The sequence below is a fragment of the Anarhichas minor genome, unplaced genomic scaffold, assembly GCF_050575085.1.
Source record: "Anarhichas minor isolate MPS153535 unplaced genomic scaffold, ASM5057508v1 ptg000040l, whole genome shotgun sequence".
Lineage (NCBI taxonomy): Eukaryota > Metazoa > Chordata > Actinopteri > Perciformes > Anarhichadidae > Anarhichas > Anarhichas minor.
Window position 1 is genome coordinate 17,502,308 of NW_027466486.1, and position 537,059 is coordinate 18,039,366.

Here is a 537,059-nt window from a genome sequence, read left to right on the forward strand (position 1 = left end):
GTAGCCCTTCGTACTACTCGGTACCCATGAAGTAGCTCTCAGTTTCAAAAAGGTTGGTGACCCCTGCCCTACAGCCACAACCTGCCTGCACGTGGCTACGTATTAACTCCCCTTCATGCACGAGGCATATTTTCCAGCTGTTGTACAGTACTCGTCAACAACGGCGTGCATTACATTAGAAATGTTGCATTAGAGAGCTGCTGGGGCTCACAGGGGAAAATTGACATCCATAATCCTGGCTGTGGTTTAGAGAGGAGGCAATTTGTTGCTTTATTGGTGATACCTCATTTGCCTTTCATCAAATGAGGAGGCTGTCTGCAGGATTAGCCAGGATAGAGCCCTGGTTTATTATGAGGGGTATTCTTTAATTTCACTGACTGAATCTTAATCTTAAATGTGTTGTTACTATATCTAATTATATATCTGTGAGTAAGGGAAGGTTATTTGGTGTGGATGCAAAAGAGTCCCAACGGACCCCCCTCTCCCCCTACTCTGGGCTTTGATGTGGCTCGTCCTGTGATTGTGTGAAGCTAACATTAGCCCAAGCCGCTACACCGTTAGACATGTCGGCAGCATCGGCCGCCAGTTAGATACCGAAACACTCAGACGAGTATTTAGTCATAATTAACATGAATGCTCAACTATGCAGCTGTTATCAATAAGTGTTATGCTACTTTTCAACGTCATGATTATATTTCATGTCAAGTAAATGTTCAGCGGTATAGTATGGTATCTAACTGTTACATTCAGAGTTTGGTGTTTTCCTTCATTGCCTTCTAAAATGTCTTCTCGCAGGGAAGTGGCTAATGCCTCATTAACGCATTAATTTAATCTCTAAATGGCCACTTCCTCCCAATGACTTTAATATGTAATCCAATCTAAAAGTGTAATCTGACATTCAATATGAAATTTAAAGAGTGCCAGAACCCTATTGAGTAGCTTATTTGCTTGGTGGGACAGTTTCCATTTCTTTCTCTGTCTGTTATGTGTGATAAGAAAGCGTTGTGATATGGCACTTGATGTGTGTACAGGGGACATACTGTAATAGCCTTCACACAATGGACGCGCTTTGGGATAAATGTCCTTCATAAGGCTCTTCTATCTTACAGCATCCATAAAATGTGGTTCCATTCATTTCATTTTATTTATTTGACATTTAAGATGCCGTATGCGAGCGTGTGGTTAAAGAAAGAAAGAAGAAACCAAGAAACCATTTTTATTGTCATATACACAAAATGTGCCTTCTGCATTTGACCCATCCCTGTATATAGGGAGCAGTGGGCTGCCAATGATAGGCGCCCGGGGGTTCAGTGTCTTGCTCAGGGACACTACGACACGTGACACGTCCCAGTCGAGGATCGAACCATTGACCCTGTGGTTACAGACAACCCTCTTAACCCAGTGAGCCACGGTTATCCCCAGTTCTCAGTTCTGCTACACTTCCACTAAATGTCCTTACAGGCAGCTTGAAAATATGTTTCTCTTAACTTGTTCCAAACATCTTTGCCCAAGCAAACTTTCTTGTAGATACAACTACAGCTGATATTAATCCAATATTCAGCTCTGCATAAAGAAAATATCATTTCCATTACAACTTTTCTTCTAGTATTTTGTATAATGTCTCTGTTATTGTGAGGAGCCTCTTCATCTGAACTATGAACAGATTACAAATCATTTTGAACGCTTTAGAGAGCAGATGGTCTCACTGAGCCAGACAGCAGCCTGCCACACAACCCAAGAGCCACAGACTCTGAGCAGCAACCTGATCAAGTCTCATTCTCATCTTATTTGCAAACATGAACACACGTCTTGTCCTGCACCTTGGCTGGTTGAACCGGCACCAAGCAAACATTCAGCTGGGGAAAAGTTCACCGCTAATGTCAGTTTGCAGCCTAGAAAGCTAATAAGCTGCTCAGATGCAGCACATCAGTGTGAGTGCCAATTCGGTCCGATTAGATGCTGGTGTGGTCCTTACTCTTTTGAACCTCTAACAGCACGCCGTGTAATGCTCTGGTTTCTTTGTCTCTCCTTCTCTAAGGTGTGAGGGCGCGGATACACATGTGCAAAATTTGCATCGTGTGGACTTAGTTGCAGCCTCGACCAATAGCACGACAAGTGTGTGCGGTCAAGCGTTTGTAGTTCTACCTATGAAATAATTAAAGCGCTATAAATCAATTTGTAGGTTATCCACGAAGTCATGAAGCAAGAAGTATAAAGACCGCAAAAACTCACCCAATGTGGGCAGGAGGGGTGGTGGATGGCTGAAACAAAAAAACGGTCTTTCAACTAGAAGATCATTGCTTTTGTTGCCTAAACAACTTAAGTATTTAACAATCTTTTCTTAAACCTTACTAAGCATTTCATGATCTTTTCCTAAACCTAAATAAGTATTTCACAATCTTTTCCTACACCTAAGTATTTCTTGATCTATTTCTAATACTAATCAAAGTATTTCACGAACTATTCCTAAACCTAACTAAGTACTTAACGATGCTTTCGAGTATCTTTCTCGTAAGATATCATTTGAGGATATGTCGGTGGGGTTGACCCGGGGACGTACTGGGACCGGGACTCTAGGACCGGGACTCTGAGATGGAGAGGCCTTTTAAAGAGATCGCTTGGAAAGAGTGATACAACATTTTTTGGGCTTTATCAATAATACATTTGTTTGTGGTATAAAGAGAATCTGCTGATGCTGGAGACCTTCAAGACACGTCAGGATGTCTTGCTTCTCAGTTACCTGCCTCCTCAGTTTGTATAAGCAGCACGTCACCACGGCACTGAATTAGAACAAGACCGGCCAGGCAAGCATGGTGAACAGGAACTCATATCACGGTTTGTCAAGTTCACGATGAAAAGGACTGAACCAGTCTGATTTCAACAAAAACGAGGACCAGACCAATTGGGAGTGGTCGCTGGTATCCCCCCTCATTATTGAAATTATTAGATTAGTCCAGTCTGAGGCCCATTCCCCCACAGTTTATAAATAGTAATATACAGTAACTACTGACATTAATAATTTAAAAAGAAAAGCTCTATGACCACGGGCCATTCCAGAGTCATACCAACCTTCCTAATGACCAATCCTCCCCTGGGTTGACCCCACTTGGCACCACCCGTATTCAGCACTAATACTGCCGCATATGTGCACGTGTGAGCGTGCCCTAACACAGCCTGCCAGCTGCTGTCAATCAAACAGGGACATGCAGGTTGAGAGGAAAAGGAGCACTTCTGAAACCAAACACCTTTTATTCTACCTTTTATGAAAAAGAAAACTATAAGCACCGCATTTACACCACTGACTTCCAGTACAACTCAGGGTCATGCCATCTGCAGAAGTTCTCTGATGACTCTGCAGTGGTCGGCTGTATAAGGGACGGACGGGAGGAGGAGTAGAGGGCAGTAGTGGATGACTTTGTGGAGTGGGCCGGTAGAAATCACCTGCGTCTGAACGTGGCCAAGACCAGAGAGATGGTGGTCGACTTCAGGAGGAAGATGACGTCTCCACAACCACTGAGAGTTCTGGGAGAGGATGTGGACATGGTGGAGGAGTACAAGTACCTGGGTGTCTCCATCGACAACAGACTGAACTGGAAGACCAACATCAACGCTGTGTACAAGAAGGAGATGAGTCGACTCTTTTTCTTGAGGAAACTTCGATCCTTCAACGTGTGCAGCAAGATGTTGGAGATGTTCTACCAGTCTGTTGTGGTCAGAGCAATGTTCTTCACCGTAGTCTGCTGGAGGAGCAGCATTGGAGCCGGAGACACCAACAGACTTAACACACTGGTTAAGAAGGCCGGCTCCATCATTGGCTGCAAACTGGACACTCTGGAAAAGGTGGTGGAGAGGAGGACACTGAAGAAACTATTATCCATATTGGATAACCCGGACAGAACTGGAGAGGGTCTCCACCACCTACTGCAGGGACAGAGGAGCACTTTCTCCAACAGACTCATCCAGCTCCGCTGTCACAAGGACAGATACAGGAGAACATTCCTGCCCTCTGCAATCTACAACAAATCATCCTTCAATTGACTACACACCGCTACACTGTTGTTTGCTGTTGGTGATCCTTGCACTACTGTTTTTTTACCTAGTTAGTTAATTTAATACCATCCTATTTTATTGTATATTCTGTGCATTTTTCTTATTATTATATTTTCTTTAAATGTATTTTATTCTGCTCTGTTATTTTATTGTATTGTATATATTGAGCATCTTTCATACTTAATATTTTTATGTTTACTCTGTAACTTCGTTTGCTGCTGCTACAAACAAATTTCCCCCTGGGGATGAATAAAGTATATATCTATCCATCTATATTTAAATGCACGTCGACACAATTTATAACTACAAAAAGGGATGACTAAATGTGATTTTATGTGGACTTTAAATTGGAAATGTGCATCATCACTGACTTCTCTCTACTGGGCATCAGGGGGCGGCGACTCTGGTTGCAGAAAGAAGTCAGATTGTATAGAAGATATAATGACTCTACTTGATTTATTACCTCAGTAAACATTGTAAACATGAGTTTATGGTCTCAATCTCTAGTTTCAAGTCTTCTTCAATACAGCATGATGTTCATTTAGTAAATGATGGTCCATTTAGAGTCAAATAGACCATAAAGCAGAATATGTTTTAGGGCGAGGGTACCTTCTGATTGACATGGTTGCTACCGCAGTCTCTACGTCACTCCTCCGCAGTCCAAATATGGTCACTTCCCTTCACCGGTTGCAAAAAGCCAAGACGGCAACAACCGCAATCCAAGATGGCGACCACAAACCAATGTTGGATGTCACTATGACTTCATCCACTTCTTATATATAGTCTATGATTGAAAATCAAAAGTCACAAACAAAGAACCCAAGTACTGTATATAGCTAGTTAGCATGCACTGCATGGGATTTTGGTTATCTCAAAAAAATGTTTTTAACTGAATTGATATTACTTTACTATTTTACTCAGGTACAGGAATAAATAATCATGTCAGTCAACTAATCAACCAATAAAGTGCGAGACTTACTGTATTTTCCTGGCTACAGAGTAATATAATATAAAAGGTTTTTCGACCCTTGAACCTTTGAGCACTGTTGCATTTACACTGAGCACAGCTGATATCACTTAGTGAGCTAAGGAGAGGCTGTACTCTCCATCCTATTATTACAGCAGGACAGCGTGCCACTTGGGGGAAGTCTACACTGATTTGAAGGAGAAAAAAGGAGGAGCTTCGGGATCCATTTACACCATCATAAAAAAAGGAATCGTGGACAGAATGCCACTCTCCAGCTGTGTGGGACGACTGAAGTGCAGATTAAGATGGACCAGCAGCTACATTTAATCAGCTTCAATTTACTCTAAAACTGCCTCCTGGAAGCACATTCCCTGAAAATAAACCTGTCCTATTAAAATGAGCTTGTGTTTACTGATTACACTGCTTTGTGGAACAGCCCTCTGGTCTCAGGTTTATCACTTTCACTGTTGACAGGCCATTTTTTTCCCCCCTTTAGTTTATCCCAGCTAAAAACACAACCGTGATTATTCTGCTCTAGTCACTCATGAAAATCCCTTGACTTTCTTAAGCGGGAGAAGGGTGTGGTTAGGAGTTTACGAGGACATTAACCAATAGTATTAGTAAGAGCACAACAACGCCACCTTAGGAATTTCACCTAAAGAATAAGTTTTGCCCACACAGCATCAAGAATTCAGGAGCCACTCAGGTTCATTATACTGATGAGCAGGAGACGTGGTTCCATGACAAATAATTAATCTTTATTATAACAATCAATATTCAAAACAGTGTTTCAGACATCATTTTAGACACAACTACTAATAGGGGGGTAGGCCAGCAAAGGTGAGGATCATAAAGAGAGGAAGCACCCCGATCACATGTGGGCACAAAAACACACACACCCTTAGACTTAGCAGCTCCTGGACGGGGAACACAATTAACCAGGCTTTAAAAGGAAAATAAGAAAAGACAAAACCAAACAACCAAAAATAACACTGGGTCAAAAAATACACACAGTAAAATGGCTCACGCTAAAAGGAGTTTTTCTCCATTATAACCACAGTGTGACACTGACAGCACGAAGCAGGGACGCAGTGCTGTCAAGAGCAGCGTCAGACACTGTAGACCAACGCAACAGGTACATCGAAGCCCAGCAGGCGAAGCAGCGCGGTAGGGCAAAAGCAGCAGGTGAGCAGGGTCAGCTGTAGCCACTTTCTGTCAAAGCTCTGCTCCAACCCGCCAAAAGTGCCCTGTGATACAGGACAACATCAAATTAATACAATAATAATAATTAACACCAAAGTCTATAAACTAGCAAAATAAAATCACATACTGATCAAGCAACGTTTGTCTGCTCCAGAAGGGGGGAGGAGGGCATGTAGCGTTGCTACCAGCAGCTATGTATACATGAGACGCAATTACGATCGTGACACCATAATATAATAAAATCAGGAGTAATCGAGACGTACCGACACTGATCCGCAGGTGAGTCGCCTGTGCAGGATGAGGGGAGGCCAAGAGGTTGTCTACGAAATCACAGAAAGTCAATACAACAACCGAGAAGCACGACTGACAGAAACAATACGGCAGCATTCTTGCATACCTGCAACAGCGTTGGAAGTCAGGCCGACCGGAAGCGGGACACGCGTTTGACATCAGGGGGGAGCTAAGGGAATCCCCGCCACAATTATATGATGCACGCCCACTGTGATTGGCTAGTGAAAGGGATGACACCGAGGCCCAGAGAGGGATAAAAGCTCCCTTCTACTACACTTGTTAATGGGGATCAGTCACAGCGTCCATCATGTTTCCAGAGTCAGGAAACAGAAAAGAGTCAGTCTGCTCTGAAGAACAAGACAAAGTTAGTGAAAAATTCTGACAGTGTAAAGTTTGAGACGTGTGACTTCGTCTGTTTCTTCATCCTAGTGGTTTCCTTGTTATGTTTCTCACTTCCTTGCTGATTTCTCGCAGCAGCAATTCTTTCCAACAATGAGTCGGCAGCTATTAATACAAACATTTCACCCTCTGTTTGTGTGTGTGTGATGGCTCGGCTCTCAAGCTTTACATTATTTTCCAACCAGCGAGCAACTGACAGATTATTACTGGAGGCCTCCACTAAAAGGAGGATTTTTCACAATGTTCTACAGAACGGCTAAAACAAATTGTGTTGACTCACGTGATCACATTACCCTCCATAATCAGGCCCCCTTCTACCTCACCGACCTGCTCCACCACACTCCATCCCATCGGCTCCGCTCCTCTGATGCCAACCTCCTCTCTCTCCCAGTCAGGACCAAGTACCAGACATGGGGCGACAGAGCCTTCTCCATAGCTCCCCCCTCCCTCTGGAACTCTCTCCCCAAACACATGCGAGACGGCACCGATCTTTCCATGTTCAAATCACAAATCAAAACCCACCTTTTCAGAACTGCTTTTAATGTGTGATGGATGTTGTGTGTTCTATGATTTTAGTGTATCGTTTTTTATGATGATTTTAATGTTTGTAAAGTGTCTGAGTATTTTGAAAATCGCTCTATAAATAAAATGTATTATTATTAATATTATTAAAAGTACGTAAAAAGAAATATAGAAGAAAATATAGAAAATGCAATTCACTTGTGCAAAAACCTGGATTTTAGATAACTGCATATAGAGACAGAAGTTGCTGTTTGAATAGGCAGTGAGTCTTCCATTCACTGGTTGCAAAAAAACAAGATGGCGACGGCCAAAATAACGAACTTGAGGCTTCAAAACACAAGGGTTAACTGTTTCATTCTTTTTCTTTTTTTATACTTTTCTTTTCCGGTGTATCATTTGTGAAAGAAAGAATCAAACAACTGGGATAGTTGAAGCATGAACTGTCACAGTTACTTTACAGCATACCTATTCATGTGCATTACATTTTAGGAGACAGGCCTGGGTTAAATCTTTTGACCTCTTTTGAACTCCATCTCTACTAGGCGGAAGTGCTTCCTCTCCTAAATGAACCAGCGTTGTGCAGAAACAATAATCCTTCAGCAGCCTGCAGAAAAGTGGACTATCAACCATCGAGGCCCATCAGGCGATTTGAATTCCTTCAGAGAGTCATCGAACCCATCCAATTACACCAGTAATGAAATCAATTTGGCGATTAAGATGGAAGGAGCAGGTGGCGGCCACCACACCCGGCTGAAAACCTCAAAGACCCTTGCCTGAAGGTAACGAGTCACAGGAGGAGGCATGGTCTATGTTTTGTGTGTTTTCCAATTTAACTGGATGGATTATAAATAATACATAGAAATACATAAATAAATGTTCTCTCATTTCAAGTAAAATAATGGCTCCATCTAAAAATAAAAGGGTTAGGCTTAACCCTAAGCATTTTTGTAGTTAAACTGTTGAAGTAAAAGTTTGTTCTTAAAGCAATAGTTTGACTTTGTTAAGTACCGTCTTTGCTCTGTACTGTATTTTGTCTCTATACATAATTGCTGTGTTGTGTTGTAAGATTGACAATAAAACAATGAATTCCATTTGGTCATTGATGAAAAGGTTAGGATGCTTGAAATAAGAAATTGTGACTTTGACAGCAGTTTTGTACTTGTCAGTGGTGATCAAACAGCCTTAAAATGATGGCAATTCTACACTGTAAAATCTAATTAGTTAACCTTACTTAAAAAAAGCATGCAAACCGATTGCCTTGAAAAAAGCAAGTAAAGGTACTCGTTTCATTCAAGTATTGTTGAATAGGTATTGTATGTTGTACTAACAAATGTTTTTTTTAGTGTAGTACACTTACACTTGAGTTTAAGTAACAAATAAAATGAGTGAAGAGTACTTGAAACTTTACTTAAGATGTACTCTTGACTTGGTAAAGCCTACTCAGAATTACTATTTCAAACAACTAAATAATTTCAAGTGAAATATACTTTGTGTGTATTGCAAGCAACACATTTATGTAAGTTGGGCTAACTAATGTGACATTTCCTGCAACTTAACATTTCTCAGTTGTATTTACTTGAACACTAAAATCATTTACTTGGTAAAACCATGCAAACCGATTGCCTTAAAACAGGGGTGTCCAAACTTTTTTCAAAGAGGGCCAGATTTGATAATGTGAAAATGCCCAAGGGCCAACAGTCCCTGCTGACATTATTTTAAACAATACAAGTAGCCTATACATACATTGTTATTTAATAATTTATTTTCAATGTAACCAAATGTGAGCATTCAGGTGTGAACAAATCTCAACAATATATGCTGCCTTTCTTTCACATCTTGAAAGTCAGATAACATAAAGAACAAGCCATCTAAACGCTAATTACATAGAAACTGATCAATGTTCTCACCTCAAGACAATCTTAAATATGACTTAGTGAGGGTAATGAAAAGTTGTCTAACATTTAAGTTCAACACACATGAAACAGGTTAACGAAAAAAATTCAAGTTGTCTCTTAATATCTGATGATAGCTCTTCAGTGTTACGAGCCAGGCAAACATTAGCAAACTCTGTCTTCTTCTCGGGGCAATTATGTTTTCTGCTATTTTCATAACACAGTCTTTGATAAACTCACCTTCCGTAAAAGGTTTGTCGTGTTTAGCAATTAACACAGCCTAGCACAGCGTAGCTTGCTTTGGTGATGTGTTCATGTGACTCTGCTGTGTGGCCAAGTTATCTTAGAGTTGCTTCACTTTTCTAGCTCGGTTGCTCTCTGATAGCTTGTTGTAGCATTAGCATGTTTGGTCTCGTAGTGTCTCTTTACATTATATTCCTTAAACAAGGCAACAGTCTCATGACAAATTAGGCAAATTTTCGGTGAAAACATATTGCGATCTCCTCATCTCCTGAAAGCAGCGGCCCTCATTATCGACTTTGCTTTTTTTACCTGCCGTAGCCATGACAGTTCAAGGGTCAGAGCCACTTTCAAACAGCCAGACAGTTACAGAGTGGTGCTGCCACCATGAGGTAAAAAGAGGAATTGCATGTTGAATTTGTATGATTTATTCATTCCGTTTTGACTGTGCTGGCGGGCCATAAATAATGCATTTTAAGATAGAAGGCGCGGGTCGTATAAAATCTGGCCGGACTTTGGACATGCCTGCCTTAAAACAACCAAGTTCATGTTACTCGTCTAACTTAAGTATGTCAAACATCCTTCAGAGGTCTTCAACAGGGGGTCCGCGGCCCCTAGGGGGTCCGCGGAGGTACTGCAGGGGGTCCACGACATTTTTGGTTGATTAGACAATATAAAAAAATAAAAATAATAATAATTTTTTTTTCTCTAAACATGAATCTGTCCATTATTTTAATAGTTCAATATTGTATGCAAGATAACAGGTATCTTTATGCATGGCAGTGGCACTAATAGGCCATCAATCATTTTCGTTTAAAATGAAAACATCAATTTGAATAGCTTGTATGCATGATTATCATGCAATTGACAGACAATGTTGATATTGGCATTGGTATCAGCTGACAAGGTATGTTTATAAATGGCAGCACGGCCTCCCTACTCATTGTACCTTGCTCATGTTTAAAATAAAGACATGAATATATGAACCTGTGTATTATTTGAATAGCTTAGTATTGAATGCACAATAAAGAGGTATACACGGTACTAGGCCCATTTAATATAAAACACAATTGTATACAATATATATAGTCGGGGGTCCCTGCTCCATCTCTCTATCAGTTTGGGGGTCCTTGGCCTGAAAAACGTTGAAGACCCCTGATAGCAATCAACTGGTGAAAACCTTTCTTATTCACCCTCAAATGTTCCATAACACAGGCCCGACACAATGCGCACTTGCAGACACGATCGCATGCCGTTTACCTGTTTTTCTATTTAAAGCCAGAAGAGAAACTCCCGAGCAGCTATACCCTTCACCTCGTCAGCACCTCCACCGCCGCAGCATGCTTATCAGCACCGCAGAGCCCTGAGTCACCCATGTGTGAGCAGCTGCGACCATGGCGGACTGCTGGGGCCAATGGAGGAGGGTGGTGAGGGGGGGTGTAGAGCACAATGACCCCCAAGCGGATAATCATCGGTGTGTGAACGGCGACGGAGCCGCACCAGCTGTGGCTGCGGTCCCCGAAGAGAGCGAGGGGCCTGTCTCGTGCCGGGCGGCGACCTCAGGGTGGTCAGTAACCAATGCCTGGGTTTTTTTCACGGTATTTGTCCACGTTTGAAGATACAGCACACACACACCAGCGCACACCGCTGCATTACCTTCCACAATACACCACGTGTGACTAACCCCCCATGCCTCTAGTTCAGCAGACAGCTCTGTTGTAGCAGCTGTGCAAGACAACTTAAAAGGGAACTGGTGTGGAGAGTCAGTATCAGGCTAAATTTGTCTGAACCTCAAGAGGATTTCCAGCTATTTCCAGCTATTTCCGGCAAACTATCTTTGCTTTTGAAATGCTTTTCCTACCTGTTTATATCCAGATGGGTGATGGTTGTGTGATGACCCCTGTGTCCTGTGTGAGCCACACATGAGCCTGGTGGGAGTTCCAGCTGTCAAGACTCAGCACCTGAACAGGGAGCTCCGCTCTTTTTTTGGCTGACATGATTGCATTTTTGTTTGTTTCAAACATTTTCACACATCCACACATGCTGACATTACTGACTCTCCCTGTTTGCTAAGTTTAGTTCATGTATTCTTTAAATAAATGTCTGGGTGAAATTAAAAGTAATAAATATAATCATGTTGCGGCCTTTAAGTCGGGTTGTAACAGTTGACAGCTGATAAAATCCACACACACACACACACACACACACAGTTTGCCCCCTTCCTGATTTCTTATTTTTTTGCATGTTTGTCACACTTAAATGTTTCAGATCATCAAACAAATTTAAATATTAGACAAAGATAACACAAGTAAACACAAAATGCAGTTTTTAAATGAAGGTTTTTATTATTAAGGGGGGAAAAAAATCCAAACCTACATGGCCCTGTGTGAAAAAGTGATTGCCCCCTAAACCTAATAACTGGTTGGGCCACCCTTAGCAGCAACAACTGCAATCAAGCGTTTGCGATAACTGGCAATGAGTCTTTTACAGCGCTGTAGAGGAATTTTGGCCCACTCATCTTTGCAGAATTGTTGTAATTCAGCCACATTGGAGGGTTTTCGAGCATGAACCGCCTTTATAAGGTCATGCCACAGCATCTCAATCGGATTCAGGTCGGGACTTTGACTAGGCCACTCCAAAGTCTTCATTTTGTTTTTCTTAAGCCATTCAGAGGTGGACTTGCTGGTGTGTTTTGGATCATTGTCCTGCTGCAGAACCCAAGTGCGCTTCAGCTTGAGGTCACGAACAGATGGCCGGACATTCTCCTTCAGGATTTTTTGGTAGACAGCAGAATTCATGGTTCCATTTACCACAGCAAGTCTTCCAGGTCCTGAAGCAGCAAAATAGCCCCAGACCATCACACTACCACCACCATATTTTACTGTTGCTATGATGTTCCTTTTCTGAAATGCCGTGTTACTTTTACGCCAGATGTAATGGGACATACACCTTCCAAAAAGTTCAACTTTTGTCTCGTCAGTCCACAGAGTATTTTCCCAAAAGTCTTGGGGATTATCAAGATGTTTTCTGGCAAAACTGAGACGAGCCTTTATGTTCTTTTTGCTCAGCAGTGGTTTTCGTCTTGGAACTCTGCCATGCAGGCCATTTTTTCCCAGTCTCTTTCTTATGGTGGAGTCATGAACACTGACCTTAATTGAGGCAAGTGAGGCCTGCAGTTCTTTGGATGTTGTTCTGGGGTCTTTTGTGACCTCTTGGATGAGTCGTCGCTGCGCTCTTGGGGTAATTTTGGTTGGCCGGCCACTCCTGGGAAGGTTCACCACTGTTCCATATTTTCGCCATTTGTGGATAATGGCTCTCACTGTGGTTCACTGGAGTCCCAAAGCTTTAGAAATGGCTTTGTAACCTTTTCCAGACTGATAGATCTCAATTACTTTGTTTCTCATTTGTTCCTGAATTTCTTTGGATCGCAGCATGATGTCTAGCTTTTGAGCATCTTTTGGTCTACCTCACTTTGTCAGGCAGGTCCTATTTAAGTGATTTCTTGATTGAGAACAGGTGTGGCAGTAATCAGGCCTGGGTGTGGCTAGATAAATTGAACTCGGCTTTCCAAAGATGTGATAAACCACAGTTAATTTATGTTTTAACAGGGGGGAGCAATCACTTTTTCACACAGGGCCATGTAGGTTTGGATTTTTTTTCCCCCTTAATAATAAAAACCTTCATTTAAAAACTGCATTTTGTGTTTACTTGTGTTATCTTTGTCTAATATTTAAATTTGTTTGATGATCTGAAACATTTAAGTGTGACAAACATGCAAAAAAATAAGAAATCAGGAAGGGGGCAAACACTTTTTCACACAACTGTATATATATGTATATATATATATATATGTATGTATACATATATATATGTATATATATATATGTATATATATATATACATGTATATATATGTATATATATATATATATACATGTATATATATGTATATATATATGTATGTATATATATGTATATATATATATGTATATATATATACACATGTATATATATATACACATGTATGTATATATACATATATATATATATATGTGTATATATATATATATAGGGAGACTTGTTGTTTTATAAAGTTCACTCAGCTCCTGTACGCCCCCCCCTTCCCCTCACCTATATAGTCTGAGGATGGACGGAGAATGGAGAATACAGCTGCCTCTAACAAGTACTTTCTATATCAAGATGTTGAAATAAAAGGTCCTGAAAAAGTTAACTCTGTCTCCGAGACAGAAAGATGCAAAAACTTTACAGTATTTCACTGTGAAATTCTGCCAATGAAACCAAGGAGGTAAAGGCTGTGGTTTGATGCTTGAAAATTACCAAAGACGGACTCGCAGCTGCTGCTATGTGCAACGCCTTTGTTATCGGTAGACGCCAGTGAAGAGAGCTCTCCCTCCTGTAAGACATGTCTCAGACTGACTTTCATGCCAAGTTCAGCTGCTACTGCACCGTCCGTTTATCACAGCTCCCGTCACTGAAGGCGCGGGCAGAAAGGAACAGGATGGAAGCGGGGAGCTCCTGGGAGACTCTTGAGAACAGTGTGGACTAAGTGAAAATGCTGTAGCACTTGGGCTGACGTTTTAAATGCGTGTCGCACTCCTAAAAACAAATAAATAAATAAATGAATGACGCGGAGGGGGTTCAGGCCAGGTCGGCGCCTTTCGTCTGCAGAGCACGCACTTCTCTCTCTCTTTAGAAAAGCAAATCTCAGCTTGCTATAGCTGCTAAATGATGGAGCGACACAGCTTTGGGGAGGAGAAACAGTTCTGCCCAATGCATTGGAACTCTGGAAGCCCTCATTCAGCATCTTTTTCTACATTTGTAAAACAGAACGCAGGCTGTAATGATGGCCTCGAGGACGGGCCTCTCGCTCGCCAAAGCAGAGGATGTCAGGAGTCTGCTTGATGCCGCTCGGTAGCTAACGATTCTGTTAAACTCTGAGATAAAGGGAAGCGAAAGATGCTGAGCTGAATTGTGAAAACAGAATGAAAACGAAAAGCTGCATTTTCTGGGAGGTGTAAATATGGAGATTTGTGCCACCGGAGATTGTATTTCAAATACACGCATTCCTATCCAATATGCAACTCAAGCACACTGGAGAGTGTACTGGCACTATTACTAGTTTTTATTTCCAGGTTTTGGATACATCTTCATTATTCATGCCAACTGGATATACGGCCTTATTGAGCTGCAAAAGAAAATCAATATTTTTACATCAGCAATGGATCAAATGTCGATTTAAAATGTGAAAGGGGTTGTTTTTTATGGCAAGCCAACAGACTATTATCACCAACTCTGGCATTCCTCTCAGCTTTACAAAGGCTTTTAGCCTTGAGCTCATTGTTTTCGCTTTTCCAGCCTGCACATACCGCTCTCATCTACCTCAATTCCAGACACGTGCTCTGATAAACCCGCTGTTCACTTCCTGCCCAGCACCAAGCAGCTTATAGACAAAGTTAGCATCTAGCTGGTGAATACAGGTGGGCATTCAGCAGCTGTAGAGACAAAAAAGGGGAGCGACTATCAGACTAACATTCAGGAATACAACTCCAAATAAATGTTAAATGGGCAAATTGTTTGCTGACATGTTACAACTTTATATAGGTATGTCCATATTGTGTTTCACTGCCCCAAAGTGGCCAATAAACAAATATAATGCAGCAGTAAGATAATGTAGAGACCATCTTGTGATGGTATCATTCAAGCTGACACGACAAATCAGGCCAAGGTCCTCCAAAACCAACCTGCTGGAACGTGCCAGGTTTTGAATGGATGCCGCCTAATGCACACTTCATCCTGCTGTGGCCTGTCTGTGTCAGGCCCCTCAGTACACCGAGGGGCGTGACCAAGGGGCGGTGTTTGAGCCGGGAATGAGAACGGGCTTCACACTCTGCTTATTGGCTGGGAGTCACCCCCCGAAATGCTCTTTGCCGACGCCCAGAAAAGAGCAAACACAGCAAAATAAGAAGATAAGAGAAAATACAGGCAGAGGTCAGCGTCTCTGTAGACGCAGACACATATTTCCAGTGGGTGATAAGTGATGATTGAGAAGGAGTACTTTTGTAACAGTGTATAGACATATTATACCTTTAAAGTACAAAAGTAAATATTAATAATAATGTAGTGGCCTAGTTTTATCTTTCTTTTTCAGATACAGGTTTGGGTAAAATGTAATTGAAATGAATTTAATATATTGATATCTCTGCTGGCTGGCACTAAAATTGTTCTACAGACAAGTGGTAAATTACATATAAATTATGTTTGTGACTCATTAATCATTTCTAGTTTTCTCAAGCAGTGGAAGTGAATGTTGTTTTCCAGAAGCCTCAGCACTGAACTGAGTGTGCATGCTTTGTTGGCTGCTTCAGTCGCTCAGACGTTCAATGTCAGGCTGTCTGAGCCAAAAGAGGATGATAAAGCATTTGCAGAGCGATTTCTCCCCCAGCAGATCCAAGAGGGGAGTTAAGATTCACATTTCCAAATGCCAAGATGCAAGTATTTTCATTGCAAATGTCAGGAGGAGAAAACGCAGCCTGCAATTTTGCACAGTTTGATGCATCAGGGTTTCTAAATAGTTTTCCCACCTTGAACGAGATAAATATTTAATGTGAATGTAAATATGAATGCGTATGCTGAGCAGTGATCTTTTCCAGCGTGAATTAGAGTACATACATTTCAATTTTAGAGCAGAAAATGAGCACGTGATTATATGTAGGTCTCTTGTAGATTAGACTTTTTTTCAAGTTTTTTATTGCTGCATTAACAAAAAACTTTGTCGTGTCTGTTTCTACACAATCACTATGTCCGTTCAGGGTTTTACGCATTGCTCGTCAATGTGGATATGCTTGAAAATGACAAGTTCCACTGGAAGACGCTATCGAGTTGCATCATGGGAAAAGTAGGATTTGGTCTCCTTGTAGCTTGACCAATAGAGCTCAATAGTGAGGTTTCAGAAGTGAAAATTCCATTCATATACGGAATCGAGGCATAACGGCGGGAACATATTTTGAGTAGGGGGTACGGGGGTTCTGACTGAAACAAACCTACATTTTTTTGTTGTTCTTGTATTACTACATATATATATAAATATATATATATATATATATATAAATATATATATATAAATATATATATATATATATATAAATATATATATATAAATATATATATATATAAATATAAATATATATATATAAATATATATATATATATAAATATATAAATATATATATATATATATATATAAATATATATATATATATATATATATATATATATATATATTTATATAATGCACAAACGTGCACTAAAATGAAGGGGATGGCCAGCCCAGCTATGCCAACAAAGTAAAGAGAAGGTCTGATTACAACACACACAGGAGAGTGACTTTATTCTCTACTCAGGTAGACATTACTCCTCTATACCTTTACATAGCAAATGGTTGTTTTCTCCTAAAAATAATGTTCAGAATGCAGCCAGTGACAGGATTTTTATCAATCTGATGATGCTAACTTTAACGCTAAATCTGCTAACAACCGTCGTCAAAATTAAAAGTCGCCGGCTACAAATCGAGGATACAAAACTGGGGATTCCCCTAGACGTGCCACGATGAGTTTCATCAGCAGCTCTCTTCTCGTCTCTGCTAAAAGTGCGAGTTTTGCCCTGAAAGGTTTTGCCGTATGCTCTTGAGCAACATATGCTGAGGCCAGCGCAACAAGCTGATTGGCGTGTGAGTGAATCACACTATGGTGAAACACCCGCCCTGCTCGGTTCCCAGAGAGAGAGAGCTGTGTATAGGACGAGAACTATTACAGATGTAATTGCCATTTACATTGGCATATAGCCAAGGTGGAACTAACTTAAGTGAAGCTCCTCCTAACGCACACTTTTAATACATTTTTTTATTTTATGCATAGCACAAGAGACGCTTTCCAGTTTTATAGCCTATCGTGATCTGTTGCCTTCAGGGAAAGTCTTTGTTCAGTCTTTGTCACCTTTTTCAGCCCTGATGAGTTTGCATTCCTGGTTATTAAATTTCAGCTGACTTTATTAAAAAATGTCTCGTATCACTTCACCTTGCTTGCCTTGTTTTCCCACCAGCTCTCTCTCATTGTCAGTGCTCCTGCTTGTTATATATTGGTAGATATTAGGTAAGCAGCAGTTTGCTCACTTTCCCCTGGGTATCTAATGTGATACAGCCCGCTCCTCTCTTCCACCTTATATGTGTGTGTTTTTCCCCTCCCCGCCATCCACCATCCAGCAGATGATTCGACGCACAGGATCAGCATTTATTTTTGGCTCCCAGTTCTTTTCCACCCCACTTGTGCATCCCAGGCACATCCCTTCCTCTTAAAGACAGCAAGCAGGGGAGAAAGTGAAGGAGAGCGATGGTGCCCTGTAGGAGGGAGGAGCGTTGACTGATGATCCGTCCCTGCTTCACAGTTGGTTGTGAGCGTAAAAATGGCCTCAGCTTCACATCCATACAATCTCAACTATAGCGAGCAGGCGGGGAGCTCGCTCCAACTCTTAATGCCGTGCAGTTGCGTGCGTATGGTTTCGGCGGAATCCAAGTGACAGATGCCGACAGAGAGTGTGATGTATGTTCCCCATCGCCTCCACTGGATGACATTAAGCCTATATTACATTCCCCATTCCCTGTTTTGATGTAACTATGGCTTTGATTATCCAGCGTTACCCATAACGCAGTCGGTACCAACAACTTTCCAAAATGTATTCTTTTAAAGGCTTTGGCGAGAATTTATTGTTCCATTTCCAGTGTGCACTTGACTTGCGTTGGCCGCAATAGAATCAAGGCTTGTGCAACTGAGGATTTGTTTTCGTGTTTGAAGGAAAATGCAAATTTTCATTTATGAAAAAAAAAGGGAAATTGCATGCACCTGGAATCGCCCCTGACTCCACACATATCCCAATGTCTCTATGGGCATCAACGTCTCCAGGTGTGGCAGAATTTCTGACATTCAGTTATGTTGGCGACGTCGCCACTGTGCATGCCCCATTTATTGATGTTGGATCCTCCTTGAGTGCTTGACAACGGATAAGCAGATTTGAAAGACAGTTTTGTCATGGGAGACCATGGGGGGGGGGGGGGGGGGGGGAGGCTTTTAGAGTAAACCCAAATGGGGTTAAAAAAAGAAAAAAAAGATGAAGTGGGGGGTCATTGGGCTCATTATAGCTACATAAATTGTCCAGGCTTAAAATAATGAATGCATGTGACAGCTCAGAATCCAAGGAAAGCATGTGCAATTACAACAGCTTATGGTACAAGGACAGAGTCCTGAGGAAGCGTAATATGCGAGAGTCTGACAGACAGGGAAAGAGCACATCTGCATGTATAATCCTGAAACCTCACTGTGTGTTGCTGAGCATTTAAACGTGCAAAAATCTTTTCCTGTCCGCTCATCATATGCAAATGCGTAAAATTTACTTCTGCATCAACCTCTGCTGATGTTTTCCTCCACTTTTCTCCCCGGTAGATGTTTGTTCAATTTCTTATTTTTTTAATAATCAATAATCAAAGGGAACGCATACAGTACAGATGTCATTGGGTCCTTACACCCACTCTGGATTACCCACAGTGACTGCTGTCTTGTCTGTCTGTCACTTCCCAAGTCCTGCCAGATCAGCCTCTCCTGCATCGGCGGCATCTAGAATGAAGGATCTCGATTCTGGGGGAGAAATGCTGTAGGGGTGGTTGCCATAGCAACTGCTCATCCCCCTGTCTGTGCAATCTGATCTTGTTTATCGAGTTCTTCTTCTCGTCGGTGCAGCTGCATGGAAACAACCCCTGATGTACAAAGGAACAGCGTCAGATCGGAATAGGAATTGATCACAAAGGCAATAAAAAATGCGGCCTCTAAGGATCCCTGAGAAAGTCCAGCCGGAGTGTTAATCAGCCCATTCATTTGTGGAGTCCAAATCTATTGTGAAAGTCCTCATGCTTAAAGTATAACAGTTTTTTCTCTGTCTTTCAGTGCAGACAGGGTAATTATGTTGCCAAGAAACATTAACTCACCTGGCACGAGCCACCTCCTCTCCCTTTACCTCAGGCTACGTACTCTGAAGTCAAACCCTTTTGCCCACAGGTCTGAGATCAATTGAAATAATATAATAATGAGTGCAATTACAATATCCATGTCAAAGCAGGCACCATTAATAATATATGTATGTGTGTCTGTATGCATTATATGGAATAATACAGCCTGCATGACCAAAAGTATCAAATAAAATAAACATAAACAAGTAGGAGCACGTTTGAGCATTAACACCGATAGGCGGTTGCTGAACATGTTGTTCCAAAGCTACCTACATGACTGCGCTACAGTGCAACAGCCTCCACTTTTCCAGGGCAGCTTTCTACACGGAACCCGACCATGGCATCCTCACTGCCAATTCGTCCAATACCGACGCTTGGTCTGATGCCAACGCACTGAGGCACCCTTTAGCGCCTGTATGAAACGCACCGGGCTTTCAATCTCCAGCGACAAAGTCTACATAGGTAGGGTGGCATGGGCGGATGGACAGGTCAAACAAACACAGGACTTTCACCCGGAAGACCACTGTTAGCGTAGACTGCGAGTTGCGTAATTAACGCCCAACCAAGTACTTTTGTTGCCTAAACCTATCCAAGTACTTTTGTTGTGGTGAGTAAACCTAAAAGCCAAGTAAACTTACCAAGTAAGTTTCTTTTGAAAAGAGACTATGCATGTCAGGAGCGGAAACTGACGCCCTCCCTGAGTCCAAAACTGAGAGGGTTACCTAGAGCCTCACAGTTTGAAGCGTAGGGCTTCTTACCAAGCGACAGTATTTGACGGATTGGGAGTGAGAATGTGTTGACCCACCAGTGGGGATCTGCTCCCATTAAGCCACATGTGAGGTCAAGCAATAACGTTGGGCGATAAGGCCTGGCTGGCAGTCGGCGTTCCAGCTTGTCGCAAATGTGTTGGATGGGGTTAAAATCAAGGTGTTGTGCAGGCCGTGTCTTTATTCTTTGATTTGAGGGTTGCTGGAAATGAATAATACCTGACTGACAGTCAATTAAGATATTTTACTAAGTAAAAACTCTGAACTGAATTTGTACCTTCAAATGGCACATTTTTTTTAATTTTTAAGGTGCTATAAAAATGTTTTTCTCAAAAATTACACACAATGACTAATGCATAAGTTCAGGACAAAAATGGATAATATCACAATATTTCAGGTGCTACAAAAATATCTTTCTCAATAATTCCATACAATGACTGATGTATATGTAATCAAGGCATCATTGACTTAATAATTGTTAATAGTTGTTTAAAAAAATGTAATAATAACAATAAATAACAACAAAGAAATAAGAATAAAATTGAATATGATTGTCTGATTTATGTTTGTTTTTTGTTCAAAAAATCTAAGAAAACACTTTGAATCTGTAGACTACTGCCTAATAGTCTTATTATTGCCATTTGATGACAATTGCTCATATACTGTAAGCCAAAATAAGTATATTTATTATTTTGAACAAAGGTTAAATGTTATTTCACAAGTTTCAAAAAGTGCCCCCAATGTTTTGAAAATGCCCCTGAATTTCAGTCAGTGGGGGCAAAAATTGCCCCCAATAAAATATGTAAATTTCCTACCTTGAGGCTGTAGCAGAAAGAATTTCTCTTAATTGGAATAAATTTGGCTGTATACTGTCAAATACAGTAATATTGTATTACCTCTTACCCAGTGCATGCTGGGATTGGCTCAGTCCCTCGACACCCTGCCTAGGAAAAGCTCCAGAAAATACAGGGATTGGTGGCATCATGTGATCCGGATGGAATAATAATTCACCCATTGCGGCCATCTAAATTCATTGGAACAAATTGTTGAGTGTTAAAAACAGAGAGAGTTGAGAGAATGCTCCAGAGGGATTCAATGATTGGCCAGTTGGGAATGTAAATTTACAGAATATACTCGAATGCACTCAGATAATTTAATTCAAAGGTCCGATTCCAGTATCATTCCACTGTCATTGATTATTACTGTAATGAATCATACACCATAATGACAAACATTGAATGCATTATGTATTTTCTATACCAATCTCATGAATAGGTCACTTTCTAGGTTTGTTTATCCTTCTGAAAAAAAAAAAGAAATCCAATTTGGTAGTAACTGCCATGTCATTGGTATGATTGGTGTAAAAACCTCTATTCTAATAGGTCTTTCACGGCATTCAGTGGCGCACTGTCAGCAGGTCTCTCATTTGAGTATTCACCTGAACACAAACAAAAATTAGTTTGTGCAAATGCTGGGACTCTTCTCTTGTACAAGGACTGAATTCGTTATAGGAAAGATAGGCTTTTAATAGAAAATCATAATACAAGAGTCAGGGGCACAGGCAGTTAGCCGAGGTTAATTTCATTCCTTCCTCGCTCTCTGGCAGCAAAACGCTATCTCTCTGCTCGCACATTTAAAAGGAGGAGTAATTGAATCATTTGTGTAGCAAAGGCATTTGAAGGCCGCAAATTTCAAAACCAAAGAGCAGAAAGTAGGAACTTCTTCGCGACACAGGGTTCCAATAAGCTTCATTTTAAGGGATGTCAGGAGTAACGATGACTTTTTTCTTTTGTTTTTTTGTTTTGTTTTTAAGAGCATGCAGGTTTGCATGCAGCATACAAGCAACGTCTGAATTGACAGTTGGTCATGATGAAAGCGGTTATAGGTCACAGAATCACAACATCATGTCGCTTATTCATCTGAATCTGACTGAGTTACCATGACAACACCAGGAATATTCCTGATGATGACAAGAGAAAGTCTCTCTGGGACCTTTAGCAGTCTGGACCAACCCGAGTGGCACCCCAGCAAAGATCAAAACTGATCGTTCGAGTCTTGCTGCTCATCAACGTTTTTGAGAGACCCTGAATAACGGTTAACGGTTAAAAGGTAACAACTAGTTAACTAATGGAAATGGACGTCAACTTGTATGGCACTTTTCTGGTCTTCCGACCACTCAAAGCGCTTTAACACTACATGTCATCATTCACCAGCCAATCCTCTGATTGAAGGGCGACCCTGCTCTACCTCTAAGCCCAGCTTCTTTTCTCTGAGAAAATGACCTATAACTGTCAAATAAATGTTGTGGAGTAACAGGAACAATATTTGCCACAATGTAGTGGGGAAGAAGAATAAGGTAGCACTGAATGTAAATACTCACATTAGGTACAAATAGAAATTGCACTTAAGTACAGTACTTGAGTAAATGTACTTAGTTACATTCCACCACAGGTCATATTGTATGTATTTTCTTGGAATGAAATCAAATTATTTTACGAGCTATTTCCTGAAGTGCTGTAACTGATTACAGCACTTCAGTTTTATGAACACAGACCCCCCCCCCCCCCCCCCCCCCCCCACACACACACACACACTATTTCACTGCTTGACGATAGTGCAGCAAAAAAGACGAAGCAGACAATAAAAATTCAGTACGCTTTTTTTCCTTTTTCTTTCCTAAAGAGCACTTGTCCTGACAGTGAACAAGTTTGTACCAATGTCGGCAATATGAGGCAACAGCGAAACAAGTGAAACTGCTGGAGTGCGATTCATCTGTAACAGGAGGGAAAAGACAGCGAGGTTAAGGAGACAGACTGCGGACCATTTGTTGCAGTTTATTTTTGTCAAGAAACAGTCCACCAAAAATCTGTGAGATCAGAGGAAAAGCTCAAGTTCTGAGAGTGAAAACAAAGAGGACACTGCATAAGATAATGATCATTACAAAAATAAGAGTTCGGCTTCAACTTAACTACAAAACACAAAACAGGCATGTTAAATACTATCTCATTCATTCGGTCATTACACCTATCAAAGAGGAAATAGGGGCGGCCTCTCAGTGTGGGGTTGCTTGATTCCTCCTTCCATGTGTGTGTGTGTGTGTGTGATAATAATTGGCATTGAATAATGAAAGAAAACATGTCAGAAAGTGTGAAAAGTAGTGATGAGAAAAAACAAAAACATGTGTTCCAAAGAATCTGTGAAGTTGGATTGGAATTTATAGCTTCCGAATATGAAAAGTAATTTCATGACTAAGTTTGAGTGGGAGAGGAATAATGAGTCGCAGGAGTATATGATGAGGAGTGTCGCAGGTGCACTGTTAAGTTGTATTAATCATCTGCATTTTTAAAAAAAAGAAAAAATCGACAGTATCTGGGGTTGTGCTGGCTTTTTGCCTTTTTGATCGGAAGCAAACCTGAGTGCTTACCTCAAACTGCACTCTAAGGGGATTCTACAGAAAGGTTAGGACCCATTTCATCCCCTCTTCAACATCACCTCGAGCAAGTAAACAAACCCACATCTCTGCCTGGCGTTCCTCTGCACATCTAAATTCGGCGGCTTTGCAGGGAAAGCTGACGAACATCCGTCACGATTGAATGGTGTTACTTGTGTATCAAAAGAGCCGGCGCCTCCATTCCGAGCCGCGGCATCTTCCCGTCAGCCGGCGCCGCTCGCTTTGCTTTTTTTTCTCTGCACAATCTCCAAAGTGTTTTGACAGTTCCGGAGAATGTGCCGACTGACAGCAGACGGTGACAGGATGGTGTCACGCACTCAACGAGCCGACACTGAGGACTCATCAAAGGGTCATAGCTTCACTTGCGCGGTGTAACAAACCCGACGCGGGCTCGTGACAGTGTGTCAGACGTTTACGAAGCCGCTCTTCAAGAACGGGCCACGAGGCGGAAGGTGGCGCGACCCGGCGACCCCTTTTTTAAAAATATCTGGGACAGTTTTCCGGACGATTGTGGTTTGAGGGTACGGAGCATTTTATTGCATCCTGTGCAGTTGTGCTAATGGCTAGTTTCATGTCCAGGCCCGAGGGTTTTTGAAAGCATGCTGCATGCTTCCTTGGGGGGTGGTATGGGGGAGCCATGAGGCTCAGCTACTGAGTGAAAGTGAAATGGTCATGTGCACACCAGTGTCATGGAGGTCATCACGATGTTTCAAAATCATTAAAGCGCCTGATGGCCGCAATTTGTGTTGAAAATTGTATTCCTTCTCTCAATCACACATCTGAACCTACAGACATATTTTTTTAGATTCAGTGATGTACACCTACGAGGTTATAGCACCTGCAGTCTCAGTCGTGAAAGAAATGTAAAAACATAAATCTGCTTACAAATCACACAAACAAATTGTGTTTCCTAGAACGCCAGACCTAACTTGAGAATCATGACTTTTTTGAGCTTTAAGCTTCCAGTGAAACATCCAGTGAAACATCCATGGGCACATCACAAACTGCTAATAGCTCATTTGGCACATTTATAATGGTTCCAATTTTCCAAAATGTAAACAAATAACGGCTGGAAACAAACAGGAATCAAGAAAAAAATAAAACGTCCTCTCTTTGCATATGAAAAAGCCAAACAGCATTACTATAGCCCCGTTACCCGTGCAAAGGCGTTTTCCAGCCAGGTTTGAATTCGAGCGAGCTTAATGAATACGAGCAGTAGATAGTGCGATCTTTGTGATATCGACACCATCATCTAAAGTGCTCTCGGGCGCCCAATGTGAATACATTACCCCGTAGACATTTCAATTGTGGTGGAATGGAATGAGAAAATGGTTGGGGTTTTTGTGTGCATTGCTGCCAGCTATGTGCATGCAAGCTCCCCTTAATTGGTTACCCTGGCCCGCAAAAGGCAGATGTGAGAAAGCACTGAACTCAACAAACTTGCTGCCGCAGACTGACAAGCAATTAGGCATTCGAAAACCAGATTCTTTTTTTTAAGGTGCACTTTTCAGTGAAAAGAAATGCACATTAAAATCAAAAACTGACTTCACAGTGGGGTAAGAAATCCTAAAAAGTGACAAGCCTGCAGAAATGTATATTTTTTCTATCGTGATGAGGATCAAATCCAACTGTTCACTGGTGCTCATTGGTTCTGCTGTGACATCACACGCTTGGTTTGTTAGATACATCCAAATCCAGACATTCAGGGGAACATGCGGTTGTCTTGCGTGGCAAGCTAATTACCGCCTTGTGTTGAGGAAACGTAATCATTTAGTGATGTCTCGACACCGCTCTGCAACATTATGATGCCTTAAAAATACATTGCTCACTGGGAAGGCTTGGGAGTGCCCGGGTCTCGGGTGGTAACTGGGAGGATGCTAAATCCTGCATTTGAAGGAGGAGGCCACATTCTGGCTACAGTTTGTGAGCGGCACGGGACTGCCCTCCGATGGAGGGTTGGTGAACTGCTGCTAGTATGCATCAGACAACCCCTTCAAAAGGCCAATATTGTTTCCAGTAAAATACATTTAGTGGCTGCATTTTCCAGAGTCACCATCATTTTTTAAAAGATGAAAGCTATCTTATGAAAGCACATTACAAAGGGCTACTCATACTCAAGTAAAAGTACTGTTACCTTCAATAATTACCAAGTATCAAAGGAAATCGCGTTTATTTGTCACATACACAATACAACGTGTAGTGAAATTCTTTTGTGATTATCTCTAGAATGCAACTGACAAATAAAAAGAATAGAATAGAACACTATAGAATAAAATATTTATAAATAGTAACAATAAAACAATGTTTCAGAGAAATGTAACGATGACATGATGGTACAGTTGTACAAAGGTGTATTCAGATAAAAGTAGTTCAGTTAAAATGTACTCTGAGTTTACACTGAAATGCATTAATGTCCAGATACACTAGTGGAACAACATCACACCACGGAGCCCTATGTATAACCAACAATAAGTTCATTTTCTGTAGACTGCACTTGCAGCATACAACGTATTATTAATTATAAATATACAACTGCCTTTTACAGTCAGTGTAGCCTCACTAGAAAAAAAACACAACTCAGATAATCAAACAATAAAGGACAGACAGTAAATAAAAACAAGCGACAAGCATTATTAAGAAATGAAATAGCCACAGACTTCTTATGGACTCAACAGCAGAATGAAATATCACAAAGGCAGAGAACACAGAAGTGAATGTAATAACAATATAAATGCCACAGTGGCTGCAGCCACAATCACACATATCCAAGCAAAGAAGAGACTGCACAGTTTTAACACAATGCTTGGCATGCACACACACAACGTGGTTGCTATTCTCATCTGTGGAGCATTCAATAAGTTAGTTATACTCGCCTGCCTGAACGTCATCCTGAGTCTTGTGCACCGGAAAGTCGTCCACCATCTGCTCCAGGTTCAGCTTCTCTGCTTGTTCTCAAAAAATGTAATATGACTAGATCACTCAGCCTTTCTATCCGACACGTTCTCACTCGCAACTCGTCACGTACGTCAGGACCCCTCGGCGTCACTTTTTAAACACATCGGGTGACGAGTTGGGAGTGAAAACACGCTGCACTGTCCCACTGTACAGCTCAAAGTTTGTTAACTCTTAACGAGGTCACGTCAAGGATTATTGCCGCAAAGGGTCACCAAACAGCAAAGAGACACAAAACAACTTCAAAGAGACACAAAAACAACCGCAGAGAGACAGAAAACAACAAAGATACACAAAAAACAACCGCAGAGAGACACAAAACCACTTCAAAGAGACACGAAACAAACACAGAGAGAGACAAAATAGCCACGGAGAGACACAAAACCACTTCATAGAGACACAAAACAGCCACGGAAGGTACAAGTTTCTCAGTGATCGCAGACGTCACTGCTGGAGGATCCACCATGAGCATTTTAGCATGTTAGCTTAATCTGCTCATGTGATCAGTAATTAATCAAATCAGATGCACCCTTTTTTTTTTTTTTTTTACTATGCGGAGGTACAATAATACTAAGCATAGCTAAACCCCATAATAACAACATCCTCATTTCATTGCATCATTGTGCTTTCTTTTGGTACTGTTCACTCACTGCTTGTCGCGGCCTGGGATGCTGTTCCCCCTCGCAGCCCTTACGCTCGGCCAGTAAACATTTACAAACATGTATGTTTTCCAGGAGTGTGAGCTGTGTGCAGAGTGTCCCCGCTCTGTTGCTCTACCCTCCTGCAGCCTCGCAACACACCTGCAGCTTCTTCTCTGCACGGTGCAGCCGCTGATGTCTTTTGTTCCATTCTCACGCCGCTTATCTGGACTTTTTCATGTTTTTTTACTCTGTTACGAATGTAGCTTCAAATGTAGCGAAGTGCAATACTTAAGATAAAGTACTCAAAGGTGATGTCAGAGAAATTAAGATAATATCTATTGCCTCTCAACGGCTCTCGACACTGGGCAGGTTCTCCTGTGAAAGGTTCGATCAACGGCTCCTCCAGTCAGCATGTCACCAACTGTCCTTGGGCAAGATACTGAAACCCAAGTTGCTCTTGAAAGCTGTGTGAGTGTGTGACAATTTAGAACCGCATATTAGAACCTGTTGGGCAAGTGGCAGCCTCAGCCATCAGTGTATGTTTGTGTCAGTGGGTGAATGTTGAGATGTAGTGTTTCCCAAAAATAGAAATTGAACTGGATGATGGATTAATTCCACCTGGAAGAGACTGCATCAATTCCTGCTTCGTTTGACAGTTTCAGTCACATCATCACCCGGGAGAAAATATATCCATTGATTGATTCAGACTGAGACACCGAAGCTGTGTGCAACCAATTCTCTCATCTCTGTGGTGCAATGACATGGCTGTAGCAGTGGCAGGTGGAGAACGGGACCTTTTCATCCGTCACATCCCATTTGTCTGCCAATTCATCTTTTTTTGTTGATACAATCGTCCCGTCTCGTAATTCATTATTTGTCTCCACGGTATCTCTGACGTGATTACAATAAATAGGATTCTGATAAAACCCTATGAGGACATTACTTTTGAATGAGTGTCTCGTTTCCACCTTTTGCGTGATTTACTCAAAAGCGGACAAATGAGCGCCCTGAAGGACAATCCGAGCTCGTCACGCACACTGAAGTCTTCCTCATTCCGCTCGCTAACTCAAAACTCGGCTGGAGAAATTAAATTTCACGTGGAAAAGGTAATTAATCATTTGTGGGGTCCTTTCTCTGGCCCCTCTCGGAGACCTCCCGCTCAAAAAACTAACAAAAAAAACACTTTGACATTTTTGTAATTACACCTTTTCTCCCCAGCGCAACGCACTCAGCAGCTGTAGATAAACTGAGGGGTCACATTGCCGCAGCACAGATATAACACGGCTGTATGTTAACCCATTCAACCCATTCGATTTACTTTCTAAGTGTTTGAGCAGTGTCACCTGTTAGTCACATGACCACAGCTGTTGATTTATTATTTTGAATAAAAAAATATTCCCTGGAGAATAAAGAAAGATTGTCGCAAGTAGTGGAAAGTAACTTTTATATTATTTACAGTGTTGTTCTTAAGCACAATTTTGAACTTTGTACTTGTGTTTCTGTTCTGGTTTCTCTATACTTCTACTTTATTACAATTCAGAAGGGAATTTTGTATTCTTTACTACATTTCTTTGACAGCTATGAAAACCAGTTATATACCAGTTAAAACTTAACTTAACCAGTTAAGTTTGGGCACCCCATTAGAAAATACTTGTACAAATAATTTACAAAGGAAACAACAAAATAACCGTAATATTTGTTTTGGTGGAAGACTTGTCAATATTACACAAACCTCTACACAATCCGTGTAAAACACAATGTGGAGCCGTGCTAGCTTGGCTATGGGAGTCTGCACTGAGGGACAGCAGTGCTAACATTAAAATGCAAATATGTTCATACTGACAATGCTAATATGGTAATGTTTAGCAGGTGTGATGTTCACCATCTTCGTTTAGCGCGTTAGAACGCTGCTATTTGCTAATTGGCACCAAACAATGTCTGAGGCTGATGGAAGTGTCATCCTCTGGGGACCGTAAATGTCGGTACAAACTTTTATGCCAATTCAGCTGTTAGATGTTGAGTTTGGACCAAAGTGGTGGACCGACCGAGTATTGACATCCATGGAGCCGCACATTTAATGTGGCTAAAAATGGTCATTTCAATGGTTCATTTTTTATTTAAAAAGGCATTTGAAACCAAGATTGTGATCTGTTTTTATATTATATATACACACACATAAATCCTTCTGCCAAGGAGTATAACTCATGTATGTAAAAGTCTGATATTTAAATGATTATGTGTGAATATTTTTGTTTCTATAAAAGGCACTGATTTAGTTTTGTGAGGTCGGTGACTGCAGTTTGGAAGTGATGAAGTCATTATTGATGTCGCCTTTTTACTGCAACTGTGGTGTTTGTGGCAACATGTGGCAGAATGTCAGAGCAGAAAATAATTCAGGACTCCTATTGGATCCAAGTAGCATTGCTCAGTTATTAGCATCAACAGGTTTGACCAAGAAGTCTGGATTACTGATCTTGTTTTTCCAGCTGTTCCACATCCCACAGCACCTCAAATCATTTTTTTTGAAGGTGCAGCGCAAAAAACACTAAATCAACTATCAATGCTGCTTATTGAATGTCAATACGTGACCCCCCCCCCCTCCCCCCCCAATCCGCACTCTCCCCTAGGCACAGACAATTACCTGCCTGATTGTGAACACAGAGGCGGCGCCTACACAAAGGAGAAATCACATGTATTCAAACGGGGCCTGCTCGTTCAGCATGCAGAATTACGCGTCCCGTAATTAATTTGCCATTAAGACCGGATTGATGTCGTCGTCACGATGCAGACAACCAAGCCATAATTGCCTCTGGCGTTGCGTTTCGCAGCTTTGCCTCATTACTGAAACAGATGCTAATTTAGCAGAGCGGCTTCAGGTTGACAGGTGTGTGAAGTAGTTGTGTGTGTGTGTGCGTGTGTGGATCGTTCCGCCGTGTTGGGCTACATGTACAGTAAAGTGTACCGCAGAAAGGGAATACATCATAATATACAACGGCATCTTCATGAGGGGGATGTTGTCCTTTGGTGGAGCATCTTGTAATCCTAATGAATGGCACAGGCAGTAATTGGTATGTGAGGAGAAAAGGACTCAATAGCTCTACGAAAACAAACCCATTCTGCTGAATTATTAAGCTGTTTGACAAAATGATTTGCTTTTGGACCACTTAGTTTTTCCTGTTCTCCAATTCATTAGGGCTAATTGTCACCTCCTACATTTTCTGAAAAGCACTTCATAAAACTCAAACAGACAAAACTGATACTCTGAAAGATGTTTATTCTTTTAACAATAAACCCCATTATGAATTCAATGTCTTCGAGAGAAACTATACAAACTAAAAAAACGACCCCCCCCCCCCCCCCCATCAGTTCAGGTCATTCAAGACATTTACGTCATTTTATGGAGTGGCCGTTAATATCAACAGCTGCACAGCTGGTGTGATTCAACGCCAGATTTTGTCTGCTGCTGGTGAGTTCAGAGTCCACTTCTCAGGGCTCCTGCCGTCCACCAATATGTCCTCACATCTTCCTCGCCCGTTTTTTGGGCCTTTGGTTGAAGACGGGCGAGGTGGCCATCAAGGAGTCTGGCGAATGCGACGCGTAGCTGGCGTCTGACGCCGCACCCCCGGGAGAGGGTGCCATGGCTCCTCCCGACTCGCTCAAGGTGGACATGGGCCCGCCCTCCTCGAACACATCTCCGCCCAAGACGGCGTGGTGGTGATGGTGGTGGTGGCCAGCGCCCTGGCCCTCCTCGACATCCTGCGGCTCCATTTTTACCTGTGGCCACAGTGGGGAGTTGTTGGTCCCACCCCCACCTTATCAGAGAGGAGCACCAATTTAGCAAAAAAATAAATAATCCAGTGCATTTAAAAAGAGTAGTTAGTCAATTAATCAAATGTTAATCGGGCTCATAGAAAACTCCCCCGCACATCAAATCAAGCACAAGCATTCTATCATTGACTTTAACTTCAAGGTGTTGACCTGGCAATTTTTGGGGATGAGGTGGCATTTTTTCAAAATTCCCAGTAGAATACCTCACTGCACCAGTTACACTCATACAGTGAGCGGTCTGAATTGTTTTTTTCGACTATAAATCCAGCTTCAGACTACGGTTGGTAAATTAGCCAACTGCAGAATATCTGCATCTATAAAAACGATATAGGTACTGTTTAATCAGGACCATGTACACTCTACACATTTTTGTGAAATCAGCCTCATAATGTAAGCAGCCTTATTACAAGCAGTGCAAGAGAGCTCATTAGGAAGCTGCCAAGTGGTATGAAGAAGGCTGGGGGCTCCTCCTCATCAGTGCCAATCAGTACCTCCGGGGCCTGAGAAATGAAGCCACCATGAAAGTGCCAAAATACTGCAGTACCTGGAATGGCCACTTGAAGCTGGTTTCAAAAGTGAGTCAATCCCTATAGACCCCCTTGTCAAAACGTTTACAGCCTGGTGCAACAAAAAAACTTTTTGATCTCTAAAGTTAATATACCCGTTCATGACAACTGTATGGCGGAGGTGAATCTTTATACGAGTCACCCGTTGAAATTATATTACGGCTTAAAGTTATGCATGATTAAAGATGTGGCCCCTTTGAGGGACAGGTTTGCAGTATGCACATTTTGATTTTATACCTTTTTTTTGTTTGCCAAACATAATATCCCATTAAACTACAGCTGCACCTTGCCAACCAATGTAGCTAGCTAGCGCTAGCTGGTCGCTTAGCATTTGTTACTTGGCCTGCTGGGCCTCGCTCTTCCACGACAACACACTCTTGTCCAAATACGGTCACTCCTGGCTCCGAAAACCAAGATGGCGATGGCCAAAATGTCAATCTCGAGGCTTCGAAGCGGCAGTTTTCAAACCGACCGGTGACGTTTGTAAAGAAAGTCTATGGTCTCACCTGAGGCGCGAGGAGAATGGTCACCATCCAGACCCGAAGCCAGCCTCTCACCGTGGGCCCCGAGGACCCCCATGGGCAGAGCTTGGTCCCCAGAGGCCAAGTCAGCCTCAGGCTCCTCGCTAACGGGGAAGGAGATGTCACTCATGGGCTCCTCCTTGATCCTTGGGGGCTTGGAATCCTCCAGAGCCTTCTCTGGGTTCACCAGTCGTTCATATTCCTCCGACAGATCTTTGCTCACCTGGAGGAGGAAAATCTTATATTCGTCCAATTTCACTGGTGAAAGCTCGTAGATAAAAGACATGTAAGAGCTGAGCCTACATCATCTAGTATTTGAATTCATCAATATTAAACATGATCCAACACGTTGTGAAAACTGTATTCGGTGATTTGCCAAAAGTTAATAGACACAAAGAATCAGCTCTACTTTCTGCTCTCAGAGCTCATCGGTTGTAAGTCTTTAGAAGTCACGTTGGCACCGGAGACAGTGAATCTCTCAGTTTGTATTCTGTCTCACTTCCAAAGCAGCTTGCACACAAGTTGCCGTACGGCCCATTGTTCTTACTCGTACAAAGTTCTTTATGCTTTCTGAGATGACTCAGCATTGTTGTGGCGAAGGCCTGGCAGCTTACACCACCTTTACAAACATCTTTTCAGCACTGTGCCAAACAGAATTATTTTCAATATCATTTCATCTGCGGACTGTTTCTCCAATTAATTGTTTAGTCTACAAAATGTCCATAGTTTTCCACAGCCTATAATGACATGTCCTAGTGTTTTCCCCGAGGACGTTGGTTAGTGGCGGTGATCTATACTTCAGCTGAGGCGGGACATCCCCACTATGAAATGCTGCCAAGAACCCTTTCTTCAAATGTCTTGTATGTGCATCCCAAAGTCCCAAATCCCCCAAATATTCAATTTACAATCAAAATAAGTGAGAAAAGTAGCAAATCCTCACATTGAAGAAGCTGGAACAAGAAAATGTTTTTTGCATGATAACAATTAATTGTTAAACTTGCTGAGGATTCATTTTCTGTAAATGGAATATTTGTACACTGCATAGTAATATGCTTTGTGATGCATTGCAACTTTCAGATAATTGCAAAAGGAAATACCATAAATAAATGTGTGGGCACATAAAATCCTTTGTCGTGGTATATGTCATTTTATATCTTATATCTATATTTACTGACATATGACACATTTTCTGGAAGATCAAATGACATAAATTGGCAGGAATATCTGGTTTTAGCCAATCCACCTGACACCTCGTCACATTTATGCATAAAGAACAGTGCTGCTCATTGGTTTGCAACATTGGCCACAATGACATAATACAACCACACATATTAAAAAAGATTAGCACTGTATAAAAAGTGAGCCAAGATCATGGATGGTTAATGTATTCATATCGTCTTACAGGGTAGATTGTCAAATGGCACAATCCCATTAACGGTTATGACCCATTCCCAACCTCACCTGCAGCATGTAGCTGTGATAGTCCTTGATCCGCACTTGCCAGAAGCGCTGCAGGGCCAGCACGCTGCCAATGCCCACCTCGTGGAACACTTGCTCCACCACGTCTGGGAAGGAACTCGCTCCTAGCCGAGCCTCGCGGTCCACCGCCACGCGCAGCATGCGGGAGAGGCGCAGGTAATGCTCATTAACGAGGTCGGTCAGGGTCTCCAGCACGCTCTCCTGGGCCGACTCGAAGCCAGCGTGGGCCAAGATGGTGGCCACAGACTGGTAGAGGAGCGGCCTGCAGGAGGGCCAACTCAGCTCCGTGACGGGCTCGCCTTTACCCCTTATGATGGAAAGAGCCAGAAGAGATGAATGATGACTGGTTGATAAATTGTCTGAGATCTTATGTGTGAAATGCAATATTTATCTTGGCTCAGCCACACAGTCGGTCAGATTAACTCACTTATAGAAGTCACTCTCAGGGTCACTGTGGCGGAGCAGGAAGGGCTGCCGCGGGGCTTTGCTGTCCACGGGTAGCAAGTCATCTGGCATAACAGGTGGGGTGGGAGGACGCAGGGGCAGGTTGGCATCAGCCCCCTCCAGCTTGCTGCCACCCTCAGAGGACGCCGAGCTCTGACCCTGAGCCGCCGACAGGAGACCACGGAGGCGACGGGCATGCTGACACAGCTGCACTGTGTGGATGGTGAGGCTGCAGGGCTCCGAGGGGATGTCCAACATGGTGGTGGGCCGCGGGCGCTGGGCCGAGGGCTGGTGCAGGGGAGGGTCCTGCATTTCCACCGAGCGGAACTCGCGCTGGAGCAAGTCAAAGGAGCTGCGACTGGGAGGAGCCCCCGCCGGCCCAGGGATCTCGCCCCAGTAACGCATCATGGTGGGTGATCAAAGCCGGAAAGACACGGGCCGGATTCAAACTCGGATTCAATCTGGGATTTGGAAAGGTGGAGAGGAAGTAGGAGTGACCATCACAATCAAGGATGAAGTTGGTAAAAACAACATCACATTATTAATAAGAACAAAATGGAAAACTATAAATTTGACACCACCTTCAATCAACTTAAAATAAGATTACATCTCTGTTTGGCTTTTCAAAATAGCTTAAATGTTGACGTTTTTGCTGATTCAGAGTGGCAACTAAGTTAAACTTTAACTGCCATGGGACGATCACGCTAAATATAACTCAAAAGCTGCGGAATGAATAACTGATTGTATGGAGGCAAACGTGCACAACTCTGTTTTAAGTCCGGTTACAACAATGTACTTATCTTCTGATTATATCGACACATCTGACCAATCACAAAAAATAAAAAAAGCAATTATAGCCATGCCTTTATGATAAAAAAGACACTATGAATAGCAGGTAACGGTGATGTAATGTTAACGTTAATGCTGAAAAAAAGGTATCGGAAAACGCAATTAAGTGGACTTAATGTATGCCGAATACAAAAGTAAATTGCATTGATTAACTGAAGCTCTGAAGTTGAGGTTTAACACGTATGTTTGTTTGCCGAAAAGCAAGACAACAACTTATGGCAGGTGTCTGCCTGGAGTTTGGCACAGCATGAGCATCCAAGAGAGAAAACAACAAACAACAAACAACTCATTCATGGAGGAGCAACGACGAAGCTACGAAACAGCTATTAGCTAAGTACGTAACATATTTGTTTAGCTAGTTAAATTATATAAAAACTTAAAACGCAACAACAACTACTCACATTGCACAGGGATTGATAAAGCGTCTGCTAACATATGAAACCAATATCCCTTGTATGTTTGAAGGAAGTTGCACCGGAACTAAGCATTTTCGTCCGTCTTGCAAATAAACTCGGCTGAACACTATACAAGGTATTTAGTTCCGCAACAAACCATTTATTTTGACTTGTATAAAATACGAATTTCATCAAAATGCCGCTTACCCGTGTTTTAAAATTATTTTTCGACTCCAATTTTTAGGGGAATTAATTCTCAATTGGCGGATTTATAGAGGCTTAGAAAACCCGGGCAAAATTCACAGTCGCACCAAATAAACATGGACGCCTCCCCGCCGTCAGACCTGTGTGTGAATAATTCGGATGGAAAAATGAACTCTGCAATGGAAAAGGACGAGCGCTCGGCCACAGAGAACGAAGGCGAACACAAAACGAGAGCCGACCAAGAAACGAAGGACACTTTTAAAAAACCGGCCCCTTTCGCGGCGCCTTCCCTCGCCAGCAAACGCAGTAACGTCGCTGCTCCGTCCAAATCAACAGCGGCCGAGGCAAAACGTGTGAAGGAAAGTAACAAAGCCGAGGCTGTAGACGCCATTAGTGAGGGTTCTTCGGGTCTTGTAACTGAAAACAGAACCACGGAAACGGGCCAAGAAGAGGACGAGAACGGTGGTAATGTGAAAGACAAGACTGTGGCTCCTGTCAAAACCAAGCCCGAAGCTAAACCCATAGTGCTTCCTGCTAAAGGGCCCCCAGTTGGTACGTTCCCCCCTATCCCATACACAGAGCCGTCCTGGGGCGGCAATGCTCCGGATGTCCCCTATGCTCTGGAAATCCTTAAAAACGGCACCATAGTGGACACGGTACCCCTCACGCTGAAAAGCTACTTCGTGGTTGGACGTTTACCGGTGTGTGACGTCTCTCTGGAGCATCCCTCCATCTCCAGGTACCATGCCATAGTTCAGTACCGCCGACAGGCCGGAGAGGGAGAGTCCGTCGGGGAGGAGAGAGGGTTTTACCTCCACGACCTGGGCAGCACGCACGGCACTGTGGTGAACAAGAACAAGGTTCCCCCAAAAACCTACATCCGGCTCCGCGTGGGACATGTCTTAAAGTTCGGTGGGAGCACGAGGCTTTTTATCCTGCAGGTAAATCCTGACGGATTATACACCTCCACTTATACACTGACATGAATAGACAACATAGACAGCTTTGGGATGGGTCACTTTAGTCTCCACTCCAGTCAAGGGCCGGTTATCCAATTCTCTAACCCTGGAGCTCATATAATAACATTCACTAGTTCTATTTAGGACTGTGATCCATCATTTTATTTTTTATTATTTTACTACATACACAAACGGGGAAAAAAAATTAATAAACATACCAAAATAAGGGAATACAAAAAACCTCAGATCAAATATCTTTATTATGCAGCCCAGACTATTCTCATAATTGATTCTATTAACCCTAAACTAAACCTGCCGTAGCTTCTTACGGGTCTCAAACAAGCGTTCAAGCCTTCAAAAAACATGCTGAATATATTTTTCATCAAGTAAGCTCACAGACAAATCGGAGAGATCCTGCATCTGCGACAGAAGCAGAAAGATTAGTTCAAACGCTGATGTCAACAGACAGAAAATCACTCCTCAACAAAACAATCATTTATCAAGCAAATGCTAAACATTTTTATACTTCCAGCTTCCCAACAATGGCTAACTGCTGATTGGCTCTCTCTTTATGTTTTAAACTGGATGTCTTTAGATTCGTACAAAATGAGCCATTGGAGGATATATATGTTAGTGTAGATCTGTGAATCTTGTGCCAAGCAGAAATTCAGCAACCACAAGTTTATTCAACAGCAAAAGAATATATTTGAGAACTATTTTGATCATCCTTTTTTATTAAGTAGAAATGACAGTCAATTGCTGGTTCCAGTTTTGTATCATTGTTGATTGAAAGTATTTCATTTTGGACAAGAAATCTGTAGATGCTGCATTGTGGGCATTTCTGGCTTATGTATTTAATAGACTGCACCAGTGTTTGTTGTTTTTAAATGGGTAGGTAGCCCCCCCTTGTGGAGCACCGAGCCATTGCACAAGAAGGTGGAGTGAAACTAAAGTTGAAGAGACCTTTTTTGTAATGAATAACATTAATCATTAGCCACTACTAGCATAACACATTCAAATCCCACTGGACTCTCAGTGGTGCGTTGCATTGTGGGTAATGTAGGCAGCAGATTTTTGACAAGGAAGCTGTGTTTTCCTCCTCCCACAGGGTCCAGAGTTTGATGAAGAAGAGGAGTCTGAGCTAACAGTGACGGAGCTGAGGGAGAAAACCCGAAAACAGAAGGCAGAGCTGGAGAAGAGGATGATGGGAGACGGTTCTGATGATGATGATGACGACGGCGATGATTGTGGGGAGAAGGAGGGAGACAGGCAAGGCGAGAGCAGCAAGGACCAGAGCAAACTGTCAACCGAAGACTCCGGCTGCTCGTGGGGAATGGGTGAGCTTTTCCCGCCTGTCGTTGGATCATGCCACTGTATGCCACTCTCGGCGAGTAACTAAAGTAGCACGGTAATCCCTTTTTCTCCTTTCCTTTTTAATTCCACCTGTCTCCGTTTACTGTTTACCAACCCCGCAGACCAGGAGGCCATTCCGGAGGAGGATGAGAACGAGGAAAACCCTTTTTCAACAGAGTTCCAGGAGGACCAGGAAGCCGCCTACCTGAAAGACCCAAAGAAGGCTTTGCAGGGCTTCTACGACAGGGAAGGTGAGATGACGTCCTGTTAATTCACAGACGTGCGCTTTCCGCTTGTTTTTTTATAGTTCTTGTGTTTCTTGAATTTCTCGACTTCGGCATCCTGTCATTTTAGGGGAGGAGCTTGAGTTTGAGTATGAAGACCAAAGCCACGGCACCTGGCTGTGCAGGATAAAGTGAGTGACGTGAAAAACCCCCAAATCTACGATTGTGCAGTTTAAAAAGCGTTGCCGTCAGAATGCTTGTAAAGTGGGTGTAGTATCACACAGTTCACGTTTCTGTCAGGCTTCCGGTGGACGATGCCGTGGGCCGGCAGCTGGTCGCCGAGGCAACCCACACAGGGAAGAAGAAAGACGCAGCCATCCAGTGCTGCCTGGAGGCATGTCGAATGCTGGAAGCCAGAGGGCTTCTCCGCCAGGAAGCAGGTGCGAAGCAGAAGTATGGACCACCATCTGGAGAGGTTCTGGCTTGTACTTATCCCTGTTTAACTTACTACGCCTAGTGTCCCGTAAGCGCAAGAAGAAGAACTGGGAAGACGAGGACTACTACGACAGCGATGACGACACCTTCCTGGATCGAACCGGCACCGTGGAGAAGAAGAGGCAGGAGAGAATGAAGAAGGCGGGAAAGGTCGATGAGCGGCCCGAGACCTATGAGTCGCTGGTAAAAACAAATATGACTCGGGAATATTACAATATTCTGCTGCATGTCGCATGCTCACACTGACATGCTGATGTGGAGCAGGTGTAATGTTTCACCATCGTAATTTAGCATGTTAGCAATGCTAACATTTGCAAATTGGCATGCAACACAATATGCCAAAAACTGATGATAGAAATGTAAGATGTTCTTACATTTCTATGATAGATTTTCTATAATGTAAGGTGTAAACTGCACGACTACTGCAATGCTCAGCACGTTGTTTGTTTCCGTGGTAACACTCATGCATTTGATCTTCATGTAGGTGGCCAAACTATCAGAGGTGGAGACGGAGCTGGCAGAGGCTCAGAAGAAACTCAGCGGCGGTAGGGGAGGTGAGTCATGATGGGCTGGGTCCACTGTTCACTGTGGACGGATGCTACGATACCAACAGCTGCGCGTTGTTTTAATCTTGTGTTCTCATCTCCTCCTCTCAAGACTCCTCCGGCTCCTCGGCCGATGACCCGCTGGATGTCTTCATGACCGCAGTGCAAAGCGAGGCGGCGATGGACGCCGTGGAGCGCAGGAAGCTTCACGTGCACGTGGCCAACATGCGCAAGGACGCGCAGAGGCTGCGCAAGCTGGTGGAGCTCACGCGGCCCGCCCGGATGCCTTCGCTGCTGCCGAGGTCAGACACACTCTCATACTGCTGAGAATATAATAGCAAATACAAGCACATTTTTTCCTTTCAGATTAAGTTAAGGACAAGCACTGGAATGTGTTTTACAGAGACGAAGCACAACTCTCCATACTCTGTAAACCACGCCCACCGGAGGGGGAGAACAACCCACGGGTTGAAACGCTAACAACATGCCTGTAGCTAGCTAAAAGCATCAGATGTCAGCATTGTTGGAGATTATTTCAGCACGCTACGTCTACCGGGGGGGGGGGACTAAAAACAATGACGGAACAAGTTAGCTGTTAGCAAGCTACTGTAGTTAACAAACATAACACTGCGTCGCTCTCCGAACACAAGTTGCACACTGTCAAAATGCTCTAGATTAACTTCCAGAAATATAGAGTGTCAGTTCTCCCATTCTTCCTGCTGATGCCTCGCATCTTATCGCCTGTGTCCTTAGTCTTCGAGGTTGGTCAGCTTATTAAAACCTAGTTGTTTTTAGCCTGTTGGTTATGCATCCCACCTTCTCACAACACAGTCAATGGAGAGCCACATATTGTTTTTCCCCTCCACTGTGGGTGGGACTTAATTGAGCTCTGTCTCTGTTGCTTCTTTTAAGCATTCTCTGGAGTGTGAGAAGTTCATGAAAAAGTATTTGATTCCAATCTATACCAGGCAGCATTGAAATACTTGAAAGCTTTTTTGATGTGTGTTGGTGTGACAGTGGTAGCTCAGAGGCAGAGAAGCCCAAAAAGACCTTACCGCTGTTTGGAGCCATGAAGGGGGGAAGCAAATTCAAACTGAAGACTGGTACCATCGGGGTAGGTGGTGTTCTTCATGTTTCATAACCCGGTCTAATCATCTGCCTCTCTTTTTCCTTCTTTTGCTCAGCCTATTTCCTCCATTGATGTTTTTCCTCTCTCTTGTAGAAGTTGCCTCTGAAGCGGCCCAACTTGCCCGCAGAGCTCTTCAACATGAAAGAACTTCCACCCAGTGGAGAAGAGGAGGAGGAGGAGGAGGCAGCAGAGGAAGATGAGGATGACGATAAAGAGTGTGCAACTATTCCTGAGACGGACTCTGAGGAGTCCGGTGCATCGATGTCTCTAGAGAGCACTCGGTCAGGGCAGCAGAGACGGCAACCAGCACGGTCACAAGAGCTAAAAGGTATAAAAGTGATAAATAAGAATTGAAAAGATAAGTTTTACAATGCGTCTCTTCTGCCACTGGGTGGCAGTAGATCTGTAATATATACACAAAAGCGTACCGTTTATTTCTCATCATATTTAGGCAGTTATATAAAGAAAAGTGATCAAATATCCAGAAATGTTTAACCCATGCAACCTTATGAATGGAATGTTGTAGATTAATACATATCCTAATAATTACACTTTATTTTTGTTTGTTTGTGTGACTTCAAATCAGAGCAAAGCCACAAACGGAGGGCAGGCGAGGAGTCTGCTGAAGCAGCGGAGCAAGACGTGGCCTCGTCGAGTCCAGGTGGCTACTGCGCTTTTACCGTTTCCATTTTAATCTGTGCCAACTCCAGTGTTGGTTGCCGTGCGTCAGCATGGTATCCACGCACCATCTGTAATGAGATATATACCCCTACGTCTCCACAGAGTCCAAAGCAGGAGGAGACGGAGGGTCAGCAGCACAGCCCAGCCCCAGAAAGAATGTGAAGAAGAAAGTGATGGGCCCCAGCAGGGTGGGCTCTCGCTCTCTCTCTCTCTCACACACACACACACACACACACACACACACACTTATTTCTTTCGTGCAGAAAAGCGTGCCGTCAATTGAATTCTGCTCATGATTGGTCTCCACAGCCACCACGGCAGCCGTCGGGAGAGTATCCAGAGGACGACCCTGACTATTGCGTCTGGGTGCCTCCTACAGGTAAAACCATCTGAGTGATCCGACTGTTTGCACGAGACTTGTTGACCAATCGATCGGGTCCCTAGGTCAGTCAATCGGCGTGACCGTAACCTCATTGCTCTTTGTCCCGACAAGAGCGACGCAAGTTCACCAAACCTGGTGAATAAGAATTCAAGATATGCAGACACAGGCTTCTAGGTCTGTAACTTGACAAAACACTTGTTGACACTCACACGCTTGTGTTCCTCATCCACTGTGGACTGGGATTGGGAATGAAGGACACGGTGAGAGGAAGTAGGACAGGCTTTCATGGTCCACTCGTGCAGCTGAAATTGCAGCGACGGTTTTCATTGATTGCTGAGGAATGCAGATCAAAGTCACTTAAATAATGATAAGATCAGCTAGAAGGAAAATAAACTTTGAAACGGCTGCCAAACTGAGCTTTGATTCAAGGTTCAGAGCTAATCGCGCTACGCAGTTATATTTTTAGGATTTGTGATGAGTTTTGGTGATTGCATACGAGTCAGTGGTAACTTTACTGTGTGAATTTGCTCTTGTGGGACCATGTACCATGAATAGATGTGTAAATGTGAATCCTTTTGGATTTTCAACTCTTATCTTTGTCATTCACTCACAGATCAGACTGGAGATGGACGCACACACCTGAACGACAAGTACGGCTACTGAGAGAAAACAGAGAGAGAGAGAGCTCGTGTCTCCACTCCACCAGCTTTTATACCACGGATAACACCTGCATCACAACGCCTCCTTAGCTCTGACCATTAAGCCTCTCTGCCCATCCCAGTCCCTATGTGTGGTTCAGCTTTGAAAAAAGCCTGCAACACAGACCACATATAATAGCGCTGCACCTTTCATTATCGTTTCTTTCGGGGGTGTACTTGCCTTCTCAGACTGCGATAAACAAAAAGAACAGCGTTCTAATTCACATTAAACTGGCAAGCTCGGGGAGCAGACACTGGGCAGTCAGCCCGCTGGCACTTTCCAACCATGACAACAGCAATAGAGATGGGCTGCACTTGAATTATTTGTCCTAAAAATACATCTTTTTTTAAAAAATTCTATATTATCCAAGCCGAAAATGGGAAAGGGACAGAGCAGGAGAGGTAACTGATCTGAATTCAGCTTTCTGCTCTCTGGCTGCTCCTCCTGCAGTTACATCCGTATCCCTCCCCTTGTTTGTGTGTGTGTGTAGCAGGGAGGGAGAGAGAGGGGGAGAGAGAGAGAGAGAGCGCGTTGAAGCAGCTTTTCTGACCATCTGGACACTTGGATGGCTTACTGGATGAAACGCAAGCTGATAATGACTCAAGCTAAGTGGAGTGTGTGTGTCTACACACACACACACACACACACGTAGCCCAACCTTCTCAAAGTTATCTTTTTAACAAGATTGTCTTCATGAGTGAGTCAGCTATTGGGGCGTTTGCCTAGAGCAGGATTCCTCGCTCTGTGAAATCCCACTCAGTGCCGTTTCTGTTTGGTTTACCGCCACACTCTCCACCCTCTCTCCTGTCAGGAAGGTGAAGAAACTGTATTTTGTTATATAAGTGTAAAATAAAGAAATTGTCTGTACAAAACCTGTGAGTTACACTTTTGTGTATTCGCTCTCCACTACATTTGCCAGCCAGCCTTCCTCTCTTGGGGTTCCAGTTTTGACGTCAGACTTTTCGCACACACAAACAAACACACCTACCTCAGGGTATGATCCTGCTGCGTTGGCTGCAGATCTTTGCCGTGATGTTCCAAACAAACGAGAGGTGTCCTCTGTCGGATCCTTCTCACACGCACTGAAGATGCTAATTCAGAGTCGAGTGTTGATAAGTCTGCGGCTCAGTGTGTCCAGTCACTTTGATAAAAGGCTATTGACATACATACATGGTAAACTTAGCTTCAAGGTAAGTATTTTGAAAAAACAAAAAAATAGAAACTGTCTTTGTGGGGTCAACCACGCCATTGGCAAAGACAGGTATTTTGATGACGGTGGTGGAGAGTGCCATTTAAACATGTCTGTCCCTTCGCCATAATATGTATTGTATATTCATCGGAATCAAAAATCTCCTAAACAAGAGGCCACAGGGCATTTATTGATTCATTTTGTGCAACAATGGACCACAACATGTCACAATGTTACATTCACTTCGGCGGAATCTTAGTTACAGTGGTGACATAGACCCGCTTTACACCGTGCGTTGAAATGTGTTTTGTATCTAGGTATGATTTCACTTTGACACCGGCTAGTAACACGTGTCTGAAAGGGGCTGAGAGGATCCGCGTGTTGCATAAGGGATGGGAGGATGTCTGGCCTTCCAGGGCACCGAGCACTATCCCACTGCAATCGGATCGGGCCAAAACGCATTTTTCAAACAAGGCGTAAAGGGGGTCGTTGCGTTTATCGTACTGGTCGGCTCATTTCAGGAGCCAAGAACTCAAGTTTCATTCGATACAACAGGAATGTGATTTCAAGGCATTAAGGGATCTTTAGAAAAACACTGGGATGTCTTGGATACACCAGTGTGGTCCTCTTCTACCTAGAATAGTAATGAGGTACAATATTGGACAATAAATGGCACACTACAAATAGGCTATGCGTAACAAAGCACTGGTTACACTTGCCAAATGTGCGGCGAACTATTCTTGTGCGTCCTCGCCTCCGCATACTTTCTCTTTCTGCACAAACAGTGGAATTAATGCAAGGAGAAGAGGATACAAGCACGTAACTCTGACCTGGACTAAAAGTGACAAGTTCATTTAGAAAGCGTACATCGTCAACAAGGTCAAAGGTCGGCTACACACGTCATAAGTGTTTCATCGTAGCTCGTTGCGACCTGCATATTCAATAACACAAGTAAGAAGCATTTTCAGACGTACGAATGTGACCACTGTCTATGTTTGTCTCAACAATAACAAGATATCCGACGACTCACGTCGCCATGTTTAGTACATGAAGTTACTAAGAACCTTACAAGATGTCCAGTAATCACATCAAAGAGGAAACCTCGGAACCGGTTGATTGTCTTGCATGCATTATTTCCCTCGAATGTTGATTAACCCAGAACCAATTTCAGGTTTCAAAAGGCTTCACCTCGTCCCTTCGTACCGCCTTTTGACCCGCAGTCCATGTTTGTTTCTGGATCGTCCGATCATAAGATCTTTTTCAGAGACATTCGCAATACCTGAAGCATCCTTAGAAATGTTGTGTTTAGGCCCATTCTTATTCTCCGAATGTTCCCATTGATTTCACGGGGGAGAACGATGATCAAAAGTGACAGCTTTGTTTTACAGGGGGGATTACCTGAGTGTGCAATAGTTTGACCGTCGAAAAAAAGTCTTTTCTGGAGGTCGGTTTCATAAACAGTCGCTCCTCGGCCTCGCCGCAGAAGCCACCAAAAAAAAAAAGCAGCTGTCTGGGAATGGAGAGAGAAGGGGAGGGGAGAGGATCATCTGGTGGTGGGTGAACTTCCTTACGAGCAGGGAGGATCCTCAGATGGGGGCACCGCGCTCAAGGAGCGGAAGGCGAAGATGGAGGGGTCGTAGGTGTACCTGGGTGGAGGACGACTGCCTGTCAGACTCTGTGGACAGAGAGAGAGAGACAAGTGATCAAGGTAAGTAACAGACCAGTCAGGTGTTTGGAAATGGTGTGGATGACCTGCTGTCCTTCAGGTATGATATTGTTAGTCTGTTACAGTCAGTTCATGTCAACAGTAGTGATGTGTACGGATTCCCCCTATCGATTGGGCACGAATGTGAACCCCAGATTACCGATACAGTTTAACGTTAACCATCACAGTGTGAAATAAAGTTTGACTGATGATCATTATCCGCCAATGTTCAGTGAAATATGTGATCAGGACATCATTCGTTCTTTTCTAGTCTCTGATAATGTTACTTTGTAAACAACCAATCTGTGTTTACAAGAGCTGGTAACGTTAGCAGCACCGCTAACAGCCAACGAAGGTTCTTTTCAGTTACATTAAGATGCGTTCAGGCTCTGCTCAGTGAAAATGAGTATTGGGCGAAGGTAAATTATAACATCATGTGTTCACATGTGATCTTGTAAAATGTAGTGTTGGTGAGAAACCTGAATAAATCCAGTTGTTTGAAGGAGATGTTTTCACGGCAACATAGATAGATATTAGAGATGAATTATGACCTGTTTACACTATCTCTAAACAGATTATAATACATCATAAAAACTACTAATGACAAGATTTGTTTTAATCAATACAATTGCAATCTTTAATTTCCTAATCATTTGAATTGTGTGTTTTTATGAAAAAAAAAGACAAAACTTTAACTTTCAACTTAGTAAAAGGATAACATTTTGATTTGTTGATGGTTCACACTGACTTCAGAGTGGTTGAAAGGATGTTTGGGACGGTGGCAAAAAAGCCTGTATCCTTGTAGACCAGCTGCTATAATCAAACAACAAAGAGATCTGTATCTGCCAATATGGATCATCAATGATCACCAATTACTTTCGACGGCAAAAAAAAACATGATCAGGGATCTCTAAAAGTTGTGTTTGCTCCCTTTTTTCTTTGTGCTGATCCAATCCGTGACTCTGATCCAAACAGGGACTTTTATTAGAGATCCGCTCCCGTGATCACATCACCCCTGTTCTCCAGAATCTCCACTGGCTCCCCGTCCCACAACGGATCCAATACAAAGTCCTTCTCCTCACTCATAAAGCCCTCCATAATCAGGCCCCCTCCTACCTCACCGACCTGCTTCACCACCACACTCCATCCCGTCGGCTACTCTGATACCAACCTTCTGTCTCTTCCACTCGGGACCAGACATGGGGCGACAGAGCCTTCTCCATAGCTGCCCCCTCCCTCTGGAACTCTCTCCCCAAACACATCCCAGACTGCACCGATCTTTCCATGTTCAAATCACAAATCAAAACTCACCTTTTCAGAACTGCTTTCATAAAATCATAAAAAACTATACACTAAAATCATAGAACACACAACATCGTGTGTTCTATGATTTTAGTGTATAGTTTTTTATGATTATTTTAATGTTTGTAAAGTGTCTTTAACAATTTTGAAAATCGCTCTATAAATAAAACGTATTATTATTATTTTATGATCCGTTGCACCACTAGTCAACATTCATTCATTTTTCTTTTTTGCAGCAGAAACGTGTGGCCGTGTCACGAGACCATGAGAAAAGGGAAAACCAAACATGAACATTTTCATGCCAACTTGTTTTTTTACATCCGCCCCGCGAATAACATAAAGCGCTTTTCCACTCACAGAGCCAGCCCCCCTCCTCTGAGCAGAACCTCGCTTCTCGTGGCTCTACAAGTCCTCTGTCTAAAATTAGCCCCGGTCAGTTGTCTTTTTTTCCCTCCAGGAAACGGCAGGAAATGACTTTGTTGGATTTGGCAGTGAGGCAGCACTTTCTCCAGTGGGGGGACTGACGTTTGTGAGAAGGTGGACTAAGGAGGATTGGGAACTTGGGACATATTTACTTTAATTAGGATATCATTGGGGGGGGGGGGGGGGGGGGGGGGTATATTATCTCATTGTCAAACATTACCAAAGACCTCTCTGAGAAGTGAGACATCCCTGGAGCTGACTGATTCTGTTCTGATGTCGAGTGAGTGCCCACTGCTAGTGAAAAAGTACTCCTCAGCATATGAAATGAGGCCCCGTGAGCGAGCGGTGCATGCGAGGATACAGGTGTTGCTATGACTTCAGCCGACATCTTGAGGGATTCAGCACTGACAACTGAGCAGCAGTAACACGGCAACAATTCCCAATACCACTTAGTGCTCTTTTATCCACCAATTTTAGTATAAACCTGCAAAAAGGGAGATGAGGAAAAAACTAATCGTGGCCCAAGAACGAGGTTACAGTAAACTTGATAGATGTGACTATTCGTCCTGTGGTCACATGTGCAGTATGACAGACATTTAAGGCCCAGAGGGGTCAAGCAAAGTACGGGTCCCGAAAGTACAAGGCCATCCTTCTGTACAGGCATCAGAAGCAGCAGTTAGAAAGTTCAGGAAACACACCAGCATTATCTCATTTGCCTGGTTTCACAAAAGTGCCTTTTTGGGATGTTGTGTTGTCATCATTTATGTCCTGTTGGTCATTGATTAAGGCCCCAATCTGCACATTTGAACAGTTTCCACACTGCGTTACCAGCCCTCTGTTAAAGGAACAGTTCAGTTGGATTACTGCATGGGCACTGGCCCAGGGGGGGGGGGGGCCCAAGGGGTCAGGGAAGGGGGCTCGGAACAAGAGCTTCGGTGTGAAGTGCCTGGTATAAACATTTCCTGCTGGAAGGTCAAAGGGCTCAGTCAAAAGAAGGGGTGTCCTGATCATCCTGATCACGCTTGTTGCTCCTGATCCCAGTGAGAGTCCTTTAAAAAGGTGCTGTATTAGATAATAAGAGCATTAATATAGCAGCAAGCAACTATTGTCTTTGTCAAGATATAGTGGAGTGATGTATACCTGAGCAGAGAATGAAGTCGCTCTCTCTCCCTGTGTGTGTTGTACTACATAGCCAGGCCGGGCGATCACCCAAAATGTCAGACTATTCAACATGTGTTTGTTAAGCTAAGGCCCAAAAAATGCCTTTACATCACATCCAAGCCAAGTGGTTTACTTTAATCAAAAGCGTATGCGGCACATTTTCCTTCAATTTAGTTTCCCCCTCCGCTCTCCCCACCATTTCCCTCACCTCAATCAATCCTCTCCTTCTCCTCCGCCCAGTCTTTACGGTGGCTGAAATCAGATGCCATCACTCTTGCCTGTTGCAGCATGGGAAGCTCTCATCACCCCACTCTGCCATTCACCTCCAACCCCTAGAGAGGGGGGGTGGAAGGCCTCGGCAGCAGCAGCAGTGGCGGCCAAAGCTGTGTTTTCCTACTGCTTCCCCGTAAAACACACACACAACCACGACCATCGACCTCCTCAGCGCCTGTAACAACTCCCATGCTTGAGCGCCTTGAAGCCAGGGCCCCATCCAGATCCAGTGTCTCTTCTGGATCCTGGCCAGGAAACCCGGGGTCGACAGATAAAAGAAGGGAAGAGCGAGAGGGAGGTATGGGGGAGAAGGCAGCGGAGGAAGAGATAGAGGGATGGGGTGGAATCACTGTGTGCTCGGTGGCACCAAGTGCAGAGTGTCAACAACACCAGCCTCCAAATGGTTCATTGATCCAAAAAACTTGCTGTGTACTCACTTCAAGAAAAATAAAAAAATAAAATCTAGGAACTGGAACATACCCAGTGCCCACAGACGTCACTGACAGGGAAAACAACACTACCGACTGCACCGAGCGAGAACGGGAGGATAATGAGCAATATCTCCATGTATCAGCGGAGCTAAACAGATAGCAGCCGGCCAGGCTATAAATGGAAAATGACTTCATCCCTGGAAATACACCACACAGGGAACCAACCACACTCCACCTCCTCCTCAGCTCCGTCTCTCAACGACACTCTCACAAAAGATCAGTTTTTACAATTTTTGTACCGCTCATCCGTACTCGACGTGGAGGATTAGAGCAACCTAGATGCTTGCTACACATTGGTGTATGTGTGTGTGTACATAAACAAGTGTGTGACAAGGCTCCATTGACACTAACCCACGCAACGTGATAATAACGTCACTTTTCTCACCACACTGCGCATCCTTCTGGAGTACCCAGCTCTGTGCCAAGATGCCCAGGCTTGTCCCTGTCGACTCCTCCAACATGCCTCCCTAAAACCCTCTACAAACAAAATCAACCCAGTTACGGTTGCAGTGGAGGTTGTGTTTGGGGGGGCAAAAAATATATAATTACGGGAAGATCAGTCGGGACACAATCTTGGGTAAATACCCAGCTATTTAGGCGGGTAAATGTGCACTTCTCAGACCACTAATGGGAGAAGTGGAAAGATCTGCTATTTAAAGGGCCGTTGAGATAAAGATATCAAACGAACCTGAAAGAGAAAAAAAACGCACATTTTTCTTCTTGTTTCTTTGCCCTAGGTATCACTGCGGTAAACAGTGTTTAGCCCGGCACTGTTTGCAAAAAAGGAATCTGACGGTGCTATCAGAGGTTTTTTCCAGACATCTCAGGTTGTCGCTAGCGGGGCATGGGAACAAACGCTGTCGCCAGATGCCGTCCCAGTATGCTGTTGGATGGACATCAAGGTGCTGGCGACGAGACAGGCCGGGCTGTTCATGGGGGCCGGGCAAACCTTGCAACCTTATGACTGCTGTAGGGACACCCTGATCTGGACTGCCTGTTATGGGTCTGCATAGAAGGGAAAAGGCTGTGTGTGTGTAGATTCATATTAATACCACTTGTATGAACAACTTTATGACAGCCATCAACCAACAACAGGGTTTTGAAAGATAAAATGACTTGCCCGAATTCATCACGCTAAAATACTACAAGAGGGTTACTTTTTTTTTTACTGTGGGAAACTCTGTTAAATAGAAACTCACCCGAATCTTTATAGTCCGCGTTTTCCCTCCACAGTTCTTTTTCAGCAGCATTTTCTGTGGAGGACAAGAATGCACAATGACAGCCATGTAAGAAGCATACAACAACAAAACTTCTGCAGCAGCTTTTATGTACATCCACGACAATCCCAAAACTGTGTAAAACCTGCACACATGTGAACCCAAAGAAGGCACAACATGAGCACAACCGTCTGGATAAAGTTATGATATGTGAATGCTGTTTCTAACCAAGCTTATTACTGAAATTCAACCATTTCACAACAGTAATTTGAAGAGAAATCTTTACATTAAAACAGCAAGATCTGAGGCAAAACAAAACTGTGCATCGGCAGTCAATTAACATTAAATCGGGATGACGGAGGATGTGAGGCAAGTCCAGCTGTCTCACTAAACTAAACAGTCAGTCATTGCCGCTTATGTAATATCCTGTCTCCCACTCCCCTCCGTGTCCACGCAGCTCCACTATTCTCAAAAAAAAGAAAACAGACAGTGGGGGTGGAGGGACCACACAATCATTTGAATTGTCTGGAGTCAGGGAGGTAGCTTCTAAAGGGGGAAGGGAGCACGGGAAAGAATGGAAACACAAGATGATGTGATGTGGGAATGAGCTGGTGTGCACTTGCCCTCATGCTCACCTCCTGTCACCTCTTATCTTTTTATGTATCAATGACACAACAGTCTGCGCAAGCTAGTTGAACAAGAATTAAAAAAGGAAATATGTACTTTGTATTTAATTCACCCTCTCAAAAAAGGTGTTACAGATCTATTTTTTTTTATCACTGTATGTGATTAAGTTTGTTTGAGAAATAAAGCAAAAGTTCCAAAAACTGCAGTTCCTCAAATGGCCACTTGAGGCTGGCTCCAAAAGGGAGTCAATCCCCATAGACCGCCATGTTTAAGATGTCCAGCTCTGGAGCCAATAAGCATGTTTAGAGCCTGGTACAGAATAACGGTTTTGGTCTCTAGAGTCGATATCCTCGTTCATGACAACCATACACGTTATCATGAACGAGGAGATATGAAGACCGGTGGATGGGTCCAACAACCGGCGATCTGTCAGCCAGGAGACTGCTGTTGGTTCCCCGTGTGAAACGAGAAGTCAATGTAGATTTATTTGTCACCTAACTTGCGTGACGTAGTTAAATACGGCACTTCCGTGGATATTTTAACTCAAACGACAATATTTTCCTAAACCTAACTCGGTGTGTGTTGCTGGACTTTCGTAGGGAAACGCACGAAAGATGAGTGACTTTTAGTAATATATCATATGGACCGTTGTCTGAGGATACGTTGCTTTAAAAAGGTGGGGAATTTTTATACAACTCATCCGTTTAAATCATATTAGGATTCAAATTAGACTAAATTAAGGGCGTGGCCATTTTGATTGGGTGCCGTAGCAGGTCGCTAACCTGCTAGCTGTCTGTTCTGCTGCGTCACCAGGGCCCGCCTCAGCACCACCTCCTTGCCCATGTGGGTTGTGTCCTAACTGCCGAGATGGCGACGGCTGGAGCCCCCCACTCTGAGCTTTTAAGGAAACTACGGGTGACGTCACGGAGTCTAAGTCCATATCTTACGCAGTCTATGGTTTTGTTCAATCATTAAAAAAAAAAAATTATAATCACTTTTAAAAAAAGGAATATACATTTGTATTTAAGTGTTTTAGCTGATTTACTACAAACAATGAAACATTGTTACAATATTTCACCCAATATCAAAATGATCATGTTATAATGTTGTCCTCGCTTTTCATCCTACATGTCCCCCACTCTGACGGCAGCACAATCATTCTGTCCACCCCCACCCCTCACCACCCTCCTCTTAAACGGTGCGCACGCACGCACGCACGCGCGCACGCACACGCACACACACACACACACGGCCAACAGGTCGTGACTTGCCAAGTAGCAACTCTTTTTGGGTGGGTGTTGTGGTAATTCATCAAAAATACAAAGAGTAACTTATCTTTGTCAGTTTGAGGGGGGTTGATTTAATATATTTTGTCTCAGTGAGGGATGATCATGTTATTTCAAGGATTTATTTAAAGAATTTAAATTGCCTTATTGTGTATGAATCCTGCTTCACATATAAAGCGTTGGCTTACTTTATCTGGGCTCATCCCTGGTGAGAGCTATATAGCATAACCACTGTTTATGTTTCATATGTTGAAGCTTATCACTTTGCTTTGTTTTTTTAATCTACGCTTCTAATTGCGTTGCTACACAACCGTTATCTTAATCTAAAAACATGAAATGCTAAAAAAAAAAAAACACTCAGCATGATGTTCAATATGAGAGACAACCCACTGCTAGAAAGTTCGAAGTGTCAGTCTGTTGATTCTCATGAACTGAACTGAAATGAACAGAAACACATTTTTAGTAGGTATTTAAGAATGTACGTACTGGCTGGAAGTAAGGTAAACTAGGTAAAAACTCTGCTATGGTCCCTTGAGCAACAGGTGTGTATTTTTATTATATTTTGTAGAGTTGCACCATTTGTGTGCAGAGGCTAACAAACAATGGCACTGCCACTTCTGAGCAGTTGGACGTGGATTAGCATGGGTGAGGGATTATCAGAGACCAAGAGGAAACAAGCAGCTGACCGTTTAACCCTGCTTTTAATAGAATGATTAGATAAATAAATGTATGACTAAAGGCTGATTTATAGTTGTTGGAAGGAGTTTCTTTGCTCTGCAATTACACCTCCAAAAGGCAATGTGGCGGTGGGGTTTCTATGCCACTGTGTTGCTATTAAGCGGACCCATCACAGTTGCTGCAGTCTACATTTCTAGGGAGGTGCACGTCTGTCTCAGGCGAACGGTACGCTGATTCAACGCAGCAATATAAAGCGGCCTTGAGGCTCAAGCTAATGTTGGTCACACCGAGGACTGGTAGGCTTTCAATCACTGGCCTTAGATCGTCCTGGATCAGCACTGTGGGACAAAATCGCAGAATGGAATCAGCGGTAAAACGCGGCATACCATGGAATTTGCCAAAATGTGGGGAGCAATTTCTGCAAGTAAGCCGAATGAACAGACAAAAAATGTATGTTGCTATGTTTTGGTTTCATAGAAGGGCACGCTGCTGCTCTCCTCTGCGTCGATGCGTCAGGCGAAATATCTGACCTGTCGGGGAGCTTACAGCCAATGAGAGCGCAAGATACGTGTTGAGGGGACACTTGGGGGGGGGGGGGGGTCTCCTGGTAGTCGTCCAAAAAACAGAGGAATTCGATACTAACAGGTACATTTAGAGCACAATAGTTTAGAAAAGGATAGAATGTTATGTTTTATTATTGTACTGCAGCACTTCCTCTGATTACAAAACTATTGCAATGTTGTGTCAAAGTCTATTTTTATAATTGAATTCATCCACCACACGATTACACACTTTTTATGCTGACAGAATCTGCTTCAATTGTAAAATGCAGAATTCGGAAAAAGTTATATGAAAAAAAATGGAATTTGGGAAATATATAATGGATTTCATAGGGCCCTAAGTAGGACGGTTTGTCACGGTCATTTGGCTAAAATGGCGATTGTTGTTGGTTGTTATGGTGACAACACACATCAGTGGGGTCTTAAAATGTGTTGCTAGTCACAGAACCGAATCAACGCCGCCATGGCAGGACTACACAGACGCACACACTTGACGCTGCTGTTTTACACGTCACGCTGGCATGAGTGAGTCCTCGACTTGTTGCAAGTGTTTACACGGAAGTTAGCCGACTAACAACGGTTGCAGTGGCAACTGTACACATAAAAATGTCTATTGCTGTGGTTTAAACATTCTCCCAACAATATGGGGAACAGTTTAATCTAAAAAATGATTTCTCGCCTCATATGAGGTTCCAATAGGACATCATTTAACTAATGGAAGTCTGTGGTCTAAACAGATTTTTTTTTATCCTAGATAATTGTGCACTCCTCCTCTATGTTCCATATAACACAGAATTCCCCTGGTTTTGACACCGTCACACTCCCCCCCCCCCCCCCCAAGGAACCAGCTCAGTCAGCTCTGATTCTCAGGTTTTAAACTCCAGAACAGCATAAGTGAAAGAAATGACGTGGTCATCGTGTCCAAGTTGAGGCAGACTTCGTGGCTGGAAGTTGTCCAGCTAAAGGGTTAATGGGAGACTGGAGCTGAGTCTGCTAGCTACCTCTGTAGGCCCCCTATTGTATTCCCTGCAGCACCTCCCATTCCACTTGACTGAGTGAGTACAGACACACTCGCACTGTGGCAACACACACACACACACACACTGATACAGCAACAAACTCTCAGTAGGATCCACACAAGCAGACACAAAAAGACAGGATGATAGACGCTTACCCCAGCCTTTCTCTCTCTCTCTCACACACACACACACACACACACACACACACTTCCTCTTTTTTTTTTTTCTCAGCACCCCTCTCATTGCTGCCCGCTGTCTCTCATCATCTGTTCTTTCCCTCTAAAAACCCCATGGACATATGGACCCCTGAAACCTGCAGTTTCTCTCTGCAAACACACACACACCCTTTCCCACCCATTGGTGTGGGCCAACAAGTCTATTGGATTTGAATGATTAGTGGACCAGCTTCTCCATGACTCATTAGTGGCCGTCGTTTTTCTGTTGTGTATTTAATCCTCTCCTTCTGCCTCCACCCCTTCATCGTTTCCCCTTGCTTGCCAGCCTTTGTGAGAAACGAGGGCGGACATCTGCCGTCCGTGCCTCCCTCTCCTTCATCCCTCTCCAGCCAGACCACCGTGGCAGCGCGCGTCCAGCTATCGAAAGGGAAGACTTTGTTCTTGCGTGCACGTTTTTGTGTGTGCGTGTGTGTGTGAGTAGCCGGTTAGTAGTAGTATTAGTAGTGCATCATTGTATTGTTGGGCCCAATCCTTGGCCCGACATTAACTGTTTGAGTTAGTGGGGGGATAGACATCTTGCTGCAGTGGCAAGTTAAATATCAAATCACATGTAACAATTGGATTAATATTGTTAATAAATATACTTAAAATATTAGTGAAATAGTTGGTTTTTTTGAGAAATGAAAGGGCATCCTGGGCATGCTTTCAAGTATTTGTGGGCAGAAAATGATTTTGGCTAAAATGAGGACATCACCATACCACCGTGTCGGGTGGCGTATCATAACGCGTAACAGACGAAAATACAAATTGAGCAACGCAACTTTATTTTGTAGCCTGGTTATGGAGAATTAAGGTGATCTCCCAGCTAAACCCCCCCTGAGGAAGAGAAGTGAGCGACAAATAGACTATTAGTCTATATGTTAATATTATATATATTATGTAGTGCTGGGCAACGATTAAAATATTTAACCGCGATTAATCGCATGGATTTTTTGCGATTAATTGCGATTAATCGCATTGTTATGCGCAAAGTTCAATAATGAATTCAAAAGTAGTGTATTGCGCACTTTTATCTTGAAAGTACTGCTATATGAACAAAAGTGCAACAACATTTGATTTGCAAACACTTTAAACAAATCAGGTTCTTTTTAACAGCAGTATTCCCTTTACACAGTAGCAGTTATACAGTTATAATGATTCTGATAATAGATATTCAGCCGGTGTTCAAAACTTTATCTTCATGTGTGTAAGAGATGCAATTTAAATATACACCTTGAAAACTGCAAACATATCTACTTCTTTTTTTAATGTTTGTTAAATTCTCAGTAGCGATAACTAAATGATGCTTATTATATATATTACAAACAAAAACACTTTAAAAACTCGACAATATGTATTTTAATATTGTCACTGTTGTAAATTGTTTGATTGCATGATTTACTTTTATTGTGAAGAGCATGAAAACGGAAGTGCTTTTACTTTGAAGAGACAGGAAGTAGAATGGTACTTGTTCTTGACGCTAACAATGTTGATACGTAGAAAACCACATGTCGGGTGCAAGAGCGTGTTCTGTTCACTGTAACACTGCAGTTCAGACAGTAAAGTGTTCCGTTCAAACAAGACGTGTCTTGGTCCTCTCTAGAAGCTCCACTTCACAACAGTCACGTTTGATCCTGTAATGAGACGCTCGCGTGTGTGTGTGTGTGTGTGTTTGTGAGACAAGAGTGAACTACGGTGACGGAGTGTAGGAGGGGTTCTGGACCCGGGGGGGAGAAGGAAGTGACGCCACACGAACACAGCTGTTCACTGCTTGCTGCCTGGTTCTTGTGTTAAAAATGTCGCTTAATAATAAATAAATAAAAAACTGCGTTAACGCGCGATAATATAATTGTCGGCGTTAATTAATTAATGCGTTAACGCGATAATAACGCGTTAACTTGCCCAGCACTAATATTATGTTAATGTTTTGTAATAATTTGACTGCAGACTAAATGTCTTAAGCCAAGCTAGCGGCCCTGAAGAGTTCGATGGAACAAACAACTTAGTGACTATTTGCTTGGAGCCTTCACAATAGTGCAGACAATCATTTCAAAAAAATGGTGCAGAGAATAATAAAGTCAGCAAAAGTCATGGAAATCTGCAGATTACATTGTAAGAAGGTTGAATGGAGGTTGGTGGTAATAAATAATTGAATAAAAGTCCTGAGGTATCTAACCACAGCTTGGACTACTAACCTGTTGCATTTTCTCCAGATCCAGACTGGGCCTCCCCGGCTCCCCGCCGTAACTGTGCCGATACTTCCTGTAAGGTGCTGACTGGTCAAAGTGGGTCAAAATGATGGGCCGAGCCTGCAGCTGAAAGCGCATGGGGGGTGGCTTGAGGCTACGCGGTGGACTGGAGCTGAAGAGTACGGGGCTCGGGGAGGCGGCCAGGCAGGCGCCCGGCTCCACTAGTGGCCTGGCGGAGGCGGCGGGTGACCCGCAGCCGCAGAGGTCCCGCACCTCCTCGTCGCTGGAGGCGCTGCTGTGGTGGTCCCCGTGGCGCTGGGGAAGCGCCGACACCCACTTCCTGTTGTCGCCGCGGCTGATCCGCTCGAGCTCCTCCTCTGAGGAGTGGCGATCCAGATTGGCATCTAAGAGGAGGCGGAGGCGTCGTAACCGGGCTGGAGAGAGGGGGCCCTGGTTGTGCTGCTGGCTGGTTGCCAAGGGTGTGAGGGCACAGTTTCTCCGTCTCTCTGGAGGAGTTGACGAACAGGAAAATGTCAAAAGAGAAGGTGGAGACGTGGTTGCAAAAAATGCAAATGCCATATTATCTGTTGACTTGAAACATCTGATTATAATGTGTAAGAATCAATAAGCGATGGGGAGGGTCATCGGCTCTTTACAACGAAAATGATTTGGTTGGCGCCTACCTCTGTCAATCTGTGCAAGCTCCTGGTTCTCCCCCTCTGAGTCGTCACTCTCCCCTCCCTCTCCACAGCCATGGTAAGAAATCTGAAATAAATAAAGGATTGAGCTCATTCTGTAGGTCAAATATGCCATATGGTAACGCCTCAAAGATGGAACCCTTGTGGTGAGAGTTCATTCGGAAAAAATCTTTTCTCTTCAGTTCAAATTTGCGCTGATCAACTGTGAAGGATTTTGAATTTCAGCATCTAACAAACAACGTCAAAATAGTTAAAGAGTAAAACCTTAACCACTGCAACGATTTAATACAAAATAAGGCAAACCAAATCCTAATTCGGAGTTCTGTATCATTTTGCAATTTCCCACTAACCAGCAACACAGACATAACCTATGATGGGCTTCTATATGACAACATTGTCTGCATTGTGGTCAGATCTTTTCTCAAACCAGTTGTTGCGTGGTACTTGCTCTACAGTTGTACTACACACTGTATGGTTGAGTTGCGGTTCTGTCTCAGTCCAGGCTACTTTCTTTCCCCCACAACATGAGCCAGCGTGTCTCTTTAAAATCAAGTTCTATACCAGAAGCAACAATACAGATATCCTGCAGACCGCAGCGCTAAGTAATTACCACTCCGAGGCCTCGCTGAGCAGCTGCCATCTGTGCTTGTGCACGTGTGTGTGTGCTTACACACATGCATCCACACAAACATAGTGTCATCCCTTCTACTCTCTGACTGACACACACACACACACACACACACACACACACACACACACACACACACACACACACACACACACACACACACACACACACACACACACACACACACACACACACACACACACGCTCACTTCCTTTCTTCCTGAAAGAGGGAAAAGGGAGAAAAAGAGCCAGGGCCATAGAGCCCAATAAGGGAAGACTGTGTTCATGTTAAGTGTGACTTTCAGTGTATAATTTCACAGATCAAAAGGCTACATCACATAAAATACATTACTGTGTATTAAAAATGGAAAAACATTTCCTGTCACCACAAACTCCACTTTACTCAGATATGTAGTTTCCTAAAATTCCTACAAAATGGATGCATTTTTCCCATCATAAATATGTTGTTTAATGTAGATAGCTAGCATAGAATGTAGGATTTATGATATGTAAATAGACATGACTTCTCCCATCAGAATAGATACCAAAGAAGGTTAAGCAAAAGTAAAACACTCCAAAAGGTCCCAGTTCCCATACAGTCTTGTGGTCCAGTACACATAGTACTGTTTTATAAATGTTTAAGGTATCAAATAGCACAGTAAGTATATACATGTAGCCTAAATCTTCAGGGTAAGATGTTGAAGATATTTGGATAAGGCCTGAGTGGAGCCTTCTTGCTTTTTGAGGGTACAAGAGCTGTGGGACAGATTCTCAATGAACAGTTCCAGAGCCAGCGTTCAAGTCACACACGCAAAACAAACGTTGGCTCTCGAGGAGTCTCGAGCTAGCGTCACTTCATGAAATCCGTCGGAAAATTACACCGAGGAATAACTGTGGGAAGGAAATGTATTTTGGCAAGCGGCTGGCTCGGGGCTTCAGCTACACCGTGCACTCCAGTGAATCACCGTTGGGCAGCATCCATGGAGCGGCTGAAATCCTGTTCAAAGTTATTGCTGCGGGACACTAAGAATGAAGTGATGGTGGTGGTTCAAAAATCTCATGTCCCGTTCACGAGTTTAGTCTGAGACATTTTCCCTCCATGTTTTACCTTTTAAATGCTAGAATAAGCAGCTTTGATTTCTGTGCTTCGTTTGACCTGTGGAGTCTGAAGTCTCTCCACAGAGCAATCATTGTCTGTGCAACTGGAGGCAGACATAAGCTGACAGTAACGAGTGGGCCTTCCTCTCCCCTTAGGGACCGTCTCAGTGGTTGTTGATGGATCAGAGAACAGAAATGTAGCACCCGTGTCCCTCACTTGTACGGGACTTTTATTGAGTTTCAAGCTCCGTCACAATATGACCTAATCACCGTGTGTCAGTTATAGGCCTGCACATTGAACCGCGACACACAACTTGCAGTGGCTTCCTTACTACACCGGCACACAGATACACTATTATCACTGTGACACTAACCACCACTTGGATAGCTACTATACAATCTGACAAATGGCTGCTTACGCAAAGCAGGTCGGTGTCAAGTAACGGAACAAAAAACATTAAACCATGCAAATCTCACGTGGGAGTGGACCGCAAAGACTGGGCACATGAACAAGTATTTGACCATCTCTCACTCGCAACCATAGACTGTATATAAGAAGTGGACATAGTCGTTGTGTCGCCACTCATTGGTTTGTGGACTGCCGTTTTGAAGCCTCGCAGTCTTGGATTATAGTCGTCGCCATCTTGGATTTTTGCAACCAGTGAACGGAGGAGACTATAATTGGAATGCGGAGGAGTGACGTAGAGACGCTGTATACGGCTCTGGTAGCGGTAATCATTAGGTAGCCTATTTGACTCTAAATGGACCATAATTTACGAAATGAACATCATGCTGTATTGAAGAAGACTTGAAACTAGAGATTGAGAATATAAACTCATGTTTACAATGTTTACTGAGGTAATAAATCAAGAGAGAGGTTTTCTCATAGACTTCTACACAATCAAACTTATTTTTGCAACCAGAGGAGTCGCCCTCTGATGGCCATTTGAAAGAATACAAATTCAAGACACTTCCACATTGGCTTCACTCTTCAGAACCGGAGGTTGCCGCCTGCTCCCAATACTGTTTAAGACTCTTTGGAATTATTTTCACAGTGAAAACTTGGGTAGGGTCCTAACATTTGATTTCTCATCATCTGATTTCAGAATGTGAGGAATTGTTCTTACGAATAGCATCTTTAGTGCAATGTGAAAAACTCTGCATGCGTTTACTGAACTCTGAGTTTATTGTTAGACAGTGCGCTACCAAAAGAAAAGGAATGTCACCATTACATTAGCTACTGTATCACCATCATTCTAGCACCAAAATATGGTGTAAAGGGATGTTTCAAAATACATAAAATACACTATTATTGAAAAGTCAATACAACCTAGACCTGCACCTAGCAGCTACACTGACTCACAAGTCAAACAAGTTTAGCAGCTGGATGTAAAATAGCTTTATGTATTTGATGACAATGTACATATATAACTTCTTAATAGGACAAAGATTTGTTAATTAGGTTTCTTGTCACCTCCAGTTGTTCATTTTTACAGCTCCAACCTGGATAGGCTGCCTCACACTATAATCCCCGCTGCTAAGCATCGATACCGCCTTTCCAGAAGTTTTCCCACAGCACTCACTGTTGTAAGCTGGCTCCTCACCCGACTGACGGCACTTCTGCAAAAAGCACAACAGACCCACGCGATGAGGAAGCGCATACGAAGGAGGGAGCACGCGACTTAAAGCGCACAAACTTATCGCGATTGAACATCAAAACCAAGGCTCAATCGGGACCAATCACAGTCGCACCCTTCCCCACACGCTTATTAGTCATTAACGTCACATTCACAATGTCAACAAACCGTGGAGCCGGTTCAGTAAAGCTGAACACAAGTGGGAAAATTACATGTGAAAAGCTAAATGAGCCTCTCTGCTGCTTCCACATTAGTGTACTAGAAAACTTTGCATGACAAATATTCAATGTGTGTACAAGGTGATGATTTGGACCGCTACCATCCATGAGAGCAACATGGGCCTGAGCGACAAAAAGAAACGCACCTAAAAAAACAAAAATATTTTCTGAGAAAAATGCACAACCAAATAATCAGATCGTCAAAAATCGAATTTAGATGCACATTTTGTGATCCATAGCCTACTAGAGTCCTACACCAGTGTCTATTAAGGCGTTAATTACAGACTGCTATCATTCACAGAGCTGAGGCACATGAGGTGAAGTGAGACTGCTTTTGTGCATGCATGGCAAGGCAGACAAAGAGTTTGTGTGTCAAGAACATCTGAATGAAATCCTTGTCAGTCCCTTGCATCGCTGAGCTGCTTGCTAAGCTGGATCAAAGGCAATGTCACAGTGTACGCACACATATCAGCTTTGCACTGTCCTTCCACACCGTCATGGACACTGTCACACTCCAGTCCCCACCGTCTCATGAAAACATGCCACACAGGGTCCGACGTGGTTCATTTGCCATTTCCCTCACACTCCAAGGGGATCTTCCTCATAGTAGAGTATAAGTAGTCTTGATTAGCATAAGCTCCAAGGATAGGTACTGTAACAGGGCCTATGGGACGTTTTAGCCTCTGTTCAACTATCCCAAAATGGTCATTAAGCCCTCAATCACCCGGTGTGCACTGCAGCAGACTTCAAAATCGCCACGGTACGGTGCTCGCAGCCACATGCAGAATACGCGCAATGTAGATTAATGCACGCAAATGAGGAAATCAAAAGTTCTGCCAGGAAACTATTAGCCATGCGTGTTAGCAACATTTACTGAGGTTAGCGGAACAAGACGGCAGGTGTGCAAGTCAGTCGCACTAAAGCAAGCGCCAATGAAACGGCAGAGCCGGCCGACGACCCGGTCACCTACAGCAGCGGTGGAGAGAGAGAGCTGTGTAGAAGACAAGGATGCTGTGTGTCGGCGTCGCTCCATCGCTGCAGGGCATGTGAACGGAAAAACATTGAGCATGCTAACGCATCACGCAGATGTGCTGATCTCTGGAAAGAGGAAAAGGTAGAGCGTTTATTTTCAAGTTCATAGCGTAAAAAAGGCGCTTTTCAGTTTTACAGAGTATTGTGACCTTTTGGGAAAGTGTTTGCTTCGTGACTCCTAAACCCGAGCATGTGAGCTCTGTGTACCGTTACACCCCTATAGTAACATGCATAAAAAGATGCCAGTATAGAAATAGATTTTGCTACTTCTTTGCTAAAAATCCTCAAACTACATCCACCAGGAGTAGAGTTCTGCTTCACGAAAACGTGGAGTGAAACAGGGTTCTCACCTGGACCATCAATGTGTTCTGAGGGCAGACACCAACCCAACCTTAGTTCACTGACGCTAACAAGCAGAGCAAACCTGCAAATAATCAAGCAGATGACAAACTACACCTTTCATTTGAGTCTTTTAACCAGATAACAACGCTGGTGGTTTATTTTAAAAAGGGACACGCTACAAACTCCTTTACCCGTCATGAGGAGTATTATTCAGCCACTAAAAACAGTTGCAAAATGACTAGGGATAGTGCAACGGATCCCTAAACTCACTGTTTGGATCGTTTCATGGTTTCAAGTTATGAAACTGATCAGCATAAACAAAAAGGGAGCACAAATTATTTTTCCGCTGATACAGATTGTCAATGAGCCACATTTGCCGATGCAGATCGTTTTGTTATAGCAGCTAGTACACAAGCCTCCAGAAAATATGTTTTCGCCAACGTAGTTGGTTCAAATAACTGGATTTATTAAAGTTTCTATCATGATGACTTTGATCCTTTAAGTTTCCTTCGCTCAAAGGTGAGGTGCTGGTTGGTGCTGGCTGACTCAATCCATTAGACTGTGTAAATGCAGCTTCAGGAGCCTCCCAACCCAGTTTTCTTTTAAAGCGGGCACAGTGGCTACTCACAAAGAAGGTCAACTAGCAAAAAAATTCATACATCACAATCATTGCTGTTTCCAGAGGTAATTCCTTATAAATAGTCCGAGTATCAGTCTCAGAGTAACGAGGATCCACTTGAAGAAATCGTATGCACTAGACTGTAAGCAACAGGGCCAAGTCACTACTCACAATCCACTCTCCCCCTCTCACTAACCACTTTCAGCAGACAGAACCTTTTCACTGAGCAGAGCAGCACACAAACAAAAGCAGACAACGGGGATGGCACACTTTCCCCCGTATCCTCCAGCCGAGGCCTTTGAACCGGTGCACTTTTGCACAAAATGGCTGCCATGCGACTATACAGTCGGTTGACACACACACACACACACACACACACACACACACACGCACGACATTGTTCCAGACGGAGCAAGTTGGTGACCCATGCGGGATACAATTCAACCCCTCTACTCACCAAAAAGAGGCATTATGCAAATCGAGTGGGCAATAACAATTGCGGCGCACTTACACGGATTCTGTTGTAGGGAAATTGGAGGGTAAAGAAGTAGACAATTATAGCCCTCGACAATGAGGTTTTTTACTGACATTTTTCTAGTCTTTGCAGGCCTACTCATCTAAATAAGCTTACCTTGCTACCTGCTTGCCCACCACACACACAGAGCTATTTCCAGCTTTCTCTTTGTAGATGAGGAACCTGGACTAGTTTCCCAGGTATCCTCTCTCTCGCACGCACACGAGAAGTCTGGAAAATGAGTGTGGCGTGATTTACTCCCTGCAGATGACACTACAGTGTCAATGTCAGAGTCAATGAGTCAATGATCTGTGAGTGGGATAGCTTGTTTGACACGCCGCATGTTTGCTGGCGTGTTTGGTAGCAGTGTGGATCTCCAGGTGTTGGTTTTTCTTTTCCTCAAGTAAAACATCTGGCTTGGTCCTGTAAGCCGTTCCCTCTAACATGGTAATGAATGGGTCGAGGTGCTTGGAAGCAGGAAAAAAAACTCCAAACAACACATACTTTAAATATCAGGACACAGGCTGGCTATTTCCAACAGAGAAGCTGTACAGTCTGTTTTCTGTCTCATGGTGTGTGTGCATGGTGTGTGTGTGTGTGTGTATATGTGTGTGTGAAATAGAAAGGGAAACAGTGGCAATGAACTCACTATAACCCCCCGTTCGGGCAAGGGTTGCCCAAGCTGTGAGCTCATTTAAGCTGCGTAGTAAAGTGGCCCACAAGTGAACAGAGTCACAAGACAAAAAGTAGAGCCACGCTGTTCACAAACAAGCTCGTTTCTGTTATTGCAGCTGTACTACTGTCTAGGCCCCGCTGTGTAACTCACTGACAGCGACAGACTATGCGTTTAATAAAGGACGCCACACTACAGTAGACAGTATTCCAATAGTAAGTGACTCAAGTCAAACTTACCTTCAGTTGGAAAGGATGTATCTCGTTGAGCGAGTGTCTTCTTAGCTTCTTCGTCAGCGTCTTTAGCATTTTTTTCTTCCTCTGAGTAGCTTATGGCTTATCCCCTACAATTACGTGTTATTACTGTTACCGTGACGGCTACTACGACTTCATTAACATGAACGACGTGACACGTTTAAAAAAGAAGGCACACGGGACTATTACTTGACTGCAAACTGCCAACCTAAAAAAAACAACAACAAAAAAAAACAACGGCACGAGCAACACTCTAGCTCCAAGTTAGCTAGTGTCGAAAGAATGATACGCCGAAATTAGTTACACTGCGTGGATGTGGCTTGTTTTCAAAGGCTGCGCGAAGCAAACTTGTTATTTTCGAGTTCATTAGAGTCGCCGTTGTTGTGGAAAGTCTTTTTTTTTCGCCCGTTCCTCGGGCGGCTCTGAAAGATGCCTCACTCACCGTAGCCCCGGCTTACTTCCGGAGCTTAATTCAAAGATGCTTGGGGACAAATAAAAAAATAAAAATAATATTAACTTGTTGGCATTCAGACACGCACGCACGCACACTCTCACACACATTCACACAACCAATGGCACGCCACCTGCACGAACAACACGGAGCTGCTCCTCCAGCTTGAGCGAGCCGCCCGCTGATTGGCTGCGCTGCCGAGTGACGACACATTTCTCCCCGGAGGAGGAGGGCTGAGAGTTAAAGCCACATTATCTTGTCTGTTTGCTTCATCTTTTCGTATCGGGATAATAATAAAAAATGCAATTAAAGCATGTCCGTCTTCAGCAGACAAAAATGTGTGTGATTTGATAAACCAGCCCCTGCTTTTGATCAAGTGAATTGGCAGCCATTATAACTTTACTTTAACGAATGATAGCATCTGGATCATTGCTGTGTTGCGTTATCCCTGCTTGTATTGAAGTTCATTTTAACCCATATAAAAGGCCAATCAACTTACTTTTTTTTTTTTTTACAACAGTCAACAGATGTAATGAATACCATTATATAGGCTATATTAATAACTGTATTATTATTATTGTTGTGTTTCCATTAGGTGGTATTGCTTTCCAATACTTTCCATAATTCCATACCTGGACACTTTAATGGAATGGAGCCATTGTTAATTAGTTTATTAGTTACACCTGTGCCTTTTCTCGAAGTCAAAAGACTTTCCACAGCATGAACTATTAGACTATATGCAATAAAAGCACACCGTCTATTGGTACTGTCTTTCTTTAGAAGGAATTACTTGTCAGACCATGCTTTTGACAAGGTGAAATGAGGTCATGTTATTCTATCTATTTACTTCCTCCTGGGATAAAGATATCAAACTATAATTTGTCCAGCGGTGGAAAAGTATTCAGATCCACACGACAGAAAATATCCAATCACAGGAAAAAAATCCTGCATTGAAAATATAATAGCATGTATTATTGATAAATGCACTTAAAGTAACAAAAATAACAGTGCTCGCACATACGTACATACAAGTGTATGTGTGAAATAAGCATTTTACTTTTAGATTTGGTTGAGGTGGGGAAAATGTTTTCATCAACGCATCACATTTTATCAACTCACATTTTATTAACTCCTAATTGTTAACTGTAGCTGTCAATTTAACCGTGGAGTCAAAAGTAAAATATTCCCTAAATTACAGTACAAGTATCAATTTGCATGGAATAGAAATACTCAAGTAAAGTACAATTACTTTATATTTACACATGGTTACTTTCCACAGCTTCTATCCATCATGACAAGCTTGTAAACTGAACATTAAAAAAATTGTAAGTCCAAATAATTGGACTGATCTTGCAGACTGATCAGAAGGACTTTTCTTATTCAAAACAAATTGTGTTGATTGACACTATTGTCTGACATGATTTATATCAGAGACACATTTTCCTTTTCAAGCTAACTCTCGTTCTCTTGCAGTTCCTTAAGTCTTTGAAGTGTATCGTCACCATAATGTAGTTCAAAGTTATTACACCAGTAAACGAATACATAAAGATTATTATTATACCTCAATGTTTCATTCTTTTTTTTATTGATAAGAATGAATATATTGGGGGGGAGGGTCATTATCACGTGTACATTTTAGGACCATCATGTCCATTCATCCTGGCCATTCCGGTGGCCAGCAACAACCAGACCCTCTCATGAAACGAGAGAGACACAGAGAGAGAGATAGAGAGACAGAGGGAGATGTGAAGAAGGAGAGCATGTCAGGTATAATTGGTGTAAGTGGGGCATCTAGTTTCAATGATGTCATTCTTTGCAGCCACTGTCTGGCTACTCTAAGATGTTGTATGCATGTCCTGCGCTGTAGGTGCATTTGGTTGTCTCGGTTTTGATTTGGTTAAAAAAAATAACAATGCATGTCCAATAACTAAATTCTGCATTTCAGAATCAGAATAAGAACTTGTTTATTGCGTTACACAAATATAAATTTGGCTTAGTGATTTGGTGCGTAACGGTGAAACACAGTTTAGTGAAACACAGAATAGTATGACATAATTTAAAATAGAAAATATGAAAAATTACAATAAAATATGGTAAACAAACAAATAAAAGTACAATAAAACAAGTATATTGTTAAAGTGTCATTTGTATATTAAAAGAGAAAAGATGTGCAAAAGCAAGACATTTCATCACACATACAACAACAACTTCAACAACAATAATATTTCTTAATGGTTCAACTTATTGCTGTCGAATACGCAAGCCGGAATGCTATGCCTTTAAGAAGGTTCTGGCTCACTAGTTTGTGTGTGAGAAGCTTTCTCACTTAACACCTTTGGTCAATGACCTTTCCAGGGAACCTGTGGCTTGACTCCAGGTCGAGCTCAATGCAAATCCAATTTGTAGCTGAATATAGCAAAAATACAAACAACAAGTGTATTCTAATACCGTTCAAAATAACCACAAAAGACAAAGTGCATCATGGTTATGATCATGTGTGGTCCTTGACAAATTATAAAAGAGACTTTAGGCTCCTTGACTAATTCTGTGGGTTCTTGTCTTGATATATTTTCCCACAAGAGGGCAGCATTTGTTTTGTTCTTGTAGAGGGGAGGAATAAATGGATTACATTGGATGAAAAGATCCTAGACCTATTGAGTCACACATGAACAGCATTGTGTGGGTATTGTGGAAGTGGGTGGTTTAGTTGGAGTTCCTGTCACTATTATGGACCCATGGACTTTGAGTGATGGTCATGCTGAAGTAAACACGTTTAAGCATTAGAGTTTATTCTTTTAGAAATACTCCATGATTCAGAAAAATAAAATAACGTTTTTATTAATACACTCCTGTTAGGGTCAAATTTGACCCTTTTTGACATTTGACAGCAGTAAGAATACCCTAAACGTCATTCTTTTAGCCTGAAATTTGATGACTTTTCCTAAAGTGACGCAAAATACACAAACATGTTATACTTTTGTACAGGTGCTACAAGTTTTTGTACACTGAGGCTGTTTCGGGTCAAATTTGACCCGTATCTATTGAGATGGATTTTAGATCTACCAGTGTGGGTCAAATCAAGGAAAATGGTGGTTTTAGAGAATCATAACATTATAAAGGTGCCTGAGCTGCCATTTCAGTGACTGACATCATGGCAGCAAGATTTAGTGTGCAACAGGCCCTTGATCTGTTCTTCCAAGATGAGGAGGGTGATAGTGATTTGGAGGATGTGTCGGAGCAGGAAGACAACGTGGAAGAAAGCTCTGATTACTGACTGATTGACTAGTTTATAATAAGCATTTTATTATGTAATGTTTTGTGTTCTAAGTGGTAAATGTTGAATTAATATTGATAATTATGATTTCTTATGATATAGCAGTGAGGACAGCGTTGAATGGTTGCAATGATTAAATATGGTTATATTATAAATTCCAACAGTTCCAGAATGTTCATGACATTTTCAAATTCAATACAATATATTTAAGACATTATGGCTTTTATGTTTTTATGTCTTATGTAAAACAGGACATGATAATGTGTTATAAAGTTAATAACGTTTGGTATAGACACTTAGTATGAGGGAATTGTTGGTCTGGGTCAATGGTGAAGGTATTAAATATAAACAATATGTAAGGTTTACGCTTGTCACACTCTCAACAACTGCATGCTGTTCGTTAATTTCACATTGTGTAATTATTTGCCTAACAACTATTTCATTTAGAAATATGCAGCATTTTTTTGCGTAATATCTCCTGATACATTTCAGGCAGTAAAACCTGATCTTGAGATAGAGCCTTAAGTTTAGACATCCGGGGGCCTTTTATATTCTAGCTCATATCGGGCTGTAATGGTATGCAAGCCAAAACACACAACACATCACTGCAAATAGCAACAATGTATTGGGATCTGATGAGTGACTGACTGAAGGTAAATGTTAATAGTCCGTTTTCAAACAGCGATTGTTCTGTCGATTTTTCACTGGACATTTCTTCATGTTTCCCACTGCCTGCCACAGCAAACACAGCTACAGCGCAAGCAGCAGTCTGGTTTGCTCTCTGCTGGCAAGTCCCCGATACTGCACAGCCCATGTGGAGTGTAGGTTTGAGCAGGTCCTACGTGTTAAGAAGCGTTTGTAGAGAGGAGGGGCGTGATAGGTTCATTTTTCTGTGACATTTGAAAGAAAAAAACAAGAAAAAAACGTGTTAAACACTGGCACTGCATTACAGGGTGCTACGATCATCAAAGGTCATAGGTCAGAAATGTTTCTCTCATCCCCTCGAGGTTCAGTCATTTACCTTTTTGCCAAAGTTATTCCAAGTTATTCCATTGTGTATAAGAGGGGTAAGAGTTCATCACAAAAGTTCATCATCGGCTCATCAGGGTTACTCATAATCTAATTATGAGGTTTGAATGGACAGTGTGTTATGACTCAGAGGGGAACAGTTCCACATTCACAGGTCAGACAGACCAGAGGAGAGAAGAGCTTGGGTGACACACTCTGATCAGCAGCAGGGACCAGACACCACCTAAAGGTGATGCTGTGAGACAAGCATCCAGCCACTAGACCCAGTATATTGTCCTGCTTACCAAACATGGCCCAACCTTAAATCCGGGAAACAGCGTTGGAGTCCTCTTGCCTTGATGATTGCACAATCGGAAGAATGCGGGGGCAAGAAAGTGATGTGAGCATGCACCAGTGATGTCAACACTTCTGCCTCTCCCTCGTCAGCCGTTGTTAACAATGCCGAAATAGCTGATGACAAATCAGCCGGCTGACCTCTGAGCGTCATTGCGTCTGTTTTTAGCAGTGCGCGCTGCAAAAACCGCGGCCCACTTGGCCTTGGAAGTCCTTGTCTTTCTCTTTCCTGCTGCCCGCGTCGCCCACACTCTCCCCTGGATAGCGGCATACGGCCACATGCCTCTCCTCTCGCCTCCACTCCCCTCCACTTTTCCCTCACCCACTGACCCACTGGCGGAAAGCGTGGGGGCCATCTGTGGTGGAGAGGTTACTTTTAGTCTCCCAGGCTGCTATTTTCTCCTCTCAGATTTATTTATTTATTGTTAAAACACAAAGCACAGGCTTACTTACTCTCTCTCTCTCTCTCTCTCTCTCTCTCTCTCTCTCTCTCTCTCTCTCTCTCTCTCTCTCTCTCTCTCTCTCTCTCTCTCTCTCTCACTCTCTCGCTATCTGGTTCTCTCTTTTATTGCTTCACAGGTCTTGTTTACACAACAGCGCACTTGGCCTGTTACAACACGCCTTTACAGAAAAGAATGGCAAATGTCAAATTTGGACATGGGATGAAAACAAATTACAGTCTCTCCACTGCAGATTTATATTTATATTCATATTTGGTGTATAGCTGCTCATATCAAGAAATGAAATCAATCAAATGAGCAACTCAAGTTTATACATGCCACATGTAAAACAGTATGTTTCCCACTGCATTTATAGCATAAATGTTCTCTAAATGTTGGACATTGTATGTGCAACAATACAAAACTAGTGGATGTCAACTTTAAGCCTTAAGGCACATGATGTTCAGAACGGTGTAGAAATTCAGTCTTTGCGATGTTGACCATTATCTGAACCCTGACCCCCGCTGCTACTTCACTACCGTGGAGCCCACAGTGTCACTAACTGCACTTGCTGAAGAAATATGATCACATTTTTGGGAAAATGAAAAAGCAATTTTGGAGAAAAGCAGACAGCAGGGTCTTCAATATTTGTTTGAAGAATATATCCAGGATGTCAACCTGATTCAGCAGCGAAAACAGGTTAAAGAAGCCCAGAACAGACAAACCATACACTGGCTCTATAGGACCGTTCGCATTTTCACGTTTTCGTGTCGGCCACTGTAGTTTTTATACACGTCTGACTAACGGGAGAAGTTTCAGTTGGTTGCAATCAGCAATCTCACCACTAGATGCCGCCAAATCCTACAAACTGGCCCTGTAAGGTAAATGCTAATGCTGGCATGCTAACATGATGATGTTTAGCAGGTATAATGTTTGGCATCTTCACCATCTTATCTTAACAAGTTAGCATGCTAATATTCACCAATTAGCACAGGCAAAGTACAACTAAGCCTGATGGGAATGTCATTAGTCATTATGGTCTTCTGCAAATTACATTTAAATATTTTAATCAAAATATCTTTTTTGATGATGGCGCTAGATGAACAGTACAGATGAAAAGGCACCATGGATGTCTTTGCCAACTTCATAGAAATCCATTAAAAAAACAAAAATTTCAACCTTATGGTGACACTAGTCAAGGGATCATCAAAACTAGTGAGATTCATCTTCTGGGCCTCAAATGTGTTTTCTAAATTGTATAGCAATCCATCTCCCAGATGCTAAAATATTTCATTCTGGATTAAAGTGGTGGAACAAGCGACAGACCAACCGTCAGGTTATCCCGAGAGAAACATTTGAAGAATCTTAGTGGGAAAATACAGCACAGTTTTCCATCAATTTACACAATACAACATAGAGTATAATCTAGGTCAGGGAATGCACATAAATGCCCTCAAGATATTTGAAAGAGACACTATGACATTTTCAACAACAAATACATAGTGTACTGTTAAAAGGTTAATATATGGACTTAGCCACTCTGTATGTGAATGAGAAATACTGCTCTGTAAACTGAAGCTTTTAAAGGGTCGCTTTACAGACTAAAGCATACACATTTATGTAGACAGCTTCCAGTCTATGATAGCGTTATGCATGTGCTCATTTAACTCTCCGCAAGAAACCGAATGAGCATATTTTCAAAATATGTCGAGCCACTCAATTCAGATATTTTAAACAGCATATGATAATGACTAACTACTGATAATACATTAAAACACAACATATGTCATATCAAGAAGCAACACCATGTGTTGACCCAAAACAGACTCACAGATGTCATAATAGCAACAATAAAAAATGCTGTATAACATCCCATGTCAGAGATGAGAAAATGCATAAATGTATCATGGGAGAATATGATGTAATACTTTTAGGCACTGAATGGCTCAAGATTTTTGATGACTACAGAGGGGGAAAAAGAGAAATGATCTAAGTTGCAGAAGTTAAACAGCTGATACAGACAGAGTTGCTAAAGATACCTTCTTGGTCTTGTGCCCTAAACCACAGATGAGGAACTAAATATTTTAATTTTTTCCTTACCTATCTGAACAGTAACATTTTACACACTCCAATCTGTTACGTCAGTTTATTTGACTCTGTTTTAACTCAAGAAGTTAATGTTTACATACAGTGACACCTCGCTAGAAATCTCTCTCCAGGGGTGATAATTTAAATACACATGTGCAACCTTTTCCATAAGATGTTAGCCACACCATGCTGGCCTTTGAAAGCACATTTTCCTCCGCAGCATGTTTCTATTTGAGTATTATTCCGGTCATGTTCATTCTTGTGGAACAGTGGGGACACTCTCAATGGAAGTTACAGCATCTCTCTCAGCCTTGATTTATGTCCTACACTCTGTTTGAAGTCAAATGAATGTGAAATTGCTGTCTGACTGCGTCAACACAGTGGATGATTGTGTGTGTGTGTCTATGTATCAGCCACCAGATCATGATGACCTGAAAGAGTGCCAACTGATTTTTGATTGTTGGTAGAAGCCTTGTTTTGTCAAAAAGCCCCTGGATGTCAAATGATATCGTAGGTTACAAAGTCTTTATTTTAAAGTTAAAGATTATTATCTCTATGATAACGATGTGTTGTAAACACATTAGTAAGAAGATTTTCGATGAACTGTTTGCAATGGGCAAAAGGGAAAATTTGCAAAAAAATATATAAAGACGATGAAAGACAAAACAACTACATTGAATTTAGTGCAACATATTAAAAAAATCTCGACTACAAAACTATGGCTTCCATAGAATGAAAACAAAACCACTTTTTATTTCATTCAACGGCAGTAAGTAGCTTTAAGGTTTTTAATACATAAAGTTGATGCAAATATTTTACTTTTCTGATGCTAATTTGAAATGTGCAGATTATAAAATATGTTACCTGAAAACACACAACTTTTTAGAATATGATGGACAGTATGTGACATTTGAATGCCTAAATAACAATTTTCCAATAATATTGTAAATTAACACAAAGAGGAGCCATTCTTTTACATAATGGGTTGTTTAAAATGAAGATTATTATTAATAATAAAACTTTTCAGTTCAACAACTCAGTTATTCATTATTGAACCGTAAAGAACAACAGAGGGCAGCAGAGTGTTTTGGTGCAATCACTGAGTCCCTCATAGACTCCTCACCAGACAAATGCATCTCTAAAACACAGGAAAGAGAGTTGATTTAATGAGAGCAGTAGGAAACGCAGCATGCTACAGCATGCCCTCGTCACTGGCTTGGTATGGAAGCACTGCACTTATAGATGAGGGATGAAGCCTGAGCGACCGCGGCCAAGATTAATGGAGGCAGGGGGCCTCGAGGTGCAACTTCCTCCATTCCCTCTCTTGGCAGTGGCATAATTGCTGAGGTTGCCTAGCGACAGGAAGCATGGAAACAGAAGGTGTCACTTGTTACCTCAGAGCTGGATTTAGCCAAATTGTAAAAGAGCCACCGATGGACCACGAGGGGGATCGAGTTACTAAACATAAGCAGCAGAGGGGGGATCTGGAAATAGACGGAGGTCACTATGAGGGCCACTCATTCATGATTATATATTGTTTTACAGGACACTTTGACATTATAGCATGAAAAAGGCAACTGTAGATTGCAAAACAATCAGATTAAGAAAACAACTTAATTACTTAATTTCATATATAAAATAGTACATGGCTTACATAGCATATGGCTTTGCTCATCTTTCAAGAATGTTCGTGAACAAACCAGTGGTATGTGGCACTAGACACTGATGAATCGACTTGCCACAGTTAGAAACTACGCTGGTGAAGATAGTGCAGCGTCGAGCTAAATAGCTGATATTTTCTTTGGGGATGGATACCAAAACAGAGTTGAGAGGATTGTTGTGTTTACAGCTACAAATAACAATAATGATTCAGATTTGATTACTTAAAGGGATTGTTTAGGTGGATTTTATTTTACTTCCTCTTACCTGGAAAGGATCTTACTGACCTTTTAATTTTTCCGTTTGTTACATTTTAGCAGATGCTCATAGCTTTGAAGGTAAACAGTAGGTCCAAAGTGAGATTTTATTTACACTTTTGTTTGCTTGAATCGGTGAACACTTTATTAACAATTGTTCAAGTTTGGCTAGCAAGCAGAAATAAATAAAGTCTCGAATTTGGAGACTGTATTTTTCTACATTTTACCAAAGCTAATATCCTATCTAGAGATAAGCTAAGTTAACCTGTACACTCACTGCTCAGGGGTACAGTCATTTAAATAAACCTGCCTATCCTTTCAAATGAAAACCGTAGCAGACCGTAGTTAATCTATTTTATTATGGTTACTTCAGGAAAATAATATTGCCGATACCCACGGGTCACATATGAACCAGATAATTAACTTAAATCAAGTGCTTTTTTTATGGCCAGCAATTTATCTCAAAGGGATTTATGCTAAGAGGCTTGAAATGAGGACTGGATGAGAGAAAAGGTTTTAATTCAACTAATCATGTAATGAATTCTGAATTACACTGTTTTGAGTACTGGCAACATTTGCATTGTGTTGTGATGTGCAATTTAATGATACCATTGACTGGACACCCCAGCCTTAGCACCAATTTGAAATGCATTTGTTCTCAGAATCATCATTCTGGTTCCTGATATTTTTTTTATTTTCGACCAGTCCTTTCCTGTCTGTCTTCCGCTTGCTTCCGCTCTTCTATCCTTATCTCCCCATTATTAGCCTCTCATCCCCTCATCTCCGCCTCCCCACCCCACCTCTTCTCTTTCTCTCTGCAGTTCCTCACTCCTCCACATCTCCCTCCAATAAACCCATCTGACAATCTGTACTATCACTCACTCTCTCCTTTCCTGTTCCCCATTCATCCCTATTATTTACTTTGTTGTATCAATTATTATCACCTCTGAGGCTTCCACACAGTGTTGTTCAAATTTCTCCCTATCCATCTCTGCCTCCATCTCTGGTGCGCACAGAGCGGATGGCGGCGGCCCACTCAGTCCTCTCAGGGAGCAGCAGGTTTGTCCACTCCCACTCAGGCTTTGCGTCATGGAACACAGAGAAATAGAGACAGAGGAGAGAGAACAGATGGGAGGAGGACACACTGGCTGCCTGTTTTATAACATTACTCCTAACAACGCTGTGGTCATCAGTATGACTATGTAAAGAAGCAGGCTATTGTAGACTCATCAAGCTATTTATAGGACTGAGCTCAATATAGAGGAGTAGGAGCTTACAGTTTTGGTGTGAACAAAACATTTTGTCCCACACTTTTGGAACAGGTTTGAAGGTTTACGCAATGTTCTGAAATGATACAATCAAGGTGGTATGGTGCTTTTTTTTTAGAATTCTAACCCTGTGGCTTATTTCATACACATTGTGATTTTAACAGTTAAGTTAATTAAGTTCTTTCTTTCTTATTGACTGGATACAGATTCTCAGACCACAAGCTTACCCCCACAGACCCGTTTCCTGTGGAAATCCAATCTGACGGCTTCACTATCACAACATTGGTGTAACCTAGCAACCTGATGCACATCATGACATCGTTCCCATTTACGCAAGTGGAGAGACAATTAAAATTCAGACCATCCTGCTATTATTGTTTTTGTCTGGTCCATCTCCTACCTATGACTTCAAACAAGCATTGCATAAGATTCTGGTTGCCAATGGTAATAAAAAACATCTTATAAACGGAACTGAGGATACTGGTATCAAAGCATGTTCAAATGCAAATGCTGTTCACTGGATTTACACAAGAAAAAAAACAAAATTTGATTCGTGGCGCCGTGTAAACAAGAGATTAGATCTCCTCATTACAAGCTGAACATCAACAGTCAAATCTGGGTCACGCTGAAAGCAAAAATCAACCCTGGAGAGAATTCCAAAAGATCTTGGACAGCTGGATTACAGTAAAATATACAGACACATGTTGCTTTAAAAGCTCAGGAAAAAGCAGATACTCGTGTGTGATGTGATCAAGGAGCATTTTCTGGAACAGCCTCACTGATAATGAATTACAGACAGAATGTGAGGACTCGCTGACAGTACCCACGGTGGTTTTATCAGCACTGCAATGTAAGTAAAGAAGTGGGTGTAAAAGCATCATGAAACATTCTGAAAGTCCTAAAATCAACCACCAACTGGTAAATATCTACAGTTTAGCTTAATTTGAGCAACAATGATCAGAAAATCAGAAGTTTAATTCTGCAACAAATTAAGTGAAAACAAAATAGATTGTTTTCACTTAATTTAGAGCGTGGTGCTAGTACTGCACGGCAATGGGTTGAATCCCCATACTGGCCAGCGATAATAATTCAACTAATTAATATGTCTACAGCTGCAGTTGATGTTTCATTTCATGATACAGTGCAACATTTGAGATAATATAAGGCAGGGATTCCGAAAGTGCGAGCTGCCTCTAGGGGGTGCGCGAGAGGAAAAATGTAATGGTGGTCTAATGGTGCAGTCCTGTCTCCTAAGAATTATGTTCCCCCAAAACTAAAATGCATTCTCAATTACGTTTGACCATAAACATATTTTCTCCCTGATTACGTTTGTGTTTGACGTATTACAAATACGTTTCTCATCAACATATCTTTGCCATACTCTAGTCTTTATTATTTTTCTGTGATCTGCCTCGCCTCTACCCCCGCCACCCACAAGTTGTTGCCCCGCGGCCTGTTCCGAGTGCTGACAGACCTGACGATGGGGTGCCTCACGGCGGGGGCGGCTGGAGACCTCGCAGCTGGAGACCTCGCGTCCTGCGCAAGTAAAGTAAAGCTGATGGGGTTTCACACCCGATTGACCATTAAATAAATGCTTGCATTTTGCACGTTCTGTCCTGCTATAATTTTGGAAGTAATGGAGTTGAATTAACAAGTGAAAAAGGGCCTGTTAGCTATGGGAGGGAGCTATCCTTTGTCCAAAGACATACTGCAAAGCTGGCTTAAATGGTACACTGCTGACTTCACATGTGAAAGTCATTGGGATTAGTGCCCACCTCATCCAACAAAATCCTCCGGCAGAGAAAAACACTTTCTATTTCAAATTTACAATTACAGCTTGAAACTTAAACAATTGTAGAAATATAGATTATTTACACTGTGCAGCAAACAGGCTTCCACAAAGTGTCTTTGAATGAGGCTAGAGCTTTTAACCTTGAAGGGATTCAAAACCAGCTCTCTTTTTCCATGATATTTATCTGTATCAATACTGTATCATAAGTTGAACGGCAATTGTAGAGACATTCTTTTGTTAAATAACCATTACTGGCCAGTACGGGGATTGAACCCATGACCTTGGCATTATTAGCACCACGCTCTGACCATCTGAGCTAACCGGCCCTTTTTCACTTGTTAATTCAACTCCATTACTTCCAAAATTATAGCAGGACAGAACGTGCAAAATGCAAGCATTTATTTAATGGTCAATCGGGTGTGAAACCCCATCAGCTTTACTTGCGTAGTTAGGTTAAAGGGAAGACCGCTGACATCTCATATGAATGGAATGACCTCAATTTTAAAGTAACATTGCTTACACGATATTTCTTATAATGAGCCTTGAGCTATCAACCACGAAGGGACTCGAACCCTCAATCTTCTGATCCGAAGTCAGACGCCTTGTCCATTAGGCCACATGGTCGCTAAATGCAGGATTGTTGCACTTCACAAGTGCAATGGTTTAGATGCTGAGGAGGGAGCTATCCTTTGTCCAAAGACATACTGCAAAGCTGGCTTAAATGGTACACTGCTGACTTCACATGTGAAAGTCATTGGGATTAGTGCCCACCTCATCCAACAAAATCCTCCGGCAGAGAAAAACACTTTCTATTTCAAATTTACAATTACAGCTTGAAACTTAAACAATTGTAGAAATATAGATTATTTACACTGTGCAGCAAACGGGCTTCCACAAAGTGTCTTTGAATGAGGTTAGAGCTTTTAACCTTGAAGGGATTCAAAACCAGTTCTCTTTTTCCATGATATTTATCTGTATCAATACTGTATCATAAGTTGAACGGCAATTGTAGAGACATTCTTTTGTTAAATAACCATTACTGGCCAGTATGGGGATTGAACCCATGACCTTGGCGTTATTAGCACCACGCTCTGACCATCTGAGCTAACCGGCCCTTTTTCACTTGTTAATTCATCTCCATTACTTCCAGAATTATAGCAGGACAGAACGTGCAAAATGCAAGCATTTATTTAATGGTCAATCGGGTGTGAAACCCCATCAGCTTTACTTGCGTAGTTAGGTTAAAGGGAAGACCGCTGACATCTCATATGAATGGAATGACCTCAATTTTAAAGTAACATTGCTTACACCATATTTCTTATAATGAGCCTTGAGCTATCAACCACGAAGGGACTCGAACCCTCAATCTTCTGATCCGAAGTCAGACGCCTTGTCCATTAGGCCACATGGTCGCTAAATGCAGGATTGTTGCACTTCACAAGTGCAATGGTTTAGATGCTGAGGAGGGAGCTATCCTTTGTCCAAAGACATACTGCAAAGCTGGCTTAAATGGTACACTGCTGACTTCACATGTGAAAGTCATTGGGATTAGTGCCCACCTCATCCAACAAAATCCTCCGGCAGAGAAAAACACTTTCTATTTCAAATTTACAATTACAGCTTGAAACTTAAACAATTGTAGAAATATAGATTATTTACACTGTGCAGCAAACGGGCTTCCACAAAGTGTCTTTGAATGAGGCTAGAGCTTTTAACCTTGAAGGGATTCAAAACCAGCTCTCTTTTTCCATGATATTTATCTGTATCAATACTGTATCATAAGTTGAACGGCAATTGTAGAGACATTCTTTTGTTAAATAACCATTACTGGCCAGTATGGGGATTGAACCCATGACCTTGGCGTTATTAGCACCACACTCTGACCATCTGAGCTAACCGGCCCTTTTTCACTTGTTAATTCAAGTCCATTACTTCCAAAATTATAGCAGGACAGAACGTGCAAAATGCAAGCATTTATTTAATGGTCAATCGGGTGTGAAACCCCATCAGCTTTACTTGCGTAGTTAGGTTAAAGGGAAGACCGCTGACATCTCATATGAATGGAATGACCTCAATTTTAAAGTAACATTGCTTACACCATATTTCTTATAATGAGCCTTGAGCTATCAACCACGAAGGGACTCGAACTCTCAATCTTCTGATCCGAAGTCAGACGCCTTGTCCATTAGGCCACATGGTCGCTAAATGCAGGATTGTTGCACTTCACAAGTGCAATGGTTTAGATGCTGAGGAGGGAGCTATCCTTTGTCCAAAGACATACTGCAAAACTGGCTTAAATGGTACACTGCTGACTTCACATGTGAAAGTCATTGGGATTAGTGCCCACCTCATCCAACAAAATCCTCCGGCAGAGAAAAACACTTTCTATTTCAAACTTACAATTACAGCTTGAAACTTAAACAATTGTAGAAATATAGATTATTTACACTGTGCAGCAAACGGGCTTCCACAAAGTGTCTTTGAATGAGGTTAGAGCTTTTAACCTTGAAGGGATTCAAAACCAGTTCTCTTTTTCCATGATATTTATCTGTATCAATACTGTATCATAAGTTGAACGGCAATTGTAGAGACATTCTTTTGTTAAATAACCATTACTGGCCAGTACGGTGATTGAACCCATGACCCTGGCGTTATTAGCACCACGCTCTGACCATCTGAGCTAACCGGCCCTTTTTCACTTGTTAATTCAACTCCATTACTTCCAGAATTATAGCAGGACAGAACGTGCAAAATGCAAGCATTTATTTAATGGTCAATCGGGTGTGAAACCCCATCAGCTTTACTTGCGTAGTTAGGTTAAAGGGAAGACCGCTGACATCTCATATGAATGGAATGACCTCAATTTTAAAGTAACATTGCTTACACCATATTTCTTATAATGAGCCTTGAGCTATCAACCACGAAGGGACTCGAACTCTCAATCTTCTGATCCGAAGTCAGACGCCTTGTCCATTAGGCCACATGGTCGCTAAATGCAGGATTGTTGCACTTCACAAGTGCAATGGTTTAGATGCTGAGGAGGGAGCTATCCTTTGTCCAAAGACATACTGCAAAGCTGGCTTAAATGGTACACTGCTGACTTCACATGTGAAAGTCATTGGGATTAGTGCCCACCTCATCCAACAAAATCCTCCGGCAGAGAAAAACACTTTCTATTTCAAATTTACAATTACAGCTTGAAACTTAAACAATTGTAGAAATATAGATTATTTACACTGTGCAGCAAACGGGCTTCCACAAAGTGTCTTTGAATGAGGCTAGAGCTTTTAACCTTGAAGGGATTCAAAACCAGCTCTCTTTTTCCATGATATTTATCTGTATCAATACTGTATCATAAGTTGAACGGCAATTGTAGAGACATTCTTTTGTTAAATAACCATTACTGGCCAGTATGGGGATTGAACCCATGACCTTGGCGTTATTAGCACCACACTCTGACCATCTGAGCTAACCGGCCCTTTTTCACTTGTTAATTCAAGTCCATTACTTCCAAAATTATAGCAGGACAGAACGTGCAAAATGCAAGCATTTATTTAATGGTCAATCGGGTGTGAAACCCCATCAGCTTTACTTGCGTAGTTAGGTTAAAGGGAAGACCGCTGACATCTCATATGAATGGAATGACCTCAATTTTAAAGTAACATTGCTTAAACCATATTTCTTATAATGAGCCTTGAGCTATCAACCACGAAGGGACTCGAACCCTCAATCTTCTGATCCGAAGTCAGACGCCTTGTCCATTAGGCCACATGGTCGCTAAATGCAGGATTGTTGCACTTCACAAGTGCAATGGTTTAGATGCTGAGGAGGGAGCTATCCTTTGTCCAAAGACATACTGCAAAGCTGGCTTAAATGGTACACTGCTGACTTCACATGTGAAAGTCATTGGGATTAGTGCCCACCTCATCCAACAAAATCCTCCGGCAGAGAAAAACACTTTCTATTTCAAACTTACAATTACAGCTTGAAACTTAAACAATTGTAGAAATATAGATTATTTACACTGTGCAGCAAACGGGCTTCCACAAAGTGTCTTTGAATGAGGTTAGAGCTTTTAACCTTGAAGGGATTCAAAACCAGTTCTCTTTTTCCATGATATTTATCTGTATCAATACTGTATCATAAGTTGAACGGCAATTGTAGAGACATTCTTTTGTTAAATAACCATTACTGGCCAGTACGGGGATTGAACCCATGACCTTGGCGTTATTAGCACCACGCTCTGACCATCTGAGCTAACCGGCCCTTTTTCACTTGTTAATTCAACTCCATTACTTCCAGAATTATAGCAGGACAGAACGTGCAAAATGCAAGCATTTATTTAATGGTCAATCGGGTGTGAAACCCCATCAGCTTTACTTGCATAGTTAGGTTAAAGGGAAGACCGCTGACATCTCATATGAATGGAATGACCTCAATTTTAAAGTAACATTGCTTACACCATATTTCTTATAATGAGCCTTGAGCTATCAACCACGAAGGGACTCGAACCCTCAATCTTCTGATCCGAAGTCAGACGCCTTGTCCATTAGGCCACATGGTCGCTAAATGCAGGATTGTTGCACTTCACAAGTGCAATGGTTTAGATGCTGAGGAGGGAGCTATCCTTTGTCCAAAGACATACTGCAAAGCTGGCTTAAATGGTACACTGCTGACTTCACATGTGAAAGTCATTGGGATTAGTGCCCACCTCATCCAACAAAATCCTCCGGCAGAGAAAAACACTTTCTATTTCAAATTTACAATTACAGCTTGAAACTTAAACAATTGTAGAAATATAGATTATTTACACTGTGCAGCAAACGGGCTTCCACAAAGTGTCTTTGAATGAGGCTAGAGCTTTTAACCTTGAAGGGATTCAAAACCAGCTCTCTTTTTCCATGATATTTATCTGTATCAATACTGTATCATAAGTTGAACGGCAATTGTAGAGACATTCTTTTGTTAAATAACCATTACTGGCCAGTATGGGGATTGAACCCATGACCTTGGCATTATTAGCACCACGCTCTGACCATCTGAGCTAACCGGCCCTTTTTCACTTGTTAATTCATCTCCATTACTTCCAGAATTATAGCAGGACAGAACGTGCAAAATGCAAGCATTTATTTAATGGTCAATCGGGTGTGAAACCCCATCAGCTTTACTTGCGTAGTTAGGTTAAAGGGAAGACCGCTGACATCTCATATGAATGGAATGACCTCAATTTTAAAGTAACATTGCTTACACCATATTTCTTATAATGAGCCTTGAGATATCAACCACGAAGGGACTCGAACCCCCAATCTTCTGATCCGAAGTCAGACGCCTTGTCCATTAGGCCACATGGTCGCTAAATGCAGGATTGTTGCACTTCACAAGTGCAATGGTTTAGATGCTGAGGAGGGAGCTATCCTTTGTCCAAAGACATACTGCAAAGCTGGCTTAAATGGTACACTGCTGACTTCACATGTGAAAGTCATTGGGATTAGTGCCCACCTCATCCAACAAAATCCTCCGGCAGAGAAAAACACTTTCTATTTCAAATTTACAATTACAGCTTGAAACTTAAACAATTGTAGAAATATAGATTATTTACACTGTGCAGCAAACGGGCTTCCACAAAGTGTCTTTGAATGAGGCTAGAGCTTTTAACCTTGAAGGGATTCAAAACCAGCTCTCTTTTTCCATGATATTTATCTGTATCAATACTGTATCATAAGTTGAACGGCAATTGTAGAGACATTCTTTTGTTAAATAACCATTACTGGCCAGTATGGGGATTGAACCCATGACCTTGGCATTATTAGCACCACGCTCTGACCATCTGAGCTAACCGGCCCTTTTTCACTTGTTAATTCATCTCCATTACTTCCAGAATTATAGCAGGACAGAACGTGCAAAATGCAAGCATTTATTTAATGGTCAATCGGGTGTGAAACCCCATCAGCTTTACTTGCGTAGTTAGGTTAAAGGGAAGACCGCTGACATCTCATATGAATGGAATGACCTCAATTTTAAAGTAACATTGCTTACACCATATTTCTTATAATGAGCCTTGAGATATCAACCACGAAGGGACTCGAACCCCCAATCTTCTGATCCGAAGTCAGACGCCTTGTCCATTAGGCCACATGGTCGCTAAATGCAGGATTGTTGCACTTCACAAGTGCAATGGTTTAGATGCTGAGGAGGGAGCTATCCTTTGTCCAAAGACATACTGCAAAGCTGGCTTAAATGGTACACTGCTGACTTCACATGTGAAAGTCATTGGGATTAGTGCCCACCTCATCCAACAAAATCCTCCGGCAGAGAAAAACACTTTCTATTTCAAACTTACAATTACAGCTTGAAACTTAAACAATTGTAGAAATATAGATTATTTACACTGTGCAGCAAACGGGCTTCCACAAAGTGTCTTTGAATGAGGCTAGAGCTTTTAACCTTGAAGGGATTCAAAACCAGCTCTCTTTTTCCATGATATTTATCTGTATCAATACTGTATCATAAGTTGAACGGCAATTGTAGAGACATTCTTTTGTTAAATAACCATTACTGGCCAGTATGGGGATTGAACCCATGACCTTGGCGTTATTAGCACCACGCTCTGACCATCTGAGCTAACCGGCCCTTTTTCACTTGTTAATTCAACTCCATTACTTCCAGAATTATAGCAGGACAGAACGTGCAAAATGCAAGCATTTATTTAATGGTCAATCGGGTGTGAAACCCCATCAGCTTTACTTGCGTAGTTAGGTTAAAGGGAAGACCGCTGACATCTCATATGAATGGAATGACCTCAATTTTAAAGTAACATTGCTTACACCATATTTCTTATAATGAGCCTTGAGCTATCAACCACGAAGGGACTCGAACCCTCAATCTTCTGATCCGAAGTCAGACGCCTTGTCCATTAGGCCACATGGTCGCTAAATGCAGGATTGTTGCACTTCACAAGTGCAATGGTTTAGATGCTGAGGAGGGAGCTATCCTTTGTCCAAAGACATACTGCAAAGCTGGCTTAAATGGTACACTGCTGACTTCACATGTGAAAGTCATTGGGATTAGTGCCCACCTCATCCAACAAAATCCTCCGGCAGAGAAAAACACTTTCTATTTCAAATTTACAATTACAGCTTGAAACTTAAACAATTGTAGAAATATAGATTATTTACACTGTGCAGCAAACGGGCTTCCACAAAGTGTCTTTGAATGAGGCTAGAGCTTTTAACCTTGAAGGGATTCAAAACCAGCTCTCTTTTTCCATGATATTTATCTGTATCAATACTGTATCATAAGTTGAACGGCAATTGTAGAGACATTCTTTTGTTAAATAACCATTACTGGCCAGTATGGGGATTGAACCCATGACCTTGGCATTATTAGCACCACGCTCTGACCATCTGAGCTAACCGGTCCTTTTTCACTTGTTAATTCATCTCCATTACTTCCAGAATTATAGCAGGACAGAACGTGCAAAATGCAAGCATTTATTTAATGGTCAATCGGGTGTGAAACCCCATCAGCTTTACTTGCGTAGTTAGGTTAAAGGGAAGACCGCTGACATCTCATATGAATGGAATGACCTCAATTTTAAAGTAACATTGCTTACACCATATTTCTTATAATGAGCCTTGAGCTATCAACCACGAAGGGACTCGAACCCTCAATCTTCTGATCCGAAGTCAGACGCCTTGTCCATTAGGCCACATGGTCGCTAAATGCAGGATTGTTGCACTTCACAAGTGCAATGGTTTAGATGCTGAGGAGGGAGCTATCCTTTGTCCAAAGACATACTGCAAAGCTGGCTTAAATGGTACACTGCTGACTTCACATGTGAAAGTCATTGGGATTAGTGCCCACCTCATCCAACAAAATCCTCCGGCAGAGAAAAACACTTTCTATTTCAAATTTACAATTACAGCTTGAAACTTAAACAATTGTAGAAATATAGATTATTTACACTGTGCAGCAAACGGGCTTCCACAAAGTGTCTTTGAATGAGGCTAGAGCTTTTAACCTTGAAGGGATTCAAAACCAGCTCTCTTTTTCCATGATATTTATCTGTATCAATACTGTATCATAAGTTGAACGGCAATTGTAGAGACATTCTTTTGTTAAATAACCATTACTGGCCAGTATGGGGATTGAACCCATGACCTTGGCATTATTAGCACCACGCTCTGACCATCTGAGCTAACCGGTCCTTTTTCACTTGTTAATTCATCTCCATTACTTCCAGAATTATAGCAGGACAGAACGTGCAAAATGCAAGCATTTATTTAATGGTCAATCGGGTGTGAAACCCCATCAGCTTTACTTGCGTAGTTAGGTTAAAGGGAAGACCGCTGACATCTCATATGAATGGAATGACCTCAATTTTAAAGTAACATTGCTTACACCATATTTCTTATAATGAGCCTTGAGATATCAACCACGAAGGGACTCGAACCCCCAATCTTCTGATCCGAAGTCAGACGCCTTGTCCATTAGGCCACATGGTCGCTAAATGCAGGATTGTTGCACTTCACAAGTGCAATGGTTTAGATGCTGAGGAGGGAGCTATCCTTTGTCCAAAGACATACTGCAAAGCTGGCTTAAATGGTACACTGCTGACTTCACATGTGAAAGTCATTGGGATTAGTGCCCACCTCATCCAACAAAATCCTCCGGCAGAGAAAAACACTTTCTATTTCAAACTTACAATTACAGCTTGAAACTTAAACAATTGTAGAAATATAGATTATTTACACTGTGCAGCAAACGGGCTTCCACAAAGTGTCTTTGAATGAGGCTAGAGCTTTTAACCTTGAAGGGATTCAAAACCAGCTCTCTTTTTCCATGATATTTATCTGTATCAATACTGTATCATAAGTTGAACGGCAATTGTAGAGACATTCTTTTGTTAAATAACCATTACTGGCCAGTATGGGGATTGAACCCATGACCTTGGCGTTATTAGCACCACACTCTGACCATCTGAGCTAACCGGCCCTTTTTCACTTGTTAATTCAACTCCATTACTTCCAGAATTATAGCAGGACAGAACGTGCAAAATGCAAGCATTTATTTAATGGTCAATCGGGTGTGAAACCCCATCAGCTTTACTTGCGTAGTTAGGTTAAAGGGAAGACCGCTGACATCTCATATGAATGGAATGACCTCAATTTTAAAGTAACATTGCTTACACCATATTTCTTATAATGAGCCTTGAGATATCAACCACGAAGGGACTCGAACCCCCAATCTTCTGATCCGAAGTCAGACGCCTTGTCCATTAGGCCACATGGTCGCTAAATGCAGGATTGTTGCACTTCACAAGTGCAATGGTTTAGATGCTGAGGAGGGAGCTATCCTTTGTCCAAAGACATACTGCAAAGCTGGCTTAAATGGTACACTGCTGACTTCACATGTGAAAGTCATTGGGATTAGTGCCCACCTCATCCAACAAAATCCTCCGGCAGAGAAAAACACTTTCTATTTCAAACTTACAATTACAGCTTGAAACTTAAACAATTGTAGAAATATAGATTATTTACACTGTGCAGCAAACGGGCTTCCACAAAGTGTCTTTGAATGAGGCTAGAGCTTTTAACCTTGAAGGGATTCAAAACCAGCTCTCTTTTTCCATGATATTTATCTGTATCAATACTGTATCATAAGTTGAACGGCAATTGTAGAGACATTCTTTTGTTAAATAACCATTACTGGCCAGTATGGGGATTGAACCCATGACCTTGGCGTTATTAGCACCACACTCTGACCATCTGAGCTAACCGGCCCTTTTTCACTTGTTAATTCAACTCCATTACTTCCAGAATTATAGCAGGACAGAACGTGCAAAATGCAAGCATTTATTTAATGGTCAATCGGGTGTGAAACCCCATCAGCTTTACTTGCATAGTTAGGTTAAAGGGAAGACCGCTGACATCTCATATGAATGGAATGACCTCAATTTTAAAGTAACATTGCTTACACCATATTTCTTATAATGAGCCTTGAGCTATCAACCACGAAGGGACTCGAACCCTCAATCTTCTGATCCGAAGTCAGACGCCTTGTCCATTAGGCCACATGGTCGCTAAATGCAGGATTGTTGCACTTCACAAGTGCAATGGTTTAGATGCTGAGGAGGGAGCTATCCTTTGTCCAAAGACATACTGCAAAGCTGGCTTAAATGGTACACTGCTGACTTCACATGTGAAAGTCATTGGGATTAGTGCCCACCTCATCCAACAAAATCCTCCGGCAGAGAAAAACACTTTCTATTTCAAATTTACAATTACAGCTTGAAACTTAAACAATTGTAGAAATATAGATTATTTACACTGTGCAGCAAACGGGCTTCCACAAAGTGTTTTTGAATGAGGCTAGAGCTTTTAACCTTGAAGGGATTCAAAACCAGCTCTCTTTTTCCATGATATTTATCTGTATCAATACTGTATCATAAGTTGAACGGCAATTGTAGAGACATTCTTTTGTTAAATAACCATTACTGGCCAGTATGGGGATTGAACCCATGACCTTGGGATTATTAGCACCACGCTCTGACCATCTGAGCTAACCGGTCCTTTTTCACTTGTTAATTCATCTCCATTACTTCCAGAATTATAGCAGGACAGAACGTGCAAAATGCAAGCATTTATTTAATGGTCAATCGGGTGTGAAACCCCATCAGCTTTACTTGCGTAGTTAGGTTAAAGGGAAGACCGCTGACATCTCATATGAATGGAATGACCTCAATTTTAAAGTAACATTGCTTACACCATATTTCTTATAATGAGCCTTGAGCTATCAACCACGAAGGGACTCGAACCCTCAATCTTCTGATCCGAAGTCAGACGCCTTGTCCATTAGGCCACATGGTCGCTAAATGCAGTATTGTTGCACTTCACAAGTGCAATGGTTTAGATGCTGAGGAGGGAGCTATCCTTTGTCCAAAGACATACTGCAAAGCTGGCTTAAATGGTACACTGCTGACTTCACATGTGAAAGTCATTGGGATTAGTGCCCACCTCATCCAACAAAATCCTCCGGCAGAGAAAAACACTTTCTATTTCAAATTTACAATTACAGCTTGAAACTTAAACAATTGTAGAAATATAGATTATTTACACTGTGCAGCAAACGGGCTTCCACAAAGTGTCTTTGAATGAGGCTAGAGCTTTTAACCTTGAAGGGATTCAAAACCAGCTCTCTTTTTCCATGATATTTATCTGTATCAATACTGTATCATAAGTTGAACGGCAATTGTAGAGACATTCTTTTGTTAAATAACCATTACTGGCCAGTATGGGGATTGAACCCATGACCTTGGCGTTATTAGCACCACACTCTGACCATCTGAGCTAACCGGCCCTTTTTCACTTGTTAATTCAAGTCCATTACTTCCAAAATTATAGCAGGACAGAACGTGCAAAATGCAAGCATTTATTTAATGGTCAATCGGGTGTGAAACCCCATCAGCTTTACTTGCGTAGTTAGGTTAAAGGGAAGACCGCTGACATCTCATATGAATGGAATGACCTCAATTTTAAAGTAACATTGCTTACACCATATTTCTTATAATGAGCCTTGAGCTATCAACCACGAAGGGACTCGAACTCTCAATCTTCTGATCCGAAGTCAGACGCCTTGTCCATTAGGCCACATGGTCGCTAAATGCAGGATTGTTGCACTTCACAAGTGCAATGGTTTAGATGCTGAGGAGGGAGCTATCCTTTGTCCAAAGACATACTGCAAAACTGGCTTAAATGGTACACTGCTGACTTCACATGTGAAAGTCATTGGGATTAGTGCCCACCTCATCCAACAAAATCCTCCGGCAGAGAAAAACACTTTCTATTTCAAACTTACAATTACAGCTTGAAACTTAAACAATTGTAGAAATATAGATTATTTACACTGTGCAGCAAACGGGCTTCCACAAAGTGTCTTTGAATGAGGTTAGAGCTTTTAACCTTGAAGGGATTCAAAACCAGTTCTCTTTTTCCATGATATTTATCTGTATCAATACTGTATCATAAGTTGAACGGCAATTGTAGAGACATTCTTTTGTTAAATAACCATTACTGGCCAGTACGGTGATTGAACCCATGACCCTGGCGTTATTAGCACCACGCTCTGACCATCTGAGCTAACCGGCCCTTTTTCACTTGTTAATTCAACTCCATTACTTCCAGAATTATAGCAGGACAGAACGTGCAAAATGCAAGCATTTATTTAATGGTCAATCGGGTGTGAAACCCCATCAGCTTTACTTGCGTAGTTAGGTTAAAGGGAAGACCGCTGACATCTCATATGAATGGAATGACCTCAATTTTAAAGTAACATTGCTTACACCATATTTCTTATAATGAGCCTTGAGCTATCAACCACGAAGGGACTCGAACCCTCAATCTTCTGATCCGAAGTCAGACGCCTTGTCCATTAGGCCACATGGTCGCTAAATGCAGGATTGTTGCACTTCACAAGTGCAATGGTTTAGATGCTGAGGAGGGAGCTATCCTTTGTCCAAAGACATACTGCAAAGCTGGCTTAAATGGTACACTGCTGACTTCACATGTGAAAGTCATTGGGATTAGTGCCCACCTCATCCAACAAAATCCTCCGGCAGAGAAAAACACTTTCTATTTCAAATTTACAATTACAGCTTGAAACTTAAACAATTGTAGAAATATAGATTATTTACACTGTGCAGCAAACGGGCTTCCACAAAGTGTCTTTGAATGAGGCTAGAGCTTTTAACCTTGAAGGGATTCAAAACCAGCTCTCTTTTTCCATGATATTTATCTGTATCAATACTGTATCATAAGTTGAACGGCAATTGTAGAGACATTCTTTTGTTAAATAACCATTACTGGCCAGTATGGGGATTGAACCCATGACCTTGGCGTTATTAGCACCACGCTCTGACCATCTGAGCTAACCGGCCCTTTTTCACTTGTTAATTCATCTCCATTACTTCCAGAATTATAGCAGGACAGAACGTGCAAAATGCAAGCATTCATTTAATGGTCAATCGGGTGTGAAACCCCATCAGCTTTACTTGCGTAGTTAGGTTAAAGGGAAGACCGCTGACATCTCATATGAATGGAATGACCTCAATTTTAAAGTAACATTGCTTACACCATATTTCTTATAATGAGCCTTGAGCTATCAACCACGAAGGGACTCGAACCCCCAATCTTCTGATCCGAAGTCAGACGCCTTGTCCATTAGGCCACATGGTCGCTAAATGCAGGATTGTTGCACTTCACAAGTGCAATGGTTTAGATGCTGAGGAGGGAGCTATCCTTTGTCCAAAGACATACTGCAAAGCTGGCTTAAATGGTACACTGCTGACTTCACATGTGAAAGTCATTGGGATTAGTGCCCACCTCATCCAACAAAATCCTCCGGCAGAGAAAAACACTTTCTATTTCAAACTTACAATTACAGCTGGAAAATTAAACAATTGTAGAAATATAGATTATTTACACTGTGCAGCAAACGGGCTTCCACAAAGTGTCTTTGAATGAGGCTAGAGCTTTTAACCTTGAAGGGATTCAAAACCAGCTCTCTTTTTCCATGATATTTATCTGTATCAATACTGTATCATAAGTTGAACGGCAATTGTAGAGACATTCTTTTGTTAAATAACCATTACTGGCCAGTATGGGGATTGAACCCATGACCTTGGCGTTATTAGCACCACGCTCTGACCATCTGAGCTAACCGGCCCTTTTTCACTTGTTAATTCAACTCCATTACTTCCAGAATTATAGCAGGACAGAACGTGCAAAATGCAAGCATTTATTTAATGGTCAATCGGGTGTGAAACCCCATCAGCTTTACTTGCGTAGTTAGGTTAAAGGGAAGACCGCTGACATCTCATATGAATGGAATGACCTCAATTTTAAAGTAACATTGCTTACACCATATTTCTTATAATGAGCCTTGAGCTATCAACCACGAAGGGACTCGAACTCTCAATCTTCTGATCCGAAGTCAGACGCCTTGTCCATTAGGCCACATGGTCGCTAAATGCAGGATTGTTGCACTTCACAAGTGCAATGGTTTAGATGCTGAGGAGGGAGCTATCCTTTGTCCAAAGACATACTGCAAAGCTGGCTTAAATGGTACACTGCTGACTTCACATGTGAAAGTCATTGGGATTAGTGCCCACCTCATCCAACAAAATCCTCCGGCAGAGAAAAACACTTTCTATTTCAAATTTACAATTACAGCTTGAAACTTAAACAATTGTAGAAATATAGATTATTTACACTGTGCAGCAAACGGGCTTCCACAAAGTGTCTTTGAATGAGGCTAGAGCTTTTAACCTTGAAGGGATTCAAAACCAGCTCTCTTTTTCCATGATATTTATCTGTATCAATACTGTATCATAAGTTGAACGGCAATTGTAGAGACATTCTTTTGTTAAATAACCATTACTGGCCAGTATGGGGATTGAACCCATGACCTTGGCATTATTAGCACCACACTCTGACCATCTGAGCTAACCGGCCCTTTTTCACTTGTTAATTCAAGTCCATTACTTCCAAAATTATAGCAGGACAGAACGTGCAAAATGCAAGCATTTATTTAATGGTCAATCGGGTGTGAAACCCCATCAGCTTTACTTGCGTAGTTAGGTTAAAGGGAAGACCGCTGACATCTCATATGAATGGAATGACCTCAATTTTAAAGTAACATTGCTTAAACCATATTTCTTATAATGAGCCTTGAGCTATCAACCACGAAGGGACTCGAACCCTCAATCTTCTGATCCGAAGTCAGACGCCTTGTCCATTAGGCCACATGGTCGCTAAATGCAGGATTGTTGCACTTCACAAGTGCAATGGTTTAGATGCTGAGGAGGGAGCTATCCTTTGTCCAAAGACATACTGCAAAGCTGGCTTAAATGGTACACTGCTGACTTCACATGTGAAAGTCATTGGGATTAGTGCCCACCTCATCCAACAAAATCCTCCGGCAGAGAAAAACACTTTCTATTTCAAACTTACAATTACAGCTTGAAACTTAAACAATTGTAGAAATATAGATTATTTACACTGTGCAGCAAACGGGCTTCCACAAAGTGTCTTTGAATGAGGCTAGAGCTTTTAACCTTGAAGGGATTCAAAACCAGCTCTCTTTTTCCATGATATTTATCTGTATCAATACTGTATCATAAGTTGAACGGCAATTGTAGAGACATTCTTTTGTTAAATAACCATTACTGGCCAGTATGGGGATTGAACCCATGACCTTGGTGTTATTAGCACCACGCTCTGACCATCTGAGCTAACCGGCCCTTTTTCACTTGTTAATTCAACTCCATTACTTCCAGAATTATAGCAGGACAGAACGTGCAAAATGCAAGCATTTATTTAATGGTCAATCGGGTGTGAAACCCCATCAGCTTTACTTGCGTAGTTAGGTTAAAGGGAAGACCGCTGACATCTCATATGAATGGAATGACCTCAATTTTAAAGTAACATTGCTTACACCATATTTCTTATAATGAGCCTTGAGCTATCAACCACGAAGGGACTCGAACTCTCAATCTTCTGATCCGAAGTCAGACGCCTTGTCCATTAGGCCACATGGTCGCTAAATGCAGGATTGTTGCACTTCACAAGTGCAATGGTTTAGATGCTGAGGAGGGAGCTATCCTTTGTCCAAAGACATACTGCAAAGCTGGCTTAAATGGTACACTGCTGACTTCACATGTGAAAGTCATTGGGATTAGTGCCCACCTCATCCAACAAAATCCTCCGGCAGAGAAAAACACTTTCTATTTCAAATTTACAATTACAGCTTGAAACTTAAACAATTGTAGAAATATAGATTATTTACACTGTGCAGCAAACGGGCTTCCACAAAGTGTCTTTGAATGAGGCTAGAGCTTTTAACCTTGAAGGGATTCAAAACCAGCTCTCTTTTTCCATGATATTTATCTGTATCAATACTGTATCATAAGTTGAACGGCAATTGTAGAGACATTCTTTTGTTAAATAACCATTACTGGCCAGTATGGGGATTGAACCCATGACCTTGGCGTTATTAGCACCACACTCTGACCATCTGAGCTAACCGGCCCTTTTTCACTTGTTAATTCAAGTCCATTACTTCCAAAATTATAGCAGGACAGAACGTGCAAAATGCAAGCATTTATTTAATGGTCAATCGGGTGTGAAACCCCATCAGCTTTACTTGCGTAGTTAGGTTAAAGGGAAGACCGCTGACATCTCATATGAATGGAATGACCTCAATTTTAAAGTAACATTGCTTAAACCATATTTCTTATAATGAGCCTTGAGCTATCAACCACGAAGGGACTCGAACCCTCAATCTTCTGATCCGAAGTCAGACGCCTTGTCCATTAGGCCACATGGTCGCTAAATGCAGGATTGTTGCACTTCACAAGTGCAATGGTTTAGATGCTGAGGAGGGAGCTATCCTTTGTCCAAAGACATACTGCAAAGCTGGCTTAAATGGTACACTGCTGACTTCACATGTGAAAGTCATTGGGATTAGTGCCCACCTCATCCAACAAAATCCTCCGGCAGAGAAAAACACTTTCTATTTCAAACTTACAATTACAGCTTGAAACTTAAACAATTGTAGAAATATAGATTATTTACACTGTGCAGCAAACGGGCTTCCACAAAGTGTCTTTGAATGAGGCTAGAGCTTTTAACCTTGAAGGGATTCAAAACCAGCTCTCTTTTTCCATGATATTTATCTGTATCAATACTGTATCATAAGTTGAACGGCAATTGTAGAGACATTCTTTTGTTAAATAACCATTACTGGCCAGTATGGGGATTGAACCCATGACCTTGGTGTTATTAGCACCACGCTCTGACCATCTGAGCTAACCGGCCCTTTTTCACTTGTTAATTCAACTCCATTACTTCCAGAATTATAGCAGGACAGAACGTGCAAAATGCAAGCATTTATTTAATGGTCAATCGGGTGTGAAACCCCATCAGCTTTACTTGCGTAGTTAGGTTAAAGGGAAGACCGCTGACATCTCATATGAATGGAATGACCTCAATTTTAAAGTAACATTGCTTACACCATATTTCTTATAATGAGCCTTGAGCTATCAACCACGAAGGGACTCGAACTCTCAATCTTCTGATCCGAAGTCAGACGCCTTGTCCATTAGGCCACATGGTCGCTAAATGCAGGATTGTTGCACTTCACAAGTGCAATGGTTTAGATGCTGAGGAGGGAGCTATCCTTTGTCCAAAGACATACTGCAAAGCTGGCTTAAATGGTACACTGCTGACTTCACATGTGAAAGTCATTGGGATTAGTGCCCACCTCATCCAACAAAATCCTCCGGCAGAGAAAAACACTTTCTATTTCAAATTTACAATTACAGCTTGAAACTTAAACAATTGTAGAAATATAGATTATTTACACTGTGCAGCAAACGGGCTTCCACAAAGTGTCTTTGAATGAGGCTAGAGCTTTTAACCTTGAAGGGATTCAAAACCAGCTCTCTTTTTCCATGATATTTATCTGTATCAATACTGTATCATAAGTTGAACGGCAATTGTAGAGACATTCTTTTGTTAAATAACCATTACTGGCCAGTATGGGGATTGAACCCATGACCTTGGCGTTATTAGCACCACACTCTGACCATCTGAGCTAACCGGCCCTTTTTCACTTGTTAATTCAAGTCCATTACTTCCAAAATTATAGCAGGACAGAACGTGCAAAATGCAAGCATTTATTTAATGGTCAATCGGGTGTGAAACCCCATCAGCTTTACTTGCGTAGTTAGGTTAAAGGGAAGACCGCTGACATCTCATATGAATGGAATGACCTCAATTTTAAAGTAACATTGCTTAAACCATATTTCTTATAATGAGCCTTGAGCTATCAACCACGAAGGGACTCGAACCCTCAATCTTCTGATCCGAAGTCAGACGCCTTGTCCATTAGGCCACATGGTCGCTAAATGCAGGATTGTTGCACTTCACAAGTGCAATGGTTTAGATGCTGAGGAGGGAGCTATCCTTTGTCCAAAGACATACTGCAAAGCTGGCTTAAATGGTACACTGCTGACTTCACATGTGAAAGTCATTGGGATTAGTGCCCACCTCATCCAACAAAATCCTCCGGCAGAGAAAAACACTTTCTATTTCAAACTTACAATTACAGCTTGAAACTTAAACAATTGTAGAAATATAGATTATTTACACTGTGCAGCAAACGGGCTTCCACAAAGTGTCTTTGAATGAGGCTAGAGCTTTTAACCTTGAAGGGATTCAAAACCAGCTCTCTTTTTCCATGATATTTATCTGTATCAATACTGTATCATAAGTTGAACGGCAATTGTAGAGACATTCTTTTGTTAAATAACCATTACTGGCCAGTATGGGGATTGAACCCATGACCTTGGCGTTATTAGCACCACGCTCTGACCATCTGAGCTAACCGGCCCTTTTTCACTTGTTAATTCAACTCCATTACTTCCAGAATTATAGCAGGACAGAACGTGCAAAATGCAAGCATTTATTTAATGGTCAATCGGGTGTGAAACCCCATCAGCTTTACTTGCGTAGTTAGGTTAAAGGGAAGACCGCTGACATCTCATATCAATGGCATCTCCAAAAGCATATTGATGGCCAGTATGGGGATTGAACCCATGACCTTGGCGTTATTAGCACCACGCTCTGACCATCTGAGCTAACCGGCCCTTTTTCACTTGTTAATTCAACTCCATTACTTCCAAAATTATAGCAGGACAGAACGTGCAAAATGCAAGCATTTATTTAATGGTCAATCGGGTGTGAAACCCCATCAGCTTTACTTGCGTAGTTAGGTTAAAGGGAAGACCGCTGACATCTCATATGAATGGAATGACCTCAATTTTAAAGTAACATTGCTTACACCATATTTCTTATAATGAGCCTTGAGCTATCAACCACGAAGGGACTCGAACCCTCAATCTTCTGATCCGAAGTCAGACGCCTTGTCCATTAGGCCACATGGTCGCTAAATGCAGGATTGTTGCACTTCACAAGTGCAATGGTTTAGATGCTGAGGAGGGAGCTATCCTTTGTCCAAAGACATACTGCAAAGCTGGCTTAAATGGTACACTGCTGACTTCACATGTGAAAGTCATTGGGATTAGTGCCCACCTCATCCAACAAAATCCTCCGGCAGAGAAAAACACTTTCTATTTCAAATTTACAATTACAGCTTGAAACTTAAACAATTGTAGAAATATAGATTATTTACACTGTGCAGCAAACGGGCTTCCACAAAGTGTCTTTGAATGAGGCTAGAGCTTTTAACCTTGAAGGGATTCAAAACCAGCTCTCTTTTTCCATGATATTTATCTGTATCAATACTGTATCATAAGTTGAACGGCAATTGTAGAGACATTCTTTTGTTAAATAACCATTACTGGCCAGTATGGGGATTGAACCCATGACCTTGGCGTTATTAGCACCACACTCTGACCATCTGAGCTAACCGGCCCTTTTTCACTTGTTAATTCAAGTCCATTACTTCCAAAATTATAGCAGGACAGAACGTGCAAAATGCAAGCATTTATTTAATGGTCAATCGGGTGTGAAACCCCATCAGCTTTACTTGCGTAGTTAGGTTAAAGGGAAGACCGCTGACATCTCATATGAATGGAATGACCTCAATTTTAAAGTAACATTGCTTACACCATATTTCTTATAATGAGCCTTGAGCTATCAACCACGAAGGGACTCGAACCCTCAATCTTCTGATTCGAAGTCAGACGCCTTGTCCATTAGGCCACATGGTCGCTAAATGCAGGATTGTTGCACTTCACAAGTGCAATGGTTTAGATGCTGAGGAGGGAGCTATCCTTTGTCCAAAGACATACTGCAAAGCTGGCTTAAATGGTACACTGCTGACTTCACATGTGAAAGTCATTGGGATTAGTGCCCACCTCATCCAACAAAATCCTCCGGCAGAGAAAAACACTTTCTATTTCAAACTTACAATTACAGCTTGAAACTTAAACAATTGTAGAAATATAGATTATTTACACTGTGCAGCAAACGGGCTTCCACAAAGTGTCTTTGAATGAGGTTAGAGCTTTTAACCTTGAAGGGATTCAAAACCAGTTCTCTTTTTCCATGATATTTATCTGTATCAATACTGTATCATAAGTTGAACGGCAATTGTAGAGACATTCTTTTGTTAAATAACCATTACTGGCCAGTACGGGGATTGAACCCATGACCTTGGCGTTATTAGCACCACGCTCTGACCATCTGAGCTAACCGGCCCTTTTTCACTTGTTAATTCAACTCCATTACTTCCAGAATTATAGCAGGACAGAACGTGCAAAATGCAAGCATTTATTTAATGGTCAATCGGGTGTGAAACCCCATCAGCTTTACTTGCGTAGTTAGGTTAAAGGGAAGACCGCTGACATCTCATATGAATGGAATGACCTCAATTTTAAAGTAACATTGCTTACACCATATTTCTTATAATGAGCCTTGAGCTATCAACCACGAAGGGACTCGAACCCTCAATCTTCTGATCCGAAGTCAGACGCCTTGTCCATTAGGCCACATGGTCGCTAAATGCAGGATTGTTGCACTTCACAAGTGCAATGGTTTAGATGCTGAGGAGGGAGCTATCCTTTGTCCAAAGACATACTGCAAAGCTGGCTTAAATGGTACACTGCTGACTTCACATGTGAAAGTCATTGGGATTAGTGCCCACCTCATCCAACAAAATCCTCCGGCAGAGAAAAACACTTTCTATTTCAAATTTACAATTACAGCTTGAAACTTAAACAATTGTAGAAATATAGATTATTTACACTGTGCAGCAAACGGGCTTCCACAAAGTGTCTTTGAATGAGGCTAGAGCTTTTAACCTTGAAGGGATTCAAAACCAGCTCTCTTTTTCCATGATATTTATCTGTATCAATACTGTATCATAAGTTGAACGGCAATTGTAGAGACATTCTTTTGTTAAATAACCATTACTGGCCAGTATGGGGATTGAACCCATGACCTTGGCATTATTAGCACCACGCTCTGACCATCTGAGCTAACCGGCCCTTTTTCACTTGTTAATTCATCTCCATTACTTCCAGAATTATAGCAGGACAGAACGTGCAAAATGCAAGCATTTATTTAATGGTCAATCGGGTGTGAAACCCCATCAGCTTTACTTGCGTAGTTAGGTTAAAGGGAAGACCGCTGACATCTCATATGAATGGAATGACCTCAATTTTAAAGTAACATTGCTTACACCATATTTCTTATAATGAGCCTTGAGATATCAACCACGAAGGGACTCGAACCCCCAATCTTCTGATCCGAAGTCAGACGCCTTGTCCATTAGGCCACATGGTCGCTAAATGCAGGATTGTTGCACTTCACAAGTGCAATGGTTTAGATGCTGAGGAGGGAGCTATCCTTTGTCCAAAGACATACTGCAAAGCTGGCTTAAATGGTACACTGCTGACTTCACATGTGAAAGTCATTGGGATTAGTGCCCACCTCATCCAACAAAATCCTCCGGCAGAGAAAAACACTTTCTATTTCAAACTTACAATTACAGCTTGAAACTTAAACAATTGTAGAAATATAGATTATTTACACTGTGCAGCAAACGGGCTTCCACAAAGTGTCTTTGAATGAGGCTAGAGCTTTTAACCTTGAAGGGATTCAAAACCAGCTCTCTTTTTCCATGATATTTATCTGTATCAATACTGTATCATAAGTTGAACGGCAATTGTAGAGACATTCTTTTGTTAAATAACCATTACTGGCCAGTATGGGGATTGAACCCATGACCTTGGCGTTATTAGCACCACGCTCTGACCATCTGAGCTAACCGGCCCTTTTTCACTTGTTAATTCAACTCCATTACTTCCAGAATTATAGCAGGACAGAACGTGCAAAATGCAAGCATTTATTTAATGGTCAATCGGGTGTGAAACCCCATCAGCTTTACTTGCGTAGTTAGGTTAAAGGGAAGACCGCTGACATCTCATATGAATGGAATGACCTCAATTTTAAAGTAACATTGCTTACACCATATTTCTTATAATGAGCCTTGAGCTATCAACCACGAAGGGACTCGAACCCTCAATCTTCTGATCCGAAGTCAGACGCCTTGTCCATTAGGCCACATGGTCGCTAAATGCAGGATTGTTGCACTTCACAAGTGCAATGGTTTAGATGCTGAGGAGGGAGCTATCCTTTGTCCAAAGACATACTGCAAAGCTGGCTTAAATGGTACACTGCTGACTTCACATGTGAAAGTCATTGGGATTAGTGCCCACCTCATCCAACAAAATCCTCCGGCAGAGAAAAACACTTTCTATTTCAAACTTACAATTACAGCTTGAAACTTAAACAATTGTAGAAATATAGATTATTTACACTGTGCAGCAAACGGGCTTCCACAAAGTGTCTTTGAATGAGGCTAGAGCTTTTAACCTTGAAGGGATTCAAAACCAGCTCTCTTTTTCCATGATATTTATCTGTATCAATACTGTATCATAAGTTGAACAGCAATTGTAGAGACATTCTTTTGTTAAATAACCATTACTGGCCAGTATGGGGATTGAACCCATGACCTTGGCGTTATTAGCACCACACTCTGACCATCTGAGCTAACCGGCCCTTTTTCACTTGTTAATTCAACTCCATTACTTCCAGAATTATAGCAGGACAGAACGTGCAAAATGCAAGCATTTATTTAATGGTCAATCGGGTGTGAAACCCCATCAGCTTTACTTGCGTAGTTAGGTTAAAGGGAAGACCGCTGACATCTCATATGAATGGAATGACCTCAATTTTAAAGTAACATTGCTTACACCATATTTCTTATAATGAGCCTTGAGCTATCAACCACGAAGGGACTCGAACCCTCAATCTTCTGATCCGAAGTCAGACGCCTTGTCCATTAGGCCACATGGTCGCTAAATGCAGGATTGTTGCACTTCACAAGTGCAATGGTTTAGATGCTGAGGAGGGAGCTATCCTTTGTCCAAAGACATACTGCAAAGCTGGCTTAAATGGTACACTGCTGACTTCACATGTGAAAGTCATTGGGATTAGTGCCCACCTCATCCAACAAAATCCTCCGGCAGAGAAAAACACTTTCTATTTCAAACTTACAATTACAGCTTGAAACTTAAACAATTGTAGAAATATAGATTATTTACACTGTGCAGCAAACGGGCTTCCACAAAGTGTCTTTGAATGAGGCTAGAGCTTTTAACCTTGAAGGGATTCAAAACCAGCTCTCTTTTTCCATGATATTTATCTGTATCAATACTGTATCATAAGTTGAACGGCAATTGTAGAGACATTCTTTTGTTAAATAACCATTACTGGCCAGTATGGGGATTGAACCCATGACCTTGGCGTTATTAGCACCACACTCTGACCATCTGAGCTAACCGGCCCTTTTTCACTTGTTAATTCAACTCCATTACTTCCAGAATTATAGCAGGACAGAACGTGCAAAATGCAAGCATTTATTTAATGGTCAATCGGGTGTGAAACCCCATCAGCTTTACTTGCGTAGTTAGGTTAAAGGGAAGACCGCTGACATCTCATATCAATGGCATCTCCAAAAGCATATTGATGGCCAGTATGAGGATTGAACCCATGACCTTGGCCTTATTAGCACCACGCTCTGACCATCTGAGCTAACCGGCCCTTTTTCACTTGTTAATTCAAGTCCATTACTTCCAAAATTATAGCAGGACACAACGTGCAAAATGCAAGAATTTATTTAATGGTCAGTCGGGTGTGAAACCCCATCAGCTTTACTTGCGTAGTTAGGTTAAAGGGAAGACCGCTGACATCTCATATAAATGGAATGACCTCAATTTTAAAGGAACATTGCTTACACCATATTTCTTATAATGAGCCTTGAGCTATCAACCACGAAGGGACTCGAACCCTCAATCTTCTGATCCGAAGTCAGACGCCTTGTCCATTAGGCTACATGGTCGCTAAATGCAGGATTGTTGCACTTCACAAGTGCAATGGTTTAGATGCTGAGGAGGGAGCTATCCTTTGTCCAAAGACATACTGCAAAGCTGGCTTAAATGGTACACTGCTGACTTCACATGTGAAAGTCATTGGGATTAGTGCCCACCTCATCCAACAAAATCCTCCGGCAGAGAAAAACACTTTCTATTTCAAACTTACAATTACAGCTTGAAACTTAAACAATTGTAGAAATATAGATTATTTACACTGTGCAGCAAACGGGCTTCCACAAAGTGTCTTTGAATGAGGCTAGAGCTTTTAACCTTGAAGGGATTCAAAACCAGCTCTCTTTTTCCATGATATTTATCTGTATCAATACTGTATCATAAGTTGAACGGCAATTGTAGAGACATTCTTTTGTTAAATAACCATTACTGGCCAGTATGGGGATTGAACCCATGACCTTGGCGTTATTAGCACCACACTCTGACCATCTGAGCTAACCGGCCCTTTTTCACTTGTTAATTCAAGTCCATTACTTCCAGAATTATAGCAGGACAGAACGTGCAAAATGCAAGCATTTATTTAATGGTCAATCGGGTGTGAAACCCCATCAGCTTTACTTGCGTAGTTAGGTTAAAGGGAAGACCGCTGACATCTCATATGAATGGAATGACCTCAATTTTAAAGGAACATTGCTTACACCATATTTCTTATAATGAGCCTTGAGCTATCAACCACGAAGGGACTCGAACCCTCAATCTTCTGATCCGAAGTCAGACGCCTTGTCCATTAGGCCACATGGTCGCTAAATGCAGGATTGTTGCACTTCACAAGTGCAATGGTTTAGATGCTGAGGAGGGAGCTATCCTTTGTCCAAAGACATACTGCAAAGATGGCTTAAATGGTACACTGCTGACTTCACATGTGAAAGTCATTGGGATTAGTGCCCACCTCATCCAACAAAATCCTCCGGCAGAGAAAAACACTTTCTATTTCAAACTTACAATTACAGCTTGAAACTTAAACAATTGTAGAAATATAGATTATTTACACTGTGCAGCAAACGGGCTTCCACAAAGTGTCTTTGAATGAGGCTAGAGCTTTTAACCTTGAAGGGATTCAAAACCAGCTATCTTTTTCCATGATATTTATCTGTATCAATACTGTATCATAAGTTGAACGGCAATTGTAGAGACATTCTTTTGTTAAATAACCATTACTGGCCAGTATGGGGATTGAACCCATGACCTTGGCGTTATTAGCACCACGCTCTGACCATCTGAGCTAACCGGCCCTTTTTCACTTGTTAATTCAAGTCCATTACTTCCAAAATTATAGCAGGACAGAACGTGCAAAATGCAAGCATTTATTTAATGGTCAGTCGGGTGTGAAACCCCATCAGCTTTACTTGCGTAGTTAGGTTAAAGGGAAGACCGCTGACATCTCATATGAATGGAATGACCTCAATTTTAAAGTAACATTGCTTACACTATATTTCTTATAATGAGCCTTGAGCTATCAACCACAAAGGGACTCGAACCCTCAATCTTCTGATCCGAAGTCAGACGCCTTGTCCATTAGGCCACATGGTCGCTAAATGCAGGATTGTTGCACTTCACAAGTGCAATGGTTTAGATGCTGAGGAGGGAGCTATCCTTTGTCCAAAGACATACTGCAAAGCTGGCTTAAATGGTACACTGCTGACTTCACATGTGAAAGTCATTGGGATTAGTGCCCACCTCATCCAACAAAATCCTCCGGCAGAGAAAAACACTTTCTATTTCAAACTTACAATTACAGCTTGAAACTTAAACAATTGTAGAAATATAGATTATTTACACTGTGCAGCAAACGGCCTTCCACAAAGTGTCTTTGAATGAGGCTAGAGCTTTTAACCTTGAAGGGATTCAAAACCAGCTCTCTTTTTCCATGATATTTATCTGTATCAATACTGTATCATAAGTTGAACGGCAATTGTAGAGACATTCTTTTGTTAAATAACCATTACTGGCCAGTATGGGGATTGAACCCATGACCTTGGCATTATTAGCACCACGCTCTGACCATCTGAGCTAACCGGCCCTTTTTCACTTGTTAATTCAAGTCCATTACTTCCAAAATTATAGCAGGACAGAACGTGCAAAATGCAAGAATTTATTTAATGGTCAGTCGGGTGTGAAACCCCATCAGCTTTACTTGCGTAGTTAGGTTAAAGGGAAGACCGCTGACATCTCATATGAATGGAATGACCTCAATTTTAAAGTAACATTGCTTACACCATATTTCTTATAATGAGCCTTGAGCTATCAACCACGAAGGGACTCGAACCCTCAATCTTCTGATCCGAAGTCAGACGCCTTGTCCATTAGGCCACGTGGTCGCTAAATGCAGGATTGTTGCACTTCACAAGTGCAATGGTTTAGATGCTGAGGAGGGAGCTATCCTTTGTCCAAAGACATACTGCAAAGCTGGCTTAAATGGTACACTGCTGACTTCACATGTGAAAGTCATTGGGATTAGTGCCCACCTCATCCAACAAAATCCTCCGGCAGAGAAAAACACTTTCTATTTCAATATTACAATTACAGCTTGAAACTTAAACAATTGTAGAAATATAGATTATTTACACTGTGCAGCAAACAGGCTTCCACAAAGTGTCTTTGAATGAGGCTAGAGCTTTTAACCTTGAAGGGATTCAAAACCAGCTCTCTTTTTCCATGATATTTATCTGTATCAATACTGTATCATAAGTTGAACGGCAATTGTAGAGACATTCTTTTGTTAAATAACCATTACTGGCCAGTATGGGGATTGAACCCATGACCTTGGCATTATTAGCACCACGCTCTGACCATCTGAGCTAACCGGCCCTTTTTCACTTGTTAATTCAAGTCCATTACTTCCAAAATTATAGCAGGACAGAACGTGCAAAATGCAAGAATTTATTTAATGGTCAGTCGGGTGTGAAACCCCATCAGCTTTACTTGCGTAGTTAGGTTAAAGGGAAGACCGCTGACATCTCATATGAATGGAATGACCTCAATTTTAAAGTAACATTGCTTACACCATATTTCTTATAATGAGCCTTGAGCTATCAACCACGAAGGGACTCGAACCCTCAATCTTCTGATCCGAAGTCAGACGCCTTGTCCATTAGGCCACGTGGTCGCTAAATGCAGGATTGTTGCACTTCACAAGTGCAATGGTTTAGATGCTGAGGAGGGAGCTATCCTTTGTCCAAAGACATACTGCAAAGCTGGCTTAAATGGTACACTGCTGACTTCACATGTGAAAGTCATTGGGATTAGTGCCCACCTCATCCAACAAAATCCTCCGGCAGAGAAAAACACTTTCTATTTCAAACTTACAATTACAGCTTGAAACTTAAACAATTGTAGAAATATAGATTATTTACACTGTGCAGCAAACAGGCTTCCACAAAGTGTCTTTGAATGAGGCTAGAGCTTTTAACCTTGAAGGGATTCAAAACCAGCTCTCTTTTTCCATGATATTTATCTGTATCAATACTGTATCATAAGTTGAACGGCAATTGTAGAGACATTCTTTTGTTAAATAACCATTACTGGCCAGTATGGTGATTGAACCCATGACCTTGGCGTTATTAGCACCACGCTCTGACCATCTGAGCTAACCGGCCCTTTTTCACTTGTTAATTCAAGTCCATTACTTCCAAAATTATAGCAGGACAGAACGTGCAAAATGCAAGAATTTATTTAATGGTCAGTCGGGTGTGAAACCCCATCAGCTTTACTTGCGTAGTTAGGTTAAAGGGAAGACCGCTGACATCTCATATGAATGACCTCAATTTTAAAGTAACATTGCTTACACCATATTTCTTATAATGAGCCTTGAGCTATCAACCACGAAGGGACTCGAACCCTCAATCTTCTGATCCGAAGTCAGACGCCTTGTCCATTAGGCCACATGGTCGCTAAATGCAGGATTGTTGCACTTCACAAGTGCAATGGTTTAGATGCTGAGGAGGGAGCTATCCTTTGTCCAAAGACATACTGCAAAGCTGGCTTAAATGGTACACTGCTGACTTCACATGTGAAAGTCATTGGGATTAGTGCCCACCTCATCCAACAAAATCCCCCGGCAGAGAAAAACACTTTCTATTTCAAACTTACAATTACAGCTTGAAACTTAAACAATTGTAGAAATATAGATTATTTACACTGTGCAGCAAACGGGCTTCCACAAAGTGTCTTTGAATGAGGCTAGAGCTTTTAACCTTGAAGGGATTCAAAACCAGCTCTCTTTTTCCATGATATTTATCTGTATCAATACTGTATCATAAGTTGAACGGCAATTGTAGAGACATTCTTTTGTTAAATAACCATTACTGGCCAGTATGGGGATTGAACCCATGACCTTGGCGTTATTAGCACCACGCTCTGACCATCTGAGCTAACCGGCCCTTTTTCACTTGTTAATTCAAGTCCATTACTTCCAAAATTATAGCAGGACAGAACGTGCAAAATGCAAGAATTTATTTAATGGTCAGTCGGGTGTGAAACCCCATCAGCTTTACTTGCGTAGTTAGGTTAAAGGGAAGACCGCTGACATCTCATATGAATGGAATGACCTCAATTTTAAAGTAACATTGCTTACACCATATTTCTTATAATGAGCCTTGAGCTATCAACCACGAAGGGACTCGAACCCTCAATCTTCTGATCCGAAGTCAGACGCCTTGTCCATTAGGCCACATGGTCGCTAAATGCAGGATTGTTGCACTTCACAAGTGCAATGGTTTAGATGCTGAGGAGGGAGCTATCCTTTGTCCAAAGACATACTGCAAAGCTGGCTTAAATGGTACACTGCTGACTTCACATGTGAAAGTCATTGGGATTAGTGCCCACCTCATCCAACAAAATCCCCCGGCAGAGAAAAACACTTTCTATTTCAAACTTACAATTACAGCTTGAAACTTAAACAATTGTAGAAATATAGATTATTTACACTGTGCAGCAAACGGGCTTCCACAAAGTATCTTTGAATGAGGCTAGAGCTTTTAACCTTGAAGGGATTCAAAACCAGCTCTCTTTTTCCATGATATTTATCTGTATCAATACTGTATCATAAGTTGAACGGCAATTGTAGAGACATTCTTTTGTTAAATAACCATTACTGGCCAGTATGGGGATTGAACCCATGACCTTGGCGTTATTAGCACCACACTCTGACCATCTGAGCTAACCGGCCCTTTTTCACTTGTTAATTCAAGTCCATTACTTCCAAAATTATAGCAGGACAGAACGTGCAAAATGCAAACATTTATTTAATGGTCAATCGGGTGTGAAACCCCATCAGCTTTACTTGCGTAGTTAGGTTAAAGGGAAGACCGCTGACATCTCATATGAATGGAATGACCTCAATTTTAAAGTAACATTGCTTACACCATATTTCTTATAATGAGCCTTGAGCTATCAACCACGAAGTGACTCGAACCCTCAATCTTCTGATCCAAAGTCAGACGCCTTGTCCATTAGGCCACATGGTCGCTAAATGCAGGATTGTTGCACTTCACAAGTGCAATGGTTTAGATGCTGAGGAGGGAGCTATCCTTTGTCCAAAGACATACTGCAAAGCTGGCTTAAATGGTACACTGCTGACTTCACATGTGAAAGTCATTGGGATTAGTGCCCACCTCATCCAACAAAATCCTCCGGCAGAGAAGAACACTTTCTATTTCAAATTTACAATTACAGCTTGAAACTTAAACAATTGTAGAAATATAGATTATTTACACTGTGCAGCAAACGGGCTTCCACAAAGTGTCTTTGAAAGAGGCTAGAGCTTTTAACCTTGAAGGGATTCAAAACCAGCTCTCTTTTTCCATGATATTTATCTGTATCAATACTGTATCATAAGTTGAACGGCAATTGTAGAGACATTCTTTTGTTAAATAACCATTACTGGCCAGTATGGGGATTGAACCCATGACCTTGGCGTTATTAGCACCACGCTCTGACCATCTGAGCTAACCGGCCCTTTTTCACTTGTTAATTCAAGTCCATTACTTCCAAAATTATAGCAGGACAGAACGTGCAAAATGCAAGAATTTATTTAATGGTCAGTCGGGTGTGAAACCCCATCAGCTTTACTTGCGTAGTTAGGTTAAAGGGAAGACCGCTGACATCTCATATGAATGGAATGACCTCAATTTTAAAGTAACATTGCTTACACCATATTTCTTATAATGAGCCTTGAGCTATCAACCACGAAGGGACTCGAACCCTCAATCTTCTGATCCGAAGTCAGACGCCTTGTCCATTAGGCCACATGGTCGCTAAATGCAGGATTGTTGCACTTCACAAGTGCAATGGTTTAGATGCTGAGGAGGGAGCTATCCTTTGTCCAAAGACATACTGCAAAGCTGGCTTAAATGGTACACTGCTGACTTCACATGTGAAAGTCATTGGGATTAGTGCCCACCTCATCCAACAAAATCCTCCGGCAGAGAAAAACACTTTCTATTTCAAACTTACAATTACAGCTTGAAACTTAAACAATTGTAGAAATATAGATTATTTACACTGTGCAGCAAACGGGCTTCCACAAAGTGTCTTTGAATGAGGCTAGAGCTTTTAACCTTGAAGGGATTCAAAACCAGCTCTCTTTTTCCATGATATTTATCTGTATCAATACTGTATCATAAGTTGAACGGCAATTGTAGAGACATTCTTTTGTTAAATAACCATTACTGGCCAGTATGGGGATTGAACCCATGACCTTGGCGTTATTAGCACCACGCTCTGACCATCTGAGCTAACCGGCCCTTTTTCACTTGTTAATTCAAGTCCATTACTTCCAAAATTATAGCAGGACAGAACGTGCAAAATTCAAGAATTTATTTAATGGTCAGTCGGGTGTGAAACCCCATCAGCTTTACTTGCGTAGTTAGGTTAAAGGGAAGACCGCTGACATCTCATATGAATGGAATGTCCTCAATTTTAAAGTAACATTGCTTACACCATATTTCTTATAATGAGCCTTGAGCTATCAACCACGAAGGGACTCGAACCCTCAATCTTCTGATCCGAAGTCAGACGCCTTGTCCATTAGGCCACATGGTCGCTAAATGCAGGATTGTTGCACTTCACAAGTGCAATGGTTTAGATGCTGAGGAGGGAGCTATCCTTTGTCCAAAGACATACTGCAAAGCTGGCTTAAATGGTACACTGCTGACTTCACATGTGAAAGTCATTGGGATTAGTGCCCACCTCATCCAACAAAATCCTCCGGCAGAGAAAAACACTTTCTATTTCAAACTTACAATTACAGCTTGAAACTTAAACAATTGTAGAAATATAGATTATTTACACTGTGCAGCAAACGGGCTTCCACAAAGTGTCTTTGAATGAGGCTAGAGCTTTTAACCTTGAAGGGATTCAAAACCAGCTCTCTTTTTCCATGATATTTATCTGTATCAATACTGTATCATAAGTTGAACGGCAATTGTAGAGACATTCTTTTGTTAAATAACCATTACTGGCCAGTATGGGGATTGAACCCATGACCTTGGCGTTATTAGCACCACACTCTGACCATCTGAGCTAACCGGCCCTTTTTCACTTGTTAATTCAAGTCCATTACTTCCAAAATTATAGCAGGACAGAACGTGCAAAATGCAAACATTTATTTAATGGTCAATCGGGTGTGAAACCCCATCAGCTTTACTTGCGTAGTTAGGTTAAAGGGAAGACCGCTGACATCTCATATGAATGGAATGACCTCAATTTTAAAGTAACATTGCTTACACCATATTTCTTATAATGAGCCTTGAGCTATCAACCACGAAGTGACTCGAACCCTCAATCTTCTGATCCGAAGTCAGACGCCTTGTCCATTAGGCCACATGGTCGCTAAATGCAGGATTGTTGCACTTCACAAGTGCAATGGTTTAGATGCTGAGGAGGGAGCTATCCTTTGTCCAAAGACATACTGCAAAGCTGGCTTAAATGGTACACTGCTGACTTCACATGTGAAAGTCATTGGGATTAGTGCCCACCTCATCCAACAAAATCCTCCGGCAGAGAAAAACACTTTCTATTTCAAATTTACAATTACAGCTTGAAACTTAAACAATTGTAGAAATATAGATTATTTACACTGTGCAGCAAACGGGCTTCCACAAAGTGTCTTTGAAAGAGGCTAGAGCTTTTAACCTTGAAGGGATTCAAAACCAGCTCTCTTTTTCCATGATATTTATCTGTATCAATACTGTATCATAAGTTGAACGGCAATTGTAGAGACATTCTTTTGTTAAATAACCATTACTGGCCAGTATGGGGATTGAACCCATGACCTTGGCGTTATTAGCACCACGCTCTGACCATCTGAGCTAACCGGCCCTTTTTCACTTGTTAATTCAACTCCATTACTTCCAGAATTATAGCAGGACAGAACGTGCAAAATGCAAGCATTTATTTAATGGTCAATCGGGTGTGAAACCCCATCAGCTTTACTTGCGTAGTTTGGTTAAAGGGAAGACCGCTGACATCTCATATCAATGGCATCTCCAAAAGCATATTGATGGCCAGTATGGGGATTGAACCCATGACCTTGGCGTTTTTGCACCACGCTCTGACAATCTGAGCTAACCGGCCCTTTTTCACTTGTTAATTCAAGTCCATTACTTCCAAAATTATAGCAGGACAGAACATGCAAAATGTAAGAATTTATTTAATGGTCAGTCGGGTGTGAAACCCCATCAGCTTTACTTGCGTAGTTAGGTTAAAGGGAAGACCGCTGACATCTCATATGAATGGAATGACCTCAATTTTAAAGTAACATTGCTTACACCATATTTCTTATAATGAGCCTTGAGCTATCAACCACGAAGGGACTCGAAACCTAAATCTTCTGATCCGAAGTCAGACGCTTTGTCCATTAGGCCACATGGTCGCTAAATGCAGGATTGTTGCACTTCACAAGTGCAATGGTTTAGATGCTGAGGAGGGAGCTATCCTTTGTCCAAAGACATACTACAAAGCTGGCTTAAATGGTACACTGCTGACTTCACATGTGAAAGTCATTGGGATTAGTGCCCACCTCATCCAACAAAATCCTCCGGCAGAGAAAAACACTTTCTATTTCAAACTTACAATTACAGCTTGAAACTTAAACAATTGTAGAAATATAGATTATTTACACTGTGCAGCAAACGGGCTTCCACAAAGTGTCTTTGAATGAGGCTAGAGCATTTAACCTTGAAGGGATTCAAAACCAGCTCTCTTTTTCCATGATATTTATCTGTATCAATACTGTATCATAAGTTGAACGGCAATTGTAGAGACATTCTTTTGTTAAATAACCATTACTGGCCAGTATGGGGATTGAACCCATGACCTTGGCGTTATTAGCACCACGCTCTGACCATCTGAGCTAACCGGCCCTTTTTCACTTGTTAATTCAACTCCATTACTTCCAGAATTATAGCAGGACAGAACGTGCAAAATGCAAGCATTTATTTAATGGTCAATCGGGTGTGAAACCCCATCAGCTTTACTTGCGTAGTTAGGTTAAAGGGAAGACCGCTGACATCTCATATCAATGGCATCTCCAAAAGCATATTGATGGCCAGTATGGGGATTGAACCCATGACCTTGGCGTTATTAGCACCACGCTCTGACCATCTGAGCTAACCGGCCCTTTTTCACTTGTTAATTCAAGTCCATTACTTCCAAAATTATAGCAGGACAGAACGTGCAAAATGCAAGAATTTATTTAATGGTCAGTCGGGTGTGAAACCCCATCAGCTTTACTTGCGTAGTTAGGTTAAAGGGAAGACCGCTGACATCTCATATGAATGGAATGACCTCAATTTTAAAGTAACATTGCTTACACCATATTTCTTATAATGAGCCTTGAGCTATCAACCACGAAGGGACTCGAACCCTCAATCTTCTGATCCGAAGTCAGACGCCTTGTCCATTAGGCCACGTGGTCGCTAAATGCAGGATTGTTGCACTTCACAAGTGCAATGGTTTAGATGCTGAGGAGGGAGCTATCCTTTGTCCAAAGACATACTGCAAAGCTGGCTTAAATGGTACACTGCTGACTTCACATGTGAAAGTCATTGGGATTAGTGCCCACCTCATCCAACAAAGTCCTCCGGCAGAGAAAAACACTTTATATTTCAAACTTACAATTACAGCTTGAAACTTAAACAATTGTAGAAATATAGATTATTTACACTGTGCAGCAAACGGGCTTCCACAAAGCATCTTTGAATGAGGCTAGAGCTTTTAACCTTGAAGGGATTCAAAACCAGCTCTCTTTTTCCATGATATTTATCTGTATCAATACTGTATCATAAGTTGAACGGCAATTGTAGAGACATTCTTTTGTTAAATAACCATTACTGGCCAGTATGGGGATTGAACCCATGACCTTGGCGTTATTAGCACCACGCTCTGACCATCTGAGCTAACCGGCCCTTTTTCACTTGTTAATTCAACTCCATTACTTCCAGAATTATAGCAGGACAGAACGTGCAAAATGCAAGCATTTATTTAATGGTCAATCGGGTGTGAAACCCCATCAGCTTTACTTGCGTAGTTAGGTTAAAGGGAAGACCGCTGATATCTCATATCAATGGCATCTCCAAAAGCATATTGATGGCCAGTATGGGGATTGAACCCATGACCTTGGCGTTATTAGCACCACGCTCTGACCATCTGAGCTAACCGGCCCTTTTTCACTTGTTAATTCAAGTCCATTACTTCCAAAATTATAGCAGGACAGAACGTGCAAAATGCAAGAATTTATTTAATGGTCAGTCGGGTGTGAAACCCCATCAGCTTTACTTGCGTAGTTAGGTTAAAGGGAAGACCGCTGACATCTCATATGAATGGAATGACCTCAATTTTAAAGTAACATTGCTTACACCATATTTCTTATAATGAGCCTTGAGCTATCAACCACGAAGGGAATCGAACCCTCAATCTTCTGATCCGAATTCAGACGCCTTGTCCATTAGGCCACGTGGTCGCTAAATGCAGGATTGTTGCACTTCACAAGTGCAATGGTTTAGATGCTGAGGAGGGAGCTATCCTTTGTCCAAAGACATACTGCAAAGCTGGCTTAAATGGTACACTGCTGACTTCACATGTGAAAGTCATTGGGATTAGTGCCCACCTCATCCAACAAAGTCCTCCGGCAGAGAAAAACACTTTATATTTCAAACTTACAATTACAGCTTGAAACTTAAACAATTGTAGAAATATAGATTATTTACACTGTGCAGCAAACGGGCTTCCACAAAGCGTCTTTGAATGAGGCTAGAGCTTTTAACCTTGAAGGGATTCAAAACCAGCTCTCTTTTTCCATGATATTTATCTGTATCAATACTGTATCATAAGTTGAACGGCAATTGTAGAGACATTCTTTTGTTAAATAACCATTACTGGCCAGTATGGGTATTGAACCCATGACCTTGGCGTTATTAGCACCACGCTCTGACCATCTGAGCTAACCGGCCCTTTTTCACTTGTTAATTCAAGTCCATTACTTCCAAAATTATAGCAGGACACAACGTGCAAAATGCAAGAATTTATTTAATGGTCAGTCGGGTGTGAAACCCCATCAGCTTTACTTGCGTAGTTAGGTTAAAGGGAAGACCGCTGACATCTCATATGAATGGAATGACCTCAATTTTAAAGTAACAATGCTTACACCATATTTCTTATAATGAGCCTTGAGCTATCAACCACGAAGGGACTCGAACCCTCAATCTTCTGATCCGAAGTCAGACGCCTTGTCCATTAGGCCACATGGTCGCTAAATGCAGGATTGTTGCACTTCACAAGTGCAATGGTTTAGATGCTGAGGAGGGAGCTATCCTTTGTCCAAAGACATACTGCAAAGCTGGCTTAAATGGTACACTGCTGACTTCACATGTGAAAGTCATTGGGATTAGTGCCCACCTCATCCAACAAAATCCTCCGGCAGAGAAAAACACTTTCTATTTCAAACTTACAATTACAGCTTGGAACTTAAACAATTGTAGAAATATAGATTATTTACACTGTGCAGCAAACGGCCTTCCACAAAGTGTCTTTGAATGAGGCTAGAGCTTTTAACCTTGAAGGGATTCAAAACCAGCTCTCTTTTTCCATGATATTTATCTGTATCAATACTGTATCATAAGTTGAACGGCAATTGTAGAGACATTCTTTTGTTAAATAACCATTACTGGCCAGTATGGGGATTGAACCCATGACCTTGGCGTTATTAGCACCACGCTCTGACCATCTGAGCTAACCGGCCCTTTTTCACTTGTTAATTCAACTCCATTACTTCCAGAATTATAGCAGGACAGAACGTGCAAAATGCAAGCATTTATTTAATGGTCAATCGGGTGTGAAACCCCATCAGCTTTACTTGCGTAGTTAGGTTAAAGGGAAGACCGCTGACATCTCATATCAATGGCATCTCCAAAAGCATATTGATGGCCAGTATGGGGATTGAACCCATGACCTTGGCGTTATTAGCACCACGCTCTGATCATCTGAGCTAACCGGCCCTTTTTCACTTGTTAATTCAAGTCCATTACTTCCAAAATTATAGCAGGACAGAACGTGCAAAATGCAAGAATTTATTTAATGGTCAGTCGGGTGTGAAACCCCATCAGCTTTACTTGCGTAGTTAGGTTAAAGGGAAGACCGCTGACATCTCATATGAATGGAATGACCTCAATTTTAAAGTAACAATGCTTACACCATATTTCTTATAATGAGCCTTGAGCTATCAACCACGAAGGGACTCGAACCCTCAATCTTCTGATCCGAAGTCAGACGCCTTGTCCATTAGGCCACATGGTCGCTAAATGCAGGATTGTTGCACTTCACAAGTGCAATGGTTTAGATGCTGAGGAGGGAGCTATCCTTTGTCCAAAGACATACTGCAAAGCTGGCTTAAATGGTACACTGCTGACTTCACATGTGAAAGTCATTGGGATTAGTGCCCACCTCATCCAACAAAATCCTCCGGCAGAGAAAAACACTTTCTATTTCAAACTTACAATTACAGCTTGAAACTTAAACAATTGTAGAAATATAGATTATTTACACTGTGCAGCAAACGGCCTTCCACAAAGTGTCTTTGAATGAGGCTAGAGCTTTTAACCTTGAAGGGATTCAAAACCAGCTCTCTTTTTCCATGATATTTATCTGTATCAATACTGTATCATAAGTTGAACGGCAATTGTAGAGACATTCTTTTGTTAAATAACCATTACTGGCCAGTATGGGGATTGAACCCATGACCTTGGCGTTATTAGCACCACGCTCTGACCATCTGAGCTAACCGGCCCTTTTTCACTTGTTAATTCAAGTCCATTACTTCCAAAATTATAGCAGGACAGAACGTGCAAAATGAAAGAATTTATTTAATGGTCAGTCGGGTGTGAAACCCCATCAGCTTTACTTGCGTAGTTAGGTTAAAGGGAAGACCGCTGACATCTCATATGAATGGAATGACCTCAATTTTAAAGTAACATTGCTTACACCATATTTCTTATAATGAGCCTTGAGCTATCAACCACGAAGGGACTCGAACCCTCAATCTTCTGATCCGAAGTCAGACGCCTTGTCCATTAGGCCACATGGTCGCTAAATGCAGGATTGTTGCACTTCACAAGTGCAATGGTTTAGATGCTGAGGAGGGAGCTATCCTTTGTCCAAAGACATACTGCAAAGCTGGCTTAAATGGTACACTGCTGACTTCACATGTGAAAGTCATTGGGATTAGTGCCCACCTCATCCAACAAAATCCTCCGGCAGAGAAAAAGACTTTCTATTTCAAACTTACAATTACAGCTTGAAACTTAAACAATTGTAGAAATATAGATTATTTACACTGTGCAGCAAACGGGCTTCCACAAAGTGTCTTTGAATGAGGCTAGAGCATTTAACCTTGAAGGGATTCAAAACCAGCTCTCTTTTTCCATGATATTTATCTGTATCAATACTGTATCATAAGTTGAACGGCAATTGTAGAGACATTCTTTTGTTAAATAACCATTACTGGCCAGTATGGGGATTGAACCCATGACCTTGGCGTTATTAGCACCATGCTCTGACCATCTGAGCTAACCGGCCCTTTTTCACTTGTTAATTCAACTACATTACTTCCAGAATTATAGCAGGACAGAACGTGCAAAATGCAAGCATTTATTTAATGGTCAATCGGGTGTGAAACCCCATCAGCTTTACTTGCGTAGTTAGGTTAAAGGGAAGACCGCTGACATCTCATATCAATGGCATCTCCAAAAGCATATTGATGGCCAGTATGGGGATTGAACCCATGACCTTGGCGTTATTAGCACCACGCTCTGACCATCTGAGCTAACCGGCCCTTTTTCACTTGTTAATTCAAGTCCATTACTTCCAAAATTATAGCAGGACAGAACGTGCAAAATGCAAGAATTTATTTAATGGTCAGTCGGGTGTGAAACCCCATCAGCTTTACTTGCGTAGTTAGGTTAAAGGGAAGACCGCTGACATCTCATATGAATGGAATGACCTCGATTTTAAAGTAACAATGCTTACACCATATTTCTTATAATGAGCCTTGAGCTATCAACCACGAAGGGACTCGAACCCTCAATCTTCTGATCCGAAGTCAGACGCCTTGTCCATTAGGCCACATGGTCGCTAAATGCAGGATTGTTGCACTTCACAAGTGCAATGGTTTAGATGCTGAGGAGGGAGCTATCCTTTGTCCAAAGACATACTGCAAAGCTGGCTTAAATGGTACACTGCTGACTTCACATGTGAAAGTCATTGGGATTAGTGCCCACCTCATCCAACAAAATCCTCCGGCAGAGAAAAACACTTTCTATTTCAAACTTACAATTACAGCTTGAAACTTAAACAATTGTAGAAATATAGATTATTTACACTGTGCAGCAAACGGCCTTCCACAAAGTGTCTTTGAATGAGGCTTGAGCTTTTAACCTTGAAGGGATTCAAAACCAGCTCTCTTTTTCCATGATATTTATCTGTATCAATACTGTATCATAAGTTGAACGGCAATTGTAGAGACATTCTTTTGTTAAATAACCATTACTGGCCAGTACGGGGATTGAACCCATGACCTTGGCGTTATTAGCACCACGCTCTGACCATCTGAGCTAACCGGCCCTTTTTCACTTGTTAATTCAACTCCATTACTTCCAGAATTATAGCAGGACAGAACGTGCAAAATGCAAGCATTTATTTAATGGTCAATCGGGTGTGAAACCCCATCAGCTTTACTTGCGTAGTTAGGTTAAAGGGAAGACCGCTGACATCTCATATGAATGGAATGACCTCAATTTTAAAGTAACATTGCTTACACCATATTTCTTATAATGAGCCTTGAGCTATCAACCACGAAGGGACTCGAACCCTCAATCTTCTGATCCGAAGTCAGACGCCTTGTCCATTAGGCCACATGGTCGCTAAATGCAGGATTGTTGCACTTCACAAGTGCAATGGTTTAGATGCTGAGGAGGGAGCTATCCTTTGTCCAAAGACATACTGCAAAGCTGGCTTAAATGGTACACTGCTGACTTCACATGTGAAAGTCATTGGGATTAGTGCCCACCTCATCCAACAAAATCCTCCGGCAGAGAAAAACACTTTCTATTTCAAATTTACAATTACAGCTTGAAACTTAAACAATTGTAGAAATATAGATTATTTACACTGTGCAGCAAACGGGCTTCCACAAAGTGTCTTTGAATGAGGCTAGAGCTTTTAACCTTGAAGGGATTCAAAACAAGCTCTCTTTTTCCATGATATTTATCTGTATCAATACTGTATCATAAGTTGAACGGCAATTGTAGAGACATTCTTTTGTTAAATAACCATTACTGGCCAGTATGGGGATTGAACCCATGACCTTGGCATTATTAGCACCACGCTCTGACCATCTGAGCTAACCGGCCCTTTTTCACTTGTTAATTCATCTCCATTACTTCCAGAATTATAGCAGGACAGAACGTGCAAAATGCAAGCATTTATTTAATGGTCAATCGGGTGTGAAACCCCATCAGCTTTACTTGCGTAGTTAGGTTAAAGGGAAGACCGCTGACATCTCATATCAATGGCATCTCCAAAAGCATATTGATGGCCAGTATGAGGATTGAACCCATGACCTTGGCCTTATTAGCACCACGCTCTGACCATCTGAGCTAACCGGCCCTTTTTCACTTGTTAATTCAAGTCCATTACTTCCAAAATTATAGCAGGACACAACGTGCAAAATGCAAGAATTTATTTAATGGTCAGTCGGGTGTGAAACCCCATCAGCTTTACTTGCGTAGTTAGGTTAAAGGGAAGACCGCTGACATCTCATATAAATGGAATGACCTCAATTTTAAAGGAACATTGCTTACACCATATTTCTTATAATGAGCCTTGAGCTATCAACCACGAAGGGACTCGAACCCTCAATCTTCTGATCCGAAGTCAGACGCCTTGTCCATTAGGCCACATGGTCGCTAAATGCAGGATTGTTGCACTTCACAAGTGCAATGGTTTAGATGCTGAGGAGGGAGCTATCCTTTGTCCAAAGACATACTGCAAAGCTGGCTTAAATGGTACACTGCTGACTTCACATGTGAAAGTCATTGGGATTAGTGCCCACCTCATCCAACAAAATCCTCCGGCAGAGAAAAACACTTTCTATTTCAAACTTACAATTACAGCTTGAAACTTAAACAATTGTAGAAATATAGATTATTTACACTGTGCAGCAAACGGGCTTCCACAAAGTGTCTTTGAATGAGGCTAGAGCTTTTAACCTTGAAGGGATTCAAAACCAGCTCTCTTTTTCCATGATATTTATCTGTATCAATACTGTATCATAAGTTGAACGGCAATTGTAGAGACATTCTTTTGTTAAATAACCATTACTGGCCAGTATGGGGATTGAACCCATGACCTTGGCGTTATTAGCACCACACTCTGACCATCTGAGCTAACCGGCCCTTTTTCACTGGTTAATTCAAGTCCATTACCTCCAAAATTATAGCAGGACAGAACGTGCAAAATGCAAGCATTTAGTTAATGGTCAATCGGGTGTGAAACCCCATCAGCTTTACTTGCGTAGTTAGGTTAAAGGGAAGACCGCTGACATCTCATATGAATGGAATGACCTCAATTTTAAAGGAACATTGCTTACACCATATTTCTTATAATGAGCCTTGAGCTATCAACCACGAAGGGACTTGAACCCTCAATCTTCTGATCCGAAGTCAGACGCCTTGTCCATTAGGCCACATGGTCGCTAAATGCAGGATTGTTGCACTTCACAAGTGCAATGGTTTAGATGCTGAGGAGGGAGCTATCCTTTGTCCAAAGACATACTGCAAAGCTGGCTTAAATGGTACACTGCTGACTTCACATGTGAAAGTCATTGGGATTAGTGCCCACCTCATCCGACAAAATCCTCCGGCAGAGAAAAACACTTTCTATTTCAAACTTACAATTACAGCTTGAAACTTAAACAATTGTAGAAATATAGATTATTTACACTGTGCAGCAAACGGCCTTCCACAAAGTGTCTTTGAATGAGGCTAGAGCTTTTAACCTTGAAGGGATTCAAAACCAGCTCTCTTTTTCCATGATATTTATCTGTATCAATACTGTATCATAAGTTGAACGGCAATTGTAGAGACATTCTTTTGTTAAATAACCATTACTGGCCAGTATGGGGATTGAACCCATGACCTCGGCGTTATTAGCACCATGCTCTGACCATCTGAGCTAACCGGCCCTTTTTCACTTGTTAATTCAAGTCCATTACTTCCAAAATTATAGCAGGACAGAACGTGCAAAATGCAAGAATTTATTTAATGGTCAGTCGGGTGTGAAACCCCATCAGCTTTACTTGCGTAGTTAGGTTAAAGGGAAGACCGCTGACATCTCATATGAATGGAATGACCTCAATTTTAAAGTAACATTGCTTACACCATATTTCTTATAATGAGCCTTGAGCTATCAACCACGAAGGGACTCGAACCCTCAATCTTCTGATCCGAAGTCAGACGCCTTGTCCATTAGGCCACATGGTCGCTAAATGCAGGATTGTTGCACTTCACAAGTGCAATGGTTTAGATGCTGAGGAGGGAGCTATCCTTTGTCCAAAGACATACTGCAAAGCTGGCTTAAATGGTACACTGCTGACTTCACATGTGAAAGTCATTGGGATTAGTGCCCACCTCATCCAACAAAATCCTCCGGCAGAGAAAAACACTTTCTATTTCAAACTTACAATTACAGCTTGAAACTTAAACAATTGTAGAAATATAGATTATTTACACTGTGCAGCAAACGGGCTTCCACAAAGTGTCTTTGAATGAGGCTAGAGCTTTTAACCTTGAAGGGATTCAAAACCAGCTCTCTTTTTCCATGATATTTATCTGTATCAATACTGTATCATAAGTTGAACGGCAATTGTAGAGACATTCTTTTGTTAAATAACCATTACTGGCCAGTATGGGGATTGAACCCATGACCTTGGCATTATTAGCACCATGCTCTGACCATCTGAGCTAACCGGCCCTTTTTCACGTGTTAATTCAAGTCCATTACTTCCAAAATTATAGCAGGACAGAACGTGCAAAATGCAAGCATTTATTTAATGGTCAGTCGGGTGTGAAACCCCATCAGCTTTACTTGCGTAGTTAGGTTAAAGGGAAGACCGCTGACATCTCATATGAATGGAATGACCTCAATTTTAAAGTAACATTGCTTACACCATATTTCTTATAATGAGCCTTGAGCTATCAACCACGAAGGGACTCGAACCCTCAATCTTCTGATCCGAAGTCAGACGCCTTGTCCATTAGGCCACATGGTCGCTAAATGCAGGATTGTTGCACTTCACAAGTGCAATGGTTTAGATGCTGAGGAGGGAGCTATCCTTTGTCCAAAGACATACTGCAAAGCTGGCTTAAATGGTACACTGCTGACTTCACATGTGAAAGTCATTGGGATTAGTGCCCACCTCATCCAACAAAATCCTCCGGCAGAGAAAAACACTTTCTATTTCAAACTTACAATTACAGCTTGAAACTTAAACAATTGTAGAAATATAGATTATTTACACTGTGCAGCAAACGGGCTTCCACAAAGTGTCTTTGAATGAGGCTAGAGCTTTTAACCTTGAAGGGATTCAAAACCAGCTCTCTTTTTCCATGATATTTATCTGTATCAATACTGTATCATAAGTTGAACGGCAATTGTAGAGACATTCTTTTGTTAAATAACCATTACTGGCCAGTATGGGGATTGAACCCATGACCTTGGCGTTATTAGCACCACGCTCTGACCATCTGAGCTAACCGGCCCTTTTTCACTTGTTAATTCAAGTCCATTACTTCCAAAATTATAGCAGGACAGAACGTGCAAAATGCAAGAATTTATTTAATGGTCAGTCGGGTGTGAAACCCCATCAGCTTTACTTGCGTAGTTAGGTTAAAGGGAAGACCGCTGACATCTCATATGAATGGAATGACCTCAATTTTAAAGTAACATTGCTTACACCATATTTCTTATAATGAGCCTTGAGCTATCAACCACGAAGGGACTCGAACCCTCAATCTTCTGATCCGAAGTCAGACGCCTTGTCCATTAGGCCACATGGTCGCTAAATGCAGGATTGTTGCACTTCACAAGTGCAATGGTTTAGATGCTGAGGAGGGAGCTATCCTTTGTCCAAAGACATACTGCAAAGCTGGCTTAAATGGTACACTGCTGACTTCACATGTGAAAGTCATTGGGATTAGTGCCCACCTCATCCAACAAAATCCTCCGGCAGAGAAAAACACTTTCTATTTCAAACTTACAATTACAGCTTGAAACTTAAACAATTGTAGAAATATAGATTATTTACACTGTGCAGCAAACGGGCTTCCACAAAGTGTCTTTGAATGAGGCTAGAGCTTTTAACCTTGAAGGGATTCAAAACCAGCTATCTTTTTCCATGATATTTATCTGTATCAATACTGTATCATAAGTTGAACGGCAATTGTAGAGACATTCTTTTGTTAAATAACCATTACTGGCCAGTATGGGGATTGAACCCATGACCTTGGCGTTATTAGCACCACGCTCTGACCATCTGAGCTAACCGGCCCTTTTTCACTTGTTAATTCAAGTCCATTACTTCCAAAATTATAGCAGGACAGAACGTGCAAAATGCAAGCATTTATTTAATGGTCAGTCGGGTGTGAAACCCCATCAGCTTTACTTGCGTAGTTAGGTTAAAGGGAAGACCGCTGACATCTCATATGAATGGAATGACCTCAATTTTAAAGTAACATTGCTTACACCATATTTCTTATAATGAGCCTTGAGCTATCAACCACGAAGGGACTCGAACCCTCAATCTTCTGATCCGAAGTCAGACGCCTTGTCCATTAGGCCACATGGTCGCTAAATGCAGGATTGTTGCACTTCACAAGTGCAATGGTTTAGATGCTGAGGAGGGAGCTATCCTTTGTCCAAAGACATACTGCAAAGCTGGCTTAAATGGTACACTGCTGACTTCACATGTGAAAGTCATTGGGATTAGTGCCCACCTCATCCAACAAAATCCTCCGGCAGAGAAAAACACTTTCTATTTCAAACTTACAATTACAGCTTGAAACTTAAACAATTGTAGAAATATAGATTATTTACACTGTGCAGCAAACGGGCTTCCACAAAGTGTCTTTGAATGAGGCTATAGCTTTTAACCTTGAAGGGATTCAAAACCAGCTCTCTTTTTCCATGATATTTATCTGTATCAATACTGTATCATAAGTTGAACGGCAATTGTAGAGACATTCTTTTGTTAAATAACCATTACTGGCCAGTATGGGGATTGAACCCATGACCTTGGCGTTATTAGCACCACGCTCTGACCATCTGAGCTAACCGGCCCTTTTTCACTTGATAATTCAACTCCATTACTTCCAAAATTATAGCAGGACAGAACGTGCAAAATGCAAGAATTTATTTAATGGTCAGTCGGGTGTGAAACCCCATCAGCTTTACTTGCGTAGTTAGGTTAAAGGGAAGACCGCTGACATCTCATATGAATGGAATGACCTCAATTTTAAAGTAACAATGCTTACACCATATTTCTTATAATGAGCCTTGAGCTATCAACCACGAAGGGACTCGAACCCTCAATCTTCTGATCCGAAGTCAGACGCCTTGTCCATTAGGCCACATGGTCGCTAAATGCAGGATTGTTGCACTTCACAAGTGCAATGGTTTAGATGCTGAGGAGGGAGCTATCCTTTGTCCAAAGACATACTGCAAAGCTGGCTTAAATGGTACACTGCTGACTTCACATGTGAAAGTCATTGGGATTAGTGCCCACCTCATCCAACAAAATCCTCCGGCAGAGAAAAACACTTTCTATTTCAAACTTACAATTACAGCTTGAAACTTAAACAATTGTAGAAATATAGATTATTTACACTGTGCAGCAAACGGCCTTCCACAAAGTGTCTTTGAATGAGGCTAGAGCTTTTAACCTTGAAGGGATTCAAAACCAGCTCTCTTTTTCCATGATATTTATCTGTATCAATACTGTATCATAAGTTGAACGGCAATTGTAGAGACATTCTTTTGTTAAATAACCATTACTGGCCAGTATGGGGATTGAACCCATGACCTTGGCGTTATTAGCACCACGCTCTGACCATCTGAGCTAACCGGCCCTTTTTCACTTGTTAATTCAACTCCATTACTTCCAGAATTATAGCAGGACAGAACGTGCAAAATGCAAGCATTTATTTAATGGTCAATCGGGTGTGAAACCCCATCAGCTTTACTTGCGTAGTTAGGTTAAAGGGAAGACCGCTGACATCTCATATCAATGGCATCTCCAAAAGCATATTGATGGCCAGTATGGGGATTGAACCCATGACCTTGGCGTTATTAGCACCACGCTCTGACCATCTGAGCTAACCGGCCCTTTTTCACTTGTTAATTCAAGTCCATTACTTCCAAAATTATAGCAGGACAGAAAGTGCAAAATGCAAGAATTTATTTAATGGTCAGTCGGGTGTGAAACCCCATCAGCTTTACTTGCGTAGTTAGGTTAAAGGGAAGACCGCTGACATCTCATATGAATGGAATGACCTCAATTTTAAAGTAACATTGCTTACACCATATTTCTTATAATGAGCCTTGAGCTATCAACCACGAAGGGACTCGAACCCTCAATCTTCTGATCCGAAGTCAGACGCCTTGTCCATTAGGCCACATGGTCGCTAAATGCAGGATTGTTGCACTTCACAAGTGCAATGGTTTAGATGCTGAGGAGGGAGCTATCCTTTGTCCAAAGACATACTGCAAAGCTGGCTTAAATGGTACACTGCTGACTTCACATGTGAAAGTCATTGGGATTAGTGCCCACCTCATCCAACAAAATCCTCCGGCAGAGAAAAACACTTTCTATTTCAAACTTACAATTACAGCTTGAAACTTAAACAATTGTAGAAATATAGATTATTTACACTGTGCAGCAAACGGGCTTCCACAAAGTGTCTTTGAATGAGCCTAGAGCATTTAACGTTGAAGGAATTCAAAACCAGCTCTCTTTTTCCACAATATTTATCTGTATCAATAGTTGAACGTCAATTGTAGAGACATTCTTTTGTTAAATAACCATTACTGGCCAGTATGGGGATTGAACCCATGACCTTGGTGTTATTAGCACCACGCTCTGACCATCTGAGCTAACCGGCCCTTTTTCACTTGTTAATTCAAGTCCATTACTTCCAGAATTATAGCAGGACAGAACGTGCAAAATGCAAGCATTTATTTAATGGTCAATCGGGTGTGAAACCCCATCAGCTTTACTTGCGTAGTTAGGTTAAAGGGAAGACAGCTGACATCTCATATGAATGGAATGACCTCAATTTTAAAGTAACATTGCTTACACCATATTTCTTATAATGAGCCTAGAGCTATCAACCACGAAGGGACTCGAACCCTCAATCTTCTGATCCGAAGTCAGAAGCCTTGTCCATTAGGCCACATGGTCGCTAAATGCAGGATTGTTGCACTTCACAAGTGCAATGGTTTAGATGCTGAGGAGGGAGCTATCCTTTGTCCAAAGACATACTGCAAAGCTGGCTTAAATGGTACACTGCTGACTTCACATGTGAAAGTCATTGGGATTAGTGCCCACCTCATCCAACAAAATCCTCCGGCAGAGAAAAACACTTTCTATTTCAAACTTACAATTACAGCTTGAAACTTAAACAATTGTAGAAATATAGATTATTTACACTGTGCAGCAAACGGGCTTCCACAAAGTGTCTTTGAATGAGGCTAGAGCATTTAACCTTGAAGGAATTCAAAACCAGCTCTCTTTTTCCACGATATTTATCTGTATCAATAGTTGAACGGCAATTGTAGAGACATTCTTTTGTTAAATAACCATTACTGGCCAGTATGGGGATTGAACCCATGACCTTGGTGTTATTAGCACCACGCTCTGACCATCTGAGCTAACCGGCCCTTTTTCACTTGTTAATTCAAGTCCATTACTTCCAGAATTATAGCAGGACAGAACGTGCAAAATGCAAGCATTTATTTAATGGTCAATCGGGTGTGAAACCCCATCAGCTTTACTTGCGTAGTTAGGTTAAAGGGAAGACCGCTGACATCTCATATCAATGGCATCTCCAAAAGCATATTGATGGCCAGTATGGGGATTGAACCCATGACCTTGGCATTATTAGCACCACGCTCTGACCATCTGAGCTGACCGGCCCTTTTTCACTTGTTAATTCTAGTCCATTACTTCCAAAATTATAGCAGGACAGAACGTGCAAAATGCAAGAATTTATTTAATGGTCAGTCGGGTGTGAAACCCCATCAGCTTTACTTGCGTAGTTAGGTTAAAGGGAAGACCGCTGACATCTCATATGAATGGAATGACCTCAATTTTAAAGTAACATTGCTTACACCATATTTCTTATAATGAGCCATCAACCACGAAGGGACTCGAACCCTCAATCTTCTGATCCGAAGTCAGACGCCTTGTCCATTAGGCCACATGGTCGCTAAATGCAGGATTGTTGCACTTCACAAGTGCAATGGTTTAGATGCTGAGGAGGGAGCTATCCTTTGTCCAAAGACATACTGCAAAGCTGGCTTAAATGGTACACTGCTGACTTCACATGTGAAAGTCATTGGGATTAGTGCCCACCTCATCCAACAAAATCCTCCGGCAGAGAAAAACACTTTCTATTTCAAACTTACAATTACAGCTTGAAACTTAAACAATTGTAGAAATATAGATTATTTACACTGTGCAGCAAACGGGCTTCCACAAAGTGTCTTTGAATGAGGCTAGAGCATTTAACCTTGAAGGGATTCAAAACCAGCTCTCTTTTTCCATGATATTTATCTGTATCAATACTGTATCATAAGTTGAACGGCAATTGTAGAGACATTCTTTTGTTAAATAACCATTACTGGCCAGTATGGGGATTGAACCCATGACCTTGGCGTTATTAGCACCACGCTCTGACCATCTGAGCTAACCGGCCCTTTTTCACTTGTTAATTCAACTCCATTACTTCCAGAATTATAGCAGGACAGAACGTGCAAAATGCAAGCATTTATTTAATGGTCAATCGGGTGTGAAACCCCATCAGCTTTACTTGCGTAGTTAGGTTAAAGGGAAGACCGCTGACATCTCATATCAATGGCATCTCCAAAAGCATATTGATGGCCAGTATGGGGATTGAACCCATGACCTTGGCGTTATTAGCACCACGCTCTGACCATCTGAGCTAACCAGCCCTTTTTCACTTGTTAATTCAAGTCCATTACTTCCAAAATTATAGCAGGACACAACGTGCAAAATGCAAGAATTTATTTAATGGTCAGTCGGGTGTGAAACCCCATCAGCTTTACTTGCGTAGTTAGGTTAAAGGGAAGACAGCTGACATCTCATATGAATGGAATGACCTCAATTTTAAAGTAACATTGCTTACACCATATTTCTTATAATGAGCCTTGAGCTATCAACCACAAAGGGACTCGAACCCTCAATCTTCTGATCCGAAGTCAGACGCCTTGTCCATTAGGCCACATGGTCGCTAAATGCAGGATTGTTGCACTTCACAAGTGCAATGGTTTAGATGCTGAGGAGGGAGCTATCCTTTGTCCAAAGACATACTGCAAAGCTGGCTTAAATGGTACACTGCTGACTTCACATGTGAAAGTCATTGGGATTAGTGCCCACCTCATCTAACAAAATCCTCCGGCAGAGAAAAACACTTTCTATTTCAAACTTACAATTACAGCTTGAAACTTAAACAATTGTAGAAATATAGATTATTTACACTGTGCAGCAAACGGGCTTCCACAAAGTGTCTTAGAATGAGGCTAGAGCTTTTAACATTGAAGGGATTCAAAACCAGCTCTCTTTTTCCATGATATTTATCTGTATCAATACTGTATCATAAGTTGAACGGCAATTGTAGAGACATTCTTTTGTTAAATAACCATTACTGGCCAGTATGGGGATTGAACCCATGACCTTGGCGTTATTAGCACCACGCTCTGACCATCTGAGCTAACCGGCCCTTTTTCACTTGTTAATTCAAGTCCATTACTTCCAAAATTATAGCAGGACACAACGTGCAAAATGCAAGAATTTATTTAATGGTCAGTCGGGTGTGAAACCCCATCAGCTTTACTTGCGTAGTTAGGTTAAAGGGAAGACTGCTGACATCTCATATGAATGGAATGACCTCAATTTTAAAGTAACATTGCTTACACCATATTTCTTATAATGAGCCTTGAGCTATCAACCACGAAGGGACTCGAACCCTCAATCTTCTGATCCGAAGTCAGACGCCTTGTCCATTAGGCCACATGGTCGCTAAATGCAGGATTGTTGCACTTCACAAGTGCAATGGTTTAGATGCTGAGGAGGGAGCTATCCTTTGTCCAAAGACATACTGCAAAGCTGGCTTAAATGGTACACTGCTGACTTCACATGTGAAAGTCATTGGGATTAGTGCCCACCTCATCCAACAAAATCCTCCGGCAGAGAAAAACACTTTCTATTTCAAACTTACAATTACAGCTTGAAACTTAAACAATTGTAGAAATATAGATTATTTACACTGTGCAGCAAACGGGCTTCTACAAAGTGTCTTTCAATGAGGCTAGAGCATTTAACGTTGAAGGGATTCAAAACCAGCTCTCTTTTTCCACGATATTTATCTGTATCAATACTGTATCATAAGTTGAACGGCAATTGTAGAGACATTCTTTTGTTAAATAACCATTACTGGCCAGTATGGGGATTGAACCCATGACCTTGGCGTTATTAGCACCACGCTCTGACCATCTGAGCTAACCGGCCCTTTTTCACTTGTTAATTCAAGTCCATTACTTCCAGAATTATAGCAGGACAGAACGTGCAAAATGCAAGCATTTATTTAATGGTCAATCGGGTGTGAAACCCCATCAGCTTTACTTGCGTAGTTAGGTTAAAGGGAAGACCGCTGACATCTCATATGAATAGAATGACCTCAATTTTAAAGTAACATTGCTTACACCATATTTCTTATAATGAGCCATCAACCACGAAGGGACTCGAACCCTCAATCTTCTGATCCGAAGTCAGACGCCTTGTCCATTAGGCCACATGGTCGCTAAATGCAGGATTGTTGCACTTCACAAGTGCAATGGTTTAGATGCTGAGGAGGGAGCTATCCTTTGTCCAAAGACATACTGCAAAGCTGGCTTAAATGGTACACTGCTGACTTCACATGTGAAAGTCATTGGGATTAGTGCCCACCTCATCCAACAAAATCCTCCGGCAGAGAAAAACACTTTCTATTTCAAACTTACAATTACAGCTTGAAACTTAAACAATTGTAGAAATATAGATTATTTACACTGTGCAGCAAACAGGCTTCCACAAAGTGTCTTTGAATGAGGCTAGAGCTTTTAACCTTGAAGGGATTCAAAACCAGCTCTCTTTTTCCATGATATTTATCTGTATCAATACTGTATCATAAGTTGAACAGCAATTGTAGAGACATTCTTTTGTTAAATAACCATTACTGGCCAGTATGGGGATTGAACCCATGACCTTGGCGTTATTAGCACCACTCTCTGACCATCTGAGCTAACCGGCCCTTTTTCAGTTGTTAATTCAACTCCATTACTTCCAGAATTATAGCAGGACAGAACGTGCAAAATGCAAGCATTTATTTAATGGTCAATCGGGTGTGAAACCCCATCAGCTTTACTTACGTAGTTAGGTTAAAGGGAAGACCGCTGACATCTCATATCAATGGCATCTCCAAAAGCATATTGATGGCCAGTATGGGGATTGAACCCATGACCTTGGCATTATTAGCACCACGCTCTGACCATCTGAGCTAACCGGCCCTTTTTCACTTGTTAATTCAAGTCCATTACTTCCAAAATTATAGCAGGACAGAACGTGCAAAATGCAAGAATTTATTTAATGGTCAGTCGGGTGTGAAACCCCATCAGCTTTACTTGCGTAGTTAGATTAAAGGGAAGACCGCTGACATCTCATATGAATGGAATGACCTCAATTTTAAAGTAACATTGCTTACACCATATTTCTTATAATGAGCCATCAACCACGAAGGGACTCGAACCCTCAATCTTCTGATCCGAAGTCAGACGCCTTGTCCATTAGGCCACATGGTCGCTAAATGCAGGATTGTTGCACTTCACAAGTGCAATGGTTTAGATGCTGAGGAGGGAGCTATCCTTTGTCCAAAGACATACTGCAAAGCTGGCTTAAATGGTACACTGCTGACTTCACATGTGAAAGTCATTGGGATTAGTGCCCACCTCATCCAACAAAATCCTCCGGCAGAGAAAAACACTTTCTATTTCAAACTTACAATTACAGCTTGAAACTTAAACAATTGTAGAAATATAGATTATTTACACTGTGCAGCAAACGGGCTTCCACAAAGTGTCTTTGAATGAGGCTAGAGCATTTAACCTTGAAGGGATTCAAAACCAGCTCTCTTTTTCCATGATATTTATCTGTATCAATACTGTATCATAAGTTGAACGGCAATTGTAGAGACATTATTTTGTTAAATAACCATTACTGGCCAGTATGGGGATTGAACCCATGACCTTGGCGTTATTAGCACCACGCTCTGACCATCTGAGCTAACCGGCCCTTTTTCACTTGTTAATTCAACTCCATTACTTCCAGAATTATACCAGGACAGAATGTGCAAAATGTAGGCGTTTTTTAATGTCCATTCGGGTGTGAGGCCCTATCAGCTTTCCTTGCTTGGTTACGTTAAAGGGAAGACCGCTGACTTCTCATATCAATGGCATCTCCAAAAGCATATTGATGGCCAGTATGGGGATTGAACCCATGACCTTGGCGTTATTAGCACCACGCTCTGACCATCTGAGCTAACCGGCCCTTTTTCACTTGTTAATTCAACTCCATTACTTCCAGAATTATAGCAGGACAGAACGTGCAAAATGCAAGCAGTTATTTAATGGTCAATCGGGTGTGAAACCCCATCAGCTTTACTTGCGTAGTTAGGTTAAAGGGAAGACCGCTGACATCTCATATCAATGGCATCTCCAAAAGCATATTGATGGCCAGTATGGGGATTGAACCCATGACCTTGGCGTTATTAGCACCACACTCTGACCATCTGAGCTAACCTGCCCTTTTCACTTGTTAATTCAAGTCCATTACTTCCAAAATTATAGCAGGACAGAACGTGCAAAATGCAAGAATTTATTTAATGATCAGTCGGGTGTGAAACCCCATCAGCTTTACTTGCGTAGTTAGGTTAAAGGGAAGACCGCTGACATCTCATATGAATGGAATGACCTAAATTTTAAAGTAACATTGCTTACACCATATTTCTTATAATGAGCCTTGAGCTATCAACCACGAAGGGACTCGAACCCTCAATCTTCTGACCCGAAGTCAGACGCCTTGTCCATTAGGCCACATGGTCGCTAAATGCAGGATTGTTGCACTTCACAAGTGCAATGGTTTAGATGCTGAGGAGGGAGCTATCCTTTGTCCAAAGACATACTGCAAAGCTGGCTTAAATGGTACACTGCTGACTTCAGATGTGAAAGTCATTGGGATTAGTGCCCACCTCATCCAACAAAATCCTCCGGCAGAGAAAAACACTTTCTATTTCAAACTTACAATTACAGCTTGAAACTTAAACAATTGTAGAAATATAGATTATTTACACTGTGCAGCAAACGGGCTTCCACAAAGTGTCTTTGAATGAGGTTAGAGCTTTTAACCTTGAAGGGATTCAAAACCAGCTCTCTTTTTCCATGATATTTATCTGTATCAATACTGTATCATAAGTTGAACGGCAATTGTAGAGACATTCTTTTGTTAAATAACCATTACTGGCCAGTATGGGGATTGAACCCATGACCTTGGCGTTATTAGCACCACGCTCTGACCATCTGAGCTAACCGGCCCTTTTTCACTTGTTAATTCAACTCCATTACTTCCAGAATTATAGCAGGACAGAACATGCAAAATGTAAGAATTTATTTAATGGTCAGTCGGGTGTGAAACCCCATCAGCTTTACTTGCGTAGTTAGGTTAAAGGGAAGACCGCTGACATCTCATATGAATGGAATGACCTCAATTTTAAAGTAACATTGCTTACACCATATTTCTTATAATGAGCCATCAACCACGAAGGGACTCGAACCCTCAATCTTCTGATCCGAAGTCAGACGCCTTGTCCATTAGGCCACATGGTTGCTAAATGCAGGATTGTTGCACTTCACAAGTGCAATGGTTTAGATGCTGAGGAGGGAGCTATCCTTTGTCCAAAGACATACTGCAAAGCTGGCTTAAATGGTACACTGCTGACTTCACATGTGAAAGTCATTGGGATTAGTGCCCACCTCATCCAACAAAATCCTCCGGCAGAGAAAAACACTTTCTATTTCAAACTTACAATTACAGCTTGAAACTTAAACAATTGTAGAAATATAGATTATTTACACTGTGCAGCAAACGGGCTTCTACAAAGTGTCTTTGAATGAGGCTAGAGCATTTAACGTTGAAGGGATTCAAAACCAGCTCTCTTTTTCCATGATATTTATCTGTATCAATACTGTATCATAAGTTGAACGGCAATTGTAGAGACATTCTTTTGTTAAATAACCATTACTGGCCAGTATGGGGATTGAACCCATGACCTTGGCGTTATTAGCACCACGCTCTGACCATCTGAGCTAACCGGCCCTTTTTCACTTGTTAATTCAACTCCATTACTTCCAGAATTATAGCAGGACAGAACGTGCAAAATGCAAGCATTTATTTAATGGTCAATCGGGTGTGAAACCCCATCAGCTTTACTTGCGTAGTTAGGTTAAAGGGAAGACCGCTGACATCTCATATCAATGGCATCTCCAAAAGCATATTGATGGCCAGTATGGGGATTGAACCCATGACCTTGGCGTTATTAGCACCACGCTCTGACCATCTGAGCTAACCGGCCCTTTTTCACTTGTTAATTCAACTCCATTACTTCCAGAATTATAGCAGGACAGAACGTGCAAAATGCAAGCATTTATTTAATGGTCAATCGGGTGTGAAACCCCATCAGCTTTACTTGCGTAGTTAGGTTAAAGGGAAGACCGCTGACATCTCATATGAATGGAATGACCTCAATTTTAAAGTAACATTGCTTACACCATATTTCTTATAATGAGCCATCAACCACGAAGGGACTCGAACCCTCAATCTTCTGATCCGAAGTCAGACGCCTTGTCCATTAGGCCACATGGTTGCTAAATGCAGGATTGTTGCACTTCACAAGTGCAATGGTTTAGATGCTGAGGAGGGAGCTATCCTTTGTCCAAAGACATACTGCAAAGCTGGCTTAAATGGTACACTGCTGACTTCACATGTGAAAGTCATTGGGATTAGTGCCCACCTCATCCAACAAAATCCTCCGGCAGAGAAAAACACTTTCTATTTCAAACTTACAATTACAGCTTGAAACTTAAACAATTGTAGAAATATAGATTATTTACACTGTGCAGCAAACGGGCTTCTACAAAGTGTCTTTGAATGAGGCTAGAGCATTTAACGTTGAAGGGATTCAAAACCAGCTCTCTTTTTCCATGATATTTATCTGTATCAATACTGTATCATAAGTTGAACGGCAATTGTAGAGACATTCTTTTGTTAAATAACCATTACTGGCCAGTATGGGGATTGAACCCATGACCTTGGCGTTATTAGCACCACGCTCTGACCATCTGAGCTAACCGGCCCTTTTTCACTTGTTAATTCAACTCCATTACTTCCAGAATTATAGCAGGACAGAACGTGCAAAATGCAAGCATTTATTTAATGGTCAATCGGGTGTGAAACCCCATCAGCTTTACTTGCGTAGTTAGGTTAAAGGGAAGACCGCTGACATCTCATATCAATGGCATCTCCAAAAGCATATTGATGGCCAGTATGGGGATTGAACCCATGACCTTGGCGTTATTAGCACCACACTCTGACCATCTGAGCTAACCGGCCCTTTTTCACTTGTTAATTCAACTCCATTACTTCCAGAATTATAGCAGGACAGAACGTGCAAAATGCAAGCATTTATTTAATGGTCAATCGGGTGTGAAACCCCATCAGCTTTACTTGCGTAGTTAGGTTAAAGGGAAGACCGCTGACATCTCATATGAATGGAATGACCTCAATTTTAAAGTAACATTGCTTACACCATATTTCTTATAATGAGCCATCAACCACGAAGGGACTCGAACCCTCAATCTTCTGATCCGAAGTCAGACGCCTTGTCCATTAGGCCACATGGTCGCTAAATGCAGGATTGTTGCACTTCACAAGTGCAATGGTTTAGATGCTGAGGAGGGAGCTATCCTTTGTCCAAAGACATACTGCAAAGCTGGCTTAAATGGTACACTGCTGACTTCACATGTGAAAGTCATTGGGATTAGTGCCCACCTCATCCAACAAAATCCTCCGGCAGAGAAAAACACTTTCTATTTCAAACTTACAATTACAGCTTGAAACTTAAACAATTGTAGAAATATAGATTATTTACACTGTGCAGCAAACAGGCTTCCACAAAGTGTCTTTGAATGAGGCTAGAGCATTTAACCTTGAAGGGATTCAAAACCAGCTCTCTTTTTCCATGATATTTATCTGTATCAATACTGTATCATAAGTTGAACGGCAATTGTAGAGACATTATTTTGTTAAATAACCATTACTGGCCAGTATGGGGATTGAACCCATGACCTTGGCGTTATTAGCACCACGCTCTGACCATCTGAGCTAACCGGCCCTTTTTCACTTGTTAATTCAACTCCATTACTTCCAGAATTATACCAGGACAGAATGTGCAAAATGTAGGCGTTTTTTAATGTCCATTCGGGTGTGAGGCCCTATCAGCTTTCCTTGCTTGGTTACGTTAAAGGGAAGACCGCTGACTTGTCATATCAATGGCATCTCCAAAAGCATATTGATGGCCAGTATGGGGATTGAACCCATGACCTTGGCGTTATTAGCACCACGCTCTGACCATCTGAGCTAACCGGCCCTTTTTCACTTGTTAATTCAACTCCATTACTTCCAGAATTATAGCAGGACAGAACGTGCAAAATGCAAGCAGTTATTTAATGGTCAATCGGGTGTGAAACCCCATCAGCTTTACTTGCGTAGTTAGGTTAAAGGGAAGACCGCTGACATCTCATATCAATGGCATCTCCAAAAGCATATTGATGGCCAGTATGGGGATTGAACCCATGACCTTGGCTTTATTAGCACCACACTCTGACCATCTGAGCTAACCGGCCCTTTTTCACTTGTTAATTCAAGTCCATTACTTCCAAAATTATAGCAGGACAGAACGTGCAAAATGCAAGAATTTATTTAATGGTCAGTCGGGTGTGAAACCCCATCAGCTTTACTTGCGTAGTTAGGTTAAAGGGAAGACCGCTGACATCTCATATGAATGGAATGACCTCAATTTTAAAGTAACATTGCTTACACCATATTTCTTATAATGAGCCTTGAGCTATCAACCACGAAGGGACTCGAACCCTCAATCTTCTGACCCGAAGTCAGACGCCTTGTCCATTAGGCCACATGGTCGCTAAATGCAGGATTGTTGCACTTCACAAGTGCAATGGTTTAGATGCTGAGGAGGGAGCTATCCTTTGTCCAAAGACATACTGCAAAGCTGGCTTAAATGGTACACTGCTGACTTCACATGTGAAAGTCATTGGGATTAGTGCCCACCTCATCCAACAAAATCCTCCGGCAGAGAAAAACACTTTCTATTTCAAACTTACAATTACAGCTTGAAACTTAAACAATTGTAGAAATATAGATTATTTACACTGTGCAGCAAACGGGCTTCTACAAAGTGTCTTTGAATGAGGCTAGAGCATTTAACGTTGAAGGGACTCAAAACCAGCTCTCTTTTTCCACGATATTTATCTGTATCAATACTGTATCATAAGTTGAACGGCAATTGTAGAGACATTCTTTTGTTAAATAACCATTACTGGCCAGTATGGGGATTGAACCCATGACCTTGGCGTTATTAGCACCACGCTCTGACCATCTGAGCTAACCGGCCCTTTTTCACTTGTTAATTCAACTCCATTACTTCCAGAATTATAGCAGGACAGAACGTGCAAAATGCAAGCATTTATTTAATGGTCAATCGGGTGTGAAACCCCATCAGCTTTACTTGCGTAGTTAGGTTAAAGGGAAGACCGCTGACATCTCATATGAATGGAATGACCTCAATTTTAAAGTAACATTGCTTACACCATATTTCTTATAATGAGCCTTGAGCTATCAACCACGAAGGGACTCGAACCCTCAATCTTCTGATCCGAAGTCAGACGCCTTGTCCATTAGGCCACATGGTCGCTAAATGCAGGATTGTTGCACTTCACAAGTGCAATGGTTTAGATGCTGAGGAGGGAGCTATCCTTTGTCCAAAGACATACTGCAAAGCTGGCTTAAATGGTACACTGCTGACTTCACATGTGAAAGTCATTGGGATTAGTGCCCACCTCATCCAACAAAATCCTCCGGCAGAGAAAAACACTTTCTATTTCAAACTTACAATTACAGCTTGAAACTTAAACAATTGTAGAAATATAGATTATTTACACTGTGCAGCAAACGGGCTTCTACAAAGTGTCTTTGAATGAGGCTAGAGCATTTAACGTTGAAGGGACTCAAAACCAGCTCTCTTTTTCCACAATATTTATCTGTATCAATACTGTATCATAAGTTGAACGGCAATTGTAGAGACATTCTTTTGTTAAATAACCATTACTGGCCAGTATGGGGATTGAACCCATGACCTTGGCGTTATTAGCACCACGCTCTGACCATCTGAGCTAACCGGCCCTTTTTCACTTGTTAATTCAACTCCATTACTTCCAGAATTATAGCAGGACAGAACGTGCAAAATGCAAGCATTTATTTAATGGTCAATCGGGTGTGAAACCCCATCAGCTTTACTTGCGTAGTTAGGTTAAAGGGAAGACCGCTGACATCTCATATGAATGGAATGACCTCAATTTTAAAGTAACATTGCTTACACCATATTTCTTATAATGAGCCTTGAGCTATCAACCACGAAGGGACTCGAACCCTCAATCTTCTGATCCGAAGTCAGACGCCTTGTCCATTAGGCCACATGGTCGCTAAATGCAGGATTGTTGCACTTCACAAGTGCAATGGTTTAGATGCTGAGGAGGGAGCTATCCTTTGTCCAAAGACATACTGCAAAGCTGGCTTAAATGGTACACTGCTGACTTCACATGTGAAAGTCATTGGGATTAGTGCCCACCTCATCCAACAAAATCCTCCGGCAGAGAAAAACACTTTCTATTTCAAATTTACAATTACATCTTGAAACTTAAACAATTGTAGAAATATAGATTATTTACACTGTGCAGCAAACGGGCTTCCACAAAGTGTCTTTGAAAGAGGCTAGAGCTTTTAACCTTGAAGGGATTCAAAACCAGCTCTCTTTTTCCATGATATTTATCTGTATCAATACTGTATCATAAGTTGAACGGCAATTGTAGAGACATTCTTTTGTTAAATAACCATTACTGGCCAGTATGGGGATTGAACCCATGACCTTGGCGTTATTAGCACCACGCTCTGACCATCTGAGCTAACCGGCCCTTTTTCACTTGTTAATTCAACTCCATTACTTCCAGAATTATAGCAGGACAGAACGTGCAAAATGCAAGCATTTATTTAATGGTCAATCGGGTGTGAAACCCCATCAGCTTTACTTGCGTAGTTTGGTTAAAGGGAAGACCGCTGACATCTCATATCAATGGCATCTCCAAAAGCATATTGATGGCCAGTATGGGGATTGAACCCATGACCTTGGCGTTATTAGCACCACGCTCTGACAATCTGAGCTAACCGGCCCTTTTTCACTTGTTAATTCAAGTCCATTACTTCCAAAATTATAGCAGGACAGAACATGCAAAATGTAAGAATTTATTTAATGGTCAGTCGGGTGTGAAACCCCATCAGCTTTACTTGCGTAGTTAGGTTAAAGGGAAGACCGCTGACATCTCATATGAATGGAATGACCTCAATTTTAAAGTAACATTGCTTACACCATATTTCTTATAATGAGCCTTGAGCTATCAACCACGAAGGGACTCGAAACCTCAATCTTCTGATCCGAAGTCAGACGCTTTGTCCATTAGGCCACATGGTCGCTAAATGCAGGATTGTTGCACTTCACAAGTGCAATGGTTTAGATGCTGAGGAGGGAGCTATCCTTTGTCCAAAGACATACTACAAAGCTGGCTTAAATGGTACACTGCTGACTTCACATGTGAAAGTCATTGGGATTAGTGCCCACCTCATCCAACAAAATCCTCCGGCAGAGAAAAACACTTTCTATTTCAAACTTACAATTACAGCTTGAAACTTAAACAATTGTAGAAATATAGATTATTTACACTGTGCAGCAAACGGGCTTCCACAAAGTGTCTTTGAATGAGGCTAGAGCATTTAACCTTGAAGGGATTCAAAACCAGCTCTCTTTTTCCATGATATTTATCTGTATCAATACTGTATCATAAGTTGAACGGCAATTGTAGAGACATTCTTTTGTTAAATAACCATTACTGGCCAGTATGGGGATTGAACCCATGACCTTGGCGTTATTAGCACCACGCTCTGACCATCTGAGCTAACCGGCCCTTTTTCACTTGTTAATTCAACTCCATTACTTCCAGAATTATAGCAGGACAGAACGTGCAAAATGCAAGCATTTATTTAATGGTCAATCGGGTGTGAAACCCCATCAGCTTTACTTGCGTAGTTAGGTTAAAGGGAAGACCGCTGACATCTCATATCAATGGCATCTCCAAAAGCATATTGATGGCCAGTATGGGGATTGAACCCATGACCTTGGCGTTATTAGCACCACGCTCTGACCATCTGAGCTAACCGGCCCTTTTTCACTTGGTAATTCAAGTCCATTACTTCCAAAATTATAGCAGGACAGAACGTGCAAAATGCAAGAATTTATTTAATGGTCAGTCGGGTGTGAAACCCCATCAGCTTTACTTGCGTAGTTAGGTTAAAGGGAAGACCGCTGACATCTCATATGAATGGAATGACCTCAATTTTAAAGTAACATTGCTTACACCATATTTCTTATAATGAGCCTTGAGCTATCAACCACGAAGGGACTCGAACCCTCAATCTTCTGATCCGAAGTCAGACGCCTTGTCCATTAGGCCACGTGGTCGCTAAATGCAGGATTGTTGCACTTCACAAGTGCAATGGTTTAGATGCTGAGGAGGGAGCTATCCTTTGTCCAAAGACATACTGCAAAGCTGGCTTAAATGGTACACTGCTGACTTCACATGTGAAAGTCATTGGGATTAGTGCCCACCTCATCCAACAAAGTCCTCCGGCAGAGAAAAACACTTTATATTTCAAACTTACAATTACAGCTTGAAACTTAAACAATTGTAGAAATATAGATTATTTACACTGTGCAGCAAACGGGCTTCCACAAAGCGTCTTTGAATGAGGCTAGAGCTTTTAACCTTGAAGGGATTCAAAACCAGCTCTCTTTTTCCATGATATTTATCTGTATCAATACTGTATCATAAGTTGAACGGCAATTGTAGAGACATTCTTTTGTTAAATAACCATTACTGGCCAGTATGGGGATTGAACCCATGACCTTGGCGTTATTAGCACCACGCTCTGACCATCTGAGCTAACCGGCCCTTTTTCACTTGTTAATTCAACTCCATTACTTCCAGAATTATAGCAGGACAGAACGTGCAAAATGCAAGCATTTATTTAATGGTCAATCGGGTGTGAAACCCCATCAGCTTTACTTGCGTAGTTAGGTTAAAGGGAAGACCGCTGACATCTCATATCAATGGCATCTCCAAAAGCATATTGATGGCCAGTATGGGGATTGAACCCATGACCTTGGCGTTATTAGCACCACGCTCTGACCATCTGAGCTAACCGGCCCTTTTTCACTTGTTAATTCAAGTCCATTACTTCCAAAATTATAGCAGGACAGAACGTGCAAAATGCAAGAATTTATTTAATGGTCAGTCGGGTGTGAAACCCCATCAGCTTTACTTGCGTAGTTAGGTTAAAGGGAAGACCGCTGACATCTCATATGAATGGAATGACCTCAATTTTAAAGTAACATTGCTTACACCATATTTCTTATAATGAGCCTTGAGCTATCAACCACGAAGGGACTCGAACCCTCAATCTTCTGATCCGAAGTCAGACGCCTTGTCCATTAGGCCACGTGGTCGCTAAATGCAGGATTGTTGCACTTCACAAGTGCAATGGTTTAGATGCTGAGGAGGGAGCTATCCTTTGTCCAAAGACATACTGCAAAGCTGGCTTAAATGGTACACTGCTGACTTCACATGTGAAAGTCATTGGGATTAGTGCCCACCTCATCCAACAAAGTCCTCCGGCAGAGAAAAACACTTTATATTTCAAACTTACAATTACAGCTTGAAACTTAAACAATTGTAGAAATATAGATTATTTACACTGAGCAGCAAACGGGCTTCCACAAAGCGTCTTTGAATGAGGCTAGAGCTTTTAACCTTGAAGGGATTCAAAACCAGCTCTCTTTTTCCATGATATTTATCTGTATCAATACTGTATCATAAGTTGAACGGCAATTGTAGAGACATTCTTTTGTTAAATAACCATTACTGGCCAGTATGGGGATTGAACCCATGACCTTGGCGTTATTATCACCACGCTCTGACCATCTGAGCTAACCGGCCCTTTTTCACTTGTTAATTCAAGTCCATTACTTCCAAAATTATAGCAGGACACAACGTGCAAAATGCAAGAATTTATTTAATGGTCAGTCGGGTGTGAAACCCCATCAGCTTTACTTGCGTAGTTAGGTTAAAGGGAAGACCGCTGACATCTCATATGAATGGAATGACCTCAATTTTAAAGTAACATTGCTTACACCATATTTCTTATAATGAGCCTTGAGCTATCAACCACGAAGGGACTCGAACCCTCAATCTTCTGATCCGAAGTCAGACGCCTTGTCCATTAGGCCACGTGGTCGCTAAATGCAGGATTGTTGCACTTCACAAGTGCAATGGTTTAGATGCTGAGGAGGGAGCTATCCTTTGTCCAAAGACATACTGCAAAGCTGGCTTAAATGGTACACTGCTGACTTCACATGTGAAAGTCATTGGGATTAGTGCCCACCTCATCCAACAAAGTCCTCCGGCAGAGAAAAACACTTTATATTTCAAACTTACAATTACAGCTTGAAACTTAAACAATTGTAGAAATATAGATTATTTACACTGTGCAGCAAACGGGCTTCCACAAAGCGTCTTTGAATGAGGCTAGAGCTTTTAACCTTGAAGGGATTCAAAACCAGCTCTCTTTTTCCATGATATTTATCTGTATCAATACTGTATCATAAGTTGAACGGCAATTGTAGAGACATTCTTTTGTTAAATAACCATTACTGGCCAGTATGGGGATTGAACCCATGACCTTGGCGTTATTAGCACCACGCTCTGACCATCTGAGCTAACCGGCCCTTTTTCACTTGTTAATTCAACTCCATTACTTCCAGAATTATAGCAGGACAGAACGTGCAAAATGCAAGCATTTATTTAATGGTCAATCGGGTGTGAAACCCCATCAGCTTTACTTGCGTAGTTAGGTTAAAGGGAAGACCGCTGACATCTCATATCAATGGCATCTCCAAAAGCATATTGATGGCCAGTATGGGGATTGAACCCATGACCTTGGCGTTATTAGCACCACGCTCTGACCATCTGAGCTAACCGGCCCTTTTTCACTTGTTAATTCAAGTCCATTACTTCCAAAATTATAGCAGGACAGAACGTGCAAAATGCAAGAATTTATTTAATGGTCAGTCGGGTGTGAAACCCCATCAGCTTTACTTGCGTAGTTAGGTTAAAGGGAAGACCGCTGACATCTCATATGAATGGAATGACCTCAATTTTAAAGTAACATTGCTTACACCATATTTCTTATAATGAGCCTTGAGCTATCAACCACGAAGGGACTCGAACCCTCAATCTTCTGATCCGAAGTCAGACGCCTTGTCCATTAGGCCACGTGGTCGCTAAATGCAGGATTGTTGCACTTCACAAGTGCAATGGTTTAGATGCTGAGGAGGGAGCTATCCTTTGTCCAAAGACATACTGCAAAGCTGGCTTAAATGGTACACTGCTGACTTCACATGTGAAAGTCATTGGGATTAGTGCCCACCTCATCCAACAAAGTCCTCCGGCAGAGAAAAACACTTTATATTTCAAACTTACAATTACAGCTTGAAACTTAAACAATTGTAGAAATATAGATTATTTACACTGAGCAGCAAACGGGCTTCCACAAAGCGTCTTTGAATGAGGCTAGAGCTTTTAACCTTGAAGGGATTCAAAACCAGCTCTCTTTTTCCATGATATTTATCTGTATCAATACTGTATCATAAGTTGAACGGCAATTGTAGAGACATTCTTTTGTTAAATAACCATTACTGGCCAGTATGGGGATTGAACCCATGACCTTGGCGTTATTATCACCACGCTCTGACCATCTGAGCTAACCGGCCCTTTTTCACTTGTTAATTCAAGTCCATTACTTCCAAAATTATAGCAGGACACAACGTGCAAAATGCAAGAATTTATTTAATGGTCAGTCGGGTGTGAAACCCCATCAGCTTTACTTGCGTAGTTAGGTTAAAGGGAAGACCGCTGACATCTCATATGAATGGAATGACCTCAATTTTAAAGTAACATTGCTTACACCATATTTCTTATAATGAGCCTTGAGCTATCAACCACGAAGGGACTCGAACCCTCAATCTTCTGATCCGAAGTCAGACGCCTTGTCCATTAGGCCACATGGTCGCTAAATGCAGGATTGTTGCACTTCACAAGTGCAATGGTTTAGATGCTGAGGAGGGAGCTATCCTTTGTCCAAAGACATACTGCAAAGCTGGCTTAAATGGTACACTGCTGACTTCACATGTGAAAGTCATTGGGATTAGTGCCCACCTCATCCAACAAAATCCTCCGGCAGAGAAAAACACTTTCTATTTCAAACTTACAATTACAGCTTGAAACTTAAACAATTGTAGAAATATAGATTATTTACACTGTGCAGCAAACGGGCTTCCACAAAGTGTCTTTGAATGAGGCTAGAGCATTTAACCTTGAAGGGATTCAAAACCAGCTCTCTTTTTCCATGATATTTATCTGTATCAATACTGTATCATAAGTTGAACGGCAATTGTAGAGACATTCTTTTGTTAAATAACCATTACTGGCCAGTATGGGGATTGAACCCATGACCTTGGCGTTATTAGCACCACGCTCTGACCATCTGAGCTAACCGGCCCTTTTCCACTTGTTAATTCAACTCCATTACTTCCAGAATTATACCAGGACAGAATGTGCAAAATGTAGGCGTTTTTTAATGTCCATTCGGGTGTGAGGCCCTATCAGCTTTCCTTGCTTGGTTACGTTAAAGGGAAGACCGCTGACTTCTCATATCAATGGCATCTCCAAAAGCATATTGATGGCCAGTATGGGGATTGAACCCATGACCTTGGCGTTATTAGCACCACGCTCTGACCATCTGAGCTAACCGGCCCTTTTTCACTTGTTAATTCAACTCCATTACTTCCAGAATTATAGCAGGACAGAACGTGCAAAATGCAAGCAGTTATTTAATGGTCAATCGGGTGTGAAACCCCATCAGCTTTACTTGCGTAGTTAGGTTAAAGGGAAGACCGCTGACATCTCATATCAATGGCATCTCCAAAAGCATATTGATGGCCAGTATGGGGATTGAACCCATGACCTTGGCTTTATTAGCACCACACTCTGACCATCTGAGCTAACCGGCCCTTTTTCACTTGTTAATTCAAGTCCATTACTTCCAAAATTATAGCAGGACAGAACGTGCAAAATGCAAGAATTTATTTAATGGTCAGTCGGGTGTGAAACCCCATCAGCTTTACTTGCGTAGTTAGGTTAAAGGGAAGACCGCTGACATCTCATATGAATGGAATGACCTCAATTTTAAAGTAACATTGCTTACACCATATTTCTTATAATGAGCCATCAACCACGAAGGGACTCGAACCCTCAATCTTCTGATCCGAAGTCAGACGCCTTGTCCATTAGGCCACATGGTCGCTAAATGCAGGATTGTTGCACTTCACAAGTGCAATGGTTTAGATGCTGAGGAGGGAGCTATCCTTTGTCCAAAGACATACTGCAAAGCTGGCTTAAATGGTACACTGCTGACTTCACATGTGAAAGTCATTGGGATTAGTGCCCACCTCATCCAACAAAATCCTCCGGCAGAGAAAAACACTTTCTATTTCAAACTTACAATTACAGCTTGAAACTTAAACAATTGTAGAAATATAGATTATTTACACTGTGCAGCAAACGGGCTTCCACAAAGTGTCTTTGAATGAGGCTAGAGCATTTAACCTTGAAGGGATTCAAAACCAGCTCTCTTTTTCCATGATATTTATCTGTATCAATACTGTATCATAAGTTGAACGGCAATTGTAGAGACATTATTTTGTTAAATAACCATTACTGGCCAGTATGGGGATTGAACCCATGACCTTGGCGTTATTAGCACCACGCTCTGACCATCTGAGCTAACCGGCCCTTTTTCACTTGTTAATTCAACTCCATTACTTCCAGAATTATACCAGGACAGAATGTGCAAAATGTAGGCGTTTTTTAATGTCCATTCGGGTGTGAGGCCCTATCAGCTTTCCTTGCTTGGTTACGTTAAAGGGAAGACCGCTGACTTCTCATATCAATGGCATCTCCAAAAGCATATTGATGGCCAGTATGGGGATTGAACCCATGACCTTGGCGTTATTAGCACCACGCTCTGACCATCTGAGCTAACCGGCCCTTTTTCACTTGTTAATTCAACTCCATTACTTCCAGAATTATAGCAGGACAGAACGTGCAAAATGCAAGCAGTTATTTAATGGTCAATCGGGTGTGAAACCCCATCAGCTTTACTTGCGTAGTTAGGTTAAAGGGAAGACCGCTGACATCTCATATCAATGGCATCTCCAAAAGCATATTGATGGCCAGTATGGGGATTGAACCCATGACCTTGGCGTTATTAGCACCACACTCTGACCATCTGAGCTAACCGGCCCTTTTTCACTTGTTAATTCAAGTCCATTACTTCCAAAATTATAGCAGGACAGAACGTGCAAAATGCAAGAATTTATTTAATGGTCAGTCGGGTGTGAAACCCCATCAGCTTTACTTGCGTAGTTAGGTTAAAGGGAAGACCGCTGACATCTCATATGAATGGAATGACCTCAATTTTAAAGTAACATTGCTTACACCATATTTCTTATAATGAGCCTTGAGCTATCAACCACGAAGGGACTCGAACCCTCAATCTTCTGACCCGAAGTCAGACGCCTTGTCCATTAGGCCACATGGTCGCTAAATGCAGGATTGTTGCACTTCACAAGTGCAATGGTTTAGATGCTGAGGAGGGAGCTATCCTTTGTCCAAAGACATACTGCAAAGCTGGCTTAAATGGTACACTGCTGACTTCAGATGTGAAAGTCATTGGGATTAGTGCCCACCTCATCCAACAAAATCCTCCGGCAGAGAAAAACACTTTCTATTTCAAACTTACAATTACAGCTTGAAACTTAAACAATTGTAGAAATATAGATTATTTACACTGTGCAGCAAACGGGCTTCCACAAAGTGTCTTTGAATGAGGTTAGAGCTTTTAACCTTGAAGGGATTCAAAACCAGCTCTCTTTTTCCATGATATTTATCTGTATCAATACTGTATCATAAGTTGAACGGCAATTGTAGAGACATTCTTTTGTTAAATAACCATTACTGGCCAGTATGGGGATTGAACCCATGACCTTGGCGTTATTAGCACCACGCTCTGACCATCTGAGCTAACCGGCCCTTTTTCACTTGTTAATTCAACTCCATTACTTCCAGAATTATAGCAGGACAGAACGTGCAAAATGCAAGCATTTATTTAATGGTCAATCGGGTGTGAAACCCCATCAGCTTTACTTGCGTAGTTAGGTTAAAGGGAAGACCGCTGACATCTCATATGAATGGAATGACCTCAATTTTAAAGTAACATTGCTTACACCATATTTCTTATAATGAGCCATCAACCACGAAGGGACTCGAACCCTCAATCTTCTGATCCGAAGTCAGACGCCTTGTCCATTAGGCCACATGGTCGCTAAATGCAGGATTGTTGCACTTCACAAGTGCAATGGTTTAGATGCTGAGGAGGGAGCTATCCTTTGTCCAAAGACATACTGCAAAGCTGGCTTAAATGGTACACTGCTGACTTCACATGTGAAAGTCATTGGGATTAGTGCCCACCTCATCCAACAAAATCCTCCGGCAGAGAAAAACACTTTCTATTTCAAACTTACAATTACAGCTTGAAACTTAAACAATTGTAGAAATATAGATTATTTACACTGTGCAGCAAACGGGCTTCTACAAAGTGTCTTTGAATGAGGCTAGAGCATTTAACGTTGAAGGGATTCAAAACCAGCTCTCTTTTTCCATGATATTTATCTGTATCAATACTGTATCATAAGTTGAACGGCAATTGTAGAGACATTCTTTTGTTAAATAACCATTACTGGCCAGTATGGGGATTGAACCCATGACCTTGGCGTTATTAGCACCACGCTCTGACCGTCTGAGCTAACCGGCCCTTTTTCACTTGTTAATTCAACTCCATTACTTCCAGAATTATAGCAGGACAGAACGTGCAAAATGCAAGCAGTTATTTAATGGTCAATCGGGTGTGAAACCCCATCAGCTTTACTTGCGTAGTTAGGTTAAAGGGAAGACCGCTGACATCTCATATCAATGGCATCTCCAAAAGCATATTGATGGCCAGTATGGGGATTGAACCCATGACCTTGGCGTTATTAGCACCACACTCTGACCATCTGAGCTAACCGGCCCTTTTTCACTTGTTAATTCAAGTCCATTACTTCCAAAATTATAGCAGGACAGAACGTGCAAAATGCAAGAATTTATTTAATGGTCAGTCGGGTGTGAAACCCCATCAGCTTTACTTGCGTAGTTAGGTTAAAGGGAAGACAGCTGACATCTCATATGAATGGAATGACCTCAATATTAAAGTAACATTGCTTACACCATATTTCTTATAATGAGCCTTGAGCTATCAACCACGAAGGGACTCGAACCCTCAATCTTCTGACCCGAAGTCAGACGCCTTGTCCATTAGGCCACATGGTCGCTAAATGCAGGATTGTTGCACTTCACAAGTGCAATGGTTTAGATGCTGAGGAGGGAGCTATCCTTTGTCCAAAGACATACTGCAAAGCTGGCTTAAATGGTACACTGCTGACTTCAGATGTGAAAGTCATTGGGATTAGTGCCCACCTCATCCAACAAAATCCTCCGGCAGAGAAAAACACTTTCTATTTCAAACTTACAATTACAGCTTGAAACTTAAACAATTGTAGAAATATAGATTATTTACACTGTGCAGCAAACGGGCTTCCACAAAGTGTCTTTGAATGAGGTTAGAGCTTTTAACCTTGAAGGGATTCAAAACCAGCTCTCTTTTTCCATGATATTTATCTGTATCAATACTGTATCATAAGTTGAACGGCAATTGTAGAGACATTCTTTTGTTAAATAACCATTACTGGCCAGTATGGGGATTGAACCCATGACCTTGGCGTTATTAGCACCACGCTCTGACCATCTGAGCTAACCGGCCCTTTTTCACTTGTTAATTCAACTCCATTACTTCCAGAATTATAGCAGGACAGAACGTGCAAAATGCAAGCATTTATTTAATGGTCAATCGGGTGTGAAACCCCATCAGCTTTACTTGCGTAGTTAGATTAAAGGGAAGACCGCTGACATCTCATATGAATGGAATGACCTCAATTTTAAAGTAACATTGCTTACACCATATTTCTTATAATGAGCCATCAACCACGAAGGGACTCGAACCCTCAATCTTCTGACCCGAAGTCAGACGCCTTGTCCATTAGGCCACATGGTTGCTAAATACAGGATTGTTGCACTTCACAAGTGCAATGGTTTAGATGCTGAGGAGGGAGCTATCCTTTGTCCAAAGACATACTGCAAAGCTGGCTTAAATGGTACACTGCTGACTTCACATGTGAAAGTCATTGGGATTAGTGCCCACCTCATCCAACAAAATCCTCCGGCAGAGAAAAACACTTTCTATTTCAAACTTACAATTACAGCTTGAAACTTAAACAATTGTAGAAATATAGATTATTTACACTGTGCAGCAAACGGGCTTCTACAAAGTGTCTTTGAATGAGGCTAGAGCATTTAACGTTGAAGGGATTCAAAACCAGCTCTCTTTTTCCATGATATTTATCTGTATCAATACTGTATCATAAGTTGAACAGCAATTGTAGAGACATTCTTTTGTTAAATAACCATTACTGGCCAGTATGGGGATTGAACCCATGACCTTGGCGTTATTAGCACCACGCTCTGACCATCTGAGCTAACCGGCCCTTTTTTACTTGTTAATTCAACTCCATTACTTCCAGAATTATAGCAGGACAGAACGTGCAAAATGCAAGCATTTATTTAATGGTCAATCGGGTGTGAAACCCCATCAGCTTTACTTGCGTAGTTAGGTTAAAGGGAAGACCGCTGACATCTCATATCAATGGCATCTCCAAAAGCATATTGATGGCCAGTATGGGGATTGAACCCATGACCTTGGTGTTATTAGCACCACGCTCTGACCGTCTGAGCTAACCGGCCCTTTTTCACTTGTTAATTCAACTCCATTACTTCCAGAATTATAGCAGGACAGAACGTGCAAAATGCAAGCATTTATTTAATGGTCAATCGGGTGTGAAACCCCATCAGCTTTACTTGCGTAGTTAGGTTAAAGGGAAGACCGCTGACATCTCATATGAATGGAATGACCTCAATTTTAAAGTAACATTGCTTACACCATATTTCTTATAATGAGCCATCAACCACGAAGGGACTCGAACCCTCAATCTTCTGATCCGAAGTCAGACGCCTTGTCCATTAGGCCACATGGTCGCTAAATGCAGGATTGTTGCACTTCACAAGTGCAATGGTTTAGATGCTGAGGAGGGAGCTATCCTTTGTCCAAAGACATACTGCAAAGCTGGCTTAAATGGTACACTGCTGACTTCACATGTGAAAGTCATTGGGATTAGTGCCCACCTCATCCAACAAAATCCTCCGGCAGAGAAAAACACTTTCTATTTCAAACTTACAATTACAGCTTGAAACTTAAACAATTGTAGAAATATAGATTATTTACACTGTGCAGCAAACGGGCTTCCACAAAGTGTCTTTGAATGAGGCTAGAGCATTTAACCTTGAAGGGATTCAAAACAAGCTCTCTTTTTCCATGATATTTATCTGTATCAATACTGTATCATAAGTTGAACGGCAATTGTAGAGACATTCTTTTGTTAAATAACCATTACTGGCCAGTATGGGGATTGAACCCATGACCTTGGCGTTATTAGCACCACGCTCTGACCATCTGAGCTAACCGGCCCTTTTTCACTTGTTAATTCAACTCCATTACTTCCAGAATTATAGCAGGACAGAACGTGCAAAATGCAAGCATTTATTTAATGGTCAATCGGGTGTGAAACCCCATCAGCTTTACTTGCGTAGTTAGGTTAAAGGGAAGACCGCTGACATCTCATATGAATGGAATGACCTCAATTTTAAAGTAACATTGCTTACACCATATTTCTTATAATGAGCCTTGAGCTATCAACCACGAAGGGACTCGAACCCTCAATCTTCTGATCCGAAGTCAGACGCCTTGTCCATTAGGCCACATGGTCGCTAAATGCAGGATTGTTGCACTTCACAAGTGCAATGGTTTAGATGCTGAGGAGGGAGCTATCCTTTGTCCAAAGACATACTGCAAAGCTGGCTTAAATGGTACACTGCTGACTTCACATGTGAAAGTCATTGGGATTAGTGCCCACCTCATCCAACAAAATCCTCCGGCAGAGAAAAACACTTTCTATTTCAAACTTACAATTACAGCTTGAAACTTAAACAATTGTAGAAATATAGATTATTTACACTGTGCAGCAAACGGGCTTCTACAAAGTGTCTTTGAATGAGGCTAGAGCATTTAACGTTGAAGGGACTCAAAACCAGCTCTCTTTTTCCACAATATTTATCTGTATCAATACTGTATCATAAGTTGAACGGCAATTGTAGAGACATTCTTTTGTTAAATAACCATTACTGGCCAGTATGGGGATTGAACCCATGACCTTGGCGTTATTAGCACCACGCTCTGACCATCTGAGCTAACCGGCCCTTTTTCACTTGTTAATTCAACTCCATTACTTCCAGAATTATAGCAGGACAGAACGTGCAAAATGCAAGCATTTATTTAATGGTCAATCGGGTGTGAAACCCCATCAGCTTTACTTGCGTAGTTAGGTTAAAGGGAAGACCGCTGACATCTCATATCAATGGCATCTCCAAAAGCATATTGATGGCCAGTATGGGGATTGAACCCATGACCTTGGCGTTATTAGCACCATGCTCTGACCATCTGAGCTAACCGGCCCTTTTTCAATTGTTAATTCAAGTCCATTACTTCCAAAATTATAGCAGGACAGAACGTGCAAAATGCAAGAATTTATTTAATGGTCAGTCGGGTGTGAAACCCCATCAGCTTTACTTGCGTAGTTAGGTTAAAGGGAAGACCGCTGACATCTCATATGAATGGAATGACCTCAATTTTAAAGTAACATTGCTTACACCATATTTCTTATAATGAGCCTTGAGCTATCAACCACGAAGGGACTCGAACCCTCAATCTTCTGATCCGAAGTCAGACGCCTTGTCCATTAGGCCACATGGTCGCTAAATGCAGCATTGTTGCACTTCACAAGTGCAATGGTTTAGATGCTGAGGAGGGAGCTATCCTTTGTCCAAAGACATACTGCAAAGCTGGCTTAAATGGTACACTGCTGACTTCACATGTGAAAGTCATTGGGATTAGTGCCCACCTCATCCAACAAAATCCTCCGGCAGAGAAAAACACTTTCTATTTCAAACTTACAATTACAGCTTGAAACTTAAACAATTGTAGAAATATAGATTATTTACACTGTGCAGGAAACGGGCTTCCACAAAGTGTCTTTGAATGAGGCTAGAGCATTTAACCTTGAAGGGATTCAAAACCAGCTCTCTTTTTCCATGATATTTATCTGTATCAATACTGTATCATAAGTTGAACGGCAATTGTAGAGACATTCTTTTCTTAAATAACCATTACTGGCCAGTATGGGGATTGAACCCATGACCTTGGCGTTATTAGCACCACTCTCTGACCATCTGAGCTAACCGGCCCTTTTTCACTTGTTAATTCAACTCCATTACTTCCAGAATTATACCAGGACAGAATGTGCAAAATGTAGGCGTTTTTTAATGTCCATTCGGGTGTGAGGCCCTATCAGCTTTCCTTGCTTGGTTACGTTAAAGGGAAGACCGCTGACTTCTCATATCAATGGCATCTCCAAAAGCATATTGATGGCCAGTATGGGGATTGAACCCATGACCTTGGCGTTATTAGCACCACGCTCTGACCATCTGAGCTAACCGGCCCTTTTTCACTTGTTAATTCAAGTCCATTACTTCCAAAATTATAGCAGGACAGAACGTGCAAAATGCAAGAATTTATTTAATGGTCAGTCGGGTGTGAAACCCCATCAGCTTTACTTGCGTAGTTAGGTTAAAGGGAAGACCGCTGACATCTCATATGAATGGAATGACCTCAATTTTAAAGTAACATTGCTTACACCATATTTCTTATAATGAGCCTTGAGCTATCAACCACGAAGGGACTCGAACCCTCAATCTTCTGATCCGAAGTCAGACGCCTTGTCCATTAGGCCACATGGTCGCTAAATGCAGGATTGTTGCACTTCACAAGTGCAATGGTTTAGATGCTGAGGAGGGAGCTATCCTTTGTCCAAAGACATACTGCAAAGCTGGCTTAAATGGTACACTGCTGACTTCACATGTGAAAGTCATTGGGATTAGTGCCCACCTCATCCAACAAAATCCTCCGGCAGAGAAAAACACTTTCTATTTCAAACTTACAATTACAGCTTGAAACTTAAACAATTGTAGAAATATAGATTATTTACACTGTGCAGCAAACGGGCTTCCACAAAGTGTCTTTGAATGAGGTTAGAGCTTTTAACCTTGAAGGGATTCAAAACCAGTTCTCTTTTTCCATGATATTTATCTCTATCAATACTGTATCATAAGTTGAACGGCAATTGTAGAGACATTTTTTTGTTAAATAACCATTACTGGCCAGTACGGGGATTGAACCCATGACCTTAGCCTTATTAGCACCACGCTCTGAGCATCTGAGCTAACCGGCCCTTTTTCACTTGTTAATTCAACTCCATTACTTCCAGAATTATAGCAGGACAGAACGTGCAAAATGCAAGCATTTATTTAATGGTCAATCGGGTGTGAAACCCCATCAGCTTTACTTGCGTAGTTAGGTTAAAGGGAAGACCGCTGACATCTCATATGAATGGAATGACCTCAATTTTAAAGTAACATTGCTTAAACCATATTTCTTATAATGAGCTATCAACCACGAAGGGACTCGAACCCTCAATCTTCTGATCCGAAGTCAGACGCCTTGTCCATTAGGCCACATGGTCGCTAAATGCAGGATTGTTGCACTTCACAAGTGCAATGGTTTAGTTGCTGAGGAGGGAGCTATCCTTTGTCCAAAGACATACTGCAAAGCTGGCTTAAATGGTACACTGCTGACTTCACATGTGAAAGTCATTGGGATTAGTGCCCACCTCATCCAACAAAATCCTCCGGCAGAGAAAAACACTTTCTATTTCAAATTTACAATTACAGCTTGAAACTTAAACAATTGTAGAAATATAGATTATTTACACTGTGCAGCAAACGGGCTTCCACAAAGTGTCTTTGAATGAGGCTAGAGCTTTTAACCTTGAAGGGATTCAAAACCAGCTCTCTTTTTCCATGATATTTATCTGTATCAATACTGTATCATAAGTTGAACAGCAATTGTAGAGACATTCTTTTGTTAAATAACCATTACTGGCCAGTATGGGGATTGAACCCATGACCTTGGCGTTATTAGCACCACACTCTGACCATCTGAGCTAACCGGCCCTTTTTCACTTGTTAATTCAAGTCCATTACTTCCAAAATTATAGCAGGACAGAACGTGCAAAATGCAAGCATTTATTTAATGGTCAATCGGGTGTGAAACCCCATCAGCTTTACTTGCGTAGTTAGGTTAAAGGGAAGACCGCTGACATCTCATATGAATGGAATGACCTCAATTTTAAAGTAACATTGCTTACACCATATTTCTTATAATGAGCCTTGAGCTATCAACCACGAAGGGACTCGAACTCTCAATCTTCTGATCCGAAGTCAGACGCCTTGTCCATTAGGCCACATGGTCGCTAAATGCAGGATTGTTGCACTTCACAAGTGCAATGGTTTAGATGCTGAGGAGGGAGCTATCCTTTGTCCAAAGACATACTGCAAAGCTGGCTTAAATGGTACACTGCTGACTTCACATGTGAAAGTCATTGGGATTAGTGCCCACCTCATCCAACAAAATCCTCCGGCAGAGAAAAACACTTTCTATTTCAAATTTACAATTACAGCTTGAAACTTAAACAATTGTAGAAATATAGATTATTTACACTGTGCAGCAAACGGGCTTCCACAAAGTGTCTTTGAATGAGGCTAGAGCTTTTAACCTTGAAGGGATTCAAAACCAGCTCTCTTTTTCCATGATATTTATCTGTATCAATACTGTATCATAAGTTGAACGGCAATTGTAGAGACATTCTTTTGTTAAATAACCATTACTGGCCAGTATGGGGATTGAACCCATGACCTTGGCGTTATTAGCACCACACTCTGACCATCTGAGCTAACCGGCCCTTTTTCACGTGTTAATTCAAGTCCATTACTTCCAAAATTATAGCAGGACAGAACGTGCAAAATGCAAGCATTTATTTAATGGTCAATCGGGTGTGAAACCCCATCAGCTTTACTTGCGTAGTTAGGTTAAAGGGAAGACCGCTGACATCTCATATGAATGGAATGACCTCAATTTTAAAGTAACATTGCTTAAACCATATTTCTTATAATGAGCCTTGAGCTATCAACCACGAAGGGACTCGAACCCTCAATCTTCTGATCCGAAGTCAGACGCCTTGTCCATTAGGCCACATGGTCGCTAAATGCAGGATTGTTGCACTTCACAAGTGCAATGGTTTAGATGCTGAGGAGGGAGCTATCCTTTGTCCAAAGACATACTGCAAAGCTGGCTTAAATGGTACACTGCTGACTTCACATGTGAAAGTCATTGGGATTAGTGCCCACCTCATCCAACAAAATCCTCCGGCAGAGAAAAACACTTTCTATTTCAAATTTACAATTACAGCTTGAAACTTAAACAATTGTAGAAATATAGATTATTTACACTGTGCAGCAAACGGGCTTCCACAAAGTGTCTTTGAATGAGGCTAGAGCTTTTAACCTTGAAGGGATTCAAAACCAGCTCTCTTTTTCCATGATATTTATCTGTATCAATACTGTATCATAAGTTGAACGGCAATTGTAGAGACATTCTTTTGTTAAATAACCATTACTGGCCAGTATGGGGATTGAACCCATGACCTTGGGGTTATTAGCACCACACTCTGACCATCTGAGCTAACCGGCCCTTTTTCACTTGTTAATTCAAGTCCATTACTTCCAAAATTATAGCAGGACAGAACGTGCAAAATGCAAGCATTTATTTAATGGTCAATCGGGTGTGAAACCCCATCAGCTTTACTTGCGTAGTTAGGTTAAAGGGAAGACCGCTGACATCTCATATGAATGGAATGACCTCAATTTTAAAGTAACATTGCTTACACCATATTTCTTATAATGAGCCTTGAGCTATCAACCACGAAGGGACTCGAACCCTCAATCTTCTGATCCGAAGTCAGACGCCTTGTCCATTAGGCCACATGGTCGCTAAATGCAGGATTGTTGCACTTCACAAGTGCAATGGTTTAGATGCTGAGGAGGGAGCTATCCTTTGTCCAAAGACATACTGCAAAGCTGGCTTAAATGGTACACTGCTGACTTCACATGTGAAAGTCATTGGGATTAGTGCCCACCTCATCCAACAAAATCCTCCGGCAGAGAAAAACACTTTCTATTTCAAATTTACAATTACAGCTTGAAACTTAAACAATTGTAGAAATATAGATTATTTACACTGTGCAGCAAACGGGCTTCCACAAAGTGTCTTTGAATGAGGCTAGAGCTTTTAACCTTGAAGGGATTCAAAACCAGCTCTCTTTTTCCATGATATTTATCTGTATCAATACTGTATCATAAGTTGAACGGCAATTGTAGAGACATTCTTTTGTTAAATAACCATTACTTGCCAGTATGGGGATTGAACCCATGACCTTGGCGTTATTAGCACCACGCTCTGACCATCTGAGCTAACCGGCCCTTTTTCACTTGTTAATTCAACTCCATTACTTCCAGAATTATAGCAGGACAGAACGTGCAAAATGCAAGCATTTATTTAATGGTCAATCGGGTGTGAAACCCCATCAGCTTTACTTGCGTAGTTAGGTTAAAGGGAAGACCGCTGACATCTCATATCAATGGCATCTCCAAAAGCATATTGATGGCCAGTATGGGGATTGAACCCATGACCTTGGCGTTATTAGCACCACGCTCTGACCATCTGAGCTAACCGGCCCTTTTTCACTTGTTAATTCAACTCCATTACTTCCAGAATTATAGCAGGACAGAACGTGCAAAATGCAAGCATTTATTTAATGGTCAATCGGGTGTGAAACCCCATCAGCTTTACTTGCGTAGTTAGGTTAAAGGGAAGACCGCTGACATCTCATATGAATGGAATGACCTCAATTTTAAAGTAACATTGCTTACACCATATTTCTTATAATGAGCCTTGAGCTATCAACCACGAAGGGACTCGAACCCTCAATCTTCTGATCCGAAGTCAGACGCCTTGTCCATTAGGCCACATGGTCGCTAAATGCAGGATTGTTGCACTTCACAAGTGCAATGGTTTAGATGCTGAGGAGGGAGCTATCCTTTGTCCAAAGACATACTGCAAAGCTGGCTTAAATGGTACACTGCTGACTTCACATGTGAAAGTCATTGGGATTAGTGCCCACCTCATCCAACAAAGTCCTCCGGCAGAGAAAAACACTTTCTATTTCAAACTTACAATTACAGCTTGAAACTTAAACAATTGTAGAAATATAGATTATTTACACTGTGCAGCAAACGGGCTTCCACAAAGTGTCTTTGAATGAGGCTAGAGCTTTTAACCTTGAAGGGATTCAAAACCAGCTCTCTTTTTCCATGATATTTATCTGTATCAATACTGTATCATAAGTTGAACGGCAATTGTAGAGACATTCTTTTGTTAAATAACCATTACTGGCCAGTATGGGGATTGAACCCATGACCTTGGCGTTATTAGCACCACGCTCTGACCATCTGAGCTAACCGGCCCTTTTTCACTTGTTAATTCAAGTCCATTACTTCCAAAATTATAGCAGGACACAACGTGCAAAATGCAAGAATTTATTTAATGGTCAGTCGGGTGTGAAACCCCATCAGCTTTACTTGCGTAGTTAGGTTAAAGGGAAGACCGCTGACATCTCATATGAATGGAATGACCTCAATTTTAAAGTAACATTGCTTACACCATATTTCTTATAATGAGCCTTGAGCTATCAACCACGAAGGGACTCGAACCCTCAATCTTCTGATCCGAAGTCAGACGCCTTGTCCATTAGGCCACATGGTCGCTAAATGCAGGATTGTTGCACTTCACAAGTGCAATGGTTTAGATGCTGAGGAGGGAGCTATCCTTTGTCCAAAGACATACTGCAAAGCTGGCTTAAATGGTACACTGCTGACTTCACATGTGAAAGTCATTGGGATTAGTGCCCACCTCATCCAACAAAATCCTCCGGCAGAGAAAAACACTTTCTATTTCAAACTTACAATTACAGCTTGAAACTTAAACAATTGTAGAAATATAGATTATTTACACTGTGCAGCAAACGGGCTTCCACAAAGTGTCTTTGAATGAGGCTAGAGCTTTTAACCTTGAAGGGATTCAAAACCAGCTCTCTTTTTCCATGATATTTATCTGTATCAATACTGTATCATAAGTTGAACGGCAATTGTAGAGACATTCTTTTGTTAAATAACCATTACTGGCCAGTATGGGGATTGAACCCATGACCTTGGCGTTATTAGCACCACGCTCTGACCATCTGAGCTAACCGGCCCTTTTTCACTTGTTAATTCAACTCCATTACTTCCAGAATTATAGCAGGACAGAACGTGCAAAATGCAAGCATTTATTTAATGGTCAATCGGGTGTGAAACCCCATCAGCTTTACTTGCGTAGTTAGGTTAAAGGGAAGACCGCTGACATCTCATATGAATGGAATGACCTCAATTTTAAAGTAACATTGCTTACACCATATTTCTTATAATGAGCCTTGAGCTATCAACCACGAAGGGACTCGAACCCTCAATCTTCTGATCCGAAGTCAGACGCCTTGTCCATTAGGCCACATGGTCGCTAAATGCAGGATTGTTGCACTTCACAAGTGCAATGGTTTAGATGCTGAGGAGGGAGCTATCCTTTGTCCAAAGACATACTGCAAAGCTGGCTTAAATGGTACACTGCTGACTTCACATGTGAAAGTCATTGGGATTAGTGCCCACCTCATCCAACAAAGTCCTCCGGCAGAGAAAAACACTTTCTATTTCAAACTTACAATTACAGCTTGAAACTTAAACAATTGTAGAAATATAGATTATTTACACTGTGCAGCAAACGGGCTTCCACAAAGTGTCTTTGAATGAGGCTAGAGCTTTTAACCTTGAAGGGATTCAAAACCAGCTCTCTTTTTCCATGATATTTATCTGTATCAATACTGTATCATAAGTTGAACGGCAATTGTAGAGACATTCTTTTGTTAAATAACCATTACTGGCCAGTATGGGGATTGAACCCATGACCTTGGCGTTATTAGCACCACGCTCTGACCATCTGAGCTAACCAGCCCTTTTTCACTTGTTAATTCAAGTCCATTACTTCCAAAATTATAGCAGGACACAACGTGCAAAATGCAAGAATTTATTTAATGGTCAGTCGGGTGTGAAACCCCATCAGCTTTACTTGCGTAGTTAGGTTAAAGGGAAGACCGCTGACATCTCATATGAATGGAATGACCTCAATTTTAAAGTAACATTGCTTACACCATATTTCTTATAATGAGCCTTGAGCTATCAACCACGAAGGGACTCGAACTCTCAATCTTCTGATCCGAAGTCAGACGCCTTGTCCATTAGGCCACATGGTCGCTAAATGCAGGATTGTTGCACTTCACAAGTGCAATGGTTTAGATGCTGAGGAGGGAGCTATCCTTTGTCCAAAGACATACTGCAAAGCTGGCTTAAATGGTACACTGCTGACTTCACATGTGAAAGTCATTGGGATTAGTGCCCACCTCATCCAACAAAATCCTCCGGCAGAGAAAAACACTTTCTATTTCAAATTTACAATTACAGCTTGAAACTTAAACAATTGTAGAAATATAGATTATTTACACTGTGCAGCAAACGGGCTTCCACAAAGTGTCTTTGAATGAGGCTAGAGCTTTTAACCTTGAAGGGATTCAAAACCAGCTCTCTTTTTCCATGATATTTATCTGTATCAATACTGTATCATAAGTTGAACGGCAATTGTAGAGACATTCTTTTGTTAAATAACCATTACTGGCCAGTATGGGGATTGAACCCATGACCTTGGGGTTATTAGCACCACACTCTGACCATCTGAGCTAACCGGCCCTTTTTCACTTGTTAATTCAAGTCCATTACTTCCAAAATTATAGCAGGACAGAACGTGCAAAATGCAAGCATTTATTTAATGGTCAATCGGGTGTGAAACCCCATCAGCTTTACTTGCGTAGTTAGGTTAAAGGGAAGACCGCTGACATCTCATATGAATGGAATGACCTCAATTTTAAAGTAACATTGCTTACACCATACTTCTTATAATGAGCCTTGAGCTATCAACCACGAAGGGACTCGAACCCTCAATCTTCTGATCCGAAGTCAGACGCCTTGTCCATTAGGCCACATGGTCGCTAAATGCAGGATTGTTGCACTTCACAAGTGCAATGGTTTAGATGCTGAGGAGGGAGCTATCCTTTGTCCAAAGACATACTGCAAAGCTGGCTTAAATGGTACACTGCTGACTTCACATGTGAAAGTCATTGGGATTAGTGCCCACCTCATCCAACAAAATCCTCCGGCAGAGAAAAACACTTTCTATTTCAAATTTACAATTACAGCTTGAAACTTAAACAATTGTAGAAATATAGATTATTTACACTGTGCAGCAAACGGGCTTCCACAAAGTGTCTTTGAATGAGGCTAGAGCTTTTAACCTTGAAGGGATTCAAAACCAGCTCTCTTTTTCCATGATATTTATCTGTATCAATACTGTATCATAAGTTGAACGGCAATTGTAGAGACATTCTTTTGTTAAATAACCATTACTTGCCAGTATGGGGATTGAACCCATGACCTTGGCGTTATTAGCACCACGCTCTGACCATCTGAGCTAACCGGCCCTTTTTCACTTGTTAATTCAACTCCATTACTTCCAGAATTATAGCAGGACAGAACGTGCAAAATGCAAGCATTTATTTAATGGTCAATCGGGTGTGAAACCCCATCAGCTTTACTTGCGTAGTTAGGTTAAAGGGAAGACCGCTGACATCTCATATGAATGGAATGACCTCAATTTTAAAGTAACATTGCTTACACCATATTTCTTATAATGAGCCTTGAGCTATCAACCACGAAGGGACTCGAACCCTCAATCTTCTGATCCGAAGTCAGACGCCTTGTCCATTAGGCCACATGGTCGCTAAATGCAGGATTGTTGCACTTCACAAGTGCAATGGTTTAGATGCTGAGGAGGGAGCTATCCTTTGTCCAAAGACATACTGCAAAGCTGGCTTAAATGGTACACTGCTGACTTCACATGTGAAAGTCATTGGGATTAGTGCCCACCTCATCCAACAAAGTCCTCCGGCAGAGAAAAACACTTTCTATTTCAAACTTACAATTACAGCTTGAAACTTAAACAATTGTAGAAATATAGATTATTTACACTGTGCAGCAAACGGGCTTCCACAAAGTGTCTTTGAATGAGGCTAGAGCTTTTAACCTTGAAGGGATTCAAAACCAGCTCTCTTTTTCCATGATATTTATCTGTATCAATACTGTATCATAAGTTGAACGGCAATTGTAGAGACATTCTTTTGTTAAATAACCATTACTGGCCAGTATGGGGATTGAACCCATGACCTTGGCGTTATTAGCACCACGCTCTGACCATCTGAGCTAACCAGCCCTTTTTCACTTGTTAATTCAAGTCCATTACTTCCAAAATTATAGCAGGACACAACGTGCAAAATGCAAGAATTTATTTAATGGTCAGTCGGGTGTGAAACCCCATCAGCTTTACTTGCGTAGTTAGGTTAAAGGGAAGACCGCTGACATCTCATATGAATGGAATGACCTCAATTTTAAAGTAACATTGCTTACACCATATTTCTTATAATGAGCCTTGAGCTATCAACCACGAAGGGACTCGAACCCTCAATCTTCTGATCCGAAGTCAGACGCCTTGTCCATTAGGCCACATGGTCGCTAAATGCAGGATTGTTGCACTTCACAAGTGCAATGGTTTAGATGCTGAGGAGGGAGCTATCCTTTGTCCAAAGACATACTGCAAAGCTGGCTTAAATGGTACACTGCTGACTTCACATGTGAAAGTCATTGGGATTAGTGCCCACCTCATCCAACAAAGTCCTCCGGCAGAGAAAAACACTTTCTATTTCAAACTTACAATTACAGCTTGAAACTTAAACAATTGTAGAAATATAGATTATTTACACTGTGCAGCAAACGGGCTTCCACAAAGTGTCTTTGAATGAGGCTAGAGCTTTTAACCTTGAAGGGATTCAAAACCAGCTCTCTTTTTCCATGATATTTATCTGTATCAATACTGTATCATAAGTTGAACGGCAATTGTAGAGACATTCTTTTGTTAAATAACCATTACTGGCCAGTATGGGGATTGAACCCATGACCTTGGCGTTATTAGCACCACGCTCTGACCATCTGAGCTAACCGGCCCTTTTTCACTTGTTAATTCAAGTCCATTACTTCCAGAATTATAGCAGGACAGAACGTGCAAAATGCAATAATTTATTTAATGGTCAATCGGGTGTGAAACCCCATCAGCTTTACTTGCGTAGTTAGGCTAAAGGGAAGACCGCTGACATCTCATATGAATGGAATGACCTCAATTTTATAGTAACATTGCTTACACCATATTTCTTATAATGAGCCTTGAGCTATCAACCACGAAGGGACTCGAACCCTCAATCTTCTGATCCGAAGTCAGACGCCTTGTCCATTAGGCCACATGGTCGCTAAATGCAGGATTGTTGCACTTCACAAGTGCAATGGTTTAGATGCTGAGGAGGGAGCTATCCTTTGTCCAAAGACATACTGCAAAGCTGGCTTAAATGGTACACTGCTGACTTCACATGTGAAAGTCATTGGGATTAGTGCCCACCTCATCCAACAAAGTCCTCCGGCAGAGAAAAACACTTTCTATTTCAAACTTACAATTACAGCTTGAAACTTAAACAATTGTAGAAATATAGATTATTTACACTGTGCAGCAAACGGGCTTCCACAAAGTGTCTTTGAATGAGGCTAGAGCTTTTAACCTTGAAGGGATTCAAAACCAGCTCTCTTTTTCCATGATATTTATCTGTATCAATACTGTATCATAAGTTGAACGGCAATTGTAGAGACATTCTTTTGTTAAATAACCATTACTGGCCAGTATGGGGATTGAACCCATGACCTTGGCGTTATTAGCACCACGCTCTGACCATCTGAGCTAACCGGCCCTTTTTCACTTGTTAATTCAAGTCCATTACTTCCAGAATTATAGCAGGACAGAACGTGCAAAATGCAATAATTTATTTAATGGTCAATCGGGTGTGAAACCCCATCAGCTTTACTTGCGTAGTTAGGCTAAAGGGAAGACCGCTGACATCTCATATGAATGGAATGACCTCAATTTTATAGTAACATTGCTTACACCATATTTCTTATAATGAGCCTTGAGCTATCAACCACGAAGGGACTCGAACCCTCAATCTTCTGATCCGAAGTCAGACGCCTTGTCCATTAGGCCACATGGTCGCTAAATGCAGGATTGTTGCACTTCACAAGTGCAATGGTTTAGATGCTGAGGAGGGAGCTATCCTTTGTCCAAAGACATACTGCAAAGCTGGCTTAAATGGTACACTGCTGACTTCACATGTGAAAGTCATTGGGATTAGTGCCCACCTCATCCAACAAAATCCTCCGGCAGAGAAAAACACTTTCTATTTCAAATTTACAATTACAGCTTGAAACTTAAACAATTGTAGAAATATAGTTTATTTACACTGTGCAGCAAACGGGCTTCCACAAAGTGTCTTTGAATGAGGCTAGAGCTTTTAACCTTGAAGGGATTCAAAACCAGCTCTCTTTTTCCATGATATTTATCTGTATCAATACTGTATCATAAGTTGAACAGCAATTGTAGAGACATTCTTTTGTTAAATAACCATTACTGGCCAGTATGGGGATTGAACCCATGACCTTGGCGTTATTAGCACCACGCTCTGACCATCTGAGCTAACCGGCCCTTTTTCACTTGTTAATTCAAGTCCATTACTTCCAGAATTATAGCAGGACAGAACGTGCAAAATGCAATAATTTATTTAATGGTCAATCGGGTGTGAAACCCCATCAGCTTTACTTGCGTAGTTAGGCTAAAGGGAAGACCGCTGACATCTCATATGAATGGAATGACCTCAATTTTATAGTAACATTGCTTACACCATATTTCTTATAATGAGCCTTGAGCTATCAACCACGAAGGGACTCGAACCCTCAATCTTCTGATCCGAAGTCAGACGCCTTGTCCATTAGGCCACATGGTCGCTAAATGCAGGATTGTTGCACTTCACAAGTGCAATGGTTTAGATGCTGAGGAGGGAGCTATCCTTTGTCCAAAGACATACTGCAAAGCTGGCTTAAATGGTACACTGCTGACTTCACATGTAAAAGTCATTGGGATTAGTGCCCACCTCATCCAACAAAATCCTCTGGCAGAGAAAAACACTTTCTATTTCAAACTTACAATTACAGCTTGAAACTTAAACAATTGTAGAAATATAGTTTATTTACACTGTGCAGCAAACGGACTTCCACAAAGTGTCTTCGAATGAGGCTAGAGCTTTTAACCTTGAAGGGATTCAAAACCAGCTCTCTTTTTCCATGATATTTATCTGTATCAATACTGTATCATAAGTTGAACGGCAATTGTAGAGACATTCTTTTGTTAAATAACCATTACTGGCCAGTATGGGGATTGAACCCATGACCTTGGCGTTATTAGCAACACGCTCTGACCATCTGAGCTAACCGGCCCTTTTTCACTTGTTAATTCAACTCCATTACTTCCAGAATTATAGCAGGACAGAACGTGCAAAATGCAAGAATTTATTTAATGGTCAATCGGGTGTGAAACCCCATCAGCTTTACTTGCGTAGTTAGGTTAAAGGGAAGACCGCTGACATCTCATATGAATGGAATGACCTCAATTTTAAAGTAACATTGCTTACGCCATATTTCTTATAATGAGCCTTGAGCTATCAACCACGAAGGGAATCGAACCCTCAATCTTCTGATCCGAAGTCAGACGCCTTGTCCATTAGGCCACATGGTAGCTAAACGCAGGATTGTTGCACTTCACAAGTGCAATGGTTTAGATGCTGAGGAGGGAGCTATCCTTTGTCCAAAGACATACTGCAAAGCTGGCTTAAATGGTACACTGCTGACTTCACATGTTAAAGTCATTGTGATTAGTGCCCACCTCATCCAACAAAATCCTCCGGCAGAGAAAAACACTTTCTATTTCAAACTTACAATTACAGCTTGAAACTTAAACAATTGTAGAAATATAGTTTATTTACACTGTGCAGCAAACGGGCTTCCACAAAGTGTCTTTGAATGAGGCTAGAGCTTTTAACCTTGAAGGGATTCAAAACCAGCTCTCTTTTTCCACGATATTTATCTGTATCAATACTGTATCATAAGTTGAACGGCAATTGTAGAGACATTCTTTTGTTAAATAACCATTACTGGCCAGTATGGGGATTGAACCCATGACCTTGGCATTATTAGCACCACGCTCTGACCATCTGAGCTAACCGGCCCTTTTTCACTTGTTAATTCAACTCCATTACTTCCAGAATTATAGCAGGACAGAACGTGCAAAATGCAAGCATTTATTTAATGGTCAATCGGGTGTGAAACCCCATCAGCTTTACTTGCGTAGTTAGGGTAAAGGGAAGACCGCTGACATCTCATATCAATGGCATCTCCAAAAGCATATTGATGGCCAGTATGGAGATTGAACCCATGACCTTGGTGTTATTAGCACAACGCTCTGACCATCTGAGCTAACCGGCCCTTTTTCACTTGTTAATTCAAGTCCATTACTTCCAGAATTATAGCAGGACAGAACGTGCAAAATGCAATAATTTATTTAATGGTCAATCGGGTGTGAAACCCCATCAGCTTTACTTGCGTAGTTAGGCTAAAGTGAAGACCGCTGACATCTCATATGAATGGAATGACCTCAATTTTATAGTAACATTGCTTACACCATATTTCTTATAATGAGCCTTGAGCTATCAACCACGAAGGGACTCGAACCCTCAATCTTCTGATCCGAAGTCAGACGCCTTGTCCATTAGGCCACATGGTCGCTAAATGCAGGATTGTTGCACTTCACAAGTGCAATGGTTTAGATGCTGAGGAGGGAGCTATCCTTTGTCCAAAGACATACTGCAAAGCTGGCTTAAATGGTACACTGCTGACTTCACATGTGAAAGTCATTGGGATTAGTGCCCACCTCATCCAACAAAATCCTCCGGCAGAGAAAAACACTTTCTATTTCAAACTTACAATTACAGCTTGAAACTTAAACAATTGTAGAAATATAGTTTATTTACACTGTGCAGCAAACGGGCTTCCACAAAGTGTCTTTGAATGAGGCTAGAGCTTTTAACCTTGAAGGGATTCAAAACCAGCTCTCTTTTTCCATGATATTTATCTGTATCAATACTGTATCATAAGTTGAAAGGCAATTGTAGAGACATTCTTTTGTTAAATAACCATTACTGGCCAGTATGGGGATTGAACCCATGACCTTGGCGTTATTAGCACCACGCTCTGACCATCTGAGCTAACCGGCCCTTTTTCACTTGTTAATTCAACTCCATTACTTCCAGAATTATAGCAGGACAGAACGTGCAAAATGCAAGCATTTATTTAATGGTCAATCGGGTGTGAAACCCCATCAGCTTTACTTGCGTAGTTAGATTAAAGGGAAGACCGCTGACATCTCATATCAATGGCATCTCCAAAAGCATATTGATGGCCAGTATGGGGATTGAACCCATGACCTTGGCGTTATTAGCACCACGCTCTGACCATCTGAGCTAACCCGGCCCTTTTTCACTTGTTAATTCAAGTCCATTACTTCCAAAATTATAGCAGGACAGAACGTGCAAAATGCAAGAATTTATTTAATGGTCAGTCGGGTGTGAAACCCCATCAGCTTTACTTGCGTAGTTAGGTTAAAGGGAAGACCGCTGACATCTCATATGAATGGAATGACCTCAATTTTATAGTAACATTGCTTACACCATATTTCTTATAATGAGTCTTGAGTTATCAACCACGAAGGGACTCGAACCCTCAATCTTCTGATCCGAAGTCAGACGCCTTGTCCATTAGGCCACATGGTCGCTAAATGCAGGATTGTTGCACTTCACAAGTGCAATGGTTTAGATGCTGAGGAGGGAGCTATCCTTTGTCCAAAGACATACTGCAAAGCTGGCTTAAATGGTACACTGCTGACTTCACATGTGAAAGTCATTGGGATTAGTGCCCACCTCATCCAACAAAATCCTCCGGCAGAGAAAAACACTTTCTATTTCAAACTTACAATTACAGCTTGAAACTTAAACAATTGTAGAAATATAGTTTATTTACACTGTGCAGCAAACGGGCTTCCACAAAGTGTCTTTGAATGAGGCTAGAGCTTTTAACCTTGAAGGGATTCAAAACCAGCTCTCTTTTTCCATGATATTTATCTGTATCAATACTGTATCATAAGTTGAACGGCAATTGTAGAGACATTCTTTTGTTAAATAATCATTACTGGCCAGTATGGGGATTGAACCCATGACCTTGGCGTTATTAGCACCACGCTCTGACCATCTGAGCTAACCGGCCCTTTTTCACTTGTTAATTCAAGTCCATTACTTCCAGAATTATAGCAGGACAGAACGTGCAAAATGCAAGCATTTATTTAATGGTCAATCGGGTGTGAAACCCCATCAGCTTTACTTGCGTAGTTAGGGTAAAGGGAAGACCGCTGACATCTCATATCAATGGCATCTCCAAAAGCATATTGATGGCCAGTATGGGGATTGAACCCATGACCTTGGTGTTATTAGCACCACGCTCTGACCATCTGAGCTAACCGGCCCTTTTTCACTTGTTAATTCAAGTCCATTACTTCCAGAATTATAGCAGGACAGAACGTGCAAAATGCAATAATTTATTTAATGGTCAATCGGGTGTGAAACCCCATCAGCTTTACTTGCGTAGTTAGGCTAAAGGGAAGACCGCTGACATCTCATATGAATGGAATGACCTCAATTTTATAGTAACATTGCTTACACCATATTTCTTATAATGAGCCTTGAGCTATCAACCACGAAGGGACTCGAACCCTCAATCTTCTGATCCGAAGTCAGACGCCTTGTCCATTAGGCCACATGGTCGCTAAATGCAGGATTGTTGCACTTCACAAGTGCAATGGTTTAGATGCTGAGGAGGGAGCTATCCTTTGTCCAAAGACATACTGCAAAGCTGGCTTAAATGGTACACTGCTGACTTCACATGTGAAAGTCATTGGGATTAGTGCCCACCTCATCCAACAAAATCCTCCGGCAGAGAAAAACACTTTCTATTTCAAACTTACAATTACAGCTTGAAACTTAAACAATTGTAGAAATATAGTTTATTTACACTGTGCAGCAAACGGGCTTCCACAAAGTGTCTTTGAATGAGGCTAGAGCTTTTAACCTTGAAGGGACTCAAAACCAGCTCTCTTTTTCCACAATATTTATCTGTATCAATACTGTATCATAAGTTGAACGGCAATTGTAGAGACATTCTTTTGTTAAATAACCATTACTGGCCAGTATGGGGATTGAACCCATGACCTTGGCGTTATTAGCACCACGCTCTGACCATCTGAGCTAACCGGCCCTTTTTCACTTGTTAATTCAACTCCATTACTTCCAGAATTATAGCAGGACAGAACGTGCAAAATGCAAGCATTTATTTAATGGTCAATCGGGTGTGAAACCCCATCAGCTTTACTTGCGTAGTTAGGTTAAAGGGAAGACCGCTGACATCTCATATGAATGGAATGACCTCAATTTTAAAGTAACATTGCTTACACCATATTTCTTATAATGAGCCTTGAGCTATCAACCACGAAGGGACTCGAACCCTCAATCTTCTGATCCGAAGTCAGACGCCTTGTCCATTAGGCCACATGGTCGCTAAATGCAGGATTGTTGCACTTCACAAGTGCAATGGTTTAGATGCTGAGGAGGGAGCTATCCTTTGTCCAAAGACATACTGCAAAGCTGGCTTAAATGGTACACTGCTGACTTCACATGTGAAAGTCATTGGGATTAGTGCCCACCTCATCCAACAAAATCCTCCGGCAGAGAAAAACACTTTCTATTTCAAACTTACAATTACAGCTTGAAACTTAAACAATTGTAGAAATATAGATTATTTACACTGTGCAGCAAACGGGCTTCTACAAAGTGTCTTTGAATGAGGCTAGAGCATTTAACGTTGAAGGGATTCAAAACCAGCTCTCTTTTTCCACGATATTTATCTGTATCAATACTGTATCATAAGTTGAACGGCAATTGTAGAGACATTCTTTTGGTAAATAACCATTACTGGCAAGTATGGGGATTGAACCCATGACCTTGGCGTTATTAGCACCACGCTCTGACCATCTGAGCTAACCGGCCCTTTTTCACTTGTTAATTCAACTCCATTACTTCCAGAATTATAGCAGGACAGAACGTGCAAAATGCAAGCATTTATTTAATGGTCAATCGGGTGTGAAACCCCATCAGCTTTACTTGCGTAGTTAGGTTAAAGGGAAGACCGCTGACATCTCATATCAATGGCATCTCCAAAAGCATATTGATGGCCAGTATGGGGATTGAACCCATGACCTTGGCGTTATTAGCACCACGCTCTGACCATCTGAGCTAACCGGCCCTTTTTCACTTGTTAATTCAAGTCCATTACTTCCAAAATTATAGCAGGACAGAACGTGCAAAATGCAAGCATTTATTTAATGGTCAATCGGGTGTGAAACCCCATCAGCTTTACTTGCGTAGTTAGGTTAAAGGGAAGACCGCTGACATCTCATATGAATGGAATGACCTCAATTTTAAAGTAACATTGCTTACACCATATTTCTTATAATGAGCCATCAACCACGAAGGGACTCGAACCCTCAATCTTCTGATCCGAAGTCAGACGCCTTGTCCATTAGGCCACATGGTCGCTAAATGCAGGATTGTTGCACTTCACAAGTGCAATGGTTTAGATGCTGAGGAGGGAGCTATCCTTTGTCCAAAGACATACTGCAAAGCTGGCTTAAATGGTACACTGCTGACTTCACATGTGAAAGTCATTGGGATTAGTGCCCACCTCATCCAACAAAATCCTCCGGCAGAGAAAAACACTTTCTATTTCAAACTTACAATTACAGCTTGAAACTTAAACAATTGTAGAAATATAGATTATTTACACTGTGCAGCAAACGGGCTTCCACAAAGTGTCTTTGAATGAGGCTAGAGCATTTAACCTTGAAGGGATTCAAAACCAGCTCTCTTTTTCCATGATATTTATCTGTATCAATACTGTATCATAAGTTGAACGGCAATTGTAGAGACATTCTTTTGTTAAATAACCATTACTGGCCAGTATGGGGATTGAACCCATGACCTTGGCGTTATTAGCACCACGCTCTGACCATCTGAGCTAACCGGCCCTTTTTCACTTGTTAATTCAACTCCATTACTTCCAGAATTATACCAGGACAGAATGTGCAAAATGTAGGCGTTTTTTAATGTCCATTCGGGTGTGAGGCCCTATCAGCTTTCCTTGCTTGGTTACGTTAAAGGGAAGACCGCTGACTTCTCATATCAATGGCATCTCCAAAAGCATATTGATGGCCAGTATGGGGATTGAACCCATGACCTTGGCGTTATTAGCACCACGCTCTGACCATCTGAGCTAACCGGCCCTTTTTCACTTGTTAATTCAACTCCATTACTTCCAGAATTATAGCAGGACAGAACGTGCAAAATGCAAGAATTTATTTAATGGTCAGTCGGGTGTGAAACCCCATCAGCTTTACTTGCGTAGTTAGGTTAAATGGAAGACCGCTGACATCTCATATGAATGGAATGACCTCAATTTTAAAGTAACATTGCTTACACCATATTGCTCATAATGAGCATTGACCTATCAACCACGAAGGGACTCAAACCCTCAATCTTCTGATCCGAAGTCAGACGCCTTGTCCATTAGGCCACATGGTCGCTAAATGCAGGATTGTTGCACTTCACAAGTGCAATGGTTTAGATGCTGAGGAGGGAGCTATCCTTTGTCCAAAGACATACTGCAAAGCTGGCTTAAATGGTACACTGCTGACTTCACATGTGAAAGTCATTGGGATTAGTGCCCACCTCATCCAACAAAATCCTCCGGCAGAGAAAAACACTTTCTATTTCAAACTTACAATTACAGCTTGAAACTTAAACAATTGTAGAAATATAGATTATTTACACTGTGCAGCAAACGGGCTTCCACAAAGTGTCTTTCAATGAGGCTAGAGCTTTTAACCTTGAAGGGATTCAAAACCAGCTCTCTTTTTCCATGATATTTATCTGTATCAATACTGTATCATAAGTTGAACTGCAATTGTAGAGACATTCTTTTGTTAAATAACCATTACTGGCTAGTATGGGGATTGAACCCATGACCTTGGCGTTATTAGCACCACGCTCTGACCATCTGAGCTAACCGGCCCTTTTTCACTTGTTAATTCAAGTCCATTACTTCCAAAATTATAGCAGGACAGAACGTGCAAAATGCAAGAATTTATTTAATGGTCAGTCGGGTGTGAAACCCCATCAGCTTTACTTGCGTAGTTAGGTTAAAGGGAAGACCGCTGACATCTCATATCAATGGCATCTCCAAAAGCATATTGATGGCCAGTATGGGGATTGAACCCATGACCTTGGCTTTATTAGCACCATGCTCTGACCATCTGAGCTAACCGGCCCTTTTTCAATTGTTAATTCAAGTCCATTACTTCCAAAATTATAGCAGGACAGAACGTGCAAAATGCAAGAATTTATTTAATGGTCAGTCGGGTGTGAAACCCCATCAGCTTTACTTGCGTAGTTAGGTTAAAGGGAAGACCGCTGACATCTCATATGAATGGAATGACCTCAATTTTAAAGTAACATTGCTTACACCATATTTCTTATAATGAGCCTTGAGCTATCAACCACGAAGGGACTCGAACCCTCAATCTTCTGATCCGAAGTCAGACGCCTTGTCCATTAGGCCACATGGTCGCTAAATGCAGCATTGTTGCACTTCACAAGTGCAATGGTTTAGATGCTGAGGAGGGAGCTATCCTTTGTCCAAAGACATACTGCAAAGCTGGCTTAAATGGTACACTGCTGACTTCACATGTGAAAGTCATTGGGATTAGTGCCCACCTCATCCAACAAAATCCTCCGGCAGAGAAAAACACTTTCTATTTCAAACTTACAATTACAGCTTGAAACTTAAACAATTGTAGAAATATAGATTATTTACACTGTGCAGGAAACGGGCTTCCACAAAGTGTCTTTGAATGAGGCTAGAGCATTTAACCTTGAAGGGATTCAAAACCAGCTCTCTTTTTCCATGATATTTATCTGTATCAATACTGTATCATAAGTTGAACGGCAATTGTAGAGACATTCTTTTCTTAAATAACCATTACTGGCCAGTATGGGGATTGAACCCATGACCTTGGCGTTATTAGCACCACGCTCTGACCATCTGAGCTAACCGGCCCTTTTTCACTTGTTAATTCAACTCCATTACTTCCAGAATTATACCAGGACAGAATGTGCAAAATGTAGGCGTTTTTTAATGTCCATTCGGGTGTGAGGCCCTATCAGCTTTCCTTGCTTGGTTACGTTAAAGGGAAGACCGCTGACTTCTCATATCAATGGCATCTCCAAAAGCATATTGATGGCCAGTATGGGGATTGAACCCATGACCTTGGCGTTATTAGCACCACGCTCTGACCATCTGAGCTAACCGGCCCTTTTTCACTTGTTAATTCAACTCCATTACTTCCAGAATTATAGCAGGACAGAACGTGCAAAATGCAAGCAGTTATTTAATGGTCAATCGGGTGTGAAACCCCATCAGCTTTACTTGCGTAGTTAGGTTAAAGGGAAGACCGCTGACATCTCATATCAATGGCATCTCCAAAAGCATATTGATGGCCAGTATGGGGATTGAACCCATGACCTTGGCGTTATTAGCACCATGCTCTGACCATCTGAGCTAACCGGCCCTTTTTCACTTGTTAATTCAAGTCCATTACTTCCAAAATTATAGCAGGACAGAACGTGCAAAATGCAAGAATTTATTTAATGGTCAGTCGGGTGTGAAACCCCATCAGCTTTACTTGCGTAGTTAGGTTAAAGGGAAGACCGCTGACATCTCATATGAATGGAATGACCTCAATTTTAAAGTAACATTGCTTACACCATATTTCTTATAATGAGCCTTGAGCTATCAACCACGAAGGGACTCGAACCCTCAATCTTCTGATCCGAAGTCAGACGCCTTGTCCATTAGGCCACATGGTCGCTAAATGCAGGATTGTTGCACTTCACAAGTGCAATGGTTTAGATGCTGAGGAGGGAGCTATCCTTTGTCCAAAGACATACTGCAAAGCTGGCTTAAATGGTACACTGCTGACTTCACATGTGAAAGTCATTGGGATTAGTGCCCACCTCATCCAACAAAATCCTCCGGCAGAGAAAAACACTTTCTATTTCAAACTTACAATTACAGCTTGAAACTTAAACAATTGTAGAAATATAGATTATTTACACTGTGCAGCAAACGGGCTTCCACAAAGTGTCTTTGAATGAGGTTAGAGCTTTTAACCTTGAAGGGATTCAAAACCAGTTCTCTTTTTCCATGATATTTATCTGTATCAATACTGTATCATAAGTTGAACGGCAATTGTAGAGACATTCTTTTGTTAAATAACCATTACTGGCCAGTACGGGGATTGAACCCATGACCTTGGCGTTATTAGCACCACACTCTGAACATCTGAGCTAACCGGCCCTTTTTCACTTGTTAATTCAAGTCCATTACTTCCAAAATTATAGCAGGACAGAACGTGCAAAATGCAAGCATTTATTTAATGGTCAATCGGGTGTGAAACCCCATCAGCTTTACTTGCGTAGTTAGGTTAAAGGGAAGACCGCTGACATCTCATATGAATGGAATGACCTCAATTTTAAAGTAACATTGCTTAAACCATATTTCTTATAATGAGCCTTGAGCTATCAACCACGAAGGGACTCGAACCCTCAATCTTCTGATCCGAAGTCAGACGCCTTGTCCATTAGGCCACATGGTCGCTAAATGCAGGATTGTTGCACTTCACAAGTGCAATGGTTTAGATGCTGAGGAGGGAGCTATCCTTTGTCCAAAGACATACTGCAAAGCTGGCTTAAATGGTACACTGCTGACTTCACATGTGAAAGTCATTGGGATTAGTGCCCACCTCATCCAACAAAATCCTCCGGCAGAGAAAAACACTTTCTATTTCAAACTTACAATTACAGCTTGAAACTTAAACAATTGTAGAAATATAGATTATTTACACTGTGCAGCAAACGGGCTTCCACAAAGTGTCTTTGAATGAGGCTAGAGCATTTAACCTTGAAGGGATTCAAAACCAGCTCTCTTTTTCCATGATATTTATCTGTATCAATACTGTATCATAACTTGAACGGCAATTGTAGAGACATTCTTTTGTTAAATAACCATTACTGGCCAGTATGGGGATTGAACCCATGACCTTGGCGTTATTAGCACCACGCTCTGACCATCTGAGCTAACCGGCCCTTTTTCACTTGTTAATTCAACTCCATTACTTCCAGAATTATAGCAGGACAGAACGTGCAAAATGCAAGCAGTTATTTAATGGTCAATCGGGTGTGAAACCCCATCAGCTTTACTTGCGTAGTTAGGTTAAAGGGAAGACCGCTGACATCTCATATCAATGGCATCTCCAAAAGCATATTGATGGCCAGTATGGGGATTGAACCCATGACCTTGGCGTTATTAGCACCATGCTCTGACCATCTGAGCTAACCGGCCCTTTTTCACTTGTTAATTCAAGTCCATTACTTCCAAAATTATAGCAGGACAGAACGTGCAAAATGCAAGAATTTATTTAATGGTCAGTCGGGTGTGAAACCCCATCAGCTTTACTTGCGTAGTTAGGTTAAAGGGAAGACCGCTGACATCTCATATGAATGGAATGACCTCAATTTTAAAGTAACATTGCTTACACCATATTTCTTATAATGAGCCTTGAGCTATCAACCACGAAGGGACTCGAACCCTCAATCTTCTGATCCGAAGTCAGACGCCTTGTCCATTAGGCCACATGGTCGCTAAATGCAGGATTGTTGCACTTCACAAGTGCAATGGTTTAGATGCTGAGGAGGGAGCTATCCTTTGTCCAAAGACATACTGCAAAGCTGGCTTAAATGGTACACTGCTGACTTCACATGTGAAAGTCATTGGGATTAGTGCCCACCTCATCCAACAAAATCCTCCGGCAGAGAAAAACACTTTCTATTTCAAACTTACAATTACAGCTTGAAACTTAAACAATTGTAGAAATATAGATTATTTACACTGTGCAGCAAACGGGCTTCCACAAAGTGTCTTTGAATGAGGCTAGAGCATTTAACCTTGAAGGGATTCAAAACCAGCTCTCTTTTTCCATGATATTTATCTGTATCAATACTGTATCATAACTTGAACGGCAATTGTAGAGACATTCTTTTGTTAAATAACCATTACTGGCCAGTATGGGGATTGAACCCATGACCTTGGCGTTATTAGCACCACGCTCTGACCATCTGAGCTAACCGGCCCTTTTCCACTTGTTAATTCAACTCCATTACTTCCAGAATTATACCAGGACAGAATGTGCAAAATGTAGGCGTTTTTTAATGTCCATTCGGGTGTGAGGCCCTATCAGCTTTCCTTGCTTGGTTACGTTAAAGGGAAGACCGCTGACTTCTCATATCAATGGCATCTCCAAAAGCATATTGATGGCCAGTATGGGGATTGAACCCATGACCTTGGCGTTATTAGCACCACGCTCTGACCATCTGAGCTAACCGGCCCTTTTTCACTTGTTAATTCAACTCCATTACTTCCAGAATTATAGCAGGACAGAACGTGCAAAATGCAAGCAGTTATTTAATGGTCAATCGGGTGTGAAACCCCATCAGCTTTACTTGCGTAGTTAGGTTAAAGGGAAGACCGCTGACATCTCATATCAATGGCATCTCCAAAAGCATATTGATGGCCAGTATGGGGATTGAACCCATGACCTTGGCGTTATTAGCACCACGCTCTGACCATCTGAGCTAACCGGCCCTTTTTCACTTGTTAATTCAAGTCCATTACTTCCAAAATTATAGCAGGACAGAACGTGCAAAATGCAAGAATTTATTTAATGGTCAGTCGGGTGTGAAACCCCATCAGCTTTACTTGCGTAGTTAGGTTAAAGGGAAGACCGCTGACATCTCATATGAATGGAATGACCTCAATTTTAAAGTAACATTGCTTACACCATATTTCTTATAATGAGCCTTGAGCTATCAACCACGAAGGGACTCGAACCCTCAATCTTCTGATCCGAAGTCAGACGCCTTGTCCATTAGGCCACATGGTCGCTAAATGCAGGATTGTTGCACTTCACAAGTGCAATGGTTTAGATGCTGAGGAGGGAGCTATCCTTTGTCCAAAGACATACTGCAAAGCTGGCTTAAATGGTACACTGCTGACTTCACATGTGAAAGTCATTGGGATTAGTGCCCACCTCATCCAACAAAATCCTCCGGCAGAGAAAAACACTTTCTATTTCAAACTTACAATTACAGCTTGAAACTTAAACAATTGTAGAAATATAGATTATTTACACTGTGCAGCAAACGGGCTTCCACAAAGTGTCTTTGAATGAGGTTAGAGCTTTTAACCTTGAAGGGATTCAAAACCAGTTCTCTTTTTCCATGATATTTATCTGTATCAATACTGTATCATAAGTTGAACGGCAATTGTAGAGACATTCTTTTGTTAAATAACCATTACTGGCCAGTACGGGGATTGAACCCATGACCTTGGCGTTATTAGCACCACACTCTGAACATCTGAGCTAACCGGCCCTTTTTCACTTGTTAATTCAAGTCCATTACTTCCAAAATTATAGCAGGACAGAACGTGCAAAATGCAAGCATTTATTTAATGGTCAATCGGGTGTGAAACCCCATCAGCTTTACTTGCGTAGTTAGGTTAAAGGGAAGACCGCTGACATCTCATATGAATGGAATGACCTCAATTTTAAAGTAACATTGCTTAAACCATATTTCTTATAATGAGCCTTGAGCTATCAACCACGAAGGGACTCGAACCCTCAATCTTCTGATCCGAAGTCAGACGCCTTGTCCATTAGGCCACATGGTCGCTAAATGCAGGATTGTTGCACTTCACAAGTGCAATGGTTTAGATGCTGAGGAGGGAGCTATCCTTTGTCCAAAGACATACTGCAAAGCTGGCTTAAATGGTACACTGCTGACTTCACATGTGAAAGTCATTGGGATTAGTGCCCACCTCATCCAACAAAATCCTCCGGCAGAGAAAAACACTTTCTATTTCAAACTTACAATTACAGCTTGAAACTTAAACAATTGTAGAAATATAGATTATTTACACTGTGCAGCAAACGGGCTTCCACAAAGTGTCTTTGAATGAGGCTAGAGCATTTAACCTTGAAGGGATTCAAAACCAGCTCTCTTTTTCCATGATATTTATCTGTATCAATACTGTATCATAACTTGAACGGCAATTGTAGAGACATTCTTTTGTTAAATAACCATTACTGGCCAGTATGGGGATTGAACCCATGACCTTGGCGTTATTAGCACCACGCTCTGACCATCTGAGCTAACCGGCCCTTTTTCACTTGTTAATTCAACTCCATTACTTCCAGAATTATAGCAGGACAGAACGTGCAAAATGCAAGCAGTTATTTAATGGTCAATCGGGTGTGAAACCCCATCAGCTTTACTTGCGTAGTTAGGTTAAAGGGAAGACCGCTGACATCTCATATCAATGGCATCTCCAAAAGCATATTGATGGCCAGTATGGGGATTGAACCCATGACCTTGGCGTTATTAGCACCACGCTCTGACCATCTGAGCTAACCGGCCCTTTTTCACTTGTTAATTCAAGTCCATTACTTCCAAAATTATAGCAGGACAGAACGTGCAAAATGCAAGAATTTATTTAATGGTCAGTCGGGTGTGAAACCCCATCAGCTTTACTTGCGTAGTTAGGTTAAAGGGAAGACCGCTGACATCTCATATGAATGGAATGACCTCAATTTTAAAGTAACATTGCTTACACCATATTTCTTATAATGAGCCTTGAGCTATCAACCACGAAGGGACTCGAACCCTCAATCTTCTGATCCGAAGTCAGACGCCTTGTCCATTAGGCCACATGGTCGCTAAATGCAGGATTGTTGCACTTCACAAGTGCAATGGTTTAGATGCTGAGGAGGGAGCTATCCTTTGTCCAAAGACATACTGCAAAGCTGGCTTAAATGGTACACTGCTGACTTCACATGTGAAAGTCATTGGGATTAGTGCCCACCTCATCCAACAAAATCCTCCGGCAGAGAAAAACACTTTCTATTTCAAACTTACAATTACAGCTTGAAACTTAAACAATTGTAGAAATATAGATTATTTACACTGTGCAGCAAACGGGCTTCCACAAAGTGTCTTTGAATGAGGTTAGAGCTTTTAACCTTGAAGGGATTCAAAACCAGTTCTCTTTTTCCATGATATTTATCTCTATCAATACTGTATCATAAGTTGAACGGCAATTGTAGAGACATTTTTTTGTTAAATAACCATTACTGGCCAGTACGGGGATTGAACCCATGACCTTAGCCTTATTAGCACCACGCTCTGAGCATCTGAGCTAACCGGCCCTTTTTCACTTGTTAATTCAACTCCATTACTTCCAGAATTATAGCAGGACAGAACGTGCAAAATGCAAGCATTTATTTAATGGTCAATCGGGTGTGAAACCCCATCAGCTTTACTTGCGTAGTTAGGTTAAAGGGAAGACCGCTGACATCTCATATGAATGGAATGACCTCAATTTTAAAGTAACATTGCTTACACCATATTTCTTATAATGAGCCTTGAGCTATCAACCACGAAGGGACTCGAACTCTCAATCTTCTGATCCGAAGTCAGACGCCTTGTCCATTAGGCCACATGGTCGCTAAATGCAGGATTGTTGCACTTCACAAGTGCAATGGTTTAGATGCTGAGGAGGGAGCTATCCTTTGTCCAAAGACATACTGCAAAGCTGGCTTAAATGGTACACTGCTGACTTCACATGTGAAAGTCATTGGGATTAGTGCCCACCTCATCCAACAAAATCCTCCGGCAGAGAAAAACACTTTCTATTTCAAATTTACAATTACAGCTTGAAACTTAAACAATTGTAGAAATATAGATTATTTACACTGTGCAGCAAACGGGCTTCCACAAAGTGTCTTTGAATGAGGCTAGAGCTTTTAACCTTGAAGGGATTCAAAACCAGCCCTCTTTTTCCATGATATTTATCTGTATCAATACTGTATCATAAGTTGAACGGCAATTGTAGAGACATTCTTTTGTTAAATAACCATTACTGGCCAGTATGGGGATTGAACCCATGACCTTGGCGTTATTAGCACCACACTCTGACCATCTGAGCTAACCGGCCCTTTTTCACGTGTTAATTCAAGTCCATTACTTCCAAAATTATAGCAGGACAGAACGTGCAAAATGCAAGCATTTATTTAATGGTCAATCGGGTGTGAAACCCCATCAGCTTTACTTGCGTAGTTAGGTTAAAGGGAAGACCGCTGACATCTCATATGAATGGAATGACCTCAATTTTAAAGTAACATTGCTTAAACCATATTTCTTATAATGAGCCTTGAGCTATCAACCACGAAGGGACTCGAACCCTCAATCTTCTGATCCGAAGTCAGACGCCTTGTCCATTAGGCCACATGGTCGCTAAATGCAGGATTGTTGCACTTCACAAGTGCAATGGTTTAGATGCTGAGGAGGGAGCTATCCTTTGTCCAAAGACATACTGCAAAGCTGGCTTAAATGGTACACTGCTGACTTCACATGTGAAAGTCATTGGGATTAGTGCCCACCTCATCCAACAAAATCCTCCGGCAGAGAAAAACACTTTCTATTTCAAATTTACAATTACAGCTTGAAACTTAAACAATTGTAGAAATATAGATTATTTACACTGTGCAGCAAACGGGCTTCCACAAAGTGTCTTTGAATGAGGCTAGAGCTTTTAACCTTGAAGGGATTCAAAACCAGCTCTCTTTTTCCATGATATTTATCTGTATCAATACTGTATCATAAGTTGAACGGCAATTGTAGAGACATTCTTTTGTTAAATAACCATTACTGGCCAGTATGGGGATTGAACCCATGACCTTGGGGTTATTAGCACCACACTCTGACCATCTGAGCTAACCGGCCCTTTTTCACTTGTTAATTCAAGTCCATTACTTCCAAAATTATAGCAGGACAGAACGTGCAAAATGCAAGCATTTATTTAATGGTCAATCGGGTGTGAAACCCCATCAGCTTTACTTGCGTAGTTAGGTTAAAGGGAAGACCGCTGACATCTCATATGAATGGAATGACCTCAATTTTAAAGTAACATTGCTTACACCATATTTCTTATAATGAGCCTTGAGCTATCAACCACGAAGGGACTCGAACCCTCAATCTTCTGATCCGAAGTCAGACGCCTTGTCCATTAGGCCACATGGTCGCTAAATGCAGGATTGTTGCACTTCACAAGTGCAATGGTTTAGATGCTGAGGAGGGAGCTATCCTTTGTCCAAAGACATACTGCAAAGCTGGCTTAAATGGTACACTGCTGACTTCACATGTGAAAGTCATTGGGATTAGTGCCCACCTCATCCAACAAAATCCTCCGGCAGAGAAAAACACTTTCTATTTCAAATTTACAATTACAGCTTGAAACTTAAACAATTGTAGAAATATAGATTATTTACACTGTGCAGCAAACGGGCTTCCACAAAGTGTCTTTGAATGAGGCTAGAGCTTTTAACCTTGAAGGGATTCAAAACCAGCTCTCTTTTTCCATGATATTTATCTGTATCAATACTGTATCATAAGTTGAACGGCAATTGTAGAGACATTCTTTTGTTAAATAACCATTACTTGCCAGTATGGGGATTGAACCCATGACCTTGGCGTTATTAGCACCACGCTCTGACCATCTGAGCTAACCGGCCCTTTTTCACTTGTTAATTCAACTCCATTACTTCCAGAATTATAGCAGGACAGAACGTGCAAAATGCAAGCATTTATTTAATGGTCAATCGGGTGTGAAACCCCATCAGCTTTACTTGCGTAGTTAGGTTAAAGGGAAGACCGCTGACATCTCATATCAATGGCATCTCCAAAAGCATATTGATGGCCAGTATGGGGATTGAACCCATGACCTTGGCGTTATTAGCACCACGCTCTGACCATCTGAGCTAACCGGCCCTTTTTCACTTGTTAATTCAACTCCATTACTTCCAGAATTATAGCAGGACAGAACGTGCAAAATGCAAGCATTTATTTAATGGTCAATCGGGTGTGAAACCCCATCAGCTTTACTTGCGTAGTTAGGTTAAAGGGAAGACCGCTGACATCTCATATGAATGGAATGACCTCAATTTTAAAGTAACATTGCTTACACCATATTTCTTATAATGAGCCTTGAGCTATCAACCACGAAGGGACTCGAACCCTCAATCTTCTGATCCGAAGTCAGACGCCTTGTCCATTAGGCCACATGGTCGCTAAATGCAGGATTGTTGCACTTCACAAGTGCAATGGTTTAGATGCTGAGGAGGGAGCTATCCTTTGTCCAAAGACATACTGCAAAGCTGGCTTAAATGGTACACTGCTGACTTCACATGTGAAAGTCATTGGGATTAGTGCCCACCTCATCCAACAAAGTCCTCCGGCAGAGAAAAACACTTTCTATTTCAAACTTACAATTACAGCTTGAAACTTAAACAATTGTAGAAATATAGATTATTTACACTGTGCAGCAAACGGGCTTCCACAAAGTGTCTTTGAATGAGGCTAGAGCTTTTAACCTTGAAGGGATTCAAAACCAGCTCTCTTTTTCCATGATATTTATCTGTATCAATACTGTATCATAAGTTGAACGGCAATTGTAGAGACATTCTTTTGTTAAATAACCATTACTGGCCAGTATGGTGATTGAACCCATGACCTTGGCGTTATTAGCACCACGCTCTGACCATCTGAGCTAACCGGCCCTTTTTAACTTGTTAATTCAAGTCCATTACTTCCAAAATTATAGCAGGACACAACGTGCAAAATGCAAGAATTTATTTAATGGTCAGTCGGGTGTGAAACCCCATCAGCTTTACTTGCGTAGTTAGGTTAAAGGGAAGACCGCTGACATCTCATATGAATGGAATGACCTCAATTTTAAAGTAACATTGCTTACACCATATTTCTTATAATGAGCCTTGAGCTATCAACCACGAAGGGACTCGAACCCTCAATCTTCTGATCCGAAGTCAGACGCCTTGTCCATTAGGCCACATGGTCGCTAAATGCAGGATTGTTGCACTTCACAAGTGCAATGGTTTAGATGCTGAGGAGGGAGCTATCCTTTGTCCAAAGACATACTGCAAAGCTGGCTAAAATGGTACACTGCTGACTTCACATGTGAAAGTCATTGGGATTAGTGCCCACCTCATCCAACAAAGTCCTCCGGCAGAGAAAAACACTTTCTATTTCAAACTTACAATTACAGCTTGAAACTTAAACAATTGTAGAAATATAGATTATTTACACTGTGCAGCAAACGGGCTTCCACAAAGTGTCTTTGAATGAGGCTAGAGCTTTTAACCTTGAAGGGATTCAAAACCAGCTCTCTTTTTCCATGATATTTATCTGTATCAATACTGTATCATAAGTTGAACGGCAATTGTAGAGACATTCTTTTGTTAAATAACCATTACTGGCCAGTATGGGGATTGAACCCATGACCTTGGCGTTATTAGCACCACGCTCTGACCATCTGAGCTAACCGGCCCTTTTTCACTTGTTAATTCAAGTCCATTACTTCCAAAATTATAGCAGGACACAACGTGCAAAATGCAAGAATTTATTTAATGGTCAGTCGGGTGTGAAACCCCATCAGCTTTACTTGCGTAGTTAGGTTAAAGGGAAGACCGCTGACATCTCATATGAATGGAATGACCTCAATTTTAAAGTAACATTGCTTACACCATATTTCTTATAATGAGCCTTGAGCTATCAACCACGAAGGGACTCGAACCCTCAATCTTCTGATCCGAAGTCAGACGCCTTGTCCATTAGGCCACATGGTCGCTAAATGCAGGATTGTTGCACTTCACAAGTGCAATGGTTTAGATGCTGAGGAGGGAGCTATCCTTTGTCCAAAGACATACTGCAAAGCTGGCTTAAATGGTACACTGCTGACTTCACATGTGAAAGTCATTGGGATTAGTGCCCACCTCATCCAACAAAATCCTCCGGCAGAGAAAAACACTTTCTATTTCAAACTTACAATTACAGCTTGAAACTTAAACAATTGTAGAAATATAGATTATTTACACTGTGCAGCAAACGGGCTTCCACAAAGTGTCTTTGAATGAGGCTAGAGCTTTTAACCTTGAAGGGATTCAAAACCAGCTCTCTTTTTCCATGATATTTATCTGTATCAATACTGTATCATAAGTTGAACGGCAATTGTAGAGACATTCTTTTGTTAAATAACCATTACTGGCCAGTATGGGGATTGAACCCATGACCTTGGCGTTATTAGCACCACGCTCTGACCATCTGAGCTAACCGGCCCTTTTTCACTTGTTAATTCAACTCCATTACTTCCAGAATTATAGCAGGACAGAACGTGCAAAATGCAAGCATTTATTTAATGGTCAATCGGGTGTGAAACCCCATCAGCTTTACTTGCGTAGTTAGGTTAAAGGGAAGACCGCTGACATCTCATATGAATGGAATGACCTCAATTTTAAAGTAACATTGCTTACACCATATTTCTTATAATGAGCCTTGAGCTATCAACCACGAAGGGACTCGAACCCTCAATCTTCTGATCCGAAGTCAGACGCCTTGTCCATTAGGCCACATGGTCGCTAAATGCAGGATTGTTGCACTTCACAAGTGCAATGGTTTAGATGCTGAGGAGGGAGCTATCCTTTGTCCAAAGACATACTGCAAAGCTGGCTTAAATGGTACACTGCTGACTTCACATGTGAAAGTCATTGGGATTAGTGCCCACCTCATCCAACAAAGTCCTCCGGCAGAGAAAAACACTTTCTATTTCAAACTTACAATTACAGCTTGAAACTTAAACAATTGTAGAAATATAGATTATTTACACTGTGCAGCAAACGGGCTTCCACAAAGTGTCTTTGAATGAGGCTAGAGCTTTTAACCTTGAAGGGATTCAAAACCAGCTCTCTTTTTCCATGATATTTATCTGTATCAATACTGTATCATAAGTTGAACGGCAATTGTAGAGACATTCTTTTGTTAAATAACCATTACTGGCCAGTATGGGGATTGAACCCATGACCTTGGCGTTATTAGCACCACGCTCTGACCATCTGAGCTAACCAGCCCTTTTTCACTTGTTAATTCAAGTCCATTACTTCCAAAATTATAGCAGGACACAACGTGCAAAATGCAAGAATTTATTTAATGGTCAGTCGGGTGTGAAACCCCATCAGCTTTACTTGCGTAGTTAGGTTAAAGGGAAGACCGCTGACATCTCATATGAATGGAATGACCTCAATTTTAAAGTAACATTGCTTACACCATATTTCTTATAATGAGCCTTGAGCTATCAACCACGAAGGGACTCGAACCCTCAATCTTCTGATCCGAAGTCAGACGCCTTGTCCATTAGGCCACATGGTCGCTAAATGCAGGATTGTTGCACTTCACAAGTGCAATGGTTTAGATGCTGAGGAGGGAGCTATCCTTTGTCCAAAGACATACTGCAAAGCTGGCTTAAATGGTACACTGCTGACTTCACATGTGAAAGTCATTGGGATTAGTGCCCACCTCATCCAACAAAGTCCTCCGGCAGAGAAAAACACTTTCTATTTCAAACTTACAATTACAGCTTGAAACTTAAACAATTGTAGAAATATAGATTATTTACACTGTGCAGCAAACGGGCTTCCACAAAGTGTCTTTGAATGAGGCTAGAGCTTTTAACCTTGAAGGGATTCAAAACCAGCTCTCTTTTTCCATGATATTTATCTGTATCAATACTGTATCATAAGTTGAACGGCAATTGTAGAGACATTCTTTTGTTAAATAACCATTACTGGCCAGTATGGGGATTGAACCCATGACCTTGGGGTTATTAGCACCACACTCTGACCATCTGAGCTAACCGGCCCTTTTTCACTTGTTAATTCAAGTCCATTACTTCCAAAATTATAGCAGGACAGAACGTGCAAAATGCAAGCATTTATTTAATGGTCAATCGGGTGTGAAACCCCATCAGCTTTACTTGCGTAGTTAGGTTAAAGGGAAGACCGCTGACATCTCATATGAATGGAATGACCTCAATTTTAAAGTAACATTGCTTACACCATATTTCTTATAATGAGCCTTGAGCTATCAACCACGAAGGGACTCGAACCCTCAATCTTCTGATCCGAAGTCAGACGCCTTGTCCATTAGGCCACATGGTCGCTAAATGCAGGATTGTTGCACTTCACAAGTGCAATGGTTTAGATGCTGAGGAGGGAGCTATCCTTTGTCCAAAGACATACTGCAAAGCTGGCTTAAATGGTACACTGCTGACTTCACATGTGAAAGTCATTGGGATTAGTGCCCACCTCATCCAACAAAATCCTCCGGCAGAGAAAAACACTTTCTATTTCAAATTTACAATTACAGCTTGAAACTTAAACAATTGTAGAAATATAGATTATTTACACTGTGCAGCAAACGGGCTTCCACAAAGTGTCTTTGAATGAGGCTAGAGCTTTTAACCTTGAAGGGATTCAAAACCAGCTCTCTTTTTCCATGATATTTATCTGTATCAATACTGTATCATAAGTTGAACGGCAATTGTAGAGACATTCTTTTGTTAAATAACCATTACTGGCCAGTATGGGGATTGAACCCATGACCTTGGCTTTATTAGCAACACGCTCTGACCATCTGAGCTAACCGGCCCTTTTTCACTTGTTAATTCAACTCCATTACTTCCAGAATTATAGCAGGACAGAACGTGCAAAATGCAAGCATTTATTTAATGGTCAATCGGGTGTGAAACCCCATCAGCTTTACTTGCGTAGTTAGGGTAAAGGGAAGACCGCTGACATCTCATATCAATGGCATCTCCAAAAGCATATTGATGGCCAGTATGGGGATTGAACCCATGACCTTGGTGTTATTAGCACCACGCTCTGACCATCTGAGCTAACCGGCCCTTTTTCACTTGTTAATTCAAGTCCATTACTTCCAGAATTATAGCAGGACAGAACGTGCAAAATGCAATAATTTATTTAATGGTCAATCGGGTGTGAAACCCCATCAGCTTTACTTGCGTAGTTAGGCTAAAGGGAAGACCGCTGACATCTCATATGAATGGAATGACCTCAATTTTATAGTAACATTGCTTACACCATATTTCTTATAATGAGCCTTGAGCTATCAACCACGAAGGGACTCGAACCCTCAATCTTCTGATCCGAAGTCAGACGCCTTGTCCATTAGGCCACATGGTCGCTAAATGCAGGATTGTTGCACTTCACAAGTGCAATGGTTTAGATGCTGAGGAGGGAGCTATCCTTTGTCCAAAGACATACTGCAAAGCTGGCTTAAATGGTACACTGCTGACTTCACATGTGAAAGTCATTGGGATTAGTGCCCACCTCATCCAACAAAATCCTCCGGCAGAGAAAAACACTTTCTATTTCAAACTTACAATTACAGCTTGAAACTTAAACAATTGTAGAAATATAGATTATTTACACTGTGCAGCAAACGGGCTTCCACAAAGTGTCTTTGAATGAGGCTAGAGCTTTTAACCTTGAAGGGATTCAAAACCAGCTCTCTTTTTCCATGATATTTATCTGTATCAATACTGTATCATAAGTTGAACGGCAATTGTAGAGACATTCTTTTGTTAAATAACCATTACTGGCCAGTATGGGGATTGAACCCATGACCTTGGCGTTATTAGCACCACGCTCTGACCATCTGAGCTAACCGGCCCTTTTTCACTTGTTAATTCAACTCCATTACTTCCAGAATTATAGCAGGACAGAACGTGCAAAATGCAAGCATTTATTTAATGGTCAATCGGGTGTGAAACCCCATCAGCTTTACTTGCGTAGTTAGGTTAAAGGGAAGACCGCTGACATCTCATATGAATGGAATGACCTCAATTTTAAAGTAACATTGCTTACACCATATTTCTTATAATGAGCCTTGAGCTATCAACCACGAAGGGACTCGAACCCTCAATCTTCTGATCCGAAGTCAGACGCCTTGTCCATTAGGCCACATGGTCGCTAAATGCAGGATTGTTGCACTTCACAAGTGCAATGGTTTAGATGCTGAGGAGGGAGCTATCCTTTGTCCAAAGACATACTGCAAAGCTGGCTTAAATGGTACACTGCTGACTTCACATGTGAAAGTCATTGGGATTAGTGCCCACCTCATCCAACAAAGTCCTCCGGCAGAGAAAAACACTTTCTATTTCAAACTTACAATTACAGCTTGAAACTTAAACAATTGTAGAAATATAGATTATTTACACTGTGCAGCAAACGGGCTTCCACAAAGTGTCTTTGAATGAGGCTAGAGCTTTTAACCTTGAAGGGATTCAAAACCAGCTCTCTTTTTCCATGATATTTATCTGTATCAATACTGTATCATAAGTTGAACGGCAATTGTAGAGACATTCTTTTGTTAAATAACCATTACTGGCCAGTATGGGGATTGAACCCATGACCTTGGCGTTATTAGCACCACGCTCTGACCATCTGAGCTAACCAGCCCTTTTTCACTTGTTAATTCAAGTCCATTACTTCCAAAATTATAGCAGGACACAACGTGCAAAATGCAAGAATTTATTTAATGGTCAGTCGGGTGTGAAACCCCATCAGCTTTACTTGCGTAGTTAGGTTAAAGGGAAGACCGCTGACATCTCATATGAATGGAATGACCTCAATTTTAAAGTAACATTGCTTACACCATATTTCTTATAATGAGCCTTGAGCTATCAACCACGAAGGGACTCGAACCCTCAATCTTCTGATCCGAAGTCAGACGCCTTGTCCATTAGGCCACATGGTCGCTAAATGCAGGATTGTTGCACTTCACAAGTGCAATGGTTTAGATGCTGAGGAGGGAGCTATCCTTTGTCCAAAGACATACTGCAAAGCTGGCTTAAATGGTACACTGCTGACTTCACATGTGAAAGTCATTGGGATTAGTGCCCACCTCATCCAACAAAGTCCTCCGGCAGAGAAAAACACTTTCTATTTCAAACTTACAATTACAGCTTGAAACTTAAACAATTGTAGAAATATAGATTATTTACACTGTGCAGCAAACGGGCTTCCACAAAGTGTCTTTGAATGAGGCTAGAGCTTTTAACCTTGAAGGGATTCAAAACCAGCTCTCTTTTTCCATGATATTTATCTGTATCAATACTGTATCATAAGTTGAACGGCAATTGTAGAGACATTCTTTTGTTAAATAACCATTACTGGCCAGTATGGGGATTGAACCCATGACCTTGGCGTTATTAGCACCACGCTCTGACCATCTGAGCTAACCGGCCCTTTTTCACTTGTTAATTCAAGTCCATTACTTCCAGAATTATAGCAGGACAGAACGTGCAAAATGCAATAATTTATTTAATGGTCAATCGGGTGTGAAACCCCATCAGCTTTACTTGCGTAGTTAGGCTAAAGGGAAGACCGCTGACATCTCATATGAATGGAATGACCTCAATTTTAAAGTAACATTGCTTACACCATATTTCTTATAATGAGCCTTGAGCTATCAACCACGAAGGGACTCGAACCCTCAATCTTCTGATCCGAAGTCAGACGCCTTGTCCATTAGGCCACATGGTCGCTAAATGCAGGATTGTTGCACTTCACAAGTGCAATGGTTTAGATGCTGAGGAGGGAGCTATCCTTTGTCCAAAGACATACTGCAAAGCTGGCTTAAATGGTACACTGCTGACTTCACATGTGAAAGTCATTGGGATTAGTGCCCACCTCATCCAACAAAATCCTCCGGCAGAGAAAAACACTTTCTATTTCAAACTTACAATTACAGCTTGAAACTTAAACAATTGTAGAAATATAGATTATTTACACTGTGCAGCAAACAGGCTTCCACAAAGTGTCTTTGAATGAGGCTAGAGCTTTTAACCTTGAAGGGATTCAAAACCAGCTCTCTTTTTCCATGATATTTATCTGTATCAATACTGTATCATAAGTTGAACGGCAATTGTAGAGACATTCTTTTGTTAAATAACCATTACTGGCCAGTATGGGGATTGAACCCATGACCTTGGCGTTATTAGCACCACGCTCTGACCATCTGAGCTAACCGGCCCTTTTTCACTTGTTAATTCAACTCCATTACTTCCAGAATTATAGCAGGACAGAACGTGCAAAATGCAAGCATTTATTTAATGGTCAATCGGGTGTGAAACCCCATCAGCTTTACTTGCGTAGTTAGGTTAAAGGGAAGACCGCTGACATCTCATATGAATGGAATGACCTCAATTTTAAAGTAACATTGCTTACACCATATTTCTTATAATGAGCCTTGAGCTATCAACCACGAAGGGACTCGAACCCTCAATCTTCTGATCCGAAGTCAGACGCCTTGTCCATTAGGCCACATGGTCGCTAAATGCAGGATTGTTGCACTTCACAAGTGCAATGGTTTAGATGCTGAGGAGGGAGCTATCCTTTGTCCAAAGACATACTGCAAAGCTGGCTTAAATGGTACACTGCTGACTTCACATGTGAAAGTCATTGGGATTAGTGCCCACCTCATCCAACAAAGTCCTCCGGCAGAGAAAAACACTTTCTATTTCAAACTTACAATTACAGCTTGAAACTTAAACAATTGTAGAAATATAGATTATTTACACTGTGCAGCAAACGGGCTTCCACAAAGTGTCTTTGAATGAGGCTAGAGCTTTTAACCTTGAAGGGATTCAAAACCAGCTCTCTTTTTCCATGATATTTATCTGTATCAATACTGTATCATAAGTTGAACGGCAATTGTAGAGACATTCTTTTGTTAAATAACCATTACTGGCCAGTATGGGGATTGAACCCATGACCTTGGCGTTATTAGCACCACGCTCTGACCATCTGAGCTAACCAGCCCTTTTTCACTTGTTAATTCAAGTCCATTACTTCCAAAATTATAGCAGGACACAACGTGCAAAATGCAAGAATTTATTTAATGGTCAGTCGGGTGTGAAACCCCATCAGCTTTACTTGCGTAGTTAGGTTAAAGGGAAGACCGCTGACATCTCATATGAATGGAATGACCTCAATTTTAAAGTAACATTGCTTACACCATATTTCTTATAATGAGCCTTGAGCTATCAACCACGAAGGGACTCGAACCCTCAATCTTCTGATCCGAAGTCAGACGCCTTGTCCATTAGGCCACATGGTCGCTAAATGCAGGATTGTTGCACTTCACAAGTGCAATGGTTTAGATGCTGAGGAGGGAGCTATCCTTTGTCCAAAGACATACTGCAAAGCTGGCTTAAATGGTACACTGCTGACTTCACATGTGAAAGTCATTGGGATTAGTGCCCACCTCATCCAACAAAGTCCTCCGGCAGAGAAAAACACTTTCTATTTCAAACTTACAATTACAGCTTGAAACTTAAACAATTGTAGAAATATAGATTATTTACACTGTGCAGCAAACGGGCTTCCACAAAGTGTCTTTGAATGAGGCTAGAGCTTTTAACCTTGAAGGGATTCAAAACCAGCTCTCTTTTTCCATGATATTTATCTGTATCAATACTGTATCATAAGTTGAACGGCAATTGTAGAGACATTCTTTTGTTAAATAACCATTACTGGCCAGTATGGGGATTGAACCCATGACCTTGGCGTTATTAGCACCACGCTCTGACCATCTGAGCTAACCGGCCCTTTTTCACTTGTTAATTCAAGTCCATTACTTCCAGAATTATAGCAGGACAGAACGTGCAAAATGCAATAATTTATTTAATGGTCAATCGGGTGTGAAACCCCATCAGCTTTACTTGCGTAGTTAGGCTAAAGGGAAGACCGCTGACATCTCATATGAATGGAATGACCTCAATTTTATAGTAACATTGCTTACACCATATTTCTTATAATGAGCCTTGAGCTATCAACCACGAAGGGACTCGAACCCTCAATCTTCTGATCCGAAGTCAGACGCCTTGTCCATTAGGCCACATGGTCGCTAAATGCAGGATTGTTGCACTTCACAAGTGCAATGGTTTAGATGCTGAGGAGGGAGCTATCCTTTGTCCAAAGACATACTGCAAAGCTGGCTTAAATGGTACACTGCTGACTTCACATGTGAAAGTCATTGGGATTAGTGCCCACCTCATCCAACAAAATCCTCCGGCAGAGAAAAACACTTTCTATTTCAAATTTACAATTACAGCTTGAAACTTAAACAATTGTAGAAATATAGTTTATTTACACTGTGCAGCAAACAGGCTTCCACAAAGTGTCTTTGAATGAGGCTAGAGCTTTTAACCTTGAAGGGATTCAAAACCAGCTCTCTTTTTCCATGATATTTATCTGTATCAATACTGTATCATAAGTTGAACAGCAATTGTAGAGACATTCTTTTGTTAAATAACCATTACTGGCCAGTATGGGGATTGAACCCATGACCTTGGCGTTATTAGCACCACGCTCTGACCATCTGAGCTAACCGGCCCTTTTTCACTTGTTAATTCAAGTCCATTACTTCCAGAATTATAGCAGGACAGAACGTGCAAAATGCAATAATTTATTTAATGGTCAATCGGGTGTGAAACCCCATCAGCTTTACTTGCGTAGTTAGGCTAAAGGGAAGACCGCTGACATCTCATATGAATGGAATGACCTCAATTTTATAGTAACATTGCTTACACCATATTTCTTATAATGAGCCTTGAGCTATCAACCACGAAGGGACTCGAACCCTCAATCTTCTGATCCGAAGTCAGACGCCTTGTCCATTAGGCCACATGGTCGCTAAATGCAGGATTGTTGCACTTCACAAGTGCAATGGTTTAGATGCTGAGGAGGGAGCTATCCTTTGTCCAAAGACATACTGCAAAGCTGGCTTAAATGGTACACTGCTGACTTCACATGTAAAAGTCATTGGGATTAGTGCCCACCTCATCCAACAAAATCCTCTGGCAGAGAAAAACACTTTCTATTTCAAACTTACAATTACAGCTTGAAACTTAAACAATTGTAGAAATATAGTTTATTTACACTGTGCAGCAAACGGACTTCCACAAAGTGTCTTCGAATGAGGCTAGAGCTTTTAACCTTGAAGGGATTCAAAACCAGCTCTCTTTTTCCATGATATTTATCTGTATCAATACTGTATCATAAGTTGAACGGCAATTGTAGAGACATTCTTTTGTTAAATAACCATTACTGGCCAGTATGGGGATTGAACCCATGACCTTGGCGTTATTAGCAACACGCTCTGACCATCTGAGCTAACCGGCCCTTTTTCACTTGTTAATTCAACTCCATTACTTCCAGAATTATAGCAGGACAGAACGTGCAAAATGCAAGAATTTATTTAATGGTCAATCGGGTGTGAAACCCCATCAGCTTTACTTGCGTAGTTAGGTTAAAGGGAAGACCGCTGACATCTCATATGAATGGAATGACCTCAATTTTAAAGTAACATTGCTTACGCCATATTTCTTATAATGAGCCTTGAGCTATCAACCACGAAGGGAATCGAACCCTCAATCTTCTGATCCGAAGTCAGACGCCTTGTCCATTAGGCCACATGGTAGCTAAACGCAGGATTGTTGCACTTCACAAGTGCAATGGTTTAGATGCTGAGGAGGGAGCTATCCTTTGTCCAAAGACATACTGCAAAGCTGGCTTAAATGGTACACTGCTGACTTCACATGTGAAAGTCATTGTGATTAGTGCCCACCTCATCCAACAAAATCCTCCGGCAGAGAAAAACACTTTCTATTTCAAACTTACAATTACAGCTTGAAACTTAAACAATTGTAGAAATATAGTTTATTTACACTGTGCAGCAAACGGGCTTCCACAAAGTGTCTTTGAATGAGGCTAGAGCTTTTAACCTTGAAGGGATTCAAAACCAGCTCTCTTTTTCCACGATATTTATCTGTATCAATACTGTATCATAAGTTGAACGGCAATTGTAGAGACATTCTTTTGTTAAATAACCATTACTGGCCAGTATGGGGATTGAACCCATGACCTTGGCGTTATTAGCACCACGCTCTGACCATCTGAGCTAACCGGCCCTTTTTCACTTGTTAATTCAACTCCATTACTTCCAGAATTATAGCAGGACAGAACGTGCAAAATGCAAGCATTTATTTAATGGTCAATCGGGTGTGAAACCCCATCAGCTTTACTTGCGTAGTTAGGGTAAAGGGAAGACCGCTGACATCTCATATCAATGGCATCTCCAAAAGCATATTGATGGCCAGTATGGAGATTGAACCCATGACCTTGGTGTTATTAGCACAACGCTCTGACCATCTGAGCTAACCGGCCCTTTTTCACTTGTTAATTCAAGTCCATTACTTCCAGAATTATAGCAGGACAGAACGTGCAAAATGCAATAATTTATTTAATGGTCAATCGGGTGTGAAACCCCATCAGCTTTACTTGCGTAGTTAGGCTAAAGTGAAGACCGCTGACATCTCATATGAATGGAATGACCTCAATTTTATAGTAACATTGCTTACACCATATTTCTTATAATGAGCCTTGAGCTATCAACCACGAAGGGACTCGAACCCTCAATCTTCTGATCCGAAGTCAGACGCCTTGTCCATTAGGCCACATGGTCGCTAAATGCAGGATTGTTGCACTTCACAAGTGCAATGGTTTAGATGCTGAGGAGGGAGCTATCCTTTGTCCAAAGACATACTGCAAAGCTGGCTTAAATGGTACACTGCTGACTTCACATGTGAAAGTCATTGGGATTAGTGCCCACCTCATCCAACAAAATCCTCCGGCAGAGAAAAACACTTTCTATTTCAAACTTACAATTACAGCTTGAAACTTAAACAATTGTAGAAATATAGTTTATTTACACTGTGCAGCAAACGGGCTTCCACAAAGTGTCTTTGAATGAGGCTAGAGCTTTTAACCTTGAAGGGATTCAAAACCAGCTCTCTTTTTCCATGATATTTATCTGTATCAATACTGTATCATAAGTTGAAAGGCAATTGTAGAGACATTCTTTTGTTAAATAACCATTACTGGCCTGTATGGGGATTGAACCCATGACCTTGGCGTTATTAGCACCACGCTCTGACCATCTGAGCTAACCGGCCCTTTTTCACTTGTTAATTCAACTCCATTACTTCCAGAATTATAGCAGGACAGAACGTGCAAAATGCAAGCATTTATTTAATGGTCAATCGGGTGTGAAACCCCATCAGCTTTACTTGCGTAGTTAGATTAAAGGGAAGACCGCTGACATCTCATATCAATGGCATCTCCAAAAGCATATTGATGGCCAGTATGGGGATTGAACCCATGACCTTGGCGTTATTAGCACCACGCTCTGACCATCTGAGCTAACCCGGCCCTTTTTCACTTGTTAATTCAAGTCCATTACTTCCAAAATTATAGCAGGACAGAACGTGCAAAATGCAAGAATTTATTTAATGGTCAGTCGGGTGTGAAACCCCATCAGCTTTACTTGCGTAGTTAGGTTAAAGGGAAGACCGCTGACATCTCATATGAATGGAATGACCTCAATTTTATAGTAACATTGCTTACACCATATTTCTTATAATGAGTCTTGAGTTATCAACCACGAAGGGACTCGAACCCTCAATCTTCTGATCCGAAGTCAGACGCCTTGTCCATTAGGCCACATGGTCGCTAAATGCAGGATTGTTGCACTTCACAAGTGCAATGGTTTAGATGCTGAGGAGGGAGCTATCCTTTGTCCAAAGACATACTGCAAAGCTGGCTTAAATGGTACACTGCTGACTTCACATGTGAAAGTCATTGGGATTAGTGCCCACCTCATCCAACAAAATCCTCCGGCAGAGAAAAACACTTTCTATTTCAAACTTACAATTACAGCTTGAAACTTAAACAATTGTAGAAATATAGTTTATTTACACTGTGCAGCAAACGGGCTTCCACAAAGTGTCTTTGAATGAGGCTAGAGCTTTTAACATTGAAGGGATTCAAAACCAGCTCTCTTTTTCCATGATATTTATCTGTATCAATACTGTATCATAAGTTGAACAGCAATTGTAGAGACATTCTTTTGTTAAATAATCATTACTGGCCAGTATGGGGATTGAACCCATGACCTTGGCGTTATTAGCACCACGCTCTGACCATCTGAGCTAACCGGCCCTTTTTCACTTGTTAATTCAACTCCATTACTTCCAGAATTATAGCAGGACAGAACGTGCAAAATGCAAGCATTTATTTAATGGTCAATCGGGTGTGAAACCCCATCAGCTTTACTTGCGTAGTTAGATTAAAGGGAAGACCGCTGACATCTCATATCAATGGCATCTCCAAAAGCATATTGATGGCCAGTATGGGGATTGAACCCATGACCTTGGCGTTATTAGCACCACGCTCTGACCATCTGAGCTAACCCGGCCCTTTTTCACTTGTTAATTCAAGTCCATTACTTCCAAAATTATAGCAGGACAGAACGTGCAAAATGCAAGAATTTATTTAATGGTCAATCGGGTGTGAAACCCCATCAGCTTTACTTGCGTAGTTAGGCTAAAGGGAAGACCGCTGACATCTCATATGAATGGAATGACCTCAATTTTATAGTAACATTGCTTACACCATATTTCTTATAATGAGCCTTGAGCTATCAACCACGAAGGGACTCGAACCCTCAATCTTCTGATCCGAAGTCAGACGCCTTGTCCATTAGGCCACATGGTCGCTAAATGCAGGATTGTTGCACTTCACAAGTGCAATGGTTTAGATGCTGAGGAGGGAGCTATCCTTTGTCCAAAGACATACTGCAAAGCTGGCTTAAATGGTACACTGCTGACTTCACATGTGAAAGTCATTGGGATTAGTGCCCACCTCATCCAACAAAATCCTCCGGCAGAGAAAAACACTTTCTATTTCAAACTTACAATTACAGCTTGAAACTTAAACAATTGTAGAAATATAGTTTATTTACACTGTGCAGCAAACGGGCTTCCACAAAGTGTCTTTGAATGAGGCTAGAGCTTTTAACCTGGAAGGGATTCAAAACCAGCTCTCTTTTTCCATGATATTTATCTGTATCAATACTGTATCATAAGTTGAACGGCAATTGTAGAGACATTCTTTTGTTAAATAACCATTACTGGCCAGTATGGGGATTGAACCCATGACCTTGGCTTTATTAGCAACACGCTCTGACCATCTGAGCTAACCGGCCCTTTTTCACTTGTTAATTCAACTCCATTACTTCCAGAATTATAGCAGGACAGAACGTGCAAAATGCAAGCATTTATTTAATGGTCAATCGGGTGTGAAACCCCATCAGCTTTACTTGCGTAGTTAGGGTAAAGGGAAGACCGCTGACATCTCATATCAATGGCATCTCCAAAAGCATATTGATGGCCAGTATGGGGATTGAACCCATGACCTTGGTGTTATTAGCACCACGCTCTGACCATCTGAGCTAACCGGCCCTTTTTCACTTGTTAATTCAAGTCCATTACTTCCAGAATTATAGCAGGACAGAACGTGCAAAATGCAATAATTTATTTAATGGTCAATCGGGTGTGAAACCCCATCAGCTTTACTTGCGTAGTTAGGCTAAAGGGAAGACCGCTGACATCTCATATGAATGGAATGACCTCAATTTTATAGTAACATTGCTTACACCATATTTCTTATAATGAGCCTTGAGCTATCAACCACGAAGGGACTCGAACCCTCAATCTTCTGATCCGAAGTCAGACGCCTTGTCCATTAGGCCACATGGTCGCTAAATGCAGGATTGTTGCACTTCACAAGTGCAATGGTTTAGATGCTGAGGAGGGAGCTATCCTTTGTCCAAAGACATACTGCAAAGCTGGCTTAAATGGTACACTGCTGACTTCACATGTGAAAGTCATTGGGATTAGTGCCCACCTCATCCAACAAAATCCTCCGGCAGAGAAAAACACTTTCTATTTCAAACTTACAATTACAGCTTGAAACTTAAACAATTGTAGAAATATAGTTTATTTACACTGTGCAGCAAACGGGCTTCCACAAAGTGTCTTTGAATGAGGCTAGAGCTTTTAACCTTGAAGGGATTCAGAACCAGCTCTCTTTTTCCATGATATTTATCTGTATCAATACTGTATCATAAGTTGAACGGCAATTGTAGAGACATTCTTTTGTTAAATAACCATTACTGGCCAGTATGGGGATTGAACCCATGACCTTGGCTTTATTAGCACCACGCTCTGACCATCTGAGCTAACTGGCCCTTTTTCACTTGTTAATTCAACTCCATTACTTCCAGAATTATAGCAGGACAGAACGTGCAAAATGCAAGCATTTATTTAATGGTCAATCGGGTGTGAAACCCCATCAGCTTTACTTGCGTAGTTAGATTAAAGGGAAGACCGCTGACATCTCATATCAATGGCATCTCCAAAAGCATATTGATGGCCAGTATGGGGATTGAACCCATGACCTTGGCGTTATTAGCACCACGCTCTGACCATCTGAGCTAACCCGGCCCTTTTTCACTCGTTAATTCAAGTCCATTACTTCCAAAATTATAGCAGGACAGAACGTGCAAAATGCAAGAATTTATTTAATGGTCAGTCGGGTGTGAAACCCCATCAGCTTTACTTGCGTAGTTAGGTTAAAGGGAAGACCGCTGACATCTCATATGAATGGAATGACCTCAATTTTATAGTAACATTGCTTACACCATATTTCTTATAATGAGTCTTGAGTTATCAACCACGAAGGGACTCGAACCCTCAATCTTCTGATCCGAAGTCAGACGCCTTGTCCATTAGGCCACATGGTCGCTAAATGCAGGATTGTTGCACTTCACAAGTGCAATGGTTTAGATGCTGAGGAGGGAGCTATCCTTTGTCCAAAGACATACTGCAAAGCTGGTTTAAATGGTACACTGCTGACTTCACATGTGAAAGTCATTGGGATTAGTGCCCACCTCATCCAACAAAATCCTCCGGCAGAGAAAAACACTTTCTATTTCAAACTTACAATTACAGCTTGAAACTTAAACAATTGTAGAAATATAGTTTATTTACACTGTGCAGCAAACAGGCTTCCACAAAGTGTCTTTGAATGAGGCTAGAGCTTTTAACCTTGAAGGGATTCAAAACCAGCTCTCTTTTTCCATGATATTTATCTGTATCAATACTGTATCATAAGTTGAACGGCAATTGTAGAGACATTCTTTTGTTAAATAACCATTACTGGCCAGTATGGGGATTGAACCCATGACCTTGGCGTTATTAGCACCACGCTCTGACCATCTGAGCTAACCGGCCCTTTTTCACTTGTTAATTCAACTCCATTACTTCCAGAATTATAGCAGGACAGAACGTGCAAAATGCAAGAATTTATTTAATGGTCAATCGGGTGTGAAACCCCATCAGCTTTACTTGCGTAGTTAGATTAAAGGGAAGACCGCTGACATCTCATATCAATGGCATCTCCAAAAGCATATTGATGGCCAGTATGGGGATTGAACCCATGACCTTGGCGTTATTAGCACCACGCTCTGACCATCTGAGCTAACCGGCCCTTTTTCACTTGTTAATTCAACTCCATTACTTCCAGAATTATAGCAGGACAGAACGTGCAAAATGCAAGCATTTATTTAATGGTCAATCGGGTGTGAAACCCCATCAGCTTTACTTACATAGTTAGGTTAAAGGGAAGACCGCTGACATCTCATATCAATGGCATCTCCAAAAGCATATTGATGGCCAGTATGGGGATTGAACCCATGACCTTGGCATTATTAGCACCATGCTCTGACCATCTGAGCTAACCGGCCCTTTTTCACTTGTTAATTCAAGTCCATTACTTCCAAAATTATAGCAGGACAGAACGTGCAAAATGCAAGAATTTATTTAATGGTCAGTCGGGTGTGAAACCCCATCAGCTTTACTTGCGTAGTTAGGTTAAAGGGAAGACCGCTGACATCTCATATGAATGGAATGACCTCAATTTTATAGTAACATTGCTTACACCATATTTCTTATAATGAGCCTTGAGTTATCAACCACGAAGGGACTCGAACCCTCAATTTTCTGATCCGAAGTCAGACGCCTTGTCCATTAGGCCACATGGTCGCTAAATGCAGGATTGTTGCACTTCACAAGTGCAATGGTTTAGATGCTGAGGAGGGAGCTATCCTTTGTCCAAAGACATACTGCAAAGCTGGCTTAAATGGTACACTGCTGACTTCACATGTGAAAGTCATTGGGATTAGTGCCCACCTCATCCAACAAAATCCTCCGGCAGAGAAAAACACTTTCTATTTCAAACTTACAATTACAGCTTGAAACTTAAACAATTGTAGAAATATAGTTTATTTACACTGTGCAGCAAACGGGCTTCCATAAAGTGTCTTTGAATGAGGCTAGAGCTTTTAACCTTGAAGGGATTCAAAACCAGCTCTCTTTTTCCATGATATTTATCTGTATCAATACTGTATCATAAGTTGAACGGCAATTGTAGAGACATTCTTTTGTTAAATAACCATTACTGGCCAGTATGGGGATTGAACCCATGACCTTGGCGTTATTAGCACCACGCTCTGACCATCTGAGCTAACCGGCCCTTTTTCACTTGTTAATTCAACTCCATTACTTCCAGAATTATAGCAGGACAGAACGTGCAAAATGCAAGCATTTATTTAATGGTCAATCGGGTGTGAAACCCCATCAGCTTTACTTGCGTAGTTAGATTAAAGGGAAGACCGCTGACATCTCATATCAATGGCATCTCCAAAAGCATATTGATGGCCAGTATGGGGATTGAACCCATGACCTTGGCGTTATTATCACCACGCTCTGACCATCTGAGCTAACCCGGAACTTTTTCACTTGTTAATTCAAGTCCATTACTTCCAAAATTATAGCAGGACAGAACGTGCAAAATGCAAGAATTTATTTAATGGTCAATCGGGTGTGAAACCCCATCAGCTTTACTTGCGTAGTTAGGCTAAAGGGAAGACCGCTGACATCTCATATGAATGGAATGACCTCAATTTTATAGTAACATTGCTTACACCATATTTCTTATAATGAGCCTTGAGCTATCAACCACGAAGGGACTCGAACCCTCAATCTTCTGATCCGAAGTCAGACGCCTTGTCCATTAGGCCACATGGTCGCTAAATGCAGGATTGTTGCACTTCACAAGTGCAATGGTTTAGATGCTGAGGAGGGAGCTATCCTTTGTCCAAAGACATACTGCAAAGCTGGCTTAAATGGTACACTGCTGACTTCACATGTGAAAGTCATTGGGATTAGTGCCCACCTCATCCAACAAAATCCTCCGGCAGAGAAAAACACTTTCTATTTCAAACTTACAATTACAGCTTGAAACTTAAACAATTGTAGAAATATAGTTTATTTACACTGTGCAGCAAACGGGCTTCCACAAAGTGTCTTTGAATGAGGCTAGAGCTTTTAACCTTGAAGGGATTCAAAACCAGCTCTCTTTTTCCATGATATTTATCTGTATCAATACTGTATCATAAGTTGAACGGCAATTGTAGAGACATTCTTTTGTTAAATAACCATTACTGGCCAGTATGGGGATTGAACCCATGACCTTGGCATTATTAGCACCACGCTCTGACCATCTGAGCTAACCGGCCCTTTTTCACTTGTTAATTCAACTCCATTACTTCCAGAATTATAGCAGGACAGAACGTGCAAAATGCAAGCATTTATTTAATGGTCAATCGGGTGTGAAACCCCATCAGCTTTACTTACATAGTTAGGTTAAAGGGAAGACCGCTGACATCTCATATCAATGGCATCTCCAAAAGCATATTGATGGCCAGTATGGGGATTGAACCCATGACCTTGGCATTATTAGCACCATGCTCTGACCATCTGAGCTAACCGGCCCTTTTTCACTTGTTAATTCAAGTCCATTACTTCCAAAATTATAGCAGGACAGAACGTGCAAAATGCAAGAATTTATTTAATGGTCAGTCGGGTGTGAAACCCCATCAGCTTTACTTGCGTAGTTAGGTTAAAGGGAAGACCGCTGACATCTCATATGAATGGAATGACCTCAATTTTATAGTAACATTGCTTACACCATATTTCTTATAATGAGCCTTGAGTTATCAACCACGAAGGGACTCGAACCCTCAATTTTCTGATCCGAAGTCAGACGCCTTGTCCATTAGGCCACATGGTCGCTAAATGCAGGATTGTTGCACTTCACAAGTGCAATGGTTTAGATGCTGAGGAGGGAGCTATCCTTTGTCCAAAGACATACTGCAAAGCTGGCTTAAATGGTACACTGCTGACTTCACATGTGAAAGTCATTGGGATTAGTGCCCACCTCATCCAACAAAATCCTCCGGCAGAGAAAAACACTTTCTATTTCAAACTTACAATTACAGCTTGAAACTTAAACAATTGTAGAAATATAGTTTATTTACACTGTGCAGCAAACGGGCTTCCATAAAGTGTCTTTGAATGAGGCTAGAGCTTTTAACCTTGAAGGGATTCAAAACCAGCTCTCTTTTTCCATGATATTTATCTGTATCAATACTGTATCATAAGTTGAACGGCAATTGTAGAGACATTCTTTTGTTAAATAACCATTACTGGCCAGTATGGGGATTGAACCCATGACCTTGGCGTTATTAGCACCACGCTCTGACCATCTGAGCTAACCGGCCCTTTTTCACTTGTTAATTCAACTCCATTACTTCCAGAATTATAGCAGGACAGAACGTGCAAAATGCAAGCATTTATTTAATGGTCAATCGGGTGTGAAACCCCATCAGCTTTACTTGCGTAGTTAGATTAAAGGGAAGACCGCTGACATCTCATATCAATGGCATCTCCAAAAGCATATTGATGGCCAGTATGGGGATTGAACCCATGACCTTGGCGTTATTATCACCACGCTCTGACCATCTGAGCTAACCCGGAACTTTTTCACTTGTTAATTCAAGTCCATTACTTCCAAAATTATAGCAGGACAGAACGTGCAAAATGCAAGAATTTATTTAATGGTCAATCGGGTGTGAAACCCCATCAGCTTTACTTGCGTAGTTAGGCTAAAGGGAAGACCGCTGACATCTCATATGAATGGAATGACCTCAATTTTATAGTAACATTGCTTACACCATATTTCTTATAATGAGCCTTGAGCTATCAACCACGAAGGGACTCGAACCCTCAATCTTCTGATCCGAAGTCAGACGCCTTGTCCATTAGGCCACATGGTCGCTAAATGCAGGATTGTTGCACTTCACAAGTGCAATGGTTTAGATGCTGAGGAGGGAGCTATCCTTTGTCCAAAGACATACTGCAAAGCTGGCTTAAATGGTACACTGCTGACTTCACATGTGAAAGTCATTGGGATTAGTGCCCACCTCATCCAACAAAATCCTCCGGCAGAGAAAAACACTTTCTATTTCAAACTTACAATTACAGCTTGAAACTTAAACAATTGTAGAAATATAGTTTATTTACACTGTGCAGCAAACGGGCTTCCACAAAGTGTCTTTGAATGAGGCTAGAGCTTTTAACCTTGAAGGGATTCAAAACCAGCTCTCTTTTTCCATGATATTTATCTGTATCAATACTGTATCATAAGTTGAACGGCAATTGTAGAGACATTCTTTTGTTAAATAACCATTACTGGCCAGTATGGGGATTGAACCCATGACCTTGGCATTATTAGCACCACGCTCTGACCATCTGAGCTAACCGGCCCTTTTTCACTTGTTAATTCAACTCCATTACTTCCAGAATTATAGCAGGACAGAACGTGCAAAATGCAAGCATTTATTTAATGGTCAATCGGGTGTGAAACCCCATCAGCTTTACTTGCGTAGTTAGATTAAAGGGAAGACCGCTGACATCTCATATCAATGGCATCTCCAAAAGCATATTGATGGCCAGTATGGGGATTGAACCCATGACCTTGGCGTTATTAGCACCACGCTCTGACCATCTGAGCTAACCCGGCCCTTTTTCACTTGTTAATTCAAGTCCATTACTTCCAAAATTATAGCAGGACAGAACGTGCAAAATGCAAGAATTTATTTAATGGTCAGTCGGGTGTGAAACCCCATCAGCTTTACTTGCGTAGTTAGGTTAAAGGGAAGACCGCTGACATCTCATATGAATGGAATGACCTCAATTTTATAGTAACATTGCTTACACCATATTTCTTATAATGAGTCTTGAGTTATCAACCACGAAGGGACTCGAACCCTCAATCTTCTGATCCTAAGTCAGACGCCTTGTCCATTAGGCCACATGGTCGCTAAATGGAGGACTGTTGCACTTCACAAGTGCAATGGTTTAGATGCTGAGGAGGGAGCTATCCTTTGTCCAAAGACATACTGCAAAGCTGGCTTAAATGGTACACTGCTGACTTCACATGTGAAAGTCATTGGGATTAGTGCCCACCTCATCCAACAAAATCCTCCGGCAGAGAAAAACACTTTCTATTTCAAACTTACAATTACAGCTTGAAACTTAAACAATTGTAGAAATATAGTTTATTTACACTGTGCAGCAAACGGGCTTCCACAAAGTGTCTTTGAATGAGGCTAGAGCTTTTAACCTTGAAGGGATTCAAAACCAGCTCTCTTTTTCCATGATATTTATCTGTATCAATACTGTATCATAAGTTGAACGGCAATTGTAGAGACATTCTTTTGTTAAATAACCATTACTGGCCAGTATGGGGATTGAACCCATGACCTTGGCATTATTAGCACCACGCTCTGACCATCTGAGCTAACCGGCCCTTTTTCACTTGTTAATTCAACTCCATTACTTCCAGAATTATAGCAGGACAGAACGTGCAAAATGCAAGCATTTATTTAATGGTCAATCGGGTGTGAAACCCCATCAGCTTTACTTACATAGTTAGGTTAAAGGGAAGACCGCTGACATCTCATATCAATGGCATCTCCAAAAGCATATTGATGGCCAGTATGGGGATTGAACCCATGACCTTGGCATTATTAGCACCATGCTCTGACCATCTGAGCTAACCGGCCCTTTTTCACTTGTTAATTCAAGTCCATTACTTCCAAAATTATAGCAGGACAGAACGTGCAAAATGCAAGCATTTATTTAATGGTCAATCGGGTGTGAAACCCCATCAGCTTTACTTGCGTAGTTAGATTAAAGGGAAGACCGCTGACATCTCATATCAATGGCATCTCCAAAAGCATATTGATGGCCAGTATGGGGATTGAACCCATGACCTTGGCGTTATTATCACCACGCTCTGACCATCTGAGCTAACCCGGAACTTTTTCACTTGTTAATTCAAGTCCATTACTTCCAAAATTATAGCAGGACAGAACGTGCAAAATGCAAGAATTTATTTAATGGTCAATCGGGTGTGAAACCCCATCAGCTTTACTTGCGTAGTTAGGCTAAAGGGAAGACCGCTGACATCTCATATGAATGGAATGACCTCAATTTTATAGTAACATTGCTTACACCATATTTCTTATAATGAGCCTTGAGCTATCAACCACGAAGGGACTCGAACCCTCAATCTTCTGATCCGAAGTCAGACGCCTTGTCCATTAGGCCACATGGTCGCTAAATGCAGGATTGTTGCACTTCACAAGTGCAATGGTTTAGATGCTGAGGAGGGAGCTATCCTTTGTCCAAAGACATACTGCAAAGCTGGCTTAAATGGTACACTGCTGACTTCACATGTGAAAGTCATTGGGATTAGTGCCCACCTCATCCAACAAAATCCTCCGGCAGAGAAAAACACTTTCTATTTCAAACTTACAATTACAGCTTGAAACTTAAACAATTGTAGAAATATAGTTTATTTACACTGTGCAGCAAACGGGCTTCCACAAAGTGTCTTTGAATGAGGCTAGAGCTTTTAACCTTGAAGGGATTCAAAACCAGCTCTCTTTTTCCATGATATTTATCTGTATCAATACTGTATCATAAGTTGAACGGCAATTGTAGAGACATTCTTTTGTTAAATAACCATTACTGGCCAGTATGGGGATTGAACCCATGACCTTGGCATTATTAGCACCACGCTCTGACCATCTGAGCTAACCGGCCCTTTTTCACTTGTTAATTCAACTCCATTACTTCCAGAATTATAGCAGGACAGAACGTGCAAAATGCAAGCATTTATTTAATGGTCAATCGGGTGTGAAACCCCATCAGCTTTACTTGCGTAGTTAGATTAAAGGGAAGACCGCTGACATCTCATATCAATGGCATCTCCAAAAGCATATTGATGGCCAGTATGGGGATTGAACCCATGACCTTGGCGTTATTAGCACCACGCTCTGACCATCTGAGCTAACCCGGCCCTTTTTCACTTGTTAATTCAAGTCCATTACTTCCAAAATTATAGCAGGACAGAACGTGCAAAATGCAAGAATTTATTTAATGGTCAGTCGGGTGTGAAACCCCATCAGCTTTACTTGCGTAGTTAGGTTAAAGGGAAGACCGCTGACATCTCATATGAATGGAATGACCTCAATTTTATAGTAACATTGCTTACACCATATTTCTTATAATGAGTCTTGAGTTATCAACCACGAAGGGACTCGAACCCTCAATCTTCTGATCCTAAGTCAGACGCCTTGTCCATTAGGCCACATGGTCGCTAAATGGAGGACTGTTGCACTTCACAAGTGCAATGGTTTAGATGCTGAGGAGGGAGCTATCCTTTGTCCAAAGACATACTGCAAAGCTGGCTTAAATGGTACACTGCTGACTTCACATGTGAAAGTCATTGGGATTAGTGCCCACCTCATCCAACAAAATCCTCCGGCAGAGAAAAACACTTTCTATTTCAAACTTACAATTACAGCTTGAAACTTAAACAATTGTAGAAATATAGTTTATTTACACTGTGCAGCAAACGGCCTTCCACAAAGTGTCTTTGAATGAGGCTAGAGCTTTTAACCTTGAAGGGATTCAAAACCAGCTCTCTTTTTCCATGATATTTATCTGTATCAATACTGTATCATAAGTTGAACGGCAATTTTAGAGACATTCTTTTGTTAAATAACCATTACTGGCCAATATGGGGATTGAACCCATGACCTTGGCGTTATTCGCACCACGCTCTGACCATCTGAGCTAACCGGCCCTTTTTCACTTGTTAATTCAACTCCATTACTTCCAGAATTATAGCAGGACAGAACGTGCAAAATGCAAGAATTTATTTAATGGTCAGTCGGGTGTGAAACCCCATCAGCTTTACTTGCGTAGTCAGGTTAAAGGGAAGACCGCTGACATCTCATATCAATGGCATCTCCAAAAGCATATTGATGGCCAGTATGGGGATTGAACCCATGACCTTGGCGTTATTAGCACCACGCTCTGACCATCTGAGCTAACCGGCCCTTTTTCACTTATTAATTCAACTCCATTACTTCCAGAATTATAGCAGGACAGAACGTGCAAAATTCAAGCATTTATTTAATGGTCAATCGGGTGTGAAACCCCATCAGCTTTACTTGCGTAGTTAGGTTAAAGGGAAGACCGCTGACATCTCATATCAATGGCATCTCCAAAAGCATATTGATGGCCAGTATGGGGATTGAACCCATGACCTTGGCGTTATTAGCACCACGCTCTGACCATCTGAGCTAACCGGCCCTTTTTCACTTGTTAATTCAAGTCCATTACTTCCAAAATTATAGCAGGACAGAACGTGCAAAATGCAAGAATTTATTTAATGGTCAATCGGGTGTGAAACCCCATCAGCTTTACTTGCGTAGTTAGGTTAAAGGGAAGACCGCTGACATCTCATATGAATGGAATGACCTCAATTTTATAGTAACATTGCTTACACCATATTTCTTATAATGAGCCTTGAGTTATCAACCACGAAGGGACTCGAACCCTCAATTTTCTGATCCGAAGTCAGACGCCTTGTCCATTAGGCCACATGGTCGCTAAATGCAGGATTGTTGCACTTCACAAGTGCAATGGTTTAGATGCTGAGGAGGGAGCTATCCTTTGTCCAAAGACATACTGCAAAGCTGGCTTAAATGGTACACTGCTGACTTCACATGTGAAAGTCATTGGGATTAGTGCCCACCTCATCCAACAAAATCCTCCGGCAGAGAAAAACACTTTCTATTTCAAACTTACAATTACAGCTTGAAACTTAAACAATTGTAGAAATATAGTTTATTTACACTGTGCAGCAAACGGCCTTCCACAAAGTGTCTTTGAATGAGGCTAGAGCTTTTAACCTTGAAGGGATTCAAAACCAGCTCTCTTTTTCCATGATATTTATCTGTATCAATACTGTATCATAAGTTGAACGGCAATTTTAGAGACATTCTTTTGTTAAATAACCATTACTGGCCAGTATGGGGATTGAACCCATGACCTTGGCGTTATTCGCACCACGCTCTGACCATCTGAGCTAACCGGCCCTTTTTCACTTGTTAATTCAACTCCATTACTTCCAGAATTATAGCAGGACAGAACGTGCAAAATGCAAGAATTTATTTAATGGTCAGTCGGGTGTGAAACCCCATCAGCTTTACTTGCGTAGTCAGGTTAAAGGGAAGACCGCTGACATCTCATATCAATGGCATCTCCAAAAGCATATTGATGGCCAGTATGGGGATTGAACCCATGACCTTGGCGTTATTAGCACCACGCTCTGACCATCTGAGCTAACCGGCCCTTTTTCACTTATTAATTCAACTCCATTACTTCCAGAATTATAGCAGGACAGAACGTGCAAAATTCAAGCATTTATTTAATGGTCAATCGGGTGTGAAACCCCATCAGCTTTACTTGCGTAGTTAGGTTAAAGGGAAGACCGCTGACATCTCATATCAATGGCATCTCCAAAAGCATATTGATGGCCAGTATGGGGATTGAACCCATGACCTTGGCGTTATTAGCACCACGCTCTGACCATCTGAGCTAACCGGCCCTTTTTCACTTGTTAATTCAAGTCCATTACTTCCAAAATTATAGCAGGACAGAACGTGCAAAATGCAAGAATTTATTTAATGGTCAATCGGGTGTGAAACCCCATCAGCTTTACTTGCGTAGTTAGGTTAAAGGGAAGACCGCTGACATCTCATATGAATGGAATGACCTCAATTTTATAGTAACATTGCTTACACCATATTTCTTATAATGAGCCTTGAGTTATCAACCACGAAGGGACTCGAACCCTCAATTTTCTGATCCGAAGTCAGACGCCTTGTCCATTAGGCCACATGGTCGCTAAATGCAGGATTGTTGCACTTCACAAGTGCAATGGTTTAGATGCTGAGGAGGGAGCTATCCTTTGTCCAAAGACATACTGCAAAGCTGGCTTAAATGGTACACTGCTGACTTCACATGTGAAAGTCATTGGGATTAGTGCCCACCTCATCCAACAAAATCCTCCGGCAGAGAAAAACACTTTCTATTTCAAACTTACAATTACAGCTTGAAACTTAAACAATTGTAGAAATATAGTTTATTTACACTGTGCAGCAAACGGGCTTCCATAAAGTGTCTTTGAATGAGGCTAGAGCTTTTAACCTTGAAGGGATTCAAAACCAGCTCTCTTTTTCCATGATATTTATCTGTATCAATACTGTATCATAAGTTGAACGGCAATTGTAGAGACATTCTTTTGTTAAATAACCATTACTGGCCAGTATGGGGATTGAACCCATGACCTTGGCGTTATTAGCACCACGCTCTGACCATCTGAGCTAACCGGCCCTTTTTCACTTGTTAATTCAACTCCATTACTTCCAGAATTATAGCAGGACAGAACGTGCAAAATGCAAGCATTTATTTAATGGTCAATCGGGTGTGAAACCCCATCAGCTTTACTTGCGTAGTTAGATTAAAGGGAAGACCGCTGACATCTCATATCAATGGCATCTCCAAAAGCATATTGATGGCCAGTATGGGGATTGAACCCATGACCTTGGCGTTATTATCACCACGCTCTGACCATCTGAGCTAACCCGGAACTTTTTCACTTGTTAATTCAAGTCCATTACTTCCAAAATTATAGCAGGACAGAACGTGCAAAATGCAAGAATTTATTTAATGGTCAATCGGGTGTGAAACCCCATCAGCTTTACTTGCGTAGTTAGGTTAAAGGGAAGACCGCTGACATCTCATATCAATGGCATCTCCAAAAGCATATTGATGGCCAGTATGGGGATTGAACCCATGACCTTGGCGTTATTAGCACCACGCTCTGACCATCTGAGCTAACCGGCCCTTTTTCACTTGTTAATTCAAGTCCATTACTTCCAAAATTATAGCAGGACAGAACGTGCAAAATGCAAGAATTTATTTAATGGTCAATCGGGTGTGAAACCCCATCAGCTTTACTTGCGTAGTTAGGTTAAAGGGAAGACCGCTGACATCTCATATCAATGGCATCTCCAAAAGCATATTGATGGCCAGTATGGGGATTGAACCCATGACCTTGGCGTTATTAGCACCACGCTCTGACCATCTGAGCTAACCGGCCCTTTTTCACTTGTTAATTCAAGTCCATTACTTCCAAAATTATAGCAGGACAGAACGTGCAAAATGCAAGAATTTATTTAATGGTCAATCGGGTGTGAAACCCCATCAGCTTTACTTGCGTAGTTAGGTTAAAGGGAAGACCGCTGACATCTCATATGAATGGAATGACCTCAATTTTATAGTAACATTGCTTACACCATATTTCTTATAATGAGCCTTGAGTTATCAACCACGAAGGGACTCGAACCCTCAATTTTCTGATCCGAAGTCAGACGCCTTGTCCATTAGGCCACATGGTCGCTAAATGCAGGATTGTTGCACTTCACAAGTGCAATGGTTTAGATGCTGAGGAGGGAGCTATCCTTTGTCCAAAGACATACTGCAAAGCTGGCTTAAATGGTACACTGCTGACTTCACATGTGAAAGTCATTGGGATTAGTGCCCACCTCATCCAACAAAATCCTCCGGCAGAGAAAAACACTTTCTATTTCAAACTTACAATTACAGCTTGAAACTTAAACAATTGTAGAAATATAGTTTATTTACACTGTGCAGCAAACGGCCTTCCACAAAGTGTCTTTGAATGAGGCTAGAGCTTTTAACCTTGAAGGGATTCAAAACCAGCTCTCTTTTTCCATGATATTTATCTGTATCAATACTGTATCATAAGTTGAACGGCAATTTTAGAGACATTCTTTTGTTAAATAACCATTACTGGCCAGTATGGGGATTGAACCCATGACCTTGGCGTTATTCGCACCACGCTCTGACCATCTGAGCTAACCGGCCCTTTTTCACTTGTTAATTCAACTCCATTACTTCCAGAATTATAGCAGGACAGAACGTGCAAAATGCAAGAATTTATTTAATGGTCAGTCGGGTGTGAAACCCCATCAGCTTTACTTGCGTAGTCAGGTTAAAGGGAAGACCGCTGACATCTCATATCAATGGCATCTCCAAAAGCATATTGATGGCCAGTATGGGGATTGAACCCATGACCTTGGCGTTATTAGCACCACGCTCTGACCATCTGAGCTAACCGGCCCTTTTTCACTTATTAATTCAACTCCATTACTTCCAGAATTATAGCAGGACAGAACGTGCAAAATTCAAGCATTTATTTAATGGTCAATCGGGTGTGAAACCCCATCAGCTTTACTTGCGTAGTTAGGTTAAAGGGAAGACCGCTGACATCTCATATCAATGGCATCTCCAAAAGCATATTGATGGCCAGTATGGGGATTGAACCCATGACCTTGGCGTTATTAGCACCACGCTCTGACCATCTGAGCTAACCGGCCCTTTTTCACTTGTTAATTCAAGTCCATTACTTCCAAAATTATAGCAGGACAGAACGTGCAAAATGCAAGAATTTATTTAATGGTCAATCGGGTGTGAAACCCCATCAGCTTTACTTGCGTAGTTAGGTTAAAGGGAAGACCGCTGACATCTCATATGAATGGAATGACCTCAATTTTATAGTAACATTGCTTACACCATATTTCTTATAATGAGCCTTGAGTTATCAACCACGAAGGGACTCGAACCCTCAATTTTCTGATCCGAAGTCAGACGCCTTGTCCATTAGGCCACATGGTCGCTAAATGCAGGATTGTTGCACTTCACAAGTGCAATGGTTTAGATGCTGAGGAGGGAGCTATCCTTTGTCCAAAGACATACTGCAAAGCTGGCTTAAATGGTACACTGCTGACTTCACATGTGAAAGTCATTGGGATTAGTGCCCACCTCATCCAACAAAATCCTCCGGCAGAGAAAAACACTTTCTATTTCAAACTTACAATTACAGCTTGAAACTTAAACAATTGTAGAAATATAGTTTATTTACACTGTGCAGCAAACGGGCTTCCATAAAGTGTCTTTGAATGAGGCTAGAGCTTTTAACCTTGAAGGGATTCAAAACCAGCTCTCTTTTTCCATGATATTTATCTGTATCAATACTGTATCATAAGTTGAACGGCAATTGTAGAGACATTCTTTTGTTAAATAACCATTACTGGCCAGTATGGGGATTGAACCCATGACCTTGGCGTTATTAGCACCACGCTCTGACCATCTGAGCTAACCGGCCCTTTTTCACTTGTTAATTCAACTCCATTACTTCCAGAATTATAGCAGGACAGAACGTGCAAAATGCAAGCATTTATTTAATGGTCAATCGGGTGTGAAACCCCATCAGCTTTACTTGCGTAGTTAGATTAAAGGGAAGACCGCTGACATCTCATATCAATGGCATCTCCAAAAGCATATTGATGGCCAGTATGGGGATTGAACCCATGACCTTGGCGTTATTATCACCACGCTCTGACCATCTGAGCTAACCCGGAACTTTTTCACTTGTTAATTCAAGTCCATTACTTCCAAAATTATAGCAGGACAGAACGTGCAAAATGCAAGAATTTATTTAATGGTCAATCGGGTGTGAAACCCCATCAGCTTTACTTGCGTAGTTAGGCTAAAGGGAAGACCGCTGACATCTCATATGAATGGAATGACCTCAATTTTATAGTAACATTGCTTACACCATATTTCTTATAATGAGCCTTGAGCTATCAACCACGAAGGGACTCGAACCCTCAATCTTCTGATCCGAAGTCAGACGCCTTGTCCATTAGGCCACATGGTCGCTAAATGCAGGATTGTTGCACTTCACAAGTGCAATGGTTTAGATGCTGAGGAGGGAGCTATCCTTTGTCCAAAGACATACTGCAAAGCTGGCTTAAATGGTACACTGCTGACTTCACATGTGAAAGTCATTGGGATTAGTGCCCACCTCATCCAACAAAATCCTCCGGCAGAGAAAAACACTTTCTATTTCAAACTTACAATTACAGCTTGAAACTTAAACAATTGTAGAAATATAGTTTATTTACACTGTGCAGCAAACGGGCTTCCACAAAGTGTCTTTGAATGAGGCTAGAGCTTTTAACCTTGAAGGGATTCAAAACCAGCTCTCTTTTTCCATGATATTTATCTGTATCAATACTGTATCATAAGTTGAACGGCAATTGTAGAGACATTCTTTTGTTAAATAACCATTACTGGCCAGTATGGGGATTGAACCCATGACCTTGGCATTATTAGCACCACGCTCTGACCATCTGAGCTAACCGGCCCTTTTTCACTTGTTAATTCAACTCCATTACTTCCAGAATTATAGCAGGACAGAACGTGCAAAATGCAAGCATTTATTTAATGGTCAATCGGGTGTGAAACCCCATCAGCTTTACTTGCGTAGTTAGATTAAAGGGAAGACCGCTGACATCTCATATCAATGGCATCTCCAAAAGCATATTGATGGCCAGTATGGGGATTGAACCCATGACCTTGGCGTTATTAGCACCACGCTCTGACCATCTGAGCTAACCCGGCCCTTTTTCACTTGTTAATTCAAGTCCATTACTTCCAAAATTATAGCAGGACAGAACGTGCAAAATGCAAGAATTTATTTAATGGTCAGTCGGGTGTGAAACCCCATCAGCTTTACTTGCGTAGTTAGGTTAAAGGGAAGACCGCTGACATCTCATATGAATGGAATGACCTCAATTTTATAGTAACATTGCTTACACCATATTTCTTATAATGAGTCTTGAGTTATCAACCACGAAGGGACTCGAACCCTCAATCTTCTGATCCGAAGTCAGACGCCTTGTCCATTAGGCCACATGGTCGCTAAATGCAGGATTGTTGCACTTCACAAGTGCAATGGTTTAGATGCTGAGGAGGGAGCTATCCTTTGTCCAAAGACATACTGCAAAGCTGGCTTAAATGGTACACTGCTGACTTCACATGTGAAAGTCATTGGGATTAGTGCCCACCTCATCCAACAAAATCCTCCGGCAGAGAAAAACACTTTCTATTTCAAACTTACAATTACAGCTTGAAACTTAAACAATTGTAGAAATATAGTTTATTTACACTGTGCAGCAAACGGCCTTCCACAAAGTGTCTTTGAATGAGGCTAGAGCTTTTAACCTTGAAGGGATTCAAAACCAGCTCTCTTTTTCCATGATATTTATCTGTATCAATACTGTATCATAAGTTGAACGGCAATTTTAGAGACATTCTTTTGTTAAATAACCATTACTGGCCAATATGGGGATTGAACCCATGACCTTGGCGTTATTCGCACCACGCTCTGACCATCTGAGCTAACCGGCCCTTTTTCACTTGTTAATTCAACTCCATTACTTCCAGAATTATAGCAGGACAGAACGTGCAAAATGCAAGAATTTATTTAATGGTCAGTCGGGTGTGAAACCCCATCAGCTTTACTTGCGTAGTTAGGTTAAAGGGAAGACCGCTGACATCTCATATCAATGGCATCTCCAAAAGCATATTGATGGCCAGTATGGGGATTGAACCCATGACCTTGGCGTTATTAGCACCACGCTCTGACCATCTGAGCTAACCGGCCCTTTTTCACTTGTTAATTCAACTCCATTACTTCCAGAATTATAGCAGGACAGAACGTGCAAAATTCAAGCATTTATTTAATGGTCAATCGGGTGTGAAACCCCATCAGCTTTACTTGCGTAGTTAGGTTAAAGGGAAGACCGCTGACATCTCATATCAATGGCATCTCCAAAAGCATATCGATGGCCAGTATGGGGATTGAACCCATGACCTTGGCGTTATTAGCACCACGCTCTGACCATCTGAGCTAACCGGCCCTTTTTCACTTGTTAATTCAAGTCCATTACTTCCAAAATTATAGCAGGACAGAACGTGCAAAATGCAAGAATTTATTTAATGGTCAATCGGGTGTGAAACCCCATCAGCTTTACTTGCGTAGTTAGGTTAAAGGGAAGACCGCTGACATCTCATATGAATGGAATGACCTCAACTTTATAGTAACATTGCTTACACCATATTTCTTATAATGAGCCTTGAGTTATCAACCACGAAGGGACTCGAACCCTCAATTTTCTGATCCGAAGTCAGACGCCTTGTCCATTAGGCCACATGGTCGCTAAATGCAGGATTGTTGCACTTCACAAGTGCAATGGTTTAGATGCTGAGGAGGGAGCTATCCTTTGTCCAAAGACATACTGCAAAGCTGGCTTAAATGGTACACTGCTGACTTCACATGTGAAAGTCATTGGGATTAGTGCCCACCTCATCCAACAAAATCCTCCGGCAGAGAAAAACACTTTCTATTTCAAACTTACAATTACAGCTTGAAACTTAAACAATTGTAGAAATATAGTTTATTTACACTGTGCAGCAAACGGGCTTCCATAAAGTGTCTTTGAATGAGGCTAGAGCTTTTAACCTTGAAGGGATTCAAAACCAGCTCTCTTTTTCCATGATATTTATCTGTATCAATACTGTATCATAAGTTGAACGGCAATTGTAGAGACATTCTTTTGTTAAATAACCATTACTGGCCAGTATGGGGATTGAACCCATGACCTTGGCATTATTAGCACCACGCTCTGACCATCTGAGCTAACCGGCCGGCCCTTTTTCACTTGTTAATTCAACTCCATTACTTCCAGAATTATAGCAGGACAGAACGTGCAAAATGCAAGCATTTATTTAATGGTCAATCGGGTGTGAAACCCCATCAGCTTTACTTGCGTAGTTAGGTTAAAGGGAAGACCGCTGACATCTCATATCAATGGCATCTCCAAAAGCATATTGATGGCCAGTATGGGGATTGAACCCATGACCTTGGCGTTATTAGCACCACGCTCTGACCATCTGAGCTAACCGGCCCTTTTTCACTTGTTAATTCAAGTCCATTACTTCCAAAATTATAGCAGGACACAACGTGCAAAATGCAAGAATTTATTTAATGGTCAGTCGGGTGTGAAACCCCATCAGCTTTACTTGCGTAGTTAGGTTAAAGGGAAGACCGCTGACATCTCATATGAATGGAATGACCTCAATTTTAAAGTAACATTGCTTACACCATATTTCTTATAATGAGCCTTGAGCTATCAACCACGAAGGGACTCGAACCCTCAATCTTCTGATCCGAAGTCAGACGCCTTGTCCATTAGGCCACATGGTCGCTAAATGCAGGATTGTTGCACTTCACAAGTGCAATGGTTTAGATGCTGAGGAGGGAGCTATCCTTTGTCCAAAGACATACTGCAAAGCTGGCTTAAATGGTACACTGCTGACTTCACATGTGAAAGTCATTGGGATTAGTGCCCACCTCATCCAACAAAATCCTCCGGCAGAGAAAAACACTTTCTATTTCAAATTTACAATTACAGCTTGAAACTTAAACAATTGTAGAAATATAGATTATTTACACTGTGCAGCAAACGGGCTTCCACAAAGTGTCTTTGAATGAGGCTAGAGCTTTTAACCTTGAAGGGATTCAAAACCAGCTCTCTTTTTCCATGATATTTATCTGTATCAATACTGTATCATAAGTTGAATGGCAATTGTAGAGACATTCTTTTGTTAAATAACCATTACTGGCCAGTATGGGGATTGAACCCATGACCTTGGCGTTATTAGCACCACGCTCTGACCATCTGAGCTAACCGGCCCTTTTTCACTTGTTAATTCAACTCCATTACTTCCAGAATTATAGCAGGACAGAACGTGCAAAATGCAAGCATTTATTTAATGGTCAATCGGGTGTGAAACCCCATCAGCTTTACTTGCGTAGTTAGGTTAAAGGGAAGACCGCTGACATCTCATATCAATGGCATCTCCAAAAGCATATTGATGGCCAGTATGGGGATTGAACCCATGACCTTGGCGTTATTAGCACCACGCTCTGACCATCTGAGCTAACCGGCCCTTTTTCACTTGTTAATTCAAGTCCATTACTTCCAAAATTATAGCAGGACAGAACGTGCAAAATGCAAGAATTTATTTAATGGTCAATCGGGTGTGAAACCCCATCAGCTTTACTTGCGTAGTTAGGTTAAAGGGAAGACCGCTGACATCTCATATGAATGGAATGACCTCAACTTTATAGTAACATTGCTTACACCATATTTCTTATAATGAGCCTTGAGTTATCAACCACGAAGGGACTCGAACCCTCAATTTTCTGATCCGAAGTCAGACGCCTTGTCCATTAGGCCACATGGTCGCTAAATGCAGGATTGTTGCACTTCACAAGTGCAATGGTTTAGATGCTGAGGAGGGAGCTATCCTTTGTCCAAAGACATACTGCAAAGCTGGCTTAAATGGTACACTGCTGACTTCACATGTGAAAGTCATTGGGATTAGTGCCCACCTCATCCAACAAAATCCTCCGGCAGAGAAAAACACTTTCTATTTCAAACTTACAATTACAGCTTGAAACTTAAACAATTGTAGAAATATAGTTTATTTACACTGTGCAGCAAACGGGCTTCCATAAAGTGTCTTTGAATGAGGCTAGAGCTTTTAACCTTGAAGGGATTCAAAACCAGCTCTCTTTTTCCATGATATTTATCTGTATCAATACTGTATCATAAGTTGAACGGCAATTGTAGAGACATTCTTTTGTTAAATAACCATTACTGGCCAGTATGGGGATTGAACCCATGACCTTGGCATTATTAGCACCACGCTCTGACCATCTGAGCTAACCGGCCGGCCCTTTTTCACTTGTTAATTCAACTCCATTACTTCCAGAATTATAGCAGGACAGAACGTGCAAAATGCAAGCATTTATTTAATGGTCAATCGGGTGTGAAACCCCATCAGCTTTACTTGCGTAGTTAGGTTAAAGGGAAGACCGCTGACATCTCATATCAATGGCATCTCCAAAAGCATATTGATGGCCAGTATGGGGATTGAACCCATGACCTTGGCGTTATTAGCACCACGCTCTGACCATCTGAGCTAACCGGCCCTTTTTCACTTGTTAATTCAAGTCCATTACTTCCAAAATTATAGCAGGACACAACGTGCAAAATGCAAGAATTTATTTAATGGTCAGTCGGGTGTGAAACCCCATCAGCTTTACTTGCGTAGTTAGGTTAAAGGGAAGACCGCTGACATCTCATATGAATGGAATGACCTCAATTTTAAAGTAACATTGCTTACACCATATTTCTTATAATGAGCCTTGAGCTATCAACCACGAAGGGACTCGAACCCTCAATCTTCTGATCCGAAGTCAGACGCCTTGTCCATTAGGCCACATGGTCGCTAAATGCAGGATTGTTGCACTTCACAAGTGCAATGGTTTAGATGCTGAGGAGGGAGCTATCCTTTGTCCAAAGACATACTGCAAAGCTGGCTTAAATGGTACACTGCTGACTTCACATGTGAAAGTCATTGGGATTAGTGCCCACCTCATCCAACAAAATCCTCCGGCAGAGAAAAACACTTTCTATTTCAAATTTACAATTACAGCTTGAAACTTAAACAATTGTAGAAATATAGATTATTTACACTGTGCAGCAAACGGGCTTCCACAAAGTGTCTTAGAATGAGGCTAGAGCTTTTAACCTTGAAGGGATTCAAAACCAGCTCTCTTTTTCCATGATATTTATCTGTATCAATACTGTATCATAAGTTGAATGGCAATTGTAGAGACATTCTTTTGTTAAATAACCATTACTGGCCAGTATGGGGATTGAACCCATGACCTTGGCGTTATTAGCACCACGCTCTGACCATCTGAGCTAACCGGCCCTTTTTCACTTGTTAATTCAACTCCATTACTTCCAGAATTATAGCAGGACAGAACGTGCAAAATGCAAGCATTTATTTAATGGTCAATCGGGTGTGAAACCCCATCAGCTTTACTTGCGTAGTTAGGTTAAAGGGAAGACCGCTGACATCTCATATCAATGGCATCTCCAAAAGCATATTGATGGCCAGTATGGGGATTGAACCCATGACCTTGGCGTTATTAGCACCACGCTCTGACCATCTGAGCTAACCGGCCCTTTTTCACTTGTTAATTCAAGTCCATTACTTCCAAAATTATAGCAGGACAGAACGTGCAAAATGCAAGAATTTATTTAATGGTCAGTCGGGTGTGAAACCCCATCAGCTTTACTTGCGTAGTTAGGTTAAAGGGAAGACCGCTGACATCTCATATGAATGGAATGACCTCAATTTTAAAGTAACATTGCTTACACCATATTTCTTATAATGAGCCTTGAGCTATCAACCACGAAGGGACTCGAACCCTCAATTTTCTGATCCGAAGTCAGACGCCTTGTCCATTAGGCCACATGGTCACTAAATGCAGGATTGTTGCACTTCACAAGTGCAATGGTTTAGATGCTGAGGAGGGAGCTATCCTTTGTCCAAAGACATACTGCAAAGCTGGCTTAAATGGTACACTGCTGACTTCACATGTGAAAGTCATTGGGATTAGTACCCACCTCATCCAACAAAATCCTCCGGCAGAGAAAAACACTTTCTATTTCAAACTTACAATTACAGCTTGAAACTTAAACAATTGTAGAAATATAGATTATTTACACTGTGCAGCAAACGGGCTTCCACAAAGTGTCTTTGAATGAGGCTAGAGCTTTTAACCTTTAAGGGATTCAAAACCAGCTCTCTTTTTCCATGATATTTATCTGTATCAATACTGTATCATAAGTTGAACGGCAATTGTAGAGACATTCTTTTGTTAAATAACCATTACTGGCCAGTATGGGGATTGAACCCATGACCTTGGCATTATTAGCACCACGCTCTGACCATCTGAGCTAACCGGCCGGCCCTTTTTCACTTGTTAATTCAACTCCATTACTTCCAGAATTATAGCAGGACAGAACGTGCAAAATGCAAGCATTTATTTAATGGTCAGTCGGGTGTGAAACCCCATCAGCTTTACTTGCGTAGTTAGGTTAAAGGGAAGACCGCTGACATCTCATATCAATGGCATCTCCAAAAGCATATTGATGGCCAGTATGGGGATTGAACCCATGACCTTGGCGTTATTAGCACCACGCTCTGACCATCTGAGCTAACCGGCCCTTTTTCACTTGTTAATTCAAGTCCATTACTTCCAGAATTATAGCAGGACAGAACGTGCAAAATTCAAGCATTTATTTAATGGTCAATCGGGTGTGAAACCCCATCAGCTTTACTTGCGTAGTTAGGTTAAAGGGAAGACCGCTGACATCTCATATCAATGGCATCTCCAAAAGCATATTGATGGCCAGTATGGGGATTGAACCCATGACCTTGGCGTTATTAGCACCACGCTCTGACCATCTGAGCTAACCGGCCCTTTTTCACTTGTTAATTCAAGTCCATTACTTCCAAAATTATAGCAGGACAGAACGTGCAAAATGCAAGAATTTATTTAATGGTCAATCGGGTGTGAAACCCCATCAGCTTTACTTGCGTAGTTAGGTTAAAGGGAAGACCGCTGACATCTCATATGAATGGAATGACCTCAACTTTATAGTAACATTGCTTACACCATATTTCTTATAATGAGCCTTGAGTTATCAACCACGAAGGGACTCGAACCCTCAATTTTCTGATCCGAAGTCAGACGCCTTGTCCATTAGGCCACATGGTCGCTAAATGCAGGATTGTTGCACTTCACAAGTGCAATGGTTTAGATGCTGAGGAGGGAGCTATCCTTTGTCCAAAGACATACTGCAAAGCTGGCTTAAATGGTACACTGCTGACTTCACATGTGAAAGTCATTGGGATTAGTGCCCACCTCATCCAACAAAATCCTCCGGCAGAGAAAAACACTTTCTATTTCAAACTTACAATTACAGCTTGAAACTTAAACAATTGTAGAAATATAGTTTATTTACACTGTGCAGCAAACGGGCTTCCATAAAGTGTCTTTGAATGAGGCTAGAGCTTTTAACCTTGAAGGGATTCAAAACCAGCTCTCTTTTTCCATGATATTTATCTGTATCAATACTGTATCATAAGTTGAACGGCAATTGTAGAGACATTCTTTTGTTAAATAACCATTACTGGCCAGTATGGGGATTGAACCCATGACCTTGGCATTATTAGCACCACGCTCTGACCATCTGAGCTAACCGGCCGGCCCTTTTTCACTTGTTAATTCAACTCCATTACTTTCAGAATTATAGCAGGACAGAACGTGCAAAATGCAAGCATTTATTTAATGGTCAATCGGGTGTGAAACCCCATCAGCTTTACTTGCGTAGTTAGGTTAAAGGGAAGACCGCTGACATCTCATATCAATGGCATCTCCAAAAGCATATTGATGGCCAGTATGGGGATTGAACCCATGACCTTGGCGTTATTAGCACCACGCTCTGACCATCTGAGCTAACCGGCCCTTTTTCACTTGTTAATTCAAGTCCATTACTTCCAAAATTATAGCAGGACACAACGTGCAAAATGCAAGAATTTATTTAATGGTCAGTCGGGTGTGAAACCCCATCAGCTTTACTTGCGTAGTTAGGTTAAAGGGAAGACCGCTGACATCTCATATGAATGGAATGACCTCAATTTTAAAGTAACATTGCTTACACCATATTTCTTATAATGAGCCTTGAGCTATCAACCACGAAGGGACTCGAACCCTCAATCTTCTGATCCGAAGTCAGACGCCTTGTCCATTAGGCCACATGGTCGCTAAATGCAGGATTGTTGCACTTCACAAGTGCAATGGTTTAGATGCTGAGGAGGGAGCTATCCTTTGTCCAAAGACATACTGCAAAGCTGGCTTAAATGGTACACTGCTGACTTCACATGTGAAAGTCATTGGGATTAGTGCCCACCTCATCCAACAAAATCCTCCGGCAGAGAAAAACACTTTCTATTTCAAATTTACAATTACAGCTTGAAACTTAAACAATTGTAGAAATATAGATTATTTACACTGTGCAGCAAACGGGCTTCCACAAAGTGTCTTTGAATGAGGCTAGAGCTTTTAACCTTGAAGGGATTCAAAACCAGCTCTCTTTTTCCATGATATTTATCTGTATCAATACTGTATCAAAAGTTGAATGGCAATTGTAGAGACATTCTTTTGTTAAATAACCATTACTGGCCAGTATGGGGATTGAACCCATGACCTTGGCTTTATTAGCACCACGCTCTGACCATCTGAGCTAACCGGCCCTTTTTCACTTGTTAATTCAACTCCATTACTTCCAGAATTATAGCAGGACAGAACGTGCAAAATGCAAGCATTTATTTAATGGTCAATCGGGTGTGAAACCCCATCAGCTTTACTTGCGTAGTTAGGTTAAAGGGAAGACCGCTGACATCTCATATCAATGGCATCTCCAAAAGCATATTGATGGCCAGTATGGGGATTGAACCCATGACCTTGGCGTTATTAGCACCACGCTCTGACCATCTGAGCTAACCGGCCCTTTTTCACTTGTTAATTCAAGTCCATTACTTCCAAAATTATAGCAGGACAGAACGTGCAAAATGCAAGAATTTATTTAATGGTCAGTCGGGTGTGAAACCCCATCAGCTTTACTTGCGTAGTTAGGTTAAAGGGAAGACCGCTGACATCTCATATGAATGGAATGACCTCAATTTTAAAGTAACATTGCTTACACCATATTTCTTATAATGAGCCTTGAGCTATCAACCACGAAGGGACTCGAACCCTCAATCTTCTGATCCGAAGTCAGACGCCTTGTCCATTAGGCCACATGGTCGCTAAATGCAGGATTGTTGCACTTCACAAGTGCAATGGTTTAGATGCTGAGGAGGGAGCTATCCTTTGTCCAAAGACATACTGCAAAGCTGGCTTAAATGGTACACTGCTGACTTCACATGTGAAAGTCATTGGGATTAGTGCCCACCTCATCCAACAAAATCCTCCGGCAGAGAAAAACACTTTCTATTTCAAATTTACAATTACAGCTTGAAACTTAAACAATTGTAGAAATATAGATTATTTACACTGTGCAGCAAACGGGCTTCCACAAAGTGTCTTTGAATGAGGCTAGAGCTTTTAACCTTGAAGGGATTCAAAACCAGCTCTCTTTTTCCATGATATTTATCTGTATCAATACTGTATCATAAGTTGAATGGCAATTGTAGAGACATTCTTTTGTTAAATAACCATTACTGGCCAGTATGGGGATTGAACCCATGACCTTGGCGTTATTAGCACCACGCTCTGACCATCTGAGCTAACCGGCCCTTTTTCACTTGTTAATTCAAGTCCATTACTTCCAAAATTATAGCAGGACAGAACGTGCAAAATGCAAGAATTTATTTAATGGTCAGTCGGGTGTGAAACCCCATCAGCTTTACTTGCGTAGTTAGGTTAAAGGGAAGACCGCTGACATCTCATATGAATGGAATGACCTCAATTTTAAAGTAACATTGCTTACACCATATTTCTTATAATGAGCCTTGAGCTATCAACCACGAAGGGACTCGAACCCTCAATTTTCTGATCCGAAGTCAGACGCCTTGTCCATTAGGCCACATGGTCACTAAATGCAGGATTGTTGCACTTCACAAGTGCAATGGTTTAGATGCTGAGGAGGGAGCTATCCTTTGTCCAAAGACATACTGCAAAGCTGGCTTAAATGGTACACTGCTGACTTCACATGTGAAAGTCATTGGGATTAGTACCCACCTCATCCAACAAAATCCTCCGGCAGAGAAAAACACTTTCTATTTCAAACTTACAATTACAGCTTGAAACTTAAACAATTGTAGAAATATAGATTATTTACACTGTGCAGCAAACGGGCTTCCACAAAGTGTCTTTGAATGAGGCTAGAGCTTTTAACCTTGAAGGGATTCAAAACCAGCTCTCTTTTTCCATGATATTTATCTGTATCAATACTGTATCATAAGTTGAATGCAATTGTAGAGACATTCTTTTGTTAAATAACCATTACTGGCCAGTATGGGGATTGAACCCATGACCTTGGCGTTATTAGCACCACGCTCTGACCATCTGAGCTAACCGGCCCTTTTTCACTTGTTAATTCAACTCCATTACTTCCAGAATTATAGCAGGACAGAACGTGCAAAATGCAAGCATTTATTTAATGGTCAATCGGGTGTGAAACCCCATCAGCTTTACTTGCGTAGTTAGGTTAAAGGGAAGACCGCTGACATCTCATATCAATGGCATCTCCAAAAGCATATTGATGGCCAGTATGGGGATTGAACCCATGACCTTGGCGTTATTAGCACCACGCTCTGACCATCTGAGCTAACCGGCCCTTTTTCACTTGTTAATTCAAGTCCATTACTTCCAAAATTATAGCAGGACAGAACGTGCAAAATGCAAGAATTTATTTAATGGTCAGTCGGGTGTGAAACCCCATCAGCTTTACTTGCGTAGTTAGGTTAAAGGGAAGACCGCTGACATCTCATATGAATGGAATGACCTCAATTTTAAAGTAACATTGCTTACACCATATTTCTTATAATGAGCCTTGAGCTATCAACCACGAAGGGACTCGAACCCTCAATTTTCTGATCCGAAGTCAGACGCCTTGTCCATTAGGCCACATGGTCACTAAATGCAGGATTGTTGCACTTCACAAGTGCAATGGTTTAGATGCTGAGGAGGGAGCTATCCTTTGTCCAAAGACATACTGCAAAGCTGGCTTAAATGGTACACTGCTGACTTCACATGTGAAAGTCATTGGGATTAGTACCCACCTCATCCAACAAAATCCTCCGGCAGAGAAAAACACTTTCTATTTCAAACTTACAATTACAGCTTGAAACTTAAACAATTGTAGAAATATAGATTATTTACACTGTGCAGCAAACGGGCTTCCACAAAGTGTCTTTGAATGAGGCTAGAGCTTTTAACCTTTAAGGGATTCAAAACCAGCTCTCTTTTTCCATGATATTTATCTGTATCAATACTGTATCATAAGTTGAACGGCAATTGTAGAGACATTCTTTTGTTAAATAACCATTACTGGCCAGTATGGGGATTGAACCCATGACCTTGGCATTATTAGCACCACGCTCTGACCATCTGAGCTAACCGGCCGGCCCTTTTTCACTTGTTAATTCAACTCCATTACTTCCAGAATTATAGCAGGACAGAACGTGCAAAATGCAAGCATTTATTTAATGGTCAGTCGGGTGTGAAACCCCATCAGCTTTACTTGCGTAGTTAGGTTAAAGGGAAGACCGCTGACATCTCATATCAATGGCATCTCCAAAAGCATATTGATGGCCAGTATGGGGATTGAACCCATGACCTTGGCGTTATTAGCACCACGCTCTGACCATCTGAGCTAACCGGCCCTTTTTCACTTGTTAATTCAAGTCCATTACTTCCAGAATTATAGCAGGACAGAACGTGCAAAATTCAAGCATTTATTTAATGGTCAATCGGGTGTGAAACCCCATCAGCTTTACTTGCGTAGTTAGGTTAAAGGGAAGACCGCTGACATCTCATATCAATGGCATCTCCAAAAGCATATTGATGGCCAGTATGGGGATTGAACCCATGACCTTGGCGTTATTAGCACCACGCTCTGACCATCTGAGCTAACCGGCCCTTTTTCACTTGTTAATTCAAGTCCATTACTTCCAAAATTATAGCAGGACAGAACGTGCAAAATGCAAGAATTTATTTAATGGTCAATCGGGTGTGAAACCCCATCAGCTTTACTTGCGTAGTTAGGTTAAAGGGAAGACCGCTGACATCTCATATGAATGGAATGACCTCAACTTTATAGTAACATTGCTTACACCATATTTCTTATAATGAGCCTTGAGTTATCAACCACGAAGGGACTCGAACCCTCAATTTTCTGATCCGAAGTCAGACGCCTTGTCCATTAGGCCACATGGTCGCTAAATGCAGGATTGTTGCACTTCACAAGTGCAATGGTTTAGATGCTGAGGAGGGAGCTATCCTTTGTCCAAAGACATACTGCAAAGCTGGCTTAAATGGTACACTGCTGACTTCACATGTGAAAGTCATTGGGATTAGTGCCCACCTCATCCAACAAAATCCTCCGGCAGAGAAAAACACTTTCTATTTCAAACTTACAATTACAGCTTGAAACTTAAACAATTGTAGAAATATAGTTTATTTACACTGTGCAGCAAACGGGCTTCCATAAAGTGTCTTTGAATGAGGCTAGAGCTTTTAACCTTGAAGGGATTCAAAACCAGCTCTCTTTTTCAATGATATTTATCTGTATCAATACTGTATCATAAGTTGAACGGCAATTGTAGAGACATTCTTTTGTTAAATAACCATTACTGGCCAGTATGGGGATTGAACCCATGACCTTGGCATTATTAGCACCACGCTCTGACCATCTGAGCTAACCGGCCGGCCCTTTTTCACTTGTTAATTCAACTCCATTACTTTCAGAATTATAGCAGGACAGAACGTGCAAAATGCAAGCATTTATTTAATGGTCAATCGGGTGTGAAACCCCATCAGCTTTACTTGCGTAGTTAGGTTAAAGGGAAGACCGCTGACATCTCATATCAATGGCATCTCCAAAAGCATATTGATGGCCAGTATGGGGATTGAACCCATGACCTTGGCGTTATTAGCACCACGCTCTGACCATCTGAGCTAACCGGCCCTTTTTCACTTGTTAATTCAAGTCCATTACTTCCAAAATTATAGCAGGACACAACGTGCAAAATGCAAGAATTTATTTAATGGTCAGTCGGGTGTGAAACCCCATCAGCTTTACTTGCGTAGTTAGGTTAAAGGGAAGACCGCTGACATCTCATATGAATGGAATGACCTCAATTTTAAAGTAACATTGCTTACACCATATTTCTTATAATGAGCCTTGAGCTATCAACCACGAAGGGACTCGAACCCTCAATCTTCTGATCCGAAGTCAGACACCTTGTCCATTAGGCCACATGGTCGCTAAATGCAGGATTGTTGCACTTCACAAGTGCAATGGTTTAGATGCTGAGGAGGGAGCTATCCTTTGTCCAAAGACATACTGCAAAGCTGGCTTAAATGGTACACTGCTGACTTCACATGTGAAAGTCATTGGGATTAGTGCCCACCTCATCCAACAAAATCCTCCGGCAGAGAAAAACACTTTCTATTTCAAATTTACAATTACAGCTTGAAACTTAAACAATTGTAGAAATATAGATTATTTACACTGTGCAGCAAACGGGCTTCCACAAAGTGTCTTTGAATGAGGCTAGAGCTTTTAACCTTGAAGGGATTCAAAACCAGCTCTCTTTTTCCATGATATTTATCTGTATCAATACTGTATCATAAGTTGAATGGCAATTGTAGAGACATTCTTTTGTTAAATAACCATTACTGGCCAGTATGGGGATTGAACCCATGACCTTGGCTTTATTAGCACCACGCTCTGACCATCTGAGCTAACCGGCCCTTTTTCACTTGTTAATTCAACTCCATTACTTCCAGAATTATAGCAGGACAGAACGTGCAAAATGCAAGCATTTATTTAATGGTCAATCGGGTGTGAAACCCCATCAGCTTTACTTGCGTAGTTAGGTTAAAGGGAAGACCGCTGACATCTCATATCAATGGCATCTCCAAAAGCATATTGATGGCCAGTATGGGGATTGAACCCATGACCTTGGCGTTATTAGCACCACGCTCTGACCATCTGAGCTAACCGGCCCTTTTTCACTTGTTAATTCAAGTCCATTACTTCCAAAATTATAGCAGGACACAACGTGCAAAATGCAAGAATTTATTTAATGGTCAGTCGGGTGTGAAACCCCATCAGCTTTACTTGCGTAGTTAGGTTAAAGGGAAGACCGCTGACATCTCATATGAATGGAATGACCTCAATTTTAAAGTAACATTGCTTACACCATATTTCTTATAATGAGCCTTGAGCTATCAACCACGAAGGGACTCGAACCCTCAATCTTCTGATCCGAAGTCAGACGCCTTGTCCATTAGGCCACATGGTCGCTAAATGCAGGATTGTTGCACTTCACAAGTGCAATGGTTTAGATGCTGAGGAGGGAGCTATCCTTTGTCCAAAGACATACTGCAAAGCTGGCTTAAATGGTACACTGCTGACTTCACATGTGAAAGTCATTGGGATTAGTGCCCACCTCATCCAACAAAATCCTCCGGCAGAGAAAAACACTTTCTATTTCAAATTTACAATTACAGCTTGAAACTTAAACAATTGTAGAAATATAGATTATTTACACTGTGCAGCAAACGGGCTTCCACAAAGTGTCTTTGAATGAGGCTAGAGCTTTTAACCTTGAAGGGATTCAAAACCAGCTCTCTTTTTCCATGATATTTATCTGTATCAATACTGTATCATAAGTTGAATGGCAATTGTAGAGACATTCTTTTGTTAAATAACCATTACTGGCCAGTATGGGGATTGAACCCATGACCTTGGCGTTATTAGCACCACGCTCTGACCATCTGAGCTAACCGGCCCTTTTTCACTTGTTAATTCAACTCCATTACTTCCAGAATTATAGCAGGACAGAACGTGCAAAATGCAAGCATTTATTTAATGGTCAATCGGGTGTGAAACCCCATCAGCTTTACTTGCGTAGTTAGGTTAAAGGGAAGACCGCTGACATCTCATATCAATGGCATCTCCAAAAGCATATTGATGGCCAGTATGGGGATTGAACCCATGACCTTGGCGTTATTAGCACCACGCTCTGACCATCTGAGCTAACCGGCCCTTTTTCACTTGTTAATTCAAGTCCATTACTTCCAAAATTATAGCAGGACAGAACGTGCAAAATGCAAGAATTTATTTAATGGTCAATCGGGTGTGAAACCCCATCAGCTTTACTTGCGTAGTTAGGTTAAAGGGAAGACCGCTGACATCTCATATGAATGGAATGACCTCAACTTTATAGTAACATTGCTTACACCATATTTCTTATAATGAGCCTTGAGTTATCAACCACGAAGGGACTCGAACCCTCAATTTTCTGATCCGAAGTCAGACGCCTTGTCCATTAGGCCACATGGTCGCTAAATGCAGGATTGTTGCACTTCACAAGTGCAATGGTTTAGATGCTGAGGAGGGAGCTATCCTTTGTCCAAAGACATACTGCAAAGCTGGCTTAAATGGTACACTGCTGACTTCACATGTGAAAGTCATTGGGATTAGTGCCCACCTCATCCAACAAAATCCTCCGGCAGAGAAAAACACTTTCTATTTCAAACTTACAATTACAGCTTGAAACTTAAACAATTGTAGAAATATAGTTTATTTACACTGTGCAGCAAACGGGCTTCCATAAAGTGTCTTTGAATGAGGCTAGAGCTTTTAACCTTGAAGGGATTCAAAACCAGCTCTCTTTTTCCATGATATTTATCTGTATCAATACTGTATCATAAGTTGAACGGCAATTGTAGAGACATTCTTTTGTTAAATAACCATTACTGGCCAGTATGGGGATTGAACCCATGACCTTGGCATTATTAGCACCACGCTCTGACCATCTGAGCTAACCGGCCGGCCCTTTTTCACTTGTTAATTCAACTCCATTACTTCCAGAATTATAGCAGGACAGAACGTGCAAAATGCAAGCATTTATTTAATGGTCAATCGGGTGTGAAACCCCATCAGCTTTACTTGCGTAGTTAGGTTAAAGGGAAGACCGCTGACATCTCATATCAATGGCATCTCCAAAAGCATATTGATGGCCAGTATGGGGATTGAACCCATGACCTTGGCGTTATTAGCACCACGCTCTGACCATCTGAGCTAACCGGCCCTTTTTCACTTGTTAATTCAAGTCCATTACTTCCAAAATTATAGCAGGACACAACGTGCAAAATGCAAGAATTTATTTAATGGTCAGTCGGGTGTGAAACCCCATCAGCTTTACTTGCGTAGTTAGGTTAAAGGGAAGACCGCTGACATCTCATATGAATGGAATGACCTCAATTTTAAAGTAACATTGCTTACACCATATTTCTTATAATGAGCCTTGAGCTATCAACCACGAAGGGACTCGAACCCTCAATCTTCTGATCCGAAGTCAGACGCCTTGTCCATTAGGCCACATGGTCGCTAAATGCAGGATTGTTGCACTTCACAAGTGCAATGGTTTAGATGCTGAGGAGGGAGCTATCCTTTGTCCAAAGACATACTGCAAAGCTGGCTTAAATGGTACACTGCTGACTTCACATGTGAAAGTCATTGGGATTAGTGCCCACCTCATCCAACAAAATCCTCCGGCAGAGAAAAACACTTTCTATTTCAAATTTACAATTACAGCTTGAAACTTAAACAATTGTAGAAATATAGATTATTTACACTGTGCAGCAAACGGGCTTCCACAAAGTGTCTTTGAATGAGGCTAGAGCTTTTAACCTTGAAGGGATTCAAAACCAGCTCTCTTTTTCCATGATATTTATCTGTATCAATACTGTATCATAAGTTGAATGGCAATTGTAGAGACATTCTTTTGTTAAATAACCATTACTGGCCAGTATGGGGATTGAACCCATGACCTTGGCGTTATTAGCACCACGCTCTGACCATCTGAGCTAACCGGCCCTTTTTCACTTGTTAATTCAACTCCATTACTTCCAGAATTATAGCAGGACAGAACGTGCAAAATGCAAGCATTTATTTAATGGTCAATCGGGTGTGAAACCCCATCAGCTTTACTTGCGTAGTTAGGTTAAAGGGAAGACCGCTGACATCTCATATCAATGGCATCTCCAAAAGCATATTGATGGCCAGTATGGGGATTGAACCCATGACCTTGGCGTTATTAGCACCACGCTCTGACCATCTGAGCTAACCGGCCCTTTTTCACTTGTTAATTCAAGTCCATTACTTCCAAAATTATAGCAGGACAGAACGTGCAAAATGCAAGAATTTATTTAATGGTCAGTCGGGTGTGAAACCCCATCAGCTTTACTTGCGTAGTTAGGTTAAAGGGAAGACCGCTGACATCTCATATGAATGGAATGACCTCAATTTTAAAGTAACATTGCTTACACCATATTTCTTATAATGAGCCTTGAGCTATCAACCACGAAGGGACTCGAACCCTCAATTTTCTGATCCGAAGTCAGACGCCTTGTCCATTAGGCCACATGGTCACTAAATGCAGGATTGTTGCACTTCACAAGTGCAATGGTTTAGATGCTGAGGAGGGAGCTATCCTTTGTCCAAAGACATACTGCAAAGCTGGCTTAAATGGTACACTGCTGACTTCACATGTGAAAGTCATTGGGATTAGTACCCACCTCATCCAACAAAATCCTCCGGCAGAGAAAAACACTTTCTATTTCAAACTTACAATTACAGCTTGAAACTTAAACAATTGTAGAAATATAGATTATTTACACTGTGCAGCAAACGGGCTTCCACAAAGTGTCTTTGAATGAGGCTAGAGCTTTTAACCTTTAAGGGATTCAAAACCAGCTCTCTTTTTCCATGATATTTATCTGTATCAATACTGTATCATAAGTTGAACGGCAATTGTAGAGACATTCTTTTGTTAAATAACCATTACTGGCCAGTATGGGGATTGAACCCATGACCTTGGCATTATTAGCACCACGCTCTGACCATCTGAGCTAACCGGCCGGCCCTTTTTCACTTGTTAATTCAACTCCATTACTTCCAGAATTATAGCAGGACAGAACGTGCAAAATGCAAGCATTTATTTAATGGTCAGTCGGGTGTGAAACCCCATCAGCTTTACTTGCGTAGTTAGGTTAAAGGGAAGACCGCTGACATCTCATATCAATGGCATCTCCAAAAGCATATTGATGGCCAGTATGGGGATTGAACCCATGACCTTGGCGTTATTAGCACCACGCTCTGACCATCTGAGCTAACCGGCCCTTTTTCACTTGTTAATTCAAGTCCATTACTTCCAGAATTATAGCAGGACAGAACGTGCAAAATTCAAGCATTTATTTAATGGTCAATCGGGTGTGAAACCCCATCAGCTTTACTTGCGTAGTTAGGTTAAAGGGAAGACCGCTGACATCTCATATCAATGGCATCTCCAAAAGCATATTGATGGCCAGTATGGGGATTGAACCCATGACCTTGGCGTTATTAGCACCACGCTCTGACCATCTGAGCTAACCGGCCCTTTTTCACTTGTTAATTCAAGTCCATTACTTCCAAAATTATAGCAGGACAGAACGTGCAAAATGCAAGAATTTATTTAATGGTCAATCGGGTGTGAAACCCCATCAGCTTTACTTGCGTAGTTAGGTTAAAGGGAAGACCGCTGACATCTCATATGAATGGAATGACCTCAACTTTATAGTAACATTGCTTACACCATATTTCTTATAATGAGCCTTGAGTTATCAACCACGAAGGGACTCGAACCCTCAATTTTCTGATCCGAAGTCAGACGCCTTGTCCATTAGGCCACATGGTCGCTAAATGCAGGATTGTTGCACTTCACAAGTGCAATGGTTTAGATGCTGAGGAGGGAGCTATCCTTTGTCCAAAGACATACTGCAAAGCTGGCTTAAATGGTACACTGCTGACTTCACATGTGAAAGTCATTGGGATTAGTGCCCACCTCATCCAACAAAATCCTCCGGCAGAGAAAAACACTTTCTATTTCAAACTTACAATTACAGCTTGAAACTTAAACAATTGTAGAAATATAGATTATTTACACTGTGCAGCAAACGGGCTTCCACAAAGTGTCTTTGAATGAGGCTAGAGCTTTTAACCTTTAAGGGATTCAAAACCAGCTCTCTTTTTCCATGATATTTATCTGTATCAATACTGTATCATAAGTTGAACGGCAATTGTAGAGACATTCTTTTGTTAAATAACCATTACTGGCCAGTATGGGGATTGAACCCATGACCTTGGCATTATTAGCACCACGCTCTGACCATCTGAGCTAACCGGCCGGCCCTTTTTCACTTGTTAATTCAACTCCATTACTTCCAGAATTATAGCAGGACAGAACGTGCAAAATGCAAGCATTTATTTAATGGTCAGTCGGGTGTGAAACCCCATCAGCTTTACTTGCGTAGTTAGGTTAAAGGGAAGACCGCTGACATCTCATATCAATGGCATCTCCAAAAGCATATTGATGGCCAGTATGGGGATTGAACCCATGACCTTGGCGTTATTAGCACCACGCTCTGACCATCTGAGCTAACCGGCCCTTTTTCACTTGTTAATTCAAGTCCATTACTTCCAGAATTATAGCAGGACAGAACGTGCAAAATTCAAGCATTTATTTAATGGTCAATCGGGTGTGAAACCCCATCAGCTTTACTTGCGTAGTTAGGTTAAAGGGAAGACCGCTGACATCTCATATCAATGGCATCTCCAAAAGCATATTGATGGCCAGTATGGGGATTGAACCCATGACCTTGGCGTTATTAGCACCACGCTCTGACCATCTGAGCTAACCGGCCCTTTTTCACTTGTTAATTCAAGTCCATTACTTCCAAAATTATAGCAGGACAGAACGTGCAAAATGCAAGAATTTATTTAATGGTCAATCGGGTGTGAAACCCCATCAGCTTTACTTGCGTAGTTAGGTTAAAGGGAAGACCGCTGACATCTCATATGAATGGAATGACCTCAACTTTATAGTAACATTGCTTACACCATATTTCTTATAATGAGCCTTGAGTTATCAACCACGAAGGGACTCGAACCCTCAATTTTCTGATCCGAAGTCAGACGCCTTGTCCATTAGGCCACATGGTCGCTAAATGCAGGATTGTTGCACTTCACAAGTGCAATGGTTTAGATGCTGAGGAGGGAGCTATCCTTTGTCCAAAGACATACTGCAAAGCTGGCTTAAATGGTACACTGCTGACTTCACATGTGAAAGTCATTGGGATTAGTGCCCACCTCATCCAACAAAATCCTCCGGCAGAGAAAAACACTTTCTATTTCAAACTTACAATTACAGCTTGAAACTTAAACAATTGTAGAAATATAGTTTATTTACACTGTGCAGCAAACGGGCTTCCATAAAGTGTCTTTGAATGAGGCTAGAGCTTTTAACCTTGAAGGGATTCAAAACCAGCTCTCTTTTTCCATGATATTTATCTGTATCAATACTGTATCATAAGTTGAACGGCAATTGTAGAGACATTCTTTTGTTAAATAACCATTACTGGCCAGTATGGGGATTGAACCCATGACCTTGGCATTATTAGCACCACGCTCTGACCATCTGAGCTAACCGGCCGGCCCTTTTTCACTTGTTAATTCAACTCCATTACTTTCAGAATTATAGCAGGACAGAACGTGCAAAATGCAAGCATTTATTTAATGGTCAATCGGGTGTGAAACCCCATCAGCTTTACTTGCGTAGTTAGGTTAAAGGGAAGACCGCTGACATCTCATATCAATGGCATCTCCAAAAGCATATTGATGGCCAGTATGGGGATTGAACCCATGACCTTGGCGTTATTAGCACCACGCTCTGACCATCTGAGCTAACCGGCCCTTTTTCACTTGTTAATTCAAGTCCATTACTTCCAAAATTATAGCAGGACACAACGTGCAAAATGCAAGAATTTATTTAATGGTCAGTCGGGTGTGAAACCCCATCAGCTTTACTTGCGTAGTTAGGTTAAAGGGAAGACCGCTGACATCTCATATGAATGGAATGACCTCAATTTTAAAGTAACATTGCTTACACCATATTTCTTATAATGAGCCTTGAGCTATCAACCACGAAGGGACTCGAACCCTCAATCTTCTGATCCGAAGTCAGACGCCTTGTCCATTAGGCCACATGGTCGCTAAATGCAGGATTGTTGCACTTCACAAGTGCAATGGTTTAGATGCTGAGGAGGGAGCTATCCTTTGTCCAAAGACATACTGCAAAGCTGGCTTAAATGGTACACTGCTGACTTCACATGTGAAAGTCATTGGGATTAGTGCCCACCTCATCCAACAAAATCCTCCGGCAGAGAAAAACACTTTCTATTTCAAATTTACAATTACAGCTTGAAACTTAAACAATTGTAGAAATATAGATTATTTACACTGTGCAGCAAACGGGCTTCCACAAAGTGTCTTTGAATGAGGCTAGAGCTTTTAACCTTGAAGGGATTCAAAACCAGCTCTCTTTTTCCATGATATTTATCTGTATCAATACTGTATCAAAAGTTGAATGGCAATTGTAGAGACATTCTTTTGTTAAATAACCATTACTGGCCAGTATGGGGATTGAACCCATGACCTTGGCTTTATTAGCACCACGCTCTGACCATCTGAGCTAACCGGCCCTTTTTCACTTGTTAATTCAACTCCATTACTTCCAGAATTATAGCAGGACAGAACGTGCAAAATGCAAGCATTTATTTAATGGTCAATCGGGTGTGAAACCCCATCAGCTTTACTTGCGTAGTTAGGTTAAAGGGAAGACCGCTGACATCTCATATCAATGGCATCTCCAAAAGCATATTGATGGCCAGTATGGGGATTGAACCCATGACCTTGGCGTTATTAGCACCACGCTCTGACCATCTGAGCTAACCGGCCCTTTTTCACTTGTTAATTCAAGTCCATTACTTCCAAAATTATAGCAGGACAGAACGTGCAAAATGCAAGAATTTATTTAATGGTCAGTCGGGTGTGAAACCCCATCAGCTTTACTTGCGTAGTTAGGTTAAAGGGAAGACCGCTGACATCTCATATGAATGGAATGACCTCAATTTTAAAGTAACATTGCTTACACCATATTTCTTATAATGAGCCTTGAGCTATCAACCACGAAGGGACTCGAACCCTCAATCTTCTGATCCGAAGTCAGACGCCTTGTCCATTAGGCCACATGGTCGCTAAATGCAGGATTGTTGCACTTCACAAGTGCAATGGTTTAGATGCTGAGGAGGGAGCTATCCTTTGTCCAAAGACATACTGCAAAGCTGGCTTAAATGGTACACTGCTGACTTCACATGTGAAAGTCATTGGGATTAGTGCCCACCTCATCCAACAAAATCCTCCGGCAGAGAAAAACACTTTCTATTTCAAATTTACAATTACAGCTTGAAACTTAAACAATTGTAGAAATATAGATTATTTACACTGTGCAGCAAACGGGCTTCCACAAAGTGTCTTTGAATGAGGCTAGAGCTTTTAACCTTGAAGGGATTCAAAACCAGCTCTCTTTTTCCATGATATTTATCTGTATCAATACTGTATCATAAGTTGAATGGCAATTGTAGAGACATTCTTTTGTTAAATAACCATTACTGGCCAGTATGGGGATTGAACCCATGACCTTGGCGTTATTAGCACCACGCTCTGACCATCTGAGCTAACCGGCCCTTTTTCACTTGTTAATTCAAGTCCATTACTTCCAAAATTATAGCAGGACAGAACGTGCAAAATGCAAGAATTTATTTAATGGTCAGTCGGGTGTGAAACCCCATCAGCTTTACTTGCGTAGTTAGGTTAAAGGGAAGACCGCTGACATCTCATATGAATGGAATGACCTCAATTTTAAAGTAACATTGCTTACACCATATTTCTTATAATGAGCCTTGAGCTATCAACCACGAAGGGACTCGAACCCTCAATTTTCTGATCCGAAGTCAGACGCCTTGTCCATTAGGCCACATGGTCACTAAATGCAGGATTGTTGCACTTCACAAGTGCAATGGTTTAGATGCTGAGGAGGGAGCTATCCTTTGTCCAAAGACATACTGCAAAGCTGGCTTAAATGGTACACTGCTGACTTCACATGTGAAAGTCATTGGGATTAGTACCCACCTCATCCAACAAAATCCTCCGGCAGAGAAAAACACTTTCTATTTCAAACTTACAATTACAGCTTGAAACTTAAACAATTGTAGAAATATAGATTATTTACACTGTGCAGCAAACGGGCTTCCACAAAGTGTCTTTGAATGAGGCTAGAGCTTTTAACCTTTAAGGGATTCAAAACCAGCTCTCTTTTTCCATGATATTTATCTGTATCAATACTGTATCATAAGTTGAACGGCAATTGTAGAGACATTCTTTTGTTAAATAACCATTACTGGCCAGTATGGGGATTGAACCCATGACCTTGGCATTATTAGCACCACGCTCTGACCATCTGAGCTAACCGGCCGGCCCTTTTTCACTTGTTAATTCAACTCCATTACTTCCAGAATTATAGCAGGACAGAACGTGCAAAATGCAAGCATTTATTTAATGGTCAGTCGGGTGTGAAACCCCATCAGCTTTACTTGCGTAGTTAGGTTAAAGGGAAGACCGCTGACATCTCATATCAATGGCATCTCCAAAAGCATATTGATGGCCAGTATGGGGATTGAACCCATGACCTTGGCGTTATTAGCACCACGCTCTGACCATCTGAGCTAACCGGCCCTTTTTCACTTGTTAATTCAAGTCCATTACTTCCAGAATTATAGCAGGACAGAACGTGCAAAATTCAAGCATTTATTTAATGGTCAATCGGGTGTGAAACCCCATCAGCTTTACTTGCGTAGTTAGGTTAAAGGGAAGACCGCTGACATCTCATATCAATGGCATCTCCAAAAGCATATTGATGGCCAGTATGGGGATTGAACCCATGACCTTGGCGTTATTAGCACCACGCTCTGACCATCTGAGCTAACCGGCCCTTTTTCACTTGTTAATTCAAGTCCATTACTTCCAAAATTATAGCAGGACAGAACGTGCAAAATGCAAGAATTTATTTAATGGTCAATCGGGTGTGAAACCCCATCAGCTTTACTTGCGTAGTTAGGTTAAAGGGAAGACCGCTGACATCTCATATGAATGGAATGACCTCAACTTTATAGTAACATTGCTTACACCATATTTCTTATAATGAGCCTTGAGTTATCAACCACGAAGGGACTCGAACCCTCAATTTTCTGATCCGAAGTCAGACGCCTTGTCCATTAGGCCACATGGTCGCTAAATGCAGGATTGTTGCACTTCACAAGTGCAATGGTTTAGATGCTGAGGAGGGAGCTATCCTTTGTCCAAAGACATACTGCAAAGCTGGCTTAAATGGTACACTGCTGACTTCACATGTGAAAGTCATTGGGATTAGTGCCCACCTCATCCAACAAAATCCTCCGGCAGAGAAAAACACTTTCTATTTCAAACTTACAATTACAGCTTGAAACTTAAACAATTGTAGAAATATAGTTTATTTACACTGTGCAGCAAACGGGCTTCCATAAAGTGTCTTTGAATGAGGCTAGAGCTTTTAACCTTGAAGGGATTCAAAACCAGCTCTCTTTTTCAATGATATTTATCTGTATCAATACTGTATCATAAGTTGAACGGCAATTGTAGAGACATTCTTTTGTTAAATAACCATTACTGGCCAGTATGGGGATTGAACCCATGACCTTGGCATTATTAGCACCACGCTCTGACCATCTGAGCTAACCGGCCGGCCCTTTTTCACTTGTTAATTCAACTCCATTACTTTCAGAATTATAGCAGGACAGAACGTGCAAAATGCAAGCATTTATTTAATGGTCAATCGGGTGTGAAACCCCATCAGCTTTACTTGCGTAGTTAGGTTAAAGGGAAGACCGCTGACATCTCATATCAATGGCATCTCCAAAAGCATATTGATGGCCAGTATGGGGATTGAACCCATGACCTTGGCGTTATTAGCACCACGCTCTGACCATCTGAGCTAACCGGCCCTTTTTCACTTGTTAATTCAAGTCCATTACTTCCAAAATTATAGCAGGACACAACGTGCAAAATGCAAGAATTTATTTAATGGTCAGTCGGGTGTGAAACCCCATCAGCTTTACTTGCGTAGTTAGGTTAAAGGGAAGACCGCTGACATCTCATATGAATGGAATGACCTCAATTTTAAAGTAACATTGCTTACACCATATTTCTTATAATGAGCCTTGAGCTATCAACCACGAAGGGACTCGAACCCTCAATCTTCTGATCCGAAGTCAGACACCTTGTCCATTAGGCCACATGGTCGCTAAATGCAGGATTGTTGCACTTCACAAGTGCAATGGTTTAGATGCTGAGGAGGGAGCTATCCTTTGTCCAAAGACATACTGCAAAGCTGGCTTAAATGGTACACTGCTGACTTCACATGTGAAAGTCATTGGGATTAGTGCCCACCTCATCCAACAAAATCCTCCGGCAGAGAAAAACACTTTCTATTTCAAATTTACAATTACAGCTTGAAACTTAAACAATTGTAGAAATATAGATTATTTACACTGTGCAGCAAACGGGCTTCCACAAAGTGTCTTTGAATGAGGCTAGAGCTTTTAACCTTGAAGGGATTCAAAACCAGCTCTCTTTTTCCATGATATTTATCTGTATCAATACTGTATCATAAGTTGAATGGCAATTGTAGAGACATTCTTTTGTTAAATAACCATTACTGGCCAGTATGGGGATTGAACCCATGACCTTGGCTTTATTAGCACCACGCTCTGACCATCTGAGCTAACCGGCCCTTTTTCACTTGTTAATTCAACTCCATTACTTCCAGAATTATAGCAGGACAGAACGTGCAAAATGCAAGCATTTATTTAATGGTCAATCGGGTGTGAAACCCCATCAGCTTTACTTGCGTAGTTAGGTTAAAGGGAAGACCGCTGACATCTCATATCAATGGCATCTCCAAAAGCATATTGATGGCCAGTATGGGGATTGAACCCATGACCTTGGCGTTATTAGCACCACGCTCTGACCATCTGAGCTAACCGGCCCTTTTTCACTTGTTAATTCAAGTCCATTACTTCCAAAATTATAGCAGGACAGAACGTGCAAAATGCAAGAATTTATTTAATGGTCAATCGGGTGTGAAACCCCATCAGCTTTACTTGCGTAGTTAGGTTAAAGGGAAGACCGCTGACATCTCATATGAATGGAATGACCTCAACTTTATAGTAACATTGCTTACACCATATTTCTTATAATGAGCCTTGAGTTATCAACCACGAAGGGACTCGAACCCTCAATTTTCTGATCCGAAGTCGGACGCCTTGTCCATTAGGCCACATGGTCGCTAAATGCAGGATTGTTGCACTTCACAAGTGCAATGGTTTAGATGCTGAGGAGGGAGCTATCCTTTGTCCAAAGACATACTGCAAAGCTGGCTTAAATGGTACACTGCTGACTTCACATGTGAAAGTCATTGGGATTAGTGCCCACCTCATCCAACAAAATCCTCCGGCAGAGAAAAACACTTTCTATTTCAAACTTACAATTACAGCTTGAAACTTAAACAATTGTAGAAATATAGTTTATTTACACTGTGCAGCAAACGGGCTTCCATAAAGTGTCTTTGAATGAGGCTAGAGCTTTTAACCTTGAAGGGATTCAAAACCAGCTCTCTTTTTCCATGATATTTATCTGTATCAATACTGTATCATAAGTTGAACGGCAATTGTAGAGACATTCTTTTGTTAAATAACCATTACTGGCCAGTATGGGGATTGAACCCATGACCTTGGCATTATTAGCACCACGCTCTGACCATCTGAGCTAACCGGCCGGCCCTTTTTCACTTGTTAATTCAACTCCATTACTTCCAGAATTATAGCAGGACAGAACGTGCAAAATGCAAGCATTTATTTAATGGTCAATCGGGTGTGAAACCCCATCAGCTTTACTTGCGTAGTTAGGTTAAAGGGAAGACCGCTGACATCTCATATCAATGGCATCTCCAAAAGCATATTGATGGCCAGTATGGGGATTGAACCCATGACCTTGGCGTTATTAGCACCACGCTCTGACCATCTGAGCTAACCGGCCCTTTTTCACTTGTTAATTCAAGTCCATTACTTCCAAAATTATAGCAGGACACAACGTGCAAAATGCAAGAATTTATTTAATGGTCAGTCGGGTGTGAAACCCCATCAGCTTTACTTGCGTAGTTAGGTTAAAGGGAAGACCGCTGACATCTCATATGAATGGAATGACCTCAATTTTAAAGTAACATTGCTTACACCATATTTCTTATAATGAGCCTTGAGCTATCAACCACGAAGGGACTCGAACCCTCAATCTTCTGATCCGAAGTCAGACGCCTTGTCCATTAGGCCACATGGTCGCTAAATGCAGGATTGTTGCACTTCACAAGTGCAATGGTTTAGATGCTGAGGAGGGAGCTATCCTTTGTCCAAAGACATACTGCAAAGCTGGCTTAAATGGTACACTGCTGACTTCACATGTGAAAGTCATTGGGATTAGTGCCCACCTCATCCAACAAAATCCTCCGGCAGAGAAAAACACTTTCTATTTCAAATTTACAATTACAGCTTGAAACTTAAACAATTGTAGAAATATAGATTATTTACACTGTGCAGCAAACGGGCTTCCACAAAGTGTCTTTGAATGAGGCTAGAGCTTTTAACCTTGAAGGGATTCAAAACCAGCTCTCTTTTTCCATGATATTTATCTGTATCAATACTGTATCATAAGTTGAATGGCAATTGTAGAGACATTCTTTTGTTAAATAACCATTACTGGCCAGTATGGGGATTGAACCCATGACCTTGGCGTTATTAGCACCACGCTCTGACCATCTGAGCTAACCGGCCCTTTTTCACTTGTTAATTCAAGTCCATTACTTCCAAAATTATAGCAGGACAGAACGTGCAAAATGCAAGAATTTATTTAATGGTCAGTCGGGTGTGAAACCCCATCAGCTTTACTTGCGTAGTTAGGTTAAAGGGAAGACCGCTGACATCTCATATGAATGGAATGACCTCAATTTTAAAGTAACATTGCTTACACCATATTTCTTATAATGAGCCTTGAGCTATCAACCACGAAGGGACTCGAACCCTCAATTTTCTGATCCGAAGTCAGACGCCTTGTCCATTAGGCCACATGGTCACTAAATGCAGGATTGTTGCACTTCACAAGTGCAATGGTTTAGATGCTGAGGAGGGAGCTATCCTTTGTCCAAAGACATACTGCAAAGCTGGCTTAAATGGTACACTGCTGACTTCACATGTGAAAGTCATTGGGATTAGTACCCACCTCATCCAACAAAATCCTCCGGCAGAGAAAAACACTTTCTATTTCAAACTTACAATTACAGCTTGAAACTTAAACAATTGTAGAAATATAGATTATTTACACTGTGCAGCAAACGGGCTTCCACAAAGTGTCTTTGAATGAGGCTAGAGCTTTTAACCTTGAAGGGATTCAAAACCAGCTCTCTTTTTCCATGATATTTATCTGTATCAATACTGTATCATAAGTTGAATGCAATTGTAGAGACATTCTTTTGTTAAATAACCATTACTGGCCAGTATGGGGATTGAACCCATGACCTTGGCGTTATTAGCACCACGCTCTGACCATCTGAGCTAACCGGCCCTTTTTCACTTGTTAATTCAACTCCATTACTTCCAGAATTATAGCAGGACAGAACGTGCAAAATGCAAGCATTTATTTAATGGTCAATCGGGTGTGAAACCCCATCAGCTTTACTTGCGTAGTTAGGTTAAAGGGAAGACCGCTGACATCTCATATCAATGGCATCTCCAAAAGCATATTGATGGCTAGTATGGGGATTGAACCCATGACCTTGGCGTTATTAGCACCACGCTCTGACCATATGAGCTAACCGGCCCTTTTTCACTTGTTAATTCAAGTCCATTACTTCCAAAATTATAGCAGGACAGAACGTGCAAAATGCAAGAATTTATTTAATGGTCAGTCGGGTGTGAAACCCCATCAGCTTTACTTGCGTAGTTAGGTTAAAGGGAAGACCGCTGACATCTCATATGAATGGAATGACCTCAATTTTAAAGTAACATTGCTTACACCATATTTCTTATAATGAGCCTTGAGCTATCAACCACGAAGGGACTCGAACCCTCAATTTTCTGATCCGAAGTCAGACGCCTTGTCCATTAGGCCACATGGTCACTAAATGCAGGATTGTTGCACTTCACAAGTGCAATGGTTTAGATGCTGAGGAGGGAGCTATCCTTTGTCCAAAGACATACTGCAAAGCTGGCTTAAATGGTACACTGCTGACTTCACATGTGAAAGTCATTGGGATTAGTGCCCACCTCATCCAACAAAATCCTCCGGCAGAGAAAAACACTTTCTATTTCAAACTTACAATTACAGCTTGAAACTTAAACAATTGTAGAAATATAGATTATTTACACTGTGCAGCAAACGGGCTTCCACAAAGTGTCTTGGAATGAGGCTAGAGCTTTTAACCTTTAAGGGATTCAAAACCAGCTCTCTTTTTCCATGATATTTATCTGTATCAATACTGTATCATAAGTTGAACGGCAATTGTAGAGACATTCTTTTGTTAAATAACCATTACTGGCCAGTATGGGGATTGAACCCATGACCTTGGCATTATTAGCACCACGCTCTGACCATCTGAGCTAACCGGCCGGCCCTTTTTCACTTGTTAATTCAACTCCATTACTTCCAGAATTATAGCAGGACAGAACGTGCAAAATGCAAGCATTTATTTAATGGTCAATCGGGTGTGAAACCCCATCAGCTTTACTTGCGTAGTTAGGTTAAAGGGAAGACCGCTGACATCTCATATCAATGGCATCTCCAAAAGCATATTGATGGCCAGTATGGGGATTGAACCCATGACCTTGGCGTTATTAGCACCACGCTCTGACCATCTGAGCTAACCGGCCCTTTTTCACTTGTTAATTCAAGTCCATTACTTCCAAAATTATAGCAGGACAGAACGTGCAAAATGCAAGAATTTATTTAATGGTCAGTCGGGTGTGAAACCCCATCAGCTTTACTTGCGTAGTTAGGTTAAAGGGAAGACCGCTGACATCTCATATGAATGGAATGACCTCAATTTTAAAGTAACATTGCTTACACCATATTTCTTATAATGAGCCTTGAGCTATCAACCACGAAGGGACTCGAACCCTCAATCTTCTGATCCGAAGTCAGACGCCTTGTCCATTAGGCCACATGGTCGCTAAATGCAGGATTGTTGCACTTCACAAGTGCAATGGTTTAGATGCTGAGGAGGGAGCTATCCTTTGTCCAAAGACATACTTTCAAAGCTGGCTTAAATGGTACACTGCTGACTTCACATGTGAAAGTCATTGGGATTAGTGCCCACCTCATCCAACAAAATCCTCCGGCAGAGAAAAACACTTTCTATTTCAAATTTACAATTACAGCTTGAAACTTAAACAATTGTAGAAATATAGATTATTTACACTGTGCAGCAAACGGGCTTCCACAAAGTGTCTTTGAATGAGGCTAGAGCTTTTAACCTTGAAGGGATTCAAAACCAGCTCTCTTTTTCCATGATATTTATCTGTATCAATACTGTATCATAAGTTGAATGGCAATTGTAGAGACATTCTTTTGTTAAATAACCATTACTGGCCAGTATGGGGATTGAACCCATGACCTTGGCGTTATTAGCACCACGCTCTGACCATCTGAGCTAACCGGCCCTTTTTCACTTGTTAATTCAACTCCATTACTTCCAGAATTATAGCAGGACAGAACGTGCAAAATGCAAGCATTTATTTAATGGTCAATCGGGTGTGAAACCCCATCAGCTTTACTTGCGTAGTTAGGTTAAAGGGAAGACCGCTGACATCTCATATCAATGGCATCTCCAAAAGCATATTGATGGCCAGTATGGGGATTGAACCCATGACCTTGGCGTTATTAGCACCACACTCTGACCATCTGAGCTAACCGGCCCTTTTTCACTTGTTAATTCAAGTCCATTACTTCCAAAATTATAGCAGGACAGAACGTGCAAAATGCAAGAATTTATTTAATGGTCAATCGGGTGTGAAACCCCATCAGCTTTACTTGCGTAGTTAGGTTAAAGGGAAGACCGCTGACATTTCATATGAATGGAATGACCTCAATTTTAAAGTAACATTGCTTACACCATATTTCTTATAATGAGCCTTGAGCTATCAACCACGAAGGGACTCGAACCCTCAATCTTCTGATCCGAAGTCAGACACCTTGTCCATTAGGCCACATGGTCGCTAAATGCAGGGTTGTTGCACTTCACAAGTGCAATGGTTTAGATGCTGAGGAGGGAGCTATCCTTTGTCCAAAGACATACTGCAAAGCTGGCTTAAATGGTACACTGCTGACTTCACATGTGAAAGTCATTGGGATTAGTGCCCACCTCATCCAACAAAATCCTCCGGCAGAGAAAAACACTTTCTATTTCAAACTTACAATTACAGCTTGAAACTTAAACAATTGTAGAAATATAGATTATTTACACTGTGCAGCAAACGGGCTTCCACAAAGTGTCTTTGAATGAGGCTAGAGCTTTTAACCTTGAAGGGATTCAAAACCAGCTCTCTTTTTCCATGATATTTATCTGTATCAATACTGTATCATAAGTTGAATGGCAATTGTAGAGACATTCTTTTGTTAAATAACCATTACTGGCCAGTATGGGGATTGAACCCATGACCTTGGCATTATTAGCACCACGCTCTGACCATCTGAGCTAACCGGCCGGCCCTTTTTCAATTGTTAATTCAACTCCATTACTTCCAGAATTATAGCAGGACAGAACGTGCAAAATGCAAGCATTTATTTAATGGTCAATCGGGTGTGAAACCCCATCAGCTTTACTTGCGTAGTTAGGTTAAAGGGAAGACCGCTGACATCTCATATCAATGGCATCTCCAAAAGCATATTGATGGCCAGTATGGGGATTGAACCCATGACCTTGGCGTTATTAGCACCACGCTCTGACCATCTGAGCTAACCGGCCCTTTTTCACTTGTTAATTCAAGTCCATTACTTCCAAAATTATAGCAGGACAGAACGTGCAAAATGCAAGAATTTATTTAATGGTCAATCGGGTGTGAAACCCCATCAGCTTTACTTGCGTAGTTAGGTTAAAGGGAAGACCGCTGACATCTCATATGAATGGAATGACCTCAATTTTAAAGTAACATTGCTTACACCATATTTCTTATAATGAGCCTTGAGCTATCAACCACGAAGGGACTCGAACCCTCAATCTTCTGATCCGAAGTCAGACACCTTGTCCATTAGGCCACATGGTCGCTAAATGCAGGATTGTTGCACTTCACAAGTGCAATGGTTTAGATGCTGAGGAGGGAGCTATCCTTTGTCCAAAGACATACTGCAAAGCTGGCTTAAATGGTACACTGCTGACTTCACATGTGAAAGTTATTGGGATTAGTGCCCACCTCATCCAACAAAATCCTCCGGCAGAGAAAAACACTTTCTATTTCAAACTTACAATTACAGCTTGAAACTTAAACAATTGTAGAAATATAGATTATTTACACTGTGCAGCAAACGGGCTTCCACAAAGTGTCTTTGAATGAGGCTAGAGCTTTTAACCTTGAAGGGATTCAAAACCAGCTCTCTTTTTCCATGATATTTATCTGTATCAATACTGTATCATAAGTTGAATGGCAATTGTAGAGACATTCTTTTGTTAAATAACCATTACTGGCCAGTATGGGGATTGAACCCATGACCTTGGCATTATTAGCACCACGCTCTGACCATCTGAGCTAACCGGCTCTTTTGCACTTGTTAATTCAACTCCATTACTTCCAAAATTATAGCAGGACAGAACGTGCAAAATGCAAGCATTTATTTAATGGTCAATAGGGTGTGAAACCCATCAGCTTTACTTGCGTAGTTAGGTTAAAGGGAAGACTGCTGACATCTCATATGAATGGAATGACCTCAATTTTAAAGTAACATTGCTTAAACCATATTTCTTATAATGAGCCTTGAGCTATCAACCACGAAGGGACTCGAACTCTCAATCTTCTGATCCGAATTCAGACACCTTGTCCATTAGGCCACATGGTCTCAAAATACAGGATTGTTACACTTCAGAAGTGCAATGGTTTAGATGCTGCGGAGGAGGGAGCTAACCTTTGTCCAAAGACATACTTTCAAAGCTGGCTTAAATGGTACACTGCTGACTTCACATGTGAAAGTCATTGGGATTAGTGCCCACCTCATCCAACAAAATCCTCCGGCAGAGAAAAACACTTTCTATTTCAAACTTACAATTACAGCTTGAAACTTAAACAATTGTAGAAATATAGATTATTTACACTGTGCAGCAAACGGGCTTCCACAAAATGTCTTTGAATGAGGCTAGAGCTTTTAACCTTGAAGGGATTCAAAACCAGCTCTCTTTTTCCATGATATTTATCTGTATCAATACTGTATCATAAGTTGAACTGCAATTGTAGAGACATTCTTTTGTTAAATAACCATTACTGGCCAGTATGGGGATTGAACCCATGACCTTAGCATTATTAGCACCACTCTCTGACCATCTGAGCTAACCGGCCCTTTTTCGCTTGTTAATTCAACTCCATTACTTCCAAAATTATAGCAGGACAGAACATGCAAAATGCAATACTAAAACCATTGCATAAAAACACTTAGGACAGAATTTTAAATCGGACTAAATAATAAGCAATAATAATAAAAATCATAAAATTATAAAACAGCACATAAATGCCAGACTAAATAGATGGATCTTTAGTTTCTGTTTAGTTACTCTGGCAGTAGAATTTTAAAATAAATTTTTGCTTGCTTCTTGTATTCTTTGGTAGACCAGGAAGGAGAGCATTGCAATAGACCAGCCTGCTAGTTATAACAGCGTGCATCACTCCCTCTCTGTGTTGCTCAGAGAAAAAGAAATGGCTTCAAATGATAAAATACTGTTTTTGAGATATTTCGCACGAGAGCCTTGAGATTAAAATCAGAGTCAAAAATCACACCCAGATTTCTTGCTTCTTGGCTTGGGTTGAATCCTTCTGCGCTCACAGCCAGTTTCTCTCTCTGAGCCTTTGAACCATTTGTTAGTTTTTCTGTTTTGTCGTGGTTGAGCTGTAAACGTTTTTAAAACCCTGTGAAGCCTGACACATCAAATAATATTCAGAAAATTCTGAGTTTTTGACCTTAAGTCCAAAAATAAAATATATATATATTTTTTTGTATTTACATATCAGATTTTTTTTTGTATCACATGTGATACATCAGGCATATTTATCAATTTATTGATCACAACAATGAACGAAACATTAATTAATTAGAGTTTGCTTCAATACAGTAAATATTCATATTGAAATATTAGTAACGCTATAAATGTTATTCTTACCGTAACTGTTTCAAAATTAGCAACGATTTCCCTGCCGAAAACGAACGAGTCACGTCATGACGGCTGCCATTTTGGAAATTAAATTTAAATGCCTGCTACTGCCTGCAGTGCATGGAAAATCCACCAGATGAGAGCAGACATGTATAGGATTGTATTCAACAGGTTTTTCAGGAAAGTATTGCTCATGTTAATTACATAGAGGTCTATGAAACTCATGTAGCAAATATGATACAAATGGCGCTACAGGGTTTTAAAAGCAAAAAAAAAAAAATTCTAAAGCAGCGGTCCTAAAATCGATCTTTGTGGTGCCCCACAACTTCATAGTGTTCGGAGGAGTGGTCATCTGTAGAATTTTCTTCTACTAGGATATGAAGAAAAGAATGTAGGACGCATGCTCAACAATATAAGGCAAGGATATACGAAGGTTGCGCTGTTAGGGTTATCTAGCCTTTTAGTTTTGTTTCAATTTCCTTTGGTTTCAATTTCTTTGTTTCATAGCATAAACTATTCCATCACATTTTACCGTTATGTGCACCCACAGTAATGATAAAGTCTGAACACCTTGAAGCCTGCCTCCTCTGGACAATTTCTTTGTTTGTAGGCAAGGTATTCTTCCTTGCTTTTAAAGTCAAACCAGATCATTTGTTGCAGATGGTAAAGATACGGGCGCGGTGAGGTGGAGGGAAAAAAACACCATGAAATCACCTTTTGTTATTTATTCCCTCCTTTTATATAACAGTTAATTAGCATTGTACTGACGCAAGCTGGGGAGTTGTGAACCAGTGTTTGGTGTTTGATACCAATGACTCTGTGTCTGAGTCATCGTGTCACCTACCTCGAACGGGTTGTTAGGTCAAAAGAACAGCAAACCGTTGTTGTGACAGCTAATACGCTTGTTGAGGCTTGTTTGGAGGGGGTGTTCTGTGTCTTTGTACGTGTGTAAGTGCAGGTGTCCTGACGAGCTGCGCATGCTGCTTAATAATAATAATAATCAGCCAGTGCTTTGGATGTAAAGTGAACATTTAGATTTTGCTATTTTCTTACCCAGTTGCTCAACACTCAACACCCCTTGAGCTAAAATATTGGCTCTATATTTTTATTTAAAAAAAGATCAGATGTGTAATGTGAACAATGTCCCTCTAGGTGACCGACCCTCCCACTGCTCTAATACATATCACATACAAATCAATTTTGGTCATAAAATGTTAATGATACTAGTTTTTGCCTGAAGATGGTCATTCACAAGAAGTTGGAGTTTACCCTAATTTAAACTCTTTATTTATCCAATCATAGGTTGTTTACTTTAGCTTCATCTGACTTCCAGGCAGAATGTACGATTTGATGATTCTCTTTGATGGACTGTCATAGATATAATTAATAATTCTATAGGTAATGTATAGAATTATATGATTGACCAAGTAAACGAGGGATCTATAGGGAGACAGGATCTGAGCAAAGGAGCAAGTGTGTGTTTGAGGGTTAAAATGGAAATTTATTAGGTCAAAATTACTGGGACTATGAGCAGGGATACTACCAATTCGACATTTAAAGGTCAGACAGACTGGCAAGTGTAGAACAGTTTTGAGTTTGCCCTGTTCCCTCCAGTTGGGTAAAGCAGATTGTGAGGTTTAGATCGTGAATTTGATTATCAAGTGTCTATATTGTGTGTCTATATCACTGCAGCGTTATCGAATTTAAAGCCTAAATTAAGACAATTTGATAAGTAGGTTGGCAGTGTGGGGTAGTTCATTTTTGAAGGTGAAGTCTTACAGGATTATACTTTAAAAACATCTATTAAGGTCACAGTTCTGTCCAATTGCTTGCTCTCAAAACTTGTTCTGCACTAACAAATCCGTCTCTTCAATCTTAAATTGTAAATTAATTACTGCTCAAATTTTGTTTGTGCTCCCTCGATTGTTTTCTTATAATAAACTGCCAAGTATCAATCCTGACAAGACACTGAACCATACCCTTATTGTAAACCGCCTGGAGTTAGAACGTGATCTTAAGCATCTAAAATAGAATTGAGCACATAAGTGATACAGAAGCTGGGACATAATAGGTTGCGAATGAAAAGAAACAGCATGTAGAGGAAGAATATAAGTGCGATAAAGTGGGAGAAGGAAAGAGTAGCTAACGTCCGGAGTGGCTGTGGAGAGTGCTGAGTGGGTGGGGTGGTGGTGGTGGAGGAGGAGGAGAGCTGAAGCTGGAGCTAGTGGTCTCAGCCTCCTTCTCAGAATTATCCCTTAGTGACGCAAGCTCCTCCACTCACATCCTGACAGCTGCTCCCTGCCTGGTTACAGCGCTCCTGGGCCTGTCCAATAACATTCATGTTCATTTCCGCTTTAATGCATGACTTTCCCCCACTGGGTTTACCAATACAGCTCCATTTAGGCTCATTAGTACATACTGACTTACCTTTTTTTTGTATTCATCTAATCTATGCACTAGTGGGACCTCGGTGTCGCACACACACCGGATCCGCTTTCTTTTGATGAAGAGAAGCTGTGATAGAAAATAAGCCGTTATTCTTAATCCACTTGTCTCCGGCACTGTCCTTCCTGAGTTACGACACACAGATGGAATACGCCAAAATACACCGGATGCTCCAGAGATAAATGAACGGCCTTTAGTGTTTTTATGTTGTTTTCTCTTTACGTTTAAATAGTGGTGGGCGGTATCCGGTATACCGGTTTCAATTTCACGTATGATATAAATTTTTCACACACCGCCATACCGGTGTATAGCCGAAACAACTAACATTAATCATGGTTATAACTTTATAACACAACAATTAATAACCCACAACTAATGCGCTTTAACAGGGCAATACACCACGACGCAACAGTTTGTGACACATAAACAATTTGTAACACTAATAATTGTACATTTATAAAATTACACTGCCGAACGGCATGCTGGGTACAGCTCGCTAGCTAGCCCGCTAGCACAACAGTCTGTTAACAGCTGGGAGAGGCTCCGTCGCTACAATAACGTTACATTAAAGAACATAAAAGGTGCAGGATGGACAAAGACAGACCGGAGATGCACCGATAGAGTCTGTGCCCAAGAGAGGAGCTGTGTCTGCTGTTTGGAAGTGTTTAAAAAATCCGACATAGACCAAAAGACTATATATTGCAAAGTTTGTCGAGCCACTGTTGTTGACGCTGGTGGTAACACGAGCAACTTACTCCATCACCTCAGCAGAAAACATGAGTTGGAATACCAAGAATGTGATTACGGTCGTCAACCAGTAACGTTAACGCGAGTGAAACAGTGAAGCCAAAGGGTCACACATCGCTTGAAGAGGCATTTGCTCGAACCACTGCATATGACAAGAAAAGCAAGCGGTGTAGCGACATTACGAACGCAATAATGATCCAGCAATGCAAGGACATGGTCCCGCTACAGACAGTCGAGAAAGACGGGCTCAGAGCAATGATTAAAACACTGAATTCAAGGTATGGCGACAATACTTCAGCCAAACTGCTATCCCAACATAATACGAACAAACGAGCAAAGCATTTATACATAATGACATCAAATGTTTTTATATTCTATGACAGTAGAGTAAGCCACTATAAACCTATATAAAAACACACAAAACATACCGTGAAACCGCCAGAATCTTAAAAAAATACTGTGATACACATTTTTGGTCATACCGCCCAGCATTACGTTTAAGTACTGTAGCAATACAGTAATGACATAATTCCAGTGGCGGCTGGTCAATAGAGGGCGCTAGGGCGCCGCCCCACCTTGAGCCACAACAAATAAAAAAAAATTAATAATAATAATAATAAACTATACAAATTGTCAATATTTATGTTTTTGAAATATGGAATCACCCAGTAATATGTGTAAAATATGATATCTGCGGTAAATATATGCTTTTCCTGCACGTCCTCTCCCGCCTGTCTGCACGTCCTCTCCGCGTGTGCACGTCTCAGCTGGCTGGGGCGCTGGCAAAACTGCCCCAAAGAGGCGGGTCTATGAAGCAGTTTAGCCAATGATGCTTTAATGCTGATTAACGATATAAATGAGTGACATACAATTTAGCCAATCAGCGTTCTCAAATAGATTCAGCAGAATCGATTCTGCCCCAAGCTGCGCGTTCCCGTCTGGACTAGACTCTACAGGCGAGCGCGAGCGCCAGCGCGAGCACTGCTCCTCCAAGATCCGTTTGAGAGGAGAACTTTGGCGGATAAACTGCAGGTGAAAGAGCTGATATCAGATCAACCTGACCTCACAATCAGACAGCAGACTAGCAGGAAAGGGAAGCAGTACATGCGAAGCTTCTCTACCAGCTGTACACCAGACAGGTTTGGCTGGATGCAGTCAAGTCATAACTTATTTAGCTTTTTAAAACAACGGGGACAGATCCAGTATGGACAGTTACGGGAGTGAGAGACATGAAGCACCTGCTGAGGAATGGATATTTATAAATAAATAATTATATATATAGATGTGTGTGTGTGTGTGTGTGTGTGTTTTATATTATAGTGAATATTATTATATGATATATATATTATTATATTATAGTGAATATTATTATATGATATATATATTATTATATTATAGTGAATATTATTATATGATATATATATTATTATATTATAGTGAATATAATTATATGATATATATATTATTATATGATATATATATATTATTATATTATAGTGAATATTATTATGTGATATATATATTATTATATTATAGTGAATATTATTATATGATATATATATTATTATATTATACTGAATTGCCTGTGAGGGTGACAAAAATAAGATGTCCTGACGTGTTTGTCAAAGTGTTATTTACTGCTTTTTTCATGTTGGAATAAAGGTTAAATATTTAACTGCAAAGTAGTAATGCGTGTTTGATACCTTCATTTTTTTGCATTAAATCATACTGGGATGTTTGCTGAAATTTATTGGATGTGGCACAGCCCTACCTAACATGTTGCACCAGCCGCCACTGCATAATTCTCTTTCCTCAATAAAACATCTAAATACTTTAAAGGTGAATTATTAAAAGATTAATGGAAAATAACAATGACAGACAAAAGTGACGCGAAATTAGGCCTTAAAATTATAAAACTTACCGAAGAATATTGCAGGTCCAAGTGTAGTTCAAATTAAAATACAGACTTAATACGACCGATTGATAGCAGTACCATTGTAGACAATTGGATGTAATTATTTGGTGGGTTTAATGACAGAGTGCATCTTTTTATATGAAATCTGAGTTGCTTCCATGATACTGACATTGAAATCTTTTTCCATGGTGGCCTTAATTATTTTGGTTATTCATGGAATTAAATCTGAATCAATTGGAAGTTGAAGTGAAATGAGAGGAACATGAGTCAAAACTACATGAAAAAAAAGCTTCAGTACATGGGGTGAAGGGATATGAAACAGTTAGATAGCAAAAGGAAAAATGATGAAGGCCACATCCACCACAGCGTTATTCGACAATCCCATCTTGGTCGTACATTCTCAACAGATGCTCGTTTGCTCTCATGGCAACCGCTAATGTTGTACTGCAAAAGAACAAGAAACATGTACGGGAAGAACTTAGTGCCCCTTTGATAGAAACTTGTAGGACAAAAATGGAAACTCTTCAACTGGCTGTACAAGACAAAAAACACAACAACTTCCTCCTTCACTCTCTATCATCATCATGCTCTCAGCTCAGACCTTAAGTAACACACACAGCCTGCATAGTCTCCCAAACCATTAACAAGGACCAGGAGCAATAGGCAAGCAGACACTGTAGGTCTACTCCTAAAAATGCTTGTTTTGGTGTGTGGGTTGGAAATTATAAAATATGCAAAGAACATGTAAAAGGACAAAAACAAGGCTATGAAAGGCTGAAAGGGTTATCAATCAACATAGTGGGTTCTGATTTTGGAGTCAGGCGCACGTATTGCTACTCAGCTGAACTTCTCCTTTAAGGGGACCCGGAAGTGCTTGACAAACCGGATGTACAGCCTTCCCAATGTGACTTACGTTGGCAAACATCGTTATGTTTTAATGCTGTCTTCGTCTAGTGGCTTAAAGTCTGCAAAATGTTTCTTACCACCGCAAATTGTGGGTATTTCAATGGATGTAGTTAATTAAAGGTCGTTTGCATGCGCATGCAATGCTGTCTAAAACGTGTCAGTTTGCTAACCTTAACTTAGCTAACGTACCGTTAGCTTTTGACTCTTGGGGTTAGTCAACATTACCTAACGTGGCGTCGTCTATGCTTACTTATGTTTTCTATTTTTGTAGCTAAGTGTTGTGAATTTCAAATGCTGCCTCGCTCGGCTGTCACTGTTGTGTAATGTTACCCAGCGGTCAATTTGAGTTAAGCTAGTAGTTGGCTAACTGTTAGCCAGATTACTCGCTATTAAAGTCGTTAGCGTTGCATTCATAAATAATATTTGTCTAATGTAATCAATCTATCTCATTTTGATACCCACCCTCTGCTCTTTTTCATGTTTCAGTGGCCAAGGCAAAGTCAAAGTAAGTGGAAATAATAAAATAGGAACGTTAAGATGTATCATCTGTGTCATTGTTATTGTCCCAGGAAAGCTTCAAAGCGTTGGCAAGAAAATACCAAATGCCCTTTACTGGCTGAAGTGTTGACCAATGCTATTTTGTGTCAGGACCATCTTGGTGCAGATGATGAGCGCTGCAGGGACAGGCTACTTCTTCAACACGAAGAGGAACCGTCTCAGAGAGAAGCTGGTGCTGCGCAAAAACGATCCGTTTGGTAAGTTATGAATAACCAGCTGTGTATGCTCTGCACATGTAACATACATGTAACATACATACTATAACCCTTTATTGAGCATTAGTCTGTGCTGAAAAATAACAAAAGGACAAACCCATGTTCATGGTAATGGTACCAAGCTGTTAATGTTTTAAAACAGCAGCTGGACTTTCAGCATGGTGTATATCTGCACTGTAGCAGGAAACTGTCTCAGTCCAGATCATTAAAATGAATCACAGACGAAAAACCTCCACGATAATGTTGAGAAACTGATTTCTGGTTTTACTTTGGCAGACATTGGAAATAATACTGCATTGGTGAAACAACTAATTGTACAATTCAATTGTAACAAGTTGTTATTGGAAATGTCTGCATTCAGACTGTCAGACATTTAAAACTGTTGCGTATTTGTTGTATGGTGTTGTAACAGTTTGGTGGGGGAAGCCGCTAAAGTAGATAACTCGATGTGATAGTGTTGATGAATTTAATTTAAAGTCGCCTCTCTGTCTTTGCAGTGAACAAGCACGTCCTGTTTTTTGAGAAGAGGAAGATCAAATCGATTTGACAATGCACCAAAATATATGGACAACAGAAACCTGCTTGGTTTGAACAGACCTTTATTTTCTTCTTTTATTGTCATGGATTATACAAGCTGTTTCGTCAGTCAACATTTCTGTTTGGCTGGTTGACACGTTCTCGAGGATTTCTGATGGGATCTACAAAAAAGGCCTCTACTCCGCCCCCTGCACCAGATCAGCATGACGCAAACCCCGGCTGAGCTTCAAGAAAGTCATTATAAACGTGTCATTGATTACAATTCAGTCAAGTGTTTTGTAACTTTATATTTAAACGGGATACCTTTCAATGAAACCATTTGTGAAATATGATTTATTTGGGCAAATTGTAAGAATCTGTCAATTATTAAACAGTTTAAAACCATTGAGATTGTCTGTTGTAAGCAGGCTTGTCACCACACAGGCACCATTCATATGTCTGTTATATCAACAGCCAAATTGAGGTCAGCTTTATATTAAAATAGCAGTGACTACTTCGTAAACATTCCTCAGTAGTTTTATAATTGTGTTCAATGACAGCCATTTCAGATTTGGTCCATTAACGCTGGTGTCTACTCGCTGATTTGCTGCTCTCAGAACAGTTCAGCTGGTAGGTCCTTTTTGAAGGGGTACGACTTCTGCGTGCCAACAGTCTGCACACTCACTCCTGCCACCTGATTGGCTCTGCGGGCCATCTCCTCCAGAGGCATTGTGGGATAATGAGCCATGTAACATGCCAGCGCTCCAATAAAGCTGTCTCCAGCTCCCTGAGAAGAAACAATATTACAAGAACGCTTTATTAAATTCCACCTGTGGTTCAAGCCGTTCCACTGTGTAATGCAGCAGCTGTGCCCTACTCAGCACAATCATAAAACCTAGAGTAGACTGCAGTGCTCCGTTGTGAGGAGTAATTAGACGAATCCTGAATTCATCTCAAACGTTACCGTTTTAAAATGTTTATATATATATATATGGATATGGATATATATATATATATATCCATATATATATATACACATATATATCCATATATACAGTGGGGAAAAAAAGTATTTAGTCAGCCACCAATTGTGCAAGTTCTCCCACTTAAAAAGATGAGAGATGCCTGTAATTTTTATCATAGGTACACTTCAACTATGAGAGACAGAATGGGGGGAAAGAATCCAGGAAATCACATTGTAGGATTTTTAATGAATTAATTGGTAAATTCCTCGGTAAAATAAGTATTTGGTCACCTACAAACAAGCAAGATTTCTGGCTCTCACAGACCTGTAACTTCTTCTTTAAGAGGCTCCTCTGTCCTCCACTCGTTACCTGTATTAATGGCACCTGTTTGAACTCGTTATCAGTATAAAAGACACCTGTCCACAACCTCAAACAGTCACACTCCAAACTCCACTATGGCCAAGACCAAAGAGCTGTCAAAGGACACCAGAAACAAAATTGTAGACCTGCACCAGGCTGGGAAGACTGAATCTGCAATAGGTAAGCAGCTTGGTGTGAAGAAATCAACTGTGGGAGCAATTATTAGAAAATGGAAGACATACAAGACCACTGATAGTCTCCCTCGATCTGGGGCTCCACGCAAGATCTCACCCCGTGGGGTCAAAATGATCACAAGAACGGTGAACAAAAATCCCAGAACCACACGGGGGGACCTAGTGAATGACCTGCAGAGAGCTGGGACCAAAGTAACAAAGGCTACCATCAGTAACACACTACGCCGCCAGGGACTCAAATCCTGCAGTGCCAGACGTGTCCCCCTGCTTAAGCCAGTACATGTCCAGGCCCGTCTGAAGTTTGCTAGAGAGCATTTGGATGATCCAGAAGAGGATTGGGAGAATGTCATATGGTCAGATGAAACCAAAATAGAACTTTTTGGTAAAAACTCAACTCGTCGTGTTTGGAGGAGAAAGAATGCCGAGTTGCATCCAAAGAACACCATACCTACTGTGAAGCATGGGGGTGGAAACATCATGCTTTGGGGCTGTTTTTCTGCAAGGGGACCAGGACGACTGATCCGTGTAAAGGAAAGAATGAATGGGGCCATGTATCGTGAGATTTTGAGTGGAAACCTCCTTCCATCAGCAAGGGCATTGAAGATGAAACGTGGCTGGGTCTTTCAGCATGACAATGATCCCAAACACACCGCCCGGGCAACGAAGGAGTGGCTTCGTAAGAAGCATTTCAAGGTCCTGGAGTGGCCCAGCCAGTCTCCAGATCTCAACCCCATAGAAAATCTGTGGAGGGAGTTGAAAGTCCGTGTTTCCCAGCGACAGCCCCAAAACATCACTGCTCTAGAGATCTGCATGGAGGAATGGGCCAAAATACCAGCAACAGTGTGTGAAAAGCTTGTGAAGACTTACAGAAAACGTTTGACCTCTGTCATTGCCAACAAAGGGTATATAACAAAGTATTGAGATGAACTTTTGTTATTGACCAAATACTTATTTTCCACCATAATTTGCAAATAAATTCTTTAAAAATCAGACAATGTGATTTTCTGGATTTTCTTTTTCTCATTTTGTCTCTCATAGTTGAGGTATACCTATGATGAAAATTACAGGCCTCTCATCTTTTTAAGTGGGAGTGTATATAGATATATATATATGTATGTATGTGTGTATATATATATGTATATAATACTGAATTTGGGATTTTCCTTTGTCAGTTATAATCATCAAAATTAAAAGAAATAAACATTTGAAATATATCAGTCTGTGTGTAATGAATATAATAGACAAGTTTCACTTTTTGAATGGAATTAGTGAAATAAATCAACTTTTTGATGATAATCTAATTATATGACCAGCACCTGTATGTATATATATGTATATATATGTATATATATGTATGTATATGTATATCTATCTATATCCGTATATATATATCCATATATATATATATATCTCCATATATATATATATATATCTCCATATATATATATGAGAAGGTACATTTTTCAAGTCAACATTTGTTTTCAATAACCAGTCAACAGTAGGGGGTGCTATGCCATTTGTTAGCTTTTTAAAAGTCTTGTGTTGTTTCCTGAAGTCTCAACTACCTTTTGAATGTCACTGAAATGTTCCCATGAGTGAAAGTGTGTCTCAGTCGGCTCTTTCAGAGCAACATCTGTACTACGGGCACTACATGCACCTTCCTATAATGCCAGCAGAAAGATAAACAAGAAGTAAGAAGCATCTTAACAGCAGAGTGATTTACAGTGCATCCTTTCATATTTAGAAAAGCAGAGTACTTTAAACAGAACTACAAGGAGAAGCCAGAAGTCTTCAGTGCATTATCTGTTCCAACGGAAAAAAATACACTATAATTACCCGAACGGACAAAGTAACCATTTGTATTTTTTTCTTTTTCAGAAACACTTTTCTAATCAAACAAACAAACCTACAAAAATCCCCACTGGGTTTACTGATTGCTTTTCAGAGTCAGCTGATTAGCGCATTGCTGCTTGAGTCACTTGTCAGTCATTACTCTGTTTAAACGGATAAACCATCCATTTTCCCCTCCTCGTCTATTGATAGAGAAGGAATGTTCTGTCGACGCCCTGGAGGGAGGGGGGGGTCTCGCTGATGGGAAAAGGCATAATGGTATGTGGCGACACGCTCATGTTTAACCACAAACCCCCCCCACCCCACTACCACCACCCCTGACGCTGGTTCTCACAAGCCCGCTCCATTACTCATCACTGTGGATCTCAAAAGAGTTCATTGCTCTCTTCTGAGCACCTCTGTAAACTCCCTCCCCCTTACCCTCCAACCTCAGAGTAACCCTTTAAGTCAGGGGTAGGGTTGTCTGTTGTGCATGATTCAGTGACATGGGGCAAAAAAAATGAAATAAACCCAAAGCTGACCCCAACCCAGGGCACGAGGAAAAACAGAGGGGCCAAACAAGATAGCCGGGGCAGCTGGAGGGCACGGCCCAGACGACGCATTTCACATCACAAGCACATAAACCGAGATCATTCAAAGCATTCTATGTTCAACCAGGTGATAGATGGAAGCAATGTAGGGAGGAAAAAAAGAGTTCCGATTTGACATTTCAAAGGCCATTATTGCACCCCCACCCCCGCTGCGCGCCACTGGTGTGACTCTCGGAGAGATGCTGGAAAAAGTGAGATCAGAGCTGAAACATTTCACAGGCCTGGTGGATTTCCATGTTTAAAGCCATGGTGTGTTTATGTCTCCTGTCTGGTAGCTGGACCGGGCCACAATGCAAAGGCCAACGTTCGGAAATAAGGCTTTGGTGAAGCCGTCCCACCAGTTTTGGCTCTTGCCCATCTCCCAGTTCACACATTGCGGTTAAAACGATGTTGACTGGTGGGGTGGGGGTTGATGCTTGCAAACCGGTAACAAGTACAGTGAAGAGGCTCGCCTCAACAATTATTAGATCAGATTAGCTCAATAGCTGTCTTTATAGTCATGGCGAGACATCATTTTTTTGCATATGCCTCTTCTCATTTTTCTTTTATGTTTTGAATCACTTATAGACACGCCACTAATCTACAACCCAATCCCTGCCAAAACAACCACCTTTGTCTAGTCGGTCGACAACAGGATTGGGTCGAAACAGCTTCCTAATACTAGCATTAAGGACTAAACGTGGTAATAGTCAAATGTTTTAGTGCTGACAGTTAAAGTTTTGATAAATTTCATCTTAAAAATAGAATAAAATATAAACATATCAGTAAAGCTCAGACTTGTATTCTTTTCAGGGTGAAAAAAACAGTATTTCCATTTAGACAATATTAGAATTGAATTCAAATAAAATTTATTTTGGAGGAGATCAGCAACATCAGTGCGTTTAACTGCTGCTGAATATTTTATGTTCTTACTGTGAAAACCATCTATTTGAATGTATGTTGTCTAAAATTCCAGGAGGCAATTTCAAGTTGTGAACTTTCAAAAGCTTGTAAATTTCCAAGTATATTATTTATGAATAAAACATTCACATTGAATTCAATTGGACATTTTCTGATCCAAAATTTCAAATCAATCAAAAGTTGTTTGTGTTGGATTGGTGAAACTCATACCACAAATTCAATTTTTAACTTGAACAATAAGCTACCAAGGATAACTGATTTAGCCTGAAGGGAATTGATGAGATCTTTGTCTCATTACGTTACATTTTGTCAGTCATATGATCCAAGGTAAGAGGCACTTGAATAGGAATTTGTGATTCAAAAGATTTTAAAGTTGTGCAAAGTGAAATTACATGGGAAAGAGGGAATTTAAATGACATAAATTCAGATAAAACTATATATACTATATATAGATATAGAGAGAAAGATATATAGATATATTGGTGCTGGGCAAGTTAACACATTAATTATTTAATGCCGACAATTATATTATCGCACGTTAACGCAGTTTTTTAAATTATTATTAAGCGGACATTTTTAACATAAGAACTGGGCAAACATAAGAACTGGGCAAGGAGCGGTGAACAGCTGTGTTTGTGTGGCGCCTCTCCCTTCTCCACCCTCCGGTTGCACGCCTGATCCTGAACCCCTCCTACACTCTCTCTCTCTCTCTCTCTCTCTCTCTCTCTCTCTCTCTCTCTCTCTCACGCGATCGTCGCGTTACAGGATCAAACGTGACAATATTAAAATACATATTGTTGTATTTTTAAATAAACATATAAGCACGTGAGAACAAACTGCTCTTAACTGCAACCCTTTATTAGCATAACTTCCTCATGCACGTTACTGCCACGGTACAGACCCCCTCCAGGTTCCCTTGCTTCACCTACATTCCCCTGGGTCCTAAGTCCCTCCATGTACAGCTTCTTATCACCCTCTATGTACCAACGTACATTCATAACAAATACCACACATATTCCAGTAATCAGTGTTGCATATGTGTCTGACCAAAATACCAAAAATGCAAAAAAGAAATGATTCATTTAAATTATTTTTTAAGAGTTTTTAAAGTTGTTTTGTTTGGAATATGTATAATAAGCATATCATTTAGTGATCGCTACTGAGAATTTAACAAACATAAAAACATGACGTAGATAGGTTTGCAGTTTTCAAGGTGTATATTTCAGATTGCATCTCTTACACACATGAAGATAAAGTTGTGAACACCGGCTGAATATCTATTATCAGAATCATTATAACTGTATTATAACTGCTACTGTGTAAAGGGAATACCGCTGTTAAAAAGAACCTTATTTGTTTAAAGTGTTTGCAAACCAAATGTTATTGCACTTTTGTTCATATAGCAGTACTTTTAAAATAAAAGTGCACAATACACTACTTTTGAATTCATTATTGAACTTTGCGCTTAACAATGCGATTAATCACAAAATAATCATGCGATTAATCGCGATTAAAAATTGTAATCGTTGCCCAGCACTAATATACAGCGGGTAAAATAAGTATTGAACACGTCAATATAATATGAATATATTTCTAAAGGTGCTATTGACATGACATTTTCACCAGATGTCGGTAACAACCCAAGTAATCCATACATACAAAGAAATCCTAATAAATATGTTCAGAAATTAAGTTATTTGTAATAAAATGGAATGACAGGGGAAAAGTATTGAACACGCTTACTGAAATTTAGTTAATACTTCGTACAAAAGCCGTACAAAAACAAGCTTTATTTTATTTCTCTGAAACCAATTGAGCACTGTTGGGGCCATAATCCAGTAGTGGAAAGAACATCATTTAACCATAAACCGGTCACGACCAGGTGCTCCTCGCAAGATTTCTGACAGAGGAGTGAAAAGAATTATCAGAAGAGTCGTCCAAGAGCCAAGGACCACTTGTGGAGAGCTTCAGAAAGACCTGGAATTAGCAGGTCCAATAGTTTCAAAGAAAACAATAAGTAATGCACTCAACCGCCGTAGCCTGTATGCACGCTCACCACGCAAGACTCCACTGTTGAAGAAAAAGCATGTTGAAGCTCGTTTAAAGTTTGCTGCACAACATTTAGACAAGCCTGTGAAATATACGGAGAATATAGTCTGGTCAGATGAGACCAAAATTGAACTCTTTGGATGCCATAATACACACCATGTTTGGAGGTCAAATGGCACTGCACATCACCCCAAAAACACCATACCAACAGTGAAGTTTGGAGGTGGGAACATCATGGTGGCACTGGCAAACTTCATATAATTGAAGGAAGGATGAATGGAAAAATGTTCTTGATAAAAATCTGCTCCCATCTACCAGGATGATGAAGATGAAACGAGGGTGGACATTTCAGCAAGACAATGAACCCAAACACACAGCCAAGGAAACTCTTAACTGGTTTCAGAGAAATAAAATAAAGCTGCTAGAATGGACCAGACGATCACCTGACTTGAACCCAATAGAAAATCTATATAAAGAACTAAAGATCAGAGTTCACAGAAGAGGCCCACGGAACCTTGAAGATTTGAAGACTGTTTGTGTGGAAGAATGGGCCAAAATCACACCTGAGCAATGCATGCTCCTAGTTTCTCCATACAGGAAGCTGTCATTACCAACAAAGGCTTTTGTACGAAGTATTAACTAAATTTCAGTAAGCGTGTTCAATACTTTTTCCCTGTGTCATTCCATTTTATTACAAATAACTTAATTTCTGAACATATTTATTAGGATTTCTTTGTATGTATGGATTACTTGGGTTGTTACCGACATCTGGTGAAAATGTCATGTCAATAGCACCTTTAGAAATATATTTACTGAGAACAATGGTGACGTATTCAATACTTATTTTACCCGCTGTATATATACATATTCTAAATAGTATGGCCTGTCTCGGCTTACATACCATACTTAATCGATTCAGTCCAGCTGAATATTGCTTATTAGTATGTGCCAAGTACACTTTTAAATGAGTTAGTATATATGATGTCATTTTTCTGTGTCCATTCCTGCTCAAACAAGCCACAAGAAGAGGCAGAAATGTGCAGCTTTGTGAGGTGCAATGTGTGGTCTGGTTCAGTTGAAAATGTGCTGGAAAAGTGTCCTCAAAATCCCCTGTCCAAAAATGGTCCTCAGCCAAAAGCCTGGCAGATATTACAGGTTTAAAAAAGTAATTTGTGCATATGAATCAGTGTTTCATGTTACAAATGTGTACTCTTGACAGAATAATCTTAAGGCACGATTCATACTTTGTTTTAAATTTTCAGCAAAAGCAACACTGACATATCATCTGCAATGTTGATATGGGGAACATGTTAGCAAGGTTGCTTGTATAGTACATATCAAGATTTTGCATATGGGGAAATAAAAAGACTTCATATGCCAATTCTTACTGATCCAATCCACTGTCAAATAAGCACTGATGAAACAAGTCTTCACTGTTCCAATCTAAACTTTAGGCCACTTGACTGCGCGGGGCCACCCTCCAACCTCTCTCTCCATCTTACTAACATCCCCTCCGCCGAGACTGGCATGTGTCGCTACTGGATCTAGTGGATGAAGCTCAACGAGGCTGACAAGCGCTACCCCCTTCAGCCCCTGCCACCGCTGCCCTCGACACAGTTTGGTGAAGGTTAGATCTGGGGGCCTGTCAATCAAGTGACACAAGCGCTTGCCGCGGATGAGCTGTGATGCTCTCGCCGGATCGGCTCCATGCGCCGCATCTTGACCTCCGTGCCGTTCCTCCGCCTCTTCCCCTCTGGCACTCAGACTGGAGTTAGAAATTGGGATGGCAGATGAGAAGCTTACCAAATTAACCAAGAATGATTCAGGAAGTTCTCTGCAGTGGCATGCCATCAGAGAGGGGCTGAACTGTTTGCCAATTGTGAATTAAACAACTTCCAAAAATGACCCTGGAACTTTTATAGCATCAAGTTCAGTTTGATTCACTCGATCAAAAGTGTATTTTTGGACAAATTAAAATATAACAATGAGTGAACTTGGATTAATTTAACACAACAGTGACGAACCTAAAGACATCGAAAGCTTTCCTTCTGCTGTTAGGAACCCTTTTGTACCTGGTAGGCTTTCACTGACAACAGGCGCCAGGGGAGTGACCTTTTTAAAAAAAATGTTTCTGACAACAGCTTCAGTGGCGGGTGTTTAGAAGAAAAATAACTAAATAGTCAACGCAAGAAGCAATAACCTCTACCTCAAACAAAAGAAGCGCACACAGAAACTCAGAAGTACGTCAACTGGGGGAAAAAAAACCCAGAGGATAAAAGATGACGGCAGCGCCCACAAGCTTTGATTGACAAGTCATCTTTGGAAAGTGCAGCGCAGAAACACCACAGCAATGAGCACTTTGCACCAAAGACAGACAGAAAGAAACATACCTGCAAACTCATGAGGGGTGAAAAAGGTGACAAGCCCGAAACCCTGTCGGGGGGGTGCATGCTCCGAGAATTTTATTTAATATGAGCTTTAAAATGTAGCATTCTGGTTTACTCTGAGAATAAAATTAAGTGATGAGACAATATTTACTTTAAGCAAAAAACTAATTTATTATTCAGTGATTAATCAGTAATTCAGCTCTAGTTGAACAGCTGGATAGTTTTAGTCATATAAAAACAAAGAGTAGTGAGACCCATCGCAACTACAAATAAAGTGATTAGTTTTCATTGAACCCTGTTACTGCATGGCTTCATATTAACTTCCACTGTTACTCAATAGCTGTTAGAATTGTGGCCTATCTTCTATTTGCAATTAATATGCATTCAATCCAGTTAAATTATTTCAATGAAAATGATAATCTACTCTGGCTAAAGTAGTTTATCAAGAGTAAAATAATAGCTGTGATCTATACACACCTCTGCATTAGCAACCCGCTGAAATGAAGGTACAGGCACCTTAACCCTCATTACTTCAGGGTTATTGGGAGCAACGTGGGACTGTTGGGACTGTTGGTACACTGGCTGTGGTCATTACAGTGAACAGTGTGAACAGTGTGATGAGAGGACATGTGAACCCTTGTTGCTGTAGGTTTATCTCCTTGGAGCAGAGGCTGCATTGAGCATAGCCTGCCTTATCAATGTATTTAAAACACTGTGACAGCAGGAAGCTGTACTCACGTCTGTTTAGACCTCCACCTTTATCCAGGCCCAGCTCCACTCACAGCTCAGCACTGCGTCAAGCTGCGCTACACAACCAGCCTCTTCCTGAAGCTCTTTGACCTCATCATCTCATCAGTATCTGGGCCTCACTTTTCGTTATCTTAAACGTTATTATGACCACGAAATTGCCTCATTCTACTTTGAGTTTAAAAAAACAACCTGCCAGCAGATCCGCCGGTGTTTGGGTTTAAAGTTAATGAGTGACCGCGTGAACTGAACTGGAACACGGGGGGGCTGCATGTTTCATAACATTACGTTTTTTCCTCCTAAATCGCGATAATGACGAACATTAACAGTCGATGAAGTTTTGCATGCAGTGGACGTTAGCCTTAACGCAGCAAGTCTGAACGGTAACGGAACATAACGTAACTTAAACTTTAACGGAGGGAAATGAAGATGAAATGTTTTATTGCGAAGATCACAACATCACCTTTTCTCCTCGTCTGACTCCAATCTGAGAAATGCTGGCTGGCCAGTTGACCCCCCCCCCCCCCAAAAGAAAACTGGATGACATATTTTTGATTCAAAACGGTGAATTTCACCGAAAAGTGACAAGTTTGCAGGTATGAAGAAAACAGAACCCACAGAAAAATGCAGATCTCAGAAAAAGGGCTCCACACTCTTTCATTTTATGAATCTGCTGCTGCCCACTAAACCTCTCGAGCCTCCGGAAACCCGTGTCTGTGATTTCTCACCCAGGGGCCTCCAGGGATCCTGACTCTCATGTGCCGTTAACTTCCGAAGCCTGCAGCCTTTGTCAATGAAAGGCCTCCCAGAGGAGAGCAAAGACCAACTGACGGGCAGTGGGTGACTCACAGCAGCTTCCGTGTCCGGAAGCTTAAAGCGGGACTTTGCGAACAGCCGGGGACGAGTGGTCTGAAGTGACGACGGGGAGACTATTCAGAGATCAGGAACGTATTTTAATTGGACCAATTAGGGCTCTGCGTCTTTCATCCATCTGCCGCGCTTTGTTTCTGTCCTCTTTCACCCTTTTGTGTGATCGATGTGAGGGCCAGGCCCAACATCTGGGTTGCTAAACAGCAGCTGCTGTGGCATGTGCGGTCCATTAAAACTTAGTGATGTGGCAGTTTTTCTCACTGGGTCATGCTGACCTGCAGTTTTGCAGGATTTCAGGGAATGCAACGCTCAGGAGGTATTCCCTTACCTTTTGCCTTCCGGAAAGGAACCACGCAGTCGGTCCTTGCATGTCTCCAATTATTGGAGAAGACTGGGAATAATTTGACTGTCCAGACCCAGCTGTAATGTCTGGTTTGGACAGCACTGTCTACCTTTTTTCGCCCTACAGAGTGGACCTCCCGGAGCAGTGGAAACCAAGGCCACCCAAGTCCTTCTGGGTTTAACAGGCGCTGTGTGTGTGTGTGTGTTCGTGCGTGCGATAGCCTCATCTACAGTAACTGTCCACACACACACACACACAGCCAAGGCTCTGATCTCAGCCAGGGAAGCCTGCACTCAATTTAAGACAAAAGGGAGACAAATGGATGCAAGGGGGAGGACCCACAGTAGATGATTTTCCTTTGTTGTTCATCCGGATTCACGACCCTGACTCAGTCCACGAATACTCGTGCCATGTAAGATGTGTTTTTCAGACAGCTGCGGGAGGAGCGGATGATGAAATAGTCGCAGCAGGGGGCAAGCTAAACGATTTAGCAGCCATGTTGGCACATCACAAAGCCAAGCTCGATGAATCAAAGAGGAGCCTAACGTCTGGGGTTAGGGTCGGAACAAAGTGACAAAACACACCCACATAAGGAAAGGTGGATCTGTGGTGGTTCCCCAATGAGCGGCAGGTCACGCCACCCGCGGAGCCCCAGCCGAACAGAAGCCTTTAGCTGAAATAGCGAGAAACCGCAAGTGACTCAATGCGTTGATACAGAGAGGAATCGCAGCCCTAGAATACGGCCTCAATTCACAGCCCGATACCAGCAGGACCGGGGAGTGAAGACAAAATCCTCGTGGCGACAAGTCTCAGCATAAGTCTCCAAAACATTTCTTCTGCTACCGCTGGAGAAAACACAATCAAAGGGGTGAGTAACAGAAGAGGTAATCATAACTAAAGAGGGCCTGTGTTGCCAGAACGAGCACACAGAAGTGAATAATGATCTTGATAACAACCTGTTGTTTTTTCTTTTCCTCTCTCTCCAGTAAAAAAAAGAAAAAGAAAAGGCCTTACTGGAAGAGGGGATTATGATGTCCAAAAGAGTTAAACACTCCAGATTTTATGGGCCCATCAAAGAACAGAAGGGGGGGGGGGGGGGGCTTTCTGCTGACTGATGCAAGCCCAGGAGGTGAGTCACAGGAGGGGAAAAGGGGGAGGGCAGGGTTGGTGGGTAAGTGCTCCTGGGGGGCTGCTGGGGAGGTAGATTAGGGTGGCGATATGTGTCCCCTTCGAAATACATGTTTGGGGAGGGGGGAGGGGGGGGGGGGGGGGTAGGAAGGTCGCACACCGTTCAAGGAAGCGAGCCCTTTTGTTTTTGAAGCACCAAAGTGAGACGCTGCTGTTTAGTTCAGCTGCAGTTATTTTGGAGTGTGTCTGAAAACACACACACACACACACATCCGACACTTTTTTTTTTTTTTTTTACTGCCTTTCTGCACTGCTTTTTCCCTGACTTTCGCAATATCTCATGTGGCTTTCGTGTAAATGCTAAGAGTGCACGCTTGTAATTGTTTTACAGTGATGCATGATGAACAGCCTTCGGAAACTATAGCGCTATAAAAAGCCCCTAGGGGAACCATTCAGTGAAATAATCCATTACTCAAACATTTAAAACGGTCTTTAATCAAACCTGGTTAGCACAAAGTTCTGATTAACACCTTGGTGCGATGACGTATTTGGTCCCACAAAAAAACCCCTCAGAGACAGGAAATGCAAACATCTAGCCGAGGTTTTTTGTGACAAAAACAAGCCACAGAGGCCGGTGTGAAATGAGTCAAGCGGCGCCGGCCTCTTTTAAAAGATTAGAATCCTCCTTTAAGGAGGGGAAACAGCCAGTGGTCACCACATCCACGTGATCTCAAACTGTTCCGCTTGAACAACACACAGATCTGTTGCTCCACTAGAGCTCGCAGTACCAGGGGCACCAGATGAATGGGCAGATACAAGTTCTTTGTGACAAAGTTTTGTTGTGGAATCCGCCGATTCTTCTGAGAAAAATAATATGTTCCTTTGTTATTGCCGAAAGAACAATTTTAAAGATATTCCTTCCAGTGAGAAGTGGGCTGGTTTACATAATTTTCTATTTAAAACATGTTCCTTTTAACGAATACCACCAGCCTTCCTCTCAGTCATAAGTCATAACCTATTATTGAAGAAAAAAAATACATGACTTTTTTTTGTCATTAATAATTCTATATTTGAATTATCTAAAATATTACAAAAATATTACATTACATAATTTATTTTATTTAAATATGTTTAAAATATCTATATATACATTTCCATCTCCAGAGCATTACCGGAAATGGTTCAAGCTTCTCATACGATATGAAGATTTGCGGATATCTCGAGCTCATATCACTGCAAATAAAATATCTTATTGTGATGGGAATTTTCATAATCTTCGGACACTATACAGACTAAACAATGAATGAAATAACTTAAAACGTAGTCAGGAAACATATCTGAATCAAAATGCTATTGCCAACAAGCTAATATGCTCACAGTGGCAAAACTAAACATGCTGATTTTAACATTGTTTGGTCTAAAAGAAAGGCAGAAAACTGTGAAAAATTCCTGATTTCCTAAGGCTCTGCTGGAAAAATGACTTAAACGATTAATAGATTATAAAAATAGTAAAAAAATTTTACGTTGATCGTCTAATCACCGAACAGTTTCAGCTCTAGAACACAGTATTGGACACATTTTTAAAAATTACCTGATGATGGCCCTTGATGATAGGTTAATGGATCACCAAAGTGATTCCAATTTGTCTTGAGGTGAACACGAACACAACTTTGACATTTCACTAAAAAACACAAAATGTCAAACTCATGGTGGCGCAAGAAGAAAAGTCAGGGGATCATCGCAGTCGGCAGGATTTATCCTCTGAGGACCATGAATGTCTATACATAATTTAATGGCACTAGTTGTTGAGATATTACAGTCTGGACCGCAGTGTCGGACAGAACGATTAACTGACTGATATTGCGATGCCTAAGGCCATGCCGCTAGTGTGGCTAAACATGCTAAGCTTGGATCTGGTTCAATCCACTAAAATGTGACGATGTACTAATTTCACTAACGTCTGATATTTTTTTAACTAAAAATGATTACCATATATCTGTATGTATCATGTCACGCTCACCGTAGTGTCCACAGCTGGGACTGCGGTAGTTTGAACATGTTTGGAGGAAGACCCCTGTGCCTTGACAACCACACAGCCTTGGGGTCCCAAAGTGATGATGACTGATCCACAGCCGCGCTTTAGCAGTTCCTGGCCGGCCCGATGTGCTTCCTCCACATTAGCTACCGAGGAACCAGTCAGCAGCTCAGCCTGTATGGAGACGGCAGGAGCAGAGGTAAGACAGTGAAGACATACAACACTGTGTAATCACATATAGAACGCAGTCCTATTTAGCTGATCATTAAGATGAAAAATGTATCTTGTCCTGGAAACAATTCTAAATGATTTCTTAAACATTTTCTTATAAACAAGTCTTCGTTTCTCGATCAGGGAGCTAAGTTAATCAGAGGTTAGAAATGGAAATTAAACAAAGGTCTAAACCAGCACTAGAGTGGGATACCAGGAGGATGCATTACACACACGGCCTGTGTGTAACATGCAAGTCAGAGCAAGGCCTTGAATTTTTGCATTTCAAAAAACAATTAACTATAAACTTGCATCTCAAAAAAAAAAACATCCCAACCATTTACTATGTCCAAGGATCCCTTATTAGTAGTCTATTACGAGTCTTTTGCCTATTTGGTTTAGTTCACTGTTTTATATTAACAGTCCTGTGATGAGTCAGCTCTTAATTACACACCGACTGTGGTCAGACGGACTCCAACACATTCAGTCTGTTAAGGCTTTGCTGGATCCGTCAGCAGTCTGTGGGCCAAAAATTTTCAAAGAGTAGATTCTCTGACTACGCTGGTTCATCTGGCTCCAAGATGACTAAACAGTGACAAAGCAGGACTCCACAGCTGATGTTTGAGGGGAACTTCAAGGCAAACTCGAGAACCGCAGCAGTTCTCTCCAGAGTAAGTGGCACCCTTGATAGAGATGAGCCACGTTATTTTTTCCCCCTCTGGTGATTAAAGGCGACTGCATGGCAAGTTTATTTGCAAGCGTCACTGAGAGAAAGTTACGTGATATACAATTTATGCAACGCAAAACCCTGTGAGATACATTTTTTTTTAAATGATAAATGTTTATTATTGGTATTTATTAATTTGAATATTTTTTTACCATTCATAAGCCTTTAAAAAATATATATATATATATTTTTTAATTGCTCTGACTCGGTTTTCACAAATTTGATGTGCTAAATTATTCTCCTTAAACACAACATGCTGTCTCTTTATTTCCCCTGTTAAGTGGCATTGCAACATAATTGCTACTTACTTTACAACCACAGCCATACATTTCAATTCCAATAGTGGGGACAAAAAGGAAAAGAAATGCATTTCTTTTCCTTTTGATTATTGTCAAAATGATCAATGCACTAAGTGTATGTTAGAGTAATGCAACTCGTAGTTTAATAGTGTATGTTTTCAGCTTTACTGTGGATGAATGTATTTTAGAAGATTACATTAAGCTTACAAGTGATTGAAATATTTAAGGTTTGTGGTTGTTCCAGAAGAGAAAAAGTACATTTAATTTTGTCTTGTTTGAATGTATGATTAACTGTAGTGTAAAGTCAGTTTCCAGACTCTATCATTTACATTTACAGTAATACAGTTCATTCAATTTAAAGAATAAGTAATTTGAAGTACTGACATTTTTTTTATTTATTACAATTTGTATAGCTTCGAGCAAACTCGCAAAATAAGTCACTGTTTGAGAAAATTATTTGATAATGACAATTTTATTTTCAAATGTACCAATGACTGAAATAAAGTTATAAACTTACCGTGTGAGATTTTGCTCAAACTGATTCTGATGTTTTACTTTGTGTGCTATGTCGACATATTGAGAGCATAATTGGGAGTGTACCATTTTGCGTTAAGGGTCCTGCAAATTGTAACTGTTGTGAAAATTGAGCCAAAGAAATGTTGTTTTTCCTATTAGACCATTTATTTTCTCTCTTACTCTCATCCATTACACACCTCTACATACAGACTGATAAACATAGCCCTCCACACACAACACATGATAGAACATCTATTTGTACACCTGTAAGGGTTTTTATTAATACGTACAAATGACAAGGACAATGTTCAACATCCCCCCCACCCCACTTCCCCAGACCCTTACGATAACACAATGACAAAACATTATCAATAACGTACTACTGACAAAAGATGAATGACATGAACCCACACGGAAGAAAAACACACACAACACAGTAGTACCAAAATAAATATTTGAACAAAAATGAAATCTACATAAAACATTACCTACCTTGTACTCTCAATGCCGTTCCTGTCTCAAAGGTGATTCGTATTCATATTATTTTAAGAAACATTGTCGCCTTATGTTAGGGTATATCTAACGCTTGCATTTCTAAGAAATGTAAGAAAACATTTCAAGATCTCTTTTGTCAGCTTCTCAGTATAAAAGTTATCTTCTGTAAAATCCTAAATGATGACGTTAACCCATTCTTTAACAGTTGGTCTATTTGTTTTCTTCCAATAAAGAGCAATACGCCGTTTGGCTCGCAGGACACGCGTGTCTATATTCCTTTTTCCTTAGTTTTAGGCTTGAAGGGTACAAGTTGAAAATGTAAATTTTACGCATCTTTTTTTTTTTTCACATATTTTATTTCTTTTCAAAACTCATCGTCACCTTATTACATTTACACTAATAAAAAAAATGTACACATAAGAAAAACGTTATATTCCATAAATCAAATAATATTAATAATCTTTTGTGCAAGAGAAAAAAACATTTTGTAATATAATTTGTTCACAAAACCACATATGAAAAAAAAGAAAAAGGAATTTGATTCGTGTTCCTTGTAATCAAAAAAAAAAAAAAGGAACAATGTGATCCATTTTAGAGTGGACTTCCCCTTTAATAATTTGCTGCAGCAAACAACAACTACATATCACCCAGCTATATAAATACTGGCTGTATGGAAAACATACAAGCTTGTTTCTTAATGCTCGCTACTCCTATTAAAAAGCTTGTGTGAGATCCCTTTCAGGTCTGTGGATGAGAGTGACGTGGATCCATTTCGTCACGAGAGGTCCTCCGGTGAGGACATCAAAGATAATTCCCCTCACTATGAAGCACTTCAGTGTAGAAAGTGGGCTGAGGATCAAAGAGTGTGTGAACTTTGTCATCCTAAAGCAACCCCCCCCCCCCCCCCCGACCCCTCAGCTTGAGCATGGTACAGTGAGACCACACACCTGTACAGAAGGTGTGCCAGCTATAACCCCCCCCCCCCCCACACCGGAGGGTCAAAGCGCGGTTCCCACTCATGTTAAATAGGGGTCTGAGGATCCGATCCCCCCCCTTGCTTTGGTGATCTGTCAAAGTGAACAATGACCTTGGACAGTTCAAAAATAAACCGCAGAGTGCATGAAGAGCCCGCAGCGCACCCCGGTGTTGTCGGATGCCAAGAGAGAAAAAACAACCGTTTTGTTAGTCATCAGCTTCTCACCAGGGCAGGGAATCAATCTACCTCCCTCTGTGTACAAGAATATGAGAAAGTTGAGTTATGTCTCTCTCGCTGTCCGTGCGTGTGTATGTGTGTATGTGTGTGCTTATCTCACACACATACTGCACAAAGCATATGCAGTAGAAAGCTGTATACATGGTGAGTGTAGGCATAGGTGGAAAGAATGTGCTGTCATTACAGTCATTTTCTATATATATACTGTATATATACAGTATATACTAATCAGCATTTACCTCGTCCCTGAGCGGGATATTTTAGTGACCTTTCCACCCCTGCATAGGGCCTCACGCATAACATGACTGTACCTTCATGACCTGCGCTTTCGTCAACTCTCCCTTTCATGTCCCCACACCTGGCTACAGCTTTTCTCCACTCTGCATCACCACATCAAATACAGACTCCCGGGCGAACTCACATCCACTTTATCCCCGAGGGGGCGGCTGACTCAGCCAAAGAGCACATCTGCCTTGTTGTTTTTTTTCCTACAATTCCCATCTAACCCTGCCCCCCGACCCGTCCCTCACCTGACAGTCGAGACATAAGGTGCCATGACACCAAGTTTTTACCGTAAAAAGGCGGAGCGATGCTTAGTTCCCTCGTCATACCAGAGGGTTTACATGTATGGCTAAAGGCTACAGCGGGGCTATTGATGTGCTGGCAGGGGTCATGACCCAGGGCACAGAGTTGAATCGCTGTGAAAACGCGTGTGTATGGTGCGCAGTAACATCTCACACTTACTGATATTTTCATTTCATAGCGAAGATGAAAAGAAATATTTCTTGCTGCATGATAAGTCTTCCAATGTTACTGTTCAACCAGTGTTGAAAACAGTCAAATAGCAGCTTGTGTCGATTTAACAATCATGACTTAAGTTGACCATTCGCTAAGACATAGGTTGTGTCTTTTTTTTAAGCCTCACCGCAAAATGACCAGCGCAACGTGTAAGTGGTGGATTAAAAGGTGTGTTCACCTGCTCTATGATAGGCTGCAAAAGTTAGCATGCCCGGTTGACTAGCTTACTACCTACAGTAGTCTCCAAGATTTACTTTCATGGCCAAGGAGCACAGAACTACGTTAGGTTGTGGGGTCATAGGTTAAATGAAAGCTATGTTCATGACCAGCACATCCACTGTGTAGCATTACCTTACTGTGTGGAAGCTGCTCTTGAATGCTATCAAAGGTTAAGCTAACATTAGCTGCTCTGTCCTGCTTTTTATCGATTTGGGAAAGTTTGCGCTCTAGTAACTCCAGCAAACATTACTCAAAATGGGTTTCCCAGAAACATAGTCCTTATCCTAAAAGCCTTTTCTCTTGTCATGATACAAGTGAAACTGCTTGAAATCACATTCAAATAAGATAAGTAGCCAAAAGGGGTTATGTCAGAATGACGTTTTTTTTCTTGCCATAATCATAGACTGTATATAAGAATCATCAGCGTAGTAATCGCGACGTCACCCATTAGTTTGTGGACTGTCATTTTAAAGCCTCCAGTTAGGCATTTTGGATTTTGGCTGTCATGAAATATAAAGTGAGAAGTAGGGTCATTTTCTCATAGACTTCTATATAATCTGACTTCTCTTCGCAAGCCCCCTGATGGCCATTAGAAAGAATGCAAGTTTAAGGCACTTCACTTTTAAGAAGCAGAGTTTGCCGCCTGGTCATAATACTAGCACTAACTACCTTTAAACTGCAATGCAAAAACAATGCTGTTTCTTCATTTCCATTTTCTACATTAATCTGACTGCAGACTTTTTGCCTGAGACATTCAGGGTTAGCTTCAGTCCTTTAGGACAATATAATAAATGTAGCTATCAAGTGCATATTCAAGACTCCTGTTTTCAGATATGTCACTTTAAAATGGGTCCGCAGGAAGCATTAAAAAGTCAGCCATAGACAATCAGCTAATTCAGAAAGCATCGATGGCCGCTAGCTAAAAACGCGAAGCCCGTTTTTGTTTACCTCAATGTGAAAATGAGAACGATAGGTATTGTGTTGGTAAATCTACCACATTATATCACTGTAAACTGCATGTGAACAATGCAAGAACAGAAAGCTGGTCAATTCAGTACAAACAACTTTGCTGTGTAGGAGTGGTTTCAGTTTCCTCTTTGCTACCTTGTTATTGTTGCGAGTGTATACGTGTGTGAGAATGAAGAGTTATTGTGTGAGCAAGCATAAATGCTGCTGTGATAAATACTGTGAGGTGTGTGTGTGTGTGTGAGATTCATCACCTCAGACTCATTACAGCAAAACACATCAGAGGCTCTGTAGAAATCTGCATCCAAGTCTGCAATGGCCGGTGCTGGGTTGAATATTGTCTTCACTGCAACAAGAAACCGGGAAGCAATTCATTTCATTGACTGAAATGCGAAACATTATCATGTACAGGTCGCTCAGGACGATGTGCGATCCTTAACAGGCGTTTAAAAAATTCGATTGTTCTCAGTTACAGTTGCCAGCTCGCATTTAAAAGGGCTACAATTGTGACAATGTGCCTCGGTGACACATTTTTCTAATTGTCTGATGTTTCGTTTCCATTTGCTAAGCTTCACTGTCAAGGTCTGACATTACCTTAATTAAACTTTCAATGTGAACAAAGGCTAGCAGGCTACCACTGGGAATTGCTCTCGCAGGCAAAGCTCAAGTGGATGAGCTTCTATAAAAGGACACCTTTTAAACGATTAAATTAGCATTCCCTGGAAAAGAAGGCCGGAGGAAAAACATATTAAAACCCTGGTGGAAACGACCTCACATCCTGCAGTTATGGGGCGGCGTGTGTCAATATGAGGCGCATAACCCTACACATGTGCGTGTCAGTGTGTGGGTGAGCTGAGTTGTGACCCTTTCTCTTTGCGCCGAGGCATGCCAGAGAGGGTGAGAGCGAGAGAGTGCAAAAGAGTGTTTGTCAGAAGTAATCCTCCGTACGTGTTGCACATCACTGTCTCATGCATATTCATGAGCAGGGAGCATTAATGCATCTAATACCATGATTTCTGTGTATGTGTGAGGATAAGCCCAGCTTGACGAGCGATTAATTCTCATATCTCTGTGTACAAAATAAAGCCTCATGCAAGTGTGTGCGTGTGAGTGTGTGTGTTAGGAAAATATATGTTCAGCGTTGGTGACATCACAGTCTGTTGTGCAAAAGTGTGCGCCTAGTTGCTGTGTGTGCTTGTGTGTGTGTATGTGTGTGTTTGCGTGGGCACATGAGAGAGCAGCTGCGTGGGTTTGTGCAGGGCTTTGGCCACCTGGCGCTTTGAGGTGGATGCTGGGGTGCTCGCTAGTAAAAGTGGATATAACGTCTCTCTCTCTCTCTGTCTTTTTCAACACACACACACACACATATATGTACTGTATGAGTACCCTACATGAGCCAAGACCGTGTCACAAAAAGTGATGCTATGTTCGTCCTTACTCTTCTTCTTCTCCCTGCTCTCTCTCTCTCTCTCTCTCTTTCTGTCAACCGAATTGCACCTCAGTTCCCATCCCTTTGGTTTCCAAGGCAAGTGCGAGATCTCTGAAATGTGACGCCTCCGTTTTTTGCATAAAAGGAATGGGATCTCTGTCTGCCCCCCTCGCCTGTTTGCGGCCCTCTGTATCTGTTCCTCATATCCTCCTCTTCCATCACAAATGCCGTCCGGGGATCCTTAGTAAGAATAAGGCTGTCGTTATTCTAGTTTGTTCTTATCACCAACAAAAGCCATGAAAACACCAAAACAAAACCTCAGTCCGTTTCTCAATACTTTCCAACTACCTTACCCTGTCTGTGCCACTCAGTTCCAAACCCGTTGCAAATTCGCAAAGAATGGATCGCGGCCGCTGACAGCACCAGGAACTGTGCATCACTTGCAACCGCTATCTGCCCCGTCTCAAAAATTCACAAAAGACACTGCGCTAATGACATTACAACGCAAACGCCTTTTAAAGTTTTGCAGCTGAGTACAATTTGCATGATAAATTGTTTATTTTTCATGCCACTGCTGCAGCAGATGCCTTTGTCTGTCTACAATCACTGCTGCCATGATCACTGGAATGTCTGGGCGTGACAGCCCGTATGAATGCCCTTCAGATACCTCCAACTCTCTGAAGACTAGGCTAGGCTATTAGCGCTGCTTTTTTGCATAGAAAGAGACCAAATTTGCCCCAAATGTCTGCATATTAGCCAATTAAAATATGTGCAAATAGCACAGGAGCAGTGAGATGCTGTTCGCATTGCAGTCGGGGTGTGTTTTACCCTCTGCGGGTGCTTTGAGACTTCCACGGTTTCTTTTTGTCAAATTTCTGCAGGTTCATTGGGCTCCAAGAGCGCACAATCCTTTCGTGAACTCGCCACCTCATTCTGCAATTTGAGGACTGATACACTCAACCTTCTATCGCCAGTTTCATTTTTTTGAAAAGGGCTCGGTTATTTCATTTATAACAGCGAGGCGCTGTAGTTTTTGGAAAAAGTGCTTTTGTTGTTGCTAGTTTCAGCTGCGTATTAGCACACATTTGGTGCTTTGTTTGTGGACAAGCCTGTTTATTTACATGTTAACTAATATCCCTCCCCATCTTACAACTCATTCCCTCTCTTCCCCCAATCAGCAGTTTTTCCCCTCCTTTTTCCGAGATGCTCGCCTGCATATCGAAACACATGATGCTGAATATGTAAGCCTGATTTGTACCGCTACTGGGATAACTTTCACAATATATGTGGAGTACTTCGGTGGCATTAACAGACACCGATCAGTCAGTTAGCGAAGCACTAACCACACGCTGTATACCGTGTAAACAGGATAAAGACAGTATCCCTGAATCATCTAAAAGGCTTACTCAAGCTTTACTCTGTCTATCGTCGACGATCGTATTATTATTTGTAGCTGTGGAGAGAACCGGTAGGAAGCACGGAGCATGCCTTCCACTACCTGCTCCCTCATCCTGCGGCGTGATCCCGGCGCTGATGTCAAATGCATAGGCCCCGACGCATGAAGGAATCTGCCTCTCCGACGCAAAGGAGCTGCTGCTGTGGACGGCACGGTAACCGGCGCGTCGTGATCGGGTTGCTTTGTTTTGTTTGCTCTCCAGGTGTTAGTGAAACCGCACAGACACACACACACACACACACACACACACACACACACACACACTCTCACAGCTGCTGGGACAGATGTGGAAATACTGGGATGTATGCACACTGAGTCACGTTTGGCAGGAGAATGTGTGTGCATGTGTCATGACTTTTTTTGTTTTTATTTGCACAGAGGTTCAAAGTCTGGTCGCGCATGTGCTGGAAGAAGCAGCCAGAACAGTTCAGAAAGTACAAAATGACTGCAGTTTTTGTTTGCTGTGGTCGATTTAGGAGGAAAGGTGGATGGAAAACAAGGGCAGGTGGGGAAAACAAGGAGATCACACACACTCTTGCATGCTCGCGCACACACACACACACACACACACACACACACGCACACACAAATGAGTCATCAGTGAGTATGTGAAAGGGCTTTAAGAGGCTCTAATTGCATCTGGTGAGAAATATAAAAGCGGCTTCTTGCTCAGACAAGGAAGAGGGGGAGGAAGACGGGTTGAAGGCGGAAGAAGAAAGAAAGAGTGGAACTACACAACCCCTACCATTTCCTCAGTTATTAGTATTAATTGAATTGCAATAACTCCTCAATATTAAGCTGTAGATGGCAATCAATACAGTATATACATGTGTTTTCCTCTCAAAGAATTACACGTAAGGGAGAATAAACTCATCCTGTGAAGTTTTTCTGAGAGCTGGCATCCGCGGTGCGTGTGGCTCGATGGTGACATTTGCGTAATTCGAACGGCGCTTCACCCCCGCGCCATTACAATTATATCGCCGCCGCCAAACCCATTAACACCCAGTTCTCTCCGGAGGACTCCATTTACGCAATAATCTGGTGCGGCAGCGTCGAGGCGGCGTCTTCACCCGCCTTGCCTCTCTTTCTCTCTCTCTGTCCTGGTGCCACATGCAGAGCCTGAATCCCACAGTGCGGTCGACTCGGTGACGGATGGGGGGGGGGGTCTCGGCGTGGCCATCTGGGCGTCCCATCTGCAACACGGTTATGGCTGCGACTCTTTCAGTTCTGGCAGCCTGCAGCGAGCGATTACCAGGCGACAGGCCCTGATGACAAGAGGCGAGAGGCTCCCCAGACGTCTCGAATGACGCGGACGCCCGCTAATAATAAGGATGCTGCTGGAGATGATGAGCTCAGTAACCTGGTTATCACCAAAAAGGTGGCGGGAGGAAGGGGCCGAGGGAGGATGGCGGTCTAAAATAGGCCTTGTATCCTGTTAGCTTTTAGTAACGTGAGTGCAGACGTGGTGGTTGATGTAGGATGTGAGAAAACAGGGACACAACAAACTCTCTCTGAAGGACAGTGTAAATGGGGCATACAAACAGAAAAGTCACATGACTGATTTAGACGGATCTTCTGGTCCTCTACTGTACCTTTCAAGGCGATTGTGCTCTGCTGCTTGGTCGTATATGCAACAAAGTGTAGAAAGTAGGTTTGTGAAGTAAAAAATAGAGACCTCAAGGGAGACGTTACCATCTCATCTTCACAAAACTGCTGCGAGAAGTGTGCGTGCTGGCCGATTTATCTGTTTCAGAAAGAAAAACCCAGATTATCGAGAGCGTGTTTGACAATCGAGCGAGCCCTTTGGTTGAAGCGCATCAACGCCTTTATGCAACCGCCGGAGAGCGATAAGAATGGGACCACGAGCAGGAAGTAGCAAACATGCATCCTGGTGAGGTGCGATGCTGTTATTGTTTGTTTTTACTTTTTTGTGATTGAACGATTTTGAAAATGTTCTTTGCGTCTGACATTAACCACCATCAGCTACCAGTCAGACCGGACCAAGTGAGGCTATAGTGTTAATAGAATGTGCAGTGTCAAGCTAGCTGATGAGTACGTTTGGCCAGAGAGGAGCAGGCTCAACGGGGTCGTGCATGAGGATTAAAAGGGAAGTAATATGCATATAGTCATATTGAGGATAAACTTGTGAATGTTTGGGACATACTGAGCACACAGATGGCCGGCAGAGAGGTGGATTAAAAATGCGGAAGTCGTTAGAGAAGTTTCTAGGGACATTTAGATACTTTTTTTGTACACATTTTCTTCCTCCGTCGCTGCTACGATTCATTGCAACGACGTAGAAGCAAACATTGTATAGTCCCTATCACGCAAACATGGGGTGAGTGTTTCAAAAGAAAGACTTTGGTTGGCACATCACTTTAAGATGATCCAAATGTAAAAAAATCTTTTGTATCTAAATGTTACCTCTAACTTCAATGGTCAAACAAAGGAGCCATGGAAGACCACAGCAACCTCAGTTGGTGAAAACAATCGAAACAAATGAAAAATAGTTAATGGAACACAAATGGAACCACTTGTTCAGTATCCTATAAGGTTGGCGTTATAATACTTTTTCAAACTTCTTTTCTTCGACCTCAGGCGAGTATATGTGTGGCCTCACCGCGGCGTTAACACTCACTGACCTTTGTTCTCCTGCGCCATGCGTAGCGCCTGCAGGGACGTCTGCAGGCTGATCTCCAGCTGGCACACCAGAACTTTTGCACGACTGACGGCCGGAAGAGCTCCCCACAGCTCCTCCCCGCCCAGCAGCATGTTGGCACCAGCCACGATCACGATGGCGTTCTCGCCTGCCCATCGTGTCAAACAGGACGTCAGAAGTCAAGCTTCCATCAAAACTTTCATGCTAAACTAAGCATATAGTAGAAAATCAAATAAACCCACTTGTAAACACATAAACCCTAATGTTTTGATATGAATTGGTTTGGTTTTCTTCTTGGGCTTTTCCTCTGTCACTTTAGGAAACGTTTTAAGCGTTTCAATTAACTGACCTTTTCACACTAATGCAAAATGGCATGTGCACATTTTGTTATGGTTGATTATTTCCTAACTTAACTTATTTCTTAACTTAACAGTCCTCTTTCAAAACATTGAATTCAAACACTGAACTACATAATGATGTGTGAGGATGTTAAACGGTAGAAAAAGGGATCCAGATCCAAAAGGGGGTCCATACGTCGTGGGTGTTTTACATCACCTGACTGTATTTGCTACATGACAGAAATTGCTCTGCAACGTGGAAAGCCTTGGATTGTCGCACATTGGAACCTGTCGATACTCAGCGTGGTTTGGTGCACTTAAGTATTTGTGTGTGTGTATCCAGTGATTATAGTCACTTGAACAGCGGTAGAATGCATGGGCGTACATGTGTGTGTGCAGAAGTGAGAAAAAGTGCGCCGCTAGCACACATGCACCCTTGGTTGTGCATGTATGATGGCCATTTCTACACCTCAAAAGAGCTTTTAGGATCTGAGGGGGGTTCGGGGCAGAAGCATTTACCTGCATCGTTGACAATGATGGAGGCAGCTCCTGTGGCTGCGTCAGAGGTCTGGCCTACAAAGTCTGAGACGGAGAGAGAAAACCAAAAGCACCCGTTATTGGTCTTTCATCGAACACACCTCTGAAAAACAAAATGTCACCATAGTAACTAACTGCTACTAATTGCTTGGAGTGCATTTGGCTCACGACACGGTTTCTCGGCTGTGAAGGGACAGGCCGCAGATGTTTGGAGTCTGATTTGTGCACTGAGCACAACTTTTGGAAAAGCAACTTTATTTTTAAACAAATCCATGTTTCGCCATTGGCCATAACAATAGAGAAACTTTCCAGCCTTGAGCCTCGAGTAACTAAAAGAACTGACAAAATATAGACAAAATAAATAAATAAAAATCATTGCTCTGTATGTGAACTTTTTATCATTCAACATGGAAATGGCAACCAAAAAACAACTGTACCTGTGTGTACGCCATTGTCTTTGAAATTCTGAATGTAATTTTCTCCAAAGAAGTCTTTACCAACCTAGAAAAGATTGAAGGCAAAACGATTACAACAAAGAGAGTGTCAAGCGGGGTCAGACTTGGTTAGCGGCAACTTTTTGAAAAGTGGTATAGTCAAACCTCAGTTGGGTTGGATCTTTGTGTGCCCTGCCAGCATACTGGCATGGTGCCGCCGCCGAAAATGTACAAAAACCAACACAAAGTCAACAAACGCATACACGCGCAAACACACACGACCAGCTGCGCCAAGCCTTGAAGACACGATAACCCCGCCTTCACGCCTCTTCATACCCACCTCGCTTTCGTTTCCTTTCCCTCCTTCCCCTTTTCCACTGATCCGCATAGGGATGTCCACATCTGTAGCTACTTTGGGTTGTGGAAGGGGTCCCCACCTTGCCCCGAGGCATCTACTTCGAACCCACGCTCTCCAAAAAACGTGCCAAAACGCGGGCACTTCTAGCTGCCTGTGATAATGGGTTGGGCTGGTATTGGCTGCTTGGCCTCATTCTCTTTGAAGAGTGGCCTTCCGTCTTGGATGTTTTTTGACAAGCCCGGGTGTCTATTTTTGGGTTCTCCCCATGCCCGGAGAGCTCCTCCCGCACTGGGTTGTTATCGATCGGGCCTCTTTGTTCTGACAGAGGTGGGGCTTCGGTGCTTTAGTGCTCAGGTTGAAAGGCCACACTGAGCCTACTGATTGGAGACTCAGGGTTGTATGGTATGGGAATAGGCTTGTTTGAAGGCGCGCAAGTGTGGGTGGGCGTATGCATGCGGTATAGTATTGATCAAGAGAAAATGAGGCATGGAGAGTTGATGTGGTGAAATGACTGAAGTGTGAACGAAGCTATAAGGTTTTTGGGAGTTGTTAACGAGTAAGACGTAGTTGAGCCAAAGGTTGGGCAAGCAAAGGTAAGTCTTTTTTTAACTGAAATGCACAGATTCATGCTCTGATCCAAACTAAACACCCACTATAACACAGACTCTACTGCACAGAAGATTCCAACCTGGATCCAGTGTCCTACCTTGCAGACCATGGCGGTTTTGGCCCCCAGTCTTGCCGCCTGTATGCACTGGTTGGCACCTTTCCCTCCAAAGCCTATGAAGAACTTGTGACCATGGATGGTTTCCCCGGCTTTAGGTAGCCTTGGTGCCTGGCTGAGGGGAAAAATAAAACAGGCACAGGTACACTTTCACATTCAAAAGAACCTTTGGAGTCCTCTCCAAAGAAATGCTATGCTTGGAATTTTTATCCACAGTCTCTTCACTCTGCAGATAAAAGTTTTGAAAATGCATCCTTCAAACTTTGAAAGTGTTTTATTTACCAGTGTGAGCGTTCTACGCTGGAAACCAAGGAGTAAAGGGAGATGTCAAAATGTGAAGATAACCCCTCAGGGCCGAACCATTTCCTGGTTAAGCTATTTATTTATCACTGGAAAATGTGCAAAAAATACACAAACAAGAGGTTTCGGTAGTGTCTGCTGAGGATTATATATTTTGCTCTTGTGAAGGTCAACAAAATGCAGTTATTGCCGGAATGAATGGAGCATAGGAGCCCCTCCCAGACTGAGCATAGAGTTTGCAATTGCCTCATCATTCCAAAAAGCACTCTAGCTATTTTACCTACAGTAGACATTCAGTCAGATTTGAAGTGTCTCCAAATTTGCAAATCATGCAAGCAGCCAAAACCCATAGATGTCCCAGCTTGACACTGGCCGCACCACTAATGCCTGACTCATCAGGGTTGGGTTAAAGTCCCGCCCCTTCCCCTCAAGGTTGATGCGCCACAGGTGGGTGCCCTCAGGAGGAGTTGCCTGTTCCCCCGATTCTTCCAATCAAGGAGCCAGAGTGGGCGGTGAGTAACATGGGCGAGAGACAACAGACGGCTTCATACTGTACGTCAGGATGCTGTGGTCTGGCCCCGGGCCAGTGCTACAAGGGTTTGTGGATGGCAAAATGTTGTCATAAACTTGTTTTTCACCCTGTTGTTGCTCTTTTTTTCAATGTGTGTGTGTGTGAGTGTGTTTGTGGCAGGTGTGCTATTACAGTAAACCCACTCAATCCCAGGATTTCCAGTAACTGAGACGCTGGTGGCAAATACTGGAGGTTGCTATAAATGCTGCTGTTTTTGCACCGGCGTGTGAAAACACTAAAATGCCCAAGGCTACAACAGGATGTGGGGTCAGCGAGACTGAAGTGTGGTGAGAAGCAAATGGAACAAAGGTCGGACACATGTAAACATGCACGCGCACACACCTCTTCCACACACACACACACACCTAGCCAAATCTACTTGAATATGTAGAAGAGGTAGGAATAGGGTACTTGTGCAGCCGCTTTATTACATTTCTTCCAATCGACACATTTATTTAAATATTAAGAGGCTATGTTCTGTTGGGGGAAACTCTTTTATTATGATTAAACTTCTATATACACTGTAAAGTGATAAGCCATGTGGCAACAGGTGAACTAAACACACATCACAAAAAAACTACGATGCGTAATAAGTACAAGACAGTACACATATCTGAATAACAAAAAGATATTACAAAATGAATACCTCCTTCATAAAACATCTAAGGCTAGCAGCCAGTCCTGGGGGTCCCCCGTCTCACAAAGAAAGAGAGTTTGATACCACTGTTATATCTGTATGGTGAATATGACTGCCGCCAGTAGCCGGCTAGCTTAGCTTAGCTTAGCATAAAGACTGGAAAACAGCTAGCCTGGCTCTGTCCAAAATTAACAAAATACACCAGCACCTTGAAAACTCACTGAATAACACATGTTATCTTGTTTGTTTAATTAAAACTCCAGGAGGAGAACGAGACCATGTTTAGTGAGATTTTGCTACCTTTGGACTGAGCCCAGCTCGCTGCTTCCCCCTGTGTCAGTCAAGGAGAAAAAGCTCTAGCTTCAGATGACAATGACAACCATGCATGGTGGAATCTTCTTCTACTTAATCGAGTAGATATTCCAGTTCCTCTGCTTGTCTTTAATTCTTCTTCAGTGGAGTGCACAATGCTGGCAAACTGACAGATACGACGGCTTTTTGTCAGATGGAGAAGCTGAAAGAATTGTAATGTCAGAGGAGGCATTGGTACGACTTTCTAACCTTTTCTCACTCACAACTATTAGTAATTATTTAAAAAAATTATCCCAACACATTGTAAAGCAATTTATAGTGACATAAAGATATCATAATACTTCATAACTGCTTATACTGCATATTTCTTTTTGCAAGCATCATAGTGTACTGTAATTTCAATAGTTGTAATACATTATTATTTTTTTTTAAATGCATTCTTTTCACTGCTATAATGCATTATAATGTGATTCTGAGTTACTCTAGTCTCTGTTTACTTTAAGTAAAGGGAAAATATGTCGTAAAATCACACAACAATCATGCAACAACATACAAAACTTCTACTTTACTTAAAACAAACAATGACCACTTAGAGTAGCTTATAATCACATCATAATGCATGGTAAAAACTATTATAATTTATTAAATATTATGATGCATTGCAACTATGGGAATTATATTACACTGATCATTGCAGTGACCAGCTATTCTGAAGTACTATGGGATGACATCGTGACTTTGTAAAATATGTTGTGATTATTTTTATAAAGCATTATTTGTTATTTAAAGCATCATTTTATATTTATTAGTGCTTATGACTTGAATTATACAGTGCTATAAACAGATTACAATGCATCATAAGCATGTTTTAAAGAGTTATAGACATTGGTGTTTATCTGTGTCCGTTATACACAGGTCACTAAACATTTCTGCCTTCCTATTTTATAAAAGTGCCCAGGAAACTGATTGGTTGTGCATCATATTTGATATCTACATTTAAATGTTTATGATATTTATTGAGATATTCCTACAATTGTGACATTTGTAGATCATAAAAAAACAAAACACTGTCAACATAACATTTGGCCGACAGCCACCTAAAGCCGAAAAATAAACAGATTTCCAAATTCTTAAATAAACCCACCCACGCCTCCCCGTGCCCGGAGAGACACTCAGCTATTGTTGTCTGTGGTGAGTGCGCCAAACAAACAGGGCAGTTATGTGCTAAAGTGCAACCTCGGTGCGTTTTCTCCCATGGAACCCAAAAGGCAGCGAAGCAGGTGTTTCGATGACGTGGAGTGTTTGCTCTGAGGCCGACTCTCATTTCCCTCTCCTCTGTCTCTATGAGTGTCATTCCTCAGCTGTTGGCGAGCAATGTGGGGAAGTGGATAAAAACCAAATCAAAATGCTGTCTTTCACAAAGTCTTTCCAGTTACCAAAACACAACCTCCGAAGTAAACTTACAGATACACAGAGTGAGCTCCAGCTTCTTTCATGTAATTACTGATTGATAAGCACGGGTACTATACGGTGGTTCTTCACACAGAAGCCATTTTAATCCAAGTGTGGTAACCTTCAGCTCGGCTTGTGCCTCAGACGAGAAGCTTTTCAAACCTATATGCATCACTCATAATCATTTTCCTCTTCCACGAAGGTTCCTTAGGCAGAGGCTCGAGCGAATCGGGACAAGGTGAAGGGACTTAACAAAGAACAGGTCGAGCAAAGACAGCATACCTTACATGGTCACGATAAGCCGCTTTCTCTAACAAGAGGCGGCGTGTCGGAGCACGACGTGGGCGTTTTTGTTTCTGCGTGGTTCAACCGGTGGTCAGAAACTGCCTATATCAGTGGGTACAACAAGCCACTTGTTGACCTGTTCCGTGTCTGAATTGGTCGGCGCTCATGGAAACTTACCCAGCTTACGTGAAATGTTTGGCACACTGCTGCAGAATTGCAGGGGAATTGCAGAATAATGGAGAATATTTAACAAAAGTTTCAACTTTATGAGTAGGTTTTTTTAAACTTGAGGAGAACACTGAGTTGAAAATACTCAAGAAGGGTTTGGGGGGGGGGGGAACTCACATTTGAAAAGCTAGAAGCAATCCATTTTTGAATAAAAATTAGTTGATTATCAAAATTGTTGCAGATCAATTTTCTAGTCATTACTAACCACACCTACAGTTGGGGCCCGCATCTGTGAGTCCGGGCTTAAGATTCAGTCTAACAAAACATTAGATGAAGGTGTGTTGACTGTGCTTACATTGTGACTCTGCTGGGAAACTTCACTGAGCAGGTGATAAGTGTCTCCACTCAGTGAACTGAGGCAGCAGGGGGCACTGTATGGCTTTGACAATGGGATAAAAGCCTGAGAGGCTCCGCCACTCCTCCTCTTTGTGCACTGCTGACAGTAGGTAGACGTCCGACATAACCTTTTCACTGCAGCATAGTATATGCTCTACAGCCTGACTAATGCATTAATCACAAAAAAATGCCATAGGGATCTGAGTTACACTCGTGTGTTTGTGTGGGGCGAGACTGAAGCGGAAGAGAGAGACGAGTGTGAGATGTGTGTTTTTTGTGTTCGTGTGCCTCCGCTGTCTGCCAGTCAATTGTGCTGCCGCCCAAAAACTGGCTGTTCAAGACAACTGGCTTTCTAACTTCAAAGCCATGCATGTCACTTTGAAGGGCTGCGAAAGTATTGCAACTACCCGCCCCTATCTGCATTCTGACCCCCATCCAAAAAGCTCCCATTCCCCCCCCATCCCACACACACACACACACACACTCTCCAACAACAAACCATTTCCCGTTAGCTCATTAGGATCTTAATTGGCTACGCCTGCCCTTCAAAGCAGAAAGTCACTGGTTGAATTGCTAATAAGCAACAAATCAAATACTCCGCCCCCCAAAAAAACAACCAAATCAAAAAGTAGGAGAAGGCATATGTTTTTGATAAGTTGTAACTTGTGGGTGACAACAAAGATGTGACAATTTGAGTTAGAGTGCGCGCACACAAAATTTTCCTCCTGTCGGCACATATTGTGTGGTTGTTCATTTAGATCTCCATTCGCTGGCAGCCGGTTGACAGTTAGTTTTCACACAGAAAAAATATAATACAAGATGTATGACACAACTGTCGCACAAGCTCAAGCAGCATGCTTCAGAGGCTCTGACAGGGAGAAGTGTCGGTGGAACGGGGCCACGCGAAGACGTGACATCGCACCGTAAATTTTGCTCAACGCATCCATCGAGATTGTGTCATTCCTCACAAAGGTTACGGTAAATGAGGCTGACAAATTGTTTTTCAACTAACCAATTGTGCTGCAACTGATGACTAATGATTTGTGGGAATGGATCCTACTTGGCTCGACAAATCTCACCACGTATGAGGGTGATGCAACGCTGACATTTTCGTAAGCAGCAGTTATACCAGATCATCCGCACACTTTGAGACCGGAGTCAGATTTGCCATGGGATGGTCACAACTACGTCTTCTGTCAATGACTTGATCAATGATTTTAGTGGTTTCTACAGTCATAATGACCTGCTGGATCAATTATTCTGGCAGAAAACAAAGATGGACAGATGCCTCAATATTTAAACCAGAGGTCTTCTCACTATTATTCCAGACAACTTTTTGGGGCATTTAGGACAAGTGTAGAAAAGGCGGCCAGTGGCATTATCTAAGTTTAGACTACTTCCTCTATTCTTGTGTAGACAGGACTGTGCAGTCCATTTCAAGCCATAATGGAAAATACCATTCAGCCCTTATGGCATATTTTCCACAAGCTTTGCATTTTAAAATAAAATACCAGATGGAAAATTATGTTTTAAGGAAAAGACAATTGATCGTTTGATAAGCTACACCCCCGAAGGTTATTGTTGCTATGCCTGTCGAGTTCTATAGCGAGACATAACAGAATGCAGCAGAAATTACTTATATTTGTAGCCCAACCCGGAAGTTAGCATCGCACTGGTTCCCTCGACAAAAAACAAATTGTTTTTTTCCATTGGATTTTTGGATTATTCTAGAAAATAAGCTCTGTGGCAAACAGGTTTATGGGGTTAGCCATAACCTTTTTTTTTGGATTTTTGAAGCATGAATGCAATCTGCAGAAGTAAGAAGCTAACGTTAGGCTATATGAACCCACGGCACCAAGGTTGCATGAGCGCCAGCATACACAACGAGGCTGTAAAGGTGGACTAGTCGCCGTGATGAGGTTTTGTAGTCTCATTTAGCCTAACACGTAACAGATTCGAAATTCACAAAAGAGGCATTTACTGACATGTTTTATGTCGTACAACAAAAAGTGAAAATCTGTAACCAAAAACCCATTCAAAAAACCCATTGTCTTTGAGACAAGGGACCCGGGAGTGCAAAAATGCTGACTCATTTCCTGGTTTTAGGACTCATTCTATGGATGGATTTGTAGCAGATTTAACACTTAAATTCTTTGTAATGTTTTGAAACAATGGGTCATTGATTTCAGGCTGCAATACACAAAAGCAGGCTTCTCATTTTTAGTCACAAACATCAATTTTGCCGTCTGAAATGACGACTGTCGCTGGCAGATTTTTTTCAGGTGTAGCTAGTTAGCTCACATACTCTAACATAAGCTAACATTGGCTGAAATCACTTGTCTCCGGCTGACTTTTTATCTTCGCCTGCTGACTCGTGTGAATAAATAAATATGCACTTGCATATGTATTGCAGTACACAGTAGCACGCTAGTTAGCTGGGCTTGCTAATGATTGCAGCTCACGCTTCATTTTTGCAGAGTATTGCTCTTACTACAACTACATGCACACCGCTTTGGCATGTGGAAATGTGCTTGGTAAGACCCTTTCAAATGAAGCAATGCTTACTTGTGTGACATCTCATCACAGATTATGGTCTTTGTGTGGACATGATTAGTGATTTAGTCTAACTAAAGAGTTACATTTTCCACTTGGACTGTTTCATTTCCAGGACTTTTAGTGGCTCAGAGAGGTGAAAGTGTCCAGTATTTCACAAGAAAAACATCAATTGGAGTCAGACAGTCAGAAGAAGTAAATATAATTGTGTGTGAAACAAACATCTTGTGGCTCTTCATATTTATCTTGGGACGTCTTGGTGGGTCCTGAACCCCAGGGTGGGAACCACTGTTTCAAATGCAGATGGAAAGCCCTATAACTGTTTTTGAAAAACTAGTCTGCTATAAATATTTTCAATATTAGATACTAATACATTTTCAAAAACATATCAACCTAATCAATGTTGGAAACCCTATCTATATTTAAGCAAAGCCACCTGGGTCCTGATTCAAAGGTCGAGAGCCATTTTTTCTTTAAAAATACATGTCCTCATATGATCATGAACATTTGCCCAATGTCCTGCTTCCTGTTGGGCCCACCTGAGGAAGCAGAGGAGTTTCCTGAACCCGGATTTAGCTAGAGATTCTGTGCTCGGCCTTCTCATGAAACATTGGCTTTATTTACAGTTATTTGAGTACTGACACAAGTTGTTTCACCGACTACTAGTGTATTAGCGGACTAAAGTTACTCACCTCACCAAGTCAGTCATACAGGAGCCAACCACCGTCACATCAAAAGCCTCTTCGGTCATGATCTGATTGAGACACACATCTGTGTTATTTCTACAGCAACAACACTCATTTCTTGACATGAAATATCTTCAAAGATTCTTCTTTTGAATTACGCTCTGACGATTTGGGAGATTCTTGAATTTCTCAACCTCGGTCCAGTTATTTTTTTTTAACAGTGAAAAAGCTATTCATAAACAAGGACAAAATCGAAAGCATAGCAGCCTCCTCAGGGGCAAAATATGTAAACTAGTTTTCCCAACAGCCTCCAAACAAAAAAAATCACTTGATATTATTTATCTCCCACATTAGCATGAGCTTGACTGAAACAAGGAAGAAGGTAAAAATAGAGCATTCATCGCTGGCTGAGTTGGATGGGTTCCAATCTTATTGGGGGTGGGGGGGGGGGGGGATTTCAATGCTAGACCACGTGAATGCACCACGGCCCAGCAAAAGTCTATAATTAATTCAATCCTCAGCTTGTATCGCAGCTAATGCTAGTGTGTTAATCTCCTCAAATCTCTGCCGAGGCAGTGGAGGACTTGGAAAGCCTGGCCGCTGGCTGCAGGATGGCTCAATTCTCTCTTCCCACATCTCTCAGCATATTGTCTTCCCTCAGCAGGCATGAAGAGCTCGCCCAGAAAACCCTCGGCATCTCCACTGCAGGAGAATATTATGGGATCTGCATTGTCCAACCACTTGAAATCAGCAAGGGGCCCTCTTAAAATTCTCCGTCTCTTGTTGAATTTGAGGGTGGATTCAGGATCAAGCAGACCAACCTGAATACGTGTTTGTACACACAGACCTTAATGAATACGAATACATGAATTAGGAGATGATTAAAGAGTTGACGCTCGCATTTTTGGGGGGAATTAACAAAGCGTGCTCTCAAAAGGCTGCATCATGTGTTTGAAACAATTTAGTCTGAATGCTAATCAAAGTTGCGCACGGTGGGTTAAACAATTTAGACTGAGCCATAAGCAAAATCCACAAGAAAAGTTTGTTGTTGGAGCCATTTAAAAAAAACATGTAAGATTACATATTTTGCCTATGTCTGGTTAGGCTGGATAATGATTGTTATTACAATGATATGACCATTTATGGTTAAAAAAAAAAAAGAAGTAGACGGAGCTTAGGTAATGGCTATAATCACAGAAATACTCCTTATATACTCAGTCCACCCGAACGCACACATACTTAGTTTCCAAAGGCTCTTTTATTTTAGCAGAACGTTGAACCAATAAGACGACCCCTCGGGTCATTGAATGAAGTACACCGGTAATGGTGGGATGATAGCCAGCTCTACATATTTTACGGTTGCTGTTTCCAATGGATACTTCATCATCCACGGGTATTGTTACATATTCTGAATCACCCCCATGACGGTGGAATTTCACTGTTGTGAATCAGCCCCATTGCCCCCCTGTGGAAACACCACTGGTCTTGCTGCACGCATTGATATAAATTCTCTGCTTTTGTACTCATTTCACGTTTAGATGTTTTCCAGGTACGATTTGTTCTTTTTGTACAAGACAAACACATTCAAGGTGTCATGTGAAATGACACCTTGAATGTGTCTATATTTTTGTTTTTTAATGACACATACAAGAACATAAATGCCAAACAGCCACCCACCCCTAATGTCTGTAATATATTTAGGGATATATTTTCCTCATTTTTCAGGATTCTGGTAGTCATACACATAAAATGTGTGATTTATTTTGGATTAATTCAATTAACCCTTCTGTATATTTACAAGGAAGGGAAATATAACAATAGAAACAGGGTTTAGGGGGGAAATGTATTAATTAGGGTTTACATAATATAAACTTTTACTCATGAGTATATTTTTGTAAATATGTATACAAGCGTACACATACGTAAGTAGTTAAAGTGCTTGAGTAGGTACTTCCACACATATGTAGGCTACTTGTGTATTAAAATGGGTGATTACTAAAGTATTATAAATAAAAAATACTTTGTATGAAAAACAGGGGAGTGTTGAATTGTTGATGTATTTACCTTTATGATGTAATCCAATTTTGTGTTAATAGTCTTACTACTGATAAAGTGGAGTTCAAACTTGTAGTATTATTGTTGTACAGTGTGCACACAAATCCTTATTTGGCAAGAAAGTACGTATAGCTGTCAGATAAACTTCACAATACCACAAAAAGGAAATATTAAGATGACTGTCAGCAACTCATTTACGTGTGAAACAGAATTTTCAACTGTGGAGATGAAGGAACACTGGGGAAACAGTGGAATGACCCCGCTAAATACGAACGCTAAAGTCAAATCAATCAAGTGTGTTGAGACAAACTGTTGTTGAGAAATGCGACAGAAAAATTACCTTGCATTCAAGTGTTCTTGCAGGGGTAAAACCAACACCCAGCAGAAAAGTGACGGTCAAAGTGCAATATGACAGCTGCCTAACGTCACAGGTGTTGCCAGAACAATTGCTTACACTAAACCAATGGAATACAAATGTATTATTGCTTATAATTGTTTATTTATAATTATGTCAAAAGAACCATTGTTTATTAGATATATATAACCGGAAAATGTGGCGCAGGGAGTGAAAACACTCACTGTGTCAACAGGCATTATTACAGACGGCTAAGTGCGAGGCTATCAAAAGGACCCAAACAACATGAACCGGAAATTTTGAGAGCATGAAGTAAACATTGGAGTTTATGCTTAAATTGTATGATTTTCAGCTATTTCAGGTACTCTAATTCACACCGCATGTTGTATCTAAATGGACGGTAATGAATAGATAATTTTTTTGACTAAGCTAGTTGCTCAAATTGTGTCATTTTGACGTTCTATTCCGTGGTAAGCTAACAACGGCTAACGATACCAAGCGGGCGAGCGTCTACAGTAACTTTCAATTCTGACATGACAGCTTAAAATGACCTACGTTAACGTTACATGATATGTTAGCTCGGGTCCTCTGAATCTCCAGTACCAATACATGTTTTCTAATTGTAAAATGCTACGTAAAGCATTTCTCTGAACTGTTGCTGTATCTCCACAGACTCCTCAACAGTGGATACAATGAACAACATATCCCCTGAGGTTGCACTGCACCGGATCTCACCCGAGCTGCGGCCCTTGCTGTCCAGCGTTGTGCGGAATGGCCGTGTGGGACTCGACTCGACGAACTGTCTCCGTGTCACGGACCTCAAAACTGGGTGAGGAGCAGTTTTGGACCATGAGTTACACATGTGAAACAAACACAGCGGCGTCCATTCAGTAGCCCTAACTTGTGCACTGCAGCGATGCTGTTTTCAAATGATACAAGAAAAAAAAAGCTAAAATAAATAAGTCGGGTATAAAATACACAAATCTAAGTTACAGTGCAGTGTCAGAAATGATTTAATAAAAGGCAGCGGCAAACAGAAACGTCTACAGCCTCGACTGAAAAGAAGTGAGAGTTGCAGTGGTCCTGCACTTTTCTTGGAGTTTGTTCCAAAGTTTGTGCTCAAAAACTGAATGCTGCTTCTGCATGTTAAGACCTGTCCCAGACGACCTGACAGGTCTGCAACTGAACATCAGAAATGTATTTAAACCCTAAACCACTCAGCGCTTAAAGCAACAGTAGTATTGTGAAATGAATTCTTTGACAGGAAGCCAGTGAACTGAAGTGAGGTGATCCACCTCCTTGATCTTAGTGAGGACTCCAGCAGCAGCTTCTGAATCAGCTGCAGCTGTCTCATTGATTGTTTTTAGGGAAACCTGTAAAGACACGTTACAGTGGTTGAGTCAAGTTTTTCCAAATCATGCTGAGACATAAATCCTTTAATCCTTGATATATTCTTAAAGTGAAAATAGGTTTGTTATTTTAAATATTGCAGATTGAAGCTGAGCATGGAGTTTTAATCGGTCCTCCTTTGCTCCAAAAACAACTTCCTCAGTTTAATCATTGTACCAGAATGCTCCTTGAGTTTTTATGTTTTTGTCTACACAGCCTTCTACCTTTCACTTTTTTAAATGAAAGAACTACACATTATCTTGTACATATTTTCTACAACAACGTCAGATCTTTTTTCTTATTTGATCCATCCCACTTACAGTATGGTGGCTGAAGATGTAAAGAAAGCTCTGTACAGTCCCTTCCTGTTGTGTTGACCCTCATCATTCAATGGGATTTGGTCTTTGTAATCAAATGTGCTTTTTGAATGATTTGCCTTTCTAAAACTACAGGTGATCAAGTTTGGTTTTAATAGTGACGGTTGCTATTGATGACAAACTAGTAAGAGAATTCTGGTGTCGATATGTATGCTGTTGTTTACCAGGAAATTAGTCAATCCCGGAGGAAAATGGTGCAGTCTTTGCATTGTTTGAATCTTGTTTTATTCCACACCATTGCCCAACCAAAGGTTAAAACATTAATGACATAAATACACATTCTAAGATAAATACAAAATATAAAAAATAGTTTGTTGTACAGAACTGGATTCCTTAGATTTCCTGAACTCGCATGCATTAAAAAAAAAAGAAAAATGTTCTCTATACTTCTCACTGTCACTACAAACGTCTCAGCAGTACACCTTCATTTTATTATTCATGATTTCATATTACAAAGAAATTAATAATCCCACTAATGTAACCCCCCCACGAGGTGCATGCCGGTTGATTGGGAGAATATAAATGGGCAAAACCTAAATCCTCTTAAAACGTCAGTCGAGAAGTTGATTTGGAAAAGTTAAACGCATTAACAAGTTTAGGTCGATACATTTTTTCCATCGCTTAGCTCCACGTTATTCTCATATAAAGTGAACCTGGCATTATTGGAGGAACATGACAGCCAGCTGACATTTCAGGCAGCTTGAGTTCTAAAAGTGACTCCTGTATAGAAAAGGGTTTGACATGAAAGAGAAAGTGGTGCGGTCTGTCCGTGTTGAGAACACGATTTTAAGTTTGCAGCATCACAGTCAGAAATACGATGTGCTTTAAATCAATCATTAAACTTTCTGATGCTGACTGTTCTCAGACTGTTACGTTGATTGTCTTTTTCTGTTTCCATTAACTGCCATGTTCAGCTGTACATCTCTGACCCCTGGCCCGTGCTGTGATCGCTTCAAACTTCACATCCCCTACGCTGGAGAAACCTTGAAATGTGAGTAAATGACTCATTGAATCTGATCAGTTTAGTCTCGGATGTTGGTTGAATACTCACTAATCCTGTGTTGAAGAGTTGTTTGTATTGTTGGCTTTTTATCTGTAACATGTTATTGGAAGGAACGTTAGGTGAACAAAAAACATACGAATATGTCCGATGTGACCCCAGCCCCTCTCCCACCCAACCCTCACCTACTGCCAACGCAAAAAGGTAAAACAAAAATATGAATAAATAAATGAAGCAAATAAGTATTAATGACAGAAATAACCATTATTTAACAGAAAAACTAAAATATAAATTACAAATACAATAGGTTGGAGGAGTTGACATCAAATACTCAATGCTCCAAACACAAAGTACAAACGTCGGGGACATCAAAGCAGCATTTACAAATGAATTGTTAGTCGTCATTTCTGTTTGCACAAGTCATACTTTACATTTTAACAGTTGGAGAAAATGAAGTCCCATATATTCCATAAGTATAATAGTATACAACAATACACAGCATCCAATTAAAGTTAGAACATATAATACAAATAACACGAGCGGTCCTAATCATAGTGAAGCACTGGTAGTTGGTCATAATAAGATGAGAGGAGCTGCCAGGTAGAGTACAATTTCTGGGCAAATTAGATTTCTTTTTCCACTTTAAGGAACTGGAAAAATGAATCATGTCCTGCAAAAGGAATGATGATGAAGGGGGACTTCCAAAGAGGTAATATCCTTCTACGACGGGGAGGAGAACCAAAAGCAATTATGCTAAGCCGCCTCAATGTGGAGGGTTCATCTAACTCGGGCCCTCCAAAAATAGCTACACCAGGTAGGACCTCCAACCCCAATGACTTCAGAGGCCATTTCACAAAAGGAGCACCAGAAACATATCAATTTAGGGCCCGACCAGAACATGTGCTTCAGGTCAGCTGGGGATTGTGCACAGCGGTCGCATTTGTCATCTACTACGGGTAAAACTTTAATGTGGAGAGATGAATCTGATGTAGAACCTTAAAGTGGATTCGACCCAGATGGGCACCGGAGGGAGAGGAGCTGACACAAGCACGAGCAACTCTTTCTCCCAGGCACACATACTATACACTGATGGTCTTTGAAAGATATCGTTTATTGTTGGCTTTTGTGAAAATAGTTTTGGGAGAGAAACTACAAAAAAGTAGTAGTCGAAGAAGAACGAGGGGTCAACTAAGGCTTTTCAGTCTTGAATAGTGTTGATCCTTCAATATGTTCCCGGATTGATTTACAGCAAACACAAATTAAGGAACCGTGGCTGACTGAACAATTTAGTTCATTTTGATTCCATCTGTTTGTTCTCTAACATGTAAGTGCTAACAGCATTTCAATTTGCAGCTTTCCCACTGTGCTCAGGTTAATTGATTCATTGTCTAGACGAGCAATGTGTGCATGCTCTTTGAAAAAAAGAAAAAAGAAATCGGCCAGTGCTGAATTAATTTGATTTCAGAGAAAACATTTCAATCCAACCTTGATTAATTTCGAGAGGTCCACTTTGAAGACGACGGGTGTTTTCAGGTCTCCAACCCAAGTGGATAAATGAAGCCAACACGTTCAGGACACTTTTTAAAATACGTTTTAAATAACCAGAATTATGTACAGAGGTTTAAGTGAAAACAGTGGAAATATCCTGACAAGACCGTAAATTGACCAGAAAGAGGGTTGCCAATGACAAACACAATGTAAACACTGTATCACTTGAACAAAAGGCACAATTAACAGAAGGACACCATAGGAATGTTTAGCAGCTTTATAAGCAAGGAGTCTGACCGAAAGCACCCACAGGAATCCTTCAAGTACAAAAAACCCCAATAGGTTTGTTATTATGGTGATGCTTAATCTGTAAATTGATACCAGTAAACATGCCTTTGTTGGACTTTTACTGGAAGGCTCTCTCACATCAGAGACTCTGCCGTCTGAGCGTTCGTCCTAAAGTGCCCAATGGGCAACATCAAAAAAATGTTAAGTGATTATAATCATGGTTTTGAATGTTTTCTACTTAGTGTTTTGGGGAATTATGGTGACCCGTGTCGGACCTGTATGTACACACACGTGCTGAAAAGATCAGTTATCGCCTGTCAACTTTCACACAGGCAATAGGTTCGTCCCCGATCAAGTTTTAAGTCCAGGGTATTGAAAAGAGTGTGTGTTTGTCCAGTGATTTCACTTATATGTGCTTGCGTTCCGCAAAAAGGTCTAAACTTGAAGCTCAATGAACGTCCGTTGCATTCGAGCAGTCGGCGAACGATTTCTCTCAATGCTGATTACGCCTATCGCCGCCTCGGACAAGCGCTCTGAATTTCACGGCATATCGGAGTCGTGGTGTCTGCGGTGACTTTTCCGTACTGGCACGCAGGTGATGCGCTTTCAATCAGCCAGATTTAAAGAGGGCAGGAAGTGGGGAGAGACCATAGTGACGGAGCAGCATAGGAGAATGGTGGTAAGAAAGGTTTCTGTGGATGCTCAAGATGAAAGAAAAAAGAAACTGGCCGTTCAGAAGAAAACAGAAAGCGTTTGACGGTGAGGACGAACACTATTCGGCGAGCTCACCACCAAACATTCGTCTGCGATGTTTGTGCAATTACTCCCACTTACCAAAGCGGGGAGACAAAAGTTCTGCATGTTTTGAACTGATTCAGCTGATGAAGATGAAATAATGTCTTATATCAAGGCTTTTCAAAATCCATAATTATCTAAGTAAATGCACCCGCTACATCACGTGTCATCATTTATCAGAACTCCATCATCTGCAACTAATATTCTCACCCTCGTCAATGACACAATTTGGCGATGTAAGTCAGATCTGTCAGCTAAATTGGTAAAAGAGGCTTTTTGCGGCTGGTGAGTTACAGAAAGTTCTTTAAACTGATGTCTTCTCATTTCAGTGGGTTTGAAAAAGGAAGCCTGTTAATGTGCAGGTCAAGATAATAAATATAAGTAAAACATATGTTGCAGTTGATGGGGCTTGTGTCTGCAGTTTGGGAACATTATGAAATGCAAGAGTATCTGTATGACGTTTCCTTTAGCTGTCGATAAAGTAATTGTGGCCCTGCTTGGTGAAAAAAAAATGTTTAGCAAAAGGGAAGTAAGCTTTGCTTATTTTGCAAAATCTGCTCAAACAATCTGTCTGGGCAGAAATGGTTGTGACCTCTGTTGTAGCTGAACTCTAGACACGTGTAGATGTACGGTTTAACAATACAGGAAGTACTTCTATGAACATCGGACACTGAGAACAAAACATCAAAATCATGTGCAATATAACTTTTTATTACTTTTCAATATCATTGCCAATATTATTGTCAACATTACGCACAATAATACTTTTGTATTTTAGTTTGTAATAGGCACTGGTACTAAGCTTTTGTTGCTGTTGCTTTTTCTATTTTTGTTAAATTGTTTTTACTATATTTATTTATGCTAATCTATCTTTGTATTCGTATCACTCTATTGTTCATACATGTTTATGTATTTTTTTTTTCTTATTCTTCTGTTGGAATCTTTGATCAATCTCTGGCACAATAATTTCCTTTGGGACCAATAAAGTTCTATCTTATCTTGTGTGAAATTAGGGTTTTACATGTACGTATATTGTGATGGAGCCACGCAATCAACCCTTTCTTTACCCTTCCATTAGAGTATAGTATGTATCTATCGTAGTTTAGGAAGAAACCTGAAACCGGACCAGAAAAACAACCAAAACCATGCCAGTGGCATGTGACGTCTCTGCAGCTGTTGCACTAGTCGCTGTACCTTCCTGTGCTGTGGCCTGAGGAAGAACGTTTGTTTAATCAGGGATGCTGGGCCGCAGGTTGGTGCCAATCTGTGGACCTGCCCGCTGATAGTGTGCAAAAAGGCACGGCGCACTCGGCACAGAGCTAAGTGCTATTAACGCTAGCCCAGCCCCTCCCACTTCACCGCTGTGACTGCCACTGCTAAACTACAATTTGTGGCCTTTGTTGTTGTTCGTATTAAGCCCTTATGACCTCCAATACAAATAAAAAAGTCTTGCCGAAATAGAAGTGAGACTTTGAGAAAGGCACGGCATGCAGCGGCCAGACTATACTTTTCTTCGCCGTCTGTATGAACAAAGCGGTGTTTAAAAGTCCATGTAACCTGTAAAGGTTGCACTTGCAAGACCTCTGTTTTCCCTCTGGAGCCATGCCAGCACATCTCTGACAGACTGCCAGTGGTTTCAAACAGATGTACAAGCCCGTCCTCCCGTCTCCTCGTTTGACTCCTTTCTCAAAGAAAAACACTTCCATGTGTGTGCTTCTTGCTGTGGCTGGAGCAGCGAAAAAGCGGAACAGAACAGTCTTGCAGCACAATTATAGGCTTGTGTAACATTTTAGCACCTTTTGGTTTCACTCCTTTCAGGTCGCAAAAAAAAAACTAAAACCATATTTGATTTTTGCATCGCTTATTGTGTGCTATTTTAAAAGTATCTGCAATTATCTTTACAAGACGGACCTGTTTGGCAGGATTTGAATGGCTTCAATGGTAAATGTCTCGTTTGCTCATTACTGTAGGTACAGCAGCCGCCTTAAGAAGTTATTACATGTCAAATTCAGATTGAAGACTGTCCAGGTTAAGATAATGTCAAAGTGTTCCCTCTGCAGTAAACATATCTTGATCCTAGATGGAATGAGGCAGATTGCTACGTTAATATAAGAAAAAATGACACATTTTTTCACTTGTTGACATTTTAGGGCCCAGTTAGACACAAAATGACATAAGATGGAGTTTCTTTTTGCAGAGAGTGCAAATATATGAAAATGAGCTCATATGAGATAAAAGTTAGGTTGATCCATTGAGACTTTGAGCTCATCTTACAGCACACAATGACATGTAAGCAAAGTCAACTTTTTGAATTCATGTCCTCCATATCAATCTTCAATCAGCTGATCATTTTTTCCTTCTTTCCTCCCAGGGGATATCATATTCAATGCACAGTATCCAGAATTGCCACCAGATTTTATTTTTGGAGAGGATGCCGAGTTTCTCCCTGAACCCTCAGAGCTACCGGTGAGTATCTACACTCGTGTGAGAATCATTCATTGCGAGTTTTTTTCTTTCTTAATTAGAAATGTGGTTTATTTTACATTAAATGTAAATGCTTTATTTGACTACTCTTTTGCACAAGAAAAACAAATTTACCACATGATTTGTTTTTGTTCTTTTCCACTTGTTAAAAGCCAGATCTTTTCATTCATTTGCCACATTACATGGTTCTCTTATGTGGTCCTAAATGTCAGACAGATGCGTCAAATTGCCGATCATAACTTCACTGATTCCAGTAGCCGGAGGGAGTTGAAGCAGTGCCACATACACACATAAGCAGCTTTGCCACTGGACAAAAAAAACCTCTGACATCTGGCTTTTGTCTTCAGTGGGAAAGGTTATAATCAGCATTCATTCCCGAGACAAATGACACTTGTAGTCACGGGTGTTTATCCGCTCCAGCTCCGATCGGCAGCGATGGAAACATGACATGAAACATGACATGGGTGGATACGCTCATTTTCGTCTCTTGCTATGACTGCTATGGCGACTCGTTGTCACCAGGTTGTCGTACAAGACATGTCATACAGTTTTGCCAAAAACTAAATTATACTCACCAAGCTTTCTGGTCGCTTAGCAGCAGCTGAGTTGTGGCGAGGTACAGTGTGTGTACTGGTAGCTCCGTTAGCTGTTAGCAGTAAGCCAAACACTCCTTACAAAACAATACAAGTGAGCCAACTATCAGTGATGTACGCTACCAATGGGCTGTAAAGCGTCATAAAACACACTTTGTTCAAACTTCAAAACAAGCGACGATGTATGCAGTCAATGGCCGAGGTGCAGCAGCGTGTGCACTAGTAGTTCTGTTAGCCGTAAGTGGTTAGCCAAACACACCGTCCCCAACAATAAAAGTGTGCCGCAGAGCAACAGCCGATAAGGTATGCACCAGTACTGGTAGTTCCGTTAGCTGCTAGCCAAACACAATTCATTTTGTTAGCTATTGGCCAAACACATCGCAAACTGTTATACCTCGACTGTGTCTCTTGACGCAGAGTAGCAGATAGGGGTCAGAGACTCACTCAGCTGTGTTATCACTAGGTTCAGAGTAGTGAGTGAGGAGTCGGCAGGCAGTAGAAAACAGGCAATAAAATAAAAAGTTTGAGTCGGAGGTCCTTGAGCATGCAGCCAATAACTGGGCATCCAAAATAGGATGCAGTTTACTGCAGCAGAATGCGAGATTTACCGTGGACAGACACAGAGCTACGCACGTGACCGATCATCTGATCCTGCTGGTGGGGATAAAAAGTAGTAACCGCCCTAACATTTCCAGTGGCCTCCATGATGCTTTCTACTGTTTACTAACCCTGTTTTCAGAACAGAAAGACATACTTGTCTACTGGCAATGAGAAAGAAGTTAATCGCCTGTCTTTATCTCTTTTTTTGGTAGGAAGACGGTATTTGTTACAGCAAACTAGCAACCATGTGTGTGCACTGTTAAATGGCTAGAAATGTCTCAATAATCGGCTGTTGTATTTAATTATGCCATAAACTCTGTTTTGACTTACTAGTTATCTGCACACCTGATTATCTCTGTGAAGCCATGATTCTCTGGCCAGCTAGCCTAAACAGGATGAAGGGACTGTACTAGTTTGTGTAGGACATGCGTCAGTGTTGTAGAACTCGAGATCGGTCTTGAGTCAAAGAGAACTCAGGATTTTATTTCAAGATAGGGGATATCACTAAAGTGCCTGTGCATTGTCTGATTTATTTGTTAACATCATTACTTTGATAGCTCATAGAAAACAAATGGAACTTCCCCCACATACAATTCACCTCTTGCAATGCCTTTTGATTATTTTATCATTTCACATGGTACACTTATACATTCACATATATACAGTGTACATGGCACTGAATGAATAGGAATGTGAAAGTGGATCTTTCAGATTCGTTTAAAGGTGTGTTTTGTATGTTCCACATTTAAGTGCGTCATGCAGTGTGGGACTCGCACTGGTCTGGTCTTGTGTCAGTTTTAATACACTTGGTAATGACTTGGTCTCGGTTTAGGTGGTCTGGACTACAACACTGACATGCATGTGAACCAGCACTTGTATGATTGGCATTGACTTCATGGTTAATGCTAGGCTTCCAGGAAATGTACCTGCAGGGGAAATGCATAGAATCTTAGTTTGTATAACTTTTTCAACATTAAGATCTTTGTTTCCAAAGAACTTGTTTCCAATGTTGACATAACTTTTAACTTTAACCAGAAATGTTGATATAAAAGTATCTAGACTTAAATAATTGTATGTCTAGTATGAGAACTGGTTTTCTCGGACTGATTGCATCAGCACTGTCTAGTTTCAAATGGGGTGTGGTTTTAATGTTTGTATGGTATTACAAGCTGCCACTCCACAAAAAAGTGGTTACGACATGACCACATGTTCCAGATAATGTGCCTGCATTTTGTAATCACACTTAATTTGCAATCCTTAACAATTACTTTAATGGTCAGATCCTGCTATTTATTTTTCAACATTAGAAAGGAATACTCTGTAAACATGTTCTGGTAATTTTACAAATGGGTTACTTAACAGAGGTATTCTAAAATCTAGGAATAACACATCTCCAATATAATCAAAGAAAATATTGGTCTTGTTACGAAACCTCTCATTTATTTTTGTATGTTCTTTCTTGTCGGGCACTTAGGTTCCTCTCAATACTTTATACTTTATATTTTAAGTCAAACGTAGCAACAACAAAATGTGCATCTCTGTCTGCCCAAATGTAGAAATCTGTCACAGAAGCTTGAATGTTAGTGATTCCTAATTTTCAGTGCAATTGTTGGATACATAAAGATTTTGCATTTGTGCGTGAAAAAATTCATATGAAAAAAAGTATTTGAAAAAAAAGAATGGAAAAATGCAATGCAAATGTATTCAACGTTCAAGTAAAATAGTGATGATGACAGATATTACTGATAATAAACCCCTGTAATAAAAGAAAACATTAAATGTAAAAATAAAAATGAGTAAATACACACACACATGCACAAGAAAATAATAGAAGGAAAAAACAAACAAACACATGTGTATCAGACATAGACAGTCAGAAACGGTTTATTGTCAAGTATGTTACACATACAAGACATTTGCCCTGGTGATTGGTATGTGACATATATAGAAACATATAAACATACAATAGCAATAGTAAAATACAATTGGAAAATATGAAAATGTACAATAAAATATGGTAAACAAACAAGTTAGAGTTTGTTAAAATAAGTTGCAGCATTCAGCATCCCCTCATCATTTAGGCAACACTCCATAACACTAATGGAGGATGTGCGTGCAAAAGCTGTCACAAGTTATCCCTGCACCCATATGTTTGAACGTGCAATATCTGCACATGGCAACTATGGTATGGCTCAGGTTAGGGAAAGATAGGCAAGTAAAATATTGCTTGGTTAGGGTTAGACAACTAAAACACAAGTCTGTGACAGACTCAAACTCCCGTGTCCTTCATGAAAGTCCGTTGTGGTACACGTCCATCCACCACCCAGACCTCTACACCCTTCTGCTTCTCAACGTATAGGGCACCCAACTTCCTGTATTGAATGTTGGCATTGAACTCAAACCATTTGGTGCAGAATTTTTCAATTTGTACATAATTCCTGGGGATACTAGGCTAAACTAAACATTTTTATCCTATTAAATCTAAACATAGACTGTATAAAAATAATTGAACGTGGCCACCGTGACATCACCCTTTGGTTTGTGGACTACCTTTTCGAAGCCTTGCGTTTGGCATTTTGGCTTTCACCATCTTGATTTTTTGGAGTCAAAAACATGCTTAGAACAAAGTGTACTTACCAGTAAAAACATTGGCCGACTCCTTAGTGTCTTTTACTACAACAGAACACTGAAAAACGCCCTAAAGCGTACTCTGATTATCGTCTATTTGACTCGACATGGACCATCATTTACTAAATGAACATCATGCTGTATTGAAGAAGACTTGAAACTAGAGATTGAGACCATAAACTCATGTTTACAATGTTTACTGAGGTAATAAATCAAGAGAGAAGTAGAGTCATTTTCTCAATCGGAGGAGTCGCCCCCTGATGGCCATTAGAGAGAATGCAAGTTTGAGGCACTTTTGCATTGGCGCCACTTTTCAGACCAGGAGGTTGACCCTTGGCTCTAAACCAATCAAATAAAATGCCTTGTGTAATATTGACTAGGAAATGAATGTCCTTTTGCTGTTATCGAATCAGTACAGTGTACACTAGGGAGATTATTAGGCCTCGGCAGAGATCTGCAGTCTATTGAGCACTTCCTTGTTGTTAAGTTACTACCATGCAGTTATCCAGTGCTATTTTTGAAGCCGCCTGGCACGTAGAAGCTAAATTCCCCTGCTTGTGTCAGAGTCTGGGAGAAGAGAGGGGAGTATTGCTCACCGTCTCGCAAAATCCAGCTGTGCACATAAGGGGAAGTACCTCTGCTGAGCCAGTGCTCGGCCGCCCAGACGCATGTTTATTTTCCTCATATTCTCGACGTGTTTTGCTGTTCATGCTCTCATAATCCTCCTCCATCTGTCTCTCAGCCTGAGATCCTCCTCTCCTACTCACTCCTTTTTTCCCTCTACGTTTTCAGTAAGTACAACCCCCTCTAACTCTTAAAAACGCTCAGTTCCCAGCAAGTCCTTCATTTCCCCCATATCTCCTGAGAAATGTTTACCTGATATCAGCACTGGCAGTGTGAACTTAGAAAGAATCTTTTCATAACAAAGGGACAAAGTGTATTGATACAATAATTCTGCTAATTAATGACAATAAGGATGTTATTGTGTGCTACAGGTGATGAAAAGGCTGTTAATAGATCAAATCCATAGGAAGTAAGTACTCTTCAGTTTTGGCCCTCACAAGTAATCTGTTTCTAGACTTTGCTGTCCATCGGGGGTAAACATTAGGCTCATTTTAGGTCCTCTGTCAGTGGCTGGTTGAATTCTTGATGTCTCAGCAACACACAGCTCTTGTTTACAGCCGGCCAAGGGTATCATTAGCTGCTCTGTTTGGCCTCGTTGTTTTTCCCTGCTGTCACCAGGCCTCGAGTAGGTTAGTTGTCCATGCTTCTGTTTAGACAGAGAAATGTAAAAAATGACAGGACTTAAAAACATGATACATCCACAGTCAACCCTGCATGGTACAGTGTCCATGTTGGAAATGTTATTTTTAAGTTTATGTTAAGTTTTGACTTTCAGCATGGTTTGGGTTTGAGCGAGATCAAAGCTGTTTGCAAGTTCTCATATTTAGATTTTGTGTAAGCCGCATCAATATTTATTTTGTGAGTTAGCCAAGCTACAAAATGAAACAGTTATCTGGGTAAGTTGAATTGCAAGCCATGGTCACTCAGATATAATCAAGAGGAACCACTACCGGGAGGAGAAGGAGGACTCATCTTAACACTTTGTCCGTTTAGTTTAAAAAATGTAGTATTGTCATATTTTATAGTGTTATAAGAGAGATTTAAAAATTCAGTATAGTATACAAATGTGTTTTTTTAACATTTCAATTATATACTGTAAAAATATCTAATACAGCTCTGCCAAATAGTTTTTTTTTGGAGTTGTATGCCCCTCTGTATAATTTGGAGTTAGCAAGAATGGCGGTCAGTAACAGTCTTGTGTTAGCTGCCCGTGAATGTCCTTTTCCAGTCTTGCACCTTGTAGTTAGATATCTGCTGAGTGCTGACCAACAGCTGAGGCTAGCAGATGATAAACAATAGTCGGATATTTTTTAATTATATCACATTATCAAGGTCTCCAGCAGCTGCTTAATCTGTCAGTCTATGAATTTTTTAACATTAGCTCGTCTCCCAAAGGAGAGACTGAGAGCTGTCGACGTAATCAATTCAGAGGATATGTTATCTTTAGCTTTAATTACCACATGTGACTTACCAGCAGTTTGCTATAATTACCATAAGTGGAAAACTGTGTTAATTCTAAATATAAAAAGACTTTAGAATGTAATGATTAGAGTAATAAATTAGTTTTGTGTATCCCAGTAATGTAGTTATTATTAGTAAATATGAACTACAGGAAATTGGTCTGGTGTCCCGATGGACTTTGTTACCTTCAAGCCGATCTCTTCATCACCCATCGTCTATCGGTCTGACAGCGATAAGCCTCTGGGGGTGAGGGGCTATATTTCTGGGGCTCCAGTGTAGCCAATGGATACGCTGCTCATTGTTTACAGATCGATCAGCAACTTAAGGTGCGGGGCTGGTGTTGGAGTTGAAAGACAACATGTGTGTGACTAGATTGTTTAAGAAGTAGCCAGTTTTCAAACTGGTTTCAAACCAATACAAAGCTAAATCATCGTCAGACGATAGCCGGTTGGTTCCCAGATTGCATTTCGGCCAGTGCATTCTGTGTCTTTTGCCATTTACCTGCCGAAAACCAGAACGCTTTCAATACCAAAAGCTTGTGTCCGTGGCCTACAGAGTCTGCAAATGACTGCAGAATTTGTTCGTAGAGATTACCTTCAGGTAAAACACTGATAACATATTTGTCAGTGACATGAAAAGGGAGCACTTTCTCACCCTGTTTTTGTTATCCATACACAATGTTGTAATTTCTGGAAAATTTCAACAGTAATATTACATATACTGTATGTCTGAAATAACATGTCTATTATACATTCTCATAGGATTCGGATATTATTTTGACCTTCCAAAACTCCTGCCTCAAACAAAAGAACATGAAATACTGCAACAACAATAAATCTTCAAACCTTGATGATGAAGTGATTATTAGGAAAAGCCCAGTAAACATTTGAACCACAATGCATGAGTATGGAAAAGACTTGAATACCCCAGCTGAATGACGAGAGGCCACATGTCCCTCAGATATTCAATTCCATGAGCCGTGGAATATGAGCAAAGTCTGCCACGAATTTATTGAGGTTCACTGTTGCATTGGTGCTATGGTGCAAGGGTTCACTGTAAGTGCAAATGCAGGCTGAATGGCATCCAGATCGTGGCTAATTGGCCACCAGGGCAGCCCCCTACCTCAGTGTTTTGATATATAAGACTTGTTTTTAACTGACCACTCATCTTAACCCTCGCTCTAGCTTGATGAATCTAATGCTGGTAGGGCTTGCGGAAAGGCATCTGCCGGTCTAATGGGTTTATTTTGGGTAGAGAGGGAGCCATTGTTCTTTTTTAAAAACGGAAATAAATCTTGAATTGGAACTTTAATCATTACTTAACCACTCTGACATATTTATAGCTCTCCAAAGTAAAGATTTAATTGGTTCCAGTCAGCAATTAAAAGGCGGCGTGTGAGGGATTACTTAACTGTGGTGAACATGTAGAGACTTTAAAGTTTTAAATAGTATAGAACATGCAATGTTGATTTTACCATGGGAACTAAATGAATGATGTTGGACTGTCGAAGTCTAGGCTTAGTGCAGGGTAGCCCAGGGTAGTCCAACTCAGTTTCCAGTAAGGACTCATCGTCTAATACAACAGCCCTTCAAGGGCAGGAAATGTCTGAAACTAGTACAAAATGTCGTCCAACCTTCTCTAAAGAGAAAAGGTTTTATACGTCTTGTGAATGGCCACAGTTGAAAATGTGGCAAAAAGCCTGTACATTAAGTGGTTTGGAAATTTTGTTTTGCGAAAAAGGACGTGATGTCATGATTGTGACATGGTTATGAAGAGATATTGATCAGAGCAATCGCAAAGTATTAACAGTGTATGAACTAGATGCTGCAGTCTGTAGTCTGGTGGTGTGATATTTGTGCTAATTACTAAACATGGTGGTGAAACATGTCAGAACTAGAAGCGCACTCGGAAAGCGTAGACGTCCGCCAAGGCCATGCCCTATCTCGCAATGTTAATGAAAGTAAAAAACAAATTGTGTATCTGCCCCGTGATCCGGATCCATTCCAAAGTGTAATGGGTTCTTCCTTGGCTCATGCTACACCCTTCATTAAATAGAGGGCCAGTCATTTTTCTGTAATCCTGCTGAAATAAAATAAAATAAACGAAATCATGACCTCCTGAGTTTCAGACACTATTTGACAAGCACTTCACTCAAGCATGCTTACAGCTCGACCGACTCCAGATTTTTGAAGCCGATATTGGTATTCGGGAGGTTAAAAAATCTGATTATAATATATTGTCTGGTGTCTATTTCTTTTTAGTAACCCTTAACAAACGATCTTGATACAGATACCTTAGTTGTTTTGTCTTTTTTGATTGTGACCAATGTACTAAGCACATTTTACCAGTGGCGGGCCGTGCATTTTATACCTGGGCCTTCACTGCTGTCCTGCAGCTGAAATACCACCTAATAACCTCATGATGGCGCCACAGCTACGGTTATTATTCGTTTCTAGGGGTGTAACAATACACGTATTCGTATTAAACCGTTCGGTATGCGGTTTACAAACCGAACAATACGTTTGAATAATACTAGTGCATTTGGAAAATGCAGAAGCTTAAATTGTAGGAAATATAATGTTTTCTGCTTTCACGTAGGAGACAACGGGCTGTGTGACCTCTGACCCCGGAACAAAAAAACAAAAACAAAAAACAGCTGAGGCACCGCACTTCTGGGAGGCTACGCTAAACTAGCTTAACGGGAAAACAACAGCAGCGCATTCTGCTACACACTCGAGGGCTATTCAGATATTAGATGTAAAAAAACAAACCAAATGCTGTTCACTTAAAGACATACTCCATCCTTCTTTCTTTGTTAACAAAGAGTTTAATCCCACGGTTAAATCCCAACTCACAAATCCGTTTCTCCTCCTTCAGCCATTGAGTGTTAAAAAAACAAAGCTAGGTTAAAAAAAAAATCTACACCAAGCAAAATACCAAAAATGTCAATTTCTTCCATATCTTTCAATTTGAACTCTTACTACTCCGACTGAGCTTTGCTGGCTATGTTAAGTTTCGTTTCACGATACTCACGTGCTCGCCCACTGACCAATCACAGCGCACACTGAACCTCACTGCAGTGCTGCGCCTGAAAACTGAGCTGCACGTAATGCTGACGTAGTTGTAGGCCAGCTAGCAGCCTCTGGCACGTCAAAGAATACGCCCAACATGTCAAACTAAAGATCTGATTGGTTGAAGACTATGACAATCAACAATATCGTCCCCATTCACTTAAACTGCAAAGGGATTCACTTGTGAGTCTGCAGGCCTCGGGCCTCTCTTCTTACCTAGAGACACAGAGGTGAAATCTGATTGGATAAAAGCTCTACTTAAAACAAGCTGCACTGGAAGCAGAGCAACTGAGGAAGACAGTAGCTGTGCAATGAGAAAATAAGATAATGGGGAAAATAATTTTATAAATTATGATACATGTAGTGTATTTAAGAAAAATTATTAAATTATAAAATAGATAGAAATAGACTTTGTGATTCTGTTTAGGCCAGCAGAGAAGGCCTTGCTGGCCCTGACGGCCCACCACTGCATTTTACAGTGTAAAATGACCTTGTCAGTACTCTATGATGGACAAACTATGTAATGCTGGCTACTGATCTATTTCCACACTGTTTCCACTATGGCTTATCAGTGGCAACACACCCTATTCCAGTCGATACAACAGGCTAATTGTGATAAAGCCCAGTGGAGAGGAGTTTGGCAAGATGTGTGTTCACCAAACTTAGTGACAGGAATACAACAAAGTAGATCTACCCACAAGTTGCTGGGAAAAATGATTAGATATGAGGAAATGACAGAGGCCAGATAAGAGGAAGGTGGGGAGCAATACTACTTAAATCTCTTAAGTAGGACATGTATGTTGCATAACAAGGAAATATTTTTTCTTCCCAAATTCAGTAAATGATGACTATAGAGTTTCATTTGAACCAACCGTTTTATACAAATATTTCCATTAAATGATATTTGTGTTTGAAGTAAAAATAAGTTAGTACTTAATTCAGTATATACACACTGCAGCTTGTCTGGATATGATCGTTATGATGGCTAATTTTACTTGTTTTTGCTTTTTTCATTTTGTGATTTTGATGTAATCATAAATTGTCTGCCTCTTGTGATTTGTGAGACACACCGTACACACCCACATATGTTCAGTGAGTTAAGGTATTGCAATTGTGCAAAACGAAACAATATGAGAAACCATTCTATGGCAAATGTTAACAAAAAATGAATGAAATAGCACTTCTTAATATATGTCCTTACTTTCATTAATGCCATAACAATTACATTTGTTTTTCAAATCTTGAATCATTCCATTAGATCCAATATTTATTTATATTATTATCAGCATTGTGTGTCGGCTAATGTTGTTGAACTAAACTATGTTCCCATTCACTTAAATATATGAACATTTTGAAGGTATACTGTAGGTATTTGAAAAGCTTTGGAAGTGACAGAATTTGATTAAACTTCCACAGTTTTGACGCTCGCATGAGGTGGTTTTTGCAAACATTTAACTGACATGACTGATCAGCTGTTTTTGCTGTCTTCTCGGATATTTCTATAATGTGCAAATGCTTGTCTTTGTTTCCAGAACAATTAAAACTTGCCCAATTGAAACATATTTCTGAAGACCTCTCTCCATTTTTCTATCGTAGATGGCCAAGGCGTCTTGTTTTCTTTCCGGTTCGCAACTAGTAACTAAGCTAGCTAGCAAGACTTCAGGACAACACTGGCAGCTTATGACTTGATGAATGTTGTTTGGACTGCGGCAAATAAAAAAAATGTGAATTGCAAATAACATTCCGATATTTTATATATTATTATAAATTATAATGATACAAATTTCAGAATGATCTTTTGAATGTTTCAGCTACATTATCCCCCAGTTATAAGCCTACTCTTATATTAATTTAATATTTTAATGCATGCAAGGCATTTAAAGTACAACTCTGTCATTGAACAGACTTTACTACTTGGTTCTTGTGATACCTCATTGATATTGACTTATATGTAGCCAGCACATAGGCCAGAGAACACTGAATACTATCTGTCTTTTACTGTAAGATAAGGTTAAGTACACCGTGTTCTACTCTCCTCATACTACTATTTGTCTGCCCCTCTGTCCCCTTCTTTGTGCCTAATGTATCATTTGTCTGGTCTAGACTTGTCCGGTGATGCGTGCAGGCACTAAACATTTTGGGAGTTCCCCAGTGTTTAGCATCTTTCTCAGTCCGTGTGTATGCACCCGGGACCTGGGGTTAGCCTCTATGGCCTCTCTAGATACAGCATCAACATGTTTCCACTTATCCTTCCTGCAGTACATTGCTGTGTGGAATAGGGGCAGGCTCTACGCTGGAAACTCCAGAAATGGTCTCTATTGTATTGTTTGGATTTGTTGTTGTTTGGCTCTGTTCCCCCAACTGGACAGCCATTAATTGACTGAATTTAGAGCTAAATAAATAAATAAACTATTTAATTATTATTAGTTGATTAAAATGTGTCAATATACAGACATCCTCAACTAGAAAGGTGGACCCCCCCCCCCCCCCCCCCCCAGACACCAGGCTGTAAGGCGTCTTGAAACTAAATTATTCAAACTTCAAAACAAGCAGCTATGTACGCAGACAATTGCCTCAAAGTCATCGAATAAGACGCCAAGCTGCCCTCGTAGCTGCGGCTGAATGGCGGCGATGTACTCAGCAGTCTGTGCACTGGTAGTTCCGTTAGCTGTTAGCCAAACATACCATCCAAAACAATAAAAGAGGGCTGTTTTCCACCAGCTGTGTCTCTGGCCGCAGAGAAGCAGCTGGGGTTCAGTGATGCACTCAGCTGTGTTGTCACTGGTGATCCCTACCAGCCTACCAGTTAAGAGTTGTGAGTGACAAATCAGCAGACAGTCAATGGCAGTATAAAACCGGTAATAAAAGGTGTTTTTAGAATGTGTGAGTCATCGTAACCACAAGAGGTCCTCGAGCATGCAGCCATGCAATCCATTTGCCCAATACATTTTCTTAATCTAGATCCACTTTGAGAATTGAGCCATTCTAGTGTATGCTTGCAAATATATTAAACATGTGCAAAGATTTATTGTTATGTGTTATACTTCTGCATACCAAGGGGAATACAGAATACAGATATACTGTCTGAAAAACCCATACTTTAACTAATTTATGTTAATCTTGGTTAGCATACGAGGCTATTTTGAATGTGACCAACTCACCAGTGTACTACTGTTATCTCCCCCCTTTGATTTAGTCAAGGCTTTTCTATTTGCAGTGGGGCGATGTCCCAAAATTTCAAGAGTATTGACTGGTTGTCTTGTAAAATCTGGGATGTGGACGTTGCCAGCATTAAAACATTGTATTAAAGCTTTAAAGTGTGATGACGTCCCATGTTTCTTATCAACAACAAATACCATGAACTGATTACTAAAGTACTAAGTACTAAAACACATCAATAAGCCACACCGTTGTACTGGATGACATGTTCCTTAATGAGCACGGCCACTGTAGATTCATTTTTTACAATCACAAATTGTATATTAATCCGCCACTGAAAAAAATCCACAACTAACGACAAATTACTCCTGTTTGAGTAACTTTCGTTCAAAGCTGCAGGGCCAAGCTGTTTTAGGAAATGATTTAGCCTTTTTGAAATAAACGTAACTGTATATTTGTGACCCGTTTTAAAATGTTAATGTGTTCAGTAGGAGCCAATGGGTTGTGTCTTGAGGGCCATTGATAGGGTAGGGATGTTAGAAAGTGTAGTGAGAAGGACAAACGCCTTTTCATTGGATTGCCAGTCATTCATCCTGCTCTCTTAGATGAAAATAATTGTTTACTTTTCCACTACTTTTAGAAAATGAAGACGCCTCAGAGAAGTGCCTCAGACAATGAGACATTGTTTGTAGTTTAGATATCAGGACAACTCCCACTAAGAACATTGAGTGTAAAGCCAATCTAAGCACTATTCTGTTTAGGAAGAGGAAACATTCCCGACTTCACGTTACCCTGAATGCCAAGCATTGGTGAGCGCTTCCTATCTGCTGCTCCAGCTCGTCCCCTGTTACTGTTCTAACAATGGACCTCAGAAGGCCCATAAAGCAGGATTATGTCAACCTGGGCATAGCATACCAACTGTTGCTCCTGCTTCCTTCCCGCTGTAGGGAATAATGCATTCCAGCTTTTATTAGAGTTTATTATTGGCAGGGCTCACTGACAGCTCTGTGAATGCTTTTAGCAGACAGGCTATTGTTTGCTACCAGGGATGGCTGGTGGAAAGGAGTTTGGCGATTCTTAAACACCAGCTGATGGATAGGAGAAAACAAGAGACCTAAGTGCCAGACTAAGATGAGACAATAGTATCAGCCCTCCTAGTGTTTGGTACTAGGCTAAAGAAGTTACTGAACCACATTCAAAGTAGTCAGAAAAGTGCTATTTCTGTCAACAAGTTGTACTGTGTTGGACACAAATGGCACAGATCACAGTAAAAAAAAAAAAAACACTGGGCTGAGAATGCCAAGTGTCTTAAACACATGACAAGAGCAATTTAGCATGATCTTAGACTTGGCACTCTCCAGGGGCAAAACAGGGTGTGAGCCCACACTTGAATTAAAGACTAACAGAGATTAATTTAATACTTGGGAGTTTTTTAATGCCTCACACTTTCAAGTCGACAGCGATTTATTGGATCAGGTTGCCAGCATCTATAAAAATCATATTTAAGACGTAAAAACAAATATCTTCTCTTGGCCTATATAATTATCTTGCATTTTACAGATGCCAGTCCCTCTCTCATTGGCCTACGATAAATATTGGATCAGAGATGGTACAGACGGATGGCACAAGAAGACATAATTCTGTCAACTTGGGTCTATTCAGTGTGAAGATGCCTAATTTAGGTGTACATTTTGTTCTTAAAGGAAACACGTTTTTTTTGTTGAGTTCTTCCTTTATCATCAACACATTTACAATACTTCAGAAATCACTGTTTCGTAACAAATGTCTATTCATTTGATGCAATAAGTTGCACACTGAGTAGTTTTGTCTATATTCAAACAATACTACATGGTAAGTTGTTATTAGCAGTGCTAGTGGCGTGGTTCTAGGGCTGCCAGTCTGTTTGTCCGTCCACTACATTGGTTCAAACTGAAAAATCTATACACCTATTGGATGGATGGCTGTGGAATGTGCTGCAGATATTTAAGGCCCCGAAAGGTTATACTCTAATGACTGTTGTGATCCTCTGACCTTTCCTCTAGCGCCACCAGCAGGCTGACGTTTGTGGTTCAGAGTGAATTTATTTGACTATAAAATGGATTGCCTTGAAATTTGTATTCCGTTCATGTTCCCCACACGAGGAATGCGAGGAACATAAAACAAAAAAATGTCAACTGTGAAATTTTCTACAGATATTCAAGTTCCCTTGAGGTTTGAGCGTCTTTGGTGATCCTCTTGCTGTTAATCTAGAGGTAAACGTTTTTGATTTGTGACCATATACCTGCAAAACTAATGCCATTCCCATCAGCTAAACTAAGATGGTGAACATGCTAAACTTTATACCTGCTAAACATCAACGTGTTACCATTGTTACTGTGAGTATGTTGGCATGCTGATGTTAGCATCACTGTGCCCAAGTGCAGCCTCGGACCACTAGCCCGGCTGTAGACTCTGAGGCCACATCCACACTGCACACCAGGGGCGCGTTTTTTTCGTGCGATTAATTTCCACGTTGTTAGAACTGTTGTTTTTGTCTCGAGTACTTTAGCAAACAACACAAATATAACGGGAAAAAGCGACATACTTTTTGGCGGAAAAACAACGCAGATCTTTTGAGTTCTTGCACTGCGAATAAAGGCATCAACCTATCATGTTGTGCAGAAAAGTAGAGTAGCGCCTTATGAAACAGCAGGGAGGCTCCGTAGTCTGAACCAAGCCAGCAAACTAAATATCTCCTTTCACCCTTGACGAGGGCAGCGCAGACCAGATCCACTCTTCCCGTTCTTACCTTTCACAATAAAAGCCCTAGACATATATTCTCAGGCATGTATTTTGCTTTTTTCGCATCGTTTATTTGTCACACACACGGGCTGTGAAGGCTCTAATACATTTTCACTGCGCAGCATATTAGAAATCGGAGACAATCCCCATGCACTCGAGCATTTTAGCACCATTTCAGAAATATTGTCCGACCATACTAAGACACCTGAAAATGCATTGCCATTTACCTAAAATGGGCACCTGCGTACAGATTGTCTACTCTGAGGTTGGTTGCTTATTTGCAGACAATATTATTGAGGAAGAACACTATAAATTGCAGAACTGCACAGCAGCTGCTAGCATACACAACAAGGTCAGCAACCCCTGTAATTGGTTATCCATGTTGAATTAACTACTGGCAGTCGAGGCTGATGTTTGTTTTCTTTCGTAAAAGTCCTGTGATAGGGGCGTGACGAATCAGGGAATGACACGTAGTGACTGATACGACCCAATCAGGAACCGGATGTGGGTGTCTGCGTCACTGTTTTTTAAAAGTCTCCATTTCCAAAGGCAAAACGGAAGTAACTGGGTGTTCAAACCAAGACGGGGTCAGCAGTATTTTCAAACCTCTCAGAAAACGCCGGAGTAGTGTGGACGCTAGTTGAACCGTGGCAGAAGTTAGGCACGAAAACATTCACACGGACGTAGCCTATATCTCTTGTTCATAACTGACTGTAGATTTCTAAGTAAAGTTCTTAGAAAGTCATCAGGCCTAGTTGGCTAATTTGACTTTCTTATTTTGCAAGAAAGCGGTTTAAAATATTTGGCCATGTATCACATGTGCATTCACTTGACTACACATTTCCTTCATTTTATTCATTTTCCTTGAAGAAAAAATTATTTGATTCATTTTTTTTTTTTTTTTATTAATATTTAAAATGAATTTGATTTTAGTAAATGAATCACTAGACAGGAGAACGTGTGTGTATGTGTGTTCAAAGACATGGTGTTCTGTAACATTCATGTCAACCAACTGTGCTATTTCGACTTTTTTTGGACACGCTGCTACATGAATACCACAGATGCTAAATGGTAATCCAATATATTTTTAATGTGCAGTTTTTAACATTGATATTGAATCAATAATAATAATAATAGTATCTAAAGGTAATACGATTATACGTCGCTTCCCTTACACATATGTGCTCTTTTCAAATAAGGGAAGTATCAGTGATTTGCGAATTAGAGACGACAGGTTTTATCATAAGCCAAGTTTAGGCTTAATCATTTGACACAGGTTTAACCAGTGTGTTGTGTCAAGATAATTGGATTACAAGGTCCAGATTGATCCGGGGAGTATTGTCGAGGGCTTCGATATCTACCCCCTGTGGATAAAGCCCGAAGAAAGATGTTCTTTCCATACAGAATGATCGAGAGGGCATGTAGAAGGAATTTCTTCTTTTCAGATTATTTCATCAAACGTTAAATCTTGACTCTCAAATAGCCTAGATTTGCTAGATGCTATTGCATCTTTTGTTTGTTTTTTTTATGCATCAAATGTGTACATTTTCCGCAGGGCTTATCCTATTCATGAAAAAAAACACATAGATTTGTTTTGGCACATACAGCCTTCAGTAGAGCGTATAAAATCAATTCAGTGAAGAGTCTGCATACAGACTCGCATGTCTGCACACGCACACACGTTGCAACACACGGCCATTGCTTCTTTGGCTCAGTGCTTTTCACAATCTCTGCCTCTGTTCGACCAATGCTTCGCTGCGGCATTCGAGTGCTACCTTGTTAACTCAGAGACAGTACAATACAAGACAGACCACAGCAGTGTTTTTTTTGTTTTTTTTACCGACAGTGACCCGGGTCTGTCTGTCAGTCGCGGATCTTTTAACGGCTACTGTATTGGCCGATATCAAGAGCTGTTTTATATGTTGGAAAGATAACTTTTATGGGGAGAAATAAACTGAAAACGTGTCAGATATGACATGAAGCCCACTTTAAAAATCAGCTGTTTCGCAAAGTTTTAGCCCACACTGCATGTCTTTGTCATGGAGTGGAGAATCCCCATCTGCCATCTCCCGGTCTCGAATTCCGAGATTATTGTCAGGAGTTAATTACATGCCGATATTTTCAGAATCCACGGCCCTCATTATGTGTTTGGAGCCTCCCTGATGTCCGACCCTACAGAGACTGTCAGAGCCCAGTTCCACTGATAGCGATAGTTTGTCTAAAATAAAATGGAGCAAATGGGGTTAACTACTGAGTGTGAGTAAACCTTCACTATACACACTTGAGGGAGTGTTTCTCCTGCACATCTCTCCGAAACACACAGGAACATTTCTTGTTCCTGTGCTTTATCTGGTATGTGCTGTACCATTTATCCAGCAATAAAGTTGTACTGCAGCTCTTCTCACGTGTTTTAGGATAAAAGTTAAGTTTTGTTTACAGTCTTCACTGTTGAGCTTTGTTCGTATTGGCACTCCACAGAGGAGTCAATTATTACATGCATTATAAAGAAACAAAGGTTGATTTTTTTTAAGACCACCTGTTTCTTAAGCATTTAAAAAGGAATTGGCCTTCTTTGTATAATGCCTTGCCATGTAAATAGATCTTTTCTCTGTGACAGTCATGTCATGGCATCAATGGCGTGCACAGCTCGCGCCGGCTTCACCACGTCGAGTGTACACTTAGCTTTCCCTCCCACTGAAACAAGTCTCAAGCCTGTTATCTTTGGCCTTGGCCTACTTGCTTGAGCTTTGTAGCCCCCCCCCCCCCCCCCCTCACTCTCCTACTTCTGATCTCTCCTCCTTGCCTCTCCTCCTCCTCCTCCAGTGGAGTTTGGCTGATATTCTGTGTCACAATCCTGACACAGCACTTCCTCAGTCTCTCCTCAGTTTCAGCTCGCTCCTGCCCCGGAGCGCTGACTGTCTCTTTTGGACAATGCCCATCCTTGTTTGCGTCGACCTCTCGTTTCGGGAATCCCGGCATTGCTGGTAACCACCGGTGGATCGGGACGATGAGGTCACTGTCTCTGTTTAGACCCCAAGCCCCCACCTTCTTCTCTCCCATGGCAAGAGGGGGTGTTGCTCTAAAACAATGGAAGCTTTCTCCATCACAGGGCCAATATGGGCTGCCAGACGAAGACAGGAAGACGAGTGAACAAAAAGACAGACAGTCAGGGAGACGAGCTAATGCAAGTCAAAGACGGCTTTTGCCTTGACACCTTCATGTAATGGTTATTAATGCTTACAGTCTTACTAATCCTTCCTCCCACTCAGTGCACACTAAAATTGCTCCCTGTTCCGATTTGCTCATCATTTAAGTTGACCTGTAATTAATTACCTTGAGTGTTACGGAAAGGCAAAGGCAGCTACGCGTTCACTTCCGCTTCGTAGTTCTGTCATCAGGCTGCAACAGTTTGAGTCTGCAAAGCGGCGTTCCACTTTCAGAATGAGTCGGGGAAGGAAGCACTTTCACTTTTCAACACAACCCAAAACTACTGATAAAGAGACTCACTACCTCTTTGTTTAATCTCAAACACTGTCGCCATCATCTCCATCCTCCATTTCTCCAAAATGACGTGTTTCAAATGTAAAAAGGTAGCGATTGTGTAAAAAAAAAAAAAAAAAAAAAAAAACTCTTCAAAGAGGGAGCATGAATCTCTTTAAATTAACAAACCCAGTCATCTCCAAGTCCAAACAGTGCAGCAAACTCATTAAGCCGGTGAACGTTTTGTATTTATTTTGTTGTGGTTGTGTTTTGATTTGCGTGCTGAACTCCCCCACTACAAAGCTTGCACAGCATTCATTCCCCAAGAACTCGGCCATCCATCTGTCTTTATTAGACCTGACATGTTGCCTGCAATTTGTTTTTTCCACACGGTGATGTTCACATTAATTATATGTGTTTTATTCCTCGCGCATCAATGGACGGGTTCCCCTTAAAGAGTGGAAAAACTTCCATGTGGTAGAATGAGCCCTGTAGAGAATCACTCCTGGTCGGTTCTGCTTACTCATATGTGACAAGTGCATATGATTGTAGTTTGTTTTTTTCCTGTAAATTTGCATATTGCTTCCAGGCTTCGGTCGGTCGGTCGAGTGCTGTTGGGGATTGCTGAAGTAGAGATTGTGGGAGTGAAAGTCTGTTGACGTGCAAGATACACAAAATGTTTTGAGCTTTTCTAAATGATTGCACCATGTGTGCGGTGTATATCCCCATGCTGCAAACAACCCAATGCACCCTTTTCAAAAATCTATATCTATCAATCAGTATGGCCACAGAGGACAGAAAAGGATCTGTACTTTTCCATGTCAATCTAAATCTCCGTGGAAACAGGACATCCTTTAGCACAACCCTGTTCCTTCTGATCTGGTAATGGGAAGTACCGCTTGTCAGGATTAGGCTATTACTGTGGCATTTGTTTTTTTCTTCTTCCTGGCACAATCCTTTTTTCTTCTACCGTGGTCTTCCTAACTCTCCCTAGTACTCCTGTGTTCTATCCGCTCTACTACTATTTATTAATTCCCAACCGTTCCTCAAACTTATCTCAAGTGTCATTCAGAACTATAATTGGTTGTTGAAATTGATCAGCCCTTTGGAGCTTGTCATATAACCACCATGTATGCCAGTGAGTTCACATTCCATGTTTGAGTGCTGTTTACCTTTCTTTAATACGGGAAACAAATGAGTGGTCCTCGGTCAAGAGAGCTGGTAGTCATCCACAGCACTACGGATGTGACCTTCGACTAGTATGTTTTATCAGGATGTTGCCATTGACATTTTGAAATCTTAAAGGGACAGTTTGTCCCAAAATCAAAAACACATATTTCTTTTCCTTTTACCTGTTATTTTTGCTTTGTTGATTTTACATTCTAACATGTCGTTCACATGTTTAAACTAACAACGGATGCCGTGTCTCATGTCTCTCTTTATGCCTCCTCTCAGCACTTGGTCCAGTGGGATGCTGGGGATCCAGAATGCTTGCTGCAGCTGGTGAAGGAGCTCCTCCAGCAGTACCACCACTACCAATGCCAGCGTCTGCGCGAAAGCTCCAGGCTGCTCTTCGAGTATGACAGTCTGCTGGAGGATCCCAACTACGGCCGCAACATGGAGATTTATGCCGGACGCAAGAACAGCTGGGTAGGCAACTGTTGAACGACGTTCTGTTGGTGACGTCGTGTGTTGGACAGGAACACTGTTCACATGCTGTTCCTATCGCTATGTCAGTCTTGAGTTTAGAACATAACTACTTGTGATACCGTCTCATCTCAACATTTAGCCATCACATGAGCGAGGATTGACTTTTCCTTATTCTACTGTGCCACTATTTATTAAGTGTCTTTTCATAGAATCCAGTTATTATACATAATCACACTCAATTTTGTATGCAGTCCTCAGAAGACAATTCCATAGGAAATAGCATGGAATAAAACTTCCTGTTTGCCTGTACAAAGGAACTAGTGTCAGACGAGTCAGAATCATGTGTTCCGGATTTTTATTTTGGCCAGTCCCAATATGCACATGATTTTCAGATCACTGTGCCATCACATTTTGATCTGTGTGTCTCAGTCAAGACACATTCTTGAGGACAAGATTACAATAACTCATGATCATTACGAAACGCAATATTGTGCTTACCCTACGTTGTACATTGCAAGCATGTTAGTTGGTTTGGAACATCATGCCGCATCAATGTGCATGTCATTAACGAAAGCAGACCTTTCAGTCGTTCTGAAAAGTTTCTATTATTTCAGAGCGTGTGTGTTTGAACACAAACATGTTGACATAAAATGAAGCGGGAACCTAATGAAAGCGATGATGAACCAAACTGCCTAGCGCTATGTTTTTTTGCTCCATATGTCACAGCTGGACATATCAGGTACAACAGTGTCTCAGAGTTTACAGAGGGACGTGGCCTGATAGTTGAATGTACATGGCACAAGCAATATAACTGCAATGTCATTTCCTGTCTCCCTGTACTCTAGCAGCTGTCCAACTAAATAGGCAAGAAATACCATAAACAAAAATACGCTGAGGGAATGTTCTCAATGAGCTGCCCATTTCCAAACCACATCGTGGCTTTTGCAAAACAGAAGATAAGAGACAAAGTTTTGTAAGTTTTGACCGATTAGGTTGTTAGTGGGGGTTTTGGAGCAGCAACCAGAAGGTGCCCTGAGAAGGTGGAAGTTTTTCTGAAGTCAATAACCACATCTTTTAGAAATGCTTATCCCAGAAAGTGATCATCACAGCACTGTGCAAGATTACTGACCACAGGCCCACGTGATGACTCACGCCCATGAAGCAGACTGACAATAACTGTATCATCTGCACATTTCAGAATGTGCCTGTCCTGGTAGTGTCTTCTACAGTCGTTGATGTAGAATAGGGACAGGACACAAGCCCGTGGGGAGCCAGGACAAATGCTGCTTAGACAGAACACCATTCACTCTGACCCTTTGAGTTCTACAAGTACAGAAGTAGCTTGTAACTCTCTAGCTTCTATCTTTCTCTTGTAATATGACAGGTTGGCATATTTTGTTGAGCTAAAGCACATTCCTAATCCCAAAACTAAATGTGGCAACTGCTACCAAAACTCAGGTTTTGCAAGCCATCCTCACCGTATAATCGTCAGCTTATTGCGACACATATTTACGTTTGTTGCTAGGCGGCGATCATGACGGGAGTAAAGGAGGAAGTCAGGTGACGTAGTATAAAGAGCGACAAAGTCCACGTAGGGAGGTGGTCAGGGTGCAACGATGGGTCAAACTAACAGGACAGGACTTTCACCCAGGAGACAGCTGTTGGTGTCCCGTGTGAAACGAGTTCAAGTTACGGAACGTCAACGTCAAGTACAACGTCAACGTACAACGTCAAGTACAAAACCTAGTATCTTTGTCACATACTTATTTAACAAACATGCTTATTTTAACCCAAAACAAGATCTTTTGTTGAACCTAACCAAGTAGTTCCTTTTCACAACGTTAACCACGTGTTTACAACATATGTTGTTTTGGTTGTCAGTGGCAAATGCCTTATTCTTTCGTGTAGGTATGAGGACGTGTTTGGTATTGTATTTGCCCAACATTTAGAATTTTTCTAACGAAACCCAGCCCTATGGTTTTTGATAGTGATTCTATCTGCACACTGTACATTTTATACATATCGTATATGTACGCATTCTTTTTTTTTTTTTTTACACCAAAACGCATCATTCTTTGTTCCTGTATGACCCGTATGTTGAAACCCTGTTCCTTGTTCACCAGACGGGAGAGTTCTCAGCCCGTTTCCTTCTCAAGCTACCGGGGGACTTCAGCAACATCCCCGTCTATCTCCTTAAGGTAATTAACCACCGACCCCCCCTGTACACATTGTGACTCTTGATCAATGTACACTCCTGCATCGCATTATGTCCACGCATGCAAGTTGCAGACGTGCTGCAGACTTAAAAGTCTCAAAGTAGATTTTGTCTCCTTCCTTAAGATGTAAATTGACTGTTCTTCTGTTTGCATTCTGCACTTCTGTGCTTCTTATTTGTTTACATGTGTACGTGTTCACATGTTTTTGGCACGCGTGCAACGGTAATAGCAGGGTTTATTTAAATGAACTGCACAGTGTGTGTGTGTGTGTGCGTGTGCGTGTGCGTGTGCGTGCGCGCGCACGGACTCCGGTCTTGGGGGGGCTGTGAGTTGACTAATCAGCAAGCCGTCACTCTCGATCTGCTCTGAGCCGCGTCGTGTCTGGAGGCAGCTTAGCCCGAGCTCTCGCTCTCGCTCTCTCTCTCTCTTGCTCCCGCTCTCTCTCGCTCTCTCATCAGTGATTGCCTTAACCCCTCTCTCCCACTCCCTCCCTTATCTCCAGTTCTCTTTTCACTCTCTGCCACCCCCCTCCCTCGTCTTGGACTGCCTGCATGCTGGAGGCCCTGGCTCTCTGGCCTTTTCCAGCCCGGCTTGGTGTTTGTGGAGGGAAATGATGGTAAACATAAGGGGAACGGCAACCGTCGTCAGCCTCACATCAGCCTCCAGTATCCCCATGTTTCTCAAAAAACTTTGTCTCACTCTCTGCAGCCTTTGAGTGGACTCATCCAGTGTCTAAGTTCTATTTCACAGCCGCATTGCTGGTCGTGATAGAATTTTTATTTATTTAAAAAAAAAATGTACCTGTGGGTCTCGAGGCAGGAACGGTTCTACACTCAGCCCCGGGGGGAGCTCCATTATGACATTATTTTTTTCCAAACAAGCATGCTGTCACTTACTGGCGGTTTCTATGGAAAGGCTTTCAAAGTGGAGGCTGACACCGTTAACCAGTGGGCGGTGGTAGCTACTGACACAATGTTGTCAAATAAGAACTCCCTGTAATATTTAGTGATTTCATTAGAGACGAAGTCTCGGATAAGGATGTACATTTCTGTCACCCTAATCACATCATGTGTTCTTTGCCTCACACACACACACACACACACACACACACACACACACACACACACACTCGCAGTATTGTGCTGCATCTGGCAGCTTGGGTATACATAGTATCACCATGGGAGCACTGGAAGACTGAGAAAGAGTATCGACTCGCAGAGAGGAAAGTAATGAACATCAGCCCACACCTTGTCCTCCTACGCATTACAGGGGAACGGGATTAGGCAGCGTATAGGCTGGACTCTAAGAACACAAATGCGCTGCACACCAAACCGATGACCTGAATTTTCAGATTGACGGTCGTCGTGCAATTACTTCTGTCAGTGAGGACGCTTGTCTGAAGTCAATTCTTCTTGTCCATTGCACGTTTCTGCATAGGAAGTAATTCCATACTGTTGAAGTGCAATTACTCCACTCCTACAGTACTTCCTGACTGAGCAGACATACATATATATTGTGGCATCACAAGGGGCCAGGCGGTAGATGGGTGCTACATTCCCTTTAATGATCAGCAGCCACATCACAAAATGGCCAACGAGGCACAAACTACAGCTCCCAGAAGGCCTCACCAGTCACCCAGGTGTGGGTGTTTAAGTCACCTAATTAAGACAGGAGGAGAGGAGAGAGGAGAACACACGGCTGGAGGGAGCCCGGAGAACTAACCTGGACTGGAGAACTGCGTAGATTAAAGTTCCAAACCAGACGGAGGAAAAGGCCGAGGACACTCTGAGTTGAGTTTTTTTGTCGAATACTGTTCTGCTTAACGAACCATTATCTCCGCTTGGACGCTTTTTGTTTGTTTTGGACTTTTTTTTGATAAAGAGACGTACCTGAGTTGCCGTAGTGACTTCTCACGACTATACAATATACATATGCATATATAGATTGCAGATTGTGGCTGCAAACATGATGAAAACAGCAGTGCACATCTGCACAATTCCACTTGAACAGCACCATTTACTTAGTAGACTTGGCAGTTTTTAAGTTGAGTTATTTCATCTGCTGTGCAAAAGAGCACCAACACAGACAGAGAAACACAGTCGTCGTCCGGCGAAGAAAGTTTAACCTGGCTCAACTTTTTTCCATAAGGCACTGCAGGGCTCCAAATATTTCTGTGTAAAGCATTGGTGGTTTGTAACTTTTAAAATGACATAAACCCAAAACACCAGTTGGTGTATTCGTCCTTCTTTCTCGGGCACTTCCGTGACAGCCAGATCTGACTCTGTCTGGAAGGCTCTTTTCCTGGATTGTAGGCGTAACCAGGATGTGGAGAGCCAGCCAGTATATTTTGGGCTTCAATAGATCCCGCACCAAACATTTTCACCCCCGAGTTTTAAAATAAATACAAAAGCTGAACATATTTAAACAGTTTATTATATTTTGAATGACATTTTATTGTTAGTAATGGGCTGTGCACATAACATAATTAGTGCATGTTAAGCTGAGAATTGTGTGCACAGCTCAAAGTTTACTTGCACTACCATGTAATATGCAGGTGGTATTTTGGGCCCTGCATTGCGATGTAATCTGGCAAGGCGCTGTGTTGGCCAGATATCAAAAAATTCATGTTCTTGGTAGATTATATGAATGCAGATTTCTACTGTAAGATAAAGATAAAGTCATGGTCACAGTGTCCTGTCTCATAGTATTATGAATGTCTTATAATGTGTAATTATTATGTGCAGTGCTTTGAGGTCTGATCAGCGCTCAGATTGATCTCGGAGGAGAGATGTTTTACTTAAATTGAACTACCTCCATCATACTTCATCTCCCCGCTTGTAGCCCCCTTTGCATTATTTTAACACACGGCTGTTTACGGTCTGAACGCCCACTAAGTCCTCAAAATGAGCTATGTCCTGTTCAATAGCAGGTTCGTCTTTAAAAAACCACACACAATTTAAAAAAAGGATTCTTTTCAGACGGAATACAAGCCATCAGCCAGGTACTGTAGGTAGAGGTCAGACTGTTGACCCTGATTTGAATCAACCTCCTCATCAAATCCGTGGATGTCCTTGCTTGAGGAGGGGAGGGTTGGCACTGAAGCGGAAATCTGTTCAGACACGGGCTACTCTGCACTGCTAGTGGAATGCCGAGATGTTGCTGGTGGGCGCAGAGCTGTGGAGGACGACTGTTACCTGGAGCGAGGCATCCGCGTGGTCTGAGCTCACCACAGTGGACATGTTTACCTTCCTGCATGCACTACCCAGCCTCGGGGAGGGGGGAGGAATGCAAGTTTATTCTTTTTTTTAATTTTTTTTTATTATTTTAAAGGGGGCAGCCCGTTATAGTCAAAATGGAAGAGTGGGAAGGGCACTGAAAGTGGAAGGACAGTGAATGCACACAGATGGATGTTGGCAGTTTTCTCCCTCTTTAAAGGGCGTGCTGTCCTCTCGGCCACCGCTTTAGTGTCTCATCCTTTGATCGTACCTTGACCTCTGGGCTGTCACCCATTTGAAGTGGCTCTCACTCTTATCTTCTCATTCAGCATTGGCCTTTGACCTACTGCTCTATAGGATATTTGTTCCTCTCGCTGAGGTCTTTTCAACCCGGTTGGTTGCAGTACAGTGTGTCGTTTGGTATGGTCTACTTAACACATCCATTCTGGATGGGCATAAGAGATGAAGGAAACGTATACCATACTCTAGATGTGTTGTGGCAGAAAACGTACTACACACCCCTAATTCTACTAGTTGGGCAATAAATCTATTTTATTGATTAATTCAAATTCATGGTTTTATTTTCACTTAACGGGTAATTACGGCACCAAACTGCTACCGCTCCCATGGTTCATAGTAAACGTGCGGGTTCTCTTCAGACCACAGACTGTATAGAAGAAGCGGGCTCAGTGTCCGTGACGTCACCCATTGGTTTGTGGACTGCCATTTGGAAGCCTCGAGGTTCTGACAACCACAAGTGACACAAGAAGGTGGAGGGTGACTGTGGCTCAGTGGTAGAGCACGGTCGTCCTTCAATCAGAGGATCGGTGGTTCGATCCCCTGCTCCACTAGTCCATGTCCATGTGTCCTTGGGCAAGAAATTGAACCCCAATCATGAGTATGAATGATTCGTTAGAGTCCTGATGGGTGAATGATGACATGTAGTGGTCAGAAGACTAGAAAAGTGCTATACAATACGAATATACGAATGCTGAATAAGACATTTATATAATGAACATTTATGAACTGAAAACACACTGAGACGAAAACATGGACAAGTTCCAGACCGGACAACGCTGTGGACTTCTTTTTGCAACAAGAGTCGCCCCCTGATGGCCATTATAGAGAATGCAAGTTGAGACATTTCTGCATTTGTTTCACTTTTCAAAACCGGAGTTTGCAGCCTTCTTTAGATCCAAGTAAAAAACTACATGGCAGCATGCGCTGATAAAGAATGAGGAGCTGGTTCCCAAAAACGGTACCGACTTGTTAGCAACCACGAGCAAATGAAAATGCTGGTGCTGGAAGACCAGCCTGCTGGTTCCCGGTCAGCTTGAACAGCATTAGAGAGAGTTGTGTATTAGAAGAGGACGGAGTGTTGGATGTGATTGGAAACGCATTCGACATGTTAAAGCACATTCGCTGTCATGTGGCTAGGATTTACCTCTCCATCGTCATGGGGCATTAACACGTGTTTAATCTTGTTTAAAAATGGTTACAATACATTTTTCTCGAGAGGCATTTTTTATTTTATTTTATTTTTGAATTGTAGTTTGCTAAAACGCCATTTCTGTTTTACTTCTTTTTTTTTTTTTTTTATCGATTAAAATTGTTAATCTGAGATTTTGTTTTTGTGCCATATCGCCCAGCTCTAGACATTTCTTATCCTGTCTGTCCATTCGTCCGTCCGTCCTCGATCAGCAGCGTACGTGTATGTGCGGCGGCTTGCCTCTAAATGTCCCCACTGATCAGCACGGAGTGACGCCACCTTCGTGACTGAGCCCTCTGCTCTCGCTTCACTTGAGCTTTGTTTCCCCCACCAAGCACTGGCCCATGTCACCAGCTCCAAACAGTGCAGTGTTTGTGTGTGTGTGTGTGTGTGTGTGTGTGTGTGTGTGCGTGTGCGTGTGCGCGTGTGTGCGTGTGCAGCTGTCATTGATCTAATAGGATGTTTCAGGTGACCTGTCTTGTGAACTAACTAATATCTGCTATATTCTGTAGCTCTGTGTGAGATAACCATACATAGAACTATTTCCCTTGAGCTTAAAGACTCCCAAATAGTAGATTCAAAACCTGACAAATGAACAGAAATGTATGAGCTGCAAGCTGAACATCTATTTAACTAAATAAATGATGCAACAATTGAAACAAATCTTCTTTGATTGTCAGTGTAAATCCTTATAAACCCCACATTGTTGACAGCCACTGATGTGTCTGTTAAAGCAGCAAAAAGCAGGGTTTCTGATTGCCGATGGGTCTGGTTGCTGTTTGTTTGTTTTCTAGTTAAAGGAATAGTTCAACATTTTGGGATATGCGCTTATTCACTTTCTTGTGGGGGAGTTGGATGGAAAGATTGTACCATCTCCCAAATCTGTCTTGTATCGAACATTTGAGATAGAAGATGTTAATTAGTCAAGCTGGCTGTTTCCAGTCTTTGTGCTAAGCTAAGCTAACCGGCTGCTGGATGTAGCCTTATATTTACCATACATGACAGTGGCATCTGACTCTCCACCAAAAAGCAAATAAGCCTATTTTCCAAAATATCTAACCAGTATCCAACTCCCCCAGGTCAATCTAGCTTGAGCCCTGGGCATTCATGTATTCTGGTTTTGTCGTTGCAAGCTGTGCATGCTTCAACAAGAGCACTTACATCTAATTATTTTTACTCTAATTATTTTTGGTCCTGCGTCCTCGTCCCCCTCCCCCCTACACACACACACACACACACACACACACACACACACGCTTTAACCTTCAGAGCTCCGCATGCAGCGACTGGCAGGGGTGGGTCAGGGTGAAGCGGAGCCTCTGGCTCTTGTTCCGTCTTTTCGTTTGTGGCGCCGGCATCATTTCTGTGCTTCCTTTTCATTTCCCGTCTTGTTTTTTTATTATGCTTTCATCCAAATATTAAATCTTGAATTCACCTTAAGCAAATATTGCATCCCCACACCTTTTTTTTGGGGGGGGGGGGGATAAATGATACATTTCTTATAAAAACTGAAAACTCATTTTTTGCTGTCTTTGCAAGTTAATATCGTGATTATAATGAAATATTGTTAAGTAGTGGAGGCCTTGTGGGTCCTAAATTTTGTCATTTGAATAATAATTTCTCCTACTATTTAAAGAGCTACAGATCAGCTTCGTTAAACGCATCACAGAGGGGGAGAAAGAATCCGAACTTCCTTCTAATGATCCTCTTAAAACATGCTCCTGACACTCCTAGGGGCACCGTCCACCTCAGCAGGGTGAGAGCGTAGCGGAGACACAAACAATTAAAGTAATGTAAGAAATACAAATCAATAATGCTAATAGTAAACACAGAAAAATACACGGTTCACTGACCCCACTAGATCTGAGCATTGGAGGAGAACGTGTTATTGAAATTTATCTGACCAATAATACCGTTGCAATTTACATTGCAATTATTTCCTATGAATGTCGCTGCTGTCCTGTATTCATGTTTTATTGTTTTACTTAACAAAACAGGTTTATCTCCCCAAGCGTTAATACAAAATGATCTTGTTTCTGCAAGGATTCTATCAGAGGAAATAATAGTGCAGTTGCTTGTTGTTGAACTTCTCCCATGGTTCTTCTTTTTACAAACCAATGATTCAGAGAAGTGTCAACTTCTGCGCACACTTGCATTTCCAATATTTTTTTTAAATCACCAGTTACCTCATATTTATTAGGAGATTGAACACAATAATTGAAATCAATTACTAGTTTACCTATTCAAGATAATATAAGGTGATGCAGATGAGGCCTGCTGTGAGTTGGGATCGCGATGGTTTGTCATTTCTCAAAAAGTGGATCCGCAGAAGAAAGCGTTTGGTGAAACCGGCTGTAGACAGCTCTGCTAATGTTAGCTATATAATACCAACTCATGGTTCAGCCCTAACAGCACCCATGTTGTTTACATTGCTAAATTGCTCAAGGGCATGCAGCACTACGGAGTTAAAAATATAATTTAAATGATTAAGCTGCCGCCTCTTTACACTGTGGGTTTTCTCAGCATAATTCCAGTTTGTACACCGCCAATAAAAAAAAGAAGAAAAAACATTCCCAGCACCTTCAAGTGTTTTTTACTGGTTTACTGTTGAATGGGTTATGAAGGGATCAAACATGAAGGGTCACTTATAGAATAAGGTCAGCTTTTGATTACATCAGGGGGCTGATTAAGTAGGTGGTATTTATTCTGATCAATAGATTGTACCATCCCACTCTTTGCCTCTATGCATTTCTTTATTGGACGATTTTAAAATAGGTTGAGAATGTTAACAGCAGTCATTCATGACCAAGTAGTGAACAGATGCTCAGATTCTGGTCCTATTCTACCCAGATGTGTTATCATTCTTTACAGATCTGGTCTGGTTATACAAGGTTACAAGGTTATTTTATTGTCACTGTACAACAGGGTTGCACAACGAAATGCAGATTGTAGTACCATTTTGCTACATGAATTTTGCAAAATACAAAAACTATATTATATATGGAGGGTGGAGGAGGCACCGGATCAGATGAACCAGTTCTATTCTTCTCCCCAAATCTGGAATAATTTTCCCCAGATCTGGTCCTATTCTACCTAGATCTGGTCTGGTTCTACACAGATCTGTTGTTATTATATCCAGATGTAGTCTGGTTCTACATACCAGATCTGGTATTATTTTATTCAGAAGTGGTCTCATTCTACCCAGATCTGGTCAAAACAGTTCCAAAACCTGTTTACAGCAGTTGTGGTTACCTTACCTTTCCGGTTGCCACATAATTGTCCCTCCTTTCTCAACCGCTCTTGAGCTTTTTGTTGTTGCGGTTTTCTGTCCAGATTACGTGCTCCACTTGCGAGGCAGTTGAGCTTTTGGAGAAGTCGTGGCTGAAGACATCCCGCTGCGTCACATGAGGAGTCTTTCACAACTCTCCACGCAGACCTGGAAAACTATACACTGACACACACGCACACACAACACACCACAGTGCCCATCATTACAGATCCATTAAGGCTGCCTAATATGGACCTCGATCAGCTGGCTACACTGTCCGTTTGTGTCTTTTGCCATGTCATGACCAGAGTAGGGAGCTCAATGGCGCTTGTCTCTGCTGTGCACTTCGACTGTCTCATTCTTCTGTTGAGTTGACCTGCTGGTTGTGGTTTTGACCACATGGCTTCACATCAGGTTAAAAGAGCTCTTGTCACCCGGAGTGAGTGAGTGAATTAAGTAGAATTAGCTGTTACTGGATTATGCAGTCTGAAAAGGCTGTAGTGTTACCAATTGTGGAGAAAAATGACGGAAGGAAAAACAAAACAAAAAAATGACCTAATGGTCACCAACCATCACCTTTTTGTCTTTCTATTCTCAGCCTGTCTGCTACTTTGAGAGAGAGCTCGGGCCTGTGCGTGACTGTTAAGCATTTGGTGCCAAAGCAAGTGGTTGTAATTTGTGGCCTTGCCGTGCCCTTGCACGGTAAACACTGACTAAGAGCTCAGGAATCTTAAGAGCTATAAAATAATTGCAGGTTACTCCCATAATGCCTAGAGTGTTCTGCTTGTTGCCTCAGCCCTGCCTCTCCTGTCTCATCTCTTTCTTTTTGCACAGCCTCTACCGGTGCTATGCAAAACCGTAGTCCTTCTCCTGCAGCATCTGTGCAGGTACTGTGTAGTAGCTACCCAATGACACAAAGAAGACTTAGTCCCTGAGGTGTCATTAAGGTTTAGCAAATGTTTAGAAAAAATAAAAATAGTTGTGCAAAAGTTAAACTCAACATTATATGATAAATTGCAGTAATTGAAAATGTATGGAAATGGATAGAACGTTTTTTTAATTTGAATACAAAACAATGAATCCACATAAATGTCTTTTTAAATGGATATGATACAGTAAAAGTTATCAGTATTACTTGAACAGATTTAATCAGGGGTTACTGCCATCTGACATGTGGTGGTGTGTAAAGCCAAGACCACTTTTGTCAGAGCCTGTACGCTCTCTGCACTGTCATAGGAGTCTCTTTGAAATGTGCATACCATATGTTTTAATGGCTCAATTGAAATCTACATTTTCTACTTCCTGCGCTGAAAATGCAAAGCCAATCTGCAGCTATATGTTTCAAATACATCCAGGGAAAAAGCCAAGCATATCAGGATGCATTTTGTTTTCATGGAGCCTTTTTAAAAGTCCTGTTGCTGAGTGATGGCCTATCTGTATAGCATTGAGACATGGCATTTAGTAGGGAAGCAAGTTGCCCAAAAGACATCGTCAAGTAATTGCCAGTTTGGGCTTCACTAATGCAGTGTACCACTGAAATCTGAAAAGGCCAGCCAATGCTTCCACGCAGATAAACAATTATGTGGCTTTTAAATGGTGGATGTACTATGGCTTGGTATGCTCTTGAAGATGAATTTAAATGTCAGGCGTAACAGCTCTGAAACAGAAGTAGGAAGTGAGGGAGGGTTCAAATATAAATTAAATATTTCTTATTCTCAAGATATTATTTCATCTTTGTGTCTTTATGTACTAACTGTAGCAATATTGCAATTACTGACCGTGTCATTAGCTGATTTTTTTCAATTACTTGCTTCCAATCAGTATAGTTACCAAATTAAACCATATATGGGTATTGTCTCACGGCAGGAAATGCACACCCCTCTACTGAGTTTGCTGGCACAGCAAACTGAAAAGTGTCTGTTGCAAGAGTTCTGGATGCAGTTGCAAAAGAGAGGGGTCAGTGGGTGAGTGGGCTGTGGATTATTATCTAACGTAAGTAAGTCCTTTTGTTGAGGTCAGCGTGAAAAGACCAGGGTCCTTTGTGGTTTAGGCTAGTAAAAAGATCTGTGTAGACACACTCAAATGCTCATTAGTACAATTATTGTCTGTAATGTTTATCTATATTAATGTTTAAGTCATTATTTAGTCAAATAATTTAATAAAAAAGGAGGAATATAGTATTCATCCATTGGGAAATAATTGTTAAAGATTTTTATGAAAATAAAGCCCTGTGTTTGATTGCAGAGGTTCGAACAGACAGTGAATTAGACACACCAGTTTTCCTTGTGTTGTATTTCTGATCTGATATCACCACTAACCAGAGGTGTTGTCAAATCAACCAGGACTTTAGGGTCTTAAGTATTACAGCATTGAAGTATCATGAATATAATAATATGTCTGGCTTTTTGTTTGTGTAAAGAGGACAGATTGAATGACCATTCACATTTTCATAACACCTTACCTGACATCTTGTGTCATTAGGAAAGTACATCATTTCAGCATTTTAACAATTGAGACTTAGCTAAGTCCCGACCCTCAAACACAGATTTGCCAATCACAGAATGGCATCGGCCAGCTCTGACCAGGGTCCGACAACTATGTGGCTCTGCTCCACAGCCTCCATGCATTGTTTCACATTCTTTTTCATTGTCAGACTGGTTTAGTGGATTTTGAGCTCGTCATGGTTAAACGTTGTGTAATAGTGATACTAGTTACCTGGAGAGGTAAAACATTTCTACGTGAAAACCGGTGGAGCTAACATTAGCAGAGTATGTTAGCACGTCATTAACTAATGTTAGCACGTCTATGCTATGCTAGCTACAGAAGGTATACTGAACGTCTACACAGTGTGTAAACACCTAGCCAGCTTCACAGGAGCAGTGTTCTTTCATTTCATTGTCTTCTGTCTGGATCTCCAGGTGATGAGGTGGTTCACTTTCACACTGTGATCTGTAGCTTTAGCGTCTGTCTTTATCTTTTCAACCTGTTTTCACTGCTCAATCAGTTTGACATCCTAGATACAGTATATCCTTCAAACGCATACTGTTGACTCTTTTGCTTTTTTCTGAAATAACATTTGTTGTTTTTCCTAAAACTAGATAACATTTCTTCAGGGAGAGCAGTTAGTGGCAGTGTGGGCTCCATGGTAACTCTGACAACTTAACGGCAAGCAACCGGGAGTCGCAAAATCTGTCCTTATAAATAAGGTCTTTGCTGAATTGTTCAGTTTTTTAAAAGAACCCACAAGTTTGCTAGCCATGATTAGAAAGCAGGACATTGAGACTGAATGTACTTGTGGTTTATTGATTGAGGTCTGTAATTGTCAGTAATTGAGCCTTCTTGTTGGCGGTCCAGACCTTTGTATCTGGTTTGTCTTCTTCATAAGCTCTATGGATTTGAGAACCCTGCAGTGATTACTACCAGGTGGTTTAACATCTGGTACTCCACCACTTTCAGCTCTCTGATAAAATGTCACACAAAGTTAAAGGGAGTCTGGATGAAGTTGCCCATGTTAACAGTAACATGCTTTCATCTCACTTATGATCCAGACTGTCACGAAGAATGCACAGCACAGTCATACTTTCCCTTTGTGGGCATAGCGCTGAAATCAAAGAGCACCTGTGTACTAGCGTGTTAACAAAAAATGTTTGGGGGTAACTGTCACAGACGCACACAGGGTTATATCATGTTTTTAATCATTAGTGCATGTGACTGGTCTCTGAGGCCTCCATGAAAAAGCACCTGTTGTAGTGAAAGCATTTGATTCATATTGCAGCTGCATCTATAAGGCTTTCTCTCTGACTGCAAAGATGAAAAGTTAGTTAATAAGTTGTGCTATAGCCTTCGTGTCCCTGTGTACTCTTTAAGTTTCCAGGGTCCCCACTTAGTTGCATCACCTAAAAGCAGATCCCTCTCTCAACTAATATGTATGATGTGCTGGAGGGATCTGTTGTTATTAGACAAAATGAACTGCCCTCAAATTCGGTGTATTTTCCTCCTTCCACAAGCTCTCCCTTTCCGGTGGAAAGTGTTTGACTGTTATGTGTCATGTCATGTTAATATCATTTTTGTTAAAGGTTCCCTATTGAGAGCATATTTATTGCATCCACGCCGATCTCAACATGGCAACAGCTGAGCCGACAGCGAGAAGCTGACGGTGTAAACAGCGCAAACAACGGCAACAGTGCTGACAGAGCTAACAGCGTTTTCCTGAAGGGACGCACTGTTATTGGCTGTAACCGCCATATGAGGGCAGAGCAGAGCGATGGCACTTAGCTGGCAAGTGGGGCACGCTCACGTGCACTAACATGCACTGAAAGGCACACATGGCTGGACCCGCTATATATAAACAGCACAGAGAAGCTCTTATAACAACACACACATTCTCTGCTCAGGTAGACATCACTCCACTATATCGTTACATAGTCAATAGTTGTTTGATGCTATATTAATGCTCTGAATAACAAATTAAGTATCTTTAACACATCACATTAATTAATTAAAATTGAGAGTCAATTAATGAATTAATTGAATATGGGAATGCAGGAGATTTGTACCACAGGTGTATGCCTCTGGTTCTTCATTGTATGAAGAATGAGGGCATCACTTTCATTATTTGGTGTCATCTTTTTTGACCAAACAAGCAGCATTACCAGACTATTATCATATTCAGAAAATTTGAAAGAAACACTCAAATATGAGCCTTGCATTTAATGGGGCCCAGATTTAAAAAGTGTTGTCCCATTTCCTCAGACAGTCACTTTAACCCTTACAAGCTCTTGCACTGAGGCACTTTGCATGATAAAGCCTGAGGCTACATCCACACTACTACGTTTTCATTTTAAAACAAAGTTTTAAAACAAAAACAATCTCTGTCCACACGGCGTTTCAGCATCGTTTTCTAAATGATCTCCTTCCAGACTAAAACGCCTGAAAACGAATGTCACGTGACTATTCACGTACACTGGGCGTGCGGGTGGGTGCCAGTGTAAACAGGAAGTAGATCGGTTGCTTAGTTTAAAAAATACGACAGAGTAATATAGTAGTCTTTAAGAATGAAAGGTTGTGTTTGATACTTAAGATCTTCCTCTAATATCTTCCTCTATGAACTCAAACAGACACATTTAGTGGAAAGTTTTAGAAGTTTTATTTTTCAGACTTAGTTACAGGGCTGCGGGTCTCTCTCTCACATCAAATTTACTTTAAAATCAACACTTGCGCATAAACGTTTACTAGATTATGGGTCCATAAATGTGGTCAACACACATCTCTCACTTGTTTCCTCGGTTTCGTTGTCTATTCTTACTCGTAGCTCTGCTGGTGGCTGAACTCTGTCCTACTGGAGAGCAATCAATGTTTTGTTCCTTTATAGTTTATCTGCAGACTTCACAATATTTGTGCAGAACAAAATAAGCATTAATAAGGACAGGAAAGTCCTCCGTTTTGTGTCCATCACCCTCAAAGCCACTAACCGTGACTTCAGACGGCCGCTCCTTAGCGCTGATAATGCAGCTGGTTACGCCGCTCGCTAATCGCTACATTTGCTTCCTCCGCAAAAATGCAGACTGTAACTGTACAACAGCTGCTAGTAAAGACAACAAGGTCAGCAACACCTGTAATCAGTTGTCCATGTTAAATTAACCTGGTAGTCGATCGGTAATCAATGTTGTTGTTTGTGATCTTCTGGGAAAGGGTCACGTGATAGGGGTGTGACGAATCCGGGAAGGAGACGTCGTAACTGCTAAGAAACAATCAAGTAGCGAACGCAGGTGTGGGCGTCATCGTTTCCAATTGTATCCGTTTTCGACCATCCACACGCAGACGCAACCCCGGAGTTTTCAAACTTATCCGTCCTCGGGAGCGTTTTCAAACTCCTCCATTGCCGGTGCTCGAAAACGCCGGCGTAGTGTGGACGCTCAGTGTAAACATAGCAAAACATATGCGTATTTAAATGGAAACGGAGTGGCCTGAGAGTTCGTGTGTGGGTGACATTGGGGCTGAGAAAACATTACGAGAGAAGAGCGTAGTTCTCTGGAAGTGCCAGTTGTCTGGAAATGTCCTGGTTATGTTGAAAAATAGTTTGTAGTAAATCTTTGATAAAAGTCTAAAATATGGAGTTGTTTCACTCCTCCTCTTGTGATGCAGTTCTGTATTAGCATGCAGTGAACCACACTGTGCTATCATACTGATCTTACCGGCATTAGTGTGAGGTCACTATAACTTACTGCACAGTGTGACTCCATGGAACAGCCTGGAATAGGTTATGACTGGACATGCAGACAGCTGGATGTACTGTAACATTCACTTGAATCCTAAAAATAGAAAGCCCATACAAACCAGAAAGTATCCATGCTCTAGTAAATATCAATTTGTGGTCGGTGATGCCCACACCCAGAAACACCCAAGAGAGCCGAATGTAAATATTTGAACTTGACCTTTGAGTTACGACATAACCATTGCTGAAGGCGACCAATGTCAATATCTAAAGGCAAATCAGAGTTATGTATTTTTTATCATTTTATTTTAATTTATAAAGGACCTTGTACAACACTAAACATAAATCCTGCCATTTAATGTTTTGAACTTAAAGTTAACTTGAAGCTATTTGACATTGGTAGGTCATATTTAAAACATATACACAATAAATTGGAACATTAAACAAACAGGACACATAATGCTAAGATGCAGCAGTATGCTTTATCAAAAAGAAGTGTGTGGGCATATGCAGGCTGTGCTGAATACACATTGCCCTGACTTTTTTTTTGCACCTGGCAGGGCGGCTTGAGTACGAGGAGTGGATCCTCGTACTGTTTGTTCACCAAACACTCACGCGAGGAGGCAGACGTAAACATGAACAACAAACAGTTGCATGTTCCAGCCTTTACTGGAACGTCCAGATAGCACATGCAAAAAAAACTTGCATTAGTTCTGATGGCCAGCAGGGGATACTTCATCTGGTGCAAAAAGAAGTCTGGTTGTATAGAAGTCAATGAGAAAATGACTCTACTTCTCACTTGATTTATTACCTCAGTAAACATGAGTTTATGGTCTCAATCTCTAGTTTCAAGTCTTCTTCAGTACAACATGATGTTCATTTAATAAATTATGATCCAATTAGAGTAAAATAAACCGTAAAGCAGAGTATGATTTAGGGCGGGGCTACCTTGTGATTGACAGGTCCGTGTTTTTGTCTTACAACTTTCACAACCCTTACCCAGTGTGTTTTCAGTTTATGAAAGTTAATTGTAACATTTTAGTCACCTAAAAGTTTGTCACTTCTCATTCCTAAAAACCAAGATGGCGACGGCCAAAAACCAAGTTTGCGGTGGCTAAAATGCCGAACTTAGGCTTAAAAACAGTTGTCCACAAACCAATAGGTGACATCACGGGGATTTCATCCACTTCTTATTTACAGTCGATGGTTAATACAGTGATGTCACATCCTTTTCAGCATTGCTGCACCCAATTTCAACCTGAGCAGAGGTCTAATTAAGACTAATAGCTGAAAACATCTGCGCATTTGTGCAGATAAATCATGTGCCATGTTGATGTAGTTAACTTTATTGAAGATTTCACTGTTTGCATTCAGAACATAGAAAAAGTGTGAATAAAGGGAAGTGGAAAAACGTCAGAGGGTTCGGTTTGTCGGTTTGGATACAGATGGAAACATCCTTTTGTGTCGTACGTGCTCCCCTCCGTCAGAGCACTTCCATCCACTGACCCATCACTCGCGGCAACAACCCCTGGTGCTGCATTGACAGCCCGGTTGTCAGAAAGGTCGTGCCCCAGGGTGGAGGAGTCAGGCATTCTCCTTCATCCCTTGTTGTGACACATGACTAGTGGCACCAGATCCCGCCGCAAGACGAGGTGGTTTGCAACAACGTGAGCTCCTTGACCTTTTCATTTCTTTCACCTTCTCCCGGCTTTGTGACAGCCCCCATCTCCTCGCCGCTCTCTCCTGTTTCTGTTTTTCTTTGGGTTTTTTTCTTTTTCTGTTTCCCAATCTTACATACAGCGCTGCCATATTAGGCTCGTAATCCTCATCAGAGAATTTATCAGAGACACCTCCATGCCCTCACATCCCATCGATGCACTTTGCCTGTCAAGTCTTGCCTCATCATATCATAACTAGGTGTAGGACCATATGCAGTGACTAATGCCACAGAATGCCTCCGACGCCGGTGAATTTATAATTGTTTGCACATGATAAACAACATATTTCTCACTGTAACTGAGTCATCCCTCGCCTCATGATGTCATGGCAAACATGCAATCAGGCAGCATATTTGCTCAGTATGTCTCTCAATGGTGGTGACACCATGTTTTTTTTTATTGGTAGTTTTGTTTCTTTTGGCTATTTTGTATGTTTGTTTTCACAGTGTCTTGTGTGCATATGCTGACAACGTACAGTAAATGCAGTGGCTGTTGGATTTTCAAAGGATTGTCAAAGTGGGGTTCGGGGACCCCCCGCCATAGGGTCCGTGAAAGATTTTCAGATTTATTCATTAAAATGATCATGATCTTTATATATATATTATAATTTTTAATATAGCGTTATACTTAAAAGATTAATATTAAAATATTTGATACTGCAGTTAATTGATTATAATCTAACATTCTCTTTAACTATCAGAACCTGCAGATATGTTTAACACATGTCGAACATATTTCTAATACATTCCTCTTGTGTGGTTTCTTCACATGGCCAAGACTATAGATGTGTTAAAAATAGGCTTATCTCAAATTACTCCAAGGGACATACATTTCTGCTCTTTACTTAAGAAGCGTTTCCATTTCTGCCTGCCTGTTGGAAAGAAAAAAAAGAAAAAGAGCCCACCCCCCTTTACTGATGTTCTTTACATCCCCATGACTGCATATAAATAAAACACCCATCTTCCCTATCAGGAACTGATGAAATGGTCAGGTGCCTTTTATAGAAGACATGTAACATAGGATACTTCCGTCACCCCCCCCCCCCCCCCCCCCCCTTTTGAAGCGTGGAAGTAAATGGCAAAAGATTATTTAGGGAGATGAAGGATAGCACCTCAGCATACTCTGCGGGGTCGGTGAATTAAAGAGAAATCACAGCCTCAGGAGTGGCGCTTAGAGAGCACGGAGCTCAAATCCACTCCCTAATGCTCCAGTGAACTCAACGTGACTCCCTGATACCAAAGGTCACTCCGCCTCCTTTTCTGCCTCGGCAAATCTGCGATCCGCAATCACTCAACCCCGAAACCCCCCCTCCCCCATAACCACCCACACCGCGCCTCCAAACGAAAGATTCCCACCCACCTGCTTGTACCCCCAGCTGAGCATCAGAGGTTTCCAGCATTACAGTCTCAGGAGAACCCCCCCCCCCCCCCCCCCATCCTCCGACTGTTCCTCCACTGCCCCACACTTCTCCACGCCTCCATGGACTTACTTCTATCTGGCCTACTTTCCGCCTTCGCTTTACATCAAGTTGTACACTATCTATATGTGTTGTTTTTTTCTGTAACACCTCCAAATGTTCTTCTTCCTAATCCTTTGTTTTTCTGACTTCAACCCTGATGTTATTCAGCTTTCATTTAACGCTCAATTCCTTGTCCTTCTGCGCGCATTATACCGCCTTCTGTAGGCTTTTTATTAACACATTGATGGCTTCAGGGGGAGATTGTGTCTCTATATGTTGCCTGTCTGTGCTCATTTGTCTTGGCCTTTGCTTACCCTTGGCTTACCAATGACTTGAGAAAAAGCCCCACAATAACAAAGAATCTGACTTTTTCTGCTCAAGTGTTCCTTCTCCGTCTTCCTTTTCGTTTTTCCAAAGCGATGTATAAAAGCTTAAAGAAGACACATCATGCTCATTGCCATGTTGATACTTGTATTTTGGGTTTCTAATGTTTATATGCTTTAATGTTTAAGAAAAAACATGTATGTATACCTGTATTCACTTTCCTTTCGAAAAAAAACAAGTCTGTAAGGAGGATTCTGTTTTTGGGATGTTTTGTCTCGCGAGGCTCCCTCGTGGTACTGCAGGTTACAGTTGCGTGGTAACACAGTTAAGACAACAGTGAATCTGCCATCAGTGCCATCACTGTCAGCAGTCCATCGTAACAAATATCAAACTGATGTTACTGTTCTATTCAGTAAGCTTCGTTCAGCAACACCTCTCAGAAGTTAGAAATACGTGCTGTTTTATTTAAGGTTCATTTTAAATTGATTAATGCAATGCACATTGTACCTTCAAATGGAGAACACTTTCAAGCCAGATGAGCAATATCTTTTTTCCTCACATAGCATGGACCAATAGGCAGTGTGTGCATGTTGAAATGCAGTAAATGGCTTTATTTCACGGTTATTTAGGCCCAACGTCCCATTGGTCCCAGATGGGGGTAATGGGCTGCAGTGGTTCAAATGACCTGATTAGTCTCATTAACGGCGCAGTGGGACAAAAACACCCTGCAACACTGCCAGTGAAGCAATATTAATCCAATTACAATCATCACCCCCAGAAAATGCCACAATAAGCGACCCAGTGTGTTAGGCCCTCCGCTTCAAGTCCGGCCTTTTTCAGATGAAGGTTTGCAGCGAGTGCTCGTGTTGTTTTTATATGTAGTCTCTGGTCACACAAAACTAGGAGGAAAAAAATAATTTGATTGATTAAAGATTTTACACACGACGCCGTCGCCACACGGTCTGGAAGTCAGATGGCACTTGACTTCTAGGTCACCCCGTGTTGTGTCATCAGCGCGAACATACGTGCATTCGTTCATTTCTCGAAACACACAGGCATGCAGTTATCCACATGCAAACACATACTTGAGTCACCCTTGTGGCTTCCAGCCCCTAGCGTCACACACACTCTCGATGTTCGCACAGGCAGTACAGCGAAGGCCAGATCGCTGCGGTGACATGCTATTAGTGACACACTATCAGTGACACTTGGCCACAGACGGACATATGACTCGCGTCGCAGTGGCGTATGTATTGGTCATCTGCCAGTTATTGTCGCAAAGAATTGCGGAGAGAAGTGGAGCAGCGAAATAGTAAAAAACAAAATCCCATGTGTTTGATCCAAACTTTTTAGACTGCTCGGCATTATTGCAGAAAGGTGTGCTCTCAAATGTTAGCATCTTTTCCCATTTGATTCTATGCATTTTTATGTTGCCTCTATTGGCTCGTGTTGACTGTACAGTTGGCCCAGCTGGTTGTATTAAGCTATCTTTCACCCATGGTTATGACTCAGTAATAGGTGTCTCATTCCATCTCATTTCCAAGCAGCGGAGGCTAAGCGTGTGGGTTGTTGGGGCGGAGACGCCACTGGTGAGGTATTTTGCAACACTGCACTTGTGACTTGTTTCCAGTTGTTACAGCTTCCTTTGTCTCTGTTATACATGACTGCAGTGCCTTTTTGATAGTCCATTGTCTTTCAATGAGGTTAATAACTGGAAAAGCTTGGCCCCTTAAACCGTAGTGTTGGTGAATTGTAGATGCTGTTTTTCCATCAAAGTTACTATTTTGTCCCATTATTTCCTTACTCACCATTACTAACTAACTTGTTGTTGATTCGAAGGAACCTCTGCGTTATTGCTGCTGCGGTGAAATTTCAAAGGCCTGCTCAAAATTGGAAACACAGCTGCTAACATTTTCTTTGAAAGCTTGTGTCAACCTTCCTGCCGTTTCCAATTGAAATTGTTCTTTCTACACGTACTTTAGCAGGCTGTTCTCATGTTCTGTCTGTACTTACAGCTAGAAAAATTAATGCATTATGATTTGTAGGTAAACCACGTAATCAAATGAACTTTTGATTAGTCAAATATTCGGGTCCAGCCTTACTTCTTTGATCCCAGCTCACAACCTTTTCTGAAGTTGCCTAACCAACAATTTTTGCGCAAGTGCACTGATCACCTGTGTTGCAGGACATTCATATGGAAACGCCAAAAAATAACTAAATAACTTGGTGTAAGATGTCATACGAACCGCTCAATGAGGGTTGTTGACTTGAGAGACAATAATTGCAAAGGCACATGATCAACATTTCTGTTTGGCACTCTATATCAATACCGCATTTACTTCAAAAGTATTAATGGGCACCACTCTACACTATATTTCCCAAATCTTGAATCTGAATTAAGAAGATTACAAAATAGAAGGAAGTTTTACTCTATAATGTGCTTCAGACTGCAGACGGTATGGCTGCATTCACTAAACCAATTAATTTGGGAACATTCTGGAAGGTTAGCATTTGTTGCCACACCCCATCACACTAAGAGACTTTCATGCTCCACAGAGAGAGGCACGCACAGTATATTCCCATTCTTTTCAGTTTGCAAACACACCCCATGCACAAAGCTTTTGTGGCAGTGTTTAGGTGTGTTTGGGTCCTGTTCTACCCACATGGTTGCAGGTGGAGCATGTGTGCTCTGTAATCTCTCGCCCATTGTCCTCGTGCCAAAGTTGAGCCCTGGCACGGGGTGCAACTATGTGGTTGACGCAAAGTTGCCTGGCTAATCATCTACCATGTCTGTCTTACATTAGTTTGTTGGAATGGAGAGTTTAAGAAAGAGAGGGAAAGGCGTGGGATAGGTTAGATATTATAGAAGAGGACGTTAGGTCCTCTTGGACATGCGTGCCAATTTGGGTTGCAGTGACTTGTGCTTACGCTTGCATGTTCTGTTTTTTGAGACGGAGGGAGCGGGATCATCATGGCCCCTGGAGTACACCACATCTCTGCTCATCCCCTCCCCACAAGCAGCAGCAGCTCCACATCATTAGGAACAATATCCTCAACTCTTTTTCTCAATCAGAACATTTCATGTCATGCAATGAGACATTTTGGCAGCTGCCACCTTGACCCTGTGCTTACCCGCCCTCAGGGTGCGATGGCGTAAGTCTCTGTCAAACTTATGAAAATGCTGGCACAAACATATAATTCAGTATGTCAGACCTCCATTCACTTTATTCTGTTGTAGGACTCAAAGTATTATTTAGCATGTTGTACTAGCCGATGGTTGTGCTTATGCTTTCTTCAAGGCTTTTGACATTGAACGTAGAAGATGCATTTTAGTGCTGCTATGTGATGAGTTTCAACATGTCTTACAGGACATTGAAATGTTTTGTTAGAAGAATTGCAACAATGTCTGGAAAGTGAATGGAAAAAAAATCTCCTGAGTAATGAGCCCCTGTAGTTTAAATTGTGCTTGAGTTTGTATTTGGAGCCATTATTGGATTATATTTTTACATACACCAGCTGGTATGCACAAATCTGAACTGTAGGAATTTCTGGAATTTTAAAAAGTATTCCTAATGTTCGAAAATAAAGTTTTAAGACAGCACACGTGTCCTCAAGGACCTGAACATTTTGATGATCGAATGGTTTCTGTAGCTCAGTATTCAGAAACAGCAGGTGACCACAAAAACGCACGGAAGAACTCAGAATAATAACGTTTACAAGAACAATGGTGTCCGCACCCCAACGCTAATATTACCAGTGCTAAGTAAGTATGTGTGTGTCATCAGTATTCGATTGACAGCTGTTACATCAACTCAAATGAACCAAGCTAGCTTTGATCACGAAGTGAAGATCCGGAGTTCCTCAAAATGTCCTACCTGAATTGCAGCCACTGCATTGTACTCTTTGTGTGTCCAGCACATGTACAAGTGCACTTTAAGCTGCTCGCCTAGAAGCTGGACATGTCCTTGCACAACAACCCTGCTGTCAGTCAAGTCGCCCCATTACGTTGGGCATGACATTTAAAGTTGGGCGAAGAAGGCGAACAAAGTGCCCTTACCTCCTCCGTACCAGCCCTGCAGTGGAGCCCCCGTGTAGCATTTGGAGATGAGTGTGTTTGTGTGTGTTGCGACTTTGGCCAGACTTGGTCTGGCATAAGGACAGCTGTCACATCTCCAACCTGTCACATGCGACACAGAGGAGATGCCAGAGGCCGGGGCATCGGGAGACACAAGGGCGGACACAAGGAAGAAGGGCCTGTGCGTTTGTGCGTGTTCGTGAACCCATGTGACTGAAAGAGCAAGGAGGATGGAGGACGCGGGGTGGTGGTGGCGGCCACGTGAAAGGGTTTGACTCGGAGGCACCCTCTAACCTTGATGTCCACGCACACATGCTCGTGCACACTCCTCGCCCGCTTTCTTAAATACAGTCCTTGAGCAGTTGAGTCAAATCCCCCGAGGGCCATGTAGTAAATACTGCTTTAACATCCAACCACTGCCCCTGCAGGACCCCCCCCCCCCCTCCCCTCATCCGACCCAGGCCATTTCAGTGCTCATTACTTACCAATGAAGAAGTCTCTTCATTAAGGTCCTGCCTGTGGCCTGTTGGGCAGGAGCCTTTTTTAAAGCTGCTTCTCTACTAACTCAGTTGCCCTTGAGTGTATTTGGTTAAAAGGGCTTAAGATGTGTATATGTGCACAGAAACATTAACGGCCATTTGTGAGCTTTTATTTCATTACAAAGTGAAGCACTCTTCTGTTTCAATTTAAGTAATGGTTTCAAGGCAGGCAGGTTAAAAGGTCAATTTCTGTTCTCATTAGGCTATCTTTCCACAACTTCCTGTAGTGGATTTGTAAGTATTTTGGGAGAAGAAAATCATGAGAGAGTTTTTAAATGCCTCTAAATTACCACCGCACTGCTAGGACACCACTTCAGCACACTGTGTACTCCATAACCAAAACCAGCTGTGAAGTAAAGCATTTGTATTGGCCCTCTACACTTTAATTTACTTTAAACATGCCACTTCAAGGAGCATGAAAACATGTTTTGCCATAAACTGGGATCATGAAATTTGAGCAGTGCAAAAGCTTCAGACACAAGCATATTTGTTTCACTCTCAGTAAGTTGTTTTTTAAGCATTTTTTTTTTTTAAATCGTAGCAATTGAACAGTCGCAAATGACTGGTCTCTCTATTTCTCTTAGACTCTGTTGAAACGCTAGTTTAGTCGAAGTTCTCTCATTGACTGATGTTCTATCGCCAGTGCTTAACCTTAACCATTAGAGGTCAATGACTAACCTTAACCATTAGAGGCCAATGACTAACCTTAACCATTAGAGGCCAATGACTAACCTTAACCATTAGAGGCCAATGACTAACCTTAACTATTAGAGGTCAATGACTAACCTTAACTATTAGAGGTCAATGACTAACCTTAACCATTAGAGGCCAATGACTAACCTTAACTATTAGAGGCCAATGACTAACCTTAACCATTAGAGGCCAATGACTAACCTTAACTATTAGAGGTCAATGACTAACCTTAACCATTAGAGGCCAATGACTAACCTTAACCATTAGAGGCCAATGACTAACCTTAACTATTAGAGGTCAATGATTAACCTTAACCATTAGAGGCCAATGACTAACCTTAACCATTAGAGGCCAATGACTAACCTTAACCATTAGAGGTCAATTACTAACCTTAACCATTGGAAGTCAGTGCCTAACCGTAAACATTTGAGAGGTCAGTACTTTACCTTTAACCAACCTTAATCATTTGAGGTCTCTGCATAAACTTAACGATTCAAGGTCAATGCCTAACTATAACCGTCTTGGGAGAGTTTCTCAAATTGAGGTTTAACATTTAGACACGACCCATTCACCAGCTCCAAATTTTAATTTCTTCAGTATTTTTTGTATTTTAAGAATATACCAGAAAAACAAATTTGTGTTTGTGCTAATTAGCAAATATTAGTATGCTAAAATGTTAGATCAAGATTGTGAACATGGTAAACGTTATAGGTGAACATCATTTCTAATGTTACTGATGTTAGCATTTATCTCTAAGCACAGCTTTGTAACCAGTATGCCAGTATGAGAACTACTTAAGTGCTAAAATGGCGCCGTGCCAGCGGCAGCCTGTTGCAGCAGCTCTCTGTGTGTGTTTTTAATTTTAGTCTTTTTTCACTCTTTCCCCTCTTCTTTTAGTTTTTTTTCTTTCTCCTTAACGTTTGGTTCTTACGGTCAGACAAAGGACCGTAACTTTTTCTCAACTTTTTCTCGTGGCTTTCTGTTGCTTTTCTCTCTCTGTGTAACGGCGAGCCACACACAATGAGCGGGGCCATTGTTTACTCCTGTGATCAGCTGTTCGCGCTGAGTGAGCCGCGGCTGCTGTCCGGCGCCAGGCCTGTGATCCCTGCGGAGCTACGGAGAAGACGCAGGGGCTGCAGATCTGGAGCCAAACGGAGGGCGAAGAGGAGGAGGTACAAACCTTCGGTACCGGCGATACTATTGTGGAACGTGAGGTCTTTGGCAAATAAAACGGACGAGCTCGGCAAAAGACCGAGAGGGACTTCCGCGAGTGCAGCGTCATGTGTTTCACGGAGACATGGCTGCACGCGGATTTCCCGGACCACAGTGCGTCGGTGCCCGGCTTCAGGACTGTTCGGGCGGACAGAGACGTTGTTCAGAGCGGCAAAAAGAGAGATGGCGGGATTGCTGTGTATGTGAATGAGAGGTGGTGCAATCCCGACCATGTATGTGTTAAGGAACGCTTCTGCAGCTCGGACATTGAACTGTTAGCCGTGGGGATGCGTCCATATTATTTGCCGAGGGAGTTCTCGTCCGCCATTGTTGTCGCTGTGTACATCCCCCCATCAGCTGACACCGAGACAGCAGTGGACACCATCCACTCCACTGTGTCTGGACTTCAGATTCAACATCCTGGTGCATTTTTGGCAATCACTGGAGACTTTAATCACATCACCCTGGATAAAGCCCTGCCAACTTTTCACCAATATGTTGACTGCCCCACACGAAATAATATAACCCTGGACCTTCTGTATGCTAATGCAAAGGATGCATACAGTGCCACTGCCCCCCCCCCTTGGCAGGTCTGATCACAACCTGATCCTGTTAACACCCAGGTATGTTCCTCTGGTGCAGAGGCTGCCTGTGACCACCAGGACTGTGAGGAGGTGGTCTCAGGAGGCTAATGACGCCCTGCAGGACTGCTTTGAGTCAACGGATTGGGGTGTGCTGTGTGGACCACATGGGGAGGACATCAACAACATGACAGACTGTATCACAGAATATATCAAATTCTGTGAACAAACCACCATTCCATCCCGGACTGTACACTGCTTCCCCAACAACAAGCCATGGATCACCAGTGACCTGAAAGCTGTTCTTAACAAGAAGAAAGCAGCTTTCAGGTCTGGGGACAGGGACGAGCTCAGGAGAGTCCAGCGCGACTTGAAGGTGAAGCTCAGGGAGTGCAAGGACACCTACAGGAGGAAGCTGGAGGCCAAACTCCAGCAGAACAACGTGAAGGAGGTGTGGACTGGAATGAAGCAGATAACCGGCTTCAAGGTTGGAGGGAGACAACCAGGGGGCTCCCTGGAGAGGGCCAACGAGCTAAACTCTTTCTTCAATAGGTTTAGCTCAGAGCCCTCATCTGTCTCCTCCACACACCACACCTCCCAAACACCTCCCCCTCTGTCCCCCCTGGTGAGCTGCATGGACTCTGAGCCCTCCTCTTCAAAGGGCTCTGCCACCACCGACACTATGACCGCCCTCCACACAGAGAGGGGGGGCCCTCTCTGTGACGACTGGCCAGGTTAGGAGACAGCTGGAGAGACTCCACCAAGGCAAGGCTGCTGGACCTGATGGCATCAGCCCCAGGGTCCTGAAGACCTGCGCCATCCAGCTGTCTAATGTCCTTCAACACCTATACAACCTGAGCCTGAAGCAGGAGGAAGTCCCGGTGCTGTGGAAGACGTCGTGCCTGGTTCCCGTACCAAAGAAGACGACCCCATCTGGCCTCAATGACTACCGACCAGTTGCCCTCACATTTCATGTGATGAAGGTGCTGGAGAGGCTGGTCTTGGCCCACCTCCGTCCGCAGGTAAAATCCTCACTGGACCCTCTGCAATTTGCATACCAGCCTCATGTAGGGGTGGACGACGCCATCATCTACCTGCTGCAACGAGCTCAGTCGCACCTGGATGGATCCGGTGGCTCTGTGAGAATCACTTTCTTTGATTTCTCCAGTGCATTCAACACCATCCAACCAGTGCAGGTGGTGGGGGTTAACGCATCCACCATCTCCTGGGTCCGACTGGGCCGTGTGCTGTCTGATACGGTGGTCAGTGATACTGGAGCCCCACAGGGAACTGTTCTGTCTCCCTTCCTGTTCACCTTGTACACCACTGACTTCCAGTACAACTCAGGGTCATGCCATCTGCAGAAGTTCTCTGATGACTCTGCAGTGGTCGGGTGTATAAGGGACGGACGGGAGGAGTACAGGGCAGTAGTGGGTGACTTTGTAGAGTGGTCTGGTAGAAATCACCTGCGTCTGAACGTGGCCAAGACCAGAAAGATGGTGGTCGACTTCAGGAGGAAGACGACGACTCCACAACCGCTGAGAGTTCAGGGAGAGGATGTGGACACGGTGGAGGAGTACAAGTACCTGGGTGTCTCCATCGACAGCAGACTGAACTGGAAGGCCAACATCAACGCTGTGTACAAGAAGGGGATGAGTCGACTCTTTTTCTTGAGGAAACTTCGGTCCTTCAACGTGTGCAGCAAGATGTTGGAGATGTTCTACCAGTCTGTTGTGGCCAGTGCACTGTACTTCGCCGTAGTCTGCTGGGGGAGCAGCATTGGAGCCGGACACACCAACAGACTTAACAAACTGGTTAAGAAGGCCGGCTCCATCATTGGCTGCAAACAAGACTATCTGGAAGAGGTGGTGGAGAGAAGGACACTGAAGAAACTATTATCCATATTGGATAACCCGGACCACCCTCTCCACTACCTACTGCAGGGACAGCGGAGCACTTTCTCCAATAGACTGATTCAGCTCCGCTGTCACAAGGACCGATACAGGAAAACATTCCTGCCCTCTGCCATTAGACTTTATAATAAATCACCTCTGGCCAAATCAAACACTAGACTGTAACAATGCTACACTGTTGTTGCTGCTGTTGGTGATCTTGTGCACTACTGTTTTGTTTATTTTCTCCTACTTAGTTAATTTAATATGATTCTATTTAGTGTATATACTGTGCATTTTTATTACGTTATTTTCTTAAATTTAATAGGTCCTGCTCTGTTATTTTATTATATTGTATATAGTGTGCATTTTCCATACCTAATATTTCTATTTTATTTTTTAACCCTGTTTGCTGCTGCCACAGACAAATTTCCCCTTGGGGATGAATAAAGTATATTTCTATTATATTCTACTTTAAGTACAGCCTCACAGAGCCAATAATGTGGCTGTAGATTCTTACTCTTGTTTAAATGCTATTTCATTTGAGGCTCATACACTGGAAGAGACTACTGGTGATCAAACCTGACTGACGGTGTATACGTGTTACTTACCAGTTTTATCTAAAAGTTTGTGAAATAAACATGTAAAGTTCGATGTATAGTTATAACAAGGCCAAAAATTATATTTTCATCTACATAGCTTCAGCTCCTTTGCGTAGCACATTTATTTAGAATGGCATTAGCAAAAAGTTAAAGGGTCTGCCTTTAGTTGTTTCATTGATGCAATATGACTTGTGACAGCCCTTCGCTGTCTGCTGGGATGAGATGAGTCTGAATCATTTCACAAAAAGGCTCTCCCTTCAACAGCGCCTTTAGTCCGACCAAAACAGGGGATTGGTCCACTGCAGCCTGTACAGAGCTGCCCTATGTTCCTCTCCTGGCCCTCTCACCTTCCTGTTGGGTCTCATCTGTCTGTTTGCTCTGTCCCAGTCCAAAGGGAGCACCCATTAAATCACCTATAAAGAGGAGAACAGGACTTGACAGCTACAAACTGGAGCAAAACAATCTTTTCCCAAACCCCCACCTCCACCCCAGCCCCACATCCCCACGCCTGTTCCTATCTGTCCCATATCGTCAGCGGCAGAAGCCGCGAGCGCTGCTGTGGGACAGAGTGCAGTTCTTGTTTACTGATGCACACTATATTGATGTGAGCTGATTCCATCAGGCAACACTTTTGGATGCCACACACCCCGCTGTCTTTCACTGTCTCCCTTCTACTCTTTATGTCTTTACCCCCTAATGTATCTGCCCGACAAGTCCGACTGCATGATAGTCAGTAGAGCTGCAGCCATTGTTGTGACTCTTGATATCTGCATGTGCTTCTGTATAAATGCACTGTGGATTTAAGATATGTTTATTTAGGTCCAATACATTTGTATCCCATGCTGCAATGATGTTATGTTCATTTAATTGTTTTTTATTAATTTGTTTTCTTTCTTTAATGGTCAAAGTCTTTAGATTACATGCAGAAAAATTAATTCCACTCCGCTTGGAGAGGAAATGTGCACTGAAGGAATTCATTTTTCCACCCACTCAGCCGTGTTTTTTTCTCAAACCAACGGTCAGTTTGGTTTTGGGATCAGCAGAGCGTGTGGAATCGTTTAATGAGCTCGATCACGTTTCAGGCCGCCATGCTGCAAACTGGTTGCGCTGTGCCTCTGTCCATCATGTGTGGTGGTTAGATTTCCTCTCACCACGGCAGGGAGCGATTATAACAAATGGATGAGTTCAAACCATCTGTAAGACATTTGATTAACGCCGCCGAGCCTCTGTCGGGAGAGAGAGAACCCAGAATGGTACTTGATGTGGAATTGCACTAATGACAGTGCCTGAGAAGTAGCCATGCTCGAGGAAAAACATCACAGAATGAGAAATTAGAACCTTGGAGAGACAGACGAGGTTTGCAGCGAGCAGCTCCGGGTGGCCTCTGCATCCATCTCACACATGACTTGATTGGTGCTCCCAGTCATCAGCTCAGCCACGTAGTGCAGCTGTTGAAGCTAATGTGGCATGAAATGAAACAGATGTTTCTTCTGGTGTCTTTCCTCTTCTCCATCTCCTTCAAGATTTTGGGACTTGCCCACTTGTTGTGCACACATGGAAGATTGTGATCCCCAGGGTTGGGTTTAAATCAAATCTTAATACTGTATTAAATCGGAATCCTTTCAGATCTCTCATCAAATTAGGGTTTCATTTTCTACAACTTTTAAATTTAAATAGCTTAAATAGCTTATTTTATGGATACGTGACTACCTTGAAACTTTTAACAATCTGCTCCCACACCATAGACTGTACATAGTAAATGTGTATATATAAAAGTGGACATTGTTGTCACCTATTGGTTTGTGGACTGTGGTTTTGAAGCTTTGAGTTCATCATTTTGGCTGTTGCCATCTTGTTTTTTTGTAACCAGTGAATAAAAGTGACCATATTTGGACTGCAATAAAGTGACGTAGAGACTCCGTATAAGACTCTGGTAGTGGTAGCAACCTGTCAATCACAAGGTAGTCCCGCCTTAAATCATCCCCTGCTTTATGGTCTGTTTGACTCTAAATGGACCATCATTTACTAAATGAACATCATGCTGTATTGAAGAAGAGTTGAAACTAGAGATTGAGACCATAAACTCATGTTTACAATGTTTACTGAGGTAATAAATCAAGAGAGAAGTAGAGTCACTTTCTCATAGACTTCTATACAACCTGAGGAGTCGCCACCCGGTTTGGGCAAGAGAGAAAAAGTAGGCAGGACTAAACTCAAGTGCTCATTTTGTTTATACAAACAAGTGTGCACCATTAAAGAAACAGAAAAAAGACTTGGAGTAGAAAAAACACCTAGGGTCCTGTGGTCTCGAATTCAGTGTGGACTGTTACATTTAGTACAATAGAAGTGTATCTGTTACGTGGAACAGGCGAGTGTCAAAAACACAAAATGCTGTATAAGCAGATTGGCCTTTAAACGTGTCAACGTCCTACAAACTAGTTCACTTCATGCAAACCCCAGACCATAACTCGCAACGATCCCAGTGCAGGCTGTGGCTATGTAAATGAGTCCCAGCTTCATACCAATGGTGTTTTGCCTATAGATAGTGGTTTTACCGACTAACATTACCAACCTGGCTTTGTCTTTCTCAGGACACAGCGGTGGACCCTGGAGAGGACGTGGCCCTTCTCTCAGTGAGCTTTGAGGATGCTGAGGCCACCCAAGTCTTCCCAAAACTCTACCTCTCCCCCAGCATTGAACAGTAAGCACACCACATATACAATGCATATGTTTTCTGTTGTTCCTATCAGTTAATTCAGTTTTGATGGAGATAGTTTTTTTTGTCACACCACAATATCAAGACAGCAGATTTGATCAAATTTTGGGACCCTAAGAACCTTAAAGTTAAACATTGAGTGCGAATCAACTGGATTTATCCCCATGTAAACTGAGATTATCAACTTTTTCTCTCTCTATAAAAGGTTGATGTTATGTGCTCAATAGGTGGTTTTACCATTTCCATCTAAATGGATTTCATTTTGTGATAATGCTACAATAATTTGTGTACTTTGTCCGTGAAATGAGTCTGTCATTAATACCTTTCATTATACAGTCACTACGTATACGTAAAAGCATTGTGTTTATTCATGCAGGATTCATTTTCCTTTAGAACTACGATTCGAAAAATAATCACAAACTATTTTGAAGTAAACACATATTTCACATTTGTCTGACATTTTATGCACCGACCGATTCATCGATTAATCTTGAAAATAGTCTGGAGATGAGTCGATAATGGAAAATAACCGTTAGTCACCGCCGTATTGTCCTTAGATCAGACACATTCCCACAGTGTGAGGGGATGATGAAAAAGTTAGTTGTAGTAACTCACTAGTAAAGAAAAGATACCTTTGGAGCCACAGGGCCCCCACTCGCTCCGCCTCCCATTTCCAGGTTTCTTAAGAGGTAGTCGACGGATTAGTGCGATTGTGCTGTGAATCTCGCGCCATGTTATGTCATTGTGAATAATCCCACATCCCAGTGTCTGCACTCATCAGTCGGTTCCTCAAAAACAACAAGGGAAGAACAAAAAAAAACGAGATGGATGACACACAGCGTCTGAGCTCGGGATGACTGGATGTCTGCAGACATCTGGGGTGTTAACAGTACAGAGACAGAGTGTGTGTGTGTGTGTGTGTGTGTGTACATGCAGGATTGTATGCAATGCTTTCTGTGAGTCTGTGGGCACTGTGTGAGTGGGTACTTCAGCAGTGTGCATATTCTCTTTGTTCAAATCCACTTTGTTTTTGTCTTGCTAGATTTAGCGTGCGCTTGTATGTGTTTGTGTGCATTTGTCACTTTACATTTGTCTGTGTGTGTCTGTGTGTGCGGATGAGTGTGTGTTCAGATCCATGCATGCTCGTGTTTTTTTTTTTTACATCCCAAATATATGTGTCTGTTTTCATGTGTTTGTGTGCGTGCACTAGTATTTGAATAGGCTCTAACACAACGTCTTTGTGTTTGGTTTGGATGTAGTAAGAGGGTGTGTGCGGGTGTGTGTGCGTTTGAATGTGTATGTGTGCGTGTCTGTGCGCGTTTGTGTGTGTGTGTGTGTGAGAGACAGAGCCAGGTATGGGCCCACTCTGACCTCAGGGCCCCACGGTCTGGGCCTTCGTGCTCGGAATAATCTCAGGCTGATGTTTATTTACAAGCACACGCCCCGTCGCACAAGGTTAAGAGACCTCTGCTTCCCCCCACCACACCTCCACTACTACCACTCTCTCTCTGTTTCTCTCTCCCTCTCTCTCCCTCTCCCTCTCTCTCTTCTGCTCTCTCTCTCCCATCCTGCCGACGTTCCTATTTCATCCTCGTCTCCCATGCTCCTCTGTGGCTCCTCTCTGTTTTGTCCTCCTCCCTTCTTCTATCTCCTGCCGTTTTCATCCCATGTTTTTTTTGCAAATTACATATCTCTCTCTCTCTCTCTCTCTCATTTACGGTGCGTATTCACTTATCTCTTACTCTCCAGCACAAGCGCTAATGCAGATACACACACACACACACACACACACACACACACACACACACACACACACACAGACGCTTCTCCTCTCCCAATGTATAAAGAATAAACTGTGACAGGATCCATGCAGCAACAGCAACAAAATATCCTAATGACACCAACACAGAGGTCACGTGCTTGTCCTACATGATCCTTATTTGTTGTCCTCCCCGTGCTGTGCATGTGTTAGAGCAACACGAGTAAGCAGCGCTATGAGAGAGAGAGAGAGCTGTATCTCCTTTTGATCTACTAACCTTGATGTAGCACAACCTCCAAGATGTTTCATTTTATGTTGTTGTTTTTTTTTAATGTTTTAAGTGACGGCGTCTCCTTGGAAACATGGCGGAAGCAGAGACCATGAAGTGCAGAGGCACAATTACAGGTTGTGATTTAGAAACAAATTAATTGGACAGCCGTTTGAGTGCTCTTTGTTTTGTGACGATCCATGAAGTCGGGCTCTTGATAAAGCAATTTTTAAAGCTAACGCTTGATAAAGCTAACGCTTGATAAAGCTAACGCCCGGCTAAATTAAACCATCACAAATACAACGACGCAGGGTTGTATTTCTGTCCGTCACAACCGTTTTTTAATTACACTGTAATTGTTCTTTGGTCAGTCAAAACAGACACAAACCTGCTGGAGATGGCAGATTTAGCTAACGCTAATCAGCTCATTTCAATTTTATTTATTTTTTATAAAAACTGGAAATATTAGTTTTTCTTTTTATCTGATAAAAAATCGAAGTGTTATTGGACAGGTTAATTCTCAAAATAGCCGTTAGTTGCAGCCCGAGTATGAAGCTCTGACGACAAAGAACCCATCTTTATGATTTCTGCTGACATTCTTATTTTGGCTCTCGGTGGCTGACGTGTGCAGAGCATTCTTGGTTGCTATGTTCTTAGCGAGGAACGTGCTGTTCTGACGGACACCTCTCTGCACAGAGCATCCACTTGGTTCTAGAGGCTTTCACCCAGAGTGCTGCTGTGGTTGTCGAAAAATTGCTGAAAAGCTGTGTTTTTTCAACCTGTGCGTGAACATTGCATATGTCTGCACGTTTTTATGATGGAGCTGCATGTGTGTATGAGAGGGAGACTGACCCCTCACCATAACTCCAGACCAGAGTGCCCCCCCCCCCCGCCAGTTGCATGAGGAGAACAGACAGAAGGAGGCTAAATGCATGTAGAAGTGGAGAGCAGGAAGCTATGGGGATGGAGAGGGGTGGGGAAGGGGGGCTATAGAACAAACCCTTCCTCATCTAAACCCCTTTAAGAAACATTTTAAAAAATGCAGAGGCTTAACCGCGCCGCGCCGATGCCAAGCTCTCGTTTACTGCCCCTCTTCTCCTGTTGCCTCTTTTGTCTTGCAAGATCTCTGCACATATGCATATCAAGGCCGTGCATGAATATGCTCCGCTTACATGCCTTTTGTGCACCTTTTTTGTCAGCTGTGTGGGAGTGTGTTAATTCATGACCCAGGGCGAAAAAAAAAGAAAAATGTATGTCTTCTTCGCCATTTTTTGAAAACAAACGCTTGCATGTGTTGCATTTACTGTGGATGTTACTTTATTTAGCATGCGGATGTGTTGGCGCGGATCTGCTCGTCTGTGTCCTAGTCCTCGCTGACCCTCGTTAGTCTTCTGTTCGCGGCCCTGCCCGCCGCCTCTGCGTTGGCTCCAGTGAAGAGGAAAGCCTCGTTTTGTTGCACGTCCTCTCTGCTTTTTGATAGACAGTGACATTCAGGAGCTTCCTGCGTTAACCCGATCTTCCACGAATGTTCACAATATCACATAATGCCAGAATGAAATTCACATCAAGACAGCTTAGGGTATTGTTTAAATCAGCTCTCGTCTTACGAGATGGTGAAAGTAGCAGCAGCTGCGGACAGCTCCAGAAATTGGCTCAGCTTTTTTTTTCGTTGGCACCGCTGGATTTCAGTGTTGGTACAGGCTGTCGTATGAACTCCATCTATTCAGGGTCCAAATGTTCTGAGGCTCTTTATGTCGGCAGTCTTCCTGTCATTCCAACTCTTACAAAAAGAAAAATGACAGGAAGGATGATCGATTGTCTTTGCGTTCATCCTCCATCTGTCCACACTATTCTTCCTATACTGCTAGCTTGTCAATGTACAGTGCGTTTTAATTCACTTTTTACCAGTTTTACCCTCACCTTCCCTAATTTGGAATCCTTAGAGCTACAGAGGACTGTTTGCTCCACACACACGCACACACACACACCTTCCTCCCCTGTTGTCAGATCAGGAGGACGAGGGAGAGACGAAAGGAAAACTTTGCTGATTTTACAGCGGCAACGTCTCCCTTGAATGAATTAACCTCAGCCACATTGTTTTGGAAGTAAAAAAAACAACACACATCTCTTCGTATCTCCGTATCGCTGTATGTGTTTACGGTGCAGCCAAACGAAATACTTTTATTTTGGCACCACTGGATTTCAGACTGTCATATCAACTGCATGTAGCCTCTGTCAAAATCTCCGTCATTTTATCAACCATTTTGTCCATTGCCCTGTCGTTTGTCCGTTCATCCTCCATCCTTTCCTCCCTCCCTCGCTCCCTCATCCTTCACTGCTGCCCTGTCTACCTCACTTTTTAAAATTCGTCTTTACCAGTTTTTAAACTCTTGTCTACTCGGTCGTACCTCTCCAACTCCCCCCCCCCCCCCCCCCCCCCCCCACACACACACACTTTCACATGCCTTCTCTCTTCTCTCCATCTATTTTTTTTATTTTTCCATCACTCCCTCTCCTCTGCTGATCCCTCTGGCTGATCCTCAAAGGGAACCGAGAGAGTGAGTGGGACTTAAAAGAGAGAGAAGAGCCGCGCTCTACCTAGCGAGGTCGTCCCTCGCTCCACTGAAACGCAGCGAGGAGAGGAAGGAAAAACAAAAACAACACACGGGAGAAGAGAGCTTTTCCCTCACTCTCCTCTCTTTTCCCGCACCTCTCTGCTCTTCTCTTTCATCGCTCCTGAGTTGTTTGATATCTCACTTTTACTCTCCTTTCAGCAGGGGCTCGGATCTGAGTGCTCTGAACGCAAACTCGTAAGCCCCCCTTGAGCTACAGCGTTATACCTCTATTTCTATTCCCTCTTCCTCTCTCTTTCTTGCTCTCTCCGTTACTCCTTCTTCCCTTGTCTTCAAACAGACCGTGGCTGTAATGTTCTTTGCCTCACAGAGCGGCAAAGGGGAGAACAAAAAAAAGACGTTGAAACACCCCGACCCACATTTTTCCCGATAATGCACAGTGTGCGTAGACTGTTGCAGCGGCTCCTCTCTTTGATGGGACTGTAAAACCGCGTTTGCTTTTTTTTTTTTTCTTAGAAAACGATTGATTACCAGAAGTCAAATCACTGTTTCTTCTGCCGGCTTACAGATTCACCTGCTTAAGATTCAGTGTTGGTTTGTTATATAACGTTTTACAGGGCCGCCTAGAAGGATATATACTGTGAGAGCCGTGGTGGTACGCTGCCTAGCTCCTGTGATTTATTCTCCTTACTCATTTCAACTCCCTGCTAAGTGTTAAATAGCTTTAGACATTCAGAGAATGTATAAATGTTAACATCGGAGGAGGCGGTAGATTTCGTTGTCAAGCCGAAACATTTCTCTTTCAACTATTGTTGCAGTGGAGGTCGTGCTATGATCAGATTCTAGTATGCCAATGAAACAGAATAGTTGATACAGGGCAGTAGTAGGGTCACTAGTATCAAGTGGGTTGGGATTTTATTGACCTGGATTTAATACCAAGTCCAATTACAGATATGAATGGCTATCGGATTGGGCAGAGATGTGCAGAATACGCAGATCAAATGTAGCCGTCCCTGTGGAATATTTTTCTAACATAAATCTCACACAAGGCATCAAAGTATTTCTGCTGAACTAACATAGATTAGAGTATCCTGCTGTGGCTTAAGGCAATACTGTCTATACCTTACATTTTTCATCATTTCACTGAGCTGCATGTACCATGGCATGCTGATTGGTGACCTATATATATATATATATATATATATATATATATATATATATATATATAAATATATATAAATATATATATATATATATATATATATATATATAAATAAATACCCGGGTAAATATGGGTGCTGAATGTTGGATTATAGAACTACTTTTGGTTTCTCCCAGCATATTAGATTAGAAAGCTTTATTAATAACTCATTAACTCATTTGTCACCAAATCAACTCATACAGACAACAAACAATAGGCCTTTAAAAAAATACATTCACAGTACATAACAAATAAAACATGATATATAGCCTATTTTGGCATAAATATCAGCCTATAATAATATTGTTAATAATAAAATCTGAGACTGGCTTTCAATCAATCTCTTTGGTGCTAGTAAATATATGCTAGAGAGTAAGGTTCTAGTCTATTTACAGCCACCAAGCAGGCAGCCTGTCTATAGCTCTGTTTCAGCACTATGGACAGCGCCGCACCTTCCCATGCAACGCGACAAACAGATAGATTATATTGATTAGATATAGATTATATTGTAGAACACAATCTTTTTCCAAGTCAAAATGAAAATTGGCAGTTTTAGCTCTTTTGTCTTGTGCGGAAGAAATGGAAGACAATGTCGCAAACGAGCAAAGAAAACGATTTGATGATCGTCCAACGATCGGCAAGGCTTGACCAATCAGATCCAACTACTTCTATTCATAACCGGGAACACCCCTAGTGCAGAAACGGGCTTCACAGAGAGCACACAAACCCCACAACAGACGGCTTCTGTTTTGGCCTGCCATCAACTTATATCTTTTAACCGCTGAAATCCACGTTCTGCACCGGCTAACAATGAGACGCTGACGGCTGATTGGTTTGTACACTGGTCTTGAGAAAGAGAGCAGAGAGACAGTCAGAGTTAAGCGATCTTTTGCCAACCCGAGTGTTCGGAACAGAGTCGCTCACTGGTGCAGTCAAATCATTTTTCACATTCACGTGCGCTTTTATTTCACGCTGATATGCAGTGAAATGCCAGAGGACAGTACAGCAGAATCCAGGAAAGAAAGGATCGGATTTTGATCAGCTTTATTTCATCAGACACCAATACAATAGAACCCGATACCGTTCATTAGGGTCTACTTTTTTCAATTCATCTTGAATTTTAGTAATTCAGAAATCATTTGGCTCCGTAACAATCATCAACATCTACACTTCTACATTTCTTTTTAACCCTTTACACCCTTTTTGTTTGTTTGTTTGAAATGGTCTCCTCTCCTCAACCATTCTGTAACCAGACTCATCGCGCCTTTCCTTCTCGCTTTTGCTTCTCGTTTACCTGATTGTGCAGTGCCCATGAGACGAGTTGGATGCATCTCTCCTTCCCCCAGAAAACCTGCTGCATGGCATAAAAGAATCGAGTGGGCACCGTCTCTGCCCCCAAACCAGATTTAGGAGCCCAGAAAAATCAACACAGAGAGACAGTTTTAGGCTGCGGTGCACTAATGTTTGTATATCTGCATTTGCCTGTAGGTGCCTGTGTGTGTGTGTGTGTGTGTGTGTGTGTGTGTGTGTGTGTGTGTGTGTGTGTGTGTGTGTGTGTGTGTGTGTGTGTGTGTGTGTGTGTGTGTGTGTGTGTGTGTGTGTGTGTGTGTGTGTGTGTGTGTGTGTGTGTCTCTGTCTGTGTGCGTGCGTGCCTGCCTGCCTGCCCGATGTGTGTGAGTATGTGTGGGTGTACAGTTTGTGTGTCCCTTCTCCAGGGTCTGTTGAGGTGTTTTATAGCCTTTGAAAATCTTTGCATTTTCAATCAGATATTTTTCAAGGTTCCGCAAAACGTCTTGTCACAGTCGAGAAATTGTCCGTCTGATGAAATTAATTCACCACAAAACCCTCGCAAAAACCCACTCAGCGGTCTTAAGGATATCGGTGCAGGCACCTCTCTCTGTCTCAGCAGCTCAAAGCACTCTGCCACTTTTGTTTTCCTCCTCTTTGTCTCCTTGAACACCTCTTCGTTGTGTTGTTTTGTTTCTGTAAGTCCATGTAACGTGACTCCTGTGGTTCCGCTTTCTTATGGGGATGGACGTTCTCCTCTATGTGGGCCGCCGTAAATCCCAAGCGCTTAGCGTGCGCCGTGTGTTTGTGCTTAATATCTTCATTTCATTTGAAGTCCAGACGTACTCTGACCAGCTTTGGTCAAGAAAATTGTAAAAATGTGATATTAAAATTTTGCAAGATTACATACAGTAAACGTATTCATTGCTGCGAGGTGCAGATACAATACGGACACATATTTCCTGCTCTCAATTGTATTAGTTTCATTGTGTGTGTGTGTGTGTGTGTGTGTGTGTGTGTGTGTGTGTGTGTGTGTGTGTGTGTGTGTGTGTGTGTGTGTGTGTGTGTGTGTGTGTGTGTGTGTGTGTGTGTGTGTGTGTGTGTGTGTGTGTGTGTGTGTGTGTGTGTGTGTGAGAGAGAGACCACCGTAAGCCTGGAAACCCTCATTACATGCATACAGTTTATTTTCCAAATAAACTTTCAACGTAGGTTTACTTAGTTGGGTTCAAATTAGTTGTGTTAAATAACCACGTCTGTTACGTAACTGCTGTTGGTAAAGTCCGAAAAGTCACGAAACAAAAATAAGTCAACGTTGACTTGGTTTCACACAGGACACAAACAGCGGTCTCCTTGGTGAAAGTCCTGCGTTTGTTTGACCCACCCGTTCACCCGCCCTGCACGAACTCCCCCGCTCTGACGCCGAGGGGGCCACTGACCAAGTGTCGGAATTTGACGAGTTGGGAGTGAGACCAGGTTCCACTTGCTGCACTCAATTGTGGCTGTACTGTAATACTGTACATTAAATAAATGGATTGAGTTTGAAGGGTTAGTAATCCAGTCATATACAGTAGTAGCAGTATAAAGTGTAACGTGCAGAGGGTCATGTGGAGCTCACATGGCCGTTAGCACCCACACCGCTGCCAAATATATCAACTACCGCCAGTTAAAGGGGGGCGATCTTTCCCTGTTGGCCCCCCCCCCCCCCCCCCCCCCCCAGGCTTTAGGAAACCAAGAAGGCAATCAAAATGGAAATGTTGCTGCTTTGAAACCACATTTGAATCTCCAAACAGTTCTTCTTGGCCTCATCTTTCACTTTGGTAATGAATCATGTCTGCCCTCTTTTCCAATTGAGCCTTTATCTGCTCTCACGCTGTCACTGCACACTGTCACACACACACTCTCTCTCTCTCTCTCTCTCTCTCTCGCACTCGCACACACACGCACGCACGTACAAAACCACACACAAATAAACAAACTGAGCTTCGTCACCATCCACCTGAGTCACGGAGGATAATCTCTTTGGTTGATGAAGTCACAGGCAGCCCTGTCGCTGTACAGCATGAGTGTGTATGTGTGTGTGTTTGTTTACAGGCGTGCATGTCCTACTGTCTACTGTAAATATGTCATACAGTGGGTCGCATTGCTCAGAGGGGCTGCGCTAGGCAGCATGTCTGCATGGTGACTCCAGTATGTGTGGGTAGTGTCGAGAGCGATGTCACCAGTGGAGACTGAAGCGAGGACTCTTCAGGGTGCCACTCGGAAAATAAAACACCATTATGTCTGGATTGTGAGCCCACCCACAGGAAGCTAGGTTTGAAGCAATCTAAAAGCTCATACTGGTCTGAGAACATTGGCATATTAATATAGATGCCGTACAATTTCAGGAACATGTTACCAATTGTTTCCTTTAGATTTTGAAACTAAGATATGAATATGTATTTGCGCGCACACAGACTCGAACAATCCCTGTCAAACCTTTTCTTAACAACATGTCACCTAGAGCGTGTCACTGTGCTGAGTGTTCTCCCAGCCCTCTGTCTGGTGAAAGGGGAACATTCTTTCTCAAGCATGAGAAAATAACCTTAATGATGTTGTCAGTGTCAACGTTATGTCAAAGACGTCTGTGTATTGTGTTGCAGATATCTACTTAAATGAGCATGCTAACCAGCTAGCCCTCGCCGTCCGTACCACTTGTACCTCGTGAGGCAAAAGTTCGTCACTGTAGCGTCTGCAAGTCTGTGCTCTGTCCAACATGAGAGTGGAGAAGTAGAGCTGCACCCAGGTCTCGTCAATAATACATCCGAGGTCCGTGTACGTTTTGCTAGTTTGTTCATTGGATTAAATCCAAGGTGGCACAAACGAGAAAGACTTGCACCCTTGCCTCCCCGCCATCAAGAGAATTCTTTGACGAGAGCAGAGCGTGCAGCAGCTCCGAGAGACGGGCCCGACCTACCGTTATCAGTTAGCCCCGAATTCGGCCAGAGCAAACCCCAGCAACAGTGTCTGATCCTGGGGGGGACTGCCCTGACTCCCCACCGGATCAGCAGACTTCCTGTTGCAGGTGCTACAGGTTAGACCCAGCACTCCACCGGCCCACTGGGGATTTTGCCGGTTGAATCCAAGCTGAGGCAGCCGCCAACTGAAGCTCCGTCCTGCAGAGACGCCCCCAAAATACTGCCTTTGGTTGCATTATGGGGAATGTAAGATGCAGCATTTCTTTAGAGCTTCACTCACATCAGGGTACTAAAAGTCAGGATATTTGGCTGCATTCATTTTCATCATTGTTTTAACCCCCCCCCACCCCCACCACCCCCCCACCCCCACCACCACCACATTTTCCACTTCCTATTGAGTAGAGACGCTAAAAGTAGCTCATTGGTACCAGCTCTGGTGATCATGTGACCATCGCCTTGCGCATCTGTTGACTATCATGCATCAGCTTGAGCTGCCTGAGAGGAAGCTATCTGCTTCACAGCATGCTGACAATGATGAAATTCAATTTATTTAACTTAAATTGAAAACAAAAAGTGGAAGTTTTATGCCAAGTACTGTGTTGAAACCTAGCTTGAAAAACACTTAAATTCCAGCTGTGCAGCTGTTTTATGGCCCTGTGCTTTTTATAACGTCTGATTACATGTTCTGCTGTAACAATGGCTTTGGTTGCCTGAATTAGCTTGACAGAAGTAGTAACTGTCATTGCTAAGCTTTTAATGTTGTTGTTTTTTTTAATGTTGATTTTTAAGCCCTAATTGCAGTCTCTTGCCACAAAGTTTCTTGGTTTTAGCTCACTTAAGTATTTATTAAGTGTGGAATAAAAGCATGGTCTCCTCACAGCAATGAGCTGGGTTTGAATCCACTGACAGACAAAATGGATGGATAGAAATAAACTGAATGAGTTTGAAGTGGGTCTACATGTGGACCATGGCCTGACGTCAAAGGTAAATGTAAACTTGGACTCTTAGACTAGACCAGTAAGGTCAAAGTAAAACCACTATTTTAAAACTGAGTTTGTGAAAATTGGAAGACCTTTTGTAAGATTCTAGCACAAGAGGTCGGTGTCACGTCAGCCTCCATTCAATTGAGCGTTCAAGGAGCAAAACCATTGAAATCCAAAATGCATGACATTCTGTTCACATGCCTGCCATTGACACATATGAGTGACGAACACACCACCACCATCTTTTTTTTGCCTCTGTCTGCATTTCCATCTGAATGATATGGAGCTATTCTTAGACCTGTGGGAGGATAGATGGGCATCATTTAGATTCTCATTTTCAAAGGCTTCTCTCCTCTTTGCTGCAAGCCATTTTCAATCGACCATTTGTTGGTGCACGGCAAAATGCACAAGCTAATGCTAATTATGTGCACAAAGCCTACTGTAAATGGTGGCTTTGGAGTTCTGGAGAAAAGGATTTTGACAATGAAAATGGATTCATGACAGTCTGTATGGCATCTCTGTGAATAAGACCTTATTAATATTCAGTTGAGTATCATTTTGCAAAAAGACAAGTGGATGGATGGGATTCTTATCTTTAGTCAATTTGACTAATCCAGACTCATCAGTATTTCTATGTTTCAGATGAGCAGCTGATGAGAAACCAGCTGTTTTCTAGTCAGAGCAGGAGAACACCTTCTTTAGTTATTCTAAATACTCCTCCCAGGCCAGTCAAGGCTGAGTCCTGTCCCTGTTGACCTTTTCCTGAACTCTGTTAGGACGTCATTTCCCCATAAACATTTGTGGTGTTTGGTAATGATGGCAGGTGGAGCGCATGATGATGTGCTCCACCTCCCTCTTCACTACTCCCCCGACTTTTCTTTGGAATTTTCAAAATTGTGCAATCCTCATAACTTTGGTGTCAGTCACTGCCGTTCAGCTTTTGGTGGAAAACCTTTTCATACACCAATACAAACATTGTCATACACCATGAACAAAATTTCATTGTGGCTGCGGAGGAATGATGAACAGCTGTGGTCTTGCGACCCGTCTGCTCTTAAGACCCAAATTGAAGGCAAGCTGCCCATAACTACTGAAAAAGTGCTCTGTTGAATAATCTATGTCTTTTGGATCCCTGCCAAACCTTCATGAATCATTTATAACATAACCAGGATTCATGCAATGTCTCAATAACCTAATGCACACCTTCAGAAACAAGGTGAAGCTGAAACACCTTCAGCTGCTGGCTCCAGAATAAAATGGAAAAAACTCTAAATTCATATTCAATAAATCATCCATAATTCACAATATGTATTAGCGTTTACACATAAATGAGTAGCGTAATAGTTTCAAACATATTGTCTATTTTCCTCTCCAAAGCTATGAAAATGATTCTGATGCACACATTATTTAAAATATGCGCTGGTTCCTGCTTTTAGTTATTGAAAGAGCTCCTTTTCCTTTTTGTTAATATTTAAGATTATTATTTTGATTTAATTTGACAACTCTACTAATTATTAGGATCAACCAATTTTTTTTATGCCACCTCCGCTGTTTTAAACAAGACATAGAGGGGAATTTTCTAATTATGTTTTTTTGTATAAATGCTCATACGGCATAAATGTTGAGATGACCTTTTTTGTGCACTCAGTCTGCACTAATCTTTGGTAATTTGTTGATGACATTACAAACTTACGGTCTTTGCACACCAAATCTGTGTAATTATGCTTTTTCTTTTATCCGTCAACAGTTACGCACAGGCACATTGCACACTGAGTGTGATGCGTTTTATTATTTTATTTGTTCTGAAACATTTTAAAACAAGACAAAACTGAATTAATTACATGGTTTCAATGGATAGCGCTAGCCCCAAATGTGGCTAAGAAATGAATGACATTAGCAAGAAGCTGTCGTTTAGCTGCCGAGAGCTCAATCACTACTGTCTAATCTTTCGTACATCCTTTGTTTACGACCATCTCCCATTCCAAGCTGTTCTGCCATCACCTGCCACAATCTATCTTTAAATTCATGTATCTCTGTATTCCTCACTTTGTTTGTCGTAAAGCGCTTTGTGCTGGGTGACGAATGAACCAATTAAACCAGATGCTATTTCGGATGATGTTTGCATTTACCGTGGCTCTGAGCGGCCAAACAACTCTGACGGATACGAAATTAAACCTGTCAGTGTGTACAAACTTGGTGTGCAAAGGCCTTTAGATTCTAATGTTGCTTTCTCTCATTCTATAGATGTGTATCTTACTGACCTTTAAAATTAATAGCATGCGCTTGGACTCATTTGTGTGCAGCACTGCTAGCTTTATGGAAAGCTGGTCACATTACACTGTAAAACTATGAATATGCTGTAGAAATATAAGGTTGTTTCAACGTAGAAATATGAGTTACTGCTGCCTTAAGATTTTAAATGAACTCAACTGGTACTGAATAGTTTGTAAAAAGTATTGATCATTTTAAATATAGTGAGTCCACTTAAATCTGACTTTTTCACTTCTCAAGCGGCTTCAGGTCTGAGCCCTTGTGCATTGCGTTGCTTGATTTCAATAGTTTTTCCTAAAATGTCTTATTCAGTATCAGCACTTATCCTGGTCTTAATGTTACCAAACAGATAAGTATGATTGTATGTGATTAATGATCCAACACTTGGAACTGGACCTTAAATGCCTAGTTCCCATTAAAGAAAAACGAGTGTTTGGTGTTTTCATACTATGCTTGGTGTCTCAAAGACTTGAGGCGTGACTTGGACTTGGTTCAAAAAGACTTCAGAACAGCTTTTGGATGATGTGATGGATTTGGAGGGATCATGGCCTTGGTCTGCGACTCACTATTGTCGAGTTTTACCTTCATAGCCTTTCTGATCAGCTAAAGGATAAGCCTTAGGGCCTGCATCTCAACATACGTGATCTTTGACATAATGTGGACTATTTACATGCATCATGCATGCTTAACCTGGTAAACGGCAGTCATCCACTTCAGCATGCCGTTTACAATAACGACATAGCGTCTCTGAATGCCCTCCGACTGTCCTGCTATAATGAAGATAAATTAAAAATAGAAAGCGGCAGAAGAAACCCTCCACTATGTGTCTTTAAATGAGCATTAAAAGCCAATGAGCGGTTCCTTAAGACCTTTAACCCGTCCTCAGGGTATTCCCTCTGTTTCTTTTACCCCAGATCAGAAAAAAAATGAGGGAGTGACTACTTCGGTTGGTTAGTCACTAGGGAGCTGCAGCAGCAGATTCCCTGATTAAACAAGCATGCACTAATCACTAATGGAGCTGTGCTGCAGGATTTAAGCAGGAGGATGTCAAAAGAATAACTTGACGAGTGAATGAGAATGAGGAGGATTCCACAGGCATGAGCCACTCCTTCTATGTTTTTAATTCCACAACTTCAGTAGCCAACTAGCAGTGCTCGGTTCTTGTTTTGTTTTGTTTTGCTCAGTGGTTTACACAAATTTCCATGAAGGCAGGATGTGACACAAAGCTTTGAGTTGTCCTAATAATTGTTGTATAGTGGCAAAGAGAACGTGGTAGTAACTGCATGTTTTGTGTAATCTGAGTTTGTGTGTTTACAGGCTAACTGTTGTCTTTTTGTATTCAATCAGTGCTCTGGGAGGCTCCACGGCACTTCATATCCCAGCATTCCCCAGTGGAGGATGCCTAATTGACTATGTCCCCCAAGTGTGCCAGTTACTCAACAACAAGGTAACAGTGTTTGATATAACTCATTTAACCTTTACACAGCCTGGTTAGATATGTTTTTTGTGTATGTCAATGTCAAACGGTTTGTAACCTCTAATGTTAAGGAATGTTATCTAGGAGCAAGATTTCTTACAGCTACTATGAGGAACTTTAAATTGTGTTGATCTGATCTGGGTCCTGTCTGTGGTGGGCTGGTCGCTGAAGGAGTTTCTGGTGAATCTGCATCATTTCATCTGATTTCAAGCTGAATCCGTCCAGGTGGCGCTGCTGACCAATCGTCTTGCTGATGGTCTCCTTTATTTATGTAGGTTATAAAGAGGCATCAGCGTTAAATATGGACTGTTTCATAGTCAGTTAAAAGTTCCTCATAGTAACTTTAATGTGTGTGACAGGTTTGGGAATCAGTTATTGCGTATTTGTAAGCATTGGTGCAGCAAAGCGTGTGTCCACTGAGGGATGTCTTTTGTCAAGGTGTGTGTGTGTGTGTGTGTGTGTGTGCGTGTGTGTGTGTGCGTGTGCGTACGTCTGTATGGGCACTCATGCACGTGTATCTGGCATCTGCCGACGTGGGCGTACTGGCCAACCTCCATAGGCTGTCTGAGCGCTCCTTGGCCTCCGCAGGTTGACAGGTAGATATGCAGTGTAGACACGATGTAATGCCATTTCCCTCAGGAGAAATGCCTATCCACATACCCCCCCCCCCCCCCCGCGCGCGCGCGCGCTACACCCGCATACACACATGACACACAGATACCCTCCATCTCTTCCTATTCGCCTGGACTCTGAACAGCATACTCGGGGTGCCTGGAACACTCGTGTCCCCGGCTGACCTCCATGTCTCCGGGTGTTTAAGTCCAGCAGTGTCAGGACCGCTCCCTCCGCCTCCCTGAAAGAGTCACGGAGGCCACAGCCTGCGTTCGGAAAGGCATGTTGCAAAGCAGCGTCAATAGCAAATAAAGGCGGCGGTGACACAAGCAAAAGATGAGTCTTGCTCACAATGTCACCGCAACTCTTCAGTCAATTTCAATCCGGTAGCTACCGCTCACACCGTGAGTCCGAAGCATGCCGATCCCCACCCAGAATATCATTTACATTTCAATTCAGTCAACATTTGAATGCTGGCAGTTTTTGTTTTTTTTAAACATCTATATCAATTCATTCTGTTTAGAACTTGTATTTCTGCAAAGTTGCAGCTAAAGATCAGCTTACACTAACGTTGTTAATATTGTACTAATTGTCGGATTAGATTCCCGTGGCGGCTGTGAAGGATTGCTTCACACTTGTGTGATCCAAACATTTCCAGTAACTCCAGAACGTTGTGAAGTCCAAAAGTCACAATGATGGCAGATTTAATCGTTTCCAAACATGTTTATATCCAGCAAAAATATTCAGCTTTTGTTATATCTTATTTAAATTGCAGATTTTGTCGAAGGATTTTTTTTGACAGACATTCTAAGTTTCATTAGACAGCTTCAGTAGATGCTTGGATTGTTAAAAAACAGAAAAGACATTCGGTAGCCTACAGCCCAAAACCAAATACTATACAGATTTTGGACTTCTTTGGAGCAAAATAAGTCTTCTCTGGGACTGCAGATGAAAAATAGCCTCTTGGCTAACTCTGGCGCATATACAGCAATGTTTTTATTAATGTGCACTGTCCCTTATCAAATAAACCAATAAATAGTGTAAGCCATTTGAGTGGAGCGGAGTGAAATCTGAGCGAGGGAACAAACAGCTCTGTCAGCGGAAATTCTCCCGCTCCGCTCGCATGCCCTGATGACGAGTGAACTTTACATACCATTGTAACAGACTTTTACACCCCTATTGTTTGAGTTTGTAGCAATCATTTTGGTCCATATAGTTCAGGCTTTTTGTGAAATTAACGGTCATAAAACAGCCATTTTTGTACCTTGTTCTTGGATCTCAGAATGTTAGTAATCGTTGGCTGACAGCATAGAGTAGCAATTAACCCAGTCTGCAATTAGCAGAGATGTGGCTCATTTGTGTGGCAGAAGCAGCATTGAGATTTCTTTGGAGTCACTTCTAGCCGAAAGAAAGTAAGCTGAGCTTTGCCCGAGTAAGCAGAGGTAATAAGTAGAGTCATCAGAGGAAGACAGAAGCTGGACATTTAAGCAAAAACACAAAACAATATTCGGCTTCTTTGGATCTGTTATTGCTTGTAAGAAAAAGACATCATTCTTGTAATTATTTCGAGGACGGGCTATGCAGTCATTTTGCTCTTTTAAAACCATCAATTATTCCCTCCCACGTATTCCAGATGCTGTGATTGTATTGACACAACTTAACTGCCGCACACTGTCCTCACAGCTGTGGCTGTGACGAGGATTGTGCTGGGCGATGGTGGCAGCACCTGGCGTCTGCATCATTAAAGAATTACTCACGAAAATCAGCTCCAGGACCTAATAGACCCTGAGGGCTTCTCAGTCATCTCCTACAGTATGTACAGTGGGGAAAAAAAGTATTTAGTCAGCCACCAATTGTGCAAGTTCTCCCACTTAAAAAGATGAGAGAGGCCTGTAATTTTCATCATAGGTATACCTCAACTATGAGAGACAAAATGAGGGGGAAAAAAATCCAGAAAATCACATTGTCTGATTTTTAAAGAATTTATTTGCAAACTATGGTGGAAAATAAGTATTTGGTCAATAACAAAAGTTCATCTCAATACTTTGTTAGATACCCTTTGTTGGCAATGACAGAGGTCAAACGTTTTCTGTAAGTCTTCACAAGCTTTTCACACACTGTTGCTGGTATTTTGGGCCATTCCTCCATGCAGATCTCCTCTAGAGCAGTGATGTTTTGGGGCTGTCGCTGGGCAACACGGACTTTCAACTCCCTCCACAGATTTTCTATGGGGTTGAGATCTGGAGACTGGCTAGGCCACTCCAGGACCTTGAAATGCTTCTTACGAAGCCACTCCTTCGTTGCCGGGGCGGTGTGTTTGGGATCATTGTCATGCTGAAAGACCCAGCCACGTTTCATCTTCAATGCCCTTGCTGATGGAAGGAGGTTTCCACTCAAAATCTCACGATACATGGCCCCATTCATTCTTTCCTTTACACGGATCAGTCGTCCTGGTCCCCTTGCAGAAAAACAGCCCCAAAGCATGATGTTTCCACCCCCATGCTTCACAGTAGGTATGGTGTTCTTTGGATGCAACTCGGCATTCTTTTTTTTACCAAAAAGTTCTATTTTGGTTTCATCTGACCATATGACATTCTCCCAATCCTCTTCTGGATCATCCAAATGCTCTCTAGCAAACTTCAGACGGGCCTGGACATGTACTGGCTTAAGCAGGGGGACACGTCTGGCACTGCAGGATTTGAGTCCCTGGCGGCGTAGTGTGTTACTGATGGTAGCCTTTGTTACTTTGGTCCCAGCTCTCTGCAGGTCATTCACTAGGTCCCCCCCGTGTGGTTCTGGGATTTTTGTTCACCGTTCTTGTGATAATTTTGACCCCACGGGGTGAGATCTTGCGTGGAGCCCCAGATCGAGGGAGACTATCAGTGGTCTTGTATGTCTTCCATTTTCTAATAATTGCTCCCACAGTTGATTTCTTCACACCAAGCTGCTTACCTATTGCAGATTCAGTCTTCCCAGCCTGGTGCAGGTCTACAATTTTGTTTCTGGTGTCCTTTGACAGCTCTTTGGTCTTGGCCATAGTGGAGTTTGGAGTGTGACTGTTTGAGGTTGTGGACAGGTGTCTTTTATACTGATAACGAGTTCAAACAGTTGCCATTAATACAGGTAACGAGTGGAGGACAGAGGAGCCTCTTAAAGAAGAAGTTACAGGTCTGTGAGAGCCAGAAATCTTGCTTGTTTGTAGGTGACCAAATACTTATTTTACTGAGGAATTTACCAATTAATTCATTAAAAATCCTACAATGTGATTTCCTGGATTCTTTCCCCCCATTCTGTCTCTCATAGTTGAAGTGTACCTATGATGAAAATTACAGGCATCTCTCATCTCAGGAATTCAAACTTTCAAACTATTTCAGTGAAATCATCCTTTTTGTGTTTCTTGACATGATAGTGATAGTAAGGTGAAAGCAGTATAATTAAAGTTGTCATCTTCAGCTACTTTTTCCACTTTGTCAGGTTCCTCTTTACCGTGTGTGTTCTAGCTCATTGTCTGATGGTGTTTTTACACCATAAGTGGTATTCATAGATGGACGTCACGTCCCCACTTCCTCACGCTGTGGAAAAAGCGCTGCCATCTTGCGTTGGTGCCGCGGCATCGAGGTCCCGCCCTACATCCGCCCGAAGCCAATCACGAGCACGGCCGCAGCGCGTTAGTTTGAAGCACCTAGCTGCTACGTTAGCATCGGTAGCTGTTTGGCTAGAACGACACAACTGACCAGAATATCTCTATAAATACCTAAATACCTTACATGACAGAAACCATCTTTGGGAAAACTTTATTTGAGGTGTACTTTGATTTTTTTTTGTTTGCCCCATGTCCCATCCGCTAACATGAATGGGGGCTTATGACCTATGCTGCAGCCAGCCACCAGGGGTGAATGGAGATGTTTTGACTTTGCTTTTGTGGAGCGGTCACCCTGTGCCTGTATCCAGATGTGTTATCAAGATAATCATCAATCCAACATTTCAGTTCGTAGCTGGTATATTACACAATGTGTGTTCTCATTGCTGGCATTCTAAATACATTTTCACACATGCTATGCAAAGTGGACAGCAAGAGGAGAAGCACGGTTAGCAAAACAATCGTAGTGGTCGCCTGGTCGTTTCAAATGTTTTTTGTAACCAACTTTACCCTAGTTTTTCTTTTTTGGACTGAATATTTTCCACATTCACACAGGTTGCCTCTCCGTGGAAGAGGGCTATTTCTGATCATTATCAACACAAACGTCTATGTTTCGCTCAGTGCAACCCTGCCATCAAAGTAATGCACAGCACATGAATCACTGGGCAGAATTATCTGTACAGTGACTTCCTCACCGTACATAACGAAAAGAGCAATGAGCTGTGTGAGCGGATTTCCCAGAAAGCTGAGTAGAGAGCAAACTTAGCAGTGAGTCATTTTACTTACCAGCTGCGACAGCGACACTGGTATTGTTTCCACCTTGTGAGTCTCGTTTGTGTGTGACTGTGGACAGACTTTTGTCACCGCCATAGCACCTCGACTGTGCGAGGTGAAGTCACGAAACTTTACAGATGTGTAGTTCAGTCAAAATCCAAATAAAGGTTGCGGTTGCTGGTGGGGTCTAGTTCTAACCTCTGGATGATACTTCATTGCAAATACGAAGATAATGTCCAAAATGCTATTAGATTAGATTCGACTTAATTGTCATTGCGCTGAGACAAGAAAAGGCAGTTCAGCATCCAACCAGAGGCGCAGAGTAAAGTACAGAATGAACAGTAATATTCAGAGTAAAGGGTAGAATAGATGGTGAAGGGAAGATATTAACACGCTAGATATGAACAGAATGAAACGTGTGCAGCAGTAACAGTAGGTAGTGAAAAAAAAGTAGACTGTGCAGATGAAATGCAGAATGTGAGAGATTATACATAAACAGTGTTTACACTACAGATCCGACATGTACAGTACAAACAGTGGTACTAGTGGTTCATGTGACATTTCTGCTCTGGCTGAGATCAATTAAAAGTATACTGTGTGTGCTTTCTCCTTTCATTAACATAATAAACATTTTTATTTATCCATAAATGTCAAGTAGTCAACAAGCTCTGACGTCTTTTCTAATGATTTTGCTTTAGTATTTGGAGATGGATCTTATCAGATCAGGATGACATTGATCCTTTAAAATGCCTTTTGTACTCAGACATCAGATCAGTCACTCTTTATACAATTGAAAGCTGGGGGTGGTGCGAATGCGTATGTGACAGAGAGAGAGAGAGATTTCTCAATCACACAGCAGGAAGCACTTCCGGTGCTATTGCATCACACTCCCCACACATGCACAGACACAATATGTGGACGAGCGGGCGAGGGAGTCGCGGTTCGCAGGCAGGTTTGAATACCTGCAGAGCGAGATCACCTGCCTTGCATCACTCAAACCTCCAGGCAGCCAATAGAGAGATCTGGCTGCAAGTCCCGGTGACGCTGGTGGTGGGGGTGGGAGTCCTTTCTCAGTATGGGTGCAAAAGTTTAGTGATCCACAGTTCCCTTGAATAACTCACACACACACACACACAGTCACGTTACTAGATAAACAGCTTATTTAGTATGTGGCCCTGCAGCTTTTGAGAAAGCTCAATTGCCGCCTCCACTGTCCCATGTAAACATAATTGAACAGCAGTCTGAGTCACAATGTGTGTCTGTGTTTAAGAGCTCTTGCAGATATGAGACCCGTCTCTCTCACACACACAAACACACACAGACAGACACACAGATCAGAGATTACTACTTTCCTCTTTCACAAAATGCCGTTATTCATACATGGCTGATGAGTAATCACAACCATGCAGTAGCAGCGGGTGAGGCACCACTGTCTCCAGCTTTATTCATTATGTATGCACTCCTCAGATGAACCCCAGCATTTTACTACGTGTTCTTATGGCAATATATTGCAATGCTTTTACTTTTATTATGCAATGTGCTGTCGATGCACTGGTACCAATACCACATTACTCTTCAATAGAGGCTCAGTTTCTCCTGAAACTTTTATTCTTTCCAGAAGTTCACCATTTGTCCAAATGATCGCTGTATTCTGAAATTTATTAGAAAAATAATGTTTGCCATTTTAAGAGATATATTTTTCTCTACCTTTGCTGGTCGTAGGAGGTGGACAGCACTACAACTTCACCTGCTTGAGATTGAAATATAATTGTAGCTGGTAGATAACCTTCAAGGCCGAGTTGATAATCTTGAGAAACGAGCAAGAGAAGAAAAAAAAACAGCCCAGTGTTGCCAACCCTTTTCCAATAAAAGTAGCTAGCACCACTGGCTCCAAAAGTTGCTAAATCTACCAAGAAAGTTGCCAAATCGGCAACACAGACAGACTGTCCGTTGAGGCTTCCCGCCAAAGCCACCATATATCTGTGACTGCATGAATGTTTAGTAGCTTCAGCTGATGCTGTATCAGTCTCTAAACCCACCGGCTGTCTGTCTGACGACGATTTAGCCAAGACCTCCTTCTCCGTGCTTGGGTTGTTGTTTACATTCCGATCAGTAACTTGAAATACGAGAATGGAGTTGAGAGGGCGAGGTGTACGACTGGATTGGTTCACAAGTAGCCAGTTTACAAGCTGATTTCAAGCTTAAAAAAGCAAAATCTTCAGCAGACGATAGGTGGGGGGTTCCCAGATTGCATTTCGGCCAATCCGTTCCCCCTTTTTTTGCTTTCCACACGGACTGTTTACCTGCATTCAACCAAAGCCTGCTCCAACGTGATTGGTTGATACTCCTCGGACTACAAGTGGAAACCAGAACGCTTCCGATATCATAAATCTTGTCCCCTGTTACCTTCAGATTCTGCATTCAAATGCAGGATCTCTTTCTAGAGATTGGTGAGTGGGGGTCAGCTCAGGCTAAGAATAAGCCCGCTACATGGATGTTTTGTACATTGCTTTATGCTACTAAGAATGTGAAGAGCAAAAAAGGTTTGATAAGAGATTAGTTAGCCTCGGAGTTTAGTGAATCCAGATATTTTGCCAACTGGAAACTGGATCTAAAATGCAGTCGCCTCTCGGAACATTCCTCTATGTAGAACTTCAAAATATTCCCACTGGTGGGATTTCACATTTGATTAAATATTGTAAATAGTCTAATCTCTGTGGCAGGTTTTTTCCGCGTAGTTTAGTAATCTGAACTTCGCCGGCCTTGCCCAGGTGCACTGATACATAACCATCCCTGCTGAGGTGAATGCAGCAGGTCACCTTCACAGCTGGCTGGCTTGACTGCAGGCTTTCTCACCTGCCTAGGATGCTCAACAGTCAAGCAAGCCCTGAGCTTCTCCTCTTTGGACTTAAAGATAATACTTCATCACACCTGTCAACATGCACTAAGCACATGTCGGTTATGTGAGAGGAGAAACCTGTTCTTGTGTTGGAAAGTTCATGTGATCGAATTTAGTTTTTCTTTGTTTTTTTTATTTCATTCAAAATGTCCAACTCACTCGCTGGTTTTTAAATATGCTCAAGTATTTTTGAAAACGTGTCGCCGCCCAGCAAAAAGGCCTTCATGTGTATTCATGATACCATCGCTGACAAGTAGCAGTTGCGTTGGGGCAATACGCTACGGGGCAAATTCTCAAAAGGACTGCGCTGCTTTTGCAGCCGCTAAACCTGCACAAGACGAAAAGGAACCATCCAAGTGTCAAAGCACCAGCAAAAGGGTGCGATGCACCCAAAACTACGCTGCCAAGCAAATAGCATCTTGGTGTTCCTGTGCTATTTGCCAATTAAGTTCTGGGTGACTGGGTATTTCAAAGCTCCAATACAGTTTGTCTTGTCACGTTGTCTGAAGGTTTGAGGAAGGCCTCTGAACCTCGTCGGTCAAAATGTCATTTATCTTTTTTCCCCTCCGCCATTGTTCTCCCTACTGTATTCTTGACGCTGAGACAACCTTCGCCACATTGCAATCAGATGCAATTTTTAAAAAAGGCAAATTGCATGTTTGCGCCGTAATATCATTAACGCAGTGTCTATGGAAATAGCAATTGCAAGTAATGCACAATTCATGTTGCAATCAGCGGCCATTCTTTGTGACCTCCCCCGTCAGTGTACTACAAAGACAACCTTATATGAAATGAGAAAGGTATGAAAATACAGAATACATTTAAGAACCTGAATGTAGAGGCTCCATGTAAAGTCTTACTAAAATGAACACAGTGCCTCGAGCAGAGAGCGTTTGACAGACCCTATGGTAGAGCTCTTAACACCAGCTTATTTGGCTGTCAAGTGGTAAGCTTGGTGAGACTTTGTACTGTGACATTTAAATTCACCTGTTCAAAGATTGCATGTAATGCCACTTTTGTGCTCTGCGCCTTCTGCTTTTAAAGTGAAAGCAACCATTTCAAAGAAGGTTCAGCTCTCTTAATCTCTCTACAGTCCGAGGCATTGTTTACATTCTGGGTAGGTTCGCTGTCGACGCCTCTCCGCTAGTATGTACAGCACGGCCGGCAGACTGAGAGTTAGTTCTGCCTGTAGAGGCCTGATTCAGGGTAAGACAGACCCTGAAACCATGCGTACAGGACATGTGGTCTGGGGGGTTAAAAGGGGGAATGCAGTTGATGAGATTGAAAGCAATATTCCTGTTCATTAAACAGGGTATGCATGAAAGATGTTGCAACGGTGCGAGGGTATTGTTCCAGGCCAGGGGTCTAGGACCTATAATCGTGTAGTAATAACATCATCCCCCCTTCTGTTGATGTTTTCCTGTACTTCCTTTACTTCCTACCAATCAAATGTCAAAAAGCGTTCTAAATTATTAGGCTCTGTGGTTTGACATCAAGCACCTATAGACCTATTTTATGGAGTTAGATTACCGTAGCACCATACGATGTCATGCTTTTGTTTTTAGACAGACAAGGCAGTCTAGTACAATATAATGCAAAGTGTTAGTAAGTTAATGATTGTGTGTTTGGTAACTTTTAACATCCCTCCGGCAATTACATTTTTAAAAAGAGCCTACAGAAGAATCAATTGACTCTTTGGGTGTGAATTAGCTACTTTTCCTTTAAGGGAGTGACCCATTGTTGCCAGGTTTTCAGTTATTATAATACTTGTGTGATAATTTAGCCCTTTGTTCGATGTACAATCAATACTTGTCTGTGAAGCTGATTGGGAACTGGCCTTATTATTATTATTCATAGGTTCGCTCTGTCAATAATTTCTGACAGAATACTGGATTTGCATGAAAGGATCCAATCCCATCTTTGGTGAGATCTGATCAGACAGCCACTGATCACTCCAAACTTCCTGGTAGAGTTTTGGTGGCTGTATTTCTCGTCTTTCGTGTTGCACGGTTTGAGTGTTGCGCTGATGTCATTCGGTTTCCCTCAGGTTTTCCTGTTCACTTAAATAAATTATAGGACAATATGATAACGTGACCTGTAACCAGCAAAATAAACACTGGCCTGTATTCAGACCCCACTGCAGTCAACCTGGTGAACAAATGGATGTATTGTCAACAGACCTTTGGCACTTATTGATAATACGTCCTAATCTCAGTTTTAGGTGTGCCACGGTCTACATTTAAATGTTCAATAGTATCATGATTCGGAGGATTTCGGCACCACTGGAGCAACTTATTTGGAAGTCACAACCTTAAATAACTACTTTGCTTTATGTTATACAGCTTATTTTCAACCTTTTTACCCAGCTTGTCTGCATTCCAACAGATATGTGTCTTTTGATTTTGGTCTTTACATTCATGTTAAATATTAATTGAGCAAAGATGTTGTTATAAATCTGGGTGTAGCACATTTGACATCTCTGAGTGAAGATATCGGTGTTTTGATGACACCAATACACGCAGACATACTCACTTTATGCTAATCACAAAACTGGGCATTCAGAGGATTTATGGCTTTCCTCTGTTTATGGATCGTAAGAAAGTTTCTGAGCAGTTTCAGAACAGAAGCCAAGTCTTTGTCCAATTGCCGAAAAATACAATTCTTGGCGAAATCTCCAAATGTCAAAAGTTTTTGACACCAAATATATTTCCCCATGGTGTTCCTCAAGGTCTTGGTGTCTTAATGTAATATTTTAAAAGGATTTTGTTTTTTTCATTTTTAATAATTTACGAGTGGTAAAAAAAATTGTTAAATTTAGCACTAAATCTGTGAAACAAATAGTATCAACCCAAAAATTGCTGCAACAACTTAAGCTTGGGAATGGCCGTCATTTACTTCCATCATAAAGGTCCCCAAATACGGTCGCGAGGGGTTAGCTGTATTAATTAATATTGAAATGCTGTGTTTGCTAAACCTTCCACTTTCTTTCCTCTAGGTGCAGTATGTCATCCAAGGCTATCACAAGAGGAGAGAGTACATCGCCGCCTTCCTCAGCCACTTTGGAATGTGAGTCGACTAGAGAAGAACCACATTGTGCGCTGAAGTGATCACAGCATGTGTCCAGCGGGCATTCATTCATCACTGGCTCTGTCTTTTGACAAGAAAGTACTGTTGGTTTGAAATGATTTGCAAGAAACCAATGTGTGTGTGCATTGCAGGGGCGTGGTGGAGTACGATGCCGAGGGATTCACAAAACTCACTCTTCTACTTATGTGGAAGGACTTTTGCTTCCTAGTACACGGTAGGAAACTCACGAGGTCTGTTTTTCTGATCAGCCTGGATCACAGCTGAAGCTGTAACCACATAATCCTCTTTTTCCTCCCCTACCTCCCTCTGCTCCTCGTAGTGGACCTCCCGCTGTACTTCCCTAGGGACCAGCCCACCCTCAACTTCCAGTCCGTGTACCACTTCACCAGCAGCGGCCAGCTCTATTCTCAGGTGCAGAAGTCGTATCCCTACAGCCCTCGCTGGGACGGCAATGAGATGGCAAAGAGGGCCAAGTGAGTGGATTCTGACTCATTAGATCCAATGCATTTTGGAAATTCCTCAATTTAAAACATTTTGCACATAGAGAGTTCAAATAAAATAGTGGACAACTAAAAACTAAAAAGCAACAGAATGCTTTGCAGGTCTTTTTAAATCCTCAGTTCTCCACAAGGTCCATTAAAGCCCACTGGAACTGTTTCTGACAAGTCACACAAGGTCATTTATCATGATGAATATCATGTATGAGCTTCATTAGATCTATCATACAATAGGACCATATTGTCTGGACTGCACCGCACATGGGCCATTATTCAATGCTCACAGATTTGATTCCACCTTCAGTAAACATAAACTGGCACGACCCCATGAGAGTAGATCTATAGGCGTCAGCTGCAGCCTGAGAAGTATTTGCTTTGTGCATGGCAAAGGTTAATGACTGCTGTAAATATTTGAAAGATCTAAGCAAGCGACTAAAAAGCTGGGAAAGCAATACCAAAAAAAACTTGTCTATTAGCTAATTTCGCTAAACGTAGCTGCTTGGTTAGCCAACTAACAAACTGTTCATCTACAGTCCAAAGAAATAATACTTATCGTTTCATATACAGCGTGATCCTACTTCAACAAAAAGAAACTGCTGATATAAAAGGCTTGAAAAGCCTTTGATAGCTTTTCAGGGATACTACTATTGTTTCTTACCACATGGAAAGCTGACCATTTGGGTCAGTCTGCCTTTTTCACCAATTTCTTGGGAGAATGCCCGTCACTGGATTTGATTCCCCGCGACATCAGACAAAATGATTTATGGCATGCAGGTTCACCAGCTCTGACTTTACTGCAGTCAGAGCTCCGACATGAAGCAGAGCCAACACCACGCTGCTGGAGGCCCAGGCCGTATTGCTGGGTTCGCTTGAGGTAAAAGAGGCACGGGAGAACCAGAACAAGGACTGGGCCAGGCACACTGTCAGACCCTGCTGCAGTAAATTGAGGGGTTTTCAAAAAGGGAGTCTGGCTGCTGCAGATCTTTATGACAGAATGCGGTGGTACTCATGGAAACACTGCCACTTTTGTCCACATGGGCTGTCAAAATCAACACAAATGAAAGTTCCCCGTAGCAGCTTTAAATGAAAATATGGAGATTTAGACGTGTCAAAAAAGAATTTCAGGAAGTCACTGGCCTGGCCAAGAAATAGTCGCACATAATTCCCTGTAAAACCAAAACTGTTTGGCAGTTTTTGGACAAAGTCAGGCTAGCTAATTCCCCTTCCTTCGAGTCTTGATGCTAAGCTAACAAATTAAACCAACGGATATTAGAGTGATCTATCCCTCTGCAAGAAAGTAAGCATATTTCCAAAAATGAACTATTTGCATGAGTGTCATCTGACACGTACACACAACCCTGAATGCACCACCTGTGGCTGAATACCTTGTGGACTGCTGTTTTTTACTTGCAGATGAGTCGCCTGTGTTTCCCTCCAGAGCGTTAACACGTGGAGAGTAGATATCTCATGCACTGTTGTAATTGTAACATGTAAACACCATCTGCATTTTAATACATGCTGGGACTGACCCAGTGAATGTGTTAGATGCTTTGAAGCAGTTGAAACACAATTATTGTCGCATTTTGATGTTTTATTTGCTGTGTTCTCTCTCTATCTCTCCCCTCCTCCCTCTCTCTCTCACCCAGGGCGTACTTCAAGAGCTTCATCCCTCAGTTCCAAGAGGGAGCCTTCGCCAACGGGAAACTCTAGTACCCTCTAGCTTAATGACATGCCTGGAGAGCTGCCTAAGGGAGTGTGTGTGTTTGTGTTGTGTACCTGTATAAGAGTATGCAGAGACTTACATTCGTGGAAATGTGCTGTACTGTAGTAGCATGGTGAGAATGCTTTGCACACAGGCTCTGTGAATTCCACATGGATTCACTTTGAAATGCTTGCCTCTCAGTGCTTCCCTTTGTATTTTAGTTTTAGTGAGAAGCCACTTTGGTGAAGAAGAGTCTAGATGTCCAGACACTGCATCATACCTACAACAACAAAATATTATAACAATAAAGCAGACGCATAAACATGTCACACAATTGTATGGGATCAGGCTGAAATGATGTAAAGGACCTTTATTTTGAAGAGAAACTTGAAACTATGACAGGAAGATGCTGCCTCGCTGTGAAAGATATTTGGTGATATGTGATATGTATTGACTACATGTTAATCACAAAGAGCTGTCGGGACGACGCAAAAGACCGTTGTTTACCGTTTGTTTGTTTTGTCCATCACGATTGTCAAGTTTGGCTCCACTGTCGATGTTGAAATGCTCCTTATTGTCTGTATGTTCCATTTGACCGTTCAAAGCCCTGTCAAGTCTTTTACTGACAGCTTGACGGACAGTACTGTAAATTACTAAATGTTTAGTCGAAATTTCTATCCAGTAAAGAAGTCTGTTTCCCCTGACGGCGTGCGTGATTGTTTTGTACTTAGTTTGTTTATTGTATCGGAATTTATTATGGAGATATTTATATCTTTGCTAGTGGGCACTTGTTTTCCCTCTCAAAGCACAAGTGTGATCTCTGTTTGTCATCTGTTTTCCATTCACAACGTATATTCAGCCAATAGCAGAGTTCACATCATATGGGACGGATGGTAAAGATTGGAAGGATTGCCATGTTAGAGCCATGGTAGGTGATGTATTTAACAAAGCTTTTTGTTATTTTTGTTGAAATTCTCTTTACATCCCGACAGCAATCAATGAATCAAATGGAGTGGGAGTTTAGCAGCTTTCAGAGCCAGTGCTGCCCTCTACTTTCATGGGGAAAGGAGTCGGCAACACTGGGCTTATGTTACATTTTGCAGAAATGTTGGATAAACCAAAGTACTGGACAGTCGATGGCACCGGATCGCTTTTGGAATCCGAAATTATTCCCCTTGTAGGGAACGTCCATGTCTGCTCCAAATTTCCAAAATGGTTACTCATCGAATAGTAGAAGTCAGGGCATCACAAAAATCATCAGGATTCTTTTTCTGGAAATCCTAAAAGTTTTTTGCCAATCAATTTTATAGATGTTAAAATATTTATATTATAAATACAATTTTACTTGCTGGTGGTGCTGGAAGAAAAGGCAGTGGATCTCCAAATGCATTAGGCTTCATCCTTTTGGGGACATCCCAAAAACAGAAAATATTTTTGATTAAACGCACTGTTGTGTGAAAATACATCTTTAAAGGGAAACCATTTTTAGCAGAACACATGATCTTCATATTTTTGTGGCGCCCTCTCTGCCCTTTAAGTGTGTAAAGGTGTACTTTCATGTGTCCTATCTGCAATGCATTTATAAACCCTGGAGATGCTGTTCTTTTCACAGGCCCCTAATGCGCTTGTGTAATAAGGAGCCACAGCACAGAGAGTGTGTGTGTGTGCACGCACACAAGCCCATGCATGGATGTGCACATGCATGCGCTTGCTTGTTTTCATCATTAAATATCAGGGTCATAGTTAGGGGTCCTTCCCGGCCTGAGGCGCAGCCCTTTGCTATATTTATTGTTGGTAATGCAGCAGCTGTCAGGTCTAATTGAGAACTATAGGGTGAATGTATCTGGGGCATTTTAATAGCATCAAGGCTCCTAATAAAATAATTTTTTAAAAAGCAAGATTCTTTTTGTCTTTTTCACCGCCCCGCTCCATGTTCCTTGCTCTAACCTTTCCCGACCTGCTTTCAAAACGTCTCAGTTGTCTGTCAGCCAAGGGACAGGCTGCTCTCGGTGTTGAGTTCTGGGGGGGGGGGGTTCAGAGGAGGGGTAGCATCTTTAACGAGCATGAGCAGTTTTAACTTGGCAGTCGACCGGAGACATCACGACTTTGCACTCCAAACGCAGCGATGGATTTTCAATAGCGGTGAACTTCCAGTGTGGGGTTAACCGTTAGCCCTTCTGTGTGAATCTCAGCCTGCAAAATCTGAATCGACAATTAGTTTACAAAGGGTGATTGACTCATTTGATTTTAAAAGGTGGTAGCTTAAATCAATTCTTTGAACACAGACCGTGACATTGCAGTGTGTAAAGTGTGCCAATTTAATCTGGAGAAAGAAAAAAAAATCACGGAAGTTTCCCCTCAGGCCTTGATGTTGACCCAAGTTGACATAAGCCCTTTAAGTGACTTGTAAACAATTCCTCCCCAAAGTGGCTTTAAACTGTGTCACCGTCGCGACGTACGAGTCACACTCGGTTAGCCTCCTCCCTCAAAAGTGTCTGCGCCTAAACACGGCTCACCTTTACACGCTTTTAAGCAACTTAACGTGGATTTATACCGTGTAATGATCCCGTGGAGGTGCTGCTCAAGGTACCTTTTGAAGATGCGCTTCTCAGCTCCCCTGAATCACAGTGCAGAGGTCTGCCAACCCTCCGAGCTAATAATCCAAAATCCACTAATCCGGCCGTCTTTAAGAGATCTCAACGGCAGTCGGGTGGAATAATTAAAGGCTGGAATAATAATTTGTTTTTACTCCTCTGTGTAGCTCGAGGTGAGACAGGCAGGACGGCTAACGAAGTAAAGAGTGACCTATGGATGCTAACAGCCTTGATGCTACCAGAGGCCTGTCTGTTCAAGAGGCAGGTGTCCTCCGCTCAAGGGAACGAGCGAACACGAATATTAGCATTAGATTAACGTTAACCACTCCGGTGACAGCCCTGAAAAGCAGCTAGCTCGGAGGCAGCGGAGGACCTGCCAGCCCCGGAGGAACTGACAAGTGTGTGAAACAGGATCACTTAAGAGCTCAGCAACGAGCACCTCTTCCTGGGCAACAACCCCCCCCGAGTCAGCTCTTGGCATCAAGCGCCCCCGCTTCACCTCAGAAGTCGGAGCGAGCAGTCGCCGTAAACTTTTGAAGAGTAAAGGGAAGGTGCACGTTAAAGGGCGGGAGTGATGGCGCGGACGCTTCGCCCGTGGAAAGACGATAACAGAGAGGGAGGATAAATTGAAATTGAAAATCCTGAATCACCACCTTGTGAGTGGAGATGGTAAACAGCCGGGGCAGAGGATGAGGTAATCAGAAGTAGCAACCAAAAGGCCGGAATGTGTCAGAGCGCGATGAAGGCGGACAGCGGCCTTATTCCAGATTGTTTACTTTCCTCTCCTGTCGCCGCGTCCGAATCACCCCATCTGTCATCCTCGCATGATTTTTATTTTTTTATTTTTGTTTGTTTTCAGCAGCCTTCTGACTGGACATATTCCCCCGGAAAAGACAAAGACAAACAGTTAGCCAAGTGAAAGAGGAGGGGGGGGGCGAAATCACAAACTTCAGTGGCTGTGGCGGTACTTTGTGTTTTAGCCTGTAAGTACAAATTCAGAGTGACATATGAGAAGTTTTGTCCCCCCCTCCTCATCTTTTGCGTGTTTGGAGGGAGGGGGTTGCATGAGGTGTGTGTGTGTGTGTGTGTGTGTGTGTGTGTGTGTGTGTGTGTGTGTGTGTGTGTGTGTGTGAGTGTGAGAGAGAGAGAGAGATGGATTGATTTCTGAGGCTATGCAGCATTTGCGATGCAGCGTAGGGTTTGTTGATGCGAGCCATGTTGAGGATGATGGAGCTGAGAGGCTTAACTAATTTTGGAAAGAGAGCAGGAGGAGGAGGAGAGCAGAGGGGGGGGGGGGGGGGGGGGGGGATTTGGGGCCTTTTGTTGCAGCCTGTTTGATCTGGGAATTTAAGAAGAAGGAAAAAAAATGGCCCAGAGATGTCGTGAAAATGAGAGAATTACTGCTTGGGTCCCTCGCTCTTTTTTTAAAATTTATATATTTATTTTTTGATATCAAACTCGAGTAGCATGGGAATTCTAATGCAGTCCCAACTCAAAAGTCCCCCCCCCCCCCCCCCCTTGCTTACAGATAATAACTGGATCTCGTTAAACCCCGATTGTTAATTGCTAATTACTCCTCGTACACGAGAAGCCAGGAGAGCGTGGCTAAGCCGATCAAATGAGTCCTCGCTCTGGAGCTCGTAGGTTTCTCCCGTTTTGTCTCGCCCTCGTGTCGTCGAGGCGTTCCGGATGGGCTTGTTTTCGATGGCTTTTGACAAGATAAAGACAGATTTCTTTTTTTTTTGTCGAAAGAGGGGAATGAGCTGAGAGGGGGCTCCCCTCCTCGTTCCCCCCCCCAGGTGTGATCATAGACACTCGATTTAAACCTTTCATGGGTTAAACCAAAGCACATCCCGCAGGTGTTTTTTTCTCTTTTTGCTGGAACACGTACAACTCTCCGCGTTAACGGAGCGGTTTGGCCTCGGTTCAATGTGTTTGTCGTAAAGCGATGAGACTCAATTTGCTTAAAAATAGTCAAACTGGCACCCTGTGTTTCTTTCCACGATAAAGAGGATTCTGGGCTTTTATGGCGGTTTTAAAGGTAATGGTCTGGCAACAATCGCAGAGTTACAAAGCGTCATCTCAGGAGCACTTCATTATCAGATGGTTTTGAGGAAATTCAGCAAAGGGGCACATTAATTTACTCCCCTTGTCGTGGTTGCGTGTGTTCTTTTACTCCTCAGCGGCCGTTGTCTTGCCTGTCGCCCCCCCCCCCCCAGATTCTTCCACCTCCCCTACCCCCCTCCACTAGCTACCTGAGGAGCTGTCAGTCTGGATTGCTGCGCTGTCGGTTCAGCCTGTCAGGCTGAGGGACGCGTTCTGATCAGCCGTGGACACTGATAGACCTGTCAGGTGAGATGACAGCTCCGAGTGAAGACGTGCACAGACAGGTACATGTAATGTGACAAGACTCCTTCAACCCTCTACACGCCATCCCCCCCCCCCCCCCCCTTCTGAAAAATAAATATCCATGCATTGGAAGTTGAGGAGTTGAGGGAAACTTTTCTTTTGAGCCTGAGCAGATGTGATGCAGCCACATGATGAAGAACGGCTCGGGCGTCAGTTTAGTGTGTTGTCACGTCGAATGTTATTTCTGCACATTGTCTGCGTGAAATTAAAGTTTTCTGTCCTCCTAAGCATCTTACAATAACATTTTAACAAAGAGACACTTGATGTGCTGCTGAAATTAATCAAACCTATTAAGGATTCACACTGCAGCCAATAGTGTCTACAGTCAAATTTAAATACCACATCTCATGTTTTTGAATTTGAAGCAGCGAAATGCAACAAATTCTCCATTCAGATCGTTACCTCATTGGCATGAGCTACAATATGCGAGCTGCGTCCGACTTGTGTTCGATTGAATACTCCATTCCAATCCTAATTTGCTATTCGCCAGCTTTACAGTACTAATGCACTGCCTGTTTGCTCGGCCCCTAGAAGTGCTGCTTGCTGCGTCCTCGAGAATCGTCCATCACTCTTTCACTCCAGGGAAGTGAGGACGAGTTTGGTTGTAACGTTAGTACATCCAGCATCCAGCAGCAACAGTGAACTCACAGGCCCGCTGCGGACGACATGCTGGACTCAGTCCGCAGAGCCCTGAAGCCCCGCCTCTACTTCTGCATAGAATGCTTTTTTTCAAAATTTGATCATATGGGTCGTGCACCAACTTCTACGCTGCACATTCATTGGTTCCCAGCAATACACCTGCCAAGTGTGAAGTAGATCTGACGAACGGTTCAATGGTTCTCGAGATACGCAAAGGACACACACACACAAACTTAAAGACGGACAGAAATTCCTTGATTTGTAATAAGATGATGCTGCTTCATCACCACCTATTGACTGAATAGCACCTACTTTTGTCATGGTCCCTCAGACATCACATGTCCATAATTTGTGGCCCCAATAGCTCAAAGTGTTCAGGAGATATGACATTGTTTGTAATATAAGCATTTGAGCTGACTTTGAGGGCCAGCTATCGCAAAACTGTTTGGAACGTAAAAGATCCGAAAACGTAGCTATGCGTCTTATATGGGTAGATTGGTCTGAACCCACAGAATCCAGGAAAGGGTGATTTTTGTTTCTGAGACTTTCGGTTAAAAAGTTGCGAGCCAAAACGTAAAATTTGTTGTTATGGCGCCCCTATCTGGCCATATTGAACCAATTTACACTTCCTTGAGCCCCCAGCAATACACCCGCCAGGTGTGAAGTAGATTAGATGAATGAAGGACATACCCACCGTATATGCAACCATAAGATTGCATTTCATGACTGTTTCACAAACCTTTAGACTTTGTTGGAACTATTCATAGTGTGATCGAAAATTGGAGTGGGATGGAGCGGTGGAGACAAGGCAACGCTTCAACTGTTTGTTTTCTTCATCCTAAATTCTTCCACTTGCTCACATGCGCACCGAGTGTACACTGGTATGTGGATGAGGGGGGCTCAATAAAGAGAATAAAGCCAAATGTCCAACTTGGGGAGTTGCGAAACCTTACCAAAACAAAATTGAAGCTACACACAAATGGGCTTGAAATAAGTGATAGAATAGCAGATACAAACTCCTGGCCTCTTATTATTACAGTATTCGCTCATATCCTTTCCACCCTGATGTGTGCGCATCTGTTTACCACTGTAATTCCATATAAACCGTTTTTCAAAAGCCTACATGTGAGCCTCGCGTTTTAATGTCACACAAGCAGCGAGATGAAAATGGAGGTCGGTGTCTCTCCGCGCAGCAGCCACACTGCTTCAGTGTAACCGCACATCAGTGCTCAGTGGCAGCTCCACCACCGTCAGGTCTCGCCCGCTTCACAACCTCTGTGCAGCTGTAAACTGTTGACCTCTATCTGCTCCTTTGGACCAGCGGGTCATGTCCCGCAGGACTATGGGTACAAATACAAACAGAGGTGCGGGGTTGTTGCAGCAAACAAGTTAAGAGCAAAGGGTGAGTGAGAGTGTATGTGTGGGAGGGGGGGCTAATGGTGGTAGTGTGTGTGTGTGTGTGGGGGGGGGGGATGGCTCATGCCAAGTGACACAAACCCCCCTTGGCAGCCTAATTAAATTTTCCACTTTTCCACACTCGCATTAGGCCTCCATCGAGCCGGAAGGAATGTACGCACCAGAGGAGTCGACCCCAGGAAGAAAATCAACCGCCACCTCCCCACACCCCCACCCCCACTATTCCTCCCCCCCAACTCACATCTCTGTTTAATCAATGATTGTTCAACCACACCTCGTCAGAGTCTCAACTGATACCTTCAGTTATCTTAGTGTTTCTCTGTATCATTTAGTTGTTTCATTGAGAGGTAATAAGGCTTACAGAGAGGTACTGTATGTGTCTTCCTTGATTGACAGGTGTCTTCACGTATCAGAGTCCGTGAGCAGTGATTGCTGTTTACTCGTCCATCCTCAGCTCAACTCGGGCTCCTACCTGCCACCCAAAGTTGTCTTTTTTTTTTTTTTTTTTTGCTCCAAACGTTTTAAAATGTCTCTTCGAAAACCCATTGGTGATGTCACAGACTGTGGCCATGTTTCTCTTCACCACCACACTGTGTCCATACAAACAGAAATGTTGGATTGATTCTGCTTCAGTGTAGCGCGTAAGAGAGGACTGGGAAAAATACATTAATGCCGTATCCAAGGACATATGAATCCACACTCCGGTAAACACCAGGCACAAGTTAATGCAGTTTGAAATTAGGTATAGGTTCAAAAGTCATGTTACACAATAGTTATCTTTTATTTTCATCACAGAGGGATCTACGTTACATTTATTTTAAAGGTGTACAATGTTTTTTTTTAACTTTTTTCCAAAATACTATAATAATGGAATTATCTTTTGTCCACAAGGACTTGGTTATTTTTAGATGCCCTGAGGATTATTGTTCTTTTCAGCTTTGATGATGTGAAACGTTGGCTATTAGCCGAGATCCTGATTCACAGAGACTTTGAAAACGACGATTCCACCTTGTTACCGAGGATGTTTACACAAATAGATAACTCTCATACATTTAGCTGAATTTGATTCAGAGCATTGATATAGCAGCAAACAATTATTTGCAATGTAAATATATAGAGGACTAATGTCTATGAGAACTCTTTCTGTGTGTTCTGCTGCCGTTGTTTGAGCTGTTAGCACCGTTAGCCGCGAGCCCGGCCATCGCCATTCTGTGAACCATGTGGAGTCGATCCCTCAATCAGATCTGCTTTGAATTACGTATTGAGCAGCTTTTGAAATGTCAGTCTACCTGGGAAAAGTCCTGGGGCACCTCTTGTGCAATAACTTAAGACGTCATGAATGTGGGTTGATCCATTGCTTTTGCAGCCCCACTAGCAGCTATGGGGATGGCAAGGTCAGTTTGACGGTCGGACTGGAACTTGTGGATCTATTGCCACAAATGTTTGTACAGTCATTCAGGATCCCCAGAGGATGGATTGTAATAACTCAGCTGATCCCTTAAAGGAGACATATCATGCTCATCTTTTGGTTCACACTTATACATATTCACGGTTATTTTGGGTTTCATCTTCAAAAGATACATACTGCCCGTCTAAATATACCGGTATTCATCCTCTGTCTGAAACGCTCCAGTTTATCACCCGTCTCTTTCAGACCACCTTCCGAAAAAATCCAGTCTGCTCTGATTGACTCACCAGAAACATACGTCGCACCTTTGCAAAGGTAGCTCTCAAGTTGTGATTGGAGATACTCAGATACACACAAAGAGATGACCTGGTAGTCGTATTTCAGTCTGTGTCCTCAAGCACGGAAAAAAATAGTTTTTAAATGATATGTTCCCTTTAACTTTTCAACTAGTGCCATCACCGGCTACCATTATCAAATGTTCTGCTGTGATGTCAGCTACAGGTCGGTAATGGAATTATCTTCAGTCACGGATGTCCATGTCGATTACAGACCACAGCCTGTCATTTCACCACGCTTAAAATGAGATAAACTACCAAGGAGCACAGAGAATATTCATTACCCACCTTTTCATCTTCTTTGTGTTCAGTAGTGTTGTAGAGATGTCCTTGTTTTGTTTGCCATTATGTACAATGGTAGTGTCCATTAAGCCATATATATATATATATACTGTATATATGAATAGAATGGATCTGCTTGATGGAAGACCTTTTTTATTATCTTACCTCGTATTGTAAGTAGGGTATCCGAGTCAGACATATGACAGTAGTCAGATATCTCCGAGGCAGCGGTGGGGCCAATCTGAAAACTCATCAATGCTGATATCCTCCCATCTGATTCCACAATAGCTCTTCCACTGAGGACCCAGATAAAGCGAGCTAAAACTGTGTATTATTCCACAGTGGAGATAAGCCCTCAGAGCGGCATAGGAGGGGACTGAGCGCGATATTGGCACGCTTAAAGCAGAACACAAAGAATTCTGTATGTTAACACAAACAAGAAATGCAAGATTGCACGTAAAGACAAGCCAACAGCGCTAATCCTCCCTGAGCTCTAACACAACTTGAAGTCAAGTTTTCCCAACAGCACAGCTTGATGAAGAGACTCTATAGCTATATGGATACAATTCTATCTTGCAGACACGTTGTTTTGTGTTTGTTTTCTTCCATAAAGGTGATAGATTACATTAATAGACAGCAGGATTCAACCTCCACTGCAGACTTGTTCTTCGAAAAACACTTTCACACTTTTTTGGTGCACGTGAAATGATGCGTTAGTGTTTCCAGACTTCCAGAAGAAACGTACCGCCCACGCTTTTAGTTTAACAGGTGATTTCTGGGAAGTGACAGGGTGACCTCACACATTAAGTCTCTGATGTTACAGGTGGCTTCTTCTTTAAACTTCAGATCGGTTCGGTCCAAGTCGCCAGCCGTTAGAGAGGCGGACGGTCGTTTTTTCAGTTGAGGTCAAACCGAAACGCATTAACATTCCAAGCTGCTCAGCCCCTCAGCCTGCTCTCAGACTAGCATACTCATAAATTACGCTGACAACCTTGTTGACGGAGTGAGATCAACTTGCCCATTGTGTGCACGCTGGGCTGCACTGAGACGCGCCACTCAGAAAAATGCCACTTGATTTGACTGTTTTGTGCCAACCACGAAGAAAATGAACTAAATATTACGCACATATGTTTTTTTGTGTGTGTGAGGTGGGGGGGGACTTCTGTTTAGTTCCACTGAAAATAATCAGTCCAGTAAAGGTGGAAGGAACGACATGGTCCCGTTTGTTTGCGAGCTGCAGGTGGCTGTGTTGACCGCTCAGAAGTCCCCCGACCACTCGCTCTCTTTTCTTCTCTCTCAGACCTTGTTATTTGTTCACTTCTTCCACCACACACTTCCAACATTTCCCCTTCTCTCTCTCTCTCTCTCTCTCTCTCCGCTGTTTTTCGCCCGAGCAGCGTTCCATTCTTCTTTGTCTCGAGGTACAGCGCGTCTGTGACGCACTTCCTTCCATTGTATCAGGAACTGATACCCTAACGCTCACGAATTTACTGTCAAAGAGTGTGTCGGGGTGTGTTGATTGGAAGGTACTGTGTGCTCAGCACAGGTAATCATGTGTGTCTCCACTTGGCTGTTTTCCCTGCGATCACTTCATTAAACAGCTGTGTGGTAAATTCAGAATAAAGCACCTTGCTTGTCATCTCCCATGACAAAATGTATGTCTCACTTGCCAGCAAGTGGACCCGCACGATGACATGAAAACAAGTTGTTGCTGAAGTTGAGTCAGATGAGGTCACTTGGTTTATTTCCCGGCTGCAGCAGCAAACAAGCATGAAAACATTTGGTTGCTCCGTGATGGCATTTAATAAGATGCTCCCACCCCCTAATTCCCACCTCGCGGCGATTCCGGCGCTGCTCTCCTTGTGATTTTGAGCTGCTGGACCTCCAACCAAATTTGTCTCCCAAATATCAAATGGCAAAAAAATGCTTGCGTTTACTGTAAAAAACTGATTCAGCTCCACACACAGCAGTGTTGACGTGAAGGTTTCAGGTTAACCACATCTCAGCCCTGCAGGAACGTAAGCAGTCCTCACCACTTCCACCTTTTCATTTAACCATACCGAAAAAAAAGTTCAAAACAACATATTCTTCATATATCAAGCATAATAATTACCATAAGAAAGCCTAAACCTTCCCTTAGATTGATTTCTGGAAAATCAATCTCTTTTACTTCAATGATTGTAGGAGAAGTTAGAAATAGTTCAATAGTTCAGTTAGATATTAGATGAGAAGATTGTTTACACTGATAACTGTCTAGTAGCTGTTCTCATCGAAAAAGCTCTAAAAAGTCACTATCCACGACCTGCTCAGCCCCAAACAGACACAGTTAGAGACCAGCTGGTGAACATAGAGGAGCATTAGGAACGAGCTAAAAGAGAGTGAATGCTGGGCGTGCATTCATCAGGTGGACAAAAACATGACTTAGAACGAATGATATATAAATAAGCAACTGTTTGCTATTAACATAAAAGGCGATATGTCAGTGTTGTGTGCCAATGGCCGAAAGATTACTTATTTCAGATTTAAGGGAAAGGACAGACAATGTACGTATTAAAATTATATTCAAATGTTCAAACTAAATTCATGCTAATTGTCCTGTTGTGTCTCTTTTGAAGGTCAGTACAGAGATTCCCTCCAGAGCCACGAAAGACATTGTACAATCGTTATCACGGGCTGAGTCGAACCTTCCATCACAAGTAAACTGATCCCCATGTGTAAAATTGTTGAAGTGCTTTTTTAATCATTGCCACTAGGTGCCAATGTAGAATTTGGGGCATATTAGTAGACATTAGTCTGCTCTAATGTTCATCCATTCCCAGCCTGAAATTGTCACCGAATGCTTGCATCTGCGTTAATGAATTGCTTTTGCATATCAGGCATACAGGCGGAAACCGCACCACAGGATGGTGACATATACATGTAATGTGCTTGTCTTCATAAGCCGTTCAGATAGACTGCATGTGAACAAGAGGAAGATGCTGTCGAGCTTCTTGCCTACCTGAAAGTGACTGGCCTTATTGGAGGATACGCAGCCAATGAATTCCTATTCTTCTATCCGCAATCCCACACTCCAGAGGTCAAGAGCGATCAAATTATCCCTCTGCGCTGTTGTGTTCGACTGCTTTACATGAGTCACCAAGGCAACCGGTAAATGAAATCACCGAAGGATGGTTACTTTAATTCACAGGAGCTGTCTGGCATCCAGCCTCTCTTTTTGTTCCTTGCACAGTGGGAATCCTGATGAAACTGCTGATTAGATTTCTATTTAAGAAGTCCAACTTGAGCAAGACACTGTGACAAAGGAGCTCATGTTTGTCACTGCATTGTCAGAGCAAAACCAAGTCATAAGGGATGGTTTCAATGGGGGTTATTCCATTGTTGACAGTCAGGGGGGGAGAAAAGGGCAAGTGTTGCTCACTAGCAAGTCCACCTCAGCTTCCTGAATCATGTGGCAGGAAAGCATTGCTGCTTCTGTAATATATGAACAGTATATTAATTAAGTGTGTTACAGAAGCACTGTAGCACGACAATAAGTCCCACTGTCAGTCACGCTGATTGTTCATTAACCCACTCTCTGTGCTCCCACAGTCAGCACTTTGGTGCCTGCGTGTGTCCTGCTAGCAGCACCTGAGCTGTGAGATTAGCCATGCTGATCATGTGGAGCTATTATCCAGGTTAAGGTATTACAACATGACAGGTGAGTGACGCTAAAGGGAAGAACACAGCGGAAGGCAAGGGCAAAAAAAAAGTCAAAGAGTAACACAATGATTATTGTGTATTCTAAACCTGCTGACGCATATGGTCTCCTCCCCCTTTGTCCTGCTGAGCAGTTTTCCTGATAATTATTTAGCAATAAAGTCACTCAATGAGGAGGATATATATATATATATATATATATATATATATATATATTAGACAATAAATAAAAACAATGGCACCCTGCAGGAGTAGAATGCAACATAAATTAAACAGGTAGAATATTCTTCGGCCTAGTTTACATTCAGCTTTTGGCTTATTCCACCGTAACAACAGAATTCATTCAAACATAGATGGACGTTTTGAACAGTCCTCCATATTTACTATGTTGACAGACCCTCGAACCTAGTCCTTGTATCTTACGGGGATACTGGGGATTCTCATGTGGTGGTTCTTAATACTTTATATGCAGTGTATATATATCATACCCTTTAATGTTTCACATGCTTGTAAAACCTTCATCTGCAAAGTTACTCAGCTGTAGTAGACTCAAATGTTTGATTATTACCTTAGAAATGCAGTGCAAGTGCCTCCAACTTGTACTTAAAGGGGTTAAATTCTCCACCTTTTATGTGGATGTCCAATCAGTGTTAATGGTAAATATAGTCAATTGAAGCAATGAATCCCTCAGTGTGTGAGTGTGTTCTTCTTTGCATCCAATTGCGTCACTGTCGCATCAAAATGACAGCGCTGGATTCAGGAAGATTTTGGAGCTGCGAACTCAGCTTTTGCCACGTTTATCATCAATACTGACTAAACATGCACATCCACACATGAGCTCATTTTCTCTTTAAATACATTTAAAAAGAGGTTTGCTTGGAATGTTGTTCACAGGCAAACCTAGACTCAAGTGATTATTCAGGTTTAATACCAACTTCTGCACTAAATGTACTTATGGGCATCTAAAAAAAATGAATGTCAAACACATATTACAAGAAAGTGCATTTTTTTTCACTTGTTGCCACTGCTAGACATCTAACGTTAAGCTCTACCTCCCTCATGCAGTGTTTTCCCCTTCGGTGGGTCACTGACAGCACTGTGAGGCAGCATAAACTCACAGTGGAGTTTGACTATGAAGATGTTATTGTTTGATAGTCCACCTGCTCTATGATATGCAACTCGTGTCATATAGGCCTTCGTATTGCATAACAAAAAGTCCTCTTCCTCGTGCTACAGCTGCTGCATGCGCCTCTGTACCATTTAGCCTAATGTCGCCAAGAACCTCATTTTAATATCGCCATTTGTGTCATCGTCCTCGGGCAAAAGCATTTGACTGCCCTTAATTTACAATCTGCCATTCGGATTTTGCAGACGGGCACTTGAATGCAACATTAGGGTCACGTCAACCTCGCATGCGTCAAAACGCGACGGGCCACGGCCAGCCAGGTATCCGTCAGGGGACATAATACCTACGTGGACTCCACGAAATGGTCCACACGGAGCCGATCCCTTATGATGTGTGATGGAGGGACACCGACGCCTCGGGTGGCGCACGACCTGCGGATCAGCCGAGGTCCGTGCGCACACACATCGACGAACCCACCTGTCACGTGACCTGATGGCACCGCACTGCTCAGGGTCTTGTTTCTTCTTCTTTCTTTTTTTAAATAAGTAGTTTACCATCAAACTAATGACAAATTGGAGCGACGACTTCTGACTGACGGGCGTCACGTAACGCTGCTGATGATATCTCATTATGTACTTAAAAGACCCAAATTGGACTGGTAAAGGGAACAGAACCTGTCACAGTGCCATACCTTTAACTTCACCCAAATCGACGCCGACGGGTGCGTCTCAAATTATATTACGGTATTAATTATAGGACTATGGCAGATTAGAGTCGTCGCCCCCCCAGAGCTATTTAGCAGGAAACTGTGTCGCTTAGCAACACCGTCGCCCGCAAAAACAGATGGGTCGTTGCCAGATGATAAACACTAATCATTCATTAATATCGTTGAAAATAAAGCTTTATCGAACATCCGCGTGCTTTCTGTCGCGCTGTCACACACGGAGTTCCGGATCACGGCACAGGTCAAAAGGTAACGCAGCAACAAAACAATGAAGATGACACCCACTTTCTTAGGAAAGGGTGACATATTGGAAGGGCTATACAGTACAATTGACGTGTTCACGTTATGAGCAAGCGCATAAAGTCAGAGTGGTCACCTCAGAAAACCCCCCTGCAGATTATTTTCCCTCGACACAACTTCCCCAGCATCTGAAACTTTTTTTTTTTTGCGTGCGACTCTTTCTGGCAAAGACGCGCGCGGCAAAAAAAACAAAAAACATTTAAGAGAGCTCAGCATATAAACAGTTGTGGTGCTACAGATTAAAATAGGGACCATAGCAGATTGGATTATGTTTAATACGTCATTTCATCTCGTGTAACGTGTCACTTTCTGGGCGCCGTGCCCTTGTTTATGAACTGCGTCCGAGTCACAATTAGCCCACATTTCACTGACATTCCTTTTGAAGCCGCCGTGCTGCACCCGTTGTGTGTGTAGACCCCGACCGGTGGGCCACGTTAACGTGACCAAACTGCACGGGATAACGCTGCGGTTATTTCTTTGCACCGTCCCTTTCGCGCTCCGCGTGCCAAATCGCGCTCTCTAAGTGGCGCCGCCGCGAGATTAACGCAAAGACTGAACTGTTCGAGAAACTCTGCCGTGTCCGATCAGTGTGAGTGGTCTCTATTAACGGGGGACAGTGGCAGATGAAAGCCGGTAGATGCTGAGCTCGCGTGTCTTCAGATATAACGGGCACGGTGGGCTGTACACGCGCGCGTCCCCCCTATGCTGCCAACACACGTTAGGCATTCTAGACTGATCACAGATGCGGATATCGAATTAATTCTTTCACAGAAAACCTCCAAGATATGTTTTGTTTTTTTTGCTCTAAACTCAGACCCACGGGAGCGCGCGTCACATGGGTTTTTAAACGCTTTTTATTATATGCATAAGTTTGAAGCTTTCATATCTTTGTTGTTTTTCTGCACTGAGGAACCGGACCGGGACCCGCGCGCCGAGAGCTCAGAGTCCGGAGTGCAGCGCGCGAGGGGAGGGAATCCCTCCAGTGTCTGACGCTTCCCTTTACCAAGGAAACCCACACGCGCTCTCTGACGCAACTGCCCATTTTAGGAAACATGCGTCAATGGACCGAGGCAAGTCAGCCCAAACAGTGAACTCCACAGCGGGCGCTGACGTTCGTATCAAAAAATAAATCTGTCCGCATGTATCTGGGCTGCTTTTACTGTATCCCTTGCGTTTCGGTTATGTCTCCAGTGTCCGCTGGGCGACGGATGGTCACGGCGGATCTCTCTTTTTGCACTGCCTTATCCAGAACACGACCCCTCCCTGGGAGAAGTTGCAACGCCCAGGCCGTGACGTGGGCTGTTTCGTTGGTGTTGAAAAGCCGTTGCAGTTGCTTCATAGTGCCATTGAAGTGAGTCATCTCTAGGAAGTGTGGTTACAAAAAAAAGGAAAAGAGAGAAAGAAAGAAAAAAAAAAAGTTAGAACTGTTCCGTGAACAGCGGAGAGCTCAGACAGAGTGCGCAGAGTATCTAGGCAAGGCGACGGGAGTTACTCAGACGATTAGCTGGGCAGTAGGCTTGAAAGCGAACGTTACCTGCGTGAGTCACTCTGTAACTACACTCGTCTCGACTGGATCCGTCTGCGGTAGGTGTGCTGCTGACTTTAGGCTGAAGTTTGCGCACCTGAGAGGATCGACCATAGTGTAGTAAAGGTCTGCCTGCGACTCAAGAATAATAATAAAAAAGCACAATAAGAAATAGCTTTAGCGAGCAGGGAGAAATATTCGTTGTAGCTGGCAATATCTGTGAGATGCTTTAGGTTAGTTTACAGGAGCGTAATTGCACTTTGTCTTTACCAACTCTTCTCTGGATATCCCGAATTAACAACGTCTCGACTCAGAGGATTTTTTTCTTCTCTTGGTGCCTTTTTAACCGCGAGGATTCTAAAAAAGAAAAAGAGGGGGCGGAGGGTTCAGATCTCAAACAGTCTCCTCTTTCCTGGACCATGTACCAGGACTACTCCGGGAACTACGACACCTCGTCCCGCGGCAGCAGCACCTCTCCGGCCCAGCCAGAGTCCTTCACGAGCGGCAGCAGCACGATCGGAAGTCCGATCTCTACCTCAAGCTACCAGGTAACACAAGGAAACGCCAGGCTTCCGCGACATTATACCTATAAATAACACCGTAAGCAATATCAAGTGCGCAACATCGGAAACATACACGTCGTTCGTCGTATAGATGTATTTTCTCACGGCACCGCGCTTCCTAGATTGTATAAAGGCATTCTCCGGGTTGCTTTGGCGGGTTGGGGGGGAAACGAACCCAATGGCAGAGATTGAATCGATGACTCAACTGATGCAAGACTCGATCTGTTGGCAAGTATTTGATAATCATTCTATTTGAATTATGTCACAGGTTATCCAAACACCGTCGGATGATTTGCATCAGATTTGCGCACGGGCTGGTGCGCACAGTAAATTGCGAATACGTGGTGATTTTTGCACATGTAAATAAAACCGTACATGTTTCTTCCTTGTAATAAAACAAAACTTCAAAAGGTACAGGTTACACTCACAGAGGCGAAGGTGACTGTGTGCTGATGTTTTGTAGGAGAAATGGGAGACACTGAATTGAATTTGCTTGGGATTTCCAGATGTCAGTGTCAAATCCACTATCTCTGTCCGTCGCTCTCATCTATGTTATCCGTGCGTAAAACTATAATATTCGTATGGGTCTTTGCGCTTGTGGCACCCCAGTGGAGACGGAATTTTACACGCATTATAAGGACAATGCCTCTAAAGGCATTGTCCTTATAATGCACAGTCCCACATGTCATATACCATTGGCTGTTTACCCAAGGCGCCAGTTGGGATAATGCAACAGGTACGTACTGTTTAATACATGGACACGAGGGCCAGGATGTGTCTTGCTGGTGTCTTGGCCACCAGATATTGTATTCTTGGAGAGCGCCAAAGACTGTTGTGCTTTTGCAAAATACGATATAAGTTCAGTTAAGGTTGGACCATCACATATGACACGACCACGGATCAGATTGTAGTCCAATTTTCTTCGGTGGGTCTCGCGCTGCAAATGGCATATTTCTTCCAGCGGGATGCGAGCGCGCACACCAGGAGCGCAGGTTAAACCAAACCAAACCCAAAAAAAACGTCCTTTCCTTACCGAGAAAATGCCACTAAAATGCAAACGCTGCAGCGTTCTGAGCGATCCTTTAAAACACCCTGCAATTATCTCCTCGATGTCATCAGAGGTCTCATACCTTCTCAGTGAGATATACCGGAGGCTACTGTAGGTCTGCCAGAGTAACGCTCTGAGGACGCCGTGCCATGTATTCACAAATGATAGGATGTAAATCATCCGGGAAGAGTCATGTTATTTGCTCGCAGTTAAGTCTCGGTGTAGTGCACTTCTGTGGAAAAGCGTCGTCAGGGCTCACGCAACATTACGGTAAACGACTTTTGGCCCGTATCTATCATCGCTAAGGTTCCCTGTAATCACACACTGGCTGTCTGTTTCCCATTACAGCGGGCTGGAACATGACTTTGTTATTCTTTATTGAGACATATCAAAGCAGAGCTTTGTTTTAATTAGAGCTTCAGATCTTTTTAAGTTATATCAGATAAACTGGGGCTTCTCTATATTCAGTGACATAACTGTACTGATTTAGTTTGAGTGTGATTTATACTCCACTGTATACAATTCATCTTTTTTATGCTCTTATTTTGAAGCCATGCTCACCAAAAACTTTCCGCTCACATAATTCTGGCTAACTGATCTGGCTTGTTACAGCTGGCTGCCCCCCCCCCCCCCCCCCCCCCCTTACTGGAACTGCTCGCGTTTCTCATGTGCTTAACAAATCCCATACACAATGACTCACCAGAATAAACAAAGTTCCAATAGACTGCCGGGATATCCGACGGAAAGTCGGGAATAACGGCGAGATGGCGACGCGCGTAATTTACGCACACGGGCAGGGGCAGCAAGTAATACTGACCAGACATATCCTCATACCGGCATCGTTATTACAGTCAGTTCCCACAAACATGCAGGTTGGAGACATTCTTTTAAAATCGTACGGGAGGATTTGATCCATAATATGAGGGGTTGGTGCCAAAGGAACTCATAATCTTTTTCTTTAGATCAGAAACATATATCCTGCATCACGGTTTAGCTCCACACCCACAACTAAGGGCAAATACATCTTTTTTCTTTAAATTCAATTTTTGTCAAAATAAATGTTAATTCAACATATAAATCATTAAATTGTTGCCACTTATCATTTTGCGTCTCAGAAAAAAAAAATCCCTCTGTAACAGTTATTCTTCTGTTCAATAAAATAAAGTCCATGCCACCATACGACCCATTATATTATATCCATCAGTCTACAGTAATATGTATATTCACCCTCCTGCCAGTCCAGACGTTTGCAACACTTCAGCTCAGTGCTCTGTCTCATGGTTATTGTAGTAAAGTGAGATGCTGTGGACACCTTGGGCTTTCCCTGCGTGATTCACAGCATGTGTCACTGTTCCACTCCAGGGGTTACATACACAGTGTTTTGCCTATGTTGGATTGAATCATTACTATGAGCTCGTACTGTGCAAAATGTGTGAATTTGATAATGGTGGGTGGTGGTGTGTGCGACTGAGGCAGGGCTCGTGGATAGAAGAAGATAGAAGATGCTTTACCGGGAAGTTTCCTCAGATGTGGCCGTGCGTCCCTTCTTATCCCATCCCTCTCGTTCCCTCTCCTTCCAGAAGTACAGGCTCGACATGCCCGGCTCCAACAGTGCCTTCATCCCCACCATCAATGCAATCACGACCAGCCAAGATCTGCAGTGGATGGTGCAGCCCACCGTCATCACCTCCATGTCCAACCCTTACTCCCGCTCCCACCCGTACGGCCACCACCTGCCCAACGGGCCGGGGCTGCTGGGGCACAACACGCTGGCTCGGCCCGGGGTCATCCGCTCCATCGGGGACGCCAGGGGCCGACGCAAGAGGGACGAACAGGTGAGGGACAATGTTGTTTGTTTCAATAGTTAGACGTTGGTTTCTTTTTCTAGAGCTGGATTTTGCTTTAGAAGAAGTGTGTTCATCCTGAAAACAAAGCAAAACACGTGTGTTTACCAGAAATCATTAAACATGAGATAGTTTGTTCAACAGAGGAGAAGAAAAATGAGTTTATCTTATCAGGCCAATACACACAACACATGTGTATCATCATTCTCCTCACAGCCAGCCGGTACTACCCAGCTCTTGCTTGTTGCTTCATGTTGACTGAGTGTGTGTCTGTCAAACAGCTTGTGTCATACCTGCTGTGTTCCTTCTCTGCTTTGCCCTTAGCTCACCCCGGAGGAAGAGGAGAAACGGAGGGTGAGGCGCGAGAGGAATAAGTTGGCAGCGGCCAAATGCCGCAACCGCAGGCGAGAGCTCACGGAGATGCTGCAAGGGGTGAGTGGAAACCTGAAAACTGGAGCCGCCGCATCTGGTATTGGGCTCCGCTTCAATCACACAAATACCTTCCTCTTATGCAGCAAACATGATGATGAACAACCATGCTTCCTGTTTTTTGGGCAAATTTGCCATGCTCATAGTTGCAAAAAATAAAAAAAGCAACAAAAGAAATGTTTTTCACACGGAGAATACATGCACAGGGAGAACGAAAAAAAAGACACACCGGTTCAGAAGTCTGGCAGGAGTCCAGGGTTTTCTTATGACTGATCGAGCACACCTCAATTTACAACCTTACATTACTGGTTCGACTCTCGCCGTGTCTCTGAGTGCGAGGTCTGAGCGAGGAGATGACAGGCGATGAAAGGCTTTTTTGTCTCGGGCAGCTGCAGACAGAGGTAGAGCTGTCTCGCAGCATCTAAATGGACTAATTAGCCGAATTACAGTGAGGTGGAGCTTGTCAGACCTTAAAAAAAAAAAAGAACCCCAGGAATGGAATTTGCTGTAGGCAGCTGTCTCCGTGAATGAAGGACATTTTGTAAAAAGGGGCCAATTGCTTGTCTCACAATCCCACACAGACATGCTGCGTGCACGCACACACACACACACATACGCAAACACACACACACACACACACACACACACACACACACACCACAGCCATTGCCTCTAGGGAAAGAAGAAAAAAAACACGGCTGTTTTTTTTTTCTTCAAAATTCCAAATAAGGAAGTGACCCAGTGAAAAGACTGAGCAGTGTTCCTACAACCACTCCTCTTTGATTGACTGAAGTGTCTCACTGGGCTCCTCCCCTGCCCCTTCCCTGTGTGCTACTTCCTCATACCTTTGCCCGTGAGTCTAAGTTCTCAGACAGCATGTCGGCTTATCTTCATCCGCCTGATGTCTAGAGGTGTTTATGGGCTTTTTGTCTTGAATGTGTGCACATTCATGACACGCTTCTGATGCAGATCTCATAACTCCCGAGACACAAACAACGCACCGCCATTATGGGAGAGTCAAATTCAAGCAGAGAGGATCAAAGATTACGCCTTGTAAATTGAACTGGCCCAGGACAAGTTCCTGATTGTGCCTCTCTCTGTGGCTAGTAGAACTGTAGCAAATGGACAGTGCCCTCTTTTGGCGCCTTGGGGGAACAGTCACACAATCTGACGACCTGATTGTGGAAGGAACTTGAAATTATTGGCATTGTCACGTCACATTTTTTGCAGCTATGGGGTCAATTTCTTGGCTTTTTGTCACCAAATATCCGTGATGCAGTATTTTTTTTTTTTTTAACATAACATTAAAGCCATCCTGGTCATTGGTGCTGACCCTGAACTGTTGGGCTTTTGCATGTTGTTTCTCTGTCCCCTTATTTCCTGTCAAAAATGCCCCAAAGAAATGAAGAAAAACAACCCAAAAAGAACCTGCTTTAGAGCTCAACCATATTTCCTGTTTCTCCTCACAGGAGACTGAAAAGCTGGAGGAGGAGAAATCGGACCTACAGAAGGAGATTGAGAACCTGCAGAAGGAGAAAGACAAGCTGGAGTTCATGCTGGTTGCCCACAATCCCGTGTGCAAGCTCCCCATCGACGAGCGCCACCATCAGCACCATCAGCACCATCAGCACCAGCACCAGCACCAGCAGCAGCAGCAGCACCAGCAGCAGCAGTGCGCCCCGCTCCCGCTGACCATGCGCCCCAACATGGGCAGCCGGGCTCAGATGAACCACATTGTCGTGAAGCAAGAGCCTGACGAAAACAACGTTGTGGGCAAGCCCCAGCGCTCCGTCATCAAGCCCATCTGCCTGGGCGGCGGCGGGATGTACTGCACGGACGGGGACAGCCTGAACACACCGGTGGTGGCAGCATCCACCCCGGCTGCCACACCCAACGCCCCAAGCCTCATATTCACCTACCCGAGCATGCTGGAGCCCGAGAGCCCCTCGCCCTCCTCAGAGTCCTGCTCCAAGGCCCACCGGCGCAGCAGCAGCAGCGGGGACCAGTCCTCAGACTCCCTCAACTCGCCCACCCTCCTGGCCCTCTGAGCGGCGGCTGAGAAACAAACACTGTGGCTGACAGCAAGCGTGGGGATCAACTGCGCCTCCCCTCCCCTACCTTTTTAAAGACCCAAAAGCACATTCAAAAATCCAGACCAAGCTGACCATGTGAGCCGTCCCCCTCCCCCACCTGCAGGGAGACCCACAAGGGCTACACCGCGTGTTTCTTCTTGTTCTGCTTCAGTGTCATTTTTTTTGTATACGTTCAGAGTGTGTGCACCAATCCTAAAAAAAAGTGTCCTCCCTTCGCCATTTCAACTCCAGAGTGTCAACTTGTTTACTGGGAAGACAATTCTGAAGAGAAACACGCCGCAATCTGGCAATTGTGAGTCGACGTGACCGCAACCAGGGAGCGCGTTAATATATATATTTTTCTGCAAATGTTTCAAAAGCCATGTGGCCGACACTTGCACTTCGCCAAGACGAATCAATAAATCACTAAACGAGGTCAGCGTTCTACTGGGTTTTCTGAGGAGAAGAAGGAGACGACGAGCAAAGACTTCCTCTCGTCTCCTTTTCCATTTTGAGTTCCTAACATGGACCTTCAGGAATCGTTACGAGCAGTGTGTACACATTTATGACGCTATTTCCATCTCTTTAATCATATTCATGGCCCGTGCTGATTCAGTTTTACAAAGTGTTTTGTTGAGACATTGTCCTCTCCTTAATCTGCCTGTAGAAAAGCTAAGTGGTCGTCCACGGCCCTCCTCAGTGTTGCAAAGGATTACGAGCCAACTTTCAATCAATGACTAGTTCCTCAATACTCTATATCTTCTATTTTTGCCATAGCGGCTTGACTTTACAGTAGTATCGGTGTGCTTTTCCTCAGTGATTCTGTACCTGAACTTTTACAACCTGTTTATGACAAAGTGTATGTGATTTACATTGATGTCAGGGATATCTCTCATGTGTAGTAGAACCCCATCGTGAAGCGCGTCGTGCGACTGCGGGGCGGTTGTGCGGTCTAGTGTTGCAGAGGTGGCGATACACTGCACACGGAGGGATGAGAAAACGTCCTCTCCTTGTTGCGTCACGTTTGACGTTTGAAGGTTTGACTTTTTCCGCTCGGACGATACAAAGGTTTGAACAAAGCCCTCCTCCACCAGATTCTGACCTTCTTTTCTGTGTTTTCGCACGTTCTCTAGATAAAATGGCTGCCTCTCAGGGCAGGTTTCAAAAAGCCCAAAAAAAAGCTTTGTTTGACACATGTAATCCTGTAATTTGTCCATCTTTGTCTAAAAAGGGGGGGATTTTGCTCAAATTTTGAACAAAAACAACAAAAAAGCCACTGTGGTCTAGACCGTCTCCAGCTGCCAATGATGTCAACCCTGTTTATACTGTGCTTGTACATCTGTCACTTTTAGTAAAGACAGTCAGTGATGTTTAAATCCAAGTCAGATGTGCTGATTTTTTACGGGTGTGTGAACGTCTGCCAACATAGAGGTACTCTGTAGAGACATAGTGGAGGCTGAGCCGGCTTTAAACACAGGTCACTTTCTGACAACAAGAAAGGGACTATTTTTTTTTTTTTACAGCTGGCCTGAGATGAAAGAGGGGACACCTCGAGAAGATGTAATATCTCTGAAGTTCTAAGAAGCACTTCTTTTTTCGTAGTTTTTATGTGTGTATCTTTAAAGGGATGAGGGTTTTCAATACTGTGCACTGAGACAGCGACTTTTTTGTTCTGTTCACTTCAAACATTCCTAACGTCAGGGGTTTAGAAGGGGGATGTCGTCTTTGCTCGAAACCCTTTTCTGTTATTACAGGAGAAAACGTTTTGGTTGGAAGACGTGTGGGTGTGCCGGATGCAGGAAAACGGACTTTGCAATTCAATACAAGCTGCTGCTACTTTGGAAAGAACATGTCGGCTGTTTCTCTTCTGATGACGTTTTGGGTTTAACATCACCGGCTGTGATATCGTGTGGATGCAACTGGGGTGGGGGTGGGAGTGGGGGTGTGTGGGGGGGGGGGGGGGGGGGTCTCTGATCCTGTATGACAACATAAAGAGAAACCAAAAACATTACTGTGGGCGAGTCTGATATGTCTGTATGTTGAAATATTCTGCAGCCCCTCGACACACATAGGAAAGCCATTGACTGTAGATCTTCTGCTGTACATGTCATCTACTGTCTGTCGCCTGTTTTCAACTACTATTACTTCTTTTCCAAATGCTTTAACTGTTCAAAATGATTCAAAATTAATAAAAAACAGCAATATGTATAGCAGTGTTTGTTAATTTAAATGAATAATAATAATTAAAAAATGATAATTTTCAACCTAAAAGTGTGCTCTTTCGTTCATGGGGACCCACTTACAGCTGTTTACTGACAAAACACCTTTTTCTAAGCTGTTGAAAATCCCACCACCCTGTTTATCAATCGCTCCCATCAGTCTGGAATAGGAAAGAGTATTTGACCCTAAAGACAGCAAGCTAAAGCACAGGTTAACATCAAGTAGCTGGTTTACAAAAGACGTGAAAGAGTTGAGACAAAAAAGTCATTTCAGAATTCATTCTACTTGCTTCTACGAAACATCTCAAAGTGGACACAAAACATTGTATTGTAATGTAAATCATATTGATGTTATGGAGCTATTATTTAACAGGCTGCCTTCTCATAGTGTATTCTGGAAAAAAGATTTTAATTTAATTTATATTTCCCAGTATAGGCCATATTTATATCCTGCATATATATATAAATGTATGTGTATATATAAATGTATGTGTATATATATACATTTATATATACACATACATTTATATATATATATAAATATATATATATATATGCAGGATATAAATATGGCCTATATTTTATATATATATATATATATATATATATATATATATATATATATATATATATATATATAAATGTGTATATATAAATGTGTATATATTTATACATGCCAGTATTACACTGAGCAGTATCCTAAACAAATTAACAATGATTATCTAAAATGCTGGCGTAATAGTGTAATGCTCATATTGAACCACTAGAGGACAGTGCTCTTCAGTCTACACTCAGCTGCCACCATAATAGGTACACCTAGCTAAAACGTATTAAGTCTAATAATAATAATAATAATAAAGAAACAGTCCTGTCATAAAGCCTAGATTGGAGTTGACTGTGTTAGCTGTTGTCGTGGTGCATGACGGGAGGATTTGCTGCAGGGCTGTTGTATTAGACTGCATTAGTTTTAGCTAAGACACTGGCAACTGGTATTCATTGTTTTAAGTCAAATTATGTTGATATTTTATCCCGTTAAATCCAGTATTTGTTACCATTCATATACACGCCAATGATTGATTCGAATAAAACCTGGAAATGTAACATTGCCATTGCCAGATATCATTCACGGAAGTGTCACTTATAATTCTCCAGCAGCTATAAAGGTGTACCAGCCACCATGAAGCCACTCAACTGGGAAAGGATTGTCTTTTATCTGGAGCCAACTGACAACAAATAGATATTCAGATTAAACATCTCGGTGCTATCATCGTGAACGGAGTGGACAGCATATTATTACAATCACCGCCGTACATTTGAGTTGTTTTACTTTGAGAGAGGAGACAACCAAAGTATTTGGTTTTGATGGGCGTGTACTGCCCTCATGTGGTCACTGATGGCAAGTACAACACTAGGTTTAAGCAGGAATGCTAATCACGGAAGTTCCTATTTTCAGCAGATGCAACGACCATTTTAGCATAAAACATGACACAGTATAGTCATGTAGTGATGCAGTGTAAACAGCACGGTGTAGCTAATAGAGTAGTTATGCACATAACATTTTCTGCCTTTTCTTCATCATGAATTATTACGCATAATTATTACACTGGAAAAACATGGTTAACCTTGTAGCCTACATCATATTTTACAGTCATATCAAAAAGCTCATTTTAATTTAAATTTATTTACAAAACCTTGCAAGGGAAGACTGTCCATAAAAACCTTCAGAACATACTGACATGTGATTGCGCCTTTTTACCACTAAAGGTCCGTGAACACGATTATACACTCATGACCAGTCAAGTACACCAACAGTAACATAGACACTTCCGGGGAAAGTTTTCAAAATAAAACAAAGAGGTCTGTAAAGACCCTGACAGGGACCCTGCTGTTTTTGTCTCTTTATTTTATTTTTACAGATATCAAATCCAGAATGGATAGAGTAATGTGATTACTAGAATATGTATTTATGTATTTACTGACACCTCACAGCTTTGTCAGGATGGAACCAAAACCCAATCCTGCCTTGACTATAGCCTTGACCAACTTGTCAGCATCATGTAAATATTGTTTAGTTTACTCCTCAACTTGTTTACTCTTGATGAGGTCATGCTGTAAATGTCTTTTTATACTTATTTTTATACGTTTTATTCAGTTCAGTGACTTTGATCAGCCCCTTTTTTCTTTTTTTAAATTTCAGCACAAAATAAAATCAATATCTCGTGTATGGAAAATTTGATCTCAACCTCTGAGACACCACAGTGCAGCTGTGCTCAGTTTGCCCACACCCAGCAGAAGTGACAGTGATTATTCATTTCAATATGTCAAAAGAGTGTAATATGATTGTGTTCGCTCTTCAAACATCAATAGCTGATATCCTAGCATGGCCGCTTTCCTTGAAATCAAATACTGAGTTTCTGGTAAATCACTTTCAACCCTGCGATCTGATCACTGCTCACAGTGAACTTAAGAAGCATATTTGTGACCTTTTCTTCTTCTCTTTCATTTTTTCAGGGTGATTTTTCATCCAGAGGCTTAAGACATCCCGGTGAGGTGGACCTGAAAAACACTACCGTCTTTACACAGCTGGAAAACTGCAATGACATCATTTGTAATCATTGAATGATTGTTTTTCTGTTATGTGTAATGCTTTATTGTGTCTCCGTCCTCCAGACAACACGAGAGAAGCAGCTGGAGAAGCACAGGGAGACTCAACAGGAGCTGCTCAGCCACCTACGAGACAAGATCGATGCTGGAAGAACTGTTGAGAACAGTCATTAAAAAGTCTAGTTTGTCGAAATAGTCACGAAAACCCATGGTTTAGTATTTTGAAAAAAGACAATGAATGTCATAGCTTAGTTTGTCGAAAAAGTCATAATGTAGCATGTCGAAAAAGTAATGGTATGGTATGTTGAAAAAGTCAATCCTGCCATCTGTATCGTTTTAAATAGTCTTTTCTGTACCTCAATCCTGTCTGTGGTCTGCTGTTGGGTCCCGTGACAATAATATACGAAGACTTCTTTATGACATACTATACCATATTATTCATGACATTTTTATAGCATACTATACTCTGACATTCTTCATGACATGTTATTCCAATTGTATTTCATACTATACTTGACATACTATTTAAGGATTCTTAATGCCTTTTTAATGAAATTAAACGTTTTTATGGCATAATATATTTTGACTCTTTTATGATAGTGTTATGGCATACTATATTTTGATATTTTTAATGACATTTTCAAGAAATACTATACTATATGGCTTTTTTGTGACATTTGTTATGACACTTTTACGGCATACTACATCATTCATTTTCATTCAACAATGAGCAGCGCACGGAGAGGAAAGTCTTGGCCTGGATATCTGCTGACTATCATAACCCCACAAATAGAGCCTCTCAGATACCCAATGGGTGCCGAGATTGGGTGGACCGTGAAATAATCATTTGTTTGTCAGTTACTCATCCATGTTGCCGTGGGTTTTTGAAGGAAACGTTTATTTTAGTTTTTTTTGGTGCATGTCACCTCTTCTGCATGTTTACATCAACATTTGCTCACCTCATGGGGGTCAGCAGAGTCCCCAACAACACCGACACTCTCTCCATGTTCCTGTGTAGAAACCGTCTGGCTGTCCTTCAGCACTGAGAACGCCTGATATTGCTGACGGTGACGTTCACTTATAAAGACTAAAGCAATGAACTAAATCAGAGTGCGACGCTGTGCGACTTTGAACATAAAGGAAGGACGCAGGAGGACCATACCCCTGAGTGCTGACGTTGAGGTTTATTTAAGGGCTGAAGCCACAAGCTACTTAGCAATTCTCTGACACCTGAAAGCTGCAAAATACCATAAATGTTGAAGTCATCAGCTGCCAGTGAGAGTGATCTGACTATTGCAGAGGCCATGATTTATATTTAAATCAGTTAGATCGAGTTTCTATTGCCTTCCTTTGGAGGGCAACTCGGATATTTGGTCTGTTCTTATTGATCGGCACATTCTTATCTGTGGAAGAGATAACACAGATACGACACACATGCGTAGGTCCTGCTGATGAGGGTAACTGCGTCAAGAAGCAAGAGCATTAAACCACGGGACGATTGAAGCTTTGCTTGCATATTAAACACAAATGTCAATGAAAGAAATACAAATCATGTTATTGATAACGAGACAAACCCAGTCACGTAACTTTATAGTCTGGCTTATTCTCTTCCAATTAAAGAATCAAAACTCATTATGGGATGAATTGTGAATTCAGCGCCTTGTAAGGATTTTTTTTTTACTTTTAACGGTTGTTCACCCAGGCACATTGATTAAGAACTAATTACACTGATGACCCAGCAAACAGCATTGGATTGGATTACACAATTGAAAGCCTTTTGACACAAAATACAGCAGAGACATGAGAACGAGACGCATGGATCAATAGCAGATGAGAACTGCAAAAGCATGGCAGGAACGGAGACGGGCTTGGACAAAGGACATGAACAGCCACAGAATGCTGCATCATATCTTTCCAGCGGGCACTTCATAACTCGCATTATAACTTTCATAATGAAAATTGAATGGCTTGAAAACTGTTATGTTCAAAGTTTTCTCAACAATGGAGAAGGAAAAGCCCCCTCCCCCTCTGCTCTCTTTCGTCCGTCTGCGAAACAGGAACAAATCAGCTGTTTCAAGTTCAAATCAAAAGGTATTTAATTTCTAACAAAAGCAAATGCAGTTACAAACTGATTCACACTATTACTAACAACATATTCCATGGAACAGAGATCTAATATGTCGTACACAACAGTCTAAGCTGTAATGTAGTCCACATCAGATCTGATTTCCTCTGGACAATCACAGTCTTTTCTTCTCCATGAGTCCCTGAAATGTCTCGTATCAGCTCAGTGATTGGCTGAAATTCGATAAGCTCCGACGGCCTATGACCCGTTCTTCTGGTCAGTCAGCGTTCTCCATCCCCCTCGCTGGCACAGACTCCACTCATTTCCTTTATATGGTCGTAACCTGAAATCCCTCTCTCACCCGATACATTCATCAAATCTTCTTCACAATGTTCAATACATCCAGTGACTATACTTTTTGGTTTAAAACTTCTACAAGTAAATATATTGTGACATATAATATCCAACACTAGGAATGCTTTTAAACATAGATTTCTCACAAAACACGGTATTGCACTTGGTTTAACTTGTTTACACTGTCAGTGAAGTCAAAGGAGCAGTTTGACATTTTGGAAATGCTTTGCGTTGTTGGCTAGAGTTAGATGAGTTAATGTATATAACTATGTACGTATCTGGAGCCAAGCAGACAGCCAGGCTCTGTCCAGGTAACAACATCTACCTACCAGCACATCTAAAGCTTACTAATTGACATGTTACTTCTTTGTTTAATCGGAACAAATTCTACTAATCTGAACTACTACTATTGCACTAGTACGCTGTGTTACTGGGGATATGTGTCGGACTATTTCTTGGCAAGGTCCAGTAACTTCCGGGAGTTTCTGTTGGCTAAGAAATAGTTCATGCTGGCAGTTGGATTTTGTTGCGTTTGGACAAAGCCAGGTTAGCTTCGAGTTTGCCATTTTAGTTGTCGCCATCTTGTTTTTTGGGGAACCAGGAGTGACATGAGAGGGTGGAGCTAAGTACAACAGAATGCTGAATATGACATTTTTAGTCGACCAAAAATGGACAGACAACAGACAACTCCCAGACCGGACAACACCGTGGTAGCTACCCGCCCAAAGCATCCCCTGCTTTATGGTCTGTTTGACTCTAAATGGACCATAATTTACTAAATGAACATCATGCTGTATTGAAGAAGACTTGAAACTAGAGATTGAGATCATAAACTCATGTTTACAATGTTTACTGAGGTAATAAATCAAGAGAGAAGTAGAGTCATTTTCTCATAGACTTCTATACAATCAGACTTCTTATTGCAACCAGATGATTGGTTGGCTGGCCATTACAAAGAATAATAGTTCAAGGCACTTCTGCTTTGGCTTCACTTTTCAGACGTGGAGGTCATCTCTTGATGAGGAACTATTCCTTTAAGCCATGAACATATTTCACATCCTTGACCTTTGAATGCTAAGCACCCATTTATTTTAGACAGGTTCATCGCGGTACATTGTGCAGCCAATCCCTTTTCCCTGCTCTTGTGTCTGGTCACAGCTTCTTTTAAAACTTCTCACAAATTGTGGGTGATAAAGGAGTTTGTGGGGTTAAACGTTTTGACATTGCATGCTGGAACTCTTTCGAATACTCCTATACTCGCTGGAGAGGGTTCAGTTATTGCTTCGTCTGAGATCAATATGTCTTTGCCGCTCGTAGAATGTGGAGAATTTATTGAAGATGTTAGTAACAGGCAGAGCCACCATCAGCAGCCCACAGAGGATGCACAGGGTTCCTATCAGCTTCCCAGCTAGCGTAACGGGGAAGGTGTCCCCGTAGCCCACTGTAGTCATGCTAATGGTGGCCCACCACCAGCCAATAGGCATCGTCTGCAGATTCTTTCTCCACAAAGTAAATGAGAGCGGAAAACATTGAAATGCCCATGGACAAGAAGAGCACCAGCTGCCCCACTTCGCTGGAGCTGTTGCGCAGTGTGGCGCCAAGAGAGCGGAGGCCAGCCGAGTGGCGAGCCAGTTTTAGGATGCGAAACACTCGCATCAACCTCAAGATCTGCACCACTTTGCCGATATTCTCCAAGCTTGGGTTCTCACCTTCGTCCATTATATCACAGGCTATAGTGACATAGAAGGGCATAATTGACAATAAGTCGATCATATTGAGAGGGCCACACAAGAACTTCCTGGCTGATGGTGCAACAGCCAGACGGAGAACAAACTCGACGGAGAAGTACAGAACACAGATGATCTCAAAGAAAGTCAGCACTGGGTTTTCAATCTCCTTCTCATTGAGATCCACTTGATGGTAGTCCGGCATGCTGTGGACGCACATGGCGACAATGGAGACGATGACCACACTTAGGGATGCTACAGCCATCACTTTGGCTGAAGTGGAGTAGCCTGGATCCTCAAGACGAATCCAGATGTTCCTGCGGACATTTGCACACCAGGAGACTTCAAACATGTCTACGTCGTCTCCCGAAGCCGGCAGCTCCTCCGTAGATGAGTCAAAGCTGTGGCGCTGCAGTTCATCGCTCCCCTGATCCCAGCACTTGTCTTCTGCACGCTTCATCAGTTCATGGAACTTGTTGCTGCAGCAGAAGTCCAGGTGCCGCTCCTTGATGCCCCAATACTCAATCTCTTGAAAAAATGAGACCACGCACAACCCGTCCACCAGGTGGATTTTGCCCGTGAGGTAAAAGTTGAGAACGTAGCAGAAGAAACGCGGACTGCGGTCGAAATAGTACTCCATTTCAGAGGGACTGAAGTCATCGCAGAGCTCCAGGACTGCTTCGTCGGAGCTGCAACACAGGAGGCGACCCAGACGCGTCTGTGGGAATCGCTTCAGGACGTCGTGCTCCATTCGCTGTTTGAAACCGCCGACATTGACATTAATAAAGCAGTCGTCAGGGCACTGCGGATGCAGGACCTGTCCATACATCATGATTATTGCGTTCGGCTTTTCCTGGCAAGAATTCTCAGACGCTTTGTTGCCTGCACACAAAAACACTGAGGTTAGAATACCTTGCACTTTCTTGTTTGTCATTTGATCACAGCGATGTGCCTTACAGCAGAGCAGTCAAGCTTAAAGTTGCATATAAGTTACTGAGGCACTGTATCATGGAATGCTTGTATGGCAGCATCAGTTGCTGTTTATTTACAGTCCAGAGATAAAAGGTCTCCATCAGGAATTAAACTATATATGTTCACATTTCTCTTTGTGTTACACATCATGACAGTGCTCTGCACAATGCATTTGCATGCAATGAACATAAATTACATTTTTTTTAAATGTTGGATGGGTCAAAAACAGAAACAATTCTTAACATAAACACAACTGGCTCATTAAACTGAATGTATAGGCTGTCAATGACTCAAACTACAAAACTGGTGCTGATCGAATTATAATATTGGTGCAGCATTAGTGTATTTATGACACCAAGTGTGGTGAACATTTTACCTACAAAATCATCGACTTGGAACCCGTCAACAGTCATCAATACCTGCTGTCTCGCTTGTATTGCGTTACTGCGTTTCAAATAGCAGTGAAATGGCAAACCAGGGTCAGATTTGACACATTTCTGCAGCAAGAAAAGTTAGTAGCGTTTTAGAACCAAAATCATCACATGCAATTGAAAAGCGTAAAGTGAAATAAAACAGACTTTTACATGGACATTGGGAATTGTTGCACCAAATATTCGTGCGCAAAATAATACGACAAACCATGTCAACGGTCACGGCAAGGGGCTAATATCTCCTACATGAATTTATAAACTGGATGGAGTTGATCCAGCAGCATACCTGTCCGTGAGCTGTTCCTCCGGCGGCGCAGACATCTTGTAGAGCTCAGCCCGGAGTGGCCGGTTGCAGTGGTGAGGTGTTTGTGATCCCAGCACGGGGCGGAGCGCACCTCCTATCACCACAGTTGATCACTATGGTTGACACCGCGATCCCCACTAATAGGCTGTTTTTATACGACTCTAAACTTTAATGCGTAACGTGCTACCGGTGTCCTGAGTGCGCCAGCTCATTAAAGGTGTGTCTGATTTATCACTGTAAATATTTGATGTCTCTTTAGGGCGATAAGTGCTCGCATCCTTCTTTAAGGGCTGACCTCTGTTCCTCATTTTGTTTTCATCATATTGTGAATACTTTTTGGAAAATAAACTGCTAAAGTAATAGAATACAGTCCGGGGGGATTGAAAAGCACTGTCTAAACATTTGGTTGCAAATAAATACAATAGAATAAGACAGATTGGGTTCAGTTTATCACCATTTGCCGACTGATCATTGGATGTTTGGTGACCCAGCAGCAGAGGGAGGAGTGCAGGAGATCTCATACACAGTGTGTAATGTAAGGAATCACTCAGATGAATTGAAGATACCAGTGTGATGTCGTAATGTTGGAAATCATGGGGATAAAATGGCAACTCCTTATTCAAGTGTCATTTAAAAAACGACGGGGCCCAGCCAAGATTGAGTAATTCATTATTAGTCAATGTTAGTAATAATGAGGACAAATCGAGCTGCAGTGGCACAACAAACCACTCTGTGCTATGATCTCCTCCTGCAGGGCAGAACTACATTACAGAGCCCTAACCCTGCGCCTCACCGAAAAATAAAAGTTGCTCTGAAAACTGCAATAAAATGATATATTATTTTTCACTTTCACGAGTTAAACATTTCAATGAGTCATGATCATAATTAGCAAATATTAATTTTCTTTGAGTGCCAGTTTGTTAACATAATAACACTGTTGATAATTGAATTATTTTCTGTAAATCTTTTTTTTTTGCTTAGCAACAACATTGTTTTTTTAATGCATCTATATTTTTGTGTGCAGGACACTATGAAAATAGCACGTATTTACCCTCGGTGGAAAACAATATGCACGACTTCATACTGTAATGGCTGTGCAATCAAACATTGTGGTTTTAATAGTGCCATTTTTGAATTTTGGCTACTTATTTTTGCAACTGAGGTTGAACGCCATGCCAATTCATACAGCCCACAATTTGGCATGACACAGCCAAAAATGATCGACAAATTCAAAAATTCAAAAGACAAGAATCTCCCTTTTGGGGCACAAGGATTGAAATATGCTAAACAGAACACTGAGTCAGACGAGACAAATTGAAAAATAACGTTCATACGATGACTGCTTATGATGGTGCATGCTACTCCTTTACTGACAGCATGATGGCAGGAGAAGACTATCAGAAGCAGGTCAACATGGATCACTGAGGCGAGAGCTTCAGGACAGTAGAGCCACGAGGATTTGGTTTTGCATTACATTCATTAATGTCGTTCGCAGCAAACATTCGTGTTGTCTGAAATACTAACCATGCAATCAATGTTGGGCTCCGGGTCCAGGTCATCTGGTTGGACAATTAGTTGGGCACTATTCAGTGCAGTGGAGTTCTCAGTGAACACCACTGGTGCTGTGGGCATTGATTGCTAGTTTCCACAAGGACTAGGTTGGGAAGCCTTCTGTCTTGAGTCGCTTCCACATCATGTGCAGTGATCAGGAATGTACCATGACATTAAAAAGGTCAGCAAAATACATGGTAAATGATTGTATTAAAGTGACAGTTTATTCACCGTTCACTTTCATATAAAAATAGTACACAAAGCAGTTATGTATATTCAAGTATTTTACAACATTTTAAAAAGGTAAAAAAACACATTTAACTACAAAAAACGGATTATTTAAGACGTATAAATTGAAGCTCGTGCAACATATATTTTCTTAATATATAAGTATAAATATAAGTTTTGACTGGACACAACTTATTATGGAATGTTTCAGTTGGGGAACTTAAAGCATCAAGTTGAAAAGCAGCTATTTCTGCAAGTAAATGATTTCGGTTCATGTGCTTCACAGACTCAAACAAATATATAACATATGCAGGTCAAAGTACAGCACAATGCTTTGAGATGTGAAAACCAAGCTTCAAGCTACAGGAGTGTGACACAGTGGGCAGCAGTTATATTTGCGGATCTCCTTCCACAGGACGCAGTGTTTACACACACTGCACATCCAGAACTGGTGCTCCTGGATCGGTAGACCCGTCACAATGCAGGTGGGCAATTTCCCTTCCGCCCTAAAAAGGAGAGACCAGTACAATTAGTACGGCCATAGAGAACGTCACAGTATGAACAGAACTATGACATCGACATCAGAGAAAATCTATTGATTGTGTGAGCAGAAGTCATTATCTTACTGGTTGGATTGTTTTTAATTATGCATTTCAATCCGCAAAAATCAAAACAGCTGCGGGAAAAAAGTTTTTGGATTCCATGTGGATAGGCTCACAGAGATAGATGGTTTGAATTTTAATTGACGTGCAATTTATATATTTATCACTAATTATTCTGTGTTCTGATCAATCAGCCACCGGTCGTTTATACCTTTGATCTGGTTTGAAAGGTGGTCTCTATAAAGGCGGGTCCAAAGAGTCGATCAGATGACGCATCGATTGTGAATTGAAACATCTTCAATAGTCATTTGCCTGTTGGGTGCCGTAAAGCTCACAGTCGGAGCCACAAGCCAATTACTGTTGTTCCTCTCAATGTAGATTCAGACAAATTCATCATGTCTTTATTATGTCTCTACTTCTCGTGGTAATCTGTGAATCTGAGCTAAGCAGACTTTACCATAGAGCATAATGACATAAAAAAAGCATTAATGTAATTGTCCAAATCTGTGTAAGACGGAAAAACTGGCAACATAATGACTTATAAATAATATAACAATGTCATTTTGCAGCCATACAGTTTAGGAAGCTAGTCTCCCGTCAGCGTTCGGAGCCAGAGTTAGATGTGCACCCTTCGGTGCCCTCACCCCTCTGATGATCCGGCCAGCTCTATCACGTGGCTGTCCTTTGGGGTGTGCTTGGTGAAGATCTCCAGGGACAAGTCCTCATAAAGCTGCCGCTGCTCGAGGTCCAGGCTCTCTAGGGACTCCAGCTTGATGAAGGCCTGTGAGCACGTGCCGAAGGCCCTGTTGGCTGCGGCGCAGACGGCGAGCAGAGAGTAGATCTCCACCGCCGGGATGATGTCCTCATACTCACGCAGGTGAAGTGCTTTAATGATGGAGAAGCAGTGAAGGGTTAGAGTCAGAGGGCAATACTTAAATGTGGTTTTCTACGTAACAGTCTAAAAAGAGAGAACGCCCTACATAAACTAAATAATAGCTCACAAACTCTACTCCTGTCTTTGAGTCATTGTGGAAAATATTGAGTCATAATTACATCATACGGTGAAGTGTCCTGTGTGACTCGGTACCTGTGCGCATGGCGTTCTCCATGTAGCCTTCATACAGCTGCCTCTGGGCAAGCAGAAAGAAGTGATACGCCTCCGCTCCACGCCAGGCGTTGTCCACAATATGATTGTCTGAAGAGGTTGCATCCTCCTCGAGCAGCCCGGCGAGCGCAGATGTCGCCTAATTACAGTTTAGTGATATTTCAAAGCTTTTGTACAAGAGAAATAGATTCATAGTATATACACGTAATCATGTATTAGTATTGAGATATTACCTCAGACGTCTTCCCTTTGGCTTTGCTCTGCTGTGAAGTCTTCACCTGCTCGTGGTAATTTTCAACGAGTCGTGCTGCCAGCACGTAGAGCTTCTTCACCCGCAGTGGTCGGGTCCCTTTCTCCGCCTCCTCATCCGCTATCTGTAACAGAAGGGATTTAAGTCCATGCCCACAAACAAGCTATTCCAGCAATTAGTCAGCTACATATCAGAATAGAATGCGTATATTACAGAATAATCTTTCCCTCAGTTATCAAATTGCCTAGTATCCTGATTCAAGATGTGATTCATCGTTATTGAAATTATTAACCCTTAAAATGCTGCTCCAAGGGGGCTGATGGAAGCTGAAGAAAAGAACAATAACCAGTTAGCTCTAAGAGAGTTAGATCTCTGTGTCTGAATGTGGAAGTCCCAGAAAACACTTTTCATGAAGCTACTCAGAATCAATGAACATGAAAACATAAGCCTAACCTTGAACAAGAGTTTGGCTGCATCCAGAAAATGGTGGGCTTTCCGATACAGCTCCACTGCCTCGAGGGTTTTATTCTTCTCAAGAAGATGCGACGCATATTTGGAAAGAAGAGATTTGATCTCCTTCATGTTGTGGGTCCTGGCTAGTTCCACTGCTTTGTTCCACTGTGAGAGAATGACAACGTTCATTCAAAATGACCACATCATTACTTTTGCCTGTAGCTTTTTAAATATGGCATTTTTTCAGACGAATCTAAATTAATAGTCAGAAAAGTCAGTGCTATGAATGCAACACTGAATTGAAGTTCAGTGAAAATCAGTTTTTTTTTATTTTTATAAAAAACAGACAAAATGTGGCTCCCGGTAAATGGAAATGACTCATAATAGTCATAGTATATAATTACAGCACAAATGAAACATGCTTTAACATAAAGCCAGCTGTTGTTACTAAGTAAAACAGCTGCAGCTTAATTACCGTATTTTCCGCACTATAAAGCGCACCGGATTATAAGGCGCACCTTCAATGAATGGCCTATTTTAGAACTGTTTTTATATATAGGGCGCACCGGATTATAAGGCGCATAGAATAGAATAGCGTCGTAAGCGTGTCTCTTGAAAGGTGCCATTTTGGGGTCTTTATACACACAAGTGGTGTTGGACTAGGAGTAAGCACAGTACCGGTGTTTACCGCGGTGCGGCTTTGTAGTTTACCAGTCGTACTGAAACATTTTGACAGAGCGCCGTGTACAACCAGTATGGATCAACCAATTAACCAATTGATCCATATATAAGGCGCTCCGGATTACAAGGCGCACTGTCGTTTTTTGAGAAAATTAAAGGCTTTTAAGTGCGCCTTATAGTGCGGAAAATACGGTATGTATGTAAAGAAAGTTCTTCCCTTTGTCCAAACCATCTTGAGCTAGATGTTAAAATTGACATTGGAAGAGCAAAGCTGGAGAGCAGCATTCACACTGGAAGGCTAAATATCCCTCAGGAGGAGGGTGGGGGTGGGAGGACAGCAGCTGCCACAGTGACTACTACAAAGCTGTCTTTACTACAAACTCTGGCGCCACAGGTTCTCTGTCCGTCTCTCACCTGGTTCAGATGGACGCAGGTGTCAACGGCAGCTTTGGGCTGGTTGCACTTAAGGTAGGCCGTCACAGCTTGTTCACACATGCCCACAGTGGCAAACATTTGCCCAATATCCTAAAACACAGAGATGGAGACAATAGAGTGTTTGGTTTTTTGAAGGATTCAGAGTCGTTGATGTCTGAAGCCTCTACGTGAAGCCCAAAGAGAAATATCAAAGACATCGGAACCTTCGGCTCACCGGTAAAAGCTGATGATTCTCTGGAAGCACAGCGGTCAGCTTTTCAAGGCCGTCATAGTCCTCTAACATGTAGTAGCATTCCGCCAGCCTCTCCTGGTTACGACCCTGAAGGTAGTACTGCACTGCATTGACCCTTCGACACAGTAAGGATTTAGATTTAAAACCTGAAGTGGAGCAAAGTTTCCTCTGATGTTTCAGTACAGGTTTACATCTTAAATGCACTGAAAGGTCGCTCTAATAATTCCTAGTGTCAATACGTGCTGTGAGGAGGTCCCATCCTAGTGATGGGGGGGGAACAGAGTCATCGATCTGTGCAAGAATGCATTCTAAAGCTCAACTGAAGATCACATGAAGCTTCAGCATTTGCTGTTAGATAAATCACATAAAGTTATAGTCTTCTTAGTACAACGTCCCTGTTCTTCTTTCCCCCCCAATGTCGCACTTAATTGTTTAACTTTGGAAGGTTCCCACTTGATTTAACTATCTCAGACTAATGACGCCTCGCATTGTTGGCATTGAGGAGAGCATAGACGGACACGGCCTCAGTTTCCTGTTGGAAAGAGCTGTCTGACAGCAAGGTAAAGTGGGGAGAATATTCTAAATATAGCAGACACTTTTTTAAAAGATTATCTTTTTGGCCTTCTGGCCTTGATTTGATAGTCAGGAGAGGGGGGAACAGAGGGGAAGACAGGCAAAGGGTTGCAGGTCGGGTTCAAACCCTGGCCGCTGCAGTAAGGACTTAGCCTTGGTACATGGGGCACCAGCTTTTTAGATAAGCCTTCTTTTAGTGTCTAAAATACGACCACAGCAGTACATTGCTTGGCTCCTGTGCTGGTACTCCTGTCTGTTTCTCAAACTATCCCTTAAATTATGGAATCTTGTTATTGTCATTTATAATACCACCGGAGAAAGAAAGGGTAAATTAAATTTCAATACCACTTCTGTCTGTCAGCAAAGTAGTCTCCGATTGCATTGTACGCCTGTTCCAGCAGAGTATCATCACAGTCCCCAGAGCCGGTTTTGAGCAGCTGGAGCACCCTGAACCAGTCTCCCAGCTTGATCCTGAGGCTGATGGCAAGGTCCCTGCGAGAAATAAATCAACTGTCGTCAGGCCGAGAGAAACGGTGGCATGATGTAACGCTGACATTAAAAATGACAAACAAAACTAAACTAAACAAGAACTAAATCAATCAGTGGAGGTCCCCATCAAATATGCACCAACAAATACAGCCAAGTACCTGCGGTCCATATCCAGGTACATCCGCTCAGCTTCCTCAAACCTGCTGAAGTAAGCCGCCACCTCCGCCTGCTTCATGGGCTCGCTCTGTAGGTTGCCCAGCCGCTTGACGAACTCGATGCCCTGGTAGTCTTTGCAACGGACGAAGGCCTGTTCGGCCGTCTTCAGATCCAGCTTCTGGAGGGCCGCCTCAGCCAGAAGACGCCTGGCACATTCATCACGGAGATAGGGGGGGCGGTAAGCTACTATCATTAGTAGGGCTGCATGGCATGATGTGTATGCATAAATCCTATTGCTAGGATGCTATGCTATGTTATCAGGCTGTATGAAGTCAAGCCGTGACTAAGAATTTTTGTCTGTAATCAATTAGTCTGTGACAATCTCATGACTCTACAACTGTAGAACTCTAAAAAAGGTTTCCTCGAGTCACAGACTGGAAATGACTCGTAGAACTCTTTTGATGTTGCCAGATTTCGAGGGATGCTGTAAGAAGTGACACACTAGCCAGAGAACACACATAAGCTGCAGCGATCACACTGCTGCTTCACAAGATTTACCATAAATCTCTCATACTCAGCAGCAATCCTCCCAAACCGGCATAGGGTATATATGCTCCGATGAAAGACAGCAGTGACAGCAGCTATTAATCGGTGCTAATTTGACCTGGCAACGAAGCTCAAACAACTCTCGATCAGACAATTTAGGATTCATTTTTGAGAACTGATTTTGCTACTTTGTATCACTATTTCCCGTGTTTACTTTGATTAAATCACTTGTAAAGGGACATCAGGCGGCTGCCACGCCACACCTCACACACACACACACACACACACACACACACACACACACACACACACACACACACACACACACACACACACACACACACACACACACACACACACACACACACACACACACACACACCAGAGGGGTCCAGTAAAACTCGGTGTTCTGCCTTTTTATGTGGGAGACCAAAGCTCATTAATCCTGTGCTTCAAAGCCTCTCTTCCAATTTATTCAAAATCTGTTTGTTTTTCTTGAAATGCGTCAGATTGATGAGATTAAAACTGTTTCAACCAAACCTTTTTTTGTTGTTATCATTGTACTAGATAGAAATGTTGCATTTACCAGAGTCTTGGGTGAGGATTGTCTTCAATGAACTGCGAGGCATCTTCAATCCCCACTTTTTCAATCAATGCACGACTGTCTCTTAGGGAGCGGATTTCAAAGTTGATGAGGTTGTCTTTGTTTGGCCTCTCTGGATCCTGTGGAGCAAGATACCACGACCGAGTGTTTAAGGAAATCAACAAGTGCAAACTGCGCCGTTCAGCACGTTCAAGGTACAACAAAATAGTTATGAGGAAAGCCTCTGCTAACACTACAAAGGGCCCAATTCACATCATTTTGTAATCAGCTGTTACCACATGAGTCAACAGATAACATCAAGACAAGTCAGTATTAAGTCTAAACAATTGTAAATCCATCCGTTTTAGGATATTTTAAGGAATACTTCACACAAAATGACCATTTGTTTATCTCACACTGTATTGCCTTGAATTCTTGAAGAAAACTTTGTTTTTCTCTCATGCATCCACAGTAAACAGAACCAAAAAACGGAGAAAGGTCTTGATGAGTTGAAGTAAACGGAGGGGGCGGGTCTTCGCTAAAATCGTATCATTTAAACGTACTACTTTTCTGTGCTAGTCCGAGAGTTTTAAATTGATTTTAGCGAGAATGCATGTGTTGTACTGAAGTAGTGAGCGTACGAATGGATAAAGCGATCAACTCTGTTTTATTTCTCATTTGCTTCCATGTAAAGGTTTCAGCTTGAATATTAAATATCATACATGCATGTTGCTTTTGGATCGGCTGATACGAGACAAGTTTTCTTCTAGAATTTAAGGAAACACGCAGTGAGTAGCTGATATACAAACAGTCATTGTGTGTGTGAAGCATTCCTTTAATAGCCAATACGGTAAGTATCTTGATATGAGCATAAATGGTTATGTTTCAGATTCCAACATGATTGTGTTGGGACTTTCATGGGCCATATCAAAGGTGTACCTTCATGATTTCATCAAGCAGGACAGATTTGATTTCCAGGTCTTCGAAGTTGCAAATGTAGCCAGACGTTTGGATGGGTTCCTGTTAAAAAAAGAATAATAATACATGATGGCAACAGTTGCTAAATGTTTTTTTCCACAACAATGCAAGACAATGCAGCTGACCATCACACAAACACCCGAGTACTCACCTCTGGGTCTAGGTTCCTGAACACATACATCCTGGTCTTCTCCATCATGGCAAAGAGGTCAGGATTGTCATGCGCCCACTTCATGTCCCAAACATCCTTACGCTCAAACTTGGATGGATCTCCTGCAGACGCCTGGTTTCCTGTGCCGTCGCCTGAGGAGCCACGGACTTCCAGGTCCAACAGAGTCAGAACGCCTGCAATGTCGATTATGGCCAGACGGCTAAATAGAAAAAAAATGATTAAATGTTTATGAAAACTGTGTTTGAGCTGGTTAATAATATAGATCTGTACAGCAACAAGTTTAATATGCATAACACCAATCAACGCTTGCCTGGAGTTGCAGTTCAAGGACAGATAGAAGGCTCTGTTGTTCAAAGTGTATTTGTGGATGAGAACAACATTTGGGAGGCTGAATCTATGGATGGTACCAGACTCTCGGCCCTGAAGAGCACACATGCACCCAAACACTCAATGTTTTACTTTCATTGCATGATTCAGAACTGTTGAATTGAAACAGAGCTGTACATACCACTATCAGGGTTTTATCTGTTGCTGTAATACAACAAATGGGATCTCGAGTTGCCTGAAACGGAAAAAGAGTATAAATGTTTACCAAAATGTTAACATTTTTACAAAAATGTTAACATTTCAAAAGTAAGGCTCGAGACAGTTTAGGTGAACTGAACTCAGCGACAAAGGTTTTCTTTTGATTAGACAAAAAAGGGTTTCACATACAGTAGTTGGAGAGACTAAATTAAAATGCAATGTATTAGTTTCACAGTATACTGTTCTAAAAATGGCTCAGAAGTGTCTGCAGAGTTATTTACTGATTTTGTGCTTCAACCTGGACGTTACAAAAACCTGTGCGACCTGAGAGGTGAAAATGTCTCTTACTGTGAAGGCTTTTGCAAAATCTGGACTGCTGTCGCTGGCTGCAGATGGACTGCTGTCAATGTGATAGACCCTTGAGAGGCAGGAAGTGAGAACACATGAGAAAGAGCCAGCGAGGCTGACAGACTGTTGCCCTTTCCACTGAGGTGAACTGTTGTCCAGGTGCTAGGATAGCCCTGGCAGAACATTAGGTCATGCCCAGCCTGTCTGGAACCTCAGTGGCCTTTGATTCAGATGAATGGATCCTCTTCATGGCGCTGTCAGTAAATACAAACACTGAAACAGGGAGCCAGTGAACCCAAGGTTTCATCCACTGACTCACAGAATAGAGCTTTGTGCTTAATCTTGGCTCCCTGTAACTTTCCATGATCTGCTTGATGTGTACTGCAAGTTCTGACATGGCCGTTCTATTCAGTGTAGATGCTGCTCCACTGTACTGTAAATGTTAGGGCAATGCCTGAAAAAAAGACACCTCACCTCTCTCTTCCCTCCTTCTTAGTTCTGGTCACTTGGTTGATCTCCAGGGCAGTTAATTTCTTTGCCACTCTGTACTGCCACAAGTAGAAAGCCTCTTTGGATGCGGCGATCACGTGCGTCTTGGTCATGGTGACAAACAGCGGATCTGACCAAGTAGACAAGTGACAGACGTAGTGAGAAAGATGAGGATCAACGTCGAGTGTGTATACAATTATGTAATTTGGGCACAAGTAAATCAATTGTAAGCACTTCTTTTTGTAATGTCATTTGGTGGATCTTGTGTGAGCCCAGCTTCTGGCATCACATTACAAATGCGTACCGATGTCACAATCTAAGAGCATTTCTACATTTGTAGTTTGCTCTTGTTACTCCATACAGTTTCAGCAGCTATTCACAAACAGTAATTAGGTATTCACATTTTATTTGGGTGGTATAAAGTTGCATAAAACATAATTCATTCTCTTGCAATGAACTATGCCAAAGTACACTGAAAAAAACTGGCAATTAATGTTTGTAAATCGGTTTTTCTGTGACTTTGAACAAGGAAAAGCTCTGCATGTTTTAAGTGTGGATGAATACAAGTAGATAAAGCAAAGTGTTCTTAAACAGATACACACAAACAAACAAAAAATCCATTATGAGGCCACAAGGAGAAGGAGACACCTCCAGAAGGCCCACACAGGTTATTATTATTTACCTAGGTGCTCAATCTGAAGCCCATTCAGTCCCACTAAGCCTTTCAAATCTGCAGACTTTGAACCGTCTTGGCCACAGGCCTGAGCTCAGAAAAACATTCGGACACTTGCAGCAGAGACAGAATGCTGAATATTTGTGAGATATGAAGACGCTCGATGCGAACAGTCTGTTTGCTATAGGATGCTGTGGGCCCATGAAAGATGGAACTGTGGGCAGCAGGTGGCAGAACGCCATCCACCGTTTCTCTATAGACGGGGTGCGATGTCTCACGTTGGCTGGAAGAAATACTCAGACCGTATGGCAGATTAGGACTTTGATCAGCCCACTGTTGGGCCACAAGAAGATTACTACCAAGTTCTCCTCTGTGTGCCCACTGCATGCGAGCTCACAGGGCACATGGCTTGTTTGTGTGAGAAAATTCTCATTTTTGAATGTGTTTCTTTACTGTATAAACTCACCAATGTCAATGTATTTCGAGTCCAGTGGAGTCCCAATAGAGTTGCACAGAATCAGGACATACTGAAAAACACACAGTACTGCAAAGTTATTCTAAAGTTCAATTGATGATTCTTTATCAACACAAATAGTCCTCATTCTGAGTGTGTGGTTTTAAATTGTACATTACCCTTGCATGACTCCCAGACTCTAACTCAGCATCCTCCTGTGTGGCAATGAATTCAAAAATAAAACAGGAGGCAAGACAGTAGAGAGACATTTGTGATCCTTACTATTGCAGCTCACTCTGTGTCTTCCCCATTGTGTGTAAAAATGAGAATATATCTGGATAAGCTGGTCTGAGTCATACAGCACGTATCAAGTCAACCTGCAAGGTTTTATAGATCATTACAAGTCCTGTTGCTTTACTCTCACTGTTGCCATGTTAGGACATATAAACGGTAAATAGACTGTACTTGTAGAGCGCTTTTCTAGTCTTTCCGACCACTCAAAGCACTTTCACACTACTTGTCATCATTCACCCATTCACACACTGAAGGAAGGGGCTAAGTGACACCTGCCTATCAGACTAACTCATTCACACACCGTAGGCACAGCTACGGGAGCAATTTTGGGGTTAAGTGTCTTGCTCAAGCCAGGACACATCGACATACGACTAGCAGAGCCGGGGATCAAACCGCCAATCCTCTGATTGAAGAACCCTGCTCTCCACTTAGCCACAGTCGCCTCATAATAACCCGCAGGTGTCTGTACCTGAGGGTGCGTGTCATCTGCTTTGCTGGCTAGGATGCAGAAGTCCCCTGAGGTGGTGATGGACATCAAGCTCTTGACATACTTGACAAACTTCTCGTTGTTTTTGGTGTCCCAGAATACCACGCAGTACTCCTGGCGCTCTGGCTTTGTGTAGGCATACACCACTGTGCTGCAGCAGTAGCCCCACTGTTAGGAGAAAGGGGCAGGTGAGATTCACCATATGTGTGGGGATTCTGAACTCTGGGAAGGTATATGATCAAACAAAAGATATGTTTCTTCATACAAACCTTTAGGTAGATATTTGTTACTTGGAAGTGACGTCCAGTAGTTATTTCCCCCCCAAATGGTCAATTGTACTGTAGGTTTTTCAGGCAGTGAAGTTATTTAGGTGTCACTGCTTTTTGAATATTTGGAAACATGATGTGAAACTATCGATAGCAATCTGTACCCTGAGCAACTGGCCAGAGCTTTAACGGTACTCATGCCAGATGAAGTATTATATTAAGTTTCTCTATCTACGAGTGTCTTCAAAAACAGTTTTTTTCCCTCCTGAAACTTGAATTAAAAGCAAGCCACAAGTGTTGCTATTTACCTTATAGTCGGGTCTTATGTTGGCAAAGTAGATGTAGGAGTCCACGGCCAGACCGATACGCAGCCCTCCTCCCTCCCAGCCAACTCCTGTCATCTGCTTCCCCGGCACTTTAAGAGTTCTCAGATGCTGTGTAAACAAGAAAGAGTGCAAAATCTCAAATTTCTCCCGTCTCATGGCATTTTTATATCCCCACTGGGGTTCTCAGGGGACATGGGTATGCAAGGGATGACTTTTAATCAATTTCAATGACTTAAGAACTGCTTTGCCAAGTGATGAGATTTCTGGCTTTCAGAGTACATTTCCAACATGACTTGCATTTTCAACAGCTCGACAATGTAGAAAAACACAACAGAGAAATGTACTTCCTGTTTAAAGGGCCAGTGTTTAGCATTTAACCATTGGCAGAAATGTATTATAATATTAATGAGTATGATTTCTTTAGTGTATAATAACTCGAAACTAAGAATCGTTGCATTTTCGTTACTTCAGAATGAGCAGTTTATATCTACATGCGGAGTGGGTGGTCTTCATGGAGTTCACTATGTTGCCCCGGCATGTTTCTACAGTAGCCCAGAACGGACAAACCAAACACTGGCTCTAGAGAGGGCCATTTGCATTCTTGCGTCCCACGCTTGGACGCATGGGAACAGCTTCAGTTGGCTAAATGCCGCCAAATCCTACACACTGGCCTTTTAAATGAAATCAAAAAACTGAAACAAAACACAATAGACATTGTATTCATTATCAACTCAGTCCATTCCATGTAAATTCTTCTTTTTGGTCCCTCATAGGATACTGACGGCAGTGTACTGCTTATGCCTCGTCTTTTTGCACAAAACTCTGTGTACGGTAACATAACCTTCACCCTCACCTCTCCAAATGGCGTGTAGAACTGCACGACATTGAACTCCTTCTCCGAATTTGAGGCTTTGAGGGAACCTGCTACCGCCAGGACACTGCCACAATGATTCCACTGGATACTGACCACATTCATCAGAGTGTCGATGCACACAGGGTCTGAAGAAAAGAGCAGCAGCATAGCTCATCACCATCGGTAAACATTTCATTGAAGTGTATACACTGCAGTCTTTGAAGGTCTTACTTTCATCATTCTCATAGCGCATGACCTGGCATCGCCCACTGTCAAAACAGATGGCGAGACATGGACAGTCTGGTTCAACGTAACCGCCAGCTCCTGCATACCAGTGGATACCTGCGATACTGATCGCTCCAGTCGCATTGGCGAGACAGCTGATGGTCATTTTTATCTGAAACACAACATCAAATTATTATTTTCTATTATTTTCATGTTAGTAATTGGCAAATTAATGAATACATTTTCCCGATGCAAAGAGAAGCTTTAAAGGGACATTTGTCACATCAGTGTTGATGGTAAATGTAGTCGATTGAAGCAATAATTGTCTGGACTCCACCTCAGGGTAGCCAGGGGGCGCGCATGTGTGAATAAAGTTTTAAAAAAACAGAACTTACTTCTTCTCTTCACAAGTATTGCAAACTAGCTATGTCTAAAATATGCGTGCAGAGTATGTTATGGAAGAGGATGCATTTTACAGTGTTTTGGCTGGCTCGGATATTCAGCTGTATTTATTCGAGACAGTACACGGCTGAGGAAATGCGAAAAGAGAGGCTGAGGCTGCAGCAGGGAGGACATGGCCGGCAGGGACCGTCCAGGGGTCAGAAGCTTGTGCGCAATGCATCCTGGTAAATGTTGGCGCTGCCGGCTCAGCTCTCTGGGTCAATAGTGTGGGAATGTATTGCTTAAATTGACATGTATTTACCATTAACACTGATTGTCAGCCACATAAAAGGTGGTGAATTTTCCCTTTAAGCAAGCATTGGAGTTGGTAGTGGTGAGCATGGCTGTCTGGTGCATGTTTTTGATATCACTAGGAGTCACCTTTCTTTTTCCAAGTCTGACACAGAGGGGCTTTACAAAAATTCACATTAACAAGATTATATAATATAGCACCATTTCAAGCCTTAAGCAGGCTAATGATTTGCCAACAATATGCGCTCTGATAATGTATAATAGACTCTTCCTAAAGCTGCTAGTTCCACTAAAATGACATTTCTATTTTACTTAGCCTTCTGCACTCACTATGAAGTTTCCTTGATTGTCATAGATGTGCACTTCCCCGTTGGCCATGCCGAAGAGGAGGATCTTGCTGTCTGGCGACCACGCCACATGAGCAAGCTGATTTCCCTTTAGCTCCTTCCCCCAAATCCGGTTTCCTACAGCAACAAAAAGGGCATTAATCCTACTGTGCATGTTCATACTCAGTATTTGAATAAAGCAATTCTTTATGCTAAATCTTGATGGAAAAATATTGGGATTGATCGCCATTTGTTAGATTTTTAGCAGAAACACTGTAAATGTGTTTTTTTACCATCTACAGATCCAACAATGACCGCTCCATCTTCATACACAATGCAGATCTTCTGACCGTCAGCGTTCCAGCTCATGCTCCTCACCACCGACTTGTTCCGGTTGTTGATCATCTCCTCGTACCATGCACCTTCGGAAGGGGGGAAGACAGACAACTGTGAAAGCCAAATTCATTACAAGACAACTTGCATTTTTGATTTGACGGCAGTAAACACCTTTGTAGAGCATCCATACAATGATGAGTCCATTCTGGTCACTGGTTGTCAGCTTTTCATACTGTTCGTTCCACGTGACCACTTGTACTGCACCTGCAAAGTGTAGTAGTCATGAAGTGTAAGATACTTTTCAAGTGGCCCGCTGCACGTCCCTGCACCACCTAAATATGTACGCTGCCTGTTACTATAGTATCGTGATTTGGTAACAGCTGAATTTAACTTACCACTGTGTCCCTCTAGAGTCTGGTTCATTGACAGATTACTGGGTGCAGCAAGACCTTTAAGTTTGGCATCATCTGTTGACAAAGCAGAAAAAGAGATCAGGTTCAGAACCCCAACAATGTCCAAGCAACTCTCAGTGAGGGAATCGTCAATCAACTTTTTGAAAGACCAGCACTTGTCTACAGCATTGGAGCAGTAGTGTGGAGGTAAAACCAGCACAGAGCTTTCATTGTTTCTTTCACTTTACTGTTGGTGTTTGTTTAGCAACATAATAACATAATACCAGTGGATCTGTCCAACACACGGAGTGGACAAGGTGGTACCATTTCTACTTACAGTGACTGGACACTGAGGCACCAGAACAGAGCCAAAAAGCTTATGAAAGTTTTCAGATTGTTTTCTTACACGCTGTAAGAGCAGTCGTTAAAAAAAACCTCAGATCTAAATCATATGGGTACGTGATTAATGGCTTTGACTGTGACAAATAAACTTGACTGTTTTCATCAATTATTTTTATTTTCATCGTTTATATATTTATATCATCAAGTCTTACCAAACCTTGAAACTAGAAAGGGATTTCATCTAATGAAATGAGTGACAATACTCCAGTTATTTTAAGTTTGGGTTCCTCTTTTATGCAGCACACCTCTCACAGTTATACGCTGTAAAGCACTTCACATGTCAAGCAGCTTTGCATTGTGTATTGCATGTGTTTAGTATTTTCCTAATATATGGTACAGATTTTCACCATCTATGGTCGTTAGGCCTGGGGTCGCTATAACCAGCCTGTAAATCAGAGGTATTAGGACTGTGCAGGCTCTGAGTTCCATCCCCTGAACTCACCTGTCTGAGTTTCTAGCTTGAGCACTCTGAGGAGACCATCGTCTCCTCCGCAGGCAATGAAGCCTTGATCTTTGTTCCAGGAGACACATTTTAGATGGATATTGTTGGGGATAGCAATCTATGAAACACAAACCACATTGTTAACCAACACTCTATGTTTTAACAAACGTATTGATAGTTGAGTTAACGTTAGGTGGCAGCAGCGCAGACCCACCTTCTTGCTGAGGTAGATAAACATGGCGGTAGTGCTAACGTAACAGACCTCTACCAATCCGAAATGAATTGCTTACTGCGTAGGTATACTAGTTAACATAGAAAGACACCAACCACACGTTAATTAGCAAACTAATACTAGAGTGAGCTAACTTTTTCAACCTAGCTATGCTACATCACTCAGCCTCAGTCTGACCGATGTTAGCATACACCCTTAGCTTTGCTAGTAAATTGTCTAATGGGACACAGTTAACGTTAAGATACCAAGTACCAACGACGGTAACGTTAAATGTAGCCTCTTAAATTAACGCTACGTCTATAGTTGAAAACGTAAGCAAATGTATTACAGAAAAACGGTTCAAATACGACGTTTCATTGCTTGTGTTGGAGGACTGCAGTACTCAGAAGTTGTAGCTTCATTCGGTCTCCCGTGGTAACCGTAAACCGGAAGAGGGTTTAGGGTCTTTCTGGTAATTGTAGTTTTTCATGTTCGCTTTCTGGTGATGGCCATTCTTTTGAGGATCCGTCCCTTTGGCTGCATCGCTTGTGAGCCGCTAATTTGTTTATTATTTGGGACTTAAATGTTCTGCTACCAGAGGAAAAGATCTGCACTTTATTTAGCATACTGTAAAACTGCAGTAGGCTCCATACAGTGGTTCTACATGATTGAATGAATGCATGACAAAAGCTTAACCCAGGGGCGTTTCTAGGATTGAAAGACAGGGGGGCTTAGCCCCAAGGGGATTGGCATGTTGGCAATTTTTTTGGGGGCCCATTTGGGGCCGTGGATATCCATTGTTTCAGACAGTTCATAGATTGGTTCAATCAGAAAGAGTGTGATTTTGCTCTGTAGTTTTGCTTGCATTCAGTATATGATAACGCAAGAGACCGAATTTCAGGGTCATAGTGAAATTTGACAACACAAATATGAACTTTTCTCAAATAAAGAGAGAGAAATAATTTTCCTGCTTGTAAAGGAAAGACGGATAAACTAGCTTTCATATCCGCGTCACTCCCAAATCCTAATTCTTAAAGGGACCGCACACAATGGATGGAGAATGGACCGGACAGTGTCAACTTTATATCGTTAAGTATGATGATAGGCTGTTGGATTGTAATTTGAAGGGGGAGAAAACATACAAACCAGAACGCACACACATATGTAGCATGTTAGAGTTATAAACAACTTGTCCATGTGAGAAACAATAGTTTAATTTAATGGCATCACGAAAAAAAAAATCAGCCCCCCTGAAATAGGCCTAACGACGCCCCTGGCTTAATAAACCAGCATTTAAATACATAAGTGAAAGTATAGTCACTCTCAAGATTTGTTCTGAGATGCTAAAAGTCCTTATCCTGATTGGTAACTAAGCTACAACACACAATACAAGTCAGATATGATCCATTGTTTGAGAATATTTATTTTCCATGCGCAACTATACACCCAATAGAAAATATACAGACAAGTTGTTTTCTATCACAAAAGTACCATCATATGAACAATACTGTCAGTTTACACAAAGATTCCTGCACCACAAATACTCTTTTCAATTGGTTTCACGTGCGTTCTATTGATATGACAAAGTAGAAAATACAGTACATCTGTGTATTGTATGAAGAAAATGCTGTGCGGTAAAATGTTACTGTTTTAACTGAATGCAAAAACTTGGTGAATCTTGACTTAAAATATCACTATTCAAAACTTGAAAATTAGTATTTAATTGCTAGGACTGCTACCAGATACTTTGGTACAACACTTGCCAAGTGTGCAAAGTATTGACGCCGTCCAATAACTCCCGAAATAGTTTTCCCTCTCTTACTAAAACAATTGTACCTGTCTGTTAAACAAAACAAAACAATTCCTTTTGCGCAATACAGTTGTTGCAATATTTCAGGTATCAAAGAAGGGGATTATAGTAATTCACTGTGATGTAACCATGCCATAGGCCAATTGGATCGGGGTAACAACAATGCTCTTGTTGTAGAAGAGATTAGTTGTTGTGTTACGGTTATGGATGGAAGCTTTGTGTTCAACAAAGAACTCTGACCAATAAATGCTCTTGCATCTGTGAATACACAAGGATCTGATACAACTTTTCCACCAAAAACATAAAAAATCAATGAAAGTATACTTTTAACATGTTTATCATAACGTTTGCACTTCTCTCTATTCTATAATTTCCCTATATATCTTACACATTTTGAGTCCATACTCAATGGCTTACACTGCCAGGAAGAAATGGAGCTTTTCTTACAAATATACAAGTACACTGTACAGTATATGTAAACGTTTACACCAGTTATACCTGACTTTACTGAAAGAAGCAATAGCATACGGTGTTGTGGATGCAAAATGCTTGTTTATGATATAAAATATTAACACAATCCTTAACACAATCCTACTGCATGATAAATCAATACCATGCAGACCTCTACCAAATCTTAGACATTTTTACTGAAGCACGACGAATCTTGAGGGTTACAGATGACTTCCGCTGGTCAAAAGATGCTCGTCCTGAACATGTCTTCATCGATGTCCTTAATTGTGCTGTTGGCCCTCAATCAGGTTCACTTTGTATGAAAGTTCATCAAGTGAACAGACTGTCAAGGAAACCAAATTTATTTAAAAAAATTGTAGTTGTTCATCATCCCACTGAGCATTTCTAAAGATGCAACGCTACAAATCAAAAGACTCAAACTATGGATTCAGATTCCACTTATGCTTAAGAACACTAATGAGAGATGGCGATTGTAGCAGCAGCCCTATATCTAACAATTTTAGCGGCACAAAGCAGATATTTCTCTTACATAATCACAATTTTAAAAACAAATTCAAACCGCGAATCCTTCCATGTCTCTCAAGCAAAAGGATATGTTTTCTGCTCAGCTCCTGAATGGCTGACTGCACTTTTTTCTGGAACACAATCTGGGCTTCACACATGCAGGCATCTTGAGTTATTTCACTTCTCATTTCCTCTGAAAGAATGAGAAAAAAAAACATGGAGAAGGTCAAAGTATTAGAGTGGTGTTTCACCATGTTTGGCGTGGCCTCTTTGTAATACTCCATTTGGCTCTGCAGCCCATCATATATTCCTCGATGTCGGTGTTCAGCATGAGAACCTTTTTGGAGCTGACGAAATCAGATAAAAGTGAGGTCTTGTTTTAAATGGAAACATAAGCATAATGGATATTGATTGAATTATATAGTAGAGATCAGTTCAAATCATGATTTTTTTTTTTGTGAGTGAGATTAGGAAATGGGTTGAAAAAAGAGTTTCAATCACTTCAACTAGTTAATCACAACCCGGTAGTGCTCCGTTACTGAGGTCAGGCATGTATAGCATTAAAGAAGACGCATGTTAATAAACGTTTTAGCAATATACTCACGTATACATACAAGAAAAATTACTGAAAAAGACAATCACAACAGACACCAGGCAAATAAATTACAACCAATTTTGTTTGGTCCTTTACTTGGACCAAAGTTCTCGGAGGGCTCCCACCACAATTTCCATTGCAGTCTCTCTTTCCCTAAACCAGCAGCACAGCATACTTGTATGTCCTACAAACTGCCGTTAACGGCTGGATCAGAGGAAGTATTGCTCGTCGTTGGACAGTAGCTTTGGTTGCAGTCAACTGCAGACTTCTCCAAAGCTAAAGAATGCAAAAAGGTAGACATGAAAGGATAACTATCAAGATCAAAGTGTATGCATTGTAACTGAAATAAATCTAAAGTTCCTTGTCAGTGCCATAGGCTTGACCAAGTTCCAACCTACAGCAGTGCACTGAAATTCACATCGGTTAGAGATTGTATATGACTCTGTTTAACAGTACAGGCTGCATTCACAAATTGTCAGCGACTTGTGTAGATTGGTTGACAGACGATTACAGACCTGTGGTCATAGAATCGGGGATCCTTAAACTTCATTCTATTTCATAAAAGCTACAGCGCCACTTCCCCAAAATGACAGAAGGCCAGTGGATGCCAAAGTAAATTTCAGTACTACTTTGCATGAGAAAATTAGTCAAGCCTATATACCTTTTAAGAGGGCAAAGCCTTGGTGAAATATAACATAATATGAAATTCATATAATTATCATAACAGATAGCAATTGGAAAACATCTTACTGTCACCTTAATCTTCTTGCATAGTTTAGAATGGCTCTCATCAAGTCAAGCACAGGGTCCAGCCCGTCTTCGATAAAGCCTCTTTGAGTTTTACAAGGAAAGCGCATTCAATGAGCCCCTGGTCAGCTGTCAAAACTTGGTTGCTCATACTTTGAGGAGCCCAAACCATGCCACACCTTTCGGTAAATTAGTGCCAGTCTGGCACATTTTCTCAGGCGGAACGAGCCCAACACTAGTTGTAATACACAGCTCACAAGGCAATAATATGAGAGGGTTGGGGGACAAATTGAACCTGAGCCTAGAACTGATTAAACATTTGGGGAATCTCTTGAAAGGTCTCAACACACAGACACCATTATGTATGTTTGGGGAAAAATCCCAGATCCTTACGTGAGCATGTTTTCTGGTCTGCATTCAACACATATCCCACTCGACACTTGCAGTTGTATAAATCACCGTTGTTGATACAAATCTGCTGGCAGTCATGTCCCTGTGCACATGCATTTGAACCTGCAAAGAGACATTCCCACAATAAACTGACTTGGTCTAAGTAATTCAAGGTCATGGAGCTATTGGTTATCATTACCTTGAAATGTATTAGTTTCTAGCACAATACAATAACTTTTTTAACCATCCTGAGGTGCTGCACCAATGTCTAGTTGAAAAGAAAAAGTTTCTTACGTGAGCAGGTCTTCTGATCCATGTTCAACACATATCCCACTCGACACCTACAGATGTAAGAGTTCCCATTGTTGATGCAAATGTGCTGGCAGTCATGTCCCTGGGCACAAGCATCTGAACCTGAACATGAAAAGAAAAGCTCACATCTCAGCTCCTAGTCACTCATATTCTCCACCCTGAATATCAGCTTCTCCCCTCAGGCAGACGCTTCAGAGTCCCCCAGTGCAGGCTCAACCTCTTTAAGAACTCCTTTGTCCCCTTGTCCGTCAAAGCCCTAAATGGCAAGCTAGCCAGAGCTTAACCCCTGTAACACCGATTTTTATTTATTTTTAATATCTTAACTATACACTACTGGTGCGTTGTACAATGGGCAGTGTGAAATGTATTTGTTGGCTGGTGGCAGTCTTTTGCAAGTACTGTAGGTACTGTGTGTGCGAGTATGTGGACTGGCGACAGTCTGTGTATGTAATGTATGTATGCAATATGTTATTTGTATTGTTTTTTAACAGCAGACACTGTACATTGTATGTATGTTTCCAAGACAAATTTCCTTCGGGACAATAAAGTCTATCTTATCTTATCTTATCTTAGTCCTATAACATTAAAACAATCCCTTAGATTTTTGCAGAGCCTTTGGTCACAGTTCTCTATAGAAGAAGCCGATGCCTTAGCCACGTGACCAATACATTTTAACATTCACGGTCTCTATATCTCCTGCTCATTCACGCTGACCTCAACAATGGAAAACAATATTCGCGAGAATTGATATCTGGTGTGCCCAAAAGACAAATCCCATTTTCTAGAGTCTAGACAATGGCTTCTGCAGTATTAGGTCATGCACCTAAAATAATGGAGACACAGCACCATAACATGCACATCAAATGTATAGGTCAAATTCAAGTTCTTACGTGAGCATGTTTTCTGGTCTGCATTCAATACATATCCGTCATGACATGAGCAAAGGTGAGTATCACCATTTTTGACACAAATGTGTTGGCAGTCATGTCCCTGGGCACATGTATCAAATCCTGAAACGAGAGACTTCCACATCTAACGTATTCCAACACAATCAGTTAATGAATCTTTGGCCTGTTGTGGAGCTAAAGATGGGTCAACAGTATTTAAAAAGAACATGCATGTCAAGTATACAATTACAATTCAGGTTCTTACGTGAGCATGTTGTCTGGTCAGCGTTCAACACATAGCCCTCATGACACATGCAAGAGTAAGAATCGCCATTTTTCACACAAATGTGTTGGCAGTCATCATGTCCCTGGTTACATGCATCTGAACCTGAAAAGAGACTTCCACAGCTAACATCCACAGCAAACTTCCATGGTGAAGCTTTTGATTGGCCAAAATTGATTTCGAAAACATTATGAAGGCCATGGCCAAATGCTTAATGTCTCCTTCTGCATTTATTCAACTATATACAATGATGCCAATAAGGATTGTAGTCAACTACAGATGTACTAGGTGCACTAGGACATGCATATCAAGACAAAAGGTCCAAGTTCTTACGTGAGCATGTTTTCTGGTCTGCATTCAACACATATCCCACTTGACACTTGCAGATGTACGAGTCATCATTGCTGATGCAGATATGTTGGCAGTCATGTCCCTGTGCACAAGCATCTGAACCTGAACATGAAAAGAAAAGCTCACATCTCAGCTCCTAGTCACTCATATTCTCCACCCTGAATATCAGCTTCTCCCCTCAGGCAGACGCTTCAGAGTCCCCCAGTGCAGGCTCAACCGCTTTAAGAACTCCTTTGTCCCCTTGTCCGTCAAAGCCCTAAATGGCAAGCTAGCCAGAGCTTAACCCCTGTAACACCGATTTTTATTTATTTTTAATATCTTAACTATACACTACTGGTGCGTTGTACAATGGGCAGTGTGAAATGTATTTGTTGGCTGGTGGCAGTCTTTTGCAAGTACTGTAGGTACTGTGTGTGCGAGTATGTGGACTGGCGACAGTCTGTGTATGTAATGTATGTATGCAATATGTTATTTGTATTGTTTTTTAACAGCAGACACTGTACATTGTATGTATGTTTCCAAGACAAATTTCCTTCGGGACAATAAAGTCTATCTTATCTTATCTTATCTTAGTCCTATAACATTAAAACAATCCCTTAGATTTTTGCAGAGCCTTTGGTCACAGTTCTCTATAGAAGAAGCCGATGCCTTAGCCACGTGACCAATACATTTTAACATTCACGGTCTCTATATCTCCTGCTCATTCACGCTGACCTCAACAATGGAAAACAATATTCGCGAGAATTGATATCTGGTGTGCCCAAAAGACAAATCCCATTTTCTAGAGTCTAGACAATGGCTTCTGCAGTATTAGGTCATGCACCTAAAATAATGGAGACACAGCACCATAACATGCACATCAAATGTATAGGTCAAATTCAAGTTCTTACGTGAGCATGTTTTCTGGTCTGCATTCAATACATATCCGTCATGACATGAGCAAAGGTGAGTATCACCATTTTTGACACAAATGTGTTGGCAGTCATGTCCCTGGGCACATGTATCAAATCCTGAAACGAGAGACTTCCACATCTAACGTATTCCAACACAATCAGTTAATGAATCTTTGGCCTGTTGTGGAGCTAAAGATGGGTCAACAGTATTTAAAAAGAACATGCATGTCAAGTATACAATTACAATTCAGGTTCTTACGTGAGCATGTTGTCTGGTCAGCGTTCAACACATAGCCCTCATGACACATGCAAGAGTAAGAATCGCCATTTTTCACACAAATGTGTTGGCAGTCATCATGTCCCTGGTTACATGCATCTGAACCTGAAAAGAGACTTCCACAGCTAACATCCACAGCAAACTTCCATGGTGAAGCTTTTGATTGGCCAAAATTGATTTCGAAAACATTATGAAGGCCATGGCCAAATGCTTAATGTCTCCTTCTGCATTTATTCAACTATATACAATGATGCCAATAAGGATTGTAGTCAACTACAGATGTACTAGGTGCACTAGGACATGCATATCAAGACAAAAGGTCCAAGTTCTTACGTGAGCATGTTTTCTGGTCTGCATTCAACACATATCCCACTTGACACTTGCAGATGTACGAGTCATCATTGCTGATGCAGATATGTTGGCAGTCATGTCCCTGTGCACAAGCATCTGAACCTGAACATGAAAAGAAAAGCTCACATCTCAGCTCCTAGTCACTCATATTCTCCACCCTGAATATCAGCTTCTCCCCTCAGGCAGACGCTTCAGAGTCCCCCAGTGCAGGCTCAACCGCTTTAAGAACTCCTTTGTCCCCTTGTCCGTCAAAGCCCTAAATGGCAAGCTAGCCAGAGCTTAACCCCTGTAACACCGATTTTTATTTATTTTTAATATCTTAACTATACACTACTGGTGCGTTGTACAATGGGCAGTGTGAAATGTATTTGTTGGCTGGTGGCAGTCTTTTGCAAGTACTGTAGGTACTGTGTGTGCGAGTATGTGGACTGGCGACAGTCTGTGTATGTAATGTATGTATGCAATATGTTATTTGTATTGTTTTTTAACAGCAGACACTGTACATTGTATGTATGTTTCCAAGACAAATTTCCTTCGGGACAATAAAGTCTATCTTATCTTATCTTATCTTAGTCCTATAACATTAAAACAATCCCTTAGATTTTTGCAGAGCCTTTGGTCACAGTTCTCTATAGAAGAAGCCGATGCCTTAGCCACGTGACCAATACATTTTAACATTCACGGTCTCTATATCTCCTGCTCATTCACGCTGACCTCAACAATGGAAAACAATATTCGCGAGAATTGATATCTGGTGTGCCCAAAAGACAAATCCCATTTTCTAGAGTCTAGACAATGGCTTCTGCAGTATTAGGTCATGCACCTAAAATAATGGAGACACAGCACCATAACATGCACATCAAATGTATAGGTCAAATTCAAGTTCTTACGTGAGCATGTTTTCTGGTCTGCATTCAATACATATCCGTCATGACATGAGCAAAGGTGAGTATCACCATTTTTGACACAAATGTGTTGGCAGTCATGTCCCTGGGCACATGTATCAAATCCTGAAATGAGAGACTTCCACATCTAACGTATTCCAACACAATCAGTTAATGAATCTTTGGCCTGTTGTGGAGCTAAAGATGGGTCAACAGTATTTAAAAAGAACATGCATGTCAAGTATACAATTACAATTCAGGTTCTTACGTGAGCATGTTGTCTGGTCAGCGTTCAACACATAGTCCTCATGACACATGCAAGAGTAAGAATCGCCATTTTTCACACAAATGTGTTGGCAGTCATCATGTCCCTGGTTACATGCATCTGAACCTGAAAAGAGACTTCCACAGCTAACATCCACAGCAAACTTCCATGGTGAAGCTTTTGATTGGCCAAAATTGATTTCGAAAACATTATGAAGGCCATGGCCAAATGCTTAATGTCTCCTTCTGCATTTATTCAACTATATACAATGATGCCAATAAGGATTGTAGTCAACTACAGATGTACTAGGTGCACTAGGACATGCATATCAAGACAAAAGGTCCAAGTTCTTACGTGAGCATGTTTTCTGGTCTGCATTCAACACATATCCCACTTGACACTTGCAGATGTACGAGTCATCATTGCTGATGCAGATATGTTGGCAGTCATGTCCCTGTGCACATGTATCTGAACCTGAAAAGGGACACTCACACTTGTAACTGACTTGTAGCTGATTAATTGAATGAGAGCCATCAAGAGGCACTTAGCCAGATGTGGAGCTTTCAAAGCTGTTGCTGTCCAAATTAAACTTTTGGAGCGGCAAACACAGATACTTCAAGCATTTTTAGTGAATTAATAAATAACAGACTTTGAGGTATAGATCCAGGACAGTGCACCCTGTCATGCATATAAAATGAACAGGTAAAATGTAGGTTCTTACGTGAGCATGTTTTCTGGTCTGCGTTCAACGCATATCCTTCACGACACTTGCAAAGGTATGAATCACCATTTGTGACACAAATATGCTGGCAGTCATGTCCCTGGTCACATGTATCCAAACCTGAGAAGAGACACTTCCACAGCTAATGCTTAGACCGTCATTTTTAAATTCAGTAAAACAGTCACACAACAGTAAGACAATGGACTGCCCATTCTTTCGACGGCCCATATTCTGAAACTCCAATAGTCCAAAAAATGTCCCATTGGACCAAAAGCCCACCAACAGTCTATTATCCAGAAAATAAACGCCCATTGTTCCTAAGGCCTATTGCTCTGAAAATACACACCCTCCCTGCAACAAACAGAAGCACATGGCTAATTATTATGCAAAATAATGTCATTGTACCTTCCCGATTTTTTTTCTAACAGAAATCTCATGTGCAAAAAATGTTGCAACTGGGAAGATCATTCTGCATAATAATTAGCCATGTGCTTGTTGGAGGGAAAGTTTGTATTTTCGTAACAATGGACTTTAGGAAGAACAAGTGTTTGTTTTCGCGTTAACGGGCTGTCCCTGGTACACGGGCTTTCGGAACAATGGCCTGATACCCTAAAACATGCATAACATAAGGTCCAAGTTCTTACGTGAGCACGTTTTTTGGTCGGCATTTAACTTATATCCCACTTGACACTTGCAGATGTACGAGTCATCATTGTTCTCACAAATGTGGTGGCAATCATGTCCATGGGCACATAGATCAGAGCCTGAAAAGAGAGATGTCCACATAACTTAAGGTAACTGACATATCATGACATCAGTCAGGGAGAGATCCTGGACTGTTGGAGCCTCAGTCTGGCCATTACTATGAGGTTACATGCGCCACTCTTATTACTGTATCAATCAGTCTCCCAAGTCTCTGAGTTATTCAAACTGAGCTTAACAATTTGCAGATGTAGGAGTCATCGGTGCTGACACAAATATGTTGGCAGTCGTGTCCTTAGGCACATGTATCTGAACCTGAAAAGAGACACTTCCACATCTAACCAACTAAGTCTACCATCATATGGCGAACACATCCAAGCAGAACCATTTGCTCAAACTCTGTGCAATCAATCCCAGTTTCCTACTTCTATTTAATCAAGTACGAACGATTTTTGGGAACCTGAAACACTGCACCAAGAGATGGACATGAAATCCATCCGTAAGGATTCTTACGTGAGCACGTTTTCTTGTCTGCATTCAACACATATCCCTCGTGACACACACAGAGGTAGGAATCACCATTTTCCACACAAATATGCTGGCAGTCATGTCCCTGGACACACGTGTCCAAATCTGCAAAGAAACATTTCTGCATGTTAACTGACTGTTGATGAGCACCACAACCATTTGTGGCGGTGACCTACTCAAGACAACCCCATAGCAATAGTCACAAGAGCTGATCTGTTCCTGACCCTGTGCAAATTCAACATGGTCTGAGCACTCACTTCCCACTTCTAAGCATAACCCAAAACCAAGTAGCAAGCACCTAAATTGAAGCAGACGCCAATGTGTAAGTGCCTTACAGTGCAGTTTCTTTAATGGCTGCTATAGTGGCTCCAAGAACACCTGAACAATACCAAAAGATTGGGAAAACCCCAACGTTGCTGTTGTGACAAGTCAATGCATCCTACAGATTTAGTTTAATCCAGAAGCATAAGTAGATTTGTTGGAGATCTGTGCCAAAATACAAACATAAAGTCTACCTGAAAAGTCCAGGTTTTTGTGTGAGCATGTTTTTTGGTCTGCATTTAACACATATCCCATTCGACATTTGCAGATGTAAGAATCATCAGAGGTGACACAAATATGCTGGCAGTCATGTCCCCGGGAACATGAATCCAAACCTGAAAAGAAAAAACTGCAACATATGACAGGAAGCCCTTATTGTGGAACGTATTGTAGACCCTTTGCTTGGCAATAAATGTTTTTACAGTTCATATAAGCCCACAGTACAAAGAGCCTGACCAGCTCTTGTATGTACAGTATATAGGCGATACATATACTGTAACTTTCAGTCGTGCAAAACACATTGGAACTGGCCAAAAAACAGCCAACAAATCAATGAAAAATATTCAGGTTCTTACGTGAGCATGTTTTCTTGTCTGCATTCAACAGATATCCCTCACGACATTTGCAGATGTAGGAGTCATCGGTGCTGACACAAATATGTTGGCAGTCGTGTCCTTGGGCACATGTATCTGAACCTGAAAAGAGACACTTCCACATCTAACCAACTAAATCTACCATCATATGGCGAGCATATCCCAGCAGAGACTTTAATGGCCATTTGCTCGAACTGTGTGCATCAATCCCAGTTTCCTACTTCTATGCTTTTTCAATTCAATTCAACATATACAGCTTCACACTCGGAACAGTTAAAAAATCTAGTACCTTTGCAGCTCTTGCTATCAAGATAAAGTTTTTAAGCTGTTTTGGCAAACAAAACTGTAGGGATTCTTCAGTACTCCAGGGAATGACTTCTACATTTAATCAAGTATGAACGATAATGAACTCTTTGGGAAACCTGAAACACTGCACCAAGAGATGGACATGAAATCTATCCGTAAGGATTCTTACGTGAGCACGTTTTCTTGTCTGCATTCAACACATATCCCTCGTGACACACACAGAGGTAGGAATCGCCATTTTCCACACAAATATGCTGGCAGTCATGTCCCTGGACACACGTGTCCAAATCTGCAAAGAAACATTTCTGCATGTTAACTGACTGTTGATGAGCACCACAACCATTTGTGGCGGTGACCTACTCAAGGCAACCCCATAGCAATAGTCACAAGAGCTGATCTGTTCCTGACCCTGTGCAAATTCAACATGGTCTGAGCACTCACTTCCCACTTCTAAGCATAACCCAAAACCAAGTAGCAAGCACCTAAATTGAAGCAGAAGCCAATGTGTAAGTGCCTTACAGTGCAGTTTCTTTAATGGCTGCTATAGTGGCTCCAAGAACACCTGAACAATACCAAAAGATTGGGAAAACCCCAACGTTGCTGTTGTGACAAGTCAATGCATCCTACAGATTTAGTTTAATCCAGAAGCATAAGTAGATTTGTTGGAGATCTGTGCCAAAATACAAACATAAAGTCTACCTGAAAAGTCCAGGTTTTTGTATGAGCATGTTTTTTGGTCTGCATTTAACACATATCCCATTCGACATTTGCAGATGTAAGAATCATCAGAGGTGACACAAATATGCTGGCAGTCATGTCCCCGGGAACATGAATCCAAAACTGAAAACAAAAAACTGCAACATATGACAGGAAGCCCTTATTGTGGAACGTATTGTAGACCCTTTGCTTGGCAATAAATGTTTTTACAGTTCATATAAGCCCACAGTACAAAGAGCCTGACCAGCTCTTGTATGTACAGTATATAGGCGATACATATACTGTAACTTTCAGTCGTGCAAAACACATTGGAACTGGCCAAAAAACAGCCAACAAATCTATGAAAAATATTCAGGTTCTTACGTGAGCATGTTTTCTTGTCTGCATTCAACAGATATCCCTCACGACATTTGCAGATGTAGGAGTCATTGGTGCTGACACAAATATGTTGGCAGTCGTGTCCTTGGGCACATGTATCTGAACCTGAAAAGAGACACTTCCACATCTAACCAACTAAATCTACCATCATATGGCGAGCATATCCCAGCAGAGACTTTAATGGCTATTTGCTCGAACTCTGTGCATCAATCCCAGTTTCCTACTTCTATGCTTTTTCAAATCAATTCAACATATACAGCTTCACACTCGGAACAGTTAAAAAATCTAGTACCTTTGCAGCTCTTGCTGTCAAGATAAAGTTTTTAAGCTGTTTTGGCAAACACAACTGTAGGGATTCTTCAGTACTCCAGGGAATGACTTCTACATTTAATCAAGTACGAACGATAATGAACTCTTTGGGAAACCTGAAACACTGCACCAAGAGGTGGACATGAAATCCATCCGTAAGGATTCTTACGTGAGCACGTTTTCTTGTCTGCATTCAACACATATCCCTCGTGACACACACAGAGGTAGGAATCACCATTTTCCACACAAATATGCTGGCAGTCATGTCCCTGGACACACGTGTCCAAATCTGCAAAGAAACATTTCTGCATGTTAACTGACTGTTGATGAGCACAACAACCATTTGTGGCGGTGACCTACTCAAGGCAACCCCATAGCAATAGTCACAAGAGCTGATCTGTTCCTGACCCTGTGCAAATTCAACATGGTCTGAGCACTCACTTCCCACTTCTAAGCATAACCCAAAACCAAGTAGCAAGCACCTAAATTGAAGCAGAAGCCAATGTGTAAGTGCCTTACAGTGCAGTTTCTTTAATGGCTGCTATAGTGGCTCCAAGAACACCTGAACAATACCAAAAGATCGGGAAAACCCCAACGTTGCTGTTGTGACAAGTCAATGCATCCTACAGATTTAGTTTAATCCAGAAGCATAAGTAGATTTGTTGGAGATCTGTGCCAAAATACAAACATAAAGTCTACCTGAAAAGTCCAGGTTCTTGTGTGAGCATGTTTTTTGGTCTGCATTTAACACATATCCCATTCGACATTTGCAGATGTAAGAATCATCAGAGGTGACACAAATATGCTGGCAGTCATGTCCCCGGGAACATGAATCCAAACCTGAAAAGAAAAAACTGCAACATATGACAGGAAGCCCTTATTGTGGAACGTATTGTAGACCCTTTGCTTGGCAATAAATGTTTTTACAGTTCATATAAGCCCACAGTACAAAGAGCCTGACCAGCTCTTGTATGTACAGTATATAGGCGATACATATACTGTAACTTTCAGTCGTGCAAAACACATTGGAACTGGCCAAAAAACAGCCAACAAATCTATGAAAAATGTTCAGGTTCTTACGTGAGCATGTTTTCTTGTCTGCATTCAACAGATATCCCTCACGACATTTGCAGATGTAGGAGTCATCGGTGCTGACACAAATATGTTGGCAGTCGTGTCCTTGGGCACATGTATCTGAACCTGAAAAGAGACACTGAGTCAGTTCCATTTCATACATGTGCACATCACACTTTAAACTACTCTTCTTTGCAGACCAATGCCCTGCAAAATACCCTAATTAAATTTTTACTGACCACTCAGAACAGGTGGCTGTGGAATGGAAGTTTAGTTGACTTTCCAGCAATGAGCTCTAGACGATTGCATACAGCTTAAAGGGAACATGTCAAGTCACCTTTTCAGTGCTTGTGCACATAAAGTTGGGTATCGAGAGTGCCCACCAACCCACAAACGTTAACAAACATTAATTTAGTAATGATTAAATAAGCCTCTGCACTTAACCCACCCTAGTATTATGAGCAGTGGGAAGCTACTATACAGTGCCAAGGGAGCAGATTGGGCAACCCAGTCAGGTTTTTGTGGGCTGTTTAGATCAGAAAACATGTGATTCAACAAGCTATGCTACATAACGGAAAGTTGGCAGCAAACCTGATTCCAGCTTTGAAACTCCCAGGGCAGTTGGGGTAGCTAACCTACTGAACAGTAATATTCAGTCAAGCTTGTGACTTGGAGAGAAGATCTACTTTTCGTCTCTAAGTGGGCATCATTTACTTCTAGAATTTGTGCCTCTCATCGGCCCAGGCCTTCATAATTGTCCCGCTCATTTAATTTGTGCTGAATAGTGTCTGTCCTAATCTATTTGGGGCAACCCAAAACATTGGTAACAAGAGATGGTATGCAGTGTGTTCGCAGCACAAAGTGCCAAACTAACTGATGTCCAAAAGGAACTTCAGAGCTTATGAACTTGGAATTCAAAGGTTCTGTCAAAGTTCTTACATTAAATATTTTAAAAGTTAGAAATGTCCACTTATTATAAGGCTTTTCCACATCCAATTCCAAATCAATGCTACAGCAAGATTCCATGAAAATATCACTTTTAGCCATGTACAACCTTTTTAGTCATTTTAAGATCGTGAAAACACAATGAGATTTTGTCACACTGACACATTGGACAAAGACATTAAAACAAGGATAAAGATACTTACGTGAGCATGTTTTCTTGTCTGGGTTCAAGACATAGCCGTTGCGACACTTGCAGTCGTATGAGTAGCCATTGTTGACACAAATGTGGTGGCAATTGTGTCCCTGATCACATGACTCCAAACCTGAAAAGGAACACTTCAATGTCTGATTGGCTTAGGCCTAGTGAAATCAATCATTTTGTGTTATATTTATGTTAGTAAGTTGTAAGCAACTGTGCAATTGTGTAATTCTACAAAGCCACATGCAGATTAGCTTGCTTGATCTCTGTGCTTGATCTTTATTGATGTTATAGTAAAGTTATTTGTGAAGGAACGAAGAGACGTAGTCACATGCTGTTTATCAAATGTTACATTGACTTTTGAATGTAGGACACCTGAATAACCTTCCATCTCAATTGTCCGAAAGAATATTCTATGCAAACACAATATCTACTGAGGCAACACTCTGTTGCAATCGTTGCATGTCGTTGGTAGTGACGTTGAAAATACAGAATTAGTTTGGCTAGAAGTCAGTCATAGTTTTAAGGACAGTGTCGTTAAGTCAACCCCGATCTCATGGGAAGGCGTATAAATTGCACCTAATTTCCACGTGTCATCATTAGGCTTTCCACGTGTCATTTGACACCACGTTAATGTGAAACGGACGTAGTTATGTTTAGGCAACAAAATACACTCAGTTAGGTTTATGAAAAACATAATGGTTGGGCTTAAAATAAGTACGTAAAGTAAGTCAAATATGTACGGAAACAATGTGACAGGAAAACACGTCACTAAAATAAAACACAACACTTTTGAACACTGCTTCCTGGTGTTTGTCTACCTCCCCACCTGCTAACTATAAGTGGCCTCTCTCACATTTTATACTCCATCACTAATTGAGAGTGTAGCATATCCACACGGATGTGCTTACATTGCAGTCAGTACAGACCACATGGCACATAAAAAGCAAGAAAGGCGTTCTTGTTTGTAAAATGACTTACAAATTGTCGTGCGGGCTGGTTGAATTCAACACCTGGGGGAGAAGTTTGCATGAATAGCATGTGTAACCTAAGCAGTTACCTTGCTAGACTGGGTGGTACCGAAAGTTTAAAAGAGACATTAAAAGGTGACATTTTTAACTGTGGTTAGTTACTTTGTGTATTCCTCCTGACGACCACAGCTGCATGCTTGGGTTGAGCAATGGTTAAAGCAGTGGATATGGTTATGCTACGGGTGCAGCTGTTGCTATGGCTATTGTTATAACGTGGCTACACAAGGCCTTTTAGCCGCGGTTTTCAGTCCGACCGACTAATCTGTCTTTAGCTTAGTATTGGTGACGTGAAGTCATGTGACCGTGGTGTAGCTTGTTTTTAACCTAACGGCAGCATTTTACTTCTGGCGCTTGCATTCACGCTTCAAGGGAACCAGTGCGATGCTAACATCAGAGTTGGTCTACAAGAGTGTCTTATCTGCAGAACTCAATTGAGACTGCAAAAGAATTAGAAGGGAACACAAAATGATTGCGAGAAAACGCTAAACTTATTCTTATTTTCCCAGTTCTGATATCACTCACATCTATTATAAGCATTAAGTATTACATTAAAGATAAATATTACATTGAGCAGAAAAAATATATCAACACTTCCTGTTATTAGTTGTTTTTTTCCAAATTTGTAAAAGTTCTTCACCCCGTGAAACCACAACTTGTGGTTTTTGCAAGTTGTTCATTTGTACAAATTCAAGAAATCAAATAACTTAAATAACTTGCGTCGGAGCGAGGCTAGCTGTTTACCCCTGTTTCCAGTATTTATGCTAAGCTAAGTTAACCGGTGCTGGCTCCAGCTTCGGACTTGAAAGTGGTATCAATCTTCTCATCTAACTCTGCAAGAGAGCGAATAAGTGAATTAGTGTAGTGGTCTATTTAATAAGCATATTTAACGTTTTATTGAACTTAAGTTTTCTTAGCAATTTCTTGAAAATCGAATGTAATGTTTCCACTCAAATAATTTTAGTCAAGTTGAGCGCCAGCGCAACCTAATTTAGTTGTTACCGTGCAGGATGAATGACCGTTAATGTTTGGTCACACATTGCGTAAGCCCAAATAGTGGGAAGCTTAGCAGAGAGCAGCGCGCTCCATGTGAAAAATACGGACAGCATCATGTTAGCTTTCAACCATTTTAAAGTGTCCAGGGTTGCAGAATTTGAGTGATCGGAGGATTTGTCCTCTTCTTTAAGGAGGTTAGTATATGACTTACTGTTGTATGCATTAACTACACTGTTTGTCACCATCAACAGTTTGAACAGAATTTTTTGTGGAAAATCCAACAAGTGGCGGTAAATCACTCCGGTTACCTTGCCCTTGGTCTCAAGACTAAAGAAGAGGACCAGTGACTTTAGAATGGAGATTACGTCTATGGTGCTGCCCATATGATCACAGGTTGGAAATTTAAAAGGACGGATCTGACATACCGTTGTTTCCTTTATCGTCATTTTCATTATTTATTCCTTTACCGTCTTTCCTGCCAGCTAGGACTAGTCCATATTCACTGACTCCGCCATCTAATGGAATATCTGCACTCCCGTTATCATCATCCTTACCACACAAGGTCTCCCTAAATTTGGAAGTGAGCTTCTCAATGACACCATAGGTCTCCACATAGAAGACGTGGTCATCGTGTGGGGGGCTGGCCATGAGGCGGAGGGACATCATGTCGGCCCTGTCCACACCCACCGCGTAGATCTCGATCCCAGATGCCCGGGCCGCGGCCGATACGTCCTCCACCTTGTCCTGGGGCCTCCCGTCCGTCACTATGATGGCTATTTTGGCAATGTTCACGGAGCTGGCTCGGGCCCCAGCCTCCGCCGTGAAAGCTTTCTCCATGGCAGTCTTGATGGCCATGCCCGTCATGGTGCCCGAGGCGAGGGGCTCGACGCGGGCCAGCGCCTGCTTCAGGGCGGACTTGGTGAAATAGGTCTTCAGCAGAAACTCCACATGTACTGTGCTGGCGTAATTGACGAGGCCGACCCGCGTGGCGCCCGAGCCGATCTCCAGGCTGTCCACCATGTCTTGCAGGAACTCCTTGGCCTTTTCAAACTCAGCAGGGCGCACACTGCGGGAGCTGTCTATGATGAAGACCAGGTCTATGGGACGATTTCTGCAGTTGGATCTTGTTGCTGTAAAAACAACGATAAAAAAAGATCTTAATTAGATTCAAGGTTTACATTCTGATGTATTTGTATTGAAGATACAGTAGTAAAACTCCACATGCATTACACATCCCTGCCAACACGTGCTGAACACACACTTACTAACGCAGACACACTTTATGAAATAAACGTAACCAAACACTCAAAGATTTCCTTTTCAACTACATCAGTAGACTGTCATCCTCTTCATCACAAACAAAACGTATGTTTTCAGCCTAATAAATGAGAAACAAACTTTATGAGACAAATATCTTAAGGACATGTGATGTGACCCTTTGAACATTTGACAAAAAGACCGCCCAAAACTCCACTTCTGTCTTGTGGGAGTCAAATTAACTCATGATAGTTATGGCTAACATTAAGTACCTGCGTCAGCTCCGATGGATGCAGCAGGGCTGCTGGAGGCAGGCTGCCAGGAGGACGCTTTGTGTTGCAGCTGTGAGAGCGGCTGGCTTTTCTTTGGCGGCTGGTGATGGGAGGACTGGTAGCGATAAAACCCGGCATTAGTGCCACCAGCTTTGAAAAGGGAGGTGGGGAGAGGCAGAGGGGAAAGCATTAGGAGCAGTAGTTACTTTGGTTTAATGATGGGCATGCACAATGATTGATAACAGTTTTTCAATGCGAATATCACAGAAGGGAAAAGAGTTGTGCTCTATGCTGTTTGGGCTGTGATATTTATAGTTTTTCAGATGATTTTTCAAATTTACTTTCTGCAAGACTGAACAAAAATGTATAATTCATCTATTTAATTGTTGCCCATTTTTTTACATCCATCTATTGTGTAAAACAAGACATGCAATTTATATTGAAGGTAAAAATATATTTTGATCATTATTATTTACTATTAACTAAATCATATTTTATTTTGAGCCTCTTAAACTTTTAACAAAATAATGCATATCACTATAGCTAAAATCCCTTAGACATGGTCTGTCACCAAAATGATTCTTGTTTTATATATATGACAATAAGAATAATAGAAAAAAATATATATTTACATATTTGGAAAAGCACTTTCTGTGTTTTTTCATGGAATGTATTAGTAACACAATACAAACTGGGGCTACACAAAATCATGAAAATCCCTGGGATTATTAGTCAGTTAAAATATGCAAAATAATAATTATTATACAGTAGTAATAATAACAATAGCTGTAGTCAAATGTATGTAAACGTTTTGCACCAAACTTGGACAAAATTGCCCGAATCATGACAAACGCATGGGAAACAAATGAGAACGTTATTGCACGTGGATGAACATTGACAATGAACTAATAGGACACATAACATCTGCAGGTCCAACCAACCTCCGTTGTCAGCCCTCCGTCTCTCCTGCGCCTGGTGGAGCGGGCTGTGCTGCCGGGAGCCCCTGGCCGTGGAACCACCCGGCTGGACCTCTTTAAAAGTTCCAGCACTCGGTGCTTCGTCAGAGCTTTGCTCAATGGATTTGATCTCCTCAAAGCGTTGACGGACCCGCGGCGCGATTTGCGAGGACACTCGCGGGATTTCCGGACGGATTGAGTGGATCTGCCGGTTGCGGGACCCGAGCTGCGGGGAAGTCGCCAGAGTTCCCGCCGCCAGGATGCCAATGAGACCGAGCAGTCCCCACGTTACTGAGTTCATGTTGCCCGCGCTCATAGTGGAGTTCCGTCCGTCGGTCTGGAGGTCCACTTCCACAGCTGACTGTGTCCTATTTATAGGGTCTCGTCCACTTGCCCACAAGGCGTGGGGAACGAAGAGCCCAGAGACGTTTAGGGGGAAGTGAAGGAAGGAGTGGACAAGTGAGGGTGCTTTTAGTGATTCTGCACTAGAATTAAAAAAAAGTTCTTAATTTAAGGACTTTGTAGAATGTTACAAAGTCTGAGACAAAAATAATATATGTATAATTACCATAACTATATAGTATATACATGTGTTTTCATTTAAATAATTATATATATATATATATACATTTTTGTACTGTGGTGTTACGTTACTGTAGTAAAAGATTTGAGTAGCCTACTTTGTCTTTCACTGGCTAAAATCATTAATCCTGAGATGATATCACTGTTAATGTTAATAGTTGTAGTAGTTTAAATTTGAATTGAATTTGAAAGCAAACTCCAAATGTCCAACTACAGCATAGCCTCTGATGTTGTATCTTGTTGTACAATTCTGACCTCTACTAACATAATAAGCAGAAACCATGAAGAAATGGCCTTTGAGCATCATTCTGACCAGGGAGACAAAGCTGTAGATGTTCAAAGTTCCTCTTTTCTGAGCACCTTTAGGACTTTATGTCCAACAATGACCTGTTTATATGGGCCTGACTAGATCTACAAAATATAGTATTATTTCCATATTACTGTTGATATGGAACAAATTACAATGATGGTATCACTCACCGTTAACTAAAACACACACCTTTCCTTTTTGAGGCACAAGATACTTAGAGGGCATAGTCTATGTAGCAAGTTGCCCTCTTGTGGAGTCTTTAGCAAACTGCGCCACAGCTATTCTATTTTGGGGTCATTGACCTGAATAAAAGGAGGCATTTCCTGATTCAAAATGTTGGAAAGACTTTTCCAACAGAACCAAGCTTAGAGGCTGTCCTGACTTCAGTGTAAATGGGTAAAAAAAAAGAAAATATGGAAGAATTGAAATACTTGTGTATCACTCATGAAACAACTCTTGATTTCGAAAAAGCATATTAAAAAGCTGGATGAGAAGCTTTTGTCATACTGTGTGACAGACAAGTTGGTCTCAGGCAGGTCAAACGGCCTGACGTCATTTTAAAATGCTCTTAAAATTCATTTTAAAAAGAACATGACGCCTACGATCACCACTGAAGTATACTCAACAGAGAAGAAGTTACATTTTGAACATTTTATTGTGAACTTTTTTTAAATATTCAAGATCATTCATAATGCTGCTCCCCCTCCCCTTTGTTACATGTTTAATTTTTTTTCTACCTACCTGCCAAGGGGACTACGGGCGGAAAATAGGAATTTGTCAAAACCTGGTACATTAAATTTGCTTATTTTACATGAGTTTATTTCCGCATCATCCCTATTCAAATAAGCAAACACAACACACCAGCCAAATACAGACACATGTCTTGTCCAAACTCTCATCCAGATAAGAAATCGTACACACATTATTTATAACCGAATGCATTCTCTGTAACTAATTCAAATCACTCTTACTGAGTAAGTGTCAGCGGTTGTTTTGCATCAGGTGTCAGATTACATCTGACAATGCAAATGATCCAGTCCGACTTTCCACAAGGTGCAGATATACGTAGCTGTTGTCCAGGAACCAGTCCGTACTAGAGAGGGGAGCAAATGCGTGCATGTGTTTTCCCCCCTTGTGTATCCACAATGCTCTTGTTATTATGGGTCTCTGTGAGTATCATGGCTGTATTTTGCCCTTGTTTGGGAGAGAAAGTTTCTCTACACGCATACTCTCCTGGGGACATCATCATTGGAGGAGTTTTCCCTATTCACGGAGAAATCAATCGCAGCACAGTGTCCGGACAACTCTCCTGTAGTGGGTAAGTATGCTCTCATCGAAATCAATCCATTTTACAAGACTATAAGACAAAGTAATCATTTCGGAAATTCCATCCGTCCTCTGTCAATTTTTGCAGCTATGACATCCAAAAGTTCCTTCGCACTCAAGTGATGATACACGCCATCAGAGAAATAAACCAGCGCACGCCGAGGGTTCTACCCAACTTCACCATAGGTTATGACATCTATGACACGTGTGGAGACATCAGCCTCGCCATCAGAGCTACGCTCCAGTTGCTGAGGCGCCAGTCAGAACCTCAGAGCTGTTTAGTACCTCCACACTTTCATTCTGCTCTAACCGAACCCGAAACGAAGGCAGTGATTGGGGAATATTCTTCTGAAGGGTCAATAGCTGTTGCACGAGTTGTTGCTCTGTCATCCGTTACCCAGGTTTGTCTTCTCTGTACCTGATGGTGTCATATTAACTACAGTTAGAAATGCAAAAGATTTGGGATGCCTTTGCGTCGTTTGAGATTAATGATGAGATTATGAAGATTCCATAACATATAATGCAATAGTAGAAATAAATAGAATCCTTCGTCTTTCGGTTTAAATTCGTCACTGTTGCAAACAGCATGCAGAACAAATTCTACATGATTTTTTCCTGTTTGTTACAGATTGGCTATGCTGCGACTTGCCAGCTGCTTAGCAGGAAGTTGAAGTTCCCCACTTTTCTGCGAACGATACCCAGTGATGAACATCAGACAAAGGCCATTGCTAAGCTGGTTTCCAAGTTCAATTGGAAGTCAGTGGCCATTGTAGCATGTGATGATATGTACGGGAAGTATGGCAGTGAGAACCTCGAGGACCTTTTAAGTAAAATGAAGGATATCTGCAACGAATTCATCTTCGTCCTGCCGGGTAACTTTTCCCACAACAATTCCCATAACCACACCTGCCTGGCTGATCTGATGAGCAAAATCAACGAGTCCTCCGCTGAGGCCGTCATCTTGTTCACCAAGGAATCTAATGCTGCAATCATTATGGAAGCAGCTATCGAACGCAGCCTCAACAGAACGTGGATTGCAACTGATACGTGGTCCACCTCTATGACGGTGTCTTCACTGCCAGGCATTGAGATGGCTGGGGAGGTTTTCGGGTTTGTCTCCAAGAGGAACGAGGTGCCTGGTTTTAAAGACTATGTCATCTCAATGTTCAACGGGACCACCAACGGCCTTCTAGAGGATTACCTGGCTCATTTTCCACTTTGTTCTGATCAGTCTGAGGAGAACGGTGAAAGTAACTGCTCGCTAACAAACAACCAAACAGCCAAGCAATGTCTGGACCCAAGCAGCTTGGCCAATTACATTGACCAGGATATCTCATATAATATCTACTTAGCTGTTCAGGTCATTGCTGAGGGTCTTAGGAGCTTGCTAAAGTGTGACAACCATCACTGTGAACACAGCACCGAATTTACAGCCCAGGAGGTACAGTAAAGTAATCTTGCATTGCAAATGTATGTGAAATTTTGGAAATATGCTCATTTGCTCTCTTGCAGAGTTTAATGAGAAGATTGTTACCCCTCTCACTGTATGGTAAATACAGTCCAATATTCACTTCGGTGACTATGGAGCGAAAGAGTCGGTCATAACCTGTGTTAACGTTCACTTCTCCCATTGGAGTTACTGGACTCAGGACCTGCCGCTGGTTTCCTTAAGCGGCAGGGCAGTGGTAAAACCCATGTGACACAGACACAGGAAGCTGACTCTCAGTGGGCTGTCTCTGGTATAGGACTACAGCCAGCTGCTGGTTAGCGTAGCATGAAGGGTGGAAACAGAGGGGAAACAGCTAGCCTGGCTCTCCCCAAACAGTACCAGCACCTCTAAAGCTTACAAATTAGCAGGTTAAATCATTGGTTAATCCTTTTTTTCAAAAAGGATGGATGCTAGAATGTACCCACCAATGGTTTTTTGTGTGCGAAACTCTTGCGAGGTGGTTAAGGTTAGGATAGGATAGGTTAGGATAGATGAAACACTCAATTTGCGAACGTCTGGCCAGATGGTTACGGTTGTCTTATCCTCACCGGGGGGTTACTGGGAAAGCAGTGGAAATTTCAACAAGTTAGCCTACTGCTCCTGGCCAAGAATAGTCCTTACACACAACAACCTACACTTAGGATAAACCTAGGGAGAAACAATGTGTTAATTACTGAGCTTTAGAGGTGCTGGTAAAGATGTTGTTATTGTTTAACAGAGCCAGGCTAGCTGTTTCCAGTCCCTATGCTAAGCTAAATTAACCGGCTGCTGGCCATACAGCCTCATCGTATCGATCTTCTCATCTAAAACTCTGCAAGAAAAGGAGTTAAAAAAAATGTCTAACTACTCTTTTAAACAAACAAAAATTGTGTTTCTCATTGTTATTGACTTACTCTGCACAATTCTAAACTCCTAAATGAAATATTTCCTGTTTTAGGATTTGTAATTTTGCTAGTAATAGAGCCAATAACAAGAAACTTCCACTCCATGTTTGTCTCCACAGCTTTTTATGGAAATCAAGAACGTAAACTTCACTGTAAACAAAACACATATATTCTTTGACTCCAATGGAGACCCCAGATTAGGATATGATATTTTGTATTGGAACAAGACAGACAAACAGCACACACAAATAGAAACCATTGGAGAATACCTTCCGTCTGGACAAGTCAAAGTCCCAGATGATCTTGTTAGAAATATGTGCAGTGTGATGGTAAGGTCAGAATCTCATCATGTATTTATTTCTCATAAAATGATGACATGTTGTACTGATTCAGTTTTGTCTTTTCAAAGGTATCGGCTTACAACTGTTCTAAAACATGTAAACGAGGGCAAGAGTTGAAAATGCAAAACAAAAGTTGTTGCAATTATTGTATTCCATGTGCAGATGCAGAGTTCTCTGCTGGAAAGGGTAAGTATCTTCTCCCCATATGAAATATCCACCACCTCAAATAATACACATCCTATCTTCTAAGAGGATCCCTAGTATGGATCCATAAATGAGGATATCATCACATTCACGTAGGGAGAATTAGAAAGGATTGGATCGCTACCTGCTGAATAGTTATGGAAAATTTAAGAATTCTTGATTAAATATTGTTACTATTTATATTCTTAACAATTTTAAAACCTGTTTTGTTAATGCAAAATGTATTATGGTGCACAATTTAAATGTATAGTTGCAGATATACTGTAGAACAAAACATCTTATACACAGATATACTGTATATATATTTAAATATATGACAAGCCCTGAGTAAGTGCATTGAACAAATCAATAATGTAAATGATTGTCTTTAAACACACCACTAATGTATGATTTAACCAGACCTGTCATCTGCTCTGCTCTTTTGTAATCTTTAGTTCCTTTGGTATCATTCATTCGTGTTCACTCTCCTCTCTTCGCGTTGCTTTCATTTAGATAACACTTTTCAATGGAATTCTATTCTTCCTGATGAATATGCTAAAAACATTCAAACTTTCCTCACGCTGTTAACTTTTCTGTGTTCCCTCTCCGTAGGCGAGGAGTGTAAACGATGCGGCGCAAAGCAGTATTCATCTCCACAGAGGGAAAGGTGTTTGGAGAAAACTGTCCAATTCCTACATTGGGCGGAACCCTTCGTTATCGTCTTGAGTGCCTTGGGAGTGTTCGGTATAACTGTTACCATTGTGTTTGCTGTTTTGTTCACCGTCTATCGAGGCACTCCCGTTGTGAAGGCCGTTGGAGGCTACTTGTGCCTCTTGGAGCTTTTTTCCTTGCTGGCCTGCTTCTGCCTTTCCTTTAGCTTTGCGGGAAAACCCACCGATGGTTCCTGCATGGTAGGCCTGCCTCTCTTCGGCATCGCTTTCTCCCTCTGCATCTCCTGCATTCTTGCCAACCTGCTCCAGATCTCAGTGGGCTTCAGCTTTCAACTGAACAAAAGGTCCTGGGCGAAGAGGCTCCACCAGCCGGCGGCCGTGGTGACAATCGTCACTGGGAGCCAGTTGGCCTTGTGCGTGCCATGGCTTTGCCTTTATCCCCCACACGCCGATGAAGAGATATTTAGGGAGAGCATCCTGAAGCAGTGTGAGAAAGGCTCCTATAAGTTCTTTATTGCCATGTTGGCCTACAATGCTTTCTTGGCCCTCATCTGCTTCCTGTTTGCATTCAAAGGCAAACAGTTGCCAGATTTGTATAAGAATGCGAGTTTGATCAGCATCAGCATGCTGCTGTTTTTGATCGTTTGGGTTTTCTTCATCCCCATTTATATCAGTTTGATCGGGAGGTACAAGAGTGCCATCGAGAGCACGGCCATCCTCATTTCCAGCTACAGCATCCTCGGCTGTCACTTGGCCCCGAAGTGTTACATCATGGTGTTCAAGAAAGAGCTGAATAATGAGAGTGCCATCACGGAGTACATCAGGAAGCATTATGAGCAGAAAGGCGTGGCCGTGGTGACATCATAGTGTCACACGCACAGCCATAAATTCTTTGCGGGTTGCCGGGTAACAATGATATGCACACGTTTTCCCCGTGGTAAAATCATTGCTTGATTGACGTTTCTTTGAAACTTGCAACGAATGAAATATAGCGAGTTAATTTAGCTTTACTTTGGCTTGACAGATTTCTTGTTACCTTTTAATAGAGCCAGGCAAGCCATTTCTCCCATCTCCAGTCTATGTGCTAAGCTAAGCCTTTGCATGTGTACAATGTCAATAGTGACTTTTTCTGTGTAATCTTTACATTTTTTATCATATTATCTGTCAGATGAGTCGTATATAAGAGAATGTGTAGTGTCTGTGAAGACAGTGTTTCGTCGTGACGGGCTGTGTACTGTGAATAAATAAATAAACTTATATTTTCTTCTCAGAACTGCACCTCCTTTGTTCCTTGAGAGTTTGTCCTGTATGGATAATTAATCTGCAACAAGATGGGAGACAACACAAAGACACAAACACCTCAATTTACCCAAGTGTCAAATCAATACAGCCTGAAAAAGCCCATGTATATAATATATGTAATAAATAAATATAAGCTACATAATGACACATTTTTATCCAATGCTCAAGTTTCTAACTGTAATAATACAGTATTAGCCTTAACATGAATTGTAAAGAAGGCCAACGATTTCACGACGAAGACGTTAACACTAGTTTGGGATGTGATTTCACTGAAAGCCGTTCTGTAGATGAAGTGACTCTCTGGAGCAAAGTTCATTTAGTGTCTTTCAGATTGAGGCACGTTAAACAATCCAGTTGCTTTATAAAGGTCAGGATTGACCTGGGGGGGGTCATTTACATACCAAACCACATCTGATCCAGAGTGCTGTTTGTAAAGGTTTAACTTAGGTGAGTATTCTACGCAGGTATGTAAAAATAAATGACCTTGTGTGTGAAACACAGTTGTGAGTACAGATAACCTAAAAGCTCTTCCTGCTGTGAACACTAGATGGAGCTCTTGAAATGTCCTGTAATTCATGTTCTATGGTCCATATTGCTTTACAAGCAGTAATGTACTGGTTTTTCTTAATTTGTCCCATACGTTATAAAATACACAACGCCCATTCTTCAGCTCCACACCTAATGCTTTATTTATTAAAAAAATACAAAACTTCAAAAAAGTTTCCATAGGAAAGCGTTATGACTTTGCGATCCCGTCTCTTTCGTATCCATTTCAGATGTATGGTGTTCACACCTCTTCAATCATATCATGAGCAGACTTCTACACGTTACAAATAAAAAATTAAAAAATAATATTAAGGTGGAGAAGAGGAGAGGAGCAGTCTGCTTCTTGAGTCCCTGCGTTGTAAGTATTAATCCTGAAGAGTTATTGTATTGTGGTGTCAGGTGACCAGAACAAATGTGGTGATGTTTAGTGTCTATAGCGCTGTCTGATTCATTCAAATGCTGCAGACAAGTGTGTTTCTTGAAATATTGACGTCTTGAGGATTAACACTTGAGAAGTTCTGTACAGAAGTGGAGATCGTGGAAAAGATAAATATAAACATAGCAGCCATGTTTGAGGATGTAAATCACCCCTCCAACCACCTCTTTGTAAGTTGACTAAATAAAGCAATAAAATAAAGCAATGTTGCTATAGTATATTATGCTTTCATTTAAATAATAGCATGAGTCACCTCTTGACTTTTGCTACAGTGACAGGAAACATTGAGGGGTGGGGGGGGGACTGCAGCAACGAGCTGGAGTACAGAGTTGCTCCGTAATACTCTGTCTGGAACACACAGAGACACTCGGAGTGTGATTCAGCCTCATTGAGTCGAGTTGAACCCCACTTCCATACAGAGCACAGAAAGTTGTGCAGCAGCGTGTCCCTCTCATTCTCCTGTCAAGTAACTGGCCTTGAAATGACAACGTACATTAGGGGAGAAAAAAAAAAAAAAAGATACAGAACCCCTCATCAATAATGTAGAACAAAAGGGTGCTAGGTCTGGAGAACATAACTGTGATGTACAGTAGGTGTTTAAACCACATGGGCCTGGCAGGGCTTAGTGGGCTGCTCCAAGCTGCTCTCTCGACCGCAGCAGGCTGGCACTTCTAACAGGCAGGACTCCTCCGCAGGAGCTGGCATGCCCTGGGAACAGATCTGCTGCACATGTTGCCTGTAGACGACAACGCACATACAAGTTAGATTGTCTGAAGAAACACTGAAAATTGAAAACATGTTCCTCACGATTGATAAAAGTCCGTCGTCTCCTTTATGTGACTTTTTTTTACATTGCTTGCTTCAGAAGCTGAATGGAATTATCCTGGCTACATTACTGGTGAATGGACTACTAGTATGGGGCTTTTCTAGTCCGACCACTCAATGCACTTTAACACTTCATGTCATTAGTCACACACTGATGTATGCTACCATGCGAGGTGCCACCTGCCCATCAGGACTAAGTAACCATTCACAGACCGTAGGCTCAGCTACGGGAGCAACGAGGGGCTAAGAGTCTTGTTAAGAGTCTTGCTCAAGGACACATGGACTAGTGGAGCCGGGGATCGAACTGCCGATCCTGATTGGACGACCCTGCTCTACCACTGAGCCACAGTCACCCAATTAAAAAAAAACTAAACTAAACATACTCCAGAAAAGTGATCCATTACCAAACTTCCAGCTTCTGTGACGTCTACTCACCAGGCAGTGCGGGACATGACGTAGTGGATGTCGGGTCTCTGGAAGCCGTTGAAGGTGGAGGAGGCGGCCACGGTGTAGGCGCCCATGTTGTCAAAGATCAGCCAGTCGCCCACCTGCAGGTCGGGCAGGTCACACTGCTCAACGATGCGGTCAAGGCCGTCGCATGTCGGGCCCCAGATACTACAGGGGTACATGCGCTCATCTGGCTTTGGCTTCTATTAGTACAAAGAGAGGGGAGACGCACAAACCGTCAACCTCCGTTTCACCTTCCACTGACTGAGTGTATGACTAGATCTGCCACTTCTTCAATCCTCCACTTTCACTTACCTTAAGTAGTGTTGGCAAACAGTGAGCGTGGTCATAGAGTATACAGTTGAAGGATCCATACACTCCATCGTTGACGTAGTACATCAGAGTCATATCATTGGTCCCTTCGTCTTCCTCTGAAGAAAGCATAAAATCATTTTTAATACTGACAAATGTTACAAATGTGCTTTCAGAGTAAACTTGTTTTCCTAAATCAAGGCTGTTACCGTCAGAGGCCGACTCATCGTCCACGATGACCTTCTTGGCAATGATGTTGACAACCAGTGTGTAAGCAGAGGCCACATAAAAGCGCCCTGGCTCAGCGATCACCTTAACACCGCTTTCAGCAGGGAAGTACTTGTCCAGGGCCGGGCTGATTACTGCTGTGATCTAGAAGAAATGATTATTATTAAGAGAATTATAATAAAATGGAATTACCATGAACTAGTACTACTGATATTGCAGCTTACTTATCTTGTTTTAAGTCAAAAACAGACATATGTTTAGTCGCACAGGTTAAACATTAGAAAAGCAAGTTACCTCTTCAAATTTGAGTTCAGCTTCGTCTGAACCGGGGAAACCTCCTCCGATGTCCAACAGGTCCATGTTGAAGCCCAGCTCATCCTGAATTTCACATAAATCAGAGTATCAGTTAATTTTGCTGCGTGAAAACCCGCATAATGCACATGCATTTCTGTCACAACTCACCCCCAAATCGAAGACGCAGCGGGCATCGGCGATAGCCTGGCGGAAGGTCTCCGGGTCGGTGCAGCCACTGCCGACGTGGAAGCTGACGCCGATCACTTCCAGCCCCAGCTCCTTAGCACGCTCCAGAAGCCCACGGCAAGCTTTGAGTGGGGCCCCAAACTTCACACTCAGGCGACACACTGCCTTTGAGTCATCTGTGGCAATACGCAGCACCAGTCTGGGCACAAAGCAGGAACAAGAGTTAGTGGGGGGGAAAGGAGGGAAGAGGGCAGATACATTAAATATAAACTAAAGTCTTCATATTATGGTAAAAATGTCTCACTTGGCATTGTCATGACAGCGGGCCACTTTCATGAGTTCCACCTCGCTATCAAAGGTCATCATCTGGACCCCATGGGCAGACGCATACTTGATCTGAGAAGCTTGCTTGCAGGGGTTGGCATAGATGATTCTGCCTGGAGCCACTCCCAGAGACTGAACCATGTGGATCTCCATCTAGAGGTGGAGGGGGGACAATGCAGACAGTCAGCAAATTTAAAAACACGAGCTGCCAGTGCAACTTCAGCTAATCGCCACGACAGATTTTGTGCGGCGTTATTCTCAGAACGTCTAGTGCCACGGGACGGTTCCAACACGCACCTTGCTTGCACAGTCAAAGCCGGCTCCCAGGGACGCCAGGGTCATGACCACGGCCCGGCTGTCGTTGCATTTGACGGCATAGAAAGGAGTGACGTGAGGCAGGGCCCTCACCCAGCGCAGGTGTTTCTTTAGCACATCTCCCAGGTCACAGACGTAGAAGGCGTCCCGGTCATCCTGTGGGAAAAAATAAGGAGGTGCAGGTGCGTTTAACAAAAACATCCTCCATCATCCACGATACACTGCAAACAATAAACACCATGTGTGTAATACACACACAAAAAAAAACACCACAATTATTTGCACCACCATGGTCTGAAGAGTTAAGTAAAGGACATACAGTTCGCTCGATGCAATACCAGTAACCTGAACACAGGTGTAAGATGTCAGGCGCATCCTGTTGACATTCAGCACCCAACCCAGCGGGGCTATTCTGTGTACCCACTAAACAATGTCGGCACAGGACGCTCACCGTCATGGATGACTCGTTGATCGTCTGCTCAACAATGTCCCGGGCGGAGAAGCCCTCTTCCAAGAAAGAGAAGTCAAACTCGGTGGGAGTGGCAGTATTCATGATCACAAGAAGTCCTCTCGATTGGTCACCAGTAAACTGAGAGAGGACACATCCACATTACATTCAGCGGCTCTTGTGTCCTTGATTACCATTTTTAATCCCAACTCATGGGAACGTCAAAGATAAACAAGTGTGAGTAATTTCTCACAAACACATCACTTGATTGAATTGATAATTTTGTAGCAGTGTTATCTGCCAAAGATGACTATGCAGTGTTGAAATCAAGCTGAGACACTTACTTGGATAGGAAAGAGATGGAATTTAGTGTCGCTGTTTTCTCAGGTGCAGAGAAGCCAAGGCGGCTCACCAGTGAAGTTAAATCCCTTCAAATATGACTCAAGGCCCGGGCCTGCTGAGTAGGCAGTGTGCGTCTTCCTAGACTGATGATTCTGTAAACGAGAGCATTTGACGCTATTTTAACTGCATATCCTGAAGGGGGAAAAGCTGGGTCAGCAAATATCTACGGACTCACCCACAATATAAATGTATAACGCATCTGAACTACTAGAGTTTTTTTAATCTATAAATAAAACACAACGTTAAGGATTATTTTATTAATACCATTATAATTTGCGCACAAATGACCAGACTTCAGGGACAGGGACACACACACCACACACAGAGCGTATAATAGGGCTCCATTTTATAATTCTGTCATGACTCATGACTGGCGGTACGAGACACCGTCTGCACAGATAAATCGCTGAAAAATACCAAGTGTTTAAACCCCGCCCAGCGCAGATTTAATCCAATCACAAAGACGATCCGCCTTTAACATCAAAAGAGTGGCACAAAAATGAACCAATCGGCTACGGATATACGAAGTCAACGTCATTATGCCGGTTCCGTTTAGAGCCTTTCTTGCCATGAGGCGATTCAGCATTTGAAGTTACTTGTAGCGTGGTTTAGCAGAGTTAACGCAGCCAATTGAAAAAAATAAAACAACTTGTTGAGCATAGCGCAAACACACCCAGGTCTGTGGCTCTGTGAAGTAGACATTACAGGCTAACGTTGTGCCGGTTGGTTATCGTGGTTTTAAAAATAAGTTAATTATCGCTAGATAACGTTAGCTAACCAGCCCACTGTTCGACCGGACACTCGTATTGGTAATTAACGTACACACTTAAGAGCTACTCAATTTTGAATTAAAATGACGTAAAAGCAACAATAGCAACCCGCCGTAACAGATTCAGCCAGCTAATTACCGTTTACTGACGCTTAAACGCATGTAAGATGAAAAAGAGAAAAAAAGAAAACCTGACCCTGCTAGTAGCGTTAGTAAGACATTTAAAATCCTTAACTCACCTTAAAAAGCATTTACAAAGAGTGTGTCCATTAGACCAGAATGCTGGGATAAAAAAAGTAAAGATGGCGTGTCGCTTCCGTCGAGACTGAGCTGGTGTGCAAGCCGGCAAAAAGGATCCCACAGTATTTATAGAGAGCTCGTTACTACGGCAACGCAACCAGCTGAAACCGGCCTCCCATCCACGTATGAACCGGTTTAGGCTCGTCACCTCGACCACATGGTGGTGGGACGGACGGACGGGACAACTTTACTGCGCACACACATGATCTCTTAAGATAACTGTTCAAACGGACCTTGAATCCACGGTAAAGGCGTCTCACTACTATTGTGGTGTAGACAGGGCCCATAGATTAACTAGTTAGCACTCACAAGACTGTCTGGCCCCAGCTAGTAACAGACTTCTCATGTAAAAATGTTGCCTGTAAGTTACTAAAAGCCTTTTTTGATGTTCATTTGAAGTTTTCCCTCTTTCGAGGAAGTCCAAACATTCAATAAATGCTGAAAAAGCTTTCATCTTTGACTTTGTGCTGCCATACTGCTACCTCAGAAGCACTTTTATGCTCAGTCTGGCTGGTGATGATGACAATGATCATCAGTACAGCCCCCCCTCCCCCTCCTCCATGGCCAGCTGTGATGGAAGAAGCCTGCCCTGCCTTACTGTTGATCCCAGTGGTGCTCACTCACGCTGTCTGGTTTGGACTGACCTGTCTCTCGATGGCAGTCTGCTCAGTCCCAAACTGAGTTTCTTGACCTGCTTACTGGGATTAAAGGAGATCACGAGTTGACTCAGAGATGGCAAAGGTGTCAACACAGGCACAACTGCTCTGTACAGCCAAGTGCTTCACATGTAGATGTAGAATTAATGCTTTTTTAAATTATATCTATCCTTGTCCAGGTTTTTAAAACAAATGTTTGCCATGATTAAAAAAACATATGCCTCTGTAAGCTACTGAGAATGCTATGCAGGATTTAAAAAGGTTTATAGTTCTTCAATTCCTAAGCAGAAAGATGCTTTTTCACCCAGAGCCCTCAAATTCCTGTCCCCCAGATATTTCCCCCGTTACTGCACAGTCTAATTGGTCCAAAGGTTGCGTTCAGAGACGTTTGGTTTGCAAGCAGACATTACCAAATGGAGGAAAATTAAGAATTTGGTTGGTGTGACCCCGACAACATGTGGAAATGTTGCACAAGCATGGGTTCCAGGGCACTAACGTCCAAACCTTAGGGCTTCACGAGGACCGCATATCTGCGGGCTCAGCTTAATATCTTTTCCAGGTCTCGAGGCCACAATCAAGATGGCAATCAATTCTTCGCAAGGCGGGGTTTCCATTCAGACATTCTGCAGGGCGGGTGAGTGAAGTCATGTTTTCCGAGCAGTTTATTGTCAAAAAAAGTAAAAAGCGCAGCCCTTTTTCTGCACTGGTCAGAAAGTTCAAGTGAGGTTAAGCGGGAATGTTGTGTGATGACATAATCTGCAATCATTTTCACACATCGCAGTTTTTCCCTTGTAGTCCCCTGCCCCGAATCGGAACTTGGTTCTAGCGGGCCACACGTCCTATGCAGACCCAATGCCGGTCAGGAAGTGGGCCCTGCACTTGGGCTAATTCATTTTCAAAGGATGTTTATCAGGCTCGGTCGGAAATCACAAGATCCCAAAACACATCTTACGTAGAAACCCCCCCGAGTTAGATTGTTTCTCTGGACTGCAGTCACTTCCCCTTTTGTTGAACTGTTTTTGTCCGCGTTTCTACCCCTCTCCCTCTCCTCCCCTTTGTAATGTCTGTGTCTCGTCTCTGTGTGGACTTTCTGTTATCGTTACTGTGCACCATTGTGGCCCCCCCCACCCCACGTCTCCCAGGCCTCGCGAAGGACAAGGATGAGGATTGTTATGGCCACCCACAAGATACAGTGCAGTGTTACGGGCCTTGTGGCTGCGTGTGTCACGTGTACCGCTGCATGGCTTTGTGCTCCTCTCCACTTCTTTGTTAGCTCACAGTCTGTTTCACCGTTTCATCAACTTATGGCCCCGTGTCATCCAGCTTAGTCTGTTCTGTATCTGCACTTAAAAAAAAATGTGTTAAAGACTTGATGTTGTTTTGTTTAACCAACCTGAAATGACCCGGTCACGCCCCAAGCGTAGGCCTATGCATCAGTACGTACTTGTTAGAGTTTGCATCGCGTACTCATAAGAAGGTAACACGCAAAATCTGCGAAGGCTTGACCTCGATATATACATGAGCACTTTCTGCTGGTCCAGAAAGCTGCTTATGAAACCAGAGGTCTTAGTGTTTCCCTGCGTGGCCCGACCGGGCAGATGGTACCTGAGGTGTTTGTTTACTCCTCAGACTCCGGTCAATGTGACTTTAAGTGGGGAGCGTGTTGACACACAGATAGCCTAATGAATTTAAAGCTCTGATGATGCTGTAGACCCCAGCTGTGTGAAGTTAAGACCGTAGCACCACACAGCCACCGAACCACGACCAGCCGGCCACAGACAGGAAGTGCGTTGTTGTAAGTTGCAAACCAAGCCAACTTTTCTTGCACTTTATCGATGAATTCAAACACTACAGCACCATCTTACCTAGTGTTAAAAACACACAAAGCCTTAAAAACCATTTAGGTTACGAAATTAATATAATAGAGTGCTGCAGGAATGAGTCCTAAAACCAGGAGATGAGTCAGCATTCCCAAGTCAGCATTCCCAAGTCCAAGGTGTAAAGTGTGAAGAGGAAGGGAGCCAGAACGGTTCCTTGTGGGGCCCCCATGCAGCAGGACACCAGGTCAGACTCACACTCCCGTAGCCGCACATACTGTGGGCGGTTGGTAAGGTAGTCCAGGATTTATGCTGTGAGGTGGTGGTCCACCCCGGTCTGCTCCAGCTTGTCCCTCAGAAGTGTGGGCTGAATGGTGTTCAAGGCACTGGAGAAATCGAAAAACATGACTCTCACAGTGCTTCCAGCCTGCAGGTGAGAGAGGCATCTATGTAGAAGGTAGATCTACCCCAATGCCAGGTTGGTAGGCAAACTGAAGGGGGTCCATTGATGGGCTCACCAGGATGGACAAGGACCAGCCTCTGCAGGGTCTTCATCAGTGTCAGTGCCACCGGCCTGTAGCTGTTGGGGTCCTTGGGGTGCGATGTCTTTGGCATTCGTACCACACGGGATGTTTTCCACAGCTGTGGCATTCCCCCCAGCTTCAGGCTCAGGTTGAAGACGTGCTCCACTATCCCACACAGCTGGTCTGCACAGGACTTGAGAAGCCTCGAGCTGGCTTGTGATTGTGATGAGGTGCTGATCACAGGAAGTAAGGGAAAAAAAAAAAAAGCTTCACACGCATTTGTTTCATTCTGGTGATGTTTTGGCCTCACAGGACTTCTTCAACATCAACAAGATTGCTGAGTGTGCGACACTCCCCCCCCCTCCCCCTACTTTCATGGCTTGTACTTTAACTTATGCTGTGTCTGGCATGTTACCGAAATACCTTCAAAAAAAGAAAAGTAAATTGAAGGTTTGGTCTTGTGGGTCTCTGTTGACTGACTGGGCTCATCCACAGTCAGTTCATTCACAGGGCTGATGTCTCTGTACTCTGGCTGTCTTGATGTCTCGTCTTGGTAATCTATTTTTACATGCATGTCCTCACTCTCTGGACCACACACACACACACACACAGAAATTGCGGAATAAATAAAAAAGGCCCGGTTTGAACTTTACCCTTTTTAATGCACAATAATGAATGGTTCACCACCAGCAATAAAGGGAAACACTTCTGCCTTCCCCTTTGTCTTTTTTTGAACAGCGGTCACTGTGGCCACAAGCAGCAGTTACAGGATGATTGTAAATGCTAAAACGTAATGTACTCAGGGGCGTTTACGAAAAAATAATCACAATTAAATTGAGCGAGGGAACCCAGGGGAGCTGGCGCCGGAGAGGGCGGCGTTCATCTGCGTGTGCTGCTGGGCACTGCAGTGACGGGCCAAAAATGGGCCAAGATTTGAATCCCTCTTGTAACTGCACACCATTCAGTATAAAGTTGGACAATGTGTCATTTTACCAACAAATTGAACGACTACTAATTTCACACCGTTCAATTGTGGTGTGAATTAAACCACATGATGTTCAATCAGTAAACTCTTAAGTTTGATTTAGGAGTCATCAAAGTGAAGTCACACCATCAGACAATGCGGCCCCCTCGTGGGGCAGAACATTTTCTAACCACGCGGACGCTAATCTGCGGAGACAACGGAGAACTTCGAGGAGCTTGAAGAATGTCGGTTTGCCACGAGGAGATAAGAGATCCAAATGTTTCCTGGTCACCACTCCGTGTCCTTGAGGGAAGCAGTACCGTGGCGCGAGACAGCTGGAGACATTCCGAAATTATCCAAAGCCCCGCGAGGCTCTGACCCCGCTGACTGTGTCGGTGTAGACAGCACACATTAACACAACATGGCCCAGACGAAACAACCTACAGTAGCTGCCTCAATAGGAACAGTTCAGTACATGCAGACAGACACAGAGGAGCAATTACGAGAACGATTTGTGACTTTTGTGTGAATGTCAGAATTTCTGAGTTTTTTGTCGCAAATCTATGACTTTATAATCTCAGAGTATATTCAAGTTTTCTTTTATCGTTAGTTTGCTTTGGATGCATCACATTTTTTACACTTCCTCTCCTGCAGAGCTCATGAATCTGAATTGAATTTGTGACTCTTGTTACATAACTTTGCATCTTAATGAGGACATTTTTGTGTGAAATGGCTGCATGGTGGTGTTAATATCACCATATGAATACATATAAGAGCTGCTTATCACCTCCACCAACGAGGTAATGTTTTCGGTTCAATTGGCTGGTTTGTTTGTCTGTTAGTCAGCAAGATTACAGAAAGACCACTGGCTCGATTTCCATGAAACTTGGTGGAATGGTGTAGCATGTGCCAAGAAACCTACTACATTTTGGAGCGGATCCAAATCACAAGAAGCGGATACAGGGATTGTTATTTTTTTTTTCAGTACAGAGACGACCTTGTCGGAGGTCTGCGCTCTCTGAGTGCCCTTCTAGTGTTTAAAATGTCATGGTGATAACGTTGAGATATGGTGCAGCTGCATTGTGTGTTGTGTCGTTGCTTCAGTTTGTCTCTCCACTCACTCATCGGTGATAAAACCTCTTAAATTATACTCCTAAAAGTAACAAAAAACTTATAAAACCATTTGCATATCTAATTATCTAAAAACTACATTAAAGCCTTATTACAGTCTATATTATATCAAGATATAAGGGCTGGGCGATGCGGAGAAAAATCAATTATCACACTATTTCTGACAAAATAGCTCAATATGGATACTGTGACAATATTGTAGGGTTGATTGTCTTTCACAAAATACTTAGATTTTTGACAAATATTTGGATTTAATAACCAATTGTAAAAAGCTAGAACAGTCTGGTAAGTTCGAAAAATGACATCACTTTGCTGTAATGCAGCCTTTAAAGCCAGGAAAACACATCCACTTGTGCTCAGCCCTAGTTGTTATGACATTGTTGACCATGCAGCTGCCCCACTTGCCAGCTCTGTTCCTGGAGTGATGAGAGGAGAGTTGTTTAATCTGGCTCTCTGCTGACTAATCATTCCTTCTTCTTTCAGGGTTGAGTTGCCCACAGTTGGTTCACTCTGGATCATGTTTTCACAGGACCATCTTTTGTGCTTTCCTGGGTTGGCCTGAAGCTCGGCGAGTAGGCTGCGTCAGCACATTTCACTCCTTTGATCTTTTTGGCAGGGGGGGGGGGCACGAAACGAGGAGAAGGCTCACTGCTTCACATTGAAGGTGTCGTGGTTGTACCATTAACCACATTAACTTATGTTACATACTGTTGATTGACTAAAAAGGTGCATAGACATACAATAATTATGTATATGTTGGATATAAGAGAAAAAGAACATGATAGGCTGTTAAAGACAGAAATAAATTAAAGTACTTAAAGTTGCACACTGATATATCAAGAGTTTTGGCCAGCAAGCCCATGCACATTGTTCACAGCAGTCTCATTTTAGCAAATATGTACGGACTCAAATCCGGGTCTAAAGTAAGAATTCTGCTGTCCTAACACATGTTTTCATCACGTCCACAGCCATGCAAGCCGCCCTGTGAGGTTGTATGTAGGCACACCTGTGCTTTGTGCAACATGCTAACGTCAGCATGTTAGCATGCTCACATTGACAATGCTAACATGCAAGTTTAGCCGGTTTACCATGTTCACCACAAGCAGCAACCTCCGCTGCTGCGAAATGAAGACAATGTGGAAGTGCCAAAAAAACGCAGTTCCTCAAATGGCCACGGATTTGACTCTACAGCTAATTTACCTGTTCAAGTCAACTATAAGGGGGAATGAATTTGAGTTATAACTAACCCGTTTTATTTTATATTAAGGATTCAAGTTGTGCATACTTAAGGGCGTGGTCTCTTTGAATGACAGGTGGGTGATGTCACAGGTTGCTAGCCGTCTGCTCTGCTGCGTCACCCCGGGCCCTAATTCTTTAGAGTTGGACTGTGTCGTCACTGCCTAGTAAAGTATATTTCCAAAAAAACAATGTGATGGTTACTCTGAAGAGACCTCACTGCCAAGAGTTTTCAATGGCACTCCCTCTCTACCTAACAAATAGTCCCAATGAAACTTGTGGACAGTGTCTTCTGTGGATTATCCAGAGCAATGGACACACTGCCTTCCCTTCTGAGAAAAACAGGGAACACTACCATGATGGAACCACAAGATATGGTTTGATTTGGTTACATTAAAGCATCCCTGGTTTTTGCTTCTTTTGTGTTTGTAATGAAACCTGAAACACACCATGAGTTGCAATTGCACTCAATGTCCCACTGCAATCAAGCTCTGATTTGCATGCAAATGAAAAAACATGGCTTGATAAATTCCACGAGACAGAAGTCCTCCGAAATCTCAAACCACGAGGCATACGTAATGGTTGCGTAATGGTTTGGCATACAGGGTAAAGTATATCCAGTAACACCTCCTTGCCTTCATGGAAAGGTCTCCTATTCTTTGTGTCAGCTTCGGTTGACCCACTTCCTGTGACCTGGTTGCCAGTTGTCATGGTGAAGCCACAGCATTGTGAAAGAGAAGGAAAGGAATCCAGATTAAGGAATTATACCAGATGACACTTTGTCCCACTGTAGAACAAATACAAATCATTTAGCAGTGTCACTGGTGTTAAAACACAAAGGAGTGAACTAGGCTGGGGCTTTGTCCCCTGGTCTCAGTAACCTACTATCAAACCAACGGTAATCTCTCAACAAATACCTGGATAATAAGCTTCCTCTTCATCCTCGAAAGGCTTCGTACTTCTGAATTTCTGTTTTCAAGTATGACAACACCCTGATCCTGATCTAGTTAGCTGTTTGCAAAGTGTCACGACAATAAAAAGGTCATGTACAAAATTAAAGGAATAGTTTGACATTTTGGGTAAACTGCTCACCGGTTTACGAGTTGTGGCTGAGAGTGAGATGATTCATACCAACCTCACATCTGTACGGAAAACATGTAGCTGGAGCCCAGTCTTTTAGCTTAGCTTAGCACAAAGACCGGAAAAGCTGCGGAAGAGCTGCTTGCGGCGTTGTCGAAAACCGTTCATCGCTGGTTTGACTCTAACATTAGCACATCCAGCAGCTAAAGTGAAGCGCACTACATTCTGCAGAGATCTGAAGCTCCGCCCCCGCTGCAAGGAGCACTATCGCTTGTTTATTCCAACTTTATTAATATTGAAGGCGTCACGTGTCCGAATTGCACCAAATTGGACACTGCACTCCCTCAGGTCCCCAGCAATACACACAATGAGTGTGAAGTAGAACGGGTGAACGGTTCTTGACGTATGCAAAGGGCACACAGACGGGGATTGCTTGCTTTTTAGTTTAGTTAAGTTTAGATTGAACATACGACACACAATATGCTAGTCAGTGAGCTTTAGAGATGCTGGTATGCAAGTTTTGTTAGCCTTGAACAGAGCCAGACTAGCGGTTTCCCTATTTACAGTCGCTAAGCTAAGCTGAGCTTGTCGGCTGCCAGCTTCGGCTTCTTATTGAACGTACAGACATGAGTGGTATCAATCCTCTTATGCAACTCTCAGGCAGACAGCAAAATAAGTTAATTTCCCAAACCGCCGAGTTATTCCTCTAAAGGTTACAGCGTTGAAATCACGTTTGGTTCTTGCAGCATTTGTTGTTCAACATGCTAATTTAATGGATTTCTCCTCAATGAAGCGTTGTTCACGCTGTCGCCAAATACAGACGGATGGCTCATGGCGCAAAAGCGTGGCGACAACAAATTAGTTCAAATGAGCCTGGGGGCCAGTGTTGGCATGCCGAGGACATTTTTCTCTTTCCCTTCTCTTACTTCCTGCTGCTCTAGTTTGATCGAGACATTTTGGCAATAAAAGCAAAGACGACGAGCAAGTGTTGTACCAAATATAATATACTGTACAAGTGTTGTTAAGCCGGTGTTCGCTTAACAATCTACAGTAATAAAAAAAGAGCATTAAAAATACAAACTTTTTTTTTGCAAAAGCATCCATTTTCTCCCCTTCCAGGAACTGAAATAGTAGGCTCAACTGAGGAGCACATCTAACAAACTACAGACGCCTGAGACAAGGCAGGTCAAGTCCATTCAGCTCTTCATTCCTCCAACTCCGTCTGGGGACGTCCCTGCTTAAAAAAAAAACGTAGTCACGGTACTTTTGGATAATGGCATAAGCATTATAAGCACAAAGACAGCAACATAAGTAATCTTTGTTTTTTTGAATGTGCTCTGAATTTGCAGAGAGCAGCTGAACACAGACCACCCAGGAGCAGCTCGTCTGTTCATCAATGTCAGTCTTTGCCACTTTGTGCAGCATCTCCAGTCTGTCTCGTAAAACCCGTACACTTGGAAGTTGAGTTAATGAGAGCCGCTACAAAACCTCGACGTGAGCTGAGGACTGTGCCAGCAATGCTTCTGTAGTCAAGGCCGCCCCTCTCAGTAGTGGCCTCTCCCTCCTCCTCTTCCCCCGCCGCGTCCTCTCCCATCGCCTCCGCCGCCTCCTCTCCCGCCGCGTCCTCTCCCGCCGCCTCCGCCGCGTCCTCTCCCGCCGCCGCGTCCTCTCCCGCCGCCGCCACCGCGTCCTCTCCCGCGGTCGCTGCTCAGGTGTCCGGCCGAGCGCCTCAGCTTCCTCCTCTCCTCGTGGTGTTCCCATTCTGCCTGCTGCTGCTTCCTCTGCTGCTCCGACTGCAAATGAGGACGGAATAACGCATGTTTCAGAAATTCTGTCCCGATTTGTGTTTCAAACCTCCTAATAGTGCATTCATACTTGGGGGGAGGCAGGCAACCATTACTCGCTTCCAGGTAGGGCCAGGCAAGGGGATGAGAAGATTGTACATCAATGCTCTTTTCTATTTAGTCTGTATATTTTAGTAAAAAATAATTGTATGGCTATTTTTAATTGGTTGTGGTTGTTGATATCACTGTCAGTCGATCATGTTTAAATAGTTTTGAGTATTAATAGTAGCTTTATCAGATTGCAGCTATTCAATAATTGTGTCTACAGTGTGCAAAAGCTGCTTTTGGTGAATTATACCCTTTTTACACCTACATTTGTGTACATATGTGGGTTTTTGTGACGCGGGAAAACCCGATAGAAATAGGCGAGAGACTCCTTTCACAGGGTCAGTAGACAAGTATGCCATTATGGGGATTTTATCTGGTGTGCCATGTTCAAGGTCACGGCTACGCCAGCTAGCACCAGAGTTAGTAAACAGTGAATATGTTCTTTTAAAAATAAGAATGTGTTACTAATTCAGTCTCTCTATAAAAACTCTCAAAGCAGAGTTGATGATTGTTGAAACAGTGGAGAGACAAACAAAAGACCGTTTTGATGAGTTTGTTTCCATCGAGCTAGGTAACTTTTGCTTGTTTTAAAGAGATCTTATTGTGTTTTTTGTCTGTAGAATAAATTATAATAACTGCCCAAATCCCTGTTGACAGAAAGCCAGATGTTAGCGGGTGTTAGTCCTGAAGGAAAGGGGCTTTAGGTAGCCTTTTAAAAAACAATGTTTTTTAAGACTATGTGAAGTTTTAAACCTCCTCCTCACCAATCCATCTGCAAACCAGCTTGGACAATTGGCTGCACTAGTTGGTTTTTAGCAGATACAGCTGTTGGGGGCTTATACGTGTACTTCATTGCTTTGAACAACGGAGAGAGGTACGGGAGAGTGAGAGGACGGTGCGCCAAGTGAACAGTTCACCTTTTTGAGAGTGAAGGTCAGCTGCTTGCTGCCGACTGCGGTGTCGGTCATGTTGCTGGTTCCTGAGTGCTCCTCCAACTTCAGACGGTCCTCCAAAGAAGCCCTGGAAGAAAAACACACATTCCTCAGACACAATATACCAAACAGTGTACAGTTATTTGTCAATTATTATAATTCATATTGATATTTATTGAGTTAAGTTTGTAAATCTATTCATTTAGAAGCGTCTTCCATAGCTGGACAGGTCAGGTCAGTTTATCCCCCACCCCAACAGTTCCATTTGATACATATACAAAATACATACTTTTGTAGTCTCTGCTTGCGGGCCACGTCGTTAAAACTTCTGAACTCCTCCCCAGCTTTGATCTGATAATACTGAGGCCGACTTGTCTTCTTGCCCTCGGCCATGTTTGAGGTTTCCTCTCCTCCGCTCTGGTCCCTTTCAAGCAGGACGGTGTTGCGGTCCGCTTCCTTCCTCCCCTGCCTCCGGCGGTCCCGGCCCTCCTCCCAGATCAGCCTCCGCTGCTCCCTCACCTCCTCCACCCAGCTCTTGTCATCGTCTGAGCTCTCCTCCTCGGAGCTGGCTTGCCCCTCAGGCTCCTTATCGTCCTCATCAGCCTGGATGGGGACGTCACAAAGCCAGTGTTATGTATGCAGTAGTCTTTCCTGACAATGAGGACGGGGCCTGAAGCCTAGACTCTACCCTATGCAGAGTCTAGAGAAGCCTCATCCTATGCAAAAAATAAAGCATTTTACCTACAGAAAGTACACTATTTCTCTCCTTACTGAACACCAAACGTTTACTTATTTTACTACCCAACTATATTTTAAAATTTAAAAAAAAATTTAAAACCACAAATATTTGTACTTCAACTTCAGAGGCAATCAGAATCTACATCGGTCTGTAAAGTAATAATTCTCATCACTTTCATATTAACATGAGTGACTGCACACACTGACAATCTTTACTGATACGCCAGTAGTGCAAGTGTCAATGACAGACACGCTGGGGGCTGAGGCAGCATTCTGCCCTCTGGCAACTTTGGTAAACTATATTTTTATGATAAAAATAAGGAAGAGTTCAAACACGTGGGTATCAGACTGTACAAACACTGAACCATTTCCCAAAAGGCAGCAGGTCACTGAAAAACATCTCTTATGCTTTATGCTTTTAAAAAGAATAAAAGAAAACTTGTGCATAAGGAGGAGTGTTTCGGTAAGTGTCAATGAAGCTGTTGTGCTGCATGCAACTGGGACAGACTGACAGAAAATCTTAGATATGATATCAATGTAGCAATTGTTAAATCCAGGTTAAAACGTATGCCTATGATTGAGCTACTATGTTCTTACTGTGTCTTTATTCTATTTATGTACTTACTTTCTTTTAATTATATTTGAATTATACCAATCTCTGTTAAATTAGTATTTCATGTATTTTACACAATCTTTTAAAATCATATTCTATGTATGGATGGTGCTTTTAATTTTTATTTATGTAAAACACACTGAATTCCCACATGTAAGAAATGTGCTCCAGAAATAAACTTGCTATAACTATAACGTCAATGGAAATTACTTCTGTAATTGTTTTATCCCAACGATGGCGGGGCAACGCCCACACACAGTCCTCGTCTTAAACACAATATTTGAGCTCGCCATAGTGAAACAGACTCGCACGCCAACCAGCTTGTTATGCTGACCTCAGCACCTGTTGCTTAACGGTGCACAACTAAAAAGTGGCTGGGTAGAACTCACGCTTGTGTATTTGTTTTTTTTAAAGTTATCGGGAGCCACTGCGGGACAAATGATTCACATTGGACGGAATTCCGTCTGTAGGCGGGGCTCTGCCACGCGTGCGTTACCTGTTCGGAAGCGGCAGCCTGCTGGGCCAGCAGACGCAGCTTCTTCTGCCTCTTCTGTCCCACCTTGGAGACGATGGGGTTTAGGAGGCGGAACTCCTCGCTCTGATCGTCCACCTGGTAGTCCGGGTTTTCGAACATCACCTTGAAGCGGTCGTCTCCCAGGACGCTGGGGAGAGCCTGCACGTGTGAAAGGTTGGGGGGGGGGGGGGGAGTGATTAGGGTTGGTGCTTTTTCCTCCAGCAGAGGAGGTACAGAAAGATACAATGAAACTTGATTTCAATATTAAAAGCGTCAACTAAGTTTCTTTAGAGTCGGTGAATTCAGAGACCTAAGAAATGCTAATGGCGTCAGAGTGTAATTAAGTCCCGCCCACACGGTGGGGGAAAACAATGCATGGCTCTCTATTGACTTAGTATTGTGTGAAGGTGCCTCCTCGTCACATTCATTCCAAAGAACTGAACCTCTGAGCGGTATCAGCAGCAAGAATGGGAACGCTGTGGATCCTGATCCTGACATTTCTAATGTTACCTGTGCAGCAAGCATTCAGTCCAAATGTCAGTTTTAGGTTAACTATATTCCTGTGAATTATGCAGTGTTGTGTTTTCAGTCACAGTAGCTTGCTGACACACGGCCATCATTAGCTCGCTAACAGCTAACTTGTCCCGTCATTATGTTAGTTCTCAGCTGCTCCCCTGGTAGACATGGCGTGCTGAAATACTCAGGCCCTTCTGTTAGTGTTTCAGCCCTTGGGTGTGTGTGTTCCCCTCCGGTGGCCGTTATTTTCAGAGTATGACACTCTGTCTCTGTCGAGACATAACCACCTTGATTTTGCAATCTGTGTTTTCCTACCTTGCCCTTCTTTTTCCGAGAAGCCAGCTCTGCCTCGTCGTCACCCTCCTCCATCAGCTTGAGGGCCAGCTCCTTGTTTACCTTGGGCAGCTTCTGTCTCAGCCAGAACACACAGAAACACGGTTAATCACACAGGGTTGTGAGGCAACGTGTACATTTTCACCGACATCAATGAATTACTAAGCTAAAGGAATACATGCTAACGATGTGAGAGGAAGAGAAAGGATGTACAGGGGCGTTAATGGAACGATGGCGCGTTTTTAACGCTTTAAACCACGAGAGGAAAGACGAGATGCTCACCTTAACCTGCACTCTCTGGGTCCTGGATTCCTCGATCTTCTGGCGGATCTTATCCTTGCGATACTCCTCGTATGCGAAAGGATTGGCCATGCTTTTGACCTGCGGCCGAGCCAAACGGCAACAAAAACCCCGTCAAATCTAAGCAACACACCTCTTTGAGACACTTTTACAACAGTTTTCGTCTGTTATATCCCGATCAGTTCAAATTGAACAACTCGGCTAATTATTTGAAGGTGTGTTTACCTTGTGATAAAGCCGGATGTCCATGAAATAGCCGTGCATGTAGGCTCTCAGGAGAGATGATCCCACCAGGTGAGACAAACCTGACACAAATAAGCAAAACACACAGAAATCACAATCTGGACTTGGCGAAATAGATTAATAATAAAAAAAATGAAAGCTGCAAGCAGCGATGTACGGGCCCTCGCACCTTCCTGTGTCTCGGGGGTACTGACGGGACGCTGGCAGGTGCGGCCATACATATCTGCGACCAGCATGCGCACAAGTTAGACGGATTTTTAATGCTTGGACTGTGATGCTGGAAATTATGTAGTGCAAATATTCCACCAGTTCCTGCATCACTATGTGGCGCTAGAGAACACGCGCAAACATGCATTATGTTGCTCTATATCAAGTATAGACCACATCATGTAAATGTCATGTAAATCGGATTCCGTTTGTCACATAACTGTCTTCCTGTTGCTAGTAGGTGGCGCTATGACTTTGAGTGAAAATTGGCTTGTAGACATCCTCAGGCCATGACTGTCATCAAGTATGGCAAGTTTGGGACAGATTTGAGCAAGTCCAGTGGAGTTACATCAAACATAAAGCTTTGAGTATCTTTTAATAGCAATGGTCTTTCGATTGTACTGACCAAATTTGAAGTGGATCTGACAAAGTCCCTAGGAGGAGTTCGTTAAAGTATAGCGACTAGAAATCAAGGGAAAATTCACACAAAAATCAGAATGGACAACTTCTTGTTAGTTTTAGAGCATGGTCACAATACACTTTTTTTTAAGTCTTCATGTGATACATGTTCCTACCAAATTTCATACATGTAGGTCAAACGTAGCGCTGGGGCTGCGTTTTTCAAAATTAGTTGGGGGCGCTATCGAGGCAATTTTAAAGGGTCAAGCCAAAAAGCCATATGAAATATTTATTTCCATCACCTATGACACCTGTGCAAAGTCCCATGGCCTGTTGAGCATCCTAAGCCACAGAAAAATAAGCTTAACTTTTCATGGCGAATGACGCGTTGCCACGCCAGCGCGTCATTCGTAAATAATGCGAATGTTAGCATTTAGCTCAAAACACAGCTTTGCCGAAGTATGGCCTCACAGAGCCGCTGGCATGGCTGTAGACTCTTAGTCGTGTTTTTTTCTGGATTTACCTGAAATCTTTGGTGTGAGAGTCAGTCAAATTCAATGTACATCATATGTGATTCAAATGCTCTGAGAACAACCTACTGCTGGAAGTCAGTAAACAAAGGAGCTGATTGTTGAGGATGCATGCCCCTGTCTATAAAAATGCAGCTGAGGTGGATCAAGTTAACAGCTCTAAGTTCCTGGGAAAAAAGCATCACAGGTGACATCAAATGGTCATCACACTTCCCCATACTGGTGAGGAAAGCTCAGGAACGGCTGCATTTCTTTAGGAAACTTAAGGTGAACATTCCTGTGCCATGTTCTTGTTAACTAACAGAGGAGCAATAGAAAGCATCCTGACTGGTAACATTACTAACTGGTATGGGACGTGCACAGCCCAGGACAGGAGGGCTCTACAGTGGGTGACTAAAACCAGAACATCATTGGTACCATCTACTGAGCATCAGGGATATCGGTGAGAAGAGCAGCCTGAGAAGAGCTAAAGGATATTAAAGACAAAGCCCACCCAGACACAACCTGTTCACCCTGCTGCCCTCTGGAAAGAGATACAGAAGTATCAGCTGCCGTCCTCAGACGACAAACTGCATGTCGTTGCACAACCCTGTTGTCAAACGACAATAATTCATCTTGGGACATTGAGAATCTCCACCGCAAGATTACTCACTCATGATTGTTAAAGAAAATATATTTATTTCGTCAAAGCCTGAAACAAGAAGGACTGTGAACGTTGATAAGCGCGCGTCCCATGCTCTGCCCATGCTGCCTCAAGCATGACATAACAGGGCCACGTTACACGGCTTCTGTAAACCAACACCGCCGGGCCCCTCCCGGCCCCCTCCTCGCCTTTTATTCCGCCGCAGCCAACCACCTCTCTGCTTCTTGTCATTTGATCTCTTTACTGCTGAGCCTGCATTCCAATGTTCATTCAACCTCTCCAGTCTACGCCTACGCTCCCCCGACCCTCCTTCCCCCAACCCCCAACCACACAACTTGTCTTACCTAAAACCTCTTAATCATTACCTAGGCCTCTAGTTAGGTCGTCTAGTCACCAGTGCAAACAGGTGGCAAAGTGGCTCAGATTGATTCATAGTTTTGGGTTATACATTGATCTCTTTTACCCTCTGTGCTTTCGAACTTACAGAGTAAATGGACTGATTGGGGGGCTAATTGGTTGGATAACTTTGAGATTTGTTTCCACATGGAGTGAGGTTTGTGAGGAAGAATTAAGGCAGCAGGCTCTCACCCAGATTTTCCAGGTCCTTCCGGGTCACAAACTTGTAGTCGTCGTACACGGTGCTCTCCGGGCTCTCCTCCAGCTCCTCCGTCAAGTTGTCGAGGAAGGAGCACCACCGAGGTGCAGGGCCCAGGGCCTAAAAGCGCGCACACACACACACACACACACACACACACACACACACACACACACACACACACACACACACACACACACACACACACACACACACACACACACACACACACACACACACACACACACACACACACACACACACACACAGGTTCAAATTTAGACTGTTGAGTAGGTACGAAACCGGTCATGTAGTTGATAAACCGAAATAGACCGACTGTCCGTGCTCATGTTTCCAGTCCAGTTAGAAATTACTTAGCTCTTCCTTCTTTTTACAAAGAACTGTGGAATTGTGCCAACGTACAACCCCAAACTGGTACGGCAAAAGCATCACTGCTTCTCAGGAACTCAATTTTACTGAACTGGTTACGAACCACAAAGGTTAGTTAGAGCTTCACTTACATTGCTTTGCCATTGCTTTGCCTAGTTTCCAAGCTACCTTCCCGGTCTTTGGGTGTAAATCCAATTGATTTGTGGAGGTAAAATGTAGAAAGATTCTCTGGCAGTGTTTGTGCAATACTGGGACATCTGTCTGAAGCCGGACTTGATAAAGTGATGATACAGCACTCGACTTACTCTGTCCGCGGTTACACTCGTCTTTTCAATGTGTCTTTTGTGATTGGACGCCCCAGATCATAATTCAGCTGGGATCGCATATGTGTGTGTGTCAGAATTCGACACTTCAATGCGACCTGCCTGATGGAGTAGTGATCGCATAGAAGAAGCGGCTATGAAACGGTGGATAAACACATTTCATGCCCTATAAATTCCATGTTATTTTTAGTGCTGGGCAAGTTAACGCGTTATTATCGGGTTAACGCATTCATTAATTAATGCCGACAATTATTTTATCGCGCGTTAACGCAGTTTTTTAAAAATTATTATTACTAAGCGGACATTTCTAACACAAGAAATGGCCGGCAGCAAGCGGTGAACAGCTGTTTGTGTGGCATCTCTTCCTGTTTCCTTCACCTACATTCCCCTGGGTCCTAAGTCCCTCCATGTACAGCTTCTTATCACCCTCTATGTACCAACGTACATTTATAACAAATACCACACATATTACAACGTACATTTATAACAAATACCACACATATTACGGTAATCAGCGTTGCATATGTGTCTGACCAAAATACCAAAAAAAGCAAAAAATAAATGATTCATTTAAATAATTTTTTTTTTGAGTTTTTAAAGTTGTTTTGTTTGTAATATGTATAATAAGCATATCATTTAGTTATCGCTACTGAGAATTTAACAAACATAAAAAAAGGAAAAAAACATGACATAGATAGGTTTGTAGTTTTCAAGGTGTATATTTAAATTGCATCTCTTACACACATGAAGATAAAGTTGTGAACACCGGCTGAATATCTATTATCAGAATCATTATAACTGTATTATAACTGCTGCTGTGTAAAGGGGATACTGCTGTTAAAAAGAACCTGATTTGTTTAAAGTGTTTGCAAACCAAATGTTATTGCACTTTTGTTCATATAGCAGTACTTTTAAAATAACAGTGAGCAATACACTACTTTTGAATTCATTATTGAACTTTGCGCATAATGCGATTAATTGCAAAAAAGTCATGCGATTAATCGCATTATTAATAAGCTTACTTTATATAAGAACAGCCGCAAACGAAGCTCCGCTAATTCTGTGATAAACACACGTTCCAATACATTTTTCAGAATAAAAGTCTCCCTTTGTTTTGTTATTTGGAAGCTTTAATTTGGAAGCAGGCAAATCGGAAAAAGGATTCCTCCTCTCTTCCTTTGGCCCTCGGCGGTAGAGGAACTCCCGTGAGTTTGATAAACTCTCTGGATTGTGTTCCCATCCGGCTGATCGGATCCCAATGCAAGATCTGATCTGGGAGCGTACAGACTTCACAGTTAATGCCTCCTGGCATGATTGGATGACTAAAGTCGCATTGAAATGACAAGTGTAATCACAACCTCTGATCATGTAGCTAATGGTATGTTAATTATCTAAATAATAACCAGAGTGATGTAACCGATTCCATGTTATCAGCTTTTTGCTGATGAAGGCTACAAAAATGGGCTAGACTTTTGATTTCAGTGCTAAATCTGCCCTGCATGTCTAATTTCATCCCATTTATTTCCTTCCAATGGAGCCTGGAAGTTGTGCAGCATTATTTGCCACACCCTTAATATTCAAAACTTGTCCGGCCATTTGTCCAGTAGCGACAAAGCGCCTTGAGTGAAGGCATTGAAGGGTTTTACTTTCAATTTAAAGCGCATATTTAATTTGTTGCTCAAAACGGTTTTGGATGAATCCTGGACAGGGACAGCTCAAAAAGCGATTTTCTTATGAAGGAAATGTCCATTTTGATAAATAGCTACAACACGTTCAATTGTCAACTAAGGAAACCGCTTGAAATGTCATCATTCGTCCTCTCCATACTGGCTGTAAAGAGATATAGGTGAGAAGTAACTGCTGTGTGGGCGACATGGCCCAAATCCACAACCGTTGTTCTGTGCAAAAATGCATTCTAAAGTTCAGCTTTTATGTCGCGTCAGTACTCTGAATCAGCCTAAATGAGTGGTTATCTTAGTCATGGCAGGTGTTTTATGTGTTCATTGATTGACATCGAGAGCTTGTTCCGGCAGCTAACCTGCATGCGACTGCCAGGAAGTGCCCCTCCTTTGTGTTTCTCCAAGGAAACACGGATCGGGGAGAAAAACTGCTGAAGTCAAGGACTGGGCATTTTGTCCCTCATCACATACAGTAGAGTCCCTGTGCAGGGGTCACCAGAGGACACATGTGGGAGAAAGCAAGCAAAAGTGTGTGTGTGTGTGGGCTGATGATTTTCCCTTCTATTAAATGTGGTTCTCACAAAGCTGCTGCATTCACACTGAATCAGGCATGACATGTATGTACATGGCATGTATCTGTTGTATTAAGATAGACTTGAACAGGGCCTAAATCTCTGCCTTATGGACTGTTGTTTCCTGAAGGATGTCTTATCTGTAAATCAAAGATTCGCCAGAATGTCTCTTGACAACTTTGTGTTTTCTTTTGCGCCACTATCTAGTGCTGTTTTATCTAGTTTTTCCTGGTTTAAAACAGGGCCACTCATGCTATGACATCTAACAGAATAACAATGTGTGGAATTCTTAAGGACTGAACTTGGTGTTTCTGCCTGTTTAGTGGAATCCGTTCATTCCAGATAGATGATGACGTCACCTGGAGTCCCACACTGAGGCCAAAGGTCGACAGAATCCTGGTCATCCTTCAGTTTCATTATTGCTAAGCAGAGAGCTGATAGTGATAATAATCAAAACTGTGTGGCTGACGAATCCTGGTTTTTCCAAGAGGTTTGCTTCCCGAGATCATAAAAACAAAAAGTCTTCCTGAGGACAGGAGGTTCTTGGCAAACATCTTAGCGTGCCGTGTGAGATAAGGCTGCCTTTCTCAGAAAATCTAATAAATCGGTGTGTCATAACACACACACACACACGACTTTTTTAAATTTGCTGTTGATACTGATTGTCAGTTCAACACATAACTAGAACAACAAGGACTCTGTACCAGAAAGTCTTCTTTATGACATTCTAAGCTTCTATTGAGGTTTTCAAATGAAGCTTCGAATGTCTACTGTCACGTTTTATGCATTCAAATCCATGAACAAAATCCTCATTTTAAATAAAGTGATTCATCAGATTAAATGGGTTAGTCTTATAATAGTGTTGGAGCCCAAAACAGATTTTGTTATTGTGGTTGTATAAATGTAATTTATGGTGCTGGTAGATTGCTGCTAGACCGCTACTGGGTTTAAACACAATGAACAGAGCAGCATTAAAAAAGGAACAAAGCTACACGTCAATAGAATGTTAATTTAGAATTTGAACGTCACCATTGTTAATAAAGCTATTTGGGACCACAATATTTTAGGAAAAGAGTTAAACAGAATTAAGAACTCCTTTTAGATCATGACAACAACCACATTTTCATGCATTCGTGTGGGGGACTTGATGAACCCAGGCTCCCAACAAGACAACAATGGTACTGAACTAGGGCTGCCATTTCATCAATTCATCTTTTTGATTCTTCCTTTGTTTGGTCAGTTAAATGTAAGAAAGTATTAGGAAAAGCCTGTCTCAGTCAAGGCCATCAGGAATCTCGCCTCTCAGCTGTAGATCCAGCACGTAGTCCAACAGCTGGGGGGTGTAATCTCTCTAATGAGGACAGAAGGGCCGGGAGTTCAGCAAATCTGTGTCCGTCACGTCTGGAATGTACTCATTTACACCAAGCAAGGTCTAGTTTACTGTGTACACACACACACACACACACACACACACACACTAGAATAACAACACTCTCAGATCATATCAGAGTCACAGGACAGTCTGTTGATGACAGCAAGCTTTCAGCAGCTTGAGGCTGCATTCACACCAAATCAGGCGCTGCTGCGATCAGCGCGGGGGTTATGCGGTGGTGTCACTTAAAAATAGAGCCCCCACACCAGATAATGCTCCCATGAACGGTGAATTGATTACCGCGGGTGATGTTGCTGGTAATCACTGGATTGGAACATTATCTAGTGTGTGGACTGTGTATTTGTACTGTCTTTAACATGCTTTTCTGTCCAGCACGTAGTATTGTACGTAGTATAGTACAGCACGCCGATGAACCTATTTTGTTCCCTCGTGGCTGGGTGGTTTGTGTTTCTCAAAAAGTTGATTCCATTTCAACTTTCTGCGTGGTTTTCGGCACGCAGCGGCTTTGTGAGAACCACGTTAATGAAAGCGAAAATAAACAGCCCACACACACACACACTATTGCTTTCTCTTAAACGTCCTCTGATGACCCCTGAATCACTGAGGCCTGTAAATATCCTTTACTGCTCCATAAAGCGTGTGCGTGTGAGCACAAGCAACTGGTGGACAGGATGTGAACGTGACCGGTCTGGTGCAGCTTGTAAAGTCGGCAGTGAGGAGTGTAAATGTCTCTGCACTCACCGGGACGTAGAACGTGTTCATCTTGGGATCCTCATTGGCGGTGAAGAGCATACCTGACAAGGAGACACAGCAGGGCAGATATAAATGGAGCTCATCTCTGGGGTAAACACTGGATTTAGTTCCAGTAATGTATATGTGAAGGTCCCGTTGCAGATTAAAGAGACCAGAAGGCTGATAAAGATTTGAATTTGGATATCCTAAGGCAGAATATCCTTAAAATCATACTATTTAAAACACTTCCACATCAACAGTCTCACATTTGCGCAGGCGTGCTACTCGTCTGTGCGAGTCCACAGTGTTTTAAGCAGATCATCAATGATCAGTAATTAGTATTGGCGGCAAAGAAACGTGGTCAGGGATCTGTAATAGTTATATTTGCTCCCTTCCTTCTTTTGTGCTGATGCGATCTGTGACTGATCCGAACCGTGAGTTTAATGATCCGTTGCACCCCTAGTGAGCACACGACTGGATAAATGAGACTTGGATTGTTTGAGAGTTTGTAAAAGGATGCTTTGATATAGTTTTGACATTGTTGAACAATTCAAATCATCAAGACTTTTCTTCGTTTTTGATTTTGCGTTCACCGTGGAGGCGGGGAATCAAGGTAACACGGGTGGGTAACTGACGTACAAACTGATAGCATTTTGTGGGTGAAGTATTCCTTTAAAAAGGTTGAAACCTCATTTAAAAGCAAATTAAAAACAAAATCTTCGATAAAAAAAAAAACAGACCGAGTCAGGACCAAATCATGATTTCAATGACAACTTCTATGTGAAAGTTCACCTTCAATAAGGCTCCTGGTAGAAAACCGACTGGCAGGCAGTGACAGATGCAGAAGTGCAGAGTCAAACCGTTTGACCTCTGTAAGATGGCGCCACCCAGAGGTCAAAGACGGTTATATCCCACCACCCAATTTCATTCCTCCTTTTTTTTTAAAGTTACTTTTCTATAAATCTCCTGTTGTTCTTCTGCTGCTCTGACACTTTCCTGCATGAATGAACTTTATCTTATGTCGTGATCTTGTGTGGGAAGTGGTTCTCACCTGAGTTAGGGTAGATGCAGACATCGTTGATGTTGGTCTGAGGCTGTATGGAGGAGAAGGCCTTGCCCTGTGGTGGACAGATAGAAATAAATAAGAGATACATGGAGCCAGAAAGAGTGTGGACTGATCAAGACAGTCCACTCTTAGTGCGAGGACACTTAAAAACGCTAATGCACAAATATCAAAACAACCCTTAACACATCGTCATTCACGTGGGGTATGAGTCGGGTCCTGTGAAGGCTGTTACTGAGTCTTACGGTGTCTTTGTTCCAGATCTTTATGATCTTGGAGTCGGCGGACACAACCAGGTCCAGTTGATCGTGGAAGTTGAGCGACTTGATTGGCAGGTTGTAGAAGTGGTCTCTGACCAGCAGCGGCTTGTTGGAGCGCAGGTCATAGAGCAGCACCTTCAAGACAAAGAAGCAAAGGGGTGGATTTAGAAATATATTTCTTCTGCAAGAGGTGGGCTTTCAAATGAGTCCCTGACTGTGACGGCCATCAAAACCAGCAGCACATCCACACTGCAGACATTTAATGACTAGTAGTAACAGTGCAACCTGTAAATATGTTTCCTTTCTTTCTTTTTCTTTTTTTAAATCACCATCACATAACACGTGAAAAACCATGAGGGAGCGAGAATGTGTGTGTGGTGACGCATGTTGCATGCTTAAAAAGTGACATTTATCAACGGTGTGTCTGATTAGCAAGTGTAACTTCAGGTGGATCGTGCAGCTGTCACAAGCGAGCACACAATGAGTGCAATGGGAGGGAAAGATAGATACTGGTATCGCTACTAATGCACTCACTTTTTACTACAGAACTAATGCACTCATTTCTAAAACACATTGTTGGGATCTGGCCCTAGTCTAGAAGCACCCATGCTCCGTCCTGTCATACAACGTCTGATGGAAACTCCAAGATGAATGACTACACCTCCCAGCACAGCCAAAACTTGATCCTGGCCCCTCATTGGCCAAGAAATGGCCCCCCACTGTTCGAGACCTGGTTTATAAGCGAGCAGGAAACGCCATTCGCTCTCTTCCGTCCAGACACCGCTGGTGTAAGGAGATCCACAAGGCTCTCTTCACCCCGGACTCGTCCAGGGGACAAGAAGATCCACGAGGAACCGCGGCCTCCTCAAATCCTATCAGGTCACATGCAACATTCGCTGGTCGAACAGACTGTGTTTTATTTTGAGTTTTGGATCCTGTAGTGCGAGAACGGATAACTTCTATGCCCCGTTCTCCCACCCTTTTTGTGTACACACCGCCGGCAGAAGGTAACAATCGTTCCTCGCCGAAGATTTCCGGGAAGGACGACCCAAACCTCGTCCCTCAGCCGAAGTTAAAAAGCCCCTCTCTGCAGCGAGGAGGCCGAGTCTGCGCCAGCCAGCCCCGAGGCCGCGCCACCGAGAGCCAGCGGCTACTCGAGGACCGAGTGATCCCCACCACGGGAAACGTACCCCACCGAACAAAGCTTCTACAAGTAAGAGTTACTGGTATCTGGGCCTAGCTTAGCTTAGCATTAGCTTAATTTAGCCTATTCGTTATGTCGTTGTTATTCCTGTATCTTGTTACGTTAAGTTACTGTCGTGTTATAACGTGTTATTGCGCAAGCATCGCGGACCACGGAGTCCCGTTATATTGTGTATTTCCTGCCGTAACTGTTTGCATTAGATCCGTCGCTGCTAGTGGATGTGGAGGTTGTGATTTTATCATTTCAAAGACCAAAACCACGGTGGCGGAGCCTCGTCTCGCCGACCGAGTTTCGGGGTGATAAGAGAGCAATACTCGCATCTCACCGCCGTGATAAAGATCTGTTTGTTTTTGGGGATTCTTTTATTTTGTTTTTGGTTTTATTCTCTCCTCTTTAAATCGGCTCTGTGAGTGAGATCTAGAACCGCAACTATCACCGTACAAGCGTGACCGGTCGGTTCAGAATCCGACCGCAGAGTTTACGAGTGATCAGCTGTTCCTCACATTCTCACTGCAGCGCTGAGCACCGCGCTCAGAGCTCCTCTCTCCCTCTCTCTCTCTCTCTCTCTCTCTCTCTCTCTCTCCCTCTTCCTACTAACCCGCATACACATAGTTAGATTCACTGATTTTGGGTGAACCTCTCAGACACGTGGTCGCGTAATCTATTGTCCCAACCCACATTGTGCGCCGTCCCACGTGGTTACACGTAGCCACCTCTCAGCTATCTTGTCGCGGGTCACTAGACTCCGCCATCTTTGCTTGTAGGCTCACACGCCCCTTTTTAGGTTACGTACCATCACTGTTTGAGTAGGCCCCCCCCCCCTTTGTTTCCACACACACACACTCACACACACACTCACACATGTACATATATCTATATACATATCCTTACCCCACTTTATTCATTTGACTTTAGGTATTAGACATATAATTGTATGATAGTGTTTGTTGATTTTGATATTACTTGATTTGATCATTTATTATTTTATTTAATAAACTCTGTTATATTTTAAAGAGCAGTCGTCTGTGATTACTTGTGCATATGTGTGTAATAATAACTGGATGTAGTGGCCTGTGCTCGAACTTAAACCTTCACTTTCACTCTGAATGTGTAATAGTACTCAGACTGTTGACATTGTGAGTGAACGCTAATTATGAGACTTAGTTTTATTGTTTGGTTATTGGTCCCTGTTCGCAGGGTGGTGCCCCGTTGTTATTAATAATCATTAATAATTATTACTGACATTAATATTTCTATTGATGTCAAGAATTTAATTTCTTAGATGCTGATAAACCAAACACGCTCCTCTACGTTCCCAACAACATCCTCTTATTGGTCATGGTGGATATAACTATGACTCATGCAGCCCCAGTGCACGGAAGAGGAGAGACAAATAGTAAGAACTTTATTCATGAGGTACCTTTCAAAAATAAAGTCACAAAGTGCTTTACAATAAAACATGATCAAAGATATTTAATAGTTAAGAGAAAGACCATCAGTTAAGAACAAGAGTCATCAAAATACTCTCTCCCCAAACACATCCGAGACTGCACTGACCTTTGCACATTCAAATCTCAAATCAAAACCCACCTGTTCAAAACGGCTTTTAATGTGTGACCACTATTGTGTATTTTATGTTTTTAGTGTATTGCTTTTATATATGATGATTTTAATGTAAAGTGTCTTTGAGTTTTATGAAAAGCGCTATATAAATAAAATGTATTATTATTATTATTATCAGTTCAAATCACAGTACCTTTATAGGAGTAGCTCTTCAGACTCGACAACACTATTTATTATTTGGTGTCTTTAGTCAGAAAAGCACTACTTCACTTTGTGACTTTTCATTGTGATTTCTGTGAATTGCCTATTTATTACCAAATAATCTATCAGTAATATGGTTAAGATGGAAAAGAATATGTGTTGCATTGCATGTCTATGAAGTGTTATATTAAATGTACATTTTGTGCTGGTGCTCCTCAAATTTTCCGTAGGGAGTACCGGTGGAGCCCTGACATTAAGCTGCATTAAACCAGATAAAACGAAAACTAAATTGCGCTCCTTTTGAAAGCAGTGCAAAGTTTTAGAGGGAGGCAGAATGACAGCAGCCACTTCTTTGTGAGCCGACTCAGCTCAGGAAGCAGAGGATGAATCTCGCACCGCGTGGGCAGCCGATAGTTCACAACGGCAAACAGACACAAAGTCGTAGACCAGTGTCATGGAGCGCTCTGACGCTCCAGCTGCTGCGGCCGTCATGAAAATACGGTCATGGCTTAATGCGTTTGGGCTCACCTGTCCCGTGCTGGTGCCGACTGCCATGGTGAGGGAGCCGTTGAACTTCAGCGCACTGATCGAGGGCAAGCTTTGCACCCTGCCGACAGTAAAACACAAGTGAGACACAAAGAGAGAAATGTGACTTGATGGTAAGCGCCATTTGAGGCGGGATCAGAAGCAGAAGAAAAAGTGCCATGTGGCCACATATGCATAGGCAACGCTGACATCAGCATTTACGTACTCTGTTCCCTCGGCGAGGCTGCTCAGGGCGCAGTCCAGCGTGCCCACTCGGTTCCGGACGCGAGGGTCCCAGCATTCCACCCGGCCCTGGTGGTCCGACGCAAGAGATGTCACACGGTCAGACAAATGAGGGAAGATTTCAGGAAGCTTCATGGCTTTAAAAAGATGGTTTTTAACTAACTGGGATTCTTTTCAAGACCGATAAAAAACATCTGGTTCCTAATGTAAGCGAGAGGTAACGGTTTGAAAAACTTGAACGTCAGCACTCGGAAGCACACTTATTTTTATCAGCCCAGCTGGTGTGTGAAGCCTACACCAAACGATATCAAAGAAATGAGACAAAAGAAAGAGTTGCCATTAGGGACAACAACAATATAATATAAAGCAGATTTCTGCAAACATCTTACACAACAATATGGAAACAGCTGTTTTAAAACAGGTGAAATCAAGCCACTTCTGACTGAACGCAGTCGATGAAAGAGAAGCTCTCATTGTAACTGAACAAACTGTGTGACTGTTCCGTTTTACTTTAAGAACACGTAGCACAAAGATACAGCACAGTCCATAAATAAGTCTTCAGATACTTTGTAAACAACAAATAAAGAGAATTAATCCCATAAAACTTTTCTACAGTCATAACTGAAAGAAATACTTAAATTAATTAATCTAGGAGGGAATAAACAACAATTCCTATAAAAAAAGTGCAGCCATAATTTATGTGAAAGGTTCAGGTCGCTGACTTGCTCGCTACTTCCATCATCAATTCCGGCAGCAGCGATCTTTTTTCCCCCGGAGCTGAAGATGGAAGAAGTCCTAAACGAGTGAGTCATCTCGCTTCTATCGCATCTCTGTGGAGAGCTGCTCATGTGCAATACTGATCAGGCAGGATGTAGCAGCAAGTATTGCGTAACATGTTGTTGTTGTGTATCGTAAATGAGCAGAACGAATGAATGACTGACTGAACTGGCATTGGAACAACTCTACATGTCTTAGTATATTCTAGAATGAACACACACACACACACACACACACACACACACACACACACACACACACACACACACACACACACACACACACACACACACACACACACACACACACACACACACACACACACACACACACACACTTGTGTCTGCTGATAACTGGCGCCTCATTTCACACACAGCCTGCCATGGCACTTACCTCAGAGGTTCCTGTGGCAAACAAGTGATGGACGGGGTTGATGTCACACACATTGTTTTCCCTGAGAAGTCAAGAGAAACAAGCACCATGAGCATCAGCTGTGGTGCAACACTTTAACTGTTTTCTCCGGGCTGAACCTCCACACAGTGTTTTACTTACACAGCATCCGTCTGCAGTGAGTTGAGGAAGCGCCCTTGTTCCAGATTCAGTCTGAACACCTCGGAACTGAAAATGAAAAGCAAAAAACCTTAACGGGGTCCCCCGACATGCGCAGGATGAACCTGAAAACATGCCAGGACGACAAAGTTGCCTCGACATCCAGCGATGCAATCGCTCACCTGGTGCCCACAAAATAGAGGTCACAGGAGGGGTAGTGGTAAGAGAAGTCCCGTCCGAACTTGGGAATACGCGTCTTGTAGTAGTGTCCGTGCTGGGAGTGGAACTCCACGTAGCGGTCAGAGTGCAGAAACACCAACTGTATGGACACGACGACAGAAACAGAAGGCAGTTTTAAAGCAAGTGTAAAAATGCTGAAAAACACCGAGGGTTGATAACACATGGACTTTTAATTGCATTACCATTTCGATAAATGAAGTAAATCCCCTCATGTGTAGTGATAAAGAAACATTAAACCATCTCCAAAGCTATACCATGTTTTTATCAGATATGAGGGCTAATCCAGCAGCTTGGTGTAAAACACTGCTAGTGTGGTTCACTGGTAATACAGTAGAGTTTAACCGAGTCATGAAAGCTTAATATGACTGGTGCTGCGAGATTGATGACAGCTTAATATAAATGCAGTTAATTAATAGGTGGTTCTTCATTGGCTAACCCCCCCCCCCCCCCCCCTCAAATTGTGTATGAAGTTACAAGGAATAAAAAGTGATTACCGTTCACTTTTGCTGTTGGATGCTGGATGTAGCATGCTAACGCTAGCTAGATGAAAGCGGTGGTTATGTCAAAGCAGGCGACCAATACAGCTATTTGGAAATGACCTCCGCTAAGTGTATTTCACCGATGTTTGTGACCACGAGTAGCCGCTAACTGGGTGTGTTTTTCAGGGGCAGCTTTAGTGATTTGGGGGCCCCAGACCAGCGCTGTCTGACTTTGCTTTTTACTCTTTGCTAACTGGGAATACTGCTTTAGACAGTGGTAGAAGACAAACTAAGTAAAACTATCAATACTGCACGGTAAAGGTTGTGCATTCAAATGTTAACTTCAAGTAAAGAGTGACAGAGAGGCAATATCAGCACAATGCACTTAAATGTACTTCGTGTCTGTTCAAGGTGGAGCTCTCAATTCTAATATGATGCTGGATCCTTCAATGGATAATAAAGCATCATATTCTAATTGTTATATTTTGAGAGTGAAATCTGAATTTTCAAGGTAATCAACTCTGTCAGGTAACTGTAGTACAATAAAAGTAGAAGTACACAGTAGTACACAGAAGTTTACAGTTGAGATGCGTATCTTTTAAGTGTTTCAGGGGCCTTTTGTTATTTTAGGGTACAGTGACTTAGAATAGTGACCTAATTCAATATTTTTCATATCTAAACATCATAAGAAATCTATTGCTGTGTGAACATAAAAACAAACAAATACAACGGCATCTGTAAAGTGTCGGGGCCCTCGGGGTCTTACCTTAGAGTAGTCATCAGACAGGATGTCAAAAGCCACAACTTTAAGAGAGAGAGAAAAATTCATCAGTTTAGATGTACATGACACGCATCGCCATACAACAAGTAGGTGTGTCTACTAACTTACCGTCTGAATCCAGACAGCGCTCAAACTTCAGGGACAACTGGTAGGTGTCGTAGCAGCGAATCCTGGGTTTGTAAGTGCCTGAAAATAATTGGAAAAGCGGCTGAGTGTTCATGGCGACCTGTTCCACCTGACGACTGTCAAACGTGCCTCTCACTTTTAAGGCAGATTTGCCGAAACAATGTCCGCCATTTGTCTCACCTGTTGCCAGGATGAACTGACCGTCCCTGGACACTTTGATAGAGGTGCACACCGTGGGCATCTCAAAGTCCTGGATGAGCTCAATCCTGCGCTGGATGTCTGGGGGGGGAAAATATGAAGAGTCAGAATAATGACGGACATTTCAAAGACAATTACCCAGTCTGACATGCTGAAATTGTAGCGGTCAACTCACCGACATCTTTCTTTTGTAACTGTCTCTTCTTCCGATCTGACAGCCACTGCAGTGAAGAGGAAGAGGTGATGGGATTTGGCATACAAAATGACCAATAAAACACTGCTTGGTTACAGGGACACTTTCCTATCTTACCTTTGTTGGGAATATTTTAGTCTTGGACAATTAACACTACTGTACCAATGGTGCAGTCTCAAATGATGTTCTACTGTTTATCTAGCTGTGTTCATTTATTTATATAACACGTTCTATCAAGGTGTTGTAGAATAGACTTTTTCATTTTCTTTCAATACACAGTCAGGACTTCTGTTATCACGGCTAGCTGTGTTAGCTAGTTAGCTTGCCTCAAGGGAAGCAGCGAATTCTTAGACTATGGGACGTAACTAAGCGTCAGGAAGCAGCCGCTCTTCTTACCTCTGGAAGGGATTTCCCATGGCTTAAATTGTAAATCTTCACGTCATTCACACTGGATATCTGCATTGTGGGGAGTGAACAGACTCTGGTCACACATAACACAGATATCGCACACCGGTGTGCTGCACTGGATCCACGTTGTTGCTTCGGAGCAAAAACAGGAAGTGAAGGTGAGTTTTCCGAAATAGGTCCGTGTAGAAACCACACTGACTGAAACAGTCCCCCTCCTCTCCTGCGTTACGGAGGGACGGAGGCCCTAAGGTCACGAAAAGGAACGCAGAAGATGTTCACATATAAATATAAATATTTATATATATAAATATATATATTTAAAACTATAAATATAAAAAATATATATATACATATATGTATTTATATATGTATAAGCATTTATATATACATATTATTTCTAATAGGCAAAACGTGTTTTTGAGTGACTTTGTTTCAATTGACTACATTTCTATGTTTGTTGAAGTAGCTGAAATAAAGCCACTCAATGCTGTTGAACCAATTTAAAATCCACTGTATTTTAGCTTTTACATCACCCACTACAACACAATATTACTGAATCAGATTGTGAGCTTTGATCTATATATATTTTTTAATCTTCAACTATATGTTTCATCTTTAGTTGGCCCCTATGTTTTGTCCCCGTCAGATTAAAGCTGAACAAATATATTTAAAATGTAATGCAGGTCAAAGCCACAGTCAGATTCTAGCACTTTGTCATCATTGAGGTCTGGTAAATGGTGCATTAATGGGAACCACTGAATAAAACTTGATTGTGAAAACGTATCGACAATTTTCCTTGATCGCTCTTTTTTAAAGATGAATGTGCGCAGTCCATATATAGCATTCATTCACTATTATTATTTTTAAATAATCTTTATTGTTATCAATAAAAATGGAGGCTCTGCCTTATTCAGCTGTTGCGATGGTGAATCGTGATATCAGAGCTCTGTTGATGATGGCTTTTTTCATTCACCACGCATGACAGTTCCATGTATAAATGCTAAACAGTATTTTAAAAAAAAATTAAAACAGCATCTTTTTATTTTTTTTATTTTAAGGAACATGAAAAGTGACAGCAAAGTTGCAAAGTGACGGCCGACCAATTCTGGTAACGTCTACTCAGATCACCTGGAGCGGTGTAACAGCTTCTTGTGATGCTAGAAGGCGGTGTGCTGGCTCTGAGTCAGTCTCAGGTGGAGCTGCTGCTCAGACTTTCCAACACCACAACACAGTGGGACCGACACAGTGGGGCCGTCAAGATGACCTGACGGTAAGAATCGTCGCTTTGAAAGCTTGTTTCTTTTCATTTTGTAGTTTCTTTTATTTTACTTCAAGTAGCCTAGACATAGAACAATGGAAACTGGTAATATGATCCTAGGATACTAAATGTCTTAATGGAAACAGGAAGAGAATAATATCAACAAAATCTATAAATCTAATTTTACAAAGTCAGCTTAAAGCCCATATATGTTTGTGATATTGGAGTTCATACTGAATGTTTGTTTGCTTTGGGTCAGTCTCTTTGGTACCAAACGCCTGCTCTTGTGGGGAAGATTTTGACTGGAACGTCTCCATGTGAAGCACTGGGAGTCATGACAGACTTATGGTTGGTTTCTTTCCCTCTGGACAAGACCAGTTTAACCAGTGTTGAGAAACTGAAGCGCACCCTTGCCAAAACCAACCTGGCCTCCAGCTTCAACTTCTTCATTCCAGATCTCAAGGTGAGGCTGTGTGTCGTCTGTCCTCATGAAGACCCCGAGGCAGCCGAGTCAACTAAAGATGAAATATGTACATAAGGACTGGATGGGGAAGGGTCTCCTTCTTGAGCTGTGAGAGCAGCAGGGTGAAAAACAAAGAACTAGAGGAGTGGTGAGCGTTAGTTCTGTGTTTATACCAGTGCAGTACAGTGCAGTTGAGGATGATGATGGTGTTTGGTGTCCTTCTCTGGTGAAGGGAGAAAGGCTCAGGTTGCTCTCTACAGTTTGAGGCAAAATTTCCATCTGACCCATTTCACTCAACGTGATCAACGTTCACCTCGGCTGCCAGGAATCTTAATTAAAGGGGACATATCGTGCTGCATTTTCAGGTTCATGTTTGTGTTTTGTGTTTCTACTCGAACATGTTTACATGCTTTTATGTTTAAAAAAACGCATTATTTTTCTCATACTGTCCGTCTGAATATATTTGTACTCACCATTCGTCCGAAACGTTCCGTTTTAGCCCTTGTCCCTTTAAGATACCCTCCCAAACAGCCCAGTCTCCTCTGATTGGCTTGCGAGAAAAATACGCAGCACCTTTTTCAAAGGTAGTTTCAAGCCGTGTTGGGGAGATACTCGGATGGGTGACTTTTTCATGATATGTCCCCTTTAACAGCAGTTTGTCATTTTAATCAAGGGTTCAAAAACCTTGCAATTTCGGTTTTGAATATGATATGTGCACATCTGAGGGTGAATCTTAAAAGCCAGTGCGTTCGCTATATAAAATCCATGACACATCAGCCACAGTAACACTGACTGTCTGTCTCTGCTGTGAACCCAGGTGGGAATACTGGACAGTCTGTTCAGCGTGTCAGATGATCTCTCCAAGCTCGACACACTGACTGAAAGGTAAAAAAAAAAAGAAGATGAACCAAACTGAATACGTTGATACACACCGAAACCCTTTTTGTCTCAGTGGTCATTACACGTTGTAGTTTAATGTGCAGCTTTGTCCTTAATTAAGACTTGTAACTCTGACCTTGTATGCACCATGAATAATTCATGGTCCGGGGCAGCAGACAGTTAGTTTTCCCTCCTGATTTGAAATTCCTCGTTGGTGCATCTGTAAGTGGGGAAGTCATAGCCTATTTGAGACGTAAACATGTAGCCACGGCAGATCAAACCAGACAGATTTTGTCCCGAAAATTTAACCCTGACTAATTTTGTTATCAGTCTAATCCATTGTTTTCCGAATGTCTCCTCAGCTTGAGGTCTACTTGGATAAGTAAAAACCCTTGATTGGACATTAATAGTTCATTGTGGGCCTCAGTGTTAGAATTAGCAGTAAAGTAGATTTCCAGGAAAGGAGCCAACAAATGATTAAACTTGCATCTGAATAAATAACAGACATGATAGTCGAGGCACCTCTGTAACGAAATGTTTTTCCTTGTTTGCCCGCTCAGTGTTATTAAAAAAAACCATCAGTGTATGAGGGAGGTGATGGAGCACAGCACTGACAAAGTGCTGGAAAACGCCTTAGCCAATGGAGGTGAGTCACACACAAACGCACGTGCTGAGGGTGTTCATTGCATCGTATAACTCATTACGCGAATGTAGAGAAGCCCCAGCTTACGTGTGAATGAGACTGAGAGCTACTGTATGCCTGTATACACACACACACACATGCAAAGACTGATACCTTTACCTTGCCTCTTAAACAGTATAACCGTGTCTCTGATCACTTTCCCCCATCAGACCACGGCATGAGTCAGTCAACCGCCGTGTCGCCCCTGAAATCTTACCTCCAGTCTCTGAGGGGTATTTTTTTTTAAATCTGCTGGAGTGCAGTGCTACTGTGTGACCCCTTATATAAAGTGTGCCTTCTTGCAGTGCTTTTGCCCTCGTGTTTTCTGAACGGCGCTCCTTATTTCACAGCTTGGTGGTGTGTGTTTACAATTGCGCATTTTTTTGGATTTCTGGTTAGGTTGTGACTTCTTGTGCATGTGTTTCTCAGTGGACCTGATGAGCTACATGACCAAGTTTCAGTGGGACAAAGCCAAGTATCCCACAACTCTGCCTCTGTCCAGCCTGGCAGACATCATCAACAAGGTACTGACTCATTAGAAATGAGGATATGCACATGAGGACATGTATAGTTATGATTTATTATAGTCATAATCATCTTAAAGGGGTACTCCGGCAATTTATCATTGCATTTCCGCACAGTTGGGAGACACAAAAGAAACGGTGAAAGTCACAGTGAAATGGAAATCCTGGGGCGTGATGAGTAAACAACACGAAAACGCTAAATACTCTACTGACAATATTTTGCATCAAAACTATTCATACTGGCAGGAAAGTGTCAAGAAGTCCTACTGAGCTGCCTTTGTCAAAGTTAATGGGAGTGATAAAGTTTGTAGTCTTGGTTCGGACTACGCAGCCTCTGTGTTGTTCACTAAAGCATCTTGAATATGTTCTTTCCACACAATGATTGGTCGATGCCATTATTCGAGGTGCAAAAACAACAGTTTTGTACCAACTAATAGCACGGAGAGAAAAAAACACCTCCGCTGTGTGAAGGCCTTTAGAGCGTCTTTAGCCTCAGTAATGCAATGTATTCATTTGTATTATTTATAATACACCACGGTGACATGAGCACGAGTATACACACAACGAGGCTGTGAAGGCGGACTAGTCAGTGTGATGAAGTTTGGTCGTCTCATTTTGCGACTTTTTAGCAACCGCCTTTTTTAGGACAAATAAAAGCTTCAAAATTAACCAGACGGGTATTTTGAATAAATACTGACGTATTTTATGTCATAGAACAAAACATTAAAATCTCTTAAGCTTAACCAAAAACCCATTCAAAAACGCATAGACTTTGAGACGAAAGAACCGGAAGTGCAGACAAGCTGACCCATTACAGGGATACAGGACACACTTTTGCAGTACTCTATTAAATATTCAACATATAACAAGAGATTAACTGTTATTTTAAGGGAGAGTTTTTCCTTATCCTTTTTGTGCCAAATTTGCGATTTGTGATATTGGGCTATAAAAAAAAAAATGACTTGACTTGAATAATTATGTGACTCATTATATACAGACCTATCAAATGATATTAAAGGTATTCAACATAGCATGCGTTCTTATCTCGCACCTGTTTTGAGGTAACCACGTGGTCCCCCTTATGTTTACATGTCCCGTGTGTCAGGAGGTGTCCCAGATGGAGGCAGAGTTAAAATCTCGAGCAGCGGCGTACAACAGTGTGAAAAGGAGCCTGGAGCACAGACTGGAGTGAGTGACGTATTTAATAAAAAAAGAGCTTCAATGTATCAAGTATGAACTGATGAACTGGAATGTGTGTGTTTCCAGTGGGACTTTGCAAACTCGCAGTCTGAATGACATCGTGAGGAGGGAAGACCTGGTGGTCTCGGAGTACCTCACCACTCTACTGGTCCTGATGAGCAGGTCAGTAACACACTAAACGTTATTCTACCGTCATTTGATAGTACGACGTGAATGTTTGTGTGTCTGTGTATGTGTGTATTCATAAATGTGTTTTTTGGTCACAGAGGGAGATACCTGCAGTGGGAGAGGACCTATGAGTCTTTATCAGAGTTTGTGGTTCCACGGTCCAGGTAAGCGGTCTGTATGCACTCTTGGCAGTAAGATAAGCCATTCCACTTGATCCCAGTGGAAGTGGACCAGCAAAGCCCCGAGTGCCTGTTCTCAGCATCCAAAAGGTCAGGCTAAGTACGCACAGGTGTTCCATTACCGGCAGAAAGTAAGAGTTTGTGCAGCTGGATCACTTCTAAGAAAGGAGATGGGTTTTTTTGTCATAACAAAGTTTGTATTCAATCAAACTTTTTAAATATTTCAATGCTTTATGACATCATGTCAGAACCTGGGTACCTTACAAGAAAAATGAAGCACTTTGTAGACTGACATCTATATTAGAGCAAGAACTAAAAGGCGCTGCCAACCCCCAATTTGTCATGGATGAATAGTTAAAGGTTTTTGTTTTCAAACTAAAAAACACTCTTTGAAAAAAACAAAAGAGCCCTGAGTTCCTGTAAGACAGCCCTCCAGTCTTTAGAAACGGTGCCTCTGGAAAAATAATGAGGACACTAAAGACTAATGACAAAGCAAACAATGGTTCTATTATATATGGACCTTATATGGCACGCTCCTTTTGTTGTTTGTTCCATTTCCAGTTTTATCTTGTAACACACACTTTAAATGACCATAATCAGAAAACTTCAGTTATGGAATCATATAGATCTAAACTCATAAGAAAACCCAAATTCCAACACTTTATGACTATTACATCAGTCACAAGCCCGGCAGTGACGGATGTGCAGGGTCTTTAAAGAAGGCCTGTGTGAGGGGGAATGAATGCTCTTATACAATAAGCATTTAAGGTTAAAGTTAATTTAGGGTGAATTATAATGAATAATATTTGTCTTCTTACTCCCTCAAATTTACATCACTAGAACATAGAACAGAGCATTAACAAATTAGTTCCCTGGGGAAATATATATTGTATAATATACTATGTACTATGAAATTTCATCCATTTTTATATACAGTTAAAGGTCCAATGTGTAGGAGTTAGAGCCATCTAGTGAGTTGCAGATCGTAACCAACTGAATACCCTTCCGCTCACTCCTGCCTTTAAAAGAGTGTAGTAACGTGAGCCGTCGAGTGCTCAGAGGTTGTCCTTAATAATACTAACACTACTTTAGTCAGACGGTGGCTGGCGGTAACACGGTTTTACTAAAGAAGAGCTGGAGCAGATGGGAATGTCATTAGTTTCAAGTTTCTGCTCATAAACCAAGGTATTGGACAAATAAAAATGTTGACCTAATGATGAACATTAATGTCTAATGGCAAGCATGTTAGCATGGCATGTTGGACACTATTTGAGCTTCACAATGCGTGCTATCTAGCCTTTCAACACAGATACAGAATTCCAGTGCATCACACTGTTGACTTTATTTCCTCCCTGGTGTCTTTCAGCGTGACCTGTTGCTGCATGATGTCACGGGGCGCTCTAATATTCTGTCATTATTTCGTGTGACCATCAGGAAGCTGTACGAGGACGGAGAGGGAGGCGTTTTCTCCGTCACACTTTTCAAAAGAGCCGTGTGTGAATTCAAAGCCAAAGCCGTGGAGAGCAAGTAAGCGGGGCCGGATTGCCAGAAAATACCCCATCAAGTCAAAGCTGTGTTGTAGGTGTCAATTACCATAGTGTAGCCTATGATCCAAACAGGTTCACCGTGCGCGAGTACAGCTTCGATCTGGAGGCGAAGAAGCAGCAGGAGATGAAGCAGCACAATGTTCACAAGAAGGAGCAATACGTGAGTCCGACTTCGTACATCGTAGAGTTTTTGGGATTTGTGTGCTTGTTTGTCATGTATAATTATAAAAGGCAATGCCTCCTCCATAGGGAATCTTTGTGCGTTGGCTGAAGGTGAAGTGTTCGAAGAAGCTGAAAGAAGAACTCGCCTCCCTGTTCATACACCTGGACCCCACCGCCGCCACCTGCAAGACACATGTAAGAGGCCCAATCTACTTTCACTGCTTCAAACTTTGCTTTCAATTACAGTATGTCATTGCTATGTCGGATGTTCGCTCTTGGTCCGCTTACTAGCTTTTTCCATAGCTTTCAACCACATCTCACAGTCTTCATCAGCTAATAGAACTGACACAGGTAAACTAATTGTGGAACTTTCAGTCACATTATGACACCTGAGATAGAAGAAAGACTGCTAGCAATGCTGGTCGTGTTGTGGTCAAGACCACCCAATCCTGCGTCCTGCGTTCACTTTTCTTGGAGTGCGTGTGACGGGGGGATAACTTTGGTGCATGTTATTCTATTTGCTGCTCCCTTTGGAGGTTGTCCACAGTGGATCATCTGTTTTTCCATCTGGTCGGTAACCCGGGTCTCGGGTTGCAAAACATAGAACTGGCTGGGTAAAAAAACTTGATCAGAATGGTGCACGGATAAACACTCCTGCAGAACAATGACTGCTTTTAACTGGGTCAAGTTGTGTTTTTTGTGTTGCTCTGTCTCCCTCTGCCAAGCAGGCAAGCTGTGACATCCCAGAACTCTGTCAGCATGAGTACTTCTCCTACATCTGCTACCATATCAACACCAATCTGCTGGAGATCAGCTAGCAGCCCGCAAAGAGAGAACACAATGACCAAGGAATGAGGGCTCTGTGGACCAGTCAACAGAAAGAAATAAAACACATCCAGGGTTCTTCTGTGAATATCTTGGTTTTCAACATGTCTCATGAGCCAGAAACAACTGTGGAGCTTCTCTTGGACAGCGGTGTACATAATCATGTCAGATGAGCAGTGGATGGATTTGGGTCCTCTTCACCACATTTTCAGCTGCATGTGGGCTACACTTTGTGACTGTGGAACCATTCAGACCTGCGAGAACATGGACTGTAAATGTTTTCGTTATTAGTGGCGGGGTTACCACCAGTAACCATGGGTGTCGCCAACTCAACCAGCTCTGAAATCTTAAGGATTTAAATATAACATAATGTATCAAAGTAACTTGTACTGAAGAAGATTTCATGATATCATATGATTATAAATAGCCTATATACTGACGCATCAGAGCGTATGTAGCATTTGACTCATGTTGCCGGTCAAGCTAGTTTTAAAGGGAACTCCACCAATTTTACACAACAGAGTCTGTTTACAGGTTTTGGGGAGTACAACAGAGTTCTGCAGGGATGATGCAATTTTGGAAGCCAACCCAGAAGTTAGCTTTGCACTCGTTCGATCGACAAAATGGGGATTTTCCCACTGGGTTTTGGATTATTGCAAGAAATAAGCTCTGTGGAAAACAAACGTTGGTGATATTCACACATTTTGTTCAGCCAGATAATCTTCACAAATGAACACCACTTTTATGATTTTTGATGAGTGAATGCAATCAGCAGAAGCAAAAAGCTAACATTAGGCTGTAAACAAACTACACACTGGCAGCATGAGTGCAAGAATACACAACAAAGCTGTGAAAGCAGACTGGCAGACGTGATGACGTTTTGTAGTCTCATTTAGCCACTTGTTAGCAACCGTCTTTTTTGAGACACTTACAAGCTTCCAAATTCATGTGAGGGGTATTTACTGATCAATTTTATGTTCAAATATATTAAGTTTGAGTTAACCACAGACCTTATTTCAGACATATAACCAAAAAGCCATTTAAAAAACCTATTGAGACGAGAGAACAGGAAGTGCAAATAATGTTGACTCATTTCCTACTTTTAGGACTCATTCCTGCAGCACTCTATTGCATATGTGAAAGCATTTGAATGAAGCTGTATGGCTCCACAGGAGGGGTGGAAAGTCTGATACATTGCCTCAAGTGATGTCACTCGAGTCAGCATCGGTTGGGGCTAAACACTACAAGTTGGAAAATGAAAGAAGAAAAATGTGGAGGTGTGGCGTTAGAAAGAAGTGAGCTTACTAGCCGCTACTAGCATAACACATTTCCGACCAAACTGGTCAGTTGCATTGTGGGTATTTGTGGGAAAGAAGAATAAATGTGTGGAATAAAAAAAGTATCTCTCGTTCTGCTGCATCAATTTCGAAACATTATAGAAAAACATGTCCATCAGAGTGTAAAGCTAAATCTGTGGAGTGCTCTTACACATAGTTCGGTGGTTTAGGCCAGTGATCCCCGACCCACAGCTTCAGACCCTCCTTCAAAGGGTCGCAAGATAAATCGGAGAGGTCGCAAGGTGATTGATGAGGTAGGACTTTGCTGGACAAAATTTGACCTCTTTGGACATTGGAGTCTAGAGGAGTAATTTCTCTTTGCGGTAAATGCTAACAACTTATATCTGAAACATGACGAGTCCCAACTACACCCCTTGTTTGTGTAATGGGCTAACAAGACAAAACTTGTACTGTACTTTATTCGAAATTTAGTATATGTACTTAGCTACTCTCCACCACTGAATGCTATTCAGCACATGATCACCAGAGTGCACTATCTCTGCTCTGAGCAGCGACCATTTTCCACAGCATTCCCGCTGTCATAAATGCTTTTTGATCAATCAAAATCTTTGACGCTGGAACATTTCCTTTGGATATTACAAGGTAAATTTTAGTAATGAGTGTACTCGCTATAATGCAAACATGTGTTTACCGTCTAGCTTTCATAGAGACAATAGGGCTTTAACCACTGTGGGGAAGGATTAGTTTGTCTGTAATTAATGGGGTGATTAATGCTGCTCTTTTAATTGTTAACTCAGTTGTCTTTGCAAACCAAACAAGCCACATATTGCATCACCCAGGCATGAGAAAGACCTGTTCCCTCTCTTTTACTCTGTGTGTGTGTGTGTGTGTGTGTGTGTGCGTGTGAGAATGAGAGAGGGAGAGAGAGCGAGCGAGCGAGAGAGAGAAAGAGAGAGAGAGTGAGTGTGAGAGCAAGAGAGGTGGGAAGTGTTGGGGAAAGCTGGCCGCTCAAGCTGTGCCATTCAGCGCATTAAACCGCCGGAGGAGCAAACGTGTATGCGCCGAAATAATGGACTCCCCCTCTGGTTAGCGCGCTTTAACATTACAGGCTACATATTTCATTCTGTCAAACATCTGAGTAAAATGTGGACAGTTCCGAAGCCAAAGTACAGAACTGGTTTGTGCGCCGAGGGGGAGATCGCTGTGAACATTGGCGGAGTCCGTGTGGTGCTTTTCGGGGATGTTTTGAACCGCTACCCGGACAGCAGACTGGCGGAGCTGTTGAACTGCTCAACTCAGAATCATGAAGTCATATCCTCGCTCTGCGACGACTTCGACCCGGGCAGAAAAGAGTTTTACTTCGACCGAGATCCCGATGCCTTCAAGTGCATCATCGATGTGTACTACTTCGACGAAATCCACATCAAACCCGGCATTTGCCCCATCTGCTTCATGAAGGAGATGGAGTTCTGGAAAATCGACCAGGATGTTTTAGACGAGTGCTGTAAAAGCTACCTGAGCGAGAAGGAGGAGGAGCTGACAGAGATTGCAAACAAAGTAAAAGTGATTCTGGAGGACCTGGAGGTAGATCGGTGCATCACGCGTGCCCAGCGGTGCCAGAGGTTCCTGTGGAAGCTGATGGAGAAGCCGGATACCTCGCGGCCGGCGCGCGTCATTACCATCGCGTCCTTCCTCTCGGTCCTGGTCTCGGCGGTGGTGATGTGCGTGGGGACCATCCCGGAGCTCCAGGTGGCGGACGCCGAGGGGAAGCTGGTGGAGCACCCGATCCTGGAGGCGATCGAGACCGCCTGCATGACGTGGTTCACCGCGGAGTACCTGCTGCGTCTCGCCTCCTCTCCGAACAAGCTGCACTTCGCGCTCTCCTTCATGAACGTCGTCGACTTCATGGCCATCGTGCCTTTCTACGTGGTCCTATCCCTCACCTACCTCAGCACCACGTCCATGATGGAGTTGACCAACGTCCAGCAGGCTGTGCAGGCGCTCCGCATCTTGCGCATCGCGCGCATTTTCAAGCTGGCGCGCCACTCCTCCGGGCTGCAGACCCTGACCTACGCGCTCAAAAATAGTCTGAAAGAGCTGGGCTTGCTCCTCATGTACATGGGCATTGGCATCTTCGTGTTCTCGGCGCTGGCCTATACCTTGGAGCAAAGCCACCCAGAGACGCTTTTCAGGAGCATCCCGCATTCTTTCTGGTGGGCCATCATCACCATGACCACGGTGGGCTACGGGGACATCTACCCCAAGACCACGCTCGGCAAGTGCAACGCGGCCGTGAGCTTCCTGTGCGGGGTGATAGCCATTGCCTTGCCCATCCACCCCATCATAAACAACTTCGTGGTGTTCTACAACAAGCAGAAAGTGCTGGAGACCGCGGCGAAGCACGAGCTGGAGCTGATGGAGCTGAAGTCGGGCGGGGACGCGCGCAGGAAAAGCAGCGATTCCGCGGACGCACCAGCAGTGTGAGAATCCAGTCCGAGTCCAGTGAAGACTTTTACAAGAGCTTTTGCTGCGAATTCATTCCTGAGGAAGAAATTAATCCTAAACATATAAAGCCAAAGCTAATTTATAAGATTCGGAACTTGACTTAAGACAATGAGACATTTTCTATGGTCACATTGGGACAGCTCCATGCAGTGACACCTGTAGTTAGCATGTTGTCTCCACACAGCTGTGTCGTTCTGTTGCTTGGTTGAATGTGTCACGTGCCGCTTGTTCCACGGTGCGGTCATTTATTTTCATAACTCTCGCTGTTGTGAAGGCTGTTGTTATCATTGAATTAAAAGTGCATGTGCACGGACACACACTTGTGCACAGAGAATCATTAAAGCGTCACATTTAACCTGCTAACTGAGGTGAAACAAGTTCCCCCCGATTTAACAAATAACAATACAATTAAGGAGAAGTTTTTTAGGGACTTATATTGGATCAGTGTGGGTGGATTCATAGCTGCTATAATTTTAAGAAATGCAATAAATTAGATAAGCTAAAATATGACTAAAGCCGAGTTATAAGTTGCAGCCCCCAGAAAAATGCATCTCTTTAATTATATTGTGCTAAAAGTGATTGTAGAAGAATGTCTCCTGCTCATATTTTGTGTTCTGTGCCGTTTGTGTCTGGCTGACCCCATTGATCAGATGTGATTATTAATTCCCTCAGGACCTGGATGGATTACTGAACGGGCCCAGGGGCCCAAAGTGTGAGGGGCCCCCCTGGCCTTCACCTGCAAAATGTCACAATGTCAAAGAGACTATTTTACATTTTGAACCAGGAAGACTCAAACGACCACAAAGATGACATAAAATGACTACAAAGAGATACAAAACAGCAGCAAATGGACACTATGAGACTCACAACGACTATGAAAAGGGGCAAAACAACCTCATAGAGACACAGAATCACGACAAATAGACACAAAGCAGCTATGAAGAGACTCAAATGACCACAAAGAAACAGAAAGCGACTACAAAGAGACTATAAACAATGACATAGAGATGCGAAGCAGCTGCAAAGAGACTACACAATGATTATGAAAAGGGGCAGAACAACTTCTTAAAGACAGAAAATGTTTACAAATAGACACAAAGCAAGTACAAAGAGATGCTAAACAACTACAAAAACACACAAAATGACTACAAAAAGATCAAAACAACTTCAAAGTCCGCCCATGGTTTGAACAGAAATTCAAAAAAGCAAGCTTTTAAACAATGAGAACATGGTGGGCTGTCATACTGTCTCAAAAGTGAAAGGATATTTTTTTTTTGTGGTTTCTCATTTATTAATCTTTAGTCTCGGAGTCATCTGACCCAACCTGACACTAACCACATACTGACCAGCTGCTGACAATGACATCCACTGTCCCAGAGATGTGAACAGATATTCTGTTCCAGTATTTTTGCTGAGGTCCAAAAGTAAAGTGTATGTGTCTTCTGAATGTCCCATTCATGTCAGCGTGCTTTACTCATTTTAGAACACAACACAACCTATCTATATGAAATCAAGCTATGTGACCTGTCTAAGCCATGCAACATTTTCACAAATTGCATTTTCAAATCTTTTTTAATGAAAAGATACAGATTGAGTGTTGAGGTCGTTCAAAACTGCATACAGAAGAGAAGGAGTACTTTTTGTTGAAAAGGCATTCACTTGTCAAAAGAGTGGTGATGGGACACCTGTTTGAAATAAAATGATGATTTTATTTCGTTTTTTGAAGATCATTTTTGAGAAGTCATGTAGAAGATTCCGATATGACCACTGATTCTGGGTAATTGAATCCATAACAGTGCATCATAACCTCATCATATGATTTGTGTTTAATCATTTGTAAAGTAACTAAAACTGAAATGAACATAGAGGAGTAAAAAGTGCAATATTCACAGAGGATGAAGTAGCATAAAATGGAAAGTAAAAGTACCTCAAACTTGTACCTGAGGTACAGCACTTGAGTAAACGTTCCACTGGAGTAAAACTAAATGTGCATGGCAAGAGGCCACGACTTTCTGTAAATTCACTCCTGTTGAAAGAAGTGAGTCTGCCTGTGTTTCTTCCTGCTCACTGCAATGTGCCACAGTGCTGTGTTGTTTCTTCCTGCAGCCATCCTGTATGAAAAACTAGATTCTATTCCGCTAAGAAGAGGTCAACCTTTGCTGTATGAGCCAACGTCACCGTTGACCCCTGCGAAATGTGTCTGTGTGCGGAAGCACATTTTATAAGTGGTCGGCGTAGAAGTTTCTGTGTTCATGAGCTCCTGTGCATCGCGTGTGATGCGATCTGAGGCGGTGTTCTGTGACAAACGGCCGTCCCCGGCGGGGGAACACTTCAAAGTAAAGGCTGCACGCCCCCACACACTCCACGCTCAGAAACCCTCCCCTCCCTCCCTCTCTCCTCCAACCAACGCCCCACCCTGCTGCCTCCTTTCCACCTCCCCTTGTTCCGGCTCAGATATGAGCAGCTGTCATCTCCTCTGGCTGAGAGAGTCATGTTTTCAGGGTATGTGCCGATGCAAAAACTTTGTGTGTTGCACTCTGAGAAGGGGGGAAAGAGAAGGATCGTTCATCAACACCGAAGTGATGACATTAAAGATTCATGCGAGGATGAAGGGACATCAACTGACATTGACTTTGACCAAATATAGCACTCAATACCTTATGCATCAGCGACCATTGCGGATGACTCAGTCTCTCCTTCTGCGTGGCTCGGACACACACACAGGTTGAATCCGTATATTGCTGATCGCAGTGCGAGACAACTTTACAAAATGTGCATCTGAACATTCATGCTGCTTCTGATACAACGTCTTTCTCTCCGTTGCGACCTGTAAACGAACAGCATCAAGGACGCAGGAACATCCTCGTCGATACCTGGCTTCCTCCAGAGCGCTTTGATGCTTCACAAGACAGGTCTCCCACGATCCCCACAGTCCCAGAGAGCGCATGTGTCCGGAGGAGGATTTGATGGTGAATAGGATTCGATCGATGAACGATTTAATACCGACAATTAGTTCTTTCTTTTAATGAGTTCCCACTGCTCGTATAAAGCAACGTAGCAGCGTGGGCGAGTGCATGGGGAGGTTAGCCTTTACAGAGTCTTTTCTTTCTAGAGACTTGAGCGGGTCTTGCATGCAACAACAGCACGTGATCACCGTGAAAAACAACACAAAAAAACGAACTAAAATTCAATAAGCAGAGTTTTCCAATCTGATTGTTTTTTAAATGCAGTACAAAACCACCAACAAATCCTGTTAACCAAAGATTGTCACAGTTTAAAAAGGCCATTTAAAAGAACTACATCTTTTGTAATTTGTATTCTCTTTGTTCCATTCATAGTTCACGTTTGGATGTAAATGACTGACAGGCTCAAAGGGATGAGTTTTATTTAAGTTCCTGAGAGTGCGGTCCGTAGTGAGAGTCCATGCAGGCAGATGGGTGTGTTGTCTTCATGGAAGCCTGCGGACAACAGAGGTTATGTACTTCATGGTGACATTCAGCTAGCAAAGGGCTTAGAGTTTAACACAACAACACTTGCTTTGATTAAAGGAAGTCATATAGTTTGGTGATGATCAAATAGACTACAGCACAGAGGAGAAGAACATAGCTATTTTGAAAAAGGAGGTAAAACCATGATGGATGAGGATGGAGCGCATGCGTCCTCTATAGAATTGTCTTACTCATTCCTTAGGGTTCTCATTTTACTACATCACTAACTAACGGATAGATAACTTTACTTCTAAAACTAAACAGTTTGGTCACACATGCACAAGACAGAGGTGGAGGTAACGAGCCATAACAACTGTGTTAAGGGGGTGACGTGCTGGAGTTGTTTCCCCAAAGTGGCCAAAAAATCAGCTAATGCAGGTTTAAGCGAACTATGAGGCTACTTGCAACCTCGTGGTCTACGGAGACCCAGAACACCTTCTGCTTAGGGCCCCAAAAACACTTGGGCCAGTCCTGGGCTAGGTTGAAAGGTCAGCTGGGCCAACATGCAATCTGAGTTTACTTACTGTCCAGAGTGTCTTTCACCTTTAGGGGAATAAAAGAAAGACGTATTATATTATGCGATTTGAACATGTGTGTGCGCAACAGATGGCAGTGCAAACCAACGACATTTAAAGCATCTGTCAGTCAAACCAATTGCACCCAAAACAGAACCAAAAAAAACGTATACCCTTCATGCATAACATCATATCCCACTCCACTTTCTCTTTCTCTCTCTCGGAGTGGAAGGAGCACGGAGCTGAAGGAGCGTGGTTTTGAGAGCGATACTAGCGTTTTTTCGACATTTTTTCTTCACTGGGTAATGTTGGGTATGATAGTGTAGTGTAGTGTGTAGGGTTCACGGGGTTTGTGTGCACATTTAGGGGGTTTTAGGGTCTTTGTTTGTGGGTGTTTGCAGCTGATCAGCGCGAGCTGTCGGCGTGCTAAACGCCACCATGGGCCTGACGGATTTGACCAGGAAGCACGGGGTGAAGATCCCGCCGCTGTTCGGGTGTTCAGTGGAAGGAATCAGCCTGGCAGTGGGTGAACTTGTTGTCCACAGCTGCGTGAAGTCCGCAGCGCGGATGAACAACGCTGTGGTCATCTTTTTAGATAGTTTAGAAGCTGTGGAAGTGGTGTTGGAGAACGGGATCAAGGTGGGTGAACACTTCCTGCCCGTTTACCCTCTCAGCTCACCGGCAGTAAGAGTCACTGTGTCTAACGTTCCTCCGTTTATTAGAAACGATGACATAATCAGAGAGCTGTCCAAACACGGTAAGGTCTCCGGTTAGGAAAGTGTCTTCTGGGTTTAAATCTCCGCTGTTAAAACACGTGGTGTCTCACAGGAGACATGTCCTCATGATCCCCAACAACAGGAGCAGGGAGGTAAACCTCGTGTTTAAAATCACTGTAGAGGACTTTGATTATGTAATTTTTGCAAAGACTGATGATTTAAAATGTTACAGCTGTGGGAAAGAAGGACATCAGAGCAGAGCTTGTCCTGGGGAAAACGGTTCTCATAAAGACCAGAACCAGAAAGGTACTGAGGAGGGCAGAGGGGACAAGCAGGACGGACAGGAGGGAACAAGTGGAGCACAGGAGGTGAGGGTGGAGGAGACGGGTGGGGCACAGGAGGTGAGGGAAGAGGGGACAAGTGATGTCCAGAAGGTGAGGGAGAGTACTGGAGGACAGGTGGAGTCAGGTAGTGAGGTAGACATGGAGGAAGACGAGGAGCAACTCAAAGCTCCTCAGCTGAAGAGGAAAAAGGGGGGGAATTGTGGAAATTCACAGGCCAAAAAAGTGGCAACGACAGGAAGTTGAGGAGCAGCTGAGTGTGAGTGCAGTCTGGAAGAGGACTCTGAGCCCAGTCTGGTGAAAGACGCTGCTGCTGAAAGTGAGCCCTCTGAACACAAGGCTGGCAGCTGTAAGAACTCTGAAGGCTACAGCGTGGAGGAGATAAAGGAGTATCTGCAGAGAAGCAAAAATGTAAGAGGAGCCAAAGTGGAGGACTACCTCTCTGACAAAGAGAAGCTCTCCAGCTCGGCCAGATCGCATATGAGAAGCAAGGACAGAGGAGGTCTCACGAAGCAGGAAGGCTTCAGACTGAAGAAAATTGTTCAGACAATAAGGAAAGAGATGAACAATGACGGAGCCAAGTAAAGAGATCGGAGCCCACGTGCTCACACTGGCTGCTTCAGGAACCGCTGGAGAACGGAGCCAGGATGGGCATCCAGGACGGCACGACTCCAGGTCTCAGCAGCATGCTGTGACCCTCTGAGGATTCCAACCGGCAGAGCAGGAGGATCCTGAACTCCAGAGTTTCTTCTAATCCATTGCCACGGCAACGATGTTTTGTTTGTTCATATTGTTTTAAGTAAAATAAAGGTTTTCTAAAAATCTAAAAAAATCTCTCTCTCTCTCTCTCTCTCTCTCTCTCAAAAACAAACATTCTCCCTTACCAGCACTGGTCTTCTGTTGTCATGGCTCCAGTCTTTAAATAACAGTCTCGCTCTCATTATTCTGGCGAAAAAGCCTTTTGCTTCTAGGCTGGACTCCCACGTTAAATGCATTCCGCTCCATTCATTGTCATAGAGCAACAGGGTGTCTCTTTTCTAATCTTATGCACGTCAGAGGAATGAATCATTACAGATATTTTGAGGGGATGCAGGGTTGGACGTTGGAAACGGGGAGGGAGTTGAATTACTTAAAATCAGATCAAGTCCCCATGTAATAAGATTCCATCTACTTGGTCGTGTATCAAGCTTGTTACTGGGGTTGGATTACAACATGCAGAACAACACCTACAGTATTTCACGCTCGCATTCAAATTCTCATCAGTAATTTAAATCACTGAGTCAGCGCAACGCTTCCATGGCCAATGAGCGACCACGGGATCCGGTGTGGTGGGTGGTGGCGGTGCGTTGCATGTAAAACGTGAATCTGCGACATTTCATGAGCTCTTTTTCTAGCATGCAATACTTGGCTTGATCTTTGGCTCCTGATGTGGAAAGTGTTGAAAAACCACAGGTGAGCTCAAAAAGTTAAGATGTGATGGAACAGCGTCCTCAGTCGTCTCGTTGGCTGAATTAATGATTTTTAATTGAATTAATTTGAAAACGCATCCAGACACTTTTAAGCCTTAATTCGGCCCTGGTGCTTATTTTATTATGTTAAGTTGCAATGTATCCTCAAACAAGGGTTCATATAATATCTTATGAAAAGTTACTCCTCATTTTCTGTGTGTTTTCCAACGAAAGTCCAGCAACACCTGTCAATTTCCACTTGTTTAGGTGCGTACGTTCTTTTCAAAATAAACGTACGTCTTCACAGGAAACAACTCGGTTAGGTTTAGGCATAAATCGTGGTTTGGGTTACAGCGTTGGTGTCACATGAGGAATGAACAGCGGATGAACAGTCTCCTGGGTAAAAGATCACCGTTCAATGGACCCATCCGCCTCCACTCTGCCCCGTCCATGGGCCTGTGGCCTTTTTCCTGGTCTTTACACTTCCTCGTTCATGATTACGTGGAAAGCATACAAAATAATTTCGGCGGATACAAATTATTATAATTTTGTATAGGTATAGCTACAAATGCTGGATGAGACCAGCCTGTATGTTGGGACACTCGTATTCCCCCTTTTTTGCCTCAGTACAAAGAAAACAGAAGTTTACATTTACATTATTTCTCAACAAAACATAAGGCTTGATAACAAAGGTGTGTTCCTCCCCATGGAACATTTGCATCTCCGGATTTTTGAAAAACCAGAGCACTGCACACTTTTACATCCATGTTTACTAGCTTGGCATCCTTTTCCCTGCATTTTTCTGCCGCATTGCTACTTTTCTTATCACATTGCCACCACCTGTGGATCAGTGGAGTAGCGTGAAGCCACTGGCAGGAATGTGAATCATGCCATCTCATGCATAGGCCCGCTCATCAAAACACTGCTCAATAGCACTATTAGTGGTAAAAACTCCACATGGCGCCTTTAAGTTGAAGCAGACAAGTTTATTAAGAAATCGCCCACGCCAAATGTTGCCAAATGATATTTTGATCAATTTTCTTTTGAAATTCTTTTGCAGGGTGTAATTTAAGATCTGTTATTCAAGGTCATGGGTTTTATTTGTGTCAAACTCATCAAGTTGTGATTTTACTGACGGTGGATTACCTGTGGGGTGACTCAAGCTGTTCATTTATTTCTGGCAGTGTCTTTGAGAAAAACACTGAGCATAATCCTGTTATTGTTGTGGCCTGAAATGCATAAAGCACACAACTTAAAAGAAATGTCTCTCTTTCTGTACGGACATGGTGCGGTGGACTTCTGTTACTGTGAGATCTCTCCCTCTCTGACTTTGGAATTGAATGCGATGGCTCCCTCTTGTTATAGGTGTCACCCCTCTTGGCTTTTGTTTATTGAGAGTTTGTTTATTGAAAAGCACAGCATGTTATCGGGGGTGAACTTCACTTTGCTTCAACAAATCTCAGCTCAAATTGAGTTTAACAGTTGGTGAATGGAGTGAGAAACACTTTGGTGACGTTGCTTTAGATTTAACAGTCCTCCTGAGAGAGGAATTATTGATCTGGAGAATGAATCCGTAAAAGCAGCAGGACGGTGACCTTTCTTCAGTCTGCTGGTCTGATGCGGGGGAGCACTCAGCCTCGCCCGCTCAATGATTGTTTTGCACACTTCCTTGCCCCCCCCCCCCCCCCCCACACACACACACACTTGCTCACAGCTGGTAACCCCGTCTAGGTTTTAAGGCAGCTCGCCTCTTTCAGAGAATGTGTTTAAAACTGCAACGCTGTGAGACTCTCAGTATGTTCTGTTTTATTTTTGTAACTTCAAATCCTGTTCTAAATGTATTTGTTTTTAAAATGATATACATGTTTATAAAAGCAATCATTTAGTCATGTAGAAGAGCAGAGTATTGATAAGAGTAGCTCCTTGTAGTAATACAATCCTAAAGATACAGATCTCTAGCTGAAGGCCATCGAGTTTTCTGACACGCTTGGAAAGGGAGGGGTGAGCGAAGAGGTATGTCGGTGCTTGCAATCTGCAACCTCACCACTAGATGCCACTAAATCTCACACACAGTTCCTTTGAGCTAACAGTGGAGGCATCTGAAAATGAGACCGTTTACTATCCCCTAAGAAATGAGTACCCCTCAGCCATAATAAACACATAAATTTGCGATTCTTGAGAAAACCCAACTAAGGATAATGTGTTCATAGCTCAACTATTCTGGGCTGCACGCCTTTTTAAATATCGTTATGGAACTAGCTTCCTGTTCACATCCATTTCTTTCTTGCAAATTGCTCTTTAAAATGTCTTCAGAGCTGCTGCGAGCATAAACATCTTTCCTTAAGGGAGGGATGGGAATGTTTTAGTCCATAGTGTACTCTTGGCCATATCGACATACATTTCCTGCTCCACAAACACCTAAATGTAAAGCTGATTGGGAAGAGTACTTTTAATATCACATCTACTTACATTAAAACCATATTGGGTGCTGTCCTCTGCAGCCTTTTTTATTATTATTATTATCCATTTATTTTTATAGCTATTTACTTGTATTCGATGAAGGCAGGATCAGGAGGAAGCTGATGAATTAGTGTGTATTGCATGTCTAGGATGGCGTCCATTAAGAAAGAGAATGCAAAATAGATACACCTTTTGGTTCTTTTCATTCTTTAAAAAATAATTTGAAGTAATATTAAAATGCTCAAACAGTTGATTTGTAATTCAAATGCTCATTAAAAATACTTAATAATAATTTATTTTACTTTTAACAGAGTATTTATACACTCTGGCAATTGCTACTTTAACTTGTGGTGCTGAAACACAGAGCTGCAGAGTCAGGTGATAATTGTCGGTTCATCACTGGTGACCCCTTTCACATAGTAGTCACTTGATCCATTAATATAAGATATTTATCAAAGCAGCTGTGAAGATCCACTTTCCATTCCATCATTCAAACTCAAACAGTATTTAAAAATGTCTGCGTACAGGAGATGTTACATCCAACTCGACTGTAACTGAGGGCAGAATGTGAAAACATTTAGAATGTGGAAGATCCTCCAAATCAAGGAAAGAATCCTATCTCTATCTTTGATGCAGAGACTTGTGACATTCTTGAACTTTAAGATTTTTTTTTTGAAAAATAGTATAATAGTTTGGTTAAGCTCAAAAAGTTGCAATCCATCTGTGGTGAGAGTTAATCCGTCTCAGCACTACTTGGGGAAGCAGGTCGCAGTTGCAAAACTCTGGAAAGTCATGACTACGCTTAGCTTCTGATGCACTGCAGCACAGTGCTGGGTTCCCCATGAAACATGCAATTAAAGCTAAAGAAACAGCTGAATTTGCTTACAACTATTACCATAAATGCATTCTAAGCAGTTCTATAAATTCTCGTAAGTTATGGTTTGAAGAAGCAATGTGGCAGGTAAGTGTAAAAATAATGGTTTCCTCGACAAATATTAGCAGTGCTGAACTGCTGCGGCTTGGATGTTGGACATTCTTGTCTTCCACACAATTTTCATTCCCCTCAAATTATCATAGCATTTTTACTCGTAATTTATTAATATCTTCATAGTTGTGCAACAAACACACTGCTACTGCAAACAGGGCAATACTGAAAATGTCCCCATTACAAATAAATCCCTGGCAAACTTTCATCTGAAGGGAGGAGAAGCAGCAGGCTTAGGTGTCCAAAGTTCAGCATGAATGAGGAGGACAAACCTAAATTATTCATGTGCTGACTAGCTTTTCATTAATCTCTGAGGACTAGAAAGTGCTTCACCTCTGCATGAGTTAATAATAGCTCCTTCAAAAAAGTAAAAGGATGGAAGGGAGTCCAAACTGCTGAGGCTCGGAGTGATACAAGTCAGCGAGTACCCTTAACCTTAAGGTACTGGACATGGGAGGATTAGGAGACGATTAGGAAACTCAATTCTCAAAATTGAAGTTCAATAAATTTCAGATTTTTGTCCCATCATTGAGTTCCATCTAGATTTGATCTTAGATGTTTAGTCCATCACATATGGAACAATGGATATAGAATATACTGATAAGACATTTTCTTTAGATGCATTCAAAGAAATGCGATTTGTAAGGTTGCATTTCTCTGATCTTTATAGCACTCAAGATGCAAGCGTGAAAAGTGAAAAGCTGAAGGAACCTTTCTACTTTTGTAGGTCAACAAAATAAAAGTTTATTGCCTGCGATGCTTAGTGTGCATGATCACATTAACCTCTCGTGCCTGGGAAGCAGTATACTGTGATTAAAGAATCAATGGTTATAATCAATGTGTATTTGCATCATTAGGAAAATCCTTTTTCCAAAAGAGGTTCCTCTTATCATTTGATGTTCAAAGTTATTTAGCAGCGGTCCTCCTCTCAGTTCTGAACCTCTATTTTTTGTGTGTCCTAGCGTTATCTGAGTCTCTTGCGGCTAACACCTACTCTGGCTCAGAATTGACGAGGGCCTGAGGATTAACTTCAGAGCGTGCTGGGAGTCCCCATGTCCCTCAGCTAAAGCATGAAGTCAACAAAGGACAAATCTTTAACCTCATACAACGCTGCTGGATTTCAAAGAACCACAGCTCTGTGGCAAATAAAGCTGCATAGAAAGCTAGCAATAGTTAACTGCTAGAGACATTTGGACCCTTTGGCTGGCAATAAGTATAAGAGTATGAGATGAATTTCATTCTCTACCTCATTCAGTTCACAAAAAATATATATTCTTTCATCTTCAACCACACCTCTGCATCATCTAGTTACAGTATGTAATGGCAACATATCACATTAAATCTGTGCACGCAGTGATCACATGCTTTTAGGAAAATTATTCTCAACATGTATTTTTCAAAATTATGATTTTTATAGTTTGTCTTTACTATCTGTACTAACTGTCGTCTAACTACATTTAATCCACATTTGATTTGAGTAGTTAAAGCTAATACTGTGACATAGTTCACAGTATTTCTCTATGTAGATAACCTAAACTGTATACTATGTCCTTAATGCTGCGTTCCTGCACTGTCGGCAGAATGGGAGGAGCAGGAAAACCTCCCATTACTCCGACTTGTGAAGATGGTGAAACCAAGTTGTTATTCTGATTGAGCTAAATACTGGCTTGTTAGCAAGTCAAACTGTGACTGTAACTGTAACTGCTAGTAATCGTGGCTGTGCCGCCATTTTGCAACGTGATCTCATTGGAAGGCGTGTAAACACCACGGCACTTTTAAGTACATTAATCATGATACGCATTTTAAGCTTTACACACCACAATTGCATACACACCACAATTGAGCGTCGGTGCCAGACGCAGCGGTGCATTGACCAAGCTGCTGTATTTGATGCATTGTCAGCGAAAACGGGTTGGAGGAGCAGAGGAGTTTCATATAGAAGTGGCTGGTATGTGTAGCAGTGCAGAAACCATCCTATCAACGTGTTTTATCTCACAGACATTACAATGTGAATTAGAGGCATAAACATGAAAGTCATCTTCCAACCATATCATGTAATTACACACATGATTATCGTTGTAGTATCTCTCCTTACATAAGTGGATGTCGAAGTGACCTTGGCATGGTGGCTCCATTGGTAAAGCAAAAAAAATCACACTAAATAATTTAGGACACTTTGTGTCAGACTGTGTCTCCAGTCATCATCCAGTATGACAATCTCAGTCACTGCCACCCAAGCTTCTTTTTTTCCCTGTGCTTAGAGACAGATCATATAAAACCGGGACAACAACAACAGAGGCTGCTCTGTGTTTTCATGCTGTGAGGAAACAGGTGTTCTTTACAGATGTGAGCCAAAGATGACGATGTTTCTACAATTGTTGTTACAGATAACAGGAATTTGATTAGAGTTCAATTGAGCTCTACTTTGGACAATTGAATAATCTATTCTGGCACAGAACGTTTTTCCCATTAAAATAATGGAGAGCATCTAGGTAAGTGAATTAGTCTTCCCTGTGTGGAACTTGTTAGAGTTCCTTCAAAGACAGATATGTATCATTTTTGGTGCATTTAAACCGAAGATAAAGGAATATGAAAGTATGACCTCACCGTGAGAATGTTACAGCCCCTAATTGCTGCGTGGTTCAACCCGACGGAGTGAAGCCGCTCTGTGACTGCCAGTGGGCTGTCTTTTGAAAAAGATTTCTGTGCTGAATGCATCAAATCTACAAATCTGCCAGGTTTCGGATGGTGGGGAACAGGACGACGCCCAACTTCCTCCAGAATGTAAGCAAAAAACCTTGAGGCTCCATGCATAGTTAAAAACTAAATAGCCTCATAGACCTGCACCACCTGCCTACAGAGAGAGAGGATTACTGATGGCAACACCACAATTAGTTCCTGCTTGAGGGCAGAAATCATTTTAACTGGCAGCCTGTAGCTAGTCAGCCAACACACTCTCACTCCCAGCTCGTCCAGCAATCTTCCCACCCTTGGTCAGTCACCCTGAGCTTCAAATTATGATGCTCTAGGTTCCCCTCTAGCGTTAGTTTTGGACGTGTCAGGGACGGCGAGTTAGTTTCCGTTCGTAACAATGCATAGTGTGTTTTCAAAAGAAACCTTTGTCTTTACAAGAAGTTAAGTTTAAGCAACAAAACCACTCAGTTAGGTTTAGGTAATGACTCACATCACTACCCAGTGATGAACGAGTCACGTGACGTAAGACTCACGTGACTTAGGTAACGTGAAAACCAGGAGGCAACCTCTGGGTCTGAAAAGTGAAGCCAATGCAGAAGTGCCTTAAACCTGCATTCTCTCTAGTGTCCATCAGGGGGCGACTCCTCTGGTTGTATAGAAGTCTATGAGAAAATGACTCTACTTCTCTCTTGATTTATTACCTCAGTAAACATTGTAAACATGAGTTTATGGTCTCAATCTCTAGTTTCAAGTCTTCTTGAATACAGCATGATGTTCATTTAGTAAATTATGGTCCATTTAGAGTCAAACAGACCATAAAGCAAGGGATGCTTTAGGGCGGGGCTACCTTGTGATTGACAAGTCGCTACCACACAGTGTGTTTTCAGTTCATGATAGTTCATTGTAACATTTTGGGCGCCTAAAATCGCCCGGTCTTATTCAGCGTTTGGTTGTACTTAGCTCCACCCTCTCGTGTCACTTCTGATTGCAGAAACCAAGATGAAGACAGCAAAAATGCCAAAACCTCAAGGCTTCAAAACGGCAGTCCACAGACCAATGGGTGATGTCATGGTGACTACGTCCACTTCATACTGTATATAGACTCTATGGTAGAAAAAAAAGAATTTAAAAAAGTCTCTTTCTAGAATCAATGTTTGGTTTGTCTGTTGTGGGCTACTGCAGAAATACGGCGGTGCAACATGGCGGATTCCGTGAAGAAGACCCGCTTCCTATATGAGGGCTCATTCTAAGCTAACGAAAACACAGCAATGCTTAGTTTCAGGTAATTATACACTAAGGAGAATAAAATGATGAATATCATGTTCCATTTCTGCCAATAGATCCTCTCAAAGCTTCCACACTGGACCTTTGAAGCTGCTCCAATCAATATTTTCATATTGACAACCGACCAAAGGAGTAGGCCCATGTGTAATGTGAAAAGCAATGCTTGAAGCAACAGACCCACAGAGGATTTTTACCCGAGTCGGAAACACTCAATGTGTAATAAGCAACCGTTTTTGACTTATTATTTTACTATTTGTAAATGCTTCAGGATGCATTTCAAAAGCAAAATAGATTAAAAGTTTTTTTCCTTCCTCCTGCAGTTCACCATTAAAGTGAAGGACAAGAAGGAACATATCCGATCCTGCCATTATACAGTGCTCAGAAAAAACAACTCCAGAGAATAGCTGTTACGGTGTGACACCAACTTGCTGTTAGCCATATGCAAACTCATGTTCCCTCTAATTCAATTGTAAATCCCGCCCACACAGAACAGGAGAGAATACTGCGGCGAAAGTGAGAAGTGAGCCTATCATTTGAGGAATCTCTTCCACAATCGGCGCTGGCTTTAAATACCTCTGTTTAATTGCTGTGTCATGACAGGATGATTACCACTGTCATTCCACCCATTCAAGGGGACTAACAGGCCTGCAGACTATACCTTACACGTTTGGCTTGGTTCTGCAGGGAATTGTGGTTGTTGGTTGGCTGCAAAACGATGGGAAAATAAAAGATATAGCACAAGAGTCTGCGAGGCATTTGAAGAGTAGTGGGTAAGAACATTAAAAGAGGAAGCGGTGTCCTGCTTCAAAGCTCTTTAAATCCAGCGATTCGATTGACACTTGTTTGTTTGTGCTAATGTATTCCTCACACCTTGCAAGACCACGGCGACACTATCCTCGTGCCAGACATGTGATGGTTTTCACAAGGTTTCAGGATTGCGTTCAGATCATAACGCCTTCTGTGCATCTGTAAAGAGGCATTCCTCAGCTTTACTGTGATGGTTGCCATTATGAAAAATTAAGTCAATAATTGCTTGTGTTAAGTCATTCTAACTTAAAGGGACAGTTCCAAAATAAATGAATACATATTTTTTCTTTTATCCGTATATCTATTAATCAGTCTAGACTCCACACCAACACAGTCTAGAGTCTAGACTGTGTTGGTGTGGAGTGTTGGAAGTATTGACTGTAGAGATGTCGGTCTTCTCTCCAATATTATGGGACAAGATAACACTGGACTTATGGTGCTCAAAGCGCCAAAAAAAAAAACATTTGAAAAACTCAACAGCAATGTTTCTTTCCAGAAATCATGACCTGACTACTCAAGATAATCCACCGACCTTGTTGTGAGCCCTTGTTCGAAGCTATTTGACCTTATCACCACGCAGAAGAAAGCGCGTGTAGAAAGTGTAGAAGTCTATACTCGATCCTCCTAGCTCACCTAGCAACACTGAGCTGGCTAACGTAACAACTCAGCGAAAGGAGGACAACAATGTTTACATCTGGCTCTGTTACGAGCACAAGCATCTCGTCCGTGAGTAGATGCACACTTCCTTCTGCAAGGTGATAAGGTTGTAGTTTCGCTAGAAAGAAAATAGTTCCTGCATGAAAGTGCTCACAACAAGGTCTGTGGATTGTCTTGAGTAACTGGGTCATGATTCCTGGCAAGCGACATTGTTGTTAAGTTTTTCAAATGTTATTATTTATTTATTTTTTGGCGCTTTGAGCCCCACAAGCTGAGTGCCATACTGTCCCAATGTATTGGAGAGAAGGCAGACATCTCCAGGGCCAATATCTCCAAAACTAGGCAACTCACACCCAAACTATTTGGATGGATAAATGTAAGAGTACATGTAAGAGGAAAGCCTTATTTTACAATTGGGAGTTTTGAGGTTTAAAGGCTCTCCCTTTATGCCAAGTCTACAATTATATTATTTTAAGTGATTCTGTCTTTAATGAATACACTGATGCAGTTGCCATGGGGCTGTGTTAAGAACCTCTGCACACATTTTAAATGCAGTGTGTAAAACCTGCATTTAAAATGTGATTGCTAACGTGTGGTGACAGTCTGCATGAGCTCATATCAACATCAGCTGTCCTGCTTTCACATGGCCGACAACTCTGAGATATGCAGAAACAAAAAAAAGAGTTAAAGCGTGCAGGGTGCCTGGATTTATGGGGAAAAAGCTAAAAGAAACATACAAAAGAAATGCAAAAGCAAAAGCAGGGTTAAACGTTATGAGATTCACATGGACTGAAGAAATCAGCATGTTTCATAGAAGTCTCGGCTGGCTGAGATTTCATGCTCTTGTCAAGCCGAAGTGATCAGTGGAGCTGGATGCGCTTCAGGCCCTAAAAGGAGAGTGAATCAGAATCTCTTTTATGGACCAAGTACGTGTGCACGCACAAGGAATCTGCCTTTATTTTGTTTTTTGTGGATGTACTTACAGGGGAATAAAATTAACAATAGGGCAAGGACAAGAAAGTGGAAATACAAAGTTAAAGAATAGACAGGACTGGTGTGCATTCAAGTAGTGTGTATAAATATATTTACTATATAAATATATTTACAAAGCACCAATGACCAACAACAAAATAAGAAATAAGTCGCATGAAAGTTAATTGTCACATTTTGGTCGCCTAAAAGTGTCTTATTCAGCGTTTGGTTGTTCTTAGCTCCACCCTCTCGTGTCACTTCTGATTGCAGAAAACCAAGATGGCGACGGCCAAAATGACAAATTCAAGGCTTCAAAGCGACAGTCGACAAACCAATGGGCGATGTCATGGTGACTACGTCCACTTCTTATATACAGTCTATGGTAATAAAAATAAATATAAAAGTTAAAGGCTCTCTGTAGAATCAGTGTTTGGTTTGTCTGTTCGGGCTACTGCAGACACACGGGCAACATGGCGGTGGACTCCGTGAACAAGACATTGCAAGCTTGTTGTGCAGCTTGCAAGTGTTTGAAAAATGAATTCATGAAGGTTTTTAAAAAATGACACACCACCATTTATTTTGTTTGTGAAAACTGCATCTCTAGTGGAGAAGATGAATTTTTTTGCTTATTCAGTTAAAAGATCCTTTTGAGCTCGTTGAATTACTGTGTTTCACAGCAACGAGATGACAACGGCTTGGTTTTATATGTTTGTTTTAAACATCTATAAAAAAGTCAAGTGTTCTTGTAAACACATATAGTGCAAAGAAATGCATGAACACATGAACATGGATAGACATGGACTGGATGAGTCTGTACAGTATGTAAAACATGTCAGATTTATTTTCACAGTTATATGTTCTTTTATTTACTATATGTAAATATGAAAATAAAAACAAGTGTTGTGCATGTGTACTAAGGCAACAGAAACTAAGCCATGTTTGATAGAGAGGGCTCAGGGAATGTGATTTCCAGTTCAGCGTGGGAACAAAAGCCGATCAATAACTATGTAGTCGATAACGTTTATGATCAATAACCTATCCGCCTGCACAAGGGACATACATTGTTACACAGCATTGCATCTTTTATACGTCACAAAGCAGTGTTGAGGTTGAAAAGCAATGTCTATATTCATTCAAAATAAATCTATAATCAGTTGAATGAAAGGCCATATTTTAGCTTTGAGTGTGATTTATTTATTGCAGCTATTAGAATCTTGTGAGCCGTGATATCTCAGTTCTCAGGTCGTCTAATGTATCGATACATTAGTGTTGAAGTGAATCTGTCACACAGAGAGATGGAAAGTCAAGCTCTGAGCCCGACAAGCCTTTCTCACAGGACGGCCAAAATACAACCAGGTTGATTGCACGCTTTGCTCCACATAACCAACAGCCGTCGTGATGCAGCGGGTGCCGTTGTAAATAACTGGATTAACTGTTCATCAGACCACAGATGAGACAAGAAGTACAACCCGTGTTCCCTCTTCCTCTCTCCCAGCCGCTGGAACACTCCAGGAGGAGAACGACTTAATGCTTCGCCTACACACTCTGGTCACAGCGTAGGAAAGCACATCGCTATCACCAGATAATCAGTTCTTAGTCATTAACACGGATTCACCAGATGTTGTGATGTGCTGAGAGCTTCATGTCTTGTCCATAGAAAGGAGAGAATAGGCTTGTGCTGTGAGTGTAATGCTACAAGCGGTAGATAAGAAATGATAGAAAACAAAGAACTGATTCCAGGCTGAGGGTCTGTTTGCAGTGTCACTGGATCAATTCAACTTTAAATGTCAAAAAAATGGAGTGATGTGATGATGCATGGAATAACATGTTAGTTCATTTTCAGGACTGGAGGAGCTCTGTGACCTGTGAAGAACCTCTGCCACATGTTGCTTGACCTCTTCAAGGCAAGTTTATTTGTATAGCACATTTCAACAACAAGGTAATTCAAAGTGCTTCACATAAAACCATTAAAAGCATCAAAACATAAGGCAAAAGAAAAGGAGATTTAAAAACAATTAAGAACATTCATTGAATCATTCATTGATAGTCATTAAAACACTAAAAAGCAGTGTAAGAAATAAAATACAGTAGTAAAATGCATAAATGCAGAAATTGATTAATATCCTTGAATCTGGTTGAATTAAAGGCAGCAGCAAACAGAAAGGTCTTCAATCTTGATTTAAAGGAGCGAGGGTCTCAGCAGACCTGCAGCTTTCTGGGACTTTGTCCCAGATATGTGGAGCAGAACAACTGAACGCTGCTTCTCCATGTTTAGTTCTGACTCTGGGAACAGAAAGTAGACCGGTCCCAGATGACCTAAGGGGTCGGGATGGTTCATAAGGTAGCAGCAGATCAGAGATGTATTTTGGCCCTAAACCATTCAGTGCTTTATAAACCAACAGCAGGATTTTAAAGTCAAGTCTTTGTTGGACAGGAAGCCAGTGCAAAGACCTCAGAACTGGATTGATGTGATCCACCCTCCTGGTCTTAGTGAGGACTCGAGCTGCAGCATTCTGAATCAGCTGCAGCTTTCTGACAGACTTTTTACAGAGGCCTGTAAACACACCGTTACAGTAGTCCAGTCTGCTGAAGATAAATGCATGGACAAGTTTTTCCAAATCCTGTTGAGACATAAGTCCTCTAATCCTTGATATATTCTTCAAGTGATAGTAGGCTGATTTTGTAATTGTCTTGATATGGCTGTTCAGGTTGAGGTCTGAATCCATAACTACACCTAGATTTCTGGCTTGGTTTGTGGGTTTTAACATCAGTGATTGAAGCTGAGCGCTGACTTTCAATCGTTCGTCCTTTGTACCAAAAACAATTACTTCTGTTTTATCTTTGTTTAATTGAAGAAAATTCTGGCCCATCCAGTTGTTGATTTGTTCAATGCAGTTACCCAGCCCTTGTATGGGATTATAGTCCCCTGGTGATATAGTTATGTAGATTTGTGTGTCGTCTGCATAATTATGATAACACACTTTGTTGTTTTCCATAATATGAGCTAGTGGAAGCATGTAGATGTTGAACAGAAGAGGCCCCAGTATTGAACCTTGGGGAACACCACATGTCATTTTAGTCAGCTCTGATGTGCAATTAGCTACAGACGCAAAGTATTCTCTGTCCTTCAAGTAGGATTCAAACCAGTTAAGTGCTGTGCCAGAGAGTCCCACCTTTTTAGTCTTTCTAGTAGTATGTCAAGGTTTCTAGTAGTATGACATGGTCGACCGTGTCGAATGCAGCACTGAGGTCCAGTAATACTAAGACTGAAATTCTGCCATTGTCTGTGTTTAAGTGGATGTCGTTGAAAACCTTAACAAGAGCAGTTTCAGTACTGTGGTGCTGTTGAAGGCCTGACTGGAAGACATCAAAACAGTTATTTACGAAGAGAAGTTGTTCAGCTGTTGAAAAATCGCTTTTTCAATTATTTTACTTAAAAATGGGAGATTTGACATTGGTATCTTCAGCCTGCTTCGCTGACCCCTATTAACTTCTGAAAAGAGTCCTCAACAAAATGACCTCTGTGTGTTCGTTCATAGCCACTGTCAGTCAGAATATGGTTCACCTCACTGTTGAGAGAAAGGATAATCACTGCTACGACCAAATACATTTTTGCTTGTGAGCACATCTGGTCTCTCTGCACGTGATTTGAATAAAACAGGACTCTGCAGATCGTGTATTTGTGGTACATAGTTTGGATTTTGCAGATTATCCTTGCAGGATATAGAGCATGGCTCAGCCGAACAACACTCTGTATAACTGGGTTCTGTGAGCTCAGAGTGTTTAACACGTTACTGTGGTCCAGATGTGAATAATGTTGATTTACATAGAAATATGTACAATTTGGAGAAATTGAGATATTTATATATATACACATACATATAAATATACACAAATATACACACAAAATACAAAATTTAAGAAAAAATAATTAGACAAATAATTGTAGGGTAGTAATTATAATCACAAAAAAATGAAGAGAACTAAATTAAAAAATATATTAAATAATAGCAATAATAATAAAAAAAATCATCCCAGTGTCTCAAAGACCGAGGAAAAATTACTTTAACTATCAATCTGGTGTCTATCGACCAGTCGACCAATCGTTGGAGCTCTATAAATAAGTAACAACAAAATGCAACTCCATGTCCAATGCAGTGCAGACAAACAGTTTTTCAGTCTAAGTAAGGAGTGTTGATTATAATACCAACTCATCGGGAAACAGAAACACTCTGCAGATCAAACAGTTGGTTCTCCTATTTATAGCTTCTGAAGAGTTGTTATTTTCCAAAAATATGGACTGGATTCTCCAGAGCGTGAGATTACCGCAGTTGTGTTTGCCAAAATGCTTTGCCATGCAGGCATTTTACTGCCATGTTTATTTACCAAGTCATTTTCTATTTCTATTTACTAAATCATTTGTGTGAGAGATGTTGATCATGCTGAGAGTTCTTCTAAAAGATGACCCTAATAACCAGCCTTTATGTTTCTCTTCTAGAGAAATCAAGACTGTACTGTCATCTAGTGGAGAAACTGCACATTGCAAACAGCAGTACAGTAGCTTTTTGTTGGATTGCTTCCGCCTTTTTGTAGCACAGTACTTGTCTGTACTGTGAAAATGTGACTTTTTTTGCTTGTGTCAGAATGTTTTGACAATTTGCCCAAATCACACACGTAAATATTTCTTTGCTGTATGTTTGAGCATATTTGCACACAGACCCCACATTCCATGTTGCTACCCTTACAGAGTACATATCGTTGCATGCACTATGCAATCAATTGAGACTCACTACATTGCACTTTGAACTTTGATCCTCTGGCTCATATATGCGCTATGCAGAGGATTGTGGGTCCAAATAGCTAGGAAAGCATGCTGGTCTGCATACTGGATTCAGGCCTTGCTTATTGTATTTAGCGGCCTTAGTTTTTTTGCATTGTCTCCTGCATGTGACTGGCCCATTTTTGGGATTGTTACAGTACGAACTGGCCATCTTTAGAGACAAAAAGGCATAAAAAAATCGGACAGGTAACAGGAGACAATCCAAAAAACTAAAGGAACGCTAAACACTGAAGAAAACACAAGGAGCGAGGCTGGACCGCAGGAAGCAACTTAGGCGACGACCTGAATCTGAAACATGGAAACACACTTATCACCCAATGAAACACAGGTGTGGAAGAAAATAGGTAGGACAAATACAAAGGAAGGAAGTAAAACTATTCATGACACATAGGGAGACTAACTTTCAAAATGAAATGAAAACCCAGTGTCTGTAGTGATTTTAAAACCTGTCATCACATGGAGCTTGGAGCTTGGACATTGTAGTTTCCACTCGTTACTTACAGTTTTCAACCACATCTGTTGGCCTTTATCAGCAAGTGGAGTTTGCTCAGTTGTCATGGAGATGGTTCAGCCATTGTCATGTGACCGGGTGATCATAGGGCACGTGACGTCAGGATCACATCAGAACCAGAACTAGGTAGGTAAATAATGACCCTGAAGGAGAATATTCCAACTGTGTCCTGTGACAACTTGTGCAACAATACTTTTATGTTTAAATGATACCTGAATTCTGAATATTGTGACCTATTTGTACACACTATAGATATCACTATACAGTATACATATTTTAAATGATATCTCAGATGTTCTATTGGACCAAGAGACAATGACACATATGCCTTAGAAAATATTTAAACTATATCTTTCTCTTTTTTCTACCTCCTACTCAGTGGCGGCTGGTGGAACATGTTCTAGGTAGGGCTGTGCCACATCCAATCAATTTCAGCAAACATCCCAGAATGATTTAATGCAAAAAAATGAAGGTATCAAACACGCATTACTACGTTGCAGTTAAATATTTAACATTTATTTCAACATGAAAAAAAGCAGTAAATAACACTTAATAAACAAACACATCAGGACATGTTATTTTTGTCACCCTCACAAGCAATTCAGTATAATATAATAATATATATATATCATATAATAATATTCGCTATAATATAAAACACACAGACATATATAATTATTTATTTATAACTATATATCCATTTCTCAGACAGGTGCTTCATGTCCCTCACTCCCGTAACTGTCCATGCTGGATCTGTCCCTGTTGTTTTAAGTTATTAGCATGACTGCATCCAGCCAAACCTGTCTGGTGTACAGCTACTAGAGAAGCTTCGCATGTACTGCTTCCCGTTCCCGCTAGTCTGCTGTCTGATTGTGGGGTCAGGCTGATCTGGGATCAGGCTGATCTGGGATCAGCTCTTTCACCTGGAGTTTCTCCGCAAACGTTCTCCTCTCAAACGGGTTTTGGAGGAGCAGTGCTAGCGCTGGCGCTCACGCTCACGCTCGCCTGTAGAGACTATACTCCTGACGAGAACGTGCAGTTTAGGGCAGAACGAATTCTGCCCATCGCTGAATGTATTTGAGGACGCTAATTGGCTAAATTGTATGTCACACATTTATATCTTTAATCAGCAATTGGCTAAACTGCTTCATAGACCCGCCTCCTGTGGGCAGATTCTCCAGCGCCCCAGCCAGCTGAGACATGCAGACAGGCGGATTGGACGTGGAGGAAAAGCATATATTTTGCGCAGATATCATATTTGACAAATATTACTGGGTGCATTCCATATTTAAAAAAACACAAAATATTGACAATTTGTATAATTTATTCTTAATTTTTTTATTTTTTTGTGGCTCAAGGGGGGGCGGCACCCTAGCGCCCTCTATTGGCCAGCCGCCACTGCTCCTACTATACATCTGTAGTCTCTGTGTGTAAATGTATTATGTTCATTTCTTCCTGATAATGTGTATTGAGCCGTCCTGTCAGGCAGGGGCGTCGTTAGGCCTATTTTAGGGGGGCTGAAGCCCCCCTCAAATGTTCTTCAACCCCCCCAAATAATTTGGCATTATTGGCTTAAAAGAAAAAATATATATATTTTTATTTTGGTGATGTCATTAAATTAAACTATTGTTTCTCACATGGACAAGTTATTTATAACTAAAATGCTACATATGTGCGTGCGTTCTGGTTTGTATGTTTTCTCCCCCTTCAAATTACAATCCAATAGCCTATCATCATACTTAACGATATAAAGTTGACACTGTCAGGTCCATTCTCCATCCATTGTGTGCGGTCCCTTTAAGAATTAGGATTTGGGAGTGACGCGGATATTCTTTATTTGAGAAAAGTTCATATTTGTGTTGTCAAATTTCACTATGACCCTGAAATTCTGTCTCTTGTGTTATCATATACCGAATGCAAGCAAAACTACAGAGCAAAATCACACTCTTTCTGATTGAACCAATCTATGAACTGTCTGAAACAATGGATATCCGCGGCCCCAAATGGGCCCCAAAAAAATTGCCGCGCGCTAACATGCCACTCCCCTTGGGGCTAAGCCCCCCCTTTCATTGAATCCTAGAAACGCCCCTGCTGTCAGGTATCAGATTCTCACTACACAATTATCTTTGACAAAAGATTTCCACACATCGATGTTATCACGGTATCTATAGAAACATTTAAAATGAAACTAGTCAAATTCATCTTTAACTTTGTTAATATGTGTTTTGTGTCCTTTTTTTGGCAAATTGATTGCACTCAAAATTCAGGTGTAGGGAGGTGGAGAGTGATTATGTAACCTTAACTGTACAGGGACGTGACTGTAAGAGGCGCTGAATTATTTACACAATATTATCATGTGTATTATTGACATGATATCTGCAATTTACTTTTTAAATATCAGAATAAATATCAAGAGCTATATTGTGGAAACACTCTAAAAATGAGTTTTATTTCGCTGACTCCAGGGTCTCTCACCAAGTACTTGAAGAGCTTGTGTCCCCTGCGGACTACACTACCCAGTGTGCACCAGTGCTTATGGAGTACGTTAGCACGATTGGCTGGCGTGACCACGCCCCTGATATTCCCCCTCGTCTTGAATGACATATTTTTACTGCAGCGCAGAGCTCATGACAAGAGCCCCGAAAACAGTTAAGTAAAGAAAACCTCAGGGGGCTGTCAGGAAACAAACATGGCTACGCACGCTAGCATGTGCTGCCGCCTGTTTGGGAGACACGCCAGTTTACCACATTTCAGAAAACTCTTCGGCCAGCGCGTAAACGGGAGACTGTATTCCAGTGCTACGCACAAGGAAAATGAGGCTGAACTTGGAGACTCGACTTCATCCGCTGCCAACTTCTCCTCGTCCCTGAAAACCAGGTCAAGACAGGTAACGTTAACCGAACAAGTGACATACTCAGTGCTGGGGTTTGTTTCACTGTGAATGTCTGATCTCAGGCCAGTTGGATAGAGTTGTTAGCTGGTGTTAGTTAATGATTGAAGTCAGTTTGTAATGTAGCCACGACCTCAGTCCAGTTAAGGGCCAAGTAAAGGCTTAACTAACTGTCGAACTCTTTTAGGGACTTAATATTAAACGTAAGTTAAAGACCGGCCTTACGACAGTGTAGTAACGTTAAGATGGTTTTCATGTTTGTTTGTTTTTTACACCAGCTAGGAGCTTCGTGTAAACTAAACCTCTGAATGTTATAAACTAACGTTACATTACGGCAGATAAGCCATTGCAGTGTGAAGGTCATAGTTCAGCTTCCTCAGTGCACGTGAGTGGTCTCTTCTGAATCAATTAGGAAGACACATTTCTCAAAAGTAAAGTTTTTATGCTTTAAAACCAGATGGAATTTAAAACTATTAGCCTCAGATTACTGTAGTCTTTTAATTTTAGTGTGTTTAACCCACCCACATGCTTGCTGATAACAGTAGCCCACTGTTGACAGACAAATGTCCGGAGGTGTTTACAAAGCCATGCGCACGTCCCTGGGCCCTCCTCAGTTCCAGATGTTGTGCCTCCTCATGCCTCCCTTCGCTCCTCTGGCTCGAGACCAAGGAGAGATAAAAGAGGAGATATCACGCGTCACATCATCGGGATACAACCCAGGCGCAGTAAAAAGTTGTCGAAAGGCTCACCTCCGGTTCTGTCGAGTGAAGCCGATGCAAAAGTGTCTTAAAACTTGCATTCTCTCTAGCGTCCATCAGGGGGCGACTCCTCTGGTTGTATAGAAGTCTGAGAAAATGACTCTACTTCTCTCTTGATTTATTACCTCAGTAAACATTGTAAACATGAGTTTATGGTCTCAATCTCTAGTTTCAAGTCTTCTTCAATACAGCATGATGTTCATTTAGTACATTATGGTCCATTTAGAGTCAAACAGACCATAAAGCAGGGGATGCTTTAGGGCGGGCTTACTGTGATTGACAGGTCGCTGCCGCTACCAGAGCCGTGTACGTCACTCCTTTGCATTCCAAATATGGTAACCTCCGTTCATTGGCTGCAAAACCAACAACATGGCGACAGCCATAATTCAACATGGCGACAGCCATAATTCAACATGGCGACAGCCATAATTCAACATGGCGACGGCGAAATCGCCAAGCTTCATAACGGCAGTCGACAAACAATGGAAGATGTCACGATGACCACGTCCACTACAGTCTATGGTTACACATGGACTGGTGCAGACGCTGGCAGATCGTTAACTTAAGTAAAAGTACTAATACCACACTGAGCTGTGCGATAATAATAATACACATAAATAAATAATTCATAGATTTGAATGTGTGTGTGTGTGTGTGTGTGTGTGTGTGTGTGTGTGTGTGTGTTAAATAAATAAATAGAAATGTGTGACATCTGTACAGTCTTGTCACAATACATTAGTTGTCATGAACACTGGTATATTTATCTGTCATAAAATAAAGAAAAATACTTTAAAATGACCGCTCCGAAGGCCAGGATGTCTTCATTTGTTAAATGCCTGTTACCTCGGCTCCTCTCTCCTCTCGTCTCTTCCTTGCCTCCTCTGCCAGCATCTCCCTTGGGACTAAGGCGCAAGGAACGGAATCGAGGATGTACAAACTGGGAAATGAGACATTTTGAAGTGTTGATACTTTTATAAATGAAGCCACTACAGGATTACCACATATCCCTGTGTTTTCCCCAGAATTTTTAATTTTGGCTATTTTCCAATAGCCAAAATAGCCAATATAGCAATAGCTCATGTGAGCGATGAGTGTAACGATGCCGTTGACCTGTCGGGTTTCTCCCCAGGAGAGGCTGAGAGATGACAGCATACTGCCTTTCTCAGCGTTCTTGACTGACAGCTTTGGACGGAGGCACAGCTACCTGCGCATCTCCCTGACGGAGAAATGCAACCTGCGCTGTGAGTAGAGGTCCCACTGTGGACATTGAAGAGGTCCTGAGCTGCTTTGGTTTGTTTTATTCCTGGTGATTATCCAGCTACTTGAAGAAACCACATTCAGCAATACTATAGCTACCACCACGACTCTTACTGATGGAAACACATCCTCTCTTGTAGTTAACAAAGAAAGAGGAAGTAGCATTTATAAAATTATGTTTTTTCATTTGTATACATTTAAATAGAATTACATTGGATGTTGCACGAACAAAAGTTCAGTTTATCCCAATCAGTACTTGTCTCTATGAAAGTATTGAGTGCTGTGCAATCTAAGTAGCCCTGGGGCAGAAATAGAGTGTAAAAGTAAAATACACAAAATACACGTTGTACAGGTCCAGGTTGTATGCAATGAAGTACTGCACAATAGAATTACATGTTAAGAAATATTTTGGGGAATTGGCTCAAATTGACTTGACAACCAGTTTGCATCAGAGGGCAGGTTGATGTTCATCAATAGTGATGATAATAGATCATCTTGAGTAACATACTGAGGACACCTGGGAACATAGCAGAGCTATTATTCTATCTAGAACATTTGAACATACTGAAAAGATAAACAACTCAATGAGATGCAAAGATCCAGTGGAAATAACATTAGAGCAACAGCATAATGCTTTCATTTGCTATATTGTATTAGAAGTAGACCGATCGATCTGGCCGGCCGATTATCCTCGCAGATGAAACGTTTTAAAACCATCGTTGTCGGTGGAACTGAGCTACGATGGCTGCACCGCCGACGTTTGATCTCCCTTCAACGTGTTGTTCTATCTGCCACAGACATATGTGAGCCATCTTGTCTTTCACTTTCCCCTCGTGATCAGGTCAGTACTGCATGCCAGATGAGGGGGTGAAGCTGACACCACGAAGCCAACTGCTGACCACCTCGGAGGTACTGACCCTGGCTCGCCTCTTCGTCCGCGAGGGGGTGCAGAAAATCCGCCTCACTGGAGGAGAGCCCCTCATCAAACCTGACGTGCTGGATGTCCTCAGTAAGGAACTAGTGCAAGACTGTGTTAAGATGTGTTGTCCTTTGTGATTCTGGTATCCAGTCGCTCACATGAACTCATCAGCATTTATGTAGAAACACGGCCGTGACCACTACTGTTGTTAAAAAACAATCCGAGCTAAAGTGGTGTAGCTAGGCATCAGTGACATGAGGTACAGGACATGTTTTCATGCATGGCTTCAGGTTTAGACACACTTGTGGAAGGAGAAGTGATTGGTCACACCACCGCTATGTGCTCAGTCTGATGACACAATTTTACAGCCTGATTTGTCGATGGACCGTTTCGGCCCTCACACTGACAATAGTGTGAGTGTGAGCGACGTTAAAGCATGACGTGCACAAAGACAGCAGTGCCTCATAAAGAGCTGCTGTTATTTCTGTGTCATGTGACAAGCCACCACTGTGACCTCACAGGTTTCTGTCGACTGGAGTAAATGATTTGCATCAAGTAGAAACAGTAACCAGCCCGTTGCTGTCCAAATGAACAGAGTAACAAATATGTTCAGAAATGAAGTTATGTGTAATAAAATGGAATGACACAGGGAAAAAGTATTGAACACGCTTACTGAAATTTATTTAATACTTCGTACAAAAGCCTTTGCTGGTAATGACAGCTTCCTGTATGGAGAAACTAGTCGCATGCATTGCTCAGGTGTGATTTTGGTCCATTCTTCCACACAAAAAAAGTCTTCAAATCTTCAAGGTTTCGTGGGCCTCTTCTATGAACTCTGATCTTTCCATAGATTTTCTATCTATTCCCTTTACACAGTAGCAGTTAAAATACAGTTATAATGATTCTGATAATAGATATTCAGCCGGTGTTCACAACTTTATCTTCATGTGTGTAAGAGATGCAATTTGAAATATACACCTTGAAAACTGCAAACCTATCTACGTCATGTTTTATGTTTGTTAAATTCTCAGTAGCGATCACTAAATGATATGCTTATTATACATATTACAAACAAAAACTCTAATATGTGTGGTATTTGTTATGAATGTACGTTGGTACATAGAGGGTGATAAGAAGCTGTACATGGAGGGACTTAGGACCCAGGGGAATGTAGGTGAAGCAAGGGAACCTGGAGGGGGTCTGTACCGTGGCAGTAACGTGCATGAGGAAGTTATGCTAATAAAGGGTTGCAGTTAAGAGCAGTTTGTTCTCACGTGCTTATATGTTTATTTAAAAACACGACAATATGTATTTTAATATTGTCACGATTGATCCTGTAATGAGACAATCGCGCGCGTGTGCATGTAAGAGTGACTGGAGTGAAGGGGGGGGGGGGGGGGGCGGGGGCAGCAGCAGCAGGAAGTGACGCCACACAAACACACACACACACACACACAGCTTTTCACCGCTCGCTGCCCGGTTCTTGTGTTAAAAATGTCTGCTTAATAATAACGTTAACGTGCGTTAACGCCGATAAAATAATTGTCGGCGTTAATTAATGAATGCGTTAACGCGATAATAACGCGTTAACTTGCCCAGCACTAATATATATACATTCTTTCTCTTCCTTGTCCCATGCTCTCTCTCCCTCTGCAGAAGAACTGAGGAAGTTGGAGGGCCTGAAGACCATTGCAGTGACAACCAACGGCATGAACTTGGCCAGACTTCTGCCGAAGCTGAAAGACGCCGGCCTGGACCTGATCAACATCAGCCTGGATTCACTGGTCCCTGCCAAGTTTGAGTTCATTGTCAGGCGGAAAGGTAGTAAAAGTATTTGACCTACTATGTCCGATGCAAGAAAGGTCCGTCCTTAACAAGTTGTGGACGGACTAAATCAATGCGGTGGCGGTTGTTGTGGGTCAGTCCCACTCGGTTACTCAAGGAGCCTGTAACGTCTGAAGTCACGTGGAGTGGAGACGACAGCAGGGCAGAGCAGGAAATACAGGAGGGAGAAAGGAAAGCGTTCTCTGAGGCCGTCCTCCTCCACAACACCTACAGCTATTGTCAGTAAAAGGTTTAGCAGACATTAGGTGTGTGCTATGGCCTGAAAGGAATCTTGTCTCTTAGCCTTCAGTAAGCTCAGTTAAGATTTTAAGTACAACACGTGTGGTATTTAATTGTGATTATGAGAATTGTAGATGACTAAACAATAGCCCCACCTCGTACAGAGAAGGTTACCAGCTGGTGCAAGAGGAGGACTGAAGGAGCACACCTTTCTGCAGACAACCTCCCTCCACTCACACACCAGCTCTACATTACATTTGAATTGGTAGCACAGAATGAACACAATATCAAGGGATGATTAATGTGTTGAATGCAAAATGTTGATACCATTCATTCATCATCAATTTCAAACTTGTCTTTGTTTAACAGGGTTCCACAAGGTCATGGAGGGCATAGATAAGGCCATTGAAATGGGCTTCAACCCTGTCAAGGTATTTTATTTACACTTTTCAAAAAGAAATGTCATAATAAAATCATTGTGTTACTGTTAATTAAATAATATGCATTTTCTTTATTTAGTAACTTAGATATTTCAGAGTCTTTAGACTGTTTGGATGAGGAGCTTTACAGATATTACATTACAGATTTGTACTCCACTCCTTTGTTATATGTGACCAGAACTTAGCGATTTTAGAACAGTCCATAAAACTGTGTATAGAAGTTCAAACTGATGTTTGTAACTGATAATATTGTATTTCCTTAAATCTATGACAGAAAGAGGGAGTGAGAGGTTCGGACATCAAACGTTAGTTCATTTTATTTGTTTTTAAAACTCTCTTAATATATTTCTTTAGGTTTTTGTGTTTTTATCTTTTGTTCATTTTTCATTATGATTTTTTTAGTAACATTTGTATAAAACAGATGGATATCTAACGTAGAAGCTGCAAAACAAAGTATTGTGATTATTGGAGTATACTTGGAATGAAAAAAGCCAGGAAAGAGAACTATTTCCAGTGGGTTTCCCCATGTTCTACATGTGAATGAACCAACAGTGATAAGGCTCTCTGAATAATCTTTATGGTAGTTTTCAATGTTTCAGATATTTCTGGATAAGGCTGTTTGTTACTTCCTCTTCATGGCAGAAGTGCTGAGGCAGCACCGTGTTGTAACAGAATAGCTGACTATAAGATTTCCTCCACTTTGCCCCCAGAAGTTAGTGAATGAAGGAGCTGCTTCCTGATATGCTGTGTGTGACCAATCACTGCATACCATAGTTCCTCATTGCACTGAGCATGGAAACGAACAATGGAGCATCTGTCACAGAGTTTTTGTAATGCAAAGATACCATAAACATTCAGATGATAGCATGTTGGCTAAGATGTCAAACATGGCGGAGTGACTTCTGCAGCGAGCTGCCATGCGATGTCTACCAGGTGTATTCCAGCAAAGTCTTGTAGCAGCTACAGGCCGTGTGATGCAGCTATAGACTGCAGTACGTCCTTTCACTTGAGAGGAAGTGTGTTGTTTAAATGTCCAGCTACTGCGTGGTTTAGTCCATGAGCTGAGACGATTGTTCGGCTCTGCTGCCCTCTGCAGGTGAACTGTGTGGTGATGAGAGGCCTCAACGAGGATGAGCTGCTGGACTTCGTGGCGCTGACGGAGAAGAAGCCTCTGGAGGTGCGCTTCATCGAATACATGCCCTTCGATGGTGAGTGCTTCCTTATTACACAGGTCTGATGAGTCCCACTAACTTACTGGCGATGGCACAGATCAGAGGTCTGTACTGGGATACATTTATCGGCTGATGAGAAAAACCACCAGCCATTCCACAGTGGTTACAGAGGCTGCAACAGGTTTCCATCATGGAACGTACACATTAATACACTTTGAAAATGAAAGATTGCAGATTGATTGTGCCTATAATGCTCATTGCTGCTACAGCAAGTCTTAAATAGGCCAGTTGAATATTTAATATACAGTGTTCAGGTAACAACAATAAAATGGTATTGATAAACAGTGGTTAGTGTTTATAGTGGTATAATATGTTTGTGGTCACTCAACACAGCTGGTTTTAAACGCGTTCCAGGATGTTAATGTGAAACCTCACTGATGTGCTGCTCATTGAGCGGCCGCTGAGCTGAAAGGTGCCGTAGCTTGTGATGTGCTGCATCCTCCACTGACCCCCACTGGCCTCTCTCCTCTCTGCAGGCAACAAGTGGAACTTTAAGAAGATGGTGAGTTACCAGGAGATGCTGGACCTCATCAGGCAGCAGTGGCCCGACCTGGAAATGCTTCAAACCGGACGCACAACTGCCAAGGTCGGTACCTCCAACTGCTCATCGTTTACGCTCCGATTAGCAACTTGTGCTGGAATATTTCATTCATTAAATGGTTGGTAAACCGAAAACTAAAGTCAACATTTACAAATCTAACTCATGGCCAGAAGTGTCCTGTGTAATCAAGCTCTTAGACATTGGTTTGAGTGATTGCAACAACTTCTTTCAAAGAAGTCTTTCGCGGGGATAATAGTTTGACGCTCCTCTCCGTCTCTTTACAGATGTTTAAAGTGCCAGGCTTCACAGGGCAGGTGGGCTTCATCACCTCCATGTCCGAACATTTCTGTGGCTCCTGCAACCGCTTGCGTATCACAGCAGATGGCAACCTCAAGGTAAAGCTACAGTCTCTCTTTGTACCGTGATGTAAAGTACCGTGCGCTCTCTGTGTGTGTGTCTGTGTGTGTGCACGTGCACCTATCTTTGTTTGGAACCATCCGTGGCTGTATTCACTCCCTCTGTCGGTCTTCTCTCAGGTGTGTTTGTTTGGGAGCTCCGAGGTGTCTCTGAGAGATGTCTTGCGCTCCGGGGCATCGGATGAAGAGCTGCTGCAAATCATCGGAGCCGCTGTGGGCAGCAAGAAGAAACAGCATGCAGGTGTGTTCACTTACTCTATACGCATGGCATCATTTATACCCGCTGATCATTCAGGGTTATGCCATCTCTTCCTGTTCTATCTCCTCAGGCATGTTTAGTATCTCGAAGATGAAGAACAGGCCTATGATCCACATTGGTGGGTGACTTGGCTGTACGTACAGATCCCTCACTGCTCACAATCTGTTTGTGATGTTATGATCATCATGTCTGTGAGCTGCAGTGTGCAACTTATGATCTGAACTATCAATAATGCATCTAAATCGGCAGCGTGCCTGACTGATGTTCTGTTTTTCCAACAGGCTCCACTTCCCAAAGGCCTTCGTCTTCGGCAAAGTTGCAAGACAGCCGGAGAGCTCTCCCCGTGGTTTCCCTTCTTCCAAACAACACATTCCTCTCTGCAGCAGCCTCTCAGCGGTGCCGCTCAGTCCTGCACAGAGAGGCTTCCTTGTGCCTTCGTGCTTTAACACAGGCTGCCCGTGATTGCTGCTCTAGACCCTTAATGAGTGGGGGGGCCCGTGTTAGGTCACATATCAAGACTGAAAACTGTGAGGACACGGACAGCCTCCTTAGTGCAGCGCCCCTTCTCTCCTCTGAGTTCGTCCGTGGTCTCGATCTCATCAGCGCTCACACCAACACGGCATGCACAAAAGTCATGAGCTCAAGTATTAATGAAGACCGTCTCAGGTACCCACAAGCCGGGGGTCCTTACGCTTTGAACAGGACCCCTGGAGCACCTGTTTTTTGCACACAACTAATGAATGCCAAAAGAGATGTCAAACGACACAATGTCAGACTGTGCCACAGTCAGAGTTCCAGCAAAGACCCCAGTGTTACACTGAAACGACCTGCACAGCCGGGCACAAACGTCTGCAACGCTCACCCCGATGATGTCGCCGAAGCTCAGCTGACTCACACAGACGCCCAGGGCCGAGCCACCATGGTGGACGTCGGCGGCAAAGCTCCCACGCGTCGAACAGCCACGGCCCGCGCCACCGTCCTCTTGGGCCCCACCGCCTTCCGGCTGCTCCGGGATCACCAGCTGGCCAAGGGCGACGCCCTGGCCGCGGCGCAGCTGTCTGGCATCATGGCCGCCAAGCAGACCTCCGCCCTCATCCCGCTCTGCCACCCGCTCCCATTGGACCACATCTCTGTCACCTTCGACCTCGCTGAGCCGCAGAACGCCGCGGTCGTGACGGCAACGTGCCGCTGTACGGGCAGGACGGGAGTCGAGATGGAGGCTTTGACGGCCGCCTGCGTCGCCGCGCTGACCATCTATGACATGTGCAAGGCAGTGAGCCATGACATCATCATTACAGATGTGAAACTGGTCAGTAAGACAGGCGGGAAGAGGGACTTTCATCGTCCTTCGTGATCCCCTCGCCCCCACCTTTTAAATTCAACTATGGTTGTACCGGTGTGAGATCTTCACCGTACGATAACCATCTCACAAACTATCACGGTGGACTGTGTTACACTAATGCTCTTAATAAAATATTACCAGTTACAATTCAATTCAGTTAACTTCAATTTATTTTGTACAGCCCAACATCATAATTTGTACAAAATAGGACATCCTCTGTCCCAGGACCCTCACAGGAGAACAGGAAAACCCTTTAATGATCCTCAAAGGACTGAGAACAGAACATGTTAGTTTACATGTTAGCACATTAGCGTGTTCAATGAACTATTAAATGAGAAGTGGATAGAGATAAACGTACAGACACACAGTACTTTTTACAATATCATAGCT

The 537,059-nt window shown here is 41.9% G+C and overlaps 15 protein-coding genes, 357 non-coding genes and 1 pseudogene across 386 annotated transcripts; 8 read left to right on the top strand and 365 right to left on the bottom strand.

Annotated features, from left to right (window-relative positions):
- Positions 1–30,703: 30,703 nt before the first annotated feature.
- Positions 30,704–35,642, bottom strand: supt7l (SPT7 like, STAGA complex subunit gamma). Its single transcript, XM_076108581.1, has 5 exons — positions 35,535–35,642; positions 34,268–34,745; positions 33,818–34,147; positions 32,347–32,579; positions 30,704–31,258 (listed from the first exon to the last, which is right to left on the bottom strand). Exons 2-5 carry the CDS (start codon positions 34,690–34,692, stop codon positions 30,963–30,965), a joined length of 1,284 nt encoding a protein of 427 aa, XP_075964696.1. The 5' UTR covers positions 34,693–34,745; positions 35,535–35,642; the 3' UTR covers positions 30,704–30,962.
- Positions 35,643–35,820: 178 nt separating this feature from the next.
- On the top strand, positions 35,821–43,071 carry slc4a1ap (solute carrier family 4 member 1 adaptor protein). Its single transcript, XM_076108580.1, has 14 exons — positions 35,821–36,673; positions 37,800–38,028; positions 38,167–38,295; positions 38,399–38,459; positions 38,569–38,708; positions 38,786–38,946; positions 39,248–39,317; positions 39,421–39,610; positions 40,326–40,422; positions 40,531–40,765; positions 41,024–41,098; positions 41,221–41,306; positions 41,428–41,497; positions 42,114–43,071. The coding sequence occupies exons 1-14, from the start codon at positions 35,849–35,851 to the stop codon at positions 42,161–42,163; spliced, it is 2,418 nt and encodes an 805-aa protein (XP_075964695.1). The 5' UTR covers positions 35,821–35,848; the 3' UTR covers positions 42,164–43,071.
- A 479-nt stretch (positions 43,072–43,550) lies between these two features.
- Positions 43,551–64,849, bottom strand: LOC142968614 (uncharacterized). Of its 6 annotated transcripts, none has more exons than XR_012959046.1 (6): positions 64,233–64,849; positions 57,218–57,299; positions 56,541–57,040; positions 49,943–49,996; positions 49,454–49,748; positions 43,551–45,063 (listed from the first exon to the last, which is right to left on the bottom strand). XR_012959046.1 is itself a non-coding variant. In XM_076108582.1 (5 exons), exons 1-5 carry the CDS (start codon positions 64,299–64,301, stop codon positions 44,956–44,958), a joined length of 813 nt encoding a protein of 270 aa, XP_075964697.1. In that variant the 5' UTR covers positions 64,302–64,843; the 3' UTR covers positions 43,551–44,955. The 6 variants fall into 6 exon arrangements, 2 of the variants coding, with proteins under 2 accessions (XP_075964697.1, XP_075964698.1); XR_012959045.1 differs by having other exon boundaries at positions 49,432–49,748; XR_012959047.1 differs by lacking the exon at positions 49,454–49,748 and adding an exon at positions 54,629–54,723 and having other exon boundaries at positions 44,980–45,063.
- Positions 64,850–77,389: 12,540 nt separating this feature from the next.
- Positions 77,390–77,462, bottom strand: trnar-ucg (transfer RNA arginine (anticodon UCG)). The gene has a single exon. It is a non-coding gene; the product is annotated as a tRNA-Arg (tRNA).
- A 416-nt stretch (positions 77,463–77,878) lies between these two features.
- On the bottom strand, positions 77,879–77,952 carry trnai-aau (transfer RNA isoleucine (anticodon AAU)). Its single transcript has one exon. It is a non-coding gene; the product is annotated as a tRNA-Ile (tRNA).
- A 225-nt stretch (positions 77,953–78,177) lies between these two features.
- Positions 78,178–78,250, bottom strand: trnar-ucg (transfer RNA arginine (anticodon UCG)). Its single transcript has one exon. It is a non-coding gene; the product is annotated as a tRNA-Arg (tRNA).
- A 416-nt stretch (positions 78,251–78,666) lies between these two features.
- trnai-aau (transfer RNA isoleucine (anticodon AAU)) lies at positions 78,667–78,740 on the bottom strand. The gene has a single exon. It is a non-coding gene; the product is annotated as a tRNA-Ile (tRNA).
- A 1,502-nt stretch (positions 78,741–80,242) lies between these two features.
- On the bottom strand, positions 80,243–80,316 carry trnai-aau (transfer RNA isoleucine (anticodon AAU)). Its single transcript has one exon. It is a non-coding gene; the product is annotated as a tRNA-Ile (tRNA).
- A 225-nt stretch (positions 80,317–80,541) lies between these two features.
- Positions 80,542–80,614, bottom strand: trnar-ucg (transfer RNA arginine (anticodon UCG)). Its single transcript has one exon. It is a non-coding gene; the product is annotated as a tRNA-Arg (tRNA).
- Positions 80,615–81,030: 416 nt separating this feature from the next.
- Positions 81,031–81,104, bottom strand: trnai-aau (transfer RNA isoleucine (anticodon AAU)). Its single transcript has one exon. It is a non-coding gene; the product is annotated as a tRNA-Ile (tRNA).
- A 225-nt stretch (positions 81,105–81,329) lies between these two features.
- On the bottom strand, positions 81,330–81,402 carry trnar-ucg (transfer RNA arginine (anticodon UCG)). The gene has a single exon. It is a non-coding gene; the product is annotated as a tRNA-Arg (tRNA).
- A 416-nt stretch (positions 81,403–81,818) lies between these two features.
- On the bottom strand, positions 81,819–81,892 carry trnai-aau (transfer RNA isoleucine (anticodon AAU)). The gene has a single exon. It is a non-coding gene; the product is annotated as a tRNA-Ile (tRNA).
- Positions 81,893–82,117: 225 nt separating this feature from the next.
- On the bottom strand, positions 82,118–82,190 carry trnar-ucg (transfer RNA arginine (anticodon UCG)). Its single transcript has one exon. It is a non-coding gene; the product is annotated as a tRNA-Arg (tRNA).
- Positions 82,191–82,606: 416 nt separating this feature from the next.
- trnai-aau (transfer RNA isoleucine (anticodon AAU)) lies at positions 82,607–82,680 on the bottom strand. Its single transcript has one exon. It is a non-coding gene; the product is annotated as a tRNA-Ile (tRNA).
- Positions 82,681–82,905: 225 nt separating this feature from the next.
- On the bottom strand, positions 82,906–82,978 carry trnar-ucg (transfer RNA arginine (anticodon UCG)). Its single transcript has one exon. It is a non-coding gene; the product is annotated as a tRNA-Arg (tRNA).
- A 416-nt stretch (positions 82,979–83,394) lies between these two features.
- On the bottom strand, positions 83,395–83,468 carry trnai-aau (transfer RNA isoleucine (anticodon AAU)). The gene has a single exon. It is a non-coding gene; the product is annotated as a tRNA-Ile (tRNA).
- A 225-nt stretch (positions 83,469–83,693) lies between these two features.
- trnar-ucg (transfer RNA arginine (anticodon UCG)) lies at positions 83,694–83,766 on the bottom strand. The gene has a single exon. It is a non-coding gene; the product is annotated as a tRNA-Arg (tRNA).
- Positions 83,767–84,481: 715 nt separating this feature from the next.
- Positions 84,482–84,554, bottom strand: trnar-ucg (transfer RNA arginine (anticodon UCG)). Its single transcript has one exon. It is a non-coding gene; the product is annotated as a tRNA-Arg (tRNA).
- A 715-nt stretch (positions 84,555–85,269) lies between these two features.
- Positions 85,270–85,342, bottom strand: trnar-ucg (transfer RNA arginine (anticodon UCG)). Its single transcript has one exon. It is a non-coding gene; the product is annotated as a tRNA-Arg (tRNA).
- A 416-nt stretch (positions 85,343–85,758) lies between these two features.
- trnai-aau (transfer RNA isoleucine (anticodon AAU)) lies at positions 85,759–85,832 on the bottom strand. The gene has a single exon. It is a non-coding gene; the product is annotated as a tRNA-Ile (tRNA).
- Positions 85,833–86,057: 225 nt separating this feature from the next.
- Positions 86,058–86,130, bottom strand: trnar-ucg (transfer RNA arginine (anticodon UCG)). The gene has a single exon. It is a non-coding gene; the product is annotated as a tRNA-Arg (tRNA).
- A 416-nt stretch (positions 86,131–86,546) lies between these two features.
- trnai-aau (transfer RNA isoleucine (anticodon AAU)) lies at positions 86,547–86,620 on the bottom strand. The gene has a single exon. It is a non-coding gene; the product is annotated as a tRNA-Ile (tRNA).
- Positions 86,621–86,845: 225 nt separating this feature from the next.
- Positions 86,846–86,918, bottom strand: trnar-ucg (transfer RNA arginine (anticodon UCG)). The gene has a single exon. It is a non-coding gene; the product is annotated as a tRNA-Arg (tRNA).
- A 715-nt stretch (positions 86,919–87,633) lies between these two features.
- On the bottom strand, positions 87,634–87,706 carry trnar-ucg (transfer RNA arginine (anticodon UCG)). The gene has a single exon. It is a non-coding gene; the product is annotated as a tRNA-Arg (tRNA).
- Positions 87,707–88,122: 416 nt separating this feature from the next.
- Positions 88,123–88,196, bottom strand: trnai-aau (transfer RNA isoleucine (anticodon AAU)). The gene has a single exon. It is a non-coding gene; the product is annotated as a tRNA-Ile (tRNA).
- Positions 88,197–89,209: 1,013 nt separating this feature from the next.
- On the bottom strand, positions 89,210–89,282 carry trnar-ucg (transfer RNA arginine (anticodon UCG)). Its single transcript has one exon. It is a non-coding gene; the product is annotated as a tRNA-Arg (tRNA).
- A 416-nt stretch (positions 89,283–89,698) lies between these two features.
- Positions 89,699–89,772, bottom strand: trnai-aau (transfer RNA isoleucine (anticodon AAU)). Its single transcript has one exon. It is a non-coding gene; the product is annotated as a tRNA-Ile (tRNA).
- Positions 89,773–89,997: 225 nt separating this feature from the next.
- On the bottom strand, positions 89,998–90,070 carry trnar-ucg (transfer RNA arginine (anticodon UCG)). Its single transcript has one exon. It is a non-coding gene; the product is annotated as a tRNA-Arg (tRNA).
- Positions 90,071–90,486: 416 nt separating this feature from the next.
- trnai-aau (transfer RNA isoleucine (anticodon AAU)) lies at positions 90,487–90,560 on the bottom strand. Its single transcript has one exon. It is a non-coding gene; the product is annotated as a tRNA-Ile (tRNA).
- A 1,013-nt stretch (positions 90,561–91,573) lies between these two features.
- trnar-ucg (transfer RNA arginine (anticodon UCG)) lies at positions 91,574–91,646 on the bottom strand. The gene has a single exon. It is a non-coding gene; the product is annotated as a tRNA-Arg (tRNA).
- Positions 91,647–92,062: 416 nt separating this feature from the next.
- Positions 92,063–92,136, bottom strand: trnai-aau (transfer RNA isoleucine (anticodon AAU)). Its single transcript has one exon. It is a non-coding gene; the product is annotated as a tRNA-Ile (tRNA).
- Positions 92,137–92,850: 714 nt separating this feature from the next.
- Positions 92,851–92,924, bottom strand: trnai-aau (transfer RNA isoleucine (anticodon AAU)). The gene has a single exon. It is a non-coding gene; the product is annotated as a tRNA-Ile (tRNA).
- Positions 92,925–93,149: 225 nt separating this feature from the next.
- trnar-ucg (transfer RNA arginine (anticodon UCG)) lies at positions 93,150–93,222 on the bottom strand. Its single transcript has one exon. It is a non-coding gene; the product is annotated as a tRNA-Arg (tRNA).
- Positions 93,223–93,638: 416 nt separating this feature from the next.
- On the bottom strand, positions 93,639–93,712 carry trnai-aau (transfer RNA isoleucine (anticodon AAU)). The gene has a single exon. It is a non-coding gene; the product is annotated as a tRNA-Ile (tRNA).
- A 714-nt stretch (positions 93,713–94,426) lies between these two features.
- On the bottom strand, positions 94,427–94,500 carry trnai-aau (transfer RNA isoleucine (anticodon AAU)). Its single transcript has one exon. It is a non-coding gene; the product is annotated as a tRNA-Ile (tRNA).
- Positions 94,501–94,725: 225 nt separating this feature from the next.
- On the bottom strand, positions 94,726–94,798 carry trnar-ucg (transfer RNA arginine (anticodon UCG)). The gene has a single exon. It is a non-coding gene; the product is annotated as a tRNA-Arg (tRNA).
- A 416-nt stretch (positions 94,799–95,214) lies between these two features.
- trnai-aau (transfer RNA isoleucine (anticodon AAU)) lies at positions 95,215–95,288 on the bottom strand. The gene has a single exon. It is a non-coding gene; the product is annotated as a tRNA-Ile (tRNA).
- A 182-nt stretch (positions 95,289–95,470) lies between these two features.
- Positions 95,471–95,544, bottom strand: trnai-aau (transfer RNA isoleucine (anticodon AAU)). Its single transcript has one exon. It is a non-coding gene; the product is annotated as a tRNA-Ile (tRNA).
- Positions 95,545–95,769: 225 nt separating this feature from the next.
- trnar-ucg (transfer RNA arginine (anticodon UCG)) lies at positions 95,770–95,842 on the bottom strand. The gene has a single exon. It is a non-coding gene; the product is annotated as a tRNA-Arg (tRNA).
- Positions 95,843–96,258: 416 nt separating this feature from the next.
- On the bottom strand, positions 96,259–96,332 carry trnai-aau (transfer RNA isoleucine (anticodon AAU)). Its single transcript has one exon. It is a non-coding gene; the product is annotated as a tRNA-Ile (tRNA).
- A 225-nt stretch (positions 96,333–96,557) lies between these two features.
- trnar-ucg (transfer RNA arginine (anticodon UCG)) lies at positions 96,558–96,630 on the bottom strand. The gene has a single exon. It is a non-coding gene; the product is annotated as a tRNA-Arg (tRNA).
- A 416-nt stretch (positions 96,631–97,046) lies between these two features.
- trnai-aau (transfer RNA isoleucine (anticodon AAU)) lies at positions 97,047–97,120 on the bottom strand. The gene has a single exon. It is a non-coding gene; the product is annotated as a tRNA-Ile (tRNA).
- Positions 97,121–97,345: 225 nt separating this feature from the next.
- On the bottom strand, positions 97,346–97,418 carry trnar-ucg (transfer RNA arginine (anticodon UCG)). Its single transcript has one exon. It is a non-coding gene; the product is annotated as a tRNA-Arg (tRNA).
- Positions 97,419–97,834: 416 nt separating this feature from the next.
- trnai-aau (transfer RNA isoleucine (anticodon AAU)) lies at positions 97,835–97,908 on the bottom strand. The gene has a single exon. It is a non-coding gene; the product is annotated as a tRNA-Ile (tRNA).
- A 225-nt stretch (positions 97,909–98,133) lies between these two features.
- trnar-ucg (transfer RNA arginine (anticodon UCG)) lies at positions 98,134–98,206 on the bottom strand. The gene has a single exon. It is a non-coding gene; the product is annotated as a tRNA-Arg (tRNA).
- A 416-nt stretch (positions 98,207–98,622) lies between these two features.
- On the bottom strand, positions 98,623–98,696 carry trnai-aau (transfer RNA isoleucine (anticodon AAU)). The gene has a single exon. It is a non-coding gene; the product is annotated as a tRNA-Ile (tRNA).
- Positions 98,697–98,921: 225 nt separating this feature from the next.
- trnar-ucg (transfer RNA arginine (anticodon UCG)) lies at positions 98,922–98,994 on the bottom strand. The gene has a single exon. It is a non-coding gene; the product is annotated as a tRNA-Arg (tRNA).
- A 416-nt stretch (positions 98,995–99,410) lies between these two features.
- Positions 99,411–99,484, bottom strand: trnai-aau (transfer RNA isoleucine (anticodon AAU)). Its single transcript has one exon. It is a non-coding gene; the product is annotated as a tRNA-Ile (tRNA).
- A 225-nt stretch (positions 99,485–99,709) lies between these two features.
- On the bottom strand, positions 99,710–99,782 carry trnar-ucg (transfer RNA arginine (anticodon UCG)). Its single transcript has one exon. It is a non-coding gene; the product is annotated as a tRNA-Arg (tRNA).
- Positions 99,783–100,198: 416 nt separating this feature from the next.
- Positions 100,199–100,272, bottom strand: trnai-aau (transfer RNA isoleucine (anticodon AAU)). Its single transcript has one exon. It is a non-coding gene; the product is annotated as a tRNA-Ile (tRNA).
- Positions 100,273–100,753: 481 nt separating this feature from the next.
- Positions 100,754–100,826, bottom strand: trnar-ucg (transfer RNA arginine (anticodon UCG)). Its single transcript has one exon. It is a non-coding gene; the product is annotated as a tRNA-Arg (tRNA).
- A 416-nt stretch (positions 100,827–101,242) lies between these two features.
- trnai-aau (transfer RNA isoleucine (anticodon AAU)) lies at positions 101,243–101,316 on the bottom strand. Its single transcript has one exon. It is a non-coding gene; the product is annotated as a tRNA-Ile (tRNA).
- Positions 101,317–101,541: 225 nt separating this feature from the next.
- On the bottom strand, positions 101,542–101,614 carry trnar-ucg (transfer RNA arginine (anticodon UCG)). The gene has a single exon. It is a non-coding gene; the product is annotated as a tRNA-Arg (tRNA).
- A 416-nt stretch (positions 101,615–102,030) lies between these two features.
- Positions 102,031–102,104, bottom strand: trnai-aau (transfer RNA isoleucine (anticodon AAU)). The gene has a single exon. It is a non-coding gene; the product is annotated as a tRNA-Ile (tRNA).
- A 225-nt stretch (positions 102,105–102,329) lies between these two features.
- trnar-ucg (transfer RNA arginine (anticodon UCG)) lies at positions 102,330–102,402 on the bottom strand. The gene has a single exon. It is a non-coding gene; the product is annotated as a tRNA-Arg (tRNA).
- Positions 102,403–102,818: 416 nt separating this feature from the next.
- Positions 102,819–102,892, bottom strand: trnai-aau (transfer RNA isoleucine (anticodon AAU)). Its single transcript has one exon. It is a non-coding gene; the product is annotated as a tRNA-Ile (tRNA).
- A 225-nt stretch (positions 102,893–103,117) lies between these two features.
- Positions 103,118–103,190, bottom strand: trnar-ucg (transfer RNA arginine (anticodon UCG)). The gene has a single exon. It is a non-coding gene; the product is annotated as a tRNA-Arg (tRNA).
- A 416-nt stretch (positions 103,191–103,606) lies between these two features.
- Positions 103,607–103,680, bottom strand: trnai-aau (transfer RNA isoleucine (anticodon AAU)). Its single transcript has one exon. It is a non-coding gene; the product is annotated as a tRNA-Ile (tRNA).
- A 225-nt stretch (positions 103,681–103,905) lies between these two features.
- trnar-ucg (transfer RNA arginine (anticodon UCG)) lies at positions 103,906–103,978 on the bottom strand. The gene has a single exon. It is a non-coding gene; the product is annotated as a tRNA-Arg (tRNA).
- A 710-nt stretch (positions 103,979–104,688) lies between these two features.
- trnar-ucg (transfer RNA arginine (anticodon UCG)) lies at positions 104,689–104,761 on the bottom strand. Its single transcript has one exon. It is a non-coding gene; the product is annotated as a tRNA-Arg (tRNA).
- A 416-nt stretch (positions 104,762–105,177) lies between these two features.
- Positions 105,178–105,251, bottom strand: trnai-aau (transfer RNA isoleucine (anticodon AAU)). Its single transcript has one exon. It is a non-coding gene; the product is annotated as a tRNA-Ile (tRNA).
- Positions 105,252–105,476: 225 nt separating this feature from the next.
- Positions 105,477–105,549, bottom strand: trnar-ucg (transfer RNA arginine (anticodon UCG)). Its single transcript has one exon. It is a non-coding gene; the product is annotated as a tRNA-Arg (tRNA).
- Positions 105,550–105,965: 416 nt separating this feature from the next.
- On the bottom strand, positions 105,966–106,039 carry trnai-aau (transfer RNA isoleucine (anticodon AAU)). The gene has a single exon. It is a non-coding gene; the product is annotated as a tRNA-Ile (tRNA).
- A 714-nt stretch (positions 106,040–106,753) lies between these two features.
- On the bottom strand, positions 106,754–106,827 carry trnai-aau (transfer RNA isoleucine (anticodon AAU)). The gene has a single exon. It is a non-coding gene; the product is annotated as a tRNA-Ile (tRNA).
- A 225-nt stretch (positions 106,828–107,052) lies between these two features.
- On the bottom strand, positions 107,053–107,125 carry trnar-ucg (transfer RNA arginine (anticodon UCG)). The gene has a single exon. It is a non-coding gene; the product is annotated as a tRNA-Arg (tRNA).
- Positions 107,126–107,541: 416 nt separating this feature from the next.
- trnai-aau (transfer RNA isoleucine (anticodon AAU)) lies at positions 107,542–107,615 on the bottom strand. Its single transcript has one exon. It is a non-coding gene; the product is annotated as a tRNA-Ile (tRNA).
- A 225-nt stretch (positions 107,616–107,840) lies between these two features.
- Positions 107,841–107,913, bottom strand: trnar-ucg (transfer RNA arginine (anticodon UCG)). The gene has a single exon. It is a non-coding gene; the product is annotated as a tRNA-Arg (tRNA).
- Positions 107,914–108,329: 416 nt separating this feature from the next.
- On the bottom strand, positions 108,330–108,403 carry trnai-aau (transfer RNA isoleucine (anticodon AAU)). Its single transcript has one exon. It is a non-coding gene; the product is annotated as a tRNA-Ile (tRNA).
- A 714-nt stretch (positions 108,404–109,117) lies between these two features.
- Positions 109,118–109,191, bottom strand: trnai-aau (transfer RNA isoleucine (anticodon AAU)). Its single transcript has one exon. It is a non-coding gene; the product is annotated as a tRNA-Ile (tRNA).
- Positions 109,192–110,160: 969 nt separating this feature from the next.
- On the bottom strand, positions 110,161–110,234 carry trnai-aau (transfer RNA isoleucine (anticodon AAU)). Its single transcript has one exon. It is a non-coding gene; the product is annotated as a tRNA-Ile (tRNA).
- A 182-nt stretch (positions 110,235–110,416) lies between these two features.
- On the bottom strand, positions 110,417–110,490 carry trnai-aau (transfer RNA isoleucine (anticodon AAU)). The gene has a single exon. It is a non-coding gene; the product is annotated as a tRNA-Ile (tRNA).
- Positions 110,491–110,715: 225 nt separating this feature from the next.
- Positions 110,716–110,788, bottom strand: trnar-ucg (transfer RNA arginine (anticodon UCG)). The gene has a single exon. It is a non-coding gene; the product is annotated as a tRNA-Arg (tRNA).
- Positions 110,789–111,204: 416 nt separating this feature from the next.
- trnai-aau (transfer RNA isoleucine (anticodon AAU)) lies at positions 111,205–111,278 on the bottom strand. Its single transcript has one exon. It is a non-coding gene; the product is annotated as a tRNA-Ile (tRNA).
- A 182-nt stretch (positions 111,279–111,460) lies between these two features.
- trnai-aau (transfer RNA isoleucine (anticodon AAU)) lies at positions 111,461–111,534 on the bottom strand. Its single transcript has one exon. It is a non-coding gene; the product is annotated as a tRNA-Ile (tRNA).
- Positions 111,535–111,759: 225 nt separating this feature from the next.
- On the bottom strand, positions 111,760–111,832 carry trnar-ucg (transfer RNA arginine (anticodon UCG)). The gene has a single exon. It is a non-coding gene; the product is annotated as a tRNA-Arg (tRNA).
- A 416-nt stretch (positions 111,833–112,248) lies between these two features.
- On the bottom strand, positions 112,249–112,322 carry trnai-aau (transfer RNA isoleucine (anticodon AAU)). Its single transcript has one exon. It is a non-coding gene; the product is annotated as a tRNA-Ile (tRNA).
- Positions 112,323–112,547: 225 nt separating this feature from the next.
- Positions 112,548–112,620, bottom strand: trnar-ucg (transfer RNA arginine (anticodon UCG)). The gene has a single exon. It is a non-coding gene; the product is annotated as a tRNA-Arg (tRNA).
- A 416-nt stretch (positions 112,621–113,036) lies between these two features.
- On the bottom strand, positions 113,037–113,110 carry trnai-aau (transfer RNA isoleucine (anticodon AAU)). The gene has a single exon. It is a non-coding gene; the product is annotated as a tRNA-Ile (tRNA).
- A 481-nt stretch (positions 113,111–113,591) lies between these two features.
- On the bottom strand, positions 113,592–113,664 carry trnar-ucg (transfer RNA arginine (anticodon UCG)). Its single transcript has one exon. It is a non-coding gene; the product is annotated as a tRNA-Arg (tRNA).
- Positions 113,665–114,080: 416 nt separating this feature from the next.
- trnai-aau (transfer RNA isoleucine (anticodon AAU)) lies at positions 114,081–114,154 on the bottom strand. Its single transcript has one exon. It is a non-coding gene; the product is annotated as a tRNA-Ile (tRNA).
- A 225-nt stretch (positions 114,155–114,379) lies between these two features.
- trnar-ucg (transfer RNA arginine (anticodon UCG)) lies at positions 114,380–114,452 on the bottom strand. Its single transcript has one exon. It is a non-coding gene; the product is annotated as a tRNA-Arg (tRNA).
- A 416-nt stretch (positions 114,453–114,868) lies between these two features.
- trnai-aau (transfer RNA isoleucine (anticodon AAU)) lies at positions 114,869–114,942 on the bottom strand. The gene has a single exon. It is a non-coding gene; the product is annotated as a tRNA-Ile (tRNA).
- Positions 114,943–115,124: 182 nt separating this feature from the next.
- Positions 115,125–115,198, bottom strand: trnai-aau (transfer RNA isoleucine (anticodon AAU)). Its single transcript has one exon. It is a non-coding gene; the product is annotated as a tRNA-Ile (tRNA).
- A 225-nt stretch (positions 115,199–115,423) lies between these two features.
- trnar-ucg (transfer RNA arginine (anticodon UCG)) lies at positions 115,424–115,496 on the bottom strand. Its single transcript has one exon. It is a non-coding gene; the product is annotated as a tRNA-Arg (tRNA).
- Positions 115,497–115,912: 416 nt separating this feature from the next.
- On the bottom strand, positions 115,913–115,986 carry trnai-aau (transfer RNA isoleucine (anticodon AAU)). The gene has a single exon. It is a non-coding gene; the product is annotated as a tRNA-Ile (tRNA).
- Positions 115,987–116,211: 225 nt separating this feature from the next.
- Positions 116,212–116,284, bottom strand: trnar-ucg (transfer RNA arginine (anticodon UCG)). Its single transcript has one exon. It is a non-coding gene; the product is annotated as a tRNA-Arg (tRNA).
- A 416-nt stretch (positions 116,285–116,700) lies between these two features.
- trnai-aau (transfer RNA isoleucine (anticodon AAU)) lies at positions 116,701–116,774 on the bottom strand. The gene has a single exon. It is a non-coding gene; the product is annotated as a tRNA-Ile (tRNA).
- Positions 116,775–117,255: 481 nt separating this feature from the next.
- Positions 117,256–117,328, bottom strand: trnar-ucg (transfer RNA arginine (anticodon UCG)). Its single transcript has one exon. It is a non-coding gene; the product is annotated as a tRNA-Arg (tRNA).
- A 416-nt stretch (positions 117,329–117,744) lies between these two features.
- On the bottom strand, positions 117,745–117,818 carry trnai-aau (transfer RNA isoleucine (anticodon AAU)). The gene has a single exon. It is a non-coding gene; the product is annotated as a tRNA-Ile (tRNA).
- Positions 117,819–118,043: 225 nt separating this feature from the next.
- trnar-ucg (transfer RNA arginine (anticodon UCG)) lies at positions 118,044–118,116 on the bottom strand. The gene has a single exon. It is a non-coding gene; the product is annotated as a tRNA-Arg (tRNA).
- Positions 118,117–118,532: 416 nt separating this feature from the next.
- On the bottom strand, positions 118,533–118,606 carry trnai-aau (transfer RNA isoleucine (anticodon AAU)). The gene has a single exon. It is a non-coding gene; the product is annotated as a tRNA-Ile (tRNA).
- Positions 118,607–118,831: 225 nt separating this feature from the next.
- On the bottom strand, positions 118,832–118,904 carry trnar-ucg (transfer RNA arginine (anticodon UCG)). The gene has a single exon. It is a non-coding gene; the product is annotated as a tRNA-Arg (tRNA).
- A 715-nt stretch (positions 118,905–119,619) lies between these two features.
- On the bottom strand, positions 119,620–119,692 carry trnar-ucg (transfer RNA arginine (anticodon UCG)). The gene has a single exon. It is a non-coding gene; the product is annotated as a tRNA-Arg (tRNA).
- Positions 119,693–120,108: 416 nt separating this feature from the next.
- Positions 120,109–120,182, bottom strand: trnai-aau (transfer RNA isoleucine (anticodon AAU)). Its single transcript has one exon. It is a non-coding gene; the product is annotated as a tRNA-Ile (tRNA).
- Positions 120,183–120,407: 225 nt separating this feature from the next.
- Positions 120,408–120,480, bottom strand: trnar-ucg (transfer RNA arginine (anticodon UCG)). The gene has a single exon. It is a non-coding gene; the product is annotated as a tRNA-Arg (tRNA).
- Positions 120,481–120,896: 416 nt separating this feature from the next.
- On the bottom strand, positions 120,897–120,970 carry trnai-aau (transfer RNA isoleucine (anticodon AAU)). Its single transcript has one exon. It is a non-coding gene; the product is annotated as a tRNA-Ile (tRNA).
- Positions 120,971–121,195: 225 nt separating this feature from the next.
- trnar-ucg (transfer RNA arginine (anticodon UCG)) lies at positions 121,196–121,268 on the bottom strand. The gene has a single exon. It is a non-coding gene; the product is annotated as a tRNA-Arg (tRNA).
- A 416-nt stretch (positions 121,269–121,684) lies between these two features.
- Positions 121,685–121,758, bottom strand: trnai-aau (transfer RNA isoleucine (anticodon AAU)). Its single transcript has one exon. It is a non-coding gene; the product is annotated as a tRNA-Ile (tRNA).
- Positions 121,759–121,983: 225 nt separating this feature from the next.
- On the bottom strand, positions 121,984–122,056 carry trnar-ucg (transfer RNA arginine (anticodon UCG)). Its single transcript has one exon. It is a non-coding gene; the product is annotated as a tRNA-Arg (tRNA).
- A 416-nt stretch (positions 122,057–122,472) lies between these two features.
- On the bottom strand, positions 122,473–122,546 carry trnai-aau (transfer RNA isoleucine (anticodon AAU)). The gene has a single exon. It is a non-coding gene; the product is annotated as a tRNA-Ile (tRNA).
- Positions 122,547–122,728: 182 nt separating this feature from the next.
- Positions 122,729–122,802, bottom strand: trnai-aau (transfer RNA isoleucine (anticodon AAU)). The gene has a single exon. It is a non-coding gene; the product is annotated as a tRNA-Ile (tRNA).
- A 225-nt stretch (positions 122,803–123,027) lies between these two features.
- On the bottom strand, positions 123,028–123,100 carry trnar-ucg (transfer RNA arginine (anticodon UCG)). Its single transcript has one exon. It is a non-coding gene; the product is annotated as a tRNA-Arg (tRNA).
- A 405-nt stretch (positions 123,101–123,505) lies between these two features.
- On the bottom strand, positions 123,506–123,579 carry trnai-aau (transfer RNA isoleucine (anticodon AAU)). The gene has a single exon. It is a non-coding gene; the product is annotated as a tRNA-Ile (tRNA).
- A 225-nt stretch (positions 123,580–123,804) lies between these two features.
- On the bottom strand, positions 123,805–123,877 carry trnar-ucg (transfer RNA arginine (anticodon UCG)). Its single transcript has one exon. It is a non-coding gene; the product is annotated as a tRNA-Arg (tRNA).
- A 405-nt stretch (positions 123,878–124,282) lies between these two features.
- Positions 124,283–124,356, bottom strand: trnai-aau (transfer RNA isoleucine (anticodon AAU)). Its single transcript has one exon. It is a non-coding gene; the product is annotated as a tRNA-Ile (tRNA).
- Positions 124,357–124,830: 474 nt separating this feature from the next.
- Positions 124,831–124,903, bottom strand: trnar-ucg (transfer RNA arginine (anticodon UCG)). Its single transcript has one exon. It is a non-coding gene; the product is annotated as a tRNA-Arg (tRNA).
- Positions 124,904–125,319: 416 nt separating this feature from the next.
- On the bottom strand, positions 125,320–125,393 carry trnai-aau (transfer RNA isoleucine (anticodon AAU)). The gene has a single exon. It is a non-coding gene; the product is annotated as a tRNA-Ile (tRNA).
- Positions 125,394–125,575: 182 nt separating this feature from the next.
- Positions 125,576–125,649, bottom strand: trnai-aau (transfer RNA isoleucine (anticodon AAU)). The gene has a single exon. It is a non-coding gene; the product is annotated as a tRNA-Ile (tRNA).
- Positions 125,650–125,874: 225 nt separating this feature from the next.
- On the bottom strand, positions 125,875–125,947 carry trnar-ucg (transfer RNA arginine (anticodon UCG)). Its single transcript has one exon. It is a non-coding gene; the product is annotated as a tRNA-Arg (tRNA).
- Positions 125,948–126,363: 416 nt separating this feature from the next.
- On the bottom strand, positions 126,364–126,437 carry trnai-aau (transfer RNA isoleucine (anticodon AAU)). Its single transcript has one exon. It is a non-coding gene; the product is annotated as a tRNA-Ile (tRNA).
- A 225-nt stretch (positions 126,438–126,662) lies between these two features.
- trnar-ucg (transfer RNA arginine (anticodon UCG)) lies at positions 126,663–126,735 on the bottom strand. The gene has a single exon. It is a non-coding gene; the product is annotated as a tRNA-Arg (tRNA).
- A 416-nt stretch (positions 126,736–127,151) lies between these two features.
- Positions 127,152–127,225, bottom strand: trnai-aau (transfer RNA isoleucine (anticodon AAU)). The gene has a single exon. It is a non-coding gene; the product is annotated as a tRNA-Ile (tRNA).
- A 218-nt stretch (positions 127,226–127,443) lies between these two features.
- trnar-ucg (transfer RNA arginine (anticodon UCG)) lies at positions 127,444–127,516 on the bottom strand. Its single transcript has one exon. It is a non-coding gene; the product is annotated as a tRNA-Arg (tRNA).
- A 672-nt stretch (positions 127,517–128,188) lies between these two features.
- trnai-aau (transfer RNA isoleucine (anticodon AAU)) lies at positions 128,189–128,262 on the bottom strand. Its single transcript has one exon. It is a non-coding gene; the product is annotated as a tRNA-Ile (tRNA).
- Positions 128,263–128,480: 218 nt separating this feature from the next.
- On the bottom strand, positions 128,481–128,553 carry trnar-ucg (transfer RNA arginine (anticodon UCG)). The gene has a single exon. It is a non-coding gene; the product is annotated as a tRNA-Arg (tRNA).
- Positions 128,554–128,969: 416 nt separating this feature from the next.
- On the bottom strand, positions 128,970–129,043 carry trnai-aau (transfer RNA isoleucine (anticodon AAU)). Its single transcript has one exon. It is a non-coding gene; the product is annotated as a tRNA-Ile (tRNA).
- Positions 129,044–129,224: 181 nt separating this feature from the next.
- Positions 129,225–129,298, bottom strand: trnai-aau (transfer RNA isoleucine (anticodon AAU)). Its single transcript has one exon. It is a non-coding gene; the product is annotated as a tRNA-Ile (tRNA).
- Positions 129,299–130,267: 969 nt separating this feature from the next.
- trnai-aau (transfer RNA isoleucine (anticodon AAU)) lies at positions 130,268–130,341 on the bottom strand. Its single transcript has one exon. It is a non-coding gene; the product is annotated as a tRNA-Ile (tRNA).
- A 218-nt stretch (positions 130,342–130,559) lies between these two features.
- Positions 130,560–130,632, bottom strand: trnar-ucg (transfer RNA arginine (anticodon UCG)). The gene has a single exon. It is a non-coding gene; the product is annotated as a tRNA-Arg (tRNA).
- A 416-nt stretch (positions 130,633–131,048) lies between these two features.
- Positions 131,049–131,122, bottom strand: trnai-aau (transfer RNA isoleucine (anticodon AAU)). The gene has a single exon. It is a non-coding gene; the product is annotated as a tRNA-Ile (tRNA).
- Positions 131,123–131,304: 182 nt separating this feature from the next.
- On the bottom strand, positions 131,305–131,378 carry trnai-aau (transfer RNA isoleucine (anticodon AAU)). Its single transcript has one exon. It is a non-coding gene; the product is annotated as a tRNA-Ile (tRNA).
- Positions 131,379–131,596: 218 nt separating this feature from the next.
- On the bottom strand, positions 131,597–131,669 carry trnar-ucg (transfer RNA arginine (anticodon UCG)). The gene has a single exon. It is a non-coding gene; the product is annotated as a tRNA-Arg (tRNA).
- A 416-nt stretch (positions 131,670–132,085) lies between these two features.
- On the bottom strand, positions 132,086–132,159 carry trnai-aau (transfer RNA isoleucine (anticodon AAU)). The gene has a single exon. It is a non-coding gene; the product is annotated as a tRNA-Ile (tRNA).
- A 182-nt stretch (positions 132,160–132,341) lies between these two features.
- trnai-aau (transfer RNA isoleucine (anticodon AAU)) lies at positions 132,342–132,415 on the bottom strand. Its single transcript has one exon. It is a non-coding gene; the product is annotated as a tRNA-Ile (tRNA).
- Positions 132,416–132,633: 218 nt separating this feature from the next.
- trnar-ucg (transfer RNA arginine (anticodon UCG)) lies at positions 132,634–132,706 on the bottom strand. The gene has a single exon. It is a non-coding gene; the product is annotated as a tRNA-Arg (tRNA).
- Positions 132,707–133,122: 416 nt separating this feature from the next.
- On the bottom strand, positions 133,123–133,196 carry trnai-aau (transfer RNA isoleucine (anticodon AAU)). The gene has a single exon. It is a non-coding gene; the product is annotated as a tRNA-Ile (tRNA).
- Positions 133,197–133,377: 181 nt separating this feature from the next.
- On the bottom strand, positions 133,378–133,451 carry trnai-aau (transfer RNA isoleucine (anticodon AAU)). The gene has a single exon. It is a non-coding gene; the product is annotated as a tRNA-Ile (tRNA).
- Positions 133,452–134,421: 970 nt separating this feature from the next.
- Positions 134,422–134,495, bottom strand: trnai-aau (transfer RNA isoleucine (anticodon AAU)). The gene has a single exon. It is a non-coding gene; the product is annotated as a tRNA-Ile (tRNA).
- Positions 134,496–134,720: 225 nt separating this feature from the next.
- On the bottom strand, positions 134,721–134,793 carry trnar-ucg (transfer RNA arginine (anticodon UCG)). The gene has a single exon. It is a non-coding gene; the product is annotated as a tRNA-Arg (tRNA).
- Positions 134,794–135,209: 416 nt separating this feature from the next.
- On the bottom strand, positions 135,210–135,283 carry trnai-aau (transfer RNA isoleucine (anticodon AAU)). Its single transcript has one exon. It is a non-coding gene; the product is annotated as a tRNA-Ile (tRNA).
- A 225-nt stretch (positions 135,284–135,508) lies between these two features.
- On the bottom strand, positions 135,509–135,581 carry trnar-ucg (transfer RNA arginine (anticodon UCG)). Its single transcript has one exon. It is a non-coding gene; the product is annotated as a tRNA-Arg (tRNA).
- A 416-nt stretch (positions 135,582–135,997) lies between these two features.
- trnai-aau (transfer RNA isoleucine (anticodon AAU)) lies at positions 135,998–136,071 on the bottom strand. Its single transcript has one exon. It is a non-coding gene; the product is annotated as a tRNA-Ile (tRNA).
- Positions 136,072–137,041: 970 nt separating this feature from the next.
- On the bottom strand, positions 137,042–137,115 carry trnai-aau (transfer RNA isoleucine (anticodon AAU)). The gene has a single exon. It is a non-coding gene; the product is annotated as a tRNA-Ile (tRNA).
- A 182-nt stretch (positions 137,116–137,297) lies between these two features.
- Positions 137,298–137,371, bottom strand: trnai-aau (transfer RNA isoleucine (anticodon AAU)). The gene has a single exon. It is a non-coding gene; the product is annotated as a tRNA-Ile (tRNA).
- Positions 137,372–137,596: 225 nt separating this feature from the next.
- Positions 137,597–137,669, bottom strand: trnar-ucg (transfer RNA arginine (anticodon UCG)). The gene has a single exon. It is a non-coding gene; the product is annotated as a tRNA-Arg (tRNA).
- A 416-nt stretch (positions 137,670–138,085) lies between these two features.
- trnai-aau (transfer RNA isoleucine (anticodon AAU)) lies at positions 138,086–138,159 on the bottom strand. Its single transcript has one exon. It is a non-coding gene; the product is annotated as a tRNA-Ile (tRNA).
- A 182-nt stretch (positions 138,160–138,341) lies between these two features.
- On the bottom strand, positions 138,342–138,415 carry trnai-aau (transfer RNA isoleucine (anticodon AAU)). The gene has a single exon. It is a non-coding gene; the product is annotated as a tRNA-Ile (tRNA).
- A 225-nt stretch (positions 138,416–138,640) lies between these two features.
- Positions 138,641–138,713, bottom strand: trnar-ucg (transfer RNA arginine (anticodon UCG)). The gene has a single exon. It is a non-coding gene; the product is annotated as a tRNA-Arg (tRNA).
- Positions 138,714–139,428: 715 nt separating this feature from the next.
- On the bottom strand, positions 139,429–139,501 carry trnar-ucg (transfer RNA arginine (anticodon UCG)). Its single transcript has one exon. It is a non-coding gene; the product is annotated as a tRNA-Arg (tRNA).
- Positions 139,502–139,917: 416 nt separating this feature from the next.
- Positions 139,918–139,991, bottom strand: trnai-aau (transfer RNA isoleucine (anticodon AAU)). The gene has a single exon. It is a non-coding gene; the product is annotated as a tRNA-Ile (tRNA).
- A 182-nt stretch (positions 139,992–140,173) lies between these two features.
- On the bottom strand, positions 140,174–140,247 carry trnai-aau (transfer RNA isoleucine (anticodon AAU)). The gene has a single exon. It is a non-coding gene; the product is annotated as a tRNA-Ile (tRNA).
- Positions 140,248–140,472: 225 nt separating this feature from the next.
- On the bottom strand, positions 140,473–140,545 carry trnar-ucg (transfer RNA arginine (anticodon UCG)). Its single transcript has one exon. It is a non-coding gene; the product is annotated as a tRNA-Arg (tRNA).
- A 715-nt stretch (positions 140,546–141,260) lies between these two features.
- On the bottom strand, positions 141,261–141,333 carry trnar-ucg (transfer RNA arginine (anticodon UCG)). Its single transcript has one exon. It is a non-coding gene; the product is annotated as a tRNA-Arg (tRNA).
- Positions 141,334–141,749: 416 nt separating this feature from the next.
- trnai-aau (transfer RNA isoleucine (anticodon AAU)) lies at positions 141,750–141,823 on the bottom strand. Its single transcript has one exon. It is a non-coding gene; the product is annotated as a tRNA-Ile (tRNA).
- Positions 141,824–142,004: 181 nt separating this feature from the next.
- Positions 142,005–142,078, bottom strand: trnai-aau (transfer RNA isoleucine (anticodon AAU)). The gene has a single exon. It is a non-coding gene; the product is annotated as a tRNA-Ile (tRNA).
- A 474-nt stretch (positions 142,079–142,552) lies between these two features.
- On the bottom strand, positions 142,553–142,625 carry trnar-ucg (transfer RNA arginine (anticodon UCG)). The gene has a single exon. It is a non-coding gene; the product is annotated as a tRNA-Arg (tRNA).
- Positions 142,626–143,041: 416 nt separating this feature from the next.
- Positions 143,042–143,115, bottom strand: trnai-aau (transfer RNA isoleucine (anticodon AAU)). Its single transcript has one exon. It is a non-coding gene; the product is annotated as a tRNA-Ile (tRNA).
- Positions 143,116–143,296: 181 nt separating this feature from the next.
- Positions 143,297–143,370, bottom strand: trnai-aau (transfer RNA isoleucine (anticodon AAU)). The gene has a single exon. It is a non-coding gene; the product is annotated as a tRNA-Ile (tRNA).
- Positions 143,371–143,552: 182 nt separating this feature from the next.
- On the bottom strand, positions 143,553–143,626 carry trnai-aau (transfer RNA isoleucine (anticodon AAU)). The gene has a single exon. It is a non-coding gene; the product is annotated as a tRNA-Ile (tRNA).
- Positions 143,627–144,340: 714 nt separating this feature from the next.
- On the bottom strand, positions 144,341–144,414 carry trnai-aau (transfer RNA isoleucine (anticodon AAU)). Its single transcript has one exon. It is a non-coding gene; the product is annotated as a tRNA-Ile (tRNA).
- A 218-nt stretch (positions 144,415–144,632) lies between these two features.
- Positions 144,633–144,705, bottom strand: trnar-ucg (transfer RNA arginine (anticodon UCG)). Its single transcript has one exon. It is a non-coding gene; the product is annotated as a tRNA-Arg (tRNA).
- A 416-nt stretch (positions 144,706–145,121) lies between these two features.
- On the bottom strand, positions 145,122–145,195 carry trnai-aau (transfer RNA isoleucine (anticodon AAU)). Its single transcript has one exon. It is a non-coding gene; the product is annotated as a tRNA-Ile (tRNA).
- Positions 145,196–145,377: 182 nt separating this feature from the next.
- trnai-aau (transfer RNA isoleucine (anticodon AAU)) lies at positions 145,378–145,451 on the bottom strand. The gene has a single exon. It is a non-coding gene; the product is annotated as a tRNA-Ile (tRNA).
- A 714-nt stretch (positions 145,452–146,165) lies between these two features.
- trnai-aau (transfer RNA isoleucine (anticodon AAU)) lies at positions 146,166–146,239 on the bottom strand. The gene has a single exon. It is a non-coding gene; the product is annotated as a tRNA-Ile (tRNA).
- A 707-nt stretch (positions 146,240–146,946) lies between these two features.
- trnai-aau (transfer RNA isoleucine (anticodon AAU)) lies at positions 146,947–147,020 on the bottom strand. Its single transcript has one exon. It is a non-coding gene; the product is annotated as a tRNA-Ile (tRNA).
- Positions 147,021–147,494: 474 nt separating this feature from the next.
- Positions 147,495–147,567, bottom strand: trnar-ucg (transfer RNA arginine (anticodon UCG)). The gene has a single exon. It is a non-coding gene; the product is annotated as a tRNA-Arg (tRNA).
- A 416-nt stretch (positions 147,568–147,983) lies between these two features.
- trnai-aau (transfer RNA isoleucine (anticodon AAU)) lies at positions 147,984–148,057 on the bottom strand. The gene has a single exon. It is a non-coding gene; the product is annotated as a tRNA-Ile (tRNA).
- Positions 148,058–148,282: 225 nt separating this feature from the next.
- Positions 148,283–148,355, bottom strand: trnar-ucg (transfer RNA arginine (anticodon UCG)). The gene has a single exon. It is a non-coding gene; the product is annotated as a tRNA-Arg (tRNA).
- Positions 148,356–148,771: 416 nt separating this feature from the next.
- On the bottom strand, positions 148,772–148,845 carry trnai-aau (transfer RNA isoleucine (anticodon AAU)). Its single transcript has one exon. It is a non-coding gene; the product is annotated as a tRNA-Ile (tRNA).
- Positions 148,846–149,027: 182 nt separating this feature from the next.
- On the bottom strand, positions 149,028–149,101 carry trnai-aau (transfer RNA isoleucine (anticodon AAU)). The gene has a single exon. It is a non-coding gene; the product is annotated as a tRNA-Ile (tRNA).
- A 225-nt stretch (positions 149,102–149,326) lies between these two features.
- On the bottom strand, positions 149,327–149,399 carry trnar-ucg (transfer RNA arginine (anticodon UCG)). The gene has a single exon. It is a non-coding gene; the product is annotated as a tRNA-Arg (tRNA).
- A 671-nt stretch (positions 149,400–150,070) lies between these two features.
- On the bottom strand, positions 150,071–150,144 carry trnai-aau (transfer RNA isoleucine (anticodon AAU)). Its single transcript has one exon. It is a non-coding gene; the product is annotated as a tRNA-Ile (tRNA).
- Positions 150,145–150,369: 225 nt separating this feature from the next.
- trnar-ucg (transfer RNA arginine (anticodon UCG)) lies at positions 150,370–150,442 on the bottom strand. The gene has a single exon. It is a non-coding gene; the product is annotated as a tRNA-Arg (tRNA).
- A 708-nt stretch (positions 150,443–151,150) lies between these two features.
- Positions 151,151–151,223, bottom strand: trnar-ucg (transfer RNA arginine (anticodon UCG)). Its single transcript has one exon. It is a non-coding gene; the product is annotated as a tRNA-Arg (tRNA).
- Positions 151,224–151,639: 416 nt separating this feature from the next.
- Positions 151,640–151,713, bottom strand: trnai-aau (transfer RNA isoleucine (anticodon AAU)). Its single transcript has one exon. It is a non-coding gene; the product is annotated as a tRNA-Ile (tRNA).
- A 714-nt stretch (positions 151,714–152,427) lies between these two features.
- trnai-aau (transfer RNA isoleucine (anticodon AAU)) lies at positions 152,428–152,501 on the bottom strand. The gene has a single exon. It is a non-coding gene; the product is annotated as a tRNA-Ile (tRNA).
- Positions 152,502–152,726: 225 nt separating this feature from the next.
- Positions 152,727–152,799, bottom strand: trnar-ucg (transfer RNA arginine (anticodon UCG)). The gene has a single exon. It is a non-coding gene; the product is annotated as a tRNA-Arg (tRNA).
- A 715-nt stretch (positions 152,800–153,514) lies between these two features.
- trnar-ucg (transfer RNA arginine (anticodon UCG)) lies at positions 153,515–153,587 on the bottom strand. Its single transcript has one exon. It is a non-coding gene; the product is annotated as a tRNA-Arg (tRNA).
- Positions 153,588–154,259: 672 nt separating this feature from the next.
- Positions 154,260–154,333, bottom strand: trnai-aau (transfer RNA isoleucine (anticodon AAU)). Its single transcript has one exon. It is a non-coding gene; the product is annotated as a tRNA-Ile (tRNA).
- A 225-nt stretch (positions 154,334–154,558) lies between these two features.
- trnar-ucg (transfer RNA arginine (anticodon UCG)) lies at positions 154,559–154,631 on the bottom strand. The gene has a single exon. It is a non-coding gene; the product is annotated as a tRNA-Arg (tRNA).
- Positions 154,632–155,047: 416 nt separating this feature from the next.
- On the bottom strand, positions 155,048–155,121 carry trnai-aau (transfer RNA isoleucine (anticodon AAU)). The gene has a single exon. It is a non-coding gene; the product is annotated as a tRNA-Ile (tRNA).
- A 225-nt stretch (positions 155,122–155,346) lies between these two features.
- trnar-ucg (transfer RNA arginine (anticodon UCG)) lies at positions 155,347–155,419 on the bottom strand. The gene has a single exon. It is a non-coding gene; the product is annotated as a tRNA-Arg (tRNA).
- Positions 155,420–155,835: 416 nt separating this feature from the next.
- trnai-aau (transfer RNA isoleucine (anticodon AAU)) lies at positions 155,836–155,909 on the bottom strand. The gene has a single exon. It is a non-coding gene; the product is annotated as a tRNA-Ile (tRNA).
- A 225-nt stretch (positions 155,910–156,134) lies between these two features.
- Positions 156,135–156,207, bottom strand: trnar-ucg (transfer RNA arginine (anticodon UCG)). Its single transcript has one exon. It is a non-coding gene; the product is annotated as a tRNA-Arg (tRNA).
- A 416-nt stretch (positions 156,208–156,623) lies between these two features.
- trnai-aau (transfer RNA isoleucine (anticodon AAU)) lies at positions 156,624–156,697 on the bottom strand. The gene has a single exon. It is a non-coding gene; the product is annotated as a tRNA-Ile (tRNA).
- A 1,013-nt stretch (positions 156,698–157,710) lies between these two features.
- trnar-ucg (transfer RNA arginine (anticodon UCG)) lies at positions 157,711–157,783 on the bottom strand. The gene has a single exon. It is a non-coding gene; the product is annotated as a tRNA-Arg (tRNA).
- A 715-nt stretch (positions 157,784–158,498) lies between these two features.
- Positions 158,499–158,571, bottom strand: trnar-ucg (transfer RNA arginine (anticodon UCG)). Its single transcript has one exon. It is a non-coding gene; the product is annotated as a tRNA-Arg (tRNA).
- A 416-nt stretch (positions 158,572–158,987) lies between these two features.
- Positions 158,988–159,061, bottom strand: trnai-aau (transfer RNA isoleucine (anticodon AAU)). The gene has a single exon. It is a non-coding gene; the product is annotated as a tRNA-Ile (tRNA).
- Positions 159,062–159,286: 225 nt separating this feature from the next.
- On the bottom strand, positions 159,287–159,359 carry trnar-ucg (transfer RNA arginine (anticodon UCG)). The gene has a single exon. It is a non-coding gene; the product is annotated as a tRNA-Arg (tRNA).
- A 416-nt stretch (positions 159,360–159,775) lies between these two features.
- trnai-aau (transfer RNA isoleucine (anticodon AAU)) lies at positions 159,776–159,849 on the bottom strand. Its single transcript has one exon. It is a non-coding gene; the product is annotated as a tRNA-Ile (tRNA).
- A 225-nt stretch (positions 159,850–160,074) lies between these two features.
- On the bottom strand, positions 160,075–160,147 carry trnar-ucg (transfer RNA arginine (anticodon UCG)). The gene has a single exon. It is a non-coding gene; the product is annotated as a tRNA-Arg (tRNA).
- A 416-nt stretch (positions 160,148–160,563) lies between these two features.
- trnai-aau (transfer RNA isoleucine (anticodon AAU)) lies at positions 160,564–160,637 on the bottom strand. Its single transcript has one exon. It is a non-coding gene; the product is annotated as a tRNA-Ile (tRNA).
- A 225-nt stretch (positions 160,638–160,862) lies between these two features.
- Positions 160,863–160,935, bottom strand: trnar-ucg (transfer RNA arginine (anticodon UCG)). The gene has a single exon. It is a non-coding gene; the product is annotated as a tRNA-Arg (tRNA).
- Positions 160,936–161,351: 416 nt separating this feature from the next.
- Positions 161,352–161,425, bottom strand: trnai-aau (transfer RNA isoleucine (anticodon AAU)). Its single transcript has one exon. It is a non-coding gene; the product is annotated as a tRNA-Ile (tRNA).
- A 225-nt stretch (positions 161,426–161,650) lies between these two features.
- On the bottom strand, positions 161,651–161,723 carry trnar-ucg (transfer RNA arginine (anticodon UCG)). Its single transcript has one exon. It is a non-coding gene; the product is annotated as a tRNA-Arg (tRNA).
- A 715-nt stretch (positions 161,724–162,438) lies between these two features.
- Positions 162,439–162,511, bottom strand: trnar-ucg (transfer RNA arginine (anticodon UCG)). The gene has a single exon. It is a non-coding gene; the product is annotated as a tRNA-Arg (tRNA).
- Positions 162,512–162,927: 416 nt separating this feature from the next.
- trnai-aau (transfer RNA isoleucine (anticodon AAU)) lies at positions 162,928–163,001 on the bottom strand. The gene has a single exon. It is a non-coding gene; the product is annotated as a tRNA-Ile (tRNA).
- Positions 163,002–163,482: 481 nt separating this feature from the next.
- On the bottom strand, positions 163,483–163,555 carry trnar-ucg (transfer RNA arginine (anticodon UCG)). Its single transcript has one exon. It is a non-coding gene; the product is annotated as a tRNA-Arg (tRNA).
- Positions 163,556–163,971: 416 nt separating this feature from the next.
- trnai-aau (transfer RNA isoleucine (anticodon AAU)) lies at positions 163,972–164,045 on the bottom strand. Its single transcript has one exon. It is a non-coding gene; the product is annotated as a tRNA-Ile (tRNA).
- Positions 164,046–164,527: 482 nt separating this feature from the next.
- On the bottom strand, positions 164,528–164,600 carry trnar-ucg (transfer RNA arginine (anticodon UCG)). The gene has a single exon. It is a non-coding gene; the product is annotated as a tRNA-Arg (tRNA).
- A 416-nt stretch (positions 164,601–165,016) lies between these two features.
- trnai-aau (transfer RNA isoleucine (anticodon AAU)) lies at positions 165,017–165,090 on the bottom strand. The gene has a single exon. It is a non-coding gene; the product is annotated as a tRNA-Ile (tRNA).
- A 182-nt stretch (positions 165,091–165,272) lies between these two features.
- trnai-aau (transfer RNA isoleucine (anticodon AAU)) lies at positions 165,273–165,346 on the bottom strand. Its single transcript has one exon. It is a non-coding gene; the product is annotated as a tRNA-Ile (tRNA).
- Positions 165,347–165,571: 225 nt separating this feature from the next.
- Positions 165,572–165,644, bottom strand: trnar-ucg (transfer RNA arginine (anticodon UCG)). Its single transcript has one exon. It is a non-coding gene; the product is annotated as a tRNA-Arg (tRNA).
- A 416-nt stretch (positions 165,645–166,060) lies between these two features.
- trnai-aau (transfer RNA isoleucine (anticodon AAU)) lies at positions 166,061–166,134 on the bottom strand. The gene has a single exon. It is a non-coding gene; the product is annotated as a tRNA-Ile (tRNA).
- Positions 166,135–166,359: 225 nt separating this feature from the next.
- Positions 166,360–166,432, bottom strand: trnar-ucg (transfer RNA arginine (anticodon UCG)). The gene has a single exon. It is a non-coding gene; the product is annotated as a tRNA-Arg (tRNA).
- A 672-nt stretch (positions 166,433–167,104) lies between these two features.
- Positions 167,105–167,178, bottom strand: trnai-aau (transfer RNA isoleucine (anticodon AAU)). Its single transcript has one exon. It is a non-coding gene; the product is annotated as a tRNA-Ile (tRNA).
- A 218-nt stretch (positions 167,179–167,396) lies between these two features.
- trnar-ucg (transfer RNA arginine (anticodon UCG)) lies at positions 167,397–167,469 on the bottom strand. The gene has a single exon. It is a non-coding gene; the product is annotated as a tRNA-Arg (tRNA).
- A 416-nt stretch (positions 167,470–167,885) lies between these two features.
- Positions 167,886–167,959, bottom strand: trnai-aau (transfer RNA isoleucine (anticodon AAU)). Its single transcript has one exon. It is a non-coding gene; the product is annotated as a tRNA-Ile (tRNA).
- Positions 167,960–168,140: 181 nt separating this feature from the next.
- Positions 168,141–168,214, bottom strand: trnai-aau (transfer RNA isoleucine (anticodon AAU)). The gene has a single exon. It is a non-coding gene; the product is annotated as a tRNA-Ile (tRNA).
- Positions 168,215–168,439: 225 nt separating this feature from the next.
- On the bottom strand, positions 168,440–168,512 carry trnar-ucg (transfer RNA arginine (anticodon UCG)). The gene has a single exon. It is a non-coding gene; the product is annotated as a tRNA-Arg (tRNA).
- Positions 168,513–169,483: 971 nt separating this feature from the next.
- Positions 169,484–169,556, bottom strand: trnar-ucg (transfer RNA arginine (anticodon UCG)). The gene has a single exon. It is a non-coding gene; the product is annotated as a tRNA-Arg (tRNA).
- A 416-nt stretch (positions 169,557–169,972) lies between these two features.
- trnai-aau (transfer RNA isoleucine (anticodon AAU)) lies at positions 169,973–170,046 on the bottom strand. Its single transcript has one exon. It is a non-coding gene; the product is annotated as a tRNA-Ile (tRNA).
- Positions 170,047–170,227: 181 nt separating this feature from the next.
- Positions 170,228–170,301, bottom strand: trnai-aau (transfer RNA isoleucine (anticodon AAU)). Its single transcript has one exon. It is a non-coding gene; the product is annotated as a tRNA-Ile (tRNA).
- A 182-nt stretch (positions 170,302–170,483) lies between these two features.
- Positions 170,484–170,557, bottom strand: trnai-aau (transfer RNA isoleucine (anticodon AAU)). The gene has a single exon. It is a non-coding gene; the product is annotated as a tRNA-Ile (tRNA).
- Positions 170,558–170,782: 225 nt separating this feature from the next.
- Positions 170,783–170,855, bottom strand: trnar-ucg (transfer RNA arginine (anticodon UCG)). The gene has a single exon. It is a non-coding gene; the product is annotated as a tRNA-Arg (tRNA).
- A 715-nt stretch (positions 170,856–171,570) lies between these two features.
- trnar-ucg (transfer RNA arginine (anticodon UCG)) lies at positions 171,571–171,643 on the bottom strand. Its single transcript has one exon. It is a non-coding gene; the product is annotated as a tRNA-Arg (tRNA).
- A 416-nt stretch (positions 171,644–172,059) lies between these two features.
- Positions 172,060–172,133, bottom strand: trnai-aau (transfer RNA isoleucine (anticodon AAU)). Its single transcript has one exon. It is a non-coding gene; the product is annotated as a tRNA-Ile (tRNA).
- A 182-nt stretch (positions 172,134–172,315) lies between these two features.
- Positions 172,316–172,389, bottom strand: trnai-aau (transfer RNA isoleucine (anticodon AAU)). The gene has a single exon. It is a non-coding gene; the product is annotated as a tRNA-Ile (tRNA).
- Positions 172,390–172,614: 225 nt separating this feature from the next.
- On the bottom strand, positions 172,615–172,687 carry trnar-ucg (transfer RNA arginine (anticodon UCG)). The gene has a single exon. It is a non-coding gene; the product is annotated as a tRNA-Arg (tRNA).
- Positions 172,688–173,103: 416 nt separating this feature from the next.
- On the bottom strand, positions 173,104–173,177 carry trnai-aau (transfer RNA isoleucine (anticodon AAU)). The gene has a single exon. It is a non-coding gene; the product is annotated as a tRNA-Ile (tRNA).
- Positions 173,178–173,358: 181 nt separating this feature from the next.
- On the bottom strand, positions 173,359–173,432 carry trnai-aau (transfer RNA isoleucine (anticodon AAU)). Its single transcript has one exon. It is a non-coding gene; the product is annotated as a tRNA-Ile (tRNA).
- A 182-nt stretch (positions 173,433–173,614) lies between these two features.
- trnai-aau (transfer RNA isoleucine (anticodon AAU)) lies at positions 173,615–173,688 on the bottom strand. The gene has a single exon. It is a non-coding gene; the product is annotated as a tRNA-Ile (tRNA).
- Positions 173,689–173,913: 225 nt separating this feature from the next.
- trnar-ucg (transfer RNA arginine (anticodon UCG)) lies at positions 173,914–173,986 on the bottom strand. The gene has a single exon. It is a non-coding gene; the product is annotated as a tRNA-Arg (tRNA).
- Positions 173,987–174,701: 715 nt separating this feature from the next.
- On the bottom strand, positions 174,702–174,774 carry trnar-ucg (transfer RNA arginine (anticodon UCG)). The gene has a single exon. It is a non-coding gene; the product is annotated as a tRNA-Arg (tRNA).
- A 416-nt stretch (positions 174,775–175,190) lies between these two features.
- trnai-aau (transfer RNA isoleucine (anticodon AAU)) lies at positions 175,191–175,264 on the bottom strand. Its single transcript has one exon. It is a non-coding gene; the product is annotated as a tRNA-Ile (tRNA).
- A 182-nt stretch (positions 175,265–175,446) lies between these two features.
- Positions 175,447–175,520, bottom strand: trnai-aau (transfer RNA isoleucine (anticodon AAU)). Its single transcript has one exon. It is a non-coding gene; the product is annotated as a tRNA-Ile (tRNA).
- A 225-nt stretch (positions 175,521–175,745) lies between these two features.
- Positions 175,746–175,818, bottom strand: trnar-ucg (transfer RNA arginine (anticodon UCG)). The gene has a single exon. It is a non-coding gene; the product is annotated as a tRNA-Arg (tRNA).
- Positions 175,819–177,022: 1,204 nt separating this feature from the next.
- On the bottom strand, positions 177,023–177,096 carry trnai-aau (transfer RNA isoleucine (anticodon AAU)). Its single transcript has one exon. It is a non-coding gene; the product is annotated as a tRNA-Ile (tRNA).
- Positions 177,097–177,321: 225 nt separating this feature from the next.
- On the bottom strand, positions 177,322–177,394 carry trnar-ucg (transfer RNA arginine (anticodon UCG)). Its single transcript has one exon. It is a non-coding gene; the product is annotated as a tRNA-Arg (tRNA).
- A 715-nt stretch (positions 177,395–178,109) lies between these two features.
- Positions 178,110–178,182, bottom strand: trnar-ucg (transfer RNA arginine (anticodon UCG)). Its single transcript has one exon. It is a non-coding gene; the product is annotated as a tRNA-Arg (tRNA).
- A 672-nt stretch (positions 178,183–178,854) lies between these two features.
- trnai-aau (transfer RNA isoleucine (anticodon AAU)) lies at positions 178,855–178,928 on the bottom strand. The gene has a single exon. It is a non-coding gene; the product is annotated as a tRNA-Ile (tRNA).
- A 225-nt stretch (positions 178,929–179,153) lies between these two features.
- Positions 179,154–179,226, bottom strand: trnar-ucg (transfer RNA arginine (anticodon UCG)). Its single transcript has one exon. It is a non-coding gene; the product is annotated as a tRNA-Arg (tRNA).
- Positions 179,227–179,941: 715 nt separating this feature from the next.
- On the bottom strand, positions 179,942–180,014 carry trnar-ucg (transfer RNA arginine (anticodon UCG)). The gene has a single exon. It is a non-coding gene; the product is annotated as a tRNA-Arg (tRNA).
- Positions 180,015–180,430: 416 nt separating this feature from the next.
- On the bottom strand, positions 180,431–180,504 carry trnai-aau (transfer RNA isoleucine (anticodon AAU)). Its single transcript has one exon. It is a non-coding gene; the product is annotated as a tRNA-Ile (tRNA).
- Positions 180,505–180,729: 225 nt separating this feature from the next.
- Positions 180,730–180,802, bottom strand: trnar-ucg (transfer RNA arginine (anticodon UCG)). Its single transcript has one exon. It is a non-coding gene; the product is annotated as a tRNA-Arg (tRNA).
- Positions 180,803–181,218: 416 nt separating this feature from the next.
- Positions 181,219–181,292, bottom strand: trnai-aau (transfer RNA isoleucine (anticodon AAU)). The gene has a single exon. It is a non-coding gene; the product is annotated as a tRNA-Ile (tRNA).
- A 225-nt stretch (positions 181,293–181,517) lies between these two features.
- trnar-ucg (transfer RNA arginine (anticodon UCG)) lies at positions 181,518–181,590 on the bottom strand. Its single transcript has one exon. It is a non-coding gene; the product is annotated as a tRNA-Arg (tRNA).
- A 416-nt stretch (positions 181,591–182,006) lies between these two features.
- On the bottom strand, positions 182,007–182,080 carry trnai-aau (transfer RNA isoleucine (anticodon AAU)). The gene has a single exon. It is a non-coding gene; the product is annotated as a tRNA-Ile (tRNA).
- Positions 182,081–182,305: 225 nt separating this feature from the next.
- On the bottom strand, positions 182,306–182,378 carry trnar-ucg (transfer RNA arginine (anticodon UCG)). Its single transcript has one exon. It is a non-coding gene; the product is annotated as a tRNA-Arg (tRNA).
- Positions 182,379–183,093: 715 nt separating this feature from the next.
- On the bottom strand, positions 183,094–183,166 carry trnar-ucg (transfer RNA arginine (anticodon UCG)). Its single transcript has one exon. It is a non-coding gene; the product is annotated as a tRNA-Arg (tRNA).
- Positions 183,167–183,838: 672 nt separating this feature from the next.
- trnai-aau (transfer RNA isoleucine (anticodon AAU)) lies at positions 183,839–183,912 on the bottom strand. Its single transcript has one exon. It is a non-coding gene; the product is annotated as a tRNA-Ile (tRNA).
- A 225-nt stretch (positions 183,913–184,137) lies between these two features.
- trnar-ucg (transfer RNA arginine (anticodon UCG)) lies at positions 184,138–184,210 on the bottom strand. Its single transcript has one exon. It is a non-coding gene; the product is annotated as a tRNA-Arg (tRNA).
- Positions 184,211–184,626: 416 nt separating this feature from the next.
- trnai-aau (transfer RNA isoleucine (anticodon AAU)) lies at positions 184,627–184,700 on the bottom strand. The gene has a single exon. It is a non-coding gene; the product is annotated as a tRNA-Ile (tRNA).
- Positions 184,701–184,925: 225 nt separating this feature from the next.
- trnar-ucg (transfer RNA arginine (anticodon UCG)) lies at positions 184,926–184,998 on the bottom strand. The gene has a single exon. It is a non-coding gene; the product is annotated as a tRNA-Arg (tRNA).
- A 416-nt stretch (positions 184,999–185,414) lies between these two features.
- On the bottom strand, positions 185,415–185,488 carry trnai-aau (transfer RNA isoleucine (anticodon AAU)). Its single transcript has one exon. It is a non-coding gene; the product is annotated as a tRNA-Ile (tRNA).
- Positions 185,489–185,713: 225 nt separating this feature from the next.
- Positions 185,714–185,786, bottom strand: trnar-ucg (transfer RNA arginine (anticodon UCG)). The gene has a single exon. It is a non-coding gene; the product is annotated as a tRNA-Arg (tRNA).
- A 416-nt stretch (positions 185,787–186,202) lies between these two features.
- trnai-aau (transfer RNA isoleucine (anticodon AAU)) lies at positions 186,203–186,276 on the bottom strand. The gene has a single exon. It is a non-coding gene; the product is annotated as a tRNA-Ile (tRNA).
- A 225-nt stretch (positions 186,277–186,501) lies between these two features.
- On the bottom strand, positions 186,502–186,574 carry trnar-ucg (transfer RNA arginine (anticodon UCG)). The gene has a single exon. It is a non-coding gene; the product is annotated as a tRNA-Arg (tRNA).
- A 416-nt stretch (positions 186,575–186,990) lies between these two features.
- Positions 186,991–187,064, bottom strand: trnai-aau (transfer RNA isoleucine (anticodon AAU)). Its single transcript has one exon. It is a non-coding gene; the product is annotated as a tRNA-Ile (tRNA).
- Positions 187,065–187,289: 225 nt separating this feature from the next.
- On the bottom strand, positions 187,290–187,362 carry trnar-ucg (transfer RNA arginine (anticodon UCG)). The gene has a single exon. It is a non-coding gene; the product is annotated as a tRNA-Arg (tRNA).
- Positions 187,363–187,778: 416 nt separating this feature from the next.
- On the bottom strand, positions 187,779–187,852 carry trnai-aau (transfer RNA isoleucine (anticodon AAU)). Its single transcript has one exon. It is a non-coding gene; the product is annotated as a tRNA-Ile (tRNA).
- A 225-nt stretch (positions 187,853–188,077) lies between these two features.
- Positions 188,078–188,150, bottom strand: trnar-ucg (transfer RNA arginine (anticodon UCG)). Its single transcript has one exon. It is a non-coding gene; the product is annotated as a tRNA-Arg (tRNA).
- A 416-nt stretch (positions 188,151–188,566) lies between these two features.
- On the bottom strand, positions 188,567–188,640 carry trnai-aau (transfer RNA isoleucine (anticodon AAU)). The gene has a single exon. It is a non-coding gene; the product is annotated as a tRNA-Ile (tRNA).
- Positions 188,641–188,865: 225 nt separating this feature from the next.
- On the bottom strand, positions 188,866–188,938 carry trnar-ucg (transfer RNA arginine (anticodon UCG)). Its single transcript has one exon. It is a non-coding gene; the product is annotated as a tRNA-Arg (tRNA).
- A 416-nt stretch (positions 188,939–189,354) lies between these two features.
- On the bottom strand, positions 189,355–189,428 carry trnai-aau (transfer RNA isoleucine (anticodon AAU)). The gene has a single exon. It is a non-coding gene; the product is annotated as a tRNA-Ile (tRNA).
- Positions 189,429–189,653: 225 nt separating this feature from the next.
- Positions 189,654–189,726, bottom strand: trnar-ucg (transfer RNA arginine (anticodon UCG)). Its single transcript has one exon. It is a non-coding gene; the product is annotated as a tRNA-Arg (tRNA).
- A 715-nt stretch (positions 189,727–190,441) lies between these two features.
- Positions 190,442–190,514, bottom strand: trnar-ucg (transfer RNA arginine (anticodon UCG)). Its single transcript has one exon. It is a non-coding gene; the product is annotated as a tRNA-Arg (tRNA).
- A 416-nt stretch (positions 190,515–190,930) lies between these two features.
- trnai-aau (transfer RNA isoleucine (anticodon AAU)) lies at positions 190,931–191,004 on the bottom strand. Its single transcript has one exon. It is a non-coding gene; the product is annotated as a tRNA-Ile (tRNA).
- Positions 191,005–191,485: 481 nt separating this feature from the next.
- On the bottom strand, positions 191,486–191,558 carry trnar-ucg (transfer RNA arginine (anticodon UCG)). Its single transcript has one exon. It is a non-coding gene; the product is annotated as a tRNA-Arg (tRNA).
- A 972-nt stretch (positions 191,559–192,530) lies between these two features.
- Positions 192,531–192,603, bottom strand: trnar-ucg (transfer RNA arginine (anticodon UCG)). Its single transcript has one exon. It is a non-coding gene; the product is annotated as a tRNA-Arg (tRNA).
- Positions 192,604–193,019: 416 nt separating this feature from the next.
- trnai-aau (transfer RNA isoleucine (anticodon AAU)) lies at positions 193,020–193,093 on the bottom strand. Its single transcript has one exon. It is a non-coding gene; the product is annotated as a tRNA-Ile (tRNA).
- Positions 193,094–193,575: 482 nt separating this feature from the next.
- Positions 193,576–193,648, bottom strand: trnar-ucg (transfer RNA arginine (anticodon UCG)). The gene has a single exon. It is a non-coding gene; the product is annotated as a tRNA-Arg (tRNA).
- Positions 193,649–194,320: 672 nt separating this feature from the next.
- On the bottom strand, positions 194,321–194,394 carry trnai-aau (transfer RNA isoleucine (anticodon AAU)). Its single transcript has one exon. It is a non-coding gene; the product is annotated as a tRNA-Ile (tRNA).
- Positions 194,395–194,619: 225 nt separating this feature from the next.
- Positions 194,620–194,692, bottom strand: trnar-ucg (transfer RNA arginine (anticodon UCG)). Its single transcript has one exon. It is a non-coding gene; the product is annotated as a tRNA-Arg (tRNA).
- A 972-nt stretch (positions 194,693–195,664) lies between these two features.
- trnar-ucg (transfer RNA arginine (anticodon UCG)) lies at positions 195,665–195,737 on the bottom strand. Its single transcript has one exon. It is a non-coding gene; the product is annotated as a tRNA-Arg (tRNA).
- Positions 195,738–196,153: 416 nt separating this feature from the next.
- trnai-aau (transfer RNA isoleucine (anticodon AAU)) lies at positions 196,154–196,227 on the bottom strand. The gene has a single exon. It is a non-coding gene; the product is annotated as a tRNA-Ile (tRNA).
- A 182-nt stretch (positions 196,228–196,409) lies between these two features.
- trnai-aau (transfer RNA isoleucine (anticodon AAU)) lies at positions 196,410–196,483 on the bottom strand. Its single transcript has one exon. It is a non-coding gene; the product is annotated as a tRNA-Ile (tRNA).
- A 481-nt stretch (positions 196,484–196,964) lies between these two features.
- Positions 196,965–197,037, bottom strand: trnar-ucg (transfer RNA arginine (anticodon UCG)). Its single transcript has one exon. It is a non-coding gene; the product is annotated as a tRNA-Arg (tRNA).
- A 416-nt stretch (positions 197,038–197,453) lies between these two features.
- On the bottom strand, positions 197,454–197,527 carry trnai-aau (transfer RNA isoleucine (anticodon AAU)). Its single transcript has one exon. It is a non-coding gene; the product is annotated as a tRNA-Ile (tRNA).
- Positions 197,528–198,009: 482 nt separating this feature from the next.
- trnar-ucg (transfer RNA arginine (anticodon UCG)) lies at positions 198,010–198,082 on the bottom strand. The gene has a single exon. It is a non-coding gene; the product is annotated as a tRNA-Arg (tRNA).
- A 416-nt stretch (positions 198,083–198,498) lies between these two features.
- On the bottom strand, positions 198,499–198,572 carry trnai-aau (transfer RNA isoleucine (anticodon AAU)). The gene has a single exon. It is a non-coding gene; the product is annotated as a tRNA-Ile (tRNA).
- Positions 198,573–199,053: 481 nt separating this feature from the next.
- trnar-ucg (transfer RNA arginine (anticodon UCG)) lies at positions 199,054–199,126 on the bottom strand. The gene has a single exon. It is a non-coding gene; the product is annotated as a tRNA-Arg (tRNA).
- Positions 199,127–199,542: 416 nt separating this feature from the next.
- Positions 199,543–199,616, bottom strand: trnai-aau (transfer RNA isoleucine (anticodon AAU)). The gene has a single exon. It is a non-coding gene; the product is annotated as a tRNA-Ile (tRNA).
- Positions 199,617–200,098: 482 nt separating this feature from the next.
- Positions 200,099–200,171, bottom strand: trnar-ucg (transfer RNA arginine (anticodon UCG)). Its single transcript has one exon. It is a non-coding gene; the product is annotated as a tRNA-Arg (tRNA).
- A 416-nt stretch (positions 200,172–200,587) lies between these two features.
- On the bottom strand, positions 200,588–200,661 carry trnai-aau (transfer RNA isoleucine (anticodon AAU)). Its single transcript has one exon. It is a non-coding gene; the product is annotated as a tRNA-Ile (tRNA).
- Positions 200,662–201,143: 482 nt separating this feature from the next.
- trnal-uag (transfer RNA leucine (anticodon UAG)) lies at positions 201,144–201,216 on the bottom strand. The gene has a single exon. It is a non-coding gene; the product is annotated as a tRNA-Leu (tRNA).
- Positions 201,217–201,632: 416 nt separating this feature from the next.
- trnai-aau (transfer RNA isoleucine (anticodon AAU)) lies at positions 201,633–201,706 on the bottom strand. Its single transcript has one exon. It is a non-coding gene; the product is annotated as a tRNA-Ile (tRNA).
- Positions 201,707–202,444: 738 nt separating this feature from the next.
- Positions 202,445–202,517, bottom strand: trnar-ucg (transfer RNA arginine (anticodon UCG)). The gene has a single exon. It is a non-coding gene; the product is annotated as a tRNA-Arg (tRNA).
- Positions 202,518–202,933: 416 nt separating this feature from the next.
- Positions 202,934–203,007, bottom strand: trnai-aau (transfer RNA isoleucine (anticodon AAU)). The gene has a single exon. It is a non-coding gene; the product is annotated as a tRNA-Ile (tRNA).
- Positions 203,008–203,489: 482 nt separating this feature from the next.
- Positions 203,490–203,562, bottom strand: trnal-uag (transfer RNA leucine (anticodon UAG)). The gene has a single exon. It is a non-coding gene; the product is annotated as a tRNA-Leu (tRNA).
- Positions 203,563–204,234: 672 nt separating this feature from the next.
- Positions 204,235–204,308, bottom strand: trnai-aau (transfer RNA isoleucine (anticodon AAU)). The gene has a single exon. It is a non-coding gene; the product is annotated as a tRNA-Ile (tRNA).
- Positions 204,309–204,490: 182 nt separating this feature from the next.
- On the bottom strand, positions 204,491–204,564 carry trnai-aau (transfer RNA isoleucine (anticodon AAU)). The gene has a single exon. It is a non-coding gene; the product is annotated as a tRNA-Ile (tRNA).
- A 225-nt stretch (positions 204,565–204,789) lies between these two features.
- Positions 204,790–204,862, bottom strand: trnar-ucg (transfer RNA arginine (anticodon UCG)). The gene has a single exon. It is a non-coding gene; the product is annotated as a tRNA-Arg (tRNA).
- A 672-nt stretch (positions 204,863–205,534) lies between these two features.
- Positions 205,535–205,608, bottom strand: trnai-aau (transfer RNA isoleucine (anticodon AAU)). The gene has a single exon. It is a non-coding gene; the product is annotated as a tRNA-Ile (tRNA).
- A 182-nt stretch (positions 205,609–205,790) lies between these two features.
- Positions 205,791–205,864, bottom strand: trnai-aau (transfer RNA isoleucine (anticodon AAU)). Its single transcript has one exon. It is a non-coding gene; the product is annotated as a tRNA-Ile (tRNA).
- A 225-nt stretch (positions 205,865–206,089) lies between these two features.
- On the bottom strand, positions 206,090–206,162 carry trnar-ucg (transfer RNA arginine (anticodon UCG)). Its single transcript has one exon. It is a non-coding gene; the product is annotated as a tRNA-Arg (tRNA).
- Positions 206,163–206,578: 416 nt separating this feature from the next.
- Positions 206,579–206,652, bottom strand: trnai-aau (transfer RNA isoleucine (anticodon AAU)). Its single transcript has one exon. It is a non-coding gene; the product is annotated as a tRNA-Ile (tRNA).
- Positions 206,653–207,091: 439 nt separating this feature from the next.
- On the bottom strand, positions 207,092–207,165 carry trnai-aau (transfer RNA isoleucine (anticodon AAU)). The gene has a single exon. It is a non-coding gene; the product is annotated as a tRNA-Ile (tRNA).
- A 182-nt stretch (positions 207,166–207,347) lies between these two features.
- trnai-aau (transfer RNA isoleucine (anticodon AAU)) lies at positions 207,348–207,421 on the bottom strand. The gene has a single exon. It is a non-coding gene; the product is annotated as a tRNA-Ile (tRNA).
- Positions 207,422–207,646: 225 nt separating this feature from the next.
- trnar-ucg (transfer RNA arginine (anticodon UCG)) lies at positions 207,647–207,719 on the bottom strand. Its single transcript has one exon. It is a non-coding gene; the product is annotated as a tRNA-Arg (tRNA).
- A 672-nt stretch (positions 207,720–208,391) lies between these two features.
- On the bottom strand, positions 208,392–208,465 carry trnai-aau (transfer RNA isoleucine (anticodon AAU)). The gene has a single exon. It is a non-coding gene; the product is annotated as a tRNA-Ile (tRNA).
- A 182-nt stretch (positions 208,466–208,647) lies between these two features.
- trnai-aau (transfer RNA isoleucine (anticodon AAU)) lies at positions 208,648–208,721 on the bottom strand. The gene has a single exon. It is a non-coding gene; the product is annotated as a tRNA-Ile (tRNA).
- A 225-nt stretch (positions 208,722–208,946) lies between these two features.
- Positions 208,947–209,019, bottom strand: trnar-ucg (transfer RNA arginine (anticodon UCG)). The gene has a single exon. It is a non-coding gene; the product is annotated as a tRNA-Arg (tRNA).
- A 416-nt stretch (positions 209,020–209,435) lies between these two features.
- trnai-aau (transfer RNA isoleucine (anticodon AAU)) lies at positions 209,436–209,509 on the bottom strand. Its single transcript has one exon. It is a non-coding gene; the product is annotated as a tRNA-Ile (tRNA).
- A 482-nt stretch (positions 209,510–209,991) lies between these two features.
- On the bottom strand, positions 209,992–210,064 carry trnar-ucg (transfer RNA arginine (anticodon UCG)). The gene has a single exon. It is a non-coding gene; the product is annotated as a tRNA-Arg (tRNA).
- A 416-nt stretch (positions 210,065–210,480) lies between these two features.
- On the bottom strand, positions 210,481–210,554 carry trnai-aau (transfer RNA isoleucine (anticodon AAU)). The gene has a single exon. It is a non-coding gene; the product is annotated as a tRNA-Ile (tRNA).
- A 482-nt stretch (positions 210,555–211,036) lies between these two features.
- Positions 211,037–211,109, bottom strand: trnar-ucg (transfer RNA arginine (anticodon UCG)). The gene has a single exon. It is a non-coding gene; the product is annotated as a tRNA-Arg (tRNA).
- Positions 211,110–211,781: 672 nt separating this feature from the next.
- Positions 211,782–211,855, bottom strand: trnai-aau (transfer RNA isoleucine (anticodon AAU)). Its single transcript has one exon. It is a non-coding gene; the product is annotated as a tRNA-Ile (tRNA).
- Positions 211,856–212,037: 182 nt separating this feature from the next.
- On the bottom strand, positions 212,038–212,111 carry trnai-aau (transfer RNA isoleucine (anticodon AAU)). The gene has a single exon. It is a non-coding gene; the product is annotated as a tRNA-Ile (tRNA).
- Positions 212,112–212,336: 225 nt separating this feature from the next.
- On the bottom strand, positions 212,337–212,409 carry trnar-ucg (transfer RNA arginine (anticodon UCG)). The gene has a single exon. It is a non-coding gene; the product is annotated as a tRNA-Arg (tRNA).
- Positions 212,410–212,825: 416 nt separating this feature from the next.
- On the bottom strand, positions 212,826–212,899 carry trnai-aau (transfer RNA isoleucine (anticodon AAU)). The gene has a single exon. It is a non-coding gene; the product is annotated as a tRNA-Ile (tRNA).
- Positions 212,900–213,085: 186 nt separating this feature from the next.
- Positions 213,086–213,159, bottom strand: trnai-aau (transfer RNA isoleucine (anticodon AAU)). The gene has a single exon. It is a non-coding gene; the product is annotated as a tRNA-Ile (tRNA).
- A 225-nt stretch (positions 213,160–213,384) lies between these two features.
- Positions 213,385–213,457, bottom strand: trnar-ucg (transfer RNA arginine (anticodon UCG)). The gene has a single exon. It is a non-coding gene; the product is annotated as a tRNA-Arg (tRNA).
- A 416-nt stretch (positions 213,458–213,873) lies between these two features.
- On the bottom strand, positions 213,874–213,947 carry trnai-aau (transfer RNA isoleucine (anticodon AAU)). The gene has a single exon. It is a non-coding gene; the product is annotated as a tRNA-Ile (tRNA).
- Positions 213,948–214,129: 182 nt separating this feature from the next.
- Positions 214,130–214,203, bottom strand: trnai-aau (transfer RNA isoleucine (anticodon AAU)). Its single transcript has one exon. It is a non-coding gene; the product is annotated as a tRNA-Ile (tRNA).
- Positions 214,204–214,428: 225 nt separating this feature from the next.
- Positions 214,429–214,501, bottom strand: trnar-ucg (transfer RNA arginine (anticodon UCG)). Its single transcript has one exon. It is a non-coding gene; the product is annotated as a tRNA-Arg (tRNA).
- A 416-nt stretch (positions 214,502–214,917) lies between these two features.
- trnai-aau (transfer RNA isoleucine (anticodon AAU)) lies at positions 214,918–214,991 on the bottom strand. The gene has a single exon. It is a non-coding gene; the product is annotated as a tRNA-Ile (tRNA).
- Positions 214,992–215,177: 186 nt separating this feature from the next.
- On the bottom strand, positions 215,178–215,251 carry trnai-aau (transfer RNA isoleucine (anticodon AAU)). The gene has a single exon. It is a non-coding gene; the product is annotated as a tRNA-Ile (tRNA).
- Positions 215,252–215,476: 225 nt separating this feature from the next.
- trnar-ucg (transfer RNA arginine (anticodon UCG)) lies at positions 215,477–215,549 on the bottom strand. Its single transcript has one exon. It is a non-coding gene; the product is annotated as a tRNA-Arg (tRNA).
- A 416-nt stretch (positions 215,550–215,965) lies between these two features.
- On the bottom strand, positions 215,966–216,039 carry trnai-aau (transfer RNA isoleucine (anticodon AAU)). Its single transcript has one exon. It is a non-coding gene; the product is annotated as a tRNA-Ile (tRNA).
- Positions 216,040–216,221: 182 nt separating this feature from the next.
- trnai-aau (transfer RNA isoleucine (anticodon AAU)) lies at positions 216,222–216,295 on the bottom strand. Its single transcript has one exon. It is a non-coding gene; the product is annotated as a tRNA-Ile (tRNA).
- A 225-nt stretch (positions 216,296–216,520) lies between these two features.
- Positions 216,521–216,593, bottom strand: trnar-ucg (transfer RNA arginine (anticodon UCG)). Its single transcript has one exon. It is a non-coding gene; the product is annotated as a tRNA-Arg (tRNA).
- Positions 216,594–217,269: 676 nt separating this feature from the next.
- On the bottom strand, positions 217,270–217,343 carry trnai-aau (transfer RNA isoleucine (anticodon AAU)). Its single transcript has one exon. It is a non-coding gene; the product is annotated as a tRNA-Ile (tRNA).
- Positions 217,344–217,525: 182 nt separating this feature from the next.
- Positions 217,526–217,599, bottom strand: trnai-aau (transfer RNA isoleucine (anticodon AAU)). Its single transcript has one exon. It is a non-coding gene; the product is annotated as a tRNA-Ile (tRNA).
- A 225-nt stretch (positions 217,600–217,824) lies between these two features.
- trnar-ucg (transfer RNA arginine (anticodon UCG)) lies at positions 217,825–217,897 on the bottom strand. The gene has a single exon. It is a non-coding gene; the product is annotated as a tRNA-Arg (tRNA).
- A 676-nt stretch (positions 217,898–218,573) lies between these two features.
- trnai-aau (transfer RNA isoleucine (anticodon AAU)) lies at positions 218,574–218,647 on the bottom strand. Its single transcript has one exon. It is a non-coding gene; the product is annotated as a tRNA-Ile (tRNA).
- Positions 218,648–218,872: 225 nt separating this feature from the next.
- trnar-ucg (transfer RNA arginine (anticodon UCG)) lies at positions 218,873–218,945 on the bottom strand. Its single transcript has one exon. It is a non-coding gene; the product is annotated as a tRNA-Arg (tRNA).
- A 672-nt stretch (positions 218,946–219,617) lies between these two features.
- On the bottom strand, positions 219,618–219,691 carry trnai-aau (transfer RNA isoleucine (anticodon AAU)). The gene has a single exon. It is a non-coding gene; the product is annotated as a tRNA-Ile (tRNA).
- A 225-nt stretch (positions 219,692–219,916) lies between these two features.
- Positions 219,917–219,989, bottom strand: trnar-ucg (transfer RNA arginine (anticodon UCG)). Its single transcript has one exon. It is a non-coding gene; the product is annotated as a tRNA-Arg (tRNA).
- Positions 219,990–220,405: 416 nt separating this feature from the next.
- On the bottom strand, positions 220,406–220,479 carry trnai-aau (transfer RNA isoleucine (anticodon AAU)). The gene has a single exon. It is a non-coding gene; the product is annotated as a tRNA-Ile (tRNA).
- Positions 220,480–220,704: 225 nt separating this feature from the next.
- On the bottom strand, positions 220,705–220,777 carry trnar-ucg (transfer RNA arginine (anticodon UCG)). The gene has a single exon. It is a non-coding gene; the product is annotated as a tRNA-Arg (tRNA).
- A 415-nt stretch (positions 220,778–221,192) lies between these two features.
- trnai-aau (transfer RNA isoleucine (anticodon AAU)) lies at positions 221,193–221,266 on the bottom strand. The gene has a single exon. It is a non-coding gene; the product is annotated as a tRNA-Ile (tRNA).
- Positions 221,267–221,448: 182 nt separating this feature from the next.
- trnai-aau (transfer RNA isoleucine (anticodon AAU)) lies at positions 221,449–221,522 on the bottom strand. The gene has a single exon. It is a non-coding gene; the product is annotated as a tRNA-Ile (tRNA).
- Positions 221,523–221,747: 225 nt separating this feature from the next.
- trnar-ucg (transfer RNA arginine (anticodon UCG)) lies at positions 221,748–221,820 on the bottom strand. The gene has a single exon. It is a non-coding gene; the product is annotated as a tRNA-Arg (tRNA).
- A 676-nt stretch (positions 221,821–222,496) lies between these two features.
- trnai-aau (transfer RNA isoleucine (anticodon AAU)) lies at positions 222,497–222,570 on the bottom strand. The gene has a single exon. It is a non-coding gene; the product is annotated as a tRNA-Ile (tRNA).
- A 182-nt stretch (positions 222,571–222,752) lies between these two features.
- Positions 222,753–222,826, bottom strand: trnai-aau (transfer RNA isoleucine (anticodon AAU)). The gene has a single exon. It is a non-coding gene; the product is annotated as a tRNA-Ile (tRNA).
- A 225-nt stretch (positions 222,827–223,051) lies between these two features.
- trnar-ucg (transfer RNA arginine (anticodon UCG)) lies at positions 223,052–223,124 on the bottom strand. Its single transcript has one exon. It is a non-coding gene; the product is annotated as a tRNA-Arg (tRNA).
- Positions 223,125–223,800: 676 nt separating this feature from the next.
- trnai-aau (transfer RNA isoleucine (anticodon AAU)) lies at positions 223,801–223,874 on the bottom strand. The gene has a single exon. It is a non-coding gene; the product is annotated as a tRNA-Ile (tRNA).
- A 225-nt stretch (positions 223,875–224,099) lies between these two features.
- Positions 224,100–224,172, bottom strand: trnar-ucg (transfer RNA arginine (anticodon UCG)). The gene has a single exon. It is a non-coding gene; the product is annotated as a tRNA-Arg (tRNA).
- Positions 224,173–224,844: 672 nt separating this feature from the next.
- Positions 224,845–224,918, bottom strand: trnai-aau (transfer RNA isoleucine (anticodon AAU)). The gene has a single exon. It is a non-coding gene; the product is annotated as a tRNA-Ile (tRNA).
- A 225-nt stretch (positions 224,919–225,143) lies between these two features.
- Positions 225,144–225,216, bottom strand: trnar-ucg (transfer RNA arginine (anticodon UCG)). The gene has a single exon. It is a non-coding gene; the product is annotated as a tRNA-Arg (tRNA).
- Positions 225,217–225,632: 416 nt separating this feature from the next.
- trnai-aau (transfer RNA isoleucine (anticodon AAU)) lies at positions 225,633–225,706 on the bottom strand. Its single transcript has one exon. It is a non-coding gene; the product is annotated as a tRNA-Ile (tRNA).
- A 182-nt stretch (positions 225,707–225,888) lies between these two features.
- On the bottom strand, positions 225,889–225,962 carry trnai-aau (transfer RNA isoleucine (anticodon AAU)). The gene has a single exon. It is a non-coding gene; the product is annotated as a tRNA-Ile (tRNA).
- A 225-nt stretch (positions 225,963–226,187) lies between these two features.
- On the bottom strand, positions 226,188–226,260 carry trnar-ucg (transfer RNA arginine (anticodon UCG)). The gene has a single exon. It is a non-coding gene; the product is annotated as a tRNA-Arg (tRNA).
- Positions 226,261–226,936: 676 nt separating this feature from the next.
- On the bottom strand, positions 226,937–227,010 carry trnai-aau (transfer RNA isoleucine (anticodon AAU)). The gene has a single exon. It is a non-coding gene; the product is annotated as a tRNA-Ile (tRNA).
- A 225-nt stretch (positions 227,011–227,235) lies between these two features.
- On the bottom strand, positions 227,236–227,308 carry trnar-ucg (transfer RNA arginine (anticodon UCG)). Its single transcript has one exon. It is a non-coding gene; the product is annotated as a tRNA-Arg (tRNA).
- A 416-nt stretch (positions 227,309–227,724) lies between these two features.
- Positions 227,725–227,798, bottom strand: trnai-aau (transfer RNA isoleucine (anticodon AAU)). The gene has a single exon. It is a non-coding gene; the product is annotated as a tRNA-Ile (tRNA).
- A 182-nt stretch (positions 227,799–227,980) lies between these two features.
- On the bottom strand, positions 227,981–228,054 carry trnai-aau (transfer RNA isoleucine (anticodon AAU)). Its single transcript has one exon. It is a non-coding gene; the product is annotated as a tRNA-Ile (tRNA).
- A 225-nt stretch (positions 228,055–228,279) lies between these two features.
- On the bottom strand, positions 228,280–228,352 carry trnar-ucg (transfer RNA arginine (anticodon UCG)). Its single transcript has one exon. It is a non-coding gene; the product is annotated as a tRNA-Arg (tRNA).
- Positions 228,353–229,028: 676 nt separating this feature from the next.
- trnai-aau (transfer RNA isoleucine (anticodon AAU)) lies at positions 229,029–229,102 on the bottom strand. Its single transcript has one exon. It is a non-coding gene; the product is annotated as a tRNA-Ile (tRNA).
- A 182-nt stretch (positions 229,103–229,284) lies between these two features.
- On the bottom strand, positions 229,285–229,358 carry trnai-aau (transfer RNA isoleucine (anticodon AAU)). Its single transcript has one exon. It is a non-coding gene; the product is annotated as a tRNA-Ile (tRNA).
- Positions 229,359–229,583: 225 nt separating this feature from the next.
- Positions 229,584–229,656, bottom strand: trnar-ucg (transfer RNA arginine (anticodon UCG)). Its single transcript has one exon. It is a non-coding gene; the product is annotated as a tRNA-Arg (tRNA).
- Positions 229,657–230,332: 676 nt separating this feature from the next.
- On the bottom strand, positions 230,333–230,406 carry trnai-aau (transfer RNA isoleucine (anticodon AAU)). The gene has a single exon. It is a non-coding gene; the product is annotated as a tRNA-Ile (tRNA).
- Positions 230,407–230,588: 182 nt separating this feature from the next.
- Positions 230,589–230,662, bottom strand: trnai-aau (transfer RNA isoleucine (anticodon AAU)). The gene has a single exon. It is a non-coding gene; the product is annotated as a tRNA-Ile (tRNA).
- A 225-nt stretch (positions 230,663–230,887) lies between these two features.
- On the bottom strand, positions 230,888–230,960 carry trnar-ucg (transfer RNA arginine (anticodon UCG)). Its single transcript has one exon. It is a non-coding gene; the product is annotated as a tRNA-Arg (tRNA).
- A 676-nt stretch (positions 230,961–231,636) lies between these two features.
- Positions 231,637–231,710, bottom strand: trnai-aau (transfer RNA isoleucine (anticodon AAU)). Its single transcript has one exon. It is a non-coding gene; the product is annotated as a tRNA-Ile (tRNA).
- A 225-nt stretch (positions 231,711–231,935) lies between these two features.
- On the bottom strand, positions 231,936–232,008 carry trnar-ucg (transfer RNA arginine (anticodon UCG)). The gene has a single exon. It is a non-coding gene; the product is annotated as a tRNA-Arg (tRNA).
- Positions 232,009–232,680: 672 nt separating this feature from the next.
- On the bottom strand, positions 232,681–232,754 carry trnai-aau (transfer RNA isoleucine (anticodon AAU)). The gene has a single exon. It is a non-coding gene; the product is annotated as a tRNA-Ile (tRNA).
- Positions 232,755–232,979: 225 nt separating this feature from the next.
- Positions 232,980–233,052, bottom strand: trnar-ucg (transfer RNA arginine (anticodon UCG)). The gene has a single exon. It is a non-coding gene; the product is annotated as a tRNA-Arg (tRNA).
- A 416-nt stretch (positions 233,053–233,468) lies between these two features.
- On the bottom strand, positions 233,469–233,542 carry trnai-aau (transfer RNA isoleucine (anticodon AAU)). The gene has a single exon. It is a non-coding gene; the product is annotated as a tRNA-Ile (tRNA).
- A 225-nt stretch (positions 233,543–233,767) lies between these two features.
- trnar-ucg (transfer RNA arginine (anticodon UCG)) lies at positions 233,768–233,840 on the bottom strand. The gene has a single exon. It is a non-coding gene; the product is annotated as a tRNA-Arg (tRNA).
- Positions 233,841–234,516: 676 nt separating this feature from the next.
- trnai-aau (transfer RNA isoleucine (anticodon AAU)) lies at positions 234,517–234,590 on the bottom strand. Its single transcript has one exon. It is a non-coding gene; the product is annotated as a tRNA-Ile (tRNA).
- Positions 234,591–234,772: 182 nt separating this feature from the next.
- On the bottom strand, positions 234,773–234,846 carry trnai-aau (transfer RNA isoleucine (anticodon AAU)). Its single transcript has one exon. It is a non-coding gene; the product is annotated as a tRNA-Ile (tRNA).
- A 225-nt stretch (positions 234,847–235,071) lies between these two features.
- trnar-ucg (transfer RNA arginine (anticodon UCG)) lies at positions 235,072–235,144 on the bottom strand. Its single transcript has one exon. It is a non-coding gene; the product is annotated as a tRNA-Arg (tRNA).
- A 676-nt stretch (positions 235,145–235,820) lies between these two features.
- On the bottom strand, positions 235,821–235,894 carry trnai-aau (transfer RNA isoleucine (anticodon AAU)). Its single transcript has one exon. It is a non-coding gene; the product is annotated as a tRNA-Ile (tRNA).
- A 225-nt stretch (positions 235,895–236,119) lies between these two features.
- On the bottom strand, positions 236,120–236,192 carry trnar-ucg (transfer RNA arginine (anticodon UCG)). The gene has a single exon. It is a non-coding gene; the product is annotated as a tRNA-Arg (tRNA).
- Positions 236,193–236,864: 672 nt separating this feature from the next.
- Positions 236,865–236,938, bottom strand: trnai-aau (transfer RNA isoleucine (anticodon AAU)). The gene has a single exon. It is a non-coding gene; the product is annotated as a tRNA-Ile (tRNA).
- A 974-nt stretch (positions 236,939–237,912) lies between these two features.
- On the bottom strand, positions 237,913–237,986 carry trnai-aau (transfer RNA isoleucine (anticodon AAU)). Its single transcript has one exon. It is a non-coding gene; the product is annotated as a tRNA-Ile (tRNA).
- A 225-nt stretch (positions 237,987–238,211) lies between these two features.
- trnar-ucg (transfer RNA arginine (anticodon UCG)) lies at positions 238,212–238,284 on the bottom strand. The gene has a single exon. It is a non-coding gene; the product is annotated as a tRNA-Arg (tRNA).
- Positions 238,285–238,700: 416 nt separating this feature from the next.
- On the bottom strand, positions 238,701–238,774 carry trnai-aau (transfer RNA isoleucine (anticodon AAU)). Its single transcript has one exon. It is a non-coding gene; the product is annotated as a tRNA-Ile (tRNA).
- Positions 238,775–238,999: 225 nt separating this feature from the next.
- trnar-ucg (transfer RNA arginine (anticodon UCG)) lies at positions 239,000–239,072 on the bottom strand. The gene has a single exon. It is a non-coding gene; the product is annotated as a tRNA-Arg (tRNA).
- A 415-nt stretch (positions 239,073–239,487) lies between these two features.
- trnai-aau (transfer RNA isoleucine (anticodon AAU)) lies at positions 239,488–239,561 on the bottom strand. Its single transcript has one exon. It is a non-coding gene; the product is annotated as a tRNA-Ile (tRNA).
- A 481-nt stretch (positions 239,562–240,042) lies between these two features.
- Positions 240,043–240,115, bottom strand: trnar-ucg (transfer RNA arginine (anticodon UCG)). The gene has a single exon. It is a non-coding gene; the product is annotated as a tRNA-Arg (tRNA).
- A 676-nt stretch (positions 240,116–240,791) lies between these two features.
- On the bottom strand, positions 240,792–240,865 carry trnai-aau (transfer RNA isoleucine (anticodon AAU)). The gene has a single exon. It is a non-coding gene; the product is annotated as a tRNA-Ile (tRNA).
- A 225-nt stretch (positions 240,866–241,090) lies between these two features.
- Positions 241,091–241,163, bottom strand: trnar-ucg (transfer RNA arginine (anticodon UCG)). Its single transcript has one exon. It is a non-coding gene; the product is annotated as a tRNA-Arg (tRNA).
- Positions 241,164–241,580: 417 nt separating this feature from the next.
- On the bottom strand, positions 241,581–241,654 carry trnai-aau (transfer RNA isoleucine (anticodon AAU)). Its single transcript has one exon. It is a non-coding gene; the product is annotated as a tRNA-Ile (tRNA).
- Positions 241,655–241,836: 182 nt separating this feature from the next.
- Positions 241,837–241,910, bottom strand: trnai-aau (transfer RNA isoleucine (anticodon AAU)). Its single transcript has one exon. It is a non-coding gene; the product is annotated as a tRNA-Ile (tRNA).
- Positions 241,911–242,135: 225 nt separating this feature from the next.
- On the bottom strand, positions 242,136–242,208 carry trnar-ucg (transfer RNA arginine (anticodon UCG)). The gene has a single exon. It is a non-coding gene; the product is annotated as a tRNA-Arg (tRNA).
- Positions 242,209–242,884: 676 nt separating this feature from the next.
- On the bottom strand, positions 242,885–242,958 carry trnai-aau (transfer RNA isoleucine (anticodon AAU)). The gene has a single exon. It is a non-coding gene; the product is annotated as a tRNA-Ile (tRNA).
- Positions 242,959–243,183: 225 nt separating this feature from the next.
- trnar-ucg (transfer RNA arginine (anticodon UCG)) lies at positions 243,184–243,256 on the bottom strand. The gene has a single exon. It is a non-coding gene; the product is annotated as a tRNA-Arg (tRNA).
- Positions 243,257–251,314: 8,058 nt separating this feature from the next.
- On the top strand, positions 251,315–253,050 carry mrpl33 (mitochondrial ribosomal protein L33). The gene is made up of 4 exons (XM_076108225.1): positions 251,315–251,444; positions 251,843–251,861; positions 252,005–252,111; positions 252,627–253,050. Exons 1-4 carry the CDS (start codon positions 251,423–251,425, stop codon positions 252,674–252,676), a joined length of 198 nt encoding a protein of 65 aa, XP_075964340.1. The 5' UTR covers positions 251,315–251,422; the 3' UTR covers positions 252,677–253,050.
- On the bottom strand, positions 252,712–290,251 carry rbks (ribokinase). Of its 5 annotated transcripts, none has more exons than XM_076108220.1 (9): positions 290,198–290,251; positions 287,809–288,649; positions 280,425–280,557; positions 279,364–279,427; positions 278,909–278,971; positions 278,035–278,199; positions 272,762–272,853; positions 267,050–267,238; positions 252,712–253,432 (listed from the first exon to the last, which is right to left on the bottom strand). In XM_076108220.1, exons 2-9 carry the CDS (start codon positions 287,925–287,927, stop codon positions 253,259–253,261), a joined length of 999 nt encoding a protein of 332 aa, XP_075964335.1. In that variant the 5' UTR covers positions 287,928–288,649; positions 290,198–290,251; the 3' UTR covers positions 252,712–253,258. The 5 variants fall into 5 exon arrangements, with proteins under 5 accessions (XP_075964335.1, XP_075964336.1, XP_075964337.1 ...); XM_076108221.1 differs by having other exon boundaries at positions 287,809–288,623; positions 290,198–290,249; XM_076108222.1 differs by having other exon boundaries at positions 287,809–287,870; positions 290,198–290,245.
- Positions 290,252–290,452: 201 nt separating this feature from the next.
- Positions 290,453–378,981, top strand: babam2 (BRISC and BRCA1 A complex member 2). Of its 4 annotated transcripts, none has more exons than XM_076108216.1 (12): positions 290,453–290,573; positions 290,885–291,041; positions 292,893–292,969; positions 297,921–298,015; positions 317,886–318,080; positions 320,204–320,278; positions 350,169–350,278; positions 364,937–365,036; positions 375,987–376,057; positions 376,210–376,292; positions 376,398–376,551; positions 378,222–378,981. In XM_076108216.1, the coding sequence occupies exons 2-12, from the start codon at positions 290,905–290,907 to the stop codon at positions 378,283–378,285; spliced, it is 1,161 nt and encodes a 386-aa protein (XP_075964331.1). In that variant the 5' UTR covers positions 290,453–290,573; positions 290,885–290,904; the 3' UTR covers positions 378,286–378,981. The 4 variants fall into 4 exon arrangements, with proteins under 4 accessions (XP_075964331.1, XP_075964333.1, XP_075964332.1 ...); XM_076108218.1 differs by having other exon boundaries at positions 290,471–290,551; XM_076108217.1 differs by having other exon boundaries at positions 290,479–290,524.
- A 15,419-nt stretch (positions 378,982–394,400) lies between these two features.
- fosl2 (FOS like 2, AP-1 transcription factor subunit) lies at positions 394,401–402,068 on the top strand. Of its 2 annotated transcripts, none has more exons than XM_076107894.1 (4): positions 394,401–395,279; positions 397,923–398,177; positions 398,511–398,618; positions 400,085–402,068. In XM_076107894.1, exons 1-4 carry the CDS (start codon positions 395,151–395,153, stop codon positions 400,661–400,663), a joined length of 1,071 nt encoding a protein of 356 aa, XP_075964009.1. In that variant the 5' UTR covers positions 394,401–395,150; the 3' UTR covers positions 400,664–402,068. The 2 variants fall into 2 exon arrangements, with proteins under 2 accessions (XP_075964009.1, XP_075964010.1); XM_076107895.1 differs by lacking the exon at positions 394,401–395,279 and adding an exon at positions 395,290–395,522.
- A 7,132-nt stretch (positions 402,069–409,200) lies between these two features.
- On the bottom strand, positions 409,201–410,488 carry LOC142968333 (delayed-rectifier potassium channel regulatory subunit KCNS3-like). The gene is given in 2 exon segments (XM_076108152.1): positions 409,201–409,423; positions 409,425–410,488. Coding segments are annotated over 2 exon segments (1,287 nt in total).
- A 2,587-nt stretch (positions 410,489–413,075) lies between these two features.
- On the bottom strand, positions 413,076–428,511 carry wdr35 (WD repeat domain 35). The gene is made up of 28 exons (XM_076108027.1): positions 428,143–428,511; positions 427,929–428,046; positions 427,088–427,159; positions 426,864–426,956; positions 426,650–426,778; positions 426,361–426,494; positions 425,344–425,509; positions 425,113–425,258; positions 424,242–424,367; positions 423,650–423,835; positions 423,066–423,101; positions 422,899–422,959; positions 421,745–421,889; positions 421,271–421,340; positions 420,906–420,959; positions 420,708–420,817; positions 420,377–420,596; positions 420,187–420,267; positions 419,251–419,387; positions 418,121–418,324; positions 417,819–417,965; positions 416,883–417,015; positions 416,648–416,758; positions 415,553–415,717; positions 415,083–415,223; positions 414,832–414,988; positions 414,389–414,629; positions 413,076–413,648 (listed from the first exon to the last, which is right to left on the bottom strand). The coding sequence occupies exons 1-28, from the start codon at positions 428,164–428,166 to the stop codon at positions 413,498–413,500; spliced, it is 3,558 nt and encodes a 1,185-aa protein (XP_075964142.1). The 5' UTR covers positions 428,167–428,511; the 3' UTR covers positions 413,076–413,497.
- Positions 428,512–430,680: 2,169 nt separating this feature from the next.
- Positions 430,681–448,762, bottom strand: LOC142968589 (uncharacterized). The gene is made up of 10 exons (XM_076108531.1): positions 448,447–448,762; positions 446,480–447,106; positions 446,402–446,446; positions 443,957–444,076; positions 442,815–442,934; positions 438,525–438,644; positions 432,951–433,070; positions 432,660–432,779; positions 431,016–431,117; positions 430,681–430,733 (listed from the first exon to the last, which is right to left on the bottom strand). Exons 1-10 carry the CDS (start codon positions 448,760–448,762, stop codon positions 430,681–430,683), a joined length of 1,743 nt encoding a protein of 580 aa, XP_075964646.1.
- Positions 448,763–450,531: 1,769 nt separating this feature from the next.
- On the top strand, positions 450,532–455,114 carry LOC142968334 (G-protein coupled receptor family C group 6 member A-like). The gene is made up of 5 exons (XM_076108153.1): positions 450,532–450,671; positions 450,768–451,080; positions 451,308–452,120; positions 452,316–452,418; positions 454,189–455,114. The coding sequence occupies exons 1-5, from the start codon at positions 450,532–450,534 to the stop codon at positions 455,112–455,114; spliced, it is 2,295 nt and encodes a 764-aa protein (XP_075964268.1).
- Positions 455,115–456,211: 1,097 nt separating this feature from the next.
- odc1 (ornithine decarboxylase 1) lies at positions 456,212–461,503 on the bottom strand. The gene is made up of 11 exons (XM_076108188.1): positions 461,321–461,503; positions 460,255–460,404; positions 459,914–460,051; positions 459,445–459,618; positions 459,128–459,300; positions 458,806–459,022; positions 458,638–458,721; positions 458,325–458,487; positions 458,119–458,234; positions 457,792–458,006; positions 456,212–457,267 (listed from the first exon to the last, which is right to left on the bottom strand). The coding sequence occupies exons 3-11, from the start codon at positions 460,013–460,015 to the stop codon at positions 457,129–457,131; spliced, it is 1,383 nt and encodes a 460-aa protein (XP_075964303.1). The 5' UTR covers positions 460,016–460,051; positions 460,255–460,404; positions 461,321–461,503; the 3' UTR covers positions 456,212–457,128.
- Positions 461,504–469,772: 8,269 nt separating this feature from the next.
- On the bottom strand, positions 469,773–491,298 carry nol10 (nucleolar protein 10). Its single transcript, XM_076107850.1, has 21 exons — positions 491,132–491,298; positions 490,718–490,763; positions 490,525–490,623; positions 490,327–490,404; positions 490,204–490,241; positions 488,901–489,037; positions 488,722–488,787; positions 488,563–488,623; positions 487,376–487,461; positions 487,153–487,231; positions 483,642–483,791; positions 483,385–483,451; positions 482,343–482,395; positions 477,238–477,364; positions 474,853–474,932; positions 474,610–474,708; positions 474,310–474,402; positions 473,461–473,637; positions 471,903–472,216; positions 471,599–471,701; positions 469,773–470,582 (listed from the first exon to the last, which is right to left on the bottom strand). The coding sequence occupies exons 1-21, from the start codon at positions 491,195–491,197 to the stop codon at positions 470,334–470,336; spliced, it is 2,268 nt and encodes a 755-aa protein (XP_075963965.1). The 5' UTR covers positions 491,198–491,298; the 3' UTR covers positions 469,773–470,333.
- A 999-nt stretch (positions 491,299–492,297) lies between these two features.
- On the top strand, positions 492,298–499,023 carry LOC142968336 (V-type proton ATPase subunit C 1-B-like; annotated as a pseudogene).
- Positions 499,024–501,471: 2,448 nt separating this feature from the next.
- On the top strand, positions 501,472–502,812 carry kcnf1b (potassium voltage-gated channel, subfamily F, member 1b). The gene has a single exon (XM_076108155.1). It carries the CDS (start codon positions 501,472–501,474, stop codon positions 502,810–502,812), a length of 1,341 nt encoding a protein of 446 aa, XP_075964270.1.
- Positions 502,813–527,140: 24,328 nt separating this feature from the next.
- mocs1 (molybdenum cofactor synthesis 1) lies at positions 527,141–536,821 on the top strand. 2 transcript variants are annotated; one of them, XM_076107971.1, is made up of 11 exons: positions 527,141–527,438; positions 529,329–529,440; positions 530,298–530,465; positions 532,032–532,196; positions 532,809–532,870; positions 533,976–534,087; positions 534,588–534,697; positions 534,937–535,047; positions 535,189–535,309; positions 535,398–535,460; positions 535,609–535,749. In XM_076107971.1, exons 1-10 carry the CDS (start codon positions 527,241–527,243, stop codon positions 535,451–535,453), a joined length of 1,215 nt encoding a protein of 404 aa, XP_075964086.1. In that variant the 5' UTR covers positions 527,141–527,240; the 3' UTR covers positions 535,454–535,460; positions 535,609–535,749. The 2 variants fall into 2 exon arrangements, with proteins under 2 accessions (XP_075964086.1, XP_075964085.1); XM_076107970.1 differs by having other exon boundaries at positions 527,142–527,438; positions 535,398–535,445; positions 535,609–536,821.
- The last annotated feature ends 238 nt before the right edge of the window (positions 536,822–537,059 follow it).

Bases quoted from the DNA above. Each gene is read 5' to 3' on its own strand.
- odc1 (XM_076108188.1), bottom strand. From the start codon at position 460,015: ATGAATACTGCCACTCCCACCGAGTTTGACTTCTCTTTCTTGGAAGAG. The intron at 458,722-458,805 runs GTGAGTTGTGAC...TGTGAAATTCAG, and splicing joins GCTGCGTCTTCGATTTGGGG to GATGAGCTGGGCTTCAACAT. The intron at 458,235-458,324 runs GTAACAGCCTTG...TGCTTTCTTCAG, and splicing joins CGATGAGTCGGCCTCTGACG to AGGAAGACGAAGGGACCAAT.
- mrpl33 (XM_076108225.1), top strand. From the start codon at position 251,423: ATGTTTCTTACCACCGCAAATT. The intron at 252,112-252,626 runs GTAAGTTATGAA...CTGTCTTTGCAG, and splicing joins GCGCAAAAACGATCCGTTTG to TGAACAAGCACGTCCTGTTT.
- babam2 (XM_076108215.1), top strand. The intron at 291,042-292,892 runs GTGAGGAGCAGT...TGCCATGTTCAG, and splicing joins GTCACGGACCTCAAAACTGG to CTGTACATCTCTGACCCCTG. The intron at 376,552-378,221 runs GTGAGTGGATTC...TCTCTCACCCAG, and splicing joins GAGATGGCAAAGAGGGCCAA to GGCGTACTTCAAGAGCTTCA.
- nol10 (XM_076107850.1), bottom strand. From the start codon at position 491,197: ATGCAGATATCCAGTGTGAATGACGTGAAGATTTACAATTTAAGCCAT. The intron at 490,764-491,131 runs GTAAGAAGAGCG...TCTTCACTGCAG, and splicing joins ATGGGAAATCCCTTCCAGAG to TGGCTGTCAGATCGGAAGAA. The intron at 473,638-474,309 runs GTAGGAAAACAC...TCACACGTGCAG, and splicing joins CTCGGAAAAAGAAGGGCAAG to GCTCTCCCCAGCGTCCTGGG.
- LOC142968589 (XM_076108531.1), bottom strand. From the start codon at position 448,762: ATGAACTCAGTAACGTGGGGACTGCTCGGTCTCATTGGCATCCTGGCG. The intron at 444,077-446,401 runs GTATGTCAGATC...GTTCCTTTTCAG, and splicing joins TGACGATAAAGGAAACAACG to GTTTGGAGTCATGTGATCAG. The intron at 432,780-432,950 runs GTAAGAAACTTT...GTCTCTTTGCAG, and splicing joins GGATCAGAAGACCTGCTCAC to GTTCAAATGCATGTGCACAG.
- rbks (XM_076108220.1), bottom strand. From the start codon at position 287,927: ATGTCAAGAAATGAGTGTTGTTGCTGTAGAAATAACACAGATGTGTGT. The intron at 279,428-280,424 runs GTAGGACACTGG...AATCTTTTCTAG, and splicing joins AAACCGCCATGGTCTGCAAG to GTTGGTAAAGACTTCTTTGG. The intron at 278,972-279,363 runs GTACAGTTGTTT...TCTCCGTCTCAG, and splicing joins AGACAATGGCGTACACACAG to ACTTTGTAGGCCAGACCTCT.
- slc4a1ap (XM_076108580.1), top strand. From the start codon at position 35,849: ATGGACGCCTCCCCGCCGTCAGACCTGTGTGTGAATAATTCGGATGGA. The intron at 39,611-40,325 runs GTCAGACACACT...TTGGTGTGACAG, and splicing joins ATGCCTTCGCTGCTGCCGAG to TGGTAGCTCAGAGGCAGAGA. The intron at 40,766-41,023 runs GTATAAAAGTGA...ACTTCAAATCAG, and splicing joins ACGGTCACAAGAGCTAAAAG to AGCAAAGCCACAAACGGAGG.
- fosl2 (XM_076107894.1), top strand. From the start codon at position 395,151: ATGTACCAGGACTACTCCGGGAACTACGACACCTCGTCCCGCGGCAGC. The intron at 398,178-398,510 runs GTGAGGGACAAT...CTTTGCCCTTAG, and splicing joins GACGCAAGAGGGACGAACAG to CTCACCCCGGAGGAAGAGGA. The intron at 398,619-400,084 runs GTGAGTGGAAAC...TTCTCCTCACAG, and splicing joins TCACGGAGATGCTGCAAGGG to GAGACTGAAAAGCTGGAGGA.
- LOC142968614 (XM_076108582.1), bottom strand. From the start codon at position 64,301: ATGCTAAAGACGCTGACGAAGAAGCTAAGAAGACACTCGCTCAACGAG. The intron at 57,300-64,232 runs GTAAGTTTGACT...TATTTATTTCAG, and splicing joins TACATCCTTTCCAACTGAAG to ATTTCTTACCATGGCTGTGG. The intron at 49,997-56,540 runs GTTAGTAGTCCA...TGTCCTCCACAG, and splicing joins ATCTGGAGAAAATGCAACAG to AAAATGCTGCTGAAAAAGAA.
- mocs1 (XM_076107970.1), top strand. From the start codon at position 527,241: ATGGCTACGCACGCTAGCATGTGCTGCCGCCTGTTTGGGAGACACGCC. The intron at 530,466-532,031 runs GTAAGGAACTAG...CTCCCTCTGCAG, and splicing joins TGACGTGCTGGATGTCCTCA to AAGAACTGAGGAAGTTGGAG. The intron at 532,197-532,808 runs GTAGTAAAAGTA...TTTGTTTAACAG, and splicing joins GTTCATTGTCAGGCGGAAAG to GGTTCCACAAGGTCATGGAG.
- supt7l (XM_076108581.1), bottom strand. From the start codon at position 34,692: ATGATGCGTTACTGGGGCGAGATCCCTGGGCCGGCGGGGGCTCCTCCC. The intron at 34,148-34,267 runs GTGAGTTAATCT...TTCCATCATAAG, and splicing joins CCTGAGAGTGACTTCTATAA to GGGTAAAGGCGAGCCCGTCA. The intron at 31,259-32,346 runs GTGAGACCATAG...CTCTCTGATAAG, and splicing joins CCATTCTCCTCGCGCCTCAG to GTGGGGGTGGGACCAACAAC.
- kcnf1b (XM_076108155.1), top strand. From the start codon at position 501,472: ATGTGGACAGTTCCGAAGCCAAAGTACAGAACTGGTTTGTGCGCCGAG.
- LOC142968334 (XM_076108153.1), top strand. From the start codon at position 450,532: ATGGCTGTATTTTGCCCTTGTTTGGGAGAGAAAGTTTCTCTACACGCA. The intron at 450,672-450,767 runs GTAAGTATGCTC...CAATTTTTGCAG, and splicing joins GGACAACTCTCCTGTAGTGG to CTATGACATCCAAAAGTTCC. The intron at 452,121-452,315 runs GTACAGTAAAGT...CTCCCATTGGAG, and splicing joins CCGAATTTACAGCCCAGGAG to TTACTGGACTCAGGACCTGC.
- wdr35 (XM_076108027.1), bottom strand. From the start codon at position 428,166: ATGTTTATCTACCTCAGCAAGAAG. The intron at 419,388-420,186 runs GTACACCTTTGA...CTTGCTCCACAG, and splicing joins TGCTTGATGAAATCATGAAG to GATCCAGAGAGGCCAAACAA. The intron at 414,989-415,082 runs GTAATATCTCAA...AACTGTAATTAG, and splicing joins CCAAAGGGAAGACGTCTGAG to GCGACATCTGCGCTCGCCGG.